We start from the raw sequence: 466520 nt of genomic DNA on the forward strand, positions 1-466520 counted from the left end.
ACTGTAAGCATACATGGTCCCCTTATCAAACGAGCTGTGTCAGGCAGAATTTTGGGTTGTTTTCATGGCTTCCATGTTAACTTTGTCGCCACCCTGCTGTGTAATCCACAAAATATACTGGCAAACTTTTATCATGTACCGATATTATTTGAGCGCTTCTTGCTCACCTCCTTTGGTTCCTCTCTGACACCCATTGGTTTGAAGCCTGAGTCCAATTAGGGTATGTCGCCATGCCACTCTCTAGCCTGCTGCCGCTGCCTCTGCATGCCGTCCCCTATAGTGTCAGGGTCAATTATTGGATGTTTTAGATGCTATCTAGCTTCATTCTGTCACTCTGTCATGGCCATGCTGTTGCCCATAATTTTGGCATAATGGTGCGATTAGGCAGCCTCAGAGGCATCCATGCATGCTGCCCCTGCTGTTTCCTGTCCATTTCCGTGGTGTTTCCATCCTTTTCTGAGGTTCCCAGGTGTTTGGCCAAGCTTCCCTGTGCAGAGCCTTGGTCCCCTTGAAAAATGCTCGAGTCTCCCATTGACTTCAATGGGGTTCATTATTCGAGACGAGCACTCGAGCATCGGGAAAAGTTCGTCTCGAATAACGAGTACCCGAGCATTTTAGTGTTCGCTCATCTCTAGACACCTATCATCAGGTCTGTGTCACTTGTCCAGTCACTACTAACTGTTGGGGCAGCTCACAAGGATCCCATCACAGCCTTAATCTAGTCAAATAAAACATTAATCATTGTAAAATCATAATTTCTTTATTATGTAAATGAGGCTGGTCACATGGTCATAGGCAGTGATGTCACCCCTATTACCCCTCCCCTCTCCTCCCACTGCTCATGTCTGTGTGTAATGTATAGTAAAGCATTGCTAGTGTCTGTGCTTTATCTGCTGACATGCTGCATCCTCCTAATACACAGAAACAGACATCAGCTACACAAGTACCTGACATGTTCTGCTATTACATGGCTGCCTGGAGCAGTTGTATCTCTCCTATACACACACAGGCTGCAGGGGGCGTGGCCGCCAGCACCAGGAAGCACATCATTATACAGCCTCACACCATTATACAGCCTCACACCATTTTACAGGCTGTCAGTCAAGCACTGGGGGTGTGCTCTCTAATGGCAGTTTATGAAAATATATTTAGTTGGGGGGGGTTATTTTGCCTGACGGGTTCTCTTTAACAGAACAGGTTCTATCGTAATCTGTGGAATCATCTGATGTCAGTGTAAAAAGAGTGCACTCTTTGATGTTATAGTGGGATCTTGGCCCTCAGTTCGGTCCTTTCGAGCTGGCACAGACGTGACCTTGTCAGGCTGCTTTCCCACTTCACTTATTTGGTCAAGTTGGCCTATGTAAGTGCACATGGAAGTGAAGAGTGAAGCGATTCTAAGAGCGGCGGCTGTCATATGTGTGTCATACTAAAACACAGCATTGTTTGAAGACCAAACCACGCTCCCTATGCAGATTTGAGCATGGCACAATGTTCTACAACACCCTACAGGCTCTCTGCAGCCAGGAAACACCTGTTTTTTAACGGGATTCGTCGTGATTCGATTCGGGTCCATCAAATTTTGTCGGAAAATTGGTTGGACTCTGCGAACCAAATTTTTGAAAACTTCGCCCATCTCTAATGGCCACAGATACTTTTTGTTTGTTTTTTTAAAAATATGTTTAGCAATTATGTCTATAGGTTTGAGCAAATGTAGGCAGTGTGACGTTTTCCAGCTTCCCAGCCACCACACAACTAAAAGCAGCATTAGTTGGAGACCTATGGAGGGGCGAGGTGTAAGCAGCATTCCAGCTGGCCATATGCTAATCCTGTATCCCGGCCTTGTTGTAGCATGCATCATGTGTATGAGGCCTAAAAGCAGTGTGTGAAAAGGTCTGCATGGTAACACGAAATGATAAATCACAGACTGACAATGGTTTTCAAGCTGAAGGATATTCTTGATAAGATACTTAACATGAATATTCATTATGGCAACTTATATATTCTCTTTCTAGGATCTAAGAAGTCACAGAAATCCAGAAGGTTGCAGGTACCTTATACCTTCCACGTAATCTTTTCGAAATAAGCATGCAATGCAAACCTCTATACTTTTCCATTATATATTATGGGGTTGTCGCTACAGAACAGGGGGAATTATACAATGAGGATCAAATAAGCTGACATTATGCTATGAGAGGGGCATTAAGAACCACTAGAATACCAACTGATCAATGGGACAGTGTGGCTGTCGCAGTAAAGCATATACATTTCATCACTATGGTACTGCCATAGACTGTCTAGCACTATACTAACTATGATCAAGTGCTAAAGGTGTTGTCCAGTTGCAGCAAAGAAATTTCATTCTTAAGATAATGATAAGTTAGAAAACTATAAGGAATTGTATCAAAAAGTATAATGGAAAATTAAAGCATCGTACAAACATTGCTATTTGTTTCTTGATACATTTATTTGTACTTTACACCTTGGAAAAATGTATATATGCAACATCCCTGCCAAATGCATAGGCAAGGTGGTTGTACCGGATAGCACCCTCTCCTTGTCGGGATCTATCTGGTGAGCCTGCACAAATCATCCAGAAGCTACTGCTAGGTAAACTTAGTAATTGCAGCTTGAAGCCACTGGCTATGAAATGTTGTTATCCAATATAAACAATGTTAAACCACATGACCAAGGGAGTATAAAAACCCCTAGTGGACAGGAGTACATGGTCTGTAATTTCAGTCAGAGCAGAGAGTCAGACCTCAGGGGTTGTCCCAGGGAGAAACTTATTGCATCAGTCTCTCCCTCCATATTTCTTGCACACACCACCTGCTGGAAACCTGCCAGGCAGTAGGCCCAACCGCCGGTCCCCATACCAAGCCCCGTGAAAACAGTGTGCCAAAGGCCGCACTAGCCAGCCACTCTGGTATTCTGGTCCCCTGCTGCCTCCAGCCACCGGATAAAGGCTAGGCCCTGGTGGGTGATGTTGCATATACAGTAATATCCATCTTTCGGATGCTGCCTGTGTTCACATTTGCAGCATTTTGAGAGGTATACCCCTCTCAGCTTTGACCGGTTCATATAAGCTTTTTTTTTATGGGAAGCATAACATTAGACTTAACTCCTTACTGCATAGGCATGTGAATCCAAATGGTCACTTAGTTGCCACATTTGGACATACAGTTATGCCCAGGTGATTGTTCAGGCACAAAAACTGCCCATCACATTTTCATAGGAGCCAAAGAGCCATAGACAGAGCATTAGATTCCTGCTCTATGGGCAACAGTAAGAAACTACTCGGATTGAGACCTTACAACCATGTTGATGCTGAAAGGGAAAATTAAGTAGGAGGCTTCTTCCCGTTGTTCATTGGCACCAAAGGTTCCCAGACCTGAGATAAAATACCTATTAGTGAGACATATCAACTAAAATAAAACTATTTGTAATCAATAAACTGCCCCTCTCCTTGTTTTATCCATATGTTGAGATGAGATGTGTCATTGGCCCCAGCTTTATATACAGAGACTATTCAAGTCTTACGTTGAATATGCCATTTATGCATCAATATTTTAAGGTCATTTTTTCTATAAAAAAAGTAGGTTATGGGTAGAGATATACTGTCAGCATCTTTACAGCGGGATTGTTGCAGTACATAGAGGAATATAAATTATGTCTACGAATGTTATAACATTTGCACGCCACCAGCATTTCCACAAACCTTGCTGTGATTCTGTGACTGCTAACACATTAATACATATATATCGGAGCAGAACATTATACACATGCAGAGTTTATGCACCATTAGGTTGCCTCCTGCATGCTCGAAGCATTCTGCTTACGTAAATAGAAATATCATTAACAACTAAAAATACATACCCAAGTGATTGTATTGCTTTCTTATTATGTACATAATCCAGATCTCTATAGATCTATTCTGCTAAACTACTCTACTTTGGAATAAAGAGCTGAAGTCCAGAATTTGAGAGAAACACAGTCCCTGGTGACAGCGGCATTTCCTGGACCAAACACAGCCATGTGAACCAAACCTTCTAAATGATGCTGTTATGAGGCAGTGAGTGGTCACTAGGATTTGGGCTCACACCGCCATGGTTGGTTTAGGAAATGCATCAAGCACACAGTCCATGTGTAACAATAACATATTGTAGAAACAATAACTGTTTCCAGTCAAGAAGAATATCTGATATATTTGTTAGGGATGAGGACGTTGCAATGATTGTTGCAAATCTTAACAGTGAAAACTTCAAGACCAATTCAATTCAGTCTGGCATTCGTTTCCACAGATTTTCATAAACTATAGTTTATGATTCAAGAAAAATGGTTCTGATTAGGACATAGGCTTGTCCTTTACCCTTAAGGCTTGCCCTTTACAGGATGAATGTCAAGATAGAAAATGGGCGCAGTCCCTAAATTTATTGCTCATCCCCTGTAACCTACCTAGAAAGCCTCCAAATCCTAATGGTCAACGATTTCTAGTCAACAGGTACAGGTATCTAGTACCACAGGTCACAGAAGTACCAATCAGGCAGAGTCAGGTCACAAATGAAACAATAACCAGCCATGAGTGAGCTCAGCCCTGGATGCCGCCCCCAGCAGCTGACTGGCTAAACCCTGCTTTACTCAACCACAGCTGAGAAACACACAGAGATAAGACAATGACACCACCCAACTTTCTTGAGAACAGATACTGAAAGGCAGCTGTCAATCACACTTGAGGGTGGCTCACAAGCTGTGAACTCAACACAGGTTGGAAATCCCTGTAAAAGTAATAGAGACACAGAGAAAATCAGCAACTCCTCAGTATCCCAGCAAGGACTGAGAAAGACACTGAGAAAATTGGCAGTGTGCCATCAGTTTTTTGAACAAATGGCATACAACTGTACTAAATGCAATACCCTTTTATGGATCAGTTCCCATGGCTAGCTTTCCCACCAGAGCCTGGATTGTTAAGGTCTAGGGTTAACGTTGTGCCATTCATGATAATTTCCGCCAAAAGACTATAGACCATGAGGATCAGTGAAAAAGGATGCCAGATTGAGGTAAATTGGCTATACAAAAAAATCAGTTTTTCACTGCTGATTCAACATTCTTGTGCAGGTAGCCTTATGTTAATCTCAGCTTCTAATAGATGAACTGATACCGTGATTTTGGGGGCCATGGGACCACACTGTCATGATAACTTATCATCACTGCTATAATTTGGTGCTGTATATCATATTGATAAATAAGGCCATGTCATGAATAATTATTGCATTGCAAATGTATCTTTATTGTCTTATTCTGTATAGCTCCATCTATTCTGTATGAAGTGTGGTTTATCCATTCCTTCATTTTATACTTTAGGGTGCTGCAAACTGTAAGTGATTGGATTTTGCTTGATTCTAAGCAAGAACGATTGTTCCCAGATGGATTTTGATTCTCTTGATTGAAAATGCTATTCTGATTGCTGTGAAGAATCACATAGGGTGTCTGGAAAACAATAATGAAATATGACTGATGCTGTGCTCATAAATGTATGAATAGGTTTTTTTTCATCATTTACATGAATTCTATTATACTGTAGAGCGGGAGCACCAAAAGGTGACCCTGGTGTTATTTAACTAGTGTTTCTCTTTATGTTTTGATTTTTAAATGCTATTTTCACACCTGTTTCATTTTTAAGCTTCCTTTGCATATTTTTGCATGGAAATTCTTCTTGCATTTTTTGCCTCTTGAGGCAAATTTTGCAATTTGCATCTGTTCAGAAAAGTGTTCTACTGAAAAATGCAGTCTTGATTTTAACCCCTGAAGGATGTGGCCTACTGTGAGTCTCAAGGACACAACTTTTGTATGCTGTTATTGATGTAGTCATGTCTTGAATTGTGTTTGGGGAATATGCAAATTTTTAATACAACCTTTTTACATTACATATAGTACACTGAAAAATGTTATTTTTTAGGTGCAGAAGTAAAAAGAAACAGTTATCATGATCACAGTATACATAATATGCTTTTTATTCTACTTAGTTTATACAGTAGTTTGAACTACTGTATAAACTACTTCACATAATACTGAATTGCTACTTTGACATTATAGATACACATTTTACCCAGTATATGTTTTTGTGACCAGTAACTTTTTTTGATATTTGATATTTTTATCTTGTCAATACAATACCCATTGGGCAAATACCCATACTGGGCTTGTATGGCAGATTTTTGGCATGGAAGCCCTGAAATAATTGCAATTCCTAGTGAACCGGCAGTTTTTTGCCATCACACCAAGTGGACGTGGACAGGGGCGTAACAACAGCAGCTCATGCTTGGGCCACCACCCTGCAGCTGGTGGACCCCAGCCAATCCACCACTCAACTTATCTTCAGGCCGCCGGTGCACCTCATCTTTGAAAATGTATGTACATGTCATTATATGTATTTATGTTTAGATATGTATATGTTTATATATGTGCACATACGTATTAAGATACATGAATGTGTAACACCCCTTAGGCCAACCTCTGTAAGCTGGGTGTGTGGTTATGTAATTCTCACCTCGATATGACGCAGTGCCTCCACCAAGTCCCGGTTTGATTGGAGTACTGCAGGAATGCAGCCAGGAATTCCGTTTCTGCCATGGGTCAACTTGGGAAACCCCTGCCTAGAGTTATTAGGGGAAGGGCGACACACCAGAAGATTGGATAAAGATCGGATAAAGAACACACAAGTAAATGAATTGCTACTTAAGCATAAGGGGAGTCCCTAGTGGTGAAATGGCATAACTAGTACAACATGCTGTGATGCTGGTAGACTTGCAATACTAAAGATAACACAGTCTCTGGTGAAATACAAACTATCTCTAACTATCTATCCTTTAGACTCTCTTTCATACCCTGCTGGCCAGCCATTAACCCAGTCCATAAGTTGGGACCAGTTGCCTCATATGGCGGTTCTGACTCTAATCCAGTAGGGGTGCTGAACTCCAGGAGCTGGGGTAGCTCTGGGGCTGCTGGCAGAAACCTCCTTACATGACTTGCAGCTTCTTTGTGACTGTACAACTGCTGGGCTCCCACTTCTTTGACTGCAGGATGAAATCTCTAGGCACCTGCCTCCTTTCCGCTTGGATGGAGGGTCTCCTGGAGTCTCCACTATGGCTGCCCTCTTTCTTTCTTTCTCTCACAATTCCTGGCCTCTCTCAGCCCCTCTTCCCTCTGCGATATATCCTATAGGCTAAGGCTTACGGGGCAGGAAAGATCAAGTGTCCATTGGATATGCAGTCCAACTTCCCTCAGCACCAGTGTCTGCCACTGTATATATATACATGCATGTAGCTCTACAGGTTTATGATATCAGCCATGCCCCCCTTGTTGTGTTAAATTCATAAACGTACATGCCGTAGTTTTGCATGAAAGGTGGTGTATTTTAATTCTTGCACTGCGCAAGTTGCAAATGGGAAAACGTATGCATAAAAAAATATGCTGCATTGACATATTATGTTGCTTCTAATATTCGCAAATAATAACATATTCTAAAAAATAATAGTCACCTGAATTGACATGTACGATTAATGTTAAGAGTTGTTACTGCCATGTTCTAAAAGGGATCAGGTTTCTGTGTTTTTAGCCACACGCAGGGCTGTATGGCTGGGAGCATCGATTTCAGCTGCATTTCAGAGTCAGTTCCCTTGGCTGAGCTGGGTATGTGTTCCTCTGAAAAGCTGGGTGTTGTCATCTGAACCTGTAGGTCAGTATCAGTGATGGATGGCTAAATCAGTTAGCTGCTAGGGACAGCGCTCAGGATCTCTTAATATATCTGTCCAGTGCTGTTTGCAGGTTTCTGGTTATTGCTGTCCTATTACACTTTGTATCTATTGTTATTGCTATTGCTTTGCTATTTTCTGCTCGGACCTCTGCTATGTTTATCTGACTATTCTTTTGTTATTTGATTCTGTGCCCAGTGGCCATCTTGGATCTGACCCGGATCTGTCTGACTTCACCTGTTTGTCTATTAGCTGTTGTTTGTTCCTCTGTGTCTTGTCTCTACTAGTGCTACCCTGCTTTCCCTGATTCAGACTTGTGTTTGGTTATTGCCTAGACGTATTCTGTATCTTTTCATGAAAACTGGTCTGTCTGACTTCCTGTTAGCTGTTCACTCCACCAACCAGTGCTGCCAGAAAAAGTAAGTTTCCCCTCTCACTTTACAGGGTCTCTCCGGTTCCAGGGGCGTAACTAGGAGAGCTTGGGCCCCATAGCAGATTTTTGCATGGGGCCCCCCTTCACCTCAAAAAAATATATACGTATTGGTACAGACACGTTTATACAATCGAACACATTTACGCACTCATGTACACACATTTATATTATATACACACAGGTAAAGTTCTAAAATCATTCACTCACTTTTATATATACATTTATACACTAATACATACAGGTTATACAAACATACACATACAGGCATACACATACAGCATATATACACATACAGCATATATACACATACAGTATATACAGCATATATACACATACAGCATATATACACATATAGTATATACAGCATCCACGCATACACATACAGTATATATACACATACAGTATATACAGCATATATACACATACAGTATATACAGCATATATACACATACAGTATATACAGCATCTACGCATACACATACAGCATATATCCACATACAGTATATACAGCATATATACACATACAGTATATACAGCATCTACGCATACACGTACAGCATATATACACATACAGTATGTACAGCATCTATGCATATACATACAGCATATATCCACATACAGTATATACAGCATATATACACATACAGTATGTACAGCATACACGCATACACGTACAGCATATATACACATACAGTATATACAGCATATATACACATACAGCATATATACACATACAGCATATATACACATACAGTATATACAGCATCCACGCATACACATACAGTATATATACACATACAGTATATACAGCATCCATGCATACACATACAGTATATATGCACATACTGTATATACAGCATCCACGCATACACATACAGTATATATACACATACAGTATATACAGCATATATACACATACATTATATACAGCATATATACACATACAGTATACAGCATACACGTACAGCATATATACACATACAGTATGTACAGCATCTATGCATATACATACAGCATATATCCACATACAGTATATACAGCATATATACACATACAGTATGTACAGCATACACGCATACACGTACAGCATATATACACATACAGTATATACAGCATATATACACATACAGCATATATACACATACAGTATATACAGCATCCACGCATACACATACAGTATATATACACATACAGTATATACAGCATCCATGCATACACATACAGTATATATGCACATACTGTATATACAGCATCCACGCATACACATACAGCATATATCCACATACAGTATATACAGCATATATACACATACAGTATATACAGAATATATACACATACAGCATGTATACACATACAGTATATACAGCATCCACGCATACACATACAGCATATATACACATACAGTATATACAGCATCTACGCATATACATACAGCATATATACACATACAGTATATACAGCATATATACACATACAGCATATGTACACATACAGTATATACAGCATATATACACATATATACATAGACACCATATGCACTCAAACAGAATATACATAAATACTCATACAGAATGTGCATACATATATACACACACACACAGCATATGCATACACACACATATATATATATATATATATATATATATATATATACATACCCACACAGATATGCCCACACACATATACATATGCACATATAAATGCACAGATATACACACATATACATATACTCATATAAATGCACAGATAAAATTGCCAACTTACTTTATGGGTGGAGCGTCTCCCCTCCTGTTCGGACAGTAGTGATGTCCTGCCAGGGGTGAGAGGGGGGGGGGGGGGGACACATTGCTGTAAATTGGGCGGCCGGTGGCTGATGGAATCATGGAGGCGGGCGTGACGCCGTGCCGGCAGGCACATAGGCTGAAGTGCTGGCGCGCGGGAGGACATACCGGATGGCATGCATGTGGAGGGGCGGGGCCGCGGGGGATAGAGATGCCGGTGGGCGGGCAGGGGATCGTGGAGGCTGGTGGGCGGTTGGGTAGGAAGACAAGGAGGCGGGCAGGGGATTGTGGAGGCGGCCGGGTGGTTGGGTAGGAGGCGGGCGGAAGGGCGGGAGAATATGCCGGCAGGGGCACGTGCTGGCTATGAAATGTTGCTGACTGTCAGGGGGTCCGGGAGAGTGGGCGGCTCTATGTTTGCCACAGCAGGCGTTACTGCTGTGCTGTTTACAGGCGGGGGAGGGCCCCGGGAGAACAGTGCTAGTAAATTTTGGTTTCAAGTCCATCCCGGGCCCCCTAGCAGCACGGGCCCCGTAGCAACCGCTACGGCTGCTACGGCTGTTGTTACGCCACTGTCCGGTTCCTTTAGCAGGTTCCTGATAGTGATTTACCCCTATCATGGGTGTTTATCTGCTATAGACAGAGCTCTAACTCGCAGGGACGTTGCCGGTTTAGTTTGTCATCACTTTCCCTGTGTGACAGCTTGCGCCAAGGCTGGTTGTTGATGCACTGTTTTCTGCTGAGGTTCTGACAGGTTCTTGACAATTCACTTATTGTTTGCATTTATATTTAACCATTCTAGAAAACTTGAACATGAATATTTGATTAATTTCTTAATCCAATAAATATCTATAATGCAGTGTATTATGACTGTTCATGTTTGCGACTGCACCGACTGACATATAGGGTTAGGTCCCCAGTTGCAATAACAACACATATAGGTTTATAAAGGGATCCAGCTCCCTTAGCTCCCTTTCTGATGCTGAAGGCCAGACTTCAGCGCATAGGTTCTGACCATATGCATAGGTCATCAGCATGAAAAAAGAATAAGGGGCTGGACAACCACTTTAGCTTGACTCATGGCGATTGCAGAAAGTTGTTAGCAGTGTGCTATAGCTGAAACCCACTGTGGTTGGTGTTGAATAAGCTCCTGAGCCCAAATGGGGCAGAAAGGGATTATTACAAGTTAAGAAATTTGTGAATAAAAACAAATCTGGAATTCGCTTTAAGGTGTTAAATTTCATAGTGGTGGCAGATAATGTCCCTATGGCTTTCGACTACAAAGCCATAAGAACCCCTGGTACCTCTGTGGGATACCATATCATTGGAGTATTCACTAGACATAACAAATATTTCCACACTATGACAATCCATATTAAATGAGAGACATGTATAGATAGATACAATAAGGCAATTATCCTATTGGTTGATTGGTTGATATTGAGTGGATAAAATCAAAATATTGGTATGTGCAGGGAAGCCTCGTGTGTGGCATTGCGCTCGCACCAAGGAGCAGGGACAAGAAATGCAGGCATGAGATTTGGAAGTACGTTACACCCTGGGATTGCTGTGCTGTCTTTGTGATGTTAAACCCCAGTTAAGCCATTACATGTGTGATTAAAGTCATGATGAGAGAGGTCATTTGCATATCATTTTTTGGTGACAATAGTTATTTTAGACACATGCATACTAGGAAAGCATTTTATCTGCACTCCAAACTGATGGCAGAAATGTAACTTACTCTTCCCTTCAGACTGTAAGTGACACAGTTAATGAAGTGGGTACAGTAGAGTTTTCCTTTTTTGTTTTTTCAAATCAATTTAATAGGCAGCTTTTGTATGGTATAAACAGGGTTGACAGCGAAACATCATCTCCTGGAACGGTCATGTTAGAGGTTACCTTTTGTACGTGAAACAGTTTGCACAATGTTTTTCTGTATGTCAATGAAAACCCATATACCACAGCCATATATAATTTCTGCCCACGCATGGACTTCATGGGATTTGTTAACAACAACCCAGCACCACTAGGTCGTTAGGACCTAGAGCAGAACTACATAATGGAAATTAATGAATCACTTTTACTAGGCCATTATTATTAGACTGCCCTTGTTGCATTCCACATTTTGTTTTACATTCATTTTTCTAGCGACTTCCATTATTTTGATTCTTAATGTTTTTCTAACAATAAAAATGATTAATGTTTATTGAAAGTCTTACTACAAATATTTTATGTCTTTGGTAAACGGCAATTATGTTAATGTGTTGTATGGATGTTGTTAGCAATTCTGCTTTCTGAGTACCATTGTTAAAAATGCTACAATCATAAGAGGTCTACAGAGATCACTAGACTAAAGAAAACAGAAATTATAAGTTCCAAGTATTGAATGTATTTTTTGATTTTGTACATGGCATGTTCCTGCTGCCAGCAATGGGAGCCCTGAGATCTTTTCTGCCGGACAAAGTGTAAAAAGGAACTTAAACTGATCACATGCTGAGCATTCTCACATACAGGCTTTATACTATTGGATAACAGATTCTCAGAAATAGTTTGTTTTAGTGTTTCAACGAAAACAAAATATATTGTGAAACACAAATAAGTTAGAACAAGTCTAGTGTCTGGTTATTTAATGTTGCTTTCAGGATTATAAGGATCTTGGGCAGCTCAAGCACCCATGCCAATCAGTGATTGTGGGGATGTAAGACTTGGCACCCATGCCATTCAGTGTTTGGCATGGATGTAACACCTGGGATCCATGACAATCTGTGATCGTGGGAATATGAGACTGCTGTACCAATGCCAATCAGTAATCAGTGGAGATGCAATCATGCACACACACTTAAAAGAAGATGTGGTGCCTGTCAGGCTCCAGGGGCAGTGGACTCACTGTACCACCACGGACAGGACCAGAGTCTATCTACTTTGAACCCGGTTTTCACCAGAGCCTGCTACAAAGCAGGTTGGACTTGCTGCAGCGTGGTACCACCAGGTCGTACCAGAGGTGCAACTTTCTCCACGATGTCAGCCAAGGCGAGGTACAACGATGTTAGGCAAAATCGTGGTCGGGGACAGCCAGGAGGTCGAAACAAGCAGCCAGGATCAACGTCAGGAACAAAAGGAGGTCAGGACAGGCAGCACAGAGTCAAGGTCCGTAACGTAATTGGGGTCACAATGTGAAATCAGCAGAGAGGCACTAGGCAATGGCACAAGCTTTCTCAGAGGCATATAGCACAAAGGTCTGGCAGGGTGTGCAGGGAGAGGCTGGTTTATATAGCATTCTGGGAAAATGGTCAGCACCAATTAACGGTGTGCTGGCCCGTTAAATCTTCTGAAGAACTTACAGTTCTTTATTGAACAGTAGACAGCAGGCAACAGACCAAACGATAAAACAGCAGATTCGGATTCTGGTTACTAGAGTGGTCATGGAGAGTGGTCCGCAGGAAAACTGCACCACCCTGATAGTAGATGCAGGCTGGGATAATTGAGGGGAGCTGTGTCCAAATTGTGGAAGCTGCAGCTCTGGGGTTAGAGTCTCCTGACTTAGTATCTGGGATTAGTATCTGTGGCAGCACTGAAGGTGTGCTGCACACTCTGTCCCTTTCTTCAGTCTGACCGAACTCTGAGACCATGCAGCCTTACTGACTGCTAAGATCTAAGACCTAGATAGACCTGCACATATGTGGCACGGCTGCACTATTCTTCACACAACATAAATTTTGTCTTTGAAATGGGCATTCTGGTGCATGGTCCGTCCAACCGATTTAACATGCAAAGTCCGACAGAAGTGTGTTGCATGCCCTGTGTTAAAGGTGCACCAAAAAAAGTTAGTGCACTCTTTTGGGGCAATGCAGCACAATTCATGAATCTGGCGCCCTCTGCACACTACACAGGCAAACTGCACATAGTACGGTGTACACTGTTTTAGTAAATGTGCCCCATTATCTTTTGTCTTTTTTGTTAAAATGAAGCAAAGTATTTTGTATGAAAAATTTAAATAAGTATTCAATATTTGCTTCTCGGAGAACAGGTCCCTTGTGAGTGAATTGGGGAGTTACCCAATGTCACAAGGAGAGCTGACATTCACTTCCTTTCATTGCTGTATTCCTATGAATTTAATGTGAAGGAAGGTTTAATAATATTTGAACCACCAGCTGTTAAGTTTTCTTTCTTAAACAAAGACCTGGCATGCATCCCCAGTTTCGATTAACATCTAAGAAAAAAATACATATGATCTATAAATAGTGCCATGTGTCTTGGTGAAAACATTTACAAAACAATGTCAAACACAGAGAGCAAAAAAATGCCAGGCCATATTAAATGTGGATGAGGCATTAACTATTTATGCATGACATTTGTGCTCTATTAATGAAGTAAAGATATTTCTTAACAACACAAGTGTTGCCACTCCACGCCACAAAATTTATCGAAAGCTGGGGCCAACTACATTTGGTAAATCAAATAATCCATGGTTTTCTCTGAAATATATATGAAAATCCTATTTGTGTTTAAAAGTTTTATTTGTAAGAAGGTAAAAAATAAACTCAATTGGAAAAGAAGATAAAATATTGTACTAATCTTATAATCTCCTAGTTCTGGACAGATCAGCACCGTAGGGTCATGGGTGGTCTTATTCCCTGACCCCTTACTGATTTGATGTCCAGCTCCATTCTCTGTGTAGTAGTGGCTCTGGAAACTGCAGCAAAGCTACAACTCATGTGAATGGGAACTGAGAGATGTACTTCGGCTTCTGTTCTTTGTGTGCCAGAATCAGCTGATTGGTGGGTTTCTGAGTGCCGCTCCCAATTTCTTTCCAATAATCTGACACAGAATTCATGATAACATCGCAAAAAGGTACATTAAAAAGCCATTAAAAAAACAAGCACTAATTCTGCTTGTGGGACCTCCCTTAATTTTTCTGTGGGTACTCTCCTTTCTCTCCTCCCACAGCCTAAGTAATTGGCCCCTCCTAACCCAATGGGTTCTCGCTATCCCCTCATCTAATTTGAGACTAGCAATGGATAGAGCAGATGAGGTCAACCCTGAGGGACATTGACACAAGTAGGTTGCTATTGTATCAATATACAATAGCAAGCAATAACAATATCAATAACAAGCCACATGAAGGAATTGCACACAGACTACAGGTAGACCGTTTAGGAAATATTAATTTTGCATTTAGTAAGTTAGTAAATATCAAAAACATTGTAGGTGTCTCAAGTTGGGGATGTGTCCATCCACAGTCTTCAATTATCAACACTGATTGGTCAATACCAGATTGTACAGTTCGACACCAGCAGCTGGTCACACACACTCACGGGCCGAGCCCTCTTCATACACTCTGGATGTTTGCTGCATAATGCAGTAAAAATACAGCAAAAGAATTGTTTTAAGTAAAAACAAATAAAATTTTTAATTACAAACACAAATCCCCCCCCCCTTTAGTTACAACTGATATAAAAATAAACAAATCAGAAACCTGTTAGGTATCGTCACGTCCTAAAATGCCCGATTTATTGGCATGGCGTTGCAAAATGGAGTGATAGCCTTCCTTCTTCAAAATCCCTTTGACCTTGTACACATCACCCACTTTGCTAGCACCAAAGCAACCCCAGACCATCACATTACCTCCACCATGCTTGACAGATGGCGTCAGGCATCTTTCAGGAATCAGGATCTTTTCAGTTGTTTTGCATCTCACAAATGTTCTTTTGTATAATATCTTGTTTAATCCCTGATTAAACAAGATATGATCCTGCATCAGTGTAGCTACAGAATTCTCAAGGTATGTTTGGCTCATAATACATCAAATCTAATGGTAGGTTTCCTTTAATGAAGCTGCCAGTTGAGGATCTGTGAGCTGTCGGTTTCTCAAAGTAGAGAATCTAATGTACTTGTCTTTTGCTTAGTTGTGCAGCGGCACCTCCCACTTCTCTTTCTACACTGGTTAGAGCCTGTTTGTGCTCTCCTCTGAAAGGAGTAGTACACACTGTTGTAGGAAATCTTCAGTTTCTTGGAAATTTGTCGCATGGAATGGCCTTCATTTCTACAAGAATTGAACATTTCTTCATTGAACAAGAATTGAATGTTGATTTTCACATGCAAGTTTTTTTTTTTTATGGCTATTGTTAGAGTTTCATACAACAAACAAATGTGATCCTCCAGATTCTGAACCAGCTCAAAGGAAGGTCAATTTTAAGGCTTCTCTAATCAGCCAAACTGTTTTGTGCTAGTATACTTCATCAAAGGTTTTCAGGGGTTTTCTTAACATCCATTAGCCTTCTTACATAGTTAGCAAACACAATGTACTTTTAAACCACTGGAGAGGTGGTTGTTGGAAATGGACTGATATACACCTATTTAGAAATTGCATTAAAAGTCAGACATTTGCAGCTAGAAGAGTAATTCACCACATTAACAATGTATAGGGTGTATTTATTATGTATTATTCATTTAATGTTAGCTTCATTGAAAGTAAATGTGCTTTTCTTTAAAAAAAATAAGGAGATTTCTAGGTGACCCTAAACTTTTGAGCAGTAGTGTAAATAAATGTCCGAATGGCCACTTTTTTGCCATTTTGCAACACATAACAATAAAAAAAGTTATAATAAGGTTGCATAGTCCCCTGAAATTCTAGCAATGAAAACTCATTGTACAGAAAACAACACCTTACAAACCTCCATAAAAATTGAAAAATGAAATGAAAAAATTATTGGTCAATATGTCAAAATAAAGATTTTTTTGTACAAAAGATTTTAATTTTGAAATCTACTAAAACATATAAAATCTATGTAACTTTGATATCTATGTAATCATACCAACCCAAGGAATAAAGGGATAGTGCCATTTGGACTGCACAGTGAAAACTGTAAATACAGGGTACAAAAGAAAATGGTACAAATGTGTTTTTTCGTCAATTTCACTGAATGTGTGTCAGCACCTGTCCAGCAACCGCGCAATTACAACCAGGCTTGGCGCTAGCTGTCAGACTAGGTAAGTGGTGGCAAACTCACCCTGCGACGTCCCTGCGGGCTAAGGCCTTGCTTAAAGCAGATAAACCGCCCGATAACTATCAGAACCCTAACTGACGGTCCCTGAGCTACCCTACAACATGACAGGGGAAACTAACTTCGTCTGGCAGCTGCTGGTTGGTGGAGCGGACAGGTAATGGAAATACACTTATAGACCAGTGTTCACACAAGACTGAAAAGGTAACCGGAATACAGGAATAGACCAGTGTTCACACTGGTGCACAGAATACAAACACAGGACTGAGACAGGGACAAACAACAGATAAATACAGGTCTTCAGGCAGATAATCACAGGTCAGATCCAGATACAGGTACAGGCGGGATATACAGATCAGGTACAGATACAGGAAGACAAACGGAGACAGGTAAAACTGAACTAGAAACACAGGGAAGACAAGACTAAAAATAACCAGCAAGGTAAGCTGGGAATGGACAGGTATATAAGGCCGATCCCCGAAACGCCTCTAGCAGCACACTGGGGGAACTGTCCATCAGGCTAGTAACCCTTGCTGGGCAGGACAGAAATGCAAGGAGCAGGGTGTGGCTCAGTTAATCCAAACGCAAGCAGTAAGCCACAGTTCACACACAAATAAACGTCCATCTATTCCGCCAACTGCGGATAGAGCGACGTTCAGACACAGACGTTACAATGTGGAATTTTTTTCCAGGTTCCCAATACATGGCATGGAATTTTTAATACTATCACTCGGCAGTGCTATTTGTTACACCGAATAGAAGCCCTCATACAGCTCTGCACAGTGAAAAATAAAGAAACTTTTGAATGTGGGGAGTTAAAAATGGAAAAGGCAAAAACAAAAAGGACTGTGTCCTTAAAAGGGATGGCCACTTTACCTGTTTTTTTGTAATGTGTGTGAAAGTGTAGAGGGCCGGTTATTAAGTAAATTACCATTGATATAAATCTATTCAAAGTTCTGCATCGCTTTCATGATATGTAAGGAGAAAGCTCCTTTCTTTTACTGCATCAGCCAGACATTCCAGACCATGAAATGGCCGCAGATGGGAGGGTCGTGTGATCTTATTAGTTTACAAATTGTCCTTTTAGTATTCATGAATAGAAGATTAGGGTCTTGGCAGGGCGATTGGTCATTGATAGGTAGAGATTGCATAACCCTCCAGCTGTGGCAATTTCTATTCTATTTGACACATTCTGGACACACAGGTACAGAAGTGGATGAGTCAGTTGCAGCAGACTTTTGGACAGGCAACAGCAGTGACAAAGAGAAACTCAACTACACCTCCCGGACCCGAGGCCCCCTTAGCTTTGAGGCGGCTATGATCAGTAGGGATGGGCTCGCCATGGGACATGGCATGCATAATTTATGATTCTGTCATGGGTCCTGGGTGGGCCCATTAACTTTGAGGGCCCACATAGCAGCTGCACTGCCACTAGCAGATATGCCACTGATTTTAGTAACACCACAATGCCTCGTAGTCTCAATGTGGCAAAACCCAACTTTTTTTCACACACACTGAACACCTAGGATGGATATTGCACAAAGGAATTAAAAATTACAACTGTAATCTGATCCAATTTAATAATTTTATTGTTCTTTGAACCTCTTAATACCTTTCAGTTATGCAATATATTTATGAAGATTGTGGGGGCCCCACACAATAAGGAAAAGTTCAGCAACACTTGAAATTCCTCAGCCTGTCATTCCTGTCTATAAAATGTCAGGGTCATGTAATTTCTAATGGTCTATGACCAACCTACCTCCTAGAGCTTTTTGATGCTATTCATGTGCAACAACCTTGCCAATGCATGTGATGGATAGTTGTTTTTGCGAATAGCGCTCTCTCCATGTTAGAAACTGTCTAGGGAGACTGATTACCTCTCTAGGAGGTCTCCAAAAGTGGAATACTTTGTAATTGCACCTGGAACCACTGTCTGGGAGGGTAAGAGTTAACATATCTATTGTCTCTAACCAATGATATGCTGTGTTCTTTACTGTAAAGTAAGCTGAAAGCTAATTGGAGAGTGCTGCCACCTCCCTAGGGGAGTATAAAAACTCCTTGTGGGTGGGAGTACTTGGTTTTCGTCAGTTCAGAAGTCAGAGAGTGCCTGTGCTGCAGAAGTTAGTGATCCACACCTGGAAGCGGAGGTGTCTCAGGCCGGCTGCCTGACCCCTTGGGCAGTCAAGAGGCTAAGCCCCAGAGCAGAGGTCCACCATCTGGACTTGGCTCCATTTTTACCAGCCTAGCCTAAAGCTACTAACCAGGCTGTGAGCCTATGTTTTCAACCAGCTTTTCAGCCTGCTGAATTTGTTGCTGATGTTAGGCCGTTGCCTGCTGTTGACGTTCCAATAAAGAACTGTGAGTTGATTTGCAAAACGTGCCTCCGTGTGATCCTGGATCAGGCTGTCCACCAGGCTCCCCATCCTTCATCACCCAGGGATCCCTATATACAACTCAGCAGTTGCCCCAGGGAAAAACCTATTCCATCAGCCTCTCCCTCCACTTTTCTTGCACGCACCACCTGATGGTTACCTACCAGGCTGTAGGCCCGTTCTCCGGTCCTAATATCTAACACCGATGAGCCTTATATTACCGATATGGGCAGTGAGCAGCGAGGCAGCTTGCCGCACCTCACTATGCATGCATGGTTTCCCTGCGCATAGAGGTGGCACCCAACTCACTCCAGAGTTTGCACACCTCCAGCTCTTCACTGCCTAGCAACCATGCATAGGAAAATGATGCATGAACAGGTATGGCGAGCTGCCTCACTGCTCACTGCCATGTCCCCAATACAAGGCTCACCGCGCAAGTGCAAAGTGGTGACTGACATCATAAGGGGGTGGGTCAAGACAGTATAGAGGGTTTGGGTGCATAATGATGAGAGAGGTGCCAAGTGAATCTGTTATGCAAGCGAGCAGGCGGACTTTAGAATCTAAAATGTGCAACCCCCGGGACTTCACTGTGGTTGGTGGCTGGGATATAGTTGGTGACGGCTGGGGTATAGTTTGATATTGCATATTTCACTAATAAAGTAAGCCACACATTTGATAAAAAACATCATTGCTATCTACTGTACAGTGTCTCTAGGAACCTGTCACCAGTGAAAAATACCCCTCTGGTGACAGGTTCCCTTTACGAGACGTGTATTGGTAAGTTACCTAATATCCTGCCCCCCACCCCCACCAGAGCCTATTACAATTTTGCCAATCTCTTTAATTTTCCCTTTAAGTAAAGCATAATTGTGCCTCCTCAATGCCCTACATATATTATTACTGTATATTCAGGCAATCACCAACTTAAGATCACCCAACTTACAGATGATCTCTACTGTAGGACGTCTCTGCCCGATGTCACCTCTGGTGAAGCTCTCTGGATGCTTTACTTTACTCCCAGGCTTCAGCTGTAAGATGTCTGTAATGACGTTTTATTGATAATCCTTCTTGCCATGACAGCACAAAATAAAGAAAATCCAATTGTCACTGGGACAAAAAAATTTTTGGTCTAGAGTTACAATTATAAAACATAAGCTCTGACTACCATACAAATTCAACTTAAAAACAAACTTAAAGAACCTATCTTGTAGGTTCCATGTACCCATGAACTGCCTGTATATATTTTTTTTCTGCAGAAAATGCTCACCATAAAATGTTGCTTTGTAGATTTAATATAATTATTCCTTTTTGATCATTTCACTCCTCACCTCAACACTGCAATAATTTACCACCTAGTTCACATTCTTACAATTAAAAGGATCAAATCCATGGCCTCACATATCTTGTCAAATATTTTTTTCCCAGATATTAGATTAAAGCTTCTCCTACCACTAATCACAATTCTGAAAAGACTTTGAAGCCCCCGGAGGACATCTATTGATTGATATTGATATAATTATGAAAAAGTATGCTTCCTTAAATGAGTGCCCAGGGAATGATGCTAATTGGCAAGATGCTGAAAAAGTACATTGACAATTTACTAAATTTCCCACATATTCATTGGAAGGAACTATGCTGCTCAGGACTTCTTTTATTATAGCTTTATATTCTGCAATATTCCAAAATTTCTGTAATATAGAGTTATACAAATTATACTAATAAGTCAGGGACATGCCGCTTATGTTACCGAAGCGCCTCAGAATGCCGGGTGTTATAATTTATGCACTCCTCCATTACGAAATGAGACCCTCCTGTTCCCACCCGTCCATGGTTCATAGAGAAACTGACATGTTACTTGGGTTTTACCAGAAACCTTCAAACCTGGTGGTCCTAATGAGGGTCTTGTTACATCTGTGACATGGTCTTCTGCTGTTAGGCTGAAAAGGTGCTTGATTCTGGTGCTTTTTTTGTCGACAATCTGAATAGCACTCTATTTGCTGGATTGCTCTCTCTCTGCAACCTTTGCTCTGGCCAGCAAGGGTTAAGACTCAGACACTTTTAGAGCCCTTCCCCTCTCAAATGGAGCACTCCAATTTAAACCCTGCATCCACCATCTTTCCTTTCTGGCCAAGCAGTTTTATTGCTAGCTCCCTGTCAGTCAATTTTGCTATTTCTTGTTGTTCTGGTCTTTTGACATTGGCTACGTCTTTGACTATTCTCCCTTCTAATTGATTATGTACTTTACTTGCTATGTAGTTGTGACTCGGATTATTGACCTCCACTTTGTGTTGCAGGCACTCCCCAACTTACCACAATCTGAGTTATTAACAACTCCTAGATACGAATGGGGTTCTTGTGCAGCGCTAGCGTGCTCATGAAGGAGAACACACAAACAGTGTTTCACAGTTTTGTTTGTTTATTTGTTTGTCTGTCTTGTTCTGTGTTTACACCTTGGCACAGGAAGGTAACAATGCCCAGTTATTGGCCACTGTTTATTGTAGGCAAGGATTTTTTGGGGGTTAAGAATTAGGGCTCACTGTCCTTGTCCATGTCCTGCTTCAACAAATGGATGTTTAAACTTGTTGCGTGTGCCTAAACAGTCCTGCTATTGCTTACTACTGAATCATAATAGTGACTGACAGTCTGCTCCAGATCATTGACTTGGATCAATAAATAAATTGGCCCATTACCAGTAATGTGTGTTGTACAGTATCTGCCTCCGTTACTGCTCTAGAAACCATAGGAGTATAGTATTATATAAGTTTTATGGTGCTTAGTGTAGTTTATTATTACTTCTCAGACCACTTTATATAACTCCATTATGAAAGGTTGACATAAACCTAAACACACATAAAGACATTTTGTTTTCAATAATTTGTCATATTTGCAGCGAGAAGAGGTCTTGTTGTGTTTTCTGAAGTCTCCGCAGCCATTCCACAAAATCAGTTATTAGTAAGTTGCTGTTCACATTAAAGTTTGTACTTCACTCTCTGTACCCTCTCTGCTGCTGTAACGCTGTGAATTTCCCAACTGTGGGACTAATAAAGGATTATCTTATCTTAAAGGAAAACTAACACTACAATGGGGCTGCTGAGTGGGTGAATACAGTCCTATGTTTATTAAGGGATTTGGTCTTGTACTTTAATTAAAAATGTAAATTACATTAAATTAATGCTCTATGATGCATATATACGCCATGGAGCTGAACCCTCTTCATACATTCTGGGTGTTTGCTGCATTATGGAGGCATCGATTGCTGATGTTAACCTTTTAAATGCAGTGGCACTTCAATCCCAGGCGGCACTTGAGTTCCACCATCTTGGGAGGATCATCACTCCCTGAGACGTCATCGGGGAGCGACTATCCATTTCTATCCTGAAAAGTTGCCCTCTTGTAAATTTGATGTCATTATCCATCCATGCGTGACCATAGCTATAAATCACTTTTGATGCTAATTGACACTTTATAGTATAATATATCCACTTGGATTAATATGCACCTCATAAGTTGTGAATCTTTTTATGTAAACATGAGGTTTAAATACTTGATATAATTTTTATATGTCCTTATTTATTTTGCATGTTTTTTATTATTTTTTTCTTCTTCTTTATAATTGACATACATGTAAAGGCGCTTTGTATGTAAGCATTCACTCTTACAGTACTTCATGGGGGTCATTTATCTTTATCTTCTGTCATGGCCTGTGTATTACAGGTTGTGTCAGATCACCTCCAATATTGCCAGTAAATGGAAGGAACAATCAGATTTGATAGGGTTACCCTATGTGGACTATAAATACAGACTGTCCCTGGGTTATGTACAGGATAGGTTCCATTGTTTTGTTCCTAAGTTGAATTTGTGTGCAAGTCGGAACTGTATATTTCATAATTGTAACCCCAGCCACATTTTTTTTGGTCTCAGTGACAATTGGATTTTAAAAATGTTGGATTGTCATCAGAACTAGGATTAAGGATACATCATAATTGCAGACACCTTTGATAACTGTTACAGCTGTTTATTGTAGCCAAGGGCTAAAGTACAGTAAATTACCAACATCCAGAGGGCCGTTTGTAACTAGGGGTCATCTGCAAGTCGGGTGTTCTTAAGTAGGGGAGCGCCTGTAAAAAATGTAAAAAAAAAACCTAAAAAAAAAAAATGTAAAAAACCTTAAAATAAAAAATAAATACTACACATAAAAAAGACGGGTGCAAGGGTGATGTAGCTGCAGTAGATCTCTCTATTATGTTTGTATGACTGATAAGCCCCTTCTACACTGGCGTTTTTCACGCGCGAGTTCTGCGCGTGCTTTTGACGCGCAGAACTCGCATTGCACTCTGTCCCATTGTATTCAATGGGTCTTTCTCCATTAGCGTTGTTTTTAACGCGCGTGCTTGCGTTCGTTTTCACGCGCGTCAAAATCGCAGCATGCTCTATTTTTGCGGGTCACGCGCGATTTTCACGCCCCATTCAAGTCTATGGAGATGCATCAAGAACGCATTGCACTCGCAATCATTGCAAGTGCAATGCGAGTGCAATGCGTTTTAAACGTAAGGGTTGCTAGGTGACCAGAATAACATTATTTCCCCTGCTCGCGATCGAGCATTTAATTTAAAAAACACAATGAAGAACAGTGAAGAATAGAATAAAATCATTGAACACAGTTAACACAGTGAACACAGAATCATTTAAGTGAAAAACACAGTGCAGAACACAGTGCAGAATAGATTACAGATGTTCGGCACATCTGCTTACTTGTCGGGAGATACGCGCGGAACGGCGCGAACAAAATAGCATGTGAAGAACAATATATATGTGTGTAGAACACATTGCAGATGTATTTAAACATCTGCAATGTGTTCTTCACACACATATATATTGTTCTTCACATGCTATTTTGTTCGCGCCGTTCCGCGCGTATCTCCCGACAAGTAAGCAGATGTGCCGAACATCTGTAATCTATTCTGCACTGTGTTCTGCACTGTGTTTTTATCTTAAATGATCCTGTGGTCACTGTGTTCACTGTGTTCAATGTTTTTATTCTATTCTTCACTGTTCTTCACATCTGCTAACTTGTCGGGAGATAATATACGCGCGGAACAGTGAAGAATAGATCGCAGATGTTTGCAATTTATCAGAAGACATTATTTTTCAATTAAATAACACATTTTAATCCCAAACCATGGTCCCTTTGAAAAATGCTCGAGTCTCCCATTGAATCGCGCGTGAAAAATGCGCCGAAAACGCAAAACAACGCTAACAACACGCGTGTGAAAAACGCAAAAACGCTAATTACTCCAAGGAAAAATGGAACAAAAACGCAGGCAAAAACGTCAGTTTTTCACGCATTGCACCCTGACGTGAAACGCAACGCTAGTGTGGAAGAGGCCATAGAGAGGGAGAAGGTAGCAGTACATGGCATATATATGAATCCTTCAGTGTAAACTGGACAGCTGTGTGTATGTAGCTTGCCTAACAGTAGTCTTTTTTAACTCTTTTGTTTCAATTTGCTCACCCAGATACATTTTATTTTACATTTATTTTTTTGAGGTTCAAAAATGTATACACCATAAAATGTTTATTTATTGCGAAAGTTTCAATATTTTTTCTAGCATTTTTACTCAAAAGAATAATGAAAGTGGTTGCATCCCTTCAGTAGATTGTAGGAAATTGGTTTAGCTATTTAGTGTGAGAGGCTCTCGACTTGGGTCGAGAAGTAAAAGTTAAGGGGGCTGCCTTTCAAGGTAGCAAAAAGAGCCATTGTTTTCCTTGTCCCATACTGGAAATGTATTTAGATATTTCCCATAGTCTATAAGTCTCCACACGCCTGCTAAGTGGCCTTAATTGGAAAAGTCTCCGTAAGGAGAACTGTTACTCTAGTCAAAAGCCTCTCACTCCACTAACCAGTTGCCAACTCTGTATTGAAGACATGCAACCACATTGAAACAGTGCTGTCTACAGTTGGGAAAAAATAGACTAAAAAAATGTAAAAGAATTAAAAGTTAAGTAACACCCCTTTCCCTAGATCACATATAAAAATAAACAGTAAAAATCATAAACATGATGATAAATACCAAAATTCCTGTAATATCAAAATATTAAAAAAATTATTTAACGGAAAATAGTGCCCAAATGTCTGAATCGCCACTTTTTCCCCATTTTTACATCCATGAATATTTGAATAAAAAAACAATCGAATGGACATATAGGTCCCAAATTAATATAAAGGAATTAATTAATTATTGGAAAATATTTTTTAAAAATCTATTTAAACCTAATAAAACCTATATAAATTTAATATCCCTGTGATCGTACCGACCCAAAGAATAAAGAGAAAGTGTCATATGGAGTGCAGAATAAAAGCTGTAAAAACAGAGCCCACAAGAAAACTCCACAAATGTGCTGTTAATTAATTAATTTCACTGTATCAAATTTTTTTCAGCTTTCCAGTACATTGCATAGAATATTAAATGGCACCACTAAAAAGTACAATTTGTCCCAAAGATACAAACCCTCACACATCTCTGTAAACATAAAAATAACTAAGTTATTGCTATTGGAATGAGGGGAGTAAAAAACAGAAAAGCAAAAAAACGAAAAAGGGTTGAGTCCTGTAAGGGTTAAGGGTGCTGCCTTTCAAGGTAGTGAAAAAAGACATCGGGGCAGATTTACTTACCCGGTCCGTTTGCGATCCAGCGGCGCGTTCTCTGAGCTGGATTCGGGTCCGGCCGGGATTCATCAAGGTAGTTCCTCCGCCGTCCACCAGGTGGCACTGCTGCGCTGAAAAGCATCCGAATGCCCTGAAATTCACCGAGCCGGACCAAGTGAAGGTAAGCGTGTCCCAAGCGACACGCCCCCCTGGTTTCCGTCGCGTGCATGTCGGCTCCAATGCGCCACAATCCGATCGCGTGCGCCAAAATCCCGGGGCAATACAGGGAAAATCGGCGCAAATCAGAAATATTCGGGTAACACGTAGGGAAAACGCGAATCGGGCCCTTAGTAAATGACCCCCATTGCTTTTCTTGTCCCATCCTGGAACATGTATTTGCATATTTCCCAGAATTCTCTAGACACTATAAGTCTCCACACACCTGCAAGGTAGCCAGGAGAACTCATACTTCTCGACACTTATTTCTTGATGGAAACACCGTAACGGAAAATCTATCTATGATGATGATGATGATATCTATATATGATGAAAACGTTCAACATATCATAAATTAGAGCTGCTAATGGAAGCGAAATGGAAGGTATCTTCAGATTCAGCAGCTCAAAAACAACAGGGAACACAACATTTTTTTTATTTGTTTCCCAGTGTAGTAGAACATCTTTGTAGGAGATGAGAACTTTATTGTTTAATAAACTTGTCATGAGGGAAGGAGCCTTGTATTATTATGGCTAATCTGTTATTGCAGGGAAAGTTAGCAGCTATGCATTGACTCTTTAAAATGCAGTCAGTGTATACTGAATAGAATTTTATCCTTGATTTTAGAATTCTTATTGCAGTTTTAAAACTTGGCTATTATTCAGGATTTTTTAGTTTGTGCCAAGCACTATGTTATTTTAAATATTTAGGCTTCTTTTTATTCTAACATCGCCAATTCAAATAGTATTGATGAATATTACATTCAAAATTGTTTCAAAAGGACACTTATACTGCTAAATACATAGTAATGTGGACTGGATTATGTGCTTTCAGATCATTACGCTTGTATTTACTATTTAATTGAAAACGTGCTAAATTATTCACAGGTTCTTCTACTAAGAGGGTATTTGAGGTCAGCAAAGATTTACATATATAAAGAAGATTGATACATCATGTGTCCTTTCCTACATTTTCCAATCTGCAAAAAATCCCCAATCACAATTAGTTTAGGCCAGGAATAATGTGAGTAAAGGTCACAAGGTGAAGCCAATAAAATACATAAAAAAAACCTCCTCACTATGTGAGGCCCAGATAGACTATTGATCATCATTTATTGACAGTAAGAAAAATTACAAAAAAAATTTACTGTCCTGATGACTCATCAATATCACATACTGTAGCTTTTATTTTTAAATTTGTTATAATATCACCTACAAAACATTCATTTAGTAAAGCTAAAGTATATGCATCCTAACTGAAAAATGTGGAAATCATTGCTAGTGGTGCACTTAAAGGGATAAACACCATCCTTATTTTGAATGGCGAGTACAGCTGTTCTATGGAAATTTCGCCAAAAATTACTTCACTCATAATAGAATTTTATAGTGTCTGACACTTGTTCCGGGGAGGATTAGAAATCATTGTAGCTATTTAACATTTGTTTTCTGTTCGCATACTTTAGACTACAACTAGGAATCGTGTAGAATTGAAACGCATTAGTTTTGCATATCATGGGCAGTTTCCCCATGCGGGGGTGATAGTATGAGAAATAACGACATGGTTGCTGTCATGTCCATATAGCTGACGAATCGGAGGCCCCCAAAAAACTTTTTTTGGTGCTCTTTAATCCTAAGCAAAGACTGTGCTTTGTTGGAGGTGCTGTGCTGTGGAATTCTTGGACCAGTTATATTGCTATATGCTGCAATACAGTAGTATTGCAGTATATAGTATGAGCAATCAGACATTAAAGGGTTAAAGTACCCTGGAGGGTCCGAAATAATGGTAATTTATTTTTTTTTAAGTGACTAAAAGTCACTTAAATGCTCGGGTGCTCATTACTCGAGTTGAACTTTTCCCGATGCCCGAGTGCTTGTTTCGAATAACGAGCCCCATTGAAGTCAATGGGAGACTCAAGCATTTTTCAAGGGGACCAAGGCTCTGCACAGGGAAGCTTGGCCAAACTCCTGGAAACCTCAGAAAATGATTGAAACACCACGGAAATGGACAGGAAACAGCAGGGGCAGCATGCATGGATGCCTCTGAGGCTGCCTAATCGCACCATTAAAGGGCAACAGCATAGTGATGACAGAGTGACCGAGTGAGGCGATATAGCATCTAAAACACCCAATAATTGACCCTGCTGCAGCGGCAGCAGCGGCAGGCTAGAGAGTGGCATGGCGACATGTCCCAAATGGACTCAGGCTTTAAACCAATTTAAAAATTTCTTTTTGGCGAGGATAACATGTAGCACTGTACATATCAGTATTTGGCCTGGTTATAGCTGCAGAGAGGAACCAAAGGAGGTGAGCAAGAAGCGCTGAAATGATTCCCTATGTGAACAAAAGGTCGACGGCATATTTAGTCGATAACACAGCAACAGAGTGACCAAGTTTCATAACGTATCTGGTGAAACACCCCAAAAATTAGCCTGACACAGCCTGTTTGCTAAGGGGTTCAACATGTGGAGGCAGCTATGGAGACGACGTCTGGAGGCTGCTATGGAGACGTGTGGAGGCAGCTATGGAGACGACGTGTGGAGGCAATGGGGATGGTTATGGCACCCGAGGTGAACGTAAGGAAGTGAGTGAGAAAAGAGGCGTGAAAAGATAGATTTTAGAGTTAAAAGGTTATAGGTTGTGGGTTGAAGGTTTCTGCAGTTCAAACAATGTTAGTTGGATCTTGGGATTGAGCTGGCGGTCCGCTGCCAGGCAAGCTTTCGCCTGTCCAAGCCCCTGCCTCTCGTTTCCTCCCCACCCAAAATGGACCTGGGGGCCAGAAGCATTTACTTTGAAAAAATTATAATTTTCAAAGCAGGCGGGGTCGTTTGAATATTTCATCTAGGAATAATGGAATAGCATAGCGGTTCTATTTTTTTTTTTAGGAAATGGTTCCATGATTAAGAGCGACAGTATGGGGCATCCATATTGTCCTGCTATGATTGAAGCTTCAGGCATGGCGGCGACAGATGCGGCGAGTTCCATTATGTATCTGGTGAAACACCCGAAAATTCTGCCTGACACAGCTTGCTAAGGGGACGATGTATGGAGGCAGCTATGTGGACAACTTTTGGAGGCAGTTATGGAGATGATGTGTGGAGGTAGCAATGGAGACAACGTGTTGAGGCAGCTATAAAGACGACGTGTGGAGGTTGCTATGGAGACAATTAAATTTGGATAGTGTCTGTATGTGGCAGTCCAAAAAAGTTTTCAAACCAGAGGAGAAGGTAGGTGGCCCACCAGAAAAAATAAATAGATTGAGTGCCTGTAAGTCAGTCCAAAAAAGTTTTCAAAACAGAGGACCGGGTAGGTGGCCCTCCAGAAAAATTAAATACATAGAGTACTATAACTAGAGCCAGTTGGCCCTGGCAAAAAATATCCAGTTTCCTCAGCTTTAGTGTACAAAGAGGAGGAGAAGGAGGACAATGAGGAGGAGGAGTTCATAAATTATTCAGGTTGAGCTTTCTTCACCTGGTGGAGAATGGAAATCCTGAGAAATCCAGGCTTTATTCATCTTGATAAGCGTCAGCCTATCAGCGCTGTCAGTCGACAGGCGTGTACGCTTATTGGTGATGATGCCACCAGCTGCACTTAAAACCCGCTCAGACAACACGCTAGCGGCAGGGCAGGCAAGAACCTCCAAGGCATACAGCGCCAGTTCGGGCCACATGTCCAGCTTTGAAACCCAGTAGTTGTAGGGAGCTGTGTGATCATTTAGGATGATGGTATGGTCAGCTACGTACTCCCTCACCATCTTTCTGTAAAGATCAGCCCTACTCTGCCGAGACTGGGGACAGGTGACAGTGTCTTGCTGGGGTGACATAAAACTGTAACAGTAAATAGCTCCCAAATGTCCGAATCAACACTTTTTCCCCATTTTTCCATACATGAATATTTGAATAAACAGTTTCTAGAGGTCCCAAATTGATATTCATTAAAAAAAAATCACACCTTACATAGGTATGTACACCTAACTGCAAAGAAGTTATTGGTCTCAGAATTTGGCAAAATGTACAAAAGATTACAATTTTTTAAATCTATTAAAACCTAATAAAACCTATATAAGCATGAAGAGAAAGTGTCATTTGCAGCCCAGAATAAAACCCGTAAAAACCCTCAAGAAAACACAACAAATGTGTTTTTTGCCAATTTCACTGCATTTGGAATTCTTTTCTAGCTTTCCAGTACATTGCATAGAATATTAAATGGCACCAGTATAACAAACCCGAACATCTCTGTAAATGTAAAATAAAAAAATATTGCTTTAGGAATGAGGGGAATAAAAATTAGAAATGTAAAAACAAAAAAGGGCTGAGGGCTGTAAGGGTTTACACATTCACTTCCTAGCGAATATTTCATGCCGTCTACTGGGAAGCAGGCATAAAATTCCACATGCAGGCAAAAAAAAAATTGTGCCATTTTCTTGGGAACTCTTTGCACTCCAAATGACACCTTTAATAGATTTTGCAAATTAATTTTTTTTTCACCTTTCTGCTGTTAAAAACTTTTCAATACTTCTGTGTATAGATTTGTGTACGGTGTTATTTTTTGAGGGATGAGCTGACGTTTTAATTGCTACAAATTTTACTGACTGTACGACCTTTTTCATCACTTTCTATAAAATTTTTTAAGTCTTGCGAAATGACAGAAAATATTGTTTTGGACATTTGGGCGCTAATTTTTAATATGTAGTTCACCACCGTGAATTGTTGTTTTTATATTTTGATAGATCAGGACATTTGGGATGCGGCGATACCCAACATGTTTTTTTATTTTATTTGTTTGTTTTTATATCAGTGCTAGGGGTTGATTTGAACTTTTATTTATTTATTTTTTAAATTAATATATATATATATATATATATATATATATATATATATATATATATATATATATATATATATACACACACACACACATACATATATATATATATATTTATATATATATTAGTTATTGCTTGGGGCTGTATATAGTGCTTACTGGGGATGCTGTATTTATTTATTGCTGGGGAGGCTGTATATAATGATGGTTGGGGGACTGTATATAGTGATTACTTGGGGGCTGTATATAGTGAATGCAGGGGGGGGGCTGTAAGTAGTGATAGCAGAGGGCTAGTGATTTATGGGGAGCTGCATATATTTATTGCTGGGGCAGGGGGGGCTGTATATAGTTATTGCTCGTAGGCTGAATATAGAGAGATTGCTGGGGTTCCATATACAGTGATTGCCAGGGGTCTGTATATAGTGATTGCCAGGGGGCTGTATATAGTGATTCCCGGGGGGCTATATATAGTGATTGCTGGGGGAACTGTATATAGTGATTGCTGGGGAGCTGTATATATTTATTGCTGAGGGGCTGTATATTTATTGCTGGGGCGCTGTATAATTTATTGCTGGGGGTGCTGTTCATAGTTATTGCTGGGGAGCTATATGTAGTTATTACTGGGGGGCTGTATATAATTATTGCTGGGGGCCTGTATATAGTGATTGCTGGGGGTGGAATATTGCTGTTTCCTGAGTCAACTACGTTCAATGTGGGCCTCCCCCAGATTTTGTGCCCAGGGACACCCACCAACCTTAATTTTGTCCCTGCCCACCATTGCCTGGCACATAAAAATAAATTCCAAAAACTCACAATAAAGAAATGTGTCATGTGGGAATGTAGGAAAATCCTCCACTAAATGTAGGTCTGAAAATTGAATCTGAACACATGGATATATACATATATATATGTGTGTGAATGAGAGCCCCACCAAAATAGACACTGAATGCTGCAACAAAAATAGGGATGAATATCAAAAGTAAAATAGCAAGATGGTCAGACATACATGGGCTAAACAAAAACACTGAATATGTACATGTACTAAAGCCACCCAAATACAGACCTACAGAGAGGGGGACAAGTTGGCAGCAAGCTCCACGCATATTGCCATAAAAAGTGGCATCCTCAGGGGTGTCATTTCTGTAGTACATTGCTCTTACTGTATATACTCACTGTGAGGAGAACCTGTGCCGCATGCATCCAGCGCCCTGAACCCACACAGCGCATGTTCCTAAACGCTGAATGCAGAAGCATAAGGAAACGGAACCTGGGTCAATATGTGGAAGTGCATGGTCAGGAAATGTGTCCACTATAAGCACGGCACCCATAATAGAGTTCCTAGGTACTTTTACTGACAAAACATATCACTTTATATGTCACTGACAAAATCTATCACTTTTTTTTTTCTATTGAGGTGTTTTCTTATACTGTAATGCTATATGGCTTGTTTGTGATGAAATGAAGGCGACTATTACACAGAAATCCCCCACAAAATTAGGCCTCCTGCCTCTTATTTATATTCCAAATTATAAATGCTCAAGACTCAAAGACTCAAAGACTCAAGTCAATGTGCTGGAGATTTGTTAAGTTCAACTATTTCTTAATCAGATCCTGTATTTCAACATTCAGTAAAATTAGATAAATGACCTGATTTAAAAATAATGGTAAAAGGCTTCCGAATTGCTGAAATATCCCATGTGCTACCCTCACATGCCCCTTTGCATCTCCCTAGTAAAAAAGCAACTATCACAGAGCACAACAATTTATATGCTCCTCAATGCTCAAGGGATATGGAAAACGGTAGCTCCAATTTTTACTCAATAAAAAAGTGAGGAATTTACAATAAAGAGAATCCATCTACTGTCACTGAGGTAATTTCTTAAATGTCACATGTGCCGCAGGCTCACTGGCATTTGTTCCCTGGAGCTAAGCTTTGATGAACCTAATTTCTTCTGAAATCCATATAGCAACAGAGGCAATACTTTTCCCTCAAACTAAGTGACATACATAGACAGCGTATTTTCAGAGGTATATTAGCTTCAAGATTGAGAAAAATATGCAGAGGTATGAAATATTTGTTGCTACAGATTGTGGAGACCACAAGTCTGTCTTCCATGAAATATATGACTTCATTCCATATTGACTAACAGTAAGGCAATTATAGTGGTCATAGGGGTGCAGTGTCTTTTTACTAAAATAATGAAGACACTGGGGAAGATTTAGTGAACTAATTGAACCCATAAAGTCACCTAATTTATTATGTGTTTTATACCCTTACTCTTTCCTACCAAGTAGTTGTTCAGTTGGAAAGGGAATTTGGCTTGTCAAAATGGATGTGGCTTAAAGGGCGGCAATTCCCATCACCGCTGTAACCAAATAATATGAGATGGGAACAGCATAATAGAACAAGATACACAGGGGGGGGGGGGGTTGGTTTATTAAGATTGGCATTTTAAATGCCAGTCTTAAAATCTCCCCTTGTGCTCCCAGATCTACTAAGACACCACAACCTCTTAGATTTAAAAGGGCCTATTTAGACCAGGTCTAACCTGTTTAGATTTGAGCTATATTCTCCACCATAGAGTAAATATAGTGGGTCAGGATGTTCATGCCCCTGCTTGCCTTTTACCGAACCCACTTCTGCCCTGCTCTCTGCCCATCAAGCCCAACATGGCGTGTGGGTGGGAAAGCACAAAAAAAAACTAAGACAGGGCTTTGCAAATGCCTTGTCCAGCAGAAAAAAGACATTATAAAGTCCCCACTGTTTCCATAACTTCTGAAGTTATGAAGTGCAGTTGAAAAAGTGCATCAAAATTTTGACATAATTGTGGAACAAAGTAAGCCTACTAATATATGATATAAATATATAATCAACTATATATATATATATATATATATATATATATATAATTTTAAAATACAGGATTAAGGGTTGGGAGTATAGCATTTTGTTATGTGGGAACTATGATAAGGAAACCTACCATCAGAATAATGCCTCCTGTGTTCCTCTCCACACCATGATTCAAGTCCGCCATAGTTCACCTTCTTCTTCCCAGTGTATGTGAGTGCATTGCCTTGCAACACAATTTGAATTTTAAATCCCGAATCAGTCGAGTTGTTCTCCGGCCAGGCCCCCCCCCCCCCCCCCGATTTGTGTCGCATGAAAGTCGGCAACCAAATCCGATCGCGTGCGCCAAAAACCCATTTTAAGTGCGGTGCAAAACGGAAATAGATGGGAAAGCTGATGGAAATGCAATCTGCGCACCCTTAGTAAATGTCCCCCACTATGTTTCACTGAAAAGAAGACATCTCTGAAAATAAGACTTACTGACATTTTTTGCAGAAGTGCAAATATAAGGCCTTCCCTGAAAATACAACCTAGCATCAGTTTATGGCCCACATTTATCAAATACAGTGCTAACTGTTTGCCTGTGTATAGTGCAGGGTGTGCCAGATTCATGAATTGTGGCTCACGTTCTCATGAATCTGGTGCACCACGCACTGCTCCGACAGTGTGTTTTTTGGTGCACCTTTGGTGCATAGAGGGTGCAACACAATTCAAAATGTGTTGCATGGTCCAACTGTGCACCTGAAGAGACAACGGAAATACAAAGAAGCTCAAGTGTGGGTCAGATTGGCAACCATTATTTTTTGAGGTGGAAGATCTCATCCGTGAATACGTTGCTGACAGTAGAGCAAAGGCTTTGGTTGTGAGAAGGACCCAGATTCAAGAATTTGCAATGGCGCCACAATTTGAAACTGCTCCTGAAAAATTTGAAGCAGGAAAACAAGAAGCAAGAAGATCGACAACGGTGTTTAAGCAGGAAGATACTGTGCATTTTCATTCAAGTCCTTTTTGACTTCTCTAAATACAATCTTTCCACCATGATTGCTACGGAGTGCAGTGTTTATCTTACTGCAGGGTGCATCCTCAATCAACATTCCTTCCACTGGTTATGAAAGTACACGTGTTACCTGTATTTTGGCAATTCATCTAAACGGCACACCTTTTATCATGACTAAGGCCAAGAAGGATAAAATTGAACATGTTTCAGGCATTTTTATTTTTCAAACTGAAAAAGCATGGGACACACAAGCAGTTATAGGGAAGTGGGTTGATTTAATGCTACCGTCTGTTATGCAAGGGAGCCAAAGTGGTCTGCTAGTTGGGGATGCGGCCAGCACACGCCGCGCTAAAGACCTGAAGAAATTTCTTCACAAAAGAAAAATAGATTGTATGAGGATTTCAGCAGGAATTATGGCCTATCTTTGGCCACTTGACATCACAATTAAAAAGCAATTCAAGGACAATTTGCACATGGAAATTAATGACTTCATTGAAAATACAATGGAGAGAAATCAACGTGAAAATTTTTTGAAGACTAAACTGCAAGAAGTTGTGACATGAGTAAAGATTTCAGGAGATAAAATCCCAACAGTTGGGTCCCAAATGACCTACGAGCAGGCTGCCTGGACAGAAAGTGCTCAATTAGGGAAAGTACTATTGCCAAACATGAGAGATTGGAGCCAATGATCCTAAAAAAAAATGGAGTCACAAGAAAGTCACCATGAAATTCAGGATTTGGAAGATTATAACAACCTTATGTAGAAATGTCAGACTGACTAAGAGTTTTTATGAGTCTGAGAACACCCATGTTTTTAGTATTACTAGTTATCGGAATTGCAATAGCGATCATGTGATATATATCATAAGGTGTTCTCAATGTTCTAAAATACATGTGGGATGTACAATCAGAAAATTTAAACAGAGACCCTTGGAACATATCTGGGATATTCAGAATTTGTTAAAACTTAACTTGGTAAAGCAACAAGAAAAAAAAAAAAGAATTTGTCAGGAACAACACTCAATTTCATGGGGGTAATATTCCTACTTTGAAAGCAGTAGCTATTAAGCAAATCCATCCATTTTTAAAGATAGATCCCAAGTTTTATGCGACTGCAAAGCTTACTGGATTTTTAGATTTAATTCTAAATTTCCAACTGGTTTGAACTTCAGACATGAATTAATGTTCCATTTCTTTTGCAGTGTAAGTGCCGAGATAGGTGATTTTGACACGGATGGGTTAAGGATATGGGTGTTGTCCTTATATAAGGGGTACTTTCTCATTCATATTTATGATCATGTTGTGTTTTTCTTAGAATAGAGTATGTGGTAGGAAGATAGGCTCATAACTTTGTGTATCTTTTTAAACAAATTATGTTGTGTTTTTATTCATTTAATGACTATGATAATTCAGTATTTGCGTGGATTTCCTCCAGGTCATCTGGTTTCCTCCCACACTCCAAAACATACTGGTAGGTTGATTAGATTGTGAGCCCCATTGGGGACAGGGACCGATTTGGCAAGCTCTGTACAGCGTTGCATAATCTATATAAATAAAGGATCAGGAACCAGCAGAGAAACACTGACACAGTCTAGGTCAACACAATGAAAGGGTTCATAAAGCTTTGAAGGGCATGATAAGATATCATGTCAATCACCAGAGACTTCCTGGAAATACAAGATGGCCTAAAGGTCTTAACAATGGGACACATTGGATACAGAATTTCGTGGCCAACTCTGTAAAACTCCTGGTAGTTTTGTGTATAATTGCTTCTCATAGTTTGATCCATGTATATTCCAGATTATCCTTTGTGTTCTTACACATACGGAACATATATGTGATGTCTACTTAATAAGAGGCTCTGAGTCAGAAGTCCATGCTATGAATAAGAAAGAATGTCCTCCCAGGATGAATTGTTTTTGATGTGATTTCATAGGATTGATGCTTTTAACAGTGGGTGCCAGATTGAAATAAACTGAATGTGGCATTGCACACATTTCACAGTAGTATATCTGAAAAAGACCTGTGATGTTAATTGGCGAGTCAAGTCGACCTTTTCTATAATAATACTGCACATTGTACTTTAATATTATCTGAAAGCTGAACTTTACATTCTGTTACAACTACTGTTTGGCTTTGTCAGGAAGGATGTCATTAAGTTTTAAAGAAGTATAGATAGGAGTATTTCATATCTGCTGCTAAAGCAAAGAAACTGAAGCAAACATTGAGCTAAATATTATTGTACTATTTATGAAGTCTATTCCTTACACAATACAGTACTAGTATTTCTGGAAGCTAAAAGATGTACCCCTTAAACGACTCTTCATTTTTAAATATTACAAGTGCAAACTTACATAAGTTTCATTGTTATATTAAGTAGCTCTAGTAATGAAGTCTAAATAAAAAGATATTTATTTTGCAGAAAGATGCTTTCTGCTAATGCTTTCAAATAATAAAATGGAAAAGGGTGGGGGGCATATAGATACAGCCCCCTATACTATAAGGGAATCTGATTTCTTTTTCTAAATTTAGAGCATCTGTATGACATTTATTCTCAACATAACTATAGCTGTTGTAAAGTACTTAGGGGTGTGTTAGAGAACATTAGTGAACAATCAGCATCATGGAAACTATAAAACACACCAGACAGCTCAGGGATAAATTTTTGGCAAACTTTGTACATGTAGCACTGTTCAATCCTCCACCGGTAAATGGAAGGAGTAAGGCACAACTGCTTACCCAGACAGCCAGGACAATGGGGGTCATTTACTAAGGTCCCGAATTCCGTTTTTAAAGCGGGTTACCTGAATATTTCTGATTTGCACCGATTTTCCCTGAATTGCCCCGGGTTTTTGGCGCACACAATCGGATTGTGGCGCATCGGCGCCAGCCTGCACGCATGGAAATCGCGACACGATGGAAATACTTTGATAATATGGACCTCAGGAGAACCAGAGAAGGTAAGTATAAGTTTATTTCTTTGTTCAGCCTCCCAGGCCACCTATATTTTAAGATACTCGGACAACCCATTTAAGGAAACATACTACACCTGTCCACAGGCATTGACAGACTTGAAATTGTTGAGGCCCCAAACAAAGTTAAAGGGAATCTGTCAACAGAAATTGACCTAATAAACCTAATCAAGCAGCCGAACACCTTCTGGAACGGTCATTCTTTCATGACCAAGTGTGATGGCATCATCCAGATAATCAAGTGAGATATAAAATGCATAGACCTGAAATCAGGCCCCCTTTTCTCAGGGTACCCCTGCAGCTGTAGTTATCAGGAGATTCTGATCATGACTTCTGTGCCAATCGCTCCGCTCTCAGGGTTTTATACAATTAATTTGCAACTCATTTCATTGTAGATTTTTTGGATGATGCCACCAAGCTGGGCCAGTAACAAGTAACAGGATCTGGAAGGTGTTCAGCTGTTCGACAACATACTAGTAGTGTTTTTAGGTCAATTTTGGCTAGCTCCCCTTTAAAACTTGGAGTCCCTTTTTGGACAACTCTACATGAAATGACAGAAGGACATGAAAAACAAAAAAAATGCATTTTGATTTGATGGGATTCAGCTCAGCATCCTGTTCCTCCCTGGTTTACCAAACAGATTCATCCTGTCCCTCTGTGTAGGAAAACCTCAATCTAGATGGCCCCATGCAAAGGCAGGGTTTGTATTATTAGTAAAACTACCCCTATACATAGGTTATGTGTGATATTGTAACTGTAAGCTGTAATTGTAATTGTAATTAAGCTGTAATTCCAAAAAAAAAAACTATGGACATAGATATACATGAAATCCTGTTCCTTTAACAAGAGCCAGGTTTTTCATAGCATTTAAACATCAATTAAATATTTTTTCACTTATCAGACTGTACCAGAAATTGGTAAACCGAAATAACTCCTTAATAATAATGATTCACATTCATTACCAAACAACTATTTATGTAGAAGATAAAACTTTTCAAAGATGACAAAGTCAAGGTAAAAGTTACAAGAACTGCCCAAACAATACAATTAACAAGACACAGGTCAAAAGGAAGCTGGTTTGGTAATTAGTTTTTAATTATTTGAGCTAAACTTGTTGTTTTTCGACACACGGTCATTGTAGTAATGATATTGACTCTTCACCCCAATTAGCAATAATTGTTTTGCTGTAAATGGAATGGATGCTATTTTTGTTTGTAGCATTGGTTAAAACCCTAAGAAAAATTGGTTACATTCAGGAAAGACACGACAAATGACAAAGAGTAATACAACAGTTAATACATGGCAAAATTGACTTTGTATTTTGGAATTAGCTCTATTATGGTCGGTGTAAATATCCTTGCTCTGAGCTAATTTCTTTTTTTAAATTTATTTTTCTGCACAGGGGGCCCAAATATATTATTATGACAGTGTCAGGTTTTTTTTGTCTATCTTTGCACTAAAAGAAATGACCCATGATTATTAAATTGTTTGCGCCAGTTTTGTGTCGCGTTTGCTGCACTGATCCAACAAGACAGAAAAAATGTGCACCTAAAGGGGCATGTTAGTGCTTAGTCGTAGTTTGTGCCACATTTATTATTGACTTGTGCCACAATTCTGCAGCATGAACAAAGTGCACAAAAAAATGGTGCACACTTCCAGAGCAGTGCACGGGCACCAGATTCATGAAGACCATGCGCCAGTTTTGATTAATCTGGTACACCCTGCACACTCCACTGGCAAACTGCACATAGTTTTTATGAATGTACTTTTAATTGGTTTTAACCCCTTCCTGACATTTGATGTAATAGTACTGCAGTACTGCAATAGTACTGCATCGCGGGAGGTGCTCCTGAACGGAGCCGGTGCCAGAAGCTGCGGGTGTCAGCTATATATTATAGCCGACACCTGCCTCTAACACCGGCGATCGGAGATTTCTCGGTCGCGCTGACCGCGGTGTGCAAGGGGCATTTAAGAAGAATCAGACCCCCCGGGGCGCTTACTGGGGGGTCCGCTGCTCCGATCGCAGCCGCGGGACTGCCGGTGCCTGGGGCTGCGCGATCCTCCTCTGTGTGCCGTGTCGCTGCCTTCTAGCAGGACCCGGCTGTAACACACTGAGCATGTGCAGTGAATCACTTGTTCAAGCTAACCTTTAAAAGTTAATAAAAAAATGTTAAAAACATTGAATAAAAACATTTTTTAATAAAAGGAATTAATTAAAGGAAACCTACCACCACAAATCTACCTATAAAGGTAGATCGGGTGGTAGGTGAATCAATGGGACGTGAGGATAGCCCTTTTAAGGGCTAATCCTCGCGTCCCCGCACTTTTTTGTAAACATTTATTACCCTAATATGTTAATTTTGTTATGCGGCTACTTGGGCGTGGAGTAGCCGCATCTGAGGTTACACGAGGCGGCTACTCCACGCCCCGGTAGCCACTTTACCCCTCCTACTCACCATGTTCGGCGCGCAGCTGCTCGTAGCTGCGCGCCCTCGTCCGACGATCCTGCCGTCTGCGAATGCGCAGAACAGCAGGCCCGCGCCTGCGTGGTCACTGCTCCGAAGCCGGGGCTGCACAGGCGCGGGCCTGCTGTTCTGCGCATGCGCAGACGGCAGGATCGTCGGACGAGGGCGCGCAGCTACGAGCAGCTGCGCGCCAAACATGGTGAGTAGGAGGGGTAAAGTGGCTACCGGGGCGTGGAGTAGCCGCCTCGTGTAACCTCAGATGCGGCTACTCCACGCCCAAGTAGCCGCATAACAAAATTAACATATTAGGGTAATAAAAGTTTACAAAAAAGTGCGGGGACGTGAGGATTAGCCCTTAAAAGGGCTATCCTCACGTCCCATTGATTCACCTACCACCCAATCTACCTTTATAGGTAGATTTGTGGTGGTAGGTGCCCTTTAAATAAAGTTAAAGTCCCCTAAACACAAATATTCCCTATACACATGCAATAAAGTGAAAAAAACACAAAATAGCCAAAAAACCCCACATATTTGGTATCGCCGCGTGCGTAACAAACCGTACAATAACTCAGAAATATTATTGGACCAGCTCGGTGAACGCCGTAAAAACAAAACCCAAAAAACACGCCAAAAATGTACATTTTTCATAAAATCTCTACACAAAAATGTTCTAAAAAGTGATCAAAAAAAGTTATGTGCGCAAAAATGGTACCAATGAAAAGAACAACTCAACACGTAAAAAATAAGCCATAAACTAGCTTTGTCAACCAAAAATATTAAAGTTACGTCTCCAAAAAGATGGCAATGCAAAAACAAATGAGATTTCCTCTATATTAGTTTTTATCCAGTAAAATTGTAAAAATAAATGAAAAACTTTATAAATGAGGTATCACCGTAATCGTAGTGACCTATAGAATGAAGATAATATAGTATTTTTAGTGAACGATGTACGACCCCCAAAAAATATGAAAAGAAAGGAAACCAAAATTGATCATTTTCTTTTCACCCATACATTCAAGAGTTAATAAAATCTCATCAATAAGCTAATGACCCACTAAAATGAAGTATTTGTAAAGTGCATCTCATGTTGCAGAAAATAAGCCCTTATATGTCCAAATTGCCCAAAAAATAAAGATTGTATAGCCAATAAAATGTGACAATGCATAATCTGCTCTGAATGGCGCAGCTCACCCCTCAATGCCCTGGCGTGTGCCCATAAAGCAGGTTACCACAGGCTCGGACTGGCCTGCCGGGTCGGTGGGCCCTTATCATAAGTCACCATCTCTTATCTGTGTCTGTAAGCAGGCACATTCAGCTGAGGCTAGAGGAGGGGGGCAGCAGGGGGGACTATGACGTCCTGCAGGAGGGAGAGACAGGTTCTCTGCTCTTCCCACAGCAGCGCTGGGGCAGTGAGTAAGACATTTCCTCCTCACTGCACTGAGCACCTCAGCCCCTGCGTCACTGCAGGATAACATGGCCCCTGATTCACTGGAGGAGCAGACAGAGAGCTGTCACTAATTAGAGGCCAGAGGACGTGGGCCCCCTAGTTGTCACAGTGGGCCCCCTTCCTTCTGGTCATGACAGACATCAGGGGCCAACAATCAGCTAGTAGCTGCTGCTGAGTGTCCTCCCTCTGGCACAGCACAGGCTGCACTCATGTGCAGGAGCTCAGGATGGATGAGGAGCTGCTGATGGCTTCCAGCACAAGAAAAAGGTACAAAATAAAAGTGCATCACATGTACACACACACAGTGCACCTCATTACATCCCTGCAATGTGTACATACATAGATAATAACAGTGGACTCAAGAACTACAACTCCCAGCTGTTGAATGAGATGCTGAAAGTTGTAGTACTTTGATTGACTGTATTCAGTATTGCTGTAGAATAAGGAGTGATGTCACACGTAACGCGCTGATTGTGTTTAGAAATGGAATCAAAGCGCACGGGGGCAGGATACGCTTCTATGCAAACGCATGCGATCGGTAAGTGTCTTGTATTGTCCAAATGCAAGGGCTGAAGGAATCAATGCGTTACATGTGAACGCAGCCTCAGTATTACCAGCATACCCCGCGTTACATGTGACCGCAGCCTCAGTATTACCAGCATACCCTGCGTTACGTGTGACCGCAGCCTCAGTATTACCAGCATACCCCGCGTTACATGTGACCGCAGCCTCAGTATTACCAGCATTCCCCGTGTTACGTGTGACTGCAGCCTCAGTATTACCAGCATACCCCGCGTTACGTGAGATCGCAGCCTCAGTATTACCAGTATACCCCGCGTTACGTGTGATCGCAGCCTCAGTATTCCCAGCATACCCTGCGTTACGTGTGATCGCAGCCTCAGTATTACCAGCATACCCTGCGTTACGTGTGACTGCAGCCTCAGTATTACCAGCATACCCTGCGTTACAGGTGACCACAGCCTCAGTATTACCAGCATACCCGGCGTTACGTGAGATCGCAGCCTCAGTATTACCAGCATACCCTTCGTTACGTGTGACTGCAGCCTCAGTATTACCAGCATACCCCGCGTTACGTGTGACCGCAGCCTCAGTTTTACCAGTATACCCCGCGTTACGTGTTACCGCAGCCTCTGTATTACCAGCATACCCTGCGTTATGTTTGACCGCAGCCTCAGTATTACCAGCATACCCCGCGTTACATGTGAGCGCAGACTCGGTATTACCAGCATACCCCGCGTTACGTGTGACCGCAGACTCTGTATTACCAGCATACCCTGCGTTATGTGTGACCGCAGCCTCAGTATTACCAGCATACCCCGCGTTACGCATGACCGCAGACTCAGTATTACCAGCATACCCCGCGCTACGTGTGACCGCAGCCTCAGTATTACCAGCATACCCCGCGTTACGTGTGACCGCAGCCTCAGTATTACCAGCATACCCCACGTTACGTGTGACCCCAGCATCAGTATTACCAGCATACCCCGCGTTACGTGAGATCGCAGCCTCAGTATTACCAGCATACCCTTCGTTACGTGTGACTGCAGCCTCAGTATTACCAGCATACCCCGCGTTAGGTGTGACCGCAGATTCGGTATTACCAGCATACCCCGCGCTACGTGTGACCGCAGCCTCAGTATTACCAGCATACCCCGCGTTACGTGTGACCGCAGCCTCAGTATTACCAGCATACCCCACGTTACGTGTGACCCCAGCATCAGTATTACCAGCATACCCCGCGTTACGTGAGATCGCAGCCTCAGTATTACCAGCATACCCTTCGTTACGTGTGACTGCAGCCTCAGTATTACCAGCATACCCCGCGTTAGGTGTGACCGCAGATTCGGTATAACCAGCATACCCCGCGTTACGTGTGACCGCAGACTCGGTATTACCAGCATACCCTGCGTTATGTGTGACCGCAGCCTCAGTATTACCAGCATACCCCGCGTTACGCGTGACCGCAGACTCGGTATTACCTGCATACTCCGCGTTACATGTGACCGCAGCCTCAGTATTACCAGCATACCTTGCGTTATGTGTGACCGCAGCCTCAGTATTACCAGCATACCCCGCGTTATGTGTGACCGCAGCCTCAGTTTTACCAGCATACCCCGCGTTACGTGTGACCGCAGCCTCAGTTTTACCAGCATACCCCGGGTTACGTGTGACCGCAGCCTCTGTATTACCAGCATACCCTGCGTTATGTTTGACCGCAGCCTCAGTATTACCAGCATACCCCGCGTTACGTGTGACCGCAGACTCGGTATTACCAGCATACCCCGCGTTACGTGTGACCGCAGACTCTGTATTACCAGCATACCCTGCGTTATGTGTGACCGCAGCCTCAGTATTACCAGCATACCCCGCGTTACGCATGACCGCAGACTCAGTCTTACCAGCATACCCTGCGTTACGTGTGACCGTAGCCTCAGTATTACCAGCATGCCCCGCGTTACGCGTGACCGCAGACTCGGTATTACCTGCATACCCCGCGTTACATGTGACTGCAGCCTCAGTATTAACAGCATACCTTGCGTTATGTGTGACCGCAGCCTCAGTATTACCAGCATACCCCGCGTTACGTGTGACCGCAGCCTCAGTATTACCAGCATACCCCACGTTACGTGTGACCCCAGCGTCAGTATTACCAGCATACCACGCGTTACGTGAGATCGCAGCCTCAGTATTACCAGCATACCCTTCGTTACGTGAGATCGCAGCCTCAGTATTACCAGCATACCCCACGTTACGTGAGATCGCAGCCTCAGTATTACCAGCATAGCCCACGTTACGTGTGACCCCAGCATCAGTAATACCAGCATACCCCGCGTTACGTGAGATCGCAGTCTCAGTATTACCAGCATACCCTTCGTTACGTGTGACTGCAGCCTCAGTATTACCAGCATACCCCGCGTTAGGTGTGACCGCAGACTCTGTATTACCAGCATACCCCGCGTTACGTGTGACCCCAGCGTCAGTATTACCAGCATACCCCGCGTTACGTGAGATCGCAGCCTCAGTATTACCAGCATACCCTTCGTTACGTGTGACTGCAGCCTCAGTATTACCAGCATACCCCGCGTTAGGTGTGACCGCAGACTCGGTATTACCAGCATACCCCGCGTTACGTGTGACCGCAGACTCTGTATTACCAGCATACCCTGCGTTATGTGTGACCGCAGCCTCAGTATTACCAGCATACCCCGCGTTATGCATGACCGCAGACTCGGTATTACCAGCATACCCCGCGTTACGTGTGACCGCAGCCTCAGTATTACCAGCATACCCCGCGTTACGCGTGACCGCAGACTCGGTATTACCTGCATACCCCGCATTACATGTGACCGCAGCCTCAGTATTACCAGCATACCTTGCGTTATGTGTGACCGCAGCCTCAGTATTACCAGCATACCCCGCGTTACGTGTGACCGCAGACTCGGTATTACCAGCATACTTTGCGTTATGTGTGCCGCAGCCTCAGTTTTACCAGCATACCCCGCGTTACGTGTGACCGCAGCCTCAGTATTACCAGCATACCCCACGTTACGTGTGACCCCAGCGTCGGTTTTACCAGCATACCTTGCATTACGTGTGACCGCAGCCTCAGTTTTACCAACAACCCCCCCCACCCGTCATGATGTCCAAATTGCAGATTCATCACCATTTCAATGCACAAACATTTGAATAAAAAGTGATGAAAAGCTTCTACACTTCACAAACTGATATCACTGAAAACGTCAGCTTCTCCAGCTCCGTACATTAAAGTTTAAAAAAGTAAGAGGTGTGTGAAACCGAGCCTGTAATAAAAATAATGCAACTTTTTTTGTCATTTATACCACACTTGGAATTTTTCTCCAGCTTCCTAGTGCACTGCATGGAATAGTAACCCTTAAAGGGTTAAAGGCCAGACCATTTTCATCTTAGATTTTCCATTTTTACTTCTGTGTCTTTAAAAATCCATAACTGTGTTATTTCCATGTACAGAGCTGTATGAGGCTTGTTTTCTGCATAACAAATTGTACTTCCTAGTGATGGTATTTAATATTCTATGCCATGTACTGGAAAGCGGGAAAAAATCCCAATGGGGTAAAATTTGGGGGAGAATTTGCGATTATAAAAGCAACTATGCCACCTCCATGAAGTGTGGGCGTGAAGGGTCGGGCATGGGGTGTGCCTGAATTATTTTGAAAAACCTACAAACTTTTGTTTGTTGTTTTTACACAAAACTACATCAGGATGGACCTGGTATGATTTTGCCAGCAGATACATCAAGAGGCCTCAGAGTGCTGTCACATGTTAGGGTTTTGATTCCGATCTGTAACCAATTGCATATTTGTTTGTATAGAAACATGTGATCGGCAATCAGCGCCGTTGTCTTGTATTGTGCAAATGCAAGACACCGAGTGCGGATTGTCGATCGCATGTGTTTTCATACAAACGAATACTGAATGTAATTGGTCACGGCCCAACCTACTGCATTTTGAATGAGTTACAAAACACAATTAAAATGCTAACATGTGACAACATGAGACCCTAAGTCTCTCCAGGTATCCAGCAGGACATGGGGGCATGGTCGATGAATACCCCCCTAAATGGATTGCTGATACCAATCACAGGTATTAACCTACAAAATGCCACTGTGAGCATTAAAAGGTCATCTACCACCAGGATGAAGGACTGTAGGCAAATAAGCCTGAGGGGCTCCAGGCTCCATTAACAACTGTGGAGGAGCCTGGAACCCCTCAGGCTCATTTGCATACAGGCTTTCATCCTGGTCGCCACATATTGCGATGCAGCTATATTGCTGCAATTGGTAGGAACGAGAAGCCCGTATGGTTTGCAAATACAGTAAAAAAAGGTCAGTCGGACCCCTCGTTTTTGCAATCTGCACTGAGACCCCGCTGATCAGTAAGTTATACCCTAACTTATAGCCTGTGAACCTTCTTCATATACAGGCAGTCCCTGGGTTATTTACCAGATAGGTTCCTTAGGTTTGTACTTAAGTTGACTTTGTATGTAAGTAGGAATTGTATATTTAATAATTGTAGATCCAGACAAAAAAATTTTTTGTCCCAGTGACTGTTTTGCTGTAATGAAACCGAAGATTACCAATAATGCTTCATTACAGACACCTTACAGATGATCATTACAGTCTGGCACTAAAGTAACATCCACAGAGGTCACCAGAGGTCACAGTGGGCAGAGGGGTATGTCTGTAACTTGGGGTTGTCTGTAAGTCGGGTGTCCTTTAGTACCTGAAACCTGTTAAGGGCATACATGTACCATGTGCAGTCCTTAAAGGACATCTATCACCAGGATGAAGGATTGTAAACCAAGCACACTTACATGCTGGTGTGCGCCCCCCTCTGGCAGGATCTGCTCTTCTTTTAGCTTCTTATTCCCTGGTTTATAAAAAAGGGCTCAGGCTTCCTTGGAGTTAATGGAACCTGGAGCCCCTCAGACTAATTTGCATAATTTTCAAAAAGCCCTTTTTTATTAAAAACAAGGGCATAACCACCTTAAAGAAGAGAAGATCCTGCGAGAGGGGGCACACACCAGTATGTTTGGTTTACAATCATTCATCCTGGTGATAAATGTTAAATACTGATTCCAGGGAGTTAAACAGTCCGGCAGATAACAAGGCCCCATTCAGACGTTGCAGTTCTTGATCTGTTTTATTTCCATTTAAAAACGCAACTGGGAGGGGCTCATTCCAGAACAAAAGTGTTTCAGTAGAAAGACATACCGGTATGTGTTCTGACAAAGCCCCTGCCTTTTGCAGTTTTCAATGCAGTTAAAACTCATCAAAAAACAAAGTGTGCATGGGGCCTGAGGCCTGTTTTCTGCAGGATTGTTGTACACATCGTCATTCACTTCTATGGGCTCCTGCACATGGCTGTGAATATGTCTGAGCTGCAAATGACAGAGCAGGTCCTAACCATGTTTGCGGTTCAGGCTATTACTATGTACTTACATCCCGATGACAAGCAACCCTCAAACATCATTCCATGGGACCCTTGTTTGCATCCCAAGAACTGCACAAGTGTAGTGTGCAGGAAGCCTGGGGCTGCGTTCACACATTATGTTTTTTTTGTTGCAAAAATTTAAAGTTTGTCTGCTGAATGGCAAAAAGACCGGCATTCAAAACGGAACAGGAACAGATCGTCTTTCCTAAGCTTTGAAAACGCAACAAAAAACGGAATGTGTGAACATGGTCACAGGCTGCATTCACACCTTGCATTTGCAGCACGTTCAGAAATGCAATGAAAATATACATGGGGGTGGCTCGCACGTATCAATGAAGCAGCTGGTGGGCCCCCAGAATTAATTTCACTGGTGGGCCCTTGGCACCCCAGTCCGACCCTGGGTTACCACCACATATGGGGTATTGTTATACGCGGGAGGGATTGGGTATCAAATTTTGTGGAGCGTTTTGGTATTTTATCCACTGAGAATTTGTAAATTTTTTGAATAACACATTAATTTAGCCAAAAAAATTTTACTTTCAAAATTGCATCCGATTTTGTTTTAACCCCTGTAAAACAATTAAAGGGTTAACAAACGTCATAAAAGTTGTTTCACGTACGTTGAGGGGTGTAGTTTCTATAATGGGGCAATTTATGGTGTTTTACTTTTATTTAGTCCTCTCAAAGTGATTTGAAACCTGAGCAGGTCCCTCAATAGCAGGATTTTGCGTTTTTTATGAAAATGTGACGAATCGCACCTAACGTTCAAAGGCCCATAACATCCTACAAAAATAAGAGTAGCATAAAAAACCATGTTCGCATAAATTATACATTTAGTGAATGTTAGTTACCGTATATACTCGAGTATAAGCCGACCCGAGTATAAGCCGAGGCCCCTACTTTTACCACAAAATACTGGGAAAACCTATTGACTCGAGTATAAGCCGAGGGTGGGAAATGCATTGGTCACAGCCTCCCAGTATATAGCCAGCCAGCCCCTGCCCCAGTGTAAATAGCCATCCAGGCTCTGACCCAGTGTATATAGCCAGCCAGCCCCTGCCCCAGTGTATATAGCCTGCCAGACCCTGCCCCAGTGTATATAGCCTGCCAGACCCTGCCCCAGTGTATATAGCCTGCCGCCGTTGCCGGACAGATCGCACAGAAGATATACAGGGGTCACCGGAAAGGTGAGTTTAGATATATTTATTTTTTTGACTCGAGTATAAGCCGAGTTTGGGTTTTTCAGCACATTTTTTGTGCTGAAAAACTAGGCTTATACTCGAGTATATAAGGTAATACGTTTTATTGCGGTTATGACTATGTATGGAAAAAGTAGAACATTTTGAAGTTCGAAAATCAAAAAATTTTCCAAATTTTCACCAAATATCTGATTTTCTCATAAATAAATGCAAAACATACTACCAAAATGTTTTTAACAAACGTCATAAAAGTTGTTTCACGTACGTTGAGGGGTGTAGTTTCTATAATGGGGCAATTTATGGTGTTTTACTTTTATTTAGTCCTCTCAAAGTGATTTGAAACCTGAGCAGGTCCCTCAATAGCAGGATTTTGCATTTTTTATGAAAATGTGACGAATCGCACCTAACGTTCAAAGGCCCATAACATCCTACAAAAATAAGAGTAGCATAAAAAACCATGTTCGCATAAATTATACATTTAGTGAATGTTAGTTACCGTATATACTCGAGTATAAGCCGACCCGAGTATAAGCCGAGGCCCCTAATTTTACCACAAAATACTGAGAAAACCTATTGACTCGAGTATAAGCCGAGGGTGGGAAATGCATTGGTCACAGCCTCCCAGTATATAGCCAGCCAGCCCCTGCCCCAGTGTAAATAGCCATCCAGGCTCTGACCCAGTGTATATAGCCAGCCAGCCCCTGCCCCAGTGTATATAGCCTGCCAGACCCTGCCCCAGTGTATATAGCCTGCCAGACCCTGCCCCAGTGTATATAGCCTGCCGCCGTTGCCGGACAGATCGCACAGAAGATATACAGGGGTCACCGGAAAGGTGAGTTTAGATATATTTATTTTTTTTGACTCGAGTATAAGCCGAGTTTGGGTTTTTCAGCACATTTTTTGTGCTGAAAAACTAGGCTTATACTCGAGTATATAAGGTAATACGTTTTATTGCGGTTATGACTATGTATGGAAAAAGTAGAACATTTTGAAGTTCGAAAATCAAAAATTTTTCCAAATTTTCACCAAATATCTGATTTTCTCATAAATAAATGCAAAACATACTACCAAAATTTTTGAACAAACCTGAAGTACAAAGTGTCACGAGAAAACAATTTTAAAATCACTTGGATATGTTAAAGCGTTCCAAAGTTATAACCACTTGTAGTGACACAGGGCAGATTTGAAAAAATGGGCCGTGTCAGGAAGGTGAAAAGTGGCTTCAGCGTTAAGGGGTTAAATGTTGAACTTATGTATATATTCAATTTGTGAATTCAATAAATATTTACCTATATTCTTTTGAGTAAGCTTTTACATGTTTTTTTAGTATTGAATTGCTGTCTTTTAACATGTGTTAGCTCATTACCATGTTTATATGTAGGATATAGACTAGGCGATTGGCATATTTTCCTTTTTTTGCCTACATACACATACTTTCTCACTCTCTCTCTCTCTCCATACAATAAAAAATGTCATCATAAGTCAATCACAACATCCCACATGTAAACCACTATATATAAGTAAGGCATAAGGTCCAGTAACCACTATACCCATCACACTATCCAGCACCCCAACACACGTTTCGCACCCTAATTCTTTAGATGGGTTGGATCAGTGTGTAATATGACCTTTTATGTCACAAACACAGCTGCATGTGATTAATCACCTTACTTCCACATTGTGTGCTGCTCCGGGGAGTGGGCAAAAGGATTATCCTCGTCCTCTCTCTGGTTGCCAGCAAACAAGGTGGAATGGTCCTTTTCACTGGATTCACAATGGCCATTGCAGTCATATATCTTCTCTCTGTTTGTTTTGGCTTGCTTTTGCCTATCTTTTTTCCATCTGCTACTTTGGTAATTTATCTCTAGTTTATTGTGTCTCAAAATGTTGGTGCTTTTTTGTGGGGAAAGCAAACCTTTGACATTCCACCTTTGCTTGCTATGGTTTTTGCGTGTTCCCTGGGCCAGATTATTACTCACGCTAGGGCCGATAGGTGGTGGGTCCCCATCCTCCGCAATTGTGAACCCGAACTCTCCCCAGGGCACTGCACAGTTAGTGACTGCATAGTATCTTCAAGGTAATGCAACTAGTATATAACAGTAGCAAAATAACAATGCATATGTATTGTACTTCAACAATAAATGCTTCAACAATAAAACAAACACCTTTTAACAGCTCCTAACATATGACAATGTGGTTCTATGGACTTAATCGACCCCTGGGCTGTGAGAATTCTCTTTTTTCTAGGTAAGTGGCGCATCTGGAGCTCCCGGCCTTAATATCTGAAGATGCCTATGATTTATGGACTTAAAAGTAGTATGGTCAGATTATTTTATGTATTCTAATTAGTGAGATGCGCCTCAGCTGTATGCATGTATGCTCCCAGTGAAACAATTGTTGTTGCGGTGCACAATTCGCCCCTACGGAGCTACTCACGGAACAAGACCGGTCCACAAAGTCTCAATGATAAAGAAGACTTTTGAGAGAAAATAATTAATTTTCCTTCTAGCCGGAGCTCCAGAGTTCCTCTTATCCTTCTCCTACAGTGTTAGATATCCATTCAATGAAATCCAGCATTAGCAATGACAGATCCTTCTGACCAGCACCACCGCGTTTGTTCCCCTTTCGTCTCTTAATTGATTCTTGTCAGATGATATTGCTGCAAGGAACATACACGCAGATGGTGTAGTGTGTTTCAACAGGTTATGAATTTATTAAAAAATATACGCACAAACATAAGTAAAATTGCGCATCAGAATTAATAGCGGGACGCTAGCTCAACCAAGCTGCCCGGCCCAGGGTTTCGCCTCCAGAGCTTCTTCCGGGGCGTTAGTCTTGTAATGTAACTCTAATGTAACTTTTAGAATCACAAGATGTTTTATATGCTCTGTAAAAAGTCTTTTTCAGATTTTTAGATCTTCTTGGCCTTAGGATTTTTTAATGATCAATAAGTTACAAGGCTGTTCTATTGATCTTTTCAAAACTCAACCATACAATCTTTATTTTTTTTTTGTTTCAAAAAGGTCAATACGATTTTATGCCCTTTTAGATCACCTGCTTCTGTCTTTATTTATTTTATCTGTCTGTATTATTTCAAGTTCAAAAAACTTCAACTGCAGCAGTATTCAAAAATAACATATATTATATGCACATATTAAAAACATCCCATTTCAAAGAGATATACATAAAACCAAAATCATGGACAGTGTAAAAATGTCTGGGAGGGAGGCATTACACCTATTATAGGCTCTGGTATCATAATATATTACAATGTAAACCAATATTAAAGGGGATGGGTCACATGTAAGCCTTAATGTAAGACACCGAAAAGAACACAAATCCCCTCAAACCACCCCAGGATGAGGATCATTCTAGAAAATATGCACCAGATGCTTTGCTCCACCACAACAGTAACCATCTGTCCAACACCCTGATGTATGCTTCGCACCCTCGAATAAAATTTTGAGATCTAGATAAGGTCAGGTCAAGACACACATCCTCATCTTCTAACATTGAGAACAGTACTGGGCATTTTTGTCAGGATTTGAATCGGCGTCCTGTGGCCTCTCTTGTTGGTTCTCTACCACTGTGCTAGGTAGCCTGATTGTTTTTACCTGTCTTTTTGTTGCTGGTGTTTCTGCATTACTTGCTGGTGTTCTTTAGTCTCAGCTGGGGTAATTTGTATATCTTATCAGGAATTGTCAGGCTCCATTTTATGTTGGTTCTGTCATTCAGTATTTGCTAGGTATTGTTGTATCTGCATCTTATCCCTGGCTCTGTTCTGTAGGAATAGCTATTTCTCAGGCTCAATGATGTAAACTGTTATCGTAACTTGGATTTCTCACCTTACAGTCAGTATAAAATGGAGTTGGATGGTATTCTCCTGAGAGCATTTGGAATCCAATGTTATTTCAAAATCAGTCCTTGATGGTCTGACTGCTAATAATCCAAGAGTGCCCACCCTATATCTATTACCTAAAGCCCACAAGGTCACTGTGAATGCTCCCGGACACCTGATTTTGTCGGGAAATTGTAGCTTATGTGAACCTAGTGCACGATTCCCTGTTATCTCAGGTATTCCACAGAATCATCTGGATTCTACTAATTTGGGAGATAAAGATTAATTGGTGAAATGTGACATTGAGTCCCTTTATGCCTGAATTAATCATGAGCATGGCTTATGTGCAGCCCAATACTTCCTAAGTTCAACAAATTTGGATGGGGATCTGATTGAGCTCATTTTGATGTTGTTGGACTTTATTTTACATCACAATTTTTTCTTGTTTAAGTATTTAGGCGTTCCGCCCTCATATGCCAACCACTTTTTGCAATAGGCACCTCGCCCTGCCAGATGATGAAAATGGTGTGGTCCTCATTTGGATGCTTTTTATTAATGATATCCTTTTCATCTGGAAGGGCGAGGTGGCCGGTCTTCAACTTTTTATTGGTTCTTCAAACATCGATCAGATGAATATTAGGGTTACATCTACATTTGTATTTTCATTGAACCATTAGTGAGCTGGGTTAGTTACTTTTAAATATAAGACAGAATAGGGCCACTCGGCCGTTTAAACCCTTGGCCCTATTCTGTCTTACATCTACATTTGATCCCCTTTCAATAGACTTTTTGTATTTAAAAATCTTTAAGGGTGCAGATGGATCTATAAACACCAAGATTCATCAAAAACAGACTCCGGTGAATGCACTGTTAAGTACACCCTTCTAGCATATCTAGGAAAAATCTTTGAAGAAGGTGGTCTTAAATCATGGTTGAGTATTAGGGAAGAATTCGGACTAAGAAATAATGATGTATTTAGATATTTTCAGTTGAGACATGCATTAAGTAGTAAGGAGGTGGATACTCTCCAAATGAGGAATCTGGCTAATGAGTTTTTGAAGAATTGTGAAAGATCTGGGAAAAAGGGGAGATTGGCATTTATTTATGAAAAATTGTTGAAAAGAAATTTGTAGACCTGTTTTTGGGTACATTGTTCAAGTGGGAGAAGGAACTAGGGCCAATAGGGATTGATAAGTGGTAATGTATTGTTAGGAATGTAGCAGAGGTGTTTTTTAATCTACTGCAATACTTTATTGTCAGTGGGTTATATTATACCCCCTATAGATTATCTAAGATAAAGATAAAGGTATAAAGAACATAATTCAAAATGTAATAAATGTGGTAAGGAAAAGGCAGATGTCTTGCATTTATTTTGGAGTTATATATATATATATATATATATTGTGGGAGATTTGGCCCAGTAGAGACCGTGGTAGCGGGGTGCTGTGATGCAGTTCAAGACAGTGACACCAAAGTACAGTCCAAAACAGGTCTCGCCTGCGTTTATTGTAGCAGCAAAATAAAATAGCCTTTACATTCAGGCATTAAACAAACAAAATCCTACCCGTCAGGGTGCTAACTATACAGGTGTTCACTAACTCACCACTATACAAAATCACTTGGCTGCTCCAGGCACAGAGGTCAGGGCTGTGTGCTCTCCAGCCTCCTTCCAGAGAGAGACAACACTTCCAGCTCTGCTGAGCGGTTTAAAAAAAAGACTGATTGGGCTGCTCCCATCACCTGTGTCCAAGGTGCTGGACACCCAACCTCAGCACTAAGGCCTTGCATAATAGAAAAACCTAGGGGAAACATACCGCCCATCCACAGTTAACCCCTTCAGTGTCTCACATACCCTCCCCCTCTGTTTGACCCTGTGGGGGCGAACACTTTTGGCCATCAGACAGTGGGTACGAGACAGGGCATCGGCATTCCCATGCAGCTTTCCCGCTCGATGTTCTACCGTGAATTTGAAATTCTGCAACATTAGGAACCACCTTGTGACCCTGGCGTTCCTCTCTTTGGCCTGACTCATCCAGGTGAGGGGAGAGTGATCGGTCACTAGAGTAAACTGTCGCCCTATCAAGTAATACCTCAGGGATTCCAGAGCCCATTTGATCGCCAAGCACTCCCTCTCAACTATACTGTAGTTCTTCTCAGGAGGTGTGAGCTTGCGGCTCAGGAATGTCACGGGATGTTCCTCACCCTCCACTCCTTGGGACAGGACAGCCCCTAAGCCCACGTCAGAAGCGTCAGTCTGCACAATAAAGGTCTTGGTGAAGTCAGGGGTGATCAGTACCGGTCCCTCGCACAAAACCGTCTTAAGTCGCTGAAACGCCCCCTCAGCCTCTTCACTCCACTTTACCATCACCGCCCTGCTACCTTTGGTCAGGTCAGTCAGGGGTGCCGCTATGGTAGCAAAATCGGGGATAAATCGGCGATAATAGCCCACTATGCCTAGGAAAGCCCTCACTTGCTTCTTGCTCATAGGTCGTGGCCACTGCTGGATCGCCTCCACTTTATTTACTTGGGGTTTGATGACACCTCGCCCAATACGGTACCCCAGGTAACGGGCCTCTTCCAGACCCAGAGCACATTTTTGGGGGTTCGCTGTCAACCCTGCAGCCCTCAGGGAGTCTACCACTGCTTGCACCTTGGCCAGGTGACTCTCCCAATCGTTACTATAAACTATGATGTCATCCAGATAGGCCGAGGCATATCTCCGGTGAGGTTTTAGCACGAGATCCATTAACCTCTGGAATGTGGCGGGAGCCCCATGTAGCCCAAAGGGGAGTACCACGTACTGAAAAAGCCCATCAGGGGTAACAAAAGCGGTCTTCTCTTTGGCCCTGTCAGTAAGGGGTACCTGCCAATACCCTTTCGTCAGGTCAAGGGTGGAGAAGAACCTAGCCTGTCCAAGTCGTTCTATCAACTCGTCAACCCTGGGCATGGGATAAGAATCAAATTTGGACACCTCGTTCAACTTCCTAAAGTCATTGCAGAACCGTAGGGAACCATCAGGTTTGGGAATCAACACAATAGGACTCGCCCAGTCACTTTTAGACTCCTCGATAACCCCCAGGTCTAACATCTGCCTGACTTCTTCGGATATGGCTTTCCGGCGCGCTTCCGGGACCCGGTAGGGTTTTTGGTGTACCCGGATGTGGGGTTCGGTTACGATGTCATGCTTGATGACTGAAGTACGTCCCGGTAACTTAGAGAACACATCCACATTTCGGAGCACAAACTCCTTCGCTTCCTGAATCTGGGCCCTGGAGAGGGACTCCGGGATCTGTACTTCAGGCACCTTGGCATCGGGTACACCTACCTCCGGTGTCACCTTCTTGGGGACAGACGCTTTTTCTACTCCCACAGCTATCAGGGACTCTCTTTCCCTCCATGGCTTTAGGAGGTTCACGTGGTATATCTGTTCGGGTTTCCTCCTCCCCGGCTGAGATACCTTGTAGTTAACCTCCCCCACTTTCTCCATGACCTCATATGGTCCTTGCCATTTTGCCAAGAACTTGCTCTCAACGGTGGGCACCAGAACTAGCACTCTGTCGCCTGGGTTAAAGGTCCTGAGTCTGGCTGACCTATTGTAGACCCTAGACTGGGCCTCTTGTGCCCTTGTCATGTGCTCCTTTACAAGGGGCATTACCGCCGCTATGCGGTCCTGCATAAGGGAGACGTGTTCTATCACACTACGGTGGGGGGTCCTCTCCTGTTCCCAGGTCTCCTTGGCTATATCCAAAAGCCCACGTGGGGAACGGCCATATAACAGCTCAAAGGGTGAGAAACCCGTGGAGGACTGGGGAACTTCACGTATGGCAAACATCAAATAGGGTAACAAACAATCCCAGTCCTTCCCATCCTTGCTGACCACCCTCCTTAGCATCCCCTTCAAGGTCTTGTTAAACCTCTCGACTAGGCCATCTGTCTGAGGATGATACACAGAGGTGCGGAACTGTTTAACCTGCAGTAACTTACACATCTCCTTCATTACCCTAGACATGAATGGGGTACCCTGGTCAGTCAAGATTTCCTTGGGGAGGCCTGTGCGTTAGAATACCTGGAACAGCTCCCTAGCAATATTTTTGGAGGAGGTGTTCCTTAATGGAATCGCCTCGGGATACCGCGTAGCGTAGTCCAGGATAACCAGGATGTATTGGTGCCCTCTTGAGAATTTGACTAAGGGGCCAACCATATCCATTGCAATCCGTTCAAATGGCACCTCTATGATTGGTAGCGGGACCAAAGGACTCCTGAAGTGGGACACCGGGGCAGTAAGTTGACACTCAGGGCAGGAGCTACAATACCGGTTTACCTCCTCCCATACCCCGGGCCAGAAAAATCTCTGCAGGATCCTCTCCCGGGTCTTCTCAGCACCTAAGTGCCCTCCCAGCACATGTTTGTGTGCCAACTCTAGCACCAGCCTACGGTGAGATTGGGGTACTACAAGTTGCTCAACCTCCTCACCCCGTATCTGGTCGACCCTGTATAACAGCTCCCCAACAATCACCATTCGGGGGTATATTTTGTCAGCCCCTGGTATTTGGAGTACCCCATTTATCACCTTAACATTCTCCCGTGCTTTAAACAAGGTAGGGTCCTGTAGCTGTGCAGCCCCAAAATTCTCACGGGAAAACTCAAGGTCCGGCATGTCGGCCACCTCCTCGTGGCCCTCGACCTCACCAGCTAGGACCTCTAGGGGAGAGAATTCATCACATGGGGTCACCCCTACTGCTGGTGTGGGTACATCGGCCTCAAAGGGTTCAGGGGCCAAGGCCGGACATACCTGACGTCCATTATCTGCAACAGCACCTGAGGTGGGTCTTCGTCTCCAGAGGTCCCAAAACACCGGTAAGTCTCTGCCGATAATAGCCTCATGAAACAGGGTCCCCACCACCCCCACTTCATGGGTAATAGTACCACAAGGTTTATGTAGGTTGATGACAGCAGTGGGATATTCGCGAGTGTCCCCATGTATACATAACACTCCCACTTTACGCCCACTGTACAGTCCAGGATCAACCAAAGTTCCCCGCACCAGGGTAACCAGACTCCCTGAGTCTAGCAAGGCTTCCACCGTGTGACCACCGATTGTGACCATACACACTTGGGGTTCTGCATCCGTGACTGACTCGGCCGCCAGAACCGGCCGGGCAAACAGTGACATTCGCCGGGTCTGGTTGCAGTCCATTGGCTCCACTGACAGGGGACAGTTGGCAGCAATATGGCCCATTTCATGGCATCGCCAGCACTGGATACGGCTATGACCTCGGTCACGAGCCTCACTGGGTTTCTGTGTATCCAAGCCCCCCAGTGTACCCACTCCCAACCTGACCTGTTTCCCTTTTTCTGCAGTCCTACCAGATGGTTTATTGGCCTTGTCACTGGCACTGCTTCGTGTGGGAGGGATAAGTAGAAGATCCTCCGTAGCCCGATATCTCTCTACTAGGGACACGAGTTCCTCAGCATTTGTGGGACCGGCCTGTCCAACCCACCGCTGGAGCCGAGAGGGCAGAGAACGGGTGAACTTGTCAAGAACCACTCTCTCGACCATCTGTGCTGGGGTGCAGTCATCGGGTTGTAGCCACTTCCGGACAAGATGGATCAGGTCATGCATTTGGGAGCGTGGGGGTAGTTTTTCAGAGTATGCCCACTGGTGGACCTGGCTGGAACGAACTTGAACGGTGACCCCAAGACGAGCCAGAATCTCCGCCTTTAGCTGGGGGTACTCACGGGCCTCCGTTTCACTCAGGTCGTAGTAGGCCTTCTGCGATTCGCCAGTCAGGAACGGTGCCAGGACATCTGCCCACTGCTCAGCTGGTAACTCCTCTCGCTCAGCTACTCGCTCGAACACAGTGAGATAAGCCTCCACGTCGTCGGTCGCCGTCATCTTCTGTAAAGCCTTCTGCACTGCAGCCCGTGCGGAATGCTGGACAACCGGGTACCCTTGCAGACCAGTATGGGACCCCTCAGTAGTCGTCGCTTGCGGTGCTGCCATAACGCCAGAAAACTTTTCCATCATCAGCTGGAACATGGCTCGGGACTCTGCCTGCTGTTGCTGGAGCATGGCTTGTTGCTGTCGGGACCTCTCCTCCTGCTGCTGGAGCATGGCTTGCTGCTGTCGGGACCTCTCCTCCTGCTGCTGGAGCATGGCTTGCTGCTGTCGGGACCTCTCCTCCTGCTGCTGGAGCATGGCTTGCTGCAGCTGTCGATTAGCCTGGGACTCTTCCTGCTGCTGCTGCCGATTAGCTCTGGCCTCCTCCTGCTGCTGGCGGGATCTCTCCTCCTGTTGCTGGAGCATGGCTTTAATAAAGTCCTCCATCTTGGCTTTATCCTGCAATTTGCCTGCTGCTTTCACCCAGGCCATGCAATGTTGCAGGATGTAGCGAGCCTTTCAGGTGTGTGTCTTTTTGAACTGCCCGCAATCCGAAGCACCATATGTGGGAGATTTGGCCCAGTAGAGACCGTGGTAGCGGGGTGCTGTGATGCAGTTCAAGACAGTGACACCAAAGTACAGTCCAAAACAGGTCTCGCCTGCGTTTATTGTAGCAGCAAAATAAAATAGCCTTTACATTCAGGCATTAAACAAACAAAATCCTACCCGTCAGGGTGCTAACTATACAGGTGTTCACTAACTCACCACTATACAAAATCACTTGGCTGCTCCAGGCACAGAGGTCAGGGCTGTGTGCTCTCCAGCCTCCTTCCAGAGAGAGACAACACTTCCAGCTCTGCTGAGCGGTTTAAAAAAAAGACTGATTGGGCTGCTCCCATCACCTGTGTCCAAGGTGCTGGACACCCAACCTCAGCACTAAGGCCTTGCATAATAGAAAAACCTAGGGGAAACATACCGCCCATCCACAGTTAACCCCTTCAGTGTCTCACAATATATATATATATATATACAATCACCGGCCACTTTACAGGCGGTCCCCTACTTAAGGACACCCGACTTACAGACAACCCATAGTTACAGACGGACCCCTCTGCCCACTGTGACCTCTGGTGAAGCTCTCTGGATGCTTTACTATAGTCCCAGACTGCAATGATCAGCTGTAAGGTGTCTGTAATGAAGCTTTATTGATAATTCTTGGTCCAATTACACCAAAAATTTCGAAACTCCAATTGTCACTGGGGCAAAAGAAAAAAAATTGTCTAGAACTTCCATTATAAAATATACAGTTTCGACTTACATACAAATTCAACTTAAGAACAAACCTCCAGACCCTATCTTGTATGTAACCCGGGGACTGCCTGTATTAGGAACACCATGCTAGTAACGGGTTGGACCCCCTTTTGCCTTCAGAACTGCCTCAATTCCTTCGTGGCATAGATTCAATAAGGTGCTGGAAGCATTCCTCAATATGTCCATATTGACATGATGGCATCACACAGTTGCCGCAGATTTGTCGGCTGCACATCCATGATGCGAATCTCCCGTTCCACCACATCCCAAAGATGCTCTATTGGATTGAGATCTGGTGACTGTGGAGGCCATTTGAGTACAGTGAACTCATTGTCATGTTCAAGAAACCAGTCTGAGATGATTCCAGCTTTATGACATGGCGCATTATCCTGCTGAAAGTAGCCATCAGATGTTGGGTACATTGTGGTCATAAAGGGATGGACATGGTCAGCAACAATACTCAGGTAGGCTGTGGCGTTGCAACGATGCTCAATTGGTACCAAGGGGCCCAAAGAGTGCCAAGAAAATATTCCCCACACCATGACACCACCACCACCAGCCTGAACCATTGATACAAGGCAGGATGGCTCCATGCTTTCATGTTGTTGACGCCAAATTCTGACGCTACCATCCGAATGTCGCAGCAGAAATCAAGACTCATCAGACCAGGCAACGTTTTTCCAATCTTCTACTGTCCAATTTCGATGAGCTTGTGCAAATTGTAGCCTCAGTTTCCTGTTCTTAGCTGAAAGGAGTGGCACCCGGTGTGGTCTTCTGCTGCTGTAGCCCATCTGCCTCAAAGTTCGACGTACTGTGCGTTCAGAGATACTCTTCTGCCTACCTTGGTTGTAACGGGTGGCGATTTGAGTCACTGTTGCCTTTCTATCAGCTTGAACCAGTCTGCCCATTCTCCTCTTACCTCTGGCATCAACAAGGCATTTCCGCCCACAGAACTGCCGCTCACTTGATGTTTTTTCTTTTTCGGACCATTCTCTGTAAACCCTAGAGATGGATGTGCGTGAAAATCCCAGTAGATCAGCAGTTTCTGAAATACTCAGACCAGCCCTTCTGGCAACAACAACCATGCCACGTTCAAAGGCACTCAAATCACCTTTCTTCCCCATACTGATGCTCGGTTTGAACTGCAGGAGATTGTCTTGACCATGCCTACATGCGTAAATGCACTGAGTTGCCGCCATGTGATTGGCTGATTAGAAATTAAGTGTTAATGAGCAGTTGGACAGGTGTACCTAATAAAGTGGCTGGTGAGTGTATATATATATATATATATATATATATATATATATATATAATACTGGAAAGGGATTATCGAACCTATTAATATACTACTCAACACAGAAATTGCCTGGGATTCTGTATTATGTATTTTTGGTAGTTTCAACATGTATAAAAAGGATGGGAGGGTAAATAAGCTTTTGTGTTGGGCACGGAAAGTTATAATGAATAAATGGATACATACTGACCCACCAGCAGTGAGGGATTGGATTCTTTACGCCAGGAAAATGTTGGTTTATGAAAAGATTTACTTGAAGAGATATAATAAACTGAATACATATAATGAATTGTGGGAGGACTGGAAAGGGGAGTGGCAGGAGTAGAGGAGGAAGAGGTTAAGAGAAACACATTTTTTTTCTTTTTCTTGGGGGGGGGGGCTTGCTATATAAAGCACTTTTGGAAGTAGCTTCTTGTTTTGATAAATGTGAAATAGCAACCATATGTGAATGTGACATTGATGATAATAAAAATGCAGTGTTAAACAAAAAAACTTTCAATGAAGATTTATTTAAGAGGAAAAAAAAAAGTACGCCCATCTCACCCACCTAAGGTTATCAAAGCGATACCTACTGGAAAGTAACTGAGAACGAAGATTTGTTTGGATACCTTTGAACAAGAATAACTGTAATTATCCGAATGCCTTTGGGCTAGGGGTAATAAAAACAAAGATATCAATCGTAGCTATATGAGAGCTAAAGAAACTCAGAGACTCCTGGAAATAGCAGTTTATTTAGTACGCACCTATATTGTAGGCTGTTATACATGTAACTCAGGTCAGCCTTCTGCGATTTGGGGGCCCCCATACAAGTAATTTATACTGCCCATCCCCTGCAGACATCATACTTTCCTATCCTACACCATATCACAAACATCTTTGCTTGTTATTTTACTTTACTAAATAAAACAGCATGCTTTCATGTCCTTCATCTTTGGGCAGGGCAGTAACTGAGTCTACAACAGGTGCTCCTGAATCAGATGATATACGTACCGTGGAAGTTTGGAATCCACACGAAGAGTAAAATGCAACTCGTTACATCCTACGGCTACATCCAGATCTACAGTGAGATGTTTATAAATTTCCTTGCTTATTCCTATATTCATCTGTATTATGGAAACTCCAGTGCTGATGAGCCCAGTTGGCCTATTGGAATTTCATCTGGGTTCTGGTATTTTTCACAGTAAGAATAGCATTGTAGGCCATGCAGTTCATGAAATATTCATGAAATGCTCATATAAAATGTTATACCTTATGAATCAATGGTTTATATTAGTCACACAGTATTTTTCGGATGCACCGGAGTATAAGGCGCACCATGAATAAATGCCTGCTAAAAAGTCTAGGTTCATATATAAAGTGCACCGGAGTATAAGGCACACCTGATTATAAGGATGAATGACCATATATATCTATATACTGTGTATATATATATATATATATATATATATATATATATATATATATATATATATATATATATAGATATGTAAAACATCTCAAATGGAGCATTTTGATCATGCATTGGGAATTGATATTGATATTTTTATTTGTTAATTTTTCCCTTCCTCAACCCTCGTAGAGGGTGTGGATAGTGATGTGAATCCCCTAAATAACACCTTATTTTTTCTATTGGTCGTTGACTTACATATTGTATGTTTAAATACTCATATTTTAAATTTGTCAGACTATGACTAAGAGCGGTTAGCTTGAAACGCATCAGTGTGTTATGTGAATGTGGATTTTATGGCTCTAATAAAGTACTAATCATTCGCAAGAGTCGAAGTGCTGGAGGATATCTTTTCTGTGTTTCATTAGGAATTGATAGGTTCCCAGTTGAACATCTAATACATCATCTATTTATTGGACGTATTATTTAATAAAGGGGATTTTGCAAGTTAAGTAAAAATCCTATTCTCTTCCTTTTTATGCATTCATTGACATTCAAGTAGTGATTTTATACTTGGTCATATGAGAGTAGGGAATTTCTGTCAAATATTTCATAGTTCAACCTAATGTTCTGGATTTTCTCAAAAGAAAAGAAGCTGCCATAGTCAATTACACTACCACAATTGACAAGGCCGACTCAGTTCATTCACAATGGCTCATTCCCAAACGTGTCCATTCAAGTAGAAGTGACAAGACATGTGAAGAAATCATTAAATGCATCAGTAATGTTAATTTATTGAACTCTATAATTTTTTTTTTAAACCTTCAGTATTTTCAGTAATTTTTGCTTCAAAATACTTATAAACACATTAGATAGCTCGGTGTACATATAGCTACTTGTTCCCCTAATAGAGAGCTGGAAAGTTCAAGCAGCACACATAAGTCAAATCAAATACGGCGGGTGCAGGCTGTTAGGACTGGGTGGAGGTCCTCCATTGGTATAAAACTTGAAAGTAAGCAGCACTCCAACATCCAATAGTGGTAAAAAGTGGTTTTCTTTTTATTCTTTTATTCTTTTTATTCCCCTAATAGTTACATCTCCGTGAGCTCTCCGGCTGGTGCTCTCCGTGATGTCAGCAGCAGCTCGGGAGCTGCTCGGGCCGTTGGAATGGTGAGTACTGAGTTAATTTTTTTTACAGGCTGGCTGGCTATCTTACTACAGGCGGCTGGATGGCTGGCTATCTTACTACAGGGGGCGGGCTGGCTGGCTATCTTACTACAGGGGTCTGGCTGGCTGGCTATCTTACTACAGGGGGCTGGCTGGCTGGCTATCTTACTACAGGGGGCGGGCTATCTTACTACAGGGGGCTGGCTGGCTATCTTACTACAGGGGGCTGGCTGGCTGGCTATCTTACTACAGGGGGCTGGCTGGCTGGCTATCTTACTACAGGGGGCGGGCTATCTTACTACAGGGGGCTGGCTGGCTATCTTACTACAGGGGCTGGCTGGCTATCTTACTACAGGGGGCTGGCTATCTTACTACAGGGGGCTTGCTGGATATCTTACTACAGGGGGCTGGCTGACTACCTTATTACAGGGGGCTGGCTGGCTATCTTACTACAGGGGGCTGGCTGGCTATCTTACTACAGGGGCTGGCTGGCTGGCTATCTTACTACAGAGGGCTGGCTATCTTACTACAGGGGGCTGGCTGGCTATCTTACTACAGGGGGCTGGCTGGCTATCTTACTACAAGGGGCTGGCTGGCTATCTTATTACAGGGGTCTGGCTATCTTACTACAGGGGGCTGGCTGGCTATCTTACTACAGGGGCTGGCTGGCTGGCTATCTTACTACAGGGAGCTGGCTGGCTATCTTACTACAGGGGGCTGGCTGGCTATCTTACTACAGGGGACTGGCTGGCTATCTTACTACAGGGGGCTGACTGGCTATCTTAGTACAGGGGGCTGGCAGGCTATCTTACCACAGGGTGCTGGCAGGCCATATTACTACAGGGGGCTGGCTGAATATCTTAATTCAGGGGGATGGCTGGCTATCTTACTACAGGGGGCTGGCTGGCTATATACTACAGGGGAAGGCAAACTATATACTACAGGTGGCTGGAAGGCTATATACTACTGGGGGCTGACTGTATACTACAGGGCCTGGCAGGCTATATACTGGGGAGGCTGTGACCAATGCACTTATACTCAAGTCCATAGATTTCTCTAGTTTTTTGTGTTAAAATTAGGGGTCTCGGCTTATACTCAGGTCGGCTTATACTCGAGTATATAAATGAATGATGATATTTTGCAAAAGTTTTGTGTTTGTTCTCTATAGTTTTAGAATATAGGTAAAAAGTTAATGTTGTTAACATTGTTACAAGGCCAAATTTGCATGCATTATGTCTGCTTATATCTGCTTTCTTATGATCCCTTAGCTTGTCCTCCTGATTGTCCCTTTTGTCTATATATTTGGTACTTTGAAGCCCTCTAGGTTTTGACATTGCTCTGGCGACTTTTCTTAATAGTCTTTATCTTGTCCTCATCTGTTGTTATCACTAAGATTTAAGCAGGGACTGTCACACAGTTACTGGCCACCGCCTAGGGTGGTTTTAAAGGACATCTACCACCAGGAAAAGGGATTGTAAACCAAGCACACAGACATACTGGTGTGCACCCCCCCCCCCCCAGCAGGATTTGCTCTTCTTTGAGCTTTTTTTGCTGTTGTTATTTTTAATGCTTTAAAGATTATGCAAATGAGCCTGATGGGCTCCAGGCTCCATAAATACATATGGAGCCTGGAGCCCCTCAGACTCATTTGCATAATTTTAAAAGCCCTTTTTTGTAAAAACCAGGCCATAAGAAGCTAAAAGAATAAAGATCATGCAAGAAAACACAACAATATGTCTTGGTTTACTATCCTTCATCCTTGTAGTAGATGTCCTTTAAGTAAGTAGGTACACACTCTGTGTCCATCTCTCCGCTTCCACATTATGGAGCCCTCCAGTAATAGATACAATCAATGTAATATTCTCACATATTTCCAAAATTATTTTGGCTATATTCCACCTTTAAGTAAAGCTGAGCCAATTGTAGCGTGAGGTCCTCTAAAAAGAGAAAACAGAAGAATGAGCAAATATATATATAAAAAAACAGTGCAGCCTTTCAGGCTATCCATCAGACATTTACATTGGATCAGCACTGACAGGCAATTAGGCTTTTGGTGCAGAATTGCACTTTTGAACAAACAATAAGAGTAGAAAAATGAGATGCAAACCATGTTATAAAAATATAAAACCTCTGCTGTTTTAACATATTAGAACTACTATTTCTATTAAACAGCTCAACACATTTTGTTTTTACAGTATATTAATTTATTGCAATTGACCAGGAAAATAGATGATCTCATTTACTTTACAAGTTTTTTTTGTGAAAACTATTTCTATTTTAACCCCTTAACAATCAGAGCATTTTAGGTATAATTTTAATTTGATAACACCATAACATTTTAGTATTTTTCCTTCAACAGAGCCTAGCGAAGGCTTGGTTTTGCATGATCATGTGCATTTTGTAATAGCTTTATTTTAGTCTCCCGTGAATTGAAACTGGTAGTTTTGGGGTGTAAAAGCTGATTAGTTTCTTAAAAACAAGCAATATGTATAGGTCTTGTCTAGGTAGAGAAGGGGGTGCAGGCCCTAGACCAGTCATGGCCAACCTTTTGGAGAACGCGTCCCCAAACTACAACCAAAATCCACTTATTTACCGCAAAGTGCCAACGTGGCATTTTAAGCAGTAACTTACTGCTACCTGTTCTTCCACATCTTTCATTCGTATCGGCCGCCTGAGGCCAGCAATATAGTTGAAAGAAGGAGGGAAAATGTAGTCTCTCGTTGTAGCTTCTCTCCAGGGCCTCTCTGTAGAGAAAGAATGGTGGGTCCAGCAGGATGAGCTTCAAAGATAATGCAGTTCTGTTAACACCTTCTCACTTTTCCCGCAGTTCCAAACAGCCAATGAAGTGTGGCTTCAGTTGCCTGGTAATGCAGGAAGATTTGGTCCTATTTGGTGAACTCTGTCCTGGGTCGATGGTCTGAGTGCCCAGAAAAATGGCTCTGAGTGCCCCCCTTCCCTAGACTCACCTACAACCCCTGACACCTACCTAGCAAGCCTCAAAACCATATTCATCTAGTTGAAAATCCCTACACTGACTGCTGGACAGAGCTGCAGAGGAACCTGGTGAGGTTCAATCAATTACATTAAAGCAGAAACTTAGCTACAGTTCACACACATCGGATAATCAACACCTTCTAAGTCATATTCTCTGGACAGAATACAATGATGGCACATATGCTACAGATTTCTTTTTTTTTTGTTAGATTTCCTTTGTAAGAAACAGCACCATGTTGAGTATTATAGCTGCAAAATAAAACTATTCAATATCTCCCAAGCAGCCTGTTTGTCCAGTAACTTATACAGAAGTCAACAGGAGCCAACTCTGCAGTTGTGACTCCAAGTAACTTGACGCTTACTTAACGTTGTTCTGCTCTGAATAAAGAATGTGCCAATTTGATCAAAAAAGAAGCAAAGAAACGGCACTCGCCAAAAACAACCTCTTTATTCAAAAACAGCCATGTAGCAGAGAGGTTAAAAGCCGGACATCAGCTTGACAAAGCGCAGGATTGTGCGAAACGTCCCATTGGCACCCGATGCTGTCTGGCATTAAACCTCTGTGATACTTTGCTGTTTTTGGTGAGTGGTGGTTCTTTGCTTTATTTTATGGTGTTCACCAACCCTGCATGTACCATCCCCCATGGTGAGACTTTGATTGCCATAGCAGAGATTGGCCATCGATATATAAAATACTGGCTAACCCCTTAGGTTCCCTATGACTTAAGGGCCATTTGCATTTGTGGTGAGAAGCAGCATTTTACATGGCCTTTTAAAGAAAAGAAAAGAAATGTGAATAGCACAGCTGCTAAGTAAACTTCATTTTGTGTCAGAGCCATATTATTTCTGTAAGACAAAGGGATTTTTCTTCTTTTTATAGTTTCTTGAGTATATTGATTTTAAAGGTAATGTGTAAAATAGGACAAAATCAAGTCCTAAGTTTAACTTAATCATTGCAAAGAACCTAGTGATTGCGAAAGGCCTCACAAAGCCCTCATTGTACTTTCTAATGCCTCCTGCTTTCCAACAATGTCTGAAGCTTGTTCACTCTTATAAAGGACTTAAATGGCCCTGATTACAGTAATCTGTAGAAGCATTATTACCCTCTATAACTTTACGTCCTTCACTTTGATAATAAGGTTTAATCACACACATAATAAAATATGTTAAAATTAAAGCTCGGCACATTAAAATGCTAATATTGAAGTCTAATTGTTTTGAAAGTTTCTGCCTGACATAAAAATTCTCATTTTAAACAAATCACCATAATTTTGGTTTTGAAAATCATTAGAAGCTTGGTTGGAAATATTACACAAGCTGTCAGCTGTCAGTTAGGGTATGAAATATCCTATTTAGAACTAACTTCTTTATATCAAACCTACAAAAAAAATGTCCCCCAAAGTCATGTGAAAATGAGAGAGATTAGTCAACTTTAGAGGCTTCAGTGGCGTGTCACATCAGATGCCCCTATCTTTGGTTCTATAGTATTTAGAACAGTGAAGGACAACCTTTGCTGAGCAGTAACTGAGTACAGGGGCAGCCCATTGAGGTCTTGCCAGGGTTAACTGTCTCTGATGAGGTGCTCTCCACACACAGTATGGTATGGCGGGAATATGTATAAGCTATGCGAGAGTACATCAGGGCATACATACAAATTCAGAGTGTATGAAGGTAAGCACTCCAGAATAGTGCTCCTGGGTATTACTGCAAAGGCTGTGTGTAATTTGCTGCACCCACTACCGGACAAGGATTACCACCTTTACCTGGACAATTTTTAAACCAATATTATACTATTTACTTGCTTCCAGAAAAAAAACATGCATCATGCTTTTGGGGTATATTTCTCCAGTGGCATGAGCTTGGCACAGGATGCCATGATGGATATTTTTTACTATGCGCTACCCACATAATGATTTAGCATTTTAACCTCTTAAAGACACCTCATTTTCACCTTAACCCCTTTCCGATGTGTGCCGTAATAGTACAGCATGAGCTGGGTACGGGTACATGGAGAGGGCTCATGGGCTGAGCCCTCTCCATAGCCGGTAAGTCTTTGCTGCATATAGCTCATCTCATTTTCCCCCATTCATTACAATGTGTGATTTTCACATTTTAATGAATGAGGTAGAAAATCCCCATATACTGCCATACAGTAGTATGGCAGTATATGATAGGATCGATCAAACAACCTAGGATTAAAATACCCTAGGGGGTCTGAAAAATAGTGAAAGTAAACATTTTTAAAAGTAAAAAAAAATTATAATAAAAAACCTAAAAATCCAAATCACCCCCTTTTCCCTAGAACTGATATAATTAAACAGTAAATATCATAAACACATTAGCTATCGCTGCATCTGAAAATGCCTGATCTATCAAAATATAATAACAGTTTTTCACTGCGTTTAACCCTGTAACAGAAAATAGTGTCCAAAGTAAAAAATGGCACTTTTTTGCCATTTTGAAAAATATAAAAAAAAGGTCGTACAGTCCCACCAGAATATGGCAAAATCAAAGAAAAAAATTGTACAGGAGGTTTTAATTTTTGTAACTGTATGAAAACATTATAAACCTTTACAAATTTGGTATCCCCGTGATTGTACCGACCCAAAGAATAAATTAGACATGTAATTTTGGTTGCACATTGAAAGCTGTAAAATCCAAACCCACAAGAAAACGGGGCAAATGCATTTTTTTTACCATTTTCACTGCGTTTGGAATTTTTTTCCTGCTTCCCAGTACATGGCATGGAATATTCAATACCATTACTATGAAGTGCACTATGTTAAGCAGAAAATAAGCCATCACAGAGCTCTTTATGTGTAAAAATAAAAAAGTTATAGATTTTTGATGGTGGGGAGTGAAAAATGGAAATAAAAAACAAAAAAGGGCCAGGTCCTTAAGGGGTTAAGGACCCAGTCTGATTTTTCAAATCTGCCATGTGCCACTATATATATGCAATTATAATAAATATTATATTAGAATTCTTTAACTTACCATGGTAATTATCAGATTGTTTTCTCGTGACATGCTGTACTTCACATTAGTGGTATATTTTGGTTTAAATGTTTGAAATGTTTTTGTTTAGTTTCTCACAAGCCATGTAACCACTTTATGGGCCCATGACAGAGCTCAGAAGGGAAGGAACGCCATCACGTTTTTGCTGGGCAAATTTAGCTGAAACTAATTTTAGGACCTATGATGCATTTGCTGAGCCTATAACAAACCACAATAAGAGAAAACCCTAAAAGTGACCCCATTGGAAAACTAAACCCCTCTTGGAGTATAGTAACAGTATTTTGGGGTGGCTTTACCTCATCAATTACATTTTATTAACTTTCTTGGAGGGAAAATACATTCTGATACTGATTTTTTAGTTTAGATATTTGTTGTATACATTGTATAGCAAAGATACCATGTTAATTTTCTTATATGGGTCAGAATTATCCCACTTAGATAGCTTTTTTACATTTGAATAATTTTGCAGAATAAAAATGCATTTAGAGAGAAAAATCACTTGCTTTTGCATCGCTGCCTTCTAAGTGGAGTAATATTTAGATTTTCTTGTTGATTGAGCTGGAATAAGGGTTCTTTTTTGTGAAATAAGTTGTACATTTTATTGGAATCATTGTGGTGTAAATGTGACATTTTGATCACTTTTTATTGCTTTTTAGTTTGGTTGGATGCGTAAAAATCCTTATTTTTGGCATGTTTTTTTTTACGGTATTTGCTGTACAGGTTTAGTAATTATTTTATTTTTTTGTACAGGTTGTTGCAGAAGCGGAGATAACTTTTATATTTATTATGTGTGGGAGTTTTATAATATATTTAGCATTTATGGAACTTTTAGCATTTTTTTTAATTTTATTTTTTTATTTGTAAATAAATATACACTTTATACAATTTAAAAAAAAATCATTTCTGTCCCACTCTAGTACTTTAACAAGCGATCATCTGATGGCTTGTTCAAAGTAATACACTGTAATACTGGTGTATGATGGTGATTTATTGTGATTTATTGTTGAAAACAGGATCTGTCACTCAGCAGCTGAAGACAGACCGGGGGTCCTTCTTCGAAAGCACACCCTGAATGCGCACCTTCTGTGTTTTCTACGGGGCATGACATTTAGATTTTTTGTTAATTGAACTGTATTAGGACTCATTTTTTTATGATGAAGCTGTACTTTTTATTGGAATCATTGTGGTGTAAATGTGACTTTTTGATCACTTTTTATTCCTTTTTATGTTAGGTTGGATGCACAAAAATCCATATTTTTTGAGTGTTTTTTAATTGTTCACTCTACTGGTTTAATATTAATTATTTTATTTTATTGTATGGGTTGTTAGGAACGTGACAATATATTATACGTACTGTTTGTGTGCTGATTTTCACTTTTTATATGTAGGAGTTTGGTAATTTAAATGCGGCATTTAGGAGACTTAAAAAATATTTAAAAATAAAAAGTAACTTTTTTTTCAATTTTTTTACTACTTTACTACCGCCTTACTCATGTATGGCGGTGGATTAGATAGTCAGCCTATGCAGATGCCCGGATCTGGCCCGCACCCCGGACCTGCCATTCAGATGATCGAGGACATATGCAGAAACCCCATTGGCACTAAGGTGCCTAAAGGGTTAAACAGCTGGGGTCGCAGCTATTGAAATCCCTGTTGTTACCACGTGAGCTAGGCTGTCGCATACAGCTTGGCTCCTGTACTGCTGTCACCGTCCGGGCGTGAATTAGCCGCTGACCTGGACGTACATTTCCACCCTGGGTCGTTATGGGGTTGAATATAGTACAGGCTACTGTTTGATATTTGAATGTGAACTTTAATTGAAATTTTTTTGTGTGTCTTTTTTTCATGTGGGGTGTGCTTATTAAACAGATGTTGAAGTGGTGGAATGGGGAGCAATATACTTACTATTTAATTGTTTAATAATAATGATAGTATTTTACTGGATAACCATCATAGACATCAGTCTTGCTCTGTTCAATCCATTTTCACATTAAACTTTATATCTGGTGATGAAATAAACCACAAATTACCATATTTATATACAAGTTATAGAAATTCTTTCACAGGAGAAAGCTAAATGTTTATTCCAAGGCTTCCTGGTGGCATTGAAGTCATTGATCATAATCTTTTACCGTACTTCAGTTACATTTACTTGCAAATAGATTTTTGTGACAGAAAAATCAAGGCCAACTTGTTGTTGGAATCTCATTCAGGAGGTATTAAACAATGACTGAGATTTCTTTAATATAAGAAATCTTCCTAAACTTTATACTTTTAAAGAATAGAATTTGAGGTGTCTGAGTTCTTCTATATACGTAATTCATTGCTCTTTCAGACCTTTACTAACCAATCTATAATTCAATGGATTATGGCCTTAGAATAGGTTCTTAGACATCATTATCCAATAAATAAAGGGTTAATAGACAACCCTAAACTACATAGTAACTATAAGGCACCCAAAACAAACTTGTTATGATACATCATTTTTTGCATCTATTCCTTTGTTTCTGACAATGTTCATCTTTCCCCGGCTTTAGTAGCTAATATAGTAGGAATGGCTGCCCTTGTGTTGTGTTGCTACTCCCTCCTGATGTAATATATTCTGTGTATAGAGTTTCTGAAATAGAAATGGATCATGTAATTGGAGAAGACTCATAGACAGCAGCAGGATTTATGGAGAATGAAGATGACCTTTGCGTTCATAAAAACCATGTAGAGATATACAATATATTGTTACCACGAAGGCCTGCTTTAAACAATAAACAGTGACTACTTTTCACCCATATGCCAAAAATATCCTTGAATACAAAGAAATCTCTTAAATATTGCTAAAAAAATTTAAAAGGGTCCTAGAGGGATCTCACAAACCCAATAACATGCATACTAGATTGTAGATTGTTATACTTAGATTGCCAAATTTCTTGTCTGGAAGGATTTTCCCCCTAATAGTAAAAGTATTAGCTTCTCCCTTATGGAGTTGTTTGCCTTATTCTGGACCATTATGTAAGGTAACAGGTTTTACTAGGCAAACTCTCACAGATCCCTCCAGTCTGTGCCAGGCCTTCCAAATCCCACTCATCCACAAAGCCATGCACAATGCCACATCTTCCTATCTCTTCTCCATTGTCTCAATCAATCATCCAACCCAGGATTTTTACCCTTCCATTGATCTAAGATTTTTCTGAGCTGTACCAATTCTCTGGAATGCCCTCCTGTGTCACCCCTTCCTACTCATAGTTTGTTCGAAATAGTCTTTCTAGCCCATTTGTGGTGGTAGATATCATTAATGATGTACATTCAGCACAGCTTTCCCCATTTGTTTGTGTGTTGGGATGTATAGAGGGCCAACCAACTACAGAGGCAAGCAGTGGCCCGCTTATTATATGTGGCACATAAACTAATTGCCCAACACTGGCTGGACTGGTCAGAATTTGTTTTATAAGGCCAATGGCTAATCCTGTTGGAGAAAGGATCTTTCACAAACGTGGGGCTATGAAGAAATTAAAAAAAAATTTGGTTGCCATGGATAGACCCTGGCTTAGCTTCTAGAGAGCTAACCTGCTACCAACTTTGTCTCATATGATTTTATATATTACAATTTACATAGGATGTCTAGGCTGACCTCCGTTGCATCATGGGGTCCTCCACAGTTCTGGCATTTTAATCCTGGGTGTGTATATTAACAATTTTATGAGCTTATGGGATGCTCTGTTACCCTCCCATGGACCTGATTTTTATTTATCTAGAATGAGGAACGCTGTGACACTGCACATATTGATCATTTTTGGATGTAGTCCCTGTTGGGTTTGGAGTTCTTGTGTTTATGAATGTTTGTTTAATGTCTAAAAACTGAAAAAAAATCTCCATAAAAATATGCTGATAAAAAAAATATTGATTTGCTCTTTAGTTTTGCAATATAAAAATTACTAACCTTTAGCATTTAATATCCAGTCACCAAACAATCTTACATCATTTCACTGGGGTCAATTCTGCTTATGCAGTCATATACATTTCTATATGTAATGATACAATGAAAATAAAGCAGCTACCAAAGTGTCATGGAATTGAATACTTGCAAATCAACATCATGTTCTTTTTGTATGAGTTTTGATAAGCATCCCATTAACACAACATCACACTATTGGGTGAGAATGCAATTGAAGAACATGTTGCTATGGCTGTTTTATATTCTCAGTTTTCTTGTGGTTAAAAATGTCACCTTATAAGAAGTGAAATGAAAAGATTCTGCATTTATATGAAGTACCTAACATTCTGACACTGCATTTATTGTGAGCTCAGTTCAATGGATTTTGTTCCATAACCATAAAAAAACCATGTATACAAAGTGTCCTTACTCTCTAAATTGACTTCTCCTGCACCTTCTTTGCTCCTTGTCTTTTGCTGGAACAAGGTTCTGTAGATCAGTTCCCCTGGCTGGGAACCACACCTGGGTGTAATGTTCTGTGGAAGGCTCTTTGTTTGATTTGCTCTGAGCAGGGAATGTGTATACACAGTCCTATGGGAGAGCTGGAGGCATGCACCAATCAGCTCCTGGGGCGATGTCCAATCACGCCTTATATATCTGCTTGTTCATTATACCTGTGTGTGTAATTGACTTGGTCTTCTGGCTCCATTACAGTTTTCTATTTTTCAGACTTTGTGGTGTTACTTCTCACATGCAGCGCTCTGCAATCATCTCCAGGAGACAGACAAAGTGAGACCCACAGTCTGCTTATTTCCATGAGTGAAGTATTGTTATATGTTTAATGAATTTTTTTATTTTTTTATTTTTCATATATTTGCTAAATGCAGAAAACTAAGATGAGGCCAGACTATGGATGAAGATTGATAACAGAACCCTGTGCAGTGAAAGAATGTGGCCATGGCTGATATACGATACCACCCACTCCAAGAAGAAACAGAGCCTTTGTTCCTGCGATGATCATATTATATTTTACTAACCAATGAACTATGGACATTACTTCTTATCTTTGGCAAGCCAAGCCCAGGTGCAGCACATTGAAAGTTCTGTATAATCCTTTGTGACGTGAATAAAGTTACACACATCTGCCCAGCCTTTCATGGCATCAGTCGCAGAGATTTAGATATTATACCATACGTTGTCTTGGTCTGATTTCTTCTGAGCTCAACTCTGTGACTTTTATCAGTTATTAGAGAACCTGAGGTTGTGTGAACAAGGGCAAAACTTGACACATGCACCTGCTGCAGGTGAAGCTGATTGTACAGACTTGTGGTCTTGCTCCAGAGATGGACCATGGATTGGGAAATACACCCTCTTTACCCAGTCCAGCTCCAGTGGCCCCTTTTTCATCTTTTACATGGAGCCAGCCATGGAAGTTATCTGCCTTCCGCCACACATATTTCCTGGAGCTTAAGACACAGTGGACAGAAACCTAAGGGAAATATATTTTCTCTCAATGAGCTTCCCCCTTCCTATCTCACTGAAGATGGAAAGATAATTTTATTGATTAGGGGAGTACTGGATACCATACAACAAAACTATTGCTGTAGGCAATATACCGTATACACTGACCCCCAGAAGCAATTATTGTAAATGATAGATGTAGCAATCCCTTCACCATTTGATTATGTTTCATACAATTCCCATACCATGTCCACCTAAATATTTTTATTATAATTATATTTGGCATAAATAGATTAGATATAGTTCTTCCATAATTACGATAAAATCCTAAGGAGAAGTACCATCCACAATGCTCCCATAATTACTTTTACACTTGTCTTAAAGCTGCAAACACAAGATATTATTTTAGCCACTAGAAGAATAGTACTTGAGCACATGTATGGGCCATATTAAAAAGAATGCATACAACTGGCAGAGGCTCCGTGTATGGAAGGGGTCCTGCTTGTTGTTAACGGGCTTCCTTAAAGGTAGTTTAGAGGCACCGTATTCCTTTTGCCATCATGGAAAACATATTAACAAATTTCCCTAAGGAGAGTTCCCACTTTTTGTACCTAGTGTCTAGCTTCTCACTAAACTAAATCAGTTCCCTATAATACACAGTCGGGAATTATGATGTCATGGGGAGTGCTTTACAAGGTAGCGAAGAGGTAATTCCTTATTGCATCCTGGAAAATGTATTTGCTACATATTATCTATGTTGTAGAAACATAAAGTTATCTTTTTAGCAAATACAGTTTAAAAAAGTTACCGGTAGATTATAGGATGGTTAGGGTTCATTGTTTATACTTACTCTTTTACAAATAATTTGTTAAAATATGTATTTTCATGTTACTATAATGCCTTATGTTGCCTTTTTTGGAAAAACGTGGTTTATTGGTTTATATAGTGTGTCCCATACGCAAAGAGATACAGTATATTATTGTCTGCATATGCAGGTTTTATCTGGCAAAGATCCTGAAGACAGGCAGTCCCGATTTAGGAACTCAGACTAAGGCTACATTCACACCATGTATGCCCGCCGTACCGTAGTTCGGCGGGCATACATCGGCGCTGCGGAGAGGAGCAGGGGATGAGCGCTGCTCACCCCCGCCCCTCTCCATAGGAAGATACAGCGCACGGCGCCGTATCACGGGAAAAGATAGGACACGTCCTATCTTTTCCTGGGCTATGGAGCAGTACGGTGCCGCATGTGTGCTGCACCGTACCGCTCCCGTACAGGGCCGTGAGCCAATAGAAATGTATGGGGGACGTATATCGGCCGTACATACGTCGTCCGTACATACGTCGGCCGTATATACGTCCCCCATACATGTGTGTGAATGTAGCCTAAGAGATGGACCTTTCTGCCCACTGTGGCATATGGTGAAGCTCTCTGGATGCAATGATAAAAGGCAATTTGCAGGGTCTGCAGTGAAGCTTTTTTGTTAATCCTTGTTCCCATGACAAGCCAAAAATTTGGGGGGTCTGGAGTGACACTTACAAATTCAACTGAAGAACAAACCTACAGAACTTATCTTATTCCCTGGTAATGCCTGTACTCCTATGTTACCAGAATCTTTGGTGATATGTTCTATATAAATAATATCTATTTTCATTACTAATTAATCATTGTAGTTAACTTGTATAACATGATCCCCCACCATTATGACCAGGTTCACCTCACTATTAGCTATTTTGTATCTAAAAAAGTAAACATCTTTTCAAACCTTATATTTTCCCCATTACTAAACAATAGTGAGATGTAATTAATTTGCTGTCCTGAAGTTTTTACACCTCAGTGACCCGACTTTCTTTTCTGTTGATTGTACTCTTACTTTTCTTCTGCATTTCCTTTCTATTAATATTCCCTGTGTACCAGATCTAGAGCCATACTCATTTATCTTTATTTTTCAGTCAAATGAAATTCAGGCTTGAAGTCTTCTGCTTTACAACTAAAGCAAATCCTTGCTTCCAGCTGGAGTCCTCATGTGGAAGTGCATTGATGCTCCTAAGTATAATTAACTCCATTTATCTACAGATAATAAGTTAATTTTACATCTTCTGGAAAGTGAGATTTATTATTTAACATCACCCCTCTCCCCAAATGTATACTTATGATGAATATGGAGTTAAAAAGTGTCCACAAACCTCATTTTTGAAAATCAAACATGACCGTCAAGAGTAGATAAAGAACATGCATGTACTGCATTAGAAAATGTAAAATTTTAAAATAAAGAAGGCTCACTCTCATAGTGGGTGGAGGTGATGTGCACAAGAAGCTGTTCCAGATGTCTCAACCGGATATAATTAAATAAAATTTTTAATATTGATCTTCTGGCACCACCTAATTAAAATAGTTAATTAAAATAAAAATGTATTGCATACCCAAAAATTCACTGCTAAAAATAATTAGAAATGAGAAAATTATTTTTTACACCCGCAAGATTATTTAGCATGGGGTGTAGAAGGGACGATCTTTGCCCTAAGTTGATAAAATTTACTACCACTGTTGCACGTACTCTGCTTGTTTCCTCTTTGTGATGTCTATCTAAGCTTAAAGGGAACCTGTCATCAGCAATTACCAGCATATAGTCAAACAGCGTAACACATTCAAGTTTTTGTTTCTTTCATGGTCCAGTGTGGTGGCATTGTTCAGAAATTAAGAGATGTAAATTGAATGCAAGAAGTTAAGGTGGGGAGCTGTGAGCGGCACCTACTCTGAGATTGACAGTATCTGTTGGACTTCTGGAGATTTGGTTATTGATGTCTCTGGATGCAGGACCATCAATTACACTAAAGGTGCTTTCTGAGAAAGAGAGAGCTTGACCTCAGTGTTAAAATGTCCACCTCCTTGACTTTATACAACCAATTTCCTTTTCACTTCAAAGTTAATTTTCTGGATGATGCGACCACACTGGGTCATGAAAGAAACATGATCTTGAAGGTGTTCAGCAGCTTGACAACTTACTGGTAGTGGTTTATTAGGTCAAATTCTGCTGACACGTTCCCTTTAATATTTCAGAGAGTCATAGACTGACAGCGCTGAGGTTATTTCATGTAGCTAAGAAGCTTATTGCTTTTCATTGTAATGATGCTGAGTTTATTGCTCAAGTAGATCTTACATTACATTTGGATACATTTGTTTATCAGAAGAAAAATGCCCTCAAGAAGTTTGTTTTTTTATACACATTACTGTCACTGCTTACCTGTGACTTTCAAATACTATTGTGCTATGGGATATATTCTGTTCTGTAAAGGATTGTTGGGATTATTGCAGGGGGACTGAATTTTCACTGAGTTTTGGCAACCTCTCTTAGTCAGCCTAAAAGATAAAGAACTCACCAGGGGGGTGTCACACTTGTGGGGACAAGTGAAGGGAAAAGTCTCTGGACCCTCTGGACCACTGCAGAGGTTGATATCCAAGCCGCGGAGGCAGCCAAGGTAACTGATACAGGAAACAGTCCAAGCCTGGAATGATAGCAGGAATGTTGGTATGTGCTGAAGACACCGCTAGGCAGGAACGGACCGCAGGAATGGACCAAAAGGAAGCTAGGAGCTCAGGAAGGCAGGACCGCCACAGGAATGCAGGACCGCCACAGGAATACAGGACCCCCACGGGAAACCCAGGAACACGGAGGAACACTGCAGTACAGACACATAGAGGAATCCTGGAAACGCTGGAACACGGAGAAACACTAGGAAACACAGGAGGGATTTCACTTCAGGGATAATGACTCGAAGATCCAGCAGTGAGTAGCAATATGCAATAAGTTTGTTACTGCCTAGTCAGGACCGGAGCCAAGCCAGCAGCCAGGAGAGGTAAGTCTGGGCAGGGGGGTAACTGCGCTACCAGGAAGGGCACTGGTGTACCCGCGATCCTCATTACAGGGTGTGACAGAGGGAGCAGGGGATGTTCTCATTTATTTCGTTTTTTATTACCAGTATGTTTTTTTTTTTTTTTTGGTTAAAAAAAGGAGGCTTGTATAAGTCTTTAATAAATATGTATTTGATCAAAAAGAAATTAGATAAAATGTGACTATGGTACTTTAGATGTCAATTAAATATATAAAATAAATGTACAATGGTCTTTAGAAGATGTCTGAACAGGACCATAGTCCCTTGTTGTAGAGAGTTATCCTAACCTGGTCATTAAGTGCAATATATATTTGTGTATATACTTGTTATTCTCATACGTATCTGCACAACTTTAGGAATTACACATTTTTATGATCCTAGGTTTTCCTATGAGAAATGAATGCCTTAAGCATTATTAAGTATATTGTACATGAAATTAATATGTACTGCTCTGTACCGCTCTGTATACAGGGAAAAGATAGGACATCTTTATGGGGCATGCGCTGTGGATTGCTATGGAGAGGGGAGGGGTCACCCCTCCTCCTCTCCATCCCAGTTGACGTATGCCCGCATGGCTACGGCCAGAAATTTGTAAGTGTACATGGAGCCTTAGGATGTGTGAGGGGAATTGGAAAAAAGCTGCTTAAACACTGGTTCCTATGGTAGACTTGAAAAGGGAAGTTATTGTGAATTTTTTCCTGAGTGTCCCTCAGGTTGGGGGGGATATAGGGTAGGGTTTAAATAGCCAATGATAAGCTGATGGCTTTGTTTGTTTTAAAACTTAAATGTATAAAATGACCATGTATGTAAAGGCAGAGATTGCTGTAGATGTACAATATATTGTTTATTTGTTTTCTGTTCTTTTACAATAAAATAAATAAAAACAGTACCCATATAAAAGGTACTAGGAACTGCTTACTAAAGTGGGAGGGGCGGTCCGGGGGCGTTTCTATTGTACAGCGTGACAGTGTCTGCTTGCGTTATCGGAGGTTTCTGATAACGCTAGCAGTGTAGCAGTGTGGCATCTGCTGTAGCACTAGGAGCTGCTGACTTTAGTAAGTAGCTCCTAGTGCAGTGGTGGCGCACCTATGGCACTGGTGCCAGAGATGGCACTCGGAGGCATCTCTGTGGGCACAAGGGCTGTCTCCCAGGCACAGAGTTTGCCAGACATGGCATCTTCCTGCAGTCCAACTAGTGCCCTGCTATTTTAACCGGGCCCTTTCCTGTTTTTTCATGTCCATTTTTCACTCCCCGGCAGCCATCGCTGTGATAACACCCGCGATCGGTGCTAGCCCTAATCGCGGGTGTTACCGGTAAGCCTTTGCTGCAATAAGCCTTTGCTCCATGCAGCACGACCCGAGCGCCGCCCTGAATACACGGCGGGCGGTCGCGAACCGGTTAAAGTGACCCATCCTGTGCTGCTTTGTCCTGTACGAAGAGTGAAAAGGTGTGGACAGGGTCGCATTGGAGCTTAAAGATTCTGGTAGCAATAAGTTTGTTACTGCCTAGATTGCCATGTTGGCACTTTGGAAAAAGCTAGTGGTTTTTGGGTCTCATTTTGGGCACCTGATCTCTAAAAGGTTTGCCATCACTGTCCTAGTGCCTTTTAAATGGATGACAGGTCCTCTTTAAGAAAACTTCTCTCTGGGTAAGAGCTTATGTGTAACAACTGGGCCACCTAGTGGTCAGTTTGGTTATTTAGAGTGCAATGTTTCCTAATTTAAATATTTTGTTATTTATTTAATATGTTTGCTGTTTAACATCACCTAGCAGTAAGCAGGCTGTGCAAGGCTGGGTTCACATTACGTTTTCTGTATACGCTCTGTGTATACATCGGGAAAGATCCCAACGTATATGCTGAGCATTCTCATTACAGCACCAAGAAGGCTAAAGAAAGATTACCCAGCCTGTAGACTTTTGCCGCAAAGCTGAAAAAGAAAGTTTTTAGTCTCAGTAGTAATGGAGACAGTCTGCACCCTATAGACAGCTTTGCTACCAGCCTTGCCTGCCACCTGAGATGGATGTTCAGTCTGCTGTTAATGCTGTTCGCTGTTGGACAATAAACGGACTGTGATTTGGACCTTTCCATTTCCTTGTATATTCCTGGCTACCTGCTTACGGACTTCCCCTTTAACATCAGCCCAGAATCGGCTGTGAGTGCCCCAGGAGGAACCTTATCAGTGTGCAGCCCCCCCTTCTTGATTCGTCTCTGTCAGGCTTGACAGGAGTGGAGAGTACTTTGTACCGGAGGTAACTGCCATGACAACCAGCTTAGGCCTTAACAGTCCAACCGCTCAAATCCTGGATTACTATCTTTGCTATAATCCATTAGGCCCTAGTGGGCACGTTGCATAAGCTGCTTTGTATACTGTTTGCGTATTTGTTTATGTATTGTAAAGAACAAGATAAAGACCAGGCCCATATCATTTCATATTTGTATTGTTTTAGCTTTTAATGCTCGAATAGCATAAATAGTTGTGCATATTTATAGAAACTATTTTGTTCCAGTAGAACATGTCATTTATTTATGATCCCCTTCCTAACAGTTCCATATATATACACTGCAATCGGCACTGTTAGAGTTTGCATGGCTACGGAATATTTTGCCAATATAGCATGATTCCTGTATAGCAGTAAATAACAGCGAGTACCAGCATCAAAACATTAGACTCTGATAATAAAACCTTTTTTTGAAGGCGTTACTGGGCCAGACATTTCTTTGGATCAGGAACTGAGAGATTGGTGGATCTCCCGAGTATAGTAATGTTTATGAGTGAAACTAATATATAGACATAAAAATAAAACCTCCCTGCTCAAAAACACTGGATAGTCCCAAGAAGGTGATGAAAATGTAGCAGCAAATACCTCCTTCTCGTGTCCACAATTGGGAGTAGAAACTCACAAAGGAGATCTTTTCAAATACAAAAGCCGCAGACATACGATAACTCCTCCAGGCAGGAGCTGTAACTCTTCGCTCTTTCGTGTGTGCACCCCCATGTGGCGCCTCTGGAAACAGAGGTAATCCAAAATAAAGCCTGATTTATCAATAAAATCAACATTAAAAGGTCTACTTTTGGTGGAAAGGAGCCGTGATACAATAATACACGCTCACACATCTCTTTTATGAGTTTCTACCATGGATTGTGGACATTAGAAGAAGTTATTAGCCACTAAGTTTCCATCCTCTCCCTATTTGGGACGAACTAGCGTTTTTGTGAAGAGAGACTGTTTTATGTTTATGGATTTTACTATTTTGTGCTTTTGCATCGATTTCTCTTTGCTAGGTTATATCTGATATTACTACTCCAGTCTGGCAACATTTTAAACATACCTCCCAACTTTTAAGGAAGAGAAAGAGGGACAACATTTTTCCCGTAAGCCATGCCCCCTCACAAATTCCTTTTTAAATACATAAATTCACTATGAATCTTTTCCTTCAAATTTGTATTTTAAGCAGGTAAAATCACAGGATTCTATAAATCCTGATGGTAGGTTGAGGGTGCGTTCACACATTCAATTTTTCAGACGCAGTTTTTGAAGCCAAAAGCAGGTGTGGATCATGATGGGTGAGAACATAATTGAGGAGCTACTACTCCTGTTTTTTCACTCCACTGTCCGGTTCGGACATCAAAAACTACATCTGAAAAACTGTATGTATGAATTACACATTGTAATTATATCTAAACATGTGTTTGTTACAACATTAGAAATGGATATGCAACCTGGCAAAACCCTCTCCATTGCATTACAAAATGCAACATGTGAATGTAGCCTGAATGGAACTTGTTAGTAGAAATTGGCCTAATAAACCATGTGCAGTATGTTGTCCTCTTTCAGATTGTTCTTTAAGATATAGATGCAAATGATGTACAGCATGGTACAATGGTGTGGAAGTGCTTCCTGGTGTTCTGTTCCTTGGCCACGTTTATGGCCAGAGTCAAGCCTTTGTAAGAATATGACACTGCTTGAGCTCTTCCCGATTGTGGTGGCAGTGTAAATTTGCAGCCTGGCTATGGCAGGAACATCTGTTTCTGGACTGATAACTTTTTCGTGTTTATTGCATAAACAACTTATCTTCTTCTTCCATCCTGATTCTTTCTCTAATTCGCCACTTTTTGGTCTCAAAATGTCCCTGGCTGTTGTAATGCTGTTGCTGATGCTTTGTCTCGCTTTAATTGTCAGGAGTTCCAGTTATCCATCTTCTTTCTGTCAGGGTCGGTGGTGGCGGACTCACTGAACCACCGCAAGCGATGACGTAAGCTGACACCTGGGAGAGGAGTTTAAGTAGCACCCGGTATTCACGCGGCGGGATAACAGCACAGCATCGGAGTCGGGGATGCAACAGAAGGTCAAGGCAGGCGGCAGAGAATAGTAGTCAGGAACGTAGCAGGAGGTCACAATGGATAATCCACAGAATGTCATAAACGCTTTTTCAATGGCAATGAGGCACAAATGTCTGGAAAAGACCACAGGAAGAGGCAGGCTATTTATCAGGGCAGCAGCCGGCCAACGCCAATTTGACCCATCAAATTTCATGGAACGCATGCACCGGACCATTGGAGCCATTGCTGGTGCAAAAAGAGGTGAGTGACCCGGCAGCTAGCCTGGTGGGGCACAGGAAAGCACATGGGTGTGCCTGCAACCCGAGACATGGGTCGCAGGTGCACCCATGACACTTCCATCATCCCTACCAGATCCAAACTTGATCCAGCTGGTTTATGGTTTACTCGACCATGGACATGGCAGCATTGAGGTCACGTTACAATATTTGTTGACAATGAGGGAGGGTGAGGTTTCTGGTTCTGTTGGAAAGAGTCTCTGCCTATTTTCATCTTCTAGAATGGACAGATTCCACGAAGGTGTTAAAATGTTAAAAGCGTGGAAGTAGGAAGGAGTATTGGCTGGTGTCTTATAACCTTTGTACACAAGTTTAAGTTCGTAGTAGTGTAGTGAGTAACTCCATCCACAAGTCCTTATTGTTCTCTTTAACATTTAGTTTGTAATTTTTGGGGGCCTTTCATATTGGGGAGCTAATTCCCTCTAATTCTTCTCGGTGGAGTGTATTGCTGAGGAGCATTGTGGTGCTGGAGCCTGATGTGGTCCATATCCAGATTAGTAGGTCCAAGAAGGACATTTATTTATGATTGGAGGTTCTTGGCTCCCATTGCAGTCAGCATCAGTCCCTTTCTGTCCTTCTCCCTTGATGGCTAGATTTCTACCGCTATCCCTTCGTCTACCCATCATCATCTTTTAGTTCATGATGATGGGTCACTTCTTACCCCATTTCATTTTGACTCAGTTTTTAGGAAAGTTGGCTGGGGTTGTAGTCCTGTCTGAACACAGGGCACATTCTTTTCATATTGGGGTGGCTACTGAAGCCACCTGGTCTGGGTTTCCAGATGCCCAGGTTGTGCACATCGGGCCTTGTTTTTCTCGATATGTTTGTCCCAATTTGTTGTAGTAAGTTAGCCACTAATTTCTTTCTCTTTCAGGTGCTTCCCCTAAGAGCTTTTATCCCCCCTTGGTCTTCAGCGGGCTGAAGTGCACCTCTGGTGGCAGGAACCTCAGTTTCCACAGGATCAACACTGGGACATTCATCCAGCTGCTCCTGGAGACAGTGTGACTTGGTGTTTCTCACCTCGGTAATGTCGTTGTCTTTCTCCACCTGAGCTGTAGATGATGGAAATTTACCTGTGGTCAAGCTCCTGCTGCTCTGTCAGGATGGCACTCTCCTCACGGTCCCAGTACACACTCAATGACTGAGCCTTACTGAGCACATTTCTGGGGGTGATCCCTTATTTATATACTCTGCTCGGACACTCTCATAATAAGGTACCTCCTACATATACAGGTTCTACCTATCAACCTTAAAGTGGGTCTTGAACCTTAAAGTGCTACAACCAGTTTAAACACATGCATGGATAATGACAGTGTTAACACATCATAAACAGGGCAATTCAGTACAAAACATTACATTAGTGTACTGTTACCCTTTCAATTATATGGAGGGGCCCAAAGGTGTACTTTGGGACACTACACAAGCACAGGGCCCACTCTGCCAGTGGCCTGCCTCTCTACGCCCGCCTCCCCCTCCACACCCACATAGCTGTGCTCAAAAATGTACAATTATTTCACTGCTTAAACATCAGAAAACAGGGAAGCAGTGATATATCAACCATATGTTCCCAGGACTTTAATATTATAAACACATAGCTGTTAGTATAAATCTTTGTAAATAAAAATTCAAATATTTTTTTAAAGAAGATTCTGAGTGCTGGAATACCTTCGTTTCATTGTGCATCATCCAGTCAACCGGCAGGACTGCCTTTCCGTGCACCGAGAGCTAAGGAGGAATAGGACCTCGTCTATATTGAGGATGCAGCTTATGTGAGTGAGCGGTGGCTTTCTTTCTATTGTTTCATAAATCTTGTAAACCTGTATAGAAATATTTACTTCCGTTAAGATTTATTCTCTATGCATACAGTTATAAAGATAAATATATAGAAGCAACATGTTTTTCTGTTACTAAGTAGTAGAATAAATTAGAGAACAATACACAATTTCCCAAATGTCAAGGCCATTGTGTAGTCCTATGTAAAAATATCATAACATGAGTAAATAGCAGTATTTAAGCATATTTCTTAAATTGTTTATATTCTAAAGCACAGAATAAAAATGTAAATGAGATAATTGTAAAAGAGCACTGATCAATATTACAGAACACTTTCAGATACCTGCAAGTTATTGGTGACACCTGGTGCTAATTTCCTTAATTATCTGATAAACCGTATTTAACTGGCAGCCTAACTTTCAGTTAGTTACAAAAATGACTGAAACCCTCTGGCAGCAGGTTGTCCAGATGAAGGCCAAAAGGTGACCCACATAGCCATAGCAAAAGAAGTTGGTTGTTCCAAGTCTATGATTTCTAGAATGTTGCATCACAATATCACTAACTCATTCAAGTCCCCCAAGAAGGCTGGATAATGTGGAGAATCTTCATGGGTATTCCTTTCAATACCGCAGCTGGAATTGCTCACCAGTTCAGCACTGAGAAGGGTAAGGATTTGTTCCTTAGGAACTCTTATACAGTGTCTGGGCGTTTAAGAGCATTTTGATTGAAAATGGGGGACAATGCCCCATTTTGGAGGGTGTCATCCATATCCCATGTGAGCTCCTGGGACTTTGGCAATTACTCTAGCATCCCGAGAGCACTACTGAGACTCACTACTGGAGTTCCTGATATCTTCTGAAGCTGACATCACAGGCTCGTGTATGCGTATTGGCTCCTGTTCTACCGCAAACTTAAGGGATGAGCATTGTAGGGGCTATGGTGCCCCCCCCCCCCCCACACACACACACAAAGCACATGCCGTTGATCTACAAAATTCTTTAAGGACAAAGTTGGCCAGAAGAAGATCCAATATCACAGTGCCCTGGAGAATCTTCCACTGGAAATACTTGGGTAAGTAGATTGCTTTTGGTAGATTTCTTTTGAGGTTTCTGATCTATGAATGTTAAGTGTTATGTCATGTATAAGCATTAGAGATGAGCGAACACTAAAATGCTCGGGTACTCGTTATTCGAGACGAACTTTTCCCGATGCTCGAGTGCTCGTCTCGAATAACGAACCCCATTGAAGTCAATGGGAGACTCGAGCATTTTTCAAGGGGACCAAGGCTCTGCACAGGGAAGCTTGGCCAAACACCTGGGAACCTCAGAAAAGGATGGAAACACCACGGAAATGGACAGGAAACAGCAGGGGCAGCATGCATGGATGCCTCTGAGGCTGCCTAATCGCACCATTATGCCAAAATTATGGGCAACAGCATGGCCATGACAGAGTGACAGAATGAAGCTAGATAGCATCTAAAACATCCAATAATTGACCCTGACACTATAGGGGACGGCATGCAGAGGCAGCGGCAGCAGGCTAGAGAGTGTCATGGCGACATACCCTAAATGGACTCAGGCTTCAAACCAATGGGTGGCAGAGAGGAACCAAAGGAGGTGAGCAAGAAGCGCTCAAATAATATCGGTACATGATAAAAGTTTGCCAGTATATTTTGTGGATTACACAGCAGGGTGGCGACAAAGTTAACATGGAAGCCATGAAAACAACCCAAAATTCTGCCTGACACAGCTCGTTTGATAAGGGGACCATGTATGGAGGCAGTGAACTAGTAGTAGATTAAAGGTGCTGCAGTTAAAACTATGTTAGTTGGATCTTGGCATGGAGCTGGCGCTCCGCTGCCAGGCGAGCTTTCGCCAATCCAAGCCCCTGTCTATAGGCTACTCCCCAAACAGCACTTCTAAGAACCTTTTGTATAAGATCAAGTGTAGTAGCGTTCTTATAAGTTTAGGATATGGCGGGTGAGGGGAATGTAAACAGATGCGCAAGAAGCGCTGAAATAATATCCCTAAATGGTAAAAGTTTGCAAGTATATTTTGTGGATTACACAGCAGGGTGGCGACAAAGTTAACAACTTTGATGTGGAATGCCCTGTAATAGCTCTTGGGCGGTGTGCCTTTTATCGCCTAGGCTCAGCAGTTTCAGCACCGCCTGCTGTCGCTTAGCGACGGCACTGCTGCTGTGCCTAGAGCTACCGACTGATGGCGCCATGCCCACGGATGGTAATTCGGAGGAGGAGGAGGTGGAGGAGGGGTGGGAGGAGGTATAGTAGGCCTTTGAGACCTGGACCGAGGTAGGCCCCGCAATTCTCTGCGTCGGCAGTATATGACCAGCCCCAGGGTCAGACTCGGTCCCAGCCTGCACCAAGTTAAGTGTAGTAGCGTTCTTATAAGTTTGGGATATGGCGGGTGAGGGGAATGTAAACAGATGCGCAAGAAGCGCATGATGCGCATGGAGCTGGCGTTCCGCTGCCAGGCGAGCTTTCGCCAATCCAAGCCCCTGTCTCTAGGCTACTCCCCAAACAGCACTTCTAAGAACCTTTTGTATAAGATCAAGTGTAGTAGCGTTCTTATAAGTTTAGGATATGCCGGGTGAGGGGAATGTAAACAGATGCGCAAGAAGCGCTGAAATAATATCCCTAAATGGTAAAAGTTTGCCAGTATATTTTGTGGATAACACAGCAGGGTGGCGACAAAGTTAACAACTTTGATGTGGAATCCATGAAAACAACCCAAATTTCTGCCTGACACACCTCGTTTGATAAAGGGACGATGTATGGAGGCAGCTATATGGACGACTTTTGGAGGTAGCAATGGAGACAACGTGTGGAGGCTGCTATGGAGACAATTTAATTTGGATAGTGCCTGTATGTGGCAGTCCCAAACATTTTTCAAACCAGAGGAGCAGGTAGGTGGCCCTCCAGTAAAATGGGATAGATTGAGTGCCTGTATGTGGCAGTCCCAAAAATGTTTCAAACCAGAGGAGCAGGTAGGTGGCCCTCCAGTAAAATGGAATAGATTGAGTGCCTGTATGTGGCAGTCCCAAAAATTCTTCAAACCAGAGGAGCAGGTAGGTGGCCCTCCAGTAAAATGGAATAGATTGAGTGCCTGTATGTGGCAGTCCCAAAAATTGTTCAAACCAGAGGAGCAGGTAGGTGGCCCTGCAGTAAAATGGAATAGATTGAGTGCCTGTATGTGGCAGTCCCAAAAATTGTTCAAACCAGAGGAGCAGGTAGGTGGCCCTCCAGTAAAATGGAATAGATTGAGTGCCTGTATGTGGCAGTCCCAAAAATTTTTTAAAACAGAGGACCGGGTAGGTGGCCCTCCAGAAAAATGGAATAGATTGAGTGCCTGTATGTGGCACTCACAAAAATTGTTTCAAACAGAGGACCGGGTAGGTGGCCCTCCAGAAAAATTAAATGCATGAAGTACTATAGCAAGAGCCAGTGGGCCCTGTCAAAAAATAGCCATTTTCCTCTGCTTTACTGTACAAAGAGGAGGAGAAGGAGGAAAATGAGGAGGAGGAGGAGGAGTGGATCAATTATTCAGGTTGAGCTTCCTTCACCTGGTGGAGATTGGAAATTCTGAGAAATCCATCCTTTATTCATTTTAATAAGCGTCAGCCTGTCAGCGCTGTCAGTCGACAGGCGTGTACGCTTATCGGTGATGATGCCACCAGCTGCACTGAAAACCCGCTCGGACAAGACGCTAGCGGCAGGGCAGGCAAGAACCTCCAAGGCGTACAGCGCCAGTTCGTGCCACATGTCCAGCTTTGAAACCCAGTAGTTGTAGGGAGCTGTGTGATCATTTAGGACGATGGTATGGTCAGCTACGTACTCCCTCACCATCTTTCTGTAAAGATCAGCCCTACTCTGCCGAGACTGGGGACAGGTGACAGTGTCTTGCTGGGGTGACATAAAGCTGGCAAAAGCCTTGTAAAGCGTACCCTTGCCAGTGCTGGACAAGCTGCCTGCTCGCCTACTCTCCCTCGCTACTTGTCCCGCAGAACTACGCACTCTGCCGCTAGCGCTGTCAGAAGGGAAATACTGTTTCAGCTTGTGCACCAGGGCCTGCTGGTATTCATGCATTCTCACACTCCTTTCCTCTCCAGGGATGAGAGTGGGAAGATTTTGCTTGTACCGTGGGTCCAGGAGAGTGAACACCCAGTAATCGGTGCTGGAATAAATTCTTTGAACGCGAGGGTCACGGGATAGGCAGCCTAGCATGAAATCTGCCATATGCGCCAGAGTACCAACGCGTAAGAATTCACTCCCCTCACTGGCCTGACTGTCCATTTCCTCCTCCTCCAACTCCTCCAACTCCTCTTCTTCTGCCCATACACGCTGAACAGTGAAGGACTCAACAATGGTCCCCTCTTGTGTCTCGCCAACATTCTCCTCCTCTTCCTCCTCATCCTCCTCCACCTCCACCTCCTCCGATATGCGCTGAGAAACAGACCTCAGGGTGCTTTGGCTATCAACAAGGGAATATTCTTCCCCCGTCTCTTGTGACGAGCGCAAAGCTTCCGACTTCATGCTGACCAGAGAGTTTTTCAACAGGCCAAGCAGCGGGATGGTGAGGCTGATGATGGCGGCATCGCCACTGACCATCTGTGTTGACTCCTCAAAGTTACTCAGCACCTGACAGATATCAGACATCCACGTCCACTCCTCATTGTAGACTTGAGGAAGCTGACTGACCTGACTACCAGTTCTGGTGGAAGTTGACATCTGGCAGTCTACAATCGCTCTGCGCTGCTGGTAAACTCTGGATAACATGGTCAGTGTTGAATTCCACCTCGTGGGCACGTCGCACAACAGTCGGTGAGCGGGCAGTTGGAGGCGGCGCTGCGCTGCCCTGAGAGTGGCAGCATCTGGGCTGGACTTCCTGAAATGCGCACAGATGCGGCGCACCTTCGTGAGCAAATCAGACAGATTGGGGTATGTCTTGAGGAAACGCTGCACTATCAGATTTAACACATGGGCCAGGCATGGCACATGTGTCAGTCTGCCGAGTTGCAGAGCCGCCACCAGGTTACGGCCGTTGTCACACACAACCATTCCCGGCTTGAGGTTCAGCGGTGCCAGCCACAGATCAGTCTGCGCCGTGATGCCCTGTAATAGCTCTTGGGCGGTGTGCCTTTTGTCGCCTAGGCTCAGCAGTTTGAGCACCGCCTGCTGTCGCTTAGCGACGGCACTGCTGCTGTGCCTAGAGCTACCGACTGATGGCGCCGTGCCCACGGATGGTAGTTCGGAGGAGGAGGTGGAGGAGGGGTGGGAGGAGGAGGAGGCATAGTAGGCCTGAAACACCTGGACCGAGGTAGGCCCCGCAATCCTCGGCGTCGGCAGTATATGAGCAGCCCCAGGGTCAGTCTCGGTCCCAGCCTCCACCAAGTTAACCCAATGTGCCGTCAGCGATATATAGTGGCCCTGCCCGGCAGCACTCGTCCACGTGTCCGTGGTCAGGTGGACCTTGTCAGAAACGGCGTTGGTCAGGGCACGGATGATGTTGTCTGACACGTGCTGGTGCAGGGCTGGGACGGCACATCGGGAAAAGTAGTGGCGGCTGGGGACCGAATACCGAGGGGCGGCCGCCGCCATGAGGTTGCGAAAGGCCTCGGTCTCTACTAGCCTATAGGGCAGCATCTCCAGGCTAAGCAATCTGGAGATGTGCACATTAAGGGCTTGGGCGTGCGGGTGGGTTGCACTATATTTGCGTTTCCGCTCCAGCGTCTGGGGTATGGAGAGCTGAACGCTGGTGGATGCTGTGGAGGATCGTGGAGGCGACGATGGGGTTTTTGTGCCAGGGTCCTGGGCAGGGGGCTGACTAGCAGCTGACACAGGGGAAGGAGCAGTGGTGTGCACGGCCGGAGGTGAACGGGCTTGTTGCCACTGAGTGGGGTGCTTAGCATTCATATGCCTGCGCATACTGGTGGTAGTTAAGCTAGTAGTGGTGGAACCCCTGCTGAGCCTGGTTTGGCAAATGTTGCACACCACAGTCCGTCGGTCATCCGGTGTTTCCTTAAAGAACCTCCACACTTCTGAAGATCTAGCCCTCGCCGCAAGAGCCCTCACCACGGGAGCTTCACTAGTTGACAGTGGCGCTGATGCACCAGCTCTGGCCCTGCCTCTCCGTCTGGCCCCACCACTGCCTCTTCCAACCTGTTCAGGTCGAGGACTCTCCTCCGTCTCAGAAGCACTGTGTTCACCCGGCCTCTCAACCCAGCTTGGGTCTGTCACCTCATCATCCTCCGATCCCTCAGTCTGCTCCCCCCTCGGACTTCCTGCCCTGACAACAACTTCCCCACTGTCTGACAACCGTGTCTCCTCATCGTCGGACACCTCTTTACACACTTCCACTACGTCAAGAAGGTCATCATCACCCACAGACTGTGACTGGTGGAAAACCTGGGCATCGGAAAATTGCTCAGCAGCAACCGGACAAGTGGTTTGTGACTGTGGGAAGGGTCCAGAAAACAGTTCCTCAGAGTATGCCGGTTCAAATGCCAAATTTTCCTGGGAGGGGGCAGACTGGGGGGGAGGAGGCTGAGGTGCAGGAGCTGGAGGAGTGGGGATTTCGGTGACATGGGTGGACTGCGTGGAAGACTGACTGGTGGTGGACAAATTGCTCGAAGCATTGTCAGCAATCCACGACATCACCTGTTCGCACTGTTCTGGCCTCAACAGTGCTCTACCACGAGTCCCAGTAACTTCAGACATGAACCTAGGGAGTGTAGCTCTGCGGCGTTCCCCTGCTCCCTCATCAGCAGGTGGTGTCTCACCCCGCCCAGGACCACGGCCTCTGACCCCTGCAGTAGTTGGACGCCCACGTCCCCGCCCTCGTCCTCTACCCCTAGCCCTCGGGTTAAACATTTTTAAAATGAGAGTTATAACTTTTTTTTTTTTTTTACTTCTTTTTGTTTTTTTTTGTGTTTTTTTGTGTTTTTTGTTTTTTTTTGTGTTTTTTGTTTTTTTTTGAGTTTTTAAAACCAAACAATCCTATCCTATTGCTATGGCTATTTTCTAGCCAAGTATCAAAGGAAGCACACTACTATGCCAGATGAGATGACACTGAGTTAGTGCCTAATAGAAATCCAACCCCTACTGAATTTTGCCACTTCGGCCTTTGCTATGGATATGTGCGCCACTAAGCGCAGAACACAGCGGTCGCAAGTCTCACTACAAATTGCTCAGAATTGGCAAGTACATGCACTGCAGAAACTACAGCCACCAGCAGATCAACCAGAAATCAAATATATAGAACGCTACTGTAGGCTTCAAGAAGCTGTTTGTATTCTCCTATGGCTATTTTCTAGCCAAGTATCAAAGGAAGCACACTACTATGCCAGATGAGATGACACTGAGTTATTGCCTAATAGAAATCCAACCCCTACTGAATTTTGCCACTTCGGCCTTTGCTATGGATATGTGCGCCACTAAGCGCAGAACACAGCGGTCGCAAGTCTCACTACAAATTGCTCAGAATTGGCAAGTACATGCACTGCAGAAACTACAGCCACCAGCAGATCAACCAGAAATCAAATATATAGAACGCTACTGTAGGCTTCAAGAAGCTGTTTGTATTCTCCTATGGCTATTTTCTAGCCAAGTATCAAAGGAAGCACACTACTATGCCAGATGAGATGACACTGAGTTATTGCCTAATAGAAATCCAACCCCTACTGAATTTTGCCACTTCGGCCTTTGCTATGGATATGTGCGCCACTAAGCGCAGAACACAGCGGTCGCAAGTCTCACTACAAATTGCTCAGAATTGGCAAGTACATGCACTGCAGAAACTACAGCCACCAGCAGATCAACCAGAAATCAAATATATAGAACGCTACTGTAGGCTTCAAGAAGCTGTTTGTATTCTCCTATGGCTATTTTCTAGCCAAGTATCAAAGGAAGCACACTACTATGCCAGATGAGATGACACTGAGTTATTGCCTAATAGAAATCCAACCCCTACTGAATTTTGCCACTTCGGCCTTTGCTATGGATATGTGCGCCACTAAGCGCAGAACACAGCGGTCGCAAGTCTCACTACAAATTGCTCAGAATTGGCAAGTACATGCACTGCAGAAACTACAGCCACCAGCAGATCAACCAGAAATCAAATATATAGAACGCTACTGTAGGCTTCAAGAAGCTGTTTGTATTCTCCTATGGCTATTTTCTAGCCAAGTATCAAAGGAAGCACACTACTATGCCAGATGAGATGACACTGAGTTATTGCCTAATAGAAATCCAACCCCTACTGAATTTTGCCACTTCGGCCTTTGCTATGGATATGTGCGCCACTAAGCGCAGAACACAGCGGTCGCAAGTCTCACTACAAATTGCTCAGAATTGGCAAGTACATGCACTGCAGAAACTACAGCCACCAGCAGATCAACCAGAAATCAAATATATAGAACGCTACTGTAGGCTTCAAGAAGCTGTTTGTATTCTCCTATGGCTATTTTCTAGCCAAGTATCAAAGGAAGCACACTACTATGCCAGATGAGATGACACTGAGTTATTGCCTAATAGAAATCCAACCCCTACTGAATTTTGCCACTTCGGCCTTTGCTATGGATATGTGCGCCACTAAGCGCAGAACACAGCGGTCGCAAGTCTCACTACAAATTGCTCAGAATTGGCAAGTACATGCACTGCAGAAACTACAGCCACCAGCAGATCAACCAGAAATCAAATATATAGAACGCTACTGTAGGCTTCAAGAAGCTGTTTGTATTCTCCTATGGCTATTTTCTAGCCAAGTATCAAAGGAAGCACACTACTATGCCAGATGAGATGACACTGAGTTATTGCCTAATAGAAATCCAACCCCTACTGAATTTTGCCACTTCGGCCTTTGCTATGGATATGTGCGCCACTAAGCGCAGAACACAGCGGTCGCAAGTCTCACTACAAATTGCTCAGAATTGGCAAGTACATGCACTGCAGAAACTACAGCCACCAGCAGATCAACCAGAAATCAAATATATAGAACGCTACTGTAGGCTTCAAGAAGCTGTTTGTATTCTCCTATGGCTATTTTCTAGCCAAGTATCAAAGGAAGCACACTACTATGCCAGATGAGATGACACTGAGTTATTGCCTAATAGAAATCCAACCCCTACTGAATTTTCCCACTTCGGTCTTTGCTATGGATATGTGTGCCACTAAGAGCTAAACACAACGGTAGCAAGTCCCCCTGCTAATTCCTCACAAAATGGTAAAAGATGCAAATTAAAATAAAAAAAGTAGAACGTTATTGTAGCCCTAAGAAGGGCTGTTGGGTTCTTTGAGAATCACTCCTGCCTAACAGTAAGCTAATAGAACACCCTAACGCTTTCCCTGACCAGCAGCAGCTCTCTCCCTAGCGGCATCCAGAGACAGAATGATCCGAGCAGCGCGGCCAGCGGCTAGTCTATCCCAGGGTCACCTGATCTGGCCAGCCAACCACTGCTATCGACGTGTAAGGGTACCACGTCATGCTGGGTGGAGTGCAGAGTCTCCTGGCTTGTGATTGGCTCTGTTTCTGGCCGCCAAAAAGCAAAACGGCGGGAGCTGCCATTTTCTCGAGCGGGCGAAGTATTCGTCCGAGTAACGAGCAGTTTCGAGTACCCTAATGCTCGACCGAGCATCAAGCTCGGACGAGCATGTTCGCTCATCTCTAATAAGCATACAACACATACTATGACCACAAAAGAGCAGACATCATATTGTACAATGAAAGTATACACAGGATTATAGGAACACCATATGCAGTATTTTGATCTACTTTACTCTGCCCTTTGGCCACATTAGTAGGTGATGTATATACCTGAATATAATCTTCCTTCCCCTAGAGCTTATTAGCCATTCAGAACTGATACAGGTGATGGCTCTATATCTAACAGCAATGGAAATATACAAGAGGAAAAACCCACTGAACTCTATTATGCCAACCCCCTCTCGGCAAGGGCAGCACAAGCAATAGACACTTTCTTCTGCTCTGTGTCTCTGGAGGTTTTGTACTTTGACCTTTTGAGGATGTTGCTAGAATAATTTGGCACATATGGTTTTCTATTTCACATAATGAGACAGTAGATGTAGAATCCAAGGTCAATTCATTTTTCAGAAAAGTTTAACAGACAGTAAAGTATAGAAGGCTTCTAATGCAATGATCAAATACAAGGTCAGGGAAAGTATCTACAAATGCCACAATTCATAAAAGTTTGAATTAGATTTTTTGAGAAGGTGATCTCATAATACCTAGGTTTTCACAATAATCCTTTTGCGATTGTTAATTTGTGGCCTATCCAAACTTTTAATGAAGTTATATTTTCTTATATGCAATTTTTTCGTCTTATGCAATGACATAGTTTTTTTATGTTCCCAGTTCCAATAATATATGTTAAAAGTTTATAATATTAGGAGTAACTCTATGATATGATGCTATGATGCTATAAAAACATGTTATACGGTGTGCAATGCCACAAACAGCCAATCAACAAGATTAGAACTGTTTTAGGAACAGTAAAACAAACAAGTCCAGTCTGCATTGAGTCACAGGGTCATTGAAGTCTCTGCTGTCATCATCATCCACTTAAAAAAGCAGATTGGGAATTACCGTATATACTTGTGTATAAGCCGAGTTTTTCAGCACAAAAAATGTGCTGAAAAACGTCCCCTCGGCTTATACACGAGTCAATACTTGTAAAAAAATAATTAAAAATGGACTAAAAAAAAATAAACTATTTACTCACCCTATGGTGGCCCTGATGCGCAGCGCTGCTCCCCCGATGTCATTGCGGCTCCTCTTCTGGCTTCCCGGCTCCTCTTCTTGCTTCCGCGCCGTCTTCTGTCTTCTTTAACATTGCGTTGGGCGCCGTCATTGTTCTTCTCCCGTGCGGCGCCTAGTATGACGTCAGCAGCGGCGCGTCATATTAGGCGCCGCACGGGAGAGAACAGTTGTATATTATAGGGGGCTGGCTGGCTATATACTTGGCTGGGTCTGTGACCAATGCATTTCCCACCCTCGGCTTATACTCGAGTCAATAGGTTTTCCCAGTTTTTGGTGGTAAAATTAGGGGTCTCGGCTTATACTCGGGTCGGCTTATACTCGAGTATATACGGTAGTATTAAAAAGGCTATGGGAATCTGTCATCAGATGAAAATGCGTGTCCTGATGACAGGTCCGCTTTAACCTCTTGAGTATACAAGCAGTCCCCGGGTTACGTACAAGATAGGGTCTGGAGGTTTGTTCTTAAGTTGAATTTGTATGTAAGTCGAAACTGTATATTTTATAATTGTAGTTCCAGACAAAAAAAAAAATTTTGCCCCACTGACAATTGGAGTTTAAACATTTTTTGCTGTAATGGGACCAAGGATTATCAATAAAGATGCATTACAGACACCTTATAGCTGATTATTGCAATCTGGGAGTATAGTAAAGCATTCAGAAAGCTTCACCAGAGGTCAGAGATGTCTGTCTGTAACTATGAGTTGTCTGTAAGTCGGGTGTCCTTAAGTAGGGGACCGCCTGTACAGTAAATCTGCACTAGGAGCTGCTTACGAAATTTTTTAAAATACATTTTACTACTATTGAATTCAATATCCCTGATAAATAGAGAATGGAACATGAAGCAAACAGATCTGTTCTCTGTCTAGTGGCTGAACCACGACCTCTTAGGTGCCATTCGTACAAATGGAGCCCAATGTGCACAGCAAACTTAGAGACAACATGGCTTCTAGAAAATAAAAATAACATATGATATAGTGAACAGGGTTACTGCTCATGTGCACATACTCTCGACTTACTGATATCTGCTGGTTTGATAAAGGACATCTACCACCAGGATGAAAGACTGTATGCAAATGAGCATGAGAGACTTCAGGTTACATGAACACCTATAAAGCCTGGAGGCCCTTAGGCTCATTGCATACAGGCCTTTATCCTGGTGGTAGATGCCCTTTATATATTAAGGTACAAAAGAGGTATTCTGTATCACCATTTTTGGAATGATTTTAATAAGAAATAACTATAGATTCTGCTAAATCCTATGCCTTCAGCAATGTGCACAATTAAGTTCCATTCAAAAGCCATTTAGTGCCACAATGATCATGATGAAAATTAATATCACATTTTCCTTTGAATTTCTCTTTCTGAACATTGTCACTTAGGTGTCTAATTAGCATAGGCCCAAATGTGATAATAGAGACTAGAAACCAATAAAGCATAAAAATTACCATCACCATTAATCACTGACAACATAGACATCTCAGTGAGAAATCTCAGTAGTGCATGTAGCACTGCTTGTCTCTTTATCCTATCTGCTTTCATCTAATCATAACAAGTAAAAATAGAAAAAATTATAGGGAAAACTTACATTTATCTTAATTGACTTTTTCCAGATTGTGAGGACAAGAGAGCTTAAAAGCCATTGCAACATCAGAGTCCAGGATATAGTGTTATTTAACCCCTTAACGCTGAAGCCACTTTTCACCTTCCTGACACATTTTTTCAAATCTGCCCTGTGTCACTATAAATGGTTATAACTTTGAAACGCTTTAACATATCCAAGTGATTTTAAAATTGTTTTCACGTGACACATTGTACTTCATGTTAGTTGAAAAATTTTGGTGGTATGTTTTGCATTTATTTATGAGAAAATCAGATATTTGGTGAAAATTTGGAAAAATTCTCGATTTTCGAACTTCAAAATGTTCTACTTTTTCCACACATAGTCATAACAACAAAAAAACTTAATAGCTAACATTAACCGAATGTCTACTTTATGTGGACATGGTTTTTTATACATACTCTTATTTTTGTAGGATGTTATGGGCCTTTGAACGTTAGGTGCGATTTTTCACATTTTCATAAAAAACGCAAAATCCTGCTATTGAGGGACCTGCTCAGGTTTCAAATCACTTTGAGAGACCTAAATAAAAGTAAACCCCATAAATTACCCCATTATAGAAACTACACCCCTCAAAGCATGTAAAACAACTTTTATGAAGTTTGTTAACCCTTTAATTATTTTACAGGGGTTAAAACAAAATCGGATACAATTTTGAAAGTACATTTTTTTTGGCTAAATTAAGGTGTTTTTCAAAAAATGTACAAATTCTCAGTGGATAAAATACCAAAACGCTCTACAAAATTTGATGCCCAATCCCTTCCACGTATAACAATACCCCATTTGTGTTGGTAACCTGCTGTATGGGCACACGCCAGGGCATCGAAGGGAAGCTGTGCCATTCAGAGCAGATTATGCATTGTCACTTTTTATTGGCTATACAATCTTTATTTTTTTGGCAATTTGGACATATAAGGGCTTATTTTTTGTGACATGAGATGCACTTTACAAATACTTCATTTTAGTGGGTCATTAGCTTATTGATGAGATTTTATTAACTCTTGAATGTATGGGTGAAAAGGAAATTGTCAATTTTGGTTTCCTTTCTTTTTGTACTTTTTGGGGGTCGTACACCGTACACTAAAAATACTACATAATCTTTATTCTACAGATCACTACAATTACGGTGATACCTCATTTATATAGTTTTTCATTTATTTTTACAATTTTACTGGAAAAAAACTAATATAGAGGAAATCTCATTTGTTTTTGCATTGCCATCTTTTCGGAGCCGTAACTTTAATATTTTTTGTTCACAAAGCTAGTTTAGGGCTTATTTTTTACGTGTTGAGTTTTCCTTTCAATTGATACCATTTTGGCGCACATAATTTTTTTTGATCACTTTTTAGAACATTTTTGTTAAGAGATTTTATGAAAAATGTACATTTTTGGCGAGTTTTTCGGGTATTTTTACAGCGTTCACCGAGCGGGTCCAATAATGTTTCTGAGTTATTGTTCGGATTGTTACGGACGCTACAATACCAAATATGTGGGGTTTTTTGGCGATTTTGTGTTTTTTTCACTTTATTGCATGTGTATAGAGAATGTTTGTGTTTAGGGGACTTTAACTTTATTTAATTAATTCTTTTTATTAAAAAATGTTTTTATTAATTGTTTTTAACTATTTTTTATCACTTTTACAGGTAAGCTTGAACAAGCGATCCACTGATCCACTGATCGCTTGTTCAAGCTATTCTTCACCTTACACAGTGTAATACACTGTGTAATGTAACACACTGAGCATGCTGCGCATGCTCAGTGTGTTACAGCCGGGTCCTGACAGAAAGCAGGACCCGGCTCACCGAGGAGGATCGCGCAGCCCCGGGCACTGGCAGTCCCGGGGCTGCGATCGGAACCACGGACCCCCCAGTAAGCGCCGCGCGGGGGGGTCCGATTCTTATGAAATGCCCCTAACACGCCGCAGCCATGCGCGACAGGAGGCGTTCAGGAGCCAGGGCCAGAAGTTTGACGTAATAGTACAGAATTTTGCGGGAACGCACCTCCCGCCATGCAGTACTATTACGTCAATGTCGGGAAGGGGTTAAACAGTTTCAGTCTGTAGGTCAGAAATCTTGGTCAAGCAACCAGCTTTATCTTGTGCTTGAAAAAGGTGTTTCTTCAGCGAAAGGTTGCAAAAGAATAAATCATTGATTTGGAATATACTTTGGAATGCTGCCTCTTCATTGGACTAGTCTGTGACCCAAGCCAAGGGATCTACAACTTTGCCATACAAGGATGTGCTGCTTTGGATTTTCTTTAAAGGACATCTACCAGCAGGATGGAAGTAAACCAAGCACACTGACATTCTGGTGTGGGCTCCCCCTTACAGGATCCCCTCTCCTATAAGCTTCCTATACCATTGTATTTCAATGGACGCATGGGCCGAGCCCTCTACATAGCCGGTAAGTCTTTGCTGCATATTGCAGCAAAGGCTTACCGGTAACACCCGCGATCGGTGCTAGCACGTTACAGGAAGCGGCGATCCATCACCATGGTAGCCTCGGGTGTTCCGAATACCCGAGGCTACTTCGTTTTAACCCATGCATTACAATGTGCTAATTGCACATTGTAATGCATGGGGAGTAAAATCCACATATACTGCCATACAGTAGTATGGCAGTATATGATAGGATGAATCAGACTACCTAGGGTTAGAGTACCCTAGGGAGTCTGAAAAATAGTAAAAGTAAAAATAAAAAAAAGTTTAAAAAAAAAATTATAATAAAAAAACCTAAAAATTCAAATCACGCCCCTTTCCCTAGAACTGATATAAAAATAAATAAACAATAAAAATCATAAACACATTAGGTATCGCCGCGTCTGAAAATGCCTGATCTATCAAAATATAATAAAGTTTTTTCACTGCTTTTAACCCCGTAACGGAAAATAGCGTCCAAAGTCGAAAATGGCATTTTTTTGCCATTTTGAAAAATATAAAAAAATTCATAAAAAGTGATCAAAAGGTCGCACAGTCCCAAACATTATATTAATGAAAACGCCATCAAAATTCGCAAAAAATGACACCACCCACAGCTCCGTACACCAAAGTATGAAAAAGTTATTGGCACCAGAAGATGGCAAAATAAAAAAAAAATATTTTGTACAGGAGGTTTTAATTTTTTTAAATGTATGAAAACATTATAAAACCTATACAAATTTGGTATCCACGTGATCGTACCAACCCAAAGAATAAAGTAGACATGTCATTTGGGACGCAGAGTGAAAGCTGTAAAATCTAAGCCCACAAGAAAACGTCGCAAATGTGTTTTTTCACCATTTTCACTGCATTTGGAATTTTTTTCCCGCTTCCCGGTACATGCCATGGAATATTAAATACTGTCACTATGAAGTGCAATTTGTTACGCAGAAAATAAGCCATAACACAGCTCTTTATGTGGAAAAATAAAAAAGTTATAGATTTTTGAAGTTGGTGAGTGAAAAATGGAAGTGAAAAAACTAAAAAAGGCCAAGTCGTTAAGGGGTTAAACAAGTATGACATCACACACTGCGCCATCTGCGCCAGGACAATGACTTCAACAAAGAAGACAAGGTTGCAGCGCATCAGGAATATCTGAAAAGGTGAGTACCATTTCTTTATTTTTGTGGGGCTGTGTATATATATGTATTACAGGGGAGAAGGCTGTATATATGGTGTATTACTGTGGGGAGGTTGTATATATAGATGTATTACTGGGGAGAGGCTGTATATGTATAGATGTTTTACTGGGGGGAGGTTGTATATATAGATGTATCACTAAGAGAAGGCTGTATATATAGATGTGTTATTGGGGGAGGCTGTATATAGATGTATTACTCGGAGGAAGGCTGTATATAGATGTATAACTGGCGAGGTGTATTTATAGATGTATTACTGGGGGGAGGCCGTGTATATAGATGTATTACAGGGGGAGGAAAGTATTCAGATCCCTTTACATTTTTCTCTGTTTCATTGCAGCCAATTGATAAGATCAAAAAGTTCTTTTTTTGCTCATTAGCGTACACTCTGCACCCCATCTTGAGAGACAAAAACAGAAATGTAGATATTTTTGCTAATTTTGCTAAGTAAAAACCTGAAATATCACATGGTCAGTCCCTTTACTGTGACTCTTATATTTAACTCACATGATGTCCATTTCCTTTTGATCCTGTTTGAGATGGTTTTACTCCTTCATTGGTTGTGCTTAGAGATGAGCGAACATACTCGTCCGAGCTTGATGCTCGTTCGAGCATTAGCATACTCGAAACTGCTCGTTGCTCGGACGAATACTTCGCCCGCTCGAGAAAATGGCAGCTCCCGCCGTTTTGCTTTTTGGCGGCCAGAAACAGAGCCAATCACAAGCCAGGAGACTCTGCACTCCACCCAGCATGACGTGGTACCCTTACACGTCGATAGCAGTGGTTGGCTGGCCAGATCAGGTGACCCTGGGATAGACTAGCCGCTGCCCGCGCTGCTCGGATCATTCTGTGTCTGGATGCCGCTAGGGAGAGAGCTGCTGCTGGTCAGGGTTAGCGTTAGTGTGCAGGTAGATTACTGTTAGGCAGGAGTGATTCTCCAAGAACCCAACAGCCCTTCTTAGGGCTACAATAACGTTATACTTTTTTTTTTTTGTTTGCTTGTGGCTGGGCTTGCTGGCACTAGTAGTGCAGCTAGTACCATATTGTGAGGAATTTGCAGGGGGACTTGCTACCGTTGTGTTTAGCTCTTAGTGACACACATATCCACCTCAAACACCAAAGTGGGAAAATTTATTAGGGGTTTGATTTCAATTAGGCACAGTCTGCCATTTCCTTTTTATTTTACGTTTATTTTTTCATAACTCAGCGTCATCTCATCAGTGTGCTTTCATACTTGGCTAGAAAATAGCCAAAGGAGAATCCAAACGGCTTACTTACGCCTACAATAGCGTTATATATATTTTATTTCTGGTTGATTTGCTGGTGGCTGTCCTTGCTGCAGTGCATATACTAGCCAATTGTGAGGAATTTGGAGTGAGACTTGTGACCGCTGCGTTTAGCGCTTAGTGACGCACATATCCATCGCAAAGACCGAAGTGGGATAATTTATTAGGGGTTGGATTTCAATTAGGCACAGTCTGCCATTTCCTTTTTATTTTACGTTTATTTTTTCATAACTCAGCGTCATCTCATCAGTGTGCTTTCATACTTGGCTAGAAAATAGCCAAAGGAGAATCCAAACGGCTTACTTACGCCTACAATAGCGTTATATATATTTTATTTCTGGTTGATCTGCTGGTGGCTGTCCTTGCTGCAGTGCATATACTAGCCAATTGTGAGGAATTTGGAGTGAGACTTGCGACCGCTGTGTTTAGCGCTTAGTGACGCACATATCCATCGCAAAGACCGAAGTGGGATAATTTATTAGGGGTTGGATTTCAATTAGGCACAGTCTGCCATTTACTTTTTATTTTACGTTTATTTTTTCATAACTCAGCGTCATCTCATCTGGCATAGCAGTGTGCTTTCATAGTTGGCTAGAAAATAGCCATAGCAATAGGATAGCATCGTTTGGTTTTAAAAACTAAAAAACACAAAAAAAAAAAAAAACACAAAAAAAAGTAAAGAAAAAATTAAAGTTATAACTTTCATTTTCAAAATGTTTAACCCGAGGGCTAGGGGTAGAGGACGAGGGCGGGGACGTGGGCGTCCAACTACTGCAGGGGTCAGAGGCCGTGGTCCTGGGCGGGGTGAGACACCACCTGCTGATGAGGGAGCAGGGGAACGCCGCAGAGCTACACTCCCTAGGTTCATGTCTGAAGTTAATGGGACTCGTGGTAGAGCAATGTTGAGGCCAGAACAGTGCGAACAGGTGATGTCGTGGATTGCCGACAATGCTTCGAGCAATTTGTCCACCAGTCAGTCTTCCACGCAGTCCACCCATGTCACCGAAATCGGCACTCCTCCAGCTCCTGCACCTCAGCCTCCTCCCCCCCAGTCTGCCCCCTCCCAGCAAAATTTGCCATTTGAACCGGCATACTCTGAGGAACTGTTTTCTTCCCACAGTCACAAACCACTTGTCCGGTTGCTGATGAGCAATTTTCCGATGCCCAGGTTTTCCACCAGTCGCAGTCTGTGGGTGATGATGACCTTCTTGACGTAGTGGCAGAAGTGTGTAAAGAGGTGTCCGACGATGAGGAGACACGGTTGTCAGACAGTGGTGAAGTTGTTGTCAGGGCAGGAAGTCCGAGGGGGGAGCAGACTGAGGGATCGGAGGATGATGAGGTGACAGACCCAAGCTGGGTTGAGAGGCCGGGTGAACACAGTGCTTCTGAGACGGAGGAGAGTCCTATAGCAGAACAGGTTGGAAGAGGCAGTGGTGGGGCCAGACGGAGAGGCAGGGCCAGAGCAGGTGCATCAGCGCCAAATGTGTCACGTAGTGAAGCTCCTGTGGCGAGGGCTCCCGCGGCGAGGGCTAGATTTTCAGAAGTCTGGAGGTTCTTTAAGGAAACACCGGATGACCGACGGACTGTGGCGTGCAACCTTTGCCAAACCAGGATCAGCAGGGGTTCCACCACTACTAGCTTAACTACCACCAGTATGCGCAGGCATATGAATGCTAAACACCCGAATCAGTGGCACCAAGCCCGTTCACCTCCGGCCGTGCACACCACTGCTCCTTCCCCTGTGTCAGCTGATAGTCAGCCCCCTGCCCAGGACCCTGCCACAAAAACCCCATCGTTGCCTCCACGATCCTCCACAGCATCCACCAGCGTTCAGCTCTCCATACCCCAGACGCTGGAGCGGAAAAGAAAATATAGTGCAACCCACCCGCACGCCCAAGCCCTTAATGTCCACATCTCCAGATTGCTTAGCCTGGAGATGCTGCCCTATAGGCTAGTAGAGACCGAGGCCTTTCGCAACCTCATGGCGGCGGCCGCCCCTCGGTATTCGTCCCCAGCCGCCACTACTTTTCCCGATGTGCCGTCCCAGCCCTGCACCAGCACGTGTCAGAGAACATCATCCGTGCCCTGACCAACGCCGTTTCTGACAAGGTCCACCTGACCACGGACAGGTGGATGAGTGCTGCAGGGCAGGGCCACTATATATCGCTGACGGCACATTGGGTTAACTTGGTAGAGGCTGGGACCGAGTCTGACCCTGGGGCTGGTCATATACTGCCGACGCCGAGGATTGCGGGGCCTACCTCGGTCCAGGTCTCAAAGGCCTACTATGCCTCCTCCTCCTCCCACCCCTCCTCCACCTCCTCCTCCGAACTACCATCCGTGGGCATGGCGCCATCAGTCGCTAGCTCTAGGCACAGCAGCAGTGCCGTCGCTAAGCGACAGCAGGCGGTGCTCAAACTGCTGAGCCTATGCGATAAAAGGCACACCGCCCAAGAACTATTACAGGGCATCACGGCGCAGACTGATCTGTGGCTGGCACCGCTGAACCTGAAGCCAGGCATGGTTGTGTGTGACAACGGCCGTAACCTGGTGGCGGCTCTGCAACTCGGCAGACTGACACATGTGCCATGCCTGGCCCATGTGTTAAATCTGATAGTTCAGCGTTTCCTCAAGACATACCCCATTCTGTCAGATTTGCTCACGAAGGTGCGCCGCATCTGTGCGCATTTCAGGAAGTCCAGCACAGATGCTGCCACTCTCAGGGCAGCGCAGCGCCGCCTCCAACTGCCCGCTCACCGACTGTTGTGCGACGTGCCCACGAGGTGGAATTCAACATTAACCATGTTATCCAGAGTTTACCAGCAGCGCCGAGCGATTGTAGACTGCCAGATGTCAACTTCCACCAGAACTGGTAGTCAGGTCAGTCAGCTTCCTCAAGTCTACAATGAGGAGTGGACGTGGATGTCTGATATCTGTCAGGTGCTGAGTAACTTTGAGGAGTCAACACAGATGGTCAGTGGTGATGCCGCCATCATCAGCCTCACCATCCCGCTGCTTGGCCTGTTGAAAAACTCTCTGGTCAGCATGAAGTCGGAAGCTTTGCGCTCGTCACAAGAGACGGGGGAAGAAGATTCCCTTGTTGATAGCCAAAGCACCCTTAGGTCTGTTTCTCAGCACATATCGGAGGAGGTGGAGGAGGATGAGGAGGAAGAGGAGGAGAATGTTGGCGAGATAGAAGAGGGGACCATTGTTCAGTCCTTCACTGTTCAGCGTGTATGGGCAGAAGAAGAGGAGTTGGAGGAGTTGGAGGAGGAGGAAATGGACAGTCAGGCCAGTGAGGGGAGTGAATTCTTGCGCGTTGGGACTCTGGCGCATATGGCAGATTTCATGCTAGGCTGCCTATCCCGTGACCCTCGCGTTCAAAGAATTTATTCCAGCACCGATTACTGGGTATTCACTCTGCTGGACCCACGGTACAAGCAAAATCTTTCCACTCTCATCCCTGGAGAGGAAAGGAGTGTGAGAATGCATGAATACCAGCAGGCCCTGGCGCACAAGCTGAAACAGTATTTCCCTTCTGACAGCGCTAGCGGCAGAGTGCGTAGTTCTGCGGGACAAGTAGCGAGGGAGAGTAGGCGAGCAGGCAGCTTGTCCAGCACTGGCAAGGGTACGCTTTACAAGGCTTTTGCCAGCTTTATGTCAGCCCAGCAAGACACTGTCACCTGTCCCCAGTCTCGGCAGAGTAGGGCTGATCTTTACAGAAAGATGGTGAGGGAGTACGTAGCTGACCATACCATCGTCCTAAATGATCACACAGCTCCCTACAACTACTGGGTTTCAAAGCTGGACATGTGGCACGAACTGGCGCTGTACGCCTTGGAGGTTCTTGCCTGCCCTGCCGCTAGCGTCTTGTCCGAGCGGGTTTTCAGTGCAGCTGGTGGCATCATCACCGATAAGCGTACACGCCTGTCGACTGACAGCGCTGACAGGCTGACGCTTATTAAGATGAATAAAGCCTGGATTTCTCATAATTTCCAATCTCCACCAGGTGAAGGAAGCTCAACCTGAATAATTTATGCACTCCTCCTCCTCCTCATTTTCCTCCTTCTCCTCCTCTTTGTACACTAAAGCAGAGGAAACTGGCTATTTTTTGACAGGGCCCACTGGCTCTAGCTATAGTACTTTATGCATTTAATTTTTCTGGAGGGCCACCTACCCGGTCCTCTGTTTTAAACAATTTTTGGGAGTGCCACATACAGGCACTCAATCTATTCAATTTTTCTGGAGGGCCACCTACCTGCTCCTCTGGTTTGAAAACTTTTTTGGACTGCCACATACAGGCACTCAATCTATTCCATTTTTCTGGAGGGCCACCTACCTGCTCCTCTGGTTTGAAAACTTTTTTGGACTGCCACATACAGGCACTCAATCTATTTCATTTTTCTGGAGGGCCACCTACCTGCTCCTCTGGTTTGAAAACTTTTTTGGACTGCCACATACAGGCACTCAATCTATTCCATTTTTCTGGAGGGCCACCTACCTGCTCCTCTGGTTTGAAAACTTTTTTGGACTGCCACATACAGGCACTCAATCTATTTCATTTTTCTGGAGGGCCACCTACCTGCTCCTCTGGTTTGAAAACTTTTTTGGACTGCCACATACAGGCACTATCCAAATTAAATTGTCTCCATAGCAGCCTCCACACGTTGTCTTCATTGCTACCTCCAAAAGTCGTCCATATAGCTGCCTCCATACATCGTCCCCTTATCAAACGAGGTGTGTCAGGCACAAATTTGGGTTGTTTTCATGGATTCCACATCAAAGTTGTTAACTTTGTCGCCACCCTGCTGTGTAATCCACAAAATATACTGGCAAACTTTTATCATGTACCGATATTATTTGAGCGCTTCTTGCTCACCTCCTTTGGTTCCTCTCTGCCACCCATTGGTTTGAAGCCTGAGTCCATTTAGGGTATGTCGCCATGACACTCTCTAGCCTGCTGCCGCTGCCTCTGCATGCCGTCCCCTATAGTGTCAGGGTCAATTATTGGATGTTTTAGATGCTATCTAGCTTCATTCTGTCACTCTGTCATGGCCATGCTGTTGCCCATAATTTTGGCATAATGGTACGTTTAAGCAGCCTCAGAGGCATCCATGCATGCTGCCCCTGCTGTTTCCTGTCCATTTCCGTGGTGTTTCCATCCTTTTCTGAGGTTCCCAGGTGTTTGGCCAAGCTTCCCTGTGCAGAGCCTTGGTCCCCTTGAAAAATGCTCGAGTCTCCCATTGACTTCAATGGGGCTCGTTATTCGAGACGAGCACTCGAGCATCGGGAAAAGTTCGTCTCGAATAACGAGTACCCGAGCATTTTAGTGCTCGCTCATCTCTAGTTGTGCTTAATTAAACTGATTGGACTTGATTAGGAAAGGCCAACACCTCTCTATATAAGACCTCACAGCTCACAGTGCATATCAGAGCACATGAGAATCATGAGGTCTAAGGAACTGCTGAAGGAGAAGGAGGTCAGAGACAGAATTGTGGCAAGACAAAGATCTGGCCATGGTAACAAAATAATTTCTGCAGGTTATTCCTGGCGTTGAACCCTGTAACAGAAAATATTGGCCAAATGTCCAAAACAGCACTTTTTCACAACTTTTTTGGTGTAAGTAGGGGAAATTTCAGGCCTTGTGCACCAGTATCCCCCCCCCCCCCCAGTGTTCTATAGTATGTAGTACAAAACATGTAGTGTTTTATAAAGTAATTTTTAAACATTCTTGCTTGTGGACTTGCAAAAACAGAACTCAGTAAACTTTATCTGCCAACTTTTCCAACAAACTTTCTCTTTCCGACTAGAAAGGAAGATTTTATATCGATATATCTGCAACACCCCTGCCGATACAAGACAGAGGGGTTGTTGCGAATACGTCCCAATATGTAGCTCGCAACCTGTGTGGAGTCTGATCAACCCCACAGCAGGTCACTACACAACACGGGGAACACTGCAGCGGTAGATCCTGCCTGGTAAGGAAGGAGTTAATTGTTTAATGTGATGTCATTCCATCAGCCAATCACATCTGGTATAATATTCTATTGTAAGCTAGGATGTAATTGGAGGAGTAACCACCACCTGACCAGGAGCTGAGGAGAAGTGGCGGTTGGAGAGTGCCAACAGTGAGTTCAGCTAGTGTAGTGAGGTGAGACAGAGAGAGCAGTCAGTCAGGAGTCCAGTCTGACAAGAGTCAGTCAGAAAGACTAGTCAGTCAGACCGAGCTCTGAGGAGTTAGTGAGAGAAAAGGGGTATCATCCTACCTTCAAGGGTGATATCTGAAGTAACCCAGGACAAGCTGAAGCATTCTACTAGGACACAGCTATATCCCAGCCTGCCCTTGCATCCAGGCTGGTGATCAATCCCTGTGGTTCCCTCTTCAAGTGCATCCCCAGCTTGTTACTATTGTTAAGATTCGTTGGACACGTTATCTACTGTTCCTGTTGGTTCCAATAAAGAACTGTAAGTTGCTTTTAGACAACGTTTGCCTCCGTCTGATCCCTGCTACTACGGCTGTCACCATCACGGGCACCCTATCCACCACACAGGGACTCATACTCCAGACCCCAAAGGGTTGCCCCAGGGAGAACCACTATAACAGACTCTCCCTCATCATTTCTTGCCAACACCACATGCTGGAGACCTGCCAAGCTGCAGGACAACCCTCCGGTCCCCATACCAAGCACCGTGACACTAGCGTGCCTAGTCCGCAACCGCCAGCCACTCATAAACATAAACATAGAGATTGAGAGGTTTTCACAAACAGTCATCAATACTAATAATGAAAGAAAGAAAGAAAGAAAGAAAGAAAGAAAGAAAGAAAGAAATTTTATATAGATATATGCATACATCTATTTATTATGTTGTGTATCAAAAGCACTAGCCTGTGCAATCGTCTAATTGTATCCACAAGTATCTTATCAAGAAAAGGACAGTTATACATGACTACTGGATTAGAAGCCAGTGTATGTATCAGCAGCCTATGAAATAAGCCTTGCATTGTATAATGAGAAGCTGTGCTACTATCTGATACAACTTTTATGTGCATTAATGATTGATTTGTACTATATACACTGTATGCAGTGTCCTCTTACAGAACTGAACTTGCTACAGTAACAATAATTTAAATTCAGCTTGAGGCAAGATAGTGGGATTTTTCTATTTTTGTTTTTGCAATCCTACTTGCACCATTTAAAGGAAACCTACCATTTGTGATATACCTAATAACTGGATCTGATGGTCGGTTACTTTCTAAAGTCCCAGCCCCATATTTATTTTGTTTAAACTGTTAATAAAGCAGAACCTAGTAAAAAACGTATCTTTTATTTATACAAATTTTCCCTAGAGGCTACAGGGGCGTGCAGTAACCGCACACTGGAGCTGGAACTACGGCTACTACATGCGCCCAGTAGCTTCTCTGAATACATCCTGAAAACAGGACGGTAGGTGGGATCGAGCGAGGCGACTGGGGCGGGGAGTAGCTGCGCTGTGGAGCGCCCATATTTATTAGCTTCTACTTTATTAAAAGGATGAGGCTGTATAAATCAATCCTTAATAGGTAGATCCCAGATGGTAGGTTTCCTATAACATTCTTTGCAGTTCACTGGAAAGCTTAAAAAAATGGCAACCATCTGAATTGACAGAAAAAAAGCAGTTGCACATTTTTTTTGGCAAATTTGTTTTTCTGAAGACCATACATGTTTACTTTATTTTTTGGTTACACTTTTAGGTACCAATATCTTAAATCAAATTTACATGAAGGTGCCTCTGTGTATAAAGTATTAAGCATCATTTTGAAAATTGAAAAAGCAGTAGAGGGGTTAAACTGTGACCAATGCTTAGTAAAATTACTGGTGTATATTTTATAAATCTTGCCATTCATATTCATTTGGCCATCTTGTTGCAGTGAAATGTACAGAATGCTGTCCTCAGACACTTAACACCTTAAGTGATAATATACGGTATGTCAGGTCCCTTGAGAAATTGTTAATTTTTTCTGAAGCAGAAGTCTTTGGGGAGAAATAAAAGCAATACTTTGCTCTTACAAACAACCTGTAATAACAACTTGTTTTCTTTGCTGTGGCTGAACAACTTGCTACCTCTATAAGCTGCAACATACTGAGTGCAGAGATAAACCGTAGTGATGCAATGTTTATGAGCTCAATCAAAAGACAAAGTGGAACAGTCAAACAAAGCTACTCCATTTTTCTATGTAATAAATTTTTAAGGTGTTTCATCGTTTTATGTTTTTGTGTGGGTGCAGATAAATTCCAGTAAACTTCCTATTACTTCAATACATTCACTGTCAAATCATAGCAATACTTGTCAACAGCTTACAACAAAGCAATGGGCAGAAAACCTATAGAAATAAACCAAAAAGTTGCAAAAGCTGAAAAAAATGTATTACATAATATTATAAAATCTGAAAAATAATTATCAAATCACATTATATATATTAAATGTAACAGGGCAGACTGTGAGCTCTGAACTGAACCTACCAGACCTTCCCTACCTACTTGCTCAAAACCACCTTAGGAGGTGGGCAGTAACTGGGCGACAGTCCCTGCTTAACTCCAAAGCATAACAACAGAAGAGGACAAGAAAAACAAATGAGAAATGTCACCAGAGCACAATCAAAACATAGAGGACAATGAAGTACCAAATCGATAGACAAAAGAGATAATCAGGAAGACAAGGCAATATAAGCAGACAGAATAGATACAAGCCTGGCCAAGTGTGAACTATAACAATCGATGAGGATTGATTCCCAGGGCCTTGTATGTGATGTCAGAATCCTGGTTTAAACACGGATAGGATTAGGATTCCATGCATTACAGCAGGTTAACTGTTAGTAAACCAGAAAGGACACTGCTGGGTGTGGTGCATAATTAATAAAAAACTACTAAGAAAAAACTAACCACTGTTCATATTAGTACATTAGTAAATACTTCAAAGCCTACACAAAAGAGTGAACTTTTTTAGTTCCTCATGCAGCATAGGTGCAGAATCTTCTGTTTTAACAAATCCAGTAAGGCTCATGAAACCATATGCCTGCTAGTGCTAGTAAAAATACCTTATATACTCGAGTATAAGCCTAGTTTTTCAGCACAAAAAATGTGCTGAAAAACCCAAACTCGGCTTATACTGGAGTCAAATAAATAAATAAATCAAAACTCGCCTTTCTGGCGGCACCCGTAGATCTTCTGTGCGATCCATCCAGTATTGTTGTGCTGCACAACGGGGAAGGGGGGGGGCTATATACACTGGGGCAGGGGCTGGCAGGCTATATAAACTGGGGCAGGGGCTGGCAGGCTATCTACAGTGGGGCAGGGGCGGCAGGCTATCTACTCTGGGGCAGGGGCTGGCAGGCTATCTACACTGGGGCAGGGGCTGGCAGGCTATCTACACTGGGGCAGGGGCTGGCAGGCTATATACACTGGGGCAGGGGCTGGCAAGCTATATACAGTGGGGCAGGGGCTGGCAAGCTATATACACTGGAGCAGGGGCTGGCTGGCTACATACTGGGGAGGCTGTGACCAATGCATTTCCCACCCTCGGCTTATACTCGAGTCAATAGGTTTTCACAGTTTTTTGTGGTAAAATTAGGGGCCTTGGCTTATACTCGGGTCGGCTTATACTCGAGTATATACGGTAGATCTTTTGCGAGGATTTTTTAAAATTAATTCTTTTACCCCTTTTTGCCAATGTCCTTTTTAGATTTTCCTGTTTTCATTTTTGTTCCTCTTCTTTAAAAACCCGTCACTTTTTAATTTTTCAGTGAAAAGAGCTTCATAAGGGCTTGCTTTTTGTGTACCCTAATTTTACTTTCTATTTGTGGTATTTAATTTTCTATGCCATGTACTAGAAAGTGGAAAACAGATTTCCACTGGACTTGACATAAAAAGCAACATTTTTTTTTGCTCTTTTTTTACAGCTTTCAATGTGTTACAGATTACTCCACCTCTTTATTTTCTGAGTCAGTGCAATTATGGAGATACCAAATTTATACAGGTTTTAATAGGTTTTTAAATAATAAAACCTTTAGTATGAAAAAAAAATTCCCATATCACACTTTTCCATATTCTGACGCTAATAACGTTTTCATACTTTGTATTGACTTTTGTAAGGTGTAATTTTTTTGCAGAACGTGATGACTTTTATATTGATATCATTTGTGGGACTGTACAACCCTTTGATTATGTTTTATCTACATTTTTATGAGTTACAAAATGCAAAAAAAACAGGTTTTCAGACACTTGGGTGATATTTTCCGTTACAGGGTTCACCACCAGGAATAACCATTTTTCTACATTAATAAATCAGGACTTTCAGGACTATGCAATCTCTAAGATGTTTATGATTTTTATTGTTTATTTATTTTAATATTAGTCTTAGTGAAAGGGGGGTTATTTGAACTTTAAAAAAAAAAAATTTTGGACATTTTTAAAGTTTTTCAGATCCCCTAAGGTATTTTAATCCTAGGTTGTCTGATCGATCCAACCATATACTGCCATACTACAGTCAGAACCAATCCCAGGGGTTAATGCTGGGTATTTTCTGCAATATGGAGAGGGCTCACCCCTTAAGGAGATAAAATCTAAAATGTAACCTGCGTTGTTCTTTCCACAAATCCACAAGTCCTTGTCCTGGTTATATACATGCTACCGGGTTGACTTCTCACCAGATATAATCCTGTTACGGACTAGGCTAATATCAAACGAGCATTTGGTGGCAGCCTACTGTACTGATGAGTCTCTGTTTCGCTGAGGCTAGTGAAAGGGGACTTTCAGCTGTTCAGTGTTGTAGACAAGTGTTGTGCCATACTGGAGGTTGTGTGGACAGCTCTACCTCACTTCCTGTGCCTCCTGGAAATTGAGCATTCAGGGAGTGTCTGTAAAATACAATAATTAATTAAACTTGCGTACCCTCAACCACCCGAGGCTTAAACTCGGTTCGAGTCGGCTTATTCTGAAGTATATAGAGTAGGTGATTTTATTATAGTATAGTATTTCAAAGAGTAGGGGCACAGGAAAGATCTAATAAAGGGAGTATAGTATTTAATAAAGGGGTCAAAGTATATATCTAATAGAGGGGGCATCATATATATATTTTAAAGGGAGCATAGTATATAATATAGGGGGAAAAGTATGTAACTAGTAGAGGGGGCACAGCATATATCTAATAAAGTGCAACACAGTATATGTATCGGATATTAGCGGCACCTTTGAACGTCTTTCAGCGAGATAGAATAGTAATTAAATAGTATGTATCCTTTGAGGGGAGAGTCTAATAGAGAGGGCACAAGAAATATCTAATAAAGGGAGCATAGTATATAATGTAGGGGGCAAAGTATATATATCTAGAGAGGGCAGCACAGTATATGCCCTTCTCAAATATAAGCCAAGTGGGATTATACACCAGCATATACAGTACTACATTTTGAGGTAAGATATTTTATGGGTATATATACTGCATGTATTTCATTTTTCTAAATATCCATCGTCCTCTTGTTCTACGTGGAACTACAGTGCTACACAGAATGTAGTAGATATATAAAAATATGAAATTATGTGTTATACATTAATGATATGAGAAAGGTTTAAAGGCTTAAAACAGTAGGCATAATAATATAGGTTACAATATTAGTAAAATTGAACTAAAAGCGGACATGACAAATGAAGGTTACCACATGCTGATAGAGTACTGTGTGTTCTTACCAAAAGCTAGAAGGCTCCATACAGAGAATGGTGGCTTATTTCTACAGAAGGCTTTAATTGTGTTCATGTTTTTTTTTTAATAATTATATTGATTTTCATCTAGTAAATAGCTCAATAATTACCTGAATTAAACAATAATATGATCATTAAAAAAAAAAAATTTTACATGTTGTCACGTATTGTATGCAGATAGCTGGATATTTTAAAATGTGGCTTGGATGCAATATTGGGTGGGTTAGTTGGGGAACAAGGCAAGTCAGGATGGGGATGCAGGCACATTTATTGCTAAAATCTATGCAGGACCAGAATTACTACGCAGTCGGTACCTCTCAGCAATCCAGGCATGTCATGTGCCGGCTGTACTGATCAATAAGACTGGCACCCACAGTGCAGTCTCAATCTATCCACCCCAATGTGTGAATGAAGCGTATAATATCTGACCAAGTGATACACGTTGCATTGAGTCCTGCAGAGTCAGTGGTAGCACTTTTATCCTCTGTCTAAAATAGCAAAAACAATCATTTGCGACATTACATTATTTGTTAATATATATGGGGGAAAAATCACATTATGGGAACTTAATTTTTTGGGATTTGGATGGTCATATTTGAAATCTCTATATATTTTTTCCTACAATGAGCCAATTGTCATTTGCATTTTTGTCTGCCTTCTTCTGGAATAACACTGTAAAATTATAGGTTGGACATCACTGACCTGTGTCTTTATGTACAGGTCAGCTAGTACACTGCTGTCTATTAAAATGGAGATACATGTGTCTGCATAAAAGTTGGGAGAGAAAAACCATTGATATTTGTTGACCTAATATATAACAGAGTTGCTTCAGTTACAATTTGTGATGCTCTGTGACAATAAAAATGGTTGCAAGATTGAACATAACCTATAAGCATCTCCACATATAGTAATGATCCACCATATGTATGAAGAGAAGAAGGCTGAATCCACTGTGGTCAAAAACACAAGGCATGTTCCTTCTTATTCACTAACGCCACCTACAGAAAATGCTGGTGGTGTAAAGAAACAAAATATTACTTATTCACCAGGAGGCATGTAAAGGGTATGTACACCCAGAGGACTCTTTAGCCCTGAATGATGTATTGCACTTATGTTTTTCAAACTTTGTGGAGGTTTAAAGGGGTAAAACACCAATCTAAATGCACTTTATGTATGCTTTTATCATTTGCTTTTACATTAAAGTAACATCATTGATTAAGTGGCAATCACATTTATTATTAATGTATCCAACAAAGCTTGAAATCCATTGAAAACAGCATAAAGATTTTAGTTGTGAAAAGATTTACAAGTGCATCTCAACTGTGTCCATTTAGTATTTTAATAAGGCTAAAGGGAAATAATTGTACTTTTGGAGCTGAAGTTTACTAATATGTTCTCATTAAGTTCACGAAAACACTTCTGGCTAGAGATGAGCGAACACTAAAATGCTCGGGTACTCGTTATTCGAGACGAACTTTTCCCGATGCTCGAGTGCTCGTCTCGAATAACGAACCCCATTGAAGTCAATGGGAGACTCGAGCATTTTTCAAGGGGACCAAGGCTCTGCACAGGGAAGCTTGGCCAAACACCTGGGAACCTCAGAAAAGGATGGAAACACCACGGAAATGGACAGGAAACAGCAGGGGCAGCATGCATGGATGCCTCTGAGGCTGCTTAAACGCACCATTATGCCAAAATTATGGGCAACAGCATGGCCATGACAGAGTGACAGAATGAAGCTAGATAGCATCTAAAACATGCAATAATTGACCCTGACACTATAGGGGACGGCATGCAGAGGCAGCGGCAGCAGGCTAGAGAGTGTCATGGCGACATACCCTAAATGGACTCAGGCTTCAAACCAATGGGTGGCAGAGAGGAACCAAAGGAGGTGAGCAAGAAGTGCTCAAATAATATCGGTACATGATAAAAGTTTGCCAGTATATTTTGTGGATTACACAGCAGGGTGGCGACAAAGTTAACATGGAAGCCATGAAAACAACCCAAAATTCTGCCTGACACAGCTCGTTTGATAAGGGGACCATGTATGGAGGCAGTGAACTAGTAGTAGATTAAAGGTGCTGCAGTTAAAACTATGTTAGTTGGATCTTGGCATGGAGCTGGCGCTCCGCTGCCAGGCGAGCTTTCGCCAATCCAAGCCCCTGTCTCTAGGCTACTCCCCAAACAGCACTTCTAAGAACCTTTTGTATAAGATCAAGTGTAGTAGCGTTCTTATAAGTTTAGGATATGCCGGGTGAGGGGAATGTAAACAGATGCGCAAGAAGCGCATGATGCGCATGGAGCTGGCGCTCCGCTGCCAGGCGAGCTTTCGCAAATCCAAGCCCCTGTCTCTAGGCTACTCCCCAAACAGCACTTTTGTATAAGATCAAGTGTAGTAGCGTTCTTATAAGTTTAGGATATGGCGGGTGAGGGGAATGTAAACAGATGCGCAAGAAGCGCTGAAATAATATCCCTAAATGGTAAAAGTTTGCAAGTATATTTTGTGGATTACACAGCAGGGTGGCGACAAAGTTAACAACTTTGATGTGGAATCCATGAAAACAACCCAAATTTCTGCCTGACACACCTCGTTTGATAAAGGGACGATGTATGGAGGCAGCTATATGGACGACTTTTGGAGGTAGGAATGGAGACAACGTGTGGAGGCTGCTATGGAGACAATTTAATTTGGATAGTGCCTGTATGTGGCAGTCCCAAACATTTTTCAAACCAGAGGAGCAGGTAGGTGGCCCTCCAGTAAAATGGGATAGATTGAGTGCCTGTATGTGGCAGTCCCAAAAATTGTTCAAACCAGAGGAGCAGGTAGGTGGCCCTCCAGTAAAATGGAATAGATTGAGTGCCTGTATGTGGCAGTCCCAAAAATTGTTCAAACCAGAGGAGCAGGTAGGTGGCCCTGCAGTAAAATGGAATAGATTGAGTGCCTGTATGTGGCAGTCCCAAAAATGTTTCAAACCAGAGGAGCAGGTAGGTGGCCCTCCAGTAAAATGGGATAGATTGAGTGCCTGTATGTGGCAGTCCCAAAAATGTTTCAAACCAGAGGAGCAGGTAGGTGGCCCTCCAGTAAAATGGGATAGATTGAGTGCCTGTATGTGGCAGTCCCAAAAATGTTTCAAACCAGAGGAGCAGGTAGGTGGCCCTCCAGTAAAATGGAATAGATTGAGTGCCTGTATGTGGCAGTCCCAAAAATTGTTCAAACCAGAGGAGCAGGTAGGTGGCCCTCCAGTAAAATGGGATAGATTGAGTGCCTGTATGTGGCAGTCCCAAAAATGTTTCAAACCAGAGGAGCAGGTAGGTGGCCCTCCAGTAAAATGGGATAGATTGAGTGCCTGTATGTGGCAGTCCCAAAAATGTTTCAAACCAGAGGAGCAGGTAGGTGGCCCTCCAGTAAAATGGAATAGATTGAGTGCCTGTATGTGGCAGTCCCAAAAATTGTTCAAACCAGAGGAGCAGGTAGGTGGCCCTCCAGTAAAATGGGATAGATTGAGTGCCTGTATGTGGCAGTCCCAAAAATGTTTCAAACCAGAGGAGCAGGTAGGTGGCCCTCCAGTAAAATGGAATAGATTGAGTGCCTGTATGTGGCAGTCCCAAAAATTCTTCAAACCAGAGGAGCAGGTAGGTGGCCCTCCAGTAAAATGGAATAGATTGAGTGCCTGTATGTGGCAGTCCCAAAAATTGTTCAAACCAGAGGACCGGGTAGGTGGCCCTCCAGAAAAATGGAATAGATTGAGTGCCTGTATGTGGCACTCACAAAAATTGTTTCAAACAGAGGACCGGGTAGGTGGCCCTCCAGAAAAATTAAATGCATGAAGTATAGCAAGAGCCAGTGGGCCCTGTCAAAAAATAGCCATTTTCCTCTGCTTTACTGTACAAAGAGGAGGAGAAGGAGGAAAATGAGGAGGAGGAGGAGGAGTGGATCAATTATTCAGGTTGAGCTTCCTTCACCTGGTGGAGATTGGAAATTCTGAGAAATCCAGCCTTTATTCATTTTAATAAGCGTCAGCCTGTCAGCGCTGTCAGTCGACAGGCGTGTACGCTTATCGGTGATGATGCCACCAGCTGCACTGAAAACCCGCTCGGACAAGACGCTAGCGGCAGGGCAGGCAAGAACCTCCAAGGCGTACAGCGCCAGTTCGTGCCACATGTCCAGCTTTGAAACCCAGTAGTTGTAGGGAGCTGTGTGATCATTTAGGACGATGGTATGGTCAGCTACGTACTCCCTCACCATCTTTCTGTAAAGATCAGCCCTACTCTGCCGAGACTGGGGACAGGTGACAGTGTCTTGCTGGGGTGACATAAAGCTGGCAAAAGCCTTGTAAAGCGTACCCTTGCCAGTGCTGGACAAGCTGCCTGCTCGCCTACTCTCCCTCGCTACTTGTCCCGCAGAACTACGCACTCTGCCGCTAGCGCTGTCAGAAGGGAAATACTGTTTCAGCTTGTGCACCAGGGCCTGCTGGTATTCATGCATTCTCACACTCCTTTCCTCTGCAGGGATGAGAGTGGCAAGATTTTGCTTGTACCGTGGGTCCAGGAGAGTGAACACCCAGTAATCGGTGCTGGAATAAATTCTTTGAACGCGAGGGTCACGGGATAGGCAGCCTAGCATGAAATCTGCCATATGCGCCAGAGTACCAACGCGTAAGAATTCACTCCCCTCACTGGCCTGACTGTCCATTTCCTCCTCCTCCAACTCCTCCAACTCCTCTTCTTCTGCCCATACACGCTGAACAGTGAAGGACTCAACAATGGTCCCCTCTTGTGTCTCGCCAACATTCTCCTCCTCTTCCTCCTCATCCTCCTCCACCTCCACCTCCTCCGATATGCGCTGAGAAACAGACCTCAGGGTGCTTTGGCTATCAACAAGGGAATATTCTTCCCCCGTCTCTTGTGACGAGCGCAAAGCTTCCGACTTCATGCTGACCAGAGAGTTTTTCAACAGGCCAAGCAGCGGGATGGTGAGGCTGATGATGGCGGCATCGCCACTGACCATCTGTGTTGACTCCTCAAAGTTACTCAGCACCTGACAGATATCAGACATCCACGTCCACTCCTCATTGTAGACTTGAGGAAGCTGACTGACCTGACTACCAGTTCTGGTGGAAGTTGACATCTGGCAGTCTACAATCGCTCTGCGCTGCTGGTAAACTCTGGATAACATGGTCAGTGTTGAATTCCACCTCGTGGGCACGTCGCACAACAGTCGGTGAGCGGGCAGTTGGAGGCGGCGCTGCGCTGCCCTGAGAGTGGCAGCATCTGGGCTGGACTTCCTGAAATGCGCACAGATGCGGCGCACCTTCGTGAGCAAATCAGACAGATTGGGGTATGTCTTGAGGAAACGCTGCACTATCAGATTTAACACATGGGCCAGGCATGGCACATGTGTCAGTCTGCCGAGTTGCAGAGCCGCCACCAGGTTACGGCCGTTGTCACACACAACCATTCCCGGCTTGAGGTTCAGCGGTGCCAGCCACAGATCAGTCTGCGCCGTGATGCCCTGTAATAGCTCTTGGGCGGTGTGCCTTTTGTCGCCTAGGCTCAGCAGTTTGAGCACCGCCTGCTGTCGCTTAGCGACGGCACTGCTGCTGTGCCTAGAGCTACCGACTGATGGCGCCGTGCCCACGGATGGTAGTTCGGAGGAGGAGGTGGAGGAGGGGTGGGAGGAGGAGGAGGCATAGTAGGCCTGAAACACCTGGACCGAGGTAGGCCCCGCAATCCTCGGCGTCGGCAGTATATGAGCAGCCCCAGGGTCAGTCTCGGTCCCAGCCTCCACCAAGTTAACCCAATGTGCCGTCAGCGATATATAGTGGCCCTGCCCGGCAGCACTCGTCCACGTGTCCGTGGTCAGGTGGACCTTGTCAGAAACGGCGTTGGTCAGGGCACGGATGATGTTGTCTGACACGTGCTGGTGCAGGGCTGGGACGGCACATCGGGAAAAGTAGTGGCGGCTGGGGACCGAATACCGAGGGGCGGCCGCCGCCATGAGGTTGCGAAAGGCCTCGGTCTCTACTAGCCTATAGGGCAGCATCTCCAGGCTAAGCAATCTGGAGATGTGCACATTAAGGGCTTGGGCGTGCGGGTGGGTTGCACTATATTTGCGTTTCCGCTCCAGCGTCTGGGGTATGGAGAGCTGAACGCTGGTGGATGCTGTGGAGGATCGTGGAGGCGACGATGGGGTTTTTGGGCCAGGGTCCTGGGCAGGGGGCTGACTAGCAGCTGACACAGGGGAAGGAGCAGTGGTGTGCACGGCCGGAGGTGAACGGGCTTGTTGCCACTGAGTGGGGTGCTTAGCATTCATATGCCTGCGCATACTGGTGGTAGTTAAGCTAGTAGTGGTGGAACCCCTGCTGAGCCTGGTTTGGCAAATGTTGCACACCACAGTCCGTCGGTCATCCGGTGTTTCCTTAAAGAACCTCCACACTTCTGAAGATCTAGCCCTCGCCGCAAGAGCCCTCACCACGGGAGCTTCACTAGTTGACAGTGGCGCTGATGCACCAGCTCTGGCCCTGCCTCTCCGTCTGGCCCCACCACTGCCTCTTCCAACCTGTTCAGGTCGAGGACTCTCCTCCGTCTCAGAAGCACTGTGTTCACCCGGCCTCTCAACCCAGCTTGGGTCTGTCACCTCATCATCCTCCGATCCCTCAGTCTGCTCCCCCCTCGGACTTCCTGCCCTGACAACAACTTCCCCACTGTCTGACAACCGTGTCTCCTCATCGTCGGACACCTCTTTACACACTTCCACTACGTCAAGAAGGTCATCATCACCCACAGACTGTGACTGGTGGAAAACCTGGGCATCGGAAAATTGCTCAGCAGCAACCGGACAAGTGGTTTGTGACTGTGGGAAGGGTCCAGAAAACAGTTCCTCAGAGTATGCCGGTTCAAATGGCAAATTTTCCTGGGAGGGGGCAGACTGGGGGGGAGGAGGCTGAGGTGCAGGAGCTGGAGGAGTGGGGATTTCGGTGACATGGGTGGACTGCGTGGAAGACTGACTGGTGGTGGACAAATTGCTCGAAGCATTGTCAGCAATCCACGACATCACCTGTTCGCACTGTTCTGGCCTCAACAGTGCTCTACCACGAGTCCCAGTAACTTCAGACATGAACCTAGGGAGTGTAGCTCTGCGGCGTTCCCCTGCTCCCTCATCAGCAGGTGGTGTCTCACCCCGCCCAGGACCACGGCCTCTGACCCCTGCAGTAGTTGGACGCCCACGTCCCCGCCCTCGTCCTCTACCCCTAGCCCTGGGGTTAAACATTTTTAAAATGAGAGTTATAACTTTTTTTTTTTTTTTACTTTTTTTTTTTTTTTTGTGTGTTTTTTTTGTGTTTTTTGTTTTTTTTTGTGTTTTTTGTTTTTTTTTGAGTTTTTAGAACCAAACAATCCTATCCTATTGCTATGGCTATTTTCTAGCCAAGTATCAAAGGAAGCACACTACTATGCCAGATGAGATGACACTGAGTTATTGCCTAATAGAAATCCAACCCCTACTGAATTTTGCCACTTCAGCCTTTGCTATGGATATGTGCGCCACTAAGCGCAGAACACAGCGGTCGCAAGTCTCACTACAAATTGCTCAGAATTGGCAAGTACATGCACTGCAGAAACTACAGCCACCAGCAGATCAACCAGAAATCAAATATATAGAATGCTACTGTAGGCTTCAAGAAGCTATTTGTATTCTCCTATGGCTATTTTCTAGCCAAGTATCAAAGGAAGCACACTACTATGCCAGATGAGATGACACTGAGTTATTGCCTAATAGAAATCCAACCCCTACTGAATTTTGCCACTTCAGCCTTTGCTATGGATATGTGCGCCACTAAGCGCAGAACACAGCGGTCGCAAGTCTCACTACAAATTGCTCAGAATTGGCAAGTACATGCACTGCAGAAACTACAGCCACCAGCAGATCAACCAGAAATCAAATATATAGAACGCTACTGTAGGCTTCAAGAAGCTATTTGTATTCTCCTATGGCTATTTTCTAGCCAAGTATCAAAGGAAGCACACTACTATGCCAGATGAGATGACACTGAGTTATTGCCTAATAGAAATCCAACCCCTACTGAATTTTCCCACTTCAGCCTTTGCTATGGATATGTGCGCCACTAAGCGCAGAACACAGCGGTCGCAAGTCTCACTACAAATTGCTCAGAATTGGCAAGTACATGCACTGCAGAAACTACAGCCACCAGCAGATCAACCAGAAATCAAATATATAGAACGCTACTGTAGGCTTCAAGAAGCTATTTGTATTCTCCTATGGCTATTTTCTAGCCAAGTATCAAAGGAAGCACACTACTATGCCAGATGAGATGACACTGAGTTATTGCCTAATAGAAATCCAACCCCTACTGAATTTTCCCACTTCAGCCTTTGCTATGGATATGTGCGCCACTAAGCGCAGAACACAGCGGTCGCAAGTCTCACTACAAATTGCTCAGAATTGGCAAGTACATGCACTGCAGAAACTACAGCCACCAGCAGATCAACCAGAAATCAAATATATAGAACGCTACTGTAGGCTTCAAGAAGCTATTTGTATTCTCCTATGGCTATTTTCTAGCCAAGTATCAAAGGAAGCACACTACTATGCCAGATGAGATGACACTGAGTTATTGCCTAATAGAAATCCAACCCCTACTGAATTTTCCCACTTCAGCCTTTGCTATGGATATGTGCGCCACTAAGCGCAGAACACAGCGGTCGCAAGTCTCACTACAAATTGCTCAGAATTGGCAAGTACATGCACTGCAGAAACTACAGCCACCAGCAGATCAACCAGAAATCAAATATATAGAACGCTACTGTAGGCTTCAAGAAGCTATTTGTATTCTCCTATGGCTATTTTCTAGCCAAGTATCAAAGGAAGCACACTACTATGCCAGATGAGATGACACTGAGTTATTGCCTAATAGAAATCCAACCCCTACTGAATTTTCCCACTTCAGCCTTTGCTATGGATATGTGCGCCACTAAGCGCAGAACACAGCGGTCGCAAGTCTCACTACAAATTGCTCAGAATTGGCAAGTACATGCACTGCAGAAACTACAGCCACCAGCAGATCAACCAGAAATCAAATATATAGAACGCTACTGTAGGCTTCAAGAAGCTATTTGTATTCTCCTATGGCTATTTTCTAGCCAAGTATCAAAGGAAGCACACTACTATGCCAGATGAGATGACACTGAGTTATTGCCTAATAGAAATCCAACCCCTACTGAATTTTCCCACTTCAGCCTTTGCTATGGATATGTGCGCCACTAAGCGCAGAACACAGCGGTCGCAAGTCTCACTACAAATTGCTCAGAATTGGCAAGTACATGCACTGCAGAAACTACAGCCACCAGCAGATCAACCAGAAATCAAATATATAGAACGCTACTGTAGGCTTCAAGAAGCTATTTGTATTCTCCTATGGCTATTTTCTAGCCAAGTATCAAAGGAAGCACACTACTATGCCAGATGAGATGACACTGAGTTATTGCCTAATAGAAATCCAACCCCTACTGAATTTTCCCACTTCAGCCTTTGCTATGGATATGTGCGCCACTAAGCGCAGAACACAGCGGTCGCAAGTCTCACTACAAATTGCTCAGAATTGGCAAGTACATGCACTGCAGAAACTACAGCCACCAGCAGATCAACCAGAAATCAAATATATAGAACACTACTGTAGGCTTCAAGAAGCTATTTGTATTCTCCTATGGCTATTTTCTAGCCAAGTATCAAAGGAAGCACACTACTATGCCAGATGAGATGACACTGAGTTATTGCCTAATAGAAATCCAACCCCTACTGAATTTTCCCACTTCGGTCTTTGCTATGGATATGTGTGCCACTAAGAGCTAAACACAACGGTAGCAAGTCCCCCTGCTAATTCCTCACAAAATGGTAAAAGATGCAAATTAAAATAAAAAAAGTAGAACGTTATTGTAGCCCTAAGAAGGGCTGTTGGGTTCTTTGAGAATCACTCCTGCCTAACAGTAAGCTAATAGAACACCCTAACGCTTTCCCTGACCAGCAGCAGCTCTCTCCCTAGCGGCATCCAGAGACAGAATGATCCGAGCAGCGCGGCCAGCGGCTAGTCTATCCCAGGGTCACCTGATCTGGCCAGCCAACCACTGCTATCGACGTGTAAGGGTACCACGTCATGCTGGGTGGAGTGCAGAGTCTCCTGGCTTGTGATTGGCTCTGTTTCTGGCCGCCAAAAAGCAAAACGGCGGGAGCTGCCATTTTCTCGAGCGGGCAAAGTATTCGTCCGAGCAACGAGCAGTTTCGAGTACCCTAATGCTCGACCGAGCATCAAGCTCGGACGAGCATGTTCGCTCATCTCTACTTCTGGCCCTTGCAATTCTTTTCCCATTAGCCTTAAATTGATGAGTTAGTTTTATCTGAAACATCATTTGAACACTACTAGAGACACTTTGAGGATGTTGAACAATTCTAAGCATATAATAAGTATATATTTTCTTTGCATAGACACAAGGAAAACAGAGTTGTTTTGCCAGAAACTCAAAGCGCGGTCAAACAAAGTGGTCAAAGCCTGATGATTTGGCCTAGTTTTGTAGGTATTGGACTTGGCACATAGCAGTCACTAAATAAATTCTGTGCATACCAAAGTATTCTAGAATTGTAAATGGCCTGGCGGTAAACAAGGTAAAGCAACAGGACAATATCCTAAATACACCAACAAATGTATAGCTGAATGGCCTAAAACAAGAAATAAGGTCAAAGTCCAAGTAACGGTAGGATAGACGGTCCCTCACGAGAATTGTGCAGAAACAAATAAACACAAATTTCAATAAAATGAAGCAATGCTGTAAGCAACATTGGGTTAAACCTCATCCAGAACCGGAAAAACAAATAGTGATTACTCCAATCTAAAGGTGGTTCTACCATTAATGAATTCATGGGATGTACTTAGTTTTCCATGAATGTCTTTTTCCTTTAGGCCTAAGTTTTGTTAAATAAATTATGAAACTGTGAAATCTGTTCTATGCTTCTTAGGTTTTAGTTTTCAAAGATTTTTTACACATGTTATGAAAACCATATTTTATGTCTATAGCGATCCAACAATTTTACATGTGTGGCTAATGGTAACACAGTATTAGATCCTGTCTAAGGTTCATTCCTAGAGGCTGGGTGGTTTTGAGTACGAACATCCAATATGTCTCTCTGTTCATGAGCTTCTTCCTGTGGTTCCCCCCCCCTTTTTGGTCTCTTGACTTTTTCTATACCCTGCCATCTGAAACTGCTACTACTCCCATTGTGGGTATCCCGGAAATGCCTAGAAGCTGCCGACATATTAATAAGATTGGTATTCTTAATGTCGGACAGGTGTTTCCTGATACGCGTTTTCAAAGAGTTAGTAGTGTAGCCCACATATTGAATATTGCACATGGTGCAAGATATCAAATAGATAGCAAAGGTGGTGTTACAATTTAAATATGAGTTAATTTTATACTTATTGTTAGTTACACATGAGCAGAAACTGTTGGTGGTTAAAAGATGTTCACAGGCTATGCATTTAAGGTGACCACATTTGTGGTTACCTGGATGATGCAACCAGGTGTATATTTTGTTCTTGTTCTCTGTAGTACTACTTGTAAAATCACTAGGTGATACCATGGAGCCTATAGTGGGGGCTTTTTTAGAGATAAATCTAACACCTTCGGATAAACATTCTTTGAGTTCCTTACTTTGCTCCAAAATGGGTAAATATTTAGTAATAGCTCTTTTCACTTGTTGAAATTGATTACTATAGGTAGTAACAAAAGTAACTGGTTTAGAATTGGGTTTATGTTGATTTTTGATATGTGATTTATGTGATAGGAGCATGTTCCTATTTACTTTTTCTATTCTCTTGCGTGCCGAGGAAAAGTTGAAGGAATTTTTGTATAATCAATTTCCAGTTATGCCTGTCTTCCATTCCCTCCCCAAGCTGCACAAAGGAGTTTTTCCTCCTCCCTGTCGACCCATTGTCGCGGGCATTGGCAGTCTTGGGGAGCGACTGGGAGACTGGCTAGATAATTTTTTACAACCACTTACTATGATTACACCAACATTCCTTAGAGATACAAAACATTTGCTCCAAATAATCGACAAAATGGACTGGAGGACAGGTTTTAGTTGGACTTCATGCGACGTTGTCGCTCTTTACTCCTCTATACCTCATGAATTAGCCTTGCTGTATCTATCCAAAGATTTAAATGAGTTCAGTGTTTATTCTCCACAATTGAAAGAGTTTATCATTATGACAACTCAATTTTTGTTGCAAAACAAGTTTTTTATGTTTGATTCTCTTTTTTATTTGCAAGTGGAGGGGGCTCCAATGGGAGCGAAATTTTCCCCCTCCCTTGCTAACATATTTATGATACAGTGGGAGATTAGATAAATTTTTTCTGAGTCTAACCCTTTTAGATCGTCCATACAGTGGTTCGGTCGTTTCATTGACGATTTGTTATGGGTATGGCAGGGTACCAGCACAGAGTTTGATAAATTTGTCGAGTACATTAACGATAATGACATGAATTTACAATTTACTAACCATTTTGGCGGCAATAGCATCGATTATTTGGATGTGTCAATACAGGGTAGTAACAATAGTATAACAGTGTCTCCATTTCGTAAACCTACAGCTGGAAACAGCATTTTATTGTCCACCTCCTGCCACCCTAGGCACGTGGTGGATAATATTCCTTACGGCGAATTAATTCGCCTTCGCCGAAATAGCTCATCTAGTCAAGTTTTTGACATTTATTTGTCAGACTGGGAGAAAAGATTCAAAGCCAGAAACTATAAACCAGAGATTTTATCCTCGGCACGCAAGAGAATAGAAAAAGTAAATAGGAACATGCTCCTATCAAATAAATCACATATCAAAAATCAACATAAACCCAATTCTAAACCAGTTACTTTTGTTACTACCTATAGTAATCAATTTCAACAAGTGAAAAGAGCTATTACTAAATATTTACCCATTTTGGAGCAAAGTAAGGAACTCAAAGAATGTTTATCCGAAGGTGTTAGATTTATCTCTAAAAAAGCCCCCACTATAGGCTCCATGGTATCACCTAGTGATTTTACAAGTAGTACTACAGAGAACAAGAACAAAATATACACCTGGTTGCATCATCCAGGTAACCACAAATGTGGTCACCTTAAATGCATAGCCTGTGAACATCTTTTAACCACCAACAGTTTCTGCTCATGTGTAACTAACAATAAGTATAAAATTAACTCATATTTAAATTGTAACACCACCTTTGCTATCTATTTGATATCTTGCACCATGTGCAATATTCAATATGTGGGCTACACTACTAACTCTTTGAAAACGCGTATCAGGAAACACCTGTCCGACATTAAGAATACCAATCTTATTAATATGTCGGCAGCTTCTAGGCATTTCCGGGATACCCACAATGGGAGTAGTAGCAGTTTCAGATGGCAGGGTATAGAAAAAGTCAAGAGACCAAAAAGGGGGGGGGGAACCACAGGAAGAAGCTCATGAACAGAGAGACATATTGGATGTTCGTACTCAAAACCACCCAGCCTCTAGGAATGAACCTTAGACAGGATCTAATACTGTGTTACCATTAGCCACACATGTAAAATTGTTGGATCGCTATAGACATAAAATATGGTTTTCTTTCGTTCTCTCATACCTTTACTGAATATTCCATAGGCTATATAACGTTACATCATGCCATGAAGGGTCTTAGATATGTATATATATAAAATCGTAATATGTTTGTTCTTTTCATCGCTTCAATAGATACTTCATAGACCATGGAAATAGCACTGTCTAGTCGATACCATTATTAGTGTGTTTTATCACTGTTATGGAACACAATGTTTTTGGTCAATGTCGTTTTACAATGTTTTTGGACATAAGCAAAGCTATCTATGCTACAATCAAGTGAATTGTTAAATTTCATTCACTTGCCACATATTTATGTATTTTTTGTAATGACAGCAAGATTATCATGCCCGTAGCTATTCTTTTAGGTTTCTCTATATATACCCTCTGCAAATAATATTTTCCTTATTCTAATATCTAGTGTCATATACTCAATGTCTTTCATCACCCGTCTTACCTTTTATCATGTTTGTTTTTAAGATTTGAAGCTCTTATTATACTATGATACCTCGCTGTGTTCTGGTGGGCGTGTTGTAGTCCGATCGCGTGACTCCTAGTCACGTGACCGTGACGTCACACGCCACTACCGTAGCGGGATCTTTAAATTGGCATTGTATGTCTTGTGAGTTATAGAGACCATGACTAAGCCCTAAGAGAGGGCGAAACGCGTTGGTCACCTTACCTGGGCCATCACACGAATGTAAGTTTGCCTATGGATTTTATCAAGATTCCAAAATAAAGAATTGATTTTTACCTGAATATCCCTGAAGCGCGGACATCACCTTTCTTTCTTCTGGAACATGTGCCTGTGGTCCGTGGGGCTTTCTTGATGTATTACGCGCGGGGAATCAGTGAAGCTAGAAGGTGAGCAGGAACTTTTCTGCACTTGTTATATTTATTTATTTAATATATTCATTGAACACTAAAATTTGCACCATAAACAGGGGTTAAAAAAGAAAAAGCATCTCACAGTGTTTGGTAGAATTACTTCCCCATTTTGTCACTGCACAGGGGCACATGCTGGCGCTTGGAAGGGAAAGAGCGTTGTTTCGTTTTTGGATGACAAATATGGCTGAAAAACCTTTCATGTTTAAGGATGCATTTGGAGAGCCCTAGTGGTACCAAAACAGAGGAGAACCCAAACAAAGGACACCATTTTAGAAAGAACACCCCTAAGAAAATTTAGCAAGGTGTAATATGTGTATTTGCACCTACGGGTGTATGATTCAATTAGGCCCCAAAAAGGAAAAAAGTGAAAAGTTTACAAAATAAGTCACTTTTACCCCTTATTTTTTGTAAGTCACAAGGGTTAAAAGATACAACAACCTCCAAAATGTGTAAGACTATTTCAACTGGGCATATAATTGCCCTATATGTGTGTATAAATGTTGTATGGTTACACAGTAGGGCTTGGAAGGGAAAGAGGGATGTTGGCTCTTTAGAAGCCAAATTTGACAAAAATCTTTTACATATGTCAGGATGCATTTGGAGAGCCCTAGTGGTACAAAAGAGAGGAGAACCCCAACAAATGTCACAATTTTGGAAAGTACCCTTGGAGAATTTAGCAAGGTGCAATATGTGTATTTTCCCCTACAGGTATATGATCCAAATAGGCCCCAAAAAATAAAAAGGTGAAACATTTCTAAAAAAAAGTTTCTTCTATCCTTAATTTTATAAGCCATTAGGTTAAAAGATGAAAAAAAAATGTATAAAACTATTATGTGTAGAAGTGCCCCACATGTGCATATAAAATGTTGTATGGGCAAGCAGCAAAGGGAAAGGATGTTTGCCTTTTAGAAGCCAAATATGACAGAAATCCTTTACATGTGTCAGGATGCATTTAGATAGCCCTAGTGGTATAAAACAGAAAAGAACCCCAAAAGTGACCCCGATTTTGTAAAGTACAAGCCTTGGAGGATTTAGCAAGGTGTAATATGTTTATTATCAAGTTGCATAGTGAGTAATTTGAACATACAGGTGGTTTCTAGAGATGAGCGAACATACTCGTCCGAGCTTGATGCTCGTTCGAGCATTAGCGTACTCGAAACTGCTCGTTGCTCGGACTAATACTTCGCCCACTCGAGAAAATGGCATCTCCCGCCGTTGTGATTTTTGGCAGCCAGAAACAGAGCCAATCACAAGCCAGGAGACTCTGCACTCCACCCAGCATGACGTGGTACCCTTACACGTCGATAGCAGTGGTTGGCTGGCCTGATCAGGTGACCCTGGAATAGACTAGCCCCTGCCCGTGCTGCACGCATCATTCTCTGTCTGGATGCCGCTAGGGAGAGAGCTGCTGCTGGTCAGGGAAAGCGTTAGGGTGTTCTATTAGAATAGTGTTAGGCAGGAGTGATTCTACAAGAACTCAACAGCCCTTCTTAGGGCTACAATAACGTTTTATTTTACTTTTTTTTGGTTTGCTTGTAGCTGGGCTTGCTGCCATTAGTAGTGCAGCTTGTACCATATTGTGAGTAATTTGCAGGGAGACTTGCGACCGTTGTGTTTAGCTCTTAAAGACACCAGGCCCGGCGCCAGCACCCGGCTAACCCGGGCAAGTGCCGGGGCCCCGGGGTACTGGAGGGGCCCACTCGGGTCCCCGGATCTCCCCGGGTCAGCAGGACATCTGCCCCGCTGCCCAGGAGGTTCCTTCCCTCTCTCATCGCGATCTGTGTCCTCCGGACACAGATCGCGATGAGAACATGTGCAGTCACTCACTGCTTTCCCCGGCAGGAGCTGCAGCATGAGAGAAGCAGTGACCATACAGAGAGACCTGCAACAGTGAGGTGAAGGGGAGACTTACAGGGGCCAGGGAATATACAGGAAGAGGGGGGGGGGCAGAATGTATACAGGAGGAGGGGGGCAGTGTGTATACAGGAGGAGGAGGGGGCAGTGTGTATACAGGAGGAGGAGGGGGGCAGTGTGTATACAGGGGGAGGGGGCAGTGTGTATACAGGGGGAGGGGTGGCAGTGTATACAGGAGGAGGGGGCAGTGTGTATACAGGAGGAGGGGAGGCAGTGTGTATACAGGAGGAGTGGGGGCAGTGTGTATACAGGAGGAGGGGGGCACTGTGTATACAGGAGGAGGACGGGGGCAGTGTGTATACAGGAGGAGAGGGGGCAGTGTGTATACAGTAGGAGGGGGGCACTGTGTATACAGGAGGAGAGGGGGCAGTGTGTATACAGGAGGAGGGGGGGGGCAGTATGTATACAGGAGGAGGGGGGCAGTGTGTATACAGGAGGAGAGGGGGCAGTGTGTATACAGGAGGAGGAGGGGGGCAGTGTGTATACAGGAGGGGGGGCATTGTGTATACAGGAGGAGGGGGCACTGTGTATACAGGAGGAGGGGGGGCACTGTGTATACAGGGGGAGGGGTGGCAGTGCGTATACAGGGGGAGGAGGGGCAGTGTGTATACAGGAGGGGGGATGTGTAAACGGGATGGGGGGGGCAGTGTGTCCACGCGGGGGAGGGGAGGGTGCAGTGTGACTACTGGAGGGCGGCCCATAAAGGGGCCCACTAGAGCTCTTGTCGCCCAGGGGCCCACTAAAGCCTGGATCCGGCCCTGAGTGACACACATATCCACCTCAAACACCGAAGTGGGACAATTTATTAGGGGTTTGATTTGAATTAGGCAGAGTCTGCTGATTTTTTTTTTTTGTACGTTTATTTCTTTTTATAACTCAAAGTAATCTGGCAAAGCAGTGTGCTTTCAGTGTAGGCTAGAAGATAGCCATAGGAGAACCCAAACGGCTTATTTAGGCCTACAATGGCGTTATATTTTCCTTTTTTTTGGTTTGCTTGTGGCTGGGCTTGCTGCCATTAGTAGTGCAGTTAGTACCATATTGTGAGGAATTTGCAGGGAGACTTGCGACCGTTGTGTTTAGCTCTTGGTGACACACATATCGACCTTAAACACCGAAGTGGGACAATTTATTAGGGGTTTGATTTGAATTAGGCACAGTCTGCTGATTTATTTTTTTTAACGTTTATTTCTTTTTATAACTCAAAGTCATCAGGCACAGCACAAAATCCAGTTGTGTGCTGTCTGTGTAGGTTAGAAACTAGCCATAGCAATAGGATAGCATCGTTTTGTTTAAAAAAAAAAAAACAAAAAAACAAAAATTAAAGTTTACACTTTAATTTGGAAAATGTTTAACCCGAGGGCTAGGGGTAGAGGACGAGGGCGTGGACGTGGGCGTCCAACTACTGCAGGGGTTATAGGCCGTGGTCCTGGGCGGGGTGAGACACCACCTGCTGATGAGGGAGCAGGGGAACGCCGCAGAGCTACACTCCCTAGGTTCATCATGTCTCAAGTTACTGGGACTCGTGGTAGAGCACTGTTGAGGCCAGAACAGTGCGAAGAGGTGATGTCGTGGATTGCGGACAATGCTTCTAGCCATTTGTCCACCAGTCAGTCTTCCACGCAGTCCACCCATGTCACCGAAATCAGCACTCCTCCAGCTCCTCCCCCTCAGCCTCCTTCCCCCCAGTCTGCCTCCTCCCAGCAAAATTTGGCATTTGAACCGGCATACTCTGAGGAACTGTTTTCTGGACCCTTCCCACAGTCACAAACCACTTGTCCGGTTGCTGCTGAGCTATTTTCCGATGCCCAGGTTTTCCACCGGTCGCAGTCTGTGGGTGATGATGACATTATTGACGTAGTGGAAGAAGTGTGTAAAGAGGTGCCGGACGATGAGGAGACACAGTTGTCAGACAGTGGTGAAGTTGTTGTCAGGGCAGGAAGTCCGAGGGGGGAGCAGACTGAGGGATCTGAGGATGATGAGGTGAAAGACCCAAGCTGGGTTGATAGGCCGGGTGAACACAGTGCTTCTGAGACGGAGGCGAGTCCTATAACAGAACAGGTTGGAAGAGGCAGTGGTGAGGTCAGACGGAGAGGCAGGGCCAGAGCTGGTGCTTCAGCGCCAAATGTTTCACGTAGTCAAGCTCCCGTGGCGAGGGCTAGATTTTCAGAAGTCTGGAGGTTCTTTAAAGAAACACCGGATGACCGACGGACTGTGGTGTGCAACCTGTGCCAAACCAGGATCAGCAGGGGTTCCACCACTACCAGCTTAACTACCACCAGTATGCGCAGGCATATGAATGCTAAACACCCCACTCAATGGCACCAAGCCCGTTCACCTCCGGCCGGGCACACCACTGCTCCTTCCCCTGTGTCATCTGCTAGTCAGCCCCCTGCCCAGGACCCCGGCCCAAACACTTCCCGTGCGAAAACCCCATCTTCGCCTCCACGATCCTCCACAGCATCCACCAGCATTCAACTCTCCATATCCCAGACGCTGGAGCGCAAAAGGAAGTATAGTGCAACCCACCCACACGCCCAAGCCCTCAACGTCCACATCAACAAACTGCTTAGCCTGGAGATGCTGCCCTATAGGCTGGTAGAGACCGAGGCCTTTCGAAACCTCATGGCGGCGGCTGCCCCTCGGTATTCGGTCCCCAGCAGCCACTACTTTTCCCGATGTGCCGTCCCAGTCCTGCACAAGCACGTGTCAGACAACATCATCCGTGCCCTGACCAATGCCGTTTCTGACAAGGTCCCCCTGACCACGGACACGTGGACGAGTGCTGCCGGGCAGGGCCACTATGTATCGCTGACGGCACATTGGGTTAACTTGGTGGAGGCTGGGACCGAGTCTGACCCTGGGGCTGGTCATATACTGCCGACGCCGAGGATTGCGGGGCCTACCTCGGTCCAGGTCTCAAAGGCCTACTATGCTTCCTCCTCCTCCCACCCCTCCTCCACCTCCTCCTCTGAATTACCATCCGTGGGCATTGTGCCATCAGTCGGTAGCTCTAGGCACAGCAGCAGTGCCATCGCTAAGCGACAGCAGGCGGTGCTCAAACTGCTGAGCCTAGGCGATAAAAGGCACACCGCCCAAGAGCTATTACAGGGCATCACGGCGCAGACTGATCTGTGGTTGGCACCGCTGAACCTGAAGCCAGGCATGGTTGTGTGTGACAACGGCCGTAACCTGGTGGCGGCTCTGCAACTCGGCAGACTGACACATGTGCCATGCCTGACCCATGTGTTAAATCTCATAGTTCAGCGTTTCCTCAAGACATACCCCAATCTGTCTGATTTGCTCACGAAGGCGCGCCGCATCTGTGCGCATTTCAGGAAGTCCAGCACAGATGCTGCCACTCTTAGGGCAGTGCAGCGCCGCCTCCAACTGCCCGCTCACCGACTGTTGTGCCCACGAGGTGGAATTCAACATTAACCATGTTATCCAGAGTTTACCAGCAGCGCAGAGCGATTGTAGACTGCCAGATGTCAACTTCCACCAGAACTGGTAGTCAGGTCAGTCAGCTTCCTCAAGTCTACAATGAGGAGTGGACGTGGATGTCTGATATCTGTCAGGTGCTGAGTAACTTTGAGGAGTCAACACAGATGGTCAGTGGCGATGCCGCCATCATCAGCCTCACCATCCCGCTGCTTGGCCTGTTGAAAAACTCTCTGGTCAGCATGAAGTCGGAAACTTTGCGCTCGTCACAAGAGACGGGGGAAGAAGATTCCCTTGTTGATAGCCAAAGCACCCTCAGGTCTGTTTCTCAGCGCATATCGGAGGAGGTGGAGGAGGATGAGGAGGAAGAGGAGGAGAATGTTGGCGAGACAGAAGAGGGGACCATTGTTCAGTCCTTCACTGTTCAGCGTGTATGGGCAGAAGAAGAAGAGTTGGAGGAGGAGGAAATGGAGAGTCAGGCCAGTGAGGGGAGTAAATTCTTACACGTTGGTACTCTGGCGCATATGGCAGATTTCATGCTAGGCTGCCTATCCCGTGACCCTCGCGTTCAAAGAATTTATTCCAGCACCAATTACTGGGTATTCACTCTCCTGGACCCACGGTACAAGCAAAATCTTTCCACTCTGGAGAGGAAAGGAGTGTGAGAATGCATGAATACCAGCAGGCCCTGGTGCACAAGCTAAAACAGTATTTCCCTTCTGACAGCGCTAGCGGCAGAGGGCGTACTTCTGCAGGACAAGTAGCGAGGGAGAGTAGGCGAGCAGGCAGCTTGTCCAGCACTGGCAGGGGTACGCTTTACAAGGCCTTTGCCAGTTTTATGTCACCCCAGCAAGACACTGTCACCTGTCCCCAGTCTCGGCAGAGTAGGGCTGATCTTTACAGAAAGATGGTGAGGGAGTACGTAGCTGACCATACCATCGTCCTAAATGATCACACAGCTCCCTACAACTACTGGGTTTCAAAGCTGGACATGTGGCCCGAACTGGCGCTGTACGCCTTGGAGGTTCTTGCCTGCCCTGCCGCTAGCGTGTTGTCAGAGCGAGTTTTCAGTGCAGCTGGTGGCATCATCACCGATAAGCGTACACGCCTGTCGACTGACAGCGCTGACAGGCTGACGCTTATCAAGATTAATAAAGCCTGGATTTCTCAGGATTTCCATTCTCCACCAGGTGAAAGAAGCTCAACCTGAATAATGTATGCACTCCTCCTCCTCATTGTCCTCCTTCTCCTCCTCTTTGTACACTAAAGCAGAGGAAACTGGCTATTTTTTTCCAGGGCCAACTGGCTATAGCTATAGTACTCTATGTATTTAATTTTTCTCTGTTTTAAACAATTTTTGGGAGTGCCACATACAGGCACTCAATCTATTTAATTTTTATGGAGGACCACCTACCTGCTCCTCTGGTTTGAAAACTTTTTTGGACTGCCACATATAGGCACTCAATCTATTTAATTTTTCTGGAGGACCACCTACCTGCTCCTCTGGTTTGAAAACTTTTTTGGACTGCCACATACAGGCACTCAATCTATTTAATTTTTCTGGAGGACCACCTACCTGCTCCTCTGGTTTGAAAACTTTTCAGGACTGCCACATACAGGCACTATCCAAATTAAATTGTCTCCATAGCAGCCTCCACACGTCGTCTTTTTAGCTGCCTCCACACGTTGTCTCCATCGCTACCTCCACACGTCATCGCCATAGCTGCCTCCAAAAGTCGTCCATATAGCTGCCTCCATACATGGTCCCCTTATCAAACGAGCTGTGTCAGGCAGAATTTTGGGTTGTTTTCATGGCTTCCACATCAAACTTGTTAACTTTGTCGCCACCCTGCTGTGTAATCCACAAAATATACTGGCAAACTTTTATCATTTACCAATATTAGTTCAGCGCTTCTTGCGCATCTGTTTACATTCCCCTCACCCGCCATAACCCAAACTTATAAGAACACTACTACACTTGATCTTATACAAAAGGTTCTTAGAGGTGCTGTTTGGGGAGGAGCCGAGAGACAGGGGCTTGGATTGGCGAAAGCTCGCCTGGCAGCGGAGCGCCAGCTCCATCCCAAGATCCAACTAACATAGTTTTAACTGCAGCACCTTTAATCTACTACTACTTCACTGCCTCCATACATGGTCCCCTTATCAAACGAGCTGTGTCAGGCAGAATTTTGGGTTGTTTTCATGGCTTCCACATCAAACTTGTTAACTTTGTCGCCACCCTGCTGTGTAATCCACAAAATATACTGGCAAACTTTTATCATTTACCAATATTAGTTCAGCGCTTCTTGCGCATCTGTTTACATTCCCCTCACCCGCCATAACCCAAACTTATAAGAACACTACTACACTTGATCTTATACAAAAGGTTCGTAGAGGTGCTGTTTGGGGAGGAGCCGAGAGACAGGGGCTTGGATTGGCGAAAGCTCGCCTGGCAGCGGAGCGCCAGCTCCATCCCAAGATCCAACTAACATAGTTTTAACTGCAGCACCTTTAATCTACTACTAGTTCACTGCCTCCATACATGGTCCCCTTATCAAACGAGCTGTGTGAGGCAGAATTTTGGGTTGTTTTCATGGCTTCCACCTCAAACTTGTTAACTTTGTCGCCACCCTGCTGTGTAATCCACAAAATATACTGGCAAACTTTTATCATTTACCGATATTATTTCAGCGCTTCTTGCGCATCTGTTTACATTCCCCTCACCCGCCATAACCCAAACTTATAAGAACACTACTACACTTGATCTTATACAAAAGGTTCTTAGAAGTGTTGTTTGGGGAGGAGCCGAGAGACAGGGGCTTGGATAGGCGAAAGCTCGCCTGGCAGCGGACCGCCAGCTCCATCCCAAGATCCAACTAACATAGTTTTAACTGCAGCACCTTTAATCTACTACTACTTCACTGCCTCCATACATCGTCCCCTTATCAAACAAGCTGTGTCAGGCAGAATTTTCAGGTGTTTCACCAGATACATAGTGGAACTCGGCCCATCTGTCGCCGCCATGCTGGAGACCTGAAGTTGCAATCATAGCAGCGCAATATGGATGCCCCATACTGTCACTCTTAATCATGGAACCATTTCCGAAAAAACAATTAAAAATAGAACCACTATGCTATTCCATTATTCCTAGGTGAAATATTCAAACGACCCGGCCTGCTTTGAAAATTATAATTTTTTCAAAGTAAACGCTTCTGGCCCCCAGGCCCATTTTGGGTGGGGAGGAGCCGAGAGACAGGGGCTTGGACAGGCGAAAGCTCGCCTGGCAGTGGACCGCCAGCTCCATCCCAAGATTAGGCAGCCTCAGAGGCATCCATGCATGCTGCCCTTTGCTGTTTTCTGTTCCATTTTGCCTCCACGATCCTCCACAGCGTCAACCAATTTCTCCATGCGCAACTTTCAACTCTATACCCCAGACGCTGGAGCACAAGAGGATATGCAGCACATCATCCCCTTATCAAACGAGCTGTGTCAGGCAGAATTTTCAGGTGTTTCACCAGATACATAGTAGAACTCGGCCCATCTGTCGCCGTCATGCTGGAGACCTGAAGTTGCAATCATAGCAGCGCAATATGAATGCCCCATACTGTCGCTCTTAATCATGGAAGTCGTCTCCATGGCTGCCTCCACATGTCGTCCCCTTATCAAAAGAGCTGTGTCAGGCTATGGAACTTGGTCACTATGTCGCCACCATGCTGTGTTATCGACTAAATATACCGTCAACCTTTTGTTCACATAGGAAATCATTTCAGCGCTTCTTGCTCACCTCCTTTGGTGAAGCCTGAGTCCATTTAGGGTATGTCGCCATGACATTCTCTAGCCTGCCACTGCTGCCGCTGCCTCTCCATGCCGTCCCCTATAGTGTCCGGGTCAATTATTGCATGTTTTAGATCTAGCCTCATTCGGTCACTCTGTCATGGCCATGCTGTTGCCCATCATTTTGGCATAATGGTGCGATTAAGCAGCCTCAGAGGCATCCATGCATGCTGCCCCTGTTGTTCCCTGTTGTTTCCATGGTGTTTCCATCCTTTTCTGAGGTTCCCAGGTGTTTGGCCAAGCTTCCCTGTGCAGAGCCTTTGTCCCCTTGAAAAATGCTCGAGTCTCCCATTGACTTCAATGGGGCTCGTTATTCGAGACGAGCACTCGAGCATCGGGAAAAGTTCATCTCGAATAACGAGTACCCGAGCATTTTAGTGCTCGCTCATCTCTGGTGGTTTCCAAATATGATGCCCAAGATGGAAATTATTTCTAGAAAGTTCAGTGCCCATTATGTGATGCCCATGAAAAAGACCAAACATGTAATCCCAAATGCTAGCCAGAAAATAAAAAAGGGCTCTGAAATGATAAAGCCCCATATGTATTTCAGGCAGAACTTGAAGAACGACAAAGGATGTGTTAACAAATCCATAGGCTTAGAGGGGAAATAGAAAACCTATAAAAATAAAACCAACTTGACCCTAGTTTGCAAGTCACAATACAAGTACGTATTAGCAAATACTGCCGTTCACTGTACCATAAAAATAATATATACTCTTTATTCTATGGATCATTACGAGTGCAGCAATACCTCATTTATATAGTATATTTATATTTTTATTGAAGAATAACTATTATGGAGAAAATAGCATTTGTTTTTATGTTTTTACATTGCTTTTTATTTATTTATTTATTTTTAACAGCATTCACCGAGCGAGTCCATAAATGATGCTGATTTATTGTACAGATTGTTACAGAAGTGGTGATACCATATATGTTGGTTTTTTTGTGAGATTAAGTATTTTCTGTGGTGTTTAGGTGACTTTAACTTTCTTTTATTATTTAATTTTATTTAAAAAAAAACTTTATGTAATGTTTTACTTTTTTTTTGGCATGTTGCCTTGAAAAATCGATCTTCTGAGTACTTGTTCAATCTCATGGGGGAATCCAATCCATATGAGAAGCCCTTTACGTGCCATTGTTCACCTCAGCATATAATCGGCCTTATAATCGGCCTTGAGTGTTACAGAAGGGTGTCTAAGGAAGAAATGTCTACTAAAGAGCCCCCCTTTAAAGAAATGGCCACAGCAGAACCCCTTTTACAAAAATGGTCACAGCAGAGCCCCCTTTAATGAAATGGCCACAGCAGAGCTCCCTTTAATGACATTTTGACACTAAGCCCCCTTGAAAAAAAAAATCTATTCCTACCCAGTCTTCTTCTCCCCACGGCTTCATCTTCTCCTCTTCTGGCTCGAGCCGGAACATTATGACATCACATGGCCGCGACACATCATTGTGTATGTGCGCGGGCCAGAAGAGGAGAAGATGGAGCCATTGGGAGAAGGTGACTATAGAGCTTTTTACCTGCCAATCTTCTTATAGGGCCCAGATATGGGCGGGCGTGGGCCCCTGGGAAGCCAAAAGTCTGACTATATGAAGATCCGCCATTGAATATGGTCAGTACTTTTCTGCTGGGTGGCATAAAGGATGTACATACCTTTTACAGTTAAATTATTTACTGGAATTAGTTATTTTGTGAGGGGAGAAGGGGCAGAGGGAGATTGCTGGGTCCTTTATTAAAATACATTATTTAGAAAAAAAAAAGAAATACAATTATCTGCTAATTAAGTGCATATTGAGGTTATGGTATATGTTTAAAAACTAAATTTACAGCCCAATCAATGAATATCTTTTTATCTCACTTTGCTGACTGTGTTTAATGCAATTTTAGAAGTGGAAAACAGTTTAATCAATAGGTCTCATTTAACCAATATTGATATGACGGTATCGTAATAACAACTATCACTTCTGCACAGGAATAACCCAGGCTTCATTCTTGATCTGTATTTCAGGAGGATATGTTATTGGTGTAGTAAGGCAGTAGCTTTACATGAGATTCCACAGATCTTCATTCACTATGCAGTAAATACAGAAAGCCCTTAGGATTTGAGATTTCCCTACAATAAACTGGATACATTTTAGCAATTTCGAGAGGCTTTAAATATTAAATGACAATTTAAATCCCTTAGAAATCGTCACTCATCTGCATGGATTAAAAATTCACATCTGGTCGCGCTGTTATCTCCTTCATAAACATTTGACTGCGGATAATGTACACATCACCAAATTCTAGAAAAATTTGTTGTTGACAGTTTTGTTCCCTTAAAATCCTATTAGAATATGTTTTACTAAGGCTTTTTGAACATGAAGCAGAAAATACAGTGCCTTAGTTCTACGAAAGAAGATTATTTCATGGGACAAAGAAGTTATAGTGACTTGTATATTATATAGTCACAACCCAATACAACATTTTCCCTTAAAGAATAATTGTAAAGGTTTTTTTTTTTTTTTTTTTTAAATCAATAAAACAACTTTACCTATTATCTTTGTGACCTATATTCAGTAGTTTCATTGCTATCCCCCTCAGATTCCCTCAGATCTGCAATAGCTGCTCCTCTCCCTCTGCTGATAAGCCCTGGAGTCTGTAGATTTGTTTATCTGATGTGTATCATGGGAGAGGAGGAGCTGCAGCTCCCTGCTCACAGAGAAAGAGGACATGTGACAGAGCTCTCTGTGTATGAAGCAGAGCTGGATGTATGAATGCAGATGTGCCCTGCACAGAATAGTGAGGTACAAGATCTCCCGTGTTCCCAGTCAGTTCCTCCATCCCAGTCCATGATTTTAAAGAACTTTCTTTGTCTGTCTCTGCACCATGCTGCAGCCCTTCATATATATAATCACAACAACACTACAAATTACTGCACATGTCAGAAGTCTTAGTCTTCAAATGTCAAATATTTATTGACATATCTCATCCGTTTGTCCCACTTAAATCGAAATTTAGCATGCTAATAGTCTAATGAAAATGATAACAGTTTACTTTTACTATTAGATTGTAGCACTGGCTCTAAAATGTACTGGCTTGAGAACTGTGTAACCATACCTTTGTGTTTTTGTTAATAGGAGCAAGACTGAAAAATGGTTTTATATTCCAATATAGTATCTTGGTGCATTCTGATGCACTGCTTTATGGGATTTCACAGCACATCTCCTCCCCTCTTCTCTGAGTAAGAGCAGTAGCAGGCTTCTGGTTACATATTAAAGCAGAGGGAAGGGGCTTGGAAGCATTTTGAAACCAGAGCTCTCAGAACACAGGTGTTTGAGAAGGCTTCAAATCCAGCTTCCCTTGATTTGCTGGAATATATTTTCTTTTTTTCACAGTGCTGCTACTAAAAACATACTCGAAGGCATGATCACAAACATCTCCAGGGTGGGGGAGAGTAATGGTAACACTGATAAATTGATACATACATCACATATATCTATGCCATCAATATATTGGAATGCATACACATGATTATAACGAAGTCTTTTGTAATATGTCTTCTTTCTATGCAGCTTGGTATGGTCAAAATTGGTGGAAGACTTTAATGCAATTAATTCCAACATATTAACTGACTGCATCCAGCCCTTAGAAGTTCACACTAAGACTAATTTATTGAGTTTAATTGGTTTTCTAGTAAACTGTGTGTGGGGGGGAGGGGTATTTCCAAGGGCTGGCATTTCACATACTAAAACCAATGTGTGCTACAACCACCAACACTGTTTCCTGTTGCCACACATTGTGGGGCATTTATTCACAGTATTAAAGGGTCTATGTCCTTTGGGCACAAATTGTGCGGTAATTTACACTGGGATGTTAGATTGTAGCTCAGGATGTTAATAAATTGGTGTATGCCCAAAAACATTCAGAACTGTATTCACATTCATTAAGGTGATATAGAATTTGGCAGACAATATTTTAGCTTGTCTTTTTGTGTGCCGAAAATTGCCCCATAAAAGTTTTGGGACACTAGAAAGGCAGGAAGAGTGTCATGATTACTAAGCTGCACCCAAACTGACCAATCAAAAAAAAACTATACCAAAAAGCTTGAACTAAAATAAAAGAAAATGTACACTATACAATAGGGAAGCAATAAACTTTATTAATCACAATACTGATGTTTTTTTTTAAAAAGGATTTTATTTTTGCAAGTTTAACATTTTTTAAACAAATACAATAAACAACATTTAAATACAAAATGTACTGGCTATTGCGTATTCATCACCACATTAAAGGAGTAGTAATTAACATGAGAAACAAGACACACATCTCCTTAATTATGGTGTTACCTAAAAACCTGAGGGATTTATATACCAGTATGGGGATTCACATACCATCTGGTACAGATGAGGTCAAAATTTTGGGGACACTTCCTGTTAACATACGGAGAGCGATAGCTGGGGATAACGCTATTGATAAGGAGTATCCAATGCTTCAGAGGGAGGGGAGTCTTGGGTTTTGGGGACAATTCCTGTTAACATACAGAGAATGATAGCTGGGGATAACGCTATTGATAAGGAGTATCCAATGCTTCAGAGGGAGGGGAGTCTTGGGTTTTGGGGACAATTCCTGTTAACATACAGAGAGTGATAGCTGGGGATAACGCTATTGATAAGGAGTATCCAATGCTTCAGAGGGGGGGGGGGGGGGGGTCTTGGTCCTTCCAGGACATCACCGCCACATAGTATAGGACAAACCTGAAGAAGATTTTACAATACAAATGTTATAGCAAAAAACAGAAACATATATTAAAAACAATGTATGTCCTACAAGTATCAAGATAAGGTGCTTGAAAGGAGCATCATGAATGGTAGGTATGGAACAGTAATAGAGAAGGTCGAGTGGAATCAACAAGCAGGAGCAGAGGGAAACATGCATACATGCCAACAACCAAAGACATAGTTACCATACCGAATGTGTAGACACACTGTGAAACCACGAAAGTGTTTTGCTAATAGCTTTCTCGAGGGGAGTGTCTGGTATTAGTGTGCTGGGAGTTTTATATATAAAAAAATATATTCTATATAGTGGAAATTTTAGCACAGAATATGCCTGAAGATACATAAGATACCAGAAAAAAATTGCTGCTGTCCACCTAATACACATTAAAACCTGCTCCAAAAGTCTTCATGTAAATATTTGTATAATAGTCACATGGAGTCAGAATTTTGGATTTTCCAGCAGACATTTTTTTAAGTGTCAGAATTCCATTATAGGATTTGTAAAGTCCTGTAAAGTCCTGCTGATGTCTACCTTCTGTTTTTCCTTCTAAAACACAGGAGATAACCAGAAATTTATTTTTTTTCTGCTCTTTCTCCCGAGATCCGTCCTCTTCAGACAGATAAGAAGACTAATGATTAACTCTTTTTATATCAGGATACCGTATATTCCGGCGTATAAGACGACTTTTGAAGACAGAAAAATCTTCTGTCTTCTCTGGGGTCGTCTTATACGCCGGTAATCCCGCCCGCCCGCCGTGTATTCACGGCGGCGGTCGGGTCGCGCTGCATGGAGAGGGCTCACGGGCTGAGCCCTCTCCATAGCCGGTAAGTCTTTGCTGCATATTGCAGCAAAGGCTTACCGGTAACACCCGCGTGCACCGCACCTGACCCCTGTGCTGCACTGATAACTCGGCGCAGCACAGCGGGCGGATGTTTTGAATTGTGACAGCCGCGGGCCTTTCCCTTACAGCGCACGGACTGTTCTGCATCTGGTCCGTGCGCTGGATCAGGAGGGCCTGGAGCTGTCACAATTTAAAATTTGAATGGGCCCCCGATCCGCCCCCGTCCCACCCACCTTCCCACCCACCTCATCCATCGACGCCGGCACAGGCTTAATGACGCACCTGCCTGTGCCGGGTCTGCTGAGGTCTATGACCCGGCACCTGACCTGGCAGACGCCTCATCAGCCGTCGCCTGCGCCGATATTTAGAAGAGAGAGAGGGCGTGAAGAGGAGCGGAATAACTAGGTAAGTTTTATTTTTCATTTTGCTTAAATCTATGGGGCCCTGTTTCTATTTGGGGGGGGGGGGGTGAAAGTTAGGAAATGGCTATTTGGGGGGGGGGATATTACCTATGGGGGACATTAATCACGGCTACTGGTGGGGGGACATTAATCATGGCTACTGCTAGGGGGGACATTAATCACGGCTACTGCTGGGGGTGGGGACATTGATTATAGCTACTGCTGGGGGTGGGGACATTAATTATGGCTACTGGTGAGGGGGGGACACTAATTATGGATACTGGTGAGGGGGAGGACATTAATTATGGCTACTGGTGGGTGGGGGCATTAATTATGGCTACTGGTAGATGGGGGACATTAATTATGGCTACTGGTGAGGAGGTGTTCAATGTTTTTATGCATACCGATGGTAATGTTGTTGTTGTATGCCTTATGTTTATGAGCGACAGTTTTCCTGCTATATACCTGCATGTCATAAGAATTTAAATTAAAAAAAGGACCATGTAAAATTCAAATCTGTTTTTTTTTAAATTTTTACCGGTGTTTTGTATGCGTTGGAAAAGGGATAGTCTAATACGGCGAATATATCTTAAACTCTATATTTTAAACAGGAAAGTAGGGGGGTCGTCTTATACACCAGGTTGTCTTATACGCCAGAATATACGGTAATTCCCTTAATGATTAAGTCACTAGACACTTTATCAGGTTCATTTATCTTTCAGTTGTCTGTGGAGAACAGGACAAAAACCTGATTTACACAAACTGCTTAAATAAGGAAGAAAGACGGGGAAAATGAAGGGCACAGTAACATATTTCCTTAATAAAATATATCACAAACTTTACTGTTATTATCTGCACTATATTATGTTGAACGTTTAGTTACATTTTATTTAAATAAGACTGGTCCATTATAGTCTGAAACCTCCCTTTTCCAATATCTTACATTGGCTATTGACACATAACCAAATTTGTTGGCAAATTTATCTGAGGCTTTAAAAATATTTGCAATGTTGTGATGTAAGTAAGTAATGTAAAACACTATTAAACTGCAGTCCACACTGCAGCCAGAAAAGCCAGGAAACAAGTGTTTCCCTGGATATATTGAATGCCAAGTGTATCATATTCATGGTACTAATTTTTCTAATGGAAGATTTCTTGTATCAATTTTCTTGCAAAGATCAAGTGTTAGGAACAAGTGTTTTGTAGGTGCAATGTGCCAAATTCAATGTGCTAAAGCAGTTCCCAATATGAAAGGTGAATGTATATATAATTATAAACTGTGCAGAGTATTTCATTTCTATCAATCGCTACTAACATTGGGCACAGACACAGAAGACTTCATACAGATATGGCTGTGAAGGGATTTAACCACAGGCCCTCATACAGTACAACAGAAGGAAAACTGTAGGTAGCTAATTATAATAAAGGATGTTGGATATTTGTATGTTCACATCTTTTTCTCTGAAAAATCCAAAACCGAATATTGGAGGATACTATAGTTATGATAGTTATTTTATGAATATGGCATAGGTATTGTATTAACATTTGGAAAACCAACAAAAATTGGTCATAGGAGGATCATCTATAGATCCTAAACTATTGTGATACCACTATTAACTATTTTCTTTCCACTATACATTTGTGCATATTTTTAAGTAATCCAGACCCCAGAGCAATTACTTATAGATAAAGAATCTTATATTGATCTAAGAATCTTATTCAACAGAGTCTAAAAAGGCTTTAGCTCCTGGAAAAAGGGTTAATGTCTAGAAATGTCACTGAGAATGAGGAATGTTGTGTGTATTATTTAAGCCTTAGGTTTTTACTAAACTGCAGCAAGAAAATGCTACAATTCAATGCAGACACCAGGGTCCCAATGTATCAGGAGTCAGATAATTGCTATCTGTGGGACCAACTAGGGACTGTGCAAAGCTCTATTATTAAGACCAACACAAGATCCATTTTCATGTGATATAAGTGGCACTAGCAAGTATCATTATTTATAACCTTCAGTGCGTGTTGTTAATAATATAACCTCTTGTTGGTTTGGAGAATGTAGGATGGATGAGATGTGCTCGAGTAAAGAGTCCACTAGATATATGAGAGGGAGCTATGAAGTGGTGTGAAGAGCTGAATGCATAAATTAACGTATGTTCACTGATATTAATGTTTGTCTGAAGTATGACCCAATTACACATAAACCTGCAGGCTATATAGTGCAAAAAATGACAAATACAGTAATTTTTTCACACTGTGCAAGATTTCTTATTTTTTTAGTGGGACATGATAATGTTTTCATTTCTCCCATTTTTTTGATTTTAAAACCTTTTGACCACTTTTTAAAAATTTTATTATGTGTTGTAAAATGGCAAAAAAGCGTGATTCAGACGTTTGGATTTTATTATCTGTACAGTTTTTATATTTTAGTAAGAATTTTGGGACACTGCGATACCTAACATTGATTTTTGTTGTTTATTTATTTTATTGGCTCCAGGGAGTTGAATTTGCAGACCCCCTAGGTAGCTTAACCCTAGGGGGTCTGATTGTTCCCACCGATACAGCTGTATTGTGCACAGGAGCACAGCAATGTGAATGGCTGAAACCATTCAAAATGACTAGTAGATTTCCTTTAAGGATCATATCATTGTGACTGTGCCAGTTTTTTTGTCTATCTTTGCACTAAAAAGGACTTCTTTGGAGTCTATTTATGAAGTGTTTGCGACACTTTTATGTCGTGGTTGCACTTTGTCTGACATATTAGAAAACTGTGCACCTTAAAGGGCCTGGTAGTGCTTAGACAGAGTTTTCGCCACATTTATTACCACGTTTCATACCGCCACTATTCTGTCTGTGCCACAATTCTGCATCGTCAAGCAAAGTGCTCCAGGAAAAAAAAGTTTGGCTGCGTGTACATCCTGAAAATATACCAGATTTACTAAGAACATGCGGAACTATTGGATTATTTGCCATAGTGCAGTGTGCCTCACTAATGTGCAGTTTGCGCCAAATAATCCAATGGTTTTCATATGTCTGGGCCAAAGTGTTAAACTTTTGTAATGTCATCTGGAGGTAGTGAATGTCTCCAAGTTGTAGCTCGGTAAAAGAAATCACGTGACAGATCTCTTGAACTATTAGCCCATCTTTATTTAAACCAAATATACTCGGTTTAATCTTGTATAATCCATTTTTGGATCCATTACCAATATTGAGGATCTGCTACAGTGCTATGCCATCCTAATACACAGGTTTCAACTGGACATATTATTCAATGAGTAGTCTAATTAGTGATGTGCATAGAGGTAAAAGCACAACATAGGGCAATTACATCATGGAGTCCAAAATGCAAATTAACATCTTTCTTTAGTAAATCACTAAATGGGAATATCTATGCTGTGACATTTTGGGTTTCTATGACATCTATTTTATGCAGGGGCACTATATCTGTCTCATTAAAACTACAGTGAGAAATCCCAGTGGGCTAGTAAGTCATGAGGCCAGGAATCAGTGATGCACTGGTGACCTAATGCGCTTTTTCCTATTGTACAGGTTTTAGGGTGGATTTTTCAAGAGCTGGAACATCATGTCCATATTGTGCATTGTGTGGCCTACACAGAATGAGCATCGCTAAGGATTGAGCAACAGAAAGTGGAGTATAGGTCGAGGGCATTAGGAGGCTATAGAAAGTGAAAGCTAAGGGGGTGGGGAAGGTGAGCATAGTTGGTTGGTGGGTCATATAAAGGGGAATTTAAAGGGGACAAGAGGGGGCACAGGATAGGGGCATTATCCACTGTAAAGGTGAAAGATACAGGGTGAGAATTCCCTGAAAGCGGGCATTTTGCTATGGGGAGGTTAATAATAGGGAGTATTGTACTTGTGGGTACACTAGCGGATGGCTTTACAGGTGGTACTTAGGACTTGAAATTGTTCTCCATAGCTCTGTGGTCTGCCACAACTTATATCCCTTCTTTAACAACCTAAAAGTTGTGGTATATGTTATTCCCAGGATCTTTCTATTCCTTATCTGTGTACTTTGACAGAAATGTAATGTTTGAATTGAAATACTGAAAAAAATCATGATTTTAAAATTATAAATTATAAAATGATATATTATAAATAATTGAGAAATAATTGTAATTCACTGGCCGCCCTCCTTGGATTGCCCACGTTTCACTATGCCTTCGGGTGAGTGCATTTGATATATGCGGATTCAGTGAGGCCGGAAGGTACCTCCAGTCCTCATCTTGGCTGCACTACTATCTGATACTTACATCCCTGTTTGCATTACTTGTTTCTGAATTTGATTTTACGTTGGAGACTTCAGATATTTATAGATTACAGGGCTTTTCTCTGGGGGGGACCGGCTTTTGTTTTCTGTGGTTGCCCCTTATTTCATCTGGGCCACTTGTGTCCCCTTTGTACATTATACTGCATATGTTTTGTTTATATTAGTGTATTGACACTGTAATAAAGGATATATTTCATTTTTTATGGTTTGTTGCAGCTTCCTTTCTTCCCTTTTTATGAATATATATATATATATATATATATATATATATATATATATATATATATATATATATATATATATATATATATGATCAATTTACCAAGCTATATAAATATTTGGAACAGATTGTAGTCTTCCTTCACATGCTCTGTATATTGTTTTAGCAACATACAATATTTTGCTAGATATATACAAATCTATGGAAATAGATTTCTCTTCTTCGTTTTCTCCAGCTTTAGGAAAGTGTGGCCGAAGTGTGTGTATACAGCATGTGAATACTCAGGATGCTCCCATGGGAATAGTATTGCACATCCTCGCTGTGATAATGCAAAGTGTCCACTGGAGGGCGCCTGGGCTCAGTGTTGTAGAGAGCAGCTGGGTCTAGCCTGAGATTGTGATGAGCTAGTGAAGGTGGATTGTTCTCATTGTATGTGCTGTCTTCTTACCACAGACCTCTCACTCCTTCCATCCCACTTCCTGCACTCCACATCTCCTTCTCCCTCCTTAGTGGCTCTAGTACTCATCAGCACTGATAAGATCTTGAAACAGCTGCAGTGCCCCAGGCAACCCTCACCTTCTTCAGACTCTGAGAATGGAGATGGGATTTCCAGAGGTATCTTCAAACTCCTCCGCTTGCAAGATCATCTTCCTTATGTAACTACTTGGGCTGGAAGACAGCTACAGGCAAGGAACTTTACAAACCATACAAGGACTAGCTGCATCCTCACTTTCCTGCTCCTTATAGGTAGGTTCTGCAGAATATTTGTCTTGTTCTTTATCTGTTGTGAATAGTCCTTAATAACTTTCATAAATGTGATAATATCCCTTTAAGCTCTCCCCATGTAATGCTTATATTGTCCCTGTGCTCTAAGGACATACAGACTACTGCATCTAGCTAAGGTTATGTAATGTGATCCTTCATGTAACCTTTTATCATCCGTTTTTTGAACTGTAGTGTATATTTAGCATATTACAAGTATGATGGAAAGGAAATGATTGTATAGTAATGTAGTCTACACCACTGTATAAACCATAGAAACATTGCATGTCATTATTGTATTACACTTTTACTGCCTGTTCTGTAGATGGGCGGGGGGATTCCTTTAAATTATTAAAGCCCCTTTTTCAGGCTAGTGTTCAGGGTAATGTGGAGTGACAGATACAGTCCATCATATCCATTTATCATTCAGAATTGTATACAGTTTATTTATATTATACAAAGCAAATTACTGAAAAGAGCGCAAGCTTGGACTTACCTGTGCCACTTATTATTTTAAAAATTCCCAATCTATGGGTGCAAGGATTCCCATATGGTTTCTGTGCTGTATTTCCACACTGCATGGATTTAGATATTTAATGTCGGAGAGTGTAGCATGGGCGAGTTTGTCTTCTTGAAATGTCACAATGTGCTTGACATCGTTGGGTGAATCTATTGAAGTATATGATAACAATACACAAAACTGTTATGGGGTATATTATATACCCCAGTGCCTCTATATCTATATATCTGTGTATAAAATAAATACATATACATATATGTATATATCATTGAGTAAGAAAGGATTATACATTTTTGGGTATAACTTACTCCTATGTTTAGGTCTTAGTCTCTATTAGCCTTGGGATCACCTGATGTGAAACATTATAAAATGTCACATGCACATGTTCTATAGATTTAGTAAATTACACATTTGGATACACAACAATAAAGTAAGTTGTGCGCTTCCCACTTTTCGCTACCGGCATGCTCGTTTTCCCACAAATGGGGCAAAGCTTTTATTTATTTTTCTTTTATGTCTTAATGATTAGTGAATGACACAAGCAAAAAAAAAAAAAAGAAATTATAAAAACTGGTCAATGAAAGAATCCCCCTGATTTGCCAAATGTATTGATTTACGGCCTTCAGCATACAATTATTTGTAAAGCAGAAGGTGAATGACAAAACTTTAAGTCTTGATAAAAGCAAAATGTGATTTTAGTTGTCTATGTCAATAGACTAAAGAAACAAGACAAGAAAGACCATTTGTTTCAGAGCAGTGGTCTATCTTGGAAATAGTAGAGCTGCCCCACTGCTGATTTCAACATCCGCATCTGTTTATAGGTGTATGTTGCAGCGTAGACATTCTAGCTGTACTGTCTATGTTTTGTAAGTGGTACATTAAGCAGCACAAAATCGTCTCATAGCCAACACTTTCCATCCCCCATAGAAGAAAGTGTAGTGCGATCAGACGCTACATATAGAAATTGTTCATGTCTGGAGTGAATCACACTTTGGGATGTGTTAGAGAGGGTGATGCAGGTGAATCAGAGATTGTTGCTTGGCTCAGCTCTCCGAGGCATCACACACGCTGCTCCGCCAGCAGAGCCTTCTCTGTGCGCTGTATTTGTCACAAGCAATTAGTGCTCAATGAGATGAGATATCCTGCACCTTGCTGATTTATCTTATCAATATTTGTTATCATACTGTTCTTCCTCCTGCATCCCTCGCCTAGAAACAAGGGCAACTTGTGTTGGTCTGGTAATTTTTACCTTTAAGAATAAATAGAGCGGATAGTGGACAATGAAAATATATTTCCAATAAGAGTTTTTGGGGACAAAAGTTTTTTGTGTTTTTTCCTATATCTATAGAAAGAGAGATTAAAGTTATTTGACTGTGATTCATTCACATTTAGGAAATCCCTTCATGGTGCATCTAAAAGTAAGCAATGTGAAACTCAGGGGGTATCCCCGCCATTGTTCAGCAGACAACCTCACTACCTGGAATACTGTAGCCAAAATCATTGATATTTGCTATTATTTGTTATGATATTGTGATGTGCTCTGACACTTTATACTTTATCACAGGGTATGTGTTAAATGTCTAATTCATATCGGGACCCCACAATCAGAAGAATGGTTAACCCTTGTACCGCCATCTTTTTGGTATAGTAGCTCCGAAGAGATAGTTAAGTACTCTCCTAGGCTCCTATGGAGATGATTGGAGCATGCCTGTACATTTCCTTTATTTTTATTTATATGGCGCCAACAGATTCCTCAGTACTATCCAGAGCTTTCCAAACTAGTCCCTGTCCCCATGGTGCTCACAATCTGATCAACCTACCAGTACGTTTTGGAGTGTGGGAGGAAACCGGAGGAAATCCACGCATATACAGAGAAAACATACAAACTCTATGCAGATATTGACCCTCATGGGACTTGAATCCAGGACCCCAGCACTGCAAGGCTGTAGTGCTAATCATAGAGCCACCGTGATGATGACAAATCGATATAGACAGGGTTGAAAAGAGACCCATTCTGGGGTTCAAGTCATCAGACCACACCAATCACAGACAGCACGACCTGTTCATAGTTGATACGTTGTAAACTTGGCACAAACCCTATAACTCTAAATTAGTTTCTACTGTTAACACTTGCAAATTCATCTCTGCTACCTCTGTGCAGAGGTAAGGTGTAAAGTCTACATAGGAAAGTATTACTTGCTGTTGGATTTTATCCCCATGGAAAATGGAATGCTTTGTATGTTTCTATAGGGAAAACCAGTCTTTATGCAAGATTAATTTGCAGGGCAGATCTGCATGTTCATTACTACACATTTTCTCAGCATCTAATGGGTAGTATGTTCCTTTGCCCAGTAATTATAAACTTGTTCCCCTTCATTAAAACATATTTACTGAGCTTGGAAAGGAAAATAACTCTTTATACATGAAGTATACTTGATAAAAAAAGCTACACCTTCTCACTGACTTCCTGTGGATGTTTAGATATCATTTACTCAAATTAAAGTTTTCATATTTAATCTCTTATCAAGTAGTTTATAAATGAGACTGATAATTTATACCCTCTTAACCTGAATTGTGGAGAGCAGTAAATGTGATATCAGTACCGTATATACTCGAGTATAAGCCGACCCAAGTATAACCCGAGACCCCTAATTTTACCACCAAAAACTGGGAAAACATATTGAATCGAGTATAAGCCGAGGGTGGGAAATGCATTGGTCACAGACCCCTCCCCCCCCAGTATATAGCCAGCCAGCCCCCTATAGTATACAGCACTGCCCCCAGTAGTATACAGCCATCACAGGCTGCCCCCAGTAGTATACAGCCACCCCAGCCTGCCACCAGTAGTATAAAGCCTGCCCCCAGTAGTATACAGCACTGCCCAGTCTGCCCCCAGTAGTATACAGAACTGCCCAGTCTGCCCCCAGTAGTATACAGCACAGCTCAGCCTGCCCCCAGCAGTATACAGCACAGCCCAGCCTGCCCCCAGTAGTATACAGCACAGCCCAGCCTGCCCCCAGTAGTATACAGCACTGCCCAGCCTGCCTCCAGTAGTATACAGCACAGCACAGCCTGCCCCCAGTAGTATACAGCACTGGCCAGCCTGCCCCCAGTAGTATACAGCACTGCCCAGCCTGCCCCCAGTAGTATACAGCACTGCCCAGCCTGCCCCCAGTAGTATACAGCACTGCCCAGCATGCCCCCAGTAGTATACAGAACTGCCCAGCCTGCCTCCGGTAGTATACAGCACAGCCCAGCCAGCCCCCAGTAGTATACAGCCCAGCCCAGCCTGCCCCCAGTAGTATACAGCACTGCCCAGCCTGCCCCCAGTAGTATACAGCACAGCCCAGCCAGCCCCCATTAGTATACAGCAAGCCAAGCCTGCCCCCATTAGTATACAGCCAGCCCAGCCTGCCCCCAGTAGTATACACGCAGCCCAGCCTAGCCCCAGTAGTATACAGCACTGCCCAGCCTGCCCCCAGTAGTATACAGCACTGCCCAGCCTGCCTCCAGTAGTATACAGCACAGCACAGCCCAGCCCAGCATTAAAAAAAAAAACTTATAGACTCACCCTCCGGTGGCCCCGATGTGCAGCGCTGCTCCCCCGATGTCCGCGCGACTCGTCTTCTGGCTTCCGCGCCTGTTTTCTGTACATCGTGCTGTGCCCGAGAGAAAAACATGGCGGCGCCCAGAACGATGTACAGAAGAGAGAAGACAGGCACAGAAGCCAGAAGAGGACCCGCGCAGATATTGGGGAAGCAGCGCTGCACATCGGAGCGACCGGAGGGTGAGTATATAAGTTTATTATTTTTTAAGTATTTTTTAAGTGACTCATGACTCGTGTATAAGCCGAGGGGACGTTTTTCAGCACATTTTTTGTGCTGAAAAACTTGGCTTATACACGAGTATATACGGTATATTGTTTGCTGTATGTTACAAGTGTACAATGACTTAAAATACTGGGCAATTGGCGCGAGTCCTGTTACTTTATAATCTTTATTCTAGAGGATATGAACAATTGACATTAAAGATTAAATGATAACTAACCTATGATTCTTCTCAATTAACCTATATTAAACCCAAAGGTAGGACTGAACTCCCCCCACCTTACATAAGCAGTGAAAGTGGTCCTTTTTTTTTCCGTAACCAAGTGATCGCCTGATCAAAGATGCCACTTATCCTGTGTTTTCCTTATGCAATGTAGGATTAGACAAATATGTAGCCGTATGTTTCTTAAATATGTTGCTATTAATATATAGTTTATAGTGTCATATATATATATATAGTTTCATGTAAATAAGAAAAACTATATGGAATGATAATATATATCAGGTTTCAAAATCTAATCATATAGGACACTGAAAGAAATCAGCATGTGAACAGGTTATATTCCTACTATACTTGGCACTCTTCCCTCAGTCTGATCCAAACTTGGTAGTTGGATCTTTTGAGATGTGAAGTTACATCACATGTAAAAAAAGATTTTTCCCACTCCTGAAAACAACTTTCATCTAAAAAGTATAGTAGAAAACATATTAGTGAGAGTAGAGCCCTACTTGACGATATCCTTTTAAAGTGAACCCATCATTTTGTTTAATGTCCTATATCATCCTTTGTTATTTGAGTCTAGGCCCACAATGAATAAAATATATAGATGAGACTGATGCAGCTTATCAGACTACGCGCCTAAAGTTTTTTTTTTGGGTGATATGGAACACTTAACCACAGGTTCCTCAGACCTTTGGTTGGTTTAGTGTCCAAAATTGCCCTGACAGGTTCTCTTTTATTAATCCTAATCCCACAGTGATATCAATATGATATAGCTATACCGTAAATTCTTTATAGGTTTTAAACACAATAAGATAAATGTTATTTATTGTCATTCTTTGCACTATTAGTTGATGTAGTTTACCCCCGAAACTGCAACAAAATTTTGGCGCATTTGTATAATTTTTTGTGCAGTCTCATTTTTGAGGCCTTTTGAATGTCTTTAAACTCTCGTCAACTCTTGATAAATCTTGACTTCTAACTAACTACTACTATTAAGTTTAATAAATCTGACACATCTGGAATGGGTGACTTAAAGGGGTGTTCCAATCTGGGTATTCACAATTAATATAAAGGGGTATTCCCCTCAAGACAAGATTCTTAAATATACTCAGGATAACAAAATATCACATTCTCTAATTCACTGTTATTACCAAAAATACACCGTTTCACAGATATAATTCCAACCTGTCTCTATCAGTCCTGTTGTACACAAATTTTTGCTCCTGGACCCAACCATAAATCTTCTGCCTTTGGTCAAATTTTTCTCATTAATAGCTTCTCTTACAGTATATGCACACTGCAGTGCTCTCTGCATCCTACCTCTTCCTACTGCATTACAAATGCAGCTTAGACAAGGGCACTGACTGCAGCAATGTGCAGAGACTTACTCTACAAGCTACAGGCAAGATAAGATTTTTATCCAGGAGGGAGGCATAGCAGAGTGTGTTATTGGTGAGTTAGCAGAGCTGAGAGTGTCATTGTGTTTTATGTCTATCTCATCATCTCTGATCTGTCTCATCTCTATTTTTGTATGTGTTAGATACTATTAAAATGTTCAGAAGCTAAATGAAAGTGTATATAAAACTGTACCCTGATAATCTTAGCACATTGTCAGCACACAGCATCTCATGGCACAGAGGAATCATAAAGTGTCTGCATAGAGAGTCCCCACCCTCACTCTGGATTCTTACACTGACCATTACTGAGTGTTAGGAGCTAAAACAGCAATAAAGACTGAATAAAATTGTAAAGTAAAGGGTTAAAAATTATCTTTATTGCATAAACATTATTAGGGGATTAAAGTTTGAGAACTTTCTTTCATGAGAAAACTTTAATTCATCTGCCATATTTCTACATTTCTTCAAGTAGATGTAATTAAAAAAAAAGTTTTCCCTTCTAAGCAAAAATAGTTGTCCTAGTATAGGACCACCACTACACTCTGACCACGATGGCCAGACATACACTAGTCTTGCCTGACTACCTGGATTCGGTGTTCATTACCACAGGTATATATAGTAACAGTAACTGTCGCCAGTTCAAAAACAATTTGTCTCTTTGTGCAATCACTCCAGCAGCGGTGGTCATATCCAAGGACAGCTGTCCTCTGGATAACATGGCCACATTTATGTGAAATTACCTTCATACGGGTAGATTATTTTTTATAACATCCTATTGAAGGCATTTAAATATATGGCAGATTAATTCAACTAAATGTAAATGTGCAGGTGAGATCAACACTTTAATGTTTATAGCCAATTTGTATCTTTCAGAAATCAATAGTTTAGATGATATTGGATAAAGTTTGTTATATACTTTATAAAATAAAAAATACATCTGTGTCTCCTTTATTCCCTCCTCTCTTGCCCTGCAGGGAGCAGTGTTGCTGATGTCTCTTCTAAAGTCCTTACAGAGTAGATAGATATGGACAGGAGTCTTAACTCCTTACAAACTAAAGAAAATTACACTTTATAGCTCTGCAAAGAGATAAATCTATGCAGTGACTATTTTGTAAAAATGAAGTCAAAAGAAAATCTATCAGCCTCTCATTATCTTTCAATAGTAAAATGGTGATCATGTCCTTTTAATAAGTGCAGGTCAAAGAGTAAGAAAAGGTCAAAAAGAAGTATTTTATTTATGCACCTTGGTCCTCTTCTCCATATAAAGACATGAAATATTATAAATAATGTATAGAATGAATTATCAGCATTTTGTGCCAATAATATGTTTAGAATAAACTGGTAGTGAAGAGTAGTTCTTCACTTCTTTACCATTGTAATTGGCCTTGGGGAGTTCTAATATCCTTGTACAGTACAGTTCACTAGAGTATATGTTACACTATATGTAATACAATCTATGAACCAGGCATTATAGACTACATTATCGGCTGCTTACTGTCAGCTATTTCCCATTAAGAAATCTGGGTCATTGGAGCCATAAATATGTAACTCTGGACGCTGCATTATATTATATACTGTATGGTAGGCATCATATTGAGCACTATAACTTTCTGCTGAAAATAACTGAAAATATTTTGCTTGACAAATAACGCAATTTTTTACCAACATCAGAATGCTGTTAATTCAATAAGAGTATGTCCACTTCCAATGACCATGAAAAAAAATTCATTTTAACTACTTACAGTGGTAACTATATCAGCCATATATATATACCTGCTGGTAATGAACATAATCATAATATAAATCCAATAAATGGGCTTTACTCCAAATACCAACCAAAAATAAAATCACCATTCTCCATAGAAATGGGAATCATCCGCAGTGTTACACAATAGATGCGCATGGAACTTGGACTTTCCCATGGGAAACCCTTAGTATTTTGAGTTTTTTTCCAGGTCACATGTAAATGAACACTGATGCAGTATGCAGCGATGCATCCCTATTATATGAGGAGGGGAACAAGCTGGTGGAATAACATAAATATTTTATCCATGCTTTTTAGGGAAGTAATACATTTACATGAGCCCTCTGTGACTTTATACTGTATCTGTATTCCTTGAATTGATCATGTAAACATATATATATATATATATATATATATATATATATATATATATATATATATATATTATATATGATGTTACAGTAAAAGAAAATACTTGTCTAGTTCCTATGAATATTCTTTACTTTAAAAACACTTTATCATGTACCTTATTAGGAAATTTTTAGAAAAAAAGAGGGGACTCCAATGCACAATCCTCATATATGCAAAGACCAGAGACTTGACTGGTCTGACTTAGTACATCCATGCGGTACACGGACAGCCCATCTATTTTAATAAAACCTGCGTAATGCTTTATTTCCCCTATGACGGCCCTAGAAATTGAACACTTGCTGCTGCATTCCTTACATGTAAGCATCCCAGGTCCCAGTATTATAACTTGTAATACATAGGGATTGTATGGAGAAGTCAACTTCTTTACCATATACAGATGGTCCCCTACTTAAGGACACCCGACTTACAGACGACCCATAGTTACAGACGGACCCCTCTGCCCCCTGTGACCTCTGGTGAAGCTCTAAGGATGCTTTATTATAGTCCCAGACTGCAATGAACAGCTCTAAGGTGTTTGTAATGAAGCTTTATTGATAATCCTTGGTCCAATTACAGCAAAAAATTTTGAAACTCCAATTGTCACTGGGGTAAAAATATTTGTCTGGAGCTACAATTATAAAATATACAGTTTCGATTTACATACAAATTCAACTTAAGAACAAAACAAAGGACCCTATCTTGTACGTAACCTGGGGACTGCCTGTACACAATTTCTGTTAGATGTTTGTTCCAGTGATTGCTAAAATGGAAAGATATGCATGGGTCTGTCCATTCACATCCATGGCGGTTCTGAGAATAGCCAGGTGTCATAGAGGCACATTGCTGCTATTACTGCATCCATCACAGAAATGAGACAGGGGCTATACCCCATTGGAGGGACATATCCCATAAAATATTACACAAGGTGGATCATGTATTGGGCTGCCTGATACATATACACTTTAAACTACTCTCTCACTGTTGTAATAATGTGCTACAACTGCAGAATAAAGTAATATTAATTTTCTTTAACACTATAACGATTATTATTCAAGCTTTTATGCACAATGTAGACTTGCAATAACCAATAGTCACTTTTTTACAATAGATCCGTCATAACTTTAATGACACTGGTGTGAACAGAGATATAAAAACTAAACACTCTTGGGGAGATTTATCAGAAGTGTCTGAGGTAAAACTTTTCTAGTTGCCCATGGAAACCAATCAGAGCTTAGATTTCATTTTCCCACAGCTGTTTATTAAATGAAAGCTGAGCTCTGATTGGTTTCCATGGGCAAGTAGAACAGTTTTATCTCAGACACTTCTGATAAATCTGCCCCCTCTGTGTATGGTGCTAATATCCTATTAAATGGAAGCTGCAAGTCTCCCAGGATATTGTCTATGCTTGGAGGACAGTGGCTTTTATATGGACTAAAGAGTGGTGCTCAAACTGCCTGGTTGGTTATTAACGTTGACCCCAGAGTAGACAAGTTCAATACACACAAGAAATGAGGAATGTTGGTTTAGACCTGTCATTCTTCTTTTTTCTCATCACAGAAAATGTGTAAAACCGCTATATTGAACACTGTGCGATGACACCACCAGTTGTCTGAGGAAGTTCAAAGATCTAATATTAACTTTGTTATAACATGGTGATGTAGTTCAAGAAAAGTAGCACAGAGCTAAACTTGAATACATATATATTTTGATATCTTTATTTCTTTTGTAGGTGTTAAATATCTGGTTTACTTACATTATCATATACATTTTACAAGAAAAATTATCAAAAATGAAGACTGTCTGCCATGTCCAGATGTAGCACACTAATGTATGGATGTAGCACACTGGTCTATGGATGTAGCACACTAATCTGTGGATGTAGCACACTAATGTATGAATATATCACACTAATCTGTGGATATAGCACACTAATCTATGGATTTAGCACACTAATCTGTGGGTGTAGCACACTAATTTGTGGATGTAGCACACTTATCTGTGGATGTAGCAAACTCATCTGTGGATGTAGCACACTTATCTGTGGATGTAGCAAACTCTTCTGTGGATGTAGCACACTTATCTGTGGATGTAGCAAACTCATCTGTGGATGTAGCACACTAATCTGTGGATGTTGCACATTAATCTATGGAAGTAGCACACTAATCTATGGATGTAGCACACCAATTTGTGGATGTAGCACACTAATTTGTGGATGTAGCACACTAATCTATGGATGTAGCACACTAATCTGTGGATGTTGCACATTAATCTATGGATGTATTTAGCACACTAATCTGTGGATGTAGCAAATTTATCTGTGGATGTAGCACACTAATCTGTGGATGTTGCACATTAATCTATGGAAGTAGCACACTAATCTGTGGATGTAGTGTGCTGATCTGTGGATGTAGCACACTAATCTGTGAATGCTGCATACTAATATGTGGATATAGCATACTAATTTATGGATGCAGCACACTAATCTGTGGATGTAGCACACTAATCTATGGAAGAAGCACACTAATCTATGGATGTAGCAAAGTAATCTATGGATGTAGTGCGCTGATCTGTGGATGTAGCACACTAATCTGTGGATGTAGAACACTAATCTGTGGATGTAGCACACTATTCTGTGGTATGTAGCACACTAATCTGTGGATGTAGCACACAAATCTATGAATGTAGTACACTATTCTGTGTATGTAACACACTAATCTGTGGATGTAGCAGACTAATCTATCGATGTGGCACACTAATTTGTGGATTTAGCACACTAATCTATGAATGTAGCACACTAATCTGTGGATGTTGCACATTAATCTATGGAAGTAGCACACTAATCTATGGATGTAGCACACCAATTTGTGGATGTAGCACACTAATTTGTGGATGTAGCACACTAATCTATGGATGTAGCACACTAATCTGTGGATGTTGCACATTAATCTATGGATGTATTTAGCACACTAATCTGTGGATGTAGCAAATTTATCTGTGGATGTAGCACACTAATCTGTGGATGTTGCACATTAATCTATGGAAGTAGCACACTAATCTGTGGATGTAGTGTGCTGATCTGTGGATGTAGCACACTAATCTGTGAATGCTGCATACTAATATGTGGATATAGCATACTAATTTATGGATGTAGCACACTAATCTATGGAAGAAGCACACTAATCTATGGATGTAGTGCGCTGATCTGTGGATGTAGCACACTAATCTGTGGATGTAGAACACTAATCTGTGGATGTAGCACACTATTCTGTGGTATGTAGCACACTAATCTGTGGATGTAGCACACAAATCTATGGATGTAGTACACTATTCTGTGTATGTAACACACTAATCTGTGGATGTAGCAGACTAATCTATCGATGTGGCACACTAATTTGTGGATTTAGCACACTAATCTATGGATGTAGCACACTAATCTGTGGATGTTGCACATTAATCTATGGATAGTGCACACTAATCTGTGGATGTAGCACACTAATTTGTGGATTTAGCACACTAATCTGTGGATGTAGCAAATATATCTGTGGATGTAGCAAACTAATCTGTGGATGTTGCACATTAATCTATGGAAGTAGCACACTAATCTATGGATATTGCACACTAATCTGTGGATGTAGCACATTTATCTGGGGATGGAGCACACTAATCTGTGGATATAGCACACTAATCTATGGATGCAGCACACTAATCTATGGATGTAGTGTGCTGATCTGTGGATGTAGCACACTAATCTGTGGATGTAGCACACTAATCTATGGATGTAGCACACTAATCTGTGGATGTTGCACATTCATCAATGGAAGTAGCACACTAATCTATGGATATTGCACACTCATCTCTGGATGTAGCACATTTATCTGGGGATGGAGCACACTAATCTGTGATTGCTGCATACTAATATATGGATATAGAACACTAATTTATGGATGTAGCACACTAATCTGTGGATGTGGCACACTAATCTATGGAAGAAGCACACTAATCTATGGATGTAGCACACTAATCTGTGGATGTAATACACTATTCTGTGTATGTAGCACACTAGTCTGTGGATGTAGCACACTATTCTGTGGTATGTAGCACCCTAATCTAGGGATGTAGCACACTAATCTATGGAAGAAGCACACTAATCTGTGGATATAGCACACTAATCTGTGGATGTGGCACACTAATCTATGGAAGAAGCACACTAATCTATGGATGTAGCACACTAATCTGTGGATGTAATACACTATTCTGTGTATGTAGCACACTAATCTGTGGATGTAGCACACTATTCTGTGGTATGTAGCACACTAATCTAGGGATGTAGCACACTAATCTATGGAAGAAGCACACTAATCTGTGGATATAGCACACTAATCTGTGGATGTAGCACACTAATCTATGGTTGTAGCACACAATTCTGTGGATGTAGCCCACTAATCTGTGGATGTAGCCCACTAATCTGTGGATGTAGCACAATAATCTATGGATGTAGCACACTTATCTGAGGATGTAGCACACTTATCTGTGGATGTAGCACACTTATCTGAGGATGTAGCATGCTAATCTGTGGATCTAGCACACTAATCTGTGGATTTGTCACTGATACCTGTGGATTAATGTTAAATTGTTGCTATAAGAAAATTCACAGTGGCTCACATATGTAGGTTACTGATACCACTTTTCTTCAGTATTCATTGATTGGCTGTGCTTTAGCTCTGTTCTGTATATTCAGTATCTGTAGTTTTGCTTAATCTTCTATCAAATTAGTAGTCTCTCTCTAATATATATATATATATATATATCCTCTTTCATTTATATTAACACTTTCCTCTGATTGTACAGATTGTTTGCTGTATATAAGCAGAATCCCACCACAAAACCACTAGAAAAACTATGCATAGACTTACCCTACAGCAAGAATACTAAAATAAAAAGACAACCTAAACACAAATGGGAACAGTCTTATCCAATAGGCCAAATGAATGTTTTTATTTTTACCATTAGGGTTTCTGCTTCTGAGGTACACTAGTTATAAGAAAAGCCACACAGCGCCTCATGTATCAGATTCTATGAAATCCGAACCATATCCTCTTCAGTATACAACACACAATCATAAAATAGTAAAATGGATAAAGTACCCAAATATAACATTTTATTCTCTCTTATAACAGATACTATAATATGGATGCTTCAGATGCAATGTTACATAACAAACTCCCCATCACCAGATGTATTATTTTAATAACCTAGAGGTGTAAATGTAGAAAGCACAGACAGTATACTTTAATTTGTTGCTTATAAACTTGAAGAATGTTCCATTCTCAATACTTTATTTTTCTACACATTTTGTATATTCTATGAACAGTGGATAGCGTTGTTGACAATCCTAAACCCTCACTACTACATATGAGGTTTACCACTAGAGGGAACTGCTACACCACCCTATAATCTAGATACAAGATATGGTATTCTTACTAATCGTGGCTTTATCCTTATTCAGTTCATGAGACTCTGCAATTAGAAAAGACAATATTACATTTATGCTTTTCAGCTATATCTTGAAAAAAATGTATACAATGGCTTGGCCATTAATCTATATCATGTTACTAGTAATGCACAACGTGTTGTTTTATACAGAGAAAAATAAATTCTGTTGTGTTGACCAGGAATTACTACTTCCAAAGAAGAAAAATTCCCCAAATACACTACTTCATTTTATGTCATAGTGGACATTCTGTTAATAATACATTTAAACTTGAAAATCTGAATGTTTTGGATGTAACTCATTAAAGGGAACAGAGCATAGTACATACATGTGCATGAAAATGTTTTTGTATGTTATATGTTACCTTTCAATGTCATGTGACCTGTGACAAGGCAGTTGTCCCCTGAGAGCGGCTATAGAGGAGCAGTTTCCCCCCTCCTGGAGAAACCGCACCTCCATGTGTCCTTTTCAAAGATGTGAAATCACCCGGTTTAGCCATGCCCCCTGCTCTTCTATAGCCACTCCCAGGGAACAAGTCCCTAGTCACAGAGCACATGGCATTGAAAGGTACTACATAACATATCTTTTTTTCTGTAAAACCTATTTTTTATGCAAAAACTCTTTGGCAGTGTATGTACTATGCTCAGTGGGGGACTGGGGGTGTTAAAATGTGTCTCCTGCTGACAGGTTTGTTTTGAGCCCTTACCGCCGCTGGCGTAATAGTACATCGTACAGCGCGCGTACATGGAGAGGGCTCACGGGCCCATTCATTACAATGTGCTAATTTCACTGAACTGATATAAATATAAGTAAACAGTAAAAAGCATTAACATATTAGGTATCCCTCATCCGAAAATGCCAGATCTATCAAAATATAATAACATTTTTAACAACGGAAAACGGAAAACAATGCCCAAGTCGAAAATGGCAATTTTTGCCATTTTGTAAAAATATTAAAAATTCAATAAAAAGCGATCAAAAGGTCATACAGTCCTAAAAATAAAAGCATTGAAAATGACATCAAAAGTCGCACAAAATGACACCACCCACAGCTCCGTACACCGAAGTATGTAAAAGTTATTAGTGTCAGATGGCAAAATAAAAAAAATGTAAATGTATGAAAACATTATAAAATCTATACAAATTTGTTATCCCCATGATCGCACCGACCCAAAGAATAAAGTAAACATGAATCCAAGCCCACAAGAAAACCACACAAACTTGTTTTTTCAGCATTTTGAATGCCTTTGGAATTTTTTCCCGCTTCCCAGTACACAGCATGGAATATTCAATACCATCACTATGAAGTGCAATTTGTTACGCAGAAAACAAGCTATCATGGAGCACTTTATGTGCAAAAGTAAAAAAAGTTATAGATTTTTGAAGGTGGGGAGTAAAAAGTGGAAATGAAAAACAAAAAAGTGCCAGGTTGTTAAGGGGTTAAAAGGAACCTGTCACAACCTTTTTTAAAAATTCAGCAAGTGACAGGTTCCCATATTAACACAAAGCCTCCTTCCTTTTACCTAAAAAATGTCTGCCTCGCAACCCCACAAAATGAACTATGTGCTCTTACCTGGCATGAACCCAGATACAGCCCCCTACCATACTCCCTTACACACCACCCCATACTCCAACGAGCGGAAGGATGAGGTGGCGTTCAAGGGAGTGTTTTTTCTGCATGCTTACTGCTAATTTCTGTTCATTTCACAAGTAAGGAGAAAATAAATGACAATATATTTTTTTTAACAACATATGGTTTCTTGCTGCTGCCACTTTCACTAGTGTTACAATATTGGAATTTGTATATGTATAGTGGACATGCAGTTTAATTAAAATTTTTACTTTTTACACACAGTTTTGGCCAGGACATGCATTAGACACATGGGGGATATTTATCAGAACTTGTATGCTAGTTTTTTGATGTACATGACCCGAACTAATTGCAATTCCAGATGCACTGCCGTTCATAGTTAAACATTTTTAACTTTCTGTAAGTGAATAACACTATGCATAAACAATAAATAGAAAAATCATAGCAGTGCATTAAAAGTCTACCATTAAAACCCAGGGACACGGTGGTAATCTTCTTATATTTTCTATCCCTAGCCTCCTTCCTTTTAAAGTAATTTTTTTTTAAATATGGTAATCATCCAGAAAGGTTATCTGACGTTTCTTTATTTTATCCCTTTTTATTTTACTGTTTGCTTTTATGTATGTCTGTTATTTCACCATTTTTGTAACTATTAAGCATTGTGCCCATTTCGCATATTAAATAGTCCTTTAATAAGTTTTTCCTTGTGCTCTATACATTTTCAGAACTTACTGCTAAGCCGTGTTACCGTGTGAGTGTCTACTAGCAGTAGCTATAAATACGGTGGGTCCAGGTGAACTGTACGGCACCTAGAGGAGTGTGTATTTGGGTGTATATGTGCGTTCCTGGTGTGGGAGTCTCATGAGCCATAATTACGAGTAGTGGCAGCGTCGAATAAACAGGTGACTGTATGCAGAGTGTTCCAGCATCGTTCTATAGGCACATAAGTGGTAGGTTGTACATAGTGTGGTTGTGCGCCCCTGGGCTGCCCGTGTGTGGTGTGAAGTGTCTGGGATTCGGATGCTTTTGGCTTCCCTGACACAAGTTGAGTGGGTATGCTGTGTGCTAGGGAAGTAGGAATTAGCGTAAGGACGCCATTTTATGTGAGTGGGCGGAGATTAAGGGCTGATTTGAAAGGTCCCCTGGCGTAAGTGCAACCCGTGTTTGGACTCTGGTGAGGGGGGTTAGTGACAGACTATATTTACATTCACAATTTATGGTAGATTTAACAATCGCAATTTATGAACAAAAAAGCAACATTTTTTATTTAAAGGGGTTGTCTGACTGTTTTTAAAATTCCCCAGGTGGGCTGGGGAGGGATTTAAAAAAAAAAGAAGCTATACTCATCTCCTCTGTCGCTCCCGATGTCCTGCGGTGTCTACATCTTAGCACCCTTGCCTACTAGTAAACAAATCTGAGAAAGTTGGTTATTCGCAGTGGCACTGCGTAAGCACAAGATGATCATGACACAAATAAATGGTGAAAGAACAAGACAATCCCTTTTGACATTGAAATGAATTCTTCTTTAGGTCAACCGGAACATATAACCTTCAGATGATGAGCCAGTACAATTGTGGTTGGGTATTTGTTCCTCCTCAGTAAGGATATGAACAAGTATCCATCCATCAAGTGAAGGTTATCTATTCCTTTTGTCCTGAAGAAGATATCATTCAATTGTCGAAAGTATTTTCTTGTTCTTACAATCAACTAAAACCCTCATTCATGTTGTGATCGGCATTTTACACAGCACCATCACCACTGTGAACATTGCCTAATTCTTCGACAATTAATTGATCCAACCATTTTTCATGCTGATATCTTCTAAGGTGGCAGATTGGCCTATGGGCTAATTCAGGTACCAGGCCTTGGGTTTTACTACACCTCATGAAGCTAAACAGAAATAAAGTTTATGTAACTTGAGACAGTCAAGCTGCATTAACCGTATAATCACACGTTCCGTCAGCCAAATGAAGCAACGTGGTTTTCCTGCTGATAAACAATTTGTTTCTGTCCAAACATTTTACAGTGATTGAGGGAATTTGGTTTTAAAGAAATGTAACAGACACATCCTACATTAACTTCCCATAAACAAAGCCGCTGCCAGCACATTAAGCGCACACAGAAATCTTGGCGAATTTGACACAATTCACGATTACCGTTTGATTGCACACAAACACTGAAATGATTTTTACAAGCTTGTTACAAGGCAGGCAGCTGGGTCTAGTGAGGGCTCTCCGGCCATGTAATATGTGCTCGTACCAGCCGCTGGCTTCTAGTGCACATCTTGCTTGAGTGCACTCTCTTCCACAACAATTACCCAGCAGATGCTTTGATGTGACTGGTGATCTGCCAAACAAGGCTAATAGTGTTACAAGTTAAAGAAGCAACACTGGGACCATTGGCACATTTCTCCACTTCAACGTGGAAATTTTTATTTGTCATGAAGGAGGCAGTAGAAAAAAATAGGTAAAAAGGGCAAGATAAATAAAGCAGTTTCTTTGGTTGTATGACTACATATATGGTCACTAAAAGTCACCTGTGTACTCGCTGTGTATAAGAAGCAGAGGCTCTCCCTGCCTTGTATTATGCATGAATTCCATCATTAAAAATTTTTTTTAGAATGGTAAAACATTGGGGCACATTTACTAAGAGAAATAAATCCAGTTTGCCTGTGTGTAATGCAGAGGGCGCCAGCTTCATGATTTCTGGCACCCATTCTTCACAAATCTGGCGCTCCCTGCACTGCCTGACAGGGTTCACCAACTTTTTTGTGGTGCACCTCTAAAATAGGGAGTTCAACAGACTTTGCATGATAAATCTGGTGTACAGTCGCACTAGAACACTATCTTGTGTCACAGGATGCCTAGCGCAACTGCGCCAAAAAAGGCTCACATGCAGCACTATTGTGGTACAGATGCTTCTTAAATACCTGTGCAAGCTGTTTGTATGTAAAAGAACATGCAAAGTCCACCAGAAAATTGGCGCATGGACCTTAGTGAATGTGCCCCATTATGTCTTGCTTAAACAGTTAAAATATTTAAAGAGTAAACTCAAAAGCTGAATATCAATAATTATAACAATGATTCAGTGTATATAATTCAAAGTAAATTGACAAGCATCATGGTTAAATGTGATCAAAAATGTGAAACAGAATGTAAAGCAATTACAATAAAATTACATGTACATTGTACAGTGAACATAATTGTATAAAAGCATATACATATATGTATATATATACAGGATTACATTACTTATACATATAAGTACAGAAGCATAACTGAGATCTAGAATGTGCATGTGTCATGTAAGTAGTATCCCTAGAGGAGGGCCCAAAGCTACATTTACCTAGATTCCTTATGTGACTCTGACATTTGCTTCTCGTTGAATCTAGGATTTTGAATTTCTCCTACTATATCCTTCACGTGGTGTAAATGTCGATAGTCTTCCATAAAAATGTCCTCATACAGATTTTTTTGTTTAAAATACTATTTAATTTTGCACCTCTTAGTTTCTCTCATCTACCAATTAATCACACAGAGGCTCCATAATCAGTTTTTGGCAGGGACGTAACTACAGGGGTAATATCTATAGCAGCTACTATGGGGCCAGCAGTGTCGGGGGCCCGGCCACCAGACCTGACTTACTAAAGAATAGAGGAGGTGTACCATTACTTACAATATAAATGGTACTGTACAGTATGTGTGTTGATACTGTATACATGTGTATATATGGTGTGTACATACTAATATGATGTTTATTATATGGGGGTAACTTATGGGACTCCGGCCTCTTAATGTATCCGGCGGGAGCGTGAAAGATCTCATTTGTATGCAAAGACAGGAACGCCCCACACATACCCACTCCCCACCTGCCGCACCCACCCTCTGGCTGGCCAAACACCCGCTTCACACCTCTTCACACCCCCCTGGTATGAAGGGAAAATAATCACAAGTGATAGCAATAAGCACTGATAAATACCCCCTATGTGTGTGTATTTGATGTGTTTATATTCTATTTATAAATCTATAAATGTATATATCAGTGTATATCTCCAGCTATTGCTATTATTACTGATGTGGCATGGGTCATTTGTAATCTATTATGTTGGGGGGGGGCTTGTTAACAAATTCTACATTTACGGGTGAGCACCTTACTTCTATCAGGTAATAATGGCATACACAATTATGTGGGTAGGCCATAAACAAGTAAAATAATATTTGTGAACTGTATTTTAGTCATTAATAATATTAATTATTCAATAATTTTAAGTTCATGTAAGTTCAGTGTTACTGTCCCATTACTCTTCTCTTCGTATTCTTTAGTACAGATTTACCTGCACACTTAGGCGTAGAGTTTATTCTCAGAGCTGATATTCTGAGAAGTGTACAGAAATGTGTCTATTAAGATGCTCATTTGGTTATTGCTTTATTACATAGAATACCACACATCTTTATCACTTTGGCCTCATCTGAAATATGACATGCAATTTAGAGTCTTAATTATGTTAAGACTTTGAGAAGCCAAAGCTAAAATATTGCATCCGGCATTTCTTCTTCTCGTCTCCATCCTGAATCATAATGCAATTAACACCTTGGGTCAGAAGGCGTGGGAAGAGGGATGCAGGCAAACAATTTCAAAATGTTAATGCTTTTAATAATTCATGCTGCTACCTCCGGGTTTATTAATTACATTTATGCTTTCATTTATGTATGCACTGTGGGCATATGCCACGGCTGCTGAGGGAGTAAGCCAGCCTTTCAGCTTTCAAAGCAACTAAACTGTTGAGCAAAGGGTTTGAAGCAATACAAGTTGCTCAAATTATTAACCCTATCTCATGGCATTGTTACCCATGTATTATTTAATTTTAGGATCCTTTAGGCTCTGGTTACCACCTAATGATGGTCACAACAAATTAATAAAAAAACATGCCACTTTTGCAAAAAAAAAAAAAAAAAGTGAGGTTGATGGAGAATTACAAACTCTGTCTGTGTTACCTATTGAGGTTTATGTGGATAATATATTATATGGAAGAATATATTTTAACGCAAGGTATTTATTTAATGAAATACTGTAAAAGTGTCTTCTACTAATTTTACATAATGTATGCTAAGAATATTCCTGGTAAATGCTACGAGTAAGTAACAATAAAGATGACTTAATCTTATGACTTTTAGTGATGAGTGGACCGAGTCGGGTTCGGCAAATTCTGACGAAAGTTTGGTTTGGGAACCAGAATTCAAACACACAATTTTAACCCTTTAAATGAAGCTGGCAAAGCTGCTGGCGACATTTTAATTCTGGTGCATTGCTTCCCGTGACATCGTCGGCCGTGCACACTTGCCATCAGTAACACTTAACATTTGCGATCGGTGGCAGCACCAATTGCCGGTGTTAGAGGTGAGTGTGAAAAGCTAGTTAGTTGCTTAGCAGCCCATCAACCAGCTTTTCTGGGCGAGCCTGAATGATTAACCAGAACTTCTGTCTGAAGTTTGGGCTCAGGAACCCATATCCACAATGTTCGGCACAGACCTGAACATTTTGGTTAGGAACCACTCATCATTACTGTCAATCTTTCTAGCAAGAAAGATTCAGCAGAATTTTTAAGGGAGGGACAGGGGTAAAAGGAGCCAAAGTTATTTGAGAAAGAGGCACTTTCGTGATGAACTAACCCAGTCGGGTTAACATGGTTAATGGTGAGCTAACGCCCATCAACCAGCCTTTCCTGGTGAGCTAATCTTCTGGATGAGGTGCGGTACGCTCTTCACTACTGTCTATCTTTCTAGCAAATTAAATTCAACTGAGATTTTAGAGTGACAAACAGATTAGGAAGGAAGAAGGGAGAGTGAAAAAAGACAAATAACCATATATACTCGCGTATAATCCTAGTTTTTCAGCACAAAAAATGTGCTGAAAACCCAAACTCTGCTTATTCTCGAGTAAAAAAAATATAGGATTTACTGTGGTAAAATTAGGGGCCTCGGCTTATACTTGGGTTGGCTTATACTCGCGTATATATGGTAATTGCAGAAAGAGGCACTTTCCCACTTTTGCCACCTTTTTTTACTTTCTCTGTGGCCTTATACACTCTGTGGGACAGGTAGCTGTCTAATCATTATCAGTAACTGTGAATGAAGTTTATGTCCCTCATGTGAAGGTCCTGTGTGATACAGATCATACAGTTTTCAAAATAAAGGAAAATCTGATGCCTCTGATAGGTAACACAAAGATCTCTATAGACTCGAATATAGACAGTATACCACCTCAGGTGGATTTACACCTCTGCTAAATAACCATTCCAGTGTGATACGTAGAGCTAGAAATAGAAAAAAGGAAGTAAAAGACACATGGAATAGCCCAATGGAATCTATGGGAAACATTAATAGTGTATGAACTATGTCTTAAATTCCTCATCATTATGGATTCATTGTAATTTCATTTTTCTCTTCTGATGCTTTATACAATGTAAGTTGAATGAACAATTTAGAGTTTATTTAGTAAAAGGCTTGACCAAAGAACTGTCTAAGTACTCTTGGATTTTGGACTGGACCAATGTGAAAACTGTTTGTAATGACTAGACACAGTATTAAGAAATCAGAACATCTCACATGCACCGCTGTAAAATTACTCTTATAGCATTAATTTGTCTTTGACGTGTGCTTCCATTTTGGCGTAGATGCTCAATATGCTTCCTTGTCTTGCATAGGGATCTTGTGATGCTGGCAATTACAGGCAGTTTCCAGCATTGCAGGATCTCAATGTGATGTAAGGGATCTCAACTTCAGTCGTGGAGTAGATTACCAGTCTACAGAGGAGATGCTGTTCAACAATCATCCCTACTACGCCACCTTGGAGCAGATTTATCTGTCACTGTATAAGGGTGTAGTGCTATGTAAAAACTGATATTCATTGGAGAATATCTATATTAAAATGCTGTATGGCTCATGATTGCAAAGTATTTATCTCTTGTATCAATAAAGTTTAATTATTGTACAATAAAACGTTCCCGCTACTTATAACATCTCTGTTTACTGTCAATGAATGGAAACTTGCATTGTTAACAGAACGTACAGATGCAGTACTGGAGGTCCAGGGCTTACTTTGCTTCTTACTCTTACATCTTTGTTAGATAGTTTATCAGATTTTGAATGGATATAAAAATGAATGTTCTCATATCCCCCTTCACTTTTAGAAATGAGTCATAGTGGGAGGAGCCTGGAGCTACTGAAGCACTTTACTTTCTCGCTATTCACTTTCACTGATGATATTCTGTAGGCTTTATTTTACCCTGTACGTCACCACCCATGACATTTATCAGACACTCTTAAAGGTGTCTGTTTATCTTGAAGATTGAAGACATAAAGGCAGCATACAGCATAAATTTGTGATGGGTGAGGGAGTTTAACCCTCAAAATGGTAGGTTGCTCTCTAATTAGAGATGAGCGGACCCAATGGTGGCGTTCGGGTTCAGCATTCAGGTTTTACATCCTAACCCGGACATATTGCCGGATCCCATCAGGCAAATTAACTAGCCATGGCTTTGAATGGCCAGGGAGTGCCTTTACTGTTATTTTTTGCATACCCGTGCCACTTACTACGATGGAAACTAGTGAATTGTGCTGACCACATCTACGATTATCACTGTGCAGGAAAATATTGAATGGGAATGAAATTAATGAGCACTTGAAACTCTTAATCTCTTATCAGTCCTATAGATAAGCCTATTCTTTACAAAATTGTGATAGACTATGGTATCAATACATTGTCCTGAGGTTTGTCGAGATAGCCTAAATGGACTATATATGAAGTTATACAGTATGTACTCCCTTGATAAAACTTAAAATCTATCAAAATCTGTGGCACAAAATTTCTGGTCTGCCAGGTAGTGAGAAATAATAAAAGAAATACAAAGAGGCAAATGTGGACCAGAATAATGTCCCGAGAGTTACTTGCCCATTGAGAATGTTTTACATGTTAGTGTGTGATATAACATGAATTGAAAATGTACTTTATATGTGGTAAGGCATTGATAAAAAAACTTAGCTGAACATTGCCTCCTACCCATAGAGTTGGTAACTAGCCAGCAATATACAGGCCAGATCAGTACAGAATTTTAAATTTTTTTTTAGGTTACCAGTAGAGATGAGCGAACACACTCGTCCGAGTTTGATGCTCGTTCGAGCATTAGCGTACTCATAACTGCTCGTTGCTCGGACGAATACTTCGCCAGCTCGAGAAAATGGCATCTCCCGCCGTTTTGATTTTTGGCGGCCAGTAACAGAGCCAATCACAAGCCAGGAGACTCTGCACTCCACCCAGCATGACGTGGTACCCTTACACGTCGATAGCAGTGGTTGGCTGGCCTGATTAGGTGACCCTGGAATAGACTAGACCCTGCCCGCGCTGCTCGGATCATTCTCTGTCTGGAGAGAATTGCTGCTGCTGCAGGGATAGTGTTAGGGTGTTATATTAGCTTATATTAGCTTACTGTTAGGCAGGAGTGAGTCTACAAGAACCCAACAGCCCTTGTTAGGGCTAGAATAGCGTTATATATATATATTTTTTGTTTGCTTGTGGCTGGGCTAGTGCAGCTAGTACAATATTGTACTTTCTTAGGCCTACAATAGCGTTATATATATATATATTGTTGATTTGCTTGTGGCTGGCCTTGCTGGCACTAGTAGTGCAGCTAGTACCATATTGTGAGGAATTTGCAGGGAGACTTGCGAACGTTATATTTAGCTCTTAGTGACACACATATCCATCTCAAACACCTAAGTGGGACAATTTATTAGGGGTTTGATTGAATTAGGCACAGTCTGACGATTTTATAAAATTTTTTCAAAACTTAAAGGGACTTAAAATCCAGTTGTTGTGTGCTGTCAGTGTAGGTTAGAATTTAGGCATACAAGAACCCAACCGGCTTTCTTAGGCCTACAATAGCGTTATATATATATATATATTTTGTTGATTTGCTTGTGGCTGGCCTTGCTGGCACTAGTAGTGCAGCTAGTACTTATTGTGAGGAATTTGCAGGGAGACTTGCGAACGTTATATTTAGCTCTTAGTGACACACATATCCATCTCAAACACCTAAGTGGGACAATTTATTAGGGGTTTGATTGCATTAGTCACAGTCTGCTTTTTCTTTTCTTTCTTTTTTTTTCAAAACTAAAAGTCATCAGGCACAGCACAAAATCCTGTTGTGTGCTGTCAGTGTAGGTTAGAAACTACAAACACACAAAAAAACACAAAAAAAACACAAAAAAAATTTACAGTTTACACTTTAATTTTGAAAATGTTGAACCCGAGGGCTAGGGGTAGAGGACGAGGGCGTGGGCGTCTCACTACTGCAGGGGTCAGAGGCCGTAGTCCTGGGCGGGGTGAGACACCACCTGCTGATGAGGGAGCAGGAGGACGCCGCAGAGCTACACTCTCTAGGTTCATGTCTCAAGTTACTGGGACCCGTGGTAGAGCACTGTTGAGGCCAGAACAGTGCGAACAGGTGATGTCGTGGATTGCGGACAATGCTTCTAGCCATTTGTCCACCAGTCGGTCTTCCACGCAGTCCACCCATGGCACCGAAATCAGCACTCCTCCACCTCAGCCTTCTTCCTCCCAGTCTGCCCCCTCCCAGGAAAATTTGGCATTTGAACCGGCATACTCTGAGGAACTGTTTTCTGGACCCTTCCCAGAGTCACAAACCACTTGTCCGGTTGCTGCTGAGCTCTTTTCCGATGCCCAGGTTTTCCACCGGTCGCAGTCTGTGGGTGATGATGACCTTGTTGACGTAGTGGAAGAAGTGTGTAAAGAGGTGTCGGACGATGAGGAGACACGGTTGTCAGACAGTTGTAAAGTTGTTGTCAGGGCAGGAAGTCCGAGAGGGGAGCAGACTGAGGGATCGGAGGATGATGAGGTGACAGACCCAAGCTGGGTTGATAAGCCGGGTGAACACAGTGCTTCTGAGACGGAGGCGAGTCCTTGACAAGAATAGGTTGGAAGAGGCAGTGGTGGGGCCAGATGAAGAGGCAGGGCCAGAGCTGGTGCATCAGCGCCAAATGTTTCACGTAGTGAAGCTCCCGTGGCGAGGGCTAGATTTTCGGAAGTCTGGAGGTTCTTTAAAGAAACACCGGATGACCGACGGACTGTGGTGTGCAACCTGTGCCACACCAGGATCAGCAGGGGTTCCACCACTACCAGTTTAACCACCACCAGTATGCGCAGGCATATGAATGCTAAACACCCCACTCAATGGAACCAAGGCCGTTCACCTCCGTCTGGGCACACCACTGCTCCTTCCCCTGTGTCACCTGCTGCCTCTGCTAGTCAGCCCCCTGCCCACGACCCCAACACCTCCCGTGTGAAAACCACACATTCGCTTCCATGATCCTCCACAGCATCCACCAATGTCTCCATGCGCAGCGTTCAGCTCTCCATACCAGAGACGCTGGAGCGCAAGAGGAAGTACAGTGCAACCCACCCACACGCCCAAGCTCTCAACGTCCACATCTCCAAACTGCTTAGGCTGGAGATGCTGCCCTATAGGCTGGTAGAGTCCGAGGCCTTTCGCAACCTCATGGCGGCGGCCGCCCCTCGGTATTCGGTCCCCACTACTTTTCCCGATGTGCCGTCCAAGCCCTGCACCAGCACGTGTCAGACAACATCATCCATGCCCTGACCAATGCCTTTTCTGACAAGGTCCACCTGACCACGGACACGTGGACGAGTGCTGCCGGGCAGGGCCACTATATATCGCTGACGGCACATTGGGTTAATTTGTGGAGGCTGGGACCGAGTCTTACCCTGGGGCTGGTGATATACTGCCGACGCCGAGGATTGCGGGGCCCACCTCGGTCCAGGTCTCTCAGGCCTACTATGCCTCCTCCTCCTCCTCCCACCCCTCCTCCACCTCCTCCTCCGAATTACCATCCGTGGGCATGGCGCCATCAGTCGGTAGCTCTAGGCACAGCAGCAGTGCCGTCGCTAAGCGACAGCAGGCGGTGCTCAAACTGCTGAGCCTAGGCGATAAAAGGCACACCGCCCAAGAGCTATTACAGGGCATCACGGCGCAGACTGATCTGTGGCTGGCACCGCTGAACCTGAAGCCAGGCATGGTTGTGTGTGACAACGGCCATAACCTGGTGGCGGCTCTGCAACTCGGCAGACTGACACATGTGCCATGCCTGGCCCATGTGTTGAATCTCATAGTTCAGCGTTTCCTCAAGACATACCCCAATCTGTCTGATTTGCTCACGAAGGTGCGCCGCATCTGTGCACATTTCAGGAAGTTCAGCACAGATGCTGCCACTCTCAGGGCAGCACAGCGCCGCCTCCAACTGCCCGCTCACCAACTGTTGTGCGACGTGCCCACGAGGTGGAATTCAACATTAACCATGTTATCCAGAGTTTACCAGCAGCGCAGAGTGATTGTAGACTGCCAGATGTCAACTTCCACCAGAACTGGTAGTCAGGTCAGTCAGCTTCCTCAAGTCTACAATGAGGAGTGGACATGGATGTCTGATATCTGTCAGGTGCTGAGTAACTTTGAGGAGTCAACACAGATGGTCAGCGGCCATCATCAGCCTCACCATCCCGCTGCTTGGCCTGTTGAAAAACTCTCTGGTCAGCATGAAGTCAGAAGCTTTGCGCTCGTCACAAGAGATGGGGGAAGAATATTCCCTTGTTGATAGCCAAAGCACCCTCAGGTCTGTTTCTCAGCGCATATCGGAGGAGGTGGAGGAGGAAGAGGAGGAGAATGTTGGCGAGACAGAAGAGGGGACCATTGCTCAGTCCTTCACTGTTGGAGGAGTTGGAGGAGGAGGAAGTGGACAGTCAGGCCAGTGAGGGGAGTGAATTCTTGCGCGTTGGGACTCTCGCGTTCAAAGAATTTATTCCAGCACCGATTACTGGGAATTCACTCTCCTGGACCCACGGTACAAGCAAAATCTTTCCACTCTCATCCCTGGAGAGGAAAGGAGTGTGAGAATGCATGAATACCAGCAGGCCCTTGTGCACAAGCTGAAACAGTATTTCCCTTCTGACAGCGCTAGCAGCAGAGGGCGTACTTCTGCAGGACAAGTAGCGAGGGAGAGTAGGCGAGCAGGCAGCTTGTCCAGCACTGGCAGGGGTACGCTTTACAAGGCCTTTGCCAGTTTTATGTCACCCCAGCAAGACACTGTCACCTGTCCCCAGTCTTGGCAGAGTAGGGCTGATCTTTACAGAAAGATGGTGAGGGAGTACGTAGCTGACCATACCATCGTCCTAAATGATCACACAGCTCCCTACAACTACTGGGTTTCAAAGCTGGACATGTGGCACGAACTGGCTCTGTACGCCTTGGAGGTTCTTGCCTGCCCTGCCGTGAGCGTGTTGTCTGAATGGGTTTTCAGGGCAGCTGGTGGCATCATCACCGATATTACCGATTATCATTTTACCGATATGTACCGATACTGATATCATTTACCGATATTATTTCAGCGCTTCTTGTGCATCTGTTTACATTCCCCTCACCCGCCATAACCCAAACTTATAAGAACACTTCTACACTTGATCTTATACAAAAGGTTCTTAGAAGTGCTGTTTGGGGAGGAGCCGAGAGACAGGGGCTTGGACAGGCGAAAGCTCGCCTGACAGCGGACTGCCAGCTCCATCCCAAGATCCAACTAACATAGTTTTAGCTGCAGCACCTTTAATCTACTACTACCTTACTGCCTCCATACATCGTCCCCTTAGCAAACGATCTGTGTCAGGCAGAATTTTGGGTTGTTTTCATGGCTTCCACATCAAACTTGTTAACTTTGTCGCCACCCTGCTGTGTTATCCACAAAATATACTGGCAAACTTTTATCATTTACCAATATTTTTTCAGCGCTTCTTGCACATCTGTTTACATTCCCCTCACTCGCCATAACCCAATCTTATAAGAACATTACTACACTTGATCTTATACAAAAGGTTCTTAGAAGTAATGTTTGGGGAGGAGCCGAGAGACAGGGGCTTGGGCAGGCGAAAGCTCCATCCCAAGATCCAACTAACATAGTTTTAACTGCAGCACCTTTAATCTACTACTACTTTACTGCCTCCATACATGGTCCCCTTATCAAACGAGCTGTGTCAGGCAGAATTTTCGGGTGTTTCACCAGATACATCTGTCGCCGCCATGCTGGAGACTTGAAGTTGCAATCATAGCAGCGCAATATGGATGCCCCATACTGTCGCTCTCAATCATGGAACCATTTCCGAAAAAACTATTAAAAATAGAACCGCTATGCTATTCCATTATTCCTAGATGAAATATTCAAACGACCCCGCCTGCTTTGAAAATTATAATTTTTTCAAAGTAAACGCTTCTGGCCCCCAGGCCCATTTTGGGTGGGGAGGAGACGAGAGACAGGGGCTTGGACAGGCAAAATCTCGCCTGGCAGCGGACCGCCAGCTCCATCCCAAGATTAGGTAGCCTCAGAGGCATCCATGCATACTGCCCCTGCTGTTTCCTGTCCATTTCGCCTCCACGATCCTCCACAGCGTCCACCAATGTCTCCATGCGCAACTTTCAACTCTCTATTCCCCATACGCTGGAGCGCGAGAGGATATACAGCACATCATCCCCTTATCAAACGAGGTGTTTAAGGCAGAATTTTCAGGTGTTTCACCAGATACATAATGGCACTCGGCGCATCTGTCGCCGCCATGCTGGAGACCTGAAGTTTCAATCATAGAAGCAATATGGATGCCCCCTATTGTCACTCTTAATCATGGAAGTCGTCTCAATGGCTGCCTCCACATGTCGTCCCCTTATCAAACGAGCTGTGTGAGGCATATTTTTCGGGTGTTTCACCAGATACGTTATGGAACTTGGTCACTATGTCGCCACCATGCTGTGTTATCGACTAAATATACCGTCAACCTTTTGTTCACATAGGAAATCATTTCAGCGCTTCTTGCTCACCTCCTTTGGTTCCTCTCTGCCACCCATTGGTTTGAAGCCTGAGTCCATTTAGGGTATGTCGCCATGACAGTCTCTAGCCTGCCGCTGCTGCCGCTGCCTCTGCATGCCGTCTTCTATAGTGTCAGGGTCAATTATTGGATGTTTTAGATGCTATCTAGCCTCATTCGGTCACTCTGTCATCGCCATGCTGTTGCCCATAATTTTGGCATAATGGTGCGATTAAGCAGCCTCAGAGGCATCCATGCATGCTGCCCCTGCTGTTTCCTGTCCATTTTCGTGGTGTTTCCATTATTTTTTGAGGTTTCCAGGTGTTTGGCCAAGCTTCCTTGTGCAGACCCTTGGTACCCTTGAAAAATGCTCGAGTCTCCCATTGACTTCAATGGGGTTCGTTATTCGAGACGAGCACTCGAGCATCGGGAAAAGTTAGTCTCGAATAACGAGCACCCGAGCATTTTAGTGCTCGCTCATCTCTAGTTACCAGTAATATTACTGCAGGCTACTACGCTGTGGCCAGTATTTTGAGTATTTTTTGTTGCAACAGTGACACCTCTACTTTCACATAGATCAACTTCCCATCAGTGTGGCACTCAATAACCCAGAATATCTGATTACCTAATTCTGTATCTGTGGAAGCCCCAACTTTTAGATATGACATCACCTAAGTGACTTCGCCTCCACTAGCTCCATCTATTTGCATATTTTAGCATACTGTGCTCCAAAGATTCTGACAAAGTTGGATTTTGTCCCCTAGCCTCCTCCATTTCTGGATATAATGCTCTGGCATTGGTCAATGTATAATTGATATAATTGCACTGCTCTTTATTGGTTCTTTAACATTACCAGGCTCATTGCCAGCAATGTGTGGCAAGTCCCAGGGAAGGGTTGTTGGCAGTTGACTGTTATTTGTGGTCAAATAGCAACTCTACCCATATCTATACAATCACTAATTAAAACTCTTACAGACCAAACACCAGAACTGTCTGATTAGCCCCATTATTCACAACTATTTCATCCCTGGCACAAAAAATGGACATTATCACACCTGGCTGACTGTTTCTTTTGATTTATTGTAGATTGCTTGATTCTTACAGATGGATAGATCTCAGAGTCTGTTTGCAGTTATCATTTTCCAAGTGAGCTGCTACAAGTACAACTCCTGACCCTCGCTCTCCAACAGATAGGATAGCACATTTCTAATTAAACTAACTGACCCCTGCTCTGACAAAAGCAATTCATTCAGTATACAGGCTTCCTCTGTTTATAACAAGTTAACATCTATTTGTTATATTTATTTAATGTTCTTCTTATCAAATGTATCTTACTATCTTATAATATGTGATAAGATAAAAAAAATTATGATTTTGTGTAGATTATTACAAAATTTTATTAAACATTATAGTTATTCCGAAAATGTAAGCAGATAACCAAGAATCATGCCTTCAAAAAAGTGTAAAAGGATGTTTTAATATGATAAAAGTTGGGAAACATGCAAATACATTTTCAAGGATGGGATAAGGAAAACAATGCCTCTTTTTGCTTGTAAGGTAGACGCCTTAACATGAAACATGACTTTCAAGAAGCCTAATGACATGATATTAAAGCCAAACCAGTACAGGCATTCCCCGGGTTACATACAATATAGGTTCCATAGGTTTGTTCTTAGGTTGAATTTGTACGTAAGTTGAAACTGTATATTTTATAACTGTAGCTTCAGACAAAAAATTTTTTTGCCCCACTGCCGATTGGAGTTTCAAAATTTTTTGCTGTAATGGGACCAAGAATTATCAATAAAGCTTCATTACAGACACTACAGCTGATCATTGCAGTCTGGGACTATACTAAAGCATCCAGAGAGCTTCATCAGAGGTCATAGTGGGCAGAGGGGTCTGTCTTTAACTAGGGGTTGTATGTAAGTCAGGTGTCCTTAAGTAGGGGACCGTCTGTATATCTATTCCAAAATGAACAGATTCCTAACTGTGCTGTTTCGATTTTTTGTATCTCGTCAGTACAGTGTAGGGAATTGGTTTAGCTGAGTGAAAGGCATCACAAAACATACAGAGAGTTTGCCAATTAAGACCGCCTTAAAAAAGAATGCATTATCCATTTGGCACGATCTTACCTTGTGCCATTATAGTTAATGATTATGCTAATTGTACAATATGATGATTAAACATGTGTGACCATTAAAATGACTAATATAAACAGATGAATCTGGGTAACTTGCCCATTATAACTGGTTTTGGAAAAAAACACACAAGATATGTTATGAAGACTGGTCAATATCCATGAAAAAGGTTTGTGCCATATGAATGCCCCCCTCCCCCTCCATGCTGACCACAAACTGCCTTTGTCTTCATTTTGAATAATTTACTTGTTTTATTTTAGAATCCTATATTTTAGTTTTCCTGATTCCCTGCCAGCATCATGTGCTTAGTCCCAGGTGGGGGGGTTATTCAAATTTTTATTTAAATGGTTGTCTGGTCCACAATCCCTCCTCCTTCAGTTCCTTTCCGACTCCATTCCCCCGCTCACACTTGCATGGTGATCTCTCTCCATCTGTCATGTGCAATGAGGGTGGAAATGGGGTGATCCATAGCGATGATGAAGGGAGCAGGGATTTTGGACCACACAGCCATTGACTTTTAAAGTGCCCCCCTTCTCCCTGCATTTACTGGCAGGGAGACAGGTCAACTAGATTAAAGGATTACACAATTATTTTTTTTGAAAAAGACAAAGGCAGTTTCGCAATGAACAAACAATGGTCTTTTGAAACTTGTCATTATGTAAAAATGACCTTTGTGATACCAGGTTCTCTTTAAACTTGAAATAATTTCCTTTTTACTATTTTACCTATTTTACAAAAAAAATTTCCATTTTATCTTAATATATAGGTTATCCATAATGGTGTGTTAAAAATAAGCTATCATAATTTAGAACTTCCAATTGATATTGCCATCAAAAAGTATAAGACCAAGAGGAAAGAAAGTTTGTGGAACAGAATTCTACAATATCTGTATATTTAGCCAATTTTGCTCCCATACTGTAACTGGCTGTTAGAAATCTATTGGGAAATATTTTTATTGCTATTATTATTAACATTGTAAACATATAATGATGGTTATTGATTTTCTTTAAACAAAAAGAAGAATTGGGGAAATCTGTACATATATCTGCAGTTCTGTGGCTGAACAATTCTAAGTAATAAGCAACATATGATTTCTTTACTTTGCTCAAGGCAATTGAAGATTTTAACCATTCTGTTCCATTATTTTAGTCAGCCTAACTGTAGATAGATACATTTTCTGTATAAAGAGAGGATGTTTGACTATGTGAAAAACCAAGCGAAAAATACCTTTTATTATATGGTATTGTATCTATTGGGCAGTGTGCAACATTACTGCAGTGGTGTACTGTTCCCAGAATCCCAAAATGCAGATAAATTCAAAGAATCCCCAGTGGCTGTAATTCTCCAGATGCCTAAAGATGCGGCCTTAAATGGGAAAGTAAGGAGTCTGCTTCCCATACTTCCCTGACTTCGACTGATGAGAATACGGAATACACCATCCATTAATTTCCGAATTCCCAAATAGTTTACAGGCAGTCCTGGGTTACGTACATATTAGGTTCTTTAGGTTTGTTCTGAAGTTGAAATTGTATGCAAGTCGCAACTTAGTCGCAAAATAGTTACTCCAGACAAAATTTTTCTTTGTCCCAGTAACAAATGTATTTTCAAAATATTGTGCTAGCGGAACAAATATTACCAATAAAATGCAATTACAGACACCTTACAGCTGATCATTGCAGTCTGGGACTAAAGTAAATCATTCAGAGAGCTTCTCCAGAGGCCGCAGAGGGCTGAGAGCTACACTCACCGGCCACTTTATTAGGTACACTTGTCCAATTGCTCGTTAACACTTAATTTCTAATCAGCCAATCACATGGCGGCAACTCAATGCATTTAGGCATGTAGACATGGTCAAGGCAATCTCCTGCAGTTCAAACTGAGCATCAGTATGGGGAAGAAAGGTGATTTGAGTGCCTTTGAACGTGGCATGGTTGTTGGTGCCAGAAGGGCTGGTCTGAGTATTTCAGAAACTGCTGATCTACTGGGATTTTCACGCACAACCATCTCTAGGGTTTACAGAGAATGGTCCGAATAAGAAAAAACATCCAGTGAGCGGCAGTACTGTGGGCGGAAATGCCTTGTTGATGCCAGAGGTCAGAGGAGAATGGGCAGACTGGTTTGAGCTGATAGAAAGGCAACAGTGACTCAAATCGCCACCCGTTACAGCCAAGGTAGGCAGAAGAGCATCTCTGAATGCACAGTACGTCGAACTTTGAGGCAGATGGGCTACAGCAGCAGAAGACCACACCGGGTGCCACTCCTTTCAGCTAAGAACAGGAAACTGAGGCTACAATTTTCACAAGCTCATCGAAATTGGACAGTAGAAGATTGGAAAAACTTTGCCTGGTCTAATGAGTCTCGATTTCTGCTGCGACATTCGGATGGTAGGGTCAGAATTTGGCGTCAACAAGATGAAAGCATGGATCCATCCTGCCTTGTATCAACGGTTCAGGCTGGTGGTGGTGGTGTCATGGTGTGGGGAATATTTTCTTAGCACTCTTTGGGCCCCTTGGTACCAATTGTTGGTACCATCGTTGTAACGCCACAGCCTACCTGAGTATTGTTGCTGACATGTCCATCTCTTTATGACCACAATGTACCCAACATCTGATGGCTACTTTCAGCAGGATAATGCGCCATGTCATAAAGCTGGAATCATCTCAGACTGGTTTCTTGAACATGACAATGAGGTCACTGTACTCAAATGGCCTCCACAGTCACCAGATCTCAATCCAATAGAGCATCTTTGGGATGTGGTGGAATGGGAGATTCGCATCATGGATGTGCCGCCGACAAATCTGCGGCAACTGTGTGATGTCTTCATGTCAATATGGACCAAAATCTCTGAGGAGCTTCCAGCACCTTGTTGAATCTATGCCACGAAGAATTGAGGCAGTTCTGAAAGCAAAAGGGGATCCAACCCGTTACTAGCATGGTGTACCTAATAAAGTGGCCGGTGAGTGTATGTCCGTAACTAGGGGTCATCTGTAAGTCAGGTGTCCTATAGTCGGGAACCTCCTGTATTTTAGTATACTTGACACTGTATTTTCTAAACTTGACAACCTCTCTGACCTACACAAAACTCAACAGCTCAATGACAGATTCTTTTTTGCTTGGGCGTAAAAGTAAGGAATGTAATTCTCTATCTATTCATCTGTTGTAGATAAATTATTTTGTGCTAGATTTGAAGCCCCTTTAAAACAATAAGTAAAATAATGTTACAGGAAAGTGCTTTGAAGCACCTAGCAGGAACCTCCTGCTTACTAAGCAGCCTGGGTGCTCCCCATGTGGCTCTCCCATCCTGCATTACATCAAGCAGTGTGATTAATTATACTGCACTTTCTAATTAGCTCAAATCCTGGGAATTCCTGAGCCAGAAATCAAATAGGATGTCTGCATTATAAATGCTTAACCCCTTGTGAGTGTGTTATAAGAATCATTTTAGTTTTCTTACAAAAAAATTCTGTCCTCTCTAAATGTTTTAGTTCTACTTTGTATCCATTGCATATGTTTTATACCATAGATGCTTTCATGTGTGTTATAGAAGATGCAAAAAAGTCCTAAAGCACAAAGTACTCCATAAAGGGTCCTGATCCACCGAATATACTATGGATGCTTAGAGCCAATAGGGCATCACAAGGAGCTCCTTTAACTTTACAATGAATGAGTATAGGGTTAGAGTACGGTGGATCAGTGGTGAGCACTACAGCCTTGCAGCACTGGGATCCTAGGTTTAAATCCCATCCTAGTCAATATCTGCAAAGAGTTTGTATTTTCTCTCCGTGTTTGTGTGGGTTTCCTCCAGGTCCTCCAGTTTCCACCCACACTCCAAAACATACTGGTAGGTTGTGAGCCCCATTGGTGCAGGGACTGATTTGGCAAGCTCTGTGAAGCGCTGCAGAATCTGTAGGCGCTATATGAATAAAGAATTATTATTACAGTATTCCTTGCTGCCATATTATGGTCCTGGAGAACTTGAAGTTTGTAAAGAGCCCTAATAGCTGATGTGCAGGAGACCCATCAGTGAGTTTTTGAATTTTTGTGTGCCTCCTAAACATTTACTTTTGTGTCAGCATAAGCAGTGATAATATACGCAGAATACTTGCCATTTGCTAATTCAGTGCTCTTTTTAAATCCTCAAAGCCTGGTTTGATACATTTATAAATTATAGGTTTTCTGTGATGAAGACCCCCAATTCACCCTCTATAATAATTATGGGGAGATTTTATGCTCTTCCTGTAGCACAGTACATTTCATTTGCATTCTCCTTCAAGCTATGATTTTTCCTTCCAAGAACTATAATAATCTAGTCCATTCAGGAAAATAATAATGTTTCCTTGTGACTGTAATAACCAGCCGCTAAGATCTGACAAGTAGACTTTCCAATTCCGATTTTTCTTTTATTCCTGTAATTCTAAGCTACAATTATTTTTATTTGTGTGTTTTTTTATCGCTGAGGAAGGTTAGATGATTTTTGTAGGTGCACATACACATTGACATATACTTTATAGATTATTAATATTTTATATTACTTTATATTCTATTAGTAGAATTAATTAAAAAGATGCAATCCAAATGGCGAAAAATTACGAAATACAACTTAAAATACAACTTAATCCTGTGACTTCATTTTCACATATTAAGCTAGTGACGGGTTCCTATAGAGTCCTATTAATTAACTGACACCGTTCTTTGAGTTAAAAATTGTTTCCCTTACATTCCCATAAATCAACTTCATGTTATCTTACCTGGTATCAGAGGCGGTGTGTCCTTCTTGGCCTTCTGGAATCAGATACATACTTGGGGTAGATGTTGCAAATGTAAGAAGACCTTAGATCAGTGTTCCCCAACTACCGGGCCCAAGACCGGGCTGTGGAACACCTGATTCTGGGCCAAGGACAAACTCTGTAAAAAAAAAAACAAAAACCCCACAATATTCATCTTCCCGTTAACCTGCAGCAGTCTTCACTGCTCTATTGACGGTGAGCATCATGATGTCATCACATAGAGTTCGGCTGGGATTGGAAGCAGAAAATGGTGGCAGCTAAAGGAAAGGGGACATGGGAAAGGCAGGATGCAGGAAAGGGGCCTTTGGAGGGGGGCATGATACAGGAAATGGGACAATATAAGCTAGGCACACATAGTTATGGTGGGGCATGCAAATATACGTTTTTGGCTATGATAACAGATGACACCCCTCACCCCACCGGTCCCTGGAGAAAATTTATGTTTACAGCCAGTCCCTGGCAAAAAAAAGGTTGGGAACCACTGCCTTAGATGACAACACCCTGGTCACATGAGATGAAGTGCCCAATGATGCAACGGAGCGTTCTCTCAATGTTTCAAACATCAGGTGATTTGCAAACTGCAAGTTTACAAACGGAACCATTTACAAAGGAACCATTTAGCGATATGGCCATTGTTTTTTAATCATAGTTTCCAATGTATTTATTTTGGTTGGGTTAATGTAAATGACATGTTCTTTTTAATTTTCAGTTAATATAACCAGGGAGGCTTATAAAAGTATATGAAGCACTCTTATCACCAACAGGACAGTAATAATAGCCCAATAATTAACAGGTAAAATGCATCAAAGTAATTGATTCATGTTAAATTTGAACACAGTAATAAAAACAAGGCCCCACTGGGGTCTTACCACACTTTGACAGCACTATGCACCAGATTTTTACAGTTTGTCAAGCTTCTGGACTGAAACTGGAGCAATGTCTGCTGTAATTACCGCACATTTATGAAATATAGTGGTGCCGCTTGCCTGTGGAGTGTGCAGGATGGGCCAGATTTATGAAATGTTACGTACATTCTTCATGAATCTGGCGCACACTGAGATGCTCTGGGAGAGTGCACCAACCTTTTTTTGGTGTACATTTAGGGTATATTCCCACAGCCTTGTGTCCGCCTGTTCGCAGCCGGGTGGGCATACTACTGTGCACTGGAGAGGAGGTGAACCCTCCCCCCTCCATAGAGACCGCCGGCCACCATTGCCATCTATCGGGACAAATTTGCACCCGCATATACATCCCCGCCCAGACGGCCGTATAAATGAACCCTTATCATTGCACCCCTTTATGTGCAGAAATTTTTGTAGTTGGGCATAGTCTAATGGTGGCACAAATGTGTTGTGGACATTTTATAAACTCATACAAACATATAAACTCTTTGCTGACTCTGGGGCTTGAACCCAGGTCCCCAGGGCTGCAAGGCTGTAATTTATCTTTTTAAATGGATTTATTTTAATTGATCTTATAAAGTGACATTTTATGCATTCTACGTTTTGGTTTTCGTTTCCCATTTTTGTGGTGTTTTTGTGGTGTTCTAATTTTGTAAAGAATCCTTTTGATTTTGTGGGAGTACATTGTGTCTGTGCCCCCATTACTTGTATCGGTGGTTACATTCTTTCTAGTGCAAAGTCAGACAGAAAAATGGCACAAAGGCTTTAATAAATGTATGCCATTGTCTTATATTGGGAAATTCCATAAGGACCATAAAAGTTACGCTATCCATTCCCTAAAAGAATGGGCTAGCTGACCCTATGGGCCTAATTTTGAAGCCACCTTCCTAACCAACTGCCACCCGAACAAGATTATTTCCCTTTAAGTAGGGGACTCTAATCAATTTAATTGTCAGGTCCCATAGAATGAGCCAAATTTTTCTCCAAAAAGAAATGCCACGTTTTGCCCCCTTATAGGCTCATGAGGTGAAATTGTTCAGTGGAGAATGAAATAAAGAAAAATTAAGTAGGCTCAAGTCAAAGATCCTCTAAATCACTAACCAGAGTTAATGTGATTTTGTTTGTCCCACTTAAGCTTAGCCAGTGGGCTGAGGAAGAGAGAAGACTTACCTACTTACTTACTACTAACTTACTAACCTCTTTATTTTATCATACATACGTGAAAAGTTTATGATTAATTGAATGAGCTCAAAATTCTTTTTTATGTCTTTGTTTTTGTCAGGAAATTACACTATATGGCTATAACAATGTTCACATTTGTCCTAATTACATACAAATAAAATTACAAAATTGAATATTAAAAGTTTTATTTTTCCTTCCCATCCCCTAACCCCCACCACTTATGTCTTGAATGTGTATTCAGCTATTAATGCTTGTTCTGAAGTTTTTGAAGCTACAAGTAACATATACTGAGCCAAGAGTTTGAAGACAGCGCAAATACATAGAGTAGAGCAGTCAAGCATTATGGTGCTCAAATTGCCATATCTTTTGTTGCATCATTTACCAGAGTTGATTAAAGAAAAGGTCTCCATGGCTGCATTTAAGCCTAAAATCACCCAATTCCAAGAGGCACCAGAAATGAAGTAAAATGTGACACCTCTAATGTAGACTAGCAGTGAGAAACATGTGGCATTTGTTTTGTAGTCCGAGCTAGGGAATGATAATCTCTTTGTAGTGACATACTGTTTCGATAAAGACATGGTTTTATGAGTCTTGTGTGAAGAAATTGTGTTTCCTTCATAGGGCCTTGACCTTGAACCCATCAAAAACTTGGCTTTCTGCGATCACAAATGCTGTTTTGAGCTGAATTGAGACATGTGCCCTCAGACATACTCCTAAATCTTGTTGAATGTCTTAGAGGGGTGGGCGATGGTATAGCATAGTAGAGAACCAAACTTTATATTCAATTGAAAAGATTTTTCAACTTCCCTGTATAGGTGTGCAAGATCCATGACTGATATATATGGTTTATAGTACTAGTTTTCTTATACGGCAATGTGATCCCTTATGTTCCCTCTAAGCCTCTTGGGCCCAGTAGTGACCACACAGTTGTCACCCCCTAAAGTTACACCCTTGTATGTCAGCACAATCATTTTATATAACCCTTTGGCTCTTGTCCAGCTCATAAAACCCTGAGGACAACCACTGCATAGGCCATAGCCTTTCACATTGTCATGCCAGGTCAGCCACTGCAGGATTTACTCTTTGCTATGGCTATGATGGCAAATTACACACATGATTATAGATATATACATGGTAGTTCACATTGTATGAATTTTTTACTGTGGTGGAATCTCACTATTTAAACAAAAAACCCTCTGAACAAGCATCTGCCACATCTAATAGCACTGCAAGTTAAAAGCGGCCTATGAGAATGGAAACCTCTTTTATAAGCTAATCTTTTCCATTGATTCTACCTCCTGCTAATGTAGCTAATGATTTCTAAGAGCAGGATAGTTGGCTAATTATTTTACAGCGCTGGAAATCATGATAAGCAAAGCAGCTAATAAGCAAAGTCTAAACAAATCTAGATTGAAAAATGATTGTTTCTTTCTATTAAGCTTTTATGTAATCCAATAATATAATATGTGTTCAAAAGAGTACATTTGGTGTGATTAATAATGTGCTGGTATAATGTACTTTTTATTTACATCCACATATTGTATGGACCGGGTTATAATTGTACATCCCCCAACTAGAACCAACAATGGGCCCCATTGTGGGATTCAATTTTTTTAACAGCAGGTTCCCTGATTGAGAGGGATAAAATGTGATAGGAAAACTACAGTCACTATACAAAGGTCAACTATGATAGCACCATACAAGGCCCAAATGTTACAGTTTTGACATTACATAATGAACAAATGGTACCACCATCCAAGGACTTCATAAAAACCACAACACAAGGAGCCATAATACCAATTAAATCAAGATCATACTGCTACACCATGTCCACTACATTCACCATTATATAATAACTGAAAATAACGTACAGAATGGGGAAATATATATCAACCTCTCATCCTAAGAAAAGCTGTACAATAAAATAAGCCTGTAAAACATCTGAAAAATGATTTACAGGTCATGTTCTTTAATGTTGTTGTTCACTTTTTGTGTGGTTTCCATTCAGCTCTGGCCTGCCATGACAACTTCTTTTATTAAGGACTCGACCTTGCAAAGTTTAGAAATCTGACATCTTGGACTCTTAGTTTTTTCACCATCTATCTTCATCCAACCTCTTTCAGATAGATGTAAGAAGGATACGGGCACGCCACATAGGTAGTCGTTGAAACTAGACATTATTAATTGGTCTCTAGAAATTACGCGTTTCAGGACTTTGGTTTTTTTTTTAAAGTATAATTAGAGACTTATTCTGGATGTCCTTCTGAGATATAAGAAAGGCAGATTCTTGGTGCCTCTGTAGCATTCCACTGGGGGACTAGGGCTGTGATGATAGATGATTCTTTCAAGTACTTGTTCCACTGCCAATATGTTCTCTAGGCATGTATTCTATGGCCTAAAATGTTGTAATTCGGTACAATAATTTGGAAATTCTATAAGTTTCCCTTAAAAACTTAATGACAGGTTCCCATAGCACTATGCTTATTATTTCCCACACAGTTTTTTAGCTACAAAAATGCATTCTTCCTATTCCCAAAAAATTCACTTTGTAAGCCTATTTGGCAACCGGCAAGAAAAACGAAGACATGTTTTTTGCATCTCGCTTATTCCCCCCTCCCCTTGGTTGATGTCTTCCTCTTCTCTGCTAAAGAAAGAGGAAAGAGGGAGATGCCAGAAACATGGGCATAGTGACTCACATGAACCACACACAGCCCTTGTGACTCGCTGCTCCTTCTGCCAGGGTGTCTGGTAGACTTACAAAGTTCAATTTCTGGGGACAGGAAGTGCATATTTTTTAGCTAAAAACTGTGTGGACAATAATAAGCAAAGTGCTATTGGAACATGTCATTTTGTTTATTAGTGAAAAACTGGTGACAGGTTCCCTAAAAACTTGCACAAAAAATGCACCATTGCATACAGGTGCTTATTATTTATTGTCTACGCTGGTTTTGAAAAAAGTAATAAACGTGTAATATAACAAAAAAATGCCATGAACTGCCAGAGGTCAAATCTGCCATGCTACATTAAACCACCTAATTAAATAGGGTGCACTTTCTTTTTATCTATTCTTTTGATCTATGACTAAAGACCTTATCGGTCAGAAATGCATCGGCTCATGCTTTCTATTGCACTTATGTTCTAATATCTGTAACTTGCTGTGTTACCATGATTAAATAAAGATTTCAAGATTTCTGGTGAACCAAGAAGTGCCGACCTCATCTGTTCTGAAGTATCTGCACTTTCATTTTCTCATGTTTTCTTTTCATGTAATATTACCACTCAAGTGCAAACTTTGATGCAAAAAAGTTAAGTTATGGATTTTGGGATGATTTAAAAATATTGGTTCCTAACACCCAATTAGAGAGGGGCGAATTGATTCTAATGCATAGGAATTCATTTAGAATTTCAGGAAAACTTCTATTTGTCACAAATCCGAAGTTTACGGTCATTTGTGGGAACGAATTACGAATCCCCCCCCCCCTTTATTAGCAAAATGGCCACGAGCACAACGTGTTACATGGGGCAGATAACTCTGGGGAAAAGGAAACGAACATGGCGGTAGTGTTCCTCACTGTATGGGGGTAGTGTTCCTCACTGTATGACGGTAGCATTCCTTACTGTATGGGGGTAGTGTTCCTCACTGTATGGGGGTAGTGTTCCTCACTGTATGGCTGTATTCTTCCCTGTCTGGAGGTAGTGTGCCTTACTGTATGGCGGTAGTGTTCCTCACTGTATGGAGGTAGTGTCCCTCACTGTATAGGGGTAGTGTCCCTCACTGTATGGCGGTAGTGTCCCTCACTGTATGGCGGTAGTATTCCTCACTGGATGGGGGTAGTGTGCCTTACTGTATGGAGGTAGTGTCCCTCACTGTATAGGGGTAGTGTCCCTCACTGTATGGCGGTAGTGTCCCTCACTGTATGGCGGTAGTATTCCTCACTGGATGGGGGTAGTGTGCCTTACTGTATGGCGGTAGTGTTCCTCACTGTATGGAGGTAGTGTCCCTCACTGTATAGGGGTAGTGTCCCTCACTGTATGGCGGTAGTGTCCCTCACTGTATGGCGGTAGTATTCCTTACTGGATGGGGGTAGTGTTCCTCACTGTATGGCGGTAGTGTCCCTCACTGTATGGCGGTAGTGTCCCTCACTGTATGACGGTAGTGTTCCTCACTGTATGGCGGTAGTGTTCCTCACTGTATTGGGGTAGTGTCCCTCACTGTATGGCGATAGTATTCCTCACTGTATGGGGGTAGTGTTCCTCATTGTATGGGGGTAGTGTTCCTCACTGCATGGGGGTAGTGTTCCTCACTATATGGCTGTATTCCTCACTTTGTGGCGGTAGTGTTCCTCACTGTAAGGGGGACAGTGTCCCTCACTGTATGGCAGTAGTGTTCCTCACTGGCAACCTTCTTGGGAATCGGCCATAGCTTCAAGGTTAATAATACTTCATACTACATGCTTTAACCACCGTTTTTTAAATCTTAGCTAAGATTTTCCAAGGTGTTCAAGTCTGGCAAGTATGAAGTCTATTCCAGGATTTGAGATCATTGCCTTCCTCGAAGATTCAGTGACAACCATATTCAGTGCCTTTGTTTACTCTTTGTCTCCTTTTCCTTGTTTGTGCAATTAACTTTTTGTCAGTCTAGGTATTTGATGCTTGTCTGAACATGAGTGCCTTTCGAAGAAATCTATATGGGGGTTGAATAATTCTCAGACTGCAGTAGACATTAAGGGTGCATTCACACGTACAGTTATTCAGATGCAGTTTTCGCTGTCCAAACCAGGAGTGGAGTGAAAAAAGAGAAGTAGTAGTAGCTGTCAATGACACGTTCCCATCCGTGATCCACACCTGCTTTTGGGTTTGAAAACTGCATCTGGAATACTGAACATATGAACACATCCTTAAAGTGGAATTTTGTACTGAAAGAGAAAACCACTTGTGTTGTATTTAAACATATCTTGACTGATTGTTTTGTTTTTGTAAATAAAGTTAGAACATTTTGCGACTGAATTGATAGATACATAGAATTGCAGTTCAGCCTCTTAAGTTGAATGTTTGTATTACAGAGCTTGATATATGCAGCAATCTGTGTCACCAGAGTCCATCTTGGAGAAAAAAAGGCTGTGCCAAGCCTAAGTTTACACGTTATGTGTGCCTGATTATCTGTTGCGCTTCTTTGAACATAAAAAAACAGGGCAGGCCCTGTTATACAACATGTAGGAGAAACAGCAGTTGCGAACCATTGGAGCTCCCTACATACCCTCCCTCATATGTAAAGTGAACACGTCCACTAAAACCAGATTATGAGTGACAAGGAGTGCTGTCCCTCTACTTCCTTATATATTGATTTTGCCATTCTGTCTTTACTGTCTCTAAGATGTTCCTCAGCTGACTGAATGGCATATTGAGGAAAATTAAAAAAAAAAATTTGCTTGCCTTTTTCTATAATTTTTGACACTTTTCATGGAGCTTGTATGCATTTACAACTTTTTTTGCACTTAAAACAGTCTCCCTTCAAAGTTCTCCATTGCCTCATTTTCTGCAGTGTTAACACCTGAATTCAGATGTGAAAGTCTCAAAGTTTTGTGCAAATCTACGGCTGCTGGCGACCAGTCATAAAAAATACCTTGGAGCTGATCGCGACTTTTGGAGACATTTTGCGACTTTTGTTTTAAAAAGTTGCAAATTCACTAAAGACTAAACGCCACATGTATCAATAAGGAAAAACCACTGAGATACATCTGACCAGCAGAAAAGCCAGAAAATAGTAACAAAAAAACCAGACGGACAAACCTAGACTTATGATACATGTGTCCCATTGACTCCATGTGGTAACCATCTGACCATGGAGGTGGTGATTCTCTGAGCTAACCAACCCCCAAATTAACTACATTGTATAATCCCCCATTGTCCAATTGTTTATTTGTTATTTGCAGATTACTTTATGTCAAATATTAAACTTTGGTTTTTTTAAGGTTCATTAAAAACGTTTCAAACTCCCATGACATGTCTGGAGGGAACTTGAAAAGGATGTCCCCATATGGGAACACAAGGAGATAAGCCACTGCCAGAAATGATTCTGTATCTTGTCTACAATTCCCCAAAGAAATTGCATGCAGCACATTTCTATGGGCAAATCAGAGGAGATCTGTGTTAAGCAAGTTGAAATAGAAGGTTTTTGTAATGCAGTCTGGTCAAAACAGAAAATGCAAGTTATCCATGAAAATCATAATAACTTTACTTTATATTTAAATGCATTACACATATATAAATTAACACGCTAACTCAAAAAAAGGATATTCTAACTTCAATTGAACATAAACACAAGCAAATCAAAAATCAAATATTTGAGATATATGATAATGTTGAAATGGAAAAATATGAAAAAGGGAAAAACACAAATGTTTATAATATAAAGAAGCATTACTTTTGGTAAATTTGTGATTGGTAAACTGCGATTTGAATATTTGATGAGAAATATATTTTAGGCAGAGCATATTAGCCATCCACAAAATGTTCCTATCTTTTTCCCCTGTGTTTAAGCAGAAGTCACTGATTCTCCACCATTAACGTTCTGATTGAACTCCCATTTTAATTATATTCTGACCTATCACTGCACCTCTTCCTGTAAGTTAATTTTAGAAGGCTTGGGAAGTTGATCTTGCATGCCCTCCGTTAACTATCATCCTTAAATTGCCCAAACTCATTAAAGAGCTGTACCTATTTTTAATTATCAATTTAAATATCAATTACTCTTGCACTAATTTGTAGGCAATTATTTTACGCACATTACTCACTGACAAAAACTTGATAGAGCCTATAAACAAATATTATTTCCTGTTTTTACATATTATTAACCATTTACAGTGAAGTGGATTTTTTTTTCCCTTCCCTAATTTACTCCCTGTAATCCAGTTATTTAGTATGTCATTTTTAAGTGCATCAAGTAGTAGATTTTTCTTTTCTAGTTAATTAAAATATGTTATAATAAAATAGTATTCCTAATTAGATAGCTGCTAAATTATCTAATTAAATTAGGCTCCTGAAATAGCTATAAGGGTTAAGCCTAAGGTCGATTTTAGGAGGCTGTGACACAGCTGCATTTTAAAGGAAACCCGTCAGGGTGATTTGGATGGATTAGTGATTCATTGTCCCAAATCACCCTTTAGTTTTTCCCTATGTCTCCCCTTTAAAAAAAACTTGTATAATTACCGTGGTCCACAGCTCCCTGCGCCTTCATACTACACCTTCATTGCACATGTGCAGTTGCACAATGAAGTCAGGGTGTACTGCTCAGGATTCATTGAATTAATGTGCAGGCATGGGGAGCATGTACACATAGCGCCCACACAGAGACCTCAAACAAGGTGATTTGTGAAACTAAACCACCAGTCCATAAGAACCTTGGATCTCGTTACATTGGATTTTTCCTTTTATTGTCATTTTATTAAGGCACTGAATTGTAATAAATTGACCAATCTGATATTGTAAGGGACTTGAAGCCACATATAATTTAATATTAAAAGTAGCATTCAAGTTTTTTTTTATTTATATATTTGTTTATGGAATAGGAAATCATCAAATTGTGAATGTTTTTATTCCATTATACATTATGTGTTTTCATTGATTAATGGTTTCATATTTTGTATTGTATTTATGGTATTCTGTTACATCCTCATGTGTGCATGTCCATGGAACGGTCTATGTGAGATGGCACTGACGCTTGTGTTAACTTACCTTCAGTTATTGCTGAACCTGCGCCTTCTACATTATAAAACTACTGGCATGTTATAATCCATGCCAAGATGGATTAATACTCTATTAATGGGTTTACTTGCTGGTCTTGCTGGAGTACATGTGCAATACAAAAAGGTGCACCCAATGTTGAGGTCTGATGATGAGTGGCTTCTTCTCTCTCTCTCTGTAATTGGGACAAACATCCAACTGCAGCTAACATCAGGTGCTTAATAAAAAACATCTACCATCAAAATCAATCATAATAAATGAGGGACACTTACATAGATCCAGGCCCCATGACTGTGGTAATCTTCCTATATTTGTTATCTATGAGTCATGCTATTGAGCCAGAAGGGCTCTGGGAGGTGTTATCAGAGCCCCTCCCTGCTCTGGCTTCAGAGGCTGTTACACTGTGCAGAAGCATGTCTCCCCTCACCCCCTTAACACTTCTCCCTCTACCTTCTTTCTCTAATCTTACATAGTAGTAGGGGGAAGAGCCCTACACAGTGTAGCATGGTGAAGAAACTGCACTGAAGATCTATGATAATCTCCCCAGAGCCTATTAGCATATTTTACATATATATTTTAAATATATTTTAAGTTGATTTTAGAAGGAAGGAGACCATGGATAACAAATATAAGAGGGTTACTACTATAACATTGCCTGGGTCTATGAGTAAGTGCCCCTGGTTTATCATGCTTGATTTTCATGGTAGATTTTCTTTAACTATACATGTCCCATTGCTGCTTCTTCCATTAGTCCTCCCTATAACCTCTCACCTCACTCCCTGAGGAAGTGTGGAGACATTATGGAGACATTATGACTATGCAAGGTCAGTAGGTGATTTATTTTATCAATGTATGATTAATATTGTTAATTTAAAGAGACTTGACCATGTTCTATTGTTGTCCATAAATCGGGGGTCCCAGTTACTCATTGAATGAAGTGGCTGGTTTAACATACATCCTGCCACTCCATTAAATACCATAGAAGTGTTGGGAATTGTCTAACATACCATTCTTCTATCTCTGACACTCCAATTCACTGTCAATGAGATTACTGGAGTCAAACACTTGGAAGGTCTTGGAAAGACCAATGCTCCAGTAGTATTAAATGTTGCAGCAGGACACCTGCTGCTTCATTCAATTAGTGAGAATGGGGCACCTGCTATTGGGAATGGTGGGGGCGGTTCTCTTGATTGGTTGTGGGTCCCAGGACTCAGACACCCACTGATCATATTGTTAAACTAGATTTAATATAAATTATGGAGTAAAAATTATATACATGACCCTGTTTTCTCATGCCATTGGCTTTAAATAGTCGTACCATAAGTTCAAGTGTATTGGAATAACATTGCAATAACATGAATAATAATAATGTAATAATTGTGTAGCACAGTAAAATGTATGCATTTTTCATTAGTATAAGTATTTGTATCTGCATATGTTTTCTAGAGACATTGGTCATTAATTCATGCTAGGGATTTTGTGGTTTAGTAGTTTAGGTTGTGTATCCTCAGCAAAGCTATTTTGGGATAGTTTTCTACTTTGTAGGTTGATCAAAAATAACTGAAAAGCTTAACTGTACATCTTTAAGTTCCAAATGAGCCGTATTATTATCCTGTTTTTCTTTGCCTACCTTGTTCTACACAGACCATTTCTGTTTATATTTCATTTCCCCTAACATTTATGCTTCGAGCTTGACTAAAAGGTGTTGATTAATCTGCCAGACTTTATTAAAATAGAATGTTGTATCCTCGTAGCTTTAGGAGCTATTACTAATGACATGCAGTTTCACGATCACTGTTGTCACTTTTTTCTTTTCTCCCTCTTCCACACACACTTTCCACTAGAAAAAAGCGAGAAAATAAGTCCACATCATATTACTATGTAATTAGCTAAAAATAATTTAAGACTTGCAGACATTAACTATCAAGCAACATTAGATAATTCACTACAGTAACAAAAAAATAGTAACTTGGATATAATTAAGGCAATTGTATGTATGCATCTATGTATGTATTATTATTATTGTGTTTGCAAATTGATATTTTAGCAATAATAAGCTTGTACTTGTATAAAAACAATACAAGCGAATTAGAGATGTCTGCTTGTTTCCAATAGAGTTACAAAAAAAAAGTAGTGATCCTTTTGAGTGTAACCTATATGTAACAACCCTGCAGGCCAACCTCTCCACGAAGGGTAAAATCACTATGGTGCAGCGCCTCCACCTGAATCTTGCTTTGCAGAAGGCTTTACTGACAGGGATTAACGTGGGAGAGTCCCCACCTAGGTTCAGTACACACAAGACATTTAGGGAAAATAACTTGGCCGATTTATTGGAAGGCTAGTAAATAGGAGAGGGCTAAAAGAAGCAAATGCAAACAGGAAAAAGCATGTACAGTCACATAATGCAATTTGGTATAATGAAGGGTAGAACTAAAGGGTATACTGCATATCCTGAAAAAGGTCTCGTAATTAGAGATGAGCGAGTATACTCGTCCTAGCTTGATGCTCGTTCGAGTATTAGCGTACTCGAAACGGCTCATTGCTCGGACGAGTATCTTGCCTGCTCAAGATCGAGCATTTACTTAAGGAAACACAGTGAAGAACAGTGATGAATACAATGAAAACAGTGAACACAGGATCATTAAAGTGAAGAACACAGTGAAGAACACAGTGAAGAACACATTGCAAATGTTTCGTACATCGGCTAACTTATCCGAACACATTAGTTCAGAAAGGTGTTCTTCACAATAGTATGGAAACATCTACAATGTGTTCTTCACACATGTTGTTCTTCATATACTATTGTGAAGAACACCGTTAGGCGCGCGTGTCTTCGGATAAGTTAGCAGATGTACGGAAACATCTGCAATGTGTTCTTCGGTGTTCTTTCAATGTGTTCTATCAGTGAAAACATCTGCAAACATCTGCAATGTGTTCTTCTTCAGTGTTCTTTCAATGTGTTCTTTCAGTGAAAAAAGTAACAAGCACTCGAGCATTTTAGTGCTCGCTCATTTCTACTCGTAATGTATTAAGCTCTGGGAGGAAGAAAGCCCAATATACCACAAATGAACACACTCTAATTGCAAAGAAATATCTGACACCAGTGAAGCAGCAATGCATATACCACAGTCCAACCATGGGGGCCCAGCTGCCAAGGACGATTGTGGGCTTTCTGCATATGTTGGTGCACTTAAAGGGAACCTGTCACCAGGAGACCCATTTTTAGCACTCCCCCAGTCCCCACAGAGCATAGTACATACACTGCCAAAGTGTTTTTGTATTAAAAATTGGTTTTACAGAAAAAAAGATATGTTATATTGTACTTGTCATTAGCATCTGTTGTGTGACTAGGCAGTTGCCTATTAGGAGGGGCTGGTAAGGAGCAGTTACCCCCCACCCTTGGGAAACAGCTACTCCATGTGACCTTTTCAAATATATGAAAACACCCATCACTGGGCTTAGCGACGCCCCCTGCTCCTCTACAGCCAATCCGAGTGTTAAGAGTTATTCATATATTTGAAAAGGTCACATGTTTCCCAAGGGTGGGGGGAACTGCTCCTTTCCAGCCCCTCCCAATTGGCAACTGCCTAGTCACACAGCAGATGCTAATGAAAGGTACAATATAACATATCTTTTTTCTGTAAAACCTATTTTTTTATACAAAAACACTTTGGCAGTGTATGTACTATGCTCTGTGGGGACTTTGGGAGTGCTAAAAATGGGTCTCCTGGTGACAGGTTCCCTTTAATACTATCAGTCCTCTCAGGGACAGTTCTCTTGCAAACTTCTTAATAAGAATGATGTCTACTCACAATTCCTTGCATCAAGGACTCCAGTCCAGCATTCAGCTTGTCGCTGCAGCATTTGGAAATCTGGATGGTAATGGAATGACAGTGTCTGCCTTAGTCTTTCTCTGCCGGACATGTGGTCCCCTGTCTTCTTGGTGAGCCTTGACCCACAATTCCCTTCTCAGCCAATCAGTCCTTTCCTCTTCATCTCCTCTTCTAGGTGGTAGCGGCATAGAGCTACAGGTAGTGCTGGGAAATGTAGTCCAGTGTACTCCTGGAGAAGAAGTGCTAGTGACTGCTAGTCTTATGCCCTGCCTCATTAACTGCATAGTCCATTCTACATATTGTTCTGCCAGCAAGGACTTCATAAAAATATGAGCAATCAATACTATAACTACATAGAACTATTTTGCTACTTCATCATAATGTTTTATTTGACAATAAAAAAAACATACACACATTATTGTGCATTGAAGGATCAAACCAAAATTTGGGGAAATTTCACAGTTTCAGAAGAGTTAAATCTTTGTGTTATTTCCCTGTTGGTCCCATAGTCTGGGAGTTTTAAAGCTCCTATAATTTACACTTCACAGGCTCTTTTGCACACTGAAACAGTAATGTTGCAAACTTTTAAAATCTTAGGAATGATTGAACCTGGAATTACCTATAGACCCCACAGTGTTTTTGCATTTCCGTTTTTTGCCCCTTCCATATTTTTCTGTGCATAGAGCTGCATGAGGGCTTGTATTCTGTGCAACAAATTGATCTTCCTAGCAGTGGAATTGAATATTCAATGCCATGTAGTCGAAAGCAGGAAAAACATACCTTTTGTACAAAAATATTTTTGCCGTATTCTGATGCTGTTAACTTTTTCATACTTCTGTGTATGGAACTGCTTAAGGTGTAATTTTTTTATCATTGCTACCATTTTAGGTACAATATAATCTTTTAATAATTTTTAGCAATTTGCAAATGATAAATACAGGTATTTGTGCCCTATCTTTCATTACACGGTTCATCACCGGGAAAAAACATGGGATATTTTGATATATCAGGACTTTTGGATTCGGTAATACCTAACATGTTTATGATTAGTTTTGTTTATTAATTTTTATATCAGTTGGGTTGAAAGGGGGTGGGTTGAAGTTGTTTTTTTTTTTTTGTTTTTTTTACTGTATTGGTAGACTCCCTGTGGTTCTTTAACCCTAGGGGTTCTGATTACTCCTACCATATACTACAATACAACTGTATTGCAGTATATGGTTATTTTGGTCAAAATCTGTTACAGACTTCCTACAACTTCATTTTCCCTGCTCCCCCTTTCCTCTCTTCTGTCTTGTCATGTTGTTTGTGTTTTTATAGAAATTTCTATACCGTACTTTGGTTGGTTGGCTTTCATTATGTCAATTCATAGGTATCAAGCATTTGGCTGGCTCTATGGGGAAGATGTATTAATGTGTCAATCTTTAGACCAGTTCAGAGTAGAACTAGACAGATTAGTCACTATGGCTGATGCCGGATGATTAATCTGGTGCAGGATGAGACTGGCAAGTCATATGTTGCACTTCCTAATAGTTGGTCTAATTTCTAGTGTCTTCAATTTTTAAAACCTTTGATACATGTGTGTTTTTTGGTGTAAATTTATGACAGAATTATGGCATAAATAGACTGAAAAATCCCCTGCATTGTTTTCTATACTTCTATGCTTATTACATCAAAAATGTTTTTGGTAAAAATAAAGTTAAAAAACAAAACTAAGATGTAATCTTTGATTTAATATTTTAATTGGATCCTTGATTTTTCTATTAAGGGCCCTATTTCTCAAGCCCTATATTTTGGAGTTTGCATATTATTAGCAACTAGCGAGTATATGGCAAAATTTGGAAAATATGACCATGTATTATAAATAGAGATGAGCGAACATGCTCGTCCGAGCTTGATGCTCGTTCGAGCATTAGCGTACTCGAAACTGCTCGTTGCTCGGACGAATACTTCGCCCGCTCGAGAAAATGGCAGCTCCTGCCGTTTTGCTTTTTGGCGGCCAGAAACAGAGCCAATCACAAGCCAGGAGACTCTGCACTCCACCCAGCATGACGTGGTACCCTTACACGTCGATAGCAGTGGTTGGCTGGCCAGATCAGGTGACCCTGGGATAGACTAGCCGCTGCCCGCGCTGCTCGGATCATTCTGTGTCTGGATGCCGCTAGGGAGAGAGCTGCTGCTGGTCAGGGAAAGCGTTAGGGTGTTCTATTAGCTTACTGTTAGGCAGGAGTGATTCTCCAAGAACCCAACAGCCCTTCTTAGGGCTACAATAACGTTCTACTTTTTTTTTTTTTATTTGCATCTAGTACCATTTTGTGAGGAATTAGCAGGGGGACTTGCTACCGTTGTGTTTAGCTCTTAGTGGCACACATATCCACCTCAAACACCAAAGTGGGAAAATTTAGTAGGGGTTGGATTTCAATTAGGCACAGTCTGCCATTTTTCCTTTTTTATTTTACGTTTATTTTGTTTAATAACTCAGTGTCATCTCATCTGGCATAGTAGTGTGCTTTCATACTTGGCTAGAAAATAGCCATAGGAGAATCCAAACGGCTTACGCCTACAGTAGCGTTATATATTTGATTTCTGGTTGATCTGCTGGTGGCTGTACTTGCTGCAGTGCATCTACTAGCCAATTGTGAGCAATTTGTAGTGAGACTTGCGACCGCTGTGTTTTGCGCTTAGTGACGCACATATCCATTGCAAAGACCGAAGTGGGAAAATTTAGTAGGGGTTGGATTTCAATTAGGCACAGTCTGCCATTTGTCCTTTTTTATTTTACGTTTATTTTGTTTAATAACTCAGCGTCATCTCATCTGGCATAGTAGTGTGCTTTCATACTTGGCTAGAAAATAGCCATAGGAGAATCCAAACGGCTTACGCCTACAGCAGCATTATATATTTGATTTCTGGTTGATCTGCTGGTGGCTGTACTTGCTGCAGTGCATCTACTAGCCAATTGTGAGCAATTTGTAGTGAGACTTGCGACCGCTGTGTTTTGCGCTTAGTGACGCACATATCCATTGCAAAGACCGAAGTGGGAAAATTTAGTAGGGGTTGGATTTCAATTAGGCACAGTCTGCCATTTGTCCTTTTTTATTTTACGTTTATTTTGTTTAATAACTCAGCGTCATCTCATCTGGCATAGTAGTGTGCTTTCATACTTGGCTAGAAAATAGCCATAGGAGAATCCAAACGGCTTACGCCTACAGTAGCGTTATATATTTGATTTCTGGTTGATCTGCTGGTGGCTGTACTTGCTGCAGTGCATCTACTAGCCAATTGTGAGCAATTTGTAGTGATACTTGCGACCGCTGTGTTTTGCGCTTAGTGACGCACATATCCATTGCAAAGACCGAAGTGGGAAAATTTAGTAGGGGTTGGATTTCAATTAGGCACAGTCTGCCATTTGTCCTTTTTTATTTTACGTTTATTTTGTTTAATAACTCAGCGTCATCTCATCTGGCATAGTAGTGTGCTTTCATACTTGGCTAGAAAATAGCCATAGGAGAATCCAAACGGCTTACGCCTACAGTAGCGTTATATATTTGATTTCTGGTTGATCTGCTGGTGGCTGTACTTGCTGCAGTGCATCTACTAGCCAATTGTGAGCAATTTGTAGTGAGACTTGCGACCGCTGTGTTTTGCGCTTAGTGACGCACATATCCATTGCAAAGACCGAAGTGGGAAAATTTAGTAGGGGTTGGATTTCAATTAGGCACAGTCTGCCATTTGTCCTTTTTTATTTTACGTTTATTTTGTTTAATAACTCAGCGTCATCTCATCTGGCATAGTAGTGTGCTTTCATACTTGGCTAGAAAATAGCCATAGGAGAATCCAAACGGCTTACGCCTACAGTAGCGTTATATATTTGATTTCTGGTTGATCTGCTGGTGGCTGTACTTGCTGCAGTGCATCTACTAGCCAATTGTGAGCAATTTGTAGTGATACTTGCGACCGCTGTGTTTTGCGCTTAGTGACGCACATATCCATTGCAAAGACCGAAGTGGGAAAATTTAGTAGGGGTTGGATTTCAATTAGGCACAGTCTGCCATTTGTCCTTTTTTATTTTACGTTTATTTTGTTTAATAACTCAGCGTCATCTCATCTGGCATAGTAGTGTGCTTTCATACTTGGCTAGAAAATAGCCATAGGAGAATCCAAACGGCTTACGCCTACAGTAGCGTTATATATTTGATTTCTGGTTGATCTGCTGGTGGCTGTACTTGCTGCAGTGCATCTACTAGCCAATTGTGAGCAATTTGTAGTGAGACTTGCGACCGCTGTGTTTTGCGCTTAGTGACGCACATATCCATTGCAAAGACCGAAGTGGGAAAATTTAGTAGGGGTTGGATTTCAATTAGGCACAGTCTGCCATTTGTCCTTTTTTATTTTACGTTTATTTTGTTTAATAACTCAGCGTCATCTCATCTGGCATAGTAGTGTGCTTTCATACTTGGCTAGAAAATAGCCATAGGAGAATCCAAACGGCTTACGCCTACAGTAGCGTTATATATTTGATTTCTGGTTGATCTGCTGGTGGCTGTACTTGCTGCAGTGCATCTACTAGCCAATTGTGAGCAATTTGTAGTGAGACTTGCGATCGTTGTGTTTTGCGCTTAGTGACGCACATATCCATTGCAAAGACCGAAGTGGGAAAATTTAGTAGGGGTTGGATTTCAATTAGGCACAGTCTGCCATTTGTCCTTTTTTATTTTACGTTTATTTTGTTTAATAACTCAGTGTCATCTCATCTGGCATAGTAGTGTGCTTTCATACTTGGCTAGAAAATAGCCATAGCAATAGGATAGCATTGTTTGGTTTTCAAAACTCAAAAACACAAAAAAAAAAAAAAACACAAAAAAAAGTTAAAAAAAAATTAAAGCTATAACTTTCATTTTAAAAATGTTTAACCCGAGGGCTAGGGGTAGAGGACGAGGGCGGGGACGTGGGCGTCCAACTACTGCAGGGGTCAGAAGCCGTGGTCCTGGCCGGGGTGAGACACCACCTGCTTATGAGGGAGCAGGGGAACGCCGCAGAGCTACACTCCCTAGGTTCATGTCTGAAGTTACTGGGACTCGTGGTAGAGCACTGTTGAGGCCAGAACAGTGCGAACAGGTGATGTCGTGGATTGCTGACAATGCTTCGAGCAATTTGTCCACCAGTCAGTCTTCCACGCAGTCCACCCATGTCACCGAAATCGCCACTCCTCCAGCTCCTGCACCTCAGCCTCCTCCCCCCCAGTCTGCCCCCTCCCAGGAAAATTTGGCATTTGAACCGGCATACTCTGAGGAACTGTTTTCTGGACCCTTCCCACAGTCACAAACCACTTGTCCGGTTGCTGCTGAGCAATTTTCCGATGCCCAGGTTTTCCACCAGTCACAGTCTGTGGGTGATGATGACCTTCTTGACGTAGTGGAAGTGTGTAAAGAGGTGTCCGACGATGAGGAGACACGGTTGTCAGACAGTGGGGAAGTTGTTGTCAGGGCAGGAAGTCCGAGGGGTGAGCAGACTGAGGGATCGGAGGATGATGAGGTGACAGACCCAAGCTGGGTTGAGAGGCCGGGTGAACACAGTGCTTCTGAGACGGAGGAGAGTCCTCGACCAGAACAGGTTGGAAGAGGCAGTGGTGGGGCCAGACGGAGAGGCAGGGCCAGTGCTGGTGCATCAGCGCCAAATGTGTCAACTAGTGAAGCTCCCGTGGCGAGGGCTCTTGCGGCGAGGGCTAGATCTTCAGAAGTCTGGAGGTTCTTTAAGGAAACACCGGATGACCGACGGACTGTGGTGTGCAACATTTGCCAAACCAGGCTCAGCAGGGGTTCCACCACTACTAGCTTAACTACCACCAGTATGCGCAGGCATATGAATGCTAAACACCCGAATCAGTGGCAACAAGCCCGTTCACCTCCGGCCGTGCACACCACTGCTCCTTCCCCTGTGTCAGCTGATAGTCAGCCCCCTGCCCAGGACCCTGCCACAAAAACCCCATCGTCGCCTCCACGATCCTCCACAGCATCCACCAGCGTTCAGCTCTCCATACCCCAGACGCTGGAGCGGAAACGCAAATATAGTGCAACCCACCCGCACGCCCAAGCCCTTAATGTGCACATCTCCAGATTGCTTAGCCTGGAGATGCTGCCCTATAGGCTAGTAGAGACCGAGGCCTTTCGCAACCTCATGGCGGCGGCCACCCCTCGGTATTCGGTCCCCAGCCGCCACTACTTTTCCCGATGTGCCGTCCCAGCCCTGCACCAGCACGTGTCAGACAACATCACCCGTGCCCTGACCAACGCCGTTTCTGACAAGGTCCACCTGACCACGGACACGTGGACGAGTGCTGCCGGGCAGGGCCACTATGTATCGCTGACGGCACATTGGGTTAACTTGGTAGAGGCTGGGACCGAGTCTGACCCTGGGGCTGGTCATATACTGCCGACGCCGAGGATTGCGGGGCCTACCTCGGTCCAGGTGTTTCAGGCCTACTATGCCTCCTCCTCCTCCCACCCCTCCTCCACCTCCTCCTCCGAACTACCATCCGTGGGCACGGCGCCATCAGTCGGTAGCTCTAGGCACAGCAGCAGTGCCGTTGCTAAGCGACAGCAGGCGGTGCTCAAACTGCTGAGCCTAGGCGATAAAAGGCACACCGCCCAAGAGCTATTACAGGGCATCACGGCGCAGACTGATCTGTGGCTGGCACCGCTGAACCTGAAGCCAGGCATGGTTGTGTGTGACAACGGCCGTAACCTGGTGGCGGCTCTGCAACTCGGCAGACTGACACATGTGCCATGCCTGGCCCATGTGTTAAATCTGATAGTTCAGTGTTTCCTCAAGACATACCCCAATCTGTCAGATTTGCTCACGAAGGTGCGCCGCATCTGTGCGCATTTCAGGAAGTCCAGCACAGATGCTGCCACTCTCAGGGCAGCGCAGCGCCGCCTCCAACTGCCCGCTCACCGACTGTTGTGCGACGTGCCCACGAGGTGGAATTCAACACTGACCATGTTATCCAGAGTTTACCAGCAGCGCCGAGCCATTGTAGACTGCCAGATGTCAACTTCCACCAGAACTGGTAGTCAGGTCAGTCAGCTTCCTCAAGTCTACAATGAGGAGTGGACGTGGATGTCTGATATCTGTCAGGTGCTGAGTAACTTTGAGGAGTCAACACAGATGGTCAGTGGCGATGCCGCCATCATCAGCCTCACCATCCCGCTGCTTGGCCTGTTGAAAAACTCTCTGATCAGCATGAAGTCGGAAGCTTTGCGCTCGTCACAAGAGACGGGGGAAGAAGATTCCCTTGTTGATAGCCAAAGCACCCTTAGGTCTGTTTCTCAGCGCATATCGGAGGAGGTGGAGGTGGAGGAGGATGAGGAGGAAGAGGAGGAGAATGTTGGCGAGACACAAGAGGGGACCATTGTTGAGTCCTTCACTGTTCAGCGTGTATGGGCAGAAGAAGAGGAGTTGGAGGAGTTGGAGGAGGAGGAAATGGACAGTCAGGCCAGTGAGGGGAGTGAATTCTTACGCGTTGGTACTCTGGCGCATATGGCAGATTTCATGCTAGGCTGCCTATCCCGTGACCCTCGCGTTCAAAGAATTTATTCCAGCACCGATTACTGGGTGTTCACTCTCCTGGACCCACGGTACAAGCAAAATCTTTCCACTCTCATCCCTGCAGAGGAAAGGAGTGTGAGAATGCATGAATACCAGCAGGCCCTGGTTCACAAGCTGAAACAGTATTTCCCTTCTGACAGCGTTAGCGGCAGAGTGCGTAGTTCTGCGGGACAAGTAGCGAGGGAGAGTAGGCGAGCAGGCAGCTTGTCCAGCACTGGCAAGGGTACGCTTTACAAGGCTTTTGCCAGCTTTATGTCACCCCAGCAAGACACTATCACCTGTCCCCAGTCTCGGCAGAGTAGGGCTGATCTTTACAGAAAGATGGTGAGGGAGTACGTAGCCGACCATACCATCGTCCTAAATGATCACACAGCTCCCTACAACTACTGGGTTTCAAAGCTGGACATGTGGCACGAACTGGCGCTGTACGCCTTGGAGGTTCTTGCCTGCCCTGCCGCTAGCGTGTTGTCCGAGCGGGTTTTCAGTGCAGCTGGTGGCATCATCACCGATAAGCGTACACGCCTGTCGACTGACAGCGCTGACAGGCTGACGCTTATTAAGATGAATAAAGCCTGGATTTCTCATAATTTCCAATCTCCACCAGGTGAAGGAAGCTCAACCTGAATAATTGATCCACTCCTCCTCCTCCTCATTTTCCTCCTTCTCCTCCTCTTTGTACAGTAAAGCAGAGGAAACTGGCTATTTTTTGACAGGGCCCACTGGCTCTAGCTATAGTACTTTATGCATTTAATTTTTCTGGAGGGCCACCGACCCGGTCCTCTGTTTTAAACAATTTTTGGGAGTGCCACATACAGGCACTCAATCTATTCAATTTTTCTGGAGGGCCACCTACCTGCTCCTCTGGTTTGAAAACTTTTTGGGACTGCCACATACAGGCACTCAATCGATTCCATTTTTCTGGAGGGCCACCTACCTGCTCCTCTGGTTTGAAAACTTTTTGGGACTGCCACATACAGGCACTCAATCTATTCTATTTTTCTGGAGGGCCACCTACCTGCTCCTCTGGTTTGAAAACTTTTTGGGACTGCCACATACAGGCACTCAATCGATTCCATTTTTCTGGAGGGCCACCTACCTGCTCCTCTGGTTTGAAAACTTTTTGGGACTGCCACATACAGGCACTCAATCGATTCCATTTTTCTGGAGGGCCACCTACCTGCTCCTCTGGTTTGAAAACTTTTTGGGACTGCCACATACAGGCACTCAATCGATTCCATTTTTCTGGAGGGCCACCTACCTGCTCCTCTGGTTTGAAAACTTTTTGGGACTGCCACATACAGGCACTCAATCGATTCCATTTTTCTGGAGGGCCACCTACCTGCTCCTCTGGTTTGAAAACTTTTTGGGACTGCCACATACAGGCACTCAATCTATTCTATTTTTCTGGAGGGCCACCTACCTGCTCCTCTGGTTTGAAAACTTTTTGGGACTGCCACATACAGGCACTCAATCTATTCTATTTTTCTGGAGGGCCACCTACCTGCTCCTCTGGTTTGAAAATTTTTTGGGACTGCCACATACAGGCACTATCCAAATTAAATTGTCTCCATAGCAGCCTCCACACGTTGTCTCCATTGCTACCTCCAAAAGTCGTCCATATAGCTGCCTCCATACATCGTCCCTTTATCAAACGAGGTGTGTCAGGCAGAAATTTGGGTTGTTTTCATGGATTCCACATCAAAGTTGTTAACTTTGTCGCCACCCAGCTGTGTTATCCACAAAATATACTAATAAACTTTTATCATTTACCAATATTATTTCAGCGCTTCTTGCGCATCTGTTTACATTCCCCTCACCCGCCATATCCCAAACTTATAAGAACGCTACTACACTTGATCTTATACAAAAGGTTCTTAGAAGTGCTGTTTGGGGAGTAGCCTAGAGACAGGGGCTTGGATTGGCGAAAGCTCGCCTGGCTGCGGAGCGCCAGCTCCATCCCAAGATCCAACTAACATAGTTTTAACTGCAGCACCTTTAATCTACTACTAGTTCACTGCCTCCATAATAATAATAATAATCTTTATTTATATAGCGCCATCATATTCCGTAGCGCTTTACAAATCATAGGAAACAAATACAAATGTAATGTAACAGAGCACAACATTTGTATGGAACAACAGGAGTGAGGTCCCTGCTCGCCAGAGCTTACGGTTTATGAAGATGATGGGGTAACACGAGGTAAAAGAATATTTAATGGTCAAGCCATTCTTCTTAGGGAATAGAACAAAATATAATAAATGGAATTGCTGTCGCTTGAACCACTCAGCCGTCATCTTATATACCAGGTCCAGGGTGAATGGGACTGTAGAGAAGTCTGGTGCCTGTTGGTTGCTGGATAACAGATGGGAGGACGACACAGGACGGGTTAGTAGAAGAGTTAAAACTTCATGCAGTTAATGAGTGTTATAGGCTTGCCTAAAGAAATGGGTTTTAAGAGCACGTTTGAAACTTTGGAGGTTAGGTATTAGTCTGATAGTCCAGGGCAGAGCATTCCATAGAATTGGTGCAGCTCTAGAGAAGTCTTGGAGACGCGAGTGGGAGGTCCGCACTAGGGTAGAGGTTAATCTAAGATCACTGGCGGATCTAAGAGCACGGGTTGGGCGATAGACTGAGATAAGAGAGGAGAGGTAGGGGGGTGCAGCATTATACAGAGCTTTATGGATGAGGGTTATTATTTTAAACTATTCGAAAGGAGCCTGGCAGCCAGTGCAGCTACTGGCATGAACTGTAAGCATACATGGTCCCCTTATCAAACGAGCTGTGTCAGGCAGAATTTTGGGTTGTTTTCATGGCTTCCACAACAAACTTGTTAACTTTGTCGCCACCCTGCTGTGTAATCCACAAAAAATACTGGCAAACTTTTATCATTTACCGATATTATTTCAGCGCTTCTTGCGCATCTGTTTACATTCCCCTCACCAGCCATATCCTAAACTTATAAGAACGCTACTACACTTGATCTTATACAAAAGGTTCTTAGAAGTGCTGTTTGGGGAGTAGCCTAGAGACAGGGGCTTGGATTGGCGAAAGCTCGTCTGGCAGCGGAGCGCCAGCTCCATGCCAAGATCCAACTAACATAGTTTTAACTGTAGCACCTTTAATCTACTACTAGTTCACTGCCTCCATACATGGTCCCCTTATCAAACGAGCTGTGTCAGGCAGAATTTTGGGTTGTTTTCATGGCTTCCATGTTAACTTTGTCGCCACCCTGCTGTGTAATCCACAAAATATACTGGCAAACTTTTATCATGTACCGATATTATTTGAGCGCTTCTTGCTCACCTCCTTTGGTTCCTCTCTGCCACCCATTGGTTTGAAGCCTGAGTCCATTAAGGTATGTCGCCATGAGACTCTCTAGCCTGCCACTGCTGCCGCTGCCTCTGCATGCCGTCCCCTATAGTGTCAGGGTCAATTATTGCATGTTTTAGATGCTATCTAGCTTCATTCTGTCACTCTGTCATGGCCATGCTGTTGCCCATAATTTTGGCATAATGGTGCGATTATGCAGCCTCAGAGGCATCCATGCATGCTGCCCCTGCTGTTTCCTGTCCATTTCCGTGGTGTTTCCATCCTTTTCTGAGGTTCCCAGGTGTTTGGCCAAGCTTCCCTGTGCAGAGCCTTGGTCCCCTTGAAAAATGCTCGAGTCTCCCATTGACTTCAATGGGGTTCGTTATTCGAGACGAGCACTCGAGCATCGGGAAAAGTTCGTCTCGAATAACGAGTACCCGAGCATTTTAGTGCTCGCTCATCTCTAATTATAAACAAAGTGGTAAACTGCAACTTTCCCATCTTAGATTAGTTTTGAGTTATACAAACTAACTAGTACATACATTTCCTTTCATTCACTTATTTTTATTGCTCTCCTCCTTGTTTCCTTGGATAACTACAGTTCATATTGTTGTGGGATGGTAGGTTTTCAATTGAATGCTCTGTAAAATATTTGTCTGGTATTTTTAAAATGTTTATGGTATTTTGTAAAACTGAAATAAGGTATTTTCAAATATAAAATATTATTGTATTGCCTATTACTTCGAAATTTATTAAGAAATATACCGTATATACTCTTGTATAAGCCGAGTTTTCCAGCACAAAAAATGTGCTGAAAAACCTCACCTCGGCTTATACACGAGTCACTAAAAAAAATTAACCTCATACTCACCATCCTGCGCCCGGATCCTTGGTGTGGCTCCTGATCCTCAGCGCGGATCCCGGCGGCTCCTCTTCTCTCTTCTTTCTTCTCTATTTCTTCTCTAGCCAGCAGAGTCGCTTCCATACGATCTGCCGGCTGGCGCACACTATGATGACATCATCGCCGCTGATGACATCACCGTATTATAATGTGTGCCCGCTGGCAGATCTCATGGACGTGACTGCCGGCTATTACAGCAAAGAAAAGAAAGAAGAGCAGCCTCCCCGAGAATCGGGAGCCGCGCCGAGCATCAGGGGTGAGTGAGTATCGCCGGAGGGTGAGTATGTTTTAATTTATTTTTAATAAGCTTGGCATACAGGGGGCTGGCTGGCTGTATACTACAGGGGGCTGGCTGTATACTACATGTGGCTGGCTGGCTGTATACTACAGGGGACTGGCTGTATAGTACATGGGGCTGGCTGGCTGTATACTACATGGGGGCTGGCTGGCTGTATACTACACCCTCGGCTTATACTCGAGTCAATATGTTTTCCCAGTTTTTGGTGGTAAAATAAGGGGTCTCAGCTTACACTTGGGTCAGCTTATATCGCGTATATGGGGTATGTATTTGAGGTTAAAAATGTTTTAAAATAACACATAATATTAGAAAGACAATGGATCTGTCTTCTCTCTATTTGGGATTGGTTTATTTCCACAATTCAATTAAATGATAGTGCTGTAGGAATATTAAAAACTTAGACAATATCATTGTAGAGATGACACTTAATTTCACTTTGACAAGTTGATTGTCTCATTGCAATGTTTTGTTTGATACCTAATACACTTTCAAATATACTTGAAGAATGTTAAAATATTAACTCCTTGCTGCTTCTGTACGAAGGGAGGAGGGGAGTATAAAGCGGGCTCAGCGCAACTTCAAACTCAGCAGGTGTTTGCTTCACAATGGAGCAAACACCAGTCGCTAACAACCGTGATCATTGCTAGCACCAACTCAAGGTCGAAAATGGCACTTTTTTGCCATTTTGCAAAATATAAGAAATTCAATGAAAAAGTGAACAGAAGGTTTTACAGTCCTCAAAAGGGCATTATCTAAAACGGCATCAAAAATCACAAAAAATTACACCACCCACAGCTCTGTACAACAAAGTATGTAAAAGTTATTAGTGCCAGAAGACAGGACGTTAAAATTTTTGTAAATGTATGAAAACATTCTAAAATCTATACAAATTTGGTATGTCCGTGATCATACTGACCCACACAATGAAGTAGACATGTCATTTGAGGCGCTCAATGAAAGCTGTAGAATCCAAGCCCACAAGAAAGTGGCGCAAATGAGTTTTTACTGCATTCAGAATTTTTTTCCCCGCTTCCCAGTACATGGTATGGAATAGTAAATACAGTCACTAAGAATAGCAATATGTTACACAGAAAACAAGCCCATACACAGCTCTCTACATGGAAAAATAAAAATTAATAGATTTTTTAAGGTGGGTAGTGAAAAATGAAAACGCAAAAACGAAAAAGGGCCTGGTCTTTAAGAGGTTAATGTATAAATATTAAATTTTAATTGTTGACTGGACTTCCTGAATACTGTACCATTGATTGTACATTAAATGACCTCATTAACTGTTTGAAGAATGGTTCATCACCATTAGCCTGGTAAGCTAGTTAAATTCCAAGCTATTTGCCTTCCAGGCAGATGGTCATGCCACTAAAATAACTTCTTATCTAACATATACTGAATTTCTGCTTTATGTTGACATGACTTTTTAAGGCATTCTCTCATTTTTGTAGGGTGTTAGGAGGTTTATAACTTTACGTGTGATTATTCACATTTACATGAGTTTTCATACCAAATTTCTCCTGAGTATGCCATAACCCCATCTGCTGTATGGGCACACTGCAGGGTATTGAAGGGAAGGGGCACCATTCAGATTTCCATTGTACATGCTATAAAATGTTAGTTTTTTTTGTTAAAATAGGCAGTTGGGTGAGATGCACTTTTCAGCTACTTCATTTTAAGGTGTCCATAGCTTATTGATAAAATGTTATTAACTCTTTCTGGGTGAAGGAAAAGAAAATCATCAATTCTTGTTTTGGGTTTGTTACTGTACCATTAAACATAATATGTTATCTTTATACCAGAGGTCACTATGATTACAGTGATACCTCATTTATATTTGTTCTCTTATATTTACAACAATTTTATTTTTCTGTTGGCAGGGCTGATTTAGGGCTTATTTTTTGCTTCTTTTCAGTGGATATTTTGCAGTACATTGTTGACACATGAACTGACAGAGACAGGTCTTTCAGTTTGCCGGATTTGACATGTCGGAAAATCAGGGAGCCTCGGGGCCTTCATCTGACCCCTGGGCTGCCATGGGAATGATCAGGTCTCCTGAATATGGCAGATCGAGTAGGAGGAAATATGCTGAAGCCCGTACACCCACGAACAGAGATTTCTCCAATCGCAGGTGTTAGAGGAGAGAGTCATTAATATGCTATAGTACTGCATGTTGCTATAAGTCATCTTTACACAGTACTATTACATTTCATGTAGGAAATATGTTAAAGACCTATACTTTGATTTCAACTTTAATTGGACCAGATCACAACTATGGGGCTTATTTACTAAGGGTCGCGCTGGCTTTCACGCGACACAAATCGGATGGGAGGGCCGTCGAACGATCAGAGTCGAAGAAGTGTTTTTCATCCGGAAGCAACTAATCATTTTTCACATTGTGCCATTAGACAACAAAGAACGCCAATCACTAAAATGTAACATATATTTTAGAAATTTTGCAAACCTGCTATTTACTAAAAGGTGCTAAAAGAGGCTTTCCTTGTGCATATTTCCCATAAATCCCTAGTGGAGCATCAATGGCTATAAGTCTCCACGTGCCTGTAAGGCGGCCTTAAAAGCAAAGTCTCTGTAAAGAGAACTCTTACTTCCCGACCTCAATCTATCTTACAAACTAGCAAAACAGAGCTGGTATTGATCAGGAGAGACTTATCGCTAGGGATTTGATAACTTCTCAGTCCCTATACATATGATTAGTATGAGAGTCTTGGTTGTTATGAATTACCTGACTGCAAATCTCCAGAGCTAAGTGATTTAGCTTGTATACTAATGGAGCTCCTAGAATATATATATCAGATTTGTCTGCTCTAATATAGGTCATTCTGAGAAAAATTGCTCACTGCTCTTTAAAGCCAGCTATCATTACAGCCCCCCATTATGTTTCACCAGCTATACTGGCTTTACTAGCCCATTACCCTTAATGTAGCCAGTATAGCTGGTGAAATGTCATGATTTCTACAGAGAATGGTTTCCCTATGCTCTGTAACCCATGGTGGGAGGGTTAAAAGGTGGGTTGTTATTGATAGTAGATGCTCTGTTCTTAGCTTTGAGTTGCATAATGAAGGATTTAATTGTAATGCTGCCTCTAAGTAGAATTTTATATGATCTCTGCAGAACAGGGAGTCTAAGCCCATGTGGCAGTGAAAAATACTTTTCAGGTATTGAAGTACTGTAATATTGGTTAAAGCTTATAATAGTTCCCTTCTTAATTATGATCACACAATACAAAGTTGTACAGTCATGAAATACAAAAGAACAAATTAAAGAAAATAATGTCCTTGGGCACCGGTCCACAAATAGGATACCCTGGAGCTGGAGAGGGTACAACATAGAGCCACAAAAATGTCTCAGTTTGAGGAAAGATTCAAAGAATTATATTTATTTAGTCTCAAAAAAGACATCTAAAAGGGAGCAAGATTCATTTATATACGTTTTTTAATGGTCCATACCGAAAATATGGTGGATAATTGTTTCATCAAATCAAAAACAACTGGAGAGAACAAGGTTTAATCACCAGGCACAATAAGGGTTTTTTACTGTGAGAACTGTCAATCTGGGGAATAGCCTGCCTCAGGCGCTGGTCACGGCAGGGACAGCAGACATCTTTAGGAAAAGTCTAGATGCCTTTTTATATCAAAATAACATTGGTGGCTGTGTTATAATATAGAATTGTTTCCTCATCCAATCCCGTCCCTTCCTTGGTCGAACTTGATGGACAGAGGTCTTTTTTCAACTGTATTAACTATGCAACTATGTCAATCATATTTTCCATTTTCACTATCTACATTCTGGTTTGTAGCTGTAATGGATTTTTTTTATAATTTATATTATAGTTCACCTTATGAGCTGAACAGGATGTTAAATTCTTCACAATCAATATGTTATTATATTGATTTTTTTATTTCTGATGTTTCAAAAACTTAAGATTAGTTAAAATAAGATAAAATATTCATTCAAGGAAACCCTAAGGAAAGTAGAGTTATTTTTGTATAAAATGACATTACATTGTCCATGTCTACAGTCAGGATGTATGTGAATAGTACATGACTTTTACTCCTGAATTGCATTAATTCCCATATATCCTTAAGCCTCATTCTGTCAGATGTGTCAGATCTCTTAATTTTAGCGCAGTACACTTCTTCTTCATACCCGTGTAATTGAACCAGCTGCTTGTATGGTAATGAGGCCTTTCGGATTGTCAGCATCTGTATATTTCCAATTACACTGTTGCCACTTTGTTCTGTGACCTTCTGGCCTTCTGTCTAAACGCATTGCCTGCTTTGTGATATCTATGATTTTTTGTTTTCTGCACAATCACGGATCTCACTGTGCAATTTTTCTTCCATGCTTTATTGCTCAATTGCAAATGGGCTTATTTAATATTTCTGCACAGCTGTCATTTTTAATATTGCCTCCCAGTGTTTATTAGCGTCAAAAGAATTAACAATATGTCTCGTAAATCTTATCTCACCATACGTGTCAAACAACTTCTTTGTAATTCAATTGCCATCAATATTTGGCCTTCTACACCCAATTGCATATGGTAAAGTTTTTACTGGTTAATTTTTTTTTTAGACTATGCAAATTTTAATGGAATTTATTGAATATAAAACATTTAAAGAGACAAGTCTTAATATGGATATGGAAAATATGGATATATTTAGAACTGGACTATCATCACTAGTTGGACATATTTAGAATGTAAGGGACATACTAAATTATTAAGGGGAATAGTAACAATTGAATTTATTGATACATTTAAGGCCATGGACACTTGTCCAAGAATTTCTGTGGGATAACTGTAAAAAAAAACCACATATAATACTCAGGGGCAGATTAAGTCTGGAATTCACCTCCTACATATAGTACTAGACTGAAACTTCTTGGGGTAAAGAGCATGCATCCCTTCTGCTTTCAATCTTTCAGGACCTTTGGAAGACCTTAAAATTTCCTAAAATGGCTCTTGTGTACATGTTCATCAGTGAGGAGAAAAAAATGGACGAGAGGCGCCAATCCAATAGGTAGAAGAATTTAGAATTTTTATTGGTAAAAACCATTGGTAGTATAAGAGCCAATGATAAGGTGTTTCGAGGGAGGACCATCCTCTTCTTCAGACCCAGACAGCTGAGAGTTAAGGGACCAGTTTTCTCTTCACTGATGATCTACTACACTGGACATACTGTGTTCCAGAATCTAGGACACTGTGCTGCCTCCATTACTAAAGGCTTTATTTAAGCCTTCCTCAGGTAACCTCCTTATCTCATGGGATAGGTGCTAGTGGGTCAACCTATATTTACTGTGCGATTGCTACTCTATTGAAGCGCAATCTCTTTTTTTATTTTTTCCTGTGTGCTTGTGTAAGGAGAACATGAACTGATGTATGAGGATTTCATAGGTGAAAGTCTTTCTTAGTATGACATTTTGGTGAGTGATTTGGTTGGCCATAAATGCCTTAGAAGTCCTAGGTCCCAGGCTACCACCCAAACTACCTATATTATAATCAACTACTGATAATACATTGGATGCAGTAAAAAGCAGCCCAGATTGCATAGCCAACAAATCATAGAATATTAATTCTCATAGGCAAAATGATTTCCTGAGAGAAGCAATAAGACAGAAAAAAGCATTCTCCGTCATATGTGCTCAAAACACATTAAAAGTTAGGACAATGCTCAACTCTCTTTTTCAAAAAGAAAAAAACACTTTCTGTCACTCATACCACTCCACCATGGAAAACCCTTAGCGATCCATTCACTGGCAGTAATTCCCAAGTAAGGTCCACACTACTGGCCTCCATCCACCTCTGTATCTTGCCCTTGTGTGTTAAGAACATTTGTGGATGCTACATGAGGGAACAAACCAATCGTGCAGATTACGCAAGTTTAGGCCCAAAAGTTAATTTTTATTTTATAGAACTTTAAAAAAAACGCCAGAGCACCTTGTCACAACCTCAGGTTTGCCTTTTCAGGCTCCTTCTTGCCCCGGAAGAATCTTGCAGGATTAAATGCCAAAAATTAAACTAGTAGTATTCTAGTGTAAAGGCCTTTATGTGGAACAGATACATACCTTTTTTTACCACTAACTGAATTAATGATACTGTCTTTTTATGGATATTTCTGTAGACCTTATGGATGTGGGTAGACCTTATTTGTCTGTTGTGACCATGGCTGAAGATATCAGTCATGACTAAAGGGACAACGATTCCAGAGGAGAGCCAGGAGAGTTGTTGCTGTCTATAGGAGAATCTGACAAGTCCGGCCAGTCTTCTTGTACTTGCTGATATGCATATTCATAAAAATATAAAAAGCTCTGAACTGCTTTATGAGTTTGTATTTTTCTGCTCCTGTTAAAAGGGTTGTTCAGTTTCCCCCAAAAAATGTTAAAGTTTGTGTGATGAAAAGTTTCAATTTTCCACTATGCTTTCTGTATCATTTCCTTACAATTTTCTACATCTCTAGCTGCTGTCACCCTATAAAAAGCTTCATTGTTTTCTCCCTTTAGATAATAATCTGTCCATGATCATGTGATATCACACAGGTGCATGACTTGTTATATCACAGAGAATAGTCAGAGCTTTGTGTTATAACAAGTCATGCACCAGTGTGACATCACATCACCATGTGCAGGAAGTGAACAATGAAGCTTCTGATAGAATGACAGCCAGCAGAGATCTAGAAAACCATGTCAATTAGATACAGAAAGTATACTGGAACATTTAGCATTATACAAATAAAAACATTTATTTGCATAAAGGGTACAAGCTCTTTAAGGAACTCATCAATTCACAAACAGTCCGCAAGTTATGTACAAGATAGGTTCTTTAGGTTAAGTTGAATTTGTAAAGTAGTCGGAGTTGCTATATTTTATAATTGTAACTGCAGAAAATTTTTTTTTGTCCCTGTGACAATTGGATTTTCAAGATTTTGGGGGTCATTTACTAAGGGTCCGGTTCGCATTTTCCCGACGTGTTACCAGAATATTTCCGATTTGCGCCGATTTCCCCTGAATTGCCCCGGGATTTTGGGGCACGTGATCGGATTTTGGCGCATCGGCGCTGGCATGCACGCGACGGAAATCGGGGGGGGGGGCGTGGCCGAACGAAAACTCGACGGATTCGGAAAAACCGCCAAATTTAAAAAAAAAATTTGTCGCTCGGCACGCGCTTACAATCACTCAGCCCGGCTCGGTTTTCTCCAGTGCGTTCCGATGCTCTTCAGCGCAGCACCGCCACCTGATGGACGTTGGAGGAACTACCTTAATGAATCCCAGCCGGACCCGAATCCACCGCAGAGAACGCGCCGCTGGATCGCGATTGACCCGGGTAAGTAAATCTGCCCCTTTATTCTGTCACCTTACAGACATCATTGCAGCCTGGGACTAGAGCATCCAGAGATCTTCAGCAGAGGTCACAGTGGGCAGAGGGGTTCGTCTGTAACTAGGGGTCACCTGTAAGTTGAGTGTCCTTAAGTTGGGGACTGCCTGTAATTTAAATATAAATCACCAACCTTTTTCTTTTACAAACAAATATAGAAGTGACAGCTTCGGTAATATGGGATGTTTGGATATTTCTATTACAGGACTTTATTATCTGGTATCTGTCCATATATAGTATACAATCAGACCAGCAACTTTTTTCTATTTTTCAGTTAAACGAAAAAATTGTGAGGTTAGAAGTGTAGTGTGAAGTATAATAACATGCCATGAAGATAGAAATCCGGACAAAAGTTTGAGAAGAAAACTAGGAGGGAAAGGAACATTAACCAAGTGAAAATACATAGCTATCAAGATGTAATATGGATCCTTTTCTGTAACAGAGTGTGAAATTGCTTGTTTACATCTCGTATCTGGGAGCTAGCTGGATGGAGGCAATTCACAGGAAAGCTCAAATATAAACCAGGCTTGTGCTTGGCCGAATATATCAGAACCCTCAAGTTCCTGGGAATGGCTTTCATACCCTGCTAGCAACCAGAAGATTAAAGTGCTTGCTGCAATCATTGTGACATGGGTGTTAGTACTTTTTATTTGATAGACTGTTAGATAGAATGAGCTCCAATTACAGCAATAGATTTCATGATTGTTTTTGCAAGATTTTTTTGCAGAGGACTCTAAGGGAATCTATCGCATCCTAATGTCTTAAAGGGGTTCTACACATTAAAATAAATCTCTTCTAATAAACATTTAGCATGTATGTGTTTTTGTGTCTTTTGCCTTTTTTAATAGCTACAGCATTACCCTGCAGCCTTCTGCATACAAACATAGCTGCTGTCTATGTCTTTGCTCCAGATTGTCCATGTGACATCACCCTCTCTTCTCACAGTGCATCCACACTGACATAGACTGGGAGAGGGGAGGGGCGAGGGAGCAGCATGAATAACTCTGCTACTGCAGCTTCTCCTATTCAGCAGAGCTCTGCCATGTAAAGAAAGATTCATGGAGAGTCTATACACAGTACAAAAGTAAGTAGCAGGATTTCTGAATTAGGATTCTGTACAAGGCAGTAAAGGCACATGGGCAACTTATGTAAAAGAGTGGCCAACCTTTTTGAGGCACGGGAGCCAGAGATGGCACTCAGAGCCCTCCCTGTGGGCAACCAGACTAGACATGGGCGAATCGATTCAAACGAAGTCGTGAGCTCAACATGTTACATGGGGCAGAGAACTCTGGGAAGGAGAAAGGAACACCCTCGATCACATGTGCAGACCTGAAAGCCAATCAGCGACCGGCAGGCTTATGTGATGTTACACAGCCCTATGAAGATAGGCAGCCATTTCCAATCGTGGCATTTCCCATTGCATGTGCTGTCTCAAGTGCCTAACTGTTTGTACTGTACTGTGCTGTAGCGATTTCTGCTCCAATCCCAGGGTGTCCATTTTGGGGCATCTGTATATCCCAAAAAGCAGGGGTTTTTTTTGCTGAAGTGAATAGGAAGAAATCAGTGTAAAATCCAAATAGTTTCTGCAGTGATTTCTGCTCCAATCCCAGGGTGTCCGTTTTTGGGGATCTGTATATCCCAAATAGCAGGGTTTTTTTTTGTTGCTGAAGTGAATAGGTAGAAATCAGTGTAAAATTCACATACTTTCTGTAGTGATTTCTGCTTCAATCCCAGGGTGCCCATTTTTGGGGATCTGTATACCCCAAATAGTAGTTCTTTTTTGTTGCTGAAGTGAATAGGAAGAATTCTGTGTAAAATCCACATACTTTCTGTAGTGATTTCTACTCCAATCCCACGGTGTCCGTTTTTGGGGCTCTGTATACCCCAAATAGCAGGGGGTTTTTTGTTGCTGAAGTGAATAGGAAGAAATCTGTCTAAAATCCACATGATTTCAGTAGTGATTTCTGCTCCAATCCCAGGGTGTCTGTTTTTGGGGATCTGTACACCCCAAATATCAGGTTTTTTTGGTTGCTGAAGTGAATAGGAAGAAATCTATAAAATCAACATAGTTTCAGTAGTGATTTCTGCTCCAATCCCAGGGTGTCAGTTTTGGGGGATCTCTATACCCCAAATAGCTGTTTTTTTTGTTGCTGAAGTGAATAGGAAGAATTCTGAGTAAAATCCACATAGTTTCTGTAGTGCTTTCTGCTCCAATCCCAGGATGTCCGTTTTGGGGTACCTGTATACCGCAAATTTCAATATTTTTTTGTTGCTGAAGGGAATAGGAAGAAATCTGTGTAAGATCCACATAGTTTCTGTAGTGATTTCTACTCCAATCCCAGGGTGTCCGTTTTTGGGGATCTGTATGCCCCAAATAGCGGGGGTTTTTTGTTGCTGAAGTGAATAGGAAGAAATCTGTCTAAAATCCACATAGTTTCTGTAGTTATTTCTGCTCCAATCCCAGGGTGTCAGTTTTGGGGGATCTGTATACCCCAAATTGCAGGGATTTTTGTTGCTGAAGTGAATAGGAAGAAATCTGTGTAAAATCCACATGGTTTCAGTAGTGATTTCTGCTCCGATCCCAGGGTGTCCGTTTTTGGGGATCTGTACACCCCAAATAGCAGGTTTTTTTGGTTGCTGAAGTGAATAGGAAGAAATCTATAAAATCCACATGATTTCAGTAGTGATTTCTGCTCCAATCCCAGGGTGTCTGTTTTTGGGGATCTGTAAACCCCAAATATCAGGTTTTTTTGGTTGCTGAAGTGAATAGGAAGAATTCTGAGTAAAATCCACATAGTTTCTGTAGTGATTTCTGCTCCAATCCCAGGATGTCCGTTTTGGGGTACCTGTATACCGCAAATTTCAATATTTTTTTGTTGCTGAAGGGAATAGGAAGAAATCTGTGTAAGATCCACATAGTTTCTGTAGTGATTTCTACTCCAATCCCACGGTGTCCGTTTTTGGGGATCTGTATGCCCCAAATAGCGGGGTTTTTTTTGTTGCTGAAGTGAATAGGAAGAAATCTGTCTAAAATCCACATAGTTTCTGTAGTTATTTCTGCTCCAATCCCAGGGTGTCCGTTTTGGGGGATCTGTATACCCCAAATTGCAGCTCTTTTTTGTTGCTGAAATTGGTGTAAAATCCACTTAGTTGCTGGAGTGATTCTTGCTCCAAGTCCAGGGTGTCCATTTTGGTGGAGCTGTATACCCCAAATTTCAGTTTTGGCAAAGACATAATATTTTCAGGGAAATTATAATGAATAATGCATGTGGTCTCTAATCTTCAAATTCAAATAATTTTTTTTAAAATCAGGTAACTGATAACAGGTAAATAAATGACAATTGCATTTTTGTACAATTATTGTCTAATAATTTTGCATCATTCGTACAAAAAAAAAAATACTCCCACAACACAAGAACAAACTCCATCTCTACGATCCGGCCCTTCGTCCATCAATTACGCTAAACCCCACATAGGAGTGCTTTTTTTCCCTTTTATTTCAGTACCACCTTTACCCACATATGCCTAAACAGATGATGTTCAACGTCCCATCAATCCACCAGGTCTAGCTCTCATCCAGCAACGCATCAATTCCTCAGACGCTATCCCTTGACAGTCTACCCAGTTCTTCCACTGCTTCTGAAATTTAGCTACCGCCTTTCTCTTTACATACACTCTCAGTTCCATACGGATAGTGTTATTCACTATACCCTTTACCTCACCTATATCTGGAGGGGAATCATCCAACCAATGGCTGGCAATGGATTTCCGTGCTTGATACAGAATTTTTGCCACCACCAACTGTTCCCTCTGAGGGACATCCAGCTGACTCATGCAACCAAGCACACACACCTGCACCTCAAATACCTCATAAATAAGTCTGCGCACATCCTCCCATAACCTTGACAAGTGAGGGCAAGACCAGAACATGTGCATCACATCCGTCTCATTCGCTCCACACCTTGGGCAACATGCATCTCCACGCACCCACATCCGTCTGAGCACCAGTGGTGTCCGATATACTCTGTGTACGAGAAACAGTTGCGATCTCCTCTGAGCCACATTTAGTGACAATAGACTGGGGGACGCTACCACATCTTCCCACTCCTCGTCCAATATGGGTCCCACATCTCCCTCCCATTTTTCACGGACAGCAGCCATCGGATCTCCCAGGATCTTATCCAAGATATCCCTATATAAATAGATATCAGGCCTCTCATGGATGCAGCTTTAAGCACACCTGTCATTACCCCTAAAGATGAGAACACAGCCCCCTCCTGCTCAAACTGTGCCTGCAAGGCGTGCCTAATTTGCAAGTATTGAAAGAACACCGACTGCGGTATGTCAAATTCGTCCTTCAATGTTTGAAAGGTTTTCAGGACACCATCCTCATACAGCTGTTTCAAACACCGTACCCCTTTCCTGTGCCATACCTGCATGCCCTCCAACATATATACTTCCCCTAAGTAGGGGTTATCCCACAGTGGAGTATATTGAGTCCATGGTCCTATCCCCAACAACTTCCTATACATACCCCAAACCTTTTGCATGAGTGCGAAGGTGGGATGATGCCTTGCTATTCTTCCTAAGACCCCAGCCTCCAACATCGCAACCGGTGACAGTCGTCCACCAAAATGCCTCAACACCCTTGGACACCATGTTCCCTCCTCTGGTACTGCCCAACCACCAAACTGTTGGCACTGTGCAGCCACAAAGTATGCCCATACATTTGGGATGGCCAACCCCCCCTTATCTTTAGGTAGTTGCAATTTTTCCAAACGAATCCTGGGAACTCCTATTTTCCAAAGTAAGTCCCTAAACAGACTGTGCGGTTTCCGAAACCATAACTTTGGGATCCAGACTGGTGCATTGTGTAATACATATAGCAACTGGGGCAACAATATCATTTTTTATCAAATTGGCACGTCCCAAAGCTGAAATGGGCAACTTGTTCTATACCTGAACTCTATGACGGATTTCTAATAACAGGGGAACTAAGTTCATATAAATTAAATTCAGAGATATTTCTAGATATCTTTAGGCCTAAATATTTAAATGTATCTACCACAGGACTGTCTTCGTTCTGTACCTGAGGGCAACCTGTGGGGGACAGCGGCATTACCGCAGATTTAATTCGTAGCCCAGAATAGTTTCCAAACCCAGATATGAGACTTATTGCTACAGGAAGAGACCTCTATACGTTTTAAAAAAATAGTAACATATCATCTGCGTATAGAACGACTCTTTCCTCCCCCCTCTATACCGGAATCCCTGCAAGTTGGGGTTTTGTTGTAACAAGCATGCCAACGGTTCGATAGCCAAGTCGAATGTTAACGGCGACAGCGGACATCCTCGTGGCGTGCCCCTCTCTAAACTGAATTTACGTGCTGTTAACCCATTCACCCTTACATTTGCCAGTGGTGCCTTATATAGAAGCTGGATCCACCGAATAAAATTAGGCCAATTTTCTCAACACGGCCCACAGATAACCCCACTCAATACTATCAAAGGCCTTAGCAGCGTCTAAAGAGACCACTGCCCCGTCCTCCGGATCTTCCTCATTGGCCTGTAAATTTAAGTACAATCTCCTGATATTTATAGCCGTGGACTTAGAAGGGATAATACCAGATTGGTCCCTATGTACCACTGTACCAAACACTGATCCCAACCTTGTGGCTAGAATTTTGGCTAGTATTTTGACGTCAGATGTGAGAAGAGAAATAGGTCTATACGAATCCGGCAATTGCGCATCCTTCCCTTCTTTAAGCAAAAGAACGATACTAGCCTCATAACAGGAAGAGGGCAAACGGCCACCGTCATAACTTTCCTTCAAGGTTTCCCACCACAATGGTAGAAGGACATCACTATACTCCTTATACACCTCTATTGGGATCCCAAACCCCCCTGGAGCCTTCTCATTTGCCATAATGGCTACCGCCTCCTCCACCTCCTCTAAAGTTATTGGGGCGTCCAATCTATCCTTGTCTTCCATAGCTAAAATGGGCATATTTATCTCCCTTAGAAACTCTTCCAACTCCTCCACCCCGTAGGTCACCCTGGACGTATACAGGGTTTTGTAAAAATCCTCGAAGACGCCTACTATCCCCCTATTATCTTCCACCAAGTCTCCATTCACCCCCCGTACTCCATACACATAAGAGCTTCTTTCCGGGCCTGAGCCATTCAAGCTAGCAATCTTCCCGTCTGCTCCCCCTCCGCGTAGAATTGCTCGTTTAAGAACATCCTCCTGTTATCCGCTTGTTCTAACTGATGTTTATTTAACTGTTTCTGTGCGTCAACCCACTGCAAGATTCTCGGAATCTTGCGTATTATGACAAATATGATACTCCTCACATTCCACTACCCTGGCCTGTAAATCTAACCCAATCTGCCTGGATCTATTCTTGACTTTCTTAATCTCACCCTTGAAAATTTCCCGCAACTGCATCTTCAGTGCGTCCCACAAGATCGTTTTAGACACCGACTCCTGATTGAATTCAAGGAACTGCCGCAGTCTGTCTTTCACACCCCATCAATCAGTTGCAACCAGAACGCATTCAGGTGCCAATTCAGTCTGCCGTCCCCCTCCATCTCTCCTTCAAATTCAAATTTAAATAAAAAATTTCAAACTTCAAATTAATTTCAAACTTCAAATTCATTTCAAACTTCAAACTCTGTCATTATGCCACACTGTGGCCTACCATGTCGCTGCCACCTCCAGAATTTGTCATTGTGCCACTCTCTGACCTCCTGCTACTGACGCCACCTCCACACTCTACTATTGTGCCACTCTGTGGTTTACCATGTTGATGCCACCTCCACACTCTGTCATTGTGACACTCTGTGGCCTACCATGTTGCTGCCACCTCAATAATTTGTTATTGTGCCACTCTCTGAGCTCACGCTGCTGTCGCCATCTCCACACTCTGTCATTGTGCTACTCTGTGGCCTACCAGGTTGCTGCCACCTCCACACTTTGTCATTGTGTCACTCTGTGGGCTCCTGCCGCCACCTCCACACTCTGTCATTGTTCCACTCTGTGGCCTACCATGTTTCCGCCACCTCCATAATTTGTCACTGCACTATGTGCAGTTTGCCTGTGGAGTGTGCAGAGGGCATCATATTCATGATTTGTGGCACCTGTTCTTCATGAATCTGGCGCCCACTGCACTGCTCCAACAGAGTGCAATTTGTGTCGCATTGGGTATATTGCAGCACAAATGAGTTGTGTGTGACTTACATGTGGCACACTTAGAAAAAGTTAACGGGGCAGTCTTATCAGTGTCTGAAAGCTATCTCTGTATATGGAGGTAATTTACTGATAGGACTACCCAAATGGCTCAGTTACCATTTCTAAGCATAGAGGTATAAAGGAATAAATGACAACTTAAACTAAAACGTTTACACAAAATTATATATTTTGAGAATTTAACATGCTGGCTGTAGATATTTCTCATTGTTAAAGTTGCACCAGTTGCTGGAGGTTAGAGCAAAACCTATGACTGTAACAATGAAAACAGTAATGGCCAGGAAGATAATTAACTAAGGTAGTGACAGCAGAACTGCTGGACCGCAGACACATAACTATCTCCCTTAAGACAAGCACAATTGTATAGATTTACGGCTGACACATCAAGGCCAAGAAAACTCTCACTGGCGATGTGCGGAGACATTTATCAGACAATTGTAAAGCAGTGCGCCGCACTTAAGTGACAGACAGACTCTTGTCTCAACAGATACTGTCCAAAATAAGTGATGCCAGACTACTGCCCTAAGAGAAATGTGTTTATGCTTCTATTTTGTTAATAAGATACCTTCTGTTCACTAATTTAGAAGTTGGCCTCATATACGGTGTTCCATGATTCCAAAAATAGCTTTGTACATACAGGGGTAGATTTGGTAGCAATGGGACTGATGTTACACTTTGTGACACAAGTAAATCGCGTCTTGTCCTACATCACAAATTCCATTTGTTGACTTAGTTAACGAATTCAGAAGAAAACAAAATATAGATGCACAGGAATAATTTTTGGTAAGTGGTTTGCCCTGACTTCAGACATGTTCACTTTTTCTCGAAACTTAGGACATGCCCACCTTTCTTGACCCATTTCTGAACAAATTGTAAAGGTATCTAAGAACTGTCAGGGGCGGATTAAGGCTGCCAAGGGCCTTGAGCTGTATGAATATTATAGTCCCTACAAATCTGGAATTCACTTCCTACATATGGTGCTAGAATCAAGCTTCTAGGGGAGTAGAGGAAGTGCCCTTCTGCCTGCTTTAAATCTGTGGTTTCAGGATCTTTGATGGACGTTCACATTAACATTAGAGGAAGATGGATCGGGACACCCTCCAGTATATGTTGTGCAATTCTTTGTTTGAGACTTTGTCTAGTGCTACCTATATGTTGTAAAGAACAAGTAGTAGAGGTGATTGAGTATACTATGTAGTGTTACAATTTATGAAACATTGGGGGTCATTTACTAAGAGCCCGATTCGCGTTTACCCGACGTGTTACCCGAATATTTCCGATTTTCGCCGATTTCCCCTGAATTGCCCCGGGATTTTGGCGCACGCCAAACCTGACGGATTTTCAAAAAACAACGCATTTTTTTAAAAAAAAATGTGTCGCGGAGCTTGCACTTACCTTCACTAGGAATAGGCCGGTGAACTTGAGTGCTTTCCGATGTTCTTCAGCGCAGCAGCGCTACCTGGTGGACGTTGGAGGAACTGCGTTAATGAATCCTGGCCGGACCCGAATCCACCGCAGAGAACGCGCCGCTGGATCGCGAATGGACCGGGTACGTAAATCTGCCCCATTGTATTTTGTAGTTTTTGTTATTCTGTAAAGAAGAAAGAAATGTTGTTTTTGTATGTATTTGCATGCAGCACAACGAGAAAGTGCGCATTTGAAATTTCCTTTGTGTGTAAGCCATGATTGTTGTTTGAGGGTGGAAGTAAATAAATTTGGATATACGGTAATAAATTTCCTAATGTGGCAGAATTTCAATATGGTTTCAATATGTTATATAGAATGGGATCTTGAAACAAAATTGGGAGATGTTTTTTTAATTTGTGTTACTTGGTGAAATTGACATGTGTAGTCTGTGGAGTGACTTGATTGGTAGTATTTTTTAGTTCTCTTATGTGTAGACCAGTCAGTATACAGAAGTTGTGACCTGGATTTGGATTGTAAATTTTCTTTGGAACATTGGATCCCCTGTCATGTAGACGTTGGGTGATTTGTGCGGAGGTTTGTAGATAATGGTCTTCTTTTGCACAGAAATGCTTAGCCCAAATGAATTCTTCTTTGGGCAAATTTTTAACTAAATGGGGGGGGGGGGGGTGACAACTGCTTGCATGTAGAAGGGTGTTACCCTCAGTTGATTTACAATATAAATTGCATATTACTTTTTGGAAACCCATTAAGCATAAATCCAAAGAGGATATGGTGATGGGTGAAAAGTGCATTGAATATTGTAGTCATTAAAGTTTAGATATTCTATAAAGGAAACAATATCTCTTTCGTTCCCTGTCCATACCATGAGACAATCATCAATTAAACGGCCATACGATGTTATGCAGATAAGGATTATGTGTGGAGAAAACAAATTCTTCTTCATACTATGTCATAAATAAGTTGGAAAGAAAAAAATTATAAAGATAAAATAGTTATTAGTTAATAAAACATACAGTACATCCAAAATTAAAGAAATTTGTGACTTGGAAATTACACTGTACTTGTCAAAATGATACTGTACAGATTTAATTGCTAGATTGTGTGGGATGTATGTATATAAGGAAATTACATTGCAAGTAACCCAATAGAAATGTTGTTTCTAAACAAAAGAGTCCATGATTTTTAATACTTCGAAAGAGTCTTTTTGTAAATTCTGGTGTTCTGGTGACAAATGGTTGGAGAATGGTGTCAAGCCAGGTGGAGGTAGATTCCAAAAGAGATCCCGTGCCAGAAATAATAGGGCACATTTGGGGTGGAAAAACATTTTTGTGATATTTGGGTAAGGCATAGAAAATAGCCATATTAGGAAATTTAGGAATAAATGTTTCTTTAACTCTGGTATTGAGAATGCCCAAGGAAATGGCATCCTGTAATAATTTAGAGAGTCTGTCAGTCTGTCTTGCCTATATATAATCCATTACTGAGAACTTTCTAAAACATTTGCTAAATTTAGCACTAGGCATTTAAGAGGTTTTTCTTTTGGCATACATCGGACTAGTATTCTGAGACATTTTTTGTAGTAAATCTACTTTCCTGCCTATTGGCTGTATGGCTCCATAATGAAGGAACCAAACAAACTTAATTGTTGTTACAGTGTTGGACATGCAAAGGGCTTTTCCCTTAGGTTTTTAAAAGAATAAATTAATGGCAAAAGATTGGAAAATCATATATATGAAACATATTTGTTGTTGTAATTTTATCTAGTTACCAGTACCACATGTTATTTAGCAATTTTTGTCAAATACCATCTATTTCCCATAAACAGATAAGTTTTTTTGGATTGACAACCTTTTCAGATCTTATTTTCTATAATGTTGTTCACAAATGCTCTAGGGAAGGGACTCTGCTCATGTAAACATGACAATTTCTGTGAAAACGACTGTCGAATTGATTGATTGAAAGTACCCAAGGTGTAAACACAGATTACAGGATCAGGCAGCTTTTTTTACTTCGGTCATTAGACTATTGTACACTACAGGAATGCTGGGTTTTTAAGAATAACATATGTTTTCTTTTATAGGAATACTATTGTAAAAATGAGCAACATATACGAATCAGCAGCCAACACTCTTGGGATCTTCAACAGTCCATGTCTCACTAAGGTGGAATTGAGAGTTTCTTGCAAAGGGATATTGGACAGAGATGCACTCTCCAAGCCAGATCCCTGCGTTATCCTGAAAATGCAGTCGCATGGACAGTGGTTCGAGGTAAGAGTTTAGAAATCCTCCTTGTTAAAATCTTCAAATAGTCTTCCATGCTTCCAAGTTTCTATATTAACTTTGAGCTTATCTTATAACACTCATACTGTTATGGTAAATCGATCCAGTAAATCAAGAAGAACTAAAAAAATACCCCAAAATACCGTCTACAGTCCAGTAGCTTAGCACTTGCTGTGGCGTACAGAGTATTACAGATAATATCAGCTATACAGGGTTTATATATTTTTTTTAATGTAGGTGTGGACCCATTAGGGCTGAAGTTGCAACTTCTGTCAAGCACCATTTAAAAAACTTTCCAAAATGTGGATGAAGTGGCTTTTTACGGGTAAAATCTACCGCATAACCCATGAGTAGTGTACAATATCAAGTCAGCTCTGCATCCGCATAGAATTATGCAGCGACATGAAAAAGAGTAGCCAGTGTTCTTAATTGCTATGCAAGGAACTTGGATGTCCTTTTGTTTTAAATATTTTGAACCTATTTAGCAGTAAAAATTGGGATTTCATTTAATGGCACAAAAAGAGTGAATGCAACAAAAACATATTCATTTTTAATAGGAGCTACTTTGATACAAAGGTTACAAGTGCCATACAGTTTAGACATGTGCTAAATAATTCAGATAATCCAGTGCCTATGGACAAATCAATATTTCATACAATAGCTAATCTATAGCAGAGCAGTGATTTCCTTTGAAGAAAGTTACAAATGATTTCCTTTTCTGGCAGTAAAGGGTTCAGTTGGAGTGATTTGTATCTCTCCCTATGCGCAGCTATTATCATTCATTTTGCAGGGAAAATACTTGTCACATTTAATCAGCCTTCATACAGAAAAATGTTCATGTTCCTTGTCTTCTGCTTTATTGTATCTTTCTCATTCTTCGAAACAAAAACCGGAACGCACTGGAAACCTGGATTGCTCATCACTTTGAGTGTCACCGTGAGCATTCACAATCTGTTTAATTGAAAGAATATCATTAAAACACACATTCCTCCCATCCTGAAGCATTATTGTAACTTGTTAGAATTTATTGAAAATTCACGTCACTCGCTTCTCATCCCTGTCTTTTGTGAGAAATCAAAAACGCAGATGTACAGGAGTGCTGGGCCTTTGAGGAAGTGTTCTGTTATCTGTCTTGGATTCTGCATACTCCGCAAGAATAAAAGGGAACCTTATTATTGTGTCGGAAAAGTGGGATTCCTAGAACCTTGTAGTAGATTTCATCCAAAATGAAAAGCCAACACAGCTGGGAATCTGGAGGAACGATTTTCTATGTGTGTCAGCTTCAAAAGAAATATAGCTGCCATGTGAAATATAGGAATCTGCCATTGTTAAATGAAATTGCCTATAACATATGGAACTGGGCACAGGAAATTGGATAGGAATGAGGCAGAGCTCATCCAATCTAGATAGTTTCTTCAAGATCATTGAGGGAATAGCAGAGTCAGTCTGTAAATGGGTTATCTTTCGTTTCAAGCTGTTTTTTTAGCCGTCTTAGCATCAATTACTGCAGTTAATTATGTACATCATTCAATACCAACTAGCTTTCAGTCTTAAAGATAGAAGTGACATATCAAAGTGATTGGAAGACATTAGCCAATGTGAAATCCAACTGATGTTACTGTCATTGCTTCAAAAAGTATAAATTAGATTGAATATTTTGAACTGATAATGACAACTTATTCTACTTGAAGACTTACTATGTAGGATATACGTTATTGCACATTAAAATAAATGTATCAGACCAGAGGCAATGGTCATACAAAATAAATCAGAATGATGACTTAAAGGGAATATATCATGAAAATCAAGCATAATAAACCAGGGGCACTTACTCATAGATCCAAGCCCTGTGACTGTGGTAATCTTCTTATAGTTGTTATCCATGACCTCCAGGCAGAGAGAGGGCAGAAGTACTGATGGAGCAGTGTGGAGGCTGAGACAGTGTAGCAGCAGTGAAGCTACAGCACTGAGGGGCTCTGCTAAAACCTCTAAGAGCTCTTCTGGCTCAATAGAAGTTTAGATGTTTGTTAGGAGAATGCATGAAAAGCAGTATTTCAGTGTAAAAAGTAGAGTTAACCTGCTGACAATGAGTGCGGCAAAAAACCTGTTAGGTGCCCCACTCAGATCTAAGTGCTGCACTTTGGCAGCGGGTCACCAATCAGTAGCTATGACAGTCAGGAGCCACTCAGAGGCACCGTCATTTGGAATTTATATTCACAATATCCATAATTTTAATACAGCATATGCAAGGTGCTCTAAAAGGCTGCTGGCTCTGTATAGATCAATAGAGTTGCTGGCCTGATGAAGAAAGATTGCCATCAGATGGCAGGCAGTAGCAGCAGACTGCTGGCCTCTGACAGGACTCTGAGAGAACTCTCTGGAACTTCAGCCAAAAGGAGTATTTGTAAAATCCCACTCTAGGAGGAGTCTTAGTCATCCAACCATTTACAGGGCTCGGTGCCGAACACAGGTGTTCAGGTTCTGTGTAGCACATGGGATCTTAAGGGAGCCCTACTAAGTTGGCCATTACACATATTGGGAGTCATTTACTAAGGGCCTGATTCACGTTTTCCCGACGTGTTACCCGAATATTTCCGATTTGAGCCGATTTCCCCTGAATTTCCCCGGGAATTTGGCGCACGCGATTGGATTGTGGCGCATCGGCGCCGGCATGCATGCGACGGAAATCGGGGGGCGTGGCCGAACGAAAACCCGACGGATTCGGCAAAACCAGCACATTTAAAAAAAATGTGTCGCGAAAATTGCACTTACCTTCACTCAGCCCGGCTCGGTGTATTCCAGTGCGTTCCGATACTCTTCAGCGCAGCAGCGCCACCTGGTGGACGGTGGAGGAACTACCTTAGTGAATCCTGTCCGGACCCGAATCCAGCGCAGAGAACGTGCAGCTGGATCGCGAATGGGCCGGGTAAGTAATTCTGCCCCATTGTATGTGAGTAAAAAAAAAAAAATAGAAAAGTGAAAATTAAAATTACCACCCTCTTTCTATATTGCATATATAAATAAATAAACAAAATAATAAACTTGTTAGGTGTAAGTACACCTCAAAATGATCAAATAAGAAAATTATTTTATATATGCACACGGAAATAGCGAAACTGTCAAACTTTAACCACTATTACACCATTTTACCACCCATAAAATTTTTAATAAAAACTTTAGTTAATTAATAAGACACAACCAACATATATACATTTGGTATTTCCATGATCCTATTGACCACAAGAGTAGAAAAGTATATGTCAAATGGACTGCACAGTAATATCCATAAAAAAAAGCAACTGCATATTTGATTTTTCCAACACATTAGAATTTTTTCCAGCGTTACAGTATACATGGTGCCACCAAGAAGTACAACTTTTCCTTCATATAACAAGTCATCATACAGTATAGTTGTGTGAATAGAAAAATAGTAAAGATATGGTTTTTGAAATGTTGGAATTACCAAAACTGGAATGAGACTAACCTGAATCGTTAAAGGGAATCATTCACCTACATTGCAGACATTTACGATCAGCTGATTCTTATGGACTTGTCATTTAGTATTCCATAAATCTTTACTTTGCAAAAGATAGAAAAAATGCAGTGAAGCGAGGTGAAGTGTATTTCACCTAACAAAGAGCAAAGAAAAATCCTAAATATAGAAATGTATCTTTGAATGCTTTATAGAGAGATATTTTGTGAAGTATTGAACCTGAGATACAGGCAGTTAAAGATATATTATGCATTATATCTTGCATTTCCCAACTATGAATGTACTCTAATACAGTACCAGAACTATGGCTGTTTATGCTGTAGGTAAACAGACAGGATTTTCAATAACATAGGGAATTCTAGAAAGAACATTTAATACTCTACCTGAGGGGGATTCTGGTTTAGATTCCTTTTAAGGATATTCTGTTTTTAGTAAATCTGTTCTTTCTTCAACAGTCCACTTATTTTATAAACTTTTTAATTAAAACGTGCTTCCATTGTTATGTCCTATTTACTGTGTTGTCATGTTGAATGTCGATGTGCATGAGATGCAGCTCCGCTCTTTCTGTGGTAAACACTTTCTACAGAAAACGCACAGCGCACTCAAGATCTGCTCCTTCGTGTCAATGTAAATGTGTGAAAGTGAGGACAAGTCGCTGGGAGCTGTGACAGACTTGTAAATTCACACCTTACCCAAATGCAAATTCTTTTCTTTTCAGAGAAATGTTAACATTGCCTACTATAGAAGACATTGTTTATTAACAGTTACTACTCTTGACTCACTTCTCACACAGTGGGGCAGCTTTACTTACTGGAGGTATTATTTCACTTTTACCAGATATCATTTGCAGCAAATAACTCAAATCTCAAATTCCTAACATCTGTCAAGGCTTTAAGGCCTTTTATTTGACACTATACGGCTAGTTCAGATAAGAGGGCATGGTCTCTGCTAAGAGGGCGCAGTCACAGTTAATATAGCACATCAAGAAAATTATGAAATTCTAGACCAACTAAAAGGAGATCTAGGACTCAACTTTTTTATACTGCGCCAGAATTATCATCACAGTGAAAAATATGGTGTAGCTAAGGACTATTGCCAACTCAGAACTGGCATACCCTGCAACACATTTTTAACATTTTCCCACACTGGGACACATTTGCTTGCCCGTTCCTTGTAGTTCACAGAAAGTGCATTGTCCGATGATAATGCACTGTGCTGCGATTCACTATGATTGTGCGTCGGATATCCTGCATGTGTCGCTTCCCCACTCAGGTCCACAGGAGTTCACCTTCTTCTTCCTGGTGTATGTAAGTGCATTGTCTTGCGACGCAATTTGAAACTTAAATCCCTCGCTCAGTCCGAATCAGTCGGATCGTCCGATGGACCCCCCCAAATTTCCGTTGCATGAAAGCCAGCGCAGCTGCGACACAATCTGATCACATGCGACACAATCCCAGCACAAACCCCCTGTTAAATACCTGTCAAAGCTGTGCAAATCCTGAAAACGCAAACAGTCAGAAGAAAGTGAGTAGTGCAACCCTTAATAAATAATCCCTACTGTGTCCAAAGTAGGGACACCACGGACATTCAACAAAGATTCCAACCATGGCAGAAGTCAGTCAGTGTAAGCTTAGGCTACACAGCATTAAGAAGGAATATGTATCCTTATATAATACTGGATAATGAGGCTAGGGCATCTTGAGATTGTCGAGTCTGCATATGTACTTGTTAGGTGCTTTACTTTTTGCCACAGATTTTTGGAAAGCCATTCTCCAATCCTGCTGAACAATAATTTTGATACCACATTACTTACAATGGAAGGCTGCAAAGTATCCAACTATATACACACAGTACCGGAATAATGCATACAATGAAGTTACAGTACATAATAATATACATAGTGATGTCAGTGCAGGGATAATATACACAGTGACGTTGCAGTACAGGGCTAATAACAACACGGATATTAGAGTACTGGGATAATACACAGTGATATCACAGTACATGGATAATAAACAGTGATATCACAGTATAGAGATAATACACAGTGAGATAACAGTACAGAGATAATGCACACAGTGATGTCACAACACTGATATCAAAGTATAGGAATAATGAACACAGTGATATCAGAGCAAACTGGTAATCTACAATACCTAAGATAATTAGGTTTTTATACATTTTGGGAAAGCTTTACAGCATTTAATGATGAAATTAAATGTATTTTTCATGTGAAAAGGGTACATTTGGGTGTTTATTCTATGTTTTTTTAAACATTTTTGTCCATGGAGGGGACTAGAAGGTACAATCAGGTATTCACCTATTGCTGTACAGTATAACACACTGCAATACTGTTTTTTTCTATTATGGCTGCCAGTATAAATCAGATATACTGCATACCAGGTCCTGTCTCCTGCAGATGTTCCCTATGGCAAGCAAGGAGGACCTGAGTGGGCGTATGATAAACCACTCTTAGGCCCCTTACACATGAAAGTGAAGGGGCCGATATCCGGACACACCATTTGTGGCGGGATCTCGCTCCCCATAGATGCCTATGGCACCTGGTCACGGTGTGGTGACCGACATGTCCTATATTTTTCTGTATTATGGCTGCGGCTGCTAGTCTTCCAATGGAAAAACTTTTAGCAATTTAGTTATTGCTGCATTCAGAACAAACCACAAACATTTAAAAGAGTAAATGGCTGCAATCAGTATTAGCCCTGTCCAAAGATATTAGAGCAGGGGCTCACCATGATGTACATTTAGGTTGCAATGCGCCTAAAGGTTAACATTCTTTTTCATCTTTAGATACTTAACTACATCGGTGCATGCTATTAGTGCATGCTATTATATAATACATATGTATATACCAGCGCTAAAGAAAAAGGAGTTTAAAAATGTTCACTCCATATAGAGAACTATTCAGAACAATATAGACCAGATAGAAAAAGAACATTTTTGCAAAACTAATTTGATTCTCATTTGCAGTAAGTTATAGAACAGAATAATACCTTTTTGGCAGAGAAAATGTTATGAAAACAGATGTTTTCTTTCCCTGAATACCTAACTCACTTGTGTCTCTATTTCTGAAAGCTTACAGGTATTATGTATTCTGCAATAACATGTTTGCCGTTCCATCTAACATTTTAATCATAAGATATCAGTAGGTTTGCAGCCAGATCTTGTGCAGTGAGCTCTGCAGATTTTTGTGGCCGATAACTTTAAAAAAAAAGCATTAGCAAAGCGAGTGTGTGAGCTTGGCAGCGAGTGTGCACTGATCCCAAGTGTGTGCAGTGTCATAAGTGTGACTTAGGTTTAAGGGAAGGAATACTTTTTGGATCCTGCAACAAATAGATAAGTGCATCTACATTTTTATTTCCTGATATTCATTGTGTGTTTTTTATTGCAACCAAGTAGATCTAAAGGTATTTTACTTGCATAATCTGTATATTGTGTGGGGGGTATAGGGAGGCATTCACCTTGCTTATCTAGACAGTATAGTCACAGGTGCTGCCTAATTAATAGTGGGGTGTGGCTATCTAATTAGCAGCCTTTATATACTTCTGTGGTCAGTTTGTTTGGTGGTTTGCAGCCAGATCTTGTGCAGTGAGCTCTGCAGATTTTTGTGGCCGATAACTTTAAAAAAAAAGCATTAGCAAAGCGAGTGTGTGAGCTTGGCAGCGAGTGTGCACTGATCCCAAGTGTGTGCAGTGTCATAAGTGTGACTTAGGTTTAAGGGAAGGAATACTTTTTGGATCCTGCAACAAATAGATAAGTGCATCTACATTTTTATTTCCTGATATTCATTGTGTGTTTTTTATTGCAACCAAGTAGATCTAAAGGTATTTTACTTGCATAATCTGTATATTGTGTGGGGGGTATAGGGAGGCATTCACCTTGCTTATCTAGACAGTATAGTCACAGGTGCTGCCTAATTAATAGTGGGGTGTGGCTATCTAATTAGCAGCCTTTATATACTTCTGTGGTCAGTTTGTTTGGTGGTTTGCAGCCAGATCTTGTGCAGTGAGCTCTGCAGATTTTTGTGGCCGATAACTTTAAAAAAAAAGCATTAGCAAAGCGAGTGTGTGAGCTTGGCAGCGAGTGTGCACTGATCCCAAGTGTGTGCAGTGTCATAAGTGTGACTTAGGTTTAAGGGACTTAAGTTTGAGGGGCTTTAGCAGGTAACTGCTGTGTTTTGTGTTACTCTTCTTTCTGTGCATATTTCTATTGTAATCCCCATTAGAATAATGGACTCCATAAGTGGCATTGCTACAAGGTGTACATCCTGTGCCATGTATGCTTTCCTTGAACAGCCGTTCGAGGGGGAATACTGCTGTGTGGGGTGTGTGAAAATTGCTCATCTGGAAGCCCAGATTCTGGATCTAAATGAGCAAGTTTCAAGGCTACGGGCAATTGATAATATGGAACGAAGTTTGCTGCTCCTGGAGCACAAACTCTCTGGGGAAGATGGTTGTGGGGAGAGAAGTATGGAGGTGCAGAGTGAGGGGGCAGCTAGTTGGGTAACATGTAGAAGGCGGGGTAGAGGGAAGAGTTGTAGAGAGTCTAGTCCTGATCTGGTGCACCCCAATAAGTTTGCCAGGCTGGCGGATGAGGGGGATATCAGCTCTGGGGTAGCAATGCTGCAGAAAGACGTGGCCGCTAGCAACCAGGGGAATGTCTGCTCCAGTAAGAAGGGTAATGGGAGCAAAGGCAAAGTCAGACAGGTGCTGGTAGTGGGAGATTCCATTATTAGGGGAACACACAGGGCAATCTGTCACAAAGACCGTGCATACCGAACAGTGTGTTGTTTGCCGGGTGCTCGGGTTCGGCATGTTGCGGATCGGGTTGACGGATTACTGGGAGGGGCTGGTGAGGAACCAGCGGTCATGGTCCACATTGGCACTAATGACAAAGTAACAGGTAGGTGGAAGGTCCTTAAAAATGATTTCAGAGATTTAGGCCATAAGCTCAGGGCAAGGACCTCAAAGGTTATTTTCTCCGAAATACTGCCTGTACCACGTGCCACACCAGAAAGGCAGCGGGAGATCAAGGAGGTAAATAAGTGGCTCAAAAGTTGGTGTAGGAAGGAGGGGTTCGGGTTCATGGAGAACTGGGATGACTTTTCTGTGGGCTACAGGCTCTACAGTAGGGATGGGCTGCACCTCAATGGGGAGGGGGCCGCTGTTTTAGGGGAAAAAATGGCTAGAAGGTTGGAGGAGTGTTTAAACTAGAGACCTGGGGGGAGGGCAATTACACTTGTACAGAGCAAATAGACGGTGTACATAGAGAGCTGGGAAGAGTCATAGTCCATGGGGGAGGAAGGGGGGCTGGAATGAGATTGGGGAATAAGGACAAAAGGAATACGGACAGGGAAAACCATGTAAAGTGCATGTACACAAATGCCAGAAGCCTCACAAACAAAATGGAGGAACTGGAACTCTTGATGTTGGAACGGAAATATGATATAGTGGGTATCAGCGAGACATGGCTGGACAGTAGCTATGACTGGGCTGTTACTATAGATGGTTATAGTCTTTTTAGAAAGGATCGTATAAATAAAAAAGGGGGAGGGGTTTGTTTATATGTGAATTCTTGCCTCAAGCCCGTCCTGCGAGATGACAACAGTAACGCAAATGAGGAGTCCCTATGGGTGGAGATAAGAGGAGGGAAAAAGAATAATAAAATATTACTAGGGGTTTGTTATAAGGCTCCAAATATAATGGAGGCAGCAGAGGAAATGCTGATAAGTGAAATGGATGCGGCTTCAAAGCATGGTGAAGTACTTATCATGGGGGACTTCAATTACCCAGATATTAACTGGGGGGCAGAAACCTGCAGGTCCTTCAAAGGTAGCAGGTTCTTGTCAACAACAAAAGACAATTACCTGTCGCAACTAGTCCTGGAGCCAACAAGAGGGGGGGCACTGCTGGACCTTATCCTTACCAACAGACCTGATAGGATATCAAAACTACAGGTTGGGGGGAACCTGGGGAATAGTGATCATAATATCATTGATTTTGTATTACGCTTTACTAAGCACGTTAGTGAAGGGGCAACCAACACTCTAAACTTCAGGAGGGCAAATTTTCAGCAACTAAGGGAAGACCTTAAAGGCATAGACTGGGATAATGCTCTCAAGGACAAAAGCCCCCCCCAAAAATGGGACTTTTTCTCATATATTCTGAAAAAGTCCTGTGAGAAACACATACCTTATGGGAAAAAGCATAAAAGGAACAAGAAAAACCCTATGTGGCTAACTAGTCTTGTAAGGAAAGCAATAAGCGAGAAAGATAAAGCATTTAAGGTGCTAAAACGTGAAGGTAGTGATGAGGCATTACAGGATTATAGAGAGAAAAATAAATCCTGTAAAAAGCAGATAAAGGCCGCAAAAATAGAGACTGAGCGAAATATTGCCAGGGAGAGCAAAAATAATCCCAAATTATTTTTCAAGTATATAAATGATAAGAAACTAAAAACAGAGAGTGTGGGTCCCCTTAGAAATAACATGGGGGTCATGGTGGAAGGAGATGAGGAAAGGGCCAATCTACTGAATGTCGCCTTCTCAACTGTCTTTACCCAGGAAAATCCCCTGGTGGAAGACACAATGAGGAATAATGTTAATTCTTTTTATAATGTCAACAGTTTAACCCAGGAAGAGGTACGGCGCCGCCTCGCAACCACTAAGATAGATAAATCACCGGGGCCAGATGGCATACACCCCCGGGTTCTGCATGAATTATGTACCGTGATAGACAGACCGTTATTTTTAATATTTGAAGATTCACTGAGGACTGGTTATGTTCCACAGGAATGGCGCATAGCAAATGTGGTACCAATATACAAAAAAGGATCAAATAGCGATCCTGGAAACTACAGACCCGTAAGTCTAACTGCTGTGGTGGGGAAAATATTTGAGGGGTTTGTTAGAGATGCTATCCTGGAGTATCTCACTGTGCACAACCTTATAACCCAGCGTCAGCATGGGTTTATGAGAGATCGGTCCTGTCAGACTAATCTGATTGGTTTCTACGAGGAGGTAAGTTCAAGACTGGATCTGGGGGACGCTGTGGATGTTGTATATCTGGACTTCTCAAAGGCATTTGACACCGTGCCACATAAAAGGTTGGTATACAAAATGAGACTGCTGGGAATAGGAGAAAATCTGTGTATCTGGGTAAGTAATTGGCTTAGTGATAGAAAACAGAGGGTGGTCATTAATGGCACATTCTCAGATTGGGTTGATGTTACCAGTGGAGTGCCACAGGGGTCAGTATTGGGGCCACTTCTTTTTAATATTTTTATTAATGACCTTGTAGTGGGTTTACACAGTCAAGTTTCAATATTTGCAGATGATACTAAGCTGTGTAAAGTAATAAATACTGAGGTCGATAGTTTAGCATTACAGAGGGATTTGTGGAAGCTTGAGGGATGGGCAGAGAAATGGTTGATGAGGTTTAATGTAGATAAATGTAAAGTTATGCACTTGGGCCATGGAAACAAAAAGTATAATTATGTTCTAAACGGTCAATTACTTAGTAAAACTGAAGCTGAAAAGGACTTGGGGGTATTGGTGGATGGTAAACTTAATTTTAGTGACCAGAGCCAGGCGGCTGCTGCTAAAGCAAATAAAATAATGGGATGTATCAAGAGAGGAATAGATTCTCATGATAAAGACATAGTTTTGCCCTTATACAAATCCCTGGTCAGACCACACATGGAATATTGTGTACAGTTTTGGGCACCAGTGTATAAAAAGGATATAATAGAGCTGGAACGGGTGCAAAGGAGAGCAACCAGGATTATTAGGGGAATGGGGGGATTAGAATACACTGACAGATTACAAAATTTGGGATTATTCAGTTTAGAAAAAAGACGACTGAGGGGAGACCTCATTACAATGTACAAATACCTGAACGGACAGTACAAGGATCTCTCCAAAGATCTTTTTATACCTAGGCCTGTGACCAGGACAAGGGGACATCCTCTACGCCTAGAGGAGAGGAGGTTCTACCATCACCATAGACAAAGGTTCTTTACTGTACGAGCAGTGAGACTATGGAACTCTCTGCCGCAGGAGGTTGTTATGGCGGACTCTATGTACATGTTCAAGAGAGGCCTGGATGACTTTCTGGAGAGAAAAAATATCACGGGTTATGGGGATAAAAGATTTATTTAATTCTTGAAGGTTGGACTTGATGGACTTGCGTCTCCTTCCAGCCTTATATACTATGATACTATGATACTATGACAGGAATATCTCTTGTTGATAATTGTCTATGCATATATTAGCATATTAAACAGACAATCACTTTAGATGGTATCAATGTTTTTTTTTTATTACATAAAATAATGCAGACAATGGAGCATTTTTGTCATTTCAGGTTTTCTGTGATTTCAAGTTTTATTTCTAGAAATATCAATTATGTACATTTTTTATAAAAGTTCAAAAGGGGATATTTATCGTTGCGCAGTTTGATACATCAAGAGGCTTCAGCATTTATTTAATAGAAATGGAGTAGGAATAAACACAGCCAACAAATTTTCACATGTGTAGGGACAGTAATGCTCCATGCCAGCCCCCTCCCAGCAGACCACAGCCACTGCTTAGCCGGCCACGCCACAGATTGGAGTAAATAATTGTAAGTGCTAGCAATAAGCTAACATTTGCGTTTATTACAGGGCTTCTTTGCCACTGACGTGGTGCAGAGGCCCTGATAAATATCCCCCAAAAACTCCAAAGCACCTGGAATCTCCCACATAGTTCTTACAACTCCCTTGAGACACATCTAACGTAAAGTAACATGTTTTGAAGGTGCAAATAGGATTGACAGAGTTATGTTTTATGTTTTTACTTGTATCTTTTGAAATATATTTTATTGGCATTGAGTGCTTCTGTGTCCTCTTCCGAATAAATAAAATGATAACTGGGCACAATAAATACAAACAGCAGTGGATTCACCCCAATGTATTATCTGTGCATCCATTGTTGAATTTGTGCTCATATACGAAAAAAACATAATGGGGGCCGGGGTCCAGAAATACAAATGTGCTTAGATGCATTGGGGGACATCTATCAGGAGCTCTGCGCTATGCCAGTGGCGCAGAGGCCCTGAAATAATCGCAAATGCTAGCTTATTGCTAGCTTTTGTGATTATTTGCCCCCATCTGCCACCTTCACACAAGTGGGGCATGAAGGGGCGTGAAGGGGGGGGGGGCGCGGCCGGCCGAGCGGAGGGCGCGGCCGGACGTGAGTGGGCCTGCACACTTGCTGCTGCTCATATGTTAAAAGCTGACGGCTGCGTCCTTTTCTGCGCTGCCAGCAGCCCCGATACATCAAGAGGCAGAAGCCTCTTGATGTATCGGGCTGCGAATTTGCAGCGGCGGGGCTATCATACGCTGGCGCATGAGCGCCAGCTTATGATAAATATCCCCCATTGGCTTTGTGATAAACTTGGTGTTTCTCTAGTAGCAGATACATTGATTATGGCCTTTCAAACAGAAAACGGCGGTGTTTTCTTTAACTCTCTGCACCCCTTGCACCTGAATTTATTATGTGTTGGTGTCATAATATTGGTGTTTTCCAACACTCTCAACTTGTTCTATTTTTGGGTGCAAAAATTAGGCGCTGCTTGTGAATCCACCAGTTTTTTGTGCTTCTATTTTTCTGACTTTTTTTGGTGCTTTTCGTGGCACAAAAATAGCCCAGCTATTGGGAGTTCTAAACCTTTCAGTCCATTAGTCCCTTGCAGCCCAAGCTTATATCCCACTAAAAAATATAGAACCGTTCTAGCTTCACCCTGCACCAAAAATAATAAATGCCCCTCGTTCTGTGCTACTTTTAAACTGTGAATATGTTGCTCTAGTGCCTGCCCCAAATTACAGTCTAATAGTATGTGAACCCTCCAGCTAAACCCCATTCACATGGAGCCCCAAACAAAAGCTAATCTGGACACTGGAACCAGGACATACACACCACTGTGTTGCTGGATTATGTAGAAGTACTTTACACATTGGGCCACATTTACTCTATGTGCAGTTAACCTGTGTAGTGTGCAGAGGGAGCCAGATTCATGATTTTTGGCGCCCATTCTTCATTAATCTGGCGCCTTCTGCACAGCTTCAACAGAGTGCCGCATCTTTTTTTTGGGTGCACCTTTAACGTGCGGCACACTTCTGTCGGACTGAATTTTGTGTTGCATCTGTTATAGTGCCGCATGCGTCACAAATGTGTTTCGGACACCTTTGAATACTTGTGCAAGCAGTTTGCACATGATAGAACATGCAAAGTCCACTGGTGCAGTGGCTTTAGTAACTCTGGGCTATTTATCAGAAGTGTCTTAGAGCAGAATTGTTCTAGTTGCCCATGGCAACCATTTAGAGCTCAGCTTTTGTTTTTCACAGCTGTTTATAAAATGAAACATGAGAGCTGATTGGTTTTCCATGGGCAACAGTTTTGCCTCAGACAATTCTGATAAATGTCCCCAATTGTGTTTATTATCTGTTCAGCATCCTTTGCACTTTCAATGGTATAAGTAATCTGTTGTTGCTTGATGGTCAGTCTAACCTGTAGTGATCCAGGTGTAGTAACCCTACAACCTTTACTTGTCTGTACCCCTTGCATCTTGGACACCATAGGTCAGGGGATATAGCTACTACTGTGTTCAAAAGTGACCTTAACAGCAATGCAGTGCCAGGTTATATTAAACTCAGACTCAACTAATGATATTTTGACACACCACTCTCTTACTATGCCATGTCATCACCTTGATTTATTAATATATGAGAAACAGCAATGACCTTAAAACACAGGAAGCTAATATATTCACTGTAAATTACAGCCCTTGGAAAACTTCAGCATTCTAAATTTATAAAGGTTAGAGGAATCTCTAGAGGTTTAGGAGCACTAATCCATTTAAAATTACTTTTATCTTTTTTCATCTCATTATAAGATGTTTCAGAAACCTTAGAATGCATCTAAACTGACATAAAGGAAATATTATATGAATATGCTTGGGTGTAAGGTGACAGAACGTTATCTACATTTTTACAATTTTTAACACATTTTAGACCCACAGGGGGACAAACCTATAGTGCCTAGGGCCCCGGTGCAAAATTTCTATCAGGGCCCCCTCCCTCTTAACCATGACAACCCTTATTACTAACATTTGTGCCCTGTAGACTATGTATTACATTGTTACTACATATTTGCTGGATGGGAACCAAGATTACTACATACATATGGGCCCAGAACCAAAGCTTAAACCAATTGCTCCCCTAGAGATGCCCACATTGCAGCCAATATAGTCACAAGTGCCCCCACTGTAGCCAATATAGTCACATGTGCCCCCACTGTAGCCAATATAGTCACAGGTGTCACCATTCCAGACAATATAGTCACAGGTGTCCCTATTCCAGCCAATATAGTCACAGATGACCCCGTTGTAATCAATGTAGTCACAGGTGCCCCCACTGTTGCCAATATAGTCACAGGTGAACCAACTGTGGCCAATATAGTCACAGGTTTCCCCTATTCTAGCTAATATAGTCACAGATGACCCCGTTGTAATCAATATAGTCACAGGTGCCCCCACTGTCGCCAATATAGTCACAGGTGAACCAACTGTTGCCAATATAGTCACAGATGTGTGACTACAGATAACAGTTTTTATTTCAACTCTATAAGGAGGTAGGTCATTTGTTGAATAATAATATATAATTGGATAGATACTCTAATAGGAATGTAAAAGAAACAAAACATGTGCGCTTACCACCAGGTGCTCAATCCAGGATTGCAGATACTCTAATAGTTTTTAAAACTTGGACCTCATCCTCACAAGCGTGTGCATATCAAGGAACAAAATAAATGGCATGTTGGGTTAGCGCACATGGTAATGACCACAATAAAGACTGGCTTAGCCAAACACAGACATAGGACCTGCTCTAAAATTTGCGGCTCAAGCAGTCGGCTCATACATGGGGCTGTGGACACCACGGCCGAGTGTATGAACCTATAGAAATACATGGGGATGTAAGCTAGCCATTAAAAAAAAGGTTACACACTTCCCAAAACAACACTCATGTGCATAAACCCTTAGAGTAAACTTGCACAGACAAAATAAAAATACCATAAAAATTGCCAGAAATATTCTTTATCCTATAAATAATTGACTGCCAATGTTCTGAATCAACCTAAGTTAGTAAGAACATTTATCTTTTATTTCTATGCACAAGACATCTTTTTACTATAGTATAAACCTCATAAATTGTAAAATAGATTGCGAGCAGGGTCTTCATTCCTATTGTTTCATATGACTTTGCAATTACTCTGTAATATCTTTTATGTACCGCATAATTTGTAAAGTGCAATGGAATATAATTTTTGTTGAGGGCAACCGAACCACACAGTTTGACTACCCAAACATCCTCCACTGATGCTAAGCCAGCATCACTGGCAAAGCCACTAGCATGCTGGTGGCGTTCATGCACCACTATTTTTGGAAGAAGTATCACTCATAAATTAAGCCACAGGGAACAATGATCACCCTAAAATGGCAACCCACCACAGAGATTTAAATGCCACCAGTCCAGGGTTAGGTCCGTGTTTAGGTTTGGCAGAGACCCTTATTGGGTCCCCTCATCACTAAATATAAAAATGGTACAAAAAATATAAATAGCAGCTTGTGGTCTCGATTGAGTAACCAATTTTTGTACATTCAGCTGGATGTATTAATTTCTCCAAATCTCCTGTGCTATCATACAATTTCTCAATATACACCACGACGCAAATAACATTCACAAGCCATTCTTATATAAGCAACAGATTTAAAGAGACTACAATTGCAACTAGTTTTACTAAAGCATTTACAGTGTGCTCTGGTGATTCCCTTGAAATATAGCCAATATTAGTAGATTAAGTGCCATCTAACAAGAAATCTTGCTATCTATTGTTTGTGGCTTTTCAAATGTGTTATCCCTGTTCCATTAAATACATTAATCCCACCAGTGATTAACAAGAAGGAGTAAAGCTTAATCTCACTTTTTTCTATCTATCCCTTAAGGATTTCTCCTAAGATAGCTGAAATAATTTCTTTTTGCTGACTGTGAAAGTAGCATATTGCAAAGAGCACTTTTGCCAAATTGTAGAAAGCTCTGCTGGCAGCCATGGGATTCCACAATATTAAATAATAATTAAGAAACGCAAAGCCTTGTGGCTGACTTTGAAAGTCTGAGGTACCCAGTGGAGTCCCATCATTTACATATGAGACACAGATCTGAATTTCTAAGTTCTAGTATGGAGCGTTCCTCTTGTACAAATATGTGCATTTAATTAATTAGTCATCAACTTTAGTGTTACTTTGTATATTCTATGTAACATGTTCAATTATCTCTTTAACTTGTTGCTTGGTCTAGAAAATGTATTTCTAAATACCATATTAGGAATGTTCTACACCAGGCATGAAAAAACATCTTAATTCTGAAGATCTTGTTATATTTTGCACAAAACTTTGCATTGTAAATGAGACATTATAGTCACCAAAACGCATTGGCACATATCCTAGAGCCAATACTGATTTGATATTGATGATCTATCCTAAGAATAAGTTGTCAGTATTAAAATTTCAGAATAAAAAAACTACTGCAATGTATGCAGAGATAGTGGTGCCACTGCAGGGAAATTACAAATCATAGCTAATTGAAGCCAGTCAGTCAATGGCCAAGTTATTGTTGACCATCCTCGATACGAATAAGATGTTCCAAAACAGACACCTTGAATTTTTTGTTGACAAGTTGTCAAGACAGGGAAAGAGTGGGAGCCCTGTGCTTCCCACAACCACTATATCTGCCTACATGATAGCCCTGTGCTAAACTGCAGGAGGCAACTGGACAGCAGTCCCTACCTGGGATAAGTGCACAGTACAGAAAGATGAACAGACAGGTGCCAGACGACAAAGAAAAGTCTCAAATCTGGTCAAAACCAAGATGGCAAGGTACAAAAAGGTGATGCTGAAGTGTCAAGTTTATGGCAATAGGTCAGAATCACAGCAGAATATCTCAGAATATCACAGGAGCCAGAAATACAAACTCAATAAGCGGCACATGTGCATTAAACCAGCATGTATATAAAAATGTGACCAGACGCCGCCCCTGCAGCCAGTTGGTACTGCTGTCTGTCACTCCAGTTCGGGCCTGAGACATGCCCCTAGCTCAGAGAGGCTTATGACTTGTCACTCAATAACCTCCTGCAGAAGGTTACACCATGCTGTGGTTCTCATCTAGGAGAACTCATCTGCAGAACTTTTCAGAAAAGGAGTCAATTGCAGTGAGTTCTGACACAAGTGTAGTTTATTTTTTTTAAATTGCATTCGTAATAATAATAATTTAATACTCTATACCTATAACAAACATATTACAATTTAATTATCTAAGCGCAGTGTCCATGTCCAGATTTAAAATGATGGCATACCCTAGCCATAAACCTTTTCTAAACAATAGGCAAGTAACCAATAAATATCTGTACATTCTTTAAAAACGTCACCACTTTTTCCAGTTTTTTTTCAAACAATGTACTGCAGAAGTCTTGTTCCAGATCTCCTTAAAGAACAGATTAGATTTGTAATTTTTTGCCAAATGCTTCTCTCCAGCCGCCTGTTGTGACACTTCAAATTTCTAGGGCCTTGGCAGATATGAGTCACCATTTGCGGATTATATGCATTTCCATAGCAACAAGATGATCTGAGAAGAAAATGTGATGGAAATAATAGCATCCTCTCTTTTATGCACTTCCATTTAGGTCTCCTTTAATTTTTGAAACAAAAATACTTTAGATTTTCTTTGGTATAAGGAAGATGTACCATGGATTCTAATTATTGGCCAGGTTTCTTTGTTAGGTTTTTTTCTCAAATTATTTAAAAGGGAAAAAAGTGAGGAAAAAAGAACTGTTATTGTGCACAGGTCCACAATTTGATATGGATTTTGGTGCACATTCTGGGTAGTAATTCTCAACAAACCTATAAGCTTCTAAGCCCAATTCAGTGAAATGGGTACTTCACATCTAATTGACAGAGCAGGAAAGAATCTATACAGAATTTGGAGAACCAGACAAGTTCCAGCAGGTCAAGCAATTGTATATGTCAGAACCTGTCCAACAACCGTGCAACCACAACCACGCTTGGCGCTAGCTGTCAGACTGGGTAAGTGGTGGTGAGCTCACCCTGTGACGTCCCTGCGGACTAAGGCCCTGCCTAAAGCAGATAAACCTCCCTGATAAGGGCAAACCCACTATCAGGAACCTAACTGACGGTCCCTGAGCGACCCTACAAGATGACGAGGAAGACTTACTTCGTCTGGCAGCTGCTGGATGGTGGAGCGGACAGGTAACCAGGGGTATTGGTGGATGGTAAAGTTAATTTTAGTGACCAAAGCCAGGCGGCTGCTGCTAAGGCAAATAAAATTATGGGATGTATCAAGAGAGGAATAGATTCTCATGATAAAGACATAGTTTTGCCCTTATACAAATCACTGGTCAGACCAACACATGGAATATTGTGTACAGTTTTGGGCACCAGTGTATAAAAAGGATATAGTAGAGCTGGAACGAGTGCAGAGGAGAGCAACCAAGATTATTAGGGGAATGGGGGGGCTAGAATACAATGACAGATTACAAAACTTGAGATTTTGGGTCTTTTTAAATCCTAATATACTATGATTCTATGATACTATTGATAGCACTGTATAGCACCTTCTAATAGACTAAACATTTATTTTACTTATGCAAATTTTACTTTAGATTTTTATATCTAAAGGGAACATGTCAGTCAAACACCCTTACCCAACTTCAGCGGTGGATGCCGCCTACAGCTACTTCTCCATGCTGCCTTCATGGGCACATTTCAAAAGGCTATATCTTCTGAACCATTAATATTAGCTGCTCTTCATTGTCATGCAGGTAACAGCAGTAATCTAGTTGATACACAATTAACCATGCGGTGAACAGATCCTACATTTTCCAACCATAAAAGATAACTTTCATTTCAAAATTAAATTGGTCACAGATTCCATTAAAAATAGCATGACGTGTTGAGAAGAGGAGTAAGTCTTAAAAGGGCCCCTTCCTGATGAGTTTCGATCTGCAGTATTTCCCCCGTGTTTCAAAAACAAACACAGGTAATGAAGACTAAAAACACCAATACCCAGAGCCCCCCATCTTCTGAACCATGGAACCTAGAAACACAATTCTGGTGTAATTCTAAAGATGAGAATCTTCAATTGTATTAAATGAATTATGTTTCGAAGTGCCAGAGATGATGGCCCAGATTTATTAAATCCCCTGCGCCAAATTACTGTCTAACTTTACACATTCATTTCAGTGCAAGCAGCTTGCATATGTATTTTAGAAGTACATTCACCAGTCAGACTATGCAACATATTTATCAAGCAGTATCTGACAGAATTGTGGCGCACGTCCTATGTTAAAGGTGAAAAAAAAAAAAGTTGGTGCACTCTACCATATTCATGAAGAACATGCAGCACAATTCCTGAATCTGTTGCACACTGCACCCTCTACAGGCAAACAGCACATAGTACAGTTTGAACTATTTTTGATAAATGTGGACCATTGACTGTTAACATTACAATTGCAATTTTAACAGTAGATGCCGCCGACTACCTGACTAGCTATAACACAATCTGATAGTGAAGATTCTTCTTTTTAAAATTACATCAGTACTGTATTTCTAGGTGCCATGGTTCAGAAGATATAGCTGTTTGAAATGTGCCACTATCAAGGTGACCAGTGACTTGCTGTCTGCAATTAGGATACATATAGCAGCATGACCGTCATGAAAGGGTTAAAAGACACATTGGGGCAGATTTACTTACCCGGTCCGTTCGCGATCCAGCGGCGCGTTCTCTGCGCTGGATTCGGGTCCGGCCGGGATTCATCAAGGTAGTTCCTCCGCCGTCCACCAGGTGGCGCTGCTGCACTGAAAAGCATCTGAACGCGCTGGAGTTCACCGGGCCGGACCAAGTGAAGGTAAGCGCGTCCCAAGCGACACATTTCTTTTTTTAAATGCGGTGGTTTTTTCGAATCCGTCAGGTTTTCGCTTTGCCACGCCCCCCCGATTTCCGCTGCGTGCATGCCGGCACCGATGCGCCACAATCCGATCGCATGCGCCAAAATCCCGGGGCAATACAGGGGAAATCGGCGCAAATTGGAAATAATCGGAAATATTGGATATAATCGGGTAATTGGAAACGTCGGGAAAAAGCGAATCGGGCCCTTAGTAAATGACCCCCAGTGTGCTTATTCCATTCTCATATTTAAGAATCAGAGGAGTGAAGGACTCCTCCAAAATGAGAGAGAAGGAGACATAGAGCAGGATCTAGTGAAGTATGACTGGAGCAAAGTGTATGATATGAAAACAATGATTGATGTGCTCACCTGCCAAAAACATAGGCATTGGGTAACAAAGGGCGTAAACCACTTCACAGAAAAAACAGTCTATACACCAACAATTGATGACCTAAAGGCACCAGGTTACTGGAAACTGTACCTACAGCAATGCCTGGTCCCTACACGGAATACCCATTGTCCCTACTGCTTTGTTTTGCATAGTAGATGGTAACAGTTACCAAACATTTCAACAGGAGATCCTTCCTTGTGTTACAACCACATCATCAGCATTACCACCTTTTCTCATACTTTTCTCCTACTTTCATCTTTTAAAAAGAAATGTTTACACATTTTCCCTCTAAACTTTATATTTCAGTTATGTTTTTTTCAGTTCTCTTACTTTTAATGTAAAATCATAAAAAAAAAACAAAATAAAATGGCGGCAAATGGTGTGTGACGAAATCCAGTGATGGGGAAATTTATTACTGCTTTCACACTAGTTTTCTGGCATAGAAGCAATGAAAGATTCTTACAGTGACTTTCCACCTCAATGCCATGTGGGTGTAGAGGGGACGTAGTGGGGGACGGCAAATAGCAGAGTCGGTGGGCATGGGGCGTTATATTGAAAAACCTACACAGGCCTTACGTAAAACAACACCAGGTCGGCCTAAGTCTCTTGATGTTATACGGTGGGATGCGAGGAGCAATGCACGATTTCCGGCGTGTGATAAATTTCCCACGATAATATCCAACCTGAAACCCAAAAGGAACACTACAAGCACTCCAGAGGATAAAATCACAAAAACATTTGTTTAATACAGATACAAATCTTATACAAATCTTACACAAATCTGAGTGGGTAGGACTTCTGCCTTGCAGCGCTGGGGTCCTGGGTTCAAGTACCACTCAGGTCAACATCTGCAAAGAGTTTGTATGTTCTCTCTGTGTTTGCAAGGGTTTCCTCCGGGTACTCCGGTTTCCTCCCACACTCCAAAAACATACTGGTAGGTTTTTTAGATTGTGAGCCCCATTGGTGACAGGGACCAATTTGGCAGGCTCTGTGCAGGGCTGCATAATCTGTAGGCGCTATATAAATAAAGAATTATTATTATAAAAAGCTTTGTATATTTGTATGCCCTCTACCACCATTACAAAAAGAAAAAAACAAGAATCCAAGTTTACGTACAATTGCTGTTAAAATGAGTTTCTTTTTTCAGTTCACTTAACCCTGTTCTGATTTAACTTATGGAAATTGTGTTTTATCATCATTTCCTTTGGGTTCCAATGAGCCCTTTTAAATATAGACTGGAAAGTCCACGAATCTATTTGTACATTTGGTTGCCATGGAGATAAACTAATACATTGAAATATCCAACGCTGAATAAATTACTACTTCTCACATACACTGAACACTTAATTATGCATATTCATGAAGAATTGTGTTTGACTCGAAAATATTGTGTACAATTTCTTGCAAGCTGTGTGTCTTCAGACCTACTTCCTCTGAGTGTTAAGTTGTCCTTGGCTTTGAGAAGATGCATAAACTGTAATTTATGGGAATAAGATCTGCACAGTAGGGCATTTGAGGGAAGTTTTGCTTTAGCAGCCACGTTAGGTAAGTTCCTTGGTTGTTCAGTTTTTAATAGCAAATTTACCCACAAAGATATATTTCTATGTATGTCAGGTGAATGGGAGGTAGAGGTGCGCAGTTTACAAATTATAATTGCTTATTTACCAGAGCACGTTTATATGATCCCTTGGATGAGACCTTAAAGGGAACCTGTCACCAGGAACCTCATTTTCACTAAAGACAGATTGTAAAAGCCCATGACACCTGCAGTGCAAAACTGCCTCTCTGCCTTTTCTATGCATTTGCATTACAATAGAATTGTGTGTTATAACTTACTCTGGCATCCTGACAAAATCCTGGGGAAGTCACAGGGGCTGGGCTTTGGTTTGGATGCATTTAAAAAAAACAACATGTGCCTTGTCTGAGCTGCAGACTGTCTCCATCTTTGTGCTACTGTACAGCTTGTTCCTCCCCCACTGATGTCAGGCTGACCAGGCTGTGACCTCTGAGAAGGAGCAGGAGGTGGAGCTGTACAGGAGCACAAAGGTGGGGGCTAAGATCTGAGGAGTGACTAACACGCACAAGTCACATGTTGTTTTTTAAAATGCATCCAAACCAAAGTCCAGCCCCTGTGACTACCCCAGGATTGTGTCAGGATGCAAGAGTAAGTTATAACACGGAATTATATTATAATGCAAATGCTTAGAAAAGGTAGAGAGGCATATTTGCACTGCTGGTGTGACAGGCTTCTGCAGCCTGTCTCTAGTGAAAATGAGGTCCCTGGTGACAGGTAGTTCTTATTCCTTATCCAGCACTGTTTGTACAGGCGGTCCCCTACTTAAGGACACCCGACTTACAGACAACCCATAGTTACAGACAGACCCCTCTCACCTCTGGTGAAGCTTTCTGAATGCTTTCCTATAATCGTAGATTGCAATAATCAGCTGTAAGGTGTCTGTAATGAAGCTTTATTGATAATCCTTGGTCCCATTACAGCAAAAAATGTTTAATCTCCAATTGTCACTGGGGCCAAATTTTTTTTTCTGGATCTACAATTATAAAATATACAGTTTCGACTTGCATACAAATTCAACTTAAGAACAAACCTCCAGACCCTATCTTGTATGTAACCCGGGGACTGCCTGTATTAGCTTAGCTTCATTATGATAAAGCCATGACCTATGAGTATAGCTTCATTGTCTACAGGGACACCAGCCTTTTGTCATGTGCAGTCACTCAACACTTGAATGGGGCCATGATTCATGTCACTATGCAGAAGTGGTATACTACTAGGATATAATCCAAGGAGCTGAACCTTTGTTAACAAATCTACCATCAAAATCCAGCATGATAAGCCAGGAACATATACTCTTATATCCATGCACTGTGATTGTGGGAATCTTATTATATTTGTTATCCATGGCCTCCGTCCTTCTAAAATCAACATTCAAAATTATGTTAAAGAGCTTGAGCGGCCACCGTAGCCGCTCTGTGATCTGGCTTTACAGACTGTTACAATGTCTTCCCCTCCTCCATACACTCTTAGCTCTTTGGATTGAAACCTGTAAAAGGGCATGTTTTCTTCGTTATATATTGTTTGGCTTTGTCAGCCGGGTTGAATTTTTACAAAATTATCAGTTAAAATCAAATTTAAAAACATCATAGCAGTAATACTAACACAGATGTTAGGGCAGCATGGTGACTTAGTGGTTAGCACTACAGTCTTGCAGAGCTGAGCCTGGGTTCAAGTTTCAGGGTCAACATCTGCAAAGAGTTTGGATGCTGTGGGTTTCCTCCCACACTCCAAAACATACTGGTAGGTATTGATTAGGTTGTTAGCCCCAAAGGGGACAGGGACTGATTTGGCAAGATCTGTGCAGTGCTGCGTAATCTGTGTGTGCTATATAAATAAAGGAATTATATTTATTAACATGTTAACGTGGTCTTGCACACATAAAAATTAAATGATAAAAATAGAATACAAACATTCATATTACCTTTACTAGTAGTAGAAGTTATGTTTGTTATGTAAAAGGCGTGGTAAGCCTTAGGCCTCCTCCACATGCACATACAGTTGCTCACCCCTCCCCTCTCCATATACAGCCTGACCATAAATACGGGAAAAGACAGAGCATGCTTTTTCCATCGACAGTCTGGTACCATGCTCACCGTTACGTGGCTGTGCGCCATAGGCATATATGAAGACTGACACCTGGCCGTAAGTTGTGCGTCCAGATAAAGGTTGTACGAACGTTCTTGTGAAAGGAGCCTTACTGTCATGGGGACAGCTGTTATGAATGTTTATGGAACTGTAAATAGACCCTTCCTTAGCCTCGTATGTTTTCTTTAGTTTAGTATTTCGAATTAGCTCACTTGTGCTACATTGAGCACTATTGAGTATAAGGTTATCACTTGAAATAGTGGAATGAATGTTAATAAAGTCAAGTCCTATTTGCCTTAGCCATTCCACCATCCACATAATATACAGTAGAGGTCCCTTGTGCTCCTATCAAAGCTATATCATGACTTCATGCTAATGGAACCATAGTTGTGTGTATGAGGTCCCCAGATGTTCATATGAGGCAAATATATAATATATATTGGTCACACTCCTGAGGGTGGTGGGTGCCTGGGATAGGAATCCTTTTCCATAGTATGAAAAAGTACTCCTGAGGGTGGTGGGTGCCTGACAGACGTCCCTTGAGAGACATACTCTCTTAGAGCATGGCTGTGCTGTGCTGATTCCACTATGCTCCATAACACTGCATTTTCTTCCAAGTTACATAGGTCAAAACATTACACTTTGTAAGCCGCATGTAATAAAGCACATTGTTTAAAGCAAGATATCTTCGGAGTGACAGTATTTACTTTTTCATCATTCATATGAGCTACATTAGCTTCACACCAGCTGGTTTCAATGGGGCTAGCTTTATAAAGGCTGCCATGACTTTCCCATTATAGGTGATGTTCAACAAGGAGCAGAATATTGAATTCTCTTTGTCCAATCTTTTTGTTCTCATGAAGCTAGTACCAGAAGTGTTTTTAGCAGGGTCTTACTACTCTATCCCCGGGCACACTTGGAGGAGGTATGCATCAGAGGGTTGACAGGATAAGCTGTTGAGCAAACAAAAACTTAACAACAAGAAAACCTTTTGTTTGCGTTGTGTTTTCATTGAAGATTTTGATCAAGCAATCTATGAGAATGCTTGAGCTATACTAATGCAGAATTGTGATCTTAGAATCTTGTTTAATCTCTGATCTGAGTGGTTTTGCTCAAAATACAATTATAAAATTCAGGACCTGGGAAAAACTGGGTGCCTGCATAAACACATCACATGGAGCTTCCTGAACTGTCCTGACAGGACTAATCAACCTGAGCTAGATGACTCATACACAGAAGCTGGTGGATGGTGCAGCGATTGATTACTTCTGCCTGTCAGAGACAGCAAAGTGCAGGACAAGGTTGGAGCAGTGCGTAATTAGTGTGAGGGGAAGCGCCGGGCCAGCCACTGGAGCGACAGAATCTCATTATCATAATTTTATTAAAAAATTTCAGCAAAACCACTCAATTCAGGGATTAAACAAGATATGTTTCTGCATTCTGTTACAGCATTCTTAATGAAAGTTTGGTTCACAATGCACAAATGCAAATGGTAGAATTCCTTTAAGGTGTTTATAAGATAGACCTCCCTTAAATAAGACAAAGGTGAGTGTCTATCTCCAAATGTAGCTAAATGTATTAGTCTCATAGCAAGGGTGTGGAAGAATCAATTTTATCATGTATTCAACATTTAAGTGAACTTTGGTTTGATCATGATTTTTACCAAATTGTCTCCTGCCTGCTAGACACACATAGTATCACATGAACTCCCCTTTCTCCAGAGTGAGCAGGGAGAAGAAGCCCCCCCCCCTCCAATCAGTCAGAGTCTGTGTAATTTCTTGTGTAAATAACATATGGTCTGACAGCAGCACAGCCAGAAAATACAGCTACTGCAGAGACAACTGAGGAGGATAACAATGAAAATGCTGGACATGGGTAAAGATGTCCTACATGACAAGAGCTAGTGATTAGTGAAAAAAATAGAGGTGCAATTAAGTGAATGGATTTAAAATCCAAAAACGCATCAACTTTTTTAGCTGAAATCCAATGAAATACTTCATAAGTTTATCTTTAGAAGGGAATAATTATTATTTACTTCCAGTGGGTAAAAATCTGTCCAGGTCATAGGATCTCACACAGGTGAACTGTACAGGGCACGGGTTCATTGTCCTGTAAACAAATATTCATTTTCTTTTCTGAACCAAACATCCACTAAAAAGAGTACAGTAAAAAAAGGATTTCAAATATCCACTGGGATGTAGTAATATTTTCTACCCAAGACCTGAGAAGATTTTGTGAATTTCCAAACAACCAGCATACATACTGTATTTCCTCACAGATAACCCAGAATTACCTCAGAACTGAATAACAGATTTCTTTTCTAGGAAAGCAAGGTATGAAATCTAATAGATCTATGTATGTTTAGCATTTTACTATTTAGTCTGTATGCAAACTTACAAATACAAGATAGGGACGTTTTAATCAAAAGGCTCATCCACAAATGACCAGGACGGATTTTATTTTATGTTCGGAATGTTCCCATTCAATCATTGGAAGCCGAGTTGATAAAAATTTCCATACTGAAAGCATCTTGGAAAATAGTATTGCCACGGGTGTTCCTGCGATCCATGGCTCGGATTGCATGCACACCTGTGCCCCTCTCTACCGCACTCACATCTCCACACTCCTGTTCCCGTCCCGGCTAGCCAGCATGCGTGTCCCCGCTCCCTAGGGCACTTGCAGATTTAAAGGGCCAGCACACCGCTAATTGGCACTGGCCACTTCTGCGTTTTCCATTTAGGCCGGCTTCTCCCAGCTACCACTGTCGGATCTTGGTGCTATGTGCCTATGAGCTATTCCTCTGTGTTCCCTGCATTCCTGCTCTGACCTCTCATTGTGACCCTGGACCTATCCCTGACCTAGCACCTCTGCCGCCTGCCCTGACTATTTACCTGTTCCATACTCCGAGACTGCGTTGTGTTCCATGACCTTGACCTTGGCTGCCACCGGGGGCAAGTCGCACCTGTGGAACGACTTGGTGGTACCAGCAAGACTATCCTGCTTTGCGGTGGGCTCTGTTGAAGACCAGGTGCCTCTTAGATTCCAGTCCCAATTTTCAGCTAGAGTCATCTTCTGTGGTGGTCCAGGGGGTTCACTGACAAGCCTTGACATATATTACATTACATTTATAGTTATTGAGCTTAGATTGAGCTTAGTTTGCTAAAACAGCAATTTCCCTTTAAATTAAAATTCTCATGCCGTCCTGATAGACTTTTCCTGACATTTAAGTCTTGTAGAATAGATAGGAGGATTTGTCTTTTTCACTATTTTATTTAGTGTTTGTGTTGTCTTTTTTTAAAGGATCTTGTTATATATCGATTTTCTTAAGTTAAAACTGTTTAATGTATTTTCACAGTCAAGTTTTGTAAATCAAGTTCTTAGTTTACAAAGAAACATTGAAACTTCAGAACAGCTTTTAGAATAGTATCCATGGTAATGTTGTAAAGTGTCTTGGGATAAACAGTTTAGTGTGAAAAGATATTAATGGGATATTTCAGCACTGTAATATTGAGGACCTTTCCTTACCTTACAGTAGGTCATCAATAGAGTTTGCCACTGGCAAGTAGTAGTTTTTGGTGCTTATTGTTTTTGCACAGAAAACTGCAGCTTATTGTCCTTTTTGCTTGCCAAAGTAGGCACTGTAAAGTAGGTATCAAAACGGACCAGAAAACTGGTGCAAATTAGAAACTGAAGTCTACATGTACATTATATGTATATATTTTAATTCTGGATTTAGGGAACTGTGAGATGCACTGGCTGGAGCCCCTTAGTAAGTCTGACACATCCCATACCCAGTCTCCATAACTCAGTCCCATTGTGTAGTAGCTGCAAAAGTTACTGAAAGCCTCATTTACCTGTGCTTATAGTATCATTCCAATTCACTAACCATTGTAAGGAGCTTTGTTCTGATGCATTAAAGGAAATCAGCATGGAGGAAGGAGTGTTGTCACACAAGAGGCATGAATAATTACCATCCGCATGCGTTGGGTCAGTGTTTGGAGATAATACTTTTCAAATTTGTGCTGGTTCTTTTAATTAGTAATAGATGTAGGGAAGCATGGTGGCTGAGTGGGTAATACTTCTGCCTTGCAGCACTGGGGTCCTGGGTTCAAGTACCACCTAGGTCAACATCTGCAAAGAGTTTGTATGTGCTCTCATTATTTGCATGGGTTTCCTCCCACACTCCTAAAACATACTAGTAGGTTGATTGGATTGAGTCCCATGGGGACAGGGACCAATTTGGCAAACGCTGCATAATCTGTAGGCGCTATGTAAATAAAGAATTATAATTGTAGCCCCATTCTTGTTATCAATGAGGGTCTGTTCTCACGATTGGTCCCCAGTTGAATCCCTACCGACCAAAATCCATTGATGTTCCAAATGTAGGAAATATTGTGCAACAGTATTCATCGATCATATCAATGTGAGATAAGAATCTGTCTTAAAGAGGTTGTCTGGGATTTTAAAAATAAATATTTGGCTTATAGGACTATGAAAACAACAAAACCACTCATACTCACCTCCACCAGGGCTCCTGTTTAGCCAAGACACTGCCCGTCAGTTCCAGGTCTCTGTATAGGCAGTTCCCGGGTAACGTACAAGTTCCATAGGTTTGTTCTTAAGTTGAATTTGTATGTAAGTCGAAACTGTATATTTTATAATTGTTGTTCCAGACAAAATGTTTTTTTTCCCCAGTGACAGTTGGAGTTTCAAAATGTTTTGCTGCAATGGGACCAAGCATTATCAATAAAGCTTAATTACAGACACTTTCCGATCATTATGTTCTGGGACTAAAGTAAAGTATCCAGAGAGTTTCACCAGAGATCACAGTGGGCAGAGGGGTCCGTCTTTAATTATTGGTCGTCTGTAAGTCCTTAAGAAGGGGACCGTCTATATTCAGTTGACGATGGTACTGTCCCGACTACAGCCATGTGCCTGCCATAGCAGGAGTTTCAGACTATAGCAGGCATGTGGCATGAGAGTCAGGACAGCATTGTCACCCACAGTGAGCAGAGACACAGCAATGATTTGCAGTGTCATGGGTGAATGGAAGCGCCAGAGGAGATGAGGATACGTGGTTTATTGTTTTTATAGCTCCCCAAGCCATGTATTACATTTTTTAACATCTTGTACAACCCCTTTACTACAGTGAATTATACTTAGGTCACTCATTATAACTATAAAATTAAAATTGACATCAACAATTTTGATTCTATGGACTGGGAAATTCTATGGTTTTTTTGCATGTATGCAATCATATTTCAAAAATGTCTTTAGAACCAGATTGATAAAGATAAACAACGATCAACTGATTTTACAGGGTTTATTCTGCGCTCCAAGTGACACTTTCTCTTTATTCTTGGAGTCGCTATGATCACAGGGATATCAAATTTATATAGGTTTTATAAAGTTTTAATAGATATTTAAAAAATTTTAATCTTTTGTACATAAAAAATATTTTGCCAAATTCTGAGACCAATAACTTTTTCCCACTTGTTGTATGGGCCTATGTAAGGTGTCATTTTTTTGTGGTACTTGCTGGCATTTAATTTATATCAATTTGAGACCTATATGACTGTTTTATCATTTTTAATTCAAATACTGTATTCATGGATAGAAAAATGGGGAAAAAGTGGCAATCTGGACATTTAGGCGCTATTTTCAGTTACGGTGTTCAAGGCCAGGAATAATCTTTTTTATATTTTGATAGAACAGGCATTACTACTTTTTTACATTTGTTTTTTTCACCATTATTTCAGACCCTCCAGGGTACTTTAACCCTGCAGGGTCTGATTGCTATTATTATATACTGCAATACTTCTGTATTGCAGTATATAGTAATTTTACTAGCTGCCCTTTGCTGGCTATTAGAGATCATTACACATGGCAAGCCTACAAGTCTCAATGATCGTTGCCCTCCGATTACATCAAGGAGGTTGTTACAGGGGAACATTATTTCTAACTGGACCCTCTGCTCTATGATTATATATATTATATACAGGGTAAATGGATACAGTATACACTGACCGCAGTCACTGATATTCTGTGGTGAGATGTCAGTGTATACTGAGGTCAATTGGTCATTAACACAGCAAAAGGCTTTGAACAGGAAAAAGTCACCATGAACCAGGTGTGAGATTCTCTATCTACACACACTGGGGTCTATGCTGAGGGATCTCTTAGGGTGGAGTTATGGGGGGTTGGCAGGGGCTTGCCCAAAACGGATATTTAGGCTGGTGAAACCAGAATTCTTGCTCTCTTTGTTTCCTGACCCTCCTGGATGACCAGCACTTAACATAAGGAACCAAGTTATATATTGTGTGTTGTTTCTGTGTATGTATATGACTTTATGAGAGTAATTATAAGATAGTACTTATTATAATATAGTAGACTTTATACGTGTACCTATAGATGTTCCTGGTGTTCTGTGTTTTACCTTATATACATAACTATCTGTCTCCATGTGAGTGTGTATATATTAGTGTAACTACATGTACAACCTGTAGCCATATCCCATTCACACGTGGATCTGTGCCCTGCACGTGTATTAGAGGAGTAGATATATAGATGCTATTGTGCATGAGCCTCTATTTTTACATATATAGAGACTCTCTACATTTACTTGTATATGGTCAGGTGCTGGATGTGACTCCTGCTTCAGGATATATCCAGGAGTAGTAATAGAATATATTGTATATACATACACATTACTGTGGGTACAGGAGGGGCAGGACAGGATGCCTCTGTGTGTAGTTGTGCTCTCTATGTATTTTGTACTGTATTTTATTTAGTTACTTTGTCACATGTATGTTATTAGTAAACTATTTTTATATAAAAGTATCTGCGAGGGTTATATGTTCCTCCTGTGATGTATGAAGGACTGGAGTAGGTGCTTATGGTAAATAGCACAGACTAAGGGGCTGGACAGAACCACTGAAACCCATAGGAACTGAGTAAAAACCTAATCTTCCCAACTTCCTATTAACAGGGGGGGGGGGGCAGTTCCCTGCTGTAAAAGGACTAATTAATCTAATGATATACTGTGGGTAATGTTTTTCATTAAGAATTTGGAATTTTTATATTAAATCATGGTAACATCCAACCACTCTGATCCACTGGCCATTGCATCGATTCCTGCTTTTATTAAGAACTCGTCCCCTTTACATAAGAGCAGATTAAGATAAATGGAGAAATTTAGTATTACATAGACATGTCATGTGTACTCTCTAAAGCCTCTTTATGTATATATCTGCTAATTGTGTGACTTCATGCTGTTGTTTTATGGCCGTGTAAATCAGCCATAATTAGGAAATAAGGAGCATTAAAACATTTACTGTATATACTGGCGTATAAGACTACTTTTTAACCCCTTAAAATAATGGCTACAGTGGGGGGTCGTCTTATACGCCGGATATACGGGGGCCGCACTGTGTGAGGTGTTTTTTTTCCCCGTCAGCGCGCAGAGAGCCGCTTCCTGGGACCGTCACGCATGCGCGGCAGTCCGCCTCTCAGTCATTAGAAGAGGCTTAGTACGCGCTGACGGGGCGGCGCGCTGTATGCTAATGCAGCCGCCCTGTCACAGCGGTCGGCGTCACAGAGCTGGGGTCACAGGCGGCACTTACAGAAGCATGTCGGATCTTCATTAATATCGCAGCTTACAGTTATGATCACCAGGCACTTGCTCTCTTGTTTGTTTTGCAAAGTTTTAAGCAGACTTTTTTTCATTTGGGAGAGGGGTAGTCTTATACAGTGAGTATATACCAAATTCTATATTTTTAGGGCAGAAGTTGGGGGTCGTCTTATACGCCCAGTCGTCTTATACGCCGGCATATACGGTATGTGTAGTTGCAATAAGGTGAAATCTGAGGCATTTTTATAACCCATATATCTAACAAATATGCATATTAAGCTTGTCCCACAATGAACCATTAAAACATAGCAAATGTTTGTTATTACTGTTTATGAATTTCTGAAAATATTGTTTTGCTTTGTTCTATTAAAAAGTGATATCCTGTATGTGTCTATGTTTAATCACCGACTGGTTGAGTTGCAAATTGTGATTTTTCCAGGATTTTAGAAGCACATCACAATTTGTAGGGAACCTTCTACATACTGGCAGCTAAATTCTATTAGTAAAGAAAAATGTTGAATAGAGTTAAAGTGGTTGACAGATGGAGAAAGCTGAAAATAAAGCAATAGAGTATGGAAATAATAAATCCATAGATGCACTTCAGCCTACATCCAGGCTTTTTTGTAAAGACATATAACATGTGGTTATTATTTTTTTTTTTTGTTTGTTTCTTTTTATTTTTTTTTTTGAATAAAACAAACAAATATTGCAATGCATGTATTACAATGGATGTAAATGTCAGCTTATGATATCAGGTTTTGAGATACAGGTAGGGTATATATCAAGCAATACATGTCATAGCATAACAATTAACACATGTACAATAAAACATAAACATTAAACAGTGTCCGTCTAAGTTCCTCCAATTATTATTATGATTTAAAGAGTGTCGCTACTAGTTTTGGTAATCCACATAATCATAATGGGTGGGCAGAACGAAAGTCATTCTTGTGTCGGTTTTAGATCTTTATAAAAAAAAAACACTGTAAGAGAATGTTGAATTCTGTATATTGTTTCCATTTAATTTAATATATTACAGTATATTAATATACTTTCTAATGTGAAATGAAAATAGAATAGATTGAGAGAAACTCACAAATACATTGTGGTAGTGAATGCGGAAAGAACCTCCTCCTGTGGAGAAAGATCATCCTTCCTCTGGGGACTCAGTGACCTTTTTACCAATTTACCAATTAGTAGGACAAGATGAGGTTGTATCCTTGGTTTAGGGATCTTCATAGAACATTTTCAGGCAATCTGTTGCTGGAGTCACCAGAAATTTACACACTGTATTTTTTTGCATGTTATTAACCCCTTAAGGACGCAGAGTTTTTCGGCTGATTTCTCGCTCTCCAACTTCAAAAATCCATAACGTTTTCATTTTTATGTGTACAGACCTGTGTGAGGGCTTATTTTGTGCGTAACAAATTTTACTTTCCCGTGATGTTATTTATTATAACATGCCGTGTACTGCGAAGCTGAAAAAAAATTCCAAATGTGGAAAAATTGAAAAAAAACGTCACGTACGTCACGTGCGTCACGTTCTTGTGGGCTCAGTTTTTACGACTTTCACTCTTCGCTCCAAATAACATGCCTACTTTATTCTTTGGTTTCGGTGCGATCGCGGTGATACCAAATTTATATAGGTTTTATTGTGCTTTAATACATTTTCAAAAATTAAACGAATGTGTACAAAAAAGAAAAAAATTTTTTTGCCATCTTCTGACGCTAAAAACTTTTTCATACTTTAGCGCACGGAGATGTGTGAGAGGTCATTTTTTGCGAAATGAGGCAACATTTTCATTGCTACCATTTTGAGGTCTGTGCGACATTTTGATCATTTTTTATTTCATTTTTTATGTTATGTAAAAAGGAGTAAAAGTCGCATTTTGGACATTTGGGCGCCATTTCCCACCTCGGAGGTCACCGCCGGGCGTAACCGTTTTTATATTTTGATAGATCGGGCATTTTGGGACGCGGCGATATCTAATATGTTTGTGATTTTTACTGTTTATTATGTTTTATATCCGTTCTAGGGAAAGGGGGGTGATTTGAACTTTTAATATTTTATTAATTTTTTTTATTTTTTAAACTTTTTTTTTTCTTTTTTTTTTCACTATTTTTTAGACCATCTAGGGTACATTAACCCTAGATGGTCAGATCGCTCCTACCATATACTGCAATACTACAGTATTGCAATATATGGCATTTTTGCAGCTCATACATTACAATGAGCCACTGGCTCATTGTAACGAACCTGCATAAGCCATGTAGCCTCGTGTCAAAAGAAGACCCGAGGCTACCATGGTAACCGATCGCCGCCCCCCGATGATGTTCGGGGGCGTGGCGATCGGAAAAAAGATGGCGGGGCCCGCGCGCCGCCGTCTTTTAAACGCCGCCAGCGATTTTACCAGCGGCGTAGAGAGGGTTAATAGCCGCGATCGGTGCAAGCACCGACCGTGGTTATTAGCGTTGGGGGTTTTGTGCAAAATGCAAAAACCCCCACCTCTGTATGAAGAGGACTCAGCCCGTGAGCCCTCTTCATACATCCCTTATACCTCTGCGCCGTAGAACTACGGCCCAGAGCGTTAAGGGGTTAACTGGTATAAAAAAATCTCTTAAAAAAACTTGACAACTTTTTGTCACACATCTAGAATTCATAGACTCTTTTCTTTCATGTCTTGTGCTACTTGTCAGAATCAGAGTAAATTCCGAATGTTATTTTTTTGCTATGCTAATATTTCATCTTAGGCCTCAGACTTTATACATATTCCCTGACCATTTTATCTATAATAAATGAATAATGAATCACGCAGATGAGTTTATCAGCTCTGTGGGTGTTTAAGTCTGTTTAGATATTGGTCCCTGCAGAAATAGATCTCAATTAAAAAAGAAATGGCAAATGACATTCAACATAAAATAAATCCCTAATATGATTTAATGTTTTATTAGGGATTAGAACATACATTAACATTTTGCTTTGGGTACGTTCATGGTTTACTCACTTTACCTGTTACACATCCAAAATGCCTGCACAATTTATAATGAAATGATTTAGGGTTCTTAATAAGAGCAAAACATACATTAGTGGCTTTAAAGTGATGCAAAGGTGACCATATTTGTATCGATATGCAAATCATTCTGCAAGTGAGTACCTGAGGTTTACCTGAGTAGCCTACTACGAAACTATATTTAGCATTATAGGGGTATTCTCGTCTGGGCATTCACATTCTGTTTTAGTAATCTGCCATATATAAACATTTCTTCAATTAGATGTTATAAAAAAAATGTTACCTGTGTGAAGATAATTTATCATAAATGTAGTGATATGGTCCCTTAGAAACAAGACTGTGCCCTTGGATATGGCCACCTCTGCTGGAGTGATTGCACAAAGAAACAAAAAGTTTCTGAATATTAAATGTCCAAGGAGTTACTCCAGGTCCCACAGCCGTCCTGTAGTAATGAACGCTGAATCCAGAGGGTCAGACAGGGCTCAATAGTGCATGTCTGGCCACCACTGCCAAATTGTGAGGTGGTCGTATCTGAGGAAGCTATCTTGTTTCTAAGGGACAACATAACTACATTTATGAGAAATTATCTTCACACAGAACATTTTTTTAATAACATCCAATTGAAGAAATGTTTACATATGGAAAATTAATTAAATTAAATGGGAATGTCCAGATATGAATACCCCTTTAAACAAGGTCTTGTTATTTTCTAAAAAGCTAACAACTAAAAAGTACAACTTATTAAATGCAACCCAGAATGGTGGTTGCATAAAATTTCACAATTATTATTGTTATCTTTCCAAAGTAAGGCCTCATGCAAACAAACTTATTTGTGTGCTGTGAACTCGCTGCACAAACAGCAGCTAATTCACGGAGCCATTGATTTCTGTTGTGCGCGTTCACATTGCACTGCATACACCATGTCTCACCACACCATAAACGTACTGACTGGCCGTGTTGCATATTACAGAGCAGGTCCTATTCCTGTTCCTAGGGACACCGGAGTGGTGCTTGGGGCTCACCCCCTGATGTCAGATAGCGCACAGCCCGTTATTGGCGGCTTGCAAACTGCACAAAGTCGTGTACATGAGGCCTAATACAATGTTATTAGGAAAGGAAAATATAATTGTTTATTATTTATATTTCATATCTTTCAGCCAACAGTTTGATACATAAATGAGGAGTTTTGCTCATATATTTATGTAGTGTGAAAACCTCCTGGTGGGTGCTATGTTGGACCCGGTACCCTGACCTCATTTTGCCCTGCTTCCTTGAACCACTATGACTCCTTCACATGCAACTACATCTCCTGTATGGCTATTGCTAGATTTTTTTAATGGATTCGTTGTTTTAGAGTATTTAAGAGCAACTTTCTCCTTCCTTCAGTAGCTTAGGGCTCATTCACAAATAATTAAACCATCTTTTAAATCTCCAACAACGTAAATATAAAGTTATTGCAGAGATTATAATTGGATAATGTCATTAAGGTGACTTTGGGATCAGCGCCAACAACCAACAAACCTTGCCACAATCATCTGTGAGCCATCAGCACTAGAGATGAGCGAGCACTAAAATGCTCGGGTACTCGTTATTCGAGACAAACTTTTCCCGATGCTCGAGTGCTCGTCTCGAATAACGAGCCCAATTGAAGTCAATGGGAGACTCGAGCATTTTTCAAGGGGACCAAGGCTCTGCACAGGGAAGCTTGGCCAAACACCTGGGAACCTCAGAAAAGGATGGAAACACCACGGAAATGGACAGGAAACAGCAGGGGCAGCATGCATGGATGCCTCTGAGGCTGCTTAATCGCACCATTATGCCAAAATTATGGGCAACAGCATGGCCATGACAGAGTGACAGAATGAAGCTAGATAGCATCTAAAACATCCAATAATTGACCCTGACACTATAGGGGACGGCATGCAGAGGCAGCGGCAGCAGGCTAGAGAGTGTCATGGCGACATACCCTAAATGGACTCAGGCTTCAAACCAATGGGTGGCAGAGAGGAACCAAAGGAGGTGAGCAAGAAGCGCTCAAATAATATCGGTACATGATAAAAGTTTGCCAGTATATTTTGTGGATTACACAGCAGGGTGGCGACAAAGTTAACATGGAAGCCATGAAAACAACCCAAAATTCTGCCTGACACAGCTCGTTTGATAAGGGGACCATGTATGGAGGCAGTGAACTAGTAGTAGATTAAAGGTGCTGCAGTTAAAACTATGTTAGTTGGATCTTGGCATGGAGCTGGCGCTCCGCTGCCAGGCGAGCTTTCGCCAATCCAAGCCCCTGTCTCTAGGCTACTCCCCAAACAGCACTTCTAAGAACCTTTTGTATAAGATCAAGTGTAGTAGCGTTCTTATAAGTTTGGGATATGGCGGGTGAGGGGAATGTAAACAGATGCGCAAGAAGCGCTGAAATAATATCGGTTAATCATAAAAGTTTGCCAGTATATTTTGTGGATAACACAGCAGGGTGGCGACAAAGTTAACAACTTTGATGTGGAATCCATGAAAACAACCCAAATTTGTGCCTGACACACCTCGTTTGATAAGGGGACGATGTATGGAGGCAGCTATATGGACGACTTTTGGAGGTAGCAATGGAGACAACGTGTGGAGGCTGCTATGGAGACAATTTAATTTGGATAGTGCCTGTATGTGGCAGTCCAAAAAAGTTTTCAAACCAGAGGAGCAGGTAGGTGGCCCTCCAGAAAAATGAAATAGATTGAGTGCCTGTATGTGGCAGTCCAAAAAAGTTTTCAAACCAGAGGAGCAGGTAGGTGGCCCTCCAGAAAAATGAAATAGATTGAGTGCCTGTATGTGGCAGTCCAAAAAAGTTTTCAAACCAGAGGAGCAGGTAGGTGATCCTCCAGAAAAATGAAATAGATTGAGTGCCTGTATGTGGCAGTCCAAAAAAGTTTTCAAACCAGACGAGCAGGTAGGTGGCCCTCCAGAAAAATTGAGTAGATTGAGTGCCTGTATGTGGCACTCCCAAAAATTGTTTAAAACAGAGGACCGGGTAGGTGGCCCTCCAGAAAAATTAAATGCATAAAGTACTATAGCTAGAGCCAGTGGGCCCTGTCAAAAAATAGCCAGTTTCCTCTACTTTAGTGTACAAAGAGGAGGAGAAGGAGGAAAATGAGGAGGAGGAGGAGTGCATAAATTATTCAGGTTGAGCTTCCTTCACCTGGTGGAGATTGGAAATTATGAGAAATCCAGGCTTTATTCATCTTAATAAGCGTCAGCCTGTCAGCGCTGTCAGTCGACAGGCGTGTACGCTTATCGGTGATGATGCCACCAGCTGCACTGAAAACCCGCTCGGACAAGACGCTAGCGGCAGGGCAGGCAAGAACCTCCAAGGCGTACAGCGCCAGTTCGTGCCACATGTCCAGCTTTGAAACCCAGTAGTTGTAGGGAGCTGTGTGATCATTTAGGACGATGGTATGGTCAGCTACGTACTCCCTCACCATCTTTCTGTAAAGATCAGCCCTACTCTGCCGAGACTGGGGACAGGTGACAGTGTCTTGCTGGGGTGACATAAAGCTGGCAAAAGCCTTGTAAAGCGTACCCTTGCCAGTGCTGGACAAGCTGCCTGCTCGCCTACTCTCCCTCGCTACTTGTCCCGCAGAACTACGCACTCTGCCGCTAGCGCTGTCAGAAGGGAAATACTGTTTCAGCTTGTGCACCAGGGCCTGCTGGTATTCATGCTCACACTCCTTTCCTCTCCAGGGATGAGAGTGGAAAGATTTTGCTTGTACCGTGGGTCCAGGAGAGTGAATACCCAGTAATCGGAGCTGGAATAAATTCTTTGAACGCGAGGGTCACGGGATAGGCAGCCTAGCATGAAATCTGCCATATGCGCCAGAGTCCCAACGCGCAAGAATTCACTCCCCTCACTGGCCTGACTGCCCATTTCCTCCTCCTCCAACTCCTCCAACTCCTCTTCTTCTGCCCATACACGCTGAACAGTGAAGGTCTGAGCAATGCTCCCCTCTTGTGTCTCGCCAACATTCTCCTCCTCTTCCTCCTCATCCTCCTCCACCTCCTCCGATATGCGCTGAGAAACAGACCTGAGGGTGCTTTGGCTATCAACAAGGGAATCTTCTTCCCCCGTCTCTTGTGACGAGCGCAAAGCTTCCGACTTCATGCTGATCAGAGAGTTTTTCAACAGGCCAAGCAGCGGGATGGTGAGGCTGATGATGGCGGCATCGCCACTGACCATCTGTGTTGACTCCTCAAAGTTACTCAGCACCTGACAGATATCAGACATCCACGTCCACTCCTCATTGTAGACTTGAGGAAGCTGACTGACCTGACTACCAGTTCTGGTGGAAGTTGACATCTGGCAGTCTACAATCGCTCTGCGCTGCTGGTAAACTCTGGATAACATGGTTAATGTTGAATTCCACCTCGTGGGCACGTCGCACAACAGTCGGTGAGCGGGCAGTTGGAGGCGGCGCTGCGCTGCCCTGAGAGTGGCAGCATCTGTGCTGGACTTCCTGAAATGCGCACAGATGCGGCGCACCTTCGTGAGCAAATCTGACAGATTGGGGTATGTCTTGAGGAAACGCTGAACTATCAGATTTAACACATGGGCCAGGCATGGCACATGTGTCAGTCTGCCGAGTTGCAGAGCCGCCACCAGGTTACGGCCGTTGTCACACACAACCATGCCTGGCTTCAGGTTCAGCGGTGCCAGCCACAGATCAGTCTGCGCCGTGATGCCCTGTAATAGTTCTTGGGCGGTGTGCCTTTTATCGCCTAGGCTCAGCAGTTTGAGCACCGCCTGCTGTCGCTTAGCGACGGCACTGCTGCTGTGCCTAGAGCTAGCGACTGATGGCGCCATGCCCACGGATGGTAGTTCGGAGGAGGAGGTGGAGGAGGGGTGGGAGGAGGAGGAGGCATAGTAGGCCTTTGAGACCTGGACCGAGGTAGGCCCCGCAATCCTCGGCGTCGGCAGTATATGACCAGCCCCAGGGTCAGACTCGGTCCCAGCCTCCACCAAGTTAACCCAATGTGCCGTCAGCGATATATAGTGGCCTGCCCGGCAGCACGCGTCCACGTGTCCGTGGTCAGGTGGACCTTGTCAGAAACGGCGTTGGTCAGGGCACGGATGATGTTGTCTGACACGTGCTGGTGCAGGGCTGGGACGGCACATCGGGAAAAGTAGTGGCGGCTGGGGACCGAATACTGAGGGGCGGCCGCCGCCATGAGGTTGCGAAAGGCCTCGGTCTCTACTAGCCTATAGGGTAGCATCTCCAGGCTAAGCAATCTGGAGATGTGGACATTAAGGGCTTGGGCGTGCGGGTGGGTTGCACTATATTTTCTTTTCCTCTCCAGCGTCTGGGGTATGGAGAGCTGAACGCTGGTGGATGCTGTGGAGGATCGTGGAGGCGACGATGGGGTTTTTGTGCCAGGGTCCTGGGCAGGGGGCTGACTATCAGCTGACACAGGGGAAGGAGCAGTGGTGTGCACGGCCGGAGGTGAACGGGCTTGGTGCCACTGATTCGGGTGTTTAGCATTCATATGCCTGCGCATACTGGTGGTAGTTAAGCTAGTAGTGGTGGAACCCCTGCTGATCCTGGTTTGGCAAAGGTTGCACACCACAGTCCGTCGGTCATCCGGTGTTTCCTTAAAGAACCTCCAGACTTCTGAAAATCTAGCCCTCGCCGCGGGAGCCCTCGCCACGGGAGCTTCACTACGTGACACATTTGGCGCTGATGCACCTGCTCTGGCCCTGCCTCTCCGTCTGGCCCCACCACTGCCTCTTCCAACCTGTTCTGCTATAGGACTCTCCTCCGTCTCAGAAGCACTGTGTTCACCCGGCCTCTCAACCCAGCTTGGGTCTGTCACCTCATCATCCTCCGATCCCTCAGTCTGCTCCCCCCTCGGACTTCCTGCCCTGACAACAACTTCACCACTGTCTGACAACCGTGTCTCCTCATCGTCGGACACCTCTTTACACACTTCTTCCACTACGTGAAGAAGGTCATCATCACCCACAGACTGCGACTGGTGGAAAACCTGGGCATCGGAAAATTGCTCAGCAGCAACCGGACAAGTGGTTTGTGACTGTGGGAAGGGTCCAGAAAACAGTTCCTCAGAGTATGCCGGTTCAAATGCCAAATTTTCCTGGGAGGGGGCAGACTGGGGGGGGGGGGGGAGGCTGAGGTGCAGGAGCTGGAGGAGTGCCGATTTCGGTGACATGGGTGGACTGCGTGGAAGACTGACTGGTGGACAAATTGCTCGAAGCATTGTCGGCAATCTACGACATCACCTGTTCGCACTGTTCTGGCCTCAACAGTGCTCTACCACGAGTCCCAGTAACTTCAGACATGATGAACCTAGGGAGTGTAGCTCTACGGCGTTCCCCTTCTCCCTCATCAGCAGGTGGTGTCTCACCCCACCCAGGACCACGGCCTCTGACCCCTGCAGTAGATGGACGCCCACGTCCCCGCCCTCGTCCTCTACCCCTAGCCCTCGGGTTAAACATTTTGAAAATGAAAGTTATATAACTTTAATTTTTTTTTTAACTTTTTTTTGTGTTTTTTTGTGTTTTTTAGTTTTTTTTTGTGTTTTTTAGTTTTTAAAACCAAACAATGCTATCCTATTGCTATGGCTATTTTCTAGCCAAGTATGAAAGCACACTGATGAGATGACGCTGAGTTATGAAAAAATAAACGTAAAATAAAAAGGAAATGGCAGACTGTGCCTAATTGAAATCCAACCCCTAATAAATTTTCCCACTTCGGTCTTTGCGATGGATATGTGCGTCACTAAGCGCTAAACACAGCGGTCGCAAGTCTCACTCCAAATTCCTCACAATTGGCTTGTATATGCACTGCAGCAAGGACAGCCACCAGCAGATCAACCAGAAATAAAATATATATAATGCTATTGTAGGCGTAAGTAAGCCGTTTGGATTCTCCTTTGGCTATTTCCTAGCCAAGTATGAAAGCACACTGATGAGATGACACTGAGTTATGAAAAAATAAACGTAAAATAAAAAGGAAATGACAGACTGTGCCTAATTGAAATCCAACCCCTAATAAATTTTCCCACTTCAGTCTTTGCGATGGATATGTGCGTCACTAAGCGCTAAACACAGCGGTCGCAAGTCTCACTCCAAATTCCTCACAATTGGCTAGTATATGCACTGCAGCAAGGACAGCCACCAGCAGATCAACCAGAAATAAAATATATATAACGCTATTGTAGGCGTAAGTAAGCCGTTTGGATTCTCCTTTGGCTATTTTCTAGCCAAGTATGAAAGCACACTGATGAGATGACGCTGAGTTATGAAAAAATAAACGTAAAATAAAAAGGAAATGGCAGACTGTGCCTAATTGAAATCCAACCCCTAATAAATTTTCCCACTTCGGTCTTTGCGATGGATATGTGCGTCACTAAGCGCTTAACACAGCGGTCGCAAGTCTCACTCCAAATTCCTCACAATTGGCTAGTATATGCACTGCAGCAAGGACAGCCACCAGCAGATCAACCAGAAATAAAATATATATAACGCTATTGTAGGCGTAAGTAAGGCGTTTGGATTCTCCTTTGGCTATTTTCTAGCCAAGTATGAAAGCACACTGATGAGATGACGCTGAGTTATGAAAAAATAAACGTAAAATAAAAAGGAAATGGCAGACTGTGCCTAATTGAAATCCAACCCCTAATAAATTTTCCCACTTCGGTCTTTGCGATGGATATGTGCGTCACTAAGCGCTAAACACAGCGGTCGCAAGTCTCACTCCAAATTCCTCACAATTGGCTAGTATATGCACTGCAGCAAGGACAGCCACCAGCAGATCAACCAGAAATAAAATATATATAACGCTATTGTAGGCGTAAGTAAGCCGTTTGGATTCTCCTTTGGCTATTTTCTAGCCAAGTATGAAAGCACACTGATGAGATGACGCTGAGTTATGAAAAAATAAACGTAAAATAAAAAGGAAATGACAGACTGTGCCTAATTGAAATCCAACCCCTAATAAATTTTCCCACTTTTGTGTTTGAGGTGGATATGTGTGTCACTAAGAGCTAAACACAACGGTAGCAAGTCCCCCTGCAAATTCCTCACAATATGGTACTAGCTGCACTACTAGTGCCAGCAAGCCCAGCCACAAGCAAACAAACAAAAAAAAAAAAAGTATAACGTTATTGTAGCCCTAAGAAGGGCTGTTGGGTTCTTGGAGAATCACTCCTGCCTAACAGTAATCTACTAGCACCCTAACGCTGTCCCTGACCAGCAGCAGCTCTCTCCCTAGCGGCATCCAGACACAGAATGATCCGAGCAGCGCGGGCAGCGGTTAGTCTATCCCAGGGTCACCTGATCTGGCCAGCCAACCACTGCTATCGACGTGTAAGGGTACCACGTCATGCTGGGTGGAGTGCAGAGTCTCCTGGCTTGTGATTGGCTCTGTTTCTGGCCGCCAAAAAGCAAAACGGCGGGAGCTGCCATTTTCTCGAGCGGGCGAAGTATTCGTCCGAGCAACGAGCAGTTTCGAGTACGCTAATGCTCGAACGAGCATCAAGCTCGGACGAGTATGTTCGCTCATCTCTAATCAGCACCCATAATCATGTAACCAGTTTTCCTTCCATGGACCACATTTCTGGAAAGGCTGTAAACCAGTAATCTAGCCCTGTTTGGTGTTTTGTGCTTAGCAGATTAGGTTCTGTTCATATCTGCATCAGATGTTCCATTACCAGTCTCCATTGTGGATCTGTCAACGATCTTGTATGAGGTACTGCATCCTTCAATTTTACTTCTGCCAAAGTTAACACACAACAGAAACCCAACAGAATGGCATTGATTGTGTGGTAGACCCACCTTCAAATTGTATTCAATGTTGTGTTCCTATGACAGAACAGAAAAAAAAAAATAATAATAATAATACTGCAGCCAATATGGGACTATGGAGTTTTTAACTCCAGAATATAGGTTTCAGAACAATCCTGACAATATGGCATGTTATGATTTTTCTTTGGCTCCTTCTAATGGCCTTAAAAAGTTCCCTTCATGGTAAATCTGCTCCTATATATTCTTTTATACATTGTAGAATATAATATTGTGAGTGTAATATTTCCCTGGCTGACATCCTCCCCCGAGCCTTTGTGTGGATAGCACTCTTTATCTGCATTATTCCTTTTAATGCAACATCAAAGTCATAAACAGCAAATCATCAGTACTAGAAGGTATGATTGTGATGTCTTGTCTGAGAAGATGTATCCAAGTTTGCAGTGAACTGTGGTATGTTGATGGATGGTGAAGAAAGATGTCAACTACTTAAGGATAGGAGCTTTGAAAACTGTAGATGTAGCTCATCAATCTGACACTTTGAAAAATTGATGAACTTTGTGTAATTTACACAATGTCCAATAATTCCACAATGTACAATTTTTCTTTTAAAGTTGAAAGAAATACAGTTTTTCACCAATTTAATTGCATTTTAATTTTTTTCCCGCTTGCCAGTAATTCCCAGTAGCAATATGGAGCCATAAGTCCTGAAATTGCATAAAATATAAGTGTATTATATTTTATGCAATAGCTTTTACTTTTTCCCATTCGGTGTTTTAGGGATAAGGTGGTAGCACATAAGGACGGCGAGATAAATTTGATAAGTGCCACTAAATTTCTCATAAGTCCAGAAATATTTGGAGTGTCCAAATGCACAGACAGCTTAAGAGCGTTGATCTTTACTTGGTTTGGTTTCGCCTATAATAAGCATATAAAGGGCACAATAGGAATATGCTTCTTTAGCAAGAGTACAAAGCCAATTCTATAAAATCTAATTCCAAGGAATGCACAGATAAGAGAGAGAGGTGCCAGAGTGCCTATTCCTCTTTCTTGTATAAGTCAAGCAACTTACCGTATATACTCGTGTATAAGCCGAGTTTTTCAGCACAAAAAATGTGCTGAAAAACGTCCCCTCGGCTTATACATGAGTCAATACTTGTAAAAAATAATTCTTGCTTCCGCGACGTCTTCTGTCTTCTTTAACATCGTGCTGGGCATCATACTAGGCGCCGCACTGGAGAGAACAACACAATGTTAAAGAAGACAGAAGACGGCGCGGAAGCGGAGGAGCCGGGAAGCCAGAAAAGCAGCGCTGCACATCGGGGCCACCGGAGGGTGAGTAATTAATTTTTTTTTTTTTTAAATTCTGGGCTGACTGTATACTACTGGGGGCACGCTGTATACTACTGGGGGGCACGCTGGGGTGGCTGTATACTACTGGGGGCAGGCTGGGGTGGCTGTATACTACTGGGGGCAGGCTGGGGTGGCTGTATACTACTGGGGGCAGGCTGGGGTGGCTGTATACTACTGGGGGCAGGCTGTATACTACTGGGGGCAGGCTGTATACTACTGGGGGCAAGCTGTATATTATAGGGGGCTGGCTATATACTTGGCTGGGTCTGTGACCAATGCATTTCCCACCCTCGTCTTATACTCGAGTCAATAGATTTCCCCAGTTTTTGGTGGTAAAATTAGGGGTCTCGGCTTATACTCGGGTCGGCTTATACTCGATTATATACGGTACATATCTGTACATGTTGTTGTACTTTGGACCAAAGACCAACCCCATTTAACCCCTTTGGGACTCAGCCTATTTTGGCCTTTAGGACGCGGTCCCATTTTTCAAATCTGCCCTGTGTAACTATGAGTGGTTATAGCTTTGGAACGCTATGAGATATCCAGGGGATTTTGAGATTGTTTTCTCGAGACACATTGTACTTCAAATTAGTTTAAACATTTGGATAAAATCTTTTGTGTTTAGTTATGAAAAAAACTAAATTTGGGAAAAATTTTAAAAGATTCTTTATTTTCAACGTTCTAAATTCTCCACTTTTGATGCAGATAGTCATAGCACCCAAATAAATTCAGAACTTACATTTCCCAAATGTCTGCTTTATGTTGACATGTGTTTTTTTTAGGTTCCACATATTTTACTAGCATGTTATGAGACTCAGAATTTGGGTGCTATGTTTCACATTTTTTGGAAAAATCACCAAAACCTGTATTTAGAAGGACCTGCTCATATTGTAATTGACTTCGAGAGGCCTAAATAATAGCTAGAGTTGTAAATTACCACACATATATATATATATATATATATATATATATATATATATATATATATATAAACACATGTACACAAGAACACACATCTATATACACATGACAAAACAGATACACACATATATACATGACAAAACACATGTACACCGGGAAGACACACACATATATACATTACACATACCTGATATCCAGCAGGAGGTCCTGAACTGGCAGGGGATACATCAGGGAGGCCAATGAAGCTGTCATCCTTCCTGCAGAAAGACCAGGGAGACCAGCCACATGTTTAGTGGTAGTGACACAGGAAGTGCTAGCAACGATGTCCTGCACGGCGCTGTCAGCAATAGTACTTGCATCTGAATAATGCAAGTACTATTGTGAGTAGTAGCGGAGCAGCCCAGCAGCCTGCAAAATGCCGCCCCCTCCTCCAGCAGGAGGCACACCGCCCTGAGGTGAAATTCTCAACTCGCCTCATGGCAGGTGCACCCCCGTGTGTGGTCTGCTAGTCCCCCACTGAGAAAGTAAAGAAATCCTCACAATGAGATCACTATACAGGTTAAATGCTGTGATCAGTAATCCAAACAGCAATTAATATCAATTAATAGCACAGCTATAGAATACAGTGGACAACTGCCTTGTATTGCATGTGCTCCGTCTGTGAGCCCTCACCATATAGCCCTAATGGCACCATAAATTACTTTGGCTAGAGGGTTAAATAAATGATGAACCACATGAAGTAAAAATTTCATCTGCTAAAATTACACAGTATCTTTAAGGAAAGAGAAAAGCCCTTGCCTGTGTTACTACCGTAATCATTGCTCCTTTTTATGCAGTGGATGTTGGTAGGAACAATGGATCTTTATTTTTCCTTCATGCTTTAGTTATTTATGTTCATAAAATATAAAAAGACTGCGGAATTCAACCAAATAATGCAGATTTGCACATTATGCAGTAAATGCAGCATGATATAATTCATGCATAAATTAATTTTTTATTCTCAATAGAGACGAAGACTATACACAAGCGCAGCCTCTACAGCAAGCAAACCAACAAATGTTATAGACCTGGCATAGTTTAACACATAAAACAGATGCAAAATTCACTTTTGCATACCCTATTTCCTGTATCTCATCTGACTGTGGTTTCAGCTCACAGTAACTGATGATGGAACTTTGATGTAGATATGCAATGGTTACATTATTAGATTTAAAGTGTAACTGTATAGTTATAATGATTTCACTACATTCTGATATTTGATTCCCCCTTTAAAAGCATAAAAGAATGATGCCCATACGGTGCATCTCACCTTTTTCTTTCCAAAGTTATTGCATTTTCTGAAAGTGTTTTACTAAAATCTTTCTCACTAGTGGTGAAGTGGGCGTAGACTAATGTCTTCCTGTACTTTCCCTGAAGTTAAGTCCAATTCAATCTGGGCCACAGACCCCTTGATGCTTTTTATTCTCTCTAAAAGTAGTGTAGCATTAAATCCATTTAATGGCTAACCTGCCAGTTTCCATCACATTGAGGAGCAGGGAACATGGAATAAGTGGAAGAAATCATATGCAAACCAGTTACATGATGAGTATAGTCTGTGCTGTGTGAGCACTAAAGGTCAATAGCTTATCTTTACAGAGTTTATAGTGCCAAGTACAAGGTGGGGGAAGGGCAGCAGCATAAAGTGAAGAGAAAGGCAGAGAAAGTTCTGTAGAATCACAGACTGGGATAGAGGAACTGATAGGGATCAGGAGAGATCTTGTACCTCACTATTTTGTGTAGGAGACATCTGTATCCACAGTCCTGAAAATGCTCAACTTTGCTACATACACAGAAAGAGCTCTATCACATGACCTCCTCTCCTGTGAGCAGGGAGCAGCCCCTCCCCTCTTGTGAGACTGTAGATTTGTTTATCAGGTGGACTCACAGCGTTTGTCAGCACAGGCAGAGAAAGCAAATACTGTATAACTGAGATAATCTGAGGGGGGTAGCAAAAAAACTGCTGGAAATAGGTACCAAAGATAATAGGCAAAGTAGTTCTACATCCCAAGAGCTATTGATTTGTAGGCAAAAAAAAACCTTTACAGTTGTACTTTAAAAGCATGCAATATAATTGACCTGAAAGCCTTTCATGGTATATCCGTAGAGGCTACTGTCATACTCAGGCTCTGGTGTCGTCAGGTCACAGAAGACCCTCGGCCTCATTAAAAAAAACACTAGTATTAGAAATGGCACATGGGTGATTAGCGGGTGTTACTGATTCTGAATTGGGGCTGCAAGACTTTTAATGTAGAAGTCTGTAATTGTTAAATAGAATGTGAGGTAGTTATCCATCACATGATGTTCCATGAGTCAAGGTTCCATCAAGAGGTTCTGAATTCTTTGTACATACGGCAGAATGCAGCAAGGAGGAAGGATTCTACACCAGGTCCTCCCTGGCACAGAACTGAGTTATAACGTGCACCAGGAACTGGCACAGGCTATAGCTAGTGCACCAACATCGGGCAGGAATGCCACTCAATGGCCTGCCTTGCACCAGGAATTGTGGCTTTATCAAGGCTTTTAACACCAGTACAATCCTCGGTAAATCCCTCCCCCATTACTGCAGCTTCAAAAGCTTTGTTAATTTGACAAAATGTATAATTCTGAGATTTTGGTTGTTTGGATTCAACTCTATTCACATAAGAGCAGGACTGGCCATGTACAGATTTACAGCCCCGGATTACCCCAGGAAATATACATGTCACCACCTTCATCAACTTTCATTCTGCTTCAATATAGGAACATCCATTTGACAGCATGGAGACTAATCAGCATAGTAGTACTGAAATGTATTCAGTTCTCTCCTGTAAACCCCTCTCACCAAATCAGCTGTCACACATCTATGCTATTACAGTATACATTGCCAAACGGGAGAAAAATAGAATTACAACTTACCCCTACATTTTGAATAGGGTATAACCTTGTGAATTCCCTTTGAGTTTGTGACATGCATCCTTATAGTATGTGACTGGTGACTACACAAAGCTTCCTCCATCTATAGGTATAGAGGATCTAGAGCAGCGATGGCAAACCTTTTAGAGGCCGAGTGCCCAAACTACAACATAGACCCGCTTATTTATTGCAAAGTGCCAACACAGAAATTTAATTTGTGATTTATACTCCCTTCTCTGTCACAGTTTTCATTGATACTAGCCCCTGAGGACACCAATAAAGCATAAAATAGTCCCAGGTACAGCTGTCACTTTAAAATACTTCTGTGCACAGCAAGTCCTGGGCTGTCTGGGGCTGCAAGAACATATCTGGAGTCATCTCTGGTGAAGGCCTGAGTGCCAGCAGAAAGGGCTCTGAGTGCCACCTCTGGCACCAGTGCCATAGGTTAGCCATCACTGATCTAGAGAGTCCTTTTAGAATGAAATGAGTCCAACCTCATCAATGTGATTTGGTCTTTTAAAATTGATGTTCCCCTTAATAGAAAAGTGATAATAAGAAGAATATGTCTGACACTAGACTGTAAAATAAGTCCTTTTATAGTGATACTGCATATTTAACTCATGGAATTCTTTGACAATGGCTTAACTTGAAAAGGCAAATTAATTTTGCAGTGAAGTATGAATGATTTAATGATAAAAACTGTCTTTTTTTATTTCCTTCAAAATCGGTTTGACAGAAAATGATTTAAATATAAATGAAGAACAAAGTAAATCATATCAGCTGTAGCAGATGTTAGCTCAAGTTTCTTCATGATCAGACCAGAATAGGTTTTAATAATATTTTCAAGCCATATCAGTCGTTTCAATAAAACATTCAGGCTTTCTGAGTTGTTCAGATCAGAAGGAAAAAAAATCTTATTATTTTTAAGGCCCCTCAAATTTTTACATATTACTTAAAACTTAAAGGAATAGTTCCACTTCACCAGATGAAAGATATCAATTCTTCACACAACATGATCCATCCAGATTGATTTAAGTACGAAAGAGGTTTCATAAAGAAATGAATTAGATGTTGCTATAACACATCAATCTTTTTTTTTTTATTTTTCAGTAGAAAATAAAATCTTTTTAAAACCCCATAAAATTGTGTAATTTTAAGTAAAATTCCAAGACTTTTAAAGAGTGAAAAGAAATTTATATTTTCATTTAGTTAATCAGATTCTTCTCCCACATACCCACATATTTGGGAGGATACTTATTTTAAGGTGTCAAATCACATAAAATTCAGCTCTACTTCACTTTTTAACTACTGTTGGTTCAGTAGTATTTGTTCCTGTACCTGAAGTCAAAAGAAGACCATCTTAAAAGAAAACAACCTAAATTGTGAATCTGCACTTCTACCTAAGGAAGCACAGAGCGGGTTCACAGCTTGTATCAGATGCCCTGCTGGTGACGCGCATTATGAACAGCAATCTAAGATACGTTTTATACAATTTACACAACATTTACCATTCCACATAAAAGTCTTTCTTTATTCTGTTTTAGATCAGACAGAGAGAGAGATACTGTATATACTCGAGTATAAGCCGACCCGAGTATAAGCCGAGGCCCCTAATTTTACCACAAAATACTGGGAAAACCTATTGACTCGAGTATAAGCCGAGGGTGGGAAATGCATTGGTCACAGCCTCCCCAGTATATAGCCAGCCAGCCCCTGCCCCAGTGTATATAGCCAGCCAGCCCCTGCCCCAGTGTATATAGCCTGCCAGACCCTGCCCCAGTGTATATAGCCTGCCAGACCCTGCCCCAGTGTATATAGCCTGCCAGACCCTGCCCCAGGGTATATAGCCTGCCAGACTCTGCCCCAGTGTATATAGCCTGCCAGACCCTGACCCAGTGTATATAGCCTGCCAGACCCTGCCCCAGTGTATATAGCCTGCCAGACCCTGCCCCAGTGTATATAGCCTGCCGCCGCTGCCGGACAGATCGCACAGAAGATATACAGGGGTCGCCGGAAAGGTGAGTTTAGATATATTTATTTTTTTGACTCGAGTATAAGCCGAGTTTGGGTTTTTCAGCACATTTTTTGTGCTGAAAAACTAGGCTTATACTCGAGTATATAAGGTAGATTCATGTCACATTGATGCTTCTACAAAGTCATCCAAAATGAGTTACTTAGATGATTTACTGTATAATTACAATACAAGGTGTAGTCTGTTATCTCAGATATTGTTGGTAGTGTGTCAGCTTGAACTTTATCAAGGTCTCTCAATAATAATAATTAATCTTTGTAGCTGCGGCTGTTTCCAGACATTGTCGTCACTAAATATGCCAATGTTTGACAACTTGAATAGAATGTAATAATAAAACTTTATTGGAAAGGTAAAATGTGTTCATCACTGCAGCTACATAAGAAATATGATACATAATAACAAAACAAATACATACTAAGATAAAAGAAAATACATCAGAACAAAAGAAGTGAAACACACAATAGACCTTAACTTATGAGACACCATCTTCAGATTTGCCAAATCACAAAGCTGTCAATACAAAAGAATCTTTAAATCTACTTATCCTGCTTTTGAATTGTATAAAACATTCACTAAAAAACTTATCTGACTATTTAACAATAAGTTCATAGGAAGAGTTTCATTTGTAAGGATGGCTTCTAATTTTAACAATATTCTGTGGTGCAGCACATACTTTCCAAGGGCATCCTGACTATTTTCAACTATTCCATGCCCACGCCGCTTTTTAATTCTCCTCTATGCAACTTTCATTATCCAAGGTATAGGTAAAATACATTACTTATACACTTACAAAGACAACTTTTTTCCTAAAAAGAATGGAAGGCATTTGTCATAGCTTGTATGCCAGTTTTCTGGTCTATAAGCCTTGTTATAGTCACAATTCCCGGTTCTTGGCAAGGAATTGCAACTGTTTCCTCTCTCACGTTGAGGGAGGTTATAGCGGTATTCCACACCAAGCAGGACTTGTCTGGAAGCTCAGCTGCATGCAAGATATAAGGAACGTCTCAATATATCCAGCACACGCAAGGAGCAGGGTTAACTTCATGCTTTGGCACAAAATGCACCAGCGTATAATGAAATGCCTCCCACCCCCAATGTGTACCAGTTCAGATGACAAATAAAGAAAGCACCATTGCATAGGGCACTGTATAAGCTTTCTAGACATACATTTCCAGTTTCTCAGTGATCTGTCATGTAAGAGAAAACTTTTTATATTGTTTTAGAAATGAGCTTCTTGGTGCACTGTGACTGGGGCCATGACTGCTGTTGCACTATTTTTTCTTTCTATGATTCCTATCGGTATCCAGTGCCATTCCTTTGCAGAATAATTGACATCTCCCACAGTGTAAAAGTGTGAAAAGAATAATGAATTGCACCAACAGGTATAGCCATGCCCCTCCCGTGCACTGATATGCATAAAGGGTAAAATGGGATCTCATCTAAAAGTAAATATCCTTGAGAAACATAAAAGGTTTGTCTGGAATCTTATTGAGTCCCATACATAATGTTGATCAACGTGTTTTGATTTAGAACTAGATTTTTATGACTTCTATAAAATAAAAATATTCACAATGTATTAAGTACGTATATTCAGAAAGTTAAATAAAAGGTACATTAAAGAGTAACCATCAGGCAAATTAACCCCTAAAACTTACGCAAATGACCTAAAATTGGTCCAGTGAATCATTATCATATTCAGCTTTCCAGCTTATTCATGAGTGGGAGGCACAGCCACTGTCACGGGTGCTCCCGCGATCCATGTCGCGGATCGCGGGTACACCCGTGCTCCGCTGCCTGCCGGTCCCCGTCTCCCTGCCCTCACTTACCTCTCCTGTCTCCTGTCTGTGCTCCGGCTCCCGGCGTGTAGGCCGCACGCCTACTTGCCTGCAGTCGCACGCTCTCACCACTAGAGGGCGCGCGCGCAGACTTCTCTAGCCTTAAAGGGCCAGCGTCCTCCTGATTGGCTCCTGCTAATCCGGCTCGCCCTTATAATCCGGCACCTCCCTTCTCTCCCTGCCGGATCTTCTCCTAGGATCTCCTATGGTTTCCATGCCAGGCTTCCCTAAGCCGTTCCTGTGGAAGAGAAAGCCCATTAGTGTTTCCAGACGCTTTCCTGTGTGTCTCCAGCGTTCCCATACGCTCCTGGTGTGTCCTGTCTTCCAGCGTTTCCAGACGCCTCCGTGTTTCCTGTCTCCAGCGTTCCCATATGCTTCCTGCTGTGCCTTCCAGGGTTCCCGTCCAGCAGTGTCTGCAGTCCATGCCAGCGTTACCAGTGTTCCTCTGTGTTGCTGCTGTCATCCCAGGCTTGGACTGTTTCCTGCACTTCCCTGTATCTTGGCTGCCACCGTGGGCCTCATACCATCTCCTGCGGTGGTCCAGAGGGTCCACTGGTCCACAGACTCCTCCCTCCGGACTCTTCCCATAGAGACTTTTTAGTTCCGTTGTCTGTGTGACCCGTTACAGCCACATCTCCCAGTGCTTGACTGACAGCCTGTATGATAATGTGACACTCCTGGTGCTGGCTCCTCTATGTGCTTCCTGGTACTGTGTGTATGAGATACAACTGCTCCATGATGCAGCTGTCTTATCGCAGAACAGTAGCAGATGTCTATGAAACATCCCCCACCGGGGCCTAGCCTTTTCTTGGGGCCTGGAGTCAGCCGGGGCGAAGAATACCGGTTGTGGTTGCGGCCTAGGCACGCTAGTGTCACGGTGCTTGGTATGGGGACTGGAGGGCTGTCCCACAGCCTGGCACATCTCCAGGGGGTGGTGTGTGCAAGAAATTCGACGAGGGAGAGGCTGTGTACTTGTTCTCCCTGGGGCAACCCTTAGATTCCCTGGATAGTGGATGAGGGAGCCCTTGATGGTGATACAGCCGTAGCAGGGACCAGACGAAGGCAATCTTGTGCATAAAGGTAACTTACAGTTCTTTATTTGAACCAACAACAGCAACAGGCTAAACGATTCTGTACAAGTGCAGGTTACTGGAGTGATCTTGGAGAGGGAACCTCAGGAGTTGGGTCACCAGCCTGGATGCAGGGGCAGGCTGGGATGTAGCTGTGTCCAATGCTGGAAGCTGCAGCTTTAATACTGGGTATGGTTCAGTATCAGCCCTGATGGTGGACTGACACAGTATCTCTCCTTATGTGCTCTGTAGATGATCTCCTCAGGTCTGTGCTAGGAGCAAACCTGGTCACAAAGAGCGGTGGCCACTAAGAGAGATGGCCTCTTCCTGTCCAGAGGTTTTGTTACTTCCTCTGGTCAGGTGGTGGCTCACTCCCCAATCACACTCCAGTTCGCAATTAAGTGCATTGAGGCATATCATTGGATGATAACATTAAACAATATTAACCCTTGCCTATCCAGGCAGTATCTACCGCTGCACAATTACCTCTATATGTACTGAATGGTACAAGGGGCCATGCACATTGGCAGGGACGTTGCATCTGTGTCTCACACATGTGTATAGCAGGTACCTGTGTACTGATGTCTGAGTATCTCACAGATAAGGCACAGACACTAGCAATGCTTCGCTATACATTACACACCAACTTGAGCAGGTGGAGGAGAGGGGAGGGGTAGCAGGGGTGACATCACTTTCTCTATCCAGCCCAGCTCTTTTTAGATAATATAGAAAATATGATATTATAATGATTAATGTATGAATTGACTAGATAAAGGCTGGGATGGAATCATTGTGAGCTGATCCAACAGGTAGTAGGGACAGAATTAGTTACAGAGACCTGATGACAGGTGTCCTTTAAGGACAAAACTGAAAAGGTAGCTCTGTGTTTTGGGCCAAATTTATTGTAGTACCAGTATGATAAAAATAAAGTTTATCTGCAGTTTTCTTCTCTCATCTTTTAATTCCTTTTGACTTTTTATTGCTAAGAAGAGAGAATATGTGGCAAAATATGTGTATAAAAGTTTAATAACAGTTTTAATTATTCAGTTAATATTGGAAAATGGAATTCTTCTACTTATTTTTGATGTGAATTTTATTTTTTCTGGCATACAAACATTGTTATTGCAGATTTTATTTCCCATAAGCGTATGTAGACAACAACAAAAACTTGATTGAGCCCACATGCAAATACTAAAATGAACTTACTGCCAAGTTTTGCAGTAAATGAATTTTAGTTAACGGAGTTTCACATGGTATTGGCTATTTACTCACATCTGTTCTCAGATCACAATCAAGCAATGAAACCTTGTAAACGTATAATTCTGCTGTTAAAATCTAAAAACAGCAAAATTCGAATTTCTGTAAATTCAAAGGCAACAATCAAAGGCAAAATCTCATCACCTCTGCAGGCAGTCTACAATATTGATTTGTACATAGTCTAATGATTTAAAGCTTGTCAGTTCAATACATTATCAATGACTGATAGCCTGTATAATGATGTGACGCTCCTGGTGCTGGCTCCTCCAAGTGCTTCCTGGTGCTGGTGCCCCTTGCAGCCTGTGTGTGTATGAAATACTATTATACACATGACTGACAGCCTGTATAATGATGTGACACTCCTGGTGCTGGATCCTCTATGTACTTCTTGGTGATGGCGGCCCCTGCAGCCTGTGTGTATACAACTGCTCCACGATGCAGCCATGTGTAGAGCAGAACATGTCAGGTACTTGTGTACTTAAGTCTGTGTCTCACACATGTGTATGGGAGGACACAGCATGTCAGCAGATAAAGCACAGACACTAGCAATGCTTTACTATACATTACACACAGACATGAGCAGGGGGAGGAGAGGGGAGGGGTAGCAGTGGTGATATCACTTTCTCTCTCCATGTGCCCAGCTCCATTTACATAATAAAGGAAAGATGATTTTAGAATGATTACTGTATGAATTAACTAGATAAAGGATGGATTGAATGAGCCGCTCCTGCAGGTAGCGGTGACAGGACTAGTTGCAGAGACCTGATGACAGGTGTCCTTTAAAGATGTTTTCTAATCTTCTAATGACCATCGCTCATGGGAACCCCCATCAATCAGCTGTGATCATTTCTGCTGCCTGATTGATAGAATATAGAGCTGTCTGTTCTGTACTTAGCGTTGAGGTCGGCTGTCAATGTTAGTTAGTTTGCCTGAAAAAAACCCTTTATTGCATAGTATGAGTTCTACAGTCTGTTTTTCTTTTGTCTTGTGCAGTTATTAACATTTCCTCTATTTCTTGTAAATGAGAAAAAATGTAAATCAGATTTTCAGAGCACTTAATGCGCTATATTCTTTGGTAGCCTCAGACATACTCACTACTCTTATGTGATCCATGTCACGGGTGGTCCCGCGACCCATATCGCGGGTCGCGAGCTTACCCGTGCTCCACGGGGCTCGCAGGCGCGGTGCTGGCGGGACTCGCCTCTCCCCGCTCCGGAATCGCTGCCAGGTTCCGGCCGCGCGCGTCCCCCCCTCCTAGGTTGCACGCGGCATCTTCAGGAAATTTAAAGGGCCAGTGCGCCGCTAATTGGTGCACTGGCTGATCACTTCCCCTTTAAAAACCCTGCACCTTCCTTACACTCTTGCCGGATCTTTGTGCCCCACAGCCTTAGAGAAAGCTCTGTTGCGATTTGCCTGTGTTCCAGTGTCTCCTGCGTTCCTGGCTTCCTCCGTGTTCCTGTGTTACCTGAGACCCTCCGTGTTCCCGTGTACCAGTGTTCCTCCGTGTTGCTGTCCTGTGTGCTGTGTTCATGTACCCTTCTGCTTGGACCTCCTGCTGCTGACCCCGGATCAGACGTTGCATCCCTGCAGCCTGCCCTGACATTGTGCCTGGACTTTGACCATGAGATTGTCTGCCGTCTCTGTACTTCTACCTTGGCCGCCACTGCAGACAAGTCACACCTGAGGAACGACCTGTAGGTACCACGCCGCAGCTGGTCTAACCTGCCTTGCGGCGGGCTCTGGTGAAAACCGGGTACCACTTAGACTCCGGTCCCAGGTAGTGGCTTACGACACCGTCTGCAGTGGTCCAGAGGATCCACACCTGCAAGCCTGACAATCCATCCAGGATGTCTGTTATATTGTTAGAGTAGTACCTTGTGAATAGGAGAACCTGCACCAAACTATTAAAATAAGTCATTAACTAAATATTATACATTTATTGCTTTAAGGTTAAGGCTTTATGTAAATTAACATTATGTAAATTATAGATTAGGCTTAGAGTGTTCTCAGGCAAAATTCCTTTATTACATGAAATAACAAGTGAATAAAGAAGATTCTCTACTTCATTTTTTTTAAATATCTTCAATAACCAGTGGTAATAAATGTCTTAGAGGTTTCCCCTGAAATAACATAGACATGTCACTCAGGCACTTCTGTGTGTTCCTCTGAAGAGACAGTCAGACAGGCTTCCTCTCATAGCTGTCACTTCTTCTGATCTGTGCCCTTGTCCCCTCTTCTTTACATGGCTTTCTGACTTGCAGACAATCAGCAATGAATGACAGTCCCAGTTTGAGGGTTTAAAATGTACATTTTTCAGAGCTGAAAATCTGAATTTAGTAAAGCGTCCTGTCAAAAGAGTGTCTTTGATGTAAAGTCATTCGGGTTAAGATCTAACTCCGTCTTTGGCTCATGAATAATGCTGAAGGGATTTGGTCCTTAGAGTTAATACAAAAGTGTAGAGGGGAAAAATATCCCATATTCCTGTGTTATGTTACTATTTTGCATAATTTATTAATTTTGATCTGTATAATTATTCATTTTAAATCTACAAGAATTTGTGGTTAAACACCTTTATTTTATGAGTGGTGAAGCACCCACTGTTTCTATTTATTCTTTCATTGTGACCTTAGACAATATTGTGACTACTGATAATATGTATAACTAGAGGAAATATACCATCAAAATCAAGCATGATAAACTGGGAACACTTACTCCGTTACCGTGACTGTGGTATTCTTCTTATATTTGCCTCCTTCCTTCTAAAATCAAGTTTAAGTTAAATTATACAAATAGGCCAGAAGGGCCAAGTGCCAAGGGAATATAGGGGGAGGGGCAAGTGGGAAGCAGGGGGAAGGAGGAGACGTGCTCCTACAAACCTCCATTAGCTTAAAAGTTGATGATAGAAGGAAGGAAACTATATATACCAAACATAAGAAGATTACCAGTCGCAGTGCCAGGATCTATGAGTAAGTGTCCCAGATTTTAATTCTTGATTTTGATGGTAGATTTCCTTTAAATGGAACCTGTCACCACATTTTCACCTATATAGCCAGTGACAAGTTCCTATAGAGCCCAATTAACTGTCAGCCTTCTTTTGGCTAAAAATTGTTTCCCTTACATTCAAATAAATTATCTTTATGTTATATTCCCAGTAATCAGAGAAGACTTGTCCTTCTCAGCCGACCCCTCACATCTACTCCTCCCCATGTCACATGTCTCTTTTCAGCATGTCATGTTACTAGAGTGACATAATCACAGGTACTTTAACTGTGTTTAAACCAGAGCAGAGTCCACAGAAGACAGACAAATGTGGTGGAAACAATTTTGGCTGAATGAAACAAAATAACACTTATCATTACATCCTCAGCCATACTTTACGGGCAGAGGCTTACGCTGAGGCCCAATGGGGCACAAGTGTTACACATAGTTGTTTAGCATAATACATAATTTTGTATGTTCTAAGGGATTAGGCTCGGGATCATCATCTCCTGGAGTAGACGGGCACAATTCACTTCCAATCCAGTAAATTCACTGTCCACACTGTGTGATTTAGGTACAACTGACTGCAGCAAGTATTATCCGTCAGTAATACAAAATAAACAAAACAGCAAAGTAAAGCCTATGCCTTTTCGGCACTAACGACACAGTGAGGTTCCCTACCACACCAGCTGCAGACCTACTGCCCGGCACCTCAAAAACTTACAATATATCAATTTGCAACTGCCACAGCTGAACAGGCCTTTGGCATGACCTGTCTCTTCCCCAGGGTGAAGCCATTGTGGTAAGTCTGCACCAGGTACTTGTGCAGGACTTCCAGCTGGCTGCAAATTAAGCTTAATCAGAAAGATCCAACTTTCCCAGGTTTGCCATCTGCTCAGCTTTTCCCTAAGCAAAATACACCTCTCATGCCCAAAATCTCATACATGTATACATTTTCTTTTAAATAGCAGAAATGTGTATCCGGAAGTGAATGCTCTGGTAACTACTGTATTGTTAATATTATAACTGTGAATGAATGACTGTGTGGATAAGATCTACAGGGGCCACATACAACCAAACATTCAGACAGCCGTATGCTCGCTCCTCAACCCTCCTCTCTCCATAGGAAGACAAGCGGCCAAATTTTGCCCATATCTGCATAATATTTTGCCATAGACTACTATTGTTGGCGTGATCTGGCCGCAATTGGTGTGGCCAGATCATGGTCACAATTCTATGTTCCCTAAGTCCATCAATATGAATCTATACTATGTGTAAGTAGTAGACATTAAGGCTTGCAAGTATGTAAAGAGCTGTATAGTAGTGTCAGAGGAGAATGTAAATGTAGTGAGAGTATTATGCTTACATAAAAATAATTTATACTTAGTTCTACTTCTTGTGTAATTGAATATATACTATATTAAATATGTGTTTTCAATAAACAGTTGTTTTAATAACTAAGAAGAATAAGATCCTCCAACAGGGTCAATGAGTCTACTGTACAAAATAATTCTGGGAACCCTGCAATATAAACAGATATAGAGTCCCATTAGTAAGTGTATCTGTTTCTGATGTTTTAGTACATAGAGTGCTTTTTAATAAACTAATTTTAAACATAGATTATTAAATTAGATTTTTATAATATAGTTCAAGGAGGACAAGTAAAGTATAGTTTGATGGACACTGATTGTATAATATAGTAAAAAGAACTATAGTACCATTTCAGATATTTCATTTGCCTAATTAACTGTAAATAACTGCAAAGCCTGTTGTTATTGGTAGAGAAAGAGAGAAATATGTTCTTGGGGACGAATTGTATAAAAAAGGGAATATAATGCAACATTACTTATTATTATTTAGTTATTAAAAAATGATTATTTTTAGGATAATAAAACAGCAAACTGTTCAAAGTTCTAATTTCCTCCCCAATGATGTTAGATGCAACTACCCCTATGGGATTAGGTGTTTCTAAGAACCAAAAAACGAAGAAAAAAAAAATTGAAAATGTTAATGTTTAGCTTATTATATTTATTCTAGCTGCTATAGATCTCAATATATAGGTATCTAAATCAACAGAGAATAAAATAAAAGTCACTATTTTGTGGAAATTTGACATTTTCCTACCATGTACACTGGCATACAAAGCATGGTAAATGCCCCCAATTATCAAGAAAATGGGGCACAAGTATCTGGTTTGTCTGTCTTTTTTTTCTTGGCTTTTCTGCTGGTCAGATGTATCTTGGTGGTTTTTTTTCCTTATAATAACATGTGGTGTCTGGTCTTAAGTGAATTTTCAACTTTTTAAGACAAAAGTCACAAAAAGTCGCAATCAGTTCTAAGCTAATTTCTATGCCCTGTCAGGAGCAGCTGTAGATTTGTGCCAAATGTGTAACTTTTTTACCCAATAGTTCTTCACTACTTTTGACTGAGCTAAAAGAGACTTTAGGCGGCATCTCTGTTTTTAAATAATCCACCTTATCTAAACATTACAAGGATGGTGCACTGTTTTCTATAGACACCATATAATGTTTTACTTCTGCCACGGGCACACTTGCAGAAACTGGCAGAACTGCTTTAAGATTTCCCCACAGATTGCAGCCTACATTTAGGGACAAATGAGCAAATAAATATACTTCTCAATCTCTTCCAGTGTATATGGCAGCTTAGAGCTAAGTATTTTTATTAAGCTTGTTTAGTGCAGTACTTTAATTCCGGACATTGAATCCACTCATCTCTATAGTTCTTTAGCAATCATAGCCCTTATGCTTTAATAATCTCTCCATGAAATGAATACCATTTTAATGTCCCAGGATCCACAATCTCCAGTGTTGCAGTTGATAACATTTGATGAATCGTTCCATTTTTCCTCTGCTGATATCTTTCCCTTCTCACAAAACCGCACACGCTTCTGCTATATTTAGTGAGTGTAGATTTTCAGGTTCCCTGCCAGGTCGGTATTCAGAGAGGACAAAATCTATTTTTATTCCTAGTAATTGATTTGTTCTTTTTCTGAGGATGTTTTTTTCTAGTTTGTAGCAATCGGTGCTGCCCTGAAACCTTTGTTTTATTCATTGATTAAAGCCAAGGACTGCCAGGGTACTATTGCCAGCTCCCCAGAACAGGCACAATACCAGCATTCTTGTAAGTCCACAGCATACACTGACACGAAGAGAAAAAGCCCTCAGTGAGCAAGAAGTTTCATTTTGAATCGGAAAATTTCTTTGGTAACCTGAGATGTACAGATAGTTATTACATCATATTATGAGCTATTGACAACAGAACTGGGTTTATTATGGGGGATATTGACTAGAAATGTAATGCTACTGCAATAAGTATAGAGAAGCTGGTCACACATGCTCCCTGCCATATAATGTGCCATTTCCAGCAGCCCCTGGCCTAAAATGCCCCCTTTCCTGCAGCTGCCCCCTTTTCTATTGCTATTTATATTACTGATAGTGCTCCTTTTTCAGTTGTCTGTCGATATAAGAAGGGGGCTACAGAAAAGGGGACACTATAATACCCCTTTTACTATAGCCTCACACACAACTACAATGTTATTGTCTTGCCTTTGGCCTTTTCAGTTTTAGGAAAAAAATATATACATACTGTAAATATACACGAGTATTAAAAAAGGACACAAAAAATCCTGGGAAAACTTCATGACTGGAATATAAGCCTAAATGATAAGTCCACTACAGAGCCCCTATTAAATGAAATGTCCACCACAGAACCCCTTTTTAAAAAAAAAAAGGGTGAAAGGGTGTATTAGTCCTTTATGGGGGCCACAAATTACGTCCAGATCACAGCCCCAGTGCGGTCATATGAATGGAGCCTAAGAGTATCCGAATTGGTCTTTTCTCATTCATTTTAAGTTGGTCTTTCAGAAAGAGCTTGGCTTCCAGTTCTCCAATTAAACTGTATCGGTAGGCAGAACGCACATTCTACATACTAGTTAAAAAGCGTATTTTGGACTTTGTTATTGCAACATTAGAGTTCAATTATGAACCAATATGGTGCATATATATATGCACCACATTACTCCCTTTTTACATTTCAGGCCTAAGTTTCCCTAGCATCTGAGAACTTTACATTTAAATACCTTTATACATAAATCCATATGATATTCATGTCTGCCTGATTCAATTAAGTCAGCAGTATAGATTAATATTTATCGTTCCCTTTCATATGCGAAGTAAATTATGCTTGTAATTATCTCTAGGGACTGGTCATTTGTCTGGATGAAATTTCATTAGGTCGTTTTCCTTTACTAAAAAGCTATGAAGTATTATAATTGTTCAAAAAATAGGAATAGGAATCCACAGAAATTTCTGGTATTAACTAATAAAATTTGAGTATACAATGCATTATATCTGTTAAATATGGGTACAAATGTATGAAGGAAATTGTGAAGCTACATTCCTATCTGCAGCCGCTTTTGTAAGGAAGCCTGTACTGTGATCTGTAACAAGCTGATTATACCCGGAAATATGTGGCCAGACTCGTGATTATCCCGATGGTTCATACATACCAAAGTGGTTAGCTAGTATCCACTTTTTTTGGTCATAGACAGGAATTCTTCACTGTAAGAGCAGTGAAACCACATGCCTCAGGATTTTGTGATGGGTGAGGACTGGATACGTTCAAAAGGGGCTTGGATTTCTTTCATGAACGCAAATTATATGTTATGTAAAGTAGATACTACGGATAGGGTGTTGATCCAGTGATTTATTGAGGCTGCCATATTTGGATTAAGGGCCATTTGGTATCTTGTTTTTAATTATGTATTTATTTTCATTTGCTTTCTTCTTGATTCCTCTCCATTAGCCGTACACTCTCTGCATTGTTCAAAGTCTAAAACGTAAAGGTTGTTATCCACATGGATTTAGTGGTTTTACCCAAGCATACTTACACGCTGATGAGTGCCCCCTGATATAGGATCCTTTCTGCATTTAGCTTTTAATGGCTTATTATTCCTGAAACAGGACTTTGACAGATAGGCAAATGAGCCTCAGGGGCCAATCACCATCTCTTAGGTATGTAAAGGGAAAGAGGAGGCGAGCACAGGCACCAAAAGAAGGTGTAAATAATTAGTAGTTGACAGAGCTGAATGGGCTTCTGGGACAAACACAAGAGTCCCTCAGGCTCAGTTGCATATTTTTAAAAGTCCTTTTTCATGAAAAATAAACCATTAGCAGCTCACCTGTTCTCATCAATAATTAACATCATATTGCAATGTGCTAAATGTTGTTTACATAGAAACATTATTTCACTTTTTTACATTAATTCTGTGAATGCTGCTTCATCCTCTCTCTATTGCTGGTTCTGTAATGAGTAATGAGTTCTCTATTGAGTTCTGTATGAGTGATGAGTTCTGTACAGATTACTGCACATCCTAATACCAAATAGGAGACAATCTAAATATAAGTAAAGTGAAAAATCAGACAGCATTCAAAAAATGTATTTAATAAGGTTATGTTGTGTTTATCTGGAAAAATATATTTATTCAGCAGCACTTAGAACACAGAATAGATGGAATATAAAATGTATCTATGTCGTTTTATAACCTGAATCTGTGGGACTTAAACGCGCTCTATGGAGCACAGCTTAAAGGACATCTACCACCAGTTTACTGGTAGTTGAGTGTCCTAATGAGGCTGCTCCTTCAGTCTAGGGGATGGGTAGGACCGTTGTTAACGATATTAATGAAGGAGGGGTGCATATTTATTAATGAAGGAGGGGTGACGAGGTTAAAAGGCGCCAATACATGAGCACCAGTGTATCATAAATAACCGCCATTGTCAGTATATAAAGCCTTGTACCCACTACTTACACAACACTGCTTATTCTTTTTATGTTATCTCTTATCTCTGACTCTAGTTTCTATCCACATTACCTATCTAGGTATGTTAGGGTAGGTCTTTTGTAAAGCAGTTGCCTTTGGAAAAGGTTTCTCCATGTTTATGTATATTCCTGGATCCAGAATAATCTGATAGACCACCCCATTGTAAACTCTGCTGAGCCTTAGTTACTATATAACAATTCTGTTACAAGGGTAAGATATAAAAGCAGCTGCAATCTGTTTCAGCCTCCCAAAGTTTCATTGTAATAGTGCTTAGATATACTTGCTATGGGCACCTGAATTACTGATTTTATGCCGCTGCTATCTTTCTTCTTTGGAAAATTGCTTTCTTTCCTGGTCCACTGCTCGGCTAAAGATTGTAAAACCCTGAGGTGTACATTTATCTCAACAGTGAAAAGCCTAGTCACCACAAAAGGCAGCTTTTAACATGCTTCTAGTCCTGTACTGCTGCCAGACAGCGAGAGAGCTGCTTAATAATGAAATATATGTTGTGTACGTTTTAGTTGTCATATGGCAGTCTCCCCCACTGTTTTATAATGTGTTACACATTTTTACAGAAAGACTAACAGAGAATGTGAGAATATAATCCAAAAGCAATGATAAAAGCTGAAGCCATTCAGCTCTATTGTTACAGGGGTTGTATTTTGCTTTTACTGTAGAGTTATTGCTTTGATGTGTAGCAGTCATATGTGTCAACCTATTAAAGCCTTATGTTTAGGATAGGTCTTCAATATCAAGTCTGAGGTGGTTGGACACCTAGCACCCTTACTGATTAACTGTTCATGGGAATGCCACTACATAGTAGATGGCTTCATCCGGGGGGGCAATGGGGCCATTCCATGGGGCTGCATTTTAGCTTCCATTACCTTCACTCGTAGCCAAGCTGTAAAGCTGATAACACATCTTCAATATCTATTACCTAATGAACACTTTTCTCGACTGGGTGCAAACTACCTTGTGTGCCAAAAAAAACCTAGACTATATTCTGGAAGTTTAAACCAGCAGAAATTAGGTGTAAAATAGAACCCAACAGTCTTAAACTGCAACAGAATTTATCATCACAGTGATGAGGCTGGCACAGACTAGTGTTGTCAAACTCTGTTGGAGCTGGTGACACATTAATAAATTCCTCCCTACTGTATCTAGATCTGTCCAGGCAAGAGAAAACATGTAACTGGATAACATTATGGATATAATGGATAACATTAAAGGGGTTTATAAAGTTTGCAAGTTATCCCCTACCTGCAAGATAGGGTATAGCAAAGTAATCATTGCAGATCCATCTGTTGGGACTCTTGCACTGAAATATAATGTCTAAGTAAATGTTGTAGATAGCTGCATGCTATGCTCAGCAATTTAAATCCCTCCTATATTACTACTTGAATGGATTGCCAAAGTACACACTCTTCCTGGCACTCCACCAATTGTGAGAACAAGACCCTATTCTCCAGAGTTCTAGTAGGTTCTGTTCTCAGTATCCGTGGGGGTCCCAGTAGTCAGTTTGGTGTTGGGGGTCACCTCATAGATCAGTTTGTCATCCCCTATCATGTGGATAGAGGATAACTAACTTGCAAACTTGGTACAACCCCTTCAAGGCAGACCTGATTTTTATCACAGTGCTTACCCCCTTATCTCCAATGTTGACTTGAAGCAGGTATTCATTAGTTCCCATAAAATATATACCCAGCATACTTACTTGCTATATTTACCTCTATAACATGTAAATTACTTTGTTTGCATGCACTGATATCTTAAGGATTAAAGAAAGGGGATTCTGCTCATAAATGGACACCTGTCCCAACAAGAAGCGCTTCATTTGGGTCTCAGATGGCCAAAGATATCAGGAAATTCTGTAGTTACAAGATTTCTTATAATTGAAAAGCAAGTTGTTGTTCAAGTTGTTGTTCAAAAGTGACTGCACTGAAATCAAGCATTAAAATAGCACAAGCTCTATAAACAAAAGAGGCTAAAGATTGTCAAGTGCTAATTATCTGCTTTCTAGATGAGCAGACGCTTTCTTAACGTGACAGAATTAGTTATTAAAGGGCTATTCCAGGAATCAGCATAATTCATATACAAGTCAGTAAAATATTAGCTAATATTTAATTAGTTGTTATTAAAAAAAAAATTCCCTTTAGCTGAAAAATGCTGTGGACAGACTCTGTAATGAAGGGCTACTGGCCCTTTAATCAGTCCGTTAATTTCCTCCGCCCAGAGAAGACACGAAACAGAAGATGGCAGCTGGTCACATGTCCACATCACATGTCCTACACCTGCCTGGGCAGGTCATGTGATCACCACTCTTTTGGCTGTAGTCGGTTGGTTGCAGAGCATGCAGTATGGCCAGTGTTTTGGTGTTGTGCCATGATGGCAGTTACACATCATTACTAAGGTAACAGAGCAGCACAGTCTGTTACATCATCCCTGGGGTCAGAAAATAAGATGGAGGAGAAGTTACTGAGAACTAAAGGATCAAGGGACTTGTAGTTTCCAGTGGCGGCCATCTTGGTTATAACTTCACCTACTTTAGAGAGGCCATAAAATTTTGTGAATCATAAAATAAAACTTTTTAAGCTCCATTTTGTAACTAATGAAATTGAGTTTTGTTATATTCATTTATTTATAGCATCTTGGGTTTTTGTATCAGACCTTCATATTCCCGGAATACCCCTTTAAGGCAGTATATGTATTGGAGCTTGATACACACAGATGCTGTCAAGGTAAAGTTTTCTCCGTTTTAGTTTACAATACACCAACAGAAGCTCTCTAATACAAAGGACACATTGTGTACAGTATCAATATTTTTTTTATGCAGCTTGTTCAATAAAAGTGTTAGAATTGCTTAGGGTTGTACAGCCTTGCTCAGGCTTGGACACGGATTTGAAGTGGAACCACTTTCAGTAAGTCTCTTTGGTGATGCATAGTGTTAGCGTTGTGCCAAACATACATTGGGAATTAGGGCCAAAAGGTTGAACATTGGTCTCATCAGACCATAAGACATTTTCCCAAATGCTTTTGGCAGAGCCAAAACATAGACAGACCTGGAAGTTTTAATTTGTACTTTTAAAAGTAAATTTTTGTCATATGCTTTCCACAAATTCCTGCAGCTCCTTCAATGTTGCTATAAATCTGTAGCAGGCTTCTAAACATGAGACTGTTGTTTCGGGCCAGGACAACCGGTAGCTGAGGGTAGGGCACATGCCCATAAGCTGGGCATTGAAGTTAAATGAAGACTTTGCCACAATGATCATCACAGCCAGGTCCTTCAGTCCATAAGTAAATGGAATTTACTAATGGATCTACAGGACCGGCAACATCATCACATGTCCCATAGCTACAGCAATGAGTTACATCTTCATTACATTACATCTACTGAAAATGGCAGGATATGGCTGTGCGCAGCGGAAAGATCTGGGGTGGAGCCAGAAGAAAAGGGGACATGGAGTTACAGCTTGGAGAAATAGGGGACCTGGAGGTATAGAATGGAGAAAGGATTATCATGGGGGTGCAGGCTGGAGAATGACAAAGTCATGAGTGCAGACTGGTATAAGAGACATAGATAGAGATGCACACTGGTTAAAGATAGGAATATGGATTGCAGGCTGGCTAAAGAGAGGAACATGGGCATGACATGGGGGTGCACAATTAGGTTGGGGGTGCAGAGTCAAGAAAGAGGGGATAATGGAGATCAATGGTGATTTAGTAGCTGGACATGGACAGGGTGGAGAAAGGGGCAGACTTGGAGATGCAACCTGTGAAAATGAGGGAGATCTGGGAAGAAGAGGAACAATTTTTAGATATCCCAACAGTTGAATTAGGTCACAGATCACAGATCTCTCTTCATTTAATTACCACCATTAAACATATTTGGCCACTATTTTTTATTTAGTCCTGGTTTGGGGTACAAAAATACAAAACTCATTTAGATTGCACTGTATGGACAGGAACTCAATATTACTTCATTGTAACTAATGGAAAGTAAAACAACCAACAGACCAATATAGACATTGATGTGAAGTGCATACTTAATCTCTAAATGGAGCACAGTAAGGTGTCTACAATGCCCCTGTGTAACCGATTGAATCCCTCATAGTTTGGGAAGCCTCATTAGTGTTTAATTGGCCCACCAGGCTTTCTGATTGGCAGTTGTCCAAGGCTATTGTCAGATGGTTAACATATTAAAATAAACTAGCTAGCGAACTTTTAGCAATAGTTGCGAAGCTGTTTAGTGGGTCATTAAATCCTCGATTCCCTGTTGGTGAGGAAGGTAACCTCTTGCTCTTATTTTGACATTTCCCAGAATTAGCGCTCAGTTAATAAAAACATTAGCAGGATTTATCAAGGCTGCCATTAGGAGAGTAGAGAGCAGGCCCATTATCTCTGAAAACGCTTATTAGAGCTGTTTTGTGTAGGTCTTGAAGCATAAACAATTAGGCGATCAACATGAGTGTAAATACGTTAATGAATCATTCAATACCAAGCTAAAATCACTAAAACTAAGTCGCAGTTCCATTTTGTAATACAAAGGACTTCACAAAAAGCTTTGATTTATATGCACATTTCCATTACTTTTCAGGATAACAAATTTATACTGTCATTTTATATCAAATTTGTAATGGACTGTTCCATATTAAAGGGTCCAGAATTGAACCTCATCATAATGGAAAGAAAGTGTAAAGCTTGGATTTTACTGGACTGGTAAGATATCTTGTCCAGTTTCAGGTGTACTGGCTTTATACGTCATGATTCTCTGACCTGAAGAAGATATAATTTTGATGTGAAAAATGCGACTGCTGGAAGGGTGCTAAGGGGAACAATGTGACAGCCTGTACTGAAGGAGTAGGACGGGGGAATGCCAGTACAATGATGCCAGATTTTAAGGAGTTTGTCATGTCTCATGCCAGTATTATGAGAGGCAGGTAAGGGTTAAAACCCTGATATCTGCTTTACACCTGTCTTTCAGATATTAACGTCTAACTCTCTCCAAGACCTGTGGCAGTTAATTTTCCTATTTCCTTGTTCCTGACTGTGAGTGTGAACACTGTTGGATTGATTACTGTTTTGACCTTTAAGCTTTCCCTGACTTTGAATTTCTGATTTGGGCTTTCCAAATTCTTCGAGTTGTGACTTGGTGTGAGCTTCACCTTACTGGGAGTGGGAAACGTCACCCAGTTGGGGTAAGCATTTAAGGCAGGGGCAGGTAGGCAGGGACAGTTTATGAAAATTATTGTTTGGGCTCACACCCTTTCCCATCTTCTCCTGACAGAGTAATGCTATGTGATAATGAAGGGGTTTGTACTGTACTGTGGCATTTGGCCTTGAAGGTATTTTATTATTTACTGATGTGTTTTTTGGGGTATTGATAAGAGGGTATATTGTGCTGCTGATACATTTTGATGGTATAGGGGGATTATCTTGTTATGTGCTGTGGTATTTGCTTTGTGCTTTTAGGGAGGAATTTTGAAATGCATTGTGAGATATCTTTTGCTTCTGAGTGTTGTGTTAGAAGTGTTTTCAGGGAAGTGTTTTCTACTGCACTCTATTGTTTGTATTGTGCCTTCAGTGAAGTAATCAAAACTGCACCATGGTATTTGTGTCCGACAGCAGGTAGTGTCAAATATCTCTATATGCACATTGATACATGGAAGGCCATCAATCACTAAGAGGACCACCCTCACAACTGAACAATGGCTTATTATGTACATTGCGAAAATATAAATGAAAAAGTTAGGCCGCATGCACACGAACGTATGCCCGTCTGGCCATAGCTGGGCCGGCATGCGTCTGGTGACATGGAGAGGAGGAGGGGTGACCCCTACCCTCTCCATAGCAATGCATTAATTATGGGCCGTAAAAGGGGGAAAGATAGGACATGTCCAAACTCTTCCCCATATACGTAGCAGTGCTGAGCCGCACGTGTGGTGCACCGTATGGCTTCGTGCGCCCATTGCCATCTATGGGTGTTGTATGTACAACCGCAAGCATGGGGCAGTCCCCACATTACGTTCTAGATAGGTTCTGCAGGTTTGTTCTTATGTTGAATTTGTACGTAAGTATGAACTGTTTGCTTTATTATTGTAACCCGAGTCAACATTTTTTTGGTCTCTGCGACAATTGGATTTAAAAAATGTTGGGTTGCCATAAGAACCAGGATTAACAATAAATCTTAATTGCAGACACTTTTGATAACTGTAACAGCTCTTTATTATAGCCTAGGGCTAAAGTACAGTAAATTACCAACATCCAGAGGACTGTTTGTAACTAGGGGTCATCTGTAAATCATGTGTTCTTAAGTAGGGGACCACCTCTCTCAATCTGCTCAGATCCTCCTAATTTACTAAATTGGACTCTGTCTTTGTGGTTGTAGGTATGCTTTAAAGTAGTTTTCCCACAATAAAAACATATAAGCTATTGACAGCGTAGGTGATAAGTCTGACCAATCATTAGATAGGGGTACCCAGTTTAAATGGAGTGACAGTTGTAGATGTGCACTGCTGCTCCACTGTCTATTCTGGGTTAAAGGGGAGCATACTGCTTAACTGCTTGAGCCCCATAAACTTAGAGTAGAGTGCTAACATGCAAACACAACCTTTTTCCATTCATTGGGTTTTTACTTGCCACCTAAGTTTAATTTACATGGCACTTCTGTTATTTGTACGTCCATTTAAGATAATTAACCCAATTTACCTGAAACCCTATTACATTGCATTTTATGGTCAAAGTGTATGCACTTCAGCAAGCAGGTGCAGATATCTATCAAAGTGTTTTTTTATTATTTCCTAAAAATTACTTTCCCCATGTGTATATGTATTATAAGGAGGTGAAATAAAAATATTTCGTGAGTGGTAATGCACTTTGCTAATACATTACCTGTAAACAGAGATATATTCTCCGAGGTATATTCCCAGGTGGGTGCTATGAATAGACCCTTTGTAAACATCATTAAGAATTACTGCGCTTGTGTATAAAACCATCTAAGAAATCAAAAGGACTTACATAAAAAACATTCTCTGCAGCTCCCTCATTTATACCATAATTATGCAAAAATATTCCATGTTACCTAATAACAGGAGCATTAAATGCTGTTATTTTATCTTTAGTCCCCATGCAAATACCATTAGTTGGGTTTATCAAAATGAAAGTCGTGAATATAAAGAAAGAAGTGTTCACAATTGTGTTTCTCTGGATTTTGTATACTTTGGACGTGTCTTTATAAATTGAGACTGCTGCCTGCAGCCAGAAAAATCTACTTATATTCATGGTCCACTTCCAGTCAGGAGAGTGGGGTTCCGAGCACAGCAGTCAAGGAGGCGTTGGCTCTCACGGTCGCATCTTTACATAACCGCACCTCCTTATCTCCTTGTAGCTGTAGCCGGTCCTGCCTCCTGGCTTCTTGTCCACTCCTTGGCCTGCCACAATCTCGTCTAAATTTCCTGCACCTTTCCCCCTCCGCATAAACGGAGAGTCTGACCCCAATGAACGAGAATTGAGACGAGACGAAGATTACAGGGAGATCGGCAGGTGCGGTTGTGTAAAGATGCAGCCATGAGGGACAGCGCCTCCTTGACTGTTGTACCTCGAACCCCACCCCCCTGACTGAAATGGACCTTGAATATAAGTAAACTTTTCTGGCAGCAGGTGGTCTTAATTTATAAAAACAAGTCCAGCATACATGCAACTGCCCATACACGGTACTTATTGTGGTTTCATAGCGATAGAATAGGTGTGATAGGTTCCCTTTAACTACCGCACAATATCAGCATATAAACCTCAGCTGCTACAGAACTTCACAATACACACTGTAGTTGCCGCAGAACTTCCTTTTACACATATCAACTGCTACAGACAGGGCTGGCAACTGCACTGGTCATACCCAGGCGAGTAACAGGGCCCAGAGTTTCTGGGGGGCCCACATAAGGCTGTACATAAGGAATCCTTGGGGGTGAGGGCAGCTTTGTATAAAATAACCATGAGAGGGTGTTACATAAAATAACCATGAGGGGGCTTTTTGGTATGATAAACCAGGGAATATTTTAGGGAACAGAAAACTGTTCTGAATTTTTAATGCTGCCACATGAGTTCACAGTAAAGGGGCCCAGTGAGGCTCAGACATCCAGGGACCTACTGAAACCTGGAGCTGGCCCTGGATGTCCCAACTCTACTATTATTGAATTATCATATAGTCATTTACTTATAGTCATTCAGGCCACTAACAAGACACATGGCTCCCGGAGGGCAATAATAGATCTGTGGTGACTGAGAAAGTAGTGTATACACACACAGGGGCAGTGCCAGCACTGGGCATACCCGGGCAAGTGCCAGGGCCTGGGGTTCCTGTGGGGCCCACATAAGGCTGTACATGAGGATGGCTGTATCTAATGAATCCATAAGGGGCAATTGGGCTTTATATAAAATAACTATGAGTGGACTGTTTGGGGTGATAAACTAGGAAATATTTCAGGGAACGTGAGTTTACTGCAAAGTGGCCCACTAAGGCTCTGTAGCCAGGGTCGGCTTCAGGTTTCAGTGGCCCCTGGGCGACAGAGCCTCAGTGAGTCCCTTTGCAGTAAACTCACATGGCAGCAATAAAAATTCAGAAACTAAAACTACCTCATAATACACATTTCAACTGTTGCAGAATCTCATAATACACACTGCCGCTGTTGCAGCCTGTTGCAACCTTATAAGATGCACTGCGACTGCTTTGAAAAGTACAGGATACTGTGATGTCACAGTACAGGGTTAATACACACAGTGATGTCACATTTTGGGTATAATACACACAGTGATGTCACAGTACAAAGATAATACATACAGTGATGTCACAGAACATGCATAATACACACAATTCAAAGTTCAGAGATAAGATACACAGTGATGTCACAGTACAGAGTAAACACAGTGATGTCACAGTACAGAGATCATACACATACAGTATTGTTACTGTAGAGGGATAATACGCACAGTAGATAACAGTACAGCACAGATAATACACATACAGTCAGGGACGGTTTTAGACTATGTGTGGCCCTGGGCAAAACTAAAAGTGGGGCCCCAAAATAAAACTATTTTATGAACAGTCACAATCAGTAAGATGCCCCTTTAGCCCTGCACAATAATAACACTGTGTAGGTTACAAACAGTAGTACGGTAAGGAAATCTGTAATATGGGACTGTAGGAGAAATTTATAGGAGATAGACAGATGTTAGGTAGATTGATGATAGAAGATAAATATGAAAGATTATATAGATTTATAGATAGATGATAAATTAATATATGCAGAAATATAAAGTAGATTCTATTTAGATAGATGATAGAAGATAGATATGATAGATGCAGTAAAGATAGATAGAAGATCGATTGATTGATAGATGGATAGATAATAGATAGGAGGTAGGTAGATAGAAGATATATATATATAAATAGCCGGATAGATAAATGGTTAGATAGACAGATATATAGATCGAAAATAGACAAATACACTCACCGGTCACTTTATTAGGTACACCATTCTAGTAACGGGTTGGACCCCCTTTTGCCTTCAGAACTGCCTCAATTCTTCGTGGCATAGATTCAACAAGGTGCTGGAAGCATTCCTCAGAGATTTTGGTCCATATTGACATCACGCAGTTGCCGCAGATTTGTCGGCTGCACATCCATGATGCGAATCTCCCGTTCCACCACATCCCAAAGATGCTCTATTGGATTGAGATCTGGTGACTGTGGAGGCCATTTGAGTACAGTGAACTCATTGTCATGTTCAAGAAACCAGTCTGAGATGATTCCAGCTTTATGACATGGCGCATTATCCTGCTGAAAGTAGCCATCAGATGTTGGGTACATTGTGGTCATAAAGGGATGGACATGGTCAGCAACAATACTCAGGTAGGCTGTGGCGTTGCAACGATGCTCAATTGGTACCAAGGGGCCCAAAGAGTGCCAAGAAAATATTCCCCACACCATGACACCACCACCACCAGCCTGAACCGTTGATACAAGGCAGGATGGATCCATGCTTTCATGTTGTTGATGCCAAATTCTGACCCTACCATCCGAATGTCGCAGCAGAAATCAAGACTCATCAGACCAGGCAACATTTTTCCAATCTTCTACTGTCCAATTTCGATGAGCTTGTGCAAATTGTAGTCTCAGTTTCCTGTTCTTAACTGAAAGGAGTGGCACCCGATGTGGTCTTCTGCTGCTGTAGCCCATCTGCCTCAAACTTCGACGTACTGTGCATTCAGAGATGCTCTTCTGCCTACCTTGGCTGTAACGGGTGGTGATTTGAGTCACTGTTGCCTTTCTATCAGCTCGAACCAGTCTGCCCATTCTCATCTGACCTCTGGCATCAACAAGTCATTTCCGCCCACAGAACTGCCGCTCACTGGATGTTTTTTCTTTTTCGGACCATTCTCTGTAAACCCTAGAGATGGTTGTGCGTGAAAATCCCAGTAGATCAGCAGTTTCTGAAATACTCAGACCAGCCCTTCTGGCACCAACAACCATGCCACGTTCAAAGGCACTCAAATCACCTTTCTTCCCCATACTGATGCTCTGTTTGAACTGCAGGAGATTGTCTTGACCATGTCTACATGCCTAAATGCACTGAGTTGCCGCCATGTGATTGGCTGATTAGAAATTAAGTGTTAACGAGCAGTTGGACAGGTGTACCTAATAAAGTGGCCGGTGAGTATATATAGACAGCAAATAGATGATAAGCACCTTCACCAAGGCATTCAACCAAGGGGTAGTAAAAAAAGAGAGATACAAAAGTCCACATGCAGGGGGCCCCTTTTAGGACAGGAGGCTCTTGGCAAATGCCCAGTTTACCGCCCGCTAACGTTGGCCCTACATGCAGTGATGTCACAGTATAGAGATAATATACACAGTGATGTCACAGTAAGGGGATAATACACACAGTGATCTCACAGTGTGAGTTAATACACACAGCAGTGTCACAGTACAGGGATGATACACACACATTAATGTCACGGTACATAGATAATACACACAGTGATGTCACAGTAAAGGGATAACACAAACAGGGATTGATTTGGAAAGCACTACCGAATATGATGGCGCTACATATCATTATAGACATTACAGGGATAATACAGAACAATGATGTCATAGTACAGTGTTAATTCAGCAATGTCACGGTACCTACAAGGCCACTTCCCAACACTTACATATCCCCACCCCAAAACCCCTCCCCTTGACTCCACCCCCTCAGACTGTTTGGCTCTATGACCAGGGTAGGAATGACCAGAATGTCATTAGATGTAGGGAAAATGTGTTACCATACCTTTGTATGTTGTTAATAGCAACATTACTTGGTTTTTTATTCCAGGATTGTAGCTGGAATTAGATCAATCTGGTAAAAGATTCCCTTAAGAATGCATTACATTGGAGCACACAGCAAACCTACAGGTCCAGTAGTGGATTTTATACTCAGTAGTAGCAAATTTTATACTCAGAAGGACCTTCACCCATGAAATCCACGTCCATCTGTTCCTGCTCTCAATACACATGTACAGAAGAGCCATTTCAGGACATTTGAAGGTCCTCCAAAGGCCCTGAAACCACAAATTGAAAGCAGCCAGAAGGGACGCATCCTCCATTGCCCATAAAGCCTTGATGTTAGTACAAGAAAGTAGAAAGTGAAAATGACTTGTAGGGGCAATAATATTCAAACAGCCCAGGGCCCATAGCAGTCTAAGTCTGCCCCTATAAAGGTCTATAAGTAAGACCCATAGACAATGTATGTCTTCCCACACTGTATACATGGAAATAATATATACATGTTATTTAATCTGACTAACTAAACAAGCTATTATGACTTTTTATATATTGTTATGGTGCCTACTAGAAAGCTGTACGTCATCAGCTGTTGGTAGTGTCATCAAGAGCAGCAACACCAATCTACGCCTCTGCTCTGTAGTATTTATATCCTCTGTGAAATTGAATACAGTCATCCTACTGTAAATTTCCAATATGAATGTACAAAAAAAAATCAAAGAGCATAAAACATCCTTTCATTTTTCCTTACAAGCTTTGCCATTCATGTGACATTAATATTATTCACACTGTGCGGAGTGCTATTTCTCACATTATTAATAAACAGTTTGTATCTCTATGGGAAAGAATAGCTTTGTTCTATTTTAGTCAACCATCTGTGTAAGGTGTCTAGTGACTCATCCATAGAAAGGTTTTTGGTACTTTTACAATCATTTTAATAGTTTTTCAAAGGTTCTTTCTTAGTATGCAATTTATGTTAGTCCACATGATGAAAAAATAGAAGCAGTACAAGTTGAAGTTAGCTCGTTCTTTTATAAAAATTTTGTGCAAGTCGAACATTATCAGAGCTGATGGCTGGAAGTTCCAACAGAAGAACACTCTGTTATCAGGTTTAGGTTGTTGGCGGTTCTCAAAACATTAAATGTTCAAAGTGACCAACCACTTTTGGCATTAAAATAATGTCATCAACTAAAAAAATGCTTGCCGATTAAGGCAAAAAAGGATAGGTCATTAATGAGTTAAAGGGCTGTGCCAAGTTTGAATGCTATCTCCTATGCACAGGATAGGGGATAACAATCTGATTGTTAGGGATGAATGAAGTGGCAGATCAGGCATGCATTCTGCTACGCCAATTTGTATTGGAGGTATGGAAGTTGCAGAGCAGTGCTCAGCTATAGCCAGATTGGGTGATTGTCAACTTCTGACACCCCGATAGAACAGAGTGGTAGCTCCGGCATCCTTCCTGCAACACCATTCATTCAATTAGTGAGAACAGGACCCTTCTCATGATCAGTGGTGGTTGCTGGGGGTCCCCGCAATCAGACCCCCAAAGATCAGATTATTATCCATTGTATGGTGGCCCCCAAAGAACCTATGGTGATACGTCGATACACGTGGGAACAAAGCACCACATTGGATCACCTATGTGAGGTCGGTCTTGCACATACCTGCAATAGTACTCTTGCTTACTGCCTTGCTAAGCCTTGTCTCTCACAAAGACTTTTATTTAATTCTCAGTTATCTATTGTTACAACTATGCCTTACCCTGTCTTGTATGTTATGTTTTATATATATATATATATATATATATATATATATATATACACCGCATAGATTTGACATGTATTCGCATGATACCTAGAACCCTGTGACTATTTTTGCTGATCTGGTAACCGTGCATTCCCCATTGTGGGGGCACGTAGTGTGTGGATTTTAGCCTCTTAGACTTACCCCAAGTAGCTCACTATTTCTCTTTTAAAACTGTTTTGATCATGTAGGTTTTTCCCCTTTTTTGTATGATAAAGATCTTCATTTTTTTATATCTGCACTTTTGCTGGTGTGCATTACCTGGGTTTCTCACTTTTCCTCTTTTTTTCAATAATACAATATAAGACGTCACTTTTTGTGTATGTGGTAAAAAGTAAACACAAAGCATTTACCTCAGACCTTTTTTTGATTTTTTTTTAAATTCCTCATATTAAAAAACGTATAACTTTTTTTTATGTTTCTGCGTACAGAGCTGCATAAATGATTGTTTTTACAGCTTCCTCTGTATGCTCAAAATGACACCTAGCCTTTATTCTTTGGTTCAGTTACAATCTTTGAATACAAAATTTATTTAGGTTTTAAATCTTTTGTGCTGTAAAAATATCTTCGTTTTACCGTATGTGTGTGTACGGAGCAGTGGGATGAGCTGATGCTTTCATTGCTGCCAATTTGTGGACTGTACAACCATTTGATCACTTTTCATTTCAATGTTTTATGTGTTACGAAAACACTAAATAGTGCTGAGTCAGACATTTGGGTCCCATTTTCCGTTCGAACTTTGCAAAAAGTTCAACCAACCAAATTCTTTTCTATAAATAGATGTTTCTGTATATGAGACATTTTAAAAGCAGCCTCCAACCTGCATAGTGATTGTCTTACTAATGGTATTTTCAATTCCAAGAACTAACAGTACAATACTAAATGCTCCATTCAGTTTTTTTTTTATGAGGTTGGAAATGTACTTTTCGGAGCTCCAGTCAATTGGAGTGGAGTATAATAACTGACATTACCTTTTAGTGCTACAATTAATTGCAAATGTATAAAAATATCAGATAAGCATGCTAAGTAATAACACTTTTGGCAAATGTCATTGACTGGCAATAAAATGTCACTGTTTTTTTAGACCTTATATGTTCAAAATGGTTATATAATTTCCTTTTTATTGTAATACTCAATGAACTTAAATTTTTGGGGGGATTATTGTAACATTTTCACACCATACATCATAGAGATGTGTTAAAATAAGGGACCATCAATTTAGAACCCCACCAATTGCCAAAACGAAAATGCTATTGTGCTATATAGTTCAAGAACCCCTTCCAAGGAAAAAGAACTATAGATTCTGCTGCAAAGAGATTTTGGTGTAAAATACAATACACAACCTGCTCCCAAGAGCTTACAGTTTTATACATAATTCCAACTCTGCACCCTAGAGAGATTACATTGTAATATACAATATACACAGCGCCAATTCTAGCTTTTTTACTAAGCCAAAAAAATCGAAAATGCCGCCCCCTTCTCCACCCATTGGTGCTACATCACACACTACAATTCAGTCAGTGACACTTGTGACACCTAGTGTCTAGTACTTTAAAGGTACTAGATCGCGGGCACACCTGTGTCCCTCTCGATGCTGCAGTCTCCGCTGCCACTGTCCCGCTTTCCGGCCCTCGTCTCCACGCTCTTGGCTGTGCTCCTGCTTCCCGACTAGGCTGCACACTCCCGCTCCTAGGGCACACGCACGGCGGCTCTTCAAGATTTAAAGGGCTAGAGTCCACCTGATTGTAGCTCGTTAATCCAGCTCGCCCTTATAATCCGACACCTCCCATTACTCCCCGCCGGATCTGCAGCTTCATTTCGTGCTAAGAAAAAGCCCTCCAGCATTCCCTGTGTTTCCAGTGCACCTCGGTGTTCCTGCATTACCAGTGTTCCTCCGTGTTTCCTGCTGTCATCTCAGGTTTGGACTGTTTCCTGCATTTCCTTGGCTGCCACTGCAGGCCTAGCCGTGATGACCTGGTGGCACCCTGCCGCAGCAAGACCATCCCGATTTGTGGCGGGCTCTGGCGAAGACCAGGTGCCACTTAGACTCCGGTCCCGGGTTGCAGTTAGCTCCATCACCTCCCGCTGTGGTCCAGAGGGTCCACAGACTCCTCCTAAAGAGGCTCTCAGACAGTTCACCCCCTCCGAATTGTGATAATTAATATTTCTAAGTCCCAGCAAGTAATACATATAGCCACCAGTAATTAAATTATATCACATAACAGCTGATCAGTAGGTGTTGAACTGCCAGCAAAGCATTGCTTAAAGAAGGTGTAGTCCAAATGAGACAACCTCAGTAAGACGAGGTTCACACATAGTATACTTAATACAATATGGAGAGGTAAAAACACAGGTATTCGTAGAATCAGGAGTACATGTTGCAGGTCTGAAGTTCATCCCTTACGTTCTTCTAACTGTCAGAAGCTAAAAGTCAGAAGCTAAAAGCTATATAACCGAACTTGACCACTTTACACATTGTGCAACAATTGTAATTGGTGGTGTCTATGATGTCACCATAACTGCTGCAGTTTGCAGGAAGGAATTAGCAGTATTTCATTCAGGGCTGCCGCTATGAATATCAGGTGCCCTCACTGGCAAATTTTCTTGACCACCACCTGCTCGTATTTTTTTTTCTATCTCTTAAAACTACACTACATTGCAAACAAAAGTTTACAATTATAAGGGGCCCTGGTCTGTGGAGACTGTCGGCATCCCCAACGGTCTACAGTTCCTAAATGGACTGATGATTATAGTATACAGTAATGTAACAAAACTTGTTAAATAGGAAACATAACATAACTAAATGTAATACGGGGGGACAGTACCATAACCAGTTTTACTACATAGTTACAGAAATGGAACCGACTACATAAAGTACCAAAACTGAGCTTACTATACAGATACAGGTCCGGACCAAGATTACTGCACAGAAACAGCACCTGAACCAAATTTTCTAAATAGATACAATACCATAACCAAGCAGAGTGAGACAGACAGCCTTCCATGGCATTAGATTTATCACAGTGTCTGGTGCTGGATGATAAACTTGACATAGTATAAGACTGTATGCACATAGGTTGTCCTTATAGGAGACAATAACAGAGAGTCTCTGCACAGGGAAATTCAGGCACTTACTGTAAATCTGATGGCTCAGAAATGACATCTTTGATTGGAGGATTTCTGTTCATTTTCTTCTTCTACCTGGACCACTTAGTCATCTTCCAGGCATGAATCATCTCAGCAAATTTAGTAACACAAAAATGTTAGGTTTCTCACTTTATCATCACCATCTCTTCCATCATCTTAACACAAACTTAATACTCTTCTATTGCTCTCATAGAGATCACTATTGTTCCAGCACAATACCTTATATAGTAACAGTGTCTACAAAGAAGCAAAATTAGTAACAGTGCCCATACAGCAGCCAATATAGTAACAGTGCTTCCACAGTGGCCAATACAGACAGTCCCCGGGTTACATACAAGATAGGGTCCGGAGGTTTGTTCTTAAGTTGAATTTGTATGTAAGTCGAAACTGTATATTTTATTATTGAAGTTCTAGACAAATTTTTTTCTTTTGCCTCTGTGACAATTGGAGTTTCAAAATTTTTGCGGTAATTGAACCAAGAATTATCAATAAAGCTTCATTACAGACACCTTATAGCTGATCATTGCAGTCTGGGATTATAGTAAAGCATCCAGAGAGCTTCATCAGAGGTCACAGTGGGCAGAGAGGTCCGTCTGTAACTACGGGTTGTCTGTAAGTTGGGTGTCCTTAAGTAGGGGACCGCCTGTATTGTCACTGCAGCCCACTGTAGCCAATATAGTGTTCCCACAGTAGCACAGAGTGCCCCAATAGTAGCCAATAATCACAAAGCCTCCAGTAGCCCATAGTTACACCATAGTCACATCCATAGTAACCCACAGTTACAGGGCTCAATAGTAGCTAATGGTCACAGGACCTCAACCCATAGATAACAGCCACAGTGCTGGCCCCACTTGCTGTAACCTATGAGATTGTGAAGGTAAAGCATGGAGTCATTAAGTGAAAAGATGACATTGCATACATCAGCAAATGGCAGTGTATACTGGGTGAAAACCTGTATGTGCTGCCATGGTAATTAGTGTTAGTGGTGTCTTGAAGATACCGGCCCACATTTTTCAAAAACATTGCAAACTGGACTAGGTGCAGTTTCCCTGTGTAGTGTGCAGTGTGCGCCAGATTCATGTATGGTGGCGCATGTTCTTCATGAATCTGTGCCCCCTGCACTTTTTGATTGGTACACCTTATACACTGAGAGTGCAACACATTTCTGTCGGACACTGCATTGTTAATGTGTTGCACGGTCCGACTGTGCAACAAAACACCCCTTTTAGTGCTGAATTTTGTGTTGCATCGGATACAGTGCATAAATGTATGTATAAAGCAAGCATGTTTCTTCGGCTCAAACATTTCCTTTACACTTTTATAAATTTAAACTTTTTAAAATTACTTTTGTTTATGTATTTTTATATTTTGTGTAATTGATCTATTTTAGTTTTTTCAGTCACATTTGTTGAATTTCCATTACTTAATGGTTTGCCATGACAATCATTGACACATTAATGTAGTACAGTGGTACCATTGGTAAAGTAGAATGAGTACCCTCCTTCTCTTTACCATTTGGATGGCACTGCCAGCATTGATAAGTTTAAAGGGACACTATCAGTATTAACACTGCCCACGAAAATGAGGTTGGTGTAAATCCTGACAAACATGTAAGTTCTCTTCAAGTACAATTATACCTTTTTCACAGCTGTGCAGATAATCATATTCGGTAAATCAAATAATGCGCATCCACCATGTATGTATACATTCAGAACATTGGGGCACATTTACTAGGGGTCCGAACAGCGCATTTTCCTCGGGTTTCCCGACTTTTTACCGCTTTGCCCTAAATTGCCCTGGGTTTTAGACGCACGTGATTGGATTGCGGCGCATCGGCGCTGGCTTGCATGCGACACAAATCAGGGGGCATGGACGTCGGACAACCTGACTGATTCAAAAAGTTCACACTTTCTTGGCAGTGGCACTACACAACAAACGTCCGGTGTGTCGTGACATTTCGGAGGGAGTACGTGTCTGAGGAAGGAGATACTCCCTCCGAAACATCACGACACACCGGACGTTCGTTGTCTCAGTGAGGAGCCACCGCCAAGAAAGTGTGAACTTTTTGAATGGACTATGGCAACGCGCTCCGAAGTTTGATAATGTACCGTTGCCTTTATGTCTTGTTGTGTGAAAATTATAAAGATTGATTGACATATACCTTCGGTCTCTTGGATCTATTGAAAAGTGTTGCAAGGAATGAGAGCCTTGTAAAAAGTAGACCAGCGTTCACACTTTGTCTTACAATTGGAGCAGAGGTGCGCTATTTGTTTGTACTCTGGCAACCTCAGCGGGGGAAGCAACGGATGCAGGACATCGGGCGCACAAGCTATGTGAATTGTGGAAGATTCCAATCCTCGTCGAACAACGCACAGCGGGGATCACAACGGGTCGGGTAAGTAAATGTGCCCCATTATATTACAAAGAATATCACATTCTGTTATGTGAAGATCTAATCTCCTCTTGTGGCAGAAGCCCAGAAGTCAATTAGTGCCAAGCTCCTGTGGTGTGACGATGTTTATTATACACTGTATTTTTACCTATTAATGTCCTAGTAAACTGGGTAAAAACTAAACACAGGGTGAGGAAGGCTAAATACAAGGTGACTCGCAGCAAAACAAAACACAGCACCTAAAGGGGCGTTTCGGTGCCAATTCACACCAGGTGCCACATTAATGTCGGAGGTCTGACATAATTGTGGTCTACGCCCATTAAATTGAGAGCACCACAACAAACGGATGCAATCGTTCTAAGCACTCAATCTAAGTATGATAGTACGCCTGTCTGGCCAGTGTTTTTTTAAATAAGGCTCCAAAACATTTCAAGGGAATGGTTTAGTGTAAGTTATATATTTAGATAAAAAAATATTCAGTTGCACCAGCTTCATGGACTTTATAAATCCTCAATATATAGGCTTCAAAAAATGGCAGCACTTCTGCCTTGGTTTCTTCTCTTTTTCCCAGTGAAAGCCACTGCAAAAATGTCCTGCTAGAAACCAAACCTTTCCATATATTTGGTATAGTGTATACTTTCCCGTTTCCCTTAGTAAGTTTTGATACAATCCATCTGACATGCTTCTGCAGCAATTCCTTCTCTATCTGTCTGCTATCTCTTGTATCAGTTATTACAGTCTTTTCCTTGATGCACTAGTTACTTCGCGCTGTATTATTGATTGAGGTCAGTATCATTTCTGCAACAGGCTGGAGACAGTCACTTTATTGTCAGAAGAGGCCGATCAGTTGACCACACTGTCTGTCTTTAAAATCTCATGATCAGCCAAAGTGCAAGTGAAAAAGAATTATTGCATTACTCTTATATGTACCTTCATTTCACTTCATGGTGTTTTTACTATTGATAAGAAGTGATAAAAATTGGTACCGTAATCTGTGCTACACCTGCTCTATGCTTTTTCATAATGAGCTCTGTGGAAAACAGGGAAAAAGGCAACTCATTTCTTTCAAAGAGAACTTTAAGAAAGATTATAGCTCAAAACATTCTGAATACAATGAATGTGGGTCAGGAAGAATGCAGTTAATTTATGGTTTCTTGATGTAATTTTTTATATTCTGTACAGTGCAGCTACAACAAGGTTTTCCACAAGTCCAGCAGAGCTGTAAAAACTTAATTTTTACTATATTTTTGTTACAAATCCATAGCAAAAGACATGCCAACGCATATTTCATATGAATAACTCTTTCTTAGTCATGGCTACACCTCAGGTTGTTCCTGACCCACATCCCACTGTATGATTATAATATTATAAGTAAGTTTAAAAGACTAAAGTTCAAATTAAGGGACTAAAGTACAAGACTTTTGGTGCTATACGTTGATCTCAACTGTAATATATGTTGTTTATTGTTTTTATTTTTGTTATTTCTTAACACTTGCTTTGGAATGCATAAATACATTTAGGGGAAATGCAAGGAATTGCAATTCTATTGCCTTTACTACACCTCCAAGCCAAGTGGGTATAGAGGAATGTGGAGAGGTTAATCCCAGGATTTCTGCCCCTCATTTGCTACAGCAATTCTATATTGGATCCTCCTGATCTATCGGTAGGAGGAGAGGTAGGATAGCATCATGCGCCAGCGAATAATAAATAACCCCCTTAGTAAGAGGGAGAGAAAGTAATAAGATCACAGAATCCATTTACAAGAAGTCAGTGATTATTTGATGTCCTTGGAGTCAGACCAACACTAATAAACATTTTGTTAATAGGAAATATCCCTGGTCTGAAACCTTAGTTCAATCCCTTAGACCATCCAGATATGGATGTAAATAGCAGCCATCTAATTACTCTCCATACTTCCTTGACAATATATATTAGGGAAGATAAAGATTAGACTAGTGGCTTTCAACTGGCTGATAATTTTTTATCGAACTACTATAGCAGTCTTCTCCCATCTCCTTATTCATGACACTCTTTTGAGATTCTTCCAGCTAATGCAATTGTTAACATGTTTTAGGGCTATCATGTTTCTATTTGCAGGTGTTTGACCTTTTACATTGTTTTCTAACTTTCTGAGCATACTCTGGTGGGCTAAGTTTACCCCCTTACCGACATGTGATATATCTTCCTGTGAGCCCGCACTATACACAGTGGGTGTTAGCTTCATTATGCCCCCCAATGCACCCACAATGGTGCTGCCAGTGATCACAGGTGTGTTAACCCCTTAAAGGAAACCTACCATTTGAATTGATGCATTATGAACCAAACATACCTTGAGAATGCTGTAGCTACACTGATGCAGAAACATATCTTGTTTAATCTCTGAGCTGAGTAGTTTACTGAAAAAACAATTATAAAATTCAGGATAATAAGGCTCTCCTACTCCTTTGCCTTGCTTGGTGCTTCTCCTCTTGCACTGCTCCAGAGAATAATGTAATCACTGTGTTGTGCCTGACAGGCAGATGTAATCAATCACTCCACCATCCCCCAGCTGCTGTGCATAAGTCATCCAGCTCAGGTTGATTAGTCCTGTCTGCACAGTTCAGGAAGCTCCGTGTATTGTGTTTATGAATGGCAAGCAGGATACACCCAGTTTTCCCAAAGTCCTGAATTTTATAATTGTTTTTTTAGCAAAACCACTCAGCATAGGGATTAAACAAGATATGCTTCTGCATCATCAAGGTATGTTTGCTTCATAATGCATGAAATCAATTGGTAGGTTTCCTTTAAGTGTCACGGTGAAACACAGGCGCTGCAACTTGGATCCGTCCCCACTGATATTATCGGTGGTTCTCGGACAGTTGCTATCATGAACCTAATCCAGCGTTCTGTGGCTGTTACAGCAGGATCTTTTACAAATTAAGTGAATTTACAATATACTGCAATACTATAGTGTTGCAATATATTGTTTAAGTAATCACACCTGTAGGCTTAAGGTGCCCTGAGGATCTAGAAATACAGTAAAAAAAAATTCAAATCACCCCCCTTTCTCTAGAACTGAAAAATAAGTCAATAAAAAAAAATCATAAACATCTTAGGTATCAGTGTGCCCAAAAATATCATACGTATCAATATATAAAAATGGTTATTCCGGTAGTGAACTCCATAGTGGAAGCCATTTTTTTGTAATTTTGTCATGTTTGGTTGAACATGATGGACATGTGTCTTTTATAAACCGTATAAACTATCATTTATACACATAAAAAAATCAAATAATCCTCCAAATGGTAACAATTAAAATGAAATCATGTCATGTGAAAAATTACACCTCACACAGTTCCATACACGAAAGCATGAAAAAGGTACTAGCGTCAGAATATGGCCAAATTACAAATTTTTCTTTTTTGTACAAAAAAGTTTTTCATTTTTTAAAACCTATTAAAACACAGTTCTTTGCCTTTGGAATTTTTTCCTCTCTTCTCAAAACATGGCATGGAAAACGAAATACTGTCACTGAGAAGCACAGTTGGTTATGCAGAAAACAAACCCTTATAAAGCTCCACATATCTTAACTTATATATCAACCTCCATTTCAATTCACTGGTTAGCAGTTAATGAAAGTAAGCTGAATGCTATCATTTATCATAGGTTTTTGGAGCTTAGAATCATTAAAAAATAAGGCTCTATTAAGACATCATTTAAAACATATACAATTTGGATTATAAGAATAAACCATGTTCAAGAATATACATTAACTTAAAGAGACCTGTCAGTTAAACTTACACACACTAACTTAACATATCTTTGAAAACTGCTATTATACAGCAATACAACTATCCTTATACTGTTCCTCCCTATGCCTATTTCACAAACTTCTCATAAAGATGACAAACTATCTATACAAATGACCCTTGTGAGTTCGATCATCATCTTTTCTTTGAGCTGGGTGTGGAATATTCATGTCCTTCCTGCTTAGCTGTACCTCCAGTTCATTCCTCTCTCCCTTATGAATAAGAGAGACACTGGCTTATGTGTAACTGACTGTAGAGAATTCCTGAGGGAGGATAATTATTCATAAACTGTGTAGATACAAAATATACAGAATAAAGAATAGGTAAACACTGGTGGCAAAAATGAAGCTTCATGGGGGAGATTTATCTGGCCTAAGCTCCTCGATGTATCCGCCAGTACAGGGGGGACGTGACCTTTATCATACACAAGCGAATAAGCATCGGCATATGATTAATTCCCCTTTATGTTTGTAACTATGTAGCTCTTGTCACATTGCTCGTCAATAATCACATGTTGGAAAGTTGGCAAAAAAAAATTGTATTTTTTCCAAATACAAACGTTTTACAGTATTTGCAGTGGAATGATAAATTAACATTTTTTAAAATGTTGCAAAAAAAATTTACATAAATGTATGAGAACGGATTCAGGCTGCATATGCAGTTTAATCAGTGATCCGAGTTGCATGTGATTGTTCAAGAACTCCTCACATGTAGTAGAGTCCTCCTGAAAATTAGCATGTACAGTACTTGCACAAACCTGGCCCCAGAAATGGACTTTGTAATGACTATCTTCATAATTCAATCGTAAAGCAAAATCATTATATGGTTTTTGAATAATTTATTATTGGCTTTCTAACGGTGTTGCTACAGTTATGTTATTTTCAGTGCATAAAAATGCTTTTTTGCTATGAAAAAAGGACATTCCCATGAATATAAATGAAATGGCTACATTCCACGCTCCAAATGATTAAAGAAAAACCATAATTTTATTGTTCACAAAAAACTAGCACACTTCTTATTTGTAAAATAGCTCAGGTCTAGATATTACAAATAGACATGAGATAGATAGATAGATAGTTAGATATGCGTTGGAAATGGTAGGCAGCACTCCAGAATTCAGGTCAAATAAAGGTGATTTTTATTGGAACAAGTGGCATATCTTTCGGTGTGGTACACCTTTCTCAAGCAATTTTACAAGTGCCCCATTTGGGGTATAAATAGGAAACACAATGTGCACATATGCATAGGGGGTGTGTCTTTAAAGTGCCGGTGCATATTATACAAAGTTAAAAATGTACTCATCTTAATACAAAACATGTCATACAATATAGTGTGCATACGCTTAAAATACATACATAAATGCATATAGTGTAAACAGACAAAAATCTTGTATTGAGTGTCCTTTATAAGTGAAACAAAATGTGCAATATTTGGCTAGGAAAAGGTTAAAATTACCCAACAAGCTATGCAAAATCTCCTCTGGTGTGGAAGCCTCGCTATTGGTGTGTTGGCCCATCGGCGTCTGAAAAATGACACTGCGCACGCGCCAAATTGTGGCGCACGCGCCAAATTGTGGCGCACGCGCCAAATTGTGGCGCACGCGCAGTGTGTCTCGGTGACTGCCGGGCGGCCATATTAAATTAGGGCCGCGGAGGTAAGAAAACAATCTAATGGATATGTGTGTGACAACAAAGAAGTGGGTGGAAAAAGGGGGAGGGGGATGAAGAATAAGTGCCCAGCGTGTATATGGCACAATATAGAGATATGGTATATCTCATCTAAATAGCGCTGGTGCAGACACATATGGTCTCCAGAGTTACCAAAGAGCCTATCAAAGAGCTCTATGTCACTACGGGTGGTCGTTATCGACTCGGCTTTAGCCTGTCACCCGTGTAGTGGTATGTCCTGTGTCCAGAATAGTGTGCATATAGCACTGGAATAAGAGATGCCAGGGGGATAAATCTGCGATGTAATCGCATCCCCAATAGTGGCAATGTTCACACCACTGGGGGGTGGAACATATATTATGGTCACAACCCCCCGTGGCGAACAATAACGCCACCCTTCTGGCCGTGGATGAGAACACTGGACAGTATGAGGAGACATCAGTGTAATAGCGATATGTAATCAGAATGTACAATCTAGTTGTCACAACACTTATCCCAAATTCTAGAGAAAAATATATTTAATGTCTGAATAAGTACAAATAGAATACAGGCCAAATAGTGAGGAAAAAGGAGTTTTGTCTTCCACTTGGAGGGTTGTCATTCAGCTTGCTGCATATTCATAATTCGGTATCAAATATTGAAAGATGGTGTTAAATCTAGAAAAAAAGAGACAAATATCAATAATCATGCAAAGAGTCTCCTATCTAGTCACAGTTTGGGATCGATTTTATGGATCAAGACACCGAATGCAGGGATTGAGGCATCACCCTCACAAAACGTTACCCAGGTTGAACTCCACGTTTAACCCGTTAGGTTTGAGAGTGTTTAATCTGGATATCCATTTTAGTTCAGTTTTTCTCAAGATCTTTTCTCTATTCCCTCCACGTCTGAGGGGGGGTATATGATCAATCAACACAAATTTTAACTGGCTCTCAGTGTGTCCCTTCTCCGTAAAGTGCCTTGAGACTGGGAGATCCAGTTTTCTCTTCCTGATTGTGTACCTGTGTTGTGTAAAACGGGTTTTGAAATCCCATGTCGTCTCCCCAATATATGCTAAGCCACATGGGCATGTGAGCATATAAACAACAAAACTGGTGTTACAGTCAAGATAATGTTTGATCTTGTATTCTTTATTCATGTGCGTAAATGTCTCGCCTTTAATCATGTGGGGACAGTTCATACAGGATCTGCAGGGGAAACACCCTGTACGTGTCTTGCCCCATAGTCCTGACTGGGTGCATGTTTTGAGAGGACCTACATCTGCTTTTACCAATACATCTTTGATATTCCTCGCTCGTCTAAAGGAGATAAGAGGGGGGTGGTCTAATTCTGGGAGATGAATATCCATATTACGCAGGATAGACCAATGTTTTCTTACAACACTATTTATTTCTTGACTCAAATCATTGTATGTCGTGACAAATGGAATACGTTTGTCTATGTCTTTCGATTTTTTTGGTACATAATAAATCCTGTCTGTTCATGTTATCAACTTGGCTTCTATTTTTATGAATAATTTTCTGGAGTGCTGCCTACCATTTCCAACGCATAGACAAGTAAGGACCTGGCCAGGATCCTTGGGGGCTCTGCACCCCTCCTTTGAAGGAGTTTTCCACTGTGCGGACTTGAACTTTCCATGTGTACCTAACCGGCATCAAGCTTTCCAGCACGTCTTTTTGCAACTGCATCTTTCAAAATGGAGCCTAATCCAGGTGATTTTCTGGACGTGTTCACCTACACAGAGGAGGATCGAGACAGAATCATACACGGACTGCAGGGTGATGCTACCTTGCTCAATAAACCAGGTGACACCGAACTTAAACGCAAATTCGAATCACTATCTAAAAGGTTGATTACGCTACAACTCCACATGATTACTCTAGGGGAATATTACAAAGCACGGAGAATCCCAAGAGGCATGAGGTCCAATGTACAACCGAATTTATTTTCGCAAGATCCCATCTTTTGTACAAAATTTGCCCACATATCTAATAAATATGGACTTGACCTTTAACTACTTAATATTGAGAATCTACAACATGAGATTACCAAATTACAAGACAATATCCTAACCATCGAAATGGCCTTGAAGGAGATACTTCCAGCAGATGACCAAATCCAATTTTTCGACACTTGCAGAAAAACCACAACACAACTGAGAAACGAATTAGAACAGATAAAAAGACAGAAATGGCTCCGTGACGAGGAAGACTACAGGTCTGGTCGTGTTTACAACTGGCAAGGACTTTCAGGACGAGGAAACGAGATGCCCACCAAGGACCAGGTGAATAAGAAAAGACGCAAATCCCCGAAAAGATCTACTAAAGCAGCACAACGAACACCCAAGGAATTGAATGGTGCGACAACATCTACAGATACCCCCGTTTTTTTAGACTCCACACAGACCCCAACAAGGGAAAACGCACAAGGCGGGGAGGCAGACGACATTGGAAATGGCGAAAATACCCGAACTCTACGACACAAGGGGACTATCCAGAGGTCGACGACAACCATGAAAAAGAGAGCATTGTGGTAAATATTTCCAGTAAAACTCTTTCTCCCATTGAATTGTCTGTGTTATCAAAAGGCTTGTCATTTAGTCCATGTTCACAGCCAGATTGGTTCCAGATTGAATTGGATTTATGTCGACTGTATCGTACCTTAAAGCTGAAATATATGTTTGCTAAGAGTGTGGAAAGAGCACCCAATCCTTCTGAGGCGCTCGATCTTAAACAATTTGCCTTATACAAAAAAAGTTCATATATGCCACAGGTAGAAAACGTTGTAATTGAGACATTCAAAAATGCTGTCCACAAGGACATTATTGAGCTAAAAAACAAGTACACAGGGCGGTTACAACACCCAAATATGACCTTAGATGAGATCTCTGCCTTGTCTCGGCTTGCCCATGACGGCGACATCACAATTAAACCCGCTGATAAGGGGGGTGCTGTCGTCGTCATGGACACGCCGAGATATTTGGCAGAGATCCGCAGACAATTGATGGACACTGCCGTATATAAGAAAGTTGCGGCTGACCCCAAATTTCAATTAGCCAAACGTATAAAGACCATACTAGACAGAGCCATTGAGGAAGGTGTAATCACTGAAAAAATGCGTCAATATTTACAGGTGGAGGACCCAATCACTCCGGTGATATATGTCCTCCCCAAAATTCACAAATCATTGGAGTCGCCACCAGGAAGACCCATTGTCTCAAGTAGCGACTCCATCACATCACGCATAGCCACCTTCTTAGATAAATTTTTGCAGCAATTTGCACTTTCCAGTGACTCCTATATCCGAGACACCTCAGATTTTTTGACAAAATTGAATACTATTGACATAGGGACAAATAACTCACCATGGTTGGTCTCATTCGATGTAGTATCCCTCTACACATCCATAGACCATCATAGGGGATTACAGGCCATTGAGAGGGTACTCGAGGGATCGGAATACCATCCTAAAGAGCGACATCTAGCTCTAGAACTACTTGAACTTATACTCTTCAACAACTACTTTCTATTTGGCACTGACTTTTATGTGCAGCTGAGAGGAGTAGCGATGGGGGCCAATATGGCCCCCACCTACGCTAATATTGTGATGGCCGACCTTGAGGAGAGGTTCATCTATGTGTCCCACCACTTCCAATACGTACAGAGGTGGTGGCGATACATAGATGATACCTTCCTCATTTGGACAGGCTCGGAGCAGCAACTGGATGATTTCCATAGGTACTTAAATACAATAGACCAGGACATCAAATTCACAATGGTTAAATCCAAAGAACATATACAATTTCTAGACGTGACAGTGGAAATGACAGACGAAGGACTAAGGACTTCATTGTACACCAAACCCACAGACAAAAACAACATTCTCAGATATGATAGTTGTCATCCGACCCATGGTTCGCTCATTACCCCTTAGCCAACTGTTACGCGTAAAAAGAATCTCTAGTGATACACAAAAACTTAACAGAGATCTTAAGTACATGGAGAAAAAATTTGAAAAACGGGGATACCCTAGGAAAATTATTCATAAAAATAGAAGCCAAGTTGATAACATGAACAGACAGGATTTATTATGTACCAAAAAATCGAAAGACATAGACAAACGTATTCCATTTGTCACGACATACAATGATTTGAGTCAAGAAATAAATAGTGTTGTAAGAAAACATTGGTCTATCCTGCGTAATATGGATATTCATCTCCCAGAATTAGACCACCCCCCTCTTATCTCCTTTAGACGAGCGAGGAATATCAAAGATGTATTGGTAAAAGCAGATGTAGGTCCTCTCAAAACATGCACCCAGTCAGGACTATGGGGCAAGACACGTACAGGGTGTTTCCCCTGCAGATCCTGTATGAACTGTCCCCACATGATTAAAGGCGAGACATTTACGCACATGAATAAAGAATACAAGATCAAACATTATCTTGACTGTAACACCAGTTTTGTTGTTTATATGCTCACATGCCCATGTGGCTTAGCATATATTGGGGAGACGACATGGGATTTCAAAACCCGTTTTACACAACACAGGTACACAATCAGGAAGAGAAAACTGGATCTCCCAGTCTCAAGGCACTTTACGGAGAAGGGACACACTGAGAGCCAGTTAAAATTTGTGTTGATTGATCATATACCCCCCCTCAGACGTGGAGGGAATAGAGAAAAGATCTTGAGAAAAACTGAACTAAAATGGATATCCAGATTAAACACTCTCAAACCTAACGGGTTAAACGTGGAGTTCAACCTGGGTAACGTTTTGTGAGGGTGATGCCTCAATCCCTGCATTCGGTGTCTTGATCCATAAAATCGATCCCAAACTGTGACTAGATAGGAGACTCTTTCCATGATTATTGATATTTGTCTCTTTTTTTCTAGATTTAACACCATCTTTCAATATTTGATACCGAATTATGAATATGCAGCAAGCTGAATGACAACCCTCCAAGTGGAAGACAAAACTCCTTTTTCCTCACTATTTGGCCTGTATTCTATTTGTACTTATTCAGACATTAAATATGTTTTTCTCTAGAATTTGGGATAAGTGTTGTGACAACTAGATTGTACATTCCGATTACATATCGCTATTACACTGATGTCTCCTCATACTGTCCAGTGTTCTCATCCACGGCCAGAAGGGTGGCGTTATTGTTCGCCACGGGGGGTTGTGACCATAATATATGTTCCACCCCCAGTGGTGTGAACATTGCCACTATTGGGGATGCGATTACATCGCAGATTTATCCCCCTGGCATCTCTTATTCCAGTGCTATATGCACACTATTCTGGACACAGGACATACCACTACACGGGTGACAGGCTAAAGCCGAGTCGATAACGACCACCCGTAGTGACATAGAGCTCTTTGATAGGCTCTTTGGTAACTCTGGAGACCATATGTGTCTGCACCAGCGCTATTTAGATGAGATATACCATATCTCTATATTGTGCCATATACACGCTGGGCACTTATTCTTCATCCCCCTCCCCCTTTTTCCACCCACTTCTTTGTTGTCACACACATATCCATTAGATTGTTTTCTTACCTCCGCGGCCCTAATTTAATATGGCCGCCCGGCAGTCACCGAGACACACTGCGCGTGCGCCACAATTTGGCGCGTGCGCCACAATTTGGCGCGTGCGCAGTGTCATTTTTCAGACGCCGATGGGCCAACACACCAATAGCGAGGCTTCCACACCAGAGGAGATTTTGCATAGCTTGTTGGGTAATTTTAACCTTTTCCTAGCCAAATATTGCACATTTTGTTTCACTTATAAAGGACACTCAATACAAGATTTTTGTCTGTTTACACTATATGCATTTATGTATGTATTTTAAGCGTATGCACACTATATTGTATGACATGTTTTGTATTAAGATGAGTACATTTTTAACTTTGTATAATATGCACCGGCACTTTAAAGACACACCCCCTATGCATATGTGCACATTGTGTTTCCTATTTATACCCCAAATGGGGCACTTGTAAAATTGCTTGAGAAAGGTGTACCACACCGAAACGTCGCCACTTGTTCCAATAAAAATCACCTTTATTTGACCTGCATTCTGGAGTGCTGCCTACCATTTCCAACGCATAGACAAGTAAGGACCTGGCCAGGATCCTTGGGGGCTCTGCACCCCTCCTTTGAAGGAGTTTTCCACTGTGCGGACTTGAACTTTCCATGTGTAGATAGTTAGATAGATAGATAGAAATTCAAAAAAGTCCACAACACCACAGTGTTTAAAAAATCCCCAAAAAAGGGGGGTACAATGCCACAAACTCCAGACAGGGAGCCGTAGTGACATATATATAAAAATGAGACAGTACATACCAATCCATAAAGCAAAAAATGGGATGACGTATCTGTGTGGATACCTGATGTTCCGTCTGTGAATGTGGTATAGCACATGAATCCGTGTCTCCCGCAGTGAAGTGCATATTACCCGGAAGTATCCATCCGTATGCGCAGTGGCGCAAGGGACAGCGGGTTGCCATCTTTGTAAAGGCCAATCATGCAATAAAATACGACCAAAATAATGGACCTAGGTCCTATGTAAATGACACTATATGCACAAATCTAAGCCCAAAAAAATATACAGAATGGCGTCCTATTTACATAGGACCTAGGTCCGTTATTTTGTTTAATAGATCCATTTGGCCCTGTATATATAAGATTATTATCTATATTATACATTGGGCCAGATGTGATGAGTTGAGCCTCTTATTAATCACTTTGATTTAGGCACAGTTTTTGCACAGTATAGGCGCAATGTTAGATTTGGGCTCTTACATGTGATCCTCCTACAAGCTCCTCTCTGCTTCTCTCCCGCATCCCAGCATAAAAATAACACCCACAGCAGCACCCAGGTGTGTGACACACTGCACCCAGTGATCTCCTCACTTCTCACTACAGGCTTCTCCTGTAGGGTAACCCCCAGTGCTGATCTCCTGCTGCCCCCCTGTAAATCTGGCCAGTAACCTCCTCAGACACCAGTGTGGTCATGCTGCTACATGGGGACTTCTCTGTAGTATCTCAGTGTCTGCAGTGTCTGTAATGTCTGCAGTGTCTGTAGTGTCTGCAGTGTCTGTAGTGTCTGTACTAGTGTCTGTAGTGTCTGCTGAGCTCTGCTGCTGGGGATGAGTTGCGCTGCACAAAACCTCAGTGTTGCTTCTCAGTTTACGCCACCATCAGGCTGGAGTGTTTTTGCGCCTAAAAGAAAAGTCACAAATGATGAATATTATTAGGCAAAGCAAAACATCTGGATTGGTAGGATAAATGAGGAAAACATTGTTATTTTTGCTGCATGGCTAGTTTGGTGTTTAGTTGCAAAACTGGCGCAAAAACAGTGCAACAGTATGAAAAGGCGCAAAAACAACAGAAAAAATGAGTGATGCATCTGGACCATTATATGGTGAGGAATCAATGTGATAGATTACGTTGGCGTTATTGCACGCTTGCCCTTTACAAAGATGGCAGCCCGCTATCTCTTGCTATACTCTGCATCTTATTATGATGTTAATGTAATATCATTGTGATATATTTTGCGCTTTAAACATGAATTTTTGTAAAATGCATTTTTAGATATTGTTATTCTTCATAAATTTTTGTACACATAATTACATATGCTAATTAGTCATGTGGCACTTTCACTTTAAATATTGGGTTGGTATGCTATATCAGGGGGGTTGCACCTAAATTGTCTCTATTTTGAAGCATAATTCTTAACAAAAGATTTTTTTTAAGGTAAATGTTTTCTTTGTGGTTTGTTTTTGAGACTTTTCTGAATTATTGTGACTTCTTCAATAAAGTCACATTGAACTGAAATCCTATAAATAATTTTCAGCTCCTGCTGCCAATATCCACTTATTAAACATTTAGGATCATTTTTCAGACTAATAGTACTTTTGGGGGGGTGAATTTATTTTGTAAAATATAAAAATGAAATATTACATTTTTAATTTTAAATTGTAATAATGCTATAACCAACTTTTTATATACAAATGTCATATCACTGTACGTCATATTTATTATTAGGCTGCATTCACTAATAATTTTTCAGACTTTGTAAGGAAGACTAATGTGAACAACCCATAGTATGATAGTTTATATTGTTAGGTTATCATAATTTTCAAATATCATCCAATTTTCATTATCAAAGATGAGGTTTATTCCAGTGTGGCAATGCCTTGGTATGAATACACTTGAATGAACCTCAGCTTTGCTGCCTGTCTGGATAGTAGATAGATAGATAGATAGATAGATAGATAGATAGATAGATAGATAGATGATGGAAAGTTCAGAGCAACACAGCAACTTGGTTGGGTGCAATATCCCTTAGCACTCTGGCTAGAGCGCCCACAATACAGATTTCCACATACAGGCAGCACTCCTAGGTAGTGTTCAAAACGATGGGATGTCTTTATTCCATGTGCAAACATGGAATAAAGACACCCCATCGTTTTAAACACTACCTTGGAGTGCTGCCTGTTTGTGTAAATCTAGTTAGATAGATAGATAGATAGATAGATAGATAGATAGATAGATAGATAGATATTGCAAGCCACTTTAAAATTCAATATCCCAAGGGAATATTGTCTTGAAAAGCTAGTCATCTTTTCAAAAGGCAATGTAGAGGGAGACACATCCATATCTTATTTGTCATTACTAAACTGAGCTAGTAACATGAAGTAACATGATTGGCCATTCACTTTTTCCTTACTTTTTACAGGTGGACAGAACAGAGGTTATAAGAACATGCATCAACCCTATTTTTTCCAAAATCTTCACAGTTGACTTTTATTTTGAAGAAGTTCAACGCCTTCGGTTTGAGGTTCACGACATAAGCAGCAATCACAACGGCCTGAAAGATGCGGACTTCCTTGGTGGAATGGAGTGCACTTTGGGACAAGTAAGTCTTCTCACAAAATTGTGTTGCTTTGTGAAAAGCATCTTATGCTGTGTTATATCCGGACATGTACAGGTCTTCTTTTACATATATGTACACCATCAACATAGCTTGAATCTTCTCAGAAAACAATTTCAGTACATGTTGTGCTGATGTTGACATATACTACACTACACCTGTTTGGCAACACATGGGGGTCATTTATTTTTATTTATTTTTTTCTGTCTTTTTGAGACTTTTTTGGTGCATTGCAATTTCTGCGACTTTTTGGGAAGTTTTTGAAATGTGCACTGAAGTCAGCCGGACATTTGTTTATTATCAGTAACACACATTTATCATCTATTTCAGATGTTTTAAATGTTGTAAATTACATTTATCTTTTCAAATTATCTAAAATTTGCAACATTTTTTTTGCGCAAAAAAAACTCCAGATGGAACCATACTTAAGGAAAACTTAGAAAGAAGTGAATTTAGACATTTGTGTGACATTTTAGACATTTATAACAAATGTTGCAAAAAGAGATCTGAAAAAAAAAAACATTTAACACAAGGAAAAAGTGAGATTGATAAATTACCAAAGTAGCAGATGGAAAAAAGACAGGCAAAAACAAGCCAAAACAAACAGAGATAAGATAAATGACCCCCATAAACACATAGGGGCAGATTTATCAATGCTTCTACGCCAGACATATGGCATATGAAAAATCTCCACTTTAAAACATATGACTCTTTGTGGGGATTTATTAATGCACTTTTGCCACAATTCTGGTGGTTTTGGACCAAAAACAGTAGGGGGGAAATTTATTATAAGTGTATGAGGGCAGAACTGTTCTAGTTGCCCATGGCAACCAATCAGAGCTCAGTTTTATTTATAAAATCAGCTGTGCAGAAATTAAAGGAAACCTACCATTTAGAATGGCAGGGGTAAGCTGTAAGTACCGAGCACCAGCTCAGGGTGAGCTGGTGCCGGTACTTACTTTCGTTAGTGTTATAAACCGCGGTATCGCGGTTTTAACACTTTTTAAACTTTAGAGTAGAAGAGGCTTCGGCGCTGCGTGCGCGCCTACATAGGGAATAGCGGAGATGTTCCACGCGCATGGTCGCGCGCAGCGCCAAAGCCCCTTCTGCTCTAAAATTTAAAAAGTGTTAAAACCGCGATACCGCGGTTTATAACACTAACGTAAGTAAGTAAGGTACTTACAGCTTACCCCTACCATTCTAACTGGTAGGTTTCCTTTAAAGCTGATCTCCGATTGGTTGCCATGCCAACTAGTACAGTTCTGCTCTCAGACACTTCTGATAAATCTCCCCCAGTGTGTGAAACGTCTTTCACCACATTTATCAAGGCTTTTAGATTTTGTTTTATACTTTTCAGACCTGCCCGACTAACGGGGGAGTGGTTAATAAAATAAAATTAATAAAAATGTATGTGGTCTTGAGAGAAAGGGGCATGTTTTGCAGGAAATCGTCTGAGTGTTCAACATTCTGTGCAGAGCTGTAATCTGTGTGCACTATATAAATAAATTATTATTAACCCCTAGGCGCACCAGGACGTTATAGTACGTCCCTGGGGGTAGATACTTAGCGCACCGGGACGTTCTATAACGTCCTGCTTCTGGCACCGGCTCACGAACGGAGCCGGTACCAGAAGCAGCGGCTGTCAGCTGTCTAGTACAGCTGACAGCCTGCGATAATACCCGCGATGGGAGCCGGTTCCGATCACGGGTGTTAACCCCTCACACGGCGCGGTCAAGCATGACCGCGGCGTGTGAGGGTTTTTGCGCTGTGTATCGGATCCCCCGTGTCGCTTACTGGGGGATCCGATCCACTTCTGGGCAGCTCCGGGGACTGGCATGTGCCCCGGAGCTGCCCGGTCTCCCTGGCAGTCAGACCATGCACCTGCATGCTCAGACAGATTACACTGCTCTACAATAAAATAGTATTGTAGAGCAGTGTATTGAACTTGAACCAGTGATCAGAGCATCACTGGTTCAAGTTCAAGTATGTATAATTATAAAAAAGTCAAAAACACTAAAGTTAATACATTAGAATAAATAAAAAATAAATGCATTAAAATATAAGCCCCTAAAATGTCACTTTCCTATAAAAATACTTAATAAAGTATAAAAACACAAAAACACAAAAAACCTCCGCATATTTGGTATTGCCGCATCCTTAACAATCTGTATAATAAAACAGAATCGTTACTGGACCCGCACGGTACACGCCGTAGAAAAAAAACGCAAAAACGTTCCGAAAAAAGATCATTTTTAATTAATACCCTATAAAAAATGCTCTAAAAAGTAATTTAAAAAATGTTATGCACTCCAAAGTAAGCGTACTAAAAAGAACAACTCTTCTCGCAAAAAATAAGCCCCTAACCAGATTTGTCAGCCGAAAAATAAAAAAGTTATGCATATGAAAAGATGGTGATGCTAAAATGAACAAGATTTTCTCCAAATTGGTTTTTATTCAGTACAATTGAATAAAATACACAAAACCCCCACATATTTGGTATCCCTGCGTCCGTAACAATCTGCATAATAAAACAGAATCGTTATTAGATCCACAAAGGGAACCCCGTAAAAAAAAACAAAAAAAAAACTCCAGAAAAAAGATCATTTTTAGAGATGAGCGAGCACTAAAATGCTCGGGTACTCGTTATTCGAGACAAACTTTTCCCGATGCTCGAGTGCTCGTCTCGAATAACGAGCCCCATTGAAGTCAATGGGAGACTCGAGCATTTTTCAAGGGGACCAAGGCTCTGCACAGGGAAGCTTGGCCAAACACCTGGGAACCTCAGAAAAGGATGGAAACACCACGGAAATGGACAGGAAACAGCAGTGGCAGCATGCATGGATGCCTCTGAGGCTGCTTAATCGCACCATTATGCCAAAACTATGGGCAACAGCATGGCCATGACAGAGTGACAGAATGAAGCTAGATAGCATGTAAAACATCCAATAATTGACCCTGACACTATAGGGGACGGCATGCAGAGGCAGTGGCAGCAGCGGCAGGCTAGAGAGTGGCATGGCGACATACTCTAAATGGACTCAGGCTTCAAACCAATGGGTGGCAGAGAAGAACCAAAGGAGGTGAGCAAGAAGCGCTCAAATAATATCGGTACATGATAAAAGTTTGCCAGTATATTTTGTGGATTACACAGCAGGGTGGCAACAAAGTTAACATGGAAGCCATGAAAACAACCCAAAATTCTGCCTGACACAGCTCGTTTGATAAGGGGACCATGTATGGAGGCAGTGAACTAGTAGTAGATTAAAGGTGCTGCAGTTAAAACTATGTTAGTTGGATCTTGGCATGGAGCTGGCGCTCCGCTGCCAGGCGAGCTTTCGCCAATCCAAGCCCCTGTCTCTAGGCTACTCCCAAAACAGCACTTCTAAGAACCTTTTGTATAAGATCAAGTGTAGTAGCGTTCTTATAAGTTTGGGATATGGCGGGTGAGGGGAATGTAAACAGATGCACAAGAAGCGCATGATGCGCATGGAGCTGGCGCTCCGCTGCCAGGTGAGCTTTCGCCAATCCAAGCCCCTGTCTCTAGGCTACTCCCCAAACAGCACTTCTAAGAACCTTTTGTATAAGATCAAGTGTAGTAGCGTTCTTATAAGTTTAGGATATGCCGGGTGAGGGGTGTGTAAACAGATGCGCAAGAAGCGCTGAAATAATATTGGTAAATGATAAAAGTTTGCCAGTATATTTTGTGGATAACACAGCAGGGTGGCGACAAAGTTAACAACTTTGATGTGGAATCCATGAAAACAACCCAAATTTCTGCCTGACACACCTCGTTTGGAGGTAGCAATGGAGACAACGTGTGGAGGCTGCTATGGAGACAATTTAATTTGGATAGTGCCTGTATGTGGCAGTCCAAAAAAGTTTTCAAACCAGAGGAGCAGGTAGGTGGCCCTCCAGAAAAATGAAATAGATTGAGTGCCTGTATGTGGCAGTCCAAAAAAGTTTTCAAACCAGAGGAGCGGGTAGGTGGCCCTCCAGAAAAATTGAATAGATTGAGTGCCTGTATGTGGCAGTCCAAAAAACTTTTCAAACCAGAGGAGCAGGTAGGTGGCCCTCCAGTAAAATGGAATAGATTGAGTGCCTGTATGTGGCAGTCCAAAAAAGTTTTCATAGCAGAGGAGCAGGTAGGTGGCCCTCCAGTAAAATGGAATAGATTGAGTGCCTGTATGTGGCAGTCCAAAAAAGTTTTCAAACCAGAGGAGCGGGTAGGTGGCCCTCCAGAAAAATTGAATAGATTGAGTGCCTGTATGTGGCACTCCCAAAAATTTTTTAAAACAGAGGACCGGGTAGGTGGCCCTCCAGAAAAATTAAATGCATAAAGTACTATAGCTAGAGCCAGTGGGCCCTGTCAAAAAATAGCCAGTTTCCTCTGCTTTACTGTACAAAGAGGAGGAGAAGGAGGAAAATGAGGAGGAGGAGGAGTGGATAAATTATTCAGGTTGAGCTTCCTTCACCTGGTGGAGATTGGAAATTATGAGAAATCCATGCTTTATTCATCTTAATAAGCGTCAGCCTGTCAGCGCTGTCAGTCGACAGGCGTGTACGCTTATCGGTGATGATGCCACCAGCTGCACTGAAAACCCGCTCGGACAACACGCTAGCGGCAGGGCAGGCAAGAACCTCCAAGGCGTACAGCGCCAGTTCGTGCCACATGTCCAGCTTTGAAACCCAGTAGTTGTAGGGAGCTGTGTGATCATTTAGGACGATGGTATGGTCAGCTACGTACTCCCTCACCATCTTTCTGTAAAGATCAGCCCTACTCTGCCGAGACTGGGGACAGGTGACAGTGTCTTGCTGGGGTGACATAAAGCTGGCAAAAGCCTTGTAAAGCGTACCCTTGCCAGTGCTGGACAAGCTGCCTGCTCGCCTACTCTCCCTCGCTACTTGTCCCGCAGAACTACGCACTCTGCCGCTAGCGCTGTCAGAAGGGAAATACTGTTTAAGCTTGTGAACCAGGGCCTGCTGGTATTCATGCATTCTCACACTCCTTTCCTCTCCAGGGATGAGAGTGGAAAGATTTTGCTTGTACCGTGGGTCCAGGAGAGTGAACACCCAGTAATCAGTGCTGGAATAAATTCTTTGAACGCGAGGGTCACGGGATAGGCAGCCTAGCATGAAATCTGCCATATGCGCCAGAGTACCAACGCGTAAGAATTCACTCCCCTCATTGGCCTGACTGTCCATTTCCTCCTCCTCCAACTCCTCCAACTCCTCTTCTTCTGCCCATACACGCTGAACAGTGAAGGACTCAACAATGGTCCCCTCTTGTGTCTCGCCAACATTCTCCTCCTCTTCCTCCTCATCCTCCTCCACCTCCACCTCCTCCGATATGCGCTGAGAAACAGACCTAAGGGTGCTTTGGCTATCAACAAGGGAATCTTCTTCCCCCGTCTCTTGTGACGAGCGCAAAGCTTCCGACTTCATGCTGATCAGAGAGTTTTTCAACAGGCCAAGCAGCGGGATGGTGAGGCTGATGATGGCGGCATCGCCACTGACCATCTGTGTTGACTCCTCAAAGTTACTCAGCACCTGACAGATATCAGACATCCACGTCCACTCCTCATTGTAGACTTGAGGAAGCTGACTGACCTGACTACCAGTTCTGGTGGAAGTTGACATCTGGCAGTCTACAATCGCTCGGCGCTGCTGGTAAACTCTGGATAACATGGTCAGTGTTGAATTCCACCTCGTGGGCACGTCGCACAACAGTCGGTGAGCGGGCAGTTGGAGGCGGCGCTGCGCTGCCCTGAGAGTGGCAGCATCTGTGCTGGACTTCCTGAAATGCGCACAGATGCGGCGCACCTTCGTGAGCAAATCAGACAGATTGGGGTATGTCTTGAGGAAACGCTGAACTATCAGATTTAACACATGGGCCAGGCATGGCACATGTGTCAGTCTGCCGAGTTGCAGAGCCGCCACCAGGTTACGGGCGTTGTCACACACAACCATGCCTGGCTTCAGGTTCAGCGGTGCCAGCCACAGATCAGTCTGCGCCGTGATGCCCTGTAATAGCTCTTGGGCGGTGTGCCTTTTATCGCCTAGGCTCAGCAGTTTGAGCACCGCCTGCTGTCGCTTAGCGACGGCACTGCTGCTGTGCCTAGAGCTACCGACTGATGGCGCCATGCCCACGGATGGTAATTCGGAGGAGGAGGAGGTGGAGGAGGGGTGGGAGGAGGAGGAGGCATAGTAGGCCTGAAACACCTGGACCGAGGTAGGCCCCGCAATCCTCGGCGTCGGCAGTATATGACCAGCCGCAGGGTCAGACTCGGTCTCAGCCTCCACCAAGTTAACCCAATGTGCCGTCAGCGATATATAGTGGCCCTGCCCGGCAGCACTCGTCCACGTGTCCGTGGTCAGGTGGACCTTGTCAGAAACGGCGTTGGTCAGGGCACGGATGATGTTGTCTGACACGTGCTGGTGCAGGGCTGGGACGGCACATCGGGAAAAGTAGTGGCGGCTGGGGACCGAATACCGAGGGGCGGCCGCCGCCATGAGGTTGCGAAAGGCCTCGGTCTCTACTAGCCTATAGGGCAGCATCTCCAGGCTAAGCAATCTGGAGATGTGGACATTAAGGGCTTGGGCGTGCGGGTGGGTTGCACTATATTTGCGTTTCCGCTCCAGCGTCTGGGGTATGGAGAGCTGAACGCTGGTGGATGCTGTGGAGGATCGTGGAGGCGACGATGGGGTTTTTGTGGCAGGGTCCTGGGCAGGGGGCTGACTATCAGCTGACACAGGGGAAGGAGCAGTGGTGTGCACGGCCGGAGGTAAACGGGCTTGTTGCCACTGAATGGGGTGTTTAGCATTCATATGCCTGCGCATACTGGTGGTAGTTAAGCTAGTAGTGGTGGAACCCCTGCTGAGCCTGGTTTGGCAAATGTTGCACACCACAGTCCGTCGGTCATCCGGTGTTTCCTTAAAGAACCTCCAGACTTCTGAAAATCTAGCCCTCGCCGCAAGAGCCCTCGCCACGGGAGCTTCACTAGTTGACACATTTGGCGCTGATGCACCAGCTCTGGCCCTGCCTCTCCGTCTGGCCCCACCACTGCCTCTTCCAACCTGTTCTGGTCGAGGACTCTCCTCTGTCTCAGAAGCACTGTGTTCACCCGGCCTATCAACCCAGCTTGGGTCTGTCACCTCATCATCCTCCGATCCCTCAGTCTGCTCCCCCCTCGGACTTCCTGCCCTGACAACAACTTCCCCACTGTCTGACAACCGTGTCTCCTCATCGTCGGACACCTCTTTTGACACTTCTTCCACCACGTCAAGAAGGTCATCATCACCCACAGACTGCGACTGGTGGAAAACCTGGGCATCGGAAAATTGCTCAGCAGCAACCGGACAAGTGGTTTGTGAGTGTGGGAAGGGTCCAGAAAACAGTTCCTCAGAGTATGCCGGTTCAAATGGCAAATTTTCCTGGGAGGGGGCAGACTGGGGGGGAGGAGGCTGAGGTGCAGGAGCTGGAGGAGTGCCGATTTCGGTGACATGGGTGGACTGCGTGGAAGACTGACTGGTGGACAAATTGCTCGAAGCATTGTCGGCAATCCACGACATCACCTGTTCGCACTGTTCTGGCCTCAACAGTGCTCTACCACGAGTCCCAGTAACTTCAGACATGAACCTAGGGAGTGTAGCTCTGCGGCGTTCCCCTGCTCCCTCATAAGCAGGTGGTGTCTCACCCCGCCCAGGACCACGGCCTCTGACCCCTGCAGTAGTTGGACGCCCACGTCCCCGCCCTCGTCCTCTACCCCTAGCCCTCGGGTTAAACATTTTGAAAATGAGAGTTATAACTTTAATTTTTTTTTAACTTTTTTTTTGTGTTTTTTGTTTTTTTTTGTGTTTTTTAGTTTTTAAAACCAAACGATGCTATCCTATTGCTATGGCTATTTTCTAGCCAAGTATGAAAGCACACTGCTATGCCAGATGAGATGACGCTGAGTTATTAAAAAAATAAACGTAAAATAAAAAAGGAAATGGCAGACTGTGCCTAATTGAAATCCAACCCCTAATAAATTTTCCCACTTCGGTCTTTACGATGGATATGTGCGTCACTAAGCGCAAAACACAGCGGTCGCAAGTCTCACTACAAATTGCTCACAATTTGCTAGTAGATGCACTGCAGCAAGTACAGCCACCAGCAGATCAACCAGAAATCAAATATATATAACGCTACTGTAGGCGTAAGTAAGCCGTTTGGATTCTCCTATGGCTATTTTCTAGCCAAGTATGAAAGCACACTACTATGCCAGATGAGATGACACTGAGTTATTAAACAAAATAAACGTAAAATAAAAAAGGAAATGGCAGACTGTGCCTAATTGAAATCCAACCCCTAATAAATTTTCCCACTTCGGTCTTTGCGATGGATATGTGCGTCACTAAGCGCAAAACACAGCGGTCGCAAGTCTCACTACAAATTGCTCACAATTTGCTAGTAGATGCACTGCAGCAAGTTCAGCCACCAGCAGATCAACCAGAAATCAAATATATATAACGCTACTGTAGGCGTAAGTAAGCCGTTTGGATTCTCCTATGGCTATTTTCTAGCCAAGTATGAAAGCACACTACTATGCAAGATGAGATGACACTGAGTTATTAAAAAAATAAACGTAAAATAAAAAGTAAATGGCAGACTGTGCCTAATTGAAATTAAACCCCTAATAAATTTTCCCACTTTGGTGTTTGAGGTGGATATGTGTGTCACTAAGAGCTAAACACAACGGTAGCAAGTCCCCCTGCAAATTCCTCACAATATGGTACTAGCTGCAAATAAAAAAAAAAAAGTATAACGTTATTGTAGCCCTAAGAAGGGCTGTTGGGTTCTTGGAGAATCACTCCTGCCTAACAGTAAGCTAATAGAACACCCTAACGCTTTCCCTGACCAGCAGCAGCTCTCTCCCTAGCGGCATCCAGACACAGAATGATCCGAGCAGCGCGGGCAGCGGCTAGTCTATCCCAGGGTCACCTGATCTGGCCAGCCAACCACTGCTATCGACGTGTAAGTGTACCACGTCATGCTGGGTGGAGTGCAGAGTCTCCTGGCTTGTGATTGGCTCTGTTTCTGGCCGCCAAAAAGCAAAACGGCGGGAGCTGCCATTTTCTCGAGCGGGCGAAGTATTCGTCCGAGCAACGAGCAGTTTCGAGTACCCTAATGCTCGACCGAGCATCAAGCTCGGACGAGCATGTTCGCTCATCTCTAATCATTTTCAATTAATACCCTATAAAAAATGCTCTAAAAAGGGATTTAAAAAATGTTATGCACTCTAAAATAAGACCACTAAAAAGAACAATCCTTCTCGCAAAAAAAATAAACCATTAAACAGATTTGTGAGGCGAAAAATAAAAAAGTTATGCATATGAAAGACGGTGATGCTAAAATTAACAACATTTTTGCCAATTTACTTTCTATTCAGTAAAAATGGGAAAAAATTAAAAATCTATATAAATGAGGTCTTTTTGTAATCGTGGCGACACATAGAATAAAAATAATATACTATTTTTATGGTATGGTAAACGGCCAAAAACAACCCCATAAAAATCTTCCTGAAAAGTGATGATTTTCATTTCCTCCACCAACAAAGAGTTAATAAAATCTCACCAATTAGCCTATAGATTCCCCCAAATTACGTACCAGAAAACTGCATCTCATGTGGCTTAAGAAATAAGCCGCTATAGGTCCACATTAAAAAAAAGAAAAAAATGATAGCTTGTACAATGTGATATAGCAAATCTGATCTGGATGGCGCCTCCTTCCCTTCTATGCCCGGCCGTGCGCCCATACAGCAGGTTACCAGAACATATAGAGTATCCATGTACTCGGGAGAGATTGGGTAACAAACTTTGTGGAGCCTTCATTCATTTAATCCATTGTAAATGTTTAATTTTCCACCCAAAATGGGTGTATTGTGAAAAAATACTACAATTTGCAGACTGCACCTCCATTTTGTTTTAACCCCTATAAAACACGTAAAGCATTAACAAACTTCTCAAAAGTGGTTTTTCATACGTTGAGGGGTGTATTTTCCATAATGGGGTAATTTACGAGTCTCACTATTATTTAGGCCTCTCAGTGTCAATTAGAAGTTGAGCAGGTCCATCTAAATACAGGTTTTGGTGATTTTACAAAAAATGTGAAAAATGATACCTAAATTCTGAGCCTCATAACATTCTAGTAAAATATGTGGAATCTTAAAAAACCATGCCAACATAAAGCAGACATTTGGGAAATGTAAGTTATGAATTTATTTGGGAGCTATGACTATCTGCATCAAAAGTAGAGAATTTAGAACGTTGAAAATAAAGAATTTTTCCAAATTTTTGCCAAATTTTGTTTTTTTTCATAACTAAACGCAAAAGATTTCATCCAAATTTTTAAACTAATTTGAAGTACAATGTGTCACGAGAAAACATTCTCAAAATCCCCTGGATATCTCATAGCGTTCCAAAGCTATAACCACTTATAGTGACACAGGTCAGATTTGAAGAATGGGGCCGCGTCCTTAAGGCCAAAAGAGGCTGAGTCCCGTAGGGGTTAATAATAAATATATACATACACATACATGCCAGGAGGTAAGAAAAACAATTATTCTATTATCCTGCCAATTGGATCTTCATCTGCTTATTAGTTCTGGAGCATCTGTTTACCTAAATAATGAGATATTTCCATGATCATTACCCCACATGCATGATGTTTGGTGAACATTTCTGACTGTTTTTTGTCCATGTCTACAATGGAGAGATATGAAGGAAGCTCTCAGCTCACTAATTCAGGAGGGCGTCTTTTATGTAGACATGCTTTTTCGTTTCTTATGAGCCAAAATGAATCTCTTTCTGTCTACCTTTTGCAAAATTAGATCTGCATTTAATTCAATTTTAGTCATTTATAAAGAGGTAGTTGTTGATGTATTATTATTTGTATTAACTTCAAGATACATAACATCTTCCAGGACTTTATTATTGGGTGTTAAGTAAATGGACTAATAGTCATCTGTTCACTTCTTGGCCACTTTATAGGTGTAAACTGATTGATGCTTCCCACAATATATTACCATGGTAATATTCTAGTTACAAAATGTTAATCTTCTAGTTAAAATGATAATTTTACAAAAAATTTCTAGTAGGTACAGAGCTTAGGGCTCTTAGGTCTTTCTGCTATTCTTGGTGGGCACATGTCTCCCAAAAAGAACAGGAGACATTTTTGTAAAATAACTTTTATTAGGACTATAGATAAAATATGCTTACTCAGGCATACTCCCTCCCATCAACCACTAGTGGTGGCATGGCTGTAGAGGTAGAATTTGCAAATTTGGGCCGTAAGCTAATGATGCCCATGAGATTTGACACAACACTATGATCTCCTTTTAAGTCACCTAATTCAAGCATTGTACAGTAAATGCCTCAGCCTTACATTTTATAACATATGAGATGGGCACTAACTCCAATAATGTTGGAGATAAATTCAATATTTATTAAGTCAACAAAATCACCAAACTATTTGTCAACATGAAGTGTATCCTGAAACTTTAATGGTATCTGGTTTTAATTTCAGATGAGGGTTTCCAAACGCCTCTGTAAGTGTTGTACAGTGAATTCCAAATTGGTGATGGATTAGTTAATCCAGTACTGGGATCAGAGCTATATTATAAGACACACACAGAATCGAGTATCTTGTAAAAACAACTCATACTTTATTAGTCACATTCCACTATTTTATATGTGTTCTTGCTCTTTAACATTTGCGTAAACAGGGCGGGGGCTATACATTCTTATCTTTGTAGCACGTAGAGGATGTTCTTGGCTTGTAGCAGTTAGCTTCCTTATCAGAAACTTATAGTGCTCATTCTGTGCTGACTTTCCGGGAACCAGCTATCTCTGGGTAGACAGCAAAAGTTACACAAAATGGCTTAATTGGGGAAAAAATGGGTGCTGAGCACTAGCTGAGCACTAGCTCATCACTAACGCTGGGTACTAAGACAACATCATGTATAACAATATTACAAAATATGAGGATATAAAAATATTAGGGCACATTTACTTACCCGGTCCTGTCGTGGTCCACCAGGTGCATTGTCCGACAGGGATGAAGTCTGGCACGATTCAGGACAGGCTTTAGAACTTTTGCCTACCATCTTAATTTTTAACTGTACTTGATTCTACTGTATGTAAGATTTATATTTCCATATCCTTATATCGTCTAATATTGGGTCTGAGTACCCAGATACCATTAAAGTTTTAGATTACGCTTCATATAGTTTGTCAAATATTAAAATAATCTCCAACATTATAGGAGTAAGTGCTTGGTTTATATGTTATAAATGGTTTCCTTTTGTTAGTCCGCTTGACACATGGACAATTACCTTCTTTAACCAAATAGCTCAAATTCTAGAACAATATCTAACATTAACCTTACTCTTTGCACTAAGATTGATGATGGTAGCAGCCAGACATGCCCCCTCCTCTTCTTAGAAGAATATTATACTGTAAATGTCAGAAGCAGCAGTAGGTCAGTATGCAGTCAAGTGAGACTGTATAAAATTATGCAGCTGCAAGGCGTATAGTATTCTCTTTCCATTGGTCTCACAAATGGAGCATGGTTTTAAAAGAAAATTATATTATGCACATCCAACAGCATTTTGGCAGTAGTCTGGTGTGAACTAAGCCAACTAGTAGGAGTTGTAAAGTTAGACTAAACAGTTTTATACTACACCAGATTTATCATTCTGCATCAGACATTGGGGCTTATTTACTAAGGGTCCCGCGGCCTCATTTCTGTCAGGTTTTCCGACATTTTTGGGGATCATGCCGCTGGGACAGGGATTTAGGAGGGGATTTTGTCGCATGTGGCACCGGCTTTCATGAGACAGAAAAAGGGGGGCAAGCCGTTGGATGATCCGACTGATTTGGACAGAGCGCGGGTTTTAACTTTAAAATTGTGTTGCAAGCCATGGACTTACATGCACCAGGAAGAAAAAGGTGAACTCTGGCGGCCCTTAGTGGGGAAGCCACACATAGAGTGAGCGTCCGACACTCCGGATCAGGGAACGAGCAGGATCGGGTAAGTAAATGTGCCCCATTATGAGAAATCTTCCCCAATCTCTATCACTTCAGTTCTAGGGCAGTAACTAGGGCAGTAAAATCTGGTTTCATGCCTGACCAGTCCAAGAGAGACACCATTAGCCTGGGATCTTCCAGTCTTGTTTGTTCCCTCCATTGTTCCCTAAGATCTTAACAATAACCTTGGCTGTTGTTCTGTATCAGTGGGTCATAATGTGTGGCTAAAGTTAAAGATTGTCTGCAGCTGGTAGGCAGAACAAGGCCGGGAAAGATGTGAGAACATTTGCGTGAGAATTGGGGGTTTTCACTTATCCAAGCTAGATGACATTGGAACCAGAGGGGTGTAGCTGAGCAGGAATTGCTTGGTATTACAGCCTGGTAAGTAACAAAGCAGAATTTTTGTCACCATTATAGCACAGATTCACCAGCAGGATGGCATAGTTGAGTCTACAGTAGCAAAACGAGCCTACAACCATGGGCATAACCATGGGCATAATGGGAATGGGACCTCCACTACAACATGACACTTTCAGCAGCACATTTCAAAAGGCTTAGATAATAATAGAAAAGTTATAACAAATGTCACAAAAGCTCAACTCTCCCTTCAAAATAAGGAAAATCTATAAAAATGGGCTTCAGATAAAATAAAGAAAGGAACAGTACTTTCAATTGAAGATCACATACACCACCCTACCCTGTTCTGAAATGGAAGACTCTTAGTGCTTCAAGGCTTGGCAGTTACTCCCAGTCATAGTATATGCTGTCAGCATTGATCCATTTAACAAAATCTTGCTTTCAGATGGAAAAAAATAGCCATAAATCCTATGAAAAGGGAGACAAGCCAATTATGCAGATCGCCAAGGATTAAGGAGATAGGTATTTTTTATCAAAATACTCACAATCATCGATTAAAATGTGCTATAAAGTTTAGAAAGTTCCAAAACGCCAGAGTACCTTGACCAACCTCAGGTTTCGCCTCTTGAGGCTTCTTACGGGGCATGGTGGAGTGGTGTATGTGATCTTCAATTAAAAGTACTGTTCCTTTCTTGATTTTATCTGACACCAGGAAATATATTCGTTTGTGACTTTAGATAATAATAGACATGGCCTTAGTGCCACATCAGCTTATTTCTAGCACTTGCGATTATTTGCCCCAATCCGAAACCTTCACGTGAATGGAGGGCGCAGCTGGCTGGGAGTGGGGCGGTGCATTACTGTCCCCACGCCAGCGCACTTGCTGCTGCCGGTGAATTTTTACATGTCAAAGATAGCCGGCTGCGTTTATTTCTACGCCAGCACCCTGCCCTGCGGAAGCCTTTTGATATATCGCGCTGTGAAAATGCAGCGGCAGGGCTATCATAGGCGTATGATAAATTTCTCCCATTGACTTAATGTTTATTCATTGTAGTCTGAAACATTCTATTATTTGTACGATGGTCTGTTCCACAGTACAAGGACTATCTCTACCCCCTACATACTGTTCCACTACATGTAAAAGGAAGGTTCTACTTTCTTTTCTTTATACGCTATGGGGTTGACTTTAGTAGAGCTATAATATCCTAGTAAATAAATTATTTAATGAAAAAGTTATTTGACATCTATGTATTTGTCAAGTATCTGACTTTAAAGGAAATCTACCACTAACTATAAGTAAAATTACACTAAACGTACTCACCTACAGACCTCTTCATCTTGATCCCGGTGGTGTTCTTCAAGCTTGGGGATCTCCTGAAAAAAAGCAGCCCTCTTGAGAGGCGCACATAATTAGCAGCCCAGAGTGATGGCACATTGCATCCCCGTGCTCCAGGTTGCTTTTTACAAGTATTTTCTTCATGTGATCCCAGCGTGTCAAGATTAAAAAAGACCATTAGAATCAAGATGAAGAAGGAGATAGATGAGTATGTCCCGTGTCATTTTACATATGGTTACTAGTAGATTACCATTAACATGAATCATATCTTTTTCCTAACTGATAAATGACTTTATACTTTATACCACACAAGGAAACAGCATCCTTCTGGATTAAAATATTTGATGTTCTTCTCCCATTAGTTCTTTATATAATTGCTAATATTCATTTCAAATAATAAGCTGATGTTTTTTTAAAAAAAAGTATTTTCTCTGTTGTGACAAGTGCCTTGAAGAGCTATTAAGATGAATAGATATATCTATTTTACATGAGTAATATGTTCTGTTTTTCTTCTTTCTCTCTGTAGATTGTGTCACAAAGGAAACTGTCAAAATCATTGCTGAAGCATGGAAACACAGCGGGGAAATCATCTATAACGGTATGACGGCTGCAGAAGTTCACACCTCCGCAAAAATAGTGATAATGGAGATGTATAATTAACTGTGCCCTCTATTGAAATCCGAATATGCAGGAGAGAAGGCTCTTATTGGGGGAAGTTAACTTACTGGATACTACATAAAATCTAAACTTTTACAAATATAACTGATATTGTTTTAATCCTTCTCACTCAATAGAACCCATTGGATGCCTACTCTCAAAAGGGGCAGTGATTTTAATGTTTTTTTTTCAAGGATTATGATATTGATGACCTGAACAATCTGTTCATTGAACTAGCAACCCATGATGGCTTTCTCTTATAATTTCTGAATTGCATTATATGCATTCAAAATATATCAAGTCCATTACTTATAGAGGCTCAAACACAGTACTTCTGAAATGATTGTTAAAGGGATTGTCCAATCACAACAAGCAATTCTGTTTCCATAGGATAGGCGACAATTTGCTGATTGGTCGGATTCCCATGGATCACAAGAATGGGTTTCTGTACCTTATATGAATAGAGCAGTAGGCCAGACACATGTGTTGCCACTCCATTCCATCTCTGTCAGCATCATAGAGATGAGTAGAGCAGCAGCAGCGCGTTTGTGTTACTGGCCACTCTGTTCAATTGGGGTACAAAGAACCCATGTTCTTGTGCTCCGTGGCGGTCCCCACAGTGATCAGCAAGTTATCCCCTATCCACAGGAAAACTTGAATATTCACTTTACCAATGGACAACCCCTCTAAAGGTAAAGGACTCTGAAGGTATTATACATATTGAAAACATAGTACTGTATCATAGTGAAAAAGGTTAGAAAAAGAAAGTTGCCCAAATAAAGGAAGAATTCTTTCCCAAACCCTGATATGGCAGAATAACTCCCTGGATCAACAGAAACTACTAAGAATCAGTTTTATTCCCATATTATGTGATATTATTGCTCTCCAGAAAGGCATCCAGGCCCCTCTTGAACATGTACATAGAGTCCGCCATAACAACCTCCTGCGGCAGAGAGTTCCACAGTCTCACTGCTCTTACAGTAAAGAACCTTTGTCTATGTTGATGGTAAAATCGCCTCTCCTCTAGGCGTAGAGGATGCCCCCTTGTCCTGGTCACAGGCCTAGGTATAAAAAGATCTTTGGAGAGATCCTTGTACTGTCTGTTCAGGTATTTGTACATTGTAATTAGGTCTCCCCTCAGTCGTCTTTCTTCTAAACCGAATAATCCTAAATTTTGTAATCTGTCATTGTATTCTAGTCCCCCCATTCCCCTAATAATCCTGGTTGCTCTCCTCTGCACTCGTTCCAGTTCTACTATGTCCTTTTTATACACTGGTACCAAAACTGCACACAATATTCCATGTGTGGTCTGACCAGTGATTTGTATAAGGGTCCTAATAGGAGGTGGCAGGGTTTCTACTAGCAAAGAATTATATAATAGAACCTGAACCTGAATAGAAGAATGAACATTTACCACCATCTCTTGTAGTAGTAAATGTATGGCAATCTTCCAGGCTATCAGCGGCGCCAATCACTCAGAATAGTTCCTTTTCATAAATGAATATCTTTATTCATAGGCTGAATAATACTCGCTTCGAGCCCAGACCGGGCTCTTCCTCAGTTATATACAGCTGTATATAACTGAGGAAGAGACCGGTCTGGGTTTGAAACACATATTATTCAGCCTATGAATAAAGATATTCATTTATGAAAAGGAACTATTCTGAGTTATTGGCGCGGCTGATAGCCTGGAAGATTGCCATACATTTACTACTCTGTTCTCCGATGAATTCTATTGCTGGAAAAAACCCAGGATGGCTGCCGAGACCACTACAATACCAAAGCTACTATACGAGTTGTACCGCTTGTACAACCAGAAAGGGGGAGCAGATTACCAATCATATATTTTTTTACCAAGCCAGAAACTGCTTTCACACATGTGGCGCTTGTATCGCTTTTCTTTCTTCTCTTTCTAATTCTACCATCTCTTTTAGGTGATTGCAGAAGAATTATCTGGAAATGATGACTACGTTGAACTTTCTTTTAGTGCCCGGAAATTAGATGACAAGGTAAAATGTTGATTGATTTTGTAAAAAATCTTTTGGTCATCATACAGTTAATAGAGTGGTGCTTCCGATTCTCTTCTCTCTGTTGGTCCCAGCACTCTCAGCTGATCAATAAAGTTGCTGGGTGGCATTGAACCCCACTGATTGGATATTGACGACCAATTCTTAGGATAAGTCATGATCTATAGCCCAATAAAAACCTTTAACTTAGCTTAAAATGAAAGCGGAATCCTTTTATAAAATTATTATTATTATTAATATATTTCCAGTAAAATTTAGCTTCAGTTGCTTTTGACTATTCTGTTCAATATAACTGTATTGTACTCACTACTATACTTTTTATGGGCCTTAAAACAGATGTTTGCAATATTATTGGCATGTTGGCATAATGCTGCATGCTGTATGTTTGGGTCAGAATAAGAAGTTTTCCAGACAAAACATTTGAATGATCTATCTATAGCTCGGCACCCTGCATCCCCTCTGATTAGCTGGGTTACAATACCAACAGAGCCGGAACAACACCGCTGTATACAGAACAGTCTGCTCCAACCCTAACCTTAGTGTATAAGAGCAGATCGGCAGGGTGCTATGTACCACGTCCCCACCAATCAACTATTAATGACATATCCCACGGTGTGTTCTTGTGGATGCACAAGTTTAGAAGCTTCGCTTTTGAGATTGCAGCAGGAGCAATGACCTTTGTCTGTTACACCAATACAAACTAACCTCCCCTTTCCTGACCCTTGCTTGTCCCTTGACTACATCTTTGCTAGGCACCGAAGTCTCTTTAATTATTTCGGTCAGTCGAAGTTATACTGGTTTCTTATAGAAAATTTGGCACTCACTTCATGTAATGCATATATATATTTATTTGAGCTAAATATAGCAATCCAAAATAATCATTGGGCCACATCTACCTTCGTTTTGTCTCTCTGCGGTCAATTTTTGAGACATTTGGCAGCTCTTTTTTGCACCTTATGTATGATCCAGTCTTTTTACTTGTGATACATGTTCAATTTTGCCTATCCTGGCAGGTGCAAATTTTGTCTTCTTTTTGAGACTTTTTGTTGCAAATGTCTCAAATCCACATGGACACAAGTCATGTAAGGGGTTATATACAAAAGAGAACACAAGCCATGTGAGAGGGTTATATGCAGGAGTGGACACTACTGTTAATTTGGGATTTAACATGTTGCATTTTTAATGCATTTTGAAACCTATTACAACAGCTAAGGAGAGTTGATTTTCCTAATTACATTACTGTTAACATTTGAATTTACAAAATGCATAGTAAACGCAGTGTTAACACATGGTTATTGTGGCGTTTATATTTCGTTTTGTAAACGCAAATGTTAACATTAATTACAATAACTTAGGAGAGGTGATTTGCCTTTTTTCATTAGTTTCAAAATGCATTAAAAACGCTATTAAACTGCTACGTGTGACCTCACCCTTAGAAGTAACCAATAAAAAAAGCAAAAATTTAAGAATTTAACAAAAGAGGTTACTGTGCAAAATGTTAAACAGTTAAAGCAGGTAAAATAATTCCAATTTACATGTTAAAATCTGCTCCATGAAAAAAAAACCTTCCTTTGCACCTGCCCTGGACCAGAAAAGGCGAAAAAAAGTGAAACCTAAGTGAAATGTCGCACGGAACATCTGGAAAACAATGATACATAAGGCACACTGCACAAAAGGTGCAGACAAGGCGTACTTGAAAAAGAACAAAAAAGTCACAAAAATGACGCAAACACAGCAAAAGTCGCTAAAATTTGACAATTTGCCTAGCTGAAACTATGATACATGTGCCCCATTGTGTATCATTTTGATCCACTAAGGCAGTGATGGCAAACCTTTTCGAGACCGAGTGCCCAAATTACAACAAAAACACACGTATTAATCGCAAAGTGTCAACACAGATATTTAAGCAGTAACTCTCTGTTCTACCACAAATTCAATAGAAGAAGGACCTCCATCAATAAACTGCCCCTGTCCATACCTTCTCACTCTTTCTACAGTCCGAGGATGTGTTGCTTTGAAATAACGCTGAGAGTAACATCTACATTGCCTGTGCCTCCAGGTGAATTCTTTAAGTTGTGTCTGGTGAACTCTGTGCTGGGGCAATGTAGCCTGGGTGCCCACAAAGAGGGCCCTGAGTGCCACCTCTGGCACCCGTGCCATAGGTTCACCACCACTGCACTAAGGGATCCTCCTTAGACACAGACTGTGAAGTTAGACAGAAGTACCATAGAAAAACAGTAATGACTGCTGTAGTAGGGAAGCAGGAGGGAATAGTGGTGAATACCACTGCTGGGAAGAGTCAGGAGCTTTACTGGGACTTCTCCTGAGGTAGCTACCCGGTGGTTTATTTAGTAAAATTAAATGTAAAAGGTATTCAGGGGACCACTTAGACTGAACCTCCAGGAGTAACCAATTAATTTCCTCAAGAACATTGGGTAAGAAATTAGATAGTTACATAATGTAAGACATCTGAGGTGTAGCAGCCATGTTATAGAGTTAAAATAAGTAAAACAAGATACTGTAGAATAGGACTGGCAGAGAAACAAATCTCAATGTTATCCAATCTCCCATTTCAATCAGCTGTGACAGCGGCGATGTAAACAGACAGAATAGATCTGCCAATCCATTTAATTGAATACCATTCCATTTCAGGATTTTTTCAGCAAGTCAGATCCATTCTTGGAAACATTCAGAATGAATGATGACGGCACTCAGCAGCTGGTCCACAGGACTGAGGTAAGAGCCTGATGCGCGGTATACATGTACATCTATATGTATACAGCATCTGAAAATAGAAACACAATGTGAATGAGCCAGGCTCGTGCTATCTTGATATTACATGATTTACAGATGTTTGATGTATGCAATGGTGTCACAAACATATGGTAAATCTAAATTGCACCTGTGTTCTTCTATTAAAAACATTCAAATAAAGCAGCATCTGTTTGTATCTTGTCAAGTGCCTAATGTTTTATGCCCAAATGAAGCCTTCTCAGCAGAATGTACAATATATTATATCTTGTGTTATGTAATTATGAAGCAGACCTCTACAAGACTCCCCTAGATTACATTACATTAACAGAAAAGATGACTTTTTCATTGCCATTAAGTGAATTACATGATCTACGGCCCAATGATTACATTGCAACAGAAGAAGAAACATAGAAACATACCACATTGTGTAATGAGTTCTGTGTCTATACCCAGCAACGAAGGGCCCTTTAGGAGAGTATGGAATCCATACATGATCTTTAGGTGTAAAAGTGAAGCTTTCCTTTTAGTAAGTTTAATATCAGTGGGAAGTAAATTATGACAATAAAGCAATAAAGATCCATAAATAGAGCAGTAAAATAGCTAGGAAGTAAAATCCTATGCCCTACCATCATCAGTTATGTGTAATATGTAAATTGAGAAAAGAGAGCAGAAAAACTGTTGTAATATGGACTGGTCATCTGGCCCTATAAATGGGCTATACTGTATCTGTAAATAAAGGCTTTTCATAGTACAAAATACTGAAAAGTTATATAATATGAGAGAATGCAATTCTGTCCCACACAGTATTGCATATTCTTCCAACATCTGACCTGGTCATGTCATGGACCCCGGGGTGCTCATCCTCACATAAGAGACATCTCTGATAACTGCACTGAAAGGGTGTTCATACTATGTGTGCTGTGTCTGTGTTATGGAGACCTCTCCACCTGAAAGTTTCCAGAGGTCACAAATGAAAAGCGTGTCCTTTTGGACCAGTACATATTAATGTTTTAATGTAGTGGATACATTTTCTATTCTATTTTAATTAACTATCTCTTAGGCCCTCCTCCAGCAGGATGTATTAGAGATTGTTGAATGGCAGCCATGGTAGCCTCTCATATGTTGCAGTCAGGTTTGACTGAAACACTTGGAAGATTAACTCCTGTGATCATTATCTGCACCAATCAGTGGTGTTAATGGCGTATAATACAGCATACACCATCTCTTCGCGTTAAGGGTTCAATCTACAAGTCCTCTCCATACTTGGCTTAACACTAAAAGGTTAAGATTAGAAATGATTTTATCATATACGTAGAACGGTTATTAATCCTTTGTAGAGAGGACGTATCATACCGCAGATGCCCAGTTGTTAAATTGTGATCTGAGCAGTTTAAGTGCCTCAGTTGAGCAGCGCTTGAACTGCTTCTTGGTTAGTAATGTTGCCCCCCAGGTCATCATCAGGGCCAGTGATTGATAGACATTGGGGCAGATTTACTTACCCGGTCCATTCGCGATCCAGCGGCGCATTCTCTGCGGTGGATTCAGGTCCGGCCGGTATTCACTAAGGCAGTTCCTCCGACGTCCACCAGGTGTCGCTGCTGCGCTGAAGACCATCGGAATGCACTGAAGTTCACAGTCCTATCGTGGGTGAAGGTAAGCGTGTGTCGAGCGACACTTTTTTAAAAAAAAATGCAGCATTTTTTCCGAATTCGTCGGGTTTTCATTTGGCCACACACCCCCGATTTCCGTCGCGTGCATGCCGGCGCCAATGCGCCACAATCCAATCGCGTGCGCCAAAATCCCGGGGCAATTCAGGAAAAAGCGGCGCAAATCGGAAATATTCGGGTAACACATCGGGAAAACGCGAATCGGGCCCTTAGTAAATGACCCCCATTAAGTATCTTCAAAGCACAGAGTTCTGTAAGCAAAGCCCTGTCAACTCTAATTTGTCAATGGCAAACTAAATAGGTTAGGGACCCGAAACCCAACTACATAATATCACACTCGTAGTTTAGTCCACAAACAATCTGACATGTTCCCCTCAGCCCATTTCCACTAACACAGTGCTTTATTTGCAAATACTGTTTGCGGGTCTGCTGGTATCCCAAGAGCTTGTGTGAAATGCAATAATACTGGGGGATTTAAATTTAATAACAGCTGATTTAATATCCAACCCTGGACTTGAATATTGATGTTTTTGCATTAACATACATATAACTGATATAACAAAAGTATTAGCTAGCTAGAAGCTTTAGAAGAAATATTGCTTTTTATAGATGATCAGTTGCTGCAATCAATTTGTTGAGGGTAAAGAGACAGCAATTTAAATGATATTTTCCGAAATAATCTGGTGATGTAGTTGTAGCAGTGATGGGCTTAAAGAAAGAGTCTCCTCTAGGTAAAACCATTCAGACACAATGGGGCAGATTTACTTACCCGGTCCTGTCGTGATCCAGCGGCGTGTTCTCTGTGGAGGATTCAGGTCCGGCCGGGATTCACTAAGGTAGTGCGCCTGATGTCCACCAGGTGTCGCTGCTGCGCTGAAGTCCGTCGGAGTTCACTGCTACCCTGGGTGCAGGTAAGCGTGTGTCAAGCGACACTTTTTTTAATCCGTCGGGTTTTCTTACGGCCATGCCCCCCGATTTCCGTTGCGTGCATGCCGATGCGCCACAATCCCCTTGGCATTACATGGAAAATCAGCGCAAAACGGTAAAATTCGGGTAACCCGACGGAAAAACGCGATTCGGGCCCTTAGTAAATGACCCCCAATGTGGTCACTGCACGGTGTCAGTTCACAGGTCTATGGCGGCCATGAGCTAGCTGGCGTCTTTGCTACTAGCTCATGGCTGTCTCTCCCGGATGCGTGCATGAAAGGAACCTGTAAATATGGGTCCAGTGTTCTGTCAATGGGTGCCCTAAAGTCTGCTGTCAGAGGGAGTGTACAGATTCTACTCAGATAACAAAGAAGCTATATGCCTTATATTCCAATGCACAACTGCATGTTTGCTGCTAAAAGTATAAAGCATGCAGTAAAGTCTTGAAATTAATAATGTATATATATGGGACGGTGACCTTGAAAGAATGGTTTCTAAAACTGTCCTAGCATTAGGTGCTTAGGCGCTAGTTTTTCAGTCATGTTAACCAGTGCCTCATCTGTAATGTCAATTAGATCTTATTTTTGACAATTGTACTAAAGACCTCTGTAGCTTTTGGTAGGCACCACTTGTCTTTCATGAACAAACAGTATCTAATTGCGTTCCTCCATAGTATTTTAAGGTAAAATAATGTCTTCCGTATAATTCATTTACAATTTAAAGTTTAATAGATGTTAAAGTTTTCCTTATTTTATTATAGGTTGTAATGAACAATTTAAATCCAGTCTGGAAAACATTTAAAGTTTCTGTAAACTCCCTTTGCAGTGGGGACCATGATCGCAAACTAAAGGTACAGCAATCCTTCTGCCTGATGCCTCCTTTCTTTATTTCATGTAAACTGTTTATTTAAACTAAAGGGATCCTTTAGCAGATGTATTGGTTTTTACTCCAAAATAATACTTTTTTACTTCATTTTATGTGATACCATTTCCCAATCTGCTTTTATAATTAACATTAATGGTTGCACTTACTTTTAAAATCTGGTAAAAGTATACCTGCCGCCCTCCCAGCCTACTGCATTGAGTCACAGGGGCTTTGGAGTCCCTGACAGAGTGAGCTGACTGAGGTTTACTTGGAGCACAAGGTTAGCTATTAACTTCATGAGTGAGGAAGGAGCTGTGAAGGAAGAAAGAGGAAGATATAGCAGAGCAGTGAGCAGATAATGATGATGATTGCAGCCCTGTAACAGACACCCAATGAGTAGATGAGTTTGTTCAACAGGTGAATGACATTTGTGGGACAGGTTTCCCCTTCAAAATCAAATTCACCCCTTCAGTTCATAAGAGAACTGCAGCTTAAACCAACTAAAAGCGGATTGCGATGCAGTTGTAACTACAGTGTGTGATCGCACCCTTAGATTGCACTCCTGCTTACCACATGTCTGCTTTAACCCTTAGGTTACTGCAGACAAATTGAGGGCTTTTTACCAGGCATTCTTCATTTGTCTGTATGTCAGATATCTGTCCTCCCAAACTACACCTCTCATTTTCTCATAGATAGATAGATTGGACTCAGGGATGGATTATGACTGCCATGTGCCCTTGGCTGTATGAATATTATAGCCCCTACAAGTCTGGAATTTACTTCCTACATATGGTACTAGAATTAAGCTTTTGGTGGAAATGGAGGATTTTCCCCCTCTGTCTGCTTTCAGTAAATAATTTCAGGACCTTTGGAGGAACTTCAAAGGTTCTTAAATGGTTCTTGACTACATGTGTATTAAAAGCAGGAGCAGATGAACCAGGATTTCATGTGTTAAGGTCCATCTCAGTATAAAATTTGTTGGGTGGTTTGGGTGACCATGGGCTACTGCCCAAACCACCTATATTATTATCCACTACTAGATAGTCTCTATTTAGTCTATATTTCCATTCATCTCAATTTCAGATAAAACATTAAACTGAATTATGACTAAGGATTAAACACATTTTCAAATGTATTTTCATTTCTAACTTTATACAATAAAAGTGTACTTTCCAAATGTCAAAAATCCAAATATAGAGACGTGGTATTTGCAGTGAGGGGTAGCACTTCAGGCTCCAGTGGGGCGTTCTGGAATGTTATGAAAAGGAATTATTAGAAGGGATTGCAGCTGTGCTGATGAGGGCACTTTGACATATATATATTTTCAATGTAATCGTTTTGAGCCATTAAATATCACGCAGGAAGGTTTCACAATTTCTCTTGCATATACTGCACTTGCTCTGATGATGATTGACTAAACACTAGAGATGAGCGAACATGCTCGTCCGAGCTTGATGCTCGGTCGAGCATTAGGGTACTCGAAACTGCTCGTTGCTCGGACGAATACTTCGCCCGCTCGAGAAAATGGCAGCTCCCGCCGTTTTGCTTTTTGGCGGCCAGAAACAGAGCCAATCACAAGCCAGGAGACTCTGCACTCCACCCAGCATGACGTGGTACCCTTACACGTCGATAGCAGTGGTTGGCTGGCCAGATCAGGTGACCCTGGGATAGACTAGCCGCTGCCCGCGCTGCTCGGATCATTCTGTGTCTGGATGCCGCTAGGGAGAGAGCTGCTGCTGGTCAGGGAAAGCGTTAGGGTGTTCTATTAGCTTACTGTTAGGCAGGAGTGATTCTCCAAGAACCCAACAGCCCTTCTTAGGGCTACAATAATGTTATACTTTTTTTATTTGCAGCTAGTACCATATTGTGAGGAATTTGCAGGGGGACTTGCTACCGTTGTGTTTAGCTCTTAGTGACACACATATCCACCTCAAACACCAAAGTGGGAAAATTTATTAGGGGTTTGATTTCAATTAGGCACAGTCTGCCATTTACTTTTTATTTTACGTTTATTTTTTTAATAACTCAGTGTCATCTCATCTTGCATAGTAGTGTGCTTTCATACTTGGCTAGAAAATAGCCATAGGAGAATCCAAACGGCTTACTTACGCCTACAGTAGCGTTATATATATTTGATTTCTGGTTGATCTGCTGGTGGCTGAACTTGCTGCAGTGCATCTACTAGCAAATTGTGAGCAATTTGTAGTGAGACTTGCGACCGCTGTGTTTTGCGCTTAGTGACGCACATATCCATTGCAAAGACCGAAGTGGGAAAATTTATTAGGGGTTGGATTTCAATTAGGCACAGTCTGCCATTTCCTTTTTTATTTTACGTTTATTTTGTTTAATAACTCAGTGTCATCTCATCTGGCATAGTAGTGTGCTTTCATACTTGGCTAGAAAATAGCCATAGGAGAATCCAAACGGCTTACTTACGCCTACAGTAGCGTTATATATATTTGATTTCTGATTGATCTGCTGGTGGCTGAACTTGCTGCAGTGCATCTACTAGCAAATTGTGAGCAATTTGTAGTGAGACTTGCGACCGCTGTGTTTTGCGCTTAGTGACGCACATATCCATTGCAAAGACCGAAGTGGGAAAATTTATTAGGGGTTGGATTTCAATTAGGCACAGTCTGCCATTTCCTTTTTTATTTTACGTTTATTTTGTTTAATAACTCAGCGTCATCTCATCTGGCATAGTAGTGTGCTTTCATACTTGGCTAGAAAATAGCCATAGCAATAGGATAGCATCGTTTGGTTTTAAAAACTAAAAAACACAGAAAAAACCAAAAAAACACAAAAAAAAGTTTAAAAAAAATTAAAGTTATAACTCTCATTTTCAAAATGTTTAACCCGAGGGCTAGGGGTAGAGGACGAGGGCGGGGACGTGGGCGTCCAACTACTGCAGGGGTCAGAGGCCGTGGTCCTGGGCGGGGTGAGACACCACCTGCTTATGAGGGAGCAGGGGAACGCCGCAGAGCTACACTCCCTAGGTTCATGTCTGAAGTTACTGGGACTCGTGGTAGAGCACTGTTGAGGCCAGAACAGTGCGAACAGGTGATGTCGTGGATTGCCGACAATGCTTCGAGCAATTTGTCCACCAGTCAGTCTTCCACGCAGTCCACCCATGTCACCGAAATCGGCACTCCTCCAGCTCCTGCACCTCAGCCTCCTCCCCCCCAGTCTGCCCCCTCCCAGGAAAATTTGCCATTTGAACCGGCATACTCTGAGGAACTGTTTTCTGGACCCTTCCCACAGTCACAAACCACTTGTCCGGTTGCTGCTGAGCAATTTTCCGATGCCCAGGTTTTCCACCAGTCGCAGTCTGTGGGTGATGATGACCTTCTTGACGTAGTGGAAGAAGTGTCTAAAGAGGTGTCCGACGATGAGGAGACACGGTTGTCAGACAGTGGGGAAGTTGTTGTCAGGGCAGGAAGTCCTAGGGGGGAGCAGACTGAGGGATCGGAGGATGATGAGGTGACAGACCCAAGCTGGGTTGATAGGCCGGGTGAACACAGTGCTTCTGAGACGGAGGAGAGTCCTCGACCAGAACAGGTTGGAAGAGGCAGTGGTGGGGCCAGACGGAGAGGCAGGGCCAGAGCTGGTGCATCAGCGCCAAATGTGTCAACTAGTGAAGCTCCCGTGGCGAGGGCTCTTGCGGCGAGGGCTAGATTTTCAGAAGTCTGGAGGTTCTTTAAGGAAACACCGGATGACCGACGGACTGTGGTGTGCAACATTTGCCAAACCAGGCTCAGCAGGGGTTCCACCACTACTAGCTTAACTACCACCAGTATGCGCAGGCATATGAATGCTAAACACCCCACTCAGTGGCAACAAGCCCGTTCACCTCCGGCCGTGCACACCACTGCTCCTTCCCCTGTGTCAGCTGATAGTCAGCCCCCTGCCCAGGACCCTGCCACAAAAACCCCATTGTCGCCTCCACGATCCTCCACAGCATCCACCAGCGTTCAGCTCTCCATACCCCAGACGCTGGAGCGGAAACGCAAATATAGTGCAACCCACCCGCACGCCCAAGCCCTTAATGTCCACATCTCCAGATTGCTTAGCCTGGAGATGCTGCCCTATAGGCTAGTAGAGACCGAGGCCTTTCGCAACCTCATGGCGGCGGCCGCCCCTCGGTATTCGGTCCCCAGCCGCCACTACTTTTCCCGATGTGCCGTCCCAGCCCTGCACCAGCACGTGTCAGACAACATCATCCGTGCCCTGACCAACGCCGTTTCTGACAAGGTCCACCTGACCACGGACACGTGGACGAGTGCTGCCGGGCAGGGCCACTATATATCGCTGACGGCACATTGGGTTAACTTGGTGGAGGCTGGGACCGAGTCTGACCCTGCGGCTGGTCATATACTGCCGACGCCGAGGATTGCGGGGCCTACCTCGGTCCAGGTGTTTCAGGCCTACTATGCCTCCTCCTCCTCCCACCCCTTCTCCACCTCCTCCTCCTCCGAATTACCATCCGTGGGCATGGCGCCATCAGTAGGTAGCTCTAGGCACAGCACCAGTGCCGTCGCTAAGCGACAGCAGGCGGTGCTCAAACTGCTGAGCCTAGGCGATAAAAGGCACACCGCCCAAGAGCTATTACAGGGCATCACGGCGCAGACTGATCTGTGGCTGGCACCGCTGAACCTGAAGCCAGGCATGGTTGTGTGTGACAACGGCCGTAACCTGGTGGCGGCTCTGCAACTCGGCAGACTGACACATGTGCCATGCCTGGCCCATGTGTTAAATCTGATAGTTCAGCGTTTCCTCAAGACATACCCCAATCTGTCTGATTTGCTCATGAAGGTGCGCCGCATCTGTGCGCATTTCAGGAAGTCCAGCACAGATGCTGCCACTCTCAGGGCAGCGCAGCGCCGCCTCCAACTGCCCGCTCACCGACTGTTGTGCGACGTGCCCACGAGGTGGAATTCAACACTGACCATGTTATCCAGAGTTTACCAGCAGCGCCGAGCCATTGTAGACTGCCAGATGTCAACTTCCACCAGAACTGGTAGTCAGGTCAGTCAGCTTCCTCAAGTCTACAATGAGGAGTGGACGTGGATGTCTGATATCTGTCAGGTACTGAGTAACTTTGAGGAGTCAACACAGATGGTCAGTGGCGATGCCGCCATCATCAGCCTCACCATCCCGCTGCTTGGCCTGTTGAAAAACTCTCTGATCAGCATGAAGTCGGAAGCTTTGCGCTCGTCACAAGAGACGGGGGAAGAAGATTCCCTTGTTGATAGCCAAAGCACCCTTAGGTCTGTTTCTCAGCGCATATCGGAGGAGGTGGAGGTGGAGGAGGATGAGGAGGAAGAGGAGGAGAATGTTGGCGAGACACAAGAGGGGACCATTGTTGAGTCCTTCACTGTTCAGCGTGTATGGGCAGAAGAAGAGGAGTTGGAGGAGTTGGAGGAGGAGGAAATGGACAGTCAGGCCAGTGAGGGGAGTGAATTCTTACGCGTTGGTACTCTGGCGCATATGGCAGATTTCATGCTAGGCTGCCTATCCCGTGACCCTCGCGTTCAAAGAATTTATTCCAGCACCGATTACTGGGTGTTCACTCTCCTGGACCCACGGTACAAGCAAAATCTTTCCACTCTCATCCCTGGAGAGGAAAGGAGTGTGAGAATGCATGAATACCAGCAGGCCCTGGTTCACAAGCTGAAACAGTATTTCCCTTCTGACAGCGCTAGCGGCAGAGTGCGTAGTTCTGCGGGACAAGTAGCGAGGGAGAGTAGGCGAGCAGGCAGCTTGTCCAGCACTGGCAAGGGTACGCTTTACAAGGCTTTTGCCAGCTTTATGTCACCCCAGCAAGACACTGTCACCTGTCCCCAGTCTCGGCAGAGTAGGGCTGATCTTTACAGAAAGATGGTGAGGGCGTACGTAGCTGACCATACCATCGTCCTAAATGATCACACAGCTCCCTACAACTACTGGGTTTCAAAGCTGGACATGTGGCACGAACTGGCGCTGTACGCCTTGGAGGTTCTTGCCTGCCCTGCCGCTAGCGTCTTGTCCGAGCGGGTTTTCAGTGCAGCTGGTGGCATCATCACCGATAAGCGTACACGCCTGTCGACTGACAGCGCTGACAGGCTGACGCTTATTAAGATGAATAAAGCCTGGATTTCTCATAATTTCCAATCTCCACCAGGTGAAGGAAGCTCAACCTGAATAATTTATCCACTCCTCCTCCTCCTCATTTTCCTCCTTCTCCTCCTCTTTGTACAGTAAAGCAGAGGAAACTGGCTATTTTTTGACAGGGCCCACTGGCTCTAGCTATAGTACTTTATGCATTTAATTTTTCTGGAGGGCCACCTACCCGGTCCTCTGTTTTAAACAATTTTTGGGAGTGCCACATACAGGCACTCAATCTATTCAATTTTTCTGGAGGGCCACCTACCCGGTCCTTTGTTTTAAACAATTTTTGGGAGTGCCACATACAGGCACTCAATCTATTCAATTTTTCTGGAGGGCCACCTACCCGGTCCTCTGTTTTAAACAATTTTTGGGAGTGCCACATACAGGCACTCAATCTATTCAATTTTTCTGGAGGGCCACCTACCTGCTCCTCTGGTTTGAAAACTTTTTTGGACTGCCACATACAGGCACTCAATCTATTCCATTTTACTGGAGGGCCACCTACCTGCTCCTCTGGTTTGAAAACTTTTTTGGACTGCCACATACAGGCACTCAATCTATTCCATTTTACTGGAGGGCCACCTACCTGCTCCTCTGGTTTGAAAAGTTTTTTGGACTGCCACATACAGGCACTCAATCTATTCAATTTTTCTGGAGGGCCACCTACCCGCTCCTCTGGTTTGAAAACTTTTTTGGACTGCCACATACAGGCACTCAATCTATTTCATTTTTCTGGAGGGCCACCTACCTGCTCCTCTGGTTTGAAAACTTTTTTGGACTGCCACATACAGGCACTTTCCAAATTAAATTGTCTCCATAGCAGCCTCCACACGTTGTCTCCATTGCTACCTCCAAAAGTCGTCCATATAGCTGCCTCCATACATCGTCCCCTTATCAAATGAGGTGTGTCAGGCAGAAATTTGGGTTGTTTTCATGGATTCCACATCAAAGTTGTTAGCTTTGTCGCCACCCTGCTGTGTTATCCACAAAATATACTGGCAAACTGTTATCATTTACCAATATTATTTCAGCGCTTCTTGCGCATCTGTTTACATTCCCCTCACCCGCCATATCCTAAACTTATAAGAACGCTACTACACTTGATCTTATACAAAAGGTTCTTAGAAGTGCTGTTTGGGGAGTAGCCTAGAGACAGGGGCTTGGATTGGCGAAAGCTCACCTGGCAGCGGAGCGCCAGCTCCATGCGCATCATGCGCTTCTTGCGCATCTGTTTACATTCCCCTCACCCGCCATATCCCAAACTTATAAGAACGCTACTACACTTGATCTTATACAAAAGGTTCTTAGAAGTGCTGTTTGGGGAGTAGCCTAGAGACAGGGGCTTGGATTGGCGAAAGCTCGCCTGGCAGCGGAGCGCCAGCTCCATGCCAAGATCCAACTAACATAGTTTTAACTGCAGCACCTTTAATCTACTACTAGTTCACTGCCTCCATACATGGTCCCCTTATCAAACGAGCTGTGTCAGGCAGAATTTTGGGTTGTTTTCATGGCTTCCATGTTAACTTTGTCGCCACCCTGCTGTGTAATCCACAAAATATACTGGCAAACTTTTATCATGTACCGATATTATTTGAGCGCTTCTTGCTCACCTCCTTTGGTTCCTCTCTGCCACCCATTGGTTTGAAGCCTGAGTCCATTTACAGTATGTCGCCATGCAACTCTCTAGCCTGCCGCTGCTGCCGCTGCCTCTGCATGCCGTCCCCTATAGTGTCAGGGTCAATTATTGGATGTTTTACATGCTATCTAGCTTCATTCTGTCACTCTGTCATGGCCATGCTGTTGCCCATAGTTTTGGCATAATGGTGCGATTAAGCAGCCTCAGAGGCATCCATGCATGCTGCCCCTGCTGTTTCCTGTCCATTTCCGTGGTGTTTCCATCCTTTTCTGAGGTTCCCAGGTGTTTGGCCAAGCTTCCCTGTGCAGAGCCTTGGTCCCCTTGAAAAATGCTCGAGTCTCCCATTGACTTCAATGGGGCTCGTTATTCGAGACGAGCACTCGAGCATCGGGAAAAGTTCGTCTCGAATAACGAGTACCCGAGCATTTTAGTGCTCGCTCATCTCTACTAAACACCCATCAAAGTGTTCACTTCTAGATTTATCTTTGTCTGTTTACCATCCTATGGACTAATTATAAATGTATGTCGTGTTAGTCCTTAGCACATTGCAACTTTCCAAACTTTTCTTAAAGGTTCACACAATTTACTCTGCTTGTTATTGTGCTGTGAATTGCAGATTGAGCCTATTCTTAATTTTACCATATTGTATAATCACTAGAGATGAGCGAACATACTCGTCCGAGCTTGATGCTCGTTCGAGCATTAGCGTACTCGAAACAGCTCGTTGCTCGGACGAATACTTCGCTCGCTCGAGAAAATGGCAGCTCCCGCCGTTTTGCTTTTTGGCGGCCAGAAACAGAGCCAATCACAAGCCAGGAGACTCTGCACTCCACCCAGCATGACGTGGTACCCTTACACGTCGATAGCAGTGGTTGGCTGGCCAGATCAGGTGACCCTGGGATAGACTAGCCGCTGCCCGCGCTGCTCGGATCATTCTGTGTCTGGATGCCGCTAGGGAGAGAGCTGCTGCTGGTCAGGGAAAGCGTTAGGGTGTTCTATTAGAATAGTGTTAGGCAGGAGTGATTCAACAAGAACCCAACAGCCCTTCTTAGGGCTACAATAACGTTATACTTTTTTTTTTTTGTTTGCTTGTGGCTGGGCTTGCTGGCACTAGTAGTGCAGCTAGTACCATATTGTGAGGAATTTGCAGGGGGACTTGCTACCATTGTGTTTAGCTCTTAGTGACACACATATCCACCTCAAACACCAAAGTGGGAAAATTTATTAGGGGTTTGATTTCAATTAGGCACAGTCTGCCATTTACTTTTTATTTTACGTTTATTTTTTTAATAACTCAGTGTCATCTCATCTGGCATAGCAGTGTGCTTTCATACTTGGCTAGAAAATAGCCATAGGAGAATCCAAACGGCTTACTTACGCCTACAGTAGCGTTATATATATTTGATTTCTGGTTGATCTGCTGGTGGCTGTACTTGCTGCAGTGCATCTACTAGCAAATTGTGAGCAATTTGTAGTGAGACTTGCGACCACTGTGTTTTGCGCTTAGTGACGCACATATCCATCGCAAAGACCGAAGTGGGAAAATTCATTAGGGGTTGGATTTCAATTAGGCACAGTCTGCCATTTCCTTTTTTATTTTACGTTTATTTTTTTAATAACTCAGCGTCATCTCATCTGGCATAGCAGTGCGCTTTCATACTTGGCTAGAAAATAGCCATAGGAGAATCCAAACGGCTTACTTACGCCTACAGTAGCGTTATATATATTTGATTTCTGGTTGATCTGCTGGTGGCTGTACTTGCTGCAGTGCATCTACTAGCAAATTGTGAGCAATTTGTAGTGAGACTTGCGACCGCTGTGTTTTGCGCTTAGTGACGCACATATCCATCGCAAAGACCGAAGTGGGAAAATTTATTAGGGGTTGGATTTCAATTAGGCACAGTCTGCCATTTCCTTTTTTATTTTACGTTTATTTTTTTAATAACTCAGCGTCATCTCATCTGGCATAGCAGTGTGCTTTCATACTTGGCTAGAAAATAGCCATAGCAATAGGATAGCATCGTTTGGTTTTAAAAACTAAAAAACACAAAAAAAAACAAAAAACACAAAAAAAAGTTAAAAAAAAATTAAAGTTATAACTCTCATTTTCAAAATGTTTAACCCGAGGGCTAGGGGTAGAGGACGAGGGCGGGGACGTGGGCGTCCAACTACTGCAGGGGTCAGAGGCCGTGGTCCTGGGCGGGGTGAGACACCACCTGCTTATGAGGGAGCAGGGGAACGCCGCAGAGCTACACTCCCTAGGTTCATGTCTGAAGTTACTGGGACTCGTGGTAGAGCACTGTTGAGGCCAGAACAGTGCGAACAGGTGATGTCGTGGATTGCCGACAATGCTTCGAGCAATTTGTCCACCAGTCAGTCTTCCACGCAGTCCACCCATGTCACCGAAATCGGCACTCCTCCAGCTCCTGCACCTCAGCCTCCTCCCCCCCAGTCTGCCCCCTCCCAGGAAAATTTGCCATTTGAACCGGCATACTCTGAGGAACTGTTTTCTGGACCCTTCCCACAGTCACAAACCACTTGTCCGGTTGCTGCTGAGCAATTTTCCGATGCCCAGGTTTTCCACCAGTCGCAGTCTGTGGGTGATGATGACCTTCTTGACGTAGTGGAAGAAGTGTCTAAAGAGGTGTCCGACGATGAGGAGACACGGTTGTCAGACAGTGGGGAAGTTGTTGTCAGGGCAGGAAGTCCGAGGGGGGAGCAAACTGAGGGATCGGAGGATGATGAGGTGACAGACCCAAGCTGGGTTGATAGGCCGGGTGAACACAGTGCTTCTGAGACAGAGGAGAGTCCTCGACCAGAACAGGTTGGAAGAGGCAGTGGTGGGGCCAGACGGAGAGGCAGGGCCATAGCTTGTGCATCAGCGCCAAATGTGTCAACTAGTGAAGCTCCCGTGGTGAGGGCTCCTGCGGCGAGGGCTAGATTTTCAGAAGTCTGGAGGTTCTTTAAGGAAACACCACCGGATGACCGACGGACTGTGGTGTGCAACATTTGCCAAACCAGGATCAGCAGGGGTTCCACCACTACTAGCTTAACTACCACCAGCATGCGCAGGCATATGAATGCTAAACACCCCACTCAGTGGCAACAAGCCCGTTCACCTCCGGCCGTGCACACCACTGCTCCTTCCCCTGTGTCAGCTGATAGTCAGCCCCCTGCCCAGGACCCTGCCACAAAAACCCCATCGTCGCCTCCACGATCCTCCACAGCATCCACCAGCGTTCAGCTCTCCATACCCCAGACGCTGGAGCGGAAACGCAAATATAGTGCAACCCACCCGCACGCCCAAGCCCTTAATGTCCACATCTCCAGATTGCTTAGCCTGGAGATGCTGCCCTATAGGCTAGTAGAGACCGAGGCCTTTCGCAACCTCATGGCGGCGGCCGCCCCTCGGTATTCGGTCCCCAGCCGCCACTACTTTTCCCGATGAGCCGTCCCAGCCCTGCACCAGCACGTGTCAGACAACATCATCCGTGCCCTGACCAACGCCGTTTCTGACAAGGTCCACCTGACCACGGACACGTGGACGAGTGCTGCCGGGCAGGGCCACTATATATCGCTGACGGCACATTGGGTTAACTTGGTGGAGGCTGGGACCGAGTCTGACCCTGCGGCTGGTCATATACTGCCGACGCCGAGGATTGCGGGGCCTACCTCGGTCCAGGTGTTTCAGGCCTACTATGCCTCCTCCTCCTCCCACCCCTCCTCCACCTCCTCCTCCGAACTACCATCCGTGGGCATGGCGCCATCAGTCGGTAGCTCTAGGCACAGCAGCAGTGCCGTCGCTAAGCGACAGCAGGCGGTGCTCAAACTGCTGAGCCTAGGCGATAAAAGGCACACCGCCCAAGAACTATTACAGGGCATCACGGCGCAGACTGATCTGTGGCTGGCACCGCTGAACCTGAAGCCAGGCATGGTTGTGTGTGACAACGGCCGTAACCTGGTGGCGGCTCTGCAACTCGGCAGACTGACACATGTGCCATGCCTGGCCCATGTGTTAAATCTGATAGTTCAGCGTTTCCTCAAGACATACCCCAATCTGTCTGATATGCTCACGAAGGTGCGCCGCATCTGTGCGCATTTCAGGAAGTCCAGCACAGATGCTGCCACTCTCAGGGCAGCGCAGCGCCGCCTCCAACTGCCCGCTCACCGACTGTTGTGCGACGTGCCCACGAGGTGGAATTCAACACTGACCATGTTATCCAGAGTTTACCAGCAGCGCCGAGCGATTGCAGACTGCCAGATGTCAACTTCCACCAGAACTGGTAGTCAGGTCAGTCAGCTTCCTCAAGTCTACAATGAGGAGTGGACGTGGATGTCTGATATCTGTCAGGTGCTGAGTAACTTTGAGGAGTCAACACAGATGGTCAGTGGCGATGCCGCCATCATCAGACTCACCATCCCGCTGCTTGGCCTGTTGAAAAACTCTCTGATCAGCATGAAGTCGGAAGCTTTGCGCTCGTCACAAGAGACGGGGGAAGAAGATTCCCTTGTTGATAGCCAAAGCACCCTTAGGTCTGTTTCTCAGCACATATCGGAGGAGGTGGAGGTGGAGGAGGATGAGGAGGAAGAGGAGGAGAATGTTGGCGAGACACAAGAGGGGACCATTGTTGAGTCCTTCACTGTTCAGCGTGTATGGGCAGAAGAAGAGGAGTTGGAGGAGTTGGAGGAGGAGGAAATGGACAGTCAGGCCAGTGAGGGGAGTGAATTCTTACGCGTTGGTACTCTGGCGCATATGGCAGATTTCATGCTAGGCTGCCTATCCCGTGACCCTCGCGTTCAAAGAATTTATTCCAGCACCGATTACTGGGTGTTCACTCTCCTGGACCCACGGTACAAGCAAAATCTTTCCACTCTCATCCCTGGAGAGGAAAGGAGTGTGAGAATGCATGAATACCAGCAGGCCCTGGTTCACAAGCTGAAACAGTATTTCCCTTCTGACAGCGCTAGCGGCAGAGTGCGTAGTTCTGCGGGACAAGTAGCGAGGGAGAGTAGGCGAGCAGGCAGCTTGTCCAGCACTGGCAAGGGTACGCTTTACAAGGCTTTTGCCAGCTTTATGTCACCCCAGCAAGACACTGTCACCTGTCCCCAGTCTCGGCAGAGTAGGGCTGATCTTTACAGAAAGATGGTGAGGGAGTACGTAGCTGACCATACCATCGTCCTAAATGATCACACAGCTCCCTACAACTACTGGGTTTCAAAGCTGGACATGTGGCACGAACTGGCGCTGTACGCCTTGGAGGTTCTTGCCTGCCCTGCCGCTAGCGTCTTGTCCGAGCGGGTTTTCAGTGCAGCTGGTGGCATCATCACCGATAAGCGTACACGCCTGTCGACTGACAGCGCTGACAGGCTGACGCTTATTAAGATGAATAAAGCCTGGATTTCTCATAATTTCCAATCTCCACCAGGTGAAGGAAGCTCAACCTGAATAATTTATCCACTCCTCCTCCTCCTCATTTTCCTCCTTCTCCTCCTCTTTGTACAGTAAAGCAGAGGAAACTGGCTATTTTTTGACAGGGCCCACTGGCTCTAGCTATAGTACTTTATGCATTTAATTTTTCTGGAGGGCCACCGACCCGGTCCTCTGTTTTAAACAATTTTTGGGAGTGCCACATACAGGCACTCAATCTATTCAATTTTTCTGGAGGGCCACCTACCTGCTCCTCTGGTTTGAAAACTTTTTTGGACTGCCACATACAGGCACTCAATCTATTTCATTTTTCTGGAGGGCCACCTACCTGCTCCTCTGGTTTGAAAACTTTTTTGGACTGCCACATACAGGCACTCAATCTATTCAATTTTTCTGGAGGGCCACCTACCTGCTCCTCTGGTTTGAAAACTTTTTTGGACTGCCACATACAGGCACTCAATCTATTCCATTTTTCTGGAGGGCCACCTACCTGCTCCTCTGGTTTGAAAACTTTTTTGGACTGCCACATACAGGCACTCAATCTATTTCATTTTTCTGGAGGGCCACCTACCCGCTCCTCTGGTTTGAAAACTTTTTTGGACTGCCACATACAGGCACTCAATCTATTTCATTTTTCTGGAGGGCCACCTACCTGCTCCTCTGGTTTGAAAACTTTTTTGGACTGCCACATACAGGCCCTATCCAAATTAAATTGTCTCCATAGCAGCCTCCACACGTTGTCTCCATTGCTACCTCCAAAAGTCGTCCATATAGCTGCCTCCATACATCGTCCCCTTATCAAACGAGGTGTGTCAGGCAGAAATTTGGGTTGTTTTCATGGATTCCACATCAAAGTTGTTAGCTTTGTCGCCACCCTGCTGTGTTATCCACAAAATATACTGGCAAACTTTTATCATTTACCAATATTATTTCAGCGCTTTACATTCCCCTCACCCGCCATATCCTAAACTTATAAGAACGCTACTACACTTGATCTTATACAAAAGGTTCTTAGAAGTGCTGTTTGGGGAGTAGCCTAGAGACAGGGGCTTGGATTGGCGAAAGCTCGCCTGGCAGCAGAGCGCCAGCTCCATGCGCATCATGCGCTTCTTGCGCATCTGTTTACATTCCCCTCACCCGCCATATCCCAAACTTATAAGAACGCTACTACACTTAACTTGGTGCAGGCTGGGACCGAGTCTGACCCTGGGGCTGGTCATATACTGCCGACGCAGAGAATTGCGGGGCCTACCTCGGTCCAGGTCTCAAAGGTCTAGTATACCTCCTCCTCCTCCCACCCCTCCTCCACCTCCTCCTCCTCCGAATTACCATCCGTGGCCATGGTGCCATCAGTCGGTAGCTCTAGGCACAGCAGCAGTGCCGTCACTAAGCGACAGCAGGCAGTGCTCAAACTGCTGAGCCTAGGCGATAAAAGGCACACCGCCCAAGAGCTATTACAGGGCATTCCACATCAAACGTGTTAACTTTGTCGCCACCCTGCTGTGTAATCCACAAAATATACTTGCAAACTTTTATCATTTACCGATATTATTTCAGCGCTTCTTGCGCATCTGTTTACATTCCCCTCACCCGCCATATCCCAAACTTATAAGAACGCTACTACACTTGATCTTATACAAAAGGTTCTTAGAAGTGCTGTTTGGGGAGTAGCCTAGAGACAGGGGCTTGGATTGGCGAAAGCTCACCTGGCAGCGGAGCGCCAGCTCCATGCGCATCATGCGCTTCTTGCGCATCTGTTTACATTCCCCTCACCCGCCATATCCCAAACTTATAAGAACGCTACTACACTTGATCTTATACAAAAGGTTCTTAGAAGTGCTGTTTGGGGAGTAGCCTAGAGACAGGGGCTTGGATTGGCGAAAGCTCGCCTGGCAGCGGAGCGCCAGCTCCATGCCAAGATCCAACTAACATAGTTTTAACTGCAGCACCTTTAATCTACTACTAGTTCACTGCCTCCATACATGGTCCCCTTATCAAACGAGCTGTGTCAGGCAGAATTTTGGGTTGTTTTCATGGCTTCCATGTTAACTTTGTCGCCACCCTGCTGTGTAATCCACAAAATATACTGGCAAACTTTTATCATGTACCGATATTATTTGAGCGCTTCTTGCTCACCTCCTTTGGTTCCTCTCTGCCACCCATTGGTTTGAAGCCTGAGTCCATTTAGGGTATGTCGCCATGCCACTCTCTAGCCTGCCGCTGCTGCCGCTGCCTCTGCATGCCGTCCCCTATAGTGTCAGGGTCAATTATTGGATGTTTTACATGCTATCTAGCTTCATTCTGTCACTCTGTCATGGCCATGCTGTTGCCCATAATTTTGGCATAATGGTGCGATTAAGCAGCCTCAGAGTCATCCATGCATGCTGCCCCTGCTGTTTCCTGTCCATTTCCGTGGTGTTTCCATCCTTTTCTGAGGTTCCCAGGTGTTTGGCCAAGCTTCCCTGTGCAGAGCCTTGGTCCCCTTGAAAAATGCTCGAGTCTCCCATTGACTTCAATGGGGCTCGTTATTCGAGACGAGCACTCGAGCATCGGGAAAAGTTCGTCTCGAATAACGAGCACCCGAGCATTTTAGTGCTCACTCATCTCTAATAATCACTTCAATTTGCACATACTCTATATATAAGCCAAGTTTTCCAGCACAATTTTAAAGAAAAATTGCCCTACCAGGAGCTTATGATAGTATTCATGAATATAAAATTAAGGTTCAGGCAGGGTAATTGCTCATGGACAGTTAGAGATCACATGACCCTCCATCTGCGCCCATTTTATGGTCAGGAATGTCTGACTGATGAGGTAAAAGACAGGAGGCTTCACTTCACATATCAAGAAAGAGGAGCAGAACTATCAATAGATATATTTGCAAATTACCTAATATCATTTGGAACTACTTTGACATAGATGAAAATCTCTCATGCCGTGTACACTAAACCTTTGGTGGCAAAATTTAGCAAAATTTACTTTCAAAGAAAGCTGTTAATTGTCATCGTAAAATACGAATGTAACATAATGTATAAATATTTTTCTGTTCTTTTAATTCGGTGTATTTCACTGTTTAAGTAATGTGATTTCATAGGATATGGTACACGTAGGAAAAGAGATGTGTGTAATAACATCCTTTATTAACCCTCTTAACGCATTAAGACATACATGTATATAACAGACCAAAAGTTTGGACACACCTTCTCAAGAGTTTTCAGAATTTTCATGACTATAAAAGTTGTAGATTCACACTGAAGGCATCAAAACTATAAATTAACACACGTGGAATTATATACTTAACAAAAAAGTGTGAAACAACTGAAGAACCATGAATATAAAACATAATTTCAAAGTAGCCACCTGTTGCTTTGATTAGTGCTTTGCACATTCTTGGCATTCTCTTGATGATCTTCAAGAGGTAGTCACCTGAAATAGTCTTCCAAACGTCTTAAAGGAGTCCCCAGAGATGTTGTTGGCCCTTTTGCCTTCACTCTGGTGTTCATCTCACCCCAAGCCATCTTGATTCAGTTCATGTCTGGTGACTGTGGAGGCCAGGTCATCTGGCATAGCACCCCATCACTGTCCTTTTGGTCAAACAGCCCGGAGGTGTGTTTGGGGTCATTGTCCAGTTGACAAATAAATGATAGTCCAACTAAATGCAAACTGTATGGAATAACATGCCACTGTAAGATGCTGTGGTAACCATACCAGTTCAGTATACCTTCAATTTTGAAAAAATCCCCAACAGTGTCACCAGCAAATCACCATCACACCTCCTCCTCTATGCTTCACGGTGGGAACCAGGCATGTAGAGGCAATTCGTTCACCTTCTCTGCGTGGCCCAAGACATGGTGGTTGGATCTAAAGATCTCAAATTTGGACTCATCAAACCAAAGCACAGATTTCCATTGGTCTAATGTCCATTCTGTAGCCCAAACAAGTCTCTTGTGCTTGTTGCCTGTCCTTAGCAGTGGTTTCCTAGCAGCTATTTTACCATGAAGGCTACTGCACACAGTCTCCTCTGAACAGTTCTTGTAGAGACGTGTCTGCTGCTAGAACTCTGTGTAGCATTGACCTGGTCTCCAATCTGAGCTGCTGTTAACCTGCAATTTCTGAGGCTGGTGTCTCTGATGAACTTATCCTCCGCAGCAAAGGTCACTCTGGGTCTTCCTTTCCTGGGGCGGTCCTCATGTGAGCCAGTTTCTTTGTATCGCTTGATGGTTTTTGCAACAGCACTTGGGGACACTTTCAAAGTTTTCCCAATTTTTCGGACTGACTGACATTTATTTCTTAAAGTGATGATGGCCACTCGTTTTTCTTTACTTTTTTCTTTGCTGCCTTTTCTAGCCATAATACAAATTCTAATAGTCTATTCAGTAGGACTATCTGCTGTGTTCCAACCCCATTTCTAGGGCAAGAAATTCCACTTGTTAAACCTGGCAGGGCACTCCTGTGATGTGAAAACCTTTCTGGTGACTACCTCTTGATGCTCATCAAGAGAATGCCACGAGTGTGCAAAGCAGTAATCAAAGCAAATGGAGGCTACTTTAAGGAGGACATATTTTCTGTTGTTTCACCCATTTTTGTCAGGTATATAATTTCACATGTGTTTATTCATAGTTTTGATGGCTTCAGTGTAAATCTACAATTATTATAGTCATGAAATACAGAAAACTCTATAAATGAGAAGGTGTGTCCAAACTTTTGGTCTGTACTGTATGTCCGGAAATGAAGTCAATTTGCTGCATTCCGATTTACATCTACGTCTCCGCAATCGCCCAGGCTCTGAAGCAAAACCTGTGCTATCGCTGCAGGTGCTCGCTGTATGTGACAGCTGGGCTTGCGCACTAACAGCTGAAAGCGCAATCTACCAGTGCTGATGTCATCCTATGCAGAATGTATGGCCTGACTATGTTATTTGCTGTAATACATTAGTATTGCAGTATATTACACCAAACAAAAAAATCTAATTTTACAATAAAAAAGTAAAAATCACCACATCCAAAAAAAAGTGATCAAAAAGTAACATTTATCCCAACATGATACCAATAAAAAGCTTGTCCTGCAAAAAACAAGCTCTAAATAGCTCTGTATACAAAAAAAATGAAAATGTTATGCCTCTTAGAACATGGCAATGCAAAAACGAACGGATTTCTCAATAAATGAGTTGTATAGTTGTATATTCTGCATAACAAGTCAACCATAAAAAAAGCTATATAAATGGGGTATTGCCGTAATATTCTTTATGGTATGGTGAACAACAAACAAAAAAACATAAATACCCTAAACCAAAATTAATATATTTTCTTATCCCCACCAAGAAAGAGTTAATAAAATCTCATCAATTAGCTATTTACACCCCCTAAATGATGTACCTCAAAAGTGGCTGTCATATTTCCACATTACAAAAAATAAGCATTTTAAATCCTATAAAAGGTGATAATGCAAATCTGCTGTGAATGGCGTTCCTTCCATCCGATGGCAGTCCGTGTGCTCCAACAGCAGTTTATCACCACATATGAAGTACAAGCATACTCGTGCAGATTTTATTCATTTGATCCATTGTGAATTTTTGGGCCAAAATTAATGTTGTGCCAAAAAAAAATTACAAAATGTAAATTCCACCACCGTTTTGTTTTAACCCCTGTAAAATACCTAAAGGGTTAAAGAACTTCTTAAGGTTGGTTTCTCATATATTGAGGGGTGTAGTTTCTGTAATAGGGTAATTTATGGGTTTTTACACTTTCAGGGTCACTTGAAAACTGAGCATGTGCCTGCAAATATAGGTTTTGCGGTTTTTATAAAAAGGTGTAAAATTGCTCACACAATTGTAAGCCCCATACATCCTAGAAAAGTGAGATGATGCATATAAACCATGCCAATGTTAGCTATGAAGTTATTTGGGTGCTATGACTACCTGCCTGAAAAGCCAAAAAATTTTAGAACTTTTAAAATTGAGAATTTCTTTACATTTTTGACAAATTTCCACTAATCTGAAGTACAATTTATGACAAGAAAACAATTATTAGTGGCACCCCAGAGTGACGCTACCTGCATTATCATCTGTTGGCCACATGCAAATATCATTCACTGACAGCTTCTATTTCTTTGTTATTTTCTGCCAATATTGAATGTATTGATCTCTATTAGTCGATCCTGACACATTGAATGTACAATTACTTATGTTACCTGGAAGCCATAATTATCTCTCCTCCAGCGTAGGCGTCCTGATTAATGAGATGCATGGTGGGAAAAATCTATTAGATAAACTACGTCTTCTGTGTGTAAAGAGATGTTTGCCTTTGAGGAATCACCAGTCTGGATATTTTATTTCACATACAGAGGCAATGACCAATGTAGTTTAATGTAGGAACATGCGGTCTATTATCACAGTTTATTAAAATGACTGCTTTTCATTCTGAAAAAGTCATTAAACTTAAGAAAGGAATAACTCAGTAATGGATCTTGCAGATCTCTTGTAACTTTTTAAAAAATACTTTTGCAGTGCACCAGGATGGGCCCTTTTCTGCCCTTTTCTCCCTATACATACCTTATACAAGGGTTGTCCGTCACTGTGCATATGGATGGTGTTGGTTGGTGCTGGGCAACATAGAAGAAGAAAACAGGTGTATCAGCAGGCTTGACCTTACCTTTAAGGCACCAAGAAGCATAAATATAAACATTAATTCTTTATAACAGATTTCAGAGAAAGGAAAAGTATGTCTGTACAGCTTAAAAGTAACCTCCATGATGCTGGATTAACTTGTGGTTGAGTTGAGAGTTAATAGACTCCCTTTAGGCCAATGTTACTTATGCACTGTACATAAAGAAGTTGCCATTCCTTAGATTTTTTTGCATGGTAAAAATAGGAACTACTGAGCTACAATACTTCTTCTAGTTCAAGTTCAGTTTGAATATCTCCAATATTTATGCAATATTCTATACTATTACTATTTTCTAAGAGGATGACCCATTTCTGTGATTTTCGCTAAGAATATCAGGTTCTATCTAGGTTGTTGACAAGCAGAAGCCACATCCAGCCACAGACTGTAATGATGAAAAGTCAACATGTCTATGGGACCTTCAAATACTGTTAAATATTTAAAAATAAAATATCTTATATGATCTATAAATTTATTTAGTTCTAGGGAAATCTGTGAGTAGGTGATCAGCATCATTTTCTTAGGTAGATTTATGGATAGTGGATAAGCATCAGTTTTAAGCAGATTACAGTATCCTGTTGTTAAACCTGGATAAACATTTGTTTTCTTGGGGTACAACTCCTTCAACCCCTAAAGATTGTGAGAACAGGGTAAGAAGATTGGATAACTGCTTTATTCAGGGGGCATTAAAATACACCAATTCTTATCATTATTGTCCCATCAGATGTTCAGACTCTTACATTATATCCTGCGGACAGAATTTTTCTAGTAAAGGAGCCATTATGGAATATCTGGAATCATTATTTCCACATGGACCCTAACCGTGATCTTTTATTCTTGATCACTTCTTCTGTCGAGTATAGTTGTCTTTAATAAATGGTACCTATGTAAAATCTCAAGTATATATATATATATATATATATATATATATATATATATATATATATATATATATATACACACACACACGGTGTAACAAAAATGTTGGGACGGTGGAATATCTCACAAAATACATATTGGATCAAAAACGTTAAAATATATGTGTAGGAGGGTGGGACAGAGGGCAATTTCTTAAATGGGAAGCCCAATTTTTTATTACAGATTCTGTTTCCACAGGGGAAATTACATTAATTAACTATATGATTCTGGTCATTATCATTGAGAGATGGTGCTGTAATTGGCAAAAATCAAAATGGGTAAAAAAATGTTCAACAATCTTGAGAAATACAAAAGAATATATCCAATAATACTAAATACTAGTATTATACCAATAATACTAAAGTTGACCCTGTAGTTTTAACCCCCAGAGGTGAGGTGGGGGGAATCAAAATTTTTTATGTAGAAACTACATTCATCATTACCCAGGTACGACAGGGATGTAGTAGATTTCTGTTCTTTTCAGGGGCTCATTTAATGTGCTCATACCTAGAGAGCTTGATTACCTTAACTAATAACACTCTGAAGATGGCTATTTTTCTTGTTGCCTATAAACTTTACAAATATTGAATGCTCTACATTAAGTGCTTGAATTTGGTAACATTGGATACTTTTTAGAAACATATTGCATGTGTCTATTTTCAGATTTTGGAACATCCCCTATTTTAATGTTTTTGCCTTGATATTTGAAGATTACAGCACAATTACACAATTAAAAAACCTAGGTCAAATAAATATAATTTGTTTTCTGGGGAAAACTAATCAATAAGCAATGTGAGTTCCCATTTAAGTTTTACAAGTTGCCCCCAGCCCCAGGGGAAGTGGGTACCATTACCCCAACATTTTGTTACATTATATATATATATATATATATATATATATATATATATATATATATATATATATACACACAGACACAGGCAGTCCCGGACTTTAGTACACCAAACTTACAGATGTCCTCTAGTTACGAACTGACCTCTCTGCCCATTGTGACCTCTCTGAAATAATTTACTGAACTTTACCCCCCGACTTCAGTAGTCAACTGTAAGTTTTGAGATAAAAAAATCCAATTCCCATAGGGAGAGAAAAATGATTTGACAGGAGTAATACAAAATACACTTACAAAATATACCTGTTCCAATATACTATTCTGATGTACAAATCCAACTAAAGAGCAGAATGAGCCTTCCCTGTATGCAGTCTGGGGACTGCCTGTATACATACAGTATGTGTACAATATATAATGGAGTCAGATGTAAGTTTAATGACATTTTCAGAAATGCCTTGTCTGAAGCAAAACAACAACAAGACAGACTTCTTCTACTTAACTGACCATGAAAATGTCTCCCACGACAACCTGCTCATGCATAATGAATGGATCTCCCTAATTCAGGCCATAAATAATAATAAACTGGAGTTATGATGAATTTACCAAAAAACAAAGCTCGGAATCACTGAAATGGTTTGTTAGATGAGGCGTCTGTTTGCTGGAGATAATTCTGAATTGCCTCCATAATTTTTCATTGCCAGCATTTACATTTCAGTGTTTGCAAATTCCTCTCTTTCTAATCAAGTGATGCTAAAATAACATCTGTATAAATTATTCCTACTCCACTCAGAAGAGTCCTGCTCATGTGTACTTACCAAAGCTCTTAGCTGGGATAGAAATACCATATGGTACATTTCTTCTCCTGTAATGAATCCAATTATCTCTTTGTAAAACACATTTACAGAATTCTGAATGGTTTATATACTTAAAGGGAAATTATCATGTCTCAAATGTAGGCCTCAATATGATATTTATTTAGCATTTTTAAAAACATTTCTGGAGCCATTAAATTATAGACATAAGCTTCCTACTTGTATTATTCTTTATAGCAACTGAAATAAGTAAAATGATAATTGTTATAAAAGTCTATATAGATTGATACAGTATTCCAAAATCTACCATCTGGGAACACCCAACAAAGCTCCTTAGGCTTATTAGAATCATTAGAAAAGATGATTTTACAAGGAAGGAGGCAATGGATAACAAACATAAATCACAGTATCTGAATCTATCAGTACATTTCCCTGGTTTATCATGCTGGATTTTTATGGTAGATTCATTTAAGGATGGAAGCAGTACAACTCTTATTTAAGTTTACTTAAGCACCCTTAAGCTATTATTAAAGAGATTGGCCATTTATACAAAACTATAACAGGGTAAGTACCAAACCTAAATTGGGTCAACCATATTATAATAATAATAATTCTTTATTTATATAGCGCACACAGATTATGCAGCGCTGCACAAAGCATTTCAAATTGGTCATAAATTACCTTGTTTAAATTTGTCATTCACGGTTGGGAGCTGCAGGTCACATGTACCCGGGCAGCAGGACTCCATATTACCCTCCATCTGCCTAAAGCAACCCCCTCTGTCATAGCCACTACCATATCAGTGTGTGTGTGTGGGGGGGGGGGGGCAAAGACATTTGTGGTTCTAAGCAGCAAACAACAAAGATTAATAGAGTAAGTAAAATATGAATGACCCTTTTAGGGTATTATATTTAACCTGTTAAAGTTTTGTATAAGTGGCCATCCCCTTTGAATTTTCATTACTTCTACTGCTCAGTGATCTGTACAAGTCTCCACAGCTTCTATGCTGTTGATACAATTAATAGTTCACATGATCTGTTTACTTTTAACTGGAGTTTAGGTAAACTATAATGTAACATAGAGTGGTATATGGGTCAATATTGATAAAAGCTAGAAAGTATACAGCACTTTGGCTGTAACTGTTCAGAACTCCACCTTCACTGTCAAATCAGCTTACAAACATTGGGTTAAAACAAAACAAACAATCATAGCATTTTGGCAATGCCTTTAATGTTGATAAAAACTAATCGGCCAAGCAACAGAAGGGCAAGAGACTTTTAACTGTGCTGGAATGAGTGTAGTTGGTGGAGGTGATGACAATACTTTAAAGGGTTTGTCTACACTTACCAAACTTCACCTAGAATATCTGCATGCCCCTCCAACTATTGACATGGGAATGTTGTTAAGGATTGAGGCATGTAATCAGTAATGAGCGCAGATTAGGGTAACTTGACCCACCAGAAGTTACCATAAATCCTGAAAGTCATTATGTGGCCTGCCACTCGATCAGACAGAGGGAAAAATGTACCAGGATAAGTACAGCAAGGGCGACCCTTTAAGGCAATTGTAATTACCCTGCTAAATTTTTGTAATTGTGGCCAAACCCTTTAAGCAATGTGCAAAAATTGTGATTTCTCTCAGCAGGACTATATGTCATCTATATGTCCACAAGTAAACTTCACAAATATATACATTCAGTTATATAAAATAGGATATACCGTATATTCCGGCGTATAAGACGACTTTTGAATCACGGCGGCGGTCGGGTCGCGCTGTATGAAGAGGGCTCACGGGCTGAGCCCTTTCCATAGCCGTTAAGTCTTTGCTGCATGTTGCAGCAAAGGCTTACCGGTAACACCCGCGATCGGTGCTAGCACCGATTGCGGGTGTTTTTACAGCGTTGGCTGCCGGCAAAGCTGCCGGCAGCCTCAAAAAGATAGCGGCGCGTGGGCGCCGCCATCTTACCTGGGATCGCCGCTCCCCGTGACGTCATCGGGGGCGGCGATCCGTCTCCATGGTAGCCTCGGGTCTTCCGAAGACCCGAGGCTATTTCGTTTTAACCCCTTCATTACAATGTGCTGATAGCACATTGTAATGAATGAGGAAAATCCCCATATACTGCCATACTGTAGTATGGCAGTATATGGTAGGATCGATCAGACAACCTAGGGTTAAAGTACCCTAGGGAGTCTGAAAAATAGTATAAATAAAAATTTAAAAAAGTTTAAAAAAAAATTATAATAAAAAAACCTAAAATTTCAAATCACCCCCCTTTCCCTAGAACTGACATAAATTTAAATAAACAGTAAAAATCATAAACACATCAGGTATTGACGCGTCCGAAAATGCCCGATCTATCAAAATATGATAACGGTTTTTCAATGCGTTTAACCCCGTAACGGAAAATAGCGCCCAAAGTCGAAAATGACACTTTTTTGCCATTTTGAAAAATATAAAAAATCTATAAAAAGTGATCAAAAGGTCGTACAGTCCTAAAAATGATATAATTGAAAATATTATCAAATTTCACAAAAAATGACACCACCCACAGATCCGTACACCAAAGTATAAAAAAGTTATTAGCGCCAGAAGTTGGCAAAATCAAAAAAAATATTTTTGTACAGGAGGTTTTCATTTTTGTAAATGTATGAAAACATTATAAAACCTATACAAATTTGGTATCCCCTTAATCGTACCGACCCAAAGAATAAAGTAGACATGTCATTTGGGGCGCTCAGTGAAAGACGTAATATCCAAGCCCACAAGAAAATGGCGCAAATGCGTTTTTTCACCATTTTCATTGCATTTGGAATTTTTTTCCCGCTTCTGAGTACATGGCATGGAATATTTAACAAAATAAAAATTTAAGGTACAGTATGGTAACATTTACAGTAAAATGGATGATGGTAATGTTGTTGTTGTATGCCTTATGTTTATGAGCGACAATTTTCCTGCTATATACCTGCATGTCATAAGAATTTAAAAAAAAAAGGAACATGTTAAATTCAAATCTGTTTTTTTTAAATTTTTACCGGTGTTTTGTATGCATTGGAAAAGGGGTAGTCTTATACGGCGAATATATCTTAAACTCTATATTTTAACAGGAAAGTAGGGGGGTCGTCTTATACACCAGGTCGTCTTATACGCCGGAATATACGGTAATTAGAGATGAGCGAGCACTAAAATGCTCGAGTGCTCATTACTTGAGTCTAACTTTTTCCGATGCTCAAGTGCTTGTTTCGAATAACGAACCCCATTGAAGTCAATGCGAGACTCGAGCATCTTTCAAGGGGACCAAGGCTCTGCACGGGGAAGCTTGGCCAAAAACCTGGAAACCTCAGAAAATGATGGAAACACCACGGAAATGGACAGGAAACAGCAGGGGCAGCATGGATGCCTCTAAGGCTGCTTAATAGCACCATTATAGGGCAACAGCATGGTGATGATAGAGTGACCAAGTGAGGCTAAATAGCATCTAAAACACTCAATAATTGGCACGGCATGCGGAGGCAGCGGCAGCAGCGGCAGGCTAGAGAGTGGCATGGCGACATACCCCAAATGGACTCAGGCTTCAAACCAATTAAAAAAATTCCTTTTGGCGAGGATAACGTGTAGCACTGTACGTATCAGTATTTGGCCTGGTTATGGCGGCAGAGAGGAACCAAAGGAGGTAAGCAAGAAGCGCTGAAATGATTTCCTAAGTGAACAAAAGGTAAGACAGCATGGTGGCGACATAGTGACTAAGTTCCATAACGTATCTGGTGAAACACCCGAAAAATGAGCCTGACACAGCTCGTTTGCTAAGGGGACGACATGTGGAGGCAGCTATGGAGACGACTTTTGGAGGCAGCTATGGAGACAACGTGTGGAGGCAGCTATGGAGACAACGCGTGGAGGCAGCTATGGAGACAACGTGTGGAGGCAGTTATGGAGACAACGTGTGGAGGCTGCTATGGAGACACCGTGTGGAGGCAGCTATGGAGACAGCGTGTGGAGGCACCTATGGAGTGGGTGGACTGCGTGGAAAACTGACTGGTGGACAAATGGCAAGAAGCATTGTCCGCAATCCACAACATCACCTGTTCGCACTGTTCTGGCCTCAACAGTCCTCTACCACGAGTCCCAGTAACTTGAGACATGAAGCTAGGGAGTGTAGCTCTGCGGCGTTCCCCTGCTCCCTCATCAGCAGGTGGTGTCTCACCCCGCCCAGGACCATGGCCTCTGACCCCTGCAGTAATTGGACGCCCACGCACTCTACCCCAAGCCCTCGGGTTCAACAAGTCTATCATATAGACAAAACAGAAATATAAACTGTAAATTTTTTTTGTTTTTTTTATTTATTTTTTTATTTTTTTTGTTTTGTTTTGTGTTTTTTTTTTTTTTTTATAAAACAAAACGTGCAGAAGAAATCAGACAGCAACCACAGAAGATGATTGCTATGGCTAGTTTCTAACCTACAGTGACAGCACACAAAAGGATTTTGTGCTGTGACTGAGTGTGTCACTTTAACTTTTGAAAAACGCTAATGTAGCCCTAACAAGGGCTGTTGGGTTCTTGTTGAATCACTCCTGCCTAACACTATTCTAATAGAACACCCTAACGCTTTCCCTGACCAGCAGCAGCTCTCTCCCTAACGGCATCCAGACAGAGAATGATCCGAGCAGCGCGGTCAGGGGCTAGTCTATTCCAGGGTCACCTGATCAGACCAGCCAACCACTGCTATCGACATGTAAGTGTACCACATGATGCTGGGTGTACTGCAGAGTCTCCTGGCTTCTGATTGGCTCTGTTTCTGGCCGCCAAAAATCTAAATGCCAGGAGATGCCATTTTCTCAAGCGGGCAAAATACTCATTCGAGCACCGAGCAGTTGTGAGTGTGCTAATGCTCGAACGAGCATCAACCTCAGACGAGTATGTTCGCTCATCTCTAGATATAATCTTTCACTATATGATAAATAATACTTGATTTAGCTCTGTGTAGAATAGCATTACTGCCTAATACATGCAAACTACTACTTCATAATTACATGAAATATGGCAAGCTGTCTAAGGTCAAAGTAATTAATCTCATTTAGAAAAATGTAATGTAGATGAGTTGGTGTTTTAAGGACTCATTACTATTCCTGCCTGAAACTTACAGTGATGCTGGTAGACACTGATTCATTGACCACACTTTGAGTAATTGATAAAGTTCTTCACCTTTTGTGTAAATAATGAACCCCATCATTTATCTAGTTATTTGGTAATTGCAATTAGCAAGGGCCGGGTGCATGGATAATGAAATATACCATAGGATGTATTGATGTGAGAATCCACAGGCAGATCTGAGAGATGTTAAAACAGCTTAGTGTTAATATGTGCTTTCACCTTAGAACTGTAATGGAGACTGATGTCAAGGTGCAAAACAATACTAATGTGTGATACTTTTTTTTCTTAGTATTTTTTTTTCTCCAGGTATTCTGTATTGACATAGTAGATATGCAGTGATTCTAGAGAATGAAGGCAAAGCAGAGTATAACAAAATAAGGGGGAGCAGAGCAGAGTGCAGGTGCATACGTAATACTGACAGACAGCAGAGAACCAGCGCTAAGGAAGCCTACTGCCAGAAGTCTGAATGTAGAAGAAGATGCAGCTTTGAAATAATGATTTATAAATGCATGACACAAAGATCATTGAAAACAAAAACAGCTAAGGGCACCTTATTTACTACTAGAACTTAGCACCATTAATATGTTTATAGCTTTTCAGAGTTTAGTGAATTTATTTTACACTGAGTTGGTAGGCAAAGAATTGTTGCCAGATATATCACGAGGCCAAAGCGGCTTTAGGGGAGGGGGTTTACATCAAGCGTGCATGTGATAAATCCCCCCCATTGAGTACCAAATGCTGAGAGTAGGACACAATGGGGCACATTTACTTACCAATCCTGATGCGTTCCTCGAAAATGCATTGTCCGACCGGAATGCACTCTGGCGCGATTCACTAATATTGTGCTCCCGATATCCTGCATGCGTCGCTTCTTCTTCCTGATGCATGTAAGTACTTGATCTTGCGACATAATTGGAAAGTTAAATCCCGTGCTCAGTCCGAATCAGAAGGATCGTCCGAATGCAAAGCCCTCTATTTCTGTCGCATGAAAGTCGATGCAGATGCGCCAAAATCCCATCGAGTACCACAAAATCCCCTTCTAAATGTCACCGTGTCGCAAATCCCGAAAATGTTGGAAAATTCGCTGGAAGTGCAGCCGCGGACCCTTAGTAAATAAGCTCCACTCTGTGCAGGACACACCCTAACTGGGAACACCGACATCTCTAACTACTCTAACTACTGATAACATTGGAATTATGCAAGAAAGAAAAGATGCTCCAAAATGGTTATTTCATGGGGAATGTAATTATTTGACAGCAAAGAGCAAGGTCAGAAAAGGTGCACATTGATAACAACTACACTTTTATATGCTACAAAAAAAATCTCCCAAAAACCAACTGTTATATACTTTCCTCTCTAAGTCATTTTCAATTCTAAATGAATAAAAAAGAATAATTGTAGCTTCAGTATTAGCATAACAATACCTATTTGCTAATGAATTAACAGCAGTTAGCTGAGAACAGCAGTGCTGATGGTAGAATGCTGGACAAATATTGACTAAGTTAAATAGTAAAACATGGTCACAAATACAAAGCTGTCTACTGGAAGTGTCTTATCTAAAGATAAAGCCAGTAGACCATTTAAATTACATGCACAGAGTGACCCCTCTTTTGTTCGGCTCATTAGAATTAATACGACTTTGATCAATTGCAATTAAAATTCTGCCCTTAGCTCAGTAGTCTCAGTTCTGTTTAGAATTTTAATTCAAGGCAATTAGTGAGAGAAATTGTTAATCTCAGCTTTTATGTGTCCTCTAGTATATTCTTGAGGGTTGTCAGATCTATTGAGTCCTGGTCGAAGCGCCTTTAAACTGGCACATCTAACTTTTGTAGGAGTTTTCTTAGAAGTTTTAGAATATACAATGGTTGGAAGTCAACACTAATTGGTATGGTCAACATTAAAAATAAAGTTGTCTTCTTCTTTTTTTTTCTTTGCTGGACATGTGCTGCTTTGTAATATGAAATAAAAAAATTGTATCTCTTGTGTGTCTATAGGGGACATGGTACACCAGAGCTTTATGTAAACTTTTCCCGTAATACCGCACCTGATATATACATACAGAGCCGATTCTAGCATATATATATTAAAATGTAAAATGTATATATTAAAATGCTGAGCAACCCCCTTCCCGCTCCCCGTTAAGTAAATGCTGAAAACTTTACTAACAATTAACATCCCCACAGGCAGCTCCCTGACACTGTGTGACTGACTACAGGTTCTAGGAGTCATTAGTGGCATCTAGGACCTTATAGATGACAATCTCTTCCATCAGTAGGACAATATTCCAGGTTCTCCAATCCATGACGTATCACAGGTGAATTTACAACCGGATATCTTCAGCTCCTAGCAGCATCTCCACTCGGTGTCCCTAAAAATATCACAGTCACTTATAAAGTCTCCTGGATAAAAACACTGCGCTCCTAAATAATATATAACCCTCACAACACAACTGACCGCACTCTCCCCACATACAAAACATCCCTTCATTATATATATATATCCCATATACATCCCCCAGCCTAGTAATATACTGTACCCCATATACAGCCCCCCAGCCTAGTAATATACTGTACCCCATATACAGCCCCCCAGCTTAGTAATATACTGTATCCCATATAGAGCCCCCCCAGCTTAGTAATATACTGTATCCCATATACATCCCCCCAGCTTAGTAATATACTGTACCCCATATACAGCCCTCCCAGCTTAGAAATATACTGTATCCCATATACAGCCCTTCCAGCTTAGTAATATACTGTACCCCATATACAGCCCTCCAAGTTTAGAAATATACTGTATCCCATACACAGCCCCCCCAGCTTAGTAATATACTGTACCCCATATACAGCCCCCCCAACTTAGTAATATACTGTACCCCCCAGCTGAAATCTGGCCCCGTATAAATATATAACCCCCCCAGGAAAAGAAGAATCTGCCCTCATATAATATATACAGTCCCCCAGTATAAAATTATTCTGGCCCAATATAATATATAGAGCACCCCCCGCCCCAGTATAAATGACTCTGGCCCCATATAATATATACTGCATCCCCCCAGCATAAAACAATTCTGGCCCCATATAATATATACTGCATCCCCCCCCAGTATAAAACAATTCTGGCCCCATATAATATATACTGCATCCCCCCCAGTATAAAACAATTCTGGCCCCATATAATATATACACCCCCCCACCCCAGTATAAAATAATTATGGCCCCCATATAATATATACAGAATTCCTCCCCCCAGTATAAAATAATTATGGCCCCATATGATATATACAGCACCCCCCCCAGTATTAAACGTTTTATAGTCCCATATAATACATACAGTACCCCCTCCCAGTATAACATGAAACCTCCCCACACACTTACATGAAAAATAATAAAATCATACTCACCTGCAGGCAGCTGCTCCCTCGGCGCGCGGCCCCGTTCTTCATGCGGCTTTTCTGTGAGCCGCGGCTCCGCACAGTGACACATCCGGCGTGACGTCATGATGCCTGTGTCACTGCTTAGAACGGAGCGACGCAGCCGCCGTAAAGGCGCTGCGTCGCTCCACATATAAATCGCACCTGTGTCTTAAAGAGACAGGCGCGATTTATTTAGCTGGTGGGCGATTCGGCCGTTAACTGGCGCCCAAATCGCCCACTTTAGAGCGGCAAATTTTGCTGCCCTTTACAGGGACCCGCATTCTGCCACCTGAGGCGAGATTTTCATCTCGCCTCATGGCAGATGCGGCCCTGTATACATAGAGGCTCCAGCAAGCCTCAACCTGGTACTAAAATGCAATGCTCTGTCTGCAAAGAGGCCCCCTGGGTCTTCAGCTACCACAGGGTACAAGTGCTAGGTCTCTGCTTATTAAAGGGACTGCATCTGCATTTGTGTTCACATCCTATCAATGTTTACCTGGGACTTTATAGTACAACATGACCTTTTCCCCAACAACGATATGTAACCTTCCATGTAAAAACCCCAGCTTGTTTCTGATCCTGTGCTGCTTTCTGACACCCTCTGTATGTTACCAGCCCACCACTTTTCATCCAAGAAAAAAAAGATAGTAAAAAATGCTAAATGAAAATATCTGGTCTGCTGCATCTGTCGCTGTAATATTGTTTATTAATTATACCATGTGGTGCATCAGTAAGCCATCATATCCATACCTGCAGGAGGTATGTCTAGGGCAGGATATTTTGGTCATAAAGCAAGTGGTGGTTCACGCAGCATTTGTTTCCTTTTTAAAAAAAATGTGCTTAATAGGTAACAATAGGTATTTGTTAGTAACAGGTGTACTTTATACAATTTCATTAAACATTGAGGATACTACTGTGAAGACTACAGATTTAGACGATTCTCCTGACAGTTTGCCCCTTGTCATGACCAGGAATATTGATCTACATCTAGCCCCTAATGTATTTTACAGAACAACAGCAGGATAGTACCTTGTGGGCATTGTACATAATGAGAGAAGTTTCTTAATGCAGCTGTTCCCTGTTGCTTCTGCTAATTTAAAAAAATCCTCTCTTGAGAATTGCCAATTTCAGGTTTCAACGTGTGTGAGTTTATGCAGATGGGTCTGAATAAAAATGACCCATTTCTCTATCTGCTTGAAGAGCCATTCGGTCAGAAATGACTGATGCCTTCTATAAAAAGGAAGGCAAACTGATCTAGTGCTGCTAGTGTTCCCTTAACATTTTCCAATCGTCTGCAACTAAAATGATAACAAAAAAATTGTACAAAAAAGGAAAATTGCTCTTCAGACCTTGTTAACTGGCATATAAAAGAATAGTTACCCGGGACAGCTTTGTGGGATTAATCCATTCGTACGTCTATTGTACTGGTGACAGCGGTTTTCATCCTGCCGCACTCGAGAGAGGCCTGCTTGAAGTTGATGGATTCTTGTACGACATAAGAATGATGCCTGCTGTTCCTCACATACTCTCATTGCATATAAATGATAAGCCTCCATTTAGCCACAACTGTGTAAAAGATAAAATGAATAGTTGTCTTAAAAAGAACTTAAAGCATCATTTGTTACACATTGTTGTCGACATCATGGGGAGTCTCATCATATCTGTGATTTATTTTCTCTACAAAAAAGAACAAAATGTATAATAATTTGAGTTGAATGAGTGAAGAGCAATAGTCATAAAGACAAATTACAATAAAATGGCTCATAAATGGTGCTTTCATTTTCCTCAAAGTACGGGAGGTGCCAAGTTTTTTTTGTGTTTTACATAATTCGCCTTCGTTGGGTGAACAGACAAAATCAGACAACATTACACCAATGGAGTTGCAAAAAACGTATGTAAATAATAGACATAAGTGTAAATAGCAAAATGATATGTCCTCAAAGCAGGGGCGTTGCTAGGATGCTAGCATGTGTGCTTGTGCTACAAATAACAGTACATATCATTTACAGCTACAGAAAACACAGGAGATGTACAGATGTCCTTATTTCATCTAGTGATATTGGGGTCATTGTGGCCATCACACTAAAACACTCAACGTTGGGATCTGTATCTATCTCAAAAATGGGGGGGGCAGCTGACCCCATTCACATAGATGGGCAGAATGCAGAGTTTTACATGCATGCGTGGTCACTTTCCACTCAATCTGTGGGAGTTATGAAAAAAGCAGAGTAAATTGACTTTTCAATTGGCCTGGCCGCACAAAGGATGTCATCAGACCCCTGTTTTAGAAATGGCCCTGAGAGATCTGTACCTGTCATGTATTTATGACATATCCTGTGGATATGCTCCCCACCTTATAATGCCCCTCAATCAAACATCTACACTTGCCACCTAAATGTGGCCCACTTCCTAATAAAGCCGACTGCAAGAAACCAACCACTAGTTATACCCATACTAAATAATGCTCCCACTAAAAAATGCTGGCACACTAAGTCCCCTCAATGTGCCCCCTTCCCGTTCACACTGAATAATACCCCCACATTCACTAATTCTCACACTGAATAATGGTATTTTAAAATGTTGCACTGAAGCAACAAAAAAAAGGTCCTTTGGCCTATAAAAATTAATTGTGCCCCAGTGAATACTGGGGCACAATTACTAATAACAGTGCATTGGGCACTATATGCATTTTTTTTCTGGTGCAGCTTTAACTTTAAGCGCTCATGACACATTTCTTTCGGTCTCAGACACTTTTTAATTATCTATGCAAGCAATTTGCACTGAAAAGAACTTGCAAATTCTGAAAGAAAACTGGCGCAGAACCCTTAGTAAATGTTTGTTAATGTTACCACGCCAAAGACCCATTAATTTGACCCCCATCTTCTTGCTGTGAAGGATGAGGTGTTATGATATCACTATATCACTGCCGTAGCAGTGAGATGTGATGCATGAATGTAGGATGTACCTCTTATACAGTACAAAACTCTATCTGGGGCCGGAGGACACAGAGTTGATATCTCAGAGGAACATGTTTTAAATGCATTTTTAAATGATTTGTATATCTTTAAAGGACATCTACCATCAAATTACCTGATGGTAGATGACTATTACATCCCCATCCCTAGCTTCATTTCTTATATCTTTGCATGGCCGCATTTCTGTAAAAAATAAGTTTATAAGATATGCAAACTAGTCTGTGGTGCTCTGCAGAGCCCCATCAGGCTCCACCTAATATAATTTACACCAGCCAGGTTCTGAGAGACGGTGATGTCATCGGACCTCTTTTCAAATTGAGCCAGCTCTCAAAATGTGGCTGGCATAAATTATATTACGGTGGAGCCTGATCAGAGGCTAGTTTGCATATTATTTTTTTTAAAAAAATGGCCATGCAAAGATATTAGAAATTAATCTGATGGAAGATGTGCTTTAAATTATACATTAGGCTGTATTCACACGACTGTATGGGGCATGTATATACGGGATATATACGTCCCCCATAGACGGCAATGAGCTGGGAGAAAGATAGGACATGTCCTATGTTTGTCAAGAACATGGCGCTGTGTGCCATACTTCAGTATGAAGAGGGCCGGGGGCGAGCAGCGCTCCTCCTCTCCCCAGTGCTGTGAATACGGTACGGTGGGCACACATTGTGTGAATGTAGCCTAAGGCTTCACACGCACGACTGTATATGTGTGCTGTGTGTTAGCCACACAAACTGTGTCTAACTCATAACGCACATAAGGGGGATTTATCATAACTTGTACATACAGTATAAAAGATGTGATTTCATTGAAATTCCCGGTACAGAGCTGGAAATTGCAACTACTCTGCAGACTATGCTGGTTGGGCAGGGAGGCTGCCAGGCAATGCAGTGAGCCCGCGCAGGGTGTTACTGTCCTGCGCCTGCACCCGTTCAGGCACAGTCTAGGGCACGATTCTATGCTAGGTCAGACCTGTAGTAGAGGTGCCCCACTGCCGCAGCACATCTCAGGTACTTGTTGTGATTTTTCTGGAGGCTGGAGCCAGCGAGTGGCTGGACACCATCATATAATCATATGACAAATGTGCCCCATAGACTTGTATTGTGTGCGAGGCACAGTACACCTCACTGGACCAAGGTGTTAGAGGATATGATGTGGTGCCCATCTCAGACTATTCACATTGGCTTCACTCGCTGATGTCAGACGGACCATAAGCAGGCGAATAAGTGCTTGCAGATCTCCTCATGCACGCTCAGCTATAAATGTCCACATACAGAAACACATAACTAGAACTATACATTCATTGTGTACAACAATCAGGGGCGTAACCAGCAGAGGCTGGGCCCCATGGCAGACCTTTGATTGGGGCCCCCTTCTCTTCCCCATACATATTTATACACACACATTTACACAAGCGCAATCATTTTTACATACGTGTTTACACATTCATACATTTATACACACATAAGTATATGCATATCATATACACACATATAGTATATAGACATCAAATTTACAACATATACAACATACACACAGATATACAGTATATATACACACACATCCAGTATATACAACACATACACACAGATATACAGCATATATACACACACATCCAGTATATACAACACATACACAATGATATACAGCATATATACACACACATCCAGTATATACAACACATACACAATGATATACAGCATATATACACACACATCCAGTATATACAACACATACACAATGATATACAGCATATATACACACGCATCCAGTATATACAACACATACACACAGATATACAGCATATATACACACGCATCCAGTATATACAACACATACACAATGATATACTGTATATATACACACATATCCACTATATACAACACATACACACAGATATACAGCATATATACACACACATCCAGTATATACAGCACATACACAATGATATACAGCATATATACACACACATCCAGTATATACAGCACATACGCACAGATATACAGCATATATACACACATATCCAGTATATACAACACATACACAATGATATACAGCATATATACACATGCATCCAGTATATACAACACATACACAATGATATACAGCATTTATACACAAATATCCAGTATATACAGCACATACGCACAGATATACAGCATATATACACACATATCCAGTATATACAACACATACACACAGATATACAGCATATATACACACGCATCCAGTATACACAACACATACACACATATACAGTATATATGCACATATATCCAGCATATACAACACATACACACATATACAGCACATAAAAACACAAATCCAGTATATGCAACACATACACACAGATATGCAGCATATATACACACAAATCCAGTATATACAACATATACACACAGCTATACAGCACATATACACACACATCCAGTATAGACAACATACATACACATACACAGCATATAAACACACACATCCAGTATATACAGCACTTACACACAAATATTCACACACACATCCAGTACATACAACATACACACAGATATACAGTATATATATATATATACACACCCAATCAGTATATAAAATATACGCATACATATACAACGTACATACACACAAACACATTTACATGCATTTACAGATTACATATGTATTACTCATACTTACCCACGGTCATCGCGTCGGGGCTGGAACGTGGGGTCGGGACGCGGTGGCGGGGTCACGAAGCAGACGAGGTGGGCGGACCGCGGGTGAGGTGGGCGGACCGCGGGTGAGGTGGGCGGACCGTGGGTGAGGCATGAAGGCAGGAAGGCCACAGAAGAGGCGAGCGGGAGTGCCGCATGTGTGGAGGGTGGTACGGACCGGTTGGGAGCTGGGCGTGCCAGATGTCAGGTCTGTGGGGCAGGCACCAGGTTCCGCAGCAGAGGTAGTGGGACGGCTCCTGAGCCTGGGACGGACATCTGAATTACAATTTGTTAATGATGTGTCCCCGGGCCCGTCCCACTACCTCTCCGCCCACCTCATATGCTGCCTGCATGGCAGTGGAGGTGGTGGGACGGGCCCAGGGGCACATCCATAACAAATTATAATTCGAATGTCGGTACCGGGCTCAGCTCCCTATACTAGAGTTCCTGCTTCCTGCCCGTCCATCACGGGCCCCCCATGCGCCTGGGCCCCGTAGCAGCTGCTACGGTGGTTGTTACGCCACTGACAACAATTACAGTATGGACATCCTCACATAACTTACTATGTGTAATGGAGGATAGCTGTAAGTGTCAGGCTTTCTGTTGTAGAAGGTGGCTAGCAGGGCAGACATAATAGCTGCAGGAATCCTCCCTCCACCTCCATGTGGAGAGCTGCTATCACACTGCTTGTCAGGAAGGGATGATATGTGGAGAGATAATCTATCAACTTTCTGCCGGCAGGACTAAGATCCTGCACAATGTTAGACTGATCCACAGACAGTAAATGGTTAACCAAGCTTGTTAGAGAAGGAGCTGGGGGTGTTTCCTGTGTCCCGGGCAGAGGAAAGAGTTTATCTCTGTTCAGGCTCCTGTACAATTACATGAAAAAGAAGCAGCTAAGTAACAGGAGACGTGGACACCACAGAAACTGATCCTGCACTGACACATCCTGGGCACAGACCAAAAGATCCGGGGCACGGATCTTTTGACCTAGCGACGCCCCTGCCTCCCAGAAGCAAACATCACCCTAATACAAAACATACAAAAACAGAAACAGAAATTAAAAGAAATAACCTGTAGAAAGATTAATGGAAAAGGAAGGAGGGATGTAAATCATCTACAATAATAACCACGGCTGTGTGCTTGTATAGCATGTCTAAATATCTATATCAGCCAATAAAGCCATATCGTCATGACACCCCATATACATCGATCAAAGTTTAATGTGAAAAAATTCAGAATAAAACTTTTTGACATTTATATTTTATTCACTGAGATCCCCTTTCGCTGAGATTATTTTTCAAAGAGACATAGATATTACTTAATATAAACTCCCATTAGACAATGCAGGGATCCTAAAAAACGACATATCAATCAATTAAATAAACTCAGAATAACAAAATAATATATTCTCTTATTTACTGTTATTAACAAAAATACAGCATTGCACAGATGTAATTCCAACCTGTCTCTATCAGTCCTGGTGTACACAATTTCGGTTGCCCCAGGATCCAACCGTTAATCTTCTGATTTTAGGGTCGGTAAGACATATTGTTCTCCTGTCTGAATCTGCACTGAGTAAAGCTACAAGCTACAGCCAAATAAGGTCTTTATCCAGGCGAGGAGGAGAGCTGCACAGCAGATCTGACAGTATATGTTGTAGCTGAAATTTAGCAGGGCTGGGAATGTAATATAATGTATGTTATCTCATATATCTAATCATCTCTTACCTATCTCATCTCTTTCTATGTGTCAGATACTAGTGAATGTTCAGAAGCTAAATGAAAGGGTATATAAATCTGGACTCTGATAATCTAACCAAATTGTAAACTCACAACACTGGAGGGATCATAATGTGTCTGCTCAGAGAGTCCCCACCCATATTATGGAATTGTACACTGACCAGCCTAGGGAGAAATAAATGAAACAGCAATAAAACTAAGTAAAATTGTAAAGTAAGGGGTTGAAAATTATATTTATTATGGAAACATCACTAGGGGATTGAAATTTGAGATTTTTCTTTCATGGGCAAACCCCCTTTAAGAAAAACCTAATTATCTGGTTAAGATAATTTAGATATGGGTTTCATTTGTAAGAAGGCTAGTACAGGTTTTCTATTGTATTCTCCTGGCCATGAATACAGGCAGTCCCCGGGTTACGTACAAGATAGGGTCTGGAGGTTTGTTCTTAAGTTGAATTTGTATGTAAGTCGGAACTGTATATTTTATAATGGTAGATCCAGACCAAATAAAATTTGGCCCCAGTAACAATTGGATTTTCAAAATTTTTTGCTGTCCTGGGACCAAGGATGATCAATAAAGCTTCATTACAGACACCTTACAGCTGATCATTGCAATCTGGGACTATAGTAACATCCAGAGAGCTTCACCAGAGGTCAGAGGGGTCCGTCTGTAACTATGGGTTGTCTGTAAGTCGGGTGTCCTTAAGTAGGGGACCGCCTGTAAAGAGAAGCTGATTCCTGCATATCTTGCTGGATAAAGAGACTAGAGCACCATACAACTGAAAAAAATAAAAATTTACTTGAAATGTAACACATAAACCCACCTTTATTAAAGGTCTGTGTCACTTGTCCTGTCACTACTACCTGTTGGAGCTGCTCACAAAGATCCTATCATAGCCTTAATCTAGTCAATTCATACATTAATCATTGTAAAATCATCACTTCTTTATTATGTAAAAGATTCTGGTCACATGGTCAGAGGCAGTGATGTCACCCCTGTTACCCCTCCCCTCTCCCTGCTCATTTCTGTGAGTATTGTATAATAAAGCATTGCTAGTGTGTGTGCTGCATCTGCTGACATGCTGCATCCTCCTAATACACAGAGACACAGACATCAACTACACAAGTACCTGACATGTTCTGCTATAACATGGCTGCCTGGTGCTGTTGTATCTCTCCTATACACACACAGGCTGCAGGGGGCGCCAGCAGTAGGAAGCACACCATTATACAGCCTCACACCATTATACAAGCTGTTAGTCATGCACTGGGGGTGTGGCTGTGCAACCCACTCATGAATAAGCTGGACAGCTTGAATATGCTAATGACTCATTGGACATTTCACTGCTCATTTGCATACAGCTTTAGGACTTCATTGCTTAGGTTTACAGGCATGTAGAGGGACAATGAAGGGATAGAGGCAATGGTCTCTAATGGCAGTTTATGAAAATATATTTAGTTTAGAGGGGTTATTTTGCCTGACGGGTTCTTTTTAAAGCCCCTGCACCAATTTTGTGTCTTACTTTGCACATTCTTTTTAGTGCAAACTGCTTGCAAATGTATTTATAAAGTGTCCGCGACACATTTGTGTTGTAGCTGCACTATACCCAACGCAACACAAAATTCTCCACTGAAAGGGGCTTTCTGGTGCACAGTTGGACTATGCAACAAATTTATCATACAGTGTCCTACAGAATTGTTGCATACCCTCTGTTATGGGTGCAGCAAAAAAAAGTTGGTGCACTCTGTTGGAGCAGTGCAGGGGGCACCAGATTCTTGAAGACCGTGCACAGCAATTCACAAGTCTTTTGCTGCACCAGATCCATCATTGTGATGATGAATTCTGGAGAAATTTAAGACTCTCGGATTCTAATTTAGACCTGCTTTTAGCTGGTCTAACCTTTGCTTCACAATGAGGTGCAGTGCCTAGATTTTTTTGGAGCACAAAGTATTTTCCCCTGTCATGCTGGGGAAAAAAACTGTATAAAAGCCTTTAGAAATGTGTGAATTTTGGCACAAATTATGCCAGAAGTCTGGCCAAAGTGGCTCCATAAATTCCCCCCATTGTGTACCAGGAATTTGGATGATAAACATGTTAAACGTTAAATGAATGCCTTCCCATCATAGTAAGCCCCTTCTTAAAAGGATTCTTCTGCCTCCACCAAGCATTTTAATTTATTGATAGTATGGTGTAGAGAAATGCACTGTGATTTTAGGTCCTTTATGTCATTTCTGTGCATTATGCTATTTCTGAGAAATTCCCCATTAAAATGCCAGTTGGTGCACAAAGAGCATGTCCTCATGAGAAGCATGGGCCAACATTGGGGGCAGAATTAAGTCATTTACGTGAAAGTAGTATTACTCTGGGTGCTAAGAACAGCCTTAGGCGCACCAACTGTCTCATTAGCATATGGATTCAGCTGGTGTTATTTCAGAAATGGCTTAATCTCATTAGCATATCGGTTCAGCTGGTAATATCTCATAAATGGAATAATGGTCAAAAATACGGTAATAGGAAATCGCAGTGCATTTCTCTACAAAATGCTGCCAGCAGATTCCACTTGGATGATGTGATAACTCCCTCTAGTCAGACTGCACCAGACTTATTTTTAATTTTTCTAATGCAGTTGTATTTTATGGTAATTTTGATATTAATGTAATGTACACTTAATAACCAATATTACTTTTTTTTCAGTGCATAGTCTGGGACTGGGACTCTAATGGAAAACATGACTTCATTGGAGAGTTCAGCTCGACGTTCAAAGAAATGAGAGGAGCAATGGAAGGAAGACAGGTATAGGGATATCTAATGCATACAAATGTCTTGGTGTTCTGATTGTTTTATGGCAAATAAAATGATATAGCATAATAATTATAGCGTGACAATAAAGCAGCAAATAGAAACTTTTAATGAAGCAAATTGTGTTATTAAATTCCACTGAATGGTGGTCACAACAGTCATTTAATTGGATTACTGAGAATTAATTTGTAAGTGACATAGATATTAGAACTTGCTCATTTAACTTGAGCTAGGCTTTTTGGAAATATTGATTGGGAATAAAAAAAGGCACATGAGCAGGTCTGATGACATCAATGCTGCATGCCACCAGAGCTTGCTTACCTGACTACTGTAGTAACAACTCCAGCCCAGGAAGGGGGTCAACACACTGACCAAGAGGTACATGGGAATGAGAAACCAGAGCGCCCTTAAAGGGGTATTCTCGTCTGGGCATTCACATTCAGTTTTATTAATCTGCCATATATATATATATATATATATATATATATATATATATATATATATATACATTTCTTCAATTAGATGTTATTTTTTTTACAATTCTCATAAATGTAGTGATATCATCCCTTAGAAAGAAGACTTTGTCCTTGGATCCGGCCACCTCTGCTGGAGTGATTGCACAAAGAAACAAAAAGTTTTTGTATATGAAATGTCTGGGAGTTACTGCAGGTCCCACAGCCGTCCTGTGGTAATGATTGCTGAATCCAGGAGGTCAGGCAGGACTCAATAGCGCATATCTGGCCACTGCTGCCAAAATGTGCGGTGGTCGTATCCGAGGAAGCCATCTCATTTCTAAGGGACAACATGGCTACATTTATGAGAAATTATCTTCACACTCGAATATTCTTTTAATAACATCCAATTGAAGAATTGTTTACATATGGCAAATGAATTAAATTAAATGTAAATTCCCAGATGGGAATAGCCCTTTAAGTACATGCTTATATAACTGCCTTTATATATATATATTTTTTTTTTTACTTATCCCTATGCTGCCCCAAGTAAAACCCCTTTCAGAGGTAATGCAGATGGAAATGCTACTATTAAAGGTATATTAGTGAATGTTTTATAGATGTAACCTCCCCTACAATTATGGTACAATTATATCCTGGGCAGTTAGGATTTTCTGAAGATCCAAAATCTAACAGGCATGGAAAAGATTTGTTGGGATTATATTTTTTTCTCCTGTCCTGAAATTCCAGATAATGTACTTTATGTCCTTTATGATACATTGTAACATTTTAGTAGCATTTACATCCTAATAAAAACAATACAGTATAGTGGCTTGTGCCAATTCCGGCTCAATATTCACATGGCTCTCTGAAGGTAGAAGATCCTCTCTGGAGGCCAGAGCAACAGCTGCTAGAGATTTTCCCAGATACATGTTTGCCGTGTCTGTCTGCTACCTCAGTCAGAAAATCCATTACACAAGACCGATAATTGAGCTTTGGGGCAAAAGGGGAAATCAGCAGCTGTGGTTTGTGAGGAAATAATGTAGGACAAAATGTCCTTTTTCAAAACTAATTGACTTTCAGCATGCCAGGTGTAGCAGGGAGATCCTTCAGTACAGAACATATCAAATCTTTATAACAAGTCTAAGAAAGTCAGACATCGCTTACTTAAAAGAAATCTTTCATCAGATTTGCTCAAGATAAACCAGTATTATATACATGTAGATGTGGGAACTGTCATTCCTGCCAGGTCTTTATTATCTGGAATTATGTGATCTTTATTTTCAAAAGCAATGTTTTAAAAGTATGTAAATGAGGCAGGAGTGCTTCAGGTGCGTCACTAGAGCCCCTCAAGGCTTCAGTTTCCCTGGCAGCACTTATGACCTGCCTCCCTCCTCCTCTGGACCTTCCCCCTAGCCGATGACATCCCCTTCTCCTTATCAAGTCCTGCGCCTGTGGTGTGTGGTTTAGGTTGAACAGCCATACTGAGCAACAGGCGGCTGCACAATGAGGGATGGAATAGCGATTTGGAGAACAAAGGCCGAGGTCATTGGCATGAGGCAAGGTCCAGAGTACAAAGGAGGTAGGCTAGAAGTGCTGAGGGAGTGTGCATTAACCAAGGATGCCTAGCCCTCTAGTCAATGACGTAACTAGAAGCTGATTGGCCCCAGTGCAAAGTCTGTGCCAGGCCCCCGACTATAATGCATGGTTTATAGTAATAGTCTTCTCATATGGGAAAGTGACACCATAAGGGCCCCCTAAACCTCTTGGGCCCGGGTGCGATCGCAACCTCTGCACCCCTTAAAGTTATGCCCCTGGCTCCAGTGAAGCCCATAAAGCACTTCTGCTCATTTACTTATTTTTAAAACATTTTCAACAGAAAAATTGCATAATTCCACATAATAAAGAAATCATGGCAAGAGTATCAGCACCCACATTTAAATGCGAGTGAAGCTGGTTTATTATGTGCAAATCTGATGATAGATCATCAGGTATCAGTGGGCAAGTCTTGCTTTCAAAATTAAAGCATCCTACAGAAAAATATTTACAATAAATGCAAAATGCACAGTCAAATGATCTTTCAGATGTGCTTAATTTCTAGTCTCCATTTCTGTAAAGAGGTTGGCTTCAGATCGGCATAATCAGTAAGGCTATATTCACACTAACGTATGGAGGACGTATATACGGCCGACGTATATATGCCCGATATACATCCTCCATAGACAGCAATGGGCGCACGGCGCCCTACGGGAGCGGTACGGTGCAGCACACTTGCGGCACCGTACCGCTCTGTACCCGGGAAAAAGATAGGACCTGTCCTATCTTTTCCCGTAATACGGCGCGGTGCGCCATGTATCTCTATGGAGAGGGGCGGGGGTGAGCTGCGCTCACCTCCTCCTCCTCTCCCCGTGCACTGCCGTTGCCCGCTACGGTACGGTACTGGCGGGCAACGGCAGTGTGAATATAGCCTAAGTGAAATATAGCTCATATGTTGATTAGCTTTAGAATTGCAAATATTTACCCATCTAAAAAATAGTTTACACAACATTTTTTCAATATTCTACACTTTGGCCTTGTAGTCTGATGTCCACAATATTTTATATGGTTACTAAATATAGTGTGCGATAATTGCTTGCACTCTGTATAATGCCGAATTCTGCTGAGGAACTCCAGCAAATGTCACCAGATCTGTTAACTGATGTGTTTATTGACCCAATCTTAGAATGCTGATTTACTTACCTCAACGCCCCACTGCTCCAGCAATGTCTGACTTTGCAGTTGTAAAAGAAAATGCATTTCTTTATGCAACACAGTGTGGTCACAGCCAGTAGGGGACTTTCCTTCTCATAGCGTCCTTTATACTTGCTCTTTCCAACAAGTGATTTCACTGGGATTTGACATCTCTTGTTTATAAGTATAAAAGTGTTTAGAGGAAAAAAACCTGATAAGATGTAACACTTATACATGCTTTAGTTAAAAGCTAGTGTATCACTAATAAATAACTGATACATTAATAAAATGTAGAAATAAAAAGGAAACATAATACATACATGAGAACGGAGACTCTCTCAGATTCAGAGAATTCAAGAGCTTTAGCAATATTTCAGTAACTACAGAAATATGAATAAGGCCATGTTACATGATACAAGTCACTGTTCTGTGATGTGGAACATGATGTGGGTATGAGAAGTCAGATGCCTCCTCTTACCATCCCCAAAAGTATCCACAGGTGAAACATATGTCAGGATATTGCTCTGCTCCCTTCTAAGCACCTAAATTTCTACCCAGTACCATATATATACAGTATATATATATACACACACATATATTTATTTTTATATGCTTTGCTGCGATACTTGGGTGATGAATGTGTAATACATGTGTCATATAACCTTTTATCTGTACGTATGTATTTTGAGTTGAATTATTTACGAAAATTGTAGTTTGTGGGATGCAAATAATAGGTGTTTCTGACATAGATTGTTCTCACAGTATCCTCCAGACATTTTCCAGTTTGCAGTTTATGCTAATGACTCCTTTATCATAATATGCTTATATTCACTATTCATTATATTCACTATAGGTACAGTGGGAGTGCATAAATCCAAAGTACAAAACGAAAAAGAAAAACTACAAAAATTCTGGTATTGTAATTCTTAACTTGTGTAAGGTAAGAATCTGCTATTGTCCGTACGTTGTATTGATATAGTATGATAAAACCATACCTCCCAACTTTTTTGGAGACACAGATAATGCAATGCAGAGAACTTTAGTGACACGAGCCATGCCCTTTGCCACGCACTTTGCCTCAACCCCTGGCAATTCCACACAGTTTACTGCCCACATAGTGCACCCCTTAGTAGCCCCCACACAGTAATCTCCCTTTTAATATTTATTCCCATACCTCCCACTTATAATGTCTTTACAGTGTGCCCCTTCATCTCCTTATATCGTGGCCCTCTCCTCCTCTGTATATTGCGGCCCCCTCTTCCTTCATATATCGTAACCCCCCACCCCATCCTCCTACTACAAATATTGTACCACCCCCGTCATGCTCCATATATTGTGCCCCCTCTCTTCCTTTTTACATTGTGGTCCTCACATCCATATATTGTGCCCCCCCCCCCTTCCTCCTTTGATTGTTGCCTCCTCCTCCTCATATTGTGGCCTCCTCCTTATATTGTAGCCCCTCAAATTTGTTGTGGTCTAATTTAAAAAAAAATCAGTTACACCCACCAATGTTACATCCACGAAGACCTTTTCTGTCTTCCTTTTTCACCACTGCATTCAACTTTATTTGCATCCAAGACAGTGGGACAGAGCCCTAAATCTTTGACTGTCCCACTGGATCAGTAACGGTTTGGAGGTATATGAGAAATGTAGATTTGTCTCTAAATTATCTGACTGCGGTAGATTTATAGGTCAAAATTATACTCTCATTAATCTTTCACATTATCTATAAATAAATATGTAACCCTTTGCTGACCTGACCCAGAAATCACTGACTTTAATTCCCACTACGTCTTTAATGTGGTAGGATTTGCAGACCAGGTCTCCCAGGGCACAAAGTACATGCTATCAGTTCACTGCAGCCTTCCCTGTAAAACCATTTGCACAGATGTTTCACATTTCTCTTTAAAAGGACACAACACAAAAAAGATATAACATAAATTTTGGGCTGTGGAAGACCTGATTTTAGGTTTCATTAATGAAGTTACAAACTGTCTTCCCCCGTTACATTATCTCACACCCACAGGTAAATCCAGAAATCTGTTTTATATAAACTATTTATTAACTGAATTTTGTAAAAATTATTCCAGTAACTAACTCATTTAAAAAAAAAATAAAGAAAAACTTTTTGTAAAGCTGTTCCAAAGATGTAGTCAGTTAACCTGTTACAAGGAATATCATAGCTGGTGACAGGTTCTAATAGCCTAGTCTGTGTGGAGTGGGGAGTCAACAGAAGCAGCCTGTATCTCAGTCTCCTCATGCAATCTTCCTATTCTTAACATTCATCCAGCTTCCTCCACCACCCCCTCTGTGTCATGTGCATTGAGCAGGTAGGGGAGGGGGATGGTTTGGAGAAGAGGAATAATGCATGAAAGAGACGGAGGCATTAAAACACAAGCTGCTGCAGTGGTCCTTCCCCCTTCCCTGGGACTCACCACATCCTGCTGCCAGGGAGCCAGGTAATGTGAAATAAAGTTTTATGAAGTAGTGCGAGTATTTTGAATACTAACAAAGGCATTTTTAAAATCAGCATGGCATAGGTTATTGGAACCTGTTACTAAAAAGGACATTCCTGGTGAAAGGTTTACTTAAAAGAAGAGCAGAACACCACTGCAAAATTCAGAATTTTTTTTTTTATTTTAGTGGTGACTTATCTTTTGACCTGATTTCCAAACATTACTACTATAGATGTACTGTAGTAACTGTGCATGTTCCGCAATATGTCAGAAGCTGAAACATGAATTCCATTGTGGTCAGATTATTTTCATGAGGTAACTTGGCCACCTGGAACAGAGGGGAGGAGCTGCTGCTCACTGCTTACTCTAGAGGGAGGAGGGGGAGGTCATGTGACAATGCTCTCTGTGTCTAGTTGAGTGCTGTGTATACAGAAGTCTCCTACACAGAATGCTAAGATAAAATATCTCCTCTGTTCCCTATTAGTACCTCATGCTGTTCCCTACACTCCCCTGTAGCCTTTCCCCCACCTTCTGCCCTCCCAGGACTTTCTGCACATCCCAGAACCTATTAACCCTTACTGCTCACACAGCACAAACTATACACTTCATGCAACTGTTTCACTGCTGGTTTCCACTACTTATTACATTTTTCATGCAATGATCACCATAAACACACTGTGTGTACACTATGCAGTGGTCAGTGGATTTGCTTGAAGAAATCTCTTTAGGTTTATTGATGCATTTCTTAATGAGAAAACACAAATCAGCATGGGAACTGTGAGCATCCCAAATTTGACTCCAGTTCAGGGCAGATACAGAAAGAGGTTGATATCTGCCCATTTCACTGCTGCTGAAAAGATTTTTGACAAGCAGCTTCAGAACAGAAAATGCCATAATTCTTGAAATAATAGTGCATGCTCTACAGCATGGGCATTCTTTGTTAGTTTCACATATGACAATGTGGTAAAAATGATTTTAACATGTGCAAGACCTGTGTGACTTTGTTTATCTGACTGCTGCTTATGAGGGTGATATACAATGATATTAATACTGTTCTATATTGCATGCTTTAGATGTAACAAGTCCCTACCTGTCCAGTAGCAGCAATCAAGCACCAAGTTATGTGTAGACTGGCATAAAGAGAAATTGAAAAAACTGAATTTATACCTCAGGGCTCATGAGCCTTTAGCTACTGTTTTAGAGATCTTGCTTCAGGTGGAACATGTATCCTGGCATTCAATTAAATGACAATGGCAGCATTCAATTTATTAGGGGGGATGTGACTACCATTCTCATCACCAGTGGAGGTCCCAGTGGTCACATCTGTTTTAAACAATAAGTTTCAAGGATTATCCAGTTTAACCTCTTAGCACCAATACATAGACATGGATGTTTCATGCATAAATTGGCTTATGATTATACTAAGACAAAGGATCCTGGTGTTCAGACAAGAAAGAAGAGCCCTGAACAATCTAAAAGGAGTTTTCTTCGACGTTAGTATTGATAGACATATAGACATACAATCAGACTCACAGTCCTGACATAGCTGCTGAGTTTAGATAAAATGTATTGCCTGCAAATCCCTTTAAATATCCTAGTTTGTTGTCTGTGGCAACAAGAAGGATTGGATGTTGGTCATGGCAAATTGGTAAGCATGTGGCATTTCATCATATTCCCTTTCTATAGCTAAAAAAAGATATAAGAGTGATTACTGCAGTCTGCAGCATTAGAAAACTGGGACTTAGTTGGTGCATTGCTGTGCTTTGTTTCCTGAATCAGCACTGCAGAAAAATAAGGGACAATACATAAGATAAATTGTCAATAACAGCTAAGAAAGAAATGCACAATAAGGTCCCAGAGGAACAACACACAAACATATTCATTGCTGTTGAAAACTGTATACAGTTACTATCCTATACTATATATAGAGAGATGTATAGTAATAACAAATATTTTATTTTATACGTAAGCATTCTTTATTTTTTGTCTTCCAGATCCATAAAATGCATTCCTTCCTTGACTATATCATGGGTGGATGTCAAATACAGTTTACAGTAAGTAACTCATGAAAAATGTGTTGGAATTCTACTAATACTTTTACAACAATAAAAAGATTATGAACTACAGAAATAACAATGATGCTGCAAAGTTTGTAAACCTGAGAAAAATCCTGTTTGTTTTTGTTTAAGAAGAGAAATCTACATATTTCAAATACTGGGTGTAAATGATCACAAAATGTTTAGCACACTTTGTGTGATGAACTTCCAACTCACTTCCAAGTCACTTGGACTTGAGAGCCCCGAATTTAGCACCTAAAGCCCTGCCCAACTGCCCAATATGGTGTCTTTATGCTGAATTCTACTCCCTGAATGCCAACCCCCAATTTTATCAGGGGAATCACTCAGTAGCCTCTCTGACACTACATACCACACATGCACACCAGGACTACACTCATACACCTACATACACACTCCTCTAGGTGCAGTACAGTTCACTAGGACACACACTGCTTACAGGCGGTCCCCTACTTAAGAACACCCGACTTACAGACGACCCCTAGTTACAAACGGACCTCTGGATTTTGGTAATTTACTGTACTTTAGTCCTAGGCTACAATAAACAGCTCTAACAGTTATAAATGATGTCTGCAATGAAGCTTTAGTGTTAATCCTTGTTCTTATGACAACCCAACATTTTTAAAATACAATACAAAATATTTTGGCTGGGTTTACAATTATAAAGTATACAGTTCCGACTTACATACAAATTCAACTTAAGAACAAACCTACAGACCCTATCTTGTATGTTACCCGGGGACTGCCTGTATAGTTACTGCTAGCACACAGACACTCACAGGGTAACACAGCTTAGCGCTAATTCACTTTTCCAAAGGTATGGGGCATATAGAGCCACAAGGAAAACTTGTTAAAGGACAATTTAAAAAGTTACAAAAAGTTACAAAAATGATAAAATAAACAGATATACATAAAAGCAACTCAGAAAAAATAAAAAGGGATAAAATAAAGAAAAACAGACCTCTTACTAATTAGATTGGCAAAGATGCCTTTTTTGTTGGCTTTGAGTCCAAAATCCACGGCGCTTGACACCATAGGAATATCAGAGAATGTTCATCACATATTCATTGACAAGAAATTGAAATATATGAGTTATGACAAGGCTAGCTTCACAGACAATGAATATACACACCTGTGACCTGGAGTTGAAGCGCAAGGTTAGGTTCCAGGATTTTTAAATTACATATTAGGGCAGAGGCAGGCAGGAGGCATCTACCATCAGATCTACTTCTGAGATTCCTTGAACTTTATTCAATTATTGTAGTTTGTAAATTCCCATTCATTGCCAGAACCACTGTAATTGAAGTTATAGGAGGGGTAATGTCTTATTTATCTTTGCACTTAGACGGTAGAGATAAGCCTGCCCCTGTGTGCTTCCTTCTGATCCCCGATGCCAGTAGCTCTTCTCAATTGTATACTGTGTGGCCCCAATAAGAATCATGACAATGTATTTCATAGTGTTTAGATCAAATACCTCTTTCGATCTTAACCCTTCCATCCTGTGAGTTGTCTTTCGGTTAAATATTTACTTCAATTATTACACTTTTTTAAAGAAAAACCCAGTTGTTTGATGACTAAAGAAGCGGCAGCTGTGAATAGGGCGTTTGATGAGAAAAATAACCATGGTGATAAGCAAAGGTTTCTGAAGCGACCACAAAGACATTCTTAGTAATTTAAAGCATTAATGAGAACTTCCTTGCTATCCCGCTGTTCCCCTATTGTTCCTTTACAGTTGGTAGTCATCATAACTGACTATTACACACACTGGTAATGTATCTGTTTGGACTTTCCAAAGTCTTTCCAAAGCTTTTATGTTGAAAGAATTTGATCAATATTAGTGATTTAATCAGCTCTCCATATCCTAGGCTTTAATGGATGGTTTCTACCCAAGCGGAGGACTTCATGCTGAGTACAGTACTCTATAATGGGGAACCACGAGTTCACTTATTTAAAGCAACATATAAAGTGCATAGTACAGTAAACATCCCATAAAGCAAATATTAGTATCCATTTATTGGTACAAGGCATACTTCCAATCCAAGAATTCATGCTACAGCATCTTGTGTTACAAATCCACCAACCATAAGATAATATCAACTATAGTAACAATTACATAATCTGTGTATACATGTATATACACGGAAACCCTAGGGAGAAGGGAGATGTGGTTTATTACCGCTTCTCAGCTCTTCACAGCATTGCGCTGAAGTAGCGCAATAAATAGATGAGCAGAGTCGGCACTGCTGTGGGCTCTATAGACTGGACAGTCCCGTCACTACAGGACCTAAAGGTGTTAACAAGAGCAGGTGGGTTTAATAGGAGCATCAGCAGTCACAGGGGGTCGTTTCCCCCTGTAACTGGGGCTCTTATAGATGGAAAACAAAAAAAAAATTAATTTAAATAAAAAAATAAACAGTGAAAATGTTCCCCAGGGGTCTTGTATGACCTCACGGGGAACATATAAAGAGAAAAAACACATACACAAAAAATATTAACAGATATTCATAAAAATACATTCGCATTTCCCAATTTAATAAAAGGCTACTCTACAAAAAACATTGCCAGAGTCGTCCCATTTGCCCAAGACTTACCCGGTCCTGTCGCGATCCAGCGGCGCGTTCTCTGTGGAGGATTTGGGTCTTCCGGCGATCCACTAAGGTAGTGCGCCCGATGTCCACCAGGTGTCACTGCTACGCTGAAGTCCATCGGAGTTCACAGGAGTTCACCAAGCTATTGTGGGTGCAGGTAAGCGTGTGTCAAGCGACACTTTTTTAAAAAAAAATACTGCGTTTTTTCCAAATCCATCGGGTTTTCTTACTGCAACGCCCCCCAATTTCCGCCGCGTGCATGCCAGCGCCAATGCACCACAATCCGATTGCGTGCGCCAAAAACCCGGGAAAATTCTGGGAAAATCGGCGCAAAACGATAATATTCGGGTAACCCGATGGAAAAACGCGATTCGGGCCCTTAGTAAATGACCCCCATTATATATCAAAATGACTAAAACTAAACAGGGAATTCATTATTAATGTTTATTTTGAGTAAATTAGAAAATTTTTTTAAAAATATATGTGCTATAAATTACAAAAAAAGCCATTTTCCCACTTTTAACCACAAATAAAAATAATTATGAAAACAATCTTTAAACTTTTATTAAGATTTAGCTAGCAATATGTGTCCCCAAAAAAAACACCAAAAAAAAAATGTTAAGGCAGCATGCAAAAAAAAAAGTCAAGTACTTGGGGGTGTGGCTATGCCTAACACTCATGAATAAACTGGACAGGTGAACATGAAAATTGGTCATTGGACCCATCTCAGGTCATTTGCATACAGCTTTAGGACCTGATTCTTTAAATTTACAGGCATGTAGAGGAACAATGAGGGATAGGGGCAATAGCAGGTTATGAAAATATGTTTAGTTTTGCCTGACAGGTTCTATTCACTATGATTGGAGCCAGAATATGGAACTATCTGGCCACACCTGAAGTGCAGCTTTTGGTTATTTGAATGAGATCTGCACCAGCAACCTGCACGGCTACCTGCTCTCTGCACTGACACCACTGTTTCGGCTTCTTGGCATAGCTGGGCTCAGCCAATCAGTAGGGGTGCTAGATTTTGCACACAACAAATCTACTACTAACTTGTCTACAAAATTTAAAGCATAACCGTCAAGTTTAACATTTGTTTATGAGACTATTGTGAGGTTATTTTGAGAGCTGCAAGTCAGAAAATAAAATGACATAACTTGCTATAAGCAGACTAGATTTATGCTAATTTGCACAATTTGGCTTTTTTCTATTTATAAATCTTTCTAAACTTTGGAGACCATGGCCATGTCTTGAAGACCAGATCCAATCATTTGTGCAATTTTTAGCATACATCTTGGTTTCTGATTTTTATTTTGTGGTCAAAGATTATTTTAAGTAAATTGATATTTTATTGAATTTGTATCAACTTGGAAAAATCTAAAATTAGATATGTATTCTTTTTATTTCTAGGTAGCAATTGATTTCACAGCATCGAATGGCGACCCCCGGAACAGTTGCTCCCTGCACTATATTCATCCTTACCAGCCCAATGAGTATCTCAAAGCACTGGTGGCTGTTGGGGAGATTTGCCAAGACTATGACAGGTAACATATGATTTGCAGCATTGGAGGACCCAGGGGACCTTATTATGTGTCCTTCTGTAATTGTTTACAATGTCCTAATAACTGACTTGTCTGTAACGTTATAATTATTTTCAAGAATCATCATGCACAAAGATGTTTATCCACAGAGGCACATGTTCATTTATTCCCCAAAGCCTGGCTTGAGGTGCCTTTTAAAGAGGTAAAAAGAATGCTCCAAGATAAAGTATATGATTTTGTAAATCCAATTTATAATAAGTTGAGCGCTTGCTAGTTGACCTTGGTAACATACAATTACAAACGGAATCAGACTAGCTTTTGCTTATTTTCAGTTGTTATACAATGAAGACTTAAGAATGTCAAACATAGATAGAACATGAAGATATCTTTGATAAAGTTGTATATTTGCAGTTCTACTGCGCCAAACCCCATTGATCTGCAGTACAGTGTCACCTACTAAAGGAAATCTTTACAGACCATAATGTTAAACGAGAATACAGATATTTCAGAAAATCAAATTACTGACTACTGTGAAAATGTGCATCCCAGAACAATGTACCTGTATTTTCCTTGGAAATTCATATCAGTCTTTAACAAGTCACTAAGGGGCGCAGTAACTTGAAGATAGATTCCCTCTTCACAATGACCAACTTCCCAATAACCAGCAGTAAACGGAAATAGAAAGACTGACTTCAGAGTGATAAGGATTTTGTTAGCTAAAATACTTCCTATCCCTCAAGGCAGAGAGGGGGTTTTGGTTATATATACCAATAATACAAAATTCGGCAAGTCTTACCAGATACTGTAGGCAACATGGCAATTCAATACAACACATTATATAATGCATTATAAAAAATATAAAGTGTATTGATATACAATTTTCATCTCCTACCTGCCATATGTGGCACGTATGGTTAAATAAATAAGGAGCACATACTGGAAGTAGGCACATTAAAAGGATTTGTCATGAATTGTTTCATTCAATTGTGGACCTCATTACCTTCTCAAGGAGGCCAACAACATGCAACTATACACAGTAATGTATAAATCAACTTTTCTACTGCAAATTTCACAATTAATTGGTGGTTGGCATTGTATTTAGAGAGAGCAGACACAAACCTGAGTTTGGGTTTGTACTGAACTTTGCTGCTGGGTTTTTTCCCTCTGTCCCAATCCCACTAGCATGGACAGTATGACACCACTTTGGTATGGATTGTTGCTCCCTGATGACACAATCAGGAGCAACGATCCTCAACAAAAAGGCATGGCACCATGCTGCTGGCATATTATCGCCAGTATGTGGGCAGGCGCAGGAATTTAAATGATGCCATTAAATTCTACCGGACAGCATCAGGATCAAAGTGAAGAAGAGCGGAGGTAAGTATATGTATCCTTTTTTTGTTTTTTTAAGTGGTTGATTTCCTTTAAGGGGGAGAAAGAGATAAAGAAAAGGAGAGAGAGAGGGAGAAAGACAGAAGAGAAAAGATGGGGGAGTAACAAAAAACCCTATATAACCCCCAGAAACTTCCACTTAACAAATGACGGAAAAGAGTCACTAAGACAGTTTTAACGCTCAAGAAAAACACACCCACCCCAAGGAGCGATTCAAAAATGGAGGGGGCTCACGCCTCTTCCATTTCACCAGTATACAAGCTTTGGTGCCAATGACAACAGCAGCATTTTTATAATTATTCAAGTGAATTACCTAAGCCAATAATTGTGTTTTTGTCTTCCATTTGTCATAAGGTTTTTAATATTTTACAATATTGCATTGAATTGGTCTCATGAAAAATTAAAGAGCTTAAACAAATTAAAGTTAGGTTATTAGTGGGCACATCTTTATAAACCTAATAAGACATTTTGATGTTTTATTGTAAAACTGCCTTTTAACAATTGTTCATATACTGTATTTTATATTGTTTACCTCAAATTCATGCCATTCATTCAATAGCTATTTTCCATGACCCCTATTGTTAACCTGCTACATAACTGACTTTACAAATTGCAACAGACAGACAATATTTTTCCTTTAATTCTCTCATTTTCCCAGTATATGTCATACTTTGGCCTTCTGCCATCAGATCATATTATCAAACCAGTAAAGGAGTTATTGATTAAGCAGAATGACTTCCTTTTGCCTCAGGGTGTATCAAGGTCAATACATAAAATCCTCAATTTCACTGATATTTGGTTCATATACTGTAAAGAAAAATAATCATTGATCCTGTGCTTTGAAGGTCTGTCATTGATTGGCTTGAAAGGAATTGATGGCTACATGTTGAACAAATGAATAATTATTCAATTTTCTGAAATAGTTATATTGCTCTCTTCCCTGTGCTTACTAGACCACATAATAAGGGGGTGATTGACAGGTTTTTCCCTGTAGAAAACAGTGATTGTGATCTTCCTAGGTAAGAAACCACCCGCAGATATCACACCTGCTTATGTGTACACTGTGCTAAATCAGAGATGACATGTGGTATTGAGAAGCACCGGCTGCTGGAGAATTTTGGGAAGTAGAGACGTCAATCTGAATACATTGTCAAGCTGTTTTAAGACAGTTCACATCTCTTTAGACAAATTTTATATATAATTTTTTTGAACTAAAAAAAGCAAGAAACTGTGCTGTAGGCCCTATAGTACTCTACAATATGGGGCTTCAATTGAGCAAAGACGCAAAGTGAAAGATTACTAAGGATGCAAAACACAGAATTTCATAGAGAAGGAAATGGTTCCCTTGGAAGTAGTTTAATCCTAAAATGGATCTTTATCTCCTACAAAGACTTTATCTAATTCACTTTATCAACTCAGTTTTAATATGTTCCAAACCCTACTGTGAAGAATGTCATGTACAGAATGTTAGAGTTTTCTCAACGTGAACAAAGGCAAAATTTCTATGGATACATGTTGTAGTTGTTACAGCCTAGCCAGTCATGTATATATTAAGCAAGTACTACAGTGATTTTTTATTATCATATCCCTAAAACCCCTATATACATAGATAATTTAGGATTACCTTATTCTGTTGTCTTTTTGGGTCTGAATATTTTGGGGAATTTTTTCAGTTGCATCATTTGATCCAATAAACATGGAATAAACATCTATTTGGGTAGTTAAGAAGACAACATTTTACATAACATTTAAGACATCACATTCCCTGTACACGATACATCCTTACAAACGTGAAAGTTATCTATCACTAGTTTCCAGATTGTACTTGTTATTATTAACCAAAGCTTTCCTATGGGCCTTTCCTAGTTAAGGAACTGATCACACTGTCCCCAGCAGGCATAAATGTACTTGCTACCTATGTCATGTTGTGCTAAGGCATCATAGGATTAATAACAGACAGCAGAGAGATTGCAAATCTTAAAGCCAAAATACAATCTGAAGTGTCTCTATACTTCTTTAATGTACGCTGTGATCAGGTAAATCTGGATCATGCAAGGTCTTGCAGGTTGCAAGAAGCCCTTTCTAGCTGCTGTTTAAGAGATGATGGCCTCAAGTGAAAGAACCACAGCTTTTATATTGCCCACTGCCTTCCACGTTGCCATAAGCCCAAAACTTTCAATAATGCAATATGGGGTGTCCAATTTGATTGAGTTTTAGAGTTTAAGATGCTGTACTTATAAGGAGTCTACCACCTTGTCAAGTGTTATTATCTGTTGGCAGCATGGGATTTATTAATGCAATGTGACTTACAACAGATCCTTACTATTGAGGCAGTCAGTCCACCAAGGTTGCGTTCTTTTCTTGCCTAAACCAATACCAGGAGATTTTTCTTGTGAGAAATGTGAGGCGACACTAGAAGAAGAGGTAAGCGATTTAGGTCAGAATAACAGTGCACCAACAGTGATACAGTAATACACCTGGGTGCAACAACTGCCTCATTAGCATATGGATAACAATGAGAACATCTTGCACATGGCATAATGGACAGATAATAAAATAATAAGATATGAAGGAAATCACAGTGCATTTCTCAATAATGTGCTAGCAGAAGATCATAATGATTGCTGGAGGTAGAAGCATATTTACTCTATATACAAAAAAATGTCTTGGTGAGTTCATTTTGGAGCATTCTCTATTTATGTTTTAAGCACATTGCAGGTCCTTCCATTCCGAGGTCCTGGTCAGGATATTCTGTTTGAAATGTAGACTGCTTCTCTCTTTAATTGACAGTCTCAAGGAACAATACTTTGTAATAATGTTCTCTACAGAAGAAGACCTTCGAGCAGCTGAAGATGTAGTAGCCAGCCAACCTTTACCCATTAGATTTTATTGAAAGTCGAGGTGCACTTTAATTTGTGCTGCCAATTTAAAAAAAAAGCAAGAAATGCAATTTAAGTGCGAACGGGAAAATCTAATTGAATTCAGTACATCAAAAAAAGCTTCCGTGCATACTGTCACATGCCTGGAATCTCACAAACAAGGAAAGATTTGTCATTTCCAGCACATCACTATTCTCTGGCTCATTCTCTTTTGATGATGATAGGAGTCTTAGTAAGTTAGAAATCTAATTGCATAAGTGTAACACCGTCAGCATGTTGTTAATCCCCCTGGACTAGCTGGACAGCTTTTAAAAGCCCAAATCAATGTAAGGCTCAGCATTATGTTAAACAACTTTTTACCATTTTTGTAGTAATTGCTTATAATGCAGCTATGGATATGACCATGTAATTGACAGACCAGATACAAGAATTTAGGTTATTACAGCTTGAAAAGTTTTAACACAGTAGATGTATCTCAAGATGTACAAGAAAACCATTCAGACAAATGGAAAATCTTCTCGATTGGGGCAAGATTGGAAGTTTTAAAAACTCTACACCATTCAGAGGCGCTGGGTCCAGGATTAGATTTTATTATTAAAAGTATTAACATAATAAAAGATATAAAATTAAGGACAGCGTGCTTCACTCTATACTTTAAGAGTTTCATCAGGTGTATAGAGCGAAATGCGTTGTCCTTGTATATCTTTTATATGTTAATAATAAACTCCAGCGCCTCTGAATAGTCGTGTGTTTTTTTCAAACCTTCCGCTCTGGCCTCTGATTGTGAAGATTTTCCATATGGCTGTGGCAAGCAGAACCCAGCAAAGTGAGCACATACATCACCACTAAAGTTTTTTACATTTTTAAAAAGGATAACTGTGCACTAGGGAGCGCATGCTTTCAGTTTTTCTTTTGTTTTACTAGAGTGTGATATTCATTGAAATTCCACTGTCTTACCACACATTTATAGTCACATCCCATGGTGCTATTTATAATGATTTACACTGTATTATCTTAGAGAAGCTAGTTACTATACATCAAGCCTCAATGGAAATTCCACTACTTGCCAGCAAGCCGCCTTATACATTATGTTGATGATGATACATGGATTGACAAATAAGTATATGATCCTTTATACCAGGTAATTTTTCACCCTACATGCATACAATTACTCAAGCCAGGGTTGTAATTTGAAGGAGAGCAGACTGGAGAGGATTGTAATGCATATGGGCCCAAAGGTTTCTCTCTTCCCTTTATGAGCAGACCATTACTATAAATATCACATTATAGTAAGAGGGTCTTATACAGATTTTAATTGGGATCAAGTAGCTTCAAGTTACACCATATTTCAGGAAAGGGAGGAGGCTTATTACTGTGATTGGCATATTAAATGAGCCTTCCAAGTCCAAAATGTAAGCTATTGTAAGCAATAATTGTGCTTTGCTGGGTCATTTAATGAAAAAAGGAATAAATAGGAACATCCCTCCCATCTCCATTCAAAGCCTCTGCTTTGAAACGCCTCGGTGATACACAGTGTGCTCACCGCACCATGAAAGGGTGCCATAGACTTCTATGGGTGCCGTGATGCATGAGGAATAAATTCCTCTGGTTTTTTATGCTTGATTTTAATGGTAGATTTTCTTTAAGCAAAAATAATATTTTGGTGAATTCAAATCAGTGTGCTACTACAATTGGGATGGGTCTGGTTTTCCAGATTTGCCTACAGACAGCTGCAAGCTCTGTATAGAATCATTTCCCAATGCTGCTACTTCAGAGATTAAAAATATTTTTAACTCCTTCCTACATCAAAGCTGGCTTGAGACAAACCTGGCTAGTCACGTCATGGACTGGTGCAATTGCAAATTTCCATTTTAAAAGATTTTCTTTTAACCTCATGAGAACTAACATGGCTTGTAACATGAATGAATGACAGTCACAACAGGTCTCGTGGGTTTGTCGAGGTGAAAGGTTGATCCACATTTGAAATCATGAGGGATTTTTTCTCCTTGTATGGGATTACTTATTTCCAGCCTTTAGGGTTTTATTCTACCTCTGAAATTATAGGATGTCTTGATGAACCTGCCCATTTTTTCAACTTTATTATCCATGTAACAAAGAATGAACCATAAATTATATTGCACACAGGTACTACATATTGAGAATCAAAAAATAGTACTCAAATATTATCCCTTGTAAGGGAACCAGTGCGGTCCATTATGCTTCCCCTTCCCACATATGGATTTCAGAAATGTTAAGAAATGCAGGTATTTAGTGCACCCTGATGTTCTTGAATGCCAAGAAGATCGCATGGGTTCAAGAACAGAGGCTGTGCGATTCGTGCAGGAGGACAGTTGAATCCATCAGCATTTACAGCAGGCATTGCAATGGTCGCAATCTCAGCTGTCAAACTCTATAGGCAACTCAGTCAAACATGACGGCAGCATCTATGGGCCCTAGCTTCCTGTCCTTGCCATGCCGGGTTCGCAAAGGGCCTAGCATCTACTCCAATACACTGCCGTAAATCATTGGCAGTGTATTAGTTTGAACAAGTGATCATTTGTTCAAGTTCTATGGCTGCAAAAACAAAGCTGTAAAGAAAACTTTTAAAAAGTTTACAATAAAAAAAATAAAAAGATAATAAACGTAGGGTGAGCACGTAAAAAAACTTTTGGGCAAATAGTTCATATAAAACAGGATTAAAAGGAAATCATATTTACACAGAAATTATACCAATAAAAATTACAAAAAAAACAGCCCAGTTAACTAAAAATTAAAATGATATGCATTTTAGAATATGATGTACAAACATGTGAATTTTTTCATGGTGTTATGTTATTCACCATATATGTTTTAGTTTTAGGGCTAAATAAATGTTTTAATGTTAAATTTTGAACATTCCAAATAGAACCTCGCTTTCATTTTAAATCAAATAAAATGCTGAAAGGGTTAACATGCTTTACCAAAAGCGGTTTTGAATAGTTTTAAGGGTTCAGTTTTAAAAATAGGGTGCTGGGGGAGCGGGATCATAATAAATAGGACTTTCTAGAAACCCTACGAATATAAATTGCTGTCAAAACTGGTTTATTCTGACATTTCCTTGAAGACTGCTGTACGATTTGTAAGCTTCCTCATTTCCTTAAAAAATAAAATAACATAAAAAATTTACACCAACATAAAGCAGACCTAAAGGTTATATTAGTCAGTTGCTTATTTGCATGTTAGGACGATCTGTCTGAAAAGCAGAGTATTTAAAATATTTCCCCATATTTCCATTTTATTCACAAATAAATGAAAAAAGTACCAACCAAAATTTCCCACTAGCGTAAACTACAACATTTTTAAATTATTTTAAAGTTATTACCACATTTTATGGTAATAAAATGTCCTCAAGGGGAAAGTAATCTTGGTCATTAAGGGACTAAAGGCAGTAAATTCTAGTGACTGAGGGAATATCAGTATGTGTATTTGTGAAACTGTTATAGAAAGCTTATGTTATAAACTTTGCCAAGTAAATTCAGCAGTGTCAACAGGTACGCCAATTATAAAATGACATGCTTGCCCCCTTATGCTTCAGGTGCAGTTTGACAGATACTTCCCTATTATTGCACATAGAAGGAAAACTCTGTCAATCAGTGGCTGGAGTCAGAGGGAGCATGCATATCAAGAATACCATTCATCTGCCTGCTGGAAAAATAGGCTTTCCTCTTATGAAGTATATTATGTTGATTCTTTTGAATTAACCCTTTAATATATCACTTCATGATTTTATAGGTGAGTAATTATGTTGAAATTTTTTTTTCATAGTGACAAAATGTTTCCTGCCTTTGGTTTTGGTGCCAGAATACCTCCAGATTATAAGGTAATTTATGTTTGCTATTTACACTTTATGTAAACCTTTCACTGATATTATTCAGTACTAAACATCTTAAGGTGTTTCTCCAAAATGTGATATATGAGTCCCTCTTTTGAAACAAAAAACAATGCCCAAATTGTGCTGCTCACCCTTTTCTTTTCAGAGTTATGTTGTATTTCTCTTCTATAGCTACTTGTCAGAAATCTACCTCAGCAGCACTGAAGTAGGCAGAGACTTACCTTATCCTGTATTTACCCTAAACTTGAGTCAATTATAAGATGTCCTTAGTAAATGTGAAGTAAATTAGCAACAAATCCAGGTACATTTCCACAAGTTAATCCACTGAGCTCTGCATAGTGTATACATAAAAGAACTACAAATGCAGCACAGGTTTACATGAGTTCACTTAAGTCAGTTCACTCATTTAGTTAGCACAGGAAATTGGGCGGTCCCCTCTATTCACTTACACTACAGACTGAGTTATCACGGCTGGTTAATGGGTTAAGCCAGTAAAGTTATTCAGTGGTACATCTGTATATATTCACTAGCCTGCCAGCTTTCATCACTGAGAAGAGCATAGAGCATGGAAACAGTAGTAGAAACCAGCAGTGAAATAATTATATTAAGTGTATAGTTTGGTGCACTAAGGTTTAACAGCTTTCCTGCTGTGAAGATAATATACATATCAGGAGCTGAGGGAATGGTTGGTGCAGAGAAATAAGGAGTCTATGATATAGTTTAAGGTGCATAAAAAGATAAAATTCTGCAGGATCACAAGAGAGACCTTACTATTCTATGCAGGACACCACTGCATCCACAAATCTACACAGACACAGCTTTTCTGATATATGTGAAAGAATTGAAACCAGGTAAAGCATTGGCACTTCAACTCTGCCCCAAGGACCTTAGGATTATCTTACTCTCTGTATTATTAACTTTGTTTCTCTCCTCCCTGTGCCTAAGTACTATTCTTGTAGTTGAGGCTACCCACCAGATTTTGAAGGCAAAGGCAGTCTAAATTCTGTCTATATTCCGTAGAAAATTCCTTTTAATCAACGACATACTGACATGAAACCACAGGATCCATAAAGGCTGCCAAGGGGAGTCTCAGAGGAGACTCTGACTGACCATACTAGATGTTTACTGTCTGATCCTATGCCAGCCCTTCACTGGTGATAAGTAATGCCAGTCTTTGGTTTCACAGTAATTAAAGGGTTTTTCCCACCACTGTTTATTATGAACAGCTGGAGAGAGATGGATGCCAGCAGTAGAGGACACAACAATATTCTGGAAAGTGACAGATGCAGTGTATAGCTGGGTAGTAATTCGCTTTGTAACTAATAAGCTGTCAATAATTTGCATTTGCTTAGAAGAACTGCAGTTTGTCTGTTGTCCGTTATTTCTTAAATGTGTGTTAGGCATTGAGGGAATGTTTATGATGTAGCATTAAGGCTTTAGCAGTAAAGCAAGAGATGGATTACTAGGAATCTGACTGTATGAGAATGAGAGCTCCTTTGTATCGGATAAAGAACATAGATAACATGTGAACTGGGGTGATCCGCATTGGAATTGTCTAGTCTACAATATCACTATCGCACAGTAACAATCAGGCATAGCCGGATACTTCAAATTTTCGGTTATGAGAATTCACTGGCTGCATCGAGTGAGCATGCGCTGGGACAGGAACTCGCCGGACTGGCTGACATTTTGCTGATCGCACCGCCCTCCTGGCTGCCGCCCCCCCCCCTTTCACTCCCCGCTGCCCTGCTTGGAGGTGGTGGAAAGGGAAAAATCATTGCAAGTGTTAGTGTGACGCAGAAGCCTTGATAAATACGCCTCTGTACGTCTGTCTTGACCACTCAGAAATGCTGAAAGTACTAGGTAGGAAAGAGCTGTTTAATCACCTCTGTGCATGTAGTTAGTAGCTGCATGACTGTAAAAAGAAAAAAAAAGGAAGGTTTTTTATCCTTAAAGGGGTTAGCCACTTTTTCTCATGTTTTTGTAATCAACTTTCAATGGAGATATAAAATGGTTGTTTAAAGTCAGGCAGGTAGAGCGTTTACCATAGAACTCAAGTTTTTCCTGGCTAAGAATGCCCCATTCATGGTAACTGACAGTCCTGACATTACTAACCAAATCTCCTGAAGTCTGGTGAACAACGTTAAGCACTTCAGAGGGGGCTTCTGAAGTTTTGACCTCAGTGCAAATCTCTCTGCCACAATGACTTTATACAACCAATTTACATCTCACTACAAGGATGTAAAAATACCTGGAAAGTGTTAATCTGCTTTATTAGGTCTATTTCTGCTGACAAGTTCCCTTTAACTGCTCCTAACCTCCCAATCAGTAATGGCAGAGATACAAATTTTACAATTTTTAATAAAAATACATTTTTCACACAACACTAGTTTGATGGTCAGAAATGCTGACAGACTCCAAAAACTCTTTCTTACTAAAAATACATTGATTATTGATTATACTTTTTGTTTTCTTTTTTGCATTGTTTGTTTTATTCTTTTATTAAACTATATTTGTATTAGGATCGAATATTGGATTTCTAGTCCAGTTTTTGACGTATAATACTGTAATAACATATAAATTATAAACTTTATATATATTGATATTTTTCATTTTATTAAGGTTTCCCATGATTTTGCAATAAATTTCAATGAAGACAACCCAGAATGTGCAGGTAAAATTTGACTCTTATTGATTCTATTATAATTGTTGTGTAAAAAGATGAAATTATGGTTTTGTTTTAATCCTTTGTTTTACTCACATGGTGAAGTTCTATGGTAGTCTACTTACTATGTAGCGGCTGGACTTATCCTGGATAGGATCAATCTTCATTGAAATTATGAATATCATAATAGCCACAATTAACCCCTTCGCACCGTAGCCCTTTTTCGTTTTTGCGGTTTAATTTTTCACTCCCCACATTCAAAAATCTGTAACTTTTTTATTTTTCCATGTACAGAGCTGTGTGAGGGCTTATTTTCTGTGAAACAAATTACACTTCAAAATGGTGGTATTTAATATTCCATGCCGTGTACTGGGAAGCAGGAAAAAAAATCCAAATGCAGTGAAATTGGTAAAAAAACGCATTTGTGCCGTATTCTTGTGGGCTTAGATTTTACGGATTTCACTGTGCACCCCAAATGACATATCTACTTTATTCTTTAGGTCAGTAAGATTAAGGGGACACAAAATTTGTATAGGTTCTATAATTTTTTCATACATTTAAACAAATTAAAACCTCCTGTACAAAAATTTTGGGGGGGATTTTGCCATCTTCTGGCGCTAATAACTTTTTCATACTTTGGTGTATGGAACTGTGGGTGGTGCAATTTTTTGCAGATTTTGATTACTTTTACAATGTTATCATTTTTAGGACTGTACAACCTTTTGATCACTTTTTATAGAATTTGTTATTTTTTTTTAAAGGGCAAAAAAGTGCCATTTTCGACTTTGGGCGCGATTTTCTGTTACAGGGTTAAATGCAGTGAAAAACCATTATAATATTTTGATAGATTGGGCATTTTCGGACACGGCGATACCTAATGTGTTTATGATTTTTACTGTTTATTTATATCAGTTCTAGGAAAAGGGGGGTGATTTGAATTTTTAGGTTTTTTTATTATAATTTTTTTTCAACTTTTTTTTTAAACCTAGGGTGTCTGTACGATCCTATCATATACTGCCTTACTACAGTATGGCAGTATATGTGTATTTTACTACTCATACATTGAGACCCGAAGCTACCATGGTGACAGATCGCCGCTCCCCGATGACTTCACAATGACGGCCCACGCGCATTTCGGACCTCAAAAACCTGGGTCCTTATTCATACCTACACCATGGAGAAATGGCTACACATATATAGGGGAAAAGGAAACACGCCAGAGTGTTCCACCCTATGTACACAGCTGTGAGCATTAGGCACATAATTAACAACACAGGCACTAGCAGGTTATAAGTAATGCACAACAATAAAGTATATGTAGGAGAAACAAGGTTAGTATTAGTATAAATAACAGTGGAAAAAGGTGAAAATATCAAATGAATAAGTGTTGCAGTATTCAGTATATGAAATTCAGATCACTTCTGAAGTTCAAACCAAATGGATGGCGTGTGCTGAGTGACAGGATCCACTGAGCTTCCTTGACATGAAGCATTTTAACCCTGTCACCACCTCTCTTGTTGAACGGTATGTGGTCAATGGCAATGATTTTAAGGGAAGTCATATTGCCTTTATGTTCATCTCGAAAATGCTTTGAAAGACCAGTTATATTTCGTGTGCTTGCTACAGTACGGGAATTTGCTGTGTTCGGATATACGGTCCTTGAGTTTCCTGAAGGTGCACCCCACGTACTGTAAGCGGCACAGAATACATTCTGCCAAGTATATTACATGAGTGGTGTCATAGTTCAGGTATCTGGAAATTTTGTATGTTCGGTGATTGGAGAAAGAGTTAGTTTTAGTCATATATTTGCAAATGTTACACCTGTTTCCACCGCAGCAGTAGCTGCCCTTGTAGGTGAGCCAAGTAGCTGTGTGATCGACATGTACAAATACATTGGGTGACAATGATGCAACCAAAGTAGGTGCCCGGCGGGACACACACATGATGCCCTGGGATAAGATGTTCTTTAAAGTATTATCGCATTCTAAAATTGGCAGATGTTTTTTAATAATGTTAACGACCTGGGTGTATTGTTGAGAAATTTGAGTGCTGAAGGTCGGTTTGATGACTGCCTGAGAGGGTTGAATGTGTTTATTTGCTAGATAGTGTGAACGGGGTTTAGAGTTGACTATGCGTTTAGCACGTTCACATGAGGTGGAGGTGTAGCCTCTTTGTTTGAGGCGAGTGGTCATAGTAATACTTTCTGCTGTGTATTGTGCCTCAGTGGATGAGGCACGTTTGGCACGTATAAATTCACCGATTGGTAGATTGCGGATAGGGTGTTTGGGGTGACAGCTTTCAGCTCTTAAGATTGTATTACCGGCAGTGGGTTTACGGTACAGACTGGTGTGAACGATACCCAATTCGGGGTCACCCCTTAAGTAAACATCAAGGAATGGAATGGACGAACCACCGTATTCATAGGTAAAAGACAAGTTAAGGGTGTTGAAATTGATATAAGATACAAACTCGGCGACTGCCTCCCGGTGGCCGGTCCACACTAGGAGGCAGTCGTCGTTGTACCTACCGTACCATTTTATCTGAGAGAGAAAAGGATTGTCAGAGTGAAAAAGGTACTGCTCTTCCCATGTGGCCATTTAAATATTGGCCAGTGATGGGGCCATAGGGCATCCAGTAACCTGTAAGAAAAAATGGTCATCAAACATAAAAAAATTCTTTTGTAGCAGAAAATGTAAAACAGTAGAAATATAGTTTTGAAGTTCAATGTTATACACAGAGTATTTGTACAGGTGATAAGTGACTGCTTCACATGCCAAACGGTGGGGAATACTGGTGTATAGCGAAGTGACATCGCATGACACCCAAGAGTCCTGTTCACACCAGGACATTTGGTTGACCGCTGCAAGGATGGCTTTAGTGTCTCTTATATATCCAGGTAACCTGGTGACCAGAGGTTGGAGGAGATTGTCAAGCCAAGTCCCTAAATGCTCCATGAGGGAGTTGGTAGAGGACACAATTGGGCGGAAAGACAGTGGAAAACCTCCTTTATGTGTTTTAGGCAACATATAAAAATTAGAACAGATGGAAAAGTCAGGAATTAGGTATTCGGAGGTCCTTTTGTCAAAGAAGCCTGATCAGAGGCCGTCTGCAACCAATTTTTCCATTTCTGCTTTGAAGCTTGGTGTGGGATCATCCGGAAGTTGAAGGTAGGTATTGGTATCCTGTAGCATGCGATATGCTTCTTGTCGGTAGAGAGCTTTGTCCAAAATTGTGACGTTGCCCCCTTTATCCGAAGGTCGTATAATAATATAAGGATTTTTATTTAGTTCAGTGATAGCCAGATGTTCCTTGCGCGTGAGATTGTGCGATGACATGGTGGTGTTGTCATATAAGGCTTGAAAATCCTTCTTGACCGCTTCCTGATAAAGGTCCATGACAGGGACTCTAGATTGGACAGGGTAGAATTCTGGATTAGTATCTGTTATCATATTGGATGTGTTAGTGATAAGGTTAGAAGGACTAGTTTGGATGACATTTTGTTCCAGCAAACTCATAAGGTTAAGCAAAGACACTTAGTCCTGGAAAGAACTGGTGAGGAGGAAGGTGTTAGCTCCCAATTCGTTAAGGGCATGTGGTTTTGTTGATCGAGAATTCGTGACATCAATGTCCGTAGAAAAAAAGTGTTTCTTCACGGTGAGCAGACTAATTAATTTGTTCACATCACATAAAGTGGCAAAGAGATTCATGTTAGTATTAGGGGCAAAGCCTAGACCTTTGGATAGGACGCAAATTTGGGCATGTGATAGGTAACAGGCTGACAGGTTAATAACACTATAAGAGCTGGTTACTGGTTGGCTGCCTTCGGTGTTTGTCGTGTTACATATTGTATTGGTCTATTTACAAATCTGTCCTGAGACAGGATAGAGCCTTATCGGTCAGGCCTAAAACATAACTTTTATTAAGTCTATAAAAATTTGTTGTAGTAAGTAATTGATCACACTATATTTTAAAATCCGCAGGTATGAGGCTGCTGTTTACTCTAGTATCATTAGCAATGCTAAGTATTCACTCAGCCTATACGTATGTGAGCGGGTCTCTGCAGTGACCCTTCGCTATAGCGCCCTCAAACGAGTCAAATTAAAAACCAAACAATAGCCCCCCCCCCCGACATGTTTCGCTGGATAACAAGCGTCATCAGGGGATCGGGGCTAATGTATTAGCTAAACGATAAAACAACGATAATAGAAAAAAACATAAAAGACAGTGTCGGCTCACCTTTAATTCAGCAGCAGGAGTGGGTGCCGTGCCACTATGGATTGTCCGGTCCGGACCTGGAGACAATATAGTGGAGGGAAAAACAAGCGAAACCATCGGCATCAGGCAAAGGAAAGTTAAAAAAGGAAAAATTTATTGGAACATGGTTAAAAATGCAATCACATGGCAAAAAAAAGAAGAAAGGTGACGCGTTTCGGACCTCAAAAACCTGGGTCCTTATTCATACCTACACCATGGAAAAATGGCTACACATATATAGGGAAAAAGGAAACACGTCAGAGTGTTCCACCCTATGTACACAGCTGTGAGCATTAGGCACATAATTAACAACACAGGCACTAGCAGGTTATAAGCAATGCACAACGATAAAGTATATGTAGGAGAAACAAGGTTAGTATTAGCATAAATAACAGTGGAAAAGGTGAAAATATCAAATGAAGTGTTGCAGTATTCAGTATATGAAATTCAGATCACTTCTGAAGTTCAAACCAAATGGATGGCGTGTGCTGAGTAACAGGATCCACTGAGCTTCCTTGACATGAAGCATTTTAACCCTGTCACCACCTCTCTTGTTGAACGGTATGTGGTCAATGGCAATGATTTTAAGGGAAGTCATATTGCCTTTATGGTCTTCTCGAAAATGCTTTGAAAGACCAGTTATATTTTGTGTGCTTGCTACAGTACGGGGGTTTGCACCGGTAATGTGTTCGGATATACGGTCCTTGAGTTTCCTGAAGGTACACCCCACGTACTGTAAGCGGCATAAACACATAAAGGAGGTTTGCCACTGTCTTTCCGCCCTATTGTGTCCTCTGCCAACTCCCTCATGGAGCGTTTAGGGACTTGGCTTGACAATCTCCTCCAACCTCTGGTCACCAGGTTACCTGGATATATAAGAGACACTAAAGCCATCCTTGCAGCTGTCAACCAAATGTCCTGGTGTGAACAGGACTCTTGGGTGTCATGTGATGTCACTTCGCTATACACCAGTATTACCCACCGTTTGGCATGTGAAGCAGTCAATTATCACATGTACAAATACTCTGTGTATAACATTGAACTTCAAAACTATATTTCTACTGTTTTACATTTTCTGCTACAAAATAATTTTTTTATGTTTGATAACCATTTTTTGTTACAGGTTACTGGATGCCCTATGGGCGCGTGCTTCTCCCCATCACTGGCCAATATTTAAATGGCCACATGGGAAGAGCAGCACCTTTTTCACTCTGATAATCCTTTTCTCTCTCAGATAAAATGGTACAGTAGGTACATCGACGACTGCCTCCTAGTGTGGACCGGCCACCGGGAGGCAGTCGCCGAGTTTGTATCTTATATCAATTTCAACACCCTTAACTTGTCTTTTACCTATGAATACGGTGGTTCGTCCATTCCATTCCTGGACGTTTACTTAAGGCTACACCTCCACCTCATGTGAACGTGCTAAACGCGTAGTCAACTCTAAACCCCGTTTACACTATCTAGCAAATAAACACATTCAACCCTCTCAGGCAGTCATCAAACCGACCTTCAGCACTCAATTTTCTCAACAATACACCCAGGTCATTAACATTATTAAAAACATCTGCCGATTTTAGAATGCGATAATACTTTAAAGAACATCTTATCCCAGGGCATCATGTGTGTGTCCCGCCGGGCACCTACCTTGGCTGCATCATTGTCACCCAATGTATTTGTACATGTCGATCACACAGCTACTTGGCTCACCTACAAGGGCAGCTACTGCTGCGGTGGAAACAGGTGTAACATTTGCAAATATATGACTAAAACTAACTCTTTCTCCTCCACTGCCAATCACCAAACATACAAAATTTCCAGACACATAAACTGTGACACCACTCATGTAATATACTTGGCAGAATGTATTCTGTGCCGCTTACAGTACGTGGGGTGCACCTTCAGGAAACTCAAGGACCGTATATCCGAACACATTACCGGTGCAAAGCCCCGTACTGTAGCAAGCACACAAAATATAACTGGTCTTTCAAAGCATTTTCGAGAAGACCATAAAGGCAATATGACTTCCCTTAAAATCATTGCCATTGACCACATACCGTTCAACAAGAGAGGTGGTGACAGGGTTAAAATGCTTCATGTCAAGGAAGCTCAGTGGATCCTGTCACTCAGCACACGCCATCCATTTGGTTTGAACTTCAGAAGTGATCTGAATTTCATATACTGAATACTGCAACACTTATTCATTTGATATTTTCACCTTTTTCCACTGTTATTTATACTAATACTAACCTTGTTTCTCCTACATATACTTTATCGTTGTGCATTGCTTATAACCTGCTAGTGCCTGTGTTGTTAATTATGTGCCTAATGCTCACAGCTGTGTACATAGCTCTGGCGTGTTTCCTTTTCCCTATATATGTGTAGCCCTATATATGTGTAGCCATTTCTCCATGGTGTAGGTATGAATAAGGACCCAGGTTTTTGAGGTCCGAAACGCATCACTTTTCTTCTTTTTTTTTGCCATGTGATCGCATTTTTAACCATGTTCCAATAAATTTTCCTTTGCCTGTTGCCGATGGTTTCGCTTGTTTTTCTCATAATCTCCTTATACTCTTACTCCATATGAGATTAAGTGTCTTTGGGAGGCTTTTTGAGTCATAATATTGCAAGTATTTATCTCCTTCTTTATTTTTGGCTACAAAACAAGCTATAGTTGTGGCTGGAAGAAGTCTGGTTGTAACTTATCTGAAGTGAAGGTTAAATTATATGGTACATGTTTAACAAGAAGCACACCATCATTTTCAATGATGGACAATGCTACAATTTTGCCATTTGGTTTCCAGGTGGGACTATGTACTGTGCAGCCTCCCTACTTTACCTCTTAGACTTTGTTACATTACCCCGTCTGGGAATTTTCAACTAGAAGGACTCTTCATCCTCCTTTGCTTAGTATAAATCCATGGTGCTGGATTTGCACCTTTTACTGTGTTTTATACTGTTATTTACCAACTGGTACTTATATTTTCCCATTGTTTTGAGATTAAAAAATAAGATCCTCATCAGCTTTGTTGCTCCTCTTTTTATCTTTACTAACTCTAGGGCATCCCTTCTATGAATTTGTGCTCAGAAATTAACTGTATATATTTCAGAGGAGGTCAAAGTAATATTTTGAGAGCAGTACTAGTAAATCCTTATCCCGCTTCCTATAACTTCAATAGATAAGAGTATGCTTATTTCATTTACTTCCTATGCTATTGTTAAGCATATTGTTAATTTCAGCTTTTGCTTTACAAGTGATTAATTCAGTTTCACTTACTTTGAGACATATGTTAGATGCAGATTATTAGTACATAGATGTATAACCTCATATTTATACAAATTTGATACGTGCATGGAACAGATTTATCAGAAGTGTCTGAGGTAAAACTGTTCTAGTTGCCCATGGAAATCAGAGCTCAGCTTTCATTTTATAAACAGCTGTGGGAAAATGAAATCTAAGCTCTGATTGGTTTCCATGGGCAACTAGAAAAGTTTTACCTCAGAAACTTTTGATAAATTTCTCCAAGTGTGTCCAAGTTGGCTTTGTAATAAAGTTTACAATGTACTTCATAGCTTGGTATCACGTACAAATATAGAAAAAGTGTGATAAAGTCTTCTATTGCATTATTAAATAAAAGGGTATTCCCATCTTTAAGTTCTATGACCATATCCATATGATTTGCCAAATGTTTTGTAAAGATGGGAAGGTCACCTCTGAAACCTGCATCTGTCTGTAGATATGGGTCATATTTGCAGCCACAAGTGAATAATAGAAGGTAACATAAGTGTCTTCAATTACAGTAGTACAACAAACAAAAGAACAGGGGAAAACCCATAGAGTAGAAACCATATGTTCATTACTTCACAGATCATATTGGCAACAAAGGAACATAAACCCTTTTTTCCATATTAACAGCTCTGCAAATAGTGCCAGTGTCTTATTCTATACTGTCTAATCTAAATATGCTGTGTAACGTTAAGGTTACTTGTATGGTACTGTAAGCACTGATATCAAAAGTAAGATACATGTGTATATTTCCTTTACTAACAGCGGCTTATGCAACATGGCCAGGTCCCATCTGGTGCACAGCCGCAAGTTATTCTGTAAATAATATGCCCCACAAGATTTACATAGAAGAATAAAGAAACGGCTTCAATGCCTTCTGAAGCACATGCTAATTTCTCAATGCAAGGTCATTCCATTTATTGTAGATATCCCACAGCAACCTGATGCTATCATTAAGGTACTGGAAAGGCCTGTAGTACTAATGAGTCCCTTCCAGATGCTGCTTAGTTTTTGTTAGAATTTATACTGATCTGTATACTTCCAGGTTCCTTTTCTCCACATTGGATGATTTATAGTTCTCTATATGCATTTCCATGCATTCTGGTACCTTAAAGAGAACCTGTCGATAGGGATCCCTCCACAAACCACAAACAGTACCTTTTAGATGTCTCACATGTTCCCAGGGGTGGGATTCAAATTTTAAACAACAGTCATTGGGAGTGAAAAGTTCTTTATCGTGTTGGGTGAAAAAAAGATACATACTCTAATCAACAATTACAATATTTAAAATGATCCTATCTTTTCTTAATCATTTTATATATTTATATATATCTTTATATATACAGAATATAAAAAATTACAATGTACAAACTACGGTAAGTACGTGCATATTGTTACATTAGCCAACCTTGCTAGCATGGCGTAGTATAGGGAAATAAGGCTCAGTTCAATTTTTGTTACCATAAATAATGCTGGCTGCAGCTGTCCTATGATAACCCCGCTCCGGCCTCTTGATGTATCCTGCAAGGTCCTGCCTCTGGTTTATCTCTACGCCAGGTCCTGCCTGGAAATTTGGAGGCTGCACCCCCCTTCACGCCCCCCTGGCATGCTAGCTATAAGCCACTGACGTGAACAGAAGCCCTGATAAATATCCCACATGGTAGTGAAAAAATAGAGACTCGAAAGGGGCAGGTTTATTCCCATCTAATACACTTGTATGGAATTTCTGCAACCAAATAAAATGACAGTTTCATATACAGTACACACAGTGGTGTTAAAAAAAGAGGCTGAGCCCCATAGAAGACTTCTGCATGCCCTCCCCCCTTAAAAATATATTTATTTATTTACTTATACATATATACAGCATACACATTTATACATGTGTGGGGAGCGCTTACCTTCACCTGGTCCGAGGTGGTGCATTCCGGCGCGATGAGATGACTTTCAGCGCAGCAGCGCCACCTGGTGGGCGGCGGAGGAACTACCTTCTTAAATCCCGGCCGGACACGAATCCAGAGCAGAGAACGCGCCGCTGGATCGCGAATGGGCCGGGTAAGTAAATTTGCCCCATTGTATGCACACATCATATATACACCCTTATATAGTAAATACTCATTAAAAAGATACACATATAGGTCCGTATTTACTAATAGTAAGGGAAACTGCTCGTAGACTGTGCTAGATTCATGAAAACAAGACCAGAAGAAAGCTCCCTAAATTCAATGTGCTCCTCTACCTTCATGCTGTGTCCCTCCCCCGCTTTCTCTGCCCCAGCGGCTCCAAGAAGCAGAGGCAGAACTTTTACAGAAAAGGACTGCTAGACACAGAGGATACAGTAACACTGCCCGGGGGAAGGGGAGCCGGACTGCAGACCAGATTCTCTCTGGCTCCCAGGGCCGACTGTAAATTTAACAACCAGCTTGTGCAAGCAAGAGAGAGCCAGTCGGATCCCACCCCTGCATGTTCTACTGATGCCTCTATTCAAAGGATTAGAGCCAGCATTCTTCTAAAAATGACTTTTATTGCTTTGCTCTGTCACAGTCAGAAAACATTGGACTAATTATTACAATATTAGAATTGTCAAAACAACAACACAGATTGCAAATTACAGATTACAGGCAGTCCCTGGGGTATGTACAAGATAGGTACTTTAGGTTTGTACTTAAGTTGAATTTGTATGTAAGTCGTAACATTAAGCTGTTTATCTTGTAGGACTGCAGATTCTCTGGGAATCTGTCCAGTCCCACTTATCATGCAGCATACAGTAAATGGGCAGTAACATGCCGTATTCCCTGGTCTTTATACCCCCGTCATGGGACAGCTGGTGATCTGTTGCCTGTACCCCAACATAGACAGAGTCCTCAAGTGCTGGATTGCTTTATATTTTACTACACTTGAAGCTAATGAAAATGGCAAAATGCCCTTTTAGCATTCATCTATAATTTAATTCTACACAGTTTGAAATTGAAATGGAAGGTTCCAGCAGCAGGCTTTTAGTAGATCTATATATCTAATGAGATTTGATATTGTATGTACACGTCACACAGTAAATTCTCCATCAGAAGCGAGGTGATTATAGGATGCATAGCTGGGCCACCATCCTAACTTATAGATCCCAGGACCACTGTAACCATAGTTTGGTTCTATATCCAAGCCTTGTGGTACTACCTGTATTTCCATAGTGTGTTTATGGTATCTAGATTTGTATGCTGTTCTGTGAAAGGGCAGCATATTGCAGTAACAGGGCTACACTCATAGCAGCCAAAAAATAGCACACAATTATTGCCCTTTCACCACTAGAAGTGCGGAAAGATCAGTATATTGATGACTGGAACACTCTCCTTCTCTACATGGTTGGCATGTAGGTGATGTGTATAGGTATAAACTATACTTGGAAGGTTCCAGAAGACAATGAATGTGGTGTCCAAGAAAAAAAACAAGGAGCCTAACGTTATAATCAAGGAACTGTTTTAGGCGACACATTTAGACACTGGAATGTTCTTCAGGCAGGACAGAGATATTGAGGCTCCTGAACAATAATCAGTATTGGAAAAAGTTCAAGATATAAATAAAACCAAAAGTGGGGTGACCAGGGCTTGGCTGTGAAGACAACATGACAGTGGAGACCGAAGGTGTTATGGTTGATAATCTAGCCATGTCAGCAACTATAATATTCTTTGGCTCAAATTGGTACTTAACTGCAGCACTCCGACATACAAGTTTTTATTTCACAGATGTCAAGAGACACCAGGATGTAGAGACTAGCGAGGACCTGGACATAATTTTTAATAGGACCCCATTCTAAGCCATTTTGAATTTATTTATAATAAGCTATTAAAAAGTTGTGACATATAGCTGGGCCTCCCACAGATACATACAATGACTAGGGTCTACATGCACTGCATTATGACATCTCTATATTGTGTATTTACACTATTTATTAATTTACTTATTCATTTTTTCATCAAGTATCAACATTTTATTCTGCACAATTTGGAGATGATTCTTGTCTATTCACTTCAGTCCTTGTTTTCATCCTCCAACCCGTTCAAAAGATATGACCCTCCAAAGATTGTATATGGATAAGCTTGTACAGAAGCCACGGGGGCAGTAATCTGCTATTTTCTCTATTTTCTCTGTGTGCTGTATGAACTAATAGGTTACTAGGTGGGAGAAGTAAAGTGTAACACGTAAACATGCATATGTCCTTGGGATGTCCCAGTATAAAAGAACATTGGGATATGTATAAGACATGCTCAGAGAAACACATACGAAACATATCACAAACAGCATTATTATCTATTCTACAGGGCATGGTCACCTGCAGAAAAAAACTCCCCACTTTAATAAAAATGATTATTCCCCCAGGTCCTATTTTAGGGTGACTGAGGCACTGACTTCTTTTTGGGGCTTCTTCTGTCGTGGCTGGGTGGGATTAGCGGGCGCCATCTTTTGGGCATATGTACACACCATGTGTAAATGACAGGCCGATCTCTGCTCATGTGCAGCGTGTCATAGCTGTTCCTCCGCTCACTGAGCAAATGTGCCAGCAACGATCGTGGGTATAACTAGTTGGAGTCCGTAATCAGTAAATGAACCCACACCCGGACAGCATATTGAAATTCGAATTTCAACGAGTCCACCCATCACTGCTTATAAGTCATAGCAATACTACTCCTATGACAATCAAACACTTATTAGCACTCCCCACACACATATAGATACATTACCAATTTCAATAATTGGAAGTATTTTAGATGTAAATTACCACTTTTCAGTATTTGATTTTCACCAGCTAATTAGTTATAGTTTTTTCCATTCCTTTCATTTCTTTTTACGTATAGGTATAAAGTATCTCATTTTCAGAATACAGGGATAGTTTTTTTTGTCTAGAATATGCTTTTTTAGAAGATTAACTGATGTAGATTTGATGTCAATTAATGGACACTCGAAAGGCTTGGCTTCTCTGAGTTTTTGTACAGTGTATGAAGATTGAAATGTCTTTCATTTATATGTTGCTTTTTTCTTTTGCATTTACATGTTTGTTTAAATAACAGATTTTTACAAATATATATTTTCTCTGGGAGTGTGTCTCTGTATACCGTATGAAAATAATATTTCTCCATCCCTTGGCTAGTATGAGCTACTTGACATGTAAACTTCGGGGGCCCATATCTTTTGACCATTTAAAGGGACTGTCCACTTTCAGCTAATAATTTATATTGTTTGTGAATGAAAAGTTCTACCATTTTGAAATATAACTTCTGTATTAATTTTTCATAGGTTTCTAGATCTCTGCTTGCTGTCATTCTATAGGAAGTATCATATACTTCCTGAGTATAAAAAAACAGTCCACGGTCATGTGATGTCACACAGGTGCACAGCTCATTATAATGTGGCCTCTGTGAAAGTAACGAGCTGTGCAACTGTGTGACCTCCCATGACCATGGACAGATTTCTGTCCAATGAAATGAAGCTCCCTATAGTATGATATCAAGCAGAGATTTAGAAAAAAAGGTGAAGAAATGATTAAGTAGGTATATTGGAAAATCATATAATTTCTAATTACATAAAAAATATAAATTACTTGCTGAAAATGGACAATCTCTTTTACCACAGTTGTTTTTTGTGTTTTTGGAGTAACTTTGTCACATAAACATGCAGATGTAATTGGACAGATTCACAATTCTGACCCTACTGAATGGGTATGTTATTCTTATATTCAATTATACTGTAATATAGTAATGTAATCCTTGTCATATGTTTTCACATTATTTAAAGAGTTGTATTTTATATTCAATCTTAATGTTAGATTCTTTTCTACTGTAGGTATACAAGGAGTGGTAGAAGCCTACCAGAACTGCCTGCCCAAGTTACAGCTGTATGGGCCAACCAACATTGCTCCCATTATTCAAAAAGTGGCAAAGTCGGCTTCAGAGGAGACGCACACTATGGAAGCTACGGTGCGGCTTTAGGAATCACAACAATGTTGAATGTAGTGTCATTTACTAGTGACACTATTTTAACTTGTTTTTGTGAAAACTTACTTTTATAACCTTACTACCTTACAAATACAAATATAATAAAAGATGACAGAGCACAAACATTGGTATGGAACAAAAGGAGTGGGGTCCCTGCTCGCAAGAGCTTACAGACTATGAGGAAGAGTGGGGTGACACAAGAGGCAAAAAGAATATATAATGGTCCAGCCATTCTTCATAAGGGAATAGAACAAAATATAATATAATTAGAGATGAGCGAGTATACTCGTCCGAGCTTGATGCTCGTTCGAGTATTAAGGTACTCGAAACGGCTCGTTGCTCGGACGAGTATTTCCCCTGCTCGAGATCGAGCATTTAATTAAACAATCACAGTGAAGAACAATGAAGAATAGAATAAAAACAGTGAACACAGTGACCACAGGATCATTTAAGTGAAAAACACAGTGAAGAACACAGTGAAGAATAGATTACAGATGTTCGGCACATCTGCTTACTTGTCGGAAGATACACGTGGAACGGGGGAGACATCGCGGGCAGCACAGGGGAGACATCGCTGGCAGCACGGGGGAGACATCGCTGGCAGCACGGGGGAGACATCGCTGGCAGCACGGGGGAGACATCGCTGGCAGCACGGGGGAGACATCGCTGGCAGCACGGGGGAGACATCGCTGGCAGCACGGGGGAGACATCGCTGGCAGCACGGGGAAGACATCGCTGGCAGCACGGGGGAGACATCGCTGGCAGCACGGGGGAGACATCGCTGGCAGCACGGGGGAGACATCGCGGGCAGCACGGGGGAGACATCGCTGGCAGCACGGGGAAGACATCGCTGGCAGCACGGGGGAGACATCGCTGGCAGCACGGGGGAGACATCGCTGGCAGCACGGGGGAGACATCGCGGGCAGCACGGGGGAGACATCGCTGGCAGCACGGGGAAGACATCGCTGGCAGCACGGGGGAGACATCGCTGGCAGCACGGGGGAGACATCGCTGGCAGCACGGGGGAGACATCGCGGGCAGCACGGGGGAGACATCGCTGGCAGCACGGGGGAGACATCGCTGGCAGCACGGGGAGACATCGCTGGCAGCACGGGGGAGACATCGCTGGCAGCACGGGGGAGACAACGCGGGCAGCACGGGGGAGACAACGCGGGCAGCACGGGGGAGACAACGCGGGCAGCACGGGGGAGACAACGCGGGCAGCACGGGGGAGACATCGCTGGCAGCACGGGGGAGACATCGCGGGCAGCACGGGGGAGACAACGCGGGCAGCACGGGGGAGACAACGCGGGCAGCACGGGGGAGACAACGCGGGCAGCACGGGGGAGACAACGCGGGCAGCACGGGGGAGACAACGCGGGCAGCACGGGGGAGACAACGCGGGCAGCACGGGGGAGACAACGCGGGCAGCACGGGGGAGACAACGCGGGCAGCACGGGGGAGACATCGCGGGCAGCACGGGGGAGACATCGCGGGCAGCACGGGGGAGACTTCAGTGGAAGAAGAGGAGCGGATCCCGGGACAGCGTATCTCCTCTCCCGAGAAGTAAGCAGATGTGCCGAACATCTGTAATCTATTCTTCACTGTGTTTTTCACTGCGTTTTTCACTTAAATGATCCTGTGTTCACTGTTTTTATTCTATTCTTCACTGTTCTTCACATCTGCTAACTTGTCGGGAGATAATATACGCGCGGAACAGTGAAGAATAGATTGCAGATGTTTGCATACATCTGCTAACTTATCAGAAGACATTCTTTTTCAATTAAATAACACATTTTATTCCCGAACCATGGTCCCTTTGAAAAATGCTCGGGTCTCCCATTGACTTCAATGGGGCTCGTTATTCGAGACGAGCACTCGAGCATCTGGAAAAGTTAGTCTCGAATAACGAGCACCCGAGCATTTTAGTGCTCGCTCATCTCTAAATATAATAAATAGAAGTGACCCAGTCATCAGTTGTCATCTTATATACAAAGTCTAGGACAAAATACATTCTTGCAATAGCAATAACATAGAACATAGAGCTTTAGAGTCCAAGAAAAAAAAATCAGCTTTACATATACCACATACTTTACATATTTTTATCCTATTCATATCTGCATGTAAAGATACTTCATGCTTTGGCTCTGAGCAATCTGACGGCAGTAATAAGAATATTGCAAGTAACAGTAGTTGCTCCTGTGACACTGTTGGAACTCATGGGATTGTTACATGCTGTCATGCAGTCATCTCATCTGAAGCTAATACTCTCTGGAGCATCAATCTGGCGGCCGTGATGTGCTAATATAAAATGTTGGCTATTTTTAACCCTATACAATATGCTACCTTTGTTGATTGTTGTGTTTAAGTTTACAGAATTAGAGTAAAGACTGTTGTTACAATAGATTACTATGCAGTTTTATTCATTCCTATAAGCAATTGTAATTGTATCACATTCTAATGTAATTCTATTCATTATTTATTCATAATGTTAAGACCACACTTTCCAAATTGTCTGGACCCACTTTTCAAATACCCTTTTGGAGCAAATTTACAGTATTAAGTTCCCCATCAATGACTTAATTTTATGAGCAAACAACTTCTAAGTAGAGGAGACTTCTTTGTTTAGGCTGGAGCTTTAAGCATGTCCAGCTCTAAGTGGCGCAATGCATGGCAATGTCACAAAGGTCAAAGTAAAAATATATTCCCTGTTCACACAACATGTTTCCCTCTGTTGGTAGATGCTATTTGAAGTTATTGAGCTTCATCAAACATGTACTGTTGCAACTATTCAGTGAGTCCAAGGATGTAAAATGTGAGCCATTGCATCTGACTAGACTAGGCTAAAAGATCACATCACGTTTTTAGCCCTCTGTCGTAAGGATACGTCAGGCAAATTCCTGACGTATCCTTATAGTGGAGCCTAGGAAATATATTACTGTTCCCATTATACCCCTCTCCACTGAAAGTGGGCAACTGCCTATGTTCAGGGTGCCTCTTAAGTGACGTACTATATATACTCGAGTATAAGCCGAGGCTTATCTTACAATTTTTTTTAAAAAACTATTGACTCGAGTATAAGCTTAGAGTGAAAAATGCATTGGTCCCAGCCTGCCCTCAGTATATAGCCAGCCAACCCCCAGTATATACCCAGTCATCCCACTGCCCCCAGTATATAGCCTGACAGCCCCAGTATATAGCCAGTCAACCCCCCCCCAGTATATACTCGAGTAAAAGCTGAGTGGTGCTTTTTTTCACAAAAATTGTACTGAAACATTGAGCTTATATTCTCATATATATACGGTAACTATTAGAGATGAGCGAGCACTAAAATGCTCGGGTGCTCGTTATTCGAGACGAACTTTTCCAGATGCTCGAGTGCTCGTCTCGAATAACGAGCCCCATTGAAGTCAATGGGAGACCCGAGCATTTTTCAAAGGGACCATGGTTCGGGAATAAAATGTGTTATTTAATTGAAAAAGAATGTCTTCTGATAAGTTAGCAGATGTATGCAAACATCTGCAATCGATTCTTCACTGTTCCGCGCGTATATTATCTCCCGACAAGTTAGCAGATGTGAAGAACAGTGAAGAATAGAATAAAAACAGTGAACACAGGATCATTTAAGTGAAAAACGCAGTGAAAAACACAGTGAAGAATAGATTACAGATGTTCGGGACATCTGCTTACTTGTCGGGAGAGGAGATACGCTGTCCCGGGATCCGCTCCCCTTCTTCCACTGAAGTCTCCCCCGTGCTGCCCGCGATGTCTCCCCCGTGCTGCCCGCGATGTCTCCCCCGTGCTGCCAGCGATGTCTCCCCCGTGCTGCCCGCGTTGTCTCCCCCGTGCTGCCCGCGTTGTCTCCCCCGTGCTGCCCGCGTTGTCTCCCCCGTGCTGCCCGCGTTGTCTCCCCCGTGCTGCCCGCGTTGTCTCCCCCGTGCTGCCCGCGTTGTCTCCCCCGTGCTGCCCGCGTTGTCTCCCCCGTGCTGCCCGCGTTGTCTCCCCCGTGCTGCCCGCGTTGTCTCCCCCGTGCTGCCCGCGTTGTCTCCCCCGTGCTGCCAGCGATGTCTCCCCCGTGCTGCCAGCGATGTCTCCCCCGTGCTGCCAGCGATGTCTCCCCCGTGCTGTCAGCGATGTCTCCCCCGTGCTGCCCGCGATGTCTCCCCCGTGCTGCCCGCGTTGTCTCCCCCGTGCTGCCCGCGTTGTCTCCCCCGTGCTGCCCGCGTTGTCTCCCCCGTGCTGCCCGCGTTGTCTCCCCCGTGCTGCCAGCGATGTCTCCCCCGTGCTGCCAGCGATGTCTCCCCCGTGCTGCCAGCGATGTCTCCCCCGTGCTGCCAGCGATGTCTCCCCCGTGCTGCCAGCGATGTCTCCCCCGTGCTGCCAGCGATGTCTCCCCCGTGCTGCCAGCGATGTCTCCCCCGTGCTGCCAGCGATGTCTCCCCCGTGTTGCCCGCGATGTCTCCCCCGTGCTGCCAGCGATGTCTCCCCCGTGCTGCCAGCGATGTCTCCCCCGTGCTGCCAGCGATGTCTCCCCCGTGCTGCCAGCGATGTCTCCCCCGTGCTGCCAGCGATGTCTCCCCCGTGCTGCCAGCGATGTCTCCCCCGTGCTGCCAGCGATGTCTCCCCTGTGCTGCCCGCGATGTCTCCCCCGTTCCACGTGTATCTTCCGACAAGTAAGCAGATGTGCCGAACATCTGTAATCTATTCTTCACTGTGTTCTTCACTGTGTTTTTCACTTAAATGATCCTGTGGTCACTGTGTTCACTGTTTTTATTCTATTCTTCATTGTTCTTCACTATGATTGTTTAATTAAATGCTCGATCTCGAGCAGGGGAAATACTCGTCCGAGCAACGAGCCGTTTCGAGTACCTTAATACTCGAACGAGCATCAAGCTCGGACGAGTATACTCGCTCATCTCTAGTAACTATCCATATATGGACAATTACATCACTGGAGACCTCACAGTGTAGTGTGATCTCAGTGGAGACCAAGGATGGATTCAGTACAGTTACATCCATCCCTTATAGTTTTTTTAGCCTTCACTGAGCATATACTACACTCTTCAGCAGGAAGCAAAATGGAAAAACACAGCTTCCTGCTGGATGTCACATATAGTGTAGATGGATGTAAAAAGGATGCTTTCATCTCCTATTATATGTCTATTGATATACGTTCAGCAGGAGCTTTCTTGGCATCTACACTGAATGTATCCATAAAATGAGATTAGAATATAGCTTGACAAATGTAACATTGTAAATATATTTTATTAAATAATTCAGAATATTTGAAGAATGTTTTACTTGTTCTTGCACCATTTTGGTCTTCTATGTTTTCTGATATATTATTTTTTATTATTATTTATTTTTGCAGCAATACTTCATTTTGCTTATCTTAACGGATGGGGTTATTACTGACATGGCCGATACCAGGGAAGCTATAGTTCATGCCTCTCATCTTCCTATGTCAGTCATCATTGTTGGTGTTGGAAATGCTGATTTTAGTGACATGCAGATGCTGGATGGAGATGATGGCATTTTGAGATCACCGAAGGGAGAGCCAGTACTTCGGGATATTGTTCAGTTTGTGCCGTTCAGGAATTTCAAACACGTATGTATCTTATTATCTTCTTAATTGTGGCCTAAGAGAAATAGATGTCATGTGGACAATGTTTTGCCCTTATACAAATCACTATTCAGACCACATATAGAATACTTTGTACATTGCGTACAATTTTGGGCACCAGTACATAAGAAGGAAGTAGCTGAACTGAATGGAGTGCAGGGCGACCAAAGTAATTGGGCCGATGGTTATCATACTGAGACTGGTTATTAGACTGTAAAGCAACACTGTTATTCCATTTACTAAAAGCCAGGGGTACAATATTAATGAATAAGGTATCTTAGAGTACCTCAATATTTAGTACTGACAACTGCAAGACACTGGGGCATATTTACTTACCCGGTCCATTCGCGATCCAGCGGCGCGTTCTCTGCACTGGATTCGGGTCCGGCCGGGAATTATTAAGGCATTTCCTCCGATGTCCACCAGGAGGCGCTGCTGCGCTGATGTTCCCTGGAACGCACTGGAATACACCGAGCCGGGCTAAGTGAAGGTAAGTGCAAGCTCCGCGGCACATTTTTTGTTTTAAATGCACCGTTTTTTCTGAATCCGTAGGGTTTTCGTGCGGCCACGCCCCCCAATTTCCGTCGCGTGCATTCCAGCGCTGTTGCGCCACAATCCGATCGTGTGCGCCAAAATCCCGGGGCAATTCAGGGGAAATCGGCGCAAATCGGAAATATTCGGGTAACGCGAATCGGCCCCTTAGTAAATGACCCCCACTGTCTATGCATGAATGTTCATCGGGGGTTGATAAGAATACACTTGTAAACATTCATCTTTTAGTTGCATTGATGAACTTACAAAATCATCTTAATTGCTCCTCCCATGTAGATAGCTTTCATCAGAACCCATTATTTGAATACTACAAATACTGTACATTTATCTTTATTTAGTTCTTACTTCCATTTACAATTTCTTCCTTCTACAATCATGTCATATTTTATGAATTTTCAGTCACATCTTTTTCTATAAGCTTTATTATTTTATATTATAACAATCTTGTTATTGTACAGTTCTTATGCATGACAAAACAGGGACATTTACTTATAGATTCATGCACCATGACTGTGGTAATCTTCTTATATTTGTAATCCATGGCCTCCTTTCTTTTAAATTCAACGTTTAAAATTATGCTAATGAGCTAGAAGGGCTCTGGGAGGTGTTACCAGAACCCCTCCATGCTGCAGTTTCACAGGCTGTTACACTCTGCAGGAGCACTGCCCCCCTCCCACTGTGTACTGCAGCAGGCAGAGGGAGCGGGTAGTGCTAAGAGAACAGGGGGAGGGTAAGGCAGTGAAACAGCATGTGAAGCTACAGCACGGAAGGGCTTTGGAAACACCCACCGGAGCCTTTCTGACTCATAGATTAATTTTGGATGGAAGGAGCCCATGGATACCAAATATAAGAAGATTACATAGGCATCCATGGGTAAGTGTCCTTGGTTTATCCTGGTGGGTTTTGATGGTAGATTTCCTTTAATCCTGACATCAAACCAGATACTGTCTAGAGATATTGAACATGAATCTACTTATTAGCATTCTAGGCATCTGAAGAGAGCACTATGAATAACCAAACAAATTTACCACCTGCATTTACAGCATATCCAGATTCTATAAAGATAATGTGAGGCATGAGGCATAAATCTCCATTATAGTCCGCTTAGAGAGATGCATCTTTCGCATCCCCTCCTCGTATGAACAGATGTGTATATGTGATTAAATTTATATCTAGAAACAAACAGCATTTTAAAGCAAATGCCGTACATAGGGCTTATGTCATACAGTATATTCCCCACTGATAGGACCTATTAGCTGCATTGTAAATGTGTCAGAGATTTTCACAAATGACATCAATTAAATGGTCATTTAATGAGTCCTGCAGACTTTTCCTTCATAATCTTTCATCCTAAACATATTACATTGTAAAGCCCTCTGTAAATCTCCTGAGTTTTGGAGACAAACAGCGGAAAATCGATGTTGTATGTTATCCATAATCCAATGTCTGCCTCTTTGTGTGCAGATTATATCTCCCTGTGGTATTTGCAGGCAGCATGATGATGGCTTTGCTTGTAGAAAACGTTTGTCACATTGCGTTGTGTGATTCGTATCTCTGGGTTTGTCAAGTTAATTAAGTTAAAATTGAGTGACTTTTATGAAAAGGTATCTAACATTTTATACCAGACTTATAAAAACTACTTAATTTCGCTGGGTCTATTTCCCTAGGAGTAGGAAATCACTAGTATATGGCATCATTATTGATTCATAGAACAAAGACGTCCCCAAATTCTGTAGGTAATGCAACTCATTTCTCTTGCAATTTCCTCAATTTCTTACCCACTTGTAGTGAGACCCATATGGCACAGCAGTTGATGGCAAAACATGAACCTACTGGGCCTTAATGGGGTATTCCAACGAAGACAAGTTTCTTATATGTACTCAGCATTACAAAATAACACATTCTCTTAATTCACTTATTAACAGAAATACAGCATTTCACAGATAAGTCCAACCTGTCTCTATCAGTCCTGGTTTACACAATTTCAGTTGCCCATAGACACAACCCTGTAACATCTGACTTATGGTCTGGTGGCTGCCATCTTGGATTCCTGTGTGACTCCATGCTGATGAGTTTCTGTCTCTTTCTGCAGTACAGCACGGAGCTCAGAAACTCACTGATTCACTTCCTGCCAGCACATCGTAAGGAAAGAGAAGCTGAAAACTACAAACTCCAGGCAGAAAAGTGATCCGGGGGAAGGGAGAAGCAGGCACATATCTGTGAGAACAGAGATGTAACAGAGCTGACAGTGTAAAAGTCTGTCAGCCTCTGTCTGTCATGCCTCTATGTAATAGGTATCTCATACATCTCATCTCTGTCTATGTGTCAGTGTGTTAGTACAATGTCAGAAGCCAGATGAAAGTGTATATACACCTGTACCCTGATAATATAACATTGTCACCCCACAGAACTAGATGGATAATACAGTAATGTGTCTGCTTAGAAAGTCGCCGCCCACACCCAGGGATTTTACACTGAGCAGCCTAGAGAGTGATAGGAGATAAAACAGCAATAAAACTGAGCAAAATTGTAAAGTAAGGGTACAAGGCTCGCTAACTAAAATATGTCTAGATTGTAGTACTGGTGCCTCTCGCTCATTTACATATTTTTTAAAAGTCATTTTCTTTTCAAATATGCCCTTTCTTTCTGCACTAAATACAGTTCCAATTAGGCTATATTCACACCAACGTATGGGGAAAGTATGTACGGCCGACATATATACCGCGTAAATATATCCCCCATACACGGTAATGGGCTCACACGTGCGGCACTGTACCTTTCCATAGCCAGGAAAAATATAGGACGTGTCCTTTCTTTCTCCCGTAATACGGTGCAGTGGCCACGTATCGCTATGGAGAGGGGCAGGGGTGAGCGGCATACATCGCATGAATGCAGCCTTAGTGCATACAGCAACGGGCATGTAATGCTGGACATTTGCCATCAGTCAAACTGATGGTAGATGGCCTTTAAATATTTTAAAACTGATGGACAAAAATAATGCTAAAATTAGTTTTTCACACAAAATAATAGATGAATAAAACACTATTTTTATTATTGTTATATTAATGCACACAAAAATTAGCACAAATAAAAAAGAATGCAATGTAAAATATGGCTGGCAACATGGTGGAGGGGCGTCCGCACATTGCTACATTAGGACAATAAAGCAAATAGTTATAAAAATGTATTGAATTCTATAAATAAGGACATAGAGAGAGAACTAAGCATAGTAATACAGGAATATTAACTAGTATTGACCCACAGGATACATGCTGAGTAGGAGTAAAAGTAACAAATGAAAAACAATCCATTCCACTATTCCTATAAGATGTTATGCCAGCACACTGGCCCCGTTTACGACAAGGTATTTTCACTGTGTAACCTCTGATATACTGACATTTGCTTACATCTATTCAGCATAAATTGCAGATTACTTATCAGTCCACCTCTTTTTTGGTGCAATCTCCAAAATACATTATATTTAAAAAATCTATATCTTAAAGTAGCCATAGAAATAGGGGAATTTGTTGCCTGAAGAATTGATCATAGATTATAAACTGTTATGAGAAGGGTCCTCATTCCTGTATTTTCAGTGTGTGATTATTTTACTACTCTGTAATGTTTGTATATGTACTTCATGAGCTGTAAAACTCTGCTGAATATCATGGTACTATAGAAAACAAAAGATTTATTATTAGCCAACATGCAGATAAGTAGCATGTTGTTTCTATAGAAAGTGAATTTATTATGTTGCAGGAAGATGCCTACTTTTCATAAAAAATAGTATAGCTCTGCTTCTCCCAACCCTGGTGATCACCTCTAATTACTGGAAGAAGCCACATCCATAAAGGGCTGTTCATGTATGCCCTTCCATACAATGCATAGACAAACCAAACAGAAATTGTTCTTACAGAGTGCCTTTCCTTATCTGTCAGGTACAACTGAAATTCAGATATCTAAAGTCATATAATAATAAACTATTTTAGAAATAATTGTTTCATTCGCTTAACCATCTAGCTAAAATGGAATATTGGTAGGGACATAGGTCCTTGGCCAGGTCCCTGATGTTTTTTTTACCCCCTAGTATCTCTTGACCAGAGGGTTAAAGACCTATACATATGAAGCTGAGAGCACTGGAACCAGAATGAGTCAGCAATTGGTGACATTTTGACATTTTTTATTGAATATCTGTGGTGTTGTCTAAGAAATTGGGGGCTGTTTGTGGCAGCCATGGCTGGCATTCCATAGGCAGCATGGATACTACATAGAGAGCAGGAAGCATCGTATACATATGAGAGCGCTGGAACCAGAATGACTAAGCAATTAGTGACGGATGAACATTGATTCTTTTTTACAAAACTAAAAACAACAAGGTTAATATCAGTTCTTTGAAAAAACACATATGTAATAAATTACATAGGCTAAATATATGAGCTACCCTAATGAAATAAGCTGCTTTGACATCACTGCCAGTTTATATGGTGGTTGAGTATGGTCTGAGGCTATCTCTAATAATAGAGTACTCAGCGTTACATCATAAAACTGCAGTTGGAACCACTTGAACCTAACCATGATAGATATTTCTCATAACATATTGCATCCAATACCACTTTTAATGTCATAGATATCACAATGTTCTACCTTCTGTTGTAGTATCTAGAGTGATTCCAAGCAGAATTAGCTTGTTCCAATCCAAGGCCATACCATAATTAAATTGGTCATTCTTCAGTAAAACAAAGCATATCGGATTCAATTAGTCTTATATTAATATCATGAAAATGATACTGCTGTACTGGTTTCATTGAATATGTGACTGGATAAGGCTTCTACATCCAGTTCTCCTTCAAGAACTCTAATTAAAAATGGTCTCTAAATCTTCAAATTAACTTTCTGTTTATCTTTTCACATCCATGATGATTACTGTTTAGTCATGGATAACCTCATTTTATTCTCAGGCAAGTTGTTTGCATTTAAAATTCAATATAATCTGTATTTGCGTTTTATCCATATTAAAGCTGTGTTGTTTAGAACAATTAATATGGATGAAAATGTATTTATTCATATATCAGATATTATCAATTTCATGATGGAACTGAATATTGATGTGTATAAAATTATTGCTATGCAATATAAACATTGACAAGAAGATAATAGATATTTATTCCCTATCTTTACTCAATACTGGATACCTGGAGCTAGTTCCTCTTCTGAACATGCTTAAAGCGGTATTCCCACCAAGACAAGATTCTTAAATATACTCAGGATAACAAAATAACATATTCTCTAATTCAATGTTATTAGGAAATTCCATAATTCACATAATTCCAACCTGTCTATATCAGTCCTGGTGTTTACAATTTTGGTTCATCAGTAAATCATAAGTATATGATAGGATAGATTGTTCTCCTGTATGACGCTGCACTGAGCTCCTCTCTGCACTCCAGCCCCCATCCTTGCATTCCAAGACAAGCTCATGCACACATGACACTCTTGCCGACAGCATTGTGAGGAGAGTAAATCTACAAGCTACAGGCAGATAAGATCTTTATCCAGACGAGGGAGGCACAGCAGAGCTGACAGTGTATGTTATGGCTGAGATAGCAGGGCTGAAAATGTCATTGTGTGGTATATGCATCTCTTGGATCTCACCATGTCTCATGAAATGAAAGTGTATAAAAAACCTGGACCCTGATAAACTAACCACATTGTTAGTACACATCATCACACAGCACTAGAAGGATCATAAAGTTTCTGCTTAGAGAGTCCCCACTCACACTCTGGAATTTTGCACTGAGTAGCCTAGGAAGTGATAGGAGATAAAACAGCAATAAATTTGATTAAAATGGTAAAGTCAGGGGTTTTAAAATGACCTTTATTGTGTAAACTTCACTAGGGGATTGAAATTTGAGAATTAACTTTCATGGGAAAACCCCTTTAAGTTATAAAAGATATTTCCTCCCTCTTGAGAGAAGCTAAACACTTGGAGATTACAGATCTCTAAGTGCATTCTGACTCTCCAGTTTATTCCACTCACACATAGAATCCAGGTTTCCCTAGATTGTCCTTTATGTGATGGGGGCTTTTTGAAGTCACACACATGTATGATATACCACAGGGATCCTCTCCCTTTCCCTTTGAGGAATTCTGTCCGTGTCAGGAACACGCTTCTGTTACTTGGTTTGAATATTCACAGTTACAGTCCTTTGTTGCTAGCTCAAGGACTGAGGTGGCCTATGTGGTCTTTTTCACAGCCTTTCAGGGGTTGTTCTGTTCTGATTTGGTACCGACACATGCCATATCAAAGATTTACTTTATTCTATCGCAGGGCTCAGATATCACAGAGCTCCCATATTTTTGCAATTGGGAGACGGAGCTAGAGACTTTGTTATCTGAAGAAGTTGCAATGATCCTTTCTTTTCACGCACAAAATGTCCTCAGCTTGTTTGACTCAAGAAAAGAGTTTGAGCTCTTGTCTGTGCTCCTGGGTCCTACTGGGCAACACAGGCATTCTTATCTCTGTCTGTCAACGTCGGAATGGGCCCGAGAGATGTCTATCCTTTATCGTATGGAGGAACTCTCTACGGATGCCCATAAGAGATACTTACAGGCGTGGGAACCCTGGCTGTGATTTCGGGACTCCCAGGAATTTAGAGTTGTTTGTGGAGATAAGGCTTACCGACTTACCAATAACATTTTTACCCTTTTTTCTCCCTTCTTATTATATTTCAGTACTCTTAATCCTCCTGACATTTCCTTTCCCTTACATTTCACCTGTTGCCTTGTGTAGGCGGATATTATGCTTTTGAGTAAATGTAATCTGTTTTCTACATATTCTATATTTTGCGACATGGCTAATGCCTCACATTTTGGGCATACTAGTTTATTTTTTAACGTGCCTGTACAGTTACAATGCCTCCTCTAGATTGTTGTTTTTGACATGTCTTTCATTGTATGGCGGTCCTGAGTGCCTGGCCATTGTCAACTTTTGTTTTAATATTATTCAACATAAAAGATATTTCCTTATAACAGTCCCTGTTTGCAGTGTAAACTTATGAATTGCCATAAATGTTTTAGAAATGTTGACCAAACTTGCTTATTTTTACTGACATTCTCACTAGTATTGTGGCCTTCCAACTAAAACTCACACCCAAATTTGATACTACAAAATGTTAAATGATTTCAAAATATCTGATCCCCTTGTTCTTAAAGGCTCAAGCACAACAACATTTTGGACATGAGATAGCTAGAAAACATCAAAGGTTGGGGTGTAAAAAAGGCCTGTATAGTCATTCACATCAATTTTATTGATATACCTTAAAAAACACACACTGAGAACAAATGTGTGACTACTGGGAGTGGTTACAATACAACCATGAATCTCAACAACACACCCCTATTTTGTACAGATTCATAAAAATTATGAAAAAAATATTATAGAATTGAAGGAGTACACCCTGCCTGATCAGTGCACAATTCATACACACAGGCGTAATACTAATACTAACCAGAAATTATCAAAATTTGGCATTAACAACAAATATCAGCAATGTATAGTTACCAGACTAAAGAAAACAGAGTTGTAAATACCTGTGTTAAGATGCAACCAATTAGATTGGTTGTGTGCTGAACACCATGTGTATTGCCACAACATTGGCTTCCCCAGAGTTAACAACATATGGTAAGAGTGAGGTATACTGTACATACTCAAATAAAACGCTCATCTGCCACTGATATGGCTAGATAACTTACAGATATGCTAGTGCTGACGCCACCCACCCTGATGTCCCCCGAGCCTCATGCCACTTCCCTGTGCATGAACCAACTGGCCAAGCCGCTCAAGATAGAGCAGGTCCTACTCTTGCCTGAGTTTTTGGTTCAAGCAGTCTATTATTATTGTCATCTACATAGATAATCAGGATTGAGTAGTAAAATCTTAATTTGATGCCCCTACTGAGAACATATATTGGTGTGAAGTGCATGTGTTTGGGAAAATCAAAAGTTTGAGTATTTGAATGGCAGATATCTCAAGCATGAACAAAAATGGATTGTACAAAGGTGACGCAATGTCCTGATGTCCAGTGGTTATTATTTTTTTATGGATAGATGTTAGACATTGTATCTTTAATACATTTTGTTTGGTTAGGAAAATGTGAATTATGTTTTTTGTTATTTCCACTCTGGGAAACAGGCTGTATTCTATTGTTTCATGGAAGTGGGAGATTAGAAAATCAACTTATTGATTAGGATCGATCAAGTTTGATCCAAAGAGTCAACAAAATACATAACTTCTGGGATGTCACAATTAATAAAATTTCAAATAAAAAGGGTCCGAACCTAATCCATAGAGACATTAATAACTGCTATCCATACAGAGACTCTCCTCAAGATCACCCTTTAATCGTCCATCAATATGAAAAAGATTAAAGTGGATTAACTGGCTGGCATCAAACTCATAAACAAACCATAATGTGTGAACTGCGTTAACCTTGTGTCTTTCCATATGATGAAAAGAAAAGTACATCAAATGAAATCAATAATGTGGTTTTAAGGTCTTAACTTGCAATATGCAGAGGATTTTTGCTGCTGTTTTGGAAATTATTAGTTCTACACATTTCATCCGTTGTAACTATGCACAAGCTAGTGGTGGATATTGGCTTACCTGTTCTTTGCTGCAAAGCATGATCAATATAGCATATACTAATGCTGATGTGTAGGTTTTTCTAACAAGTGGCTGTAGCTATGGTAGGAATTATTTAGTTGGCTGGTATTAGGTTTATTTTGTTGCGGCTAGATCACGGCTACTATTAGACACGGTCACGGTGATGTGTGGCTGTCGTGTCCCACTGCACCGTGATCAGGCTGGTGCTCACCACTCTGATCTCCTCCCTGCCAAAACAGGCCACATATATTCACCTGGAAGTATCTGTAATAATTTTGGTAACAATCACAAACTCTAAAAGGCAGAATACAGACTAAATTATGTTCTCCTTTATTTCTCCCATAGGCTTCTCCAGCTGCTCTTGCAAAAAGTGTTTTGGCTGAAGTTCCAAACCAAGTTGTGGACTATTATAATGGAAAGGCGATCAAACCAAAATGTGCATCTGAATATGAGTCTTCCAGGACACTAGGACCTTAAACTTCTCTGCACAATTTTACAATGTCTCAAAATAACAATAATAATCATCATCATAATAACAATATATAGCACGTTTTAGTGATTTTTAACTTACCAACATATTTTTTTCTTGCATGTATTGCTGGAGGCTTGGATCAGCATAGCAGTTGTATTGTTAAAGAATTTTTATGGAGACAAAAAAAAAATTACAGCATGTCGTCTGAAAAATATGGTTAATGTTTTTGTTTTTTTTATACAGATTTGTTGGAATTTTGCTAAATTTCTTATCATATTTACACTTTAAAACCTTTTGAAATATAGATCTGTAAAGCTCATAGACACAAAGTTTTATCTGCTAGGAAACAGAACTTTTTCTTAGTTAGACTGTAAGTTCATGGTGTTTTGCATGTCAGAAATACAATTGCAGGTTTACAGATCCGTGTAACTTACCTCTTTATACATGTGGCCTACATTAAATTTTGTAGCCATTTAAAAAAAAAATATAGACAAAAATGTGGCATTTTGTAAAAGGAATCAATATTTATAATGACAAGTCCAAACTGATTTTTAATATGTCCAATCAATGAACATTTCTGTAGCTGTATTATCTACTGACTATAACATTGTAGCACTGGTAGCGTAGTAAATAGATATTCACAGTGGTTAAAAAAAATTAAAGATTTAGCTCAGTTCTGACAACATTCTATTTTCTCAGTATACATAATTTCATCTTGTTATACTATGTGATTACCTTAAAACACTCTAAAAGCACATTGTAGCATATAGACTATTAAATGTCAGCACAACTACAGGATGAAATTCTAGTTTAATGTCTTAAAAGCAAGCAATTTATGCTATTGTGGACATTACCTAAACCCAGATACATTCAATAATATTTTTACAATATGTTTATGTGGAGTAAATTTAGATACTGTTGCAGTATAGATAGTATACTATGGGTTGGAGTGGCTCACTCCTATGTTCAGCATTACTGTCCGCCTCCTCTCTACCGTCCCCAGCCAGAGAACTAGTCATAATTAGCAGATAATGGAGCCAGAAGGGGTTTCTATAGACAGGAGCCCCTGAGGCTTTTTCTCCAAATCCAGATTATTAGAAAATAAAGGAAGAAGAAATATGGATAAGGGGTTTTCTATTTATGTCATTTTTACATAATAGTATCAATATCTTCTTTTGTGACATGCTACCCCTTACTTGTACAGTTAGCTCCATGGCCACTGTAAAAAGGACATGTAACCCTACATGTATTTCAGAGACCCGCACTGACACAACGCATAGAAAAACATAGTAGCTTTTAAATGGGGCTGCAGATGGAAATGTACTTCTATCAGTGGCCAAGTTTAGGATCAGATTGCTATAAAGTCTGTGGAGAACTGTTTTAACAAGGATCAGGGCTTCTCAAATTAGATATAGTGGAGAACCTCTGAAAATATTGGGCAACCTTTACGTAAGTTATGCAATATTAATGAACCCCTCTTTCTTTCTACAACCCATTTTTGCATATTATTGCTGCACCTTAAAGTGTGTCTCACAGTTTCCTTTATTGTGATGAACCCCTCTTTCTTTCTACAACCCATTTTTGCATATTATTGCTGCACCTTAAAGTGTGTCTCACAGTTTCCTTTATTGTGATGAACCTAGCAATGTACCCCCCTAAAGTGATCATTCTTTGGTATTAAGCATCGGTGACTAATTTCTGCTTTCACATATGGATATAAAATACTGCATCAACAAGTTGTTCAAATAAATGGAGCAGAAATGTTACTGAGACTCCTGTAGCTCTCACTAACCTGTCCTTTGAACACACAGTTTTAAAGGGGTTGTCCACTTTCAGTCAAACAATTTTCCAATATACTTTCTGTAACCCACTGACCATTTTCTGGTTTGATTTTTCACATTTGTCCTATGATAATAGTTTGTTCTTATACAGACTACCAGCATTTTTCCATTACAGGAAGGCAATCTTCTTAAAAATCTATATTTTATGTTATTTATTCTACCCCCAGCTGTCAGGAAGCCCTTGTGGTTGTTTTTCTCAGTAGGAATATAAATGACATGTAATGTACATGTGTATCTTGTATTTGCTGTACTTTGGCATGCTGAATTTTTATGTATAATATTAATATTGCACTATTTTAGGCTTTTCTACTATGTTGCTCCAGATTTCCAAGCTATATGTAGTGTTATTTTGTGGTGAACTATGCAGAGGGCAGCTGGTGACTGACAATAATGGGCATGACTGTGTAAGCACTTTTATTGATGCCGATCGGATGGATGCATACTCTTTTAGATTCAAGAGACCTTGTTATAGAAAATATGTAAAGGTTTACAGTCTTTGGAATCTAAACCTAGAAAATGTAACTTAGAAAACATATTGTGATACCTTCTAAGAGACAGCTGAGATGTGAGTTACTCTACTCAGACTTGGAATTTTATTTAGCATTAGGATTACTGAAGTCACCATATTCAAAGTCATAACAACTCACTTTCTTGGACTAGAAATACAGGCAGTCCCTGGGTTACATACAAGATAGGGTCTGTAGGTTTGTTCTTAAGTTTGTATGTAAGTCGGAACTGTATATTAATCATTGTAATCCCAGCCAGAACTTTTTTGGTCTCTGTGACAATTGGATTTTAAAAATGTTGGGTTGTCATAAGAATCAATATTAACAATAAAGCTTCATTACTTTTATAGCTGTTTATTGTAGCCTAGGACTAAAGTAGAAGAAATTACCAATATCCAGAGGTCCGTTTGTAACTATGGGTCGTATGTAAGTCGAGTGTTCTTAAGTAGGGGACCGCCTGTATACAGACTACATATATTCAGACTACTAAGAGTACAGGCATTACTATATCCTCCCAACCTGTGTAGAGGAGCATATACGATCCCTGTCTGGTGGGACATAAACAGGGATACATTTTCAAATAAAACATTGCTTACAATTTTTGGTAAACCTTGTGTTAATGTGGCTGAAGTCACCATGTAGCCCGGACTTAACAATGAAAGCATTTGTTGAAGGATACTATCATGCGTTGACTGGTAGACTGGTGTTCTTCATGTACCGGTCCATCATACATGTACATATGTTAAAGAACATTAACTTACTATTTGTTTTTCTCTCTACATTCTATATGTTACCTAATCATTGGGTTCTTTGGGGGAAAAAAATATTTTTATAACATTTTTGTGGGTAATACCCTCAACTTTTAGTGTGAGATTAATTTACGCCAACTAAAACAAGCAATAGTTTTCTGTTGTAAATAAGCAGTCTGCAACATTAGGCTAGGTGTCTTGTCATGTTAGTCTTTGATAATGGCCTAGACTTACTGTCAACCAGATCAGAGGTCACCTACTTTTTACATCTGTAAGCAAAGAAATTAGTGTTCAAATTCAATAAGTAGCTTATAAGTTTACCTACCCAAAAACTGCCGTCAGTATACAGTCATCCTGCTGTCTAAACACTAGTCCTTTGCTGCGCCAGATTCATCATTGTTATGAATAATCTGTCCCAGTTTAAGACTGTCAAGTTCTACTTTAGACATGCTTTAGGTCAGTGATGGCCAACCTATGACACGCGTGTCAGTGCTGACACGCATAGCCATTTTCAGTGACACGCGGCCGGCGGAGAGTTAAGTTTCATCCTCGGCTCCTACACGGCCAGGTGCAGTAGGCGGGAGGCTGAGAGATTGTCCAGCACATTGTAATAAATAGATGTAGTATGGCAGTACATGGTAGGATCAATCACACAACCTAGGATTAAAGTACCCTAGAAGTTAAATAATTATACATATTTGTTATTTAAACTATAAATATCACAAAATTATGTTTTTTTTTGTCAAGTTGACACACCACCCGAGTTATGCTCGGTTTTTTGGCGAATTTTGACACACCAGGCTCATAAGGTTGCCCATCACTGCTTTAGGTGGTCTATACTGTGGGGCAACCTCCCTGTTTTATTGCTGGCCAACCAGGCTCCCTTTTCCCATGACCATTCCCTTTTCCAGATGCCATGACCATTCCCCCTTTTCCCTTTGTTGGATAAGTCAGAAAAGTGAAAAGAAATGGTCTAAAAGTCTTCATAAATGTGTCTGAATGCTTTTCGGTACAAATTATACCAGAAGTCTGGGCGAAGTAGATTTATAAATTCATAGATTTCTATAAAGGAAAAGGGAAGATCAAACAACACAGAACTGTAATACTCCAGAATTGCTATTTTATGAGGATGTTCTAAGACTGACATGTCCAGAGTTATGACAGATCTTCCTTAAATAGCCTCACAGATCCATGTTGTATGGATTAGTGGTTTTGAAATCATAGATTGATATAAGATTTCTTTCCTCATTCATATAGGGATCTATGGAAAATAAATAAATTGTGGCAGTATTAATAGACTTTATCAGATGAGTTATGATTTACACTCATAGAAGGCTCTTTAAATCACTGTTCACTGTTTTCTGAGCTGTTAGACTCCCTTTGTAGTATCTTTAGATAGAAGTACTATGAAAAACATGGCCACCTTTCACCAGGTCAGATATTTACTACAACCATAGTATTTGTAGTGTGCTGGGATCTATTCAAGTAGCTTTTTGTGAATGTCTAATTTATGGTGACCAAGGATTTTAAAATCTGGAAGTAAGGATAGAGAGTAAGGCAATATGTATACTGTTCTTAGTGTACAGTATTTGCAGTCAGTTCTAGTATATACTTTACCCATTTTCATTTTAAGTCTTACAGTTGTTAGCCACATCGAAAACCAGCACAAATGTAATAAAAAGCCCTGCATGCAAAAAATAAAATTGTACAATGGTTTAGCATGTTGGTTGCTGCAAAAAATAGTACTTTAGCAAAGTGCATTGCATTGCCAAATGAAAGTTATGAGACAGAGGAACATACGTGTATAGAGTGACTTTAAAATTGCACCTTGATAACATTTTGGACTAGAACTAGGGCCAGCAAGTTTACAATTTCTTATGGATTTAAGTTGGTCGTTCTAGGTTCTTAACTCTTTTCCTATGTAGGATACCTCTGAATGTACCGCAGTCTGTTGTCAAGTTCAGTGAACAACCAATTTGTATCCTCTTTTTTTGTGGTTTTGATCCAGTTACATTTTGCATGAAACAATACCTTGATAAACTTTGGCATGGAATATTTTTGTGAGGTTATTAAACTGCCTATGCTTTTCCTGTAAATAAAACCTATAAGATGAGAAGAGAGAATATGTATGAATATATTGACGAATTCTATCATACAATGTGTCGTTGGCTTGAGTCCTCGTCTCAGGCGGATGCTGAATCGTTCTTTTTCTATTTATATTTTCTTTTTGAAGACATAAGCAGTCTTCATATTCATGGGGGCGGCTGTGAAAGCACATTGAGGATAATGTATAAATTTGGGGGGTGATATAATACTGTGATAAACAAAGATTTACAATAATTTTACATTGTTGGATTTTATGAATAAATTAAGCGCCTGTTAACCTGTTGTTGTCTTTTATTATGCGTTAAGTTGTGCTTATACCCAGACCTACTGTAAGTGCAAAACCCAGTGAAAGAGAATTTCTATAACTTTAAAAGTGATAAAAAAAACCCTGCTTCTGAGAACACCCCCTCCAAAATTGGAAGCCATAGGCACAGGCCCTTGAATGCCTTATGGCTAATACAGCTCTGATTTAGATATAGCTTTACACCTGACCCTTCAAGGTTGTAACCCAGCTTCATGTCAGCACCATATTACCATGGGAAACTAGGTCTTTGGGAAAGGCCAAATAATGAGTAGTTATGGAGACCAAAAGTGCTCACTAATGTTATAAATATTACCAATATTTTCAAAGAAAAGGGAACATTCCTGTACATAGTCGAGCATCTGAATATAGGACAGGTCTCAACAGTCTAAGACATCAATGAGAAATTTTATTGTGCACTCCATAGGGACTAATGAAAACTAGCGCAGAGAAGAACTGAAGGTCTTGCTTAGAGCAATCAATCTATTCATTGCTTTAAATTTTAGACCTGATGGAAAAAAACAGGATCTGAAATCTGATTGTCTGCTGTGGGCAACACTTCTATCTTTTGTCTATCCTAGGTTTTACTGGTAGATAAGGCGAGGGGAAAAGAAAGGAAAGTTAGGGGTGTGTTATAAAACATAACTTTTGATATATAATTAAAATGTACTGTATTGTTTGTAGACTTTTTCGGAATGCTGTAAATGATCAGTGGACATCTAGTCTACACTTTTTTGGGGTAATAGATCAGTGAGGGTATCTCCCCAATTAATACACTCCCGCTTGAACAGGGTCTTCTTGTACAGTATTCTAATCTACCCTGTGTACCTCTATTCATGAAATGATAGTGGAAAGCTCATAACCATCCAATCCGTCCACTGAGTAAATATTAACAAAAGTGGACACAAATCCCATCTTTTGTTGCGGGAACGTGACTCTTGTGTACATATTGTCAATATATTTAAAAGGGTAAATCAGTGAACAGAGATCCCATTTATTTTCATGGGAATATTATTCTGTGTGCATGCGGTGGCTATAGGGTTTAAATGAAGTAAACTCTTGTTGTAATCAGGCGGCATGCGTTTCACATATCCACCTGACTGCATAGAGTGTCTCAACTACTCTACTATGTCTGTCCAGCAATTATCAGGACACAAAATGTATAGTGCACATATAGAGCCTCAATTGGCACTTGTGATGATATGCAGACTGTGCAGATAAGCATTAAGAATACCCCGTGATTTACTAGTTGGCTGCTAATATCTCAATTAGCTCAATTTTTGAGCTGAAAAATCCCAACTAGGCTTATACACCAGTCAGTCTTCATATGGGCGGCTATCGTTGTCGCCCAAACACCCTTATTACACCTGCAAAGAGCAGACTGTAGCTGTCAATGGTATGCATGTGCAGCAGCCCCTGTCACACACGCGGCACCCAGCACCACTGCACTAAGCCGGCACACAATGTATGAGCTGCGCATCACATCTCAACTCTTACCTGGGCTCCTTGGTGTATGGGAGCAGAATGGAGGGAGTGTTCTGTGGCTACATACTGTCAGTGTGGGAGAGAGGTGCGGGTTTCAGGGGCTGTCAGTACCCCAGCTGCATACTGTAGGGATGCCCCGCAGGCTGGGAGGAGGTGGAGACAGTGGCACTTCCTTCACACGGCTGCATACTGTATAGGTAAAGTATGCACTGTGCATGAGGGGAAATGGTAGTTTGACCAGAGAATAAAACTCATAGGCTGTCACAGTGTGTGTATATATATTTGTACCAGTGTCTGGTGGAGGTGTTTAATGTCCTGCTTCTGCATCACTCTGCATAGTAAATATAATCCCCTTTCTCGTGTAATAGATCAGCTTTCCTAGACTGTAACATACAAAATATATATTGTATATAGAATATATATATTTATATTGTGGGAAATGGGACCCTTCAGACAGACACAAATTCACATCCAGGCAGGTTTGTCCAAATAAAAGTCCAAAGATTTGTTACACATAGTCCAACAGGAACTTAACAAGTTTTCTTCGGCATAAAACAAAAATATAATGTCCTTAGTTTCAGAGTAGAGGTACAAAAGGAATAGTCCAACAATGGCTCTCATCCAGCTTTTTTGGCTTTTGCTCCAACTGTGTTGCCCAGGAAACTGCAGTTGATCTTGTCTTTAGAACAACAGCACCCAGCAACTATTTCCTCTATCCATTTGCTCCTTAACAATCTGAACACCCACACCTGCAGCTAAAGGGTCAGGTATATAACAGGTCATGGAGTTGTTGAGAGGAGCCATCAAGGAAGGAACCCTGCAACATCTAAACCCTGGATCTAAAGTCCAGTTAAAAATCATAAAATAAACAATATGATACCCTCTACCTGCAAGTAATGGTTGACAGGAAAAAAACGGCGCAAGGAGGAAAAAGTCCGAAAAGATCCAAAGCTGACCCCTTCGTTTCCAACAGAGCAAATATAAAATTAACCACCGCCTCTACGTTCCCCTGTTATCGCTACAGATGATAGAATAAAATAAGCATACCGCACTGCAGTGTCTTTTTCCAATAGCGGAGTCCCGGTACTCACAAGTCTGAATGTTGTCCTATCAGGTCAGTGGCTCGAGACCCGCACAGAAACAGAGAGGTATGTACGTCTTCCCTTGGTATTTTCAATTCAATGCGAGCTGTCTTCCCAGCGTCTCCAAGGTAAGCGGTAGTTCCTGTGCTGCTGCAAATTCCTCCCACCGGGGAACTCCGTCTCTTTCACAGTCGTTCCACCTGCCCTGTCCTCCTTCCTGTTCGTTACTCAAATGAGAAAAGGACACACGATGGTGCAGCAAGTTCACAGTTGTTAAAAAGATTTTTAATAAAAAATACTCACAAACGTTGAAATATAAAAAGGCCTTAAGTACAAATACACGCTCGGTAATGCATGCCCGACTCCGAGTTTCACCTAAGATGGCTTCTTCTGGGGCTTACCGGCGTGTTACAATGCGTGTCTTTTATACATAAATTATACATCAGTATACATATAAAGTACATATTCAAATGTTCCTCATATTTTCGTCCGTAAAAAGACAAAATGTAAGGGGTAAAATGTATCAATACTATAGAACTTTAGATCCCCGTGGTTCAAAGGAAAAAAATCATGGCCCCTAAAACATTGAGACCAGGAGCCTTAAAGGGACATACTGCCCATCTATCACTCTACAGAGTGATCGTTTAAAATATATATAATATATACACTCACCGGCCACTTTATTAGGTACACCTGTCCAACTGCTCGTTAACACTTAATTTCTAATCAGCCAATCACATGGCGGCAACTCAGTGCATTAAGGCATGTAGACATGGTCAAGACAATCTCCTGCAGTTCAAACCGAGCATCAGTATGGGGAAGAAAGGTGATTTGAGTGCCTTTTAACGTGGCATGGTTGTTGGTGCTAGAAGGGCTGGTCTGAGTATTTCAGAAACTGCTGATCTACTGGGATTTTCACGCACAACCATCTCTAGGGTATACAGAGAATGGTCCGAAAAAGAAAAAACATTCAGTGAATGGCAGTTCTGTGGGCGGAAATGCCTTGTTGATGCCAGAGGTCAGAGGAGAATGGGCAGACTGGTTCGAGCCGATAGAAAGGCAAAAGTGACTCAAAAGTAGTGGTGGTGTCATGGTGTGGGAAATATTTTCTTTGGGCCCCTTGGTACCAATTGAGCATCGTTGCAACTCCAAAGCCTACCTGAGTATTGTTGCTGACCACGTCCATCCCTTTATGACCACAATGTACCCAACATCTGATGGCTACTTTCAGCAGGATAATGCGCCATGTCATAAAGCTGGAATCATCTCAGACTGGTTTCTTGAACATGACAATGAGTTCACTGTACTCAAATGGCCTCCACAGTCACCAGATCTCAATCCAATAGAGTATCTTTGGGATGTGGTGGAACGGGAGATTCGCGTCATGGATGTGCAACCAACAAATCTGCGGCAACTGTGTGATGCCATCATGTCAATATGGACCAAAATCTCTGAGGAATGCTTCCAGCACCATATTGAATCTATGCCACGAAGAATTGAGGCAGTTCTGAAGGCAAAAGGGGGTCCAACCCGTTACTAGCATGGTGTGGCCGGTGAGTGTAAATTATAAATATTTTGTCAGTGACAGTCTTGGAAAGCTGATCTATTACATGAGACAGGTGATTATATTTATTATGCAGAGTGCTGTAGAAGAAGGACATTGGACAGTAGCTGTGGCATTTCCTACCCTCGGTTTATACCCTCAATAAGTTTTCTCAGTTTTTTGTGGTAAAAGTGGGTACTTCGGCTTATATTCGGGTCGGCTTATACTCGAGTATATACAGTAATTGAGAGGCACTGTACCTAGATGATATAGCAGATCATGTCCATCAATCCATGTCACTATCGAGCAGTGTAGCGTACCAACATATACAACAAAAGGGTTCTCTAGCTCAAAAAAACATCCATAGAAAACATGTAGCAATTCATAAATGGAAGAGAAAAACTAGAGCTGTCACTCACCGATATTAAAGTCTTTATTCCAAAATTGTGTAAAACATGGCTGCAGGAAGGAAGAAAACAGCAGGAGCCCACTGAAGGTGACGATCTGTTTCGTGCTTCATACGTGCTTAATCCTACCTGACTAGCCGTCGTCCTCACCTGGACTTTAATTGCGGACACCGCAACCAGTAAACAAATTCTGTGAGTGGTTCGCAAATAGAAATGGGAAGTGCTCATGACATGACACGTCCAGAGCACAAAAAGACCCAGAAGAACAAGCTTGTGTGGTAGCTTTACAGGCTTAGTAATGCAGAACAACATATACCCACAATGTACAGTATATCGAACCACGGTACAACGCGGTACAATGTTACAGATCCACTGCACAATATACGTATATAGAACATTGAAACAATCTTAAGAAAAAAGAGAAAGAAGGAAAGAGGGGGGAAGACAAAATAAGACAGGGGAACGGGAAGAAAGCAGGGGAAATAAACAGGAAAAAAGGAAAAGATCAACAATACATTCCATTATTTGAACGACATTACAGAAACGCCCCCATTTCATTTCTATCGTTCAGACCTAGTGGAGCTAATGCATTGGTTTTAATCATCCAAGAGGCTTCTCGCCTTAAAAGGGTCTTATGTCTATCAAATCCGTTGGGAAGTACGGGGATGACCTCTAAGCCTGCAAAAGAAATAGTTTTGTGGTTACTTGCATGTGCCTCTCTAATGTGTTCACTGAGATGAGGTGCTCCTTCTCTGGTTCCCGTGTTCCCGGTACCTCATAAAATGTTTTCTTTTAGTATTGCCTATGTAAAACATGCCACATGGACAGAAGAGGACATAGAGTACAAACACAGTTCTACAAGAGATAAAGGGGCAGATTTACTTACCCGGTCCTGTTGCGATCCTGTGGCACGTTGTCCGACGTGGATTCGGGTCTGCTGCGATTCACTAAGCCCGTGCGCCCAAGTTCCTGCATCCGTCGCTTCTGCCCCAAGGTCCGTCGGAGTTCATCTGCTTCTTCCTGCTGCATGTGAATGCGTTATCTTGCGACACAAATCCTTTTTTAAATTCTGCGGTTTTTTCGAATCTGTCGGGTTGTCCGACGGCCTGCCCCCCCCCCCCCCCCCCGATTTATGTCGCGTGTGCCAAAATCCCAGGGCAATTCGGCGCAAAACGGAAATCGCCGGGAAACCTGACGAAAATTAGTCCTACGGACACTTAATAAATAAGCCCCAAAGTGTTTAAGTGAGTGTCCACAGTAACAGTGGTTACCCTGAGGTATGGATTTTTCTAACAAATGTTTTTCTTTGACATTCTGTAGGTGGCTGCAAACTATATGATCTTTGATGATGTGATGAAATATGGTTTCGCTGCATCTGAATGGTATCACGGGACATCGCTCGGCCATCTCTTTTATTTGTGGATCGGTTTTTAACAGACACCAACTGCTATGGATCACAGATCTTATCTTTGATGCCAAGGGGGTATAGTAAAATGAAAAAACAAACTTTTCTTTCTGTGTCTTTTTTTTGGACCCAACTCTTAGGAGTCAACAAGTTCAGACAATAAAGCTTTTTCATACTCTTGGTTAACTAGGGACAACGGGTAACCTCTTTTTAACAATTTTTTAGTATGTTTTCTTACCTCCTGCAGCAATGTTTTACACAATTTTGGAATAAAGACTTTACATTTATCGGTGAGTGCTAGCTCTAGTTTTTCTCTTCCTTTTGTGAAACTGACTAGATGTCTGTTAAAATGTCCCTATGGTGCGTTTCACCGAGTGACTCGGCTTCTTCTGGGGAACGGGCAGCCTGGTGAGCGGCCGTCTTATTCCTGTCTGGGTGATTGATAGGTTAATGATCCAATTAGGTATGTTTGTTTTGGATACTTTGTTTAAAGTTGGAGTGCATGAACTAACATGGATAATGGTTATAAGAGCATAAACAGAGTCTATTTATTGAGCCCCAGTCTACCCTAGCGCCCATAGAAGTCGGCGTTCTAATACATGGCCGACACCTCATGCAATACAGACTGACGCCTCATCAATCAATAGCGCAGTGTACAGTGCCGGCCTGTGTGTTGTAGGCAGACCAGCTGCATTAATGTCAGCTGATGGTGATTTCTGGAGAGCTGCTGGAGCAGCACTGGCAAGCTGCGGAGGCTGTGGAGTCTCTGGAGCAGCTCTGGGAAGCTGCGGAGTCTCTAAAGCAGCACTGGCAAGCTGCAGAGTTTCTGGAGCAGCACTAGCAAGCTGCGAGGCTGCGGGGCCACTGGAGCAGCTGTGGGAAGCTGTGGAGCTACTGGAGCAGCTGCGGGAAGCTGCTGAGCCACTGAAGCAGCGGCCGGAAGCTGCAGAGCCACTGGAGCAGCTGCGGGAAGAAGCTGAGCCACCGGAGCGGCTTCTGTAAAAGCACTGACAAGCTGCGGAGGCTGAGGCGATCTCTGGAGAGCCGCCGGAGCAGCACTGGCAAGCTGCGGAGGCTGTGGAGCAGCTGTGGGAAGCTGCGGAGCCACCGGAGAGGCTTTTGGAAAAGCTGGAGCAGCACTGACAAGCTGCAGAGGCTGAGGCGATCTCTGGAGAGCCGCCGGACCAGCACTGGCAAGCTGCGGAGGCTGTGGAGCAGCTGTGTGAAGCTGCGAAGACACTGGAGCAGCTTCGGGAAGCTGCAAAGACACTGGAGCAGCTGCAGGAAGCTGCGGAGCCACTGGAGCCGCTACGGGAAGCTGCAGAGCAACTGGAGCAGTTGCGGGAAGCTGCGGAGCAACTGGAGCAGCTGCGGGAAGCTGTGGAGCCACCGGAGCGGCTTCTGGAAAAGCCAGAGCAGCACTGACAAGCTGCGGAGGCTGAGGCGATCTCTGGAGAGCCGCCGGAGGGTGTGGAGCAGCTGTAGGAAGTTGCGAAGACACTGGAGCAGCTGCCGGAAGCTGCGAAGACACTGGAGCAGCTGCCGGAAGCTGCAAAGACACTGGAGCAGCTGCAGGAAGCTGCAAAGACACTGGAGTAGCTCTGGGAAGCTGCAAAGACACTGGAGCAGCTCTGAAAAGCTGCAAAGGCTTGGGCGCCGCTGGAGCAGCTCTTGGAAGCTGTGGAGGCTTGGGCGCCACTGGAGCAGCTCTGGGAAGCTGCGGAGGCTTGGGAGCCGCTGGAGCAGCTCTGGGAAGCTGCGGAGGCTGTGGAGTCTCTGGAGCAGCTCTTGGAAGCTGTGGAGTCTCTAAAGCAGCATTGGCAAGCTGCGGAGGCTGAGGAGTCTCCAGAGCAGCACTGACAAGCTGCGGAGGCGATTTCTGGAGAGCTGCCGGAGCAGCACTGGCAAGCTGGGGAGGCTGTGGAGTCTCTGGAGCAGCTCTGGGAAGCTGCAGAGTCTCTAAAGCAGCACTGGCAAGCTGCGGAGGCTGCAGAGTCTCTGGAGCAGCACTGGCAAGCTGCGGAGGCTGCGGGGCCACTGGAGCAGCTGCGGGAAGCTTTGGAGCCACTGGAGCAGCTGCGGGAAGCTGCGGAGCCACTGAAGCAGCGGCGGGAAGCTGCGGAGCCACTGGAGCAGCTACGGGAAGCTCCGGAGCAACTGGAGCAGCTGCAGGAAGCCGCGGAGCCACCGGAGCGGCTTCTGGAAAAGCCAGAGCAGCACTGACAAGCTGCGGAGGCTGAGGCGATCTCTGGAGAGCCGCCGGAGCAGCACTGGCAAGTTGCGGAGGCTGTGGAGCAGCTGTAGGAAGCTGCAAAGACACTGGAGCAGCTGCAGGAAGCTGCAAAGACACTGGAGCAGCTGCAGGAAGCTGCAAAGACACTGGAGCAGCTCTGGGAAGCTGCAAAGACACTGGAGCAGCTCTGGGAAGCTGCAGAGGCTTGGGCGCTGCCGGAGCAACTGGAGCAGCTGCGGGAAGCTGTGGAGCCACCGGAGCGGTTTCTGGAAAAGCCAGAGCAGCACTGACAAGCTGCGGGAAGCTGTGGAGCAGCTTCTGGAAAAGCCGGAGCAGAAATGATAAGCTGCGGAGCCTGCGGCGATCTCTGGAGAGCCGCCGCAGCAGCACTGGCAAGCTGCGGAGGCTGTGGAGCAGCTGTGGGAAGCTGCTAAGACACTGGAGCAGCTGCGGGAAGCTCTGAAGCCACTGGAGCAGCTGCGGGAAGCTGTGGAGCCACTGGAGCAGCTCTTGGAAGCTGCAGAGGCTTGGGCGCTGCTGGAGCAGCTCTGAGAAGCTGCGGAGGCTTAGGCGCCAATGGAGCAGCACTGGGAAGCTGTGGAGGCTTGGGCGCCGCTGGAGTAGCTCTGGGAAGCTGCGGAGGCTGAGGCGCCGCTGGAGAAGCTCTGGGAAGCTGCAGAGGCTTGGGCACCGCTGGATCAGCTCTGGGAAGCTGCGGAGGCTTGGGCACCACTGGAGCAGCTCTGGGAAGCTGCAGAGTGACTGGAGCAGCTCTGGGAGGCAGTGCAGACACTGGAGACACCGGGACCAAGCTGGACAGGCGAGGTAGCCGAACTTGAGATGGTTCAAACCTGGACCGGATTTTTGCTAGGAACTTGGTATGGGAAACCATGTCTGGGTCACCACTATCCCATAGAGAACAGACAGTAGATGAACGCCACCTTAGAGCATTCGGTGGGGTACTGGGAGGACAACGGTTCAAGGTGCTGCGAGCGCTGGGAAATCAATCTCCTGCACAATTTGGGGTCGCCATCAAATTTGTCCGGCAAAAAATTTTCAGGTCCAGTCTCTACTGCCGAAAAACATAGCGGGGTGACTGAAGCAACAGGACGAGTCGCGGGAGCCCGCTGCTGGGAGGCAATCATCCGTACAGTGGCAGCGAGTTTGTTTTGCGCAGCAATCTCTTGGGACTGCTGGGCAATAGTGCTGGGAAGGTCTGCCAGTAGCTGGTAAGAATCCTCGACACAGTCCATGGCTTTTGTAGGATACAAGACCTTGGCGGAGTCCATGGACGGATCTTACTGTCACAGTCTATGGGAATAGTCCCTTAGGACTAAAGCCTTGTGGACTCCCTGGACCACCGCAGAGATAAAGATGCCAGCCGCAACCCGGGAGCGGAATCTAAGTGGACTCCTGGTCTTCGCCAGAGCCCGCCGCAAAGTGGGATGGACTTGCTGTGGCGGGGAGCCACCAGGTCGCTCCATGGGTGCGACTAGGCCCACGGTGGCAGCCAAGGTAGGGACACGGGGAAGGCAGGACCACGGGAAGGCAGGACCTCGGGAAGGCAGGACCACGGGAAGGCAGGACCTCGGGATGGCAAGACCTCGGGATGGCAGGACATCGGGGTGGTAGGACCTCGGAAGGACGGCTGGCAGGACCACGGAAGGACGGCTGGCAGGACCTCGGAAGACCGCTAGGATACCAGACCGCCACAGAATGACAGGACCGCCACAGGATTACAGGACCGCCACAGGATTGCAGGACTGCCACAGGATTACAGGACCACCACAGGAATACAGGACCGCCACAGGAACACGAGAACACCACAGGAACACAGGAACAGCAGAGGAACATGGGAACACCAGAGGAACATGGGAACACCAGAGGAACACGGAGGCGAAGGAAGGCTTTCACTCCAGTAGAATGACCTGAAGATCCGGCAGGGGATGCTGGGAGTTGCCAGGCTATATAGCCGAGCCAGGAATGCCAGAGCCAATAAGGAGGAAGCTGTCTATTGCTAATGCACAGCCACTCCACTGCCGGACACAATCCCCTTTTTGGCACAACTTATGACATAATTCTGTCTAAAACTGATAAATCTGCCCCTTATTAATGCAAACATTTGATGTTAAATTATGTTAAAATAACACAGACAGCTATGGTTAGTCAGGTATAAAAAGTAATGGAAAGTGCAAAAGCAGAAAAACATTTAAAGTTTTCCACTTTCAGCAAATAATTGATATTGTTTGTGTATTGAAAAGTTATACAGTTTTCCAACATACTTGTGATATCCAGGGGATAGAACTCTGTCCAGAACCGTAATCATAATAGATCTCTGATTATTCTCCCTGATAATAGCGGCTCCTGCACCTTTATGTCCATCACAAGACCATGTATTTACGAGGGTGTAAACAATGAAACTTCTTTCATATTGTCAGCCAGCAGAGATCTTGAAAACTTGAAGAATTCATACAAAAAGTATATTGGAAAATTGCATAACTTTTCATTACAAAAACCATACATATCAATTATTTTCTGCACCATCCTATATGGCTAGAGGAGAGGAAGTTCTACCATTGCCAGAAGGGGATTCTTTACTGTGCCTATGGCACAATACTCCAGGTCAGACCATCATACGCTGGTGCACTTAGTGCCAACCCATGATTAATGTGCCCCATAGAGTACAGACCAAGGTGTAACACTTCCTGATGCATGTTGGGCCATGAGGCCATGAGGCTTACTTGTTTATATATAAACATATACGTTTCACACATAGATTCCTAAGGCTTTAGGTAAAGGGAAGACACCTATGGTTGGCCAGTCAGCAGCTTATCAAATGTAAGACCCTTCCTCCATATCAGAGTTTTGAATAGGAGTAACTTAGACCAACCAGTCCTCTCAGTCCTGTAAACAGGATTGTATACATTCCCCACCAGTGTAGCCTCGATTTTATGTCAGGTCCAAGCAAAGTTGGTTTATACAAAACAGATGTCAGATATCCTATGATTTGTATACAGAGTTTGGAGTTTATTACAATGGAGGCACAAAAGTATATGCAAAATACAGAATTTCTAGATCAACTTATCAAATAGTATTCTTCATGTCTTAAGTATTGATCTATTTCATTGCTTTCAAAAAAATTGATATATTTTTTTTTAATAGGATTTTGAAAAAATAGCACTTTCACAGCTTTTCAATGTTGAATATGCAACACACAAACAAAAAATTCTGAATTTCAAAAGACTATTTGATATCTCCGTTTTCTGATTTACAGTGAATTTTGCCTGGAAACAAATAGCGTTCTAAAAATTGGGTACTTGCTGAAGTGAACCATAAATCTGACTTTCTGTGTATTGATTGACTTCCTGGAGTACAACCACAAAGCCTTAGACAGCAGTTCCCATCTGAATCCTCATGAAATATTTAATCTACTTCCTTCCTTTTTGGGTCTTCTTTTCTACTATACATGACTACATTTTTAAAGAAGCATTTGCTAATCGTGCAGTTTTTACCGATGGTGTCTCTGTCAAGTCTGAACAGTTACACAATGACATTTCCCTTGAGCTCCGTGACATTTGAATGACAAATCATCCATCTTTTTGCTATAAACCAGGCACGGTGCCGTATTTCAGCTATTATTATGAGTGTCCAATAAGTCAATCTTTGTAGGCTCTGAAGGCCAAGGACCCATTGCTGAATATTACCTGCCATCCTTCTTATACTTAGTGGCCTATGATAAGCCCGAGCATGTTTCATCTTACTGACAGCTGTGTGACATATAATTCCCCATTGAAATTACTGCCTACTGTAATGGACCTTTTTACTTAGCCTGTAATTTAGACCCCATCAAATGCATTATGCATTGTTTAACAAAAATTTTCAGAGGTTTCCCTGCAGATCTATGTAAAAGTATTTAGAATTATTAATGAGCTTTAATGCAGCTCAAAATCAACTCCATTACACTTGTTTAAGGCAACTCTCCAGATTCCTCTAATTAATCTTCCATTTAAAAAACAGTGCTCCTCTTCATCTTGGTCTCGACGCTGTCCTCCACTAATCTTGACAAGCCGGGATCACCTAGAAAAAAAACTTATAATTATCCGTCTGGAGTGTGGGGACAAGATGTGTGACACTCCAGGCTGCCAATCATGCATGCCTCTCACACCTATATCTTCCATGCTGGCAGAGGGAGGTGACTTCATGCAAGGGGCGTGCATAATTAGAAGCCCGGAGCACCGGACATCTTGTCCCTGCGCTCAGTGCTGCTAACTTTCTTTTCTAGGTGATCCCAGTGAATCAAGATAAGTGGAGGAGTGCAGGTGAGTATTTGTACATGGTTTTTATTTTTTCAAACAGTAGATTTCCTTTAAGGCAACTCCCCAATGTCTATAAATTCTATATACAGGCGGTCCCCTACTTAAGGACACCCGACTTACAGACAACCCATAGTTACAGACGGACCCCTCTGCCCCATGTGACCTCTGGTGAAGCTCTCTGGATGCTTTACTATAGTCCCAGACTGCAATGATCTGCTGTAAGGTGTCTGTAATGAAGGTTTATTGATAATTCTTGGTCCAATTACACCAAAAATTTTGAAACTCCAATTGTCACTGGGGCAAAAAAAAAAAAATTGTCTAGAACTTCCATTATAAAATATACAGTTTCGACTTACATACAAATTCAACTTAAGAACAAACCTCCAGACCCTATCTTGTATGTAACCCGGGGACTGCCTGTATACAAAAATGTATTATATATCCATCCATTACCCAGGGACATATCTTACAGACATTCAAGGATTGCCCCAGGGAGAACCAGAACATCAGCCTCTCCCTCCATATTTCTTGCATACACAACCTGCTGGAGACCTGCCAGGCTGTAGGTCAGCCCACCGGTCCTCATACCAAGGGACACCAGCGAACCCTAAGCCGCAATCGCCAGCCACTCTGGTATTCTGGGCCCCGGCTGCCTCCAGGCCCCAAGGGGATGTTGCATATAGATATGCAATATCTCCAAATGATATATATAAATATATGTGTATACAAATGGAAAGTTCTGAGCACCGCGGTATGTAAGCCCATACAAGCGTCGGAATAAATCACAGTTTTTTGATATTTTGAAACATTTGGAGTGCTGCTTATTTTTTTCTTGAATAGATATAAAGGGTTCTGCATCATGAAGATCAAGGAAAACACCAGGCAGGACTGAATCCAATTGAGAATCTGTGGAAAGAGCTGAAAACTTTGGGGACAAACTATTATTTGGAGGCACTGCATGTATCTATTCAGAATATGCTGCCTTGCCCATAGACAGGTTGCCCTTTGTAAATGACACAGGATTGTTTGCTTTACATAGAAAGCGGTCTATACTTGCTGTAGAACAGACTGTCAGTCCAAGTATGTTTATTATTCTATACAGGTCTTGTATCCAGCACCTAATCTAAAGAAGATGAGTTGCAGGGAAAGACCACGGGGCAAAGTCTTCAATTAAACAGGAGGCATATTTCAGACTACTGATAATCCATGTAGACAATGTAGCTAAGCTGTAGTCACTGATCAAAGTCTTGCCTGAATGGAGATTTAAAAATGTTGTCACAAAAGTGTACACGAAAAATATATATTTATGGTACACAGAAACAAGTAACAAAAATTTTTCATCTCAAAGCTGAACATTCCCTTTAACTCTGTTCTTCTTCTTGAAATTAGGCTTGAGATTTCATGTATTTTTTAGACTTAGCAGTTTTCTCTCTAAAAAAGAATAGAAAAAGAAACACATTTTGCACATCATTGGTTGAATGCAACTTTTTGCATTTGTTTAATAGAAGATTATTAGCAATTAATATTTTCTAGTTCACTACAAGGCAGGCAGAAAGTAGGTTACAATAAACTCAAGGGCACATACTATGTAAGCTCAAGTCATCAAATGAATGTTTTATAGACTCCATTGAAAGCAGGCACGTTGTTCTAGGATACAGGGTCACAGGGCACAGCTTGTATGAGAAGTCCTTCAAGTTATACTGTAATGCAGGACATGCCGCTACCTACAAACCCGTGTCACCTGCAATGCTCTTGGTTACTGAAGAATCGTTTTGTTCTCTGCCTTTGATTTGTTATATCACAAATTTATTGTATGACATTGGAAACTATAGGAGATGGTAACAGACATCAAACTGTGTAGTCTGATCCTGATATTATACTTCTATCTGGCCGCCACTTCTCTATAACTTTCATTTGATGGATTAGTAGATTAAACACTGCAAAGAGTTTGTTTGATGTCTATATCCATTGAGGAATGTGACATATAATGGTAAACATGGACAGAGCCTTCAAGATCAATATATAATAGATAGGAGAGCTGATATAACAACAAATCAGCAGTTATGCATCTAACTCTGTGACAAGGGCAGAGTCATAAAGCGTTAGTTGGGATTTTTTTTCAAAACCAAGTCAGTGTAAAATTTTGGAAAGGGTTTTCTACTGAAAATGTTATGTAATTTATCCTCATTTTAACACACATGTAGAGATTGGGTCTGTAAGTTCACCAGTACAGTCAGTGGCAGATAAAGTCTCCCAAGGGCCCTCGCGGTTTAAAAAAATACCATGATGTTAGGGCTTAAGTACTACTCAATATCCTCTGTATACTCCATATCCTTAATCTTGTACTGTTAATAAAGGTAATTTAATGACGTGCTCTTATAACCTATCTATGTAGGAAAGCCAATCACTTTTGTTAACCATGCACCCCGACTACAGGGGCTAGATCTCCCAGATAGTATAGGACTGTGATGGTGAACCTTTTGTAGACAGAGTGCCCAAGCTACAACCAAAACCCACATATATGTCGCAAAGTGCCAACATGACAATTTAAGCAGTAACTTTTTGGACCATGCTGTATCCCAGGTTTTAGTTGTATTGGCATCTTGAGTTCACCAATACATTTGAAAGGTAACCGAGAGCAGGAGCTCCAATCAATATCTATCCACACCTTCTTGCTTTTCCTGTAGTCCTTGGAGCCAAGTATGTTGCTTTAAAATAGCGCTGAGCATGGCATGTCCTGGGCTGTATAGGATCACAGGGGAAAGACGTGAGTCCTATCTGGCAAACTCTAAATTGGGGTGAAGGCCTGAGTGCCCACAGAAAGGGCTCCAAGTGCCACCTCTGGCACCCGTGCCATAGGTTCACCACCACTGGTATAGGAGATCTGTACTGCTACCCCTGGCCCAGCCTCTGTGCTCTGCTGCTAAGCCCCCCCCCCCCCGTTATGCTGTAAATACTCGCGTAGTAAGCTGAGGCAACTAGTTTTACCACAAAAAAACTTGGGAAAAGTTATTGAGGTGAGTATAAGCCATAACATAGGAAATGCAGCCACTACTCTAATAAAATGTCCAGCAGCAGCCGCACCTCGTTCATGAAATGTCCACAGCAGATGCCCCTTTAATGAAATGTCCACAGCAGATGCCCCTTTAATGAAATGTCCATAGCAGATGCCCCCTTTAATAAAATGTCCGTCTTATTCTAGTACACCTTATTGCAAACGGACCTTGGCTTTAAAGAGATTGTAGCCTCCCCAACCCTCTACAGTTCTTAAATGATGTGATGTTTACTGCATAAAAACACTAATATAACAAGACCTGTTACACAGAAACTGTAACATAACTAAATTATTATTACATAGGGACAGTTCAGTACAGCAGTGTCCCCTCTAGGGTTGCACAGAATTTGGAATTCAATTCTGATATTTAGTCTAGTATCACAACATTCGATACCAAAATGATGCTTTGCCATGAAAAACAGCTGCATTAAATACATACATTTTTGCATTTCTACATTGTTTTCTGCAGGAATTTAGGATACAGTATATGATATGTCCCTAATTTGCCATGGATGAAAAATCTGCAGTTAGCAGTTTTCACAATGTGTGTATGAGATTCCCTTCCCTTCCTTGGTTGAACTTGATGGACAAGTGTCTTTTTTAAACCGTATAAACTATGATTGTCATATATCCCACACTGCTGCTACACTGCTGCTACACTGTCCGCTGCTACACTGTCCACTGCTACTGGATTTTGCTGTGGATTTGCAGTATGGAAATGATTTGATGCAAATCTGCCCATAATACACAACTTGCACACATTCCCTTCAGACGAGCAGTAGTTTTTACAGTATAATCTTTAATTTGTGACAATATATTATAGGTATTGTAAAGGTTGTCCAGGTAGTTTTAAAGGGAACCAGGAGCACTTTTTCTGGCTCCCCCATGTCCCCATACAGAATATGTGTGCACATTACCAAAGTGATTTATAATGAAACAGTTTTTTTTCTGATAAAAAGAAAATTTAGATGAACGTTCACCTTTCTCTCTGCAGAACAGTGTCCCATGGGAGTAGCCATTGAGGAGTGGTTCCCCCCAACCCTCGGGGAACTGCTCCTTCATGTGTCTAATTCAAATAGGAGGGAGATGGGTGTTTTTTTCATTTGAAGTGGATGTATGATGGAGCGGTTTCCAGAGGGTGGAGGGGAAACTACTTCTCACTGGCCACTCCCATGGGACACGAGACTCTGCTCTGCAGAGAGAAAGCTAAACTCTCATCTAACTTTTCTTTTTATCAGAAAAAGACAGTTATATTATAAAAAATGTTTACACTATTCTCTATGGGGACACGGGGGAGCCAGAAAAAGGGCTCCTGATGACAGGTTCCCTTTAATATAAAATGTATAATTTAGTTTATCATATATTTTATCTGTCTATGCCAGAATACTGTAGTAATTTGTACATGTAATAGGTAGCTGCACATTTATTGAGGGTTCACACAGTTTTTCTTACTTGTCAAATAGAGGTATGTCTTTAATTTAAAAGGGGTAGGGACCATTCAGAAAATTTCCTGTGCACCTGAAAATGTAATATCGTGGAGTAGCAAACTAGACCAACTAATGGAAGGTGTAAAGTGTAAAGTACGACTCTCCAGTCTTTTACTGCACCAGATTAATCATCCAGCATCAGACACACTGGGGGTCATTTACTAAGGGTCATTCACGTTCGGATTGTGGCGCATCAGCAGCAGTGGACATGCACGAGACAGAAATCGGGGGGCGTGGCCGTCAGAAAAACGGATTTGGAAAAATCGCTGTATTTAAAAAAAAAAAAGTGTCGTTGACACACGCTTACCTGCACCCAGCCTAGCTTGGTGAACTCCGGCGGACTACAGCGCAGCAGCGACACCTGGTGGACATTGGGCGCACTACCTTAGTGAATCCCGGCCGGACCCGAATCAGTGTCGGAGAACCCGCCGCTGGATCACGAATGGACTGGGATTGCTCCATTGAGGAATTGTTTTGGTGATATAGGGGTATAGGGGTAATGTGAGAGAGTGGCGCCGCCATGTTGGCTTAATCCTACTGACCCAGGGGCAGATTAAGACTGCCATGGGCCCTGGG

At 41.7% G+C, this 466520-nt stretch overlaps 1 protein-coding gene and 3 long non-coding RNA genes across 6 annotated transcripts; 3 read left to right on the top strand and 1 right to left on the bottom strand.

Annotated features, from left to right (window-relative positions):
* Positions 1-41938: 41938 nt before the first annotated feature.
* On the top strand, positions 41939-74890 carry LOC140134215 (uncharacterized). Of its 2 annotated transcripts, XR_011856129.1 has the most exons (5): positions 41939-42013; positions 62199-62321; positions 63738-63816; positions 74477-74536; positions 74635-74890. It is a non-coding gene; the product is annotated as an uncharacterized lncRNA (long non-coding RNA). The 2 variants fall into 2 exon arrangements; XR_011856130.1 differs by lacking the exon at positions 74477-74536.
* On the bottom strand, positions 71663-86002 carry LOC140134214 (uncharacterized). The gene is made up of 3 exons (XR_011856128.1): positions 85837-86002; positions 85386-85537; positions 71663-71825 (listed from the first exon to the last, which is right to left on the bottom strand). It is a non-coding gene; the product is annotated as an uncharacterized lncRNA (long non-coding RNA).
* LOC140134213 (uncharacterized) lies at positions 80995-85706 on the top strand. The gene is made up of 3 exons (XR_011856127.1): positions 80995-81352; positions 83285-83685; positions 84595-85706. It is a non-coding gene; the product is annotated as an uncharacterized lncRNA (long non-coding RNA).
* A 63162-nt stretch (positions 86003-149164) lies between the features above and the next one.
* Positions 149165-448907, top strand: CPNE4 (copine 4). 2 transcript variants are annotated; one of them, XR_011855880.1, is made up of 17 exons: positions 149165-149531; positions 229534-229720; positions 326882-327061; positions 342361-342432; positions 344426-344500; positions 347171-347254; positions 350627-350716; positions 391848-391946; positions 395988-396074; positions 399585-399644; positions 403664-403797; positions 411870-411924; positions 414559-414610; positions 427971-428104; positions 433494-433730; positions 443302-446980; positions 447354-448907. XR_011855880.1 is itself a non-coding variant. In XM_072153478.1 (16 exons), the coding sequence occupies exons 2-16, from the start codon at positions 229550-229552 to the stop codon at positions 443431-443433; spliced, it is 1662 nt and encodes a 553-aa protein (XP_072009579.1). In that variant the 5' UTR covers positions 149165-149531; positions 229534-229549; the 3' UTR covers positions 443434-448907. The 2 variants fall into 2 exon arrangements, 1 of the variants encoding a protein (XP_072009579.1); XM_072153478.1 differs by having other exon boundaries at positions 443302-448907.
* Positions 448908-466520: the final 17613 nt, after the last annotated feature.

The sequence above is a fragment of the Engystomops pustulosus genome, chromosome 5 (assembly GCF_040894005.1).
Source record: "Engystomops pustulosus chromosome 5, aEngPut4.maternal, whole genome shotgun sequence".
NCBI classification, from domain to species: Eukaryota; Metazoa; Chordata; class Amphibia; order Anura; family Leptodactylidae; genus Engystomops; species Engystomops pustulosus.

Coding starts and splice junctions, on each gene's coding strand:
- CPNE4 (XM_072153478.1), top strand. CDS start 229,550: ATGAGCAACATATACGAATCAGCAGCCAACACTCTTGGGATCTTCAAC. Junction 347,255..350,626: donor AGCTGGTCCACAGGACTGAG/GTAAGAGCCTGA, acceptor ATTTTATTATAG/GTTGTAATGAACAATTTAAA. Junction 428,105..433,493: donor CGCACACTATGGAAGCTACG/GTGCGGCTTTAG, acceptor TTATTTTTGCAG/CAATACTTCATTTTGCTTAT.